The 572,455-nt window shown below is 47.3% G+C and overlaps 9 protein-coding genes, 1 long non-coding RNA gene and 1 pseudogene across 23 annotated transcripts; 4 read left to right on the top strand and 7 right to left on the bottom strand.

Annotated features, from left to right (window-relative positions):
• The first annotated feature begins 35,967 nt into the window (after nucleotides 1-35,967).
• On the top strand, nucleotides 35,968-54,575 carry NGFR (nerve growth factor receptor). Of its 2 annotated transcripts, none has more exons than XM_053569229.1 (6): nucleotides 35,968-36,157; nucleotides 42,823-42,964; nucleotides 46,426-46,785; nucleotides 50,146-50,398; nucleotides 51,509-51,669; nucleotides 52,316-54,575. In XM_053569229.1, exons 1-6 carry the CDS (start codon nucleotides 36,086-36,088, stop codon nucleotides 52,615-52,617), a joined length of 1,290 nt encoding a protein of 429 aa, XP_053425204.1. In that variant the 5' UTR covers nucleotides 35,968-36,085; the 3' UTR covers nucleotides 52,618-54,575. The 2 variants fall into 2 exon arrangements, with proteins under 2 accessions (XP_053425204.1, XP_053425203.1); XM_053569228.1 differs by having other exon boundaries at nucleotides 52,313-54,575.
• A 51,608-nt stretch (nucleotides 54,576-106,183) lies between these two features.
• On the top strand, nucleotides 106,184-110,477 carry NXPH3 (neurexophilin 3). The gene is made up of 2 exons (XM_053569227.1): nucleotides 106,184-106,602; nucleotides 108,902-110,477. Exons 1-2 carry the CDS (start codon nucleotides 106,549-106,551, stop codon nucleotides 109,604-109,606), a joined length of 759 nt encoding a protein of 252 aa, XP_053425202.1. The 5' UTR covers nucleotides 106,184-106,548; the 3' UTR covers nucleotides 109,607-110,477.
• An 18,466-nt stretch (nucleotides 110,478-128,943) lies between these two features.
• Nucleotides 128,944-217,794, bottom strand: SPOP (speckle type BTB/POZ protein). Of its 2 annotated transcripts, XM_053569224.1 has the most exons (11): nucleotides 217,521-217,680; nucleotides 170,106-170,156; nucleotides 155,710-155,854; nucleotides 154,966-155,087; nucleotides 152,922-153,073; nucleotides 152,675-152,802; nucleotides 141,405-141,582; nucleotides 137,934-137,989; nucleotides 137,347-137,469; nucleotides 131,493-131,635; nucleotides 128,944-130,211 (listed from the first exon to the last, which is right to left on the bottom strand). In XM_053569224.1, exons 3-11 carry the CDS (start codon nucleotides 155,785-155,787, stop codon nucleotides 130,067-130,069), a joined length of 1,125 nt encoding a protein of 374 aa, XP_053425199.1. In that variant the 5' UTR covers nucleotides 155,788-155,854; nucleotides 170,106-170,156; nucleotides 217,521-217,680; the 3' UTR covers nucleotides 128,944-130,066. The 2 variants fall into 2 exon arrangements, with proteins under 2 accessions (XP_053425199.1, XP_053425197.1); XM_053569222.1 differs by lacking the exon at nucleotides 170,106-170,156 and having other exon boundaries at nucleotides 155,710-155,853; nucleotides 217,521-217,794.
• Nucleotides 217,795-238,329: 20,535 nt separating this feature from the next.
• On the bottom strand, nucleotides 238,330-245,908 carry SLC35B1 (solute carrier family 35 member B1). Of its 2 annotated transcripts, none has more exons than XM_053569225.1 (9): nucleotides 245,677-245,908; nucleotides 244,969-245,072; nucleotides 244,238-244,368; nucleotides 243,925-243,955; nucleotides 243,193-243,350; nucleotides 241,291-241,417; nucleotides 240,467-240,573; nucleotides 240,124-240,277; nucleotides 238,330-238,520 (listed from the first exon to the last, which is right to left on the bottom strand). In XM_053569225.1, exons 1-9 carry the CDS (start codon nucleotides 245,886-245,888, stop codon nucleotides 238,468-238,470), a joined length of 1,077 nt encoding a protein of 358 aa, XP_053425200.1. In that variant the 5' UTR covers nucleotides 245,889-245,908; the 3' UTR covers nucleotides 238,330-238,467. The 2 variants fall into 2 exon arrangements, with proteins under 2 accessions (XP_053425200.1, XP_053425201.1); XM_053569226.1 differs by having other exon boundaries at nucleotides 244,238-244,343; nucleotides 245,677-245,889.
• Nucleotides 245,909-249,471: 3,563 nt separating this feature from the next.
• Nucleotides 249,472-299,434, bottom strand: FAM117A (family with sequence similarity 117 member A). 6 transcript variants are annotated; one of them, XM_053569216.1, is made up of 8 exons: nucleotides 299,175-299,434; nucleotides 271,320-271,489; nucleotides 260,320-260,415; nucleotides 258,438-258,548; nucleotides 257,875-258,009; nucleotides 256,552-256,753; nucleotides 254,544-254,694; nucleotides 249,472-250,697 (listed from the first exon to the last, which is right to left on the bottom strand). In XM_053569216.1, exons 1-8 carry the CDS (start codon nucleotides 299,368-299,370, stop codon nucleotides 250,397-250,399), a joined length of 1,362 nt encoding a protein of 453 aa, XP_053425191.1. In that variant the 5' UTR covers nucleotides 299,371-299,434; the 3' UTR covers nucleotides 249,472-250,396. The 6 variants fall into 6 exon arrangements, with proteins under 6 accessions (XP_053425191.1, XP_053425192.1, XP_053425195.1 ...); XM_053569217.1 differs by lacking the exon at nucleotides 299,175-299,434 and adding an exon at nucleotides 298,952-299,059; XM_053569220.1 differs by lacking the exon at nucleotides 299,175-299,434 and adding an exon at nucleotides 276,739-277,188.
• Nucleotides 299,435-301,518: 2,084 nt separating this feature from the next.
• On the bottom strand, nucleotides 301,519-323,591 carry LOC128570260 (uncharacterized). Its single transcript, XR_008375542.1, has 3 exons — nucleotides 323,476-323,591; nucleotides 304,179-304,273; nucleotides 301,519-303,962 (listed from the first exon to the last, which is right to left on the bottom strand). It is a non-coding gene; the product is annotated as an uncharacterized LOC128570260 (long non-coding RNA).
• On the top strand, nucleotides 323,540-368,172 carry KAT7 (lysine acetyltransferase 7). Of its 5 annotated transcripts, none has more exons than XM_053569210.1 (16): nucleotides 323,679-323,831; nucleotides 326,397-326,540; nucleotides 327,416-327,563; nucleotides 332,282-332,458; nucleotides 333,896-334,135; nucleotides 340,751-340,833; nucleotides 344,312-344,401; nucleotides 346,335-346,433; nucleotides 352,848-352,958; nucleotides 355,136-355,327; nucleotides 360,855-360,944; nucleotides 361,446-361,586; nucleotides 362,757-362,850; nucleotides 364,710-364,856; nucleotides 365,445-365,551; nucleotides 366,487-368,172. In XM_053569210.1, exons 1-16 carry the CDS (start codon nucleotides 323,817-323,819, stop codon nucleotides 366,586-366,588), a joined length of 1,980 nt encoding a protein of 659 aa, XP_053425185.1. In that variant the 5' UTR covers nucleotides 323,679-323,816; the 3' UTR covers nucleotides 366,589-368,172. The 5 variants fall into 5 exon arrangements, with proteins under 5 accessions (XP_053425187.1, XP_053425188.1, XP_053425185.1 ...); XM_053569214.1 differs by lacking the exon at nucleotides 326,397-326,540 and adding an exon at nucleotides 325,142-325,276 and having other exon boundaries at nucleotides 323,691-323,831; XM_053569212.1 differs by lacking the exon at nucleotides 326,397-326,540 and having other exon boundaries at nucleotides 323,540-323,831.
• Nucleotides 358,824-360,840, bottom strand: LOC128570259 (60S ribosomal protein L7a-like; annotated as a pseudogene).
• An 8,987-nt stretch (nucleotides 368,173-377,159) lies between the features above and the next one.
• On the bottom strand, nucleotides 377,160-386,593 carry TAC4 (tachykinin precursor 4). Of its 2 annotated transcripts, XM_053569208.1 has the most exons (5): nucleotides 386,300-386,593; nucleotides 381,734-381,827; nucleotides 379,754-379,786; nucleotides 378,619-378,684; nucleotides 377,160-377,485 (listed from the first exon to the last, which is right to left on the bottom strand). In XM_053569208.1, the coding sequence occupies exons 1-5, from the start codon at nucleotides 386,423-386,425 to the stop codon at nucleotides 377,454-377,456; spliced, it is 351 nt and encodes a 116-aa protein (XP_053425183.1). In that variant the 5' UTR covers nucleotides 386,426-386,593; the 3' UTR covers nucleotides 377,160-377,453. The 2 variants fall into 2 exon arrangements, with proteins under 2 accessions (XP_053425183.1, XP_053425184.1); XM_053569209.1 differs by lacking the exon at nucleotides 377,160-377,485 and having other exon boundaries at nucleotides 378,636-378,725.
• A 110,896-nt stretch (nucleotides 386,594-497,489) lies between these two features.
• Nucleotides 497,490-503,376, top strand: DLX4 (distal-less homeobox 4). The gene is made up of 3 exons (XM_053569664.1): nucleotides 497,490-498,055; nucleotides 501,647-501,843; nucleotides 502,239-503,376. The coding sequence occupies exons 1-3, from the start codon at nucleotides 497,773-497,775 to the stop codon at nucleotides 502,479-502,481; spliced, it is 723 nt and encodes a 240-aa protein (XP_053425639.1). The 5' UTR covers nucleotides 497,490-497,772; the 3' UTR covers nucleotides 502,482-503,376.
• Nucleotides 503,377-517,896: 14,520 nt separating this feature from the next.
• On the bottom strand, nucleotides 517,897-522,956 carry DLX3 (distal-less homeobox 3). Its single transcript, XM_053569039.1, has 3 exons — nucleotides 522,158-522,956; nucleotides 520,968-521,158; nucleotides 517,897-519,377 (listed from the first exon to the last, which is right to left on the bottom strand). The coding sequence occupies exons 1-3, from the start codon at nucleotides 522,480-522,482 to the stop codon at nucleotides 519,030-519,032; spliced, it is 864 nt and encodes a 287-aa protein (XP_053425014.1). The 5' UTR covers nucleotides 522,483-522,956; the 3' UTR covers nucleotides 517,897-519,029.
• Between the last annotated feature and the right edge of the window lie 49,499 nt (nucleotides 522,957-572,455).

Below are 572,455 nucleotides of genomic sequence, written 5' to 3'. Positions count from 1 at the left end.
GGGGTGGGATGGGGTGTGGAGGAGGTGGGGGAGAGGACTGCCCTCCAGATGTTGTTGGAAATCCAACACGTCCCTTCTACCCTCCCTCTCCCACTTCCCGCTCCATTTCCCCTAAATATTTACTGATTTTTATTTACATTCTTTACCCGAGGTGCCCAGCCCCTGTCAGGTCCTATTTGCTTGCCCTGTCCCTCCTGCCAGCTCCTCTCCTCATTCCTCAAATCTGGAGCCAGAAGTTGTGAGAGGTTGGGAGCAACCTCATCCAGGACAGGACGGGGGTGCAGGCGGGGGTGGAGGGTGGAGCCAGGGGCTGGTAGCTCAGGACAGGGTGGGGACAGGGCAGCATGCCTATACACTCCCTCCTGCCCCCAATCTGGGATCGCTTTAGCCACACACACCCCCCCTTTGTTTCACAGGGACTTCTGCAAGGAACTGATGGAAGCCAGATGCCAGGGGCACCGTCACCCAGAGAGGACTCTGAAGGGAGGGAGGAGTGGGAGCTGGGACAGACGTGACAGGGAGTGAGATGGTTCTGTTCCTGGCATGCTGGGTGGTTACTTGGGAGCTGGCCACCCACTCTGGGCCTCCTTTCACCCAGCTGACCAAGGACTCTGGGAAAATGATTTTCCTCTCCATTTTCAGGCCCCAGCCCCATCTTTCCCTCTACCCTTCTTAGTTATTCAACCATATTTACTGAGCACCTACTATGTGCCAGGCACTGTCCCTGGTGCTGATGCCCTACGGAGCTTGCTTTCTGGTAGGAGAGAGTACATAAATCATGGCGTGTGTTAGAAGATCCTAAATTCTATAAGGAGAGGAAACAGCAAGGCAAAGGGCTGGGAGAGCCAAGAACACAGCTGGGGGTGGGTGGGTGCAGTTTTATGTAACAGCATCAGGGAGGCTCATTGAGAAGATGAGACTTGAGCAAAGCCTTGCAGGTGGTGAGGGAGTGGACGTGGGGCTATGTAAGGAAGACTGTCCCAGGCAGAGAAAACAGCCTAAAGGTCCCGCACGCTGCAGGATCAGGGGCTCAGAAGTGGGCTGGGGTGGGTGGGGCTAGGGGAGAGGGCGGGACTGGGGAGGAGCGCAGGGAGGATGGTCTGCAGGTTTTCTCTTGAGTGAGGTGGGAGCTTCTGGAAGGTTTTGGGCAGAGAGTGACACAACTGGACATACTAATGCAACAGGGTGATTACCGCCTCCCTTGCACTGTCTGTTTCACTCTGGTCACATTGCCTTTCTTTGTCCTGCTGTCACCTGCCTCTCAGCTACCCTGGGATATGGTCCTCCATTCCTGTTGCCCTAGGCCTGGACTATCTCTCAGGCAGCCTGTGGCTTCTATAAAGTTCATCTACTCCAGGAAGCCCTCCAGGGTTGCTTGGAGGAGACTGTGTGGCTCTGCCTGGGCAGTAGGTGTCCTTTTCTTTCTTTCTTCCCTTCCCATGGAAGGGAAGCTAAAAGGAGATTTTGACACCTCCCTAGGGCAATACAAGGACCAACAGAGGGTGAGTCAATCTCTCAAGGTGTCTCCCCAAATAGCCAACATGCTGCCTCTCACAACCTTCTCTTGAGTTTTTCATGCACACTTCCATCTTCCTTTTCCTCCTTTTTCATCTTTTCCCTTCCCACTGAATCTCTACCTTTTACGCTGGGGACTGAAGCCTTCCACTTCCCTTCACTGGAATGGGCCTGGAGAGGACCATTTCAAAGGCAAAGGTGTAGCAAGCATTGGCCTCCCACAGCCCAAGTACGAGACCACTAAGAGAGAACAGCAGCTGTAGGACTGTGTGAGATTCATTACTCTAACTGACCCCTCCTGCACACCCAGTCTCTGGGGGGCTGCTTGTTATGGAGCAAACTTTGTTTTCAAATACAACCAATTCCTGGGTCAAGCACAGACCTGGTGTTATCCTCTTCTGGTGGGGCATGGACTTGGCTTCCCCACTAGCCCCTGGGGAACCGTTCTCCCAGTTCAAGGAGCCAACGGCTCTGAGCTCCTGGTCCTGGCCTGCGTAAGGTCACACTGGGTGGCTTTTTATCAGGTACATCACTCATCTGAGCCTCACTTGGTCAAACACTGCTATTTATTGAGCATGAACTATATGCCAGGCACTGTGCTAGCCTGGGGATATAAAGACAGCAGAGCAGACTTATTTCCTGCCCCCAAGGAGCCTGCAGTTTGGTGGGGAGCAGACATCAACCAAAAACTCAGACAAATGCAGTTGGAATGACGCAAAGAAAAAAATATGATGCCTCGAGAGTATACATGTAGGATTTGACCAGCCAGGAAAGCTGGGAACCTCCTGCAAGCAGGTGACATCTGAGCTGAAACCTTTGGGGATGAAAGAATAGTCCAGACAGGGGAAACAGTATATGCAAAGGCCCTGTGGCAGAAGAGAGCACATACAGGTGCTAGGAGAAGGGAAATCGGACTGAGTGCAGAGAACAAGGAATGAGCGGAGTAAGAGGCAGGCAGAGACTAACAATTCAGGGCTTTCTGGGTCATGTTTAAACCCTTGATTTAAGAGCAGAGGTAGCGACTTAGCGTTTTGAAATTGTGTTGGGTGTAGAGGGGCAATCATCTCAGATTGGCTGCAGAACAAGGATAATGAGAATGGAGGTGGGAGCCCATTAGGAGCTGGTGGCAGTGGTCCAGGCTGCTGCTGGCTTGAACTAGGAGTTGGCAAGGGATTAGATAAGGGAAGAGGGTGGTGTCAAGGATTATGACTGGATTCCTGCCTGCAGGCTTTCTCACCTGTAAAACGGAAAGAAGAGGCTCTACTTCCTCCTGGCAATAAGTGAATTAACGGAGACAAAAGTTCTCCCAGGTAGGTACTGGAGTGAGCTATAAGAGTAGCACGGCTTACTTTCTCTGAGTAGGTAGTTGTACCTTGGATCTACCCCAAATCCTTCAGGCCATCCGTAACTCTGCAGAACCTGAAGGTAGGCTATGTGTACCTAAAACCGCAGCACACATGATTTAGCTTAGACTGTTTGCTGCCAACAGGGCTGGAGGAAGACTGTTGGTAGAAGCAGGGGCAGGGGAGGAAAGAGACAGAATCCAGGTGGAGGGCCCCACACCTGGAGCAAGGCGGAAAGGCTGTAAACACCTCCGGGAACAGCTCAGGATCTGGGGAAGCTGGGGCTGGCCTGGGAGATGGGAGAGCCCAGGTGGAGGGAGCTTTAAAGGAGATTCCATACTCTGCATTTGCACAGGAGAAGCTCTTCCCAAACCTCTACCCCTCTACAGCCCATCTTCTGGAACCCCTGTTTGGTGGAGTGGTGGAGGACATAGCGCACACCCAAAACACGGAGAGTTGGAGCAGGCAGGGTGCTGCATTATAGGGGTAGGAACCAGGCAGATGCACAGGGAAGTCTCCTGGGGGGTGAGGTAGAAATGCTCTGAGAAGTCTTTCTGGAGGAGGAAGAGGAAAAGGAGGAGAGAGGGAGGAGACAGAGGAGAAGGCATTCGGTATGGGTCTGGAGAACGCTGGATTTGTCAGTCCTTTCTGGCTCAGCTGGGATGCGCTCGTGTAGGCTGACAGCGAGTTGTGTGCTGGGTGATATTGCCCCCCACCATTCAGCCTCCAGGACCCCATCTTGCCAGTGTCCAGGCCCTTATTCATGTGTTCATTCATCCTCCTGCCCTCTCCCTACTCTTTCCTCCTCCCCACTCCAGTTCCTAACTGCATTGGCTTTGGAAAATCTGCATGTGGAGCTCCCTGCCCTACGTGCTCCTGCCCACAGGCCTGGGGTGGTCCCCCCAGCGAGCACCCACTTGGCTAGTGCTGCACACTGGCATTGGGGAGAGAGTGAATCATCTTGGTCTTCCCTGAGCATTGCAGCACCCAAAGGAGGCCCCTGGGAGGGACTAGCCTTGGCTTACAGGTGTGGAAGTTCAGGTGCAGGAAGGATTTCCTGGCCTGCAAAAGGAGAGAGTTGAGAGGCTGGAATTCAAGGAATCAATTTATATGCAACCTGCTATGTGGAAAGTCTATGGGTAAGGGCTTGGTGGGGGAAGAGTAGGGCCTCAGAGAGGAATAGGGACCATTGCGATAGGCCGTCAGCTCCCCCCAGCAAAAAGGGACATATGTACCTCACTGTGAACACAGCACCTGGCCCAGAGCAGGGCTTTAGTGAATCCCTGGTAAGAGAAGAGAGCTTTTGGTTCATAACTCAGTTTTCCTCTTTGTCTCCCTTAAACTCTAGTTCTTGGTTGACAAAATGGGGCAGTGATCTCTCTACTTCCTATCTCATCAGAGTGTCATGAGGAACAAATGAACCAATGGTGGTGAAATCGCCAGCACCATGCCTCGCCCACGGTGGCTGCTCAGCATTGAATAAATGAATGAGTGACCCTATCCCTACAAAGCTGTATTTTCCATGCAAGCACAGACTTAGCCTATTTTCCTTTAGCACTGATTTCCCGGTTCCTGGTACGTGGTAGGTGCCTGATAAACATTTGGATTGAATGAATGAATGGATAGATGGTGAGGCTTAATCCTACCTTTGGGGAACTTCTAGAACTTTGGAGGCAACGAACTTCAGGCTATGCTATTCAGTTTAGAGCTTCCTGAAGCAGTAACTGGGACTGCTGCCTTAGGCTGTTTATAGGCATTTCTTGAAAAAAGAAAAAAAAAAAAAAAGAATGCTCAGTCAGTGCCTGTAGCTCAGCAGCTAAGGTGCCAGTCACATGTCACATACAACGTGGCTGGTGCATTTGAACCCAGCTTAGGCCTGCCAAAAATGACAACTACAACAACAACAGATAATAGCCAGGCATTGTGGTGGGCGCCTGTAGTCCCAGCTACTTGAGAGGCTAAGGCAAGAGAATCATTTAAGCCCAAGAGTTGGAGGTTGCTATGAGCTGTAACGACACAGCACTCTACTGAGGGTGACATAATGAGACTCTGTCTCAAAAAAAAAAAAAGAAATTGCATGTGATGGAATAAGTTTGGGAAAGCTGTGTCGAATGCGCTAACCTGGCTGCACACTAACCTTGCAGGACTCCTCAGAGCCTTTATTATGCTCATGTAGAATATGAATCTCCAAGAGCCGGGAGTAAAAAGCATCTCCTAAATTTATTTGGCCCCAAACTGTTTCTTCATGAGTGTCTCTTAGGACCGATGTGCTCCAGGGCACACTTGGGGAATCACTGCCCTATCTGTGGACAGAGAGAGAGTGCCTGAAAGCATTTAAGCAGAGTTAGAGGATTTGATCAGTGTCTTAGGAAGACTGTGGGGTGGACTGAAAGAACCAAGACAGCAAAGAGGCGTCCTCTGTCTTCAGATTAGGAGGCTGATTCAACATTCTGTGCAAGAGGAATGGAGGCTGTCTGCTAGCCAGGCGCTGCGCCAAACCAGAGTATCTGTCTTCAGTGAGGGTGTAGTTGAATGAGGTAGACCAAGGGCCCACCAGGAACTCTCCTCCAAGGCAGAAGAAGCTAAGTGCTGCAAGCGGAAGTGCATCTCCGATCCAAGAAGACTGCTGATAACTTATTCAACTGGCATTCCATGGCTTTGGCTGCCTTCCTTTCATTTTTCTTTTCAGGAATCAATAAATGATTTGAAATTAAGTCAGGTGATACTGTGATGTTGTTTTTAATCCTCATTCTTGGGGTTCCTGGCCTCAGCATTTGTCCCCAAAATAACATGAGGTCAAACCCTCACTGGGGACATTGCAATTCAAATGGGGAGACTTGGCTCCAAAGTTCAAGTAGCAAATGTCTAGTTTATATTTAGTCTATCATGTGGTTAAAGGTCTCTTGGCCCTGAGGACGCCTTAGGTTTAGCCAGGCTGGGAGGCAGGACATGGTAATACACATATCTGCTTCCTCCCCTGTTTCTAGCCTCTGCTCCATCCTACACCCGCTCTGCAGGTCCAGTTCAAAGGGAGAATGACATGGGACAATGCAGGAGCCCCATCACCTCCAGGTGACAGCAACCAGGTCCCCAGGAAAACTGGACAAGAGTGCAGTCTTGCTTCGTTGTCCCTCCAACGAGCCAATGTGGGTTACTGTACAAGATCTATACAAGTTTTCCATCTCTGGCTTAGATATTTGTCTAGCTGTCATGGCTGTTGAGTAACTTGGAGCAAGCACTGGGCTGGGATTTGGGAAACCTGGTACCTGGTCCTACTGTGTGGTACTACATTCTCTGGGCCTCAGTTTGCTCAAATGGGCAATGGGTATTTAGGTCTTGTCTTTTGACTTGCTGTGATTCTCCTGAAGTTCCTGGAGGTCTTCCTCCCTGGAGATCATCTGAGTTCACAGTTGGGGACATTGGAAAAACCTCCCCATCTCTGCCCTCATAGGCTGAGTTAGAATGGACTCTCCTCCCCAGGTCTTTCCTCTTTCTTTGCAATCAGTCCAAAAGGCAGGTTTGTTTTCTAATTGGGTCACTCCCCTTTTCAACAACCTTCAATGGCTCCCTAGTGGCTTCAGGATAAAATCATCCTTAGAATGCCACAAAACGTCTTTGGTGACCCAGGTCCTGTCTACTCTCCAAGTGCCTCTCCTGCTTCTTGGCCATATTAGGCTCTGGCTTCCTAAATCTCATTGTAATTCCTCTAAAGGTTGCTGTTAATGTCTCATTTTTTCCTGCTCAGAAGAGCTTCCTCCTGCTGTTTACCCAATGAGTTCCTGTATGGCCTTCAAGTCTGGACACAAATTCTGCCCCCTTTGCAAAGACTTTCCTGTTTCTGAGCATTGCTAGGTGGTGGTCACCAGGCCCAGCAACCTTCGTGCACTATCATTTATTTCTTGTTACAACCCCATTTGTGTGATCCCCCCCCTCCACTTTACAGATGTGGAAACTGAAGCTTAGCAAGGATAAGTAACTTGCCCATGGTCACCAAAATGAGCAGTCAGGATTAGAGCTCACTTCTTTCTGGTTCCAAGAGCCTGAGTATTCCCCTACTTCTAGATCCTGGCTCTGTGCAGACCTCAGTTTATGTACACCCCCAATGAACATCAGTCTTTTGCTACATGGTTCTTGTGTGCTTGCCTGTCTGTTGTCCCACTAGACTAGAAGCTCCTTGAGGGCAGGGGCTGTGATGACTAACTTGGCATGTGCCTGACACAAATAGGTAAGCAATTCATGCTGAGTGAGGAACAATGAAAGAATATGCGTAGGGTCCCACTTGAGCCTGCATAAGCCTCTCACCCCCAAATCCTGTGTAGTTAGGAATTAATTACCAATTGTCACCCATTGCTGCTGTAATTATTTACCACAAATTTAGTGGCTTATAAAATAATTGAGTTTGGAAATCAGAAGGCTAAAATAGCTCAGCAGGGCAGGTTCAGTCTGAAGGGAAAACCATACTCTTGCCTTTTCTAGTGATTAGATGCTGCCTTCATTCTCCTGGCTCATGGCCCCTTCCTCATATCACTCCCACCTCTGCTTCTGTTGTCATATCTCTGTGACTCCCCTGCCTCCCTCTTTCAAGAGAAAGAGGTATGACCTGGACTATTATGGTGAGCTCACCCAGATAATCCAGGATCCTCTCCCCATCTCAGGATCCTTAATTACATCTGCAGAAGTCCCCTTTGCCCCATAAGGTAACATATTCACATGCTCTAGGGATTAGAATCTGGACATCTTTGGGGGTCCATTATTCTGCCCACCTTATCCAGGAAAATGAGTCAATTTGGGAAGAAGGAAGCTTTTTGAGGTGTTGAGTGAGCCCCCTGTCTGGCCTCATCTGTAATCCGATAGATGAGACTACAGGATCCCCAAAGTCCTCCTGAGGACTATAAGCTCAGGATTCTAGCCCTGAAGCAGGAAGGATTGAGGTCAGACCACAGGAGGCCCATCTCCTTCTCTTGCCGTGGGTGACATTTGCCCATTCCAACTCCAACTCTATCTCTGACTATCCCCAGTTTCCCCCACTGGACCAGAGTCTTGCTTCTCCTGAGACCAAAGCTCATGCAAGGCCTAGAGCAGTGGTTCTCAACCTTCCTAATGCTGCGGCCCTTTAACACAGTTCCTGTGGGTCACGACCCTCAGGTTGAGAACCGCTGGCCTAGAGGGTTCTGTATGGGTTCTGTAAGGCTTCTATGTACCCACAGAGCCTTACCTGCATGGCTCAAATGGTGGCACAGTTGACCCCAAAGTCCTCATTGGTTGCCTTCAGCAGGCAAAGACAAAGGATTAAAAATGCCACTGCTTCTCATGCAATGATTATTCAGGGGAAAGTTTGGTAATTTAACTGAGAGATAAATATTTTCATATAGAAACAACATGGATATGTTATGGAGAAAAATACAAAATTGGCTGGAATTTTGGAAATAAAACTGGAGAATCCATTGTGGGGGAGCCACTGAAGGGAAAACTGGAGGAAGCAGAGCAGAGGCCTCTACTGGGGGCCCTAGGGGGCCACGCTGAGGAGTTGAGAGAGAAAACAGGTGTGTGTTGGGGGCAGCCAGCAATGAGGGGAACATGAGGAGATGAACGGCAAATCTGTGTTGAATGAGGCCTGGGGGAGGTGAGGGTGAGGAAGATGTGCCCCCCACCCCTGCCCCAGTCCTGGCCTCCACCAGTTCTTCTTTCACAGCCTTATCTGGGACCTCTTGCAAGAGAGGCAGATGTTTCTAGATGAGACCAGATGCTGAGAAACAGGGAGGGGCGGCCCCTTTGTGCTTGGAGCTGGTGGTGGGGGATGAAGGCAGGACAGGAAATGAGTGAGAAGGCTGTGTGAGCTCCAGCCAGGGCCTTACATACACCAGCCAGCTAATCCTCATCGCAGCTGGGGAAAGCAGGTGTTGGGCCCATTTTACAGATGAACTAACTGAGGCTCAGCATCACCATGTCTGCTTCTGAGATTGCCCACCTTCCTGCCCCTTGCCCTTTACCACCGCTTCCATACTCTGGCTTGGGCTTTCTGCTTCTGAGAGACAAACCCAGCCCAGCCTCCCCTAGGAAACCCCCTCTTCTCTCTCCTAGTCTCATGTAGACATTTCCTCCCTCTTTTTCCCTGTCTTTGCTCTTGTCCTCTCCTTGCCTCCTCCTCCAGGAATCTCTCCTGAGGCTTTCACTCAGCCCTGCCCTGCTGCGCTCTCTTGTTCTACGTGCTCCCTCCCCCAATCAGAAAGGGAGCCCCGTGGGTTCCCTTTCCCATCAGATTCCCTCATTGCTGGAGGCTGAAGACTGTTGACTTACAGTTCCCGTAGAGGGGGGCAGGCTGGTCCTGCATGGCAGGCGCCCGGCATGGGAAGAAGTACAAAGGGAGCCGCCTGGGGGCCCCAGATGAGGTGAGAGTCTTGGCTTTGTCCCCAACCCCATAAAGAAGGATGTTAACAGCCTCACAGGGAGCAGGGTGAGGGGCGATCAAAGGGCTGGGCTGGGGGCTCACTGCTGAGGGGTCGACTCTGTCCATGCTCTGGGTCAATGCTAGCACCTCCTTTCTGCCCCACCAAACAGAGTGTTTCGTACTGGGAGGCTGCTGATTAAAGGATCACGGATTATTCCAGCTCCCTAATCCTCACTTCCTCCCACAAGCCAGGATCCCCCGAAACTCCCTCACACAGCCATCACCAGGGTCTGCCTCTTCCTCCTCCCCAGGACACCCCACAGCTGTTTCTTTCCTCCTGTGGGATGAGTAAAGATTGAGTGGAATCAGCTGAGAGATGAGTATGGGAAAAGGGCAGAAAACCAGAATCTTGGAGAGCTGGAAGGCCTGCCTGGAAGTAGGAAGGTAGGAAGCAGAGTGGGGCAGGGGCTGCTATGGGGGAAAGCCCAGAGAAAGTCACCAAGGCATAGGAAGACCCAAGGCCCTGGTGGCAAACCTCTGGGTAGAGCAATGAGAGGTGCTATATGTGTGTGGGTGGGGGGTCTGAGGCTGGAGGGACCCTGGGTGAGAGCATCCTGGGTGTGCCAGGCCCATGGCCCCTAGAGATAGCCAAGAATAACTCACTATTTAAAGATGGGAGAACAGAGGCTCAAAGACAAAGAGGGACGTGCTCAAAGTCACATAACTATGAGTTAGGGCAGAGCCAGGACTAGAACCCAAGTCTGGATTTAGGAATGGGGGAGCAGCTTGTTTCCAACACCACATGTTCTCTTTAATTTGCATATTATTTGCATATAACACATTTTGTTGCATCCTAATTCTTGTCCTTCTTCCCAAGATCCAAATTCCAGACTTTCCACCTTGCATTGTTCCTTCTCTGAACCCCAACCCTCCTGGATCTTGCTCTGTCTCTAGTAACCCCTAGACTAGCCCTGCGAAAGGGTGCACACCCCACCCCGTTCATTCCCTGGGAGTCTCCATCCCTCAGGCTTCTCCCTCTCTGGCCACACCATTGATTTTCACAATTAACCGACTCAGGAGAGCTACAGCCACCCTCTCAGTATGTGCCCATCCTGACCTCCTCTCCAGCTGGTCCCTCATTCTCTCATAAGCCACCTCCCAGGAGAGCAGCTTGTTTGCCCAGGACAGCCCACTTCCAAGATACAGCTCTTGCTTCTCATTCACACACATGCTAACTGTCCAGGACCCTCCACAGGCCACAGAACCATATGTAATAAATTCACAAAACATCAGAAGTGGAAGAGACTTGAGAATTATCATCTACCCTCTATCTCGTTAAACAGATACGGAAAGTGAGGCCCACAGAAGGGAGGTGACTTGTTCAATGACTCCTACTTTGGTTCAGAATTTAGATTCCCTGACTCCAGTCTGTGTCTTCCACATCCTTGCCCAGATCAGGTACTTATGGTCACAAAGACCATGGCCAACTCCCAGGATTGCCTTCTAGCTGCAAGGAAGAACAGAAATTGGAGAATAGAGAATGAGGAGAGAGGCAGTCTATTCCTCTACCAAGTCTTTGATGAACACAGTCTAACAAGCCAGACCTTGTCACAGAGTTGAGCAGCTAAGTCATGGCCACCACTCCAGGTCTTCCATGGAAGGAGGGGGTGGGACCCGCACTAACTGCTCTATTGTGCATAGAAGTGCTTAGGCTGGCAGTTTGAGCAGCATGCTCTTAGCACAGAGGAGGGAGCAATTCATCCTGCCTGGGCAGGGCAGGGGAAGCTTCAGTGAGATAACAATTAACCAGTTGTGGAAGGAGAGTACAAGTTTGCCGGGGGACATGGGGAAAAGGCAATTCCTAGAAGAGGTGGCAGCAGGAGCAAAGGCTAAGAAGAGACAAGGTGTGCAATCCCACGTGGCCTGTGGCTTACTGTCTACTGAGGGAAAAGTGAGCAGATACAAGTGAGCAGATTCTGGACCCACCTGTGAAGGTCCTTTAATGATTTATTTATTTATTTATTTGATACAGTCTCACTCTGTCATCCTGAGTAGAGTGCTGTCCCATTGTAGCTCACAGCAACCTCAAACTCTTGGGGTCAAGCAATCCTCTTGCCTCAGCCTTCCAAGTAGCTGGGACTACAGGTGCCCACCACAACACCCGGCTATAATGTTTTATCTTGAAGTAATGGGGAGCTGACATTTTTAAAGGTAGGAAGTGAAGGATCAGATGTATTGGAAGCACACTCTGGCAGCAATAAGGAGGAAAGGACTGAGTAGAAGGATCTGGGAGGCCCAGTGGGAGAGTGCTGGAATTGTTCAGGAGAGAGAGGCCCAGGGCCAGAGCCACACCACTGCCACATAGCTAAGGAGTAGGGGCCCAGTGAAGGGCCCATTTCATGGCAAAATCGACCAGATTCCACACCCAAGTGTCTGGCCAGAGGTGGAGGAGAAAAGGAAGGTCATGTTGCCACACTGGGGAGCTAGTTAGCATTCTGAGTTGGTGTCCCTGTGGGACAGCTGGTTGCCAATGTCAAGTAGGCAGTTGGATAAATGAGGCTGAGTTCAGGACAGAATCAGAGCTGTGTGGCTCAAAAGTCACTTGCTGAACTGCTGAAGGCAGACAGACCTGGAGTCAAATCTGAGATCTTGAAGCTTCAGTAATCTCATCTACACGTGTACAATGGGGAAAGTAATAGTGAGGATCAAATGAGACAAAGTCATTGTCACACAGAGCCCAAAGCATTGGCTGTTTTTCCCTTTACCTTCTTTGACAACCTCAGTAAGACTCTAGGTCTCCAAATCTGATCCTAATGGAATCCAAGCAGAAGACTCCCATCCTCCCTTGCCACTACCTGACATCCGGTTGATGCCATCATTGACCAGTCCCTGAAGTCCAGCGTTGGGGTTTCAGCTGGCTGCAAATGACATCAAACAGAGACAGCCCCCACGGGCTGAAGGAGCTGCCTCTGGCTAGGCAGTGGCTAGGCTGATGGGGTGTGGCTGTCCGCTACACGGCTGGGCTAGCCCTTTCCGGGGGCTTCCACCCCCTCCTCTGCCAGAAGACGGGGCATGTTTGGGTGATAGGAGTTGGCTTTAGTGATCTTGGTGTTTCCCGAAGCCCGGTCCAGGGCTCATACTTCATGCGACCTGACACCGCGGGTCTATTTCTCCATCCTGGAGGACCCAGGAAAGGCGCAAACCTCCCTGCTCCCCGGAGGCGGCGGCGCGAAGGGGTCACTACTGCCTTAGCTCAGTTTGAACTAGTCGGGCTGGGTGGGCGGGGGCAGGCGGGAGCGTACCACACCCTCGCGCCATGCAAATGATACGCAAATGACCCGAGTGCACCCTGCCTACCGCAGCTTCCGCGGCTTGGGGGGCTTCTTAGCAGTTCTGAGGGGGAGGGGTTTGGGTGAGGAGGGGACTGTCCAGAGGGAAGAGGTTCCCCACTCCCGCCAGGGCCGGGACCCCACTTTGGTGGGAAGGATGGACTAGCAGGCCGGCCCTACTAATCGGCTCATGATTCATCCTCGGGCTCTTGTCTGCGCTAATTGGCTCTGCCGGCCGTCTGATTCATGGGAGGGAGCCGGGCTCTGGGGGACCCCGGTGTCCCTCCCCCGCCTCCCGCCCAGGATGGTTTCGTGAGGCTTTTAGATCCAGGATCCGTTCCAAGGGACTGCTGCCCGGCATCCATCACTGCTGACAGACTGGGGCTCCTGGCGGGGGTAGGAATGCTGACACAGAGCTACCATCCGATGCTTCCGACCCCACCAGGCACCCCAGCCATGGAGGAGCATCCGAGGGCAGCTAGGCCCTGGGCTGGGTCCTAGCTAGCCAAGCGTCGGGACATCTAGGCTGGTGTAAGTGGTGAGGGTGGTTTTCTAGGGGAGGGGCAGATGGGGCGCTGTTGGAAAGTGGGAAGAGCACTGAAGATTAGAAAACATTTGGGTAAAGGCTTAGAAATAAGAGAGCAGGGCTCAAAGTGAACAGAGAATTAAGAGAAATGAGGTTGGTGACTCAGGAACAGAGATCTGTAACATAGTGCCCCAAAGCTTCATCTTAAGTTGTCCAGAACAAAACAGACCTAAGGCTTTGAGAAACTGCTGTGTGACCTTTGGTAAGTCACTATCCAGTCTGAGCTTCTGTATCTCAGGACCTTTAGTGAAAGGGAATTGCCCCCAGGTGCAAGTAGTCTTGGGAAACTTCCTTTGGCAGTGCCTTTGTCCAGGCACCCAAGACCCACTGTTATAATGACAGAAAGTATCCTCTGGTGCCTGGCCTCTGTAGTATAAGGATGGGTTGGAACCCTGGTTCTGGATAGGACACCCCCTTCCATGCACACACCCCTTCTCCAGAGCAAATTACAACACAGAGCATCTCACTACACTGAGAGCCTCCCCAAGGCCCCTAAGGTCTCTACCCCACGTCTGGATTGAGGCAGTGCTTAAGGGGGCCACACTTACTAGGCTAGAGGTGAAGGGCAGCTGTCCACCATAGCTGTCAGACACAGGGCAGAAAACGGGTAGGGGCTGGGCAGACAGGATTAGGGCTTAGAAGGGACCTGGCCAAAGCCCAGGAAATATCTCCTACTGGAATCCATGAATGAGCACAGTTCTGCAGCCTCTGCAGAGGGAGGCCTGGGCTTGCAGAAGAAGATGAATGGAGAATGCAGTCCACAGCGAGACACCACCAGCCCCTTGGCAGCTCCAGGCAAGTACCCAGGCGTCATCTCCACTCCTCCCTTTGACCCAAAGCCACATCCAGTAGTCAGCAAGGTCTGCTGGCTCTAATTCTAAACCGAACCCAGATTCAGGCCCTTCTCTCTGTGGCCACTGCCAGCAGCTCTCGGGTGAACACTGCAAAAGCCTGAGTCTAGTCTCCTATCCCAGCCTCCATGCTGGCACCTACAATCCATTCTCCACACAGCAGCCAGAAGGATCTTTTAAAGACATAAATCAGATCTCATCATTCCCTTACTCAAACACCTCTCCTGGCTTTCCATTACATTAAGTAGACAATTCTACCTCCTTGCCTTACCTTCCCAGGCCCTATGTGATCTAGCTCCTGGCCAGCTCTCTGACTCTACCTCTGGCCAGTCTCTCCCCACTCACTCTGGCATTCTGCTCTGGTTCTACATCTATCAAGTTCATTCCTCGTCGGGAATTTCAGGGTCACTCACATTTCAGGGCCTTTGCACTTGCTCCTCCATTTGTCCAGGAAGTGTTTCCTTCTTCTTCATCTGGCTGGCTCCTTCATGGCCTTCAGATGTCAGCTCACATGTTGGCTCCTTAGAGAGACCACTGCAAAAGCCCCAGAAACTCTCTATCATGCCATCCTGTTTTATTGTCTTCACTAGAACTATCTGATGAATTGTCATTTATTTGTTTACAACTCTGCATCCTGCACTGCAGGCTCAGACCTGCCTCCTGAGTCTTCCCTGCCCTGGCTGCTGCTTTGGGGGTCTCTGAGTCTCCCCTAGCACTCTGAGGATTGAATGAAGGAGTTTAAGGACAGGACTTGCCAGAGCTTTTCCTAATGGAATATTTCTTCTTATTTTTTAATTTTTTTTTTTCTGGAACATTTTTCTTCTCTGTGCTCTCCTCTACTGTTGGACCCCTAGCTCTATCCCATGGCCAGCCCATCCCCTCCATAGCCACCTCCTCTCCCACCCCCATCCCATCCACTGTTCTCCCCAAGCTGGAAGCTGTGGTGGGAGTGTGGTCACCAGGAGGTGGTCTCTGCCTGCTCAGGGTCTCCATGTCTTTGGTAAAGGAACAGGGACTAGTGAAGTTGGCGATGACACTGCCAGCAGTGTGGAGACTAGTACCCTCCACAGCACCACACCCATCACCTTCCCCCATGGGGCAAGAGTGAGTAAAGGCTGTCCTAGGAGAGAGGGTTCCCTCCTAGCTAGAGGTGGCCACTCCTTGCAGGGCAACTGCCCCCTGGGCCAGGATGGCCCTCTACCTGCCTTCCATCCACTTTGCTGCAATCTGAGCTCTCAAAGTGAACCGAGTGACCCTAATCCTCCCATGGGATTTACTTCTTTTCCTTCTACCCCACAAGGGAAAACTGGGGGTCAGGGGTCAGGAGAGTGGAGGCCAAGTTCATGTCCTCAGTGCTCAGAGGCTGGAGCCAACAGGAAAAGGCTCTGATGTACAATTGGCAGCGGGGCTGGTCTGGAGAAAGAAGAAGGAAAACTGAGGCCGAGAGGGGTGGTTCCACCTGGCTAAAACCACCAAGAGACCAGGTCCCTCGGGTTGCTCCTGCCTTCTCTCCACCCCCAGAGGGCTCTGGCTTCCTCAGGCTCCCCCCACAGATGCTGCTGGGGCTCCTTCTGAGATTTCTGAAGCTCCCTGTGCCCCCCACCCTCCTCTAATGGGACTTAGGCTTCCTGAAAGGAATGTGAGTACCTTTGACCTTGGTGGTGGATCCTACTGGGCCTACCCAATGCCCATACCTGGTGGAGGGGCTGCTCACCTCTGAAGCAGACTCATTGGGTGCCCTGAAGCAAGTTTTGCTCCTTCTCTGAGCCTCAGTTTCTCCATTTGCATAATGAAAGGGTCCCTTCCAGCAGTGCAAGTGTTTGTTCTGTCAGTTCTGTCTAGCTGGGAACATTGGGAAGGGGTCAGTACACATGCAAGGGCACAGGGAGTGTCCCCAAAGCAGAGGCAGGATGGAGACTTGCAGTGCCATTCTGAGATCTGTCACTTGGCCACTCTATGGCTCTTTTCATTTTATTTCTTTTTGGACCCTCTTCTTCCCCATGCCTGGCCCTATTAACTGGGAAAAGAAAACCAGGGTGGGAGCTATATAGGGGATAAGCAAAGGCATGTGGGACCCCTAGTCACCGCCCATCTTTCTCTAGCTATTAGCCACTGACCATCTGTCCCCTAGCATTATCAGCCTAGGAAGGAGGTGTGTCCCCACTCTGGGAACTACAACTTGCTGGGAGACACAGGCCTTATTCCTTAGGGAGTTCCAGTTTAATGCAAGAGGCACAGCCCCTGCCCTCAGGCCCTTTTGAAAACAGAAGTCTCCAAGGCCTAAGCTCACTTTTCCCCAAAGTATACTGACATTAAGACATGAAGACGGATTTCTCCAACACCAGGAGAGACCATGAGAGAAGAGCCACCCCAGCTCCTAGGGGCTCAGCAAAGGTCAGACCCAAGTCTGGGACCACCCAGTGAGTGAGCCATGGAGGTTATTGCAGAGTGTGGGGTGAGCCCACTCTTGGGGGCACCAGAAAAGGAGCAAGAAATCCAACAGGTTGAATTTCTGAGAAGTGCACTGGGATCAAGCATATTTTCTTAGCCATCTTGAGTGTGGTTTTAAAATGGAAAACACAAGCCACCAGGGCAGAAGTGTGTTTAGATGAAGAGAGTCTCTCCCTCCCCCACCCGCCTGGGAGCTTTCTTTCTGCAAAGGCAAACATGTGATTATATTTATTTCACAGGCCTGGGAAGCCTGATTGTCACTCCTTCCCTCCTCCCAGCTGGGGGCATGCAGATCTGGGCTTCACCACCAACTGTTCCCTCTCCTAGGAGCTTGGGGGTGGTGAGAGTTGCTAGGCTCAGAGAGGAGGATGATCAGGGTTCCAGCCTGTGCTTTGCATGACTTGGAGAAACTAAGTGAACCTCAGTTTTCTCCATCTGTAAAATGGAGGTGATCAGATCTCCTTTGGTAGGCAGTCTTCAATGCTATCCCTAATGAACTTTGCCTACTGGACCATGCTCTGGGTTCCCTCCCACATTATATAGGGTTAATGTGTATAACCAATAGAATATTGCAGAAATGATGGTATATGATTTCTAAGGTTAGTTTATAAAAGAAATAAGGCCTCTTCCTTGTTCTCTCCTAGAACACTTTCTCAGGGGGAAATAAGCTGCCATATTGTAAGGGTACACAAGCAGCTCTATGGAGAGTCCCATGTGCAGAGGAACTGAAGCCTCCAGCCAACAGCCAGCACCAACTAGCCAGCCAGGTGAACCATCTTGGAAGTGGGTCCTCCACCCCAGTTAGGTCTTCAGATGACTGCAGCCCCAGGGAACATCTGACCACAACCTCTTGAAAGACTTCTGGCTAAAACTATACAGATTCCTAACCCACAGAAGTATGTGAGATAATAAGTGGTTTTAGGTCTCTAAATTTGGGGGTAATTTGTTATGCAGCAATAGGTAACTGATATACCACAACAATCCCTAGTTCTTTGGCTTGGACCACACCAGCAGCTGTCCCACACATCTATGGACCTTGGATACTTCCAGGAGCATCTAACCATGGCCCGTGGCTGGCTATGAATGCTTATCTAAGAGTTGTATTGGGCCATACACTAAATACACAAACTCTAATGAAAGCCAATGAGCAAAACAAAGTCCCTGCATAACTTTTGTGACATCTGACACCACAGATAAGCATTGACAGCCAGCTACAGGCCACTACTGGGTGCCCCTATAACCTATTTTTGCCACCTCATCAGCCTTCTTTATCTTTCTCTTCTGTTTATGTTTCCCAAACTTGCCTGAGCTTAAGATCTGTTAAAAGTACATAATCTTCCTAGAAGGTTTGAGTTACCCCAGCAAGTCTGTGATCCAGCGACTCTGGAAAATTCTAACCTATGTAGAAGTTTTTTACATAGCTCTTGGCACATAGTAGTTATTCAATAATTTTTTTTTTTTTTTGGCCGGGGCTGGATGTGAACCCGCCACCTCCGGCATATGGGACCAGCGCCCTACTCCTTGAGCCACAGGTGCCACCAATAATTTTTTTTTTTTAAAGCTCTTTTTCCACCTTTATCTGCTCATGGGACCCCGCATAATGAACACACATGCCACACACCAGGGTGTGTGCTAAGCACTAATGTCTATTCTCACTCTTCCACTGAAGCTGTCAGTGCTAGGAAGCTGTGGATCCAGGACTTGAAACCAGCCTCCTTCTTACTCTGAAGTCTACTCTTAACCACTGCCCCACGCTACCCGCAGAGGAAGCTGTCATTGCTCACTCTCTGGTGTCCCCTTAAGCGCTGCCTTCCAATTCTTCTCTCATCCCCCTTTGGTCCAGTTTAATTTAACACCCAATTCTAGCAGCTCCATTGTGCCTGATGAGCCCTCTGAGTGTTCCAACCAAACTGGTCACTAACTTTCACACCAGCTATTCCCTGCCTCCACCCTTGTCTGTATCTCAACCAAACTGTGGCTTCCTCTGCCAAGAAGCCTGCCTGGGCTGCCCACTTCATTCTCATGCCTGCTTCTCTGTCCCTAGATCTAGACTGGCTCCCCAGGGGCCTCTGTCTGGCTGCCCTACCCCACCCTACCTGTCTCGGCTCAAAGCTCCACAAGGGCCAGAGACTCTGAACAGGAGTGACTCAGTTCAAACACAGCCTTGTGCACTGCTATGTGACTTTGGATCAGTCACTCGATTTCTCTGAGCCTCACTCCTACAATGAGCATTTAAAACCTGCTTCCCTAGGCTGGGTACGGTGGCTCATGCCTGTAATCTCAGCACTCTGGAAGGCCAAGGCCAGTGGATTACTTGAGTTCAAGAGTTTGAGACCAGCCCAAGCAAGAGCAAGACTCCATGTCTAAAAAAATAGCCAGGCATTGTGGTGTGTACCTGTAGTCCCAGCTACTTGGGAGGCTGAGCAAGGGGATCGCTTAAGCCCAAGAGTTTGAGATTGCTGTGAGTTATGATGCCACGGCACTCTACCAGGGGCAAGAAAGTGACACTCAGTCTCAAAAAAAAAAAACAACAAAACCCCTACCTCCCATGGCTTGTGGCGAGGACTCAATGTGACTTTTTAAAACCCCTTACAAATTATAAAGTGCTGTACAAAGGTGAGGGGTTAGTAAATATGAGTTTTCCTCACACTGCAATCCCCCCACCCCACCACACACACTCTCACACCCTCTGTGCAGTCCAAGGGTTACATTAGTTCTCCCCCAAACACCCTAAGTCTCTGTTCATGCTGCTTCCACTGCCTGGAAGGCTCTTCCCTTTCCTCTCTATCTGGCTTGCTCCTATTCATCCTTCTCAGCCCAGCTCAAGTGTCACTGCCTCCATGAAGCCCCCTGCTTTTTCTCCTGGAAGAAGTAATGCCTTCTATATTCCACATGGGTGCCTTTACTGTCCTTGTCACCCTACTTATGTCAGCTTATGTATCTACTTCTCCCAGTGGATCATCTTATTTACCTCTGTATGTATATATGCATGTAGCAGGCACTCAATAAATGCAGATTAGCTTTGCTATCCATGCTATACATTCCAGGCCTACTTAATCATAGTCTGCTGCTTCTCCTTGCTGTCCACAAACATTTCCTCTTTCAAATAAGTCTTCATGATTTGTTCCCCTGCCCTCCCCCCCAAACTCTGTCAATTACCTGCCCTCTGTAAAAAGAACCAAAATGAGGCGTGACTGTGCTCTGGCTCTCAGCCTCTCTCCTAGGGCCTGGGATAGACAAGAAAGGCACAGGGAGGGTGCAGGCGGGTAGGAGGCTCCAGCACCCCACCCCCAGCATGGGGAATTGGCTTTGTCTCCATTATTGTAGGGATTGGGGTAGGGGGTCAGTATTTGGTTTCTGGCATTTCATTTATGCCTTGGAAGTTGGCTTGGGCTATCAGGGGAGCTGGGGAGGGGAGTCTGGCTGGTGGCAGGGGGTGTCTCCGTGAATAGTTCCTGACATCTCATTGGCTTCCTCCCTGTGCTGAGGGCAAGATCAAACATCAAACACAGGCCTGGCTGGTGCCTGGGCTAATGGAGTTGGGCAAGCCTCTTCCAGATGCCTGAAGCTGTTTTCTCCCACTCTTCATTCAAAGTCTTGGTCTTGGAGACCCATGTGATCCCAGGTTTGAGACTGAGGAGGCTGGCTTCCCCTTCTTCCACCTGTGACCACAATTCTCCACTGATGGGGAGTCTCTTGGCTACTCTGCTTCCCCTTCTTCAAATCTAAGGATTTTTTAATGCACCATCAACTGGGAAGTCCTTCTTGCTGTAGAATCTGCATCCTTCCTGCTATAACAGCATATCTCCTGGGACTGGAGGAAGGGAGAGGAGGAGAAACTCTCAGGCAGAGAGGAAGGAAAGAGAGATGCTCGGGATCATTTGACATGGGGAAATGTGGGGAGATAATGAAATATGTGGAGCTCAAGTTAATTTGAAAATGGGAGCATTCCACTTCCAGGCACTCAGCTGACAGAGAGGATATCAGCCTCTTAGCCGCCCAAGTCCCTCTTCCCAAATGGTATAAGCTTCTAATAAGGATGTAATACAATTGAATTTATTACAAACTTAATTGTTTATAGAAATTTACCCAGCTGCAGACAGGACTGGGAGGACCGACCCGTTGGGAAGATGGGAGAGCTGGAGAAATAGATGATGAGAAAGGAGAGAACTGGAGAAGGGATGGGAAGTGGAAAGAGGAAGAAAAGGCAGGAGGAAGGGTGCTATACGGGATGAGAAAGAAGCAGCTGAAGACAGACTGAGGCAGTGTCAAGAGGAAGAGAGAAACAGAGAAAAGAGGCAGGAGAATTGGAAACCCGCAGAGAGGGGGGCCTCACTGCCCAGAGAGGGTAGCCTCTGTCAGAGGAGGGGAGCCAGGCCAATGGGTCCCAGCCATGCTCAGAGGCCTGGGGACAGTAGAAAACAAGAGAATTATTGGGAGAATTAGCCTGGGGAATTGTTGCCAGCAGGAGAGAGGGAGTGTCCTTTCTAGGCCAGAGGGCTGGATACTTAACTATGGGTCACCCTCCTGTGAGGTGGCTTCCCCAGATCAGTAAGGGTGAGGCCTCTCTAGAAGGCCTGCAGAATCTGTGTGGAGGGGTTTGAGCAAGCTGCTTCCATCCCTCCCAGCCTCCTTCTGCGAGATGGGAAAGATCACGCTGCCTTCATGTCTCCCAGGAATTGTGGGATTTAGAGCAGAACTGTGTAGCAGGTCGGCCTCCACTGCCCCTCAGTTGACAAATAGGAACCTGATACTCAGGGAAAGGGAAATGGTATTTCCACAGTTGCCCTTGGATGGTGGCAGGGATGGGATCAGAACTCAGATAACTTACTCCCAGTCAAGAGCTCACTCTGCAAAACCATTGCAGACAAAATTACAAGGAATTTTGTTGCTTATTTCTAAAGTGGCTAAAGAGCTAGAGGAATTTCTCTCACCTGAGGCCTGGCTATCAGTCCATGGACTCCCATAGGTCCCTTAGCCTGAGAGGAAGAGGCTATGTTGACCCCCACAAGTGTCCAGGTAGTGGCTAGGGGGACATGATGAGCGAGGCTTAGAGAAGGCAGAACTTCCAGAGATGGGTTTTCCAGGGTCGATACAGAAACAGGGATGCCTGCAGTGCAAATATGGGGACTCTTTCTGCAGGAAGGTGTATTGGATTGATCAGAGAAATGTGCTGACTTTTCTGGCCAACTCCTAGCTAGCTCTAGAACCTTCCAGGACCCTCTCCTCTGTGATGGATTCATTGTATTGTCCTTTTCTTTGCCCATTCACTCCCTTGCCCCAAAACACATAAACAGAGAGAGAGAGACCCATACACACACTCTTTCATTCATTCAACAAACACAAGCAATTAGCATATATCGGGCCCTGCTCTATGCACTGATGTTTCACCAACATGACACCCATCATCAAAGAACATGCAGCCTAAGAGGCAGAGGCAAATATGGTCTATGACAATAGGAGGAACCGCCAAATCTGGTATGTACATTTATTGAATGAATAGTGTGAGCATACTGTAGGAGGCAGAAGTGAAAAAAGTGCTATCTGTGGGGGCCACAGAGAAGCATTTGGACAAGCCTCAGGAGACTCTGAGCTGTCCTCTGTGATCCCCAGATTCTACCACCCAGTGCAGTGTCTGGCACAGAGCAGCACAGGTTTGATAAAGGAATGATGTTTTGGTTAGTTACTTGGGTAAATAGTTGGTTTGTTACTTGGGTTGCCAGTAACAGAAAGCCATCTCTAACTTGCTTAAGCCAAAAAAGAGAATTTATGGTTCAACATAACTTAAATTTCCTGGAGTAGGGTTAGAGTCAAGGTCTAGGTAAAGCTGGATGCAGGCGCTAAATGTTGCCATTGAGCATGTCTTGGCTTTGCTTTTTTCTATGTTGGCTTTATTCTTAGTTAGGCTCTCCCCAAGGGGCAACTCCTAGCTAGCTCTAGAACCTTCCAGGACACTTTCTTTCTATATCCCGAAAAGAGCTGACTCTCCTGGGGTGGATATAGTGATGTGCCCATCCCTGAGCCAATCAGATAGCTAGAGGTATTATACAGGGGTATGTTAAAATAGTTTAACATAGCAAATTGCATATGTGAACTTTATGGACACCCTGCATATGCTAATATACTAGCTCACATGATCACTGGTCATATGATCACCCCAGGGGTGGGCAAAAAAGTGAAGGTGGAGTGAAAGTAAGTTTCTCCCCATAAAAGAATTGGAAGGAGGAGATTTCTCATAAGCAAAGAAAGCAAAGAGGTGGTGGGCAACAGATATCCATGACAAATGAATACATGAATAATTAGATAAATGTGTTGGGCTTTGAAGGGTGAATAGGAGTTTACCAGGTAGAGAAAAGAGTCACCTTGTGTGCATGTGTACACACATGAAGTTTGATTTCACATTCTGTTTTATTCTCATCCTTGGCAGTCCATGCATGCCTGTCCCCATCTGTGTGTCTGGATCATCCTGGAAGCCCCAGAGGGCAGGGAGAATGTCTGCCACACTCTATCTGGGCACTGCCCAGGCCTGTCCATTTAGACACTTCATCAAGGCTGTTTGGTCTCTGCAGCTGCCCTCCCTTGCAAGCAGGGTGTTCTCTTCCTTCCCCAGCAGATCTGGGTGAAGCCAGGCCACAGTCTAGTCCCAGGGAAGTGGGTGGAAGCAGTAAGGAGCCAGACACATGAGAAGGGATTTGGGGGAGCCCCTGCCCACAACCTCTCTCATTCATCTGGGATTTTTCCCTGACATCACTGGCATCAGAAAGTCCTTAAAAAGTCACTTGTGAATAGTAAATAATCTGACATTAGAGGAGAGTTTTTGAAAAGGAAAAAAACACATAAAATTGCTCCCTTCTGGTCCTTGAGTACAGGCATAATGAGTTTAGATGGAGCTGCAATTCCACTGTTTTCTACTTATTACTCCCCCATGATGCACCTTGCCTCCTAATCATAGTTTATGTCCCTGGTCCTCTACTCAGCTGTGTAAGCAGCTGGTGTTCATCCGTTCCTTCCTTCATTCCTTCATCCATGCATTCACTGACCCACAGTTATTGAGTACTTGCTATGCAGACCTGTCCTAGGCAAGGAGGACACCCAAATAACAGACAAAATCACTCCTCTTCCCAAGGGCTCAGCCCACAGGCAGAGAAGGGAGGAAAGCTCTAAATATGTCACCGTGTGCTGGTGACAGGCAGGGAAGCTCAGGACACCTGAAGTCCACATTCATCACTGAGGCTGGAGCGGAACTGGAGGGCTTCCTGGAGATGACTCCTGTACTGGTTGTAAAGGGTGAGTAGGAGGAAGTGAGACCGTCCCAAATGGGGACATGGTGAAGTGATGAGGCTGGAGAAAAAGGCATGATGAATGTCATGGGCTTAGTGTGTTTCTGTGGCTGAGTACTTTCTCCTTCTCTGCTGCCATGTCCATTAGTTTGCTGGACCATTCATGGCCAATTGTTCATTTTGACCTGCCTTCCTCAGTGCCATGCACAGGCTGGGCGCTATGCTGCCCAGTGGGGATCTTCTTTTTTTTTTTTGAGACAGAGCCTCAAGCTGTCGCCCTGGGTAGAGTGCTGTGGCATCACAGCTCATAGCAACCTCCAACTCCTGGGCTCAAGTGATTCTCCTGCCTCTGCCTCCCAAGTAGCTGGGACTACAGGCACCCACTGCAACGCCCAGCTATTTTTTGGTTGCAGCTGTCATTGTTGTTCGGCAGGCCCAGGCTGGATTTGAACCTGCCAGCTTAGGTGTATGTGGCTGGTGCCTTAGCCGCTTGAGCCACAGGCGCCAAGCCCAATGGGGATCTTCTGTTGGGACACAGTGGAGCAGTTAGCAGCTGTTTCTCAGACTCTGGGGGTGGCTGATCGGAGTAGGGCATGAAGACAAGGAAAAGCAGCATTCTGCCCACCAGGTCCAGAGTTGGGCTGAGACTGAGGGTTACATGTGCCTCCCCCATAAAACTTGGGTGACCCCATTGCTGGCCCACTGGAGGAAGGGCCTCCCAGGAGGACTGAGATGGGAGAGGCACCTCAAAAGGCAGAGGAAGGAGAGAAAAGCCGCCAGGGAAATTACAAGTTTCTGAAGCACCTGGGCTACTGTAATGAGAACCAGAGAAGGGGCTGATGGAGATCAGATTGCCCTGGGGCTGGCTCCCGGCAGCCCCTTCCTCATTGTGCTAAAAGGGGAGGCCTGGGGACAGCATGTAGAGGGGAAAGGGCCACTGTCCCCACCTGGCCTATCCCTTAATCTCATTTGGAATTGAGGGAGCTGAGGAGGACCAGATGGACTGTATCCAATGAGAGGTGGCCAGAGGTGGGGAGAGAGTGTAGACACCTGGCTAATCAGCCCCAGGCCTTGGACTCCACAAGTGGTCCCTCAGTCCTTGGTCAACCTGCCCCATGCAAGGGAGTCTCCTGGCCATGAAGGGATGGTGTGGGGCATTCACAGGAATAAGAAAACCTGGTCTGCACCCCCTGGAAGCTTCTCCTCCTGCAGGAAAGGATATAATCCAGGGAGCAGCAGCTGGGGTGAAGATCACGGCCACTGGTGCAGAGCCCCAGTCTGGTGAGGGAAGTGGCCAGTGCAAAGGTCTGCCTGTCTAGGGAAGGTGACAATGCTGCCCACTTGGAAGCATTCACGACGGGATTGGGGGAGGTGAGATGAGGAAGACAAAACTAATACTATCACTAGGACTCGTACTTCTAGCACCAGGATCAGCACTACCACTGGTGCTGCTAGTAATAATAACCACAATCCTGGATTGTGCACTCATTTCATGCCAGGCCCGTTAAGAGTTTTGCACCTATTTAGCCTCATTTAATCTTTACAATCCCCTTATGAGGAGGAATATGCTGACATTACCACCATTTTGCAGATGGACGAGCCAAAGCTCAGATAGGGGAAGTCGTTTGCCCAAAAACATAGCCCTCAAGGGAGGCCCCTGAGCACCGGCCTCCCAGTCTCAGCTCCAGGCTGCCCTGTGATCTGGACCCCGAGGAGCCAGGAGCCAGTGAGCCCCAGCCTTCTCTCCAGCCTTACCTCTCCTCTCTCTCTCTCTTTCCCCTCTTCTCTGGCTAAGCCCCTCTTTCTCCTCCTCCTCTCTCTCCACTCCTTTGTCTCTCCCTTCTCTCTTCTCCTCTGACTCTGTCCCACAAGCCCCTGCCCAAGCCCACATTGAGCAGGTCACGTGGTCCTGGAGGGTGCTGAGCAGACCCAGAGGAAACCCTGCATGCTTCTGGCCTGGGAGCCAGGAGCCAGGGCCGGCCTGCTGGGGGCTGCCATGGCCATGTGACCACATAGGCCACACGACTTCTTGAAGGGTGCCAGCAGTCCTGGGAGAGGATCTGCAGTGAGGCAGCTGGGCACAAGGCAGGCAGGACAGGGCAGCTCATTGGGTCCCCTGGCAAGGGTCACGGGGTAAGGTTCCTCTTCCTTCTCCTCCCTAACCCTCTTTTCTTTTCCTACTTTTCTCTTTCATATCTTTCTGCCTCCTGTCTCCTCTTTCTTTCTCCTCTCCCCTTCTCACTTTCTCTCCCACCTGCATTTCTCCCAGGGCTTGCATTTTCTCTCTTTCACTTTCTCTCTCTTCCCCCCTTCCCCATCCCTCCTCCTCTTCTATCGATCAGTCTCCCCAGCTCTAGCCAACACGGAGGCCTTGGACGGTACTCACAGTCTTGCTTTAAAATTTATTGCCCAGTGAACAAGGCGGCAGATGGAAGTCTCCTCCACCCCACCCCCACCCACGGTATCTCCTCATCCCAACAAAAGCCAATCTAGACATGAACGTCGTCCATCAAATGCACCAATATGGGGTTATTTATAGGCTACCCCCTTCCAAGAAAGCAGAGTGTTTTTTCCTCCTCTCTCTCTTTTCTCTGAGCTTTCACAGCTCAGGAGTGAGGGGGACGGTGGGATTCGATATTTGAAAAGCTGCACAATGAGGTTCCCATCCCTCACATTCTAGGGTAGGGGGGCGTAGAAGTGTCTTGATTGGAAATGAATTAATTAGAAGTGAGGCTCTTCAAGTCTCCGAGTTGGGTTATTTATAGTGTTCGGTTAATTTTGATAATTAACACTGGGGAGGAATAGCGAGTTCCGGGCAATGCAGCGCTGCCAACGGGGACGTGCTCTCGCCCTGTCGCTATTCCTCCCCACTTGCTCCATTTGGACTCTGTCAAAATAGGCTACTCCCCATGGTGAAGGCCCTGGGTTTTCTAAAAGTAGAATGAACGAGAGAAGGCAAAGGTGTGGGAGCTGAAGTAGGGGACTCAGGCTGTCAAGGTCCAACCATCTAGTACCAGCGCCCCTCCCCTCCCTGGCCAGATGTCCTTCCTGGGAAGCAGATGCCAGGCTGCCAGCCTGGGCAGCGTTCTGCACTATAACCTGCCATGCTGGAGAACCAGAGAGAATGCACCCAAGGTCTGGGCATAAGATGCCCATTCTACCAAGGTGGCCATGGATAGAGAGGCTGGACCAACCCAAGGGGACAGGAACTAAAGACAGCCAGATAGCCACCAGGTTTAGAAGGAGAGAGGTGAGTGAGGAGAGCTTCTCAGAGAAAAAGGACATTTTGACCAGGAGCCTGCCGCCTGCCTATAGGCAGGAAGGTCACTTCAAGGAGATGGAATGATCTGTCAACTACTAGGAAAAGGGGCCTTCAGACCTTTTCAGCTGTCTCATCCATTTGCATCCTCATCTCCTCCACTGTCTCCAAAATGATAGCTCAGCATTTTCCATACGTGCCACCCCCTTTCACAAACATTCCCCTCTGCTCAGAATGCCCTCTCTGCACCCCTGGGAGGGTCTTCAAGGCCCAGCTCAACTAAGCCTTGCTGAGTTGATGACTTTCCTCTTCTAGGGTTCCCCTAACAATATCTGGGGGGATTCTCGGTGGGTGACAGGGGGAGCAGTGGTAAAGGTAGGACAGAAAAGACATGGGGGCTGGATTCTGAAGGGTCCTGAATGCTCCACTATGGAGTTTGACACCTTCCCTGGGGGTCCTGGGGAACTGCTTTCTTGCCTGGAAACCAGGCACTGGGTTGGACTCTGGTCTGCCCTCTGACACCAGGGCGGTTCAGTTCACCAGACAGGAATCACTTTTCTTCCCAGGATAAGGACCAATTCCACATCCAGAGTGCAGGGCAGGGGGACCACCCCAGCGCAGGTACAGGAAGTGGTGGGAGGCCTTTCTCTCTGGGCTCAGCAGCTGCTCCTGCAGTCTCCTGTCCCACTGGAGCTCAGAGGTGGGTCTGGAACAAGAAGAGGAACTTCAAATGCAACCGTTCTGTCTCATACTCTTGGAGGGAATCTTAATTCAAGGGCCTGCCAAGGGCTAGGGCCAAACTGGAAATGGGATCTGTGACCAAAGACCGTGGGCTTCTGTTGTTCCTGCAGCCTGTGCCAGCTCCCCCCCCCACTTCCTTTCTCCCTCTGGGGATGTTCTCAGGTGTCTCAACCAAATCCCTTCCTCTGCCACTCCTCTCTCCTTTCCTCCTTTCCTCCTCCCTCCTCTCTCCTGATCCCTGATAGGAGGGAGGGAAGAAGGGCAGTGTTCTTCTCCTGATGGCTTCTGCCTGCTCTCCGTCTCCCTGTCTTTTTTTTTTTCTCCCTGTCTTTTTAACAAAGCATGCTTCTCCTCTTCCCACTGATATCTCAAGTCCCCTAGGGAAGCCCCCAGAGGCTGATCCTGCAGCCTCCCATGTGCACCCGCGGTCCTCACCCTCACGCTCCAGGCTCTGTACAGAAGTACGCAGAGACATGGCTGTGTTTGCTCCAGTTTGCTTAGGAGTAACTTATCCCTCTTCTATCCTGAATTTTCCGTGTCAGACTCCAGTCCTGGCAGATAGAGACTTGGTCTCCTCCTCCCCAGAGCGGGTGCTCCCCAGGAGTGAGGGACTGGGGAAATGGAGCACCTTCTGTTCTCCATCCCACCCTCACCCCAGGCCCAGGGGGGACCTGCCCACCTACCTGCCTGTGTTTTTGCTCTGTCCTAGTGCCCAGTGGCCCTCAGTCCTGTGCTGCCCTCTCTACAGGGCCTGTAGGATGTGGCAACTCCTGGCCAGGTCCCTGACCTCAGGCCACCATGGGCCAACCCTCTGACGCCTCTGAGGGTTTTTCCCTCACTTTTCAGCCCAGAGGCCTTTGGGGAACTGCTATTCTGTCTCCTGCTTCCTCTGAACAGAGAGCACATTTTTAATTAAAGTGGAAAAAGAGCTGAAAATCTGTTCACATTTAATCATCTTGACGACCTTTTTGCTTAAGAGTTTCCAGCTGAGGTGGGGAGGGTTGGGGGGGGGGCGCGAAGGCTTTTCTCTAGACTGGGCCTGGGTCAGGAAGGAGGAGGGGGAGCCTCTCACAGGATGAATAATGGAATAGGAGCGGAGATGGCAGGGGCTCTGAGTGCCGACTCAGCACTTCCTCCGCTGGCTCCTCCAGGAGGCGCCCCTACCCCAGCTCTGCCCTCCACCCAGGCACCTGTAGGCTGGACAAGAACCTGGCCTCAGACTCCCCATGGAGAAGAACAGGGGCAATGTGGGAAGGACAGTTTCTTTCATTTCACAGATCAGGATGCAAGCCTGGAGTGGCCCACAGTAAATGGTCCCTGATCACACCAGGAGTTGGGGCAAGACTGAGAGAACTCCTCCTTGCTCCTGGTTGCTGCTCCTGGTCCACCCCCTTCTTCACGGTGCTGAAACCCTGAAGCTGCTCTCAAACCCCCTTCCTGCAACTCTCCCACTGAGTGACTTAGAACATATGATGCATGTCTCTGGGCCTCAGTTTCCCCAACTGACGATGATCTCTGGGCTGCCTTCCACTTGTGAAATTTGAGTCCTAGGAACTCTTGTGTTCCTGTCTCAGGTGTGACACACTCTTGTTTGACTGAAGACCCCTTAGACTAGGAGATCCCTAGACCATGTATTGTTTCTACCCCTCACCCCCTGAGTATAGGAGAGGATAATTCCATCAAAGAGCTCTTCTCCAAGTGCAGATCCATCTCATGCTCCTGCAGCCTAAAGTCTGTGTCTCCCTCCTCAGAGTAGGGGACTTCCAGGCCAAGGGCCCTCTCCCTGCCTTCCCAGGATGGGGTATCTCCCAGGACAGGGCTGTGTCTTCTCCCTCCTCCCTCAAGAGCATTCAGCCACCAAGTAGAGGTGATGGGACTGAAAGAGTCGGCACAGGAAGAAAGGGTGACCCAGCCTTCTGTTCTTAAATTTTCAACCCAGTCTCAGGGTTCCCCTGACCCAGCAGAACCGGCCTTGTAAGTGATGCATGGGACTGGGAGACGATGAGCCCCCTGCAGCCTCACCCCTTCCTGAGCGCTCTTAGGGATCTTCCCTTGAGGGGGAGGCAGGACTTAGTTCAGGCTGTGCATTGAGTGCATTTTACCCGCCCCTGCTGGAAACCAAACCAGACAATTGCACTTGACCCCACTTCCCAGACAAGCCAGAGTGAAGATAAGCTGGGGCCTAGGATGTCTCCTCCCCCAGCCATTCCCGTGGGAATTTTGCTGGAGCCTGAGGCCTGTCACAGCTCTGGCTCTTATCTGCAGCAGGAAGGACCCCAGGACCTGGTCTCCAGTGCTGAAATGTCATCTCACTCCTCATCCGGTCTCCAGCCCGCAGGCCAGAAGCCACCACCAGCAGCAGCATCAAATAGAACAAGACTCATTGACATCTCTCCCGGCTCTCTGACTTTCAAAGCACATTCAAACTCAATGCAGTACTTTCTTGACTCCCCAGAGTACTTCTGTGAAACTGGCATCTTATGCCCATTTCATAAATGAGGAAACTGAGGCTCTCAGCAAGGAAGGGACTGGCCCAAGGCTACTCAACAAATAAATGGTGGATTGGCACTTGGGTCTTCTGATATCTCACCCTCTGACCTTTCTCCTGCTAGTTCCATGCTGCTTCAGCCATGGTGTAATCCTACTTAGCTTTTCCTTAAAATGTCCCTCCCATTCTTGGATGCAGGATAAAAGGTGAGAAAGATGACTGGATCCTTTGGACTGCATGGCAGCTCTGCAATCCTTCAGAATTGGGAAGAAGCATCAGGAGAAACTTGCCAGAGGAAGGCTACCCTAGAGGAGGAACGTGTGCTGCAGAAGTGAGGGGAAAGCTGGACCAAAAGGTGGGGGTTTAGGAGTGGAAATGGCTCCCCTGGGACATGAAGTATCCTGCATCTCACCCCTGTCCCTTTCCCACAAGGCATGGAACTCTCCATTCAAGCACTTGGGTTAGCATTGCCCACCCTGGGTACCCCTTCTCCAAGATACAAAACCTGGGGAAAATGAAGTCCCTACCACCTATGTTTGAATGAAGTGACCAGGTCTTATAACTTCTCAACATAAGGTATGGGTGGGCTGGGCGTGGTAGCTCATGCCTGTAATCCCAGCACTTTGGGAGGCCAAGGTAGGCCGATCATCTGAGCTCACGAGTTCAAGACCAGCCTGAGCTAGAGTGAAACTCCATCTCTAAAAATAGCCAGGCGTTGTGGCAGACTCCTGTAGTCCCAGTTACTCAGGAGGCTGAGGCAAAAGAATCACTTGAACCCAAGAGTTAGAGATTGCTGTGAGCTATGATGCCAGAGCACTGTACCAGGAGCAACAAAGTGAGATGCTATCTCAAAAAAAAAAAAAGAAAGAAAGAAAGAAAAGAAAGAAAGAAAGAAAGGTAGGTATGGCTGCAGCATGGGGTAGGGATGGGAAGGAGGTTGGCTGAAAGGGAAAGACTGCTGATGGGAAGATGGAAACTTGACCAACTCTACTGTCACAGTTCTTATAGGGGCATAACCCATGCAAGGGCTTGGAGGAGGCAGAGGCTGATGAATGTGGGTTAGATGGAGCTAGTTGCAGGATGAAGTGGAGGCAGCACCAGCTTCTGAGGCTGAGCAGACGGTGGGGGAGGGTGCCATGCAACTGGCCCACTTTGATGCTTGAGTTAATCTATCTGGACTCCAACATTGTTAATCCTGCCTACCCCTCTGACTACTAATACAGCTCCAAAATCAAAACATGCTGACCCCAAACACTGCCCAGGCCCCACCCTGTTCCCTCATTGGACAAGCCCCCTTTGCAGCCCACAAGGAATCAGCTAAGAGCTAATCACCGCATCATGCTTCAAAGCCACTGAGCCAGCTCCGAATGGGGGGGCAGCAGGTTTCACTTACCTTGTCTGGCCGCCTGCCCAGGGCAGATGGGATGCAGGTGGGAGGCTCCTCCTGCCCTCTCTCCCTCCCTATCTCCCTCAGAAGTTGTTGTCCACCTGTTCTGTGGTTGGACATTGAATTGGGGCTTAAGAGAAGTGATTCTCCCAAATCAGGAGAGGTGACAGCCCACTCCCTGGCTTGCCTGCACCCATCCCACCTTGCCCCTGAGTTCAAATCCTATAAATTCGCATTGGGAGAGAGCATCTGAGTGGTAGCTGGAGGGCAGAGTTCAACCTCTCTGCCATGGAGGTTCTATCTCCCAAGCCACAGGGTGGCTGCTGGTCTAGTTGGGTGAAGGCTGGAGGGGCTGGGGTGAATGAGAGCAGTCACCTGGGAGTGTGACTATGGAGGGCCTTGGGCAGAACACTGGCCGCTTACGGTACCCCTGCTTCCTTGTGGACACCCCTGGGCCAGTGGCTCTTCAAGCCTCAGTAGCTTCATCTATAAAATGGTGGTCCCGGAACTATACTTGCTTCATAGTATATTAGTGGGGACTAAGAGGGACAATTGTATGATTCCCCTGGCCCATGAGAGTTCTCATTGTCTGCTCTTCTGTTTCTGCTTGGAAGTGGGTGGAGCTGCAGGTCTGCTCCCCAGCTTCCCAGGGAGGTGGGACACAGGGAGCCTGTGCTGTACTTTGCTGAGAGGCTGAGGGGAGCTGCCAGAATGGAATGGGAGGACAAGAAGTGTGTGTCAGGGAGCTTGCCTTCCTGGAGGGGAGGGTCCAGATGATAGAAAGGGGTTGCCCCTCCCATTGTGACTCCTGAAGATGTGGATACACTGCCACTGCTAGCTCCGTGGCAGGACTCCTTTGATGTTCTGCACCCTTTTGCCTTAGATTCATTATAGGGCCAAGAAACCTGGGGGTGGGGGGAGGCGGGGGTCTCTCTATGTGCAGCACTACTGTGGGAGATAGTTCTGGAGGACCCTCCATGAAAATTCTGCCGCCTTGTTGCTCTCTGTGGGGTCCCACTTGCCAGTCAGCCCCTAAGAGCCCCCTCTCATGCCCTATCCCACAGTGGGAGATGCAAGTGCTGCGAATCAGGAGGAAAGGGGCTGGGGAGAGAGTGTGGCAACAAGGGCCAGGGAGACAGTTTTGAAGACCACTCACATTTGGGGCCAGGAGTCACAACTACTGGGGAGTTATGCTCAGACAAGCAGTAGCTCTGGGAAGCCATCGATACTGTTCTCAGCTTTCATTAGGGACAGCGATCCCTGCTGCTTGTGGTGCTGTAGATGAAGGTAGGTGTTGGTGGCCATGGCCATGGCATTGGTGGTGGTGGTGGTGGTGATTATAGTGATGGTGATGATGGTGGCCATGGTATGCAATGACAATTGTGCTGGTTCTAGTAGTAATGTTGATGGTGGTGGCATGGTGACAGTGGGCATAGTGGTACCAGTATTGTCATAGGTGGTGGTGGTGATTGTGGTCATGGTCATGGTGGTTGTGGGTAGCAGTAGTCATGGTGGTGCTGATTTGGGTATAGGTGAGTGTAGACATGGCGATGGTGGGAATCTCTGCCAAGGAATATTCTGATCACTCCTCTGCTATCTATGGCACCATCAAGCCATGGTATCATATTATAAAGTAACCCTTCCCATCAAACCCTCCCCTCCATGACAGCAGCTGCTGTTGCTCACTGCAGAATATGCAAGGCCTAGAATAGTATGTGGCATATCAGAGATGCTCAATAAATACATGTCAAATGAATAAAAGGGGATGGAGTCCCTCCTTGCAATGAACAGTGACCATGTTTCTTCAAAATTCCCATTTTATAGAAGAGAAAACTGAGGTCAAAAGAGAGGATGTAACCTGCCTAAGACCACACAGGAGTAAGCAGTAGCAGGGGGGAAGGATGTAGACATTTATCCCCAGGCCTGTCTGACTACTGGTATGCTCTTTCCTCTATGCACCCCACAGCCACTATACCTGCCAGCACTCAGCATTGCATCGTGGGCTTGTGCTCGGCCTTACTCACAGAAGAAATACTGCTAATAACAGTGACAATTGCCAGGGTGGCGCCTGTGGCTCAGTGAGCAGGGCGCCGGCCCCATATGCCGAGGGTAGCAGGTTCAAACCCAGCCCCGGCCAAACTGCAACAAAAAAATAGCCGGGCGTTGTGGTGGGCGCCTGTAGTCCCAGCTACTCGGGAGGCTGAGGCAGGAAAATCACCTAAGCCCAGGAGTTGGAGGTTGCTGTGAGCTTTGTGATGCCACGGCACTCTACTGAGGGCAATAAAGTGAAACTCTGTCTCTACAAAAAAAAAAAAAAAAACAATAGTGACAATTGCTGTTTGTAATTGTTTGAGCAAGTCTTAAATGATCAAGACCAGGGAAATTATTAATAACCCAGGCCCAGCCATGGTAGTGTGGGTCATATTAAATTGTGTTGAGATGGATAACCTTGGCAATAATAGTAACTGGGATCATAAATTAATAACAGGAGTATTTAAATTAATGCCACACTGTCGATACCCTTGGTAGTAAGTAGCTCAATGCTGCTGTTAGTATTAATATTGCCCCTTCCTGCCTTTTATGAATTCAGCTAAAAGGAAGGCAAGTCAAGAAAAGCAATGGGAGAAGTCATTTTAGAAGCAATCCCTCTCTTAGACGAGGGAATCTTCAGGGATTTCTTCTAGAGAGGTGCTTGCCACCTCGCCTCTTATGCCCAGCCATGGAGGTTGTGGCTCATTAACCAACATTCATGCTCAAAGCCACACTGATGTCTATCTGTCCTTTCCAGGGCTTTGTTGGTTACACAGGAAAGAAATTCACAAGACACATTCTTTTCCTTCATGAATGAATTAATTATTCTTGGCTGATCTCAGAATCACCTACTGCCTGTTAGTATGCCCTCCTCAAAAGTACTCTTGATCTCGCCCTTGTTCCTAATAACTCAGTGGTTCTCAACCTTCCTAATGCCACAACCCTTTAATACAGTTCCTGTGGGAGAGAACCGCTGATATAACTGGAGAGGGTATCACCATTTTTTCAAGTAAGAAACTAAGTTCCAGACATGGCCAAAATTTGGGTGCTAGGATAGGCTTTGTAGCACCACCCCCACCCCCATGATCCAGAGCTTGATGTCTGGGAATGAGGAAAGTGGAGGAACACACAGAAGGCGAGCATCCAGCGGGAGGTGTATTTACTGGTGACACACTTTCTGGGTTGGCGGAGCTAGGATTTGGACCAGCCAAGGTTTCTAGAGCAAAGTGAGTGTGGTCCTAGGAATGCCAACATAGTACACGAATGGGTACAAGGACGGGTATAAGAGTGTGGGTCCATTCAACCACTTTTCTATCTATTCCCTTCTGCAGAACTTTTCTGAACACCTACTGTGTACCCAGCATTGAGAGAAGAAACCACAGTCCCTGCCTACAGGGAGTTCATAAGTTCATGGAAACACAGTCTAGTGAAATCTGTACTGTTGAGGACGCATCTGTGAGTTTGTATATGGGTGTGTGTATGTGCTCGGGAACATGTGTGCACTTGAGCGACTACATGTACATGTGCATGCGAGGCTTTGTGTGAATGTCTCAGTCACATGGGTGCAGGAGTGCATGCCTGTGGAGGTGCACATGTGAGACCTGCAGGTCTGTGTGACGATGGTGTGCGCACATGTGAGTGGGTGAGCAGATATACAGGTGAGCTTGAGAGTGTGTGTTCCTGTGTTTTATGTGCACACCTGACCTCTTGGAACCCATTATTTGATAATGCAAATGACGCTGGGATGGACTCCACCTTGACTGTCCACATCGTCAGAGTCAGCCATCTGCATCTCTCCCCTCTTCCTATGCCTTTGCCCAGCAATTTCCCGCACCACACCGGGGAAGGAAGGTGGGAAGGGGATGGACCCAAAGGTGAAAGGATAGGGAGGGCAGCGGGCAGTTTTGTTTATAACGGCTGGAGAGGGAGCAAGGCTCAAAAAGAGGCTGGAGCCAGAGGCAGAGGAAGATAGATAAGAAAATGAACCCTGCGGTCGCTGCAGCCACAGAACAGGAGCAGCAATGGGGACGCCCTGGCCCGTGGGCACACAGCATCTGGGACGGACGTGCATCAGCGCTGGACGGACACTGGGTACCAGAGCGGGGTGGGTGAGCGGCTGCAAAGGCCAGGACGCCGAGAAGGGGCAGCAGGGGCGCGGGCGCAGGCGCGGCTCCCCGCACGCCCTCCCTTACCCTCCGCTCCCTACCCCGAGGCGGCAGGGCGGGCGGGCGCGGTTCCGGGGGTGGGCAGGGTGGGCGGGGAGGAGGCGGGGCCACAGAACTGGCTTCGCCCAGCCCCTCCTGCTGGCAGCCAGAGCGAGCTGAGCCTCGGCCAGCTCCAGCGAACAGGCGGGCGCTGGAGCGCCGCGCAGCCCAGCCCTATCGGTCCGCAGAGCGGACTGAGGTGGAAGCCGAGCGCTGCCGCGGGAGGCGAGCGATGGGGGCAGGTGCCGCCGGCCGCACCATGGACCGGCCTCGCCTGCTGCTGTTGCTGCTGCTGCTCCTGGAGGTGAGTGCTAGCACGCTCCCTTTCCTGGGATCAGAGCCTAGAGGGGAGCTGCGCCGATATCCAGGAAATAGAACGGAGCACTGGGGTCCAGATGCTGGGGTAGGTGTCGGGAGAGGAGCTCTGATGCTGGGATCCGCCGAGGAGCGTCTGGGGTTCTCGAAACACAGAGGTGACTCTGAGCCCTAGGGTGGAGATGCGGACAGGACCCACGCATGGATGTCGGTCTTGGAGTACCGGGACGCTCTATGGGGGAGCTCGCAGGAGGTCTCTTAGGAGGAGACTTGGGGCACTTGGATGCCTGGGTTCTTCGGAAGAGGACATTCGAATGCTGGGATCCCGAGGGGACTTTCCTCCTCAGCATCTTAGTCTCTGGAGAGTCGTGGGAGGGAACCAAGGCAAGAGAAGGAGGGGGAATGGGACGAGGACTAGAGATGTGAAGGGTGAGCGAGGCTGAGGCGGGGACCCGCAGACGAGGGGGTGGAACAATGGAGGAAGAGGTCGGAGGGGCTGGAGGCAGAGGGGACCCAGCGTGGACAAGGGGGACCATCCAGACAATGAGGGGGAGGGGCGTCGGAGGGAGAGGTTGGGGAGCCGGAGGCGGCGATTGAAGAGGAGCAGAAGCGGACTAGGGAGGTCAGAAGAGGGACGACAGCCAGGGAGGTAGAGAGATGGAAGCTAAAGAAAAGCGGACGGAGATGGGGTGAGGACGCTAAAGTGGTCAGGAACCCACAGGCCCGCTGAGGGACTGTGGAACGAGAAGAAGGAGCGAAGGCACAGACGTTTCGCGCGTCTGTCCCCGCACTCTTTCTCGTGGCCTCGCCCAGTCCAGGAATTAAGGCAGGGGATTCCGGGCTAGGAAGGCAGTGTCCACTTCGCCGAGGGCGAACCTGCTCCCGGGGTTCTCCTACAGCAGGTAGACTTCCCTGACGCGCATGTCCTCACGGTTTGGCAGCAGCGGATCCGGAGGGATGTATCAGGCATCCCCCAAACTCCCCTGTCCGCTGCCACCGGGGCAGAGCGCCGGGACGCTCAAGGCGGAGACAGTCGGGCAGCGCGCAGCTCCCTGACGCGCAGGCTGGAGGCTCCCGCAGGGGGCGCTGGGGGGCGCGGGATGTGCCATCCGCAGCCGCTTGTGCGCCTCGGGTTGCGCGTCGCCCCTCATTAAGTTCTGCGGCCTGAGAACCGCACCCACAGAGCTCATTGGGTTCCAGTGCCTAGGAGGGTCGGGATGCGTGAGCACCCCTCTCAGCAACCTAACAAGACGGGGGCGCTGGGATGACTCATACTCTATCGCATAGTGCATGGTCGGCGGGTCCTCCTCAAAAGCACCTGAGTCCTCTGGGTGGTTCTAACAAGATTTTTAGGAGATGTGGCCATGAACTGAATGTCCTGGATGGTTTGGCAATGGAGGAGGGGTCCTCACTCTCCTGCCATTTTCATCTTTGGTTTGAGCATTGCCCCCCAAAATCTCCCTTTTACAGATACGGAGAATGAGGCTCTGAGAGTTTAACGACTTGGCCAAGATCCTACAGCAAGTTGGGCCAGAGTCCTTGCTAGACTCTCCTCACCTGGCTCTCTCAAGCGCCACACTCCCTTGCTATCTTGAGGAGGCAGCTGGGCGTGTCAGCTCGGATAAGAGCTGTGCTTCACGGCAGGGGCGGGGTTGACACGGTGTGCAGAATCAAGAGGCTATGGAACATGGGAGTGGGGAGCACAGAGACCCTGTATGGTCTCTGGCTCCATATATGAAGTTCAGCCCCGGTGCCCTGGAGCTGTCAGTACCTGTGGCTCATCCGTAGATTTGGGGGTGAATACTGGCATGTTTGCTGACTTGATGTCTCTGGTTAGAGATGTTTCTGGGATGGGGAGGAGGGACTGGGGTTGCCTGTAGTTGGGATCCTGGAGGGGCGAGGGCGTGGGCTCAGGATCTGGGCAGGAGAGTTTGTCCCTAAGTAGAGAAGAGGTGAAGAGGGCCTGGAGTCTCTGGAAGGTGGCCCCCGGAGCAGAGTCCGCAGTCTGCAGCTCCTGGGCTTTCGCCTCCGCCTCCAGGCCCGGCTGCGCTGTAGGAGCCGGCTCTGGCACAGCGGCTGTCGGAGTTTCTTCCTGGGCCGCGGGGAGAGAGAGCGCTGAAACCAGAGCGCGTCCCGGCGGGTCGGCTGCCGGGCCACGCCGGTAATGGAGGCACTTTGTCATACAGACGTCTGTAACCGGAGCCGCCTGGCTGGCTAATGCGCCTAAGAGGGACGCAGCGAGGGCAGCAAATGGGAGGCGCGAACGGCCGGGCAGTGGTGGATGGTGGGTGGAGAGGCGCTCCGGGAGAGAAAGGCCCCCACCACACTGTACCATCCCAGTCTGGCTCAGGCAACTAGCTTCTTCCCTGGGGGGCCGAGTGGGGAGGAGGGAACGATGAAACGTGTTGAGTGCCTACTATGTGCTTCACAGTGCCTTAGATATTTTCTCGTGAGTTATTTAATCCTTATAAGGTCCTAGCAGAATAATTTAGAGAAATTAAACAGGAATCCATTTTACAATTGAGGAGGATGTACCTCCCAGATTTTCAGGCATGAGACGGTTCTCCTAGTTAGCAAGTGGTGGCGCCTTTGTTGGAACCCAAGATGCTTGGCTGGAAGCTTACTCTTTCCTCATTTCTCCTCCTTTCCCCACCATCTATGTCCTAGAAGAAGCCATGGCCCCAACTCCCACCAGCCTGGGAGATTGGATCCATGCCATACACCTTTGGCACCACAGATTTAGAACTGAATCCCTTTTCCCCATGCACAGCCCCTGCCCCCATCTCATGTCTCCATGAAGCACTGTCCTAGGCATTGTCCTTGTCTCCTACCCCCAACTCAACCTCTATCAAAACGGGGTGGGGCGGAATTGCCAGTGCCTCCCCTGGGTTTGCATGAACCTCCAAATATTTGAAAACCTGTCCAACACCATGGCGGTGGCCGTGGCTCCATTCACCTAAGGAGCCCTTTGCTGAAGCTACTATGAATGATCAAGACCCATCAAGCTGAAACACTCATATAGTTTCAAATACTTTCAACTATTTTGGTGTATTTCCTCTTTTCTCCAATAAAAAAATAAGATTCTTAAAAGTTAATCCATTCAAGGATATTTATACCTTAGTTCCTTGAAAGATTTGAAATGGCATAAACAAAGATGGCAAGCATTCCTGACAATGGGATGAAATCATTCTATCATATTTAAATGAATAAATGTAATACATACAAATTACAGACAGGTGTCTGTCATTTTGATAAATTGATCATTTTTGATCTGATTTTGGAACAATTACCCTGAACTCTAATCACCCCACTCTGCTTGCCTAGACTCTCTCTTCCCAATACCACCTGCCTAAGACCAGCACCTCATTCTCCCTAAGACAAGACACTTCTTCTTTTTTTTTTTTAAGATGTAAAGTCTTGATTTATTTATTTATTCTATTTTATTTCCAGTTTTTGGCCAGGGCTGGGTTTGAACCTGCCACCTCCAGCATATGGGGCTGGCGCCTTACTCCTTTGAGCCTCAGGCGCCACCCAAGACACTTCTTGAATAACTAACATTTATTGGATTTCTACTATACATCAGAGATAGTTTGCATAAATTAATTCATTTCATTCTTCCAGCAACCCTGTGTGGTGGATATCATCAACCCAATGTTTTAGGTGGGAAAATTCAAGTCTAGGGAGGTTAAGTAATTTGCTCAAGGCCAGGTGTGGTGGCTCATGCCTGTAATCCCAGCAACTGGGAGACTGAGGTGGGTGGATTGCCTGTGCTCACAGGTCAAGATCAGCCTGAGCCAGAGAGAGACCCCATCTCTAAAAATTGCAGGGCACGTGGTGGGTACCTACAGTCCCAGCTACTTGGGAGACTGAGGCAAAAGGATCGCTTAAGCCTGAGAGTTTGAGGTTTCTGTGAGCTATGGAACACCACGGCACTCTACCAGGTGTAACAAAGTGAGATTCTATCTAAACAAACAAACAAACAAAACATAATTTACTGAAAGTACCATGTTATTTATGAAGTAGCAGAGCTAGGATTTTATGACAGAAGGAATATAAAACAAGCATAAGAAACACATGATTACTAATTATATGGCCCCAACTCTAAGTGCAAGTCTTGAGACAAGATATAGGACTTTGGTGGAGGAGCTTGCACAAAGCTGCCCACAACTACCATAGACAGATGCCTCTGCCGTCCAGAATCCAGACCTCTGCTGACCTCACCTAACTGGAACACATCAAGGAGCCACAAAAGCAGCAAGACAGACCTTGGGGAAGAGAAAAAGGGGGAGGGGGTTCTAAAATGTATAAACACCTTCTTCACTCGTTCAATGCTTACAACAATCCTAGGAGGCAGGTACTGTTATGATTACTGAATGATGAGAAAACTGAGGCTCAGAGAAATTCAAAACCTGTCCCAGGTCCCTAAGCCCCCAAGTAAGGAGCCAGGATTCAGAGTGATGGAGGAGGGAGGCACTATGGCTCACATGTTTCGCTCAGAGAGTTGCTCCCTCCTGATCTAGATCCTACTTACCTTTCCACCAAGGCTAGTTACTCAGGCTGTAAAGAGTCACTTAGACTGTAAATATATTAGAGTGATAGGGAAAAGGCTGCTTCAGAACACATTCTGGTAGCAGCAAGAAGTGATAACTGATACCTTGACAGGAAGGGAGGAAGCAGAAAAACTATTAAAAAGCTGACAAAGGAACTCAAAAAGACAAAATGTGGTAGTTTGAGATAAAGAACACAAGAGCTTTACTGCATTGCAGCCCAGAGTAATCACTGGTATAAACACTGTGTCCCTGAGTCATGGAGAAACCATGAAGGTATGTTCCAGAGACAGAAGGGTGCAGCAACAGTGGTGAAAATGAACATTAGCTGATTACAGGAGCAAGTCCTTGACTCTGGATGCTCAGCTATGCAAAACGAGTTGTTCTCCTGGAATTGTGGTCATACAGTATTTTCATGTTAACTTCCACACATGTATACATTGTGTCCTATTATGTACCTGATACTATGTCAGGCACTAGGCCAATCTACCTTTTCCAGGGAGCTGACAGCTAGTAAGGGAGTCTATAAAGTATCAGGCCAGACAAGAACAAGAACATGAGAGCAGGAAGGAGGTGTAATCTGGGAGGAGAGGGGGCAATAGGACCACTTCTATGAAGAAGTAACATTTAAGCAGAGCCCTAAAGGATGAAAAGAAATCAGAACAGACCTTTCTGGAATCTCACCTCCTGGGGGAAAGCTGCATCTGGCCCCCTTTACCCTCCTCCCCCTCCCCCCCCGGCTCCTGGTCTGCAGATGTTCCCAGCACTGTGTGCTGCTGTCATCTGGGAGGAGATGGTGGCAACACTCAAGGTTCCCCCTCCTCTGCTGCCTGTGTCCTGTTCGCCAGTCTCCTAGGGACCACAGGCTGCCTCTTGGATTGGTCCAAACTGTCTGTCCCTCTGCCTCCTATTTTTCCCCCACCAAACTCTGGTGAGACTCCAGGATATTTTAAAAGAGAGAGAAGGGAGTGTCTTGGCCATAATCTGGCCAATGTGGAAGCAGAGAAATGGCCCCCAAAAATCCTTGTAAAGCTCCCCCTTGGTCTTATGACCCAAGAGCAAATACTTCACGGCATCAAATAGGGCCTGCATGATCTGGAGGCAGTGAAGCAGGCTTTGGAGTTTTATTAGACATTAAGATTATTTTTTAAGGAACAGAAACACGAAGCAAGCCTCCAGCAGCCCCTCCCTCAAGGGAATCTGGTGTTAAATCGTTCCATCCATGAGCAAAGATGCTTCAGTGGCAGGAATCTGACTCCCCTTTCCCCTGGTTCCAGAGCCATTCCCAGTGGCCACGTGGTGGGGGGAGGGGTGCTGTGGCTGGTAATCAAACCCAGCACAGGGCTGGGCTGCTAGGTGGTGAGAGCAGCTGCTATCTCATCACTGATAACAAGCATCCCTATCTCCCTGTCTCAGCGCCAGATTCTTGTCAATTGGCTGGTCCTTTGCCCTGGTCCTGAGCTGTTACCACATCTATCTGTATAGGGGGATGAAGACTCAGAGCAGGAAGGCAGGGCAGGCCAGACCCCAGTGCAGAGTCAGGATTCCAGCCCAAGACCCTAGGCTTGTGCCTTGTGCTCTTGGGCACACACACCGCCCATGTGTTATTTAATATGTGGAAATAAGGACATGGAGTAGGGCTCGGCTGGCCTCTGTTAGAAAAGACCCCCTCCTCTGAGTAGATGCAGCCCTGCAGGTGCGAAGCTTAGTGAATGGCGTTTGGGCTAGATTTCAGCCCTACTTACCCTCTAGTCTGGAAGCCCTGTGCAAGCTGCAACCTGTCCAACCATTTAGGACATCTCTGCCAGCAGACGCCTCAGGCTGCCTTCCCCAGTCGTGTAACCTCAGAGTTCCTGGAGTTGCTGTAACCCCAAGGTGAACTTTGTTGAAGGTCAGCAGCTGGGACTCTGGCCTGGCATCCCCAGCAGCCTGCAGGGGCACACTGCCTCATTGCCTCTCCCTGCCACCTTTGATGTGCCTAATGCCTCCCTGGTGAGCTCATCCCAGCCCAGGTGGTTCCAATAGAAGGCATTAGAAGGGGGTTTGATCTCCCAGAAGCTCCCCCCATTTCCCTTGCCAGTCTGACCTTCTGATCTCCCTCACCCAGGTGTCCTTCGGAGGTGCCAAAGAGGCATGCCCCACAGGCCTGTACACCCACAGCGGAGAGTGCTGCAAAGCCTGCAACCTGGGTGAGGGTGTGGCCCAGCCTTGTGGAGCCAACCAGACTGTGTGTGAGCCCTGCCTGGACAGTAAGTATAGGGTGGCAGGCAGGGTGGGGGGAGAGGATTGGGAAAGAGGAGAGAGGCACTGGGGGGAAGCATGCCCGGTACAGGTCTTATAAGCAGGGTCCCCAGCCCCCTACTGTATGGTCACCAGAAGTGGATGGGTCTGACACAGTATAGGCAGCAGACAGAAGCTGAGAATGGAGAAGAGAAGTGTGCAAAGGGAGGAGGGGGACTTGATGGGGGATTCCCAGGGGTCCCCCCTTCCCAGCTCCCAAGCAGCAAGGACTGGTAGAAGAGTGTGGCCAGGCAGGGAGAAGAAGCTGATGCTAAGACCAGCTAAAAATATCTGCACTGCAAAATCAATGGCTGCCACTTACCCTCCCGTGTTTGGGGGAAGGGAGAAGAGGATCAAGTCCTGGCTGCCCTGGAGACTGACCTTGGGGTATCCTGGGAGGGTGTGGCTGCCCCTCCCCCAAGGCCAGCTCTTCTCCAGCTTCAAACAGGAAGCAGAGCTTCCTAAGGCAGCAAGGATGGGTCTGGAGTACTATCAGGATGTCTTTACTGTGGGGTGACATACTTCCTATGGGGTGATACGGGGTTGGGGAGGGGAGAGGGAAACCTGTGGCCATTCCTTCCTCAGATCTCCTTCAAGAGGAGAAAGAACCTCAGGGCTGGTGGATGAAAGGGATAGGGGTTCTGGGCCCCTTGGCCCCAGCCTTGTCCAGGGTCTGAATTCTGTGTGCTTCTGAGTCAGGAGTCTCAGTCTCTGCTAACACCTCCAGGCCCCAGTCCTCAGTTGCTGTCTTCAGGCCATGGGGTCAGTGCCTTTTCCTGACCACTGCCATGACTGGCACTGATCCTGCCTTCTACCTGGCATACAGTGTCCTCTTGAAGGGCTGGTGGGAACCGTAATCAGATTATGTTTTAATCCTACTTGGAGTAAGGATGTAGAGCTAGGATCTCTGAACCCACCTGCTGACCTAGTCTTACCTCTGCAACTCTCCTCCCCGACTCTACCATCCTTCATGCTGCCCTAACTCCTGGGTTTTCCCCAGAGGCATCCCATCTCTGTACTTATGGACCCTGTAACCCCATTCCCAGCAGAGGGATGCCCAGGCTCGGTGGGAAGGGCAGACATCCTGCAATGTCTTTACCACCTTGCTTTCTGGATACCTGCCCTGGTCTTGGCCTAACAGGGTTTCCATCCCAGGGCAGGGTTGGCTAAACCATCTGTTATCCTGGAACCTCCAATGTCTGCCTGCCTCATTTCCTAGACTCCAGCCAGGGCTCTCCTCCTTATGCCTAAATCTCCTGAGATTGAAACCTCACTTCCTTTCAGTCAAAGGATCTTCAGAGGAGGTGTGGGGTGGAGAAGCCCAGGAGAAGGAAGTTCTGGAGAACTTCTCTGGGGAAGGGGAAGGGAGGCTCAGAGGAGGCTTTGAGAATCTTCTTTTCCACTTCCTCCCCTCCTTTCCCCTCCTTCCCCTCTCTCCCCCTCCCCCACCTCCAGCTGCGTTAACTGGCTGACTTTACAAGCCCACTTTATGGGATGGAGACCCCAGAGGACTTTCCCTCTATCCTCAAAATGTTTCCACAAGGAAACCTATTAAGCTCCTGCCTTCATTCTCTGCCAAAAAACGACCACATTTTTCACACCACCAATACCTTCTCCCAGGAGTTTTCTGCTAATTTTCTTTGTTTTCCCAAGAGCAGGGCTCTCCCTTTCCCCTCCAGTGTGACTAGACTCAACCCCCTGCTACATGCCAGCCAGATAGGACCCTCTTGTTCATATAGATCGGACATCCTGCCTCCTCTGTTTATGTTTGGAAGTCCTATCTGCTGAGATATCCCTACTACCACCAAAGCTCACTCTTCACCCTCACGGGGCCCAACCTTTACAGGATTCCTGCTATGTGCCAAGTGCTTTACGGCTGAGTTGAATTTATTCCTCACCACAAGTCTGTGAGTGGAGATATTATTCTCTATTTTACAAACAAACAAACAGCTCAGAGAGGTTAAGTAGAATACCCAGAGTCACACAGCTAGTCAGTGATTCGAAAAAAAAAATTTGAATCCAGATCTCCTTAGGAAGAGAAACACAGGGCCCCTCTGTGGGAACTGACTGCAAACTGGTTGCTCTCCAGGTCCCTCTCCTTCGGTCTTATCTTCTGTCTCCAGCCCATATTTCTGAGCCTCTCGCTTCTCTCTGGCTTTTCCCTCCTTGCCTCCCCACCCCACCTCCCATAATGATCCTCTGCTCCAGCTTGTCTCCTGATGCTTTAGATCAGGCGTCCTCAAACTTTTTAAACAGGGGGCCAATTCACTGTCCCTCAGACTGTTGGAGGGCCGTACTATAGTTTAAAAAAAAGAAAACTATAAGCAAATTCTTATGCACACTGCACATATCTTATTTTGAAGTAAAAAACAAAATGGGAACAAATACAATTCACACCGTGGCATGTGGCCCGCGGGCCGTAGTTTGAGGATCCCTGCTTTAGATAATGTAGAGACCCCATAAGCAGGGTTCCATTTCCCTCCAACAGAACTTTCTCTGAACAATCCCTCCTCTCCTGGTTCTCTGGTTCCTAAATCCAGGCTCTTCCTGCCCTTGCAGCAGGGATAAGTCCTCCCAGACCCACATTGGCACAGAGTCCCCCACCTTGGGCAGGAAGGGGTGAAGATCTGGCTCTGCACCTTCCCCCTCCTTGCATAAAGAGAAGGACCCTGGTGCCTCCCTTATTCTGGAGTGCACATCCATTACTTAAGAGCACATGAGTCAGGAGTGAGCTTGGACATCTCCCCTTTATGCCAGTTGAAAGGGCAGAGTCCTTCTTGCTTTCTAGCTTAAGTCGTTCCTGCTATACCTGCACTCTCTTGCCTGCAGGCCTGTCCCCACCCTCAGGAGCCAAGCCCTTCAGCAGCATAGGGTAGCTCCATGGGTGGGAAATTCTGCTGTCTAACCCTCCTCCCTCCCATTCAGGCCGCACCTGAACCCCCTCCTGTGCAGAGAGGAACAGAAAGCAGCTGAGGCCAGGGGAAGGCCTGCCTGGTCTGGGCTGGGTTCACAGCCCAGCTCTGGCCTGCAGGGAGGGCTGGGTGGGAACCAGGCTCAGATTATTCCTTAATCTTGGTGGGAACAAAGGTGCAGGCCTGGGAACTCTCTGATAGAATGTGCCAAGAAATTTAGCGCACTGGTTATCCGGTGAAGCCTCAGGGCCAGTGCTTTGGGGGCCTGGAGGACGGGGGTCCTTGCCCGTTCCCTCCTTTGCGTCGGCTGCCACCAGCTTTCATAGGCTTTGTTGGGGGGGGGTGTCAAGATCCCTGGAAGAGGATGGAAGTCAATGAAGGGGTGAGGCTGAAGCAGGGGTGGCATCCTGGTTTGGCAATGAGGGAGGCAAGGTCTCCTGCTCCTGCATCTGGAGTGCCCCTTGAGCAAGCGACTTAATTCAGTGTGCGCTGCTTCCCCGCCCTTCCCTCTGACCCAGGCGTGACGTTCTCCGACGTGGTGAGCGCCACTGAGCCATGCAAGCCGTGCACCGAGTGCGTGGGCCTGCAGAGCATGTCCGCACCGTGCGTGGAGGCCGACGACGCCGTGTGCCGCTGCGCCTACGGTTACTACCAGGACGAGACGACCGGCCGCTGCGAGGCATGCCGCGTGTGCGAGGCGGGCTCGGGCCTCGTGTTCTCGTGCCAGGACAGGCAGAACACCGTGTGCGAGGAGTGCCCCGACGGCACGTACTCTGACGAGGCCAACCACGTGGACCCGTGCCTGCCCTGCACTGTGTGCGAGGACACTGAGCGCCAGCTGCGCGAGTGCACGCGCTGGGCCGACGCTGAGTGCGAGGGTGAGTGCGGTGCGGGTGCGGGTGCGGGGCTGGAGTGGTGATGAAGGGCGCCTTTGGGGGTCTACACCGCCACCCTGCCAGCTGGGGCACCTCTGTGACCTTGAACCTAGGGCACCTGAATCTCAGTCCCTTCCTGGTACCCTGAGGGAGGAGATAATTCCTGATCCTAACTCACCAAGATACCCTTCACTATTTCCTTGTGTTTGGAGACCTAGCGTTATCATTATCCTAGGCCTGTTATCCAAGGCTGGCAGGTGGCCACTGTGGCCAGAGCACAGAGCAGGACTTACTTGATCCTGGAAGCAGGCTTTCTGAACTGGAAAAGGGGCTTGCAGACCCTCAGGAGTTGGGACCCCTTGTCTCTGAGGCCTGGTCTAGCTCCACTGAGTTACAATAGAGTGGTCACTTCTCTCTCCAGACCTCAGTTTCCTTACTGGTCATGTGGTTAGCAGGGTTGTTATGGATGGGTTAGGGATCACAGTGGGGCTGGCCTACTTCAACTTGTGGGATATAGGGGAGGGGTCAGCAGTCACAGTTCAGTGAAGGATGAGATCGGATGCAGGGAACACTGAAGTCATGAGAGGGGCAGGCCTGGGGCCGAGAAGCCTGAGGCCAAGGCAGGGTAGGCTGGTGGGCTTTCAGCTCCTGGATGGGTGGGAGCTGACCCCAAGGAGACAGGGTAGTTCTCCAGATGGGAGAAGTAAGTACATTGGGAGGCAAGGAAGAACCATCTCTAATTGGCCACGTCCATCTCTGGGGAGATGGGTGGGCTTTTCTGGCTCAGGGAGAGGCTGTCAGTGCCTTTAGATCCTTCCATCATCCTGTGACTGTTAACCCACCCTGCCATTTCCCTTTCAGACCTAACCCTTAGGTTGCCTTTACTCTGAGCAGGCAACACAGCACCTCCTGCTGGCAGCTCCCAGTGTGACAAGAGAGAGACCCCCTTCCCCAGTCTGACAAGAACAGGATTCCAGCACTTAGTTCTCTACTTAGGGAGAAGATAGCCCAACTTTGGAGGTCCCCCATTCTGCCTCAGTCAGCCCCCAGTGAGATGGTGACTCTGACAACCCATGCCTGCCTTTTAAGTCATCTCTGGCTCAGGAAACTCAGGGTCGAGAGGGCTTTTAGGCTAAGCTGAGGCCACGTGTGTGTTTGAAGTTTCCTGCATTGTGGCAGGAGTAGAGGAGGAACGGGGTATAGGGCATAGTAGTTCTTGGGGTGATTGCCCTGGGCCAGCAGACAGGCAAATGGCATCAGGCGCCAGGTAGGACAGGGAGGGAGTTTCAGCAGCCAGGCAGGCAGGCGGCGGGCAGCACAGTTCCGTGGGCAGGTCCAGACCAGTCAGTGTGGGGACTTAGTCAGGGCCGTGGTTAGAGCAAAGAGAGATGGTAGCTAGAGGAGAGGCCGTCTCCGCCTTTTGGGACATTCACACAGTTCTCCCAGATGCTACCCCACTTTCCCAGCCACCTGGAAAGAGGAGGGGTATGTTTATCTCTGTCCCAGTTCCCCGTTCAGATCCAGCCTCTGAAGGGTTAAATGTCAGCTCCAGGACAGAAGGACCATTTCAGGAAATGCAATTTGATTCTTGGTTTGGTTGCCACCCTCCCTTCCAGTGGACCATATTTTCCTGCATATGCATTTCAGGTGTCAACATGGTGACTCACCCACCCTCGGGACAGAAGCGCCCCCCCGCCCCCCGCCCTGGTGAAATTTGGGCTTAGGAGGGGTAACCTGGCCTTCCTTCCACCCCCCAAGTCTGACAGCTCCCATTCCGGAAATAGCTGTCAGAACCTGCCAAGGGCTTAAGGGGTTGGAATGCTAGTGGACATGGCCACATCTGGATTTCATCCCCACCCCCCGTCAGAAGGGACTGGAGAAATGAGAGAAGCACCTTGGGCATTCGGCACTGTATCCAGCCTGTCCCTTGCCACCCACTCTACTCTTCCCCACAGCGCTCTCATCTCCACAATGGGCTGATTCACCAGCACCCCAACCACACACATACCTTCAGCTTCTGGGTTGGAGGTCAGTCTGAGCTGAGCTGTATCTTCAGCCTTTGGGTCCAGCTGCCCCTTAGTCCCTTCTCAGGACTAAGCCAGGGTAAAGGCAGGAGGGAACAGCAGATGGCAGTCCCCTCACCTGCCAGCCAGATGGATTCCAGATTCATATCTGGGGGACTTACCCCTCAGAAGGTACTGAAAATGGGGGTCTTTGAAGCATCTTCGTCTTGAGTCAAGGAGGCCCAAACCAGTGGGCAGCTTCAACTTCTACTTGGGTGGGCAGACTGGGGAGCAAGGTGCCCTCCCTTCACCCATTGGCATGTCCTATCTGCTTTTCTTCTCTGCCCCAGGCGTGGGAAGTGAGGATGAATGGGGTAGGCAACTTTGCCTGGACAAGTACCCCTGGCCATCCAGAGCCCACAACCTCTAGCACTGCCCTGCTGTGTGGCAGAATGGAAAGTCCCACCCACTGGTGCCAGGAAGTGCTGGGTGCCCTGCCAGGGAGGCTAGCAATACCCAACTGGCATGAGACAGCCTAGGTGGGTGGCAACTCAGTCTCCCACCCCCGAGGCAGCGGGCAGTACCTGCCTTGTGGGCCCCTCTCCACCAGCACTCTGTTTCCTGCTCAAGGAGGGCTCAGGCTACTTGGCACTGTCTTCTCTAGGTGGCAGGATTAGGCTGTGTGGGGGCGATCAGGGCAGGAAGCAGAGGCTGGCCACTGTCCAGGATTGGTGAAGGGAAACAGTCCAGCTGCCCCCCAACCCTGCCCAAGCCTAGAGCCTAAGATGTTAGAGACAGAATGGGGGACTCTTGAAGAGGTAGTGTAAGGGAAGCTCCTCTCTGACCAGACCGGAGTAATCTCAGTCCTTCCTCAGGACAGGGCAACTGGGGTCATCTGGGACAACCTGGGGTCAGAGAGACAATTCCTCAAGTGGTTCTGGCTTGAGGCTTCCCTATGGCTCAGGCTTCTTTGTGTGTTTTCCCCAATCCAGGGCTCTGGTACCCAGGGAGGTAGAATAGAATTTTAGGAGCACAGACCAAGATGGAAGGGAGCTTAGAGACCATCTCTCTTAAAATCCCCATTCTATAGATGGGGAAATTGAGGTCCTGTGAGAAAAAAGGACTGGTTCTGAATCATACAGCATGTCAAAGACAAAGCTGAAGCAGACCCAGGTCTCTGGGCTTTCAGGCTCTTACTCTACAGCATCATGACATCATGCACAGAACCCCAGCCGCCACCCCTGTGCATAGCACCAGGCCCAGCAGCACCCAGAGCCGGGGACAAGGGTTCAGGAAAAAACATGAAGTGGGTCAGGATATAAGGGAAATAGGCCCTCACTCCTTTGGCTCTTTCTCCCAGAGATCCCTGGCCGTTGGATTATACGGTCCACACCCCCAGAAGGCTCAGAAAGCACAGACCCCAGCACCCAGGAGCCTGAGTTTCCTCCAGAACAAGACATCATAGCCAGCACAGTGGCAGATGTGGTGACCACAGTGATGGGCAGCTCCCAGCCCGTGGTGACCCGAGGCACTGCTGACAACCTCATTCCTGTCTACTGTTCCATCCTGGCCGCTGTGGTTGTGGGCCTCGTGGCCTACATCGCCTTCAAGAGGTAAGAGAGGCATGGTAGGGACAGAGAGTGAGGACATTTGCCCTCAAGGAGGGCTTTGTTGTGACCTGGACCTGAAAACACACATATCATTTTAACTCAACCCCAAACCAAGCTCATCTTCAGGGCAGGGTGCAGGGGGTGAGGGAAGAGGCCTGGCCCGTCCTGTGCTGTCCCGGCCTGGCCCTAGCCTTCCTCACTCCCTTGCTGTTCTCTGCCCTAACTCCCCTCACCCACAACTGCTTTGCCCTCAGCCCCCCAATCACGTTAACCCTGGGGTCACTGTGAGCCCATGTGTTCCTTCCCTTTCCCTCATCACACTCGGGATCCCTCATCCAGGAATCTAGAAGGGGCAAGAATTCCTGGAAAGCATTTTACAGTTTTATTTCATTTTGTTTTTTTAACCACTAGATGGTATGGGAGCATTTTCAGCTTTAAATACATTTTCCATTTTTCTTTCAAAAACATCATCAAAGTAATACATGCTTGTTTAGGAAAATGCAAACAAGATCAATATCTTCAAAGCAAAAAGTAAAAGACACCTTTTATCTCCCCAAATCCTGCTCCTCTCCTCATGAAAATTTGTTTGGAATAGATCCTTCCCAATTGTTTTCTGTCCATATTTTTAATAAAAGTATATATACAATTTTTATCATTATCTCTAAGCATGTAGTTTTTTTAAAGCATCGTGGGAGCATACTGTGCCTACTCCATAATTTACTTTTTGGCTTAATTGCCCTCAGGAGAGCTTTCCTCGGGACATACAGATTATCTGATCATTTGTAACCACTCATTCAATAATATGGATGGGTTGTAATTTATTTACCCTGTCCCCTATTGATGGACATTTGGTTTGTTTTCAGTTTTTTGTTACTGCTTATAATTGCAGAGGAAATCCTTTTATATATTGCTGCCCACATGTGGGAGATTAGGAAAAATGACATTCCCAGGCAATCATGGATTTATGCCCCTCTGTCCTCACAGAGCTTCAGTTTCAGATATGTAAAGAAAGACAACCTTGGGTACTGTGGTGGGAGTATGGTTGGGCACCTACCATGCTCGTCGGCTGCGACAGCCCCTCACCCCAGAGACCCACCCGGCCTCTGTCTCCAGGTGGAACAGCTGCAAGCAGAACAAGCAAGGGGCCAACAGCCGGCCAGTGAACCAGACACCCCCGCCAGAGGGAGAAAAGCTCCACAGTGACAGTGGCATCTCTGTGGACAGCCAGAGCCTGCACGACCAGCAGCCCCACACACAGACGGCCTCCGGCCAGGGTGAGCAGTGGGGCAGGCAGGGGGGCTCATGCAGGGAGAACAAGAATGATTAAGATTAGACCGTCTGAGGGGTTGGTTTAGCAGGGCCTCTGCGGAAGGAGGGGAGAGATTGGCTGGGGGAATGGGTAAGAGTGGTCCTTTCCAGTGGAGGACTTGGGAAAAGGAGGCTTTTATAAGTTGGAGCATCCAGACTCATCAAGCTAATTGCACCCCCTGGGGGCTAATTACTTTCCAAAGTAGCTGCAATTAGCTTCCTGCTCTGGACTTCTAGGGAACAAGTAGTTAAGCATGTACCCTAATTAGTGGCCCACAGCCCAGCTCCAGGACGCTTACTGCAATTGTCTAGAACTGGGAAGTCCAGTCTCCTTTGCCTTGATTCGTTGCTGGGGAAAGAGGAGGGGGTTAGGTAGTGGGCACCGGGCTAGAGCCACAGTGAGGAAGACATAGCGAGTCAGCGTCCCCCAGGCCCCTCCACTGCCCTATGCCCTGTCTAGGACTTCATCTTGGCCATCTGTTTGCCTCTAGGCCCCCAGATAGGGAGGAGGGATGCCTTGGCACTTCTTGGTCTTCTGCCAGGCACTCGTGTTTCTTGTGGGGGAAAAGGGATGCAGGGGTAGGACCTGATGCCCCTCTGGGTTCTCAGCAGCCCTCAAAGGTGATGGAGGCCTCTATAGCAGCTTGCCCCCAGCCAAGCGGGAGGAGGTGGAGAAGCTGCTCAACGGCTCAGTGGGGGACACCTGGAGGCACCTGGCCGGAGAGCTGGGCTATCAGCCCGAGCACATAGACTCCTTCACCCACGAGGCCTGCCCTGCCCGCGCCTTGCTCGCCAGCTGGGCTGCCCAGGACAGCGCCACCCTCGATGCCCTCCTGGCTGCCCTACGCCGCATCCAGCGTGCTGACATTGTTGAGAGCCTGTGCAGTGAGTCCACGGCCACGTCCCCGGTGTGAGCCCATCTGGAGAGCCCCTGCCCTACCCCAACATTCCGATAACTGATGCTCCAACCAAGCCTGTCCCCCCTGGGGTGGGCCAGCCCATCAGAGCTGCACTCCTCTCCTCTGGGCAGGGCCTCGGTGTCCAGGCTCCAAAACCACAGCCCTGTTGCCGCACTCCAAGTGGTCCTTCACTTCTTCCCTGTCCAGCAAGAGAAGTCCCCCTGCTGCCTGCCCCACCCTGCCTTCCCCTTCACCATCCGAGGCCTCTGCCCTCTTCCCCCTACACCAACCCACATAACAGGTGTTGTAGCTGGGGGGCCGATACCAGGGATGGTGTTGGGGTGGTGATAAGGCCCTGGAGACCCAGAGGGAAGTACTGAGGAATCAGAGCCATAGACTCTACACTGTGAACTTGGGGAACGAGGGAGAATTCCAGTGGCCTGAACTCTCCCTCCCTTGCCTTGCCCTACCCTCTGGCTTGACGTGAGGAGGAGCAGAGGTCTGTCAGAGCTGGAAGTGGGTTTTGAGCTCATTCCACCCCTCATTTTCCATTCAGGACAGTGAGGCCCAGAGAGAGGCAGTGATTTGCCCAAAGTCACACAGCAGTGGGGGGCCCAAGTATAGGCTAGCACCCTCCTCTCTAAATGAGAGGCCTCAGGTTTGCTAAAGGCAGGGGGGCAAGGTGGTCTTCCGGGAAATGTAGTGAAGTGGTCACGCTGCCTGCCACCATCTCCAGGTCCCTATCCCCCTTTGTAGAGATGAGATGCTTGCCCAAAGCCTGGTCATCATGGTCAAGTCAGGTTTGGGTTTTGTGGAAAAGGGTGCTGCTTCCCTTTGTCCCTTAGGCATGTCAGTGTGGCCTCTGTGGGCTGCCACAGATGGCTGCCCTCTGGGCACAGGCCTGGAGCCAAGACTGGCCCCTGGAATCAGCCCTAGGGGTCAGGGACTAAAGACCCTTCTCCATGCAACACATACACACACACACACACACACACACACACACGCACACACACAGAATGAGAAATCTTGCTTTTCTCCATGAGTTCCTTCTCTTGGGCTGAGACCGGATCCTGCCTGGGGCAACTGCCAGAGAAACATCGGAGGGAATTGAACTCTGCTCAGGCTGTCTTCCCTTGCCCCTGGGTTTGGCAGGCCAAGGATGGCTGAGGCTTGAGCTGGTGTCTGTCTTCAAGGGACTGCACGTGGAGGAATGCGAATGTGCCCCCATCCTCCCCTCCCCTGCAAGCATGGGTTTGGCTGGGCCCAGAAGGCTGAGATGAAGGAAAATGAAAAGTGGGCCAGCGTGGGAACGCAGCAAGAAGGAACGGAGTTAGACTGTGGTCTGTAGGGAGTTCCTCCCAAGTTCAGAGGACCCTGCAAGAGACTGTTTTTTCCTTAGCTTGGCCAGAAAGAGGCCTCAAGGTCTCAGCGGCCTTTCCACGCCCTCCCTGGTCTGTTCTGTTTTGCTTGATGTTGGAATGAGTGTGGCTCTCTGTCTATTTAGCATGAACGAGCTCCAGGCAGGCTGTGCAATGACAGCCACCCTTTCCCTAACCCAGGGTGCTCCCAACCTGTGAAAGGGAACAGGAGCATTGTATGTAGATGGTATTTCTTTGACCTCAATCTGTGATGAGAGGAGAAAACTCACCTGCTGGCCCCTCACCTGTGTACCTGGGGAGTGGGACAGAGTCTGGTGTATTTATTTTCCTCCCCAGCAGTTGGGGAGGAGGTTGGGGGGTTGTAAGTATGTTTTAGCATGTGTTTGGTTCTGGGCCCCCCCTGCCTCCCCTTGGGCTGAGATGGGACACTTTTGGCCCCCCCAGCTGGGAGCTGCAAGCTCCAGACCCCCTGTAACCCTCCCTATCATCTCCCCCTTGCATCCTGTGTAATCATTTCTTGGGCCCTCCTAAAACCTCCACATAAAACGTAAGTGATGAACATTAAATAGCAAAGAAAGAAAAATAGTGCAAAGACATTTTCTGGAAGTACACATGGTCTGAGTTGGTCGGTGCTGGGTATGTGGCAAGGACCCAGGTATAATTTCCAACTCAGTGAGTTTCTGTCCTATTTTTCCCTCCACCAAGTGGGAAAGTTTAAACCAAAATTCAGAAAGTTCACATGTGTAGCCATGGAGTTAAGTGGGGCAGGGAAGAACTAGGGGCTCTTTGCCCAGGTCTTGGAGAGGGAAAGTGAAAATGACCCTGCAGGAAGCTGGCCAGCTGTGAACTTGACCAGATGTCAAAAGTGAAACTGACCACAGGGAAGCCAGAAGCTTGTTAGGACAGCCAGGTCACAGCCTTGCAGCATCCAGCCACCCACACTGCCTGGAAGAACGAAAACACACACACACACACACACGCACACACGATCCAGATGGCCTGGTGTTAGGCAGGCTTCTCCCTTGAGGCTTTCGTGGGTAGGTACTAACCTGGGCTTCTGCCAGCCTGGCTTTGAGTCCTACCTAGCCCAGGCTTGGGAGCTCCCAGGTCTGCAGGGTTCCTGAAGCACAGGCCTGTGCCCCTCTCCACGTCTGGCCAGGTAGGTGGTCAGAGCTTCTCAGCTCCTGCTGGTGGCTTGGCCAGGTCCTCTGGTGGGACTGGTTTGTGGTCCCTGGAGAAGGCTGGAGGAGGCTGCTTTTCAGTGAGAACAGCAAACAAGCCTTCAAGACTTCAGGATCCAGGGAGAGGGGCCAGCTTGGTGCTGGCCAAGGGTTAGACATGGGGTGGAGGGGGGCTCTTTGTCTTCATCTCCCTCTTCACCCCTAAGGAAGATAACAAATGTGAGTGAGAGATTCGTGTAGGAAAGAGAAATAATCCTGGTACTGGGAAAACTTGCAGTGTTAGGAAGAAGACAATCTCCTTGAGGAAGAAGAGACAGAGGAGATAGTCCCAGACATGAGGGAGGCACAACTTTCCTAAGGGGCCCTTATTCTGATGGGGGAAATACACTCTTTGCCTTAAGAATGGCTCTCGACTCTTTGCCAGATTCTTGCCTAGTGGGGGCGAGTCAGATGCTGTCCTGTGGAAATAAGGGAGACACAAATCCCTGCCTTCAGCGATCTTAACATTCTTGAGGAAGATACAGGCCCTAGAGGGTGCGCATCACCTAACCAGGGTCCCAGCCAAGACCTACCCACACCAGGGGTCAGGGACGGATTGTCAGAGAAAGGATATGGAAGCTGAAACTTCAGGATGAGCGGAGTTAACAAACCGGGGGAAGAGAATGTTTCTGGCAGAGGAATCAGCTGAGCACAGGTGCTGGAGAGGGAAAGAACGCAGAGCTCCCAGGGCTAGGGAGGCTCTGGAGAGGGAGTGGGAAGCAGGTCAGTAGGGCCCAGGGGAAGGTGCTTGTGAAGGGACAGGCTGAGGGGCCTGAACTACATTCTTGGAACACTAGGGATTGGGGTGGGGGGCGCTTAAGCAGAGGATGCTATAGACAGACTTGCATTTTGGAAAGCATCTGCTCTGAGTGTGGGGGAGGGGATAAACAGGCAGAAGGTGGGAGTCAGGGGTGGCCTGAAGTCGAGGAGGGAGCATACAAATGGCAAGAAGAGGGGTTTAAGAGAGCTCCTCAGAACAAGTGGGGTACCTTGGGGGTTGGGATGGAGAAATGCCCTTAAGAAATCCCCTGTATCTGCCCCCACAAACCACATTGTGGAGAAACCCTCTTTGCCCTTCTTCCGTCCCTCCTTCTCTGATTCTTTCTCAACTGCTAAAAGGCTTTGTTGACATCCCATCTTTGGTGTTGCCTCGGAGGGCTGAGTGAGGCCCCTGCCAGCGCCTCCAGACTCTGCTTGCTCCAGCCATCCTCCTCATCACTCTCTGAGCTCCCCCAAAGCAGCCTGCTCAGACTTCTTCAAGCTTTGCTGTTCCCTCTAGCCACAGGGCCTTTGCATGTTCTGCTGTCCCTTCTATCTGGAACACTATTTCTCCTTCTTTCCCAAATTTGTGTTTTTTTGCGGGACACTCTCTTTGAACTCAGCCCAACCCAGTTTCAGAGAAGAACATGTTCACTCCCTTCCATTAGGCCACTTAATCTTTCTTTGTAATTAGGCCCCTGTCTGATTATTTGATTATTATAAACTCCAGAAAACCAGAGACAGGGTCTGGTTTTGCTCACCTTGTAATCCTTAGCACCTTGCCTGGCATATAGTTGGCACTCAATAATATTATGTTGAATAAATGAATGAGTGTGGTCTGAGGCAACTCCGTCCAATTAAAATATAATGTGAGTGACATATATGTGATTTAAAATTTTTAGTACCCACGTTACATGAGTAAAAAGAAACAGGTGAACTTAAAAATATATTTTATTTAGCCCAATAAAGCCAAACTATTATTTCAACATATAATCAATATTTTAAAATTATTAATAAAATATTTTATATTTTTGATCCTAAGTTGTCAAAATCCAGTGTGTACTTTAGTCTATAGCACCTCTCCATTTGGACTAGCCCTATTTAAGTGCTCAGTAGCCCCGTGGAGCTGGTGGCCACCAAATAGGGCAGCTCAGCTCTGGAGATTTGTACCCTCCCGGGCAGGACTCATTCCACCCGCTGAGCTCAGAGGATAGATGGAGTCTCTCTTGCTTTTTCCTGCATCATCTGTCAGTCTCATTGGGCCTGAAGCCTGTATTCTCCCTCTTCCTCCTCACTCTCTGCTCTCTTCTGAGGCCCAGAGTCTCTCTCTGTCTCCTTCTCTAGGCTGAAGGAAGAGATCCTTCATCTTTGCCAGCCCATCAGGGTCCCATCTCTTCCCCAAGCACCGAGCCTCTCCTATTTCATCCAGGACAGTGATGCTGAGACAAGACTTAGAGCAATGTGAAAGGCCTCTTTGCCCAGTGGGGAGGGGCATGGGAGGCCACAGAGCCTACAGCCCAGTGTTCCAGCAAAGAAGGGACTGGAACTGCACTGGAGTCAAAAGGAGACATTTCCTATGATGCTCCAGGCTGGGGGGGGGCGTCTGCTGACCATATGCCTGGGGGAGGCGGCTCCTCTGATAAAACAAAGCAGATTCCTCTCCAGCTTTGTGGCAGCTGGTGGGCAGAAGGCCACAGGACAAGGCTGAGCCCTTAGGTGTCTGGATACAGAAGAACTAAAGTGAGGAAGGATCCTTTGGCCTCCTGTCCCACCCCCCCCCCCCATGCTCCTCCCAACACTTCTGGCCTCATGCTGACTCTTCCCAGCAACACCCAGCTCCCCTGGCCATCTTCCTGCCCTAAGCCAGGCCAGGCTGCAGATTGCTGTCCAGCTCCATCAAAGCAGGGCTGGGCATTCTCAGCACACACCCTCAGGGGCTCTGGTGCAGTGCTCCCATTCAGACCCTGAGTGGCTCTCATTATCCCCACATGCAGAGTGATTCCTCCCAAACTCAACTAGAACTCAGTGTTTTCCGCAGTGATCCCCATTTCCCATAATACCCTGGGGGCACCTATTCCTGGCCTCAACAATCCCAGAGGTGAGCCTAGGAGTATTTCCCAAAGGCTCCATTGTGGAAGAACATTCAGGGCATTCCAATTCTCACCCCCCATCCCTCCCAGGGCACTCAGTCCTGCCCTCTTCCCACAGTATCCGGGAACTTCCCCACCCCAGTGGTCCCTTCCCGGCAATCCCTACTCCAGCTGTTTCTAGCTACATTCCAAAAGGGCTCCTGGGAGAGGTGGGTTTGCATCTACCCCCTGGGCTGAGACTGCCCCTTTTGGAAAAATCTAAGAATGTTCCCATCTCCCTCCCATATTCTAGTGGCTCATAGAATTTGGGGGTTCTTCTGAGTCACACAGCAAGGGCTGAAGACTACCCTGAGACCCCTTGGGCTGGGGATCCACGTCCACGTCCAGCCTAACCCAGGTTTGAGGCTTTCATCAGCAGTCCAGATGGTTCTCGTTGTACCCCTACAGAACTTGGGGTGCCAGCGTTCTGCACAGGATGTGTGGGAAAGGATGTAGAAAAGCCAGGCCTCCCTTACTCAATGTTGGAGCCATGGGAGGTCACACCATGACCTCCTGGAAGATGATGCTGCCCAGAAGCTGGCCACCTAGGTGTTCCCCTGTCTGTGCCCTGAATACCAGTTAAGATTGTTTGTGTTACAAGAGGGAGAAAACAACGCAGAGCAGTTTGAGAGGACATGCCATCCATCAGAAGTGAAAGTAAGCATGGCTGGCTATAAGCACAGCTCCTTGTCTCTGAACAGCTGGTTCAGAGGCTTGAAAAACATTCCCAGACCTGGTTTCTGTCTTCCCACATCTTGCTTCCATTTCCTCAGATAGGCTCTTTCCTTGTGGTGGCAATAGGAAGTTCAAAGTCCTGAGGAAGAGAGCATCTCAGTCCTAGTAATCTTGGCAAAAGTCTCCAAGTAGCCTTCATACTGACTGGCCCATCCCTGTGGCTTGGGAATGCCATCACCTGCTAGCTAAAGTAGAGGTCACATGCTCTGTTCCTAGGGCAGGGATATTGTACTACTCGAAGCTTGGGGACTGAGAATGGGAGAAATTGAGGTACAGTCTCTAAAAGCTGACCCCTCAAAAGCAATCTCCATCCTAAATCAAACTTGAGCTCCTTCCTTTGCACCAGGCAACTGAGCAAGGCCCCCAGCCGAAAGTGTGAATTTCTAGTAAGAATCACGATGAAATCACACAGATATCATGGTGGAAAACGGGTTCCAAAGGAGAAATTCTTCATGGCTACAGGGACCTGGTGGGCCCTGCAGGGGAGGCACTTGTAGCAATCCCGGAAGGCTGGACAGCACTTGAACAGTGGGGATGGAAAGAACCTGGGGGACTATTTCAGGCAGAAACAGCTGGAGCAAAGGCCCAAGAACATGAGCAGGGAGGGTTTAACGTTGACTGGCATAAATAACGATGGGCATGAGTGAGAAACAGAGCGGGAGCTAATGAAGACTCGAATGCCAGGCTGAGGAATGTGACTGAACGGAGAAGCTATTGAGGTTGGCTGAGCAAGAGAATATTCTGGAAGGAAGCAGGAACTAGAGGCAGGAAGACCAGCTGGGAGGTTAGAGCTTCAGGTCTGCGGGAACCAGCAGCAGGGAGGGAAACAGGGAAACAATTCAGGAAATATTAAGGAGGGAGAAAGAACTAGCCTTGGCACCAGATCAAACAGGAACACAGCACAGCAGAGAGGACTGTCAACTCCCAGGCTCAAGCCTTGACAACCAATGGGGAGATGGAGCTGCTCAGAGACGGGGAGCTGGCAGGAGCGGCAGGCTTCCTGGAAGGTCAAGAATTCCACGTTGCACTGGAGAAGTCCATGGGACATCAAGGAAGAAGGTCAGGAGGCATCTGGTCACACAGAGGTCCCGCCTTATCTGAAGTTTTGCTTTCCCTGGTTTTAGTTACCCATGGTCAACTGCCATCCGAGAATATTAAGTGGAAAATTCCAGACAGAGACCATTCATAAGTTTTAAATTGCACATCGTTTTCAGTAGCGTGATGAAATCTCATGCCATGTGGCTCCACTCTGCCTGGGACATGAATCCTCACTTTGTCCAGAACTATCCATGTAGTCTACACTACCCACTCCTTAGATACTAAGTAGCCATCTTACTATTGGATCAAAAACACCATAATATATCCAGTGTTGGGTGCTCCCCCTGGTTTCACTGGGGATCTTGGAATGTATCCCACATGGATGGGGGGGCCCTGCTGTATGTGGTCAGGAGGTCAGGGAAATTTCAGGGTTATAGTGGGAGGCTCTGCCAGCCACTGAGTGAGGTCCCAATGGGACAAGGAGAGAGAGCCTTTGGATAGGACTTGCTTAGGTGACCAGAGAAAAATGAGCAGGCAGATGACCAAGGAGGGCCAGTCAGTGAGCTGAGAGGCCTGCATCTTGCAGCATCGCATCAGGGCCTAAGAAAGGAACAAGTTTCCAGGGGGAAGCAGGAGGAGCTCCCCATGCAGGAAGTGCAGGGAGCCCAGGAGGGAGGGTGGCACAAGCCTCTGGGCTGGACTGTGAGAAGGCATCAGGGTTAGAGGCAGTGGCAACAGGAGAGGCTGGCAAGTGAGGTGGTGGAGATACCCCTGTATAACTCTCCTTCTAGAAGCTTTGCTGAGAAGTGAGGAAAGAAAGGGCTTTCCCTGGGATGAGGAGGGGCTTTGGTGTGGGGTACTGAGAGGAGGATGTCATCTCTACCTTCAGAGGACTTTAGGTTTTGAAGCTGGGCCACATTGACCCACCCTCACTCTCCTAGCCTCCGAACTAGTCCCTCCGGCCCAGTGCCTCTGAATGAAATGCCACAGCCTTGAGGCTATGGGCCGGCTGAGGGGGCCAGCTCTGGTCCTCAGGTCCCAGCCCTCTTGTTGCTCCCATCCTGCCTGAGACCCATCCCATCCACCTCCTGGCCACTGGTGTAGGGCTAGTTAGCAAGAGCCTGTGTCTTATCTCAAGGAGCTCTAAGTTCATGTGAAACAAAGAGGGAAATTATCTAAAAATCCAAATGGGATTGGGTTGTGCCAAGAGAACCACAACTTAGATCTCCTGTCAAAACTCTTCCTTCCTTCCTTCCTTCCTTCCTTCCTTCCTTTCTTTTTGACAGAGTCTTACTATGTTGCCCTGAGTAGAGTGCTATGAAGTCACAGCTCACAACAACCTCAAACTCTTGGGCTCAAGCAATTCTCTTGCCTCAGCCTCCCAAGTAGCTGGGACTACAGGTCAAAACACTATTTCTCTAAGACTTTAATGAATAGCCCTGAGACCCCTATGCCATCCCTGCCAGGGCGATGGTTGACTGAGAGCCAGGACAGGATGGAAGGAGCTGCAGAATCACATTAGGTTCATGCAGAAGCCACCCTGGCAGCTCTGGGCACCCAGCCACCCTCTTCCTGGGGCAGCACATGGGCTGTGCACATGCCCAGAGAGTGCCACAGGCTGGGGCCTGCCTCATGCCTCTCTAGGGAGGCTGCCAGAAGCCCCGGGGCTGGGCAAACCCAAACAGTGACTCAGGTGAGTGGTGGAGGCTGCAATCCAGCCAGATTGTGGCACTCCCACCCTCCACCAGGTGCCTGGCTAGCCAAGGGATAGAACAGGGGCATAGAATGCTGGGTGGGGAGCGGGGGGCTTGGCTCCCTTCTGGGGCCATGGCCATCCCCAGTCCACTTGGCAGATAGGCCCAGAAGCTGTCTCAGGCAGACCCAACAAAGAGTGAATGCCCTGATGCCATGCAGCCCTCTGCCAGCAGAGATTCTCCACTGAGGGCAAAGGCAGCGACTGTCCAGGCCAACAGCAAGGGGCAGGGAGAGAGTAGCAGTGGGATTTGCAGCCTGATTTCTGGACTCTGGGTGCAGGGTCTGGCCTCAAGGTGGGCAAAAGGCCCAAGACCCCAGGGGATACCTGGGCACTGGGAACTAACCAGAGCCACCGCAGCAGCCAGGCCAAGTAACACAGCTGCTGCTCACGGGGCCTCTAGAGACACTGCTTAATGGCAACCGATGACATTTACCCAGCATTTTAAAGTTTACAAAGCACTTTCACAACCACAATTTCAGGTTATCATCTCATTAGCCCTGCCTGAGAGGCATTATTGGGTCCGCTTTACAGATGAGACAACTGAAGCCCAGAGGTTCGCCTAAGACCACTTAGGAGCCAGTCTGACTTTACCTTAGTGCCCTCACCTCCCGTCCTTCCCCCCAGGCTAGGCTGACCCTGGGGCTGGCAGACAGGCTGAGGGTGGAGATGGAGGTGGGTGTGGAGTGGATGGGGGTCTTGGGAGGTAGGGACCCTGGGGTAGGACTGGAATTCAACCCAGAGAGGGGGATGGAGGTGGAAGATAAAGTGACTCCATTTTGGTTTTGCCAAAGGTTCATTCCCCTTCCAGTGTCCTCTCCTACAAGGAGCGGCAAGGACAGCTGGAGCCCATGAGGGGAAGAAGAAAGGGGATCCCAGTTCAGAGCTTGGAGTCTTAACCTTGATACTGCCATCAGCACCCCCTCGCCTTTGTTCCCTGCCCTCTACCCTGGGCTGCAGGAGGCTGGCGCCACCGGGAGCCCGGCACAGAGCCATGGGGGCCAGGCCAGCATGGCCACACTGCAGCCCCAACCCCTACCATGAAGGCCTTTGCTTAGACCCCCGAGCCATCCCCAGTTGCCCACCACTATGTCTATCCACTAGATTCCCAGTGCCTAACTTTGGAGTTCAGAAAAGCCTGCCTTCTCAAGATACCCCAACCCCTCCCTGTCTTGGGCTCTGCTGGATCTCACTGAGTAGGCTCAGGGAGGCTCTTCCCAGGCACCTGAAATGAAGTGTTTTAGACCCACTTGTCAGAACACTCTTCTACCTGTGCTGCTCCCTCCCCCCAAGGGACACAGAGGGAAGAATGTGGGCTTTGGCGTCACATGGTCCTGGCCTCAAACTCTGGGCCCTGCCTCTTACAACTCTGGGATCTTGGGCAAAATAATCACATATCCTGTCTGACCCTTTGTTTCCTCAATTGTAAAATGGGAGTAAACAGTCACTGCCCAGAGATTCGCTTTAAGACTTAAAACTAATGTATGTGGCTTGGATATAACACAGCTCTGAGTCACACTGGATACCTGAGTCATCATCATCCCCACCCTGCATTAGAAGCCCCCAGAGGATCCCCAGCCTCCCTGCCCAGCCTGCCTCCCTCACTGCTCTCTCCATACCCTTCCCTGCATTTGTGTTCCCTGAGCCCAGCCACACTGTCCCGCCTGGGACTTCCATGCCTGCTTACAGCCACATCCCTTTGCAGCTCCTCTTGGAAGGCTCTCCAGATCTCTCTCCTGCGTCATCTCTGGGACCTCCTCAAAACTTTGCGTAGAGGGAGGCGCCTGTGGCTCAGTGAGTAGGGCGCTGGACCCATATACTAAGGGTGGCAGGTTCAAACCCGGCCCTGGCCAAACTGCAACAAAAAATATTCAGGCATTGTGGGGGGTACCTGTAGTCCCAGCTACCTGGGAAGGTGAGGCAAGAGAATTGCTTAAGCCCAAGAGTTGGAGGTTGCTGTGAGCTGTGTTGCCACAGCACTCTACCGAGGGTGACAAAGTGAGACTCTGTCTCCAAAGAAAAAGAACTTTGCATAGAAAGCACTCTACTCCACTTTGGGGCTTTGCTTTACATCTTTTATGAAATTATAAGCTGATTCATTTCTGCACCTCCCCACCCCCACAGCCCTCCCGCAGGGCTCCATGCACAGTAGGTACTGACTGTGGTCCTTTCCACAGACACGAGTGCAGCCCACCTCACGGCTGCCTGCTCAGAGCCGCTTCCACACAGAGTCTTTTCACCATGCAGCCTTCATCAGCCAGCGAGGACAGAGCCATTCAAGAAAACCTGGGACCCAACTGTACTCAGATAGACAGATACAGAAAGCAGGAGAAGGGAGAGAGAGAGAGCGCACGGGGGAGAGCGAGCTCGACTCATTTACAGGGGCCAGCCCCAGGGCTTAATCCAACCTGACACAGTTGGCAAAAGCCATTCACAGTTTTTCCAGCCATTCCAGCCAGGCCAGCAGCTTGTGCCTCCCCCATTCTTGGCCTATGACAATGATGACCACAACTGGAGAAGGAAAAGCCACCCACAGGCACAAATTTGTGAGACAGACAGACACAGCCTGGGCCTCCAGGCAAGAGCTGGAAGAAGACTGTGGGATGGGGGCAGTGAGGGAGAAGGCTCCCTGAGCTTAGCTGCAGCTGACACAGGGCTGGAGACTAATGCACCAGACACCTGTCTGCCTCCTGGGCCACCCTCTGCACGAGCCCTACTCTAGTCCCTCTTAGATCGTTAGTCAAGGCCCTTCTTCATTTCCTCTGAACCATCAGCTTCCTGAGAACAAGGGGCTGGCTCATGCTAACTAATCCCCAGTGCTATGCCTGATGGACAGCTATACATACAATCACCTTTCTGTACAGATGGGGAAATGGAGGCTCAAAGAGGCACAGTGACTCTCCCAAGGTCACACGGCAGAGTGGAAGCTATAGACCCTGTGCCGCCAAATACTTTGGACTTTGCTCACAATCCCCTTGTGGTCTCACACTTGATCTTCGCCAAAAGGCCGAGAAGTGATCCCCACTTGCAGTCTCATGGACAAGATATTCTCTGCAAATAAACTCCCAAAGCCCAGCTAGCTCTGAGAGACTCAGGAACAGAAAGTAGCAGAAAAACTTCCTCCTATCCATATACTCCGAGGGCACCCAGAGTGGCCTCCTAGCTTAGATGGCCCTGAGCAAGACCACTCAGGTGCTGCTCAGGGCACCCCTCTCTCCTGCTGTTACAGCAAGTCCCTGCCTCTCCCACTTCTCCTTGCAGCTTTGACCCTACAGAGCAGGAACGGAGGCCCAGGAGGCACAGTGAACTAGCCAGTGATGTAGCCGATACAGCCAGCCAGAAGGTGGCTCAGGGCTCCGGCTCCCAGGTTCCAGTCTGTCTGCACTCTGAGCTGTCCCTGTAGGAATAACAAAGCCCTGTGCTCTCCCTTCTGCCTGCCTTAGGTATAACCTCAGTGCCTTCTGCTATTTACAGCAGATAGAAATTGCTTGGCACAAACTTCAAGAAGCCCCCCAGACTGATGGGAAAGGCATGATTTTTGCCTCTGGTCAGCTTCCAGTTTGATGGTGGAAACAGGTTACAACATACCTCTGCCCACTCTGATGGTGAGAACAGGTCACACATGGAGGACTGGAAAGAGACAGAGTAGTGGGCATCCGTGGTGGGGGGTGGGCTTGGAGGTCACAGGGAAGGCAATGGGAATGGACAAATGGACAGGGAGAGTTTTTGGCAGGGAGAGGCCTGGGGAGAAGGGGAGGTTTGCGTCGGTGGGGGATGGAGGCTGCCTGCCAGGACCAACAGAAGGAGCCCAGGAGGCTTGGGGGTGGGGGGTTAGGGCAGGACCCTGGCGCTGGAGGCCCAGATACTGGACCCGGCTCCAGGAGGGAAACTTTAGCCTGTGGGCCCCCGTGCTAAAAAGCCCACGACATTTATGACTTTAGGAGGGTAAAGAGCCTGAGAAAAGAATCGCAGACCATATGGATTTGTTTCCTGGGTTTAAAAAATAATCCCTCTAATTAGGCCGGGAAAAGCCATCGGCCTCTGCCTGTCTCTGGCCCCTGGATTCAATTACTGCCAGCACCCCCACCCCCAACTTGTAGCCTGGCCTCCCCTGCCTCCTCCACGTGCATGGGGGTCAGGGGTGGGTCTCTAGAAGCAGTGGACTGAGGGAGAAGAGAGGAGAGGAGGACCAGGAGCCCGGGAGGGAGCTGGTGCAACAATCTTTTTATTCATTTCTGATGGATTCCTTGTTAAACCCCCTCGCGGCTCTTCCAGTCCTCAGCGCCCAGCCAGGCTCCTTACCCACCCTGTCTACTCTTCCCAGGGGAGGGTTTGGTCTGGGACCTCCTTAGATTCCCTGCCTCTCTCTGCCAGGAAAAACTTCCTGACATCAGAGAAAACCGAACCCCATTGAGCAGGTTGGGAGATGGAATTATAGGTTTTCTTCATTTCTTTCTCTTTAAAGAGTCAGTGTGGTACTTTTTCTATAATAAATGGAAGCAACTCATGAAAAAGTACCTTACTTTTTCCACCTGTTCCCTGGGTTCTCTCTGAAGACTCTGTCTCCCAAGTCTATAAACACTCCTCCACTTCCCTCACTCTATAAACACCTTCCCTGAGCTCTGCCACCCTCCCAAACTTCTGTCCTCCTGCTTTCCCTGCCAAACTCCAGATTCTGAAGGAAAAGGTTCACTCCCTCTTCTCTCCCACCCAAAACCAACAGCACCCCGCTACCCTCCAACACAGCTCCTTACTCCTCTCTGGCCTCAAGGTGGCGTCCCTCCTTGTGGAGTCCAACTGCGGCCCCCAGGCCTTGCCTTCTCAGCCTCCTTCTCAGGCTCCCTATAGTCTCAGTGCCCAGGACTCATCTTTCTTGAACCACCAGGGTGCAGAATTACTTCTTTGCCTGCTCCTCTGTTCACTGCCTGAAGTCCAGAGACCCTGGATCCCCTTTTTGGCCTTTTACTCCTTAGACCTACTGCCTTCCTGGGTAAGATAACTCATGGCTGCGGTGGCCCCCACTCCACCCTAAATGGCTCCCAACTCTGTTACCTTGATACCATCACTCCTAGGCCCAGTTTTCTGATTGCCTGATAGATTCTGCCTTCTGCTTTTCTATCAACACCCTGAACTCAACATGCTCAAAATGCAATGAGAATTCATTCTTTGTATCAGCCCTCTAAAAACACAATAATAAAAGCTCTTCCCTTGGTACTCTTTCATTTTTGTTGTTTTTCAATAAATTATTTTATTTTATTTTTTTGAGACAGAGCCTCAAGCTGTCGCACTGGGTAGAGTGCCGTGACATCACAGCTCACAGCAACCTCTAACTCCTAGGCTCAAGCGATTCTCCTGCCTCTGCCTCCCAAGTAGCTGAGACTACAAGCACCTGCCACAACGCCCAGCTATTTTTTGGTTGCAGCCGTCATTGTTGTTTGGCAGGCCCAGGCCGGATTCGAACCCGCCAGCTCAGGTGTATGTGGCTGGCACCTTAGCCACTTGAGCCACAGGTGCCGAGCCGCTTGTCTCTTTTTTAAATAAGCTTTTTTATTTTAGATAAATGTTCATTTTACAAAAAAATTGTGAAGACAGTACAGAGAGTTCCCATATAGCCCACACCTATTTTTCCCTATTTCTAACATTTTACATTCATATGGACTTTTTTCATAATTTATGAACCAATATTGATATATTAATATGAATTAAAGCCCATACTTTATTCATATTTTCTTAGTCTTTATCTAAAACTCTTTTCTATTCATCTAGGATACCCCATTTAATAGTCTTTTTGTTTGTTTGTTTGTTTTTTGACAGAGAGTCTCACTCTGTCACCCTCAGTAGAGTGCTGTGGCGTCACAGCTCACAGCAACCTCAAACTCTTGGGCTTAAGTGATTCTCTTGCCTCAGCCTCCCAAGTAACTGGGACTACAGGCACCTGCCACAACGCCCAGCTATTTTTTGGGTGTAGTTGTCGTTGTTGTTTGGCAGGCCGGGCCGGGTTTGAACCTGCCAGCTCTGGTGTATGTGGCTGGCGCCCTAGCCATTGAGCTACAGACACCAAGCCTAGTAATCATGTCTTCTTAGGCTCTTCTTGGCTATGACAATTTCTCAAACTTGCCTTGTTTTTGATGACCTTGATGATTTTGAGGAGCACTGATTAGGTATTTTTAGAATGTCCATCCATTGGGATTTGTCTGATGTTTTTCTCATAATTAGATTGGGTTTGGAGGTGCCATTTTTATCACATTAGATGAAGGGTAGATACTATTAACATTACTTACCCCAACTCTGATCACCTGGCTAAGGTGTGTGTCAAGTGTTTCCACCATGAAATTATTTCTCCCCCCCTTTCCATATTATACTCTTTGGAAGAAGCCTAAATTTAAGGAGTGGAAAATTATGCTCATCTCAGGAGCAGAGTATACAGTAGTCCCCGTGATCCCCAAGGGATACATTCTGAGACCCCCAGTGGATACCTGAAACCACAGGTGGTACCAGGCCCTGTATGTGCTATGGTTTTCAATCTGATAACCAAGATAGCTACTTAGTGACTCACATGTGGGGAGCATACACAATGTGGATGTGCTAGACAAAGGGCGGCTTTGCTTCCCAGGAGGGATAGAGTGGACCACCACGAGATTTCATCATGCTGCTCAGAATGGCATGCAATTTAAAACGTATAAATTGCTTATTTCTGGAATTTTGCATTTAATATTTTCAGACATTGGCTGATCACGGGTAACTGAAACCTTGGAAAGCAAAATCCCAGATAAAGGGGAACTACTGTATATATAAATTATTCGGAATTCCTCTGCGTGGGAGATTTGTCTCTTCCATTTATTTATTTATTCAATCATTTATATCAGTGTGGACTCGTGGATATTTATTTTACATTTGGGGTTATAATCCAACACTACTTTATTTCGTTGCTCAGATCATCCCAGCTCTGGCCATTGGGAGCCCTTTGCTTTAGTTCCTACGCTCCATCCTTGAGGGGGGTTTGTTGTCTGACTACTTGCTCGTGTCTCTCACTACAAGATACTCCAGGTTCATCTTTTGTATTCTTGCCTAGGTCCTAAAATCAGTCATTTCTCCCCAAATTCCTGGTTTCTTTTGCTGAAATTGCTATCAGTAACCAAGACCTGCTGCACGCAAGGTATGATTGTTACCATTTCTGATGGGAGGAGAGTGTCTAGGCCTTCTCAGCTGACAGAGCAAGGCAGTAATAAAGGCAAGCCGACCCATGCATACAGGTGTGTCTATAAATATTTCTGCATACCACCATCTTTATATTAAGCTACACATGAATTTATATGGATGTCTCCAATTCTTTTTTTTTTTTTTTTTTGTAGAGACAGAGTCTCACTTTATGGCCCTGGGTAGAGTGCCATGGCCTCACACAGCTCACAGCAACCTCCAACTCCTGGGCTTAAGCGATTCTCTTGCCTCAGCCTCCCGAGTAGCTGGGACTACAGGCGCCCGCCACAACGCCCAGCTATTTTTTGGTTGCAGTTTGGCCGGGGCCGGGTTTGAACCCGCCACCCTCGGTATATGGGGCCGGCGCCCTACCGACTGAGCCACAGGCGCCGCCAATTAGAATTGTGTCTCCAATTCTAATCCATAAATCACTCTAGCATCTTCTCCCGCTCTCCTTGCTTACACATAACTTCCCACTACACAATGAGAATTCTGGCTCCTACTACCTGCCACCATCCATTTTCTTGTTTAATTCCAGTACATGTATGTGGCAGTATTCAAATTGTTATCCTGTACCCCCGTCGGAAATCACTTTATCAACTAGAGTATAGCACTCAGGTACAATTTTTTTAAACGTTAGCCTTACAGATGCCACTCATTTCCAAAGTTACTTAGGTCAGCACCTTTGACCTTGGCTTTCTATAGTGAGGTTGTCTCAAACATTTGTGACAGTCTGTACTGCCACGTTCTCTATTCTTTCTTGAGATGCCCCCAACTTTCTAAATGATTTTTAAAATTTGCATACATTATGATTCACCCCATAAAGGGAAGAAATCTTTGCCCAGCCTGAGGTCACAAATATTTTCTCTTATGTTTTCTTGTACAAGTTTATAATTTTAAGTTTTACATTTGGGTCTGTGACAAAATTTGGGCTAATTTTTGCTGGCAGTGAGATGTATGGGTCCGTATTTACTTATTTTTTTTTTACACATGGATATTTAACAGTTCCACCACCCTTGGTTGGAAACACTGTCCTTTCTTCTCTGAATTGCCTTTGTATCTTTATCAAAAATTCGTTGCATTGTACGTATGGGTCTATTTCTGGATTCTTTACTCTGTTTCATTGATCTATTTGTCTGTCTTTACATGAGGACCACACTGCCTTGATTACTATAGCTTTATAAATCTTGAAATCGGGTATTGTTAGCCCTCCAACTTTGTTCTTTTTCAAAAGCAGGTCCAGAGCAGTCCCAGTCTAGGGCTAATTATTCCCCATTACAGAAGCAAGACATTCCTGAGTGTTCTACCACCATGAATTAAGAGTTTTCCCAGGGCTCGGGGCCTATAGCTCAATAGCTAGGGCGCCAGCCACATATACCAGGGCTGGCAGGTTCGAACCCAGCCCAGCCTGCCAATCAACAATGACAACAACAACAAAAAAATGCCAGGCATTGTGGCAGGCGCCTGTAGTCCCAGCTACTTGGGAGGCTGAGGCAAGAGAATCGCCTAAGCCCAAGAGCTGGAGGTTGCTATGAGTTGTGACGCCACAGCACTCTACTGAGGGCAACAAAGCGAGACTCTGTCTCTTAAAAAAAAAAAAGAGTTTTCCTAGTCTGGCTGGTGAGAACAGGCACTATTTCCAGTCTTGGGTGAATGTCAGGCTCTGTTCTTTAATCTTTTTTTTTTGTTGTTCTTTAATCTTTTTGGATCAGCTTTTCCCAGCCTTGAGTAGTTTCCTCATTCACAGGCCCTGATCAGTGCTTTGCCCAACATTCAAGGGGCCCCTTGCACAGATCTGGGGTTTGTCCTCGGTGCAGGTTCCTCTTGTCTGGTACTCAATCACTTCCTGAACTCTCACCTCCATCTCTTCCTCTCCAGGAGTCCCCCAGGCTCTGTCTCAGTTCCCTCTGAGGGCACAAGAGCCTAAAATCTCCACAAGTAGTGAACTCGGGGAGTCTCCGCGCTCAGCCAGTTTGTTTTCCATCTCTCAGGAATTCCTGTCCTTCCCTGCCTCATGTCCAGCACCTCGAAACCACCGAAACTGCCGTCTTGTATAGTCTCTTTGGCTGTCTCTGATTGCTTTGAAGGAGAAGGCAAATTCAATCCCTGTTACTTCATCCTGGGCAAAAGCCTACAACTAAACGTTTTTTAAACTCTCTTCCAGCTTTAAATACTGAAGTTAATTAAGTTTTCTGGCCCGTCTCCCTGCTCTACACAAATCTTGCTTAAAGTTTAGACTGCCAGGATGCAGGAGGGTAAGTGAGTGCCAGGCAGAGCAGAGGGCTCGTGCAGGGTGTGGGGGTGAGGACTGCAGGGCAGGGCGTGGGGGGCACATGGGAGTAGAAAACAGAAGAGAAGAAAATGAGCTCAGGGAACAGGAAGTCCCACGGCCAGAGGGGAGCAGATGAGATGGCAGCGGGGTGGGTGGACTCCATGGAGAGCTGAGAAGTGACCCACGGTGCACACACACAAGCCAGTGCCTGGTAAAGCTGAGGCTGACCCCAGCTCTGCTTGACCCTGGAGCTCAAACTCCAAGCTGCTCGCAACCCTACTTTCTCTGGGAATCTGGCAAGAAAGGTGGAAGAGGGAGAGAGAAACCTGCACAGGACTCAGACCAAACTCACAGCCCCCGGAGTAGAAAAGGACGCTGGACTGGTATTCCTGCCCTCCGAGGGGTCACTTCCCTCCAGGAGGCTGAAGGAGACCCTGCAAAATAAAGGCCTCAACTTTGAGGTCTCACAGGAGTCCGGAGCTCCCACTCAACCCCCATGTGGTGCCAAGGGCGGGGTGGGAGGCAGCTCACAGCAGATATGTTGTGCCCCTGAAAATTCTTGGGGTGGAGAGGGGTGTGGTAGCGTTAAGCTGGGAACTTGCTGAAGGTGCAGGTGCCCAGGCCCCTCCTGGAGATTCGGGTCCAGTGGGTGTGGGGCGGGGCTGGGCCCAGGTGACTCTGTTGCAGCAGGTAGTCTGGGATTCCACTCTGTGGGCATCTTTTCCCCAAAGAGCTTCTGGAAGGTGGTGGCCTATATTCTCAGTGCTCTGCTGGTCTCCCAGTCGGGGTATTGATAGGAGTCTAGAGCCTGAGGAAAGAATGACAGGCAGATGGTGGTGAGGGGAGCCTAGGTTGACAGTCAGAGGTGAGCTTGGGGAGGGGGTGTCTGTCGGCACCTCTTGAAAGTCCCTTGTGTCCTGGACTCCTTTCTGTCTCAGATCTTATCTCTGGGTCCCTGCCCCTGGATGGAGCTTCCCCCAGGGCACCTCAGGACCCCTGGGCAGGAGGAGGGGGCAGATCAAAGGGCAGGCGCCCAGACAAGGGAACCTGAGATGTCTTCTTTGTCTGCACCCTGGAGAGGCCTGGGCTGAGACAGGATGGATGGGAGCTCTGGGCCAGGGGCAGGGGAGGCTGGGGGAGTCAGTAGAGAAACCAAATCCTGGTATATTCACTGTGGACAAAAGGAAGGGCTGGAGAGGGGGTCAAGCTCCTTTCACCAGCTGCTCATGCTGGAGGCTTCCGGCAAGGCCTTGGACATCTGGGTCAGGTTCTCCTCAGGGGCTGTGAAGAACTAAAGGGAGTGGCCATTTGCATCCCTATTGGTTGGGGACCCAGCTCCACTCACCAGGGCCCCCTTTTTAGCTGATTCCCAGTTACCCACAACCAGGAGCATGCCTAGGAGCAGAAGTGGGGCTGAGGGTAGAGTAAGAAATAGCCCACCCTTAGATTCTCCACTCCCAGACACCCCAACACCCCCATCCCTCCTGGGAAAGCAGAACAGCCACTTGGGTGTAATATTATCCCCAGGCTCTAGGCTCCCCCACATCTGGAGCCCCAGCTGCTGATCCGCTGTGGAGACTGCGAACTCTTCCCCGCTGCCTGGTCACAGCAGCAGAAGAGACAGGAGAGCAGCAGCTGTCTGCTGGGGCCGTCTGGGCCACAGGCAGACGCCAGGACTCCGAGGGGGGTGATGAGGGTGGGGGATCCGTGCTTCAACCGCCTCTATGGTAATTTGGGGCCTTCCAGTTGGTGTCAGGGTTGGGGTACATTTTTGGGATAGTATTAGTGTTATCCCAAGGGGACCCAGAGACTGGAACTTCTAAACCTTGCACCCCCCAAGTCACCCACTGAGACCAGTTGGATTCCACATGCGCTCATGGAGCCAAGTGTCCAATACACAGGTGGTCCAGCAGGGTGGGGCTGGTTAGACCCAGGGGCTGGTGGCTGTGGGAAGACCCCAGTTCAGCCTCCCACTCTCCAGGGCTTTCTCATGTCCCATGCCCCCCACCACCAGAGGCTGCCTGTTCTCAAGCCCACCTGTATCTGCTGCTGAGTTAGTAACAAATTACTGCAAAACTTAACAGCTTAAAACAACATACATCTGTTATTTCACAGGTTCTGTGGATCAGGAGTCAGGGTGTAGGTCCTCTGCTCAGGGTCGCACAAGGCTGCAGTCAAGGTGTCTGCGAGGCTGTGTTCCTTTCTGGAGTTCGGGATCCTCTTCCAAGGTCACATGGTTGTTGACATGGTTCCTTCAGGTCTAGTGGCTCTAGGGCTGAGGTTCTAGCTTTCTCCCTGGCTGCCAGCTCAGGGCTGCTCTCAGCTCCTAGAGGACATCAGCAGTCCCCGCCACATGGCCCTCAACCAAGCCTTCTCACTGCAGGCAGTTTACGTCTTCAGCCAGGAGGAGAATTGCCCTGACCTCAAGGCAGGCCTCCTCAGTCCCTCTTTTAATTGCTCTCACCTGATTGTCAGGCCCACCCAGAGCAATCTCCCTTTCATAACTCAGAATCAACTGATTTGGAACCTTAATTACACCTGCAAACCCCTTCACCTTTGAGATATCTGTTGGCTGGATCTTGACAGGTGTGACTCCTCGAGGTTCCGCTTAGGCTTTCTCTGCCATCCCACTGGAGGTCTTTGTCACATCCCTATGTCTCCTTCCACAGATTTCTGCTTTCTCACTCTCCATGACAGTAAGCCTGTCACTGGCCCAGGGAGGGGCTAGCTGTGAGCCCTGTCTTTCTTCTACTTACTTCACAAAGGACCACTGACAGTGCACATGGCAAGCCAGGGGTATGCAGGTTGGACTGGCTCATGGAGGAGGCCAGCCCCACATAAAGAAGCCACTTTACATCCTTAGTGGAATCCAGGAGAAATTCTAAGAAGAGGGATATGCTGACCTGATGGGACTTTGAAGGCAGCCGGGATGAGCAATGGTGAAAGGAAAGGGCAGCTCCAGCTAAGGGACAGCTTGAGCAAAGTAGACTTGGGGAATGGTGTGGCTGCTGACCGCAGGCTTTAGTTTAGTGGAGAGATAAGACAGGAAGGCAATTTGGAGAAGAGCTGAGAACCACAGGCTGAGGGGACAATGGGGAGCCATGCATGGTTGTGGGTGGGGGAAGGACATGATACCTTGTCAGGGACACCTTCTGAGAATCCCACTTTCTTTTCAACATTGGGCTCCCACTACGAGCCAGACACTGCTTGACACCGGGAATGCAATATTGAAACAGCAGAGAGGGGACCTCAGGGATGGGATCTTAGAGATGAGTCAGGACACAGACATTAACTCAATTGTCAGTTACATCTGGAATATGAACTAAAGAACAAGATATTGTTAAAGCAAAGAACCAGGATCTGACCTTGTCTGGCTAGTCTGGCTAGGGCCTGGGAGGGAGGAGGCGTGACAAGGAGTCAGCTAAGCCACGGTGGTGCTCAGATACATCACATCACACACAGCACAGAAAACAAGAGAGCACCTCCCGGCTGTCACTCATGCAAATTCAATCTGCGAGCAGCTTCCTTGACCCTCATTATTATCCTCTCAAAACAAGGGCCACCAACATGTGTTCCTGTGTGCCCAAGTCTGCCCTCTCTCTGACCTCACACACTGTGAAGGGAAAGCACCAGGTGCTGACCTTCCTGCGTGGGAGCAGAAAACCTCAACCAACCAGAGGGACACAACTGGGTGTCCCCAGGATATAGGTGCTCCTGAGGTGGCTTGTCCCTCTCTGCTAACTTCAGCTGGCCCCTGCCTCACTGCCTCGATGTTCTGCACACCCAGCCCCAGATGTTCTCACGCCCCAGTGCCCCAGACACAGCCCCAGACAGTTGCACAGCTGGCCGGCTGGCCTGCGGGATAGCTCTGGGAAGGGGGCAAAGAGGGGACACCTCTGACAAACAGATCCAACTCCTCAGACTCCTGACTCCCAACTGGAGCCAAAGCATACAAGGGTAGAGGCCTGAGCAAGTGGGCTGGTCAGGGTGCGCTTAACCCCTTCTCTTCCAGCACGGCCGTAAGACTCCTCTGTGAACTCATTGCTCCACTCTCTTGCCTCCAGACACAGCCTCCCCATTCTTGGTTCCAAAGGCACAAGTTTATTCATTCATTCATTTTTACAGAAATGAGTAAGCCATAGGCTTTGCCTGCAAGGTGCCAGGGTCTGAAAGTTCTGTCATCTGACTGATACTAGCATGGACCACCACCCATGGTGACAGAGAAGGTTCTTGACCTCTGCGAGAGAAAGAATTCAAACACAGGGTCACAGGCAAAGCAAAGTTTTTTTGTTTGTTTTTTTTTTGAGACAAAGTCTCACTCTGTCACTCTGAGTGGAGTGCCGTGGCATCAGCCTACCTCACAGCAACCTCAAACTCTTGGGCTCAAGTGATCCTCTTGCCTCAGCCTCCTGAGTAGCTGGGACTGTAGGTGCCCACCATGATGCCCAGCTAGTTTTTTTCTAATTTTAGTAGAGAAGGGATCTCATGCTTGTTCAGGCTGGTCTTGACCTCCTGAGTTCAAGCAATCCACCTGTGTCAGCCTCCCAGGCAAAATCATTTATTAGAGTGCAGAAAGCATAGAATGCTCTCCAATATGGTAGAGTGGACCGCTCCAAAGAAGAACAGTGCCACCCCAGGGCAAGGGTCTGTCCTTTTATGCTAATCCCTAATAGTATGCTAAGCTGAGGGTAGAATATTCATGAGTTTTCTGGGAAAGGGTAAAGAGTTCTTAGAACCAGGAGCCCTTCCCCCCCTTCTCTTTACTATTGCATTCAGATGCAATTTTTTTTTTCAGATTAATATGAGGTTACAAATGATTAGGTTACATTGTTTTCATTTGTTAGGTAAAGTCCCTGTCATCGTTGTACCCCTCACCCAGGAGGTGTGCCATGTACCCTTACATTGTGCCTCTTAGGTAAGAGCACACCAATCCCTTCCCCCACTCCCTGGCCTTCCTCCTCTCAACCCTCCCTTTTTTTGACTTTATAGAGTAACCCAGGAGTTGCCATGGCATCTGTAAACTGTCATGGTGCTGGTGGGTGTGATTTTTACCATGTTAATAAGGGTAGTTCATTTAGGGACACTGTCTCCTCGACTGTGCACATGCCCCAATTAAAGGAATTCCCCCCTCTTACCTTAGATAAAGATGCTATACCTGAAGTAAAACAGCTGAAGGGTCCTTATTGGTTACGTTTATCTTAGCTAAGCACATTCATACTCTTGAGACTTTTTGTTTTTTTTTTTGAGACAGACAAAGTCTCAGTCGCCTTGGGATTAAGTGCCATGGTGTTAGAGGTCACCACAACCTCAAACTCTTGGGCTCAAGAGATCCTCTGGCCTCAGCCTCCCGAGTAGCCAGGACTACAGGAGCCCTCCACAACACCCAGCTATTTTTAGAGATGGGGATCTCGCTCTTGCTCAGAGCTGAACTCTTGAAGACCTGAACTCAAGCAATCCACCCGCCTCAGTCTCCCACTCTGACGTGGTCACTGCTGTCCATCCTCTATGGTAGCTACTCACTGTCCCCTTCTGGTCAGTGGGTCCTCCCCTCTGATCTCTATTTCCCCTTAGCCTCCAGGTAGACAATCAGAAAATGGGACTAGGGGCTCAGCACCTGAAGCACAGTGGTTACGGTGCCAGCCACATACACTGAGGCTGGTGGGTTTGAACCTGGCCTAGGCCAGCTTAAAAACAATGACAACTGCAACAAAAAATAGCCGGGCATTGTGGCAGGCACCTGTAGTCCCAGCTACTTGGGAGGCTGAGGCAAGAGACTCACTTAAGCACAAGAGTTGGAGGTTGCTGTGAGCTGCAACGCCACAGCACTCTCCCGAGGGCAACATAATGAGACTCTGTCTCCAAAAAAAAGACAGAAAGAAAAGAAAATGGGTCTAGGAATAACAGGAGCAGGAAAAGTAGCTGTGGCAGGGTCTGGAGGAAACTCTAGTGCTTTCGTATTCCAAGGGTGAGGCAGCACCAGTGGGTGCTGTGAGTGAAGCCCACCCCCGGTTACAGCCCCTGATAACTAGACAAGTTACTGAGGTCCCTGCTTCCTGTTTGCAGGTTGGCAGTGAGCATGGGAGTACCCACCCAGGCTGCTCAGAGCACTAAAGGAGGTAATACCTGATGGCACTGCTCAGTGGATGCCACCAGCCATCTATCACTTGACAATAGTTTGTCTGAGCATGCTCCAAGTAGTGACAAAGTCCAAGCCATCTTGAGCTCACACTCTAGTAAGACAGACCGAACACATAAACAAAGCAGCGAACAAGGTCATCACAGATGTGGCAAGTCAGAGGAAGGAAATCCAAAGGGGAGGTGAACAGGGGCCTGAGAAGAGGAGACACAGGTAGCCTGGGGACTGCCGGGGTTTAGCAAGCAGCCGATGGCGCAGCTCTCGGGGGAGCCACTGACCAGAGAGGGACAGTCAGTAGCTACCAGAGAGGATGGACAGCAGTGACCATGTCAGAGTGGGAGCAAGGTGGTTGTGTCCTGGGGTGAGCTAGGAGATAGAGATTCAAAGGAGAGTGGGTGGCAGGCCCTGCTCCAAGAGCTCACAGTCCTGACAAAAGTTGAGGGATATACAAGGTGACAGGAGCACAGAGAAAGTGACCTTCATCACCAAGGCGGGAAGAGGGAGAAGAGAGGCTCAGGGCTCGTGGAGAGAAAATTTAGGGTGAGGTTGGCAGCCTGTGGTCCCAGGGGTGAGAGGTTCTGAATGCCAGCTAAGGAGTTGGGGTGTGCTCCCGGGCCAGTGGGGAGCCATGTGAGGTGTGAGGAAGTGACTGCTCAGTTGTGTGGTTCTGGAAGGATCAGTCTGGCTGCTGGGAGGAAGGGGGGTGGAAGAGCTAGACTGTAGGCAGCCAGGAGCCCAGGAACCCAGGGAGGGGCCAAGTCTGTGTTTAGGAGGAAAATCAGTAGCTCCTGATGATCAGCTGGACCTGTGGAAGGAAAGAACTGGATTCTGCCTGGGAACTGGACTGTCATCCCCCTACCACTCAACTGAATTGGACCAGACTTGCGCTGGGTCCAAGACACAGCAACTCCAGATGAGGAGTTTCACAGAGATCCCAGCTTGGTGGGGACAAGCAGACATTAACCAAACCACAGCAGGAGTGATGGCTTGTGAATTATTAAAGGAAAGTGGCTCAGCTGTCCACTCTCCACCCAGAGCTCCCCGAGGGCAGGGGCTGCCTCTCCCACTCCATTCTGGAGGTGCGTGAGGTCAGAGCAATGTGCTCTCTGTGAGGCTGGAGGCTCCCCCACGCAGGCTCTGTTTCCGGCCCAGGCTGGGGCTATGCACAGCCACCAGGCTCTGCCTGCTCCCCACACTTCCCAAGGGGCCAGAACAGAGGGGAGTGGTTCATGTCATCCTGAAACACTCACCGGCTGCAGGCCATTTCCTGAACTGAGCCTCCTGCTCCAATGCCACAGGGCCACCTGCTTCACCTCAGAAGAACCTCCCCACAGAGGACCCCCTGCTGCCATAACTGCCTATTCTTCCCCCACCCCCAACCTCGCTCCGTCTTTAAAGCCAAAGGTGACTGCTGAGTGAGGCCAGGGGCACTGGGCAGAGGGTAACGCTCATCCTTGGAGGCCCGGAGGGCAGGGACAGGCTGGAGAAAGTGTCCAGAAACAAGCAAGGGCTGGGAGAAAAGTCTCCCAGCCTCCGTTCCGTCCTCGATTCCTTCGGGCCTCTGGCAACCCCCTTCCATTCTGCCCACCTCCGTTGACTCATGAGGTGATGGGCCTGAGGTAGTCATGCAGTCCCTTCTGGACCTCATATTTTTTAAATTCCAGTAAGCGCAAGTACATTTTGGAAAGTTGAAAGGTCTGGAGTGACTCCAAATGAAAGCTCCATGAAGCCAAATTAGAAGAAACGCCACAGCATGAGAGATTTGAGGCTGACGCTCAGAAGGACTTCATTCCAGGGCTCCATGTGGCTGGACAGTGCGAGGGACCTGTAGCCAAGGCAGCCTAGGGTGATGCCTATGCCCTTTGCAGCTGGACAGCAGGATTTTGTCCTGGGCTGCTCTGGCCCCCTAGCTGGGCTCCAGAGGCTTGGGCTGGGTTTCCCTTCCTAGCATTCATGGGGCTTGACCTTTGACCTTTGGCTAAGGGCAGGGCTATTTGTCTGCCCACTCCTCGCAGACCATCAGGACTAGGCAGAGCCCAGTGCCAGGCTGTGGGAGGGGCTGGTGGTATGTCCGGGGGCAGAGGCAGACACACCCCTGTCTTCAGGAGGCTCCTGTCTGACAGTGGGGACTATCATCACCCTCAGACACAACTCCCGCCTTCAGGGGCCCCAACTGAAGGAGTCACAGCCTCTGCCTCAGGGCAGAGATCTGCCACATGACAAATGACCCATGAGTCAGGCAAACACTAAACTCCCAACTCTGGAGGCGGCTGGAGCCCCAATTGCATGTGACTCTGAAATGGGATCAGGAGCTGTGGGGAGCAGAGATGGCAGCTGGCCCAGCAGTGAGTCTAGTAGTTAGGGAGCACATGAGAGTGAGGGAACCGTGTGTCCCCTTGCCCCGGGCCTGTCTGCGACATGGAAGGGGGGGTGAGCACAGCTGGGCACAGGTCTTCCGGTGGCTGTGCTCACGCCTGGAGGTTGGTTGCACCAGGTGCTCATGATCACGCCCTATGTGCTCTGTGGAGGTCTGGGAGGGTGTGTGGGGTAGGCGTGTGCACTGCGCGTGCAGCACGTGTGCATGAGTCAGATGTGTGCTCCCAGGCAGAGGCACAAGTGCCAGCCTGGCACGGGGAGCCTGGGCTCGTCTTGGCCTGATGATGCCGTGCTGAGGCATCTCGGTCCGCTGCGTGCAGAGAGCAGGGTATAGGGCCATGGGAGACTTCTCCAGCTCCAGGAGTCTGTGCTCTAAGTGCCAGGGAAAACCCCAGGCGCCCTGCACACCCATCTCCAGGCCTTCTGTCTGCCCTTGATCCCTTGCCCTGGCGCCCCAACAACTGAGACAGGCCAGTGAATGTAGGCTGGGCCAGCTGTCACTGTGACATCCATTCTCCGCGGTGGGGTCTGGGAGCTCCCACCCAGCTCCCCAGCTTTTCTCTCACCCCTGCCCCCACAGCTGGGAACTAGGTCGGGTGGCAGCTGGAAGCCTCCCAGGGTGTCTCCGGGAAGACATGGGATCTTGTGAGTTTGAGCCTTAACTCATGAACTGAAAAACACCAAGGTGACAAGAGGCTCTGCTGCCAGCACTGCCACAGCCCCACTTTCCACTGCCCCAGGGACTCCTGGGGCCCCAGCCTAAGCTCAGAAAAAGAAGTCTTTTCATTTACATGTCCCTTACTTTTGATTTGCATGCACCTCTTGGTTGGCCATTTCTAAGCAGCTCCAAAATTCTGATTTTGCAAAATGCTGAGCCTTTTCTCACATTTTTTCTTGGGGCTTCCTTCTCTCCATCCCCTCTTGACCCAGACACCTCCTAAGGGACAGCGCCCCCCACTCACACAGAGTCCTACCCTTACATTCACTTGCATTCACAGATCTGCATTTGCACATGTGCACAAAAGTGAACCCACCTCCATGCACATACAGAAACAGTGTCCTGGGTGCCGCCCCTGTGCACACCTACACCCCACGGAAATCTATGCTGTTGCACAAACACCCATGACTATGTATCTTCACACCCACTCAAAATTCACTCACATTTGTCTACACTTCTATACACACATGTCCCCATAGCCTCCGGCACATTCTGCACACGCAATTAATGTGTAAGCACACACCATTCAGCCTCACATGGGGGCCCAGGGCCTGCACATGGTCCACGTGCTGGGTCTGGCTGCAAGCAAGATGCTCTAAGCAGCAGACCCCTCACAGACCCCACTCCGTAGGACTGCGCGACCATCCTCTGCGACTATCAAATGGCCATTTCAGCAGCTTTACCACAATTAGGTACCTAGAATTCGAGTTAGAGCATCAGTCCTTTGGTCAAAGCTTTTTCTCCACTGAAATACGGCTCTATCCTGCATTTTCTTCCACCACCACCACTCTTTCTTTTAAAAAAGGTTTTCATTATTGTGGGTACCTAATAGTTGTCTGTCTATATAGGTGCATGGGATGTCTTGATACAGGCAGATGATGTGAATTGATCAGGTCAGGGTAACTGGGGAGCCATTACCTCAGGCACTTATCATTTCTTTGTGTTAGGAACATTCCAATTTCATGCTTTTAGTTATTTTAAAGTATACCTTAACTTATTGTTGACTATAGTCACTTTGTTGTGCTATCAAATGTTGTTCATCCAAAAAAATAAAAAGAAAACAAATATTGTTGGGTCAAGTGCGGTAGCTCACACCTGTAATCCTAGCACTCTAGGAGGCCAAGGTGGGTGGATTGCCTGAGCTCAGGACTTTAAAACCAGTCCAAGCAAGAGCAAGAGACTGTCTTTAAAAATAGCTGGGCATTATGGTAGGGGCCTGTAGACCCAGCTACTCAAAAGGCTGAGGCAGGAGAATCACTTGAGCCCAGGAGTTCATGATTGCTGTGAGCTATCGAGGCACAATAAGCTACCAAAGGCAACAAAGTGAGACTCTATCTCAAAAAAAGAAAAATTATTCATTCTATCAAACTAACTGTATTTTGGAACCCATTAACCATCCCCACATTATCGCCCCTTCCCTAAAACGCTTCCCACCTTTCTTCTCTGTCTCCAGGTCGATGGTCATTAATTTTTTTCTTCGGCTCAGCACCCGTAGCTCAGCCGTCAGGGTGCCAGCCACATGCACTCTGGGCTGGTGGGTTCAAACCCGGCCCAAGCCTGCTAAACAAACAAACAAACACACAAACAGCAACAAAAATAGCCAGGCATTGTGGCGGGCTCCTGTAGTCTCAGCTACTTGGGAGGCTGAGGCAAGAGAATCTCTTGAGCCCAAGAGTTTGAGGTTGCTGTGAGCTGTGACACCACGGTGCTCTACTGAGACTCTATCTCACTCTGTCACCCTTTAATGCCAAGGCTGATTCTATATCTTGGCTATTGTGACTAGTGCTGCAATAAACATGGGCGTGCAGGTATCTTTTCAATATACTGAACCCCCCTCCTTTGGATATGTACCCAGTAGTGAGATTCTGGGTCATATAATTTTATGACCAGTTCTACTTTTCATTTTTTTCTGGAACCTCCATACAGTTCTCCATAGTGGCCACCCTAATTTACATTCCCACAACCAGTGTGTGAGGGCACCCCTTTCTCCACATCCTCACCAGCACTCATTATCGCCTCTTTAATAAAAGCCATTTTAACTGGAGTGAGATGATATTTCATTGTAGTTTTGATTCACATTTCTCTGATGAGTAATGACATTGAGCATGTTTTTATATACCTTTTGGACATTTGTATGACTTCTTTAAAGAAATATCTATTTAACCTGCATTTTCTTTTTGTTTTGAAACAGAGTCTCCCTTTGTTGCCCTCCGTAGATGTCATAGCTCACAGCAACCTCCAACTCTTGGGCTTAAGTGATTCTCTTGCCTCAGCCTCCCAAGTAGCTGGGACTACAGGTGCCCACCACAATGCCTGGCTATTTTTAGAGACGTGGTCTCACTCTGGCTCAGGCTGGTCTCAAACGTGTAAGCGCAGGCAATCCACCTGCCTCAACCTTCCAGAACGCTAGGATTACAGGCGTGAGCCACCGCGCCCTGCCCTTAATCTGCATTTTCTGTGTTGCCTCCATTGTGTCCCTACCTAGTCAAGTCCCCTACCCTCAAAAATCCCCAGATACAGTTTCCTTGGGTGGCTCTGCCTTCTGCCTTTGTTCACCCTGTCCTCCACCAAGGACATCCCCCTGCCTTCCTCCACAATAAACACTCATGCTCTGCCTTTGCTCACGCTTTTCCCGGTTCCTGGATGGGCTTCCCTCCCTCTCCACCTGGTGAAATCTTATGCATACTTCAAATCCCACCTCCTGGTGAACTCTTCTGCAGTCCTCCCAGACAGAAGTAATTGTTCCTCACTCCGTGGACCCAGCGCCGTGGGGTGGAAGCGCCGTGGGGTGGAAAGGCAGGATTGTCCTATCTTCATAGTGCCTCGTGGGCCGTGATCTTCCATTTGTAATGAGGAGTCAGGGGACTTTTCTGGAAACTGCAATTACATGGCAAATACTTGGTTACATTTTGTTTATTTTGGGGAGAAGAGTCAGAGTCAGACCCTGCTGCTCCTACTCTTTTCTGCTGTGTACCTTTGGGCAAGTGTCACAGGGCCTTGCTCTTCTTATCTGTATTTCACTGGGGGGGTTGATAAGACTCGAATGAGAACTTGAACGTTTGTGACCTGAATTCTCATTTCACTTCACAGTGAAGACTAATTTGACTCAAAGGATATGTGCTCACTTCTTTGTCTCCCCTCTCTACTGAAAATTCCTTGAGGGCAAGGGCTATGTCTGCAAAATGGGGCCAATAATAGGACAGACTCATAGTGAGAAGCAAAGTTAATTCATGTAGTGTGCTTAGCAGAGCTGCCTGCCACTGCCTCGGTGTTGCCATTCTGATTATTATTATGCAGTCTTATCACTTAATTCTCATTACCTGGTTTTTGCTGGAGATATTGTTATCCCAATTCATAAATGAGGAAAGCAAGTCTCAGAAGGTTTAGGGGCATCCTTGCTAAGGTCTCACAGTAAGCAAGGACCCAGATATGAACCTGGATCTGGCAGAGTCTTAACCACTATGCTCTCCTGTCATCCAGTCATGGATGTGTCTGTGACAGTTTGGGGCAAACTGATGGCATGTCCAGCCCAGGGCTCTCTGGGGCCTATTTGTCCCTGTCCATGCCCTGCGCCGTGTCTCTATAGCACATAGGTCTTTGCTCTGTCTGGATTCAGCAATTGATGGCAGCATGGGACATTCTGAGAAGGAGCTGTTCATTGGCCCCTTCCTAAAGGCCTAGTACAGCCTTTAGAACAGGATTATACTTTGGACAGGAAACAGCATGAGGGCCTAGGGACGGGCCTTTTTTCACACTGGGCCAGGATGCTGCTCATTCAGCCGTCCAACACTCAGCATCATAGCCCCCAGCTCCTGGTGGAGAGACACTTTCCACTCCTTGCAGATGAGAGGCAGGCACTCCTGTGGGAAATGTGTATTAGGACACACTTCCAACAGCCTGGCTGGTCAGACCTCACTCCTGCCGCCCGCCCACTATAGACAATGGGGGCCCTCCATCCTGCCAGGGAGAGCCATGGGGCAGTAGAGGGTAAGACAGAAAGGAGCACATGGATTTCCCTGTGACATCTGGGTAGCAGCCAGGCCAGAGAGTGGTTCCTCCAAATCCCATAGTAAGTCTGGGCTGGCCTGGCTCCTAGAGTCAGAGCAGTGGTTCTCAACCTTCCTAAGGCCGCAATGTATTTTCATTGTTAAAAAGGGGTTGCAACCCACAGGTTGAGAACCACTAAGTCAGAGGGTACCCCCATTCCCTGGCCCCAGTGGGCGCTTGGCCATCAAGTGGCCAGGGTCCCAAATGGTCTGCTGTGGGCTTGATCCCACCTGTGTGCCCAGTCTGCTCCAGGGAGGTAGCTCTTCTGGGATTCCAGTGTCTCAGAGGCAGCAGAGCTTCCTGGGATCTTGGGACAAAACGCACACCCAAGATCCTTCCAGGGCTGGGACACCAGAGCCAATGAGGCATGAAATAGGGAAGGAGGAACTTCCTCACGATGAAATAAAGCAAGATGTGGGAGTAAGAAGCCTACAGTGTGGGGCTAATCCTGTCCTGCAGTGTCCCCACTAGGGCCCAGCCAGCCCTGGGCTTTGGGGAGAGTTAGCTAGAGGAGTGGGAAGGGGAGACCCAGGAGAGCCTGTGACTCAGACCACGGTGTACCGGGAGGGTAGTCCAGGGCTGCTCCAGCCTTGGGGTCACCTGCTCTTGGCATGCACGGAGAGGCTGGCCACTCAGTCCCTTCCCTGTTCCAGGTTTGTGGGGAGGGTCTGTATTGGAAGCCTTCCAGTTCAGCTGCTCCCACCCAGCTGTTCCCCATCACCAAGAGGGCGAGGAGGGCTGTGCTGGGGAAACGGCAGGATTTGGTGGAATGTCCTAGGGGACCAATCAGACGCCTGCGAGAATGGCTGCTCCCCCACCCCGCCTCGTTTCTTCAACTGCGGCTCCCCGCAACTCCAAAAGCAGCGACGTTGTTTTTACCGCAGTGAAAGGATCTGAGTTGAACACCAGGAACTGGCACCAAGAGTAAAGACTGCATGGGGTGGCACAGAAGAGCAGCCTCCCTTGCCTCGAAACGGGGACCGACCGTGAAGCTGCCCAGAGGCAGTTTCCCAGGCATGCTCCAGATTCAGCCTGACCTCTTCGGCCCAGGTCCGCAGAACCGGACATCGGAGTCCTGCTCACCTTCTGTGGTGAGCAGGACTGGGCAGAGCAGGACCGCAGACGCCGGCTGCGAGAATGGGTGGAGGAGCCCACTCGCGGACGGCGGTCCCGCAGCGCCCTCTGCTGGCAGCAGGCGCAGGCGCCTGCCCAGAGCCCCTGGAATTAGCGCGGAGCACCCGGCTCCCGGCAGGGCTCTGGCCCAACCCCCAAGATCTCAAAGTTGCCAGGTATCAGGTCCATTGAGGCAGTCATCCGAGCTGGGGAAACCTTAGAAACTCCGCTGTCAAACACTGTTCTATTGCTGGGAAAACTGAAGCCAAGAGAGGAGACATGAACTGTCCCCAAATGGGACTAGGCCCAGGGACTGAACTGGGGGCTGTCCCCGTCTCAGTCATGGAGCCATGGATGGCTTGGGCTCCCTATATACCTCTGCCAGCCACGCTCCCTACCCCTTACTGAGCCAACTGGGTAAACACAGCTTCCAGATAGGCCTCCTACCGTCCCACCCAGACCACAAGCCCCACAGTCTCTAACAATTCTAAAACCTCCCAGTCTCTGCACCACCCCCTCCTCCAGCCCTCTGCGCCCCACTCCACCCGCAGCCTCAGGAGACTCCCTCTACTCCCAAGGCACCAGCCACTTCCCACTTAACGTCTCTGCTGCTTTCTTATTTTATCCCCAGGAAATGAAAACTTTAATTTCTCTCTTTGTTTATTTTTATTGGATTTTCTTTTTAATTATAAACTATGGTACTACGTGTTCTTTGTAAGCAAACGAAAGGTATCTGAAGAAAAAGTTAATAATCTCCTCTCCCTACCCCCCACCCCAGATCACTTACTGGGTCAAGGGGCGTGGCTCTGCCTTGTGTCTCTCTCAGGGCATTTGTTCAACCAATGAGAACGGAGACCTACTGCACGTTGTTTGCTCGTTGTTTGCTCATGCAGCCCTAGCTAAGGGGGTAGGGAACGTGGCTCGTGGGGGTTATAGGGAGCCCAGGCCATCCCATGGCTTAGCCAAGGCTGCAGGAGCAAACAAGTCAGGGTTCCCAATGCCCTCCTGAGGCTAAAATTTGAACGGCAGGAGGAGAGTATTTCAAATAGCGGTGAGTTCTTGGCAGGAGGTGGAATGGTGATGGGCAGGGAGCGATGTGGCCTGGGGCAGGGACCAGGCTGCCTCAGGTACAATTTCTGGAGAAGAGCTCTCTGAGGAGGGACATGAGAGTGGAGCTCCAATAGAGGGCATTGTTGGCCACTGTAAGGAGTTTGAATGTTAATCCAACGGTGTAGAAACTCCACGGAGGGCAGGGAGGAGATCTGATCTGATCTGATCTGTGTGCTGTCCAAGGACCCCTCAAGTGTCCATGGGGTGAAGAACAGATTGAGGGTGAGGCAGTGTGAATACCAGGAGAAAGTCAGGTAGCTAGATGGATAATCAGTAGATAGACCAATAGAGAGATATAGATAACCAGTCAACAGGTAGATGATTGATAGATCCATGGATAGATATCAATAGATGGATAAATACATAATCAATGGATATAGATAAATGGTAGATTTATTGATAGGTGATCAATATCTAGATCAAGATAGATATATTCCTTCTTCTTCTTCTTCTCTTTTTTTTTTTGTAGAGATGGAGTCTCACTTTATTGCCCTTGGTAGAGTGCCGTGGTGTCACACAGCTCACAGCAACCTCCAACTCCTGGGTTCAGGCGATTTTCTTGCCTCAGCCTTCCAGGCAGCTGGGACTACAGGAGCCCACCACAACGCCTGACTATTTTTTTGTTGCAGTTTGGCCAAGGCCGGGCTTGAACCCGCCACCCTCCATATATGGGGCTGGCGCCCTACCCACTGAGCCACAAGTGCCGCCCTATTCCTTCTTTTTAATAAAAATGGGCTGAAGGACATATGTTGCTCTGCTCTTGCTTTTTCTTTCCAGCATTTCCAGGTCAGAAAATGCATCTCCCAGTCCAAAGCAGCAATTCACACTCCGGGCAGCTGCCATAGCCCTGACTGTGAATCAGCCTTTGCATTTCCCCACCCAAATGGTAAAAGATACAGCTCAAGACAAAAAGAAAGTAGTGCTGGGTCATAACCCAAAGTATAAAATAAATATTCCTGAGTCTACACTAATAGGCACAAATGCTTATATAAATCAGTAAGCAGAGAAGAGACAAATATCCTATGCAGGATTTCAAATAAATTATATAGATTCTTTAAGAGGAAGAACCCTCAACTCCTTAACTGTGGGCTGCACATAATAACATCTTTCTGAAGAGTACTCTATGGAAGGGGGGAGCAACTTTACAATAGAGAAATCTGACAGGCTATGTCAGTCAGGTGGTCATGGTTAACATCAACGTCGTTAATCATGTTGAGAGTATAGACCAATGATCTTCAACTGGCATACCAGGAGAGGGTTCCAGGTGTACCATGAAGATTTTTAAAGATCATTAATTAAATTATTTTTGAAAGAAGTTCAAAGCACAGTAAGTATATTCTTTTTCTTACTCTTTTTTTTAATCAACATAATTTAAGTGTGCCATGGAAGTTCAACTAGAGGTTCCAGTGTGCCTATAGTTACAGCATCTCACTCAATGTGCCGTGAGATTAAAAAAAAAAAAAGGTTGAAGAACACCGGCATAGAACATTGGTATGAGGTGATGAAAACAGCACTTTACCTCTGTGGTGGGTCTTCTAAAAACCCACTGCCCCAACCTCTGAGAAAAACATCAGACAAATTCCAATAACCCAGCACCCTATAATATACTTGCCCAGTACTCCTCGAACTGTCAAAGTCATCAAAAATGTAGAGTGTCTGAGAGATGGTCACAGCCAGGAAGAGCCTCAGGAGGAATGAGGAGTAAATATAATGAAGCATCCTGGAATGGACCCTGGAATGGAAAAAGGACACTAAGTAACAATCAAGAAATTTGGGTTCACACTTTATGGGGGCAAGACATGATTGCAAGAGGGACTTTACCTAACAATTGCAATCAGTGTAACCTGGCTTATTGTACCCTCAATGAATCCCCAACAATAAAAAAAAAAAAAAAAAAAAAAAAAAGAAATTTGGGTTGTTAAATATATTATTAAGTAAACCTTAGACTTCAGTTAATAATATATTAATATTGGGCGGCACCTGTGGCTCGGTGAGTAGAGCGCCAGCCTCAAATACCAAGGGTGACAGGTTCAAACCCAGCCCTGGCCAAACTGCAACACCAAAATAGCCAGGCATCGTGGCGGGCGCCTGTAGTCCCAGTTACTCGGGAGGCTGAGGCAAGAGAATCGCCTAAGCCCAGGAGTTGGAGGTTGCTGTGAGCTGTGTGACGTCATGGCACTCTACCGAGGGTGACAAAGTAAGACTCTGTCTCTACCAAAATAATAATATATTAATATTGGTTTATTAATTGTGACAAGTGGATAATACTAAGGTAATTTGTTAATAATAGAGGAAATCAGTGGTTGGGGGTATATGGGAACTCTCTTTACTACCTGTTTAATTTTTTTCTATTAGTGTAAAACTATTCTAAAAAAGTAAGGTCTTTTAATTTAAAAAACAACGCATCTCATTATTGTTGGAAATTGTATTTCCCAGACTCCTGTTGAGGCTGAAGCTGCTCACATACACAGGCATATCTTATTTTATGGTGTTATGTGAATACCATGTTTTTTACAAATTGAAGGTTTGTAGCAACCCTACATTGAGCAAGTCTATTGGTGCTATTTCTCCCACCTCACAGGCTCACTTCATGTTTCTGTGCCACATTTTAATAATTATCTCAAAGTATTTCAAACTTTTTAAGGACACATCATTTCTTTTTTTCTTTTTTTTTTTTTTGCAGTTTTTGGCCGTGGCTGGGTTTGAACCCGCCACCTCCGGCATATGGTGCCGGCGCCCTACCCGTTTGAGCCACAGGTGCCACCCTCAAACTTTTTATTACTATTTTATCAGTTATGGTGATCTGTGATCAATGATCTTTGACATTACAATTGTAACTGTTCGGGGGCACCATGAGCCTTGCCCATATAAGACGGCAAACTTAAATCAATGTGTGTGTTCTGACTGCTCCCTTGACTAGCTGTCCTCCATCTCTCCCTCTCCTTGGGCCTCCCTATTCCTTTAAGGCATATTGTTAAAATCAGGGCAATTAATAACTCCACAAGGGCCTGTAAGTATTCACGTCTCTCACTTTAAATCAAAAGGTAGAAATTGGGGCGGCGCCTTTGGCTCAGTGAGTAGGGCGCCGGTCCCATATGCCGGAGGTGGCGGGTTCAAACCCAGCCCCGGCCAAAAACCACAAAAAAAAAAAAAAAAAAGTTTATAAAAAAAAAAAAGGTAGAAATTGGGGATGCATGTATTTCAGTGGTTAGGGCGCTGGCCACATGCTCCGGGGCTGATGGGTTTGGCCTGCTAAAAAAAAAAAAAGATAGCCAGGCATTGTGGCAGGCATCTGTAGTCCTAGCTACTTGGGAGGCTGAAGCAAGACAATTGCTTGGGCCCAACAGTTTGAGGTTGCTGTAAGCTGTGACGCCACAACATTTTACTGAGGGCAACATAGTGAGACTGTCTCAAAAAAAAAAAAAAAAGGCTAGAAATAGTTAAGCTTAATGAGGAAGGAATGTTGAAAGCCAAGAGCAACAGAAAACTAGGCCTCTCGTGCCTAGTTAGCCAAGTCAAGAATGTAAAGGAAAAGTTCTTTTTAAAAAAATTCAGATTAGGCTCGGCACCTGTGGCTCAAGTGGCTAAGGCACCAGCCACATACACCTGAGCTGGCAAGTTCAAATCCAGCCCGGGCCCACCAAACAACAACGACGCTGCAACCAAAAAAAAATAGCCGGGCGTTGTGGCAGGCACCCGTAGTCCCAGCTACTGGAGAGGCGGAGGCAGGAGACTCGCGTAAGCCCAGGAATTGGAGGTTAGATGCCACAGCACTCTACACAGGGCGACAGCTTGAGGCTCTGTCTCAAAAAAAAAAAATTCAGATTAAGGGCAGCACCTGTGGCTCAAAGGGGTAGGGCACCAGCCCCATATACCAGAGGTGGCGGGTTCAAACCCAGCCCCTGGCCAAAAAAACTGCCAAAAAAATTTTTTTTCAGATTAATATGAGAATACAAATGATTAGGTTACATTGTATTTCTAAGGTAAAGTTCAAGTTCAAAGGTAAAGTTAAAGGTAAGTTCAAGTAGTTGAGCTCTTCATCTAGGGGTGTGCTGTATGCCAGTATATTGTGCCCATTAGGTGAGAGTTTACCAATTTCCCTTACTCCATCCTCCTCCCCTTCCTTCCCCCACAACCTTGAATTTAATTAGGTTTGTAGTTGTTTTTCCATTGGCTTCATATGAGTACTGAGTACATTGGATATTTGCTTTTCCATTCTTGTGATATGTTACTAAGAAGAATGTATTTCTTTTCTTTTTTTAAATTTTATTTATTTATTTTTTTTTTTAGAGACAGAGTCTCACTTTATTGCCCTCAGTAGAGTGCTGTGGTGTCATACAGCTCACAGCAACCTTCAATTCCTGGGCTTAGGCGATTCTCTAGCCTCAACCTCCCAAGCAGCTGGGACTACAGGTGCCTGCCACAACACCCAACTATTTTTGTTGTTGTTATTGCAGTTTGGCCAGGGCTGGGTTTGAACCTGCCACCCTCGGTATATGGGGCAGGCTCCCTACCCACTGAGCCACAGGCGCCGCCCAGAAGAATGTATTTCAACTCCATCCAGGTAAATATAAAAAAAGTGACATCTCCATGTTTTTTACAGCTAAATAGTATTCCATGATATACATATACCACAGTTTATTAATCCATTCATGTGTTGGTAGGCACTTGGGTTGCTCCCATGTCTTAGCAATTGTGAATTGAGCTGCAATAAACATTCGAGTGCAAAGGTCCTTGTGATAAAATGATTTTTTTTCTTCCAGGTAAATACCTAGTAATGGGATTATGGGATCAAATGGGAAGGTCTACCTTTAGCTTTTTGAGGAGTCTACATACTTCTTTCCATAGAGGCTATATTAGTTTGCAATCCCACCAGCAGTGTAAAAGTGTTCCCTTCCCTCCCTATCCACGCCAGCATTTGCAGCTTTGGGATTTTGATGTGGGCCATTCTCATTGGAATTAGGTGATACCTTAAGGTGGTTTTGATTTGCCTTTCTCTGATAATTAGGGATGATGAGCATTTTTTTCACGTGATTTTTGGCCATTGCTCTGTCTTCTTCAGAATCTCTTGCCCAGTGATAGGAAAAGTTCTTGAAGGGAATTAAAAGGGTTACTCTCAGTGAACGCACAAACAATAAGAGCATGAAACCCCCTTATTGCTGATATGAAAGAAAGTTTTAGTGGTCTGATAGAATGTCAAATCAGCCACAGCATTCCATTAAGCCAAAGCCTACTCTAGAGCAAGGCCCTAGGTCTCAACAATTCTATGAAGGCTGAGAGGGGTGAGGACGCTGTAGAAGAAAAGTTTGAAACTAGCAGAGGTTGGTTCATGAAGTTTAAAGAAAGAAGCCATGTCTACAACATAAACGTTCAGGGTGAAGAAGCAGGTGTGATGTAGAAATTGCAGCAAATTATTCAGAAGATCTAGCTAAGATCATGGATGAAGGTGGTTACACCAAACAACAGATTTCCAGTGTAGATGAAACAGTCCGATGTTGGAAGAAGATGTGGACTTTCATAGCTGGAGTGGAAAAGCCAATGACTGGCTTCCAAGTTTCAAAGGGCAGACTGATTCTCTTCTCAGGGGCTAATGGAGCTGGTAACTTACAGGTGAAGCTCCATTACCATTCCAAGTGCTCATTCACCGTTCCAAAATCCTAGGGCCCTTAAGAATTATGCTAAATCTATTCCTCCTGTGCTCTATAACTGGAACAAAGTCTGGATGACAGCTCATGTGCTTACAGCAAGGTTTACTGAATATTTTAAGTCTGCATTGAGAGAACCTTCTCTTTAGTAAAGTATCATAAGAATGGAAAAACAGGGCAGCGCCTGTGGCTCAGAGGAGTAGGGCGCTGGCCCCATATGCCGGAGGTGGCGGGTTCAAACCCAGCCCTGGCCAGAAACTGCAAAAAAAAAAAAAAAAAATTAATAAGAATGGAAAAACAAGTATCCAATGTACTCAATACTAATATGAAGCCAGCAGACAAGCTCATACATTCCCACACAAGAGAAAAACTCGATTTAATTCAAGTTGGGGGGAAGAGAAAACAGTGGGGGGAGGGGGAAAGGGAAGGAAAGAAGGGAATTAGTGTGCTACCCCCAATGAGCGCACCTATATGGCACACCTCCTGGGTGCAGGGCACAACTACAACGGGGACATTAACTAACAAACACAAACATTGTAACCTAATCATTTGCATCCTTACATTAATCTGAAATAATAATTGTTAAAAATCTGCACTGAGACCTACTACTCAGAAAAAAAATTCTTTTCAAAATATTATTGTTCATTCTGGGCACAGTGGCTCACACCTGTAATCCTAGCACTCTCAGAGGCCGAGGCAGGTGGATCATCTGAGCTCAGGAGTTCGAGACCAACCTGAGCAAACCAAGACCCTATCTCTACTAAAAATAGAAAAACTAGCCAGGCGTTGTGTTGGGTGCCTATTGTCCCAGCTATTCAGGAGTCTGAACAAGTGGATGGCTTAAGCTCAGGAGTTTGAGGCTGCTGTGAGCTATGATGCCATGTACTCAACCCCAGGGCGACTGAGACTCTTTCTCAAATATACATATATATAATCCTGCTCATTGAAAATTCACCTGTTCACCCAAGAGCTCTGATGGAGATGTTTTCTTGCCTGCTAACAACATCCATTCTGTAGCCATGAATCAAGGAGTCATTTTAACTTTCAAGAGAAATACATTTTGTAAGGCTATGGCTGTCATAGATAGTGATTTATCTGATAGGTCTGGAAAAGTCAATTGAAAACCTTATGGAAAAGATTCATCATTCTAGATCCCTTAAGAGCATTCATGATTCATGGGAGCAGGTCAAAATATTAACATTAACGGGAGTTTCAGGAAGTTGATTCTAACCCTCATGGATAACTTCCAGGAGTTTAAGACTTCAGATCTGGTAGAAATAACAAGAGAACTAGAATAAGGAAAGGAGGCTGAGATGTGTCTGAACTGCTATAATCTCACAATAAAACTTGAACAAAGAGTTGCTTCTTATGGATGAGCAAAGAAAGTTGGTTCTTTCTTTTTTTTTTGTAGAGCTCACTTTATGGCCCTCAGTAGATTGCCGTGGCATCACACAGCTCAGAGCAACCTCCAACTCCTGGGCTTAAGCGATTCTCCTGCCTCAGCCTCCCGAGTAGCTGGGACTACAGGCGCCTGCTACAACGCCCGGCTATATTTTTATTGCAGTTAAGCTGGGGCCGGGTTTGAACCTTTCACCCTCGGAATATGGGGCCGTTGCCTTACCGACTAAGCCACAGCCGCTGCCCCAAGAAAGTGGTTTCTTGAGAGAGAATCTACTCTTGGTGGAGACACTGTGAACATTATTGAAATGACAACAAAGGATATAGAATAGTACATGAACTTACTTGGTAAACACTGTCAGGTTTGAGAGGACTGACTCTAATTTCAGAAGAAGTTCTACTATGAGAAAAATGCTATCAAACAGGCTGACTACAGTGGCTCATGCTTGTAATCCCAGCACTTTGGGAAGCTGAGGAAGGAGGATCCCTTGGGGCCAGGCCAGGAGTTCAAGACCAGCCTGGGCAACATAGAGCAACTCTATCTCTAGCAAAAAATAACTTTTTTTCATTAGCTGGGTGTGGTGGTGTAACCCATAGCTCCTCAAGAGGCTAAGGCAGGAGGATCCCTGTAGTCAAGGAGCTTGAGGAGTTTAATGAGCTATAATCACACCACAGCACTCCAGTCTTGGTGATAGAGCAAAATGCTGTCTCTAAGAAAGAAAAGTTAAAAATGTAAAAATGTTATTCAACTAGCATCAAGTGATACAGAGAATTCTTTTTGTGAAAAGAAGAGACAGTTGATACAGCAAACTTCATTGTCATCTTAGTTTAAGAAATTAAGGAATTGGCCAGGGGTTCACATCTGCAATCCTAACACTGGGAGGCCAAGGCAGGTGGATTGCTCCAGCTCAGAAGACCAGCCTGAGTAACAGTAAGACCCCAGCTCTACTTAAAATAGAAAAATTATCTGGGGCGGCGCCTGTGGCTCAGTGAATAGGGCACCGGCCCCATATACGGAGGGTGGCGAGTTCAAACCCAGCCCCGGCCAAACTGCAACAAAAAAATAGCCAGGCGTTGTGGCGGGCGCCTGTAGTCCCAGCTGCTCGGGAGGCTGAGGCAAGAGAATCGCGTAAGCCCAAGAGTTAGAGGTTGCTGTGAGCTGTGTGATGCCACAGCCCTCAGTGAGACTCTGTCTCTACAAAAAAATAAAGAAAGAAAGAAAGAAAAATTATCTGGCTGTTGTGGCGGGTGCCCATAGTCCCAACTACTCAGGAGGCTGAGGCAAGAGGATTGCTCAAGCCCAAGAGATTGAGGTTGCTATGAGCTATGATGCCATAGCACTCTACCCAGGGTGATAGAATGAGACTCTGTCTCAAAAAAAAATTAAGAAATTGCCAAAGCCACCCCAACCTTCAGCAACCGCCACCCTGATCTACCAGCACCCATCAACACTGAGGCAAGACCCTCTATCAGCAAAAAGGTTAACACTCATTGAAGGCTCAGATGAGTGTTAGCATTTTTTTTGCAGTTTTGGCCGGGGCTGGGTTTGAACCCGCCACCTCTGGCATTGCAGTGAAGCATTTTTAAACTAAGGTATGTACATTGTTTCTTTTAGACACAATGCTATTTCACACTTAATAGATGGAATGATTTTAACCAGCATGGGTGGGTGCTGTGAGAGGATGTTAGGTATGCTGAGAAAATTTTTAAAGATCATTAATTAAATTATTTTTGAAAGAAGATCAGAGCACAGTAAGTATATTCTTTTTTTAACTCTTTTTTTGATCAACGTAATTCAAGTGCGCCAGGGAAGTTTAACTGTAAGTTGAAGTGTGCCGTGAGATTAAAAAAGGTTGAAAAACAGTGGACTACAGGATAGTGTAAACGTAACTTTCATATGCACTGCACTGGGAAAACAAAAAAGGTGTGTGACTGGTTTTATTAAAATATGCTGCCTTATTGAGGTGGCCCGGGACCAAATCTGCAGTATCTCTGAGGTGTGCCTGTATGTTTTGGAATTGCTCATCCACCCTTTTTGTTCTCTTTTTTTTTTTGAGACAGGGTCTCACCCTGTCACCTTGCCTAGAGTGCAGTGGCATCATCACAACTCACTGAAACATCAAACTTCTGGGCTCAAGTGATATTCGCTTGCTAGTAGCTGGTACTACAGGCACCTGCCATCACAACCAGCTAAGTTTTTCTGTTTTTTGTAGAAACTGAGTCTTACTCTTGCTTAGGCTGGTCTCAAACTCCTGGCCTCAAGTTATCCTCCCACCTCAGACTTGCCCTCTGCCTATTTTTTTGTGCTTTTGTCTTTTTATTATTTGTTTTTAGTTTCTTCAAAGAAAGGCTACAATAGTGTTAGATATGTTGCAAATATTTTTTCAGTCGATTGTTTACTTTTTTAATTTTTGTTTACAGAATCTTATGTTACTCAGAAATAAGTTTTTCACAACCAAATCTCTCTATCCTGTTTTCTCCTTTTTTATGGCTTCCCAGTTTTCTGTCTTACCTAAGAACTTCTACACCCCCAAGTTTAAAGAATTAGTCTTTACATTTTCTTCTAATATTTTTCATTGCTTCAAATATATTTAGTCTTTTTTTACTTTAAGTCTTTACTCCATCTGGGATCTGTTTTGTAGGTGTCGTCAGATGAGAGGGAAGGATTTGGCTTTCTTTTCTTCCAGATGGATCACTAATATGACATCATCATCTTTATTAAATAAATTTACTTTTGCCCTAAATTGACATTTCCCCTTTGACCAATAATAAATTCACATATGGATCCTTGGATCTGCCTCCAGGAGACTATCTTCCCCAAGTCTCCATATGATCATTAACAATTCAGCTCAAAAGTCTACATCCACCTCCTCCTTAAAAGAGGCTTTACCCACCTGCCCCCATTCTCCCATCTGAAACCAACCTTCCCTCCATCTGGCCTCCCATGGAAGTCATTCATTGCACACAAGTTTATTAGGCTCCTCTGAGTGCCAGGCACTGGACCAGAGAAGACCATCCCTGTCTTCTAGGAGTTCACAGTCACCCCTAGAGGGTGGGGGTGGACGAGAGGCGGGAGGAAGATAAAATATAATTATGCTTGAGGACAGGTGACTTGGGGGTACATAGTGGGAAGGGTGTCAATTCCATTTCCAAGAAGCTTGGAGGAGGAAGTAAGTGATGTCTGAGTGAGGTTTAGCCTCAAATGGTGAGTGGGTGTTTGCCAGACAGCCAAGAAGGAAAGAGAGGTCAGGTGGAGGCAATAGCATGTTCAAAGGCGCAGACAGCCTGCTGCTTTGGGAAGCGCAAACGGTCAGAGGCCACAGCAGAGGGAGCGACAGAAAGGGGCTGGTGGGGTGAGCACCGAACACTAGTAGGCGAAGTCGTGATGACAGGTTTGTACTCTCTCCTGAGAAGCACCGTCCTGCGCTAAGGATGCCTTCCCACCTTTCTCCACATCCACATTCCACATTCACATACATAGTACTTTGCTTTCAATTAACAACTTCCCCCCCAAAATAAATTTATTTTAAAGGAACATTTTGTATCACTCCCCAAAATGAAAAACCAGTATCCCTTGCCAGAAATGAAATAGAAGAAAAGCCTTTAAAAAGAAACACATTTCTATTAAAATTTAAAATGTTCATTTGAACTATTTAAAAAAGAGAAAGAACTCTCCCAGCCAGCACGTGCATACGTCATCTCAGGAAACACTGGAGTGTAAAAGCTTAGGCTCTGGGAGCCAGACTCCTGGGCTCCAAATCCAGCTCTGAAGAATACTGGGTCCCTGGGGGACATCATCTCATCTTTCTAAGCTCAGTTCTTTCATTGTAAAATATGGCAATAATAGTACCCACCTCACTGGGTTGTGCAATTAAGTGAGAGATGTGAGAGATGCCTAGTAAATATGCCATGGCTGGTTTGGAGCTATGGCAAGCCCTGCAAGCATTTGTAAAGAGGAGAGGGATGCCATCTAGTTTGTGTCTTCCCTCTGGCTGTAGGGTAAGGAAGGGCCAGAAGACCCCAGGCAGGAGCTGCTGTGGCCCCAAGAAGCAATGATGGATACCATGGGGTGGAGGAGGAGATGCAACTGGATACCAGGGGAAGAGACACCAGAGGCAAAACTGGTGCTGAGATTTCTAATGAGGGGAAGGGTGGGACCCTTCGTGGGGTGGGAAGCACAAGGATTCACAGATTTGTGGGACAGGCTGTGCCGAGAACCTGATTTTGTCTGTCTTGAGTTGAGAGAGTCAGGGTGACTTTGAGTTGAGAGAGGGCAGGTGCCCTTGAATGTGGCTCAGAAGCGAGGGCTATGTTCTTGGGGCTGAGGTCTGGCCCCCACCAGCCCAGGTGCCTGGAGCCAGCAGACCCTGGGTTTGGAGAAGTGGATGTGGAGCAGCACCCCCATAGTGGTGCAGGGGTAAGCAGGGTCAAAAGAGTGTTTTCCAGGAGGCGTCCTTCCTGCTGCCTAGCCTTTTTCGCTGGCCCCTTAGGTTTTGTGTGACTGCAGCTGACCCCTCCAGAGAGCATCTGAGCTGGGGCCACTTTCAGGTTGAGGTCATTCCCAGGCCCATTTCCCCCCATGTGCTATATGGCCCTAAATTGCCCCCATTTGACATCTTAAGGGGCCGGGGCATCAAAGGGGAACAATGATGATCCCAAATAAGGTGGAGGGAGAACCCCAGTCAAGTCTTCCTTTGAGCTCCCCTACATCTCTAGGCTGCCACCCTCAGCCTTGCCCCCTGCCCCTTCCCATCTCTGATCCGGTTTGGAACTGGATGAGCGTAGATTGAGCCCCTCCGGTGGAAGCCCGGGTCAGCGCTCACCTCTACGCTCCGGATACCCCTACACTGCCTCCCCTGACCACCTCCCACGGGGGTGAAGCGGAGACGAGCTTCCCAGTAGGGGGTCCAGGAAAGGAGGCTTGCAAGCAAGAGGAGGTCGCGGTTATTCTTCCCGTCGCCGCCAGGCGTCACCACCGGCCTGTAAATGAAGGATTCAGCCAGGCGCCTCGGGACGCCCGGAGACTGTCAGCCTCGCGACGTGCTGAATGCCTGGGCGGGCCTGGGCAGGCTTGTGCACTCCCAGATGGAAGCCTCGTCTTCCAGGGGTGGCTGTCACTTGGCGCTCAGGCCTCAATGACCATCAGGAGTGCAGAGAAGCATACTTCCTTGAATTCGAGACGGTGTGGCGGCTACTCATCGAGACAAACTCGAGAGCCCGCGGTGCAGGAGAGTCGGGCCCTGGGGCGCCCTCTTCCACGCCCGCTCTGCTCCTTCTCCGTGCAAAGGAAGCGGGAACTTCTTTCTACAGATGTTATACTGACCCCTTTCACAAATAAAGAAGCCAAGGGGGCGGCGCCTGTGGCTCAGTGAGTAGGGCGCCGGCCCCATATACCGAGGGTGGCGGGTTCAAACCCGGCCCCGGCCAAACTGCAACAAAAAAATAGCCGGGTGTTGTGGCGGGCGCCTGTAGTCCCAGCTGCTCGGGAGGCTGAGGCAGGAGAATCGCTTAAGCCCAGGAGTTGGAGGTTGCTGTGAGCTGTGTGACGCCACGGCACTCTACCGAGAGCCATAAAGTGAGACTCTGTCTCTACAAAAAAAAAAAAAATAATAAAAAAATAAAGAAGCCAAGGATCAGTTTCGTGCTCCAACTTGCATGAAACCCCTGTGCCCCTGGACGGCGCCTGTGGCTCAGTGAGTAGGGCGCCGGCCCCATATACCGAGGGTGGTGGGTTCAAACCTGGCCCCGGCCAAACTGCAACAACAACAACAAAAAATAACAGGGCGTTGTGGCGGGGGCCTGTAGTCCCAGCCACTCCGGAGACTGAGGCAAGAGAATCGCCTAAGACCAAGAGTTGGAGGTTGCTGTGAGCTGTGACGACACGGCACTCTTCGAGGGCGAGAAAGTGAGACTCTATCTATAAAAAATAAATAAATATATAAATAAAAAAGAAACCCCTGTCCCCCTCTTGCCGACGTTATTGCCCCCAACAAAGCTGCCTCCTTACCTACAAATCACCTAGCACTACCTTGACCTCCCTACCTACGATCACCTAGCACCACATCGACACTTGAAAATCTGTGGTAAAATCTGTGGCTAAATGAGTAAATGAATGTGACTATAACAATAGCCAGCACTTATTGAGCACTTACTAAGGGTCAGACCCTGTACTCAATAATTTTATACGTGGATACTATTTTTATCCCCCTGAAGAAACTGAGGCACAGACAGGTGAAATAATTCGCCAAAGACACAGTAGCAAATCTAGGATAAGCAGGCACTGAGCACATCAGGCTGTAGAGTGGTTAGAGCGCCGGCCCCACACACCAGGGTCGGCGGGTTCGAACCTCGCCAGGGCCTGATTAACAATGAAAAAGAGCCTAACAACATCTTGGAGTGGCATAGGCCATTTTTTTCCTTTCCTTTTTGAGACAAGATCTCGCTACGTTGGCCAGCTGTATTCCTTATTTTGAATCTTTTTTAAGCGCCTCTGTGCGGTGGGCACGGGCGAGCAGAAAGGGTGAGAACCCGCGAGGAACTGGGAGCGCGCGCGTGGGCCTCGCGTCGCTCTTCCCGGCCACGCGCCCACCGAGGCACCTGAGTGCCCACCAGGTGGCGCGCTGCCCCCGCTGGTCTCCTATGCGCCACACCCCCGTGGTCTCCCCACCGCCCCCCACTGCGGAGCTGGCGTAGACTGCAGTGACTTGGGTCCAACCGACAGGTGGCCGAGGGGGCAGCCACTGACCCGATGCCAAGTGTCGGCCCCCTGCCAGGTGTCCTGCAGTCTAGCGGCCCGATCAGGCCCTGTTTTCTCCCCCTTGCTTCTCACCTCGGAAGATCCTGAAATGTAGTGGGAAGGAGCCTGGCATGACTCCTTTTGTTCAGCGCTTCACTGTTTACAAAGCAGTTTCCACCAGCTACACTCAGTACCACTGCCCACGAAAGCCATGTCCTCACCCCACTGGATGGGCGGGACGATTTCCCTTTGCAAATGGGAGGCTGAAGCCCAAGAAGAGGAGAGACTGCCCCAGATCACCCAGGTGGCAGATCTCAGAGCCAGTCCACTAACCCCAGCTGCCCAAGTCCACCTCCTGTGCTCTCCCCTGGTCCCTCTACCAGAGCAGGGGTAGGCGCTCTCTCCACCAGGAGAAGGTCACTCCTGGCTGGTGAAGTCCCATGAGAGGCTGTAGGATTAGACTGCAGGTTCTGTCAGGACCTCTCAGATCTGGGGTGAGCACAGTTCATAAGTCAGCAGCAGCTTCCCCCAGGGCCTTTGGGGCCAGAGGTTTCCAGGTCCCCTGGCTGGCCTGTCCCCAGCTCCTTCTGCCCTCTCCTTCCTCATTGCTGCCTACACAACCTGCCTGGTGCCCTCTGCAAGTTCCTCATACCCTTCCCAATGGGTCTCCAGGTTCACATGCCTTCAGTCTGTCCCTGATGTCTGACCTCTACTCCGTGCCCTATTATTCACAGCCATTTATGGCCACCTGTCCAGGATGGGGTGCTGCATCTTCTCCTGCAAACTTGTGTTTCCTAGAAAAGCCCAGAGCCTATTATGACTCCTCAACCCCATGCCCTAGAGTCTATTCCCTTCCTCTCCCTTAGATATCTTTCAAAGCCATCCCTCCTTCTCCCTTGCTGTCTCTGCCTTAATCCAGGCCACGGACGCCTGCCAGCCTCCAGCTTCCCCCACCCTCTCAGATCCACCCCCCCTACACACACCACTGCCAGAACGAACTGCCTAGATCCTCTCCTAAAGTGACTCCTGTTTAAACCTCATAATCAAAACAAAAAAAAGACACCTTATCATGGGATAAAACCCCAAACCCTGCGACTAAGGCGCCAGCCACATACACCTGAGCTGGTAGGTTCAAATCCAGCCTGGGCCAGCCAAACAACAATGATGGCTGTAACCAAAAAACAAGCCAGGCATTGGGCCTATAGTCCCAGCTACTTGGGAGGCGGAGGCAGGAGAATCGCTTGAGCCCAAGAGTTGGAGGTTGCTGTGATGCCACAGCACTCTACCCAGGGCAGCAGCTTGAGGCTCCATCTCAAAAAAAAAAGAAAAAGAAACTCCAAACCCTGAACTAGTCCCAGGAAGCTCTGGGAGGTCTGGCCTCTGCCCACCTTGCTGGCTGTCTCACGTCCCTCTCCTGCTTTCACTATGCTCAGTTCCTTTCAGCTCCTTCAAATCACTGAGCTCTTCCTGGGCTTAGGGTCTTAGCAGGTGCCGCTCCCTTTGTCCCAGCCTCGTCCTCCTTTAGATCCCAACTGAAATGTCACATCCTAGCAGAAGCCTTCTCTGACCCCTCCCAGGTAAAATCAGGACCCCTCCTTAGTTTCTCTCACTCAGAACGTGCTGTTCTTCTTCCTTTCCACCGCTGGCCAACATCTCAGAGCTTCTGTGTTCATGTGCTTAGTTATTTAACCTCTGCTCTCCCATATCCAAACTGTCCATGCAAATAAGGACTGCAGTCTCTCCTTCTCAGGGCTGTACCCCACACCCAGCCCAGGACCAGACATAAAAGCAGACACTTGACAAGTATTTGTGGAACAAATGAGTCTTTCATCTCGTCCTCATCAGAACCCCATTCCTGGGCTTTCTTTCATGTCTGATCTTTGCATGAGTTGCTTCCTCTGCCTGGAAGGTTCTTTCCTTCCCTTCCCGCCAAGGCTGATCTACACATCATTTATGATTAATCTCTCTGGAATCCATCCTTGGCCCCCTCATTTGAATTAGGGTTTCCCTCTGGGCCTCCTTAGTATCCTATACATAACACTCTATCCTAACACTTTAAAATTGCAAATTGTCAGCTAAACATGAGAGATTATTAACAATAATGATCTCCTCTGCCTCTCTCTGACCTCTCTACTGCAGCTTGCTCAAGGGCATCCACTCTCCGCCTTTCAAACCATTAGGAGCCCCATTTCCCATTCACTGTCTAAGCCTGCTCAGTGCCCACTCTGTGTTTTCTTTCCAGCAATGCTGGGAAGGCAAGGAGGAGGGAAACCACATAAACAGGGTGAGAAGGAAGCAGGTGGAAGCATCAGAGATACTAAAGCAACTGGCCAGACAATCCCTACCCGAGGTGCAAGTAGGCTCAGGGGAGGCTGGGGGCACACAGGGGCAGGACGAAGGTGTTCACTTCTGCCCCTTCATTGACCATCTGCTGTGTGTAGGACATGGTGCGGGATACAGAGAGGTGAGCCTGAATGGCAAACATGTCTCGGATGCCACCTCCAGCAGAGCTGTCAGTGTGCTTGGTGCACAGAGTTTACCATGTCTGTGGTCTGTCTTCCCCCTCCCACCCTGGAAGCAGCTGCAGGGGCCAAGGTTGGGTACAGCTAGGAATCTCAGTCAAACCCAGTGGCCCCTCTTCTGTCTCTCCCATGCCAGGTCTCTCTGCTCCTTTGCCCTATTGCTCATTCCCTCTTCCTGACACTCCCTACACACAGTTGATCAAAGTGAAGTCCAGAGGCCACCTCCATCAGCATCACCTGGGTGAGGGTGTGGGCTTACACATGACGTAGTCATGAGTGCCCATCTACTGACCAAAGCTCCTGGGGGTGGGACCTAGAATCCACATAGTGTACAGTGTGCCCACTTTGCTTGGCACACTCAAGTGTGGGAACTCCGCTGCTCCTGCTACATCCAGGGCCAGTCCCTACCCCTCCTCCTTGGCCCTAGATGCCTGCTCCTCCCTGGGGTCCTTTGGAAGTTCTTTTCCTCTGGCCACACCTGAAATGCCAGGGTACCCAGGGCTCCTCCACTCATGCCAGCTGCTATTCTGGAACTCCAGACTTTCTCCTGTCCCTGGGTGGCCAAAAGCACCCAAACTTGGCATAGCCAAAGCTGACCCCATCACCCTTACTCCACACCCCATTCTCCTCTCTCTGCCCTTGGTGTCGCCTCACTGATCTAACCTGTGTCCTGAGCCAGAACAAGTCTTGCTTGACTCCCTCTCTCCCTCCCCTCCTCGCCTCAGCAACAACCACATTCTGGTCATTTTGCCTCCTGAAGATATCTTCAGGCTTCCTGCTCCACTCCAAATCACTGCATCTGTCTCCCAACTGGTTCCCTGATCTCTCTCTCCCTTTAGTCTCTCTCTTACCAGTGAATTTTCCAAAAGCTTTTAAAATGAAAATCTGACTATACTCACCAGCACCCTTAAAACCCTTCAGAGTTTCCTGATAAACAAGGGTCCCAGCCCCTGGAACTGACACATAAGACCCTCCATCAGCTGCTCCCAGCCTCCCCTCCTCCCCTCTGTGTTCCAGAACAGCAAACTGCTTCCAATTTTAGCCTCCAGACCTTTGGTCATTCAGTGCCCCCTGCCAGGAACAGCCTTGCCTGGCTGACTCTTACTCACAGCTTGGCATCGCCTCCTCCAGGAAGCCATCTCCGACCTTCCCCCTGCCCCCAGCTTCCTTGGTGCATCCGTAATGCCTCGTTCAAGGATCTGTTATTCCACTCACCACACTGAGTTATAATTATCGATTTTCATGTCTCTGTTCCACACTAGCCGATGAGATCCTTGAGGGCAGGGACGGTGTCCCATTCATCTCTATCTCAGCCCCTGGCCTGGCGCCTGGCACTGAGGACAGGCTCGGACAGTGGTTGATGGATAAATGCGGAGGGGAAACTTGAAGGAAATGAGAGCCAGGAATGGCCAAGAGGGGAGTGAGGGCAAGCCAGGCAGCCAGAGCAAATGTGTGGGAAGTGGGAAAGTGAGAACTTCCATTTATTGCACTCCTACGACTGCCCGCCAGCCATTGTGCCTGCGCTCTGTTTGCACATTTTGTCTCCTTTCTTCTTGCAACAGCAGATCAAGAAATGGGCATCTGAGAACCAACTAACCTGCCCAAGGTCACACAGCCAGGTCTGGAGTAAAATCTGGGACTGTCTGGCTTACAGACCTGTGCTCTTTCAATTAGACCACACTGCTCTCCTGGGGACAGGACCTTCTGGAAATGGACAAAGAGTGGGCCCAGCTATGCCTCTGCCTAGCTGAGCACCGGAACCAGCTGCCCACACTCAGGCCAACAGCTTCTCCCTCCCAGCCAGACCGGAGGCTCAGAGGCCAGCCAAAGATTTACCTGTTCCTTCCTCCCCTGGCTTTGGGAGTGGGGGTGTCTTTGAATAGATATGTATGTCCCCCCCCCACCCTACCCCTAAGGTGCATCTTGGTGTGGCCCAGAGTGCCTGGAAAACAGGGGGCTCTGTGATGCTGTCTGGGTTCTGCAGAATCTGTCTCCCTCATCGCACTTGGCCCAGACTGATATTAAGATTCATCTGCATTCCCCGTGCACCCGCCTGGCAGATGGTGGGGGAGGAGGCTGGGTGCGTGCTGGGGTTGCAGCCAGGGACCAAGCCAGGCCTGGGAGGCCAAAGAGCAACGTGCCCATCCACTGCTCCCCATGAGCCCAGCCCAGGCTGAGACAACTCCAAATACCGGGGTACCTCCTCACTGTCACAGCATCCAAGAGCTGCTAGGACTTGACCTTTTATTTTTCTAAAGACTAAAAGGGCTCTGGAATTCCAGGAAGAAGACCTGAAGATATGGAGGGGGGGCAATGGAAGATGGGAAGAGATTCCCATCTTTGGGAATCTCAGATCAGGATCTTGTTCTTCCTCCTTGCCCTGGAGTTTTGCAGAGAGCAGAGATAACCAGGGACCCCACTGGGACAGGAGCCCCCCCCAGCTTGGTGACCCTGTGTGTCACAGGGAGTGTAGCAGTGAAGAATGAAGGGATGGCTTCCGGGAGACCTTGCCTGCCACACTCCCCAGTTTCTCAGGAGGCTTACCCGGATCTCTAGCCCCAGAATCTAACCTGGCCCTAGCAGCCTTTTCAGTCCAGGACCCTAGCCAAATTCTTCCTGTCACAATGACTGGACTGAGAAGGCCCAGGGAATATTTCAGCCCCTGAGTAAAGTAGGAAAGGAATGGGCAGGATAACAGAAGGAGTTCAGGATAGACACCTGGAAGAACTTCCCTTAGCACAGAAGCAAGTCTTGCAGAGAGATAGTGGACTTTGAATAGTGGGGATGGTTCACAATAAAGGATGTCGATTTCTGGCTCTCAGAATGGGTTTAGAAAAAATGATCTTTCCGAATTTCAGGACTCCTGAGGTTGGAGGTAGGGCAGCAGATTGTTGATGCCTGCTACGGGGGAACAGGCATCCTGCCAGAGAGGTGAGAAGAATAGGGCCCCTAGCTCCTGGCCATCACTCTCGCGTCCTCTCCAGGAGTTACTCTGCTCTCGCATTCCAGACCGTTCGAGCTGGAGAGCCAGAGTCCATGGTCCCCGAGCTGTGGGCCGGCAGGGGAGGAGTTAACTCCGGAGGTACCGACTGGGCTCACTGTACCTGCTGCCGCCGCCGCCGCCGCCGCCGGTGGGAGGGACAAGGAAGCAGGAGCCGCCTGGGCGCCCGGAGCGCTCCAGTCTGGCGGGGTACAGCGCAGGGAGCGGGCGGCCCGGCTCAGCGTGGCCCGGGGCGTCCGCCAGGGGGCGCGCCGCGAAGGGGCGGGAGGGGCAGTCTGGGCACCAAGGTCGGGCGCGCGCACAGGTCCCCAGCACATCTGGAAGAGAGCCGCGCCTCTGGAACCTAGGTTGGACGCCGAGCGCATAACTGGAGCAGCGAGCTACCGCGCAGCTGGGGCCCTTCGAGGCGCTCCGGGCACACATCTGGGACCTCGAGCAGGGGCCGTGCAGACAGCAGCTGGACCAGGGGAGGGGGGCGGCGGCTGCACAGCTGGACCGAAGGGGGCGGGGTCCGTCCTGGACTACTGGCTGAAAGGAGGGCCGCGAGCCTCCAGGGACTGGAGCATGGGACGGCGCGCTTGAAGGAGCAGGAAGGGAAAGAAGGGGCCTGGGACCCCCATAGGAAAGGAAGAGAGAAAGGGGGACGAGAGCAGAGGTGGAAGATGCAACTGACTCGCTGCTGCTTCGTGTTCCTGGTACAGGGCAGCCTCTATCTGGTGAGTGGTCTGCGGGGAGCTGCGCAGAGGGGCGGGGGCCTGAAGGACCCGGGGAGAGCGCGGGAAGCTTCCCAGCCCTGAAACTTTCTCCCTTCCCCCGACATCCCAGGGATGGAGGGCGAGACCTGAGGCTGGGGGAGAGGGCGAGTCCGAGGCTGGAGGCTGGACAGAAAGGGTTAATAGGGGCGGGGAGAGGGTGCTTGGCTGGCCCACCCACTCCGCAGCTGGTGGCGGGAGGTGAGACCAGCGCTAGGGAAAAGGCTGGAAGCCGGGTCGCCAAGGGTTACCCGACCTTTTCGCACCTCTTCGCGGCTCTCCAGGACCCCGAAAGAGGATGGGGGTGGGTTGTGAGAGCTGACGACCTACCGGGTAAGGGGGCGTGGGCTTTCCCCCTGACCTCCTGGACCTAGAGAGCCCCGGGCTCTGTGTCCCCAGCTCGCGGAGCCGGTCCAAGAGGGGGGCGGCCCCCGCGTCCCTCCTTCCCGCTCCCTCCCGCTCCTCCCTCCCGCCTGTTGTTTTCCTCTCTTCTCCCGGCTGCGCGCAGCCTGAGCCCCACAGGACCTGGGCAGGCGGCTCCCGCCCCGGGCGCTCGCGGCAGCTGAGCGGAGCGCCCAGAGCCCGCTCCCAGTGAACTGGCTCAGGGCTTTCCAGAGGCCCAGGACGCCTGGCGACCCCACCCCTGACCCCAGCCCAGAGCTTGCCTTTCCCTCCAACCACCTGCCGGCCCTCGCCCCAATCCTGCGGTGGAGAAGCCTCAACCCTACATCTGGATCTGACCCCTTCTCTCATATCCACAATCCCCCGGCTACCACCCTCATTCCACTGCTGGAAGAACCCTTCCTTTCTCGTGGCCACACCTGTGGCCCTGTTCCCTATCCACTGCCACACAGCGGTGACTCTCCAGCACCAAGTGCACACAGCTCTGCAGGGGCCTCCCCTCTCAACTGTCCCTCTACCTCACTCCTGGGGGCCTGGCAGGCAGGGCCAGCCTTGACTGTGAGGCAGAGATGGGCTTGGCCTCAGCACACAGCTGCAGGCACTGCCAAGAACAGGGGGCATGAGGATCTCGAACTCTCTTGGAGCCCCCACCCCCAGCCTAGGGCCACCACTAAATCCAGATGCTGCCCAGATGAGGTGGCAAGCTCTCTTCCAAAAGCTGAACACAAATAGACAGGCGTCTGCCCCCAGAAAGACTTGTAAACTCCCCAGTGCCCCCTAGTTCTGTCCCCCTCTGCACAGCTCCTCCAAGATGCCTCCCCCAGGTGTGGCCTGTCGCCATAGCTAATGCAGCAGAGGCAGGATGACCTTTGGCAGATCCCCAGTAGGGATGGGGCCTGGATAAAACCCTTGTAAAAATGCACATCTGGTCTGTGAGGTTGGGAGCCATGGGGTGTTAATGGGAGGGCTGACCCTATGTGACCTTAGCCTTATGGTGCTGTAACCTCAGAGCCCTGGTGTCCTTATCTGTGAAATGGGAATAAGAACTCCTACCTCATAATTCAAGTAATGTCTTGGCATGTCATTATCATGTTCTCCAGAGATGTGTTTCCTTTTCCATACCCTTGACCGTCATGGGTGCGCCATTCACTCCGTGTCTCCCCTAGTCCTCCTGCCAAAACCTAAACTGAATTTGTACTTGAGAATTTCATTGGGTTCTGTTTTCTTATTTCATTGTCTGTTGATTTTTTTGCATGTGAGGGTAGAAATGATCCTAGGGTAAGGATGATGTCTGACCCAACAGACTAGGAAGCCCTGAAGTGGGGAGCTGGCCTCTCCTATCAAACCAGGGATTCTCCCAGGATAAGAACCAAGCTCCCCTATCTGACTCTGGGCTCTTTGAAGGCAGAGATTATGCCTCTCCATCAGCCTAGGAATTTCACGGAGGACTCCACCTCCCCTATTGGAAGGGGGCTCTATCAACACAAGGGTAATGCTTCTACCATCAGATGGGGGCTCTCCCAAGATCAGGATAGCTTCCCCCATAGATTCAGGACCCCATAAGGGGTTTTGTCCCTGATTCCATAGTCCATTGGGAAGAATTCTTGACTACCCTCAGACTTTAAACAGTGGCCAAAAATAGGACAGTGAGGAGAGGACATGGGGCTGACTCGAATGTCAGAACATGAGATGGGACCACGACACAAGCTAGACATGACTCCCAGCATAAGTGGGGAACATTCAGGGGGCCCTCAGTCCCAAGTCAGAGCAGAAGGGACAGAGCTGGTGGTGGGGGTGGGGGCCAGAACTCCTGAATTCTTTGGGGACAGGGCTCTCACTCTCCTCCCACCTCCTTCTGTAGGTCATCTGTGGCCAGGATGATGGTCCTCCCGGCTCAGAAGATCCTGAACGTGATGATCATGAGGGCCAGCCCCGGCCTCGTGTGCCTCGAAAGCGGGGCCACATCTCACCTAAGTCCCGCCCCATAGCCAATTCCACTCTCCTAGGGCTGCTGGCTCCACCTGGGGAGGCTTGGGGGGTCCTTGGGCAGCCCCCCAACCGCCCAAACCACAGCCCTTCACCCTCAGCCAAGGTGAAGAAAATCTTTGGCTGGGGCGACTTCTACTCCAACATCAAGACAGTAGCCCTGAACCTGCTTGTAACGGGGAAGATTGTGGACCATGGCAATGGGACCTTCAGCGTCCATTTCCGACACAATGCCACAGGCCAGGGCAACATCTCAATCAGCCTTGTGCCCCCCAGTAAAGCTGTAGAGTTCCACCAGGAACAGCAGATCTTTATTGAAGCCAAGGCCTCCAAAATCTTCAACTGCCAGATGGAGTGGGAGAAGGTAGAACGGGGCCGCCGGACCTCGCTCTGCACCCATGACCCAGCCAAAGTCTGCTCCCGAGATCACGCTCAGAGCTCAGCCACCTGGAGCTGCTCCCAGCCCTTCAAAGTCGTCTGTGTCTACATCGCCTTCTATAGCATAGACTATCGGCTGGTCCAGAAGGTGTGCCCAGATTACAACTACCATAGCGATACCCCCTACTACCCCTCTGGGTGACCCTGGGCAGGCCGTGGAGGCCAGACCAGGGCTGCAAGGACAGGCCTGCCCATGCAGGAAGCCATCTGTCTGGACACTGGGCAGGAAAGGGGGTGGAGAGGAGGAGATGCCAAGTGGGGCCAGGACCAAGTCTCAAGTGGCAGGGAGAGGGTCCCAAGTTCTGGCCCCAACCTGAGGCAGTGGAACGATGGGAACCCAGGTGCTGGAGGAGGAGTGGGCTCTCTGTGCAGCCTTCCAGGGATTTTCCATTGAGCCACAGACAGATGCTGGGTCCCCCAGGCCCTTGGACAGGCAGGCCTGTGTGGACCCAGTCAAGTCATGGAAGGATCCTACATGCTTGGCTCCTGCCATCCTGAGAGAGGACATCAACAGGCTATGGGGGCATTTCATTAGTGTGAACACACTGTCACCTTAGGATAACTGGCTGAGACAGGACTTCCTGGGAGCTCTCTAGCCCAGCCAAGTGGGCAGTCCTGGGCCCCGTGCCCTGCACTGAGCATGGCATGAGTGGTGACTCTTGCAGTCCTTGATGTCTTGGCAAATAGACCATGCATCTCCAGCTAGGCCACCCCTTTCCAAAATTCCCTCTCCTGGCAGCCTTCCCCACTGTACCCGCCCTCTTGCTGATGGCAAGGATGGTGGGGTCCTCAGGTGGAAACCCACCTGCGTGCTCTGTGTCTGTCTCCCAGCCTACCCCCCTGCTGGCTCCTTTGGAAGCATCATTGTCGCAGAGCGTGGTCCCTTAATTGTCAGCCTTGCCTGTCAAACTTGAGCTGTCCTGGAGAGGGAAGGTGCCTCTCTCTCAGCCCAGGGGCCAGCAGCAGGGAGGTGGTGGGCAAAGCTGGACCGTGTGCAGGTCTGTTCCGTCGTGTGTCTGTCTGTGGGTGGGGGGAGGGATGGGAAGTCTTGTGAAATCACCTGATTGCTGACCTCTGTGTGCAGAATCTTGTTCTTGGAGCAGGAAATAAAGCTTGCCCCTGGGTACCAGAGTCCACCTTGTTCAAGGAAAGAGAATGCCAGCCAGCATTCCTTAGATGGCTATAGGACATTTGCTGGAGCCCAGAGCAGTTGGACTTCTCTGCAGCCCTGTCTATACAGGCTTGCTATACAGCACCAGGGCTTGGTGCTGTGGACGTGGGGGTGGGTGGCATCTGTCAGAGCAGCTCTGGGAGGAAGAGCTAGTGGGTAGGACAGGCCAGATGAGGGTGTCTCTCCATGCCCAGTGAAGTCCTAGCTCTGTCTGATTTTCCTGTGTGGCCTTGGCCATGTCCACTCTCCTTTCTGCCTTTCTGTCAGTTTCTTCCTCTGTAACCAGTGGTTCTCACATGTGAGTGAGCATCTGAAGCTATAGAGTTTGTTTTTGTTTTTTGTTTTTTTTTTTGTAGAGACAGAGTCTCACTGTACCGCCCTCGGGTAGAGTGCCGTGGCGTCACACGGCTCACAGCAACCTCTAACTCCTGGGCTTCCGCGATTCTCTTGCCTCAGCCTCCCTAGTAGCTGGGACTACAGGCGCCCGCCACAACGCCCGGCTATTTTTTTGTTGTTGTTGCAGTTTGACCGGGGCTGGGTTTGAACCCGCCACCCTCGGCATGTGGGGCCGGCGCCCTACTCGCTGAGCCACAGGCGCCGCCCGCTATAGAGTTTGTTAAAACAGATTTCTGGGTCCTTATTCAGTAGGTCTGGGTGGGGGTCGAATTTCTAATGAGCCCCCACGTCTGTGCTGGTACCACTGGTGCAGGCACCATACTTTGTGAACCGCTCAAATGACCTCCAAATTCCTTTCTGGTTCTGGCTCTAGCTCTGAGGTACTTCTGATGCCTTCTCCTGGGGAGCATCCTTTCAGAGAATCAGAGTATTGGTTTTTTTGTTTGTTTGTTTGTTTTTCAGTTTTTTTGGCTAGGGTTGGGTTTGAACCCGCCACCTCTGGCATATGGGGCCGGTTCCCTACTCCTCTGAGCCGCAGGTGCCGCCCAAGAGTATTGGGTTTTTAATGTGAAAACAAACTAGTGAAATTAACAGGCTGGGGCCTGCAAGCAGCCCTTTCCTTCCCCCACGTGGTAGGACAACCTCCAAATGGATGGCTGCCTGGCCACCTTGCTTGGGAGTTAGTTGGGCCCTTTGGGCCTCAGTGAAGGAAGGGAGAAGTGCTCACACCAAGGCCACAGTGCCCTCTCTGGAGGTCATGCTAAGTCTGCTCTCTTGGACAGTGACAAGGTCCTGGTGGGAGGGTAAAATGGCCTCACCCCTCTTGGCCTTTCACTCCTGCCTACCAGTAATCTGCAGAGACAGTCCCCTCAGACAGTGCAGTGGAGAGCTGGGCAGAGTTAGAAGCCACCTTTTTGCAGCCCTGCACTTTATGAACTGACCCAGAAAGGGCAAGTGGCTCGAGCTCACGCTTATCCCAAGCCTCTTTCCCTGCACCTTACTTCCTGGGGCAGCTCCCGTGAGCACAAACTTGAGACACACCTATCCTCTCACCCTGGCCATGGTGCTTGAGTCCAGAGAGGCCCAGGGATTTAGGCCCTGCCATGGGAGGCCTGGAGCTGTTGGAATCTGGAGTGTTCTCCCACCTGTGGATGCCCACCAGACGTATCCAGGAGCACCTCCCCCGACACTGCGGGGACTACAGTGAGGGAGGAGGGAAAAGTGAAGCTGGTGGCCCTGGACGCCCTCCCTTACCTGGCCTGGCTGAACTCTCAGCAGGACCTGGGGGCACTCTGACCCTCCTGCTCCTATCCTGTGGAGAGCCAGATGCTGCTGACAGCTGGAGGGCCCAGGCTGCCTGGCATACAGTTCTGCTGCACAGGGGGTGGATTCATTTTAATAACTTCATTTCACCCTCACACACACTCTGCCACCTCATCCCTCCTTTTGTGCCTTCTGCAATAACCTGACTGCTCTCCTTGGCTTGGATGTTGCTAATAGATTTCCTCACAAATCTTAATACTTCGGAACAGCCTCTGGTCCCCACCATCCTTGCCAGGTATTTCCTGTGCCTGTTGGTCCTTAAAGTTAAGGAGTCCTTCCGAGTTCGTCTGGCTAAGAAGACACCCTCCTCTGCCCTCTTGGCAAACAATGTCTAGAGTGTCAATTGTGGAGAGGGACCACCGGTCACCAGGAAGTGCTCTGACCTCCCACTCCTGCCATGATACGCAAGAGAGCAGGTTCCTCTGGAAGAACCTCCCCCCATAGCCCCAGGGAAGGTCCCAGTCCACACTCCAACCACTTTTTCCCCCTACTGCCCTTCAGTGCATTCAGAAATCTCCTAAGGCTGGCTTGATGCTTGTAGCATAGTGGTTACAGCGCCAGCCACATACACCAAGGGTGATGGGTTCAAACCTAGCCCGAGCCAGCTAAACAATGACAAGTGCAACAAAAAAATAGCTGGGTGTTGATGGTGGGCACCTGTAGTCCCAGTTACTTGGGAGGCTGAGGCAAGAGAATTGCTTAAGCCCAAGAGTTTAGTTTGAGGTTTCTGTGAGCTGTGATGCCATAGCACTCTACTGAGGGCAACATAGTGAGACTGTCTGAAAAAAAAAAAAAAGAAAGAAATCTCCTAAGGCTGTTTAGTGACCCTGAGATCCTGCTCCCCCATCAGCTCAACCCAGCTGAGGAGCTGCCCCCTGGCGTGGGGCCTTGTCCCTTCTGTCAGAGTGGAGCCTCTGGAAGGAGCCTACCAGCCAGGGGCACTCAGGAGCACCTGGGGCTGGAGCCCATGCCACTCTTGTTAGACTGAGGACCCCCCGAGGGCAGGGGCTGAGTGGCTCAGACTGGGAGTGCACTCAACAGGCTGGAATCTCCCTAAGGTCACGATCTACACTACAGATGAAGGGGAACAGCTTGCTCCCTAAGCATCCCAGTGCCTACAGGCTGCCTTGGTCCTTCAGCTTTGCAGGAAGGTGCTGTGTGGCCTCAGTGTTCCCATCTCTAATGGGGTGAGTCGTCCTCACAGTCTGAGAAGCTATGATAGGTTAGGTTAGGGGGCAGCGATGCTGAGTCTTCCTTTGATGAGGCTTAAGGCAAAATTGAATGAGAGTCTAGGTCCCCACCCCCACTATTCTCCTTCCCTAGGATGAGCAAGCGGGAACTGAGTCACCCCCTTCCTCATCCTTGGCAGCAATGCCAGTGACCTTGCATGTGGCAGACTAGGGTGGTAAGGCCCATTGCGCAGAAATGCACAAGTTGAGTGGGTGGGGAGCTGGGGGAGCATGCTTATGGGGGTGGAGGCAGCTGAAGGCTGGGGGTGGGGGTGAGCAGGGACATGTCTCATCGAGTGGGTATGTGAAGAGGTTTGTGGGACACATGATGAACTGGTTGCTCTGTGTTGGGAAGCGATCCAATGTCATGGCTGGGAGTGGGAGAGAAAAATGTTACTTCCGAAGACTGAATCCTGTAGTCCTGCCAGGAGAACTGGGGGCTGGTGGGACAGCTGAGGAGAGGCATCACCATCCTCACTAGGCAGAGGCAAGATGGGGTGGAGGCGGCACCTGCCGATTATGCCAAAGTCCTAGGGTGACAGCTGACACCATCACTAAGGCACAAATGCCAGAGGAGACCTGGCAGTCACCACTTGGGGGCTGGATTCTGGTTCCACAGGGATTCTGTTTCCTGTTGGCCTGCCAAGCTCAGAGGCTGACCTGATAACAATTCAAGTGAAGGATGCCTAGTTCAAGGCCTCCCAGTTCCTCATCACAGGGCCACCTGGCTAGGTGGTCCCAAGGGACAAGCTAGCCCCTCCTGAACCACAGAGGCTGCCAATGAGCTGGCAACATGGGTGTTGCAGGAAGATGTATCTGGGTCCTCATCCTGGCTGTATAATTTATTAGATAGGTGGCTTTGGACAAATGACATAATCTCCCGGAGCCTCCTTACGTGAAAAACTAGGGGTCTACCGGCCTTGATGCATTGTTGAGAAAATTAAATTAGTGGCCCCCAAAATTATACTTCTTCCTTCGTTTGTCTTTGGAGCTGAGCTTATGTTGCCTTCAGCCTTTCTTCTGGTGTGAATAGATGAAATGGCCCCAGGCTGGAAGGAGACCTGCTGAGTTCCTGGCCTGCTTCTGCCCCAAGATGCATGTGGCAGAGACCACTAATTGTCTATAGTATCCATTCCCATTTTCTCCCTAGTAATGAGATCCTTGATTTTTAGCTGGGCACATGGTTTCTCTGGCTCCTTTGCACCTAGATGTGTATTTTTCTTGTTTTCTTTCTTTTTTTTTTTTTTTTTGTAGAGACAGAGTCTCACTGTACCGCCCTCGGTAGAGTGCCGTGGCGTCACACGGCTCACAGCAACCTCTAACTCTTGGGATTACGCCATTCTCTTGCCTCAGCCTCCCAAGCAGCTGGGACTACAGGCGCCTGCCACAACGCCCGGCTATTTTTTAGTTGCAGTTTGGCCGGGGCTGGGTTTGAACCCACCACCCTCGGCATATGGGGCCGGCGCCCTACTCACCGAGCCATGGGCGCCGCCCTCTTTCTTTTTTTTTTTTGAAACAGTCTCACTATGTTGCCCTCAATAGAGTGCTGTGGCGTCACAGCTCACAGCAACCTCAAATTCTTGGACTTAAGCGATTCTCTTGCCTCAGCCTCCCAAGTAGCTGGAACTACAGGCGCTGGCAACAATGCCCTGCTATTTTTTGTTGCAGTTGTCATTGTCGTTTAGCTGGCCTGGGCCAGTTCAAACCCACCATCTTTGGTATATGTGGCTGGCACCGTAACCTCTGTGCTACAGGAGCCAAGCCCCTAGATGTGGTTATATGACTAAGATCTTCCAGTGACTTTTAAAGCAAGGGTCATATGGCAACTTCCAGAAATCTCCAGACAATTGATACACAGCCTTTCCCCCTTCTTCTTTGTTCCTCTCTCCATCCTTCTGCCTGGAATAGGTAAGTGTTTACCAGAGCTCTACCTGCCATCTTACATCATGGAGATAAGAGCCACACCCTAGAAGTGGCAGAGCAGAGAGCTGGAAGAAGTCTTGGTCCCCGAAAATTTGGTGGAATAGAAAGTTCATACCAGCCTTAGGCTACCTACCTTCACATTTTATAAGGAAAGTAAAATACCTTCCTTATTTAAGCCACTATTCTTTCTTTGGGCCTTCGTCTCTATTTTTTTTTGGGGGGGGGCAGGTTTTGGACAAAGCTGGGTTTGAACCCACCACCTCCGGCATAAGGGGTCGGCACCCTACTCCTTTGAGCCACAGGCATGGCCCCTTTTTTTTTTTTTTTTTTGAGACAGAGCCTCAAGCTGTCACCCTGGGTAGAGTGCTGTGGCATCATAGCTCATAGCAACCTCCAACTCCTGGGCTCAAGTGATTCTCCTGCCTCCACCTCCCAAGTAGCTGGGACTACAGGTGCCTGCCACAACGCCCGGCTATTTTTTGGTTCCAGCAGTCATTGTTGTTTGGTGGGCCTGGGCTGGATTTGAACCCACCAGCTCAGGGGTATGTAGCTGGCGCATTAGCCGCTTGAGCCACAGGCCTTCGTCTCTTGTAGTTAATTCCAGCTCCACCTGAATCAGTGCGTGTGTTTGATCCCTTCACTGCTGTGGACCCTCAGCCTCCTCACCTGTAGAACAGAGAGAATGTTCATGTGTCCTGCCACACACCAGAGAGGTTGTATAGACAAGAATGAACTTCGGAAAGCTCCTCCTCCTCCTCCTTCCTGGCATCCAGGCACACAGCCTCCATTTTTGGAGGTAGAACAAGTTGCTGCTGCATTGCAGAGAGCCCGAGGAGCTGGGAAGGATTCGGCCTCCAAGCCCCAAATTCACCCCCCACATGTCTAGTCCCCATTACATTCTGACACACAATTCTCATTAAGGGCCTGAATGATCCCAGCCAGATGGGATCCTAATTTAATTAAAACCCTTTAATTACCTGCAACAACACAGCTTTGCAAAGTCCAGTGCGAAAGGGGCCTGGGATGGGAGGGGCACTGTTAACATGATAGAGGAGTATCTGTCTTTTCAGCACTCAGGGAACCCCAGGTTGGAGACATTTCTCCCACCCTGATGGGCACAAATATCCTGGAACAGCCAGTGGGGCCTGGGCTTCTGGTTTGGTCCATACAGGGTACAGCCAAGCCAGGAAGGGGAGCAAACTAGGTCCTTGGGAACAGAGTACCAAGCTATTGGCCTGAAGTTGTCAGTGTTGGTTTTGTGCTTACAGCACAGCCTGGTAGGGTCAGGTCTGAGCCCTCTCATGACCCTGCCTCTGTCCAGGACCCTCTGGTGAGGAGTAGGCATGGTCTGGCATCTCCTGAATGGCCTTGCTTAAGAAATAGGAGTCCCCTTGCAGCCACCAAAGGAAAGTCATATGTGTTTTCTTGAGGACTAGTAAGGACACTCCTGCCCCACCCCCACCATGGTCCTGAGCCTCCACCAGCTTCTCCTTGTGGTGGTAGAAGAAAGGAGCCCAGGCCAGGCTACAGCCTGCCAAGCCTTGGCAAGGATAGACTCAGAAACCCCGACTTGGGAGCTGGGCTATTTTGTGGACATCATACATGACTACACTTTCTGCCCTCACTTAGTACTTATTCATTCAACAAATATTATTTAATAAAACCTCTGAAAGTTCTAGCTGGTCTCTGTTGGGCCAGGACATCCAGGTGAAGAGGTTTCGATTCCCATTTAGGCCATGGTCTTAAAGGAAGAGAAATGTTCTGTTGGAATCGGTGTGGTATCAGTGGCTGGAGCTGAAATAAGAAATCCCCAGAGGAAGGACAAACCCAAAGGGGAAGAGCTGGAGCCAGTAGGCCCTGTCATTCCACACCCCCAACTTCCCCTTCTGTATTTTACTTATTGAATGAGCATCCCCCAATACCTAGCTTGTTCTCCTTCCCTTCCCAGCCACTTCTCTTTTCTGGAATCCTGCTACAACTCCCCACTCCACCTTGCTTCCTCTGTTATCCCCTAACATCCACAGCCTCTAAAGAGCCACTCCCATCTCTGGACTCAAGTGCATCTGGAGCACTGTGTCCCTGCCAGCTTGGGGGCTCTCAGAGCAGGAAGTGTGGAAGTGCCCTCTGAGGCCTAGGAACAGACTGGAGACTCTTTGAGGGCAGGGGCTGTATGACCCCTGCACACTGGTCTGGAGTCTCCCCAAGAAGGATGGCACTTCCTCTGAAGTGTCATTAATCAGCCACCTGGGAGCAGGTGTCCTGGCACATCCAACTCCACATGGGAGATGGTCCCTGCCGTGTCTCACTGGACAGCGTGCTGAGGCGTGATCACAGCCCGCTTTCTGCCAGCATGGGAGAGGAAATGGCAACAGGAAGACAAGCTGCCGCATGGTCTGCACTCCGGCACCCCAGCTCCTCCGGGCTGGAAGAGCGGGTGGGGCGGGAAGGGCGAAGGCAAGAGGAGAGGGTGGAGGCCTGTCAGCACTGGGACACCCCTCCTCCCACCTGTCCCTGCTATTGTATTTTGTCTTCTCTAGCAAGGTCTTCAGAGACCCATTAGCTCCTGGAGCATGGTGGTGGGCAGGTCTCACCGCATTACTGAGTTGTAAGAAATCTCCAGGCCTTCTGGCTCCTAACCCAGTAACTTTTTTCCATGATGTCAGGCTTCCTCTCCCCGGAGCCTCTTCATGGCTGGGCAAAGAATGGCCTGCTGGATCCTGGGGAGTCTGGGTTGCCCTCACCTCGGGGTGAAGGTGAGGCCATACTCAGCTCTGATGTGTTTGGAGAGAGCTGGGTCTCAGCCTTATGTGGCAGGTGGTCTTAACCTAGCCACCTTGCCTCTTTGGGCTTTGGAGAGTTCTTCCCCCACTTGCTCATGTAACTATGATGAGGGATGAACTGGCCTGGTCAAGGGTGAGTACCATGTCAGTGTCTGATTGTGGCCTCCCACTTGGCCCACCTGCTGGGGCACACAGGCATCCCAGGGAAGGGGAGATAGCTGGTTTCTTTTTTTCTTCAGGGTAGACTGTAGCATGGTGGTTGAGGACATGGATTCTGGAGCCTGGCTGCCTGCACTCAATTCCTTGCTCTGCCACTTCCTTACTGAAGATCTTGGACAAGTTACTGAACGTTTTTGCGTTTCAGTTTCCCCAACTGAAAAGTGGGGATACTCGCTCCCTCTCAGGGGGCTGTTGTGATTGAACATGCAGAGCAGTCAGAAGTGCATGTGGGCGGCTGGGGCAGTGCTCAGGACTAGTGCGTCACCATGGCTCCCGCTGCAGCCCGTCCTGCTCCTGCCAAGCCTCAGTGGGCTTTAGCATTCCTTGCTGCAGGAAGAAAACCCTTAGGAAAGGCCAGAAGTCTGTCATGTCTACAAAAGATGACACTTACGGGTGGTGCCTGTGGCTTAGTGAGTAGGGCGTCAGCCCCATATACCCGAGGTGGTGGGTTCGAGCCCGGCCCGGCCAAAAACTGTAAAAAAAAAAAAAAGATGACACCTGTAAAAATGAATCTCCTTTTGTTTTTCTTGTTCTGGTTGCATTCCTACTGCTCCTTGGGCCCAGAATCCCCTTGGGCGGGCACTCCAGAAGCCCCTTTCGGCGCCTCAAGTGGTTTCATCTGAGTACTTCCCTCTGAACCTCCACCCATAAACAATACAAGGCTCAGAGAATACGGGTGGCCACAGGGTCTTTATTTGGGAGTACATAGTCAAACATAGCAAGAGTGGTCTGCCAAGTGGACTCTCCAGGCCAAGGGCATCCTTCTTCCTTTCCTTGCCTGGAGCCCTGGGTTCTGGCCCCACTGGCCCACCCGTGCACCGATCAAATCCAGCTCCCTCCTTCCTTACTCACCCATCCTCATCACCTCCACCTGCAGTTCGGAGGCCCCTTGTTACCTCCTGTGAATGGGTGTGTGAAACACATCCCTGTCTTGAACTGCACCCTTGATGATGAGGATGGTGTTCTGCCACATGGTGCATTCCCTGAGGACGGGGCCCCGTGCAACCCATTTCTCTCATACTCTGAGTAGGGCCAAGAGCCTGAGGTATCCCCAGGGCCTGGTCGGTAAATCTTGTTTGACTCACTTTCTTTTTTTTTTTTTGCAGTTTTTGGCTGGGGCTGGGTTTGACCTGCCACCTCCAGCATATGGGGTCAGCGCCCACCCCTTTGAGCCACAGGCGCTGCCCTGGACTCAATTTCTTTTGTGGGAATCTTTCTCAGTGACGGGGAGGAGGAGAAGGGAAGAGACACAGGTGAAGAGACAGCTAAACTCTGCCAGGCTGCACCAGCAGTAGAAGAGAACAATTGTGGTTTTGGTAAACAGAGGGCAAGTGGGGGATACAGGAGGGTGGAAAGGTATATAAATGCCCCATTTACCAGCCTGGGCTGCTCCCGGGCCTGGGAGGGGAGGGCCCTGCTGCCACTCAGTCAGGCTCTGCCATCTGCCACGTCTCAGCAGAGATCAGAACTGGAGGGTGAGGTAGGCAGCTTTTGTATTTTTCCTAAATTCAGCAGGATCAGGCTCAAGATGTCACTCTGGTGAGGACTGGAGATACAGAGAGAAATGTCTAAGAAAATGGAAGCTTCTATGTTCCAGGAGGGAAGCACAGGGGGAAGGAAAGGAAAAAGGAGCAGAAGGAGGATGGCGTAGAGAAGATGGGCTTAATTTAGCAGGCAGACAACCATCATTGTTTGGCCTCTCAGAGGGCAGAAACAGCTCGAGAAACAAGAGTTCCTGGGTCCCATGTGACTTCCTCTCCCAAACACTTAAAAGAATTATTAGAGACAGAATCTTGCTATGTTGCCCACACTGGTCTCAAACTTCTGGGCTCAAGTGATCCTCCCACCTTGTTCTCCTGAGTGGCTGGTACTATAGGCTCAGGTTGTTGTCCCTGGCCCCAACCCTTATCTTTGTACCTACGAGCCAAAGTGGTTCTGGTCTGCCTTTCACCTTCCTTTCTGGAATGCCTGATGGTCTAACTTTTGGGGATTATAAAAATGATGACAGCAAAGATCACAAACAAATAATGAAAGAGCAATTTCCAGGTGAGCAAAAGATTTGGAGTAGGCTCTTTCCTGGGACTTCTGTGGACTCTTCTCCTCCACATGTTATAACAGGAGAGACTAGAGGCTTGCAGACACCAGGCTAGCCAATCTTGGATGCTTTCTCCAGAGTGAATCCTTCTTCGGAAGATTTGTGCACTCCCAAAGGTGCCCATTTCTATGTCTCATCACAGATTTATATTCCAATCCAAGAAATCCTAAAAGGAGACGGACTCAGAAAACTACATATGGAAAAAAAAAAAAAACAGAGCACATATGGCTTAGTTTAGAAAAGCAATAATAATGACACAACAATAACCATAACATTAATAATAGCTTACCTTTCTAGGGCCATTGTTCAATGCCAGGCACTGTGTTAAAGATGCAACGTATATATTCTCATTAATTCTCCACAAGAAATCTATGAGCTATACCCATTTTGCAGATGAGAAAACTAAGGCTTACTCAGGCCATTGTTTTGGCCAGGATCACAGTGATGGCAGGAGAGGAGAGCCAGGCTCCTAGACTCCAATGCTGTGCTCACCAGACACTGGCTGGGCTGGCCCTCAGTGTTGCCTGCGCTCTTACCAACTCCTCCTCAACAGCTAGTTCAGATCAGGCCTCGGACTCTCATGCTTGCCCTGGAGCTCTCAGCCACTGAGCTCGTTTCCAAAAAACATGCAAGGCACTGATGCAAACTTGCCCAACTTCCCAGCATCAGGCAAACTCACCTATGTCTGTAGGATTCTCTTCATACCCAGAGGGAAATTGTCCCTATCCAAGCCCTTTCCCCTCCAGCACGCTCAGAACCTTATGATATAGACTCTTCCCCCTTTACTGGACTGTGGAGCTTTATTTTTTATTTATTTTTTTGAGACAGAGTCTCACTTTGGTGCCTCTGATAGAGTGCCGTAGTGTCATAACTCATAGCAAACTCAAACTCTTGGGCTCAAGAGATTCTCTTGCCTCAGCCTCTTAAGTAGCTGGGACTATAGGCGCCCACCACAACGCCTGGCTGTTTTTTAAAGATTGGGTCTCACTCTAGCTCAGGCTCATCTTGAACTCACGCAATCCACCTGCCTTGGCCTCCCAGAGTGCTGGGATTACAGGCATGAGCCTGGAAGGACTGGCCAGGACTGTGGAGCTTTAAATGCTTCCTCTCTACTGGACTGTCCCATCAGTTTTAAAGATGCCTGCTACTCTTTCATTCTATAGGAAAAACTTAAACTCTCCCCTCTGCTCACTGCCTCCTCCAGCGACTGTCCCCACTTTGTCCTTTCTTTCACAGTCATACTTCAAGGCTTGTCTGCACTCCTTGTCTCCACTTCCTTACCTCCCATCCATGCCTCACCTCACCTCAATTGGGGCCCCTTTCCTAAAATGGCCCTGGCTAAGATCACCAGTGAATTCCATGTTGCTGCCTCCAATGGGCATTTTTTTTATTTTCTCTTATTCGACAGCATTTGACACCTTTAATGCTTTTTTGGTCTTAGTTCTCTAAGTTTTGTGTTTTCTTTCTCTAGATACATCTCTGGCCTCTTCTCTTTGTGGCAAATCTTTCTTTATCAGACTTTAAATATAAGAATTCCTCAAAGTTTAGTCCTTCGTCTCCTCCATCTCAGTGACCTAACACTCCAGGGTTTCAATGACACCTATAAACCTGTATCTCCTCCCCAAACTATCTCTTGTCTCAACTTTTCTTTCCCCTCAACCTCTCTTCTGAGCTCTAAGCTCATAAATTCAACAACCAAGTGATAACCTCCATTTAGATTTCTCAAGGTATCTCATAATCAATAAGTAAAATAAAATCAATGACCTAATTGCCCTTAAGCCTGTTAATCTTCCCATGGGTGTCTCTAGTCTGGTGAATTCCTCTGTTCACACAAGCTAGAAACCTCTTCGTCCTTACTCTATCCAATTCATCAAGTACTGCCAAATTTGCCTCCTGAATCTTTTTTTTTTTTTTTTTGAGACAGAGCCTTAAGCTGCCACCCTGGGTAGAGTGCTGTGGCATCACAGCTCACAGCAACCTCCAACTCCTGGGCTCAAGTTGATTCTCCTGCCTCCACCTCCCAAGTAGCTGGGACTACAGGTACCCGTCACAATGCCCGGCTATTTTTTGGTTGCAGCCATCCTTGTTGTTTGGCGGGCCTGGGCTGGATTCAAACCCGCCAATTCAAGTGAATGTGGCTGGCGCCTTAGCCGCTTGAGCCACAGGCACCGAGCCTGCCTCCTAAATCTTAAACCTGTCTACTCTTCTGCTGCTCTACCACCTCCCTACTTTAAGTTCTATTATCTCTTGCCTCTTCCACCCCCAAGCCCAATATTAACTTTGAGACTCCAGCCAGAGATCTGATTAAAATGCAAATCTTGTCATCCCCTCTTGCCTAAAGCTCCTTTATGGTTTCCCTGTTGCTCTTAGTGTAAGTACCTTATTCCTAATGTGGCCTATGAAGGTCCTGCCACAGCTGGCTTAACCACTTGCTCTCAGTCCTCTCCACATTCCAGTCACCCAGTCTTCCCTGGGCTCCTAGACTTGCAGGGGTCCTCAAACTATGGCCTGTGGGCCATGTGAGGCAGTGTGATTGTATTTGTTCCCGTTTTTTGTTTTTTTTTTAACTTCCAAATAAGATACGTGCAGTGTGCGTAGAAATTTGTTCATAGTTTGTTTTTTTTTAAACTATAGTCCGGCCCTCCAACCGTCTGAGGGACAGTGAACTGGCCCCGTTTAAAAAGTTTGAGGACCCCTGATTAGAGCAACACAACAAACTGCCTCCTGCCAGTAGACTTTAATGGATGCAAATTCTCTGTGGAATGTGCCTCCCCAAGTTGACATGCTCCTCATCCTTCAGCTCTTACATTAATAACTGCTTTCTTGGAGGAGGGAGGAGTGGGGGGGTGGGGAACGGGGTGGTGGTGGTTCTAGATGCTCCTGATGAGATAGATCATTCCCCTCCAGGCTCTCATGGTACATTTCCTTTAGGGTATTTACCAGGCCTTGACATTATTTGTGGCATTATTAAGGACACTCTCTCATTAGACTCTAAGCTCCAAAGAGGGCAGGGAGCATTAGTTTTACTCACTGTACTATCCCTACTCAACTATGGAAAAGGTCATAGAAACTCAACTTTTTTAAACAGTCAAACCAACACAAAGATGACATTGGGAATCACCTGTTGGCAGGCATCCCAATCACTCTCAAATGCCCTTTTCTTTCTCTTCTGGAAAAAAAAACAAACAAAAAAACTTTCGGTCAGAGATAATGGAGCAGGAAGGATACACTAGGGAGACCACAATTCCCCTGGAATTACTGAAGATTATGCTGGATAACTTGTCAGTTGTGATGCCTATTTTTCACTAGTGTTTCAATAAAATAACACCCTTCCAGTCAAGGTAAGAGATAGACATAAAAATGTGTTAATTTAGCCAGAGAGAGTAAAATATGTAATTTGACTATTGGTTCATATAGCAATGTATCTTTAGATTTTTGAAAAAGGTCGTTTTTCATTTTGTCTTTAATGATATACTGCATTTTAAGGTGCTATGAGATGATAGGAAATAAAGAGGCACACAAGTGTTGGAGGAGAAATTTGAAACTACACCAGTGCTGGATGGAAATGGTTCAAACTGGCTCTCTAGAGTCAATCAGTACAACTTTCAGAAATTTTGAGAGCTGCTTGCTAAATGGCTATTAAAAATTAAATCGCATTAACAAATGCGTAGTAAAGGTAATAAGTACTTAAAATCTACCTCTTCCTAATTATTTTATATTGTACTGGTATCTATGCTCTTGAGGTTGTTTCTGTCTACTGTATCTCTACCGTGAAGATACAGATAATGATGTACTGTGCATCTCTTCCCACATACAAGTTCAATAATGTCACCTCGGTAATTGGAAACAGGCCTTGGTGGGAGTATTTACACCACGAAAACTGGCACGTGCTACCAGTCAGGGCTTACATATTTGGGACCTGGCCATCATACCTTTAGTGGCACACACTGAACCAAACCACTGGCCCATGAAAACATTTTAAGGTCTGAGGCAAACTTTCACTTGGAAGATGGCTAGGCTGAAGAAGTTTCCTAGAACATGTCTTTAGGACTAGTCATTCTCAAAACTGTGTTAAAGATTGAGGGTAATTGTTTTCTTTCTCAACTTAAAGCTATAATTATTCTATAAACTTCTATAAACATGACTTTTATTACAAATAGCAGTTACTATTGTGTCCATACTTTATGGAAAACTTACTCACCATTACTTCTAGACAAAAAAAAAAAAAGTGTGTTGACTATACTACGATAAATACAAGTTCTTTTTTTTGAGATACAGTCTCATTCTCCCTAGAATGCTATGGCATCACAGCTCACAGCAACCTCATACTCCTGGGCTCAAGAGAGTCTCTTGTCTCAGCCTCCAGAGTAGTTGGGACTACAGACACCCACCAACAATGCCCAGCTCTTTTTAGAGACAGGGTCTTGCTCTTGCTCAGGCTGGTCTCAAACCTGTAAACTCAGGCAATCCACCCACCTCATCCTCCCAAGTGCTGGGATTACAGGCATGAGCCACCACGCTCAGCCAAGATAAAAGTTTTTTTTTGCATTTTTTTGGCCTGGGCCGGGTTTGAACCTGCCACCTCTGGCATATGGGGCCAGCACCCTACACATTTGAGCCACAGGCGCCTCCCAATAAAAGTTCTTAAGAGTGGAAGAGATTCCCTTCCTTTCTCTCTGCAAAGAGTGGCTTATATTCAATCAGTTTCCTTATCTCCTCATCAGTTTTGGCTTCTCCCACTACCAGTGGACTGAAACTGCTCTAAGGTAACCCCTGACCTCCATACTGCTAAATTCAATCACTTCTTTCAGACCTCAGTTCTACGCCGGCCTGGTTTGTTTCTGCCTCCTCCCTTTGACTGAGTCAGTAGAGCAAAAGTCCTACCCTCTAGCCTAGGCCTGGCCGAGCACAATGTCTGAGGGCTCCTAGCTGCTCACCACTTGTTTGCTCATGGTGGCATGGAATTTAATCTCTGTCATCTTGAGTGTATCACCTCACTTCCCTGGATGTCTGTTTTCTCAGACATGAAGAGAAGGTGAGAAATATGTGGAGGCCCTTCTTTTTTCTTTTAGTTTGTTTAGAGCTGATCTTTAAGGGTCTTGCAGGGGCTAAAGCTCTCCCCATTTCAAGTGAGCATTTCACCTGGAAAATCCAAGGCAAACTTGGATTTTCACCTTCTCTTAGGTCTTCTGGTCTAAGCCCTAAAACTATTCATTTGCCTTCTGTTGTTTCTTGGCTCAGAGCCAGGCTTAGTGACCTTGAGGAAGTTACATCACCATCTTCCCAAGCTATATAACTAGAATGAGCAGGAGTTGTACAAGACAAGCCAGCAAATGTTCAGAACTCCTATGATCTCCTATGAGATCACGCAGGTCCTGGTGCTACATTCCCATACTTGAGTATTACTAATATTTTATCTTCATAATATTTTTCCTCTGAAGTTGATCCCCTTCAACTCCTTAATCATTTCTGTTGCTTGTCCTAAATTCCCTCAAGTCTAAAATTCTCTTTTCCCTAGAGCTACAGAAATCAGAACCAAACAGTATTCCAGATGCCACCTTCTACTCTAGTATTATGGGATTTACAGAGAGGAGATCATCTTGCTAATGGCATAAAGATCCCATCAGTCAACAACATTCAAGTTTCTGCTCTCATGTGGAGGTCAAAGCTTCTGGTCCTCCCAGCTCATTATCCCAAATACTGATCGTCCTATATTTGCTTTCTTGTTCACTGTCACCATGAGGTGTCCATCTATTGGGTCAAAGGCCCCAACATGGTGCAGTCACCTCTGAAATTAAAAGGGGGAAAACACATCCGCCTTGCGCATACGTGTACATAAGAGCAGTCCAAAGATACTCACCTGAATGTCAGATTAGTCTGCAAGCCATGAGAAATGAATCTAAATGATGTAGGGCAGAGTTCGGTGAAAAGTCATGAGATAAAGGAAACACATAGGGCTCAGGCTGATTAAAAAGATAATTAGTTGTGGAAAATAAGGTTGGGCTTCATCCAAGAATTTGTCTTTGACAAAGATAAACCAAAGGATCTGATGCAGTCATGTTGGGGAGATTTAGTTGTTCTTTTATAGGTGTTGAAGAGCCAGAACAAAGCAACAGTCAGTTTCAAAGTGCAGCTCAACTCCCCCTCTGTTTGTTGTTCTGTTCACAAACATACAAGCTGTTTCCTTTCATCTGCACAGGCTCACACAATATGGAGATCCCACAATAGATTTAAACCAGATTTACAAATGAATACGCAGAGCTGTGGTCAAGCCAGAGATCTTCTGGTCTAAGAAAGATCTTGATGTTCCTGGCTGTAATCTTAAAAAGGAAAAAAAAAAAAAAAGCTCTAAAATTTTAAAGGGCCAGCAGCTTTCCTTACCAAGGAAAAGGAAAAGAATGGCCTATCTTACCCACATCTTTAAAACCCATAAAGGTATTTAAGATGCTTAATAAAAATGCGAAGTTTAATCTTTACATAGGGAACCAGACAAATTTTCCATGGGTGGCCAGATACATAAGTGGACAGAATAGGGGAGAAGGAGAAGCGGGGATGATGCCAGAAACTCCATTTGGATCGAAACTGCAACCCCAAAGGTTCTGTGAAACTACTTGCCTGAAATATTGTTTTGATAAATAAGCCATATCCTTGTGGAATTGAAATCTCCAACTGTTCCACTGGCACGAACATCTCTGCAGTGACAGCACATGCCCCAGATTGTGGAGTTAACTTGAATTAAATTTCAGATGTGGGGGAGCTGAGGGAGGGGGTTGTGGCAGTGGGAGGTTTATGAACAGTATGCTGGGGCTCTGATGTTGTCGTAACCAGATGGCTTCAACTGTATCATTTAAAACAAAAACAAACATGTCCAGAAATAATAAAATAGTGACAGGAGAAGCATCGAGCAGCTTCACCTGTACCTGAAATTCTAATGGTTTTGTACCCACAGTAAAGCCTATGTTGGAAATTCCAACATGAAATTAAATATTTCAATAAATATCGAAAATCCCCAAAGCGTCCTCCATCCTGCTAGGAGCTAGGTGCCAGGACTGCATATTCCTTAAGCCCACTGGCCCCTCGCCCACAGCTTTCTGTGAATGAAGAGGAAAGCAAATCTGAAGCCTAGTTTATCCTCCTGGAACCTCTGAAAAACAGGCCAGCAGAGGCACCTTTCCAGAGCTTTGTTCTTATTCTTTCTATAGGAAGGAAGCTTTACTTCCAGTTTTAAACCTAAACATTTCATAAATGAAACTTCCCCCCAGTTAAATTCATGATCTTCAGATAATATATTAGAAAATCTGGCACTCAATAGTTGTGTGATCTTGGGCATGTCTTTTCTCTGGGTTTCAACTTCTTTCATTTAAAAAATGGGAAGATGCTATCTATCTCTCATCTGTCCTACCATTTTCATCAAGTTGTTGGAAGTTCAAATGAAATAGTGGATATGAAGGTTAACTGAAAACTGCGAACTGCAGAGCACAGGCAGCTACCTGAAAGACAATATGAGTAGAGAAGACTTGTATCTGCCCAACACCTGGATCTGTGCTGCTGACCTGGAATGCCGGAATCAAGGAGGCACAGGACAGCAGCCAACACGTGGGGAACTGGGCACTTCCTCAAATAAGTGACACTTAGGAAATCAGGAAGTACTAATGAACTAATCCTGTCCTTCATTTATTAATAACAGATGGTATCTATCCATACTAGACGCAGTAAGATAAATGAAAATTGGAAGTTTTGCAAAGGCTAAAGTCCACTGAAGGGAAACAGAGGGTGAAATAGGTTTAGGCTCCATTTAAGGTCACATAAGATACACCTCAATCAAATGGCCAATGCATTCTTCAGAGTATCCCATTGTCCTAACAGTGCTATGAAAAAGGCAGACAAGGAACCCTGGAGCATTCTTAAGAGCTCACTGGAGTTCAGACATTAACTTTTCTGGGAACGTATCAAGTCAATGACAGAACCAACCAGTCAGAGACAATAATTTCCCTTTATTTAAATAGCCAAAATCATGTCCTCTGCAATTTTTTATATTTAGTTAAGAGAAGAGATGGGGATTAAGTCTTCAAACATACAGGATGCAGAAAAAGCCCACTACATTACTTGCATGGGCAGAGGGAGGGGCCTGATCCCTCATCAGGACGTGGATTGTGAAAGACTCAAGAAGGACATCAACTGGCAGGTGCCAATAGCTTACAACAGAAGCTCAAGGTTATGGAGACTCAAATCCCTACTTACTGGATATTTCAAACATAATCTCTGTAAGCTGAAGAATCAAACCAGAACTTCAAAACCCCTTAAGCCAGGTGAATGAAACAAAAAACCACAGATACCACACAGTACAAAATAGTCATTATTTATATTTTTAAAAAGAAAAAATTAACATTTGGAAGTTCTCCCCTGTAGGAAGAGAGGCTAATCAGAAGAAACAGAACTGGCTCCTATGCAGGCGGCATGTCAGGTACAAACATCTGAGCAATCTGGACCGGGATTTTTTTTTTTTTTTTTTGCACAGCATTAATAATAAAATTTCCTTTTCTCTTCTTTTCTTGTTCTGTTTTTGTTTTTTGTTTTTTAGAAAAAGAGAGGAGAGAGGGAGGGAGAAATAAAATCAGAGAAAAATGCCAAAAAACATTTTCTGCAATATCTAAAAACAGAGAACCATAGTTCTTGTCAAGACAGTATGAATTCTGGATGAATTATTTTTTCCAGTTTTCAACACCAATAAAGATTTTTGCAAAAGCCATCACATCAAAACACTCATCTTCCAGATCAAATAACCTCCTTCCCCTTTTGCCTTCACTTGTCATTTTTCATAAAAGGATAAAAGGATGTATTCTGTTCTTACAAACAGTAAGTGCTAACACAACAAGAGCGCTCTTCTGATACTTGCATGGTGGTGAGAAGTTTTCACAAATATCCAAGTTTTAGCACAGCTGGAAGGACTAAAATTTGTTTCTTTTCAACATAAATACCACTGGAATCCACAAACTGATTTTTGAGAAATTCTGCAAAAATTCTTTCTTTTTTCCTTTTCCTTTCTCTTAAAACTCAATGTCCTTTCTTTTTTTTTTCTTTTTGCTCCAGGCACCTGACGATTTGTTCTGCTCAGTCAGATGCAGACAGGTTTCTCTGAAGTACCACTGCTGGGATGTCCTCAGGGCCTGCGCCTAAACTGAATCCCCACAGTACCAAACTCAGCCAGGCCAAAGGGAACACAGTGACGCAGCAACAGGATTTTCATTAGGTTGAATAGCCCCGGGAGTCCTGGGTCCTTCCCTCCCCCCACCCGTTTTCCCCAAGTTATTTAGTGCTGTTTTAAAAGTCTGGGGCCACAATGCAGTCTTTTTCCCTTGCAACAGAGTAAAAGCTCCACAGATTGCTCTGTCTACCTGGTGGTCAGTGGTAGCAGCAGTGGCTGCTGCTTCTGGAAAATAAACGGAGTCTTACAACAGGCAGGATCTTAGGATTGTTTCAGGCGTTTGCGTGGGGGTCCAAGAAAAGGGCACTGTGCTGAAGCCAGAGAGCGGTATGCCTCAGCCACCAAGTGGGGATGTGACACCACCATTGACTTCCACCCGGAGGTCTCCAAGACATCTGAAGCATGACTAGAAGAAATGTGGAGACATGGGTTACCAAAGAGAGTGAGCAATAGATGTACTAAATATCTACCCAGCTAGCCTAGTTTGTCAGTTTTTCAGGTTCACTCAAACAGAACCTTTAATATGCATGAGAATTTGCTTGTTAGACAGTGTACAGATTGGTGACAGAGTTGTGACTGTTGTAAATCCGAAAACCACTACATTCTTTGAGCCACTATACCTTCAAAGACAAAAAAATGGAATGTTCCTCAGGCTCTTCTCACCATTGTCAATGTTATGTTCACTGGCAAGGTTAGTAAAGAGGTGGGGAGCAAGGGTTCCCTCAGTTGGAGAGCTCTGAGCTTCCACCTGGCTTTGCTATTTACCAGTCTTCTAACCACAGACTGATCATGGCCTGGGGCCTATTTGATGATCAAAAAAGAGAGGATAATAACTACATTTCATCCATGACTCAACATTTAAAAAGTACCAAACAAGTGTCCAGCACATAGTGAACACTCAACAGAACTTACATTTATTGGTCTCTTCTCTCCCACTTCTGCCTCAATTGCTAATTCCTTAGGAACAATCTCACAACTAGACCTAGAAAACATTTCCCGTCCTTGGGCATTCTGTGTTGAGTATCATTCACTTAGCTACCTGGAATGTCTTACTCCTATCTTACCCCAGAACTGCTGTTGTGAGGGCTTTTCTTTGTTTTTTTTTCCCAACTTTTGTTTTCCATTAGGCAAGGGAGAAGAACATGCCCCACTGAGACAATGGGGTTGTAGTCACAACTCATCTCTTGGTCCCTTCACATTATTTCAGAAAGTATTATGGCCAGGTCATTTGTCATTTAAGATGAAGGAACAGACCTAGTGGAATGTTTCTTTTTCAAAATGGTACCTAACAACCCCAACTACTGATTATTCCTTCTCTTTTCCCCATTCCACAATTGAACATAAGATACATTTTATTAACTCAAAAAAAAAAAAACGTAACTTCTCCTTGGAATCTGTATGTCTTTTATTAAGTTACTGAATGTGAAGTAAAGATGATACCAAAAGTACACAGCTTTTTTTCAGGCCAGCAAGTTACTATAAGGAAGTAAAATACTTTCCTCATTCAACCCATGAAAGCAAAACCATTTTCCATACTGTCAGCTAAAGGAAAAGATGAAAACTAAATACTTATTATCCAAAGATTAATGAAGCTACTTTCTCTGTTTTACTCACTAATTCAAAGTCTTTCTTATTTCTTTAGCTATCCAACTATTCTGAAAGAAGAACTTTGAAGATGCCAACTCACTAGTTGATGAAATCCACTGCCTGAGTTTTCAGCTGATCTGCACTGTGGAGGTCAGCCAGGATGAGGATCTCTGCGGCATTCTCCACAGACAGGTTACTGCAGAGGGCATCCTCACACATGACCTTCAAACGCTCCAGGGCATACTGTAAAACACAAGCACTGCTGTAGTCAGAGCAGCAATAGCTCTAGGCTGACCACTACGGAAGCTGTTTTCTTTAGCTGTATCATCATATAACTGGATATCGAGAATTGCACAGATCATGAAAAGCTACTACTGCAATTATTAAACATGACCATGCTCTGAAGGTTAGGTGTTTGAACGTGAAGTGAAGACAGCTAAAATAACCTTGGGAACAGCCAAAATGGAAATAAAAGGAAATAGAAAAAAATAGAATAAAAATAGAAAAAAAGGAAATAAAAGGAGGCACTATTAAGGAGCAGACCTACATCTTAAAGTTCACTCTTACTTTCTGACTGTGATTAAAGTCTTTCTTAAACCATCACCACCTACCCTTACAATGAGTGAGGCATTAAGTGTGCTTCAAGTCAATATGACATTACATTTAAAATTGCTGCAACCCCAGCTCAGCACCTGTGGCTCAGTGGCTAGGGCATCAGCCACATACACAGGGGCTGGCAGGTTTGAATCCAGCCCAGGCCTGCCAAACAACAATGACAACTACAACAACAAAATAGCCAGGTGTTGTGGTGGATGCCTGTAGTCCCAGATACTTGGGAGGCTGAGGCAAGAGAATTGCTTAAGTCCAAGAGTTGGAGGTTGCTGTGAATATGACACCACGGCACTCTACTGAGGATGACATAGTGAGACTCTGTCTCAAAATAAATAAATAAAAAAAATTCTGCAACCCTTTTATTTAGAGCCAGACTATGGTGAAGCAGAGTCCTTTCTACTTAAGCATTGTCACTAGCCCAGCAGGATATCTCAAATGGCCCATAAGGCTGTGAAAAGGACCCTGTGGTGACTTTCAGGAACATCTCCGCCACCAGTTTGTCCTGAATGAGGGTCAACCAATGGTCTCTGTTTAAATAGAAAAGGATAAATGGAGTCTTATTTTATTAGGGTTGAGGTTAAGATTCTGGGGGTAAAAGGACAAAGCAGCAGAGACTCTGAATCCAATTTCAGTTTAAAAACTTCTATTTTCCAAGTAAAGGGCATAAATGTTCTTGAAATAGAGAAGGCCTAGGTTAATACTGGGCACATCTGATATAGCTGATTGGTTTTGCAACAATTCCATTACTTGCTCTAACATGAGATTATGAACTTACTAAGGAACTTCAGGGATAAGGAGGAAGGAAATAAAAGGAGGCACAAAATAAAATGTCATTAATCAGTTCACAGGAGAACGGTTTGCTTTCAGGCTATGCACAGTCTCCCTATAGGCCTCATCTTGAGGGCTCCAGAACTCAATGACATAAGGCCCCTTCAGGCTGAATCATGGCGATCAAACTAGGACAATTTCATTGTTATGAATTCTGCGTGAGGAGGCATATCTGCGGGCACTGTGATCTGCAGCAAAAAGAGAGTTTTATTGGTTTTGGTGCAGCTTTAATTTTTTACCTCTTGAGTAACTAGAAAACAGTTTCAATGAAAAACAGCAATGACAACAGACAAACAAGAAGTGAAGTTGCTGTTTTTGTTCTAAAAAGCTGGAGAAGGTTGAGGAAATGTCAGTCTCTATACTACTGCTGCCCAGACGATTCCTCTTATCCTTGCTCAATACATTCTTTTAAAAGGACTTTTACTGTGAATAACTCTGATTTCTACTGCATAATTAGACAGAAGTAGCCATTCTTGTCCCTTGGGGACAAAGTTTTTTTTCTTAATTATGTTTCTGAAAAACCTGCCTAATGGCAGTACTTTACCCGAGAGATTGAAATTGTGTCGCCCAGGCCTGACCAACTTGTTTTGTTTTGTTTTTGGTCTAATTACACATGTCCCCAGGAGAATAGAAAAGCTCAGAAGAAGCTATTTTAGCCTCCTGGGTAAGTTCTAGGTGTTTAGATCCTGCCCAAGAAAGATATCTTATTCTGTTTTCCTAAAAACTCACAAAGAGGTGTAAAGGTAAAAATGTTTTCAAACAGGCTTGGAGCAAATACTGTCTAATGGGAAATTCAGAATGGAATTTGAAAATGCATCTTTTAGTTACTTCTCATTCATAAATTTAAAGCTCCGCTGTGATTAAACACCTTTATCTTTTCTTTTTTTTTTTTTTTTTTGAGTAGAGACAGTCTCACTTTATTGCCCTCGGTAGAGTGCTATGACGTCACAGGACTCACAGCAACCTCCAGCTCTTGGGCTTCCGGGATTCTCCTGCCTCAGCCTCCCGAGGAGCTGGACTACAGGCGCCCGCCACAACGTCCGGCTATATTTTGTTGCAGTTTGGCAGAGGCTGGGTTTGAACCCACCACCCTCGGTATATGGGGCCAGGGCCCTACTCAACTGAGCCACAGGCGCTGCCCATAAACACCTTTATCTTTTACAAACTTAACACATTGTTCTGAAAATTCCATCCTTGGAATGACCATTCAGGCTGATCACCCAGTGCCCTGGGCACTTATAGTAGGTTAGCAGTAGGTTCTATGGCTGAGAAGCAAGATGAAAACCCAAGGACACAGAAGTTTAACCTTAGCTCTATGAATGTACAACTCTGAGTATTTCTTAAAAGGTGGGCCTTGCCAAACTATTACTTATCCTTCTGGGATCTAGGAGATGAGGGTGATAAATACCTGGTGTGTATAAACATAAGTAACCACTTCATTGAAAATCAGAGGGGAGATCAGGCAGACTCTAAAACCAGACATTAGGCTTGGGGACCACTGATTCTCCATTTAATCCTTCTACTTTCCCAGAGTTTGCAGTGAATATCAGAAGTTTACCTTGCTCCGTTAAAAGCCAAGTTTACCTTGCTCAGAACTGAGGCAGACTGGAAGAGTAAGAAATTTTCACATTGCTCAAATGTATTAATAAGGCCTTGAAAGGTGATAACATTCCAATCTTCAACAGTAGCACGAACTGGATTTACATGCCCCATACTCTACAAATACTCCAAAAAGCCATCAATAAAGATAAAACCTCTACTATGAACATAGGCACTCTCCTCAGTCACAAAAGTCGGTAGGGGACTATCCCCAGGAATATCCCCTGCAAAGGCTTTGGTGCTTCAAAGCGAGAGTCCATTTTTCCCTCAGATGGATGTTGCCGCATTATGGCTTGAAGAGGGATGCTTCCAGTAGAGAACTTTTCTTTCTCACAGGATCTATTGCTGTTAAGGGTTTAAGCTGGTGGTTCTCAACCTTCCTAATGCCATGACCCTTTAATATAGTTCCTCATGCCCACCCTTTTGGGCTTTTATGGTGGTGACTCCCAACCACAAAATTATTTTTGTTGCTACTTTATAACTGTAATTTTGCTACTGTTATTAATTGTAATGTAAATATGCAGGATTTATTTAGGTGATCCCTGTGAAAGGGTCATTCGACCTCCAAAGGGGTTCAACTCACAGATTGAAAAACGCTGGTTTAGGGCGGCGCCTGTGGCTCAGTGAGTAGGGCGCCGGCCCCATATGCCGAGGGTGGCGGGTTCAAACCCAGCCCTGGCCAAACTGCAACAAAAAAATAGCCAGGCGTTGTGGCGGGCGCCTGTAGTCCCAGCTGCTCGGGAGGCTGAGGCAAGAGAATCGCGTAAGCCCAAGAGTTAGAGGTTGCTGTGAGCCGTGTGACGCCACTGCACTCTACCCAAGGGCGGTACAGTGAGACTCTGTCTCTACAAAAAAAAAGAAAAACGCTGGTTTAAGCCCTTTTAACACCCTCACACTAACTGACAACTCCCCCCCCCCCACTAGCAGCACAAGAAAAGCTTCCCCAAGGTAAATACCAATCCTTTCATCCACCCCCACAGACCCCAAGGCCTGGGAGGGCAGGGCACCAAGCTCCCTCTGATGCACCTACACAATGGAAGTTAGTTTCCCAGAATGTGTTTATGTGTTTTGGGGACCACTGATCTTCCAGATGATCCTTGAGAAAAAGGATTCCAGGGTTAACCAAATTGGAGAGATACTGTCATTCCCCTTCAGAAAACTCACAGTGCGTATTAACATTGTACAGTGAGAAATACTGCAGTAAAACAGCAGCTATTTGACTTGTTTATTTTTGGTGGCTCAAAAAGCTTTCCCCCCAACCTAGTATCTGATGATATTTCACCTAATTTGGGGAATTACTGACCTGTTGTTTTAGGTAATCACTGTCTTTCTTTGATTCTAAGTTCTGTATTTTTATTTTCACACTTTAACATCTCTCAAATAGAAATGTCTTATAAAGTATACATTTATTGCAATAGCATCCAAAAAGCTATTAATCGTCTTATAATTTTGAAGAAGCACTGTGTATTTCAATAACCATTTGCGTAAAAGTTGAAGATGCTAACCAAGACACTAGGTAAAAGATTATATCCTTCAATATCCTCAAGGGATTGGTTTCAGGGCTCCCACAAATACCAAATACATGGATGCGGATGTATCAGGCCCTTATATAAAATGGTGTATTTGCATATAATCTATATACTTTAAATCATCCGTAGATTATCTATAATACCTAATACAATGTAAATAGGTATTACACTATGTTGGGTTTTATTCATATTACTTTTTATTGCAGTACTTTTTTTATTTTTATTTTTTTTTGAGACAGAGTCTCTCTATGTCACCCTCAGTAGAGTGCTATGGCGTCACAGCTCATAGCAACCTCCCACTCTTGGGCTTAAGCAATTCTCTTGCCTCATCCTTCCAAGTAGCTGGGACTACAGGCGCCTGCCACAACACCCGGCTATTTTTTTTATTGCAATTGTCATTGTTGTTTAGCAGGCCAGGGCCGGATTCGAAGCCACGTGGCCAATGCCCTAAGCACTGAGCTACAGGCGCCAAGCCATGTTGTACTTTGTTTATTTTATTTTTGGCTGTTTTTGGCTGGGGCTGGGTTTGAACCCACCACCTCCAGCATATGGGCTGGCGCCCTACTCCTTTGAGCCACAGGTGCTGCCCTGTTGTACTGTTTTTTATTTTCTTTTTTCTCAAGTATTTTTGTCCAAGGTTGGTTAAATCCATGTGGTTATTATAGAGGGCTGACTGGATTCTCTTAATGACAAAATTTAAGTTAATACACTCAAAAGACATTTTGTAAATTGTAAAGCACAATACAAACATCAGTATCATCTGAATTTTTACTATTACCAGGGTTAAATTTGAGATGGGGAAAAGAGACAGGTAAATATCAAATTCATCCTTTTTCATAGTTAGGTAACCATACAGTTTACTACTCAAAACAGGACACTTTGGGGAATAAAAAGGGTGCTGCTATTAACAATTGTGTTGGAATAATATGTGTGTGTTTTTTTTTAAGAGACAGAATCTCACTTTATCACACTCGGTAGAGTGCTGTGGCATCACAGCTTACAGCAACCTCCAACTCCTGGGCTTAGGCGGTTCTCTTGCCTCAGCCTCCTGAATAGCTGGGACTATAGGCACCCGCCAGAACGCCCGGCTCTTTTGTTGCAGTTTGGCCAGTGCCAGGTTCAAACCCGCCACCCTCGGTATATGGAACCAGCACCCTACCCACTGAGTTACAGGCGCTGCCCAGAACAATATGTGTTAACCAAGACTAAAACTCAAGAGGTCCCAAATAACTCCTAGTCTTGCGATTATTATTATTATTTTTTAAATTTTTTTTATTGTTGCAGTTTGGCTGGGGTTGGGTTTGAACTCATCACCCTCAGTATATGGGCCCAGCACCCTACTCACTGAGCCACAGGCACCACCCTATTTTTATATTCTTATCTCACCTTGTCAGCAGCTGCCAGCAAATCATCAGCCATTTTGTCGAGGTTTGGAGCCTTCCCCGTGTAAATGAAGCACATCATTTCCTTAAAAACTTCAGGCTCCACATCATTGATTTCAACTCGATTCTATGCCAGAAAAACTAAAAATGAGAAGCCTTCCAACAGAACAGAATTCCTAAACTATTTTCATAATTTTAAGCTCTGGTGTAGAGAGAAGTTTGTAACATTTAAAACCTAACATGAATAAAAATTTTCTCTTTGCCTTATTTAATTATAATAGCCTTTTCTCCCATCATATGTTTCATCTTTGTTTTCCTTTCTTGTATTTTCTGTGTTGAAACATGTCTTCCTGTTAAAAATATCCTCACCTCAGTTTGGATGGTCTGCCTAGGCCTTAAATTAAGCCTGCTTTACCTAGAACACTTTCAGACCACCTTTCTCTGTTCTCAGAGGTGTCTGTTCAGGGATTTGTTCTCTACGATAATGACGTAATAAGAAAAATAATTAGGAAACTAAATCTGCAGCCACACTGAAATCATCTGACTCTATTCACCTGGCTAAAAAGACCATATCTATACCCTGTTACGTACCTTTTTGCTCTCCTCCATTTCATGTTCAAACATGGCACTAAAAACTGGAGAACGAGCTATAAAAGTGAAAGAAAAACAAGTTAAGTTTATCACACTGAAATCTCTTGATTCTTCCCAGTTATGATGAAAAGATTATCTTCACTCCTGTCCCACTGTTATACAAAAGGGCCTTAGCCTCAAATTATACCAGAATGATAAAATTCCTTTCTTTATATATTAATAATTATAATATATAAAGGACAAAGATAAACCATTACTTTCAAAATAATTTCTTATGGGCGGCGCCCGTGGCTCAGTCAGTAAGGCGCCGGCCCCATATACCGAGGGTGGCGGGTTCAAACCCGGCCCCGGCCAAACTGCAACCAAAAAATAGCTGGGCGTTGTGGCGGGCTTCTGTAGTCCCAGCTACTCGGGAGGCTGAGGCAAGAGAATCGCTTAAGCCCAGGAGTTGGAGGTTGCTGTGAGTTGTGTGAGGCCACGGCACTCTACCGAGGGCTATAAAGTGAGACTCTGTCTCTACAAAAAAAAAAAAAATAATTTCTTATTAGCTCTACTCTAACCATTCATATTTTAAGGAAATTGCTCAAGTAATCTATGTTGGATGACAATATTATATTCTCTATATAGATTTGGGGTTCCAATGGAAGGTCTTTCATACTCAAGCAAGGTGTCCTAATACCTGGGGGGTTTGCATGGAACAATGCTCCCATGCTTTCTCCACCTCTGGGGACCACAAAATAAGAAGGTCAAGAATTGGGTCTGACAGCATCCACTAACCAGATGAAGTGCATACTTTTTTTTATGGCAGGTTATCTATTTTTCCAAGCTGTGCATTCTTTTTTTTTTTTTTGAGACACAGTCTCACTATGTGGCCCTCAGTAGTGTGCCGTGACGTCACAGCTCACAGCAACCTCAAACTCTTGGGCTTAAGTGGTTCTCTTGCCTCAGCCTCCCGAGTAGCTGGGACTATAGGTGCCCGCCACAACACCTGGCTATTTTTTGCTTGCAGTTGTCATTGTTTTGGGTGGCCTGAGCAGGTTTGAAACCGCCAGCTCGCGTGTATGTGGTTGGCACTCTACCCATTGAGCTATAGGCACCGCCAAGCTATGCATTCTTAACGAAGATGATACTGCCTCAAAGAGGAAAAAAAACTTAGACATTTTTTAATGATTTGTAGCCCTTCAAAATACAATCCTACTTGATAAAATCTTCTTAGTATTTAATTTCTCTCATTAGGGAGAATTTAATTTTTTTTCCTTAGGAGAATAATGAAGAAGGTTGAGAACAGGTCTCTAACCCATGGTTATTCTAGTCCAATGAATACCCTGAAAAATAAGTAAAAATTTCACCCATGAAAAGTAATAAAATGGCTGAGAACTCAAATTTTTTCATGTTGTCAAGTAAATTAGGGGTTTTGGTCAGAGTTGAGACTACCAACCGTTACCTAAGAGTAAAGGAATGGAAAGAATATGTAGCAGAGCTTTGAGCTAACAGAGGACTGGAACTCTCGGCCTATATATGTCAGAAAGGACCATTGTAGCTCTGCATTTTCCAACCACATTATCTTGGACAAATCACTGAACCTCTGAACCTCAATCTCTTAATCCGTATCAAAAGGATATTAAATTCTCATTGTTCTTGTCTCAGGTTACAAAGTATATATAAGGTATTAAACAAATATATCATAGCAATTGAAAGCTAAAAGACTGGTGCTTTTAATAAAAAGGGTGAGGGTCCAAAGCAGCAGATAGGTCTCAGAGAGTCATCAGTAGATAGACAGAAGCTGATACATAGGAATAAAAAAAAATCACTCAGAAAGAATAAGGAGAGTAAAAACAGAATTGAAGCAGATCTTTAGGGCTCACCAATGTTTAAAGGGATGGGTGAAGAAGAGGGGGAAAGGCTACATATTAGAGGCAGCCAGAGAACCAGGAGAAAACCATGAAAGATAAGTCAAATAACTTATGAATTTGAGTCCTTCGAATTTAGGAATTAGCAGATAATGTAACTTTGGAAAACTGGGCTTTTATAGCATGGAGGTGATCTAAGGATAAGTGGGAGGAAGGAAGTAGAGAGTAAATGTGCTAACTTGAAAAGAGAGAACGGACTAAGGGCGAAGACAGTAAGAGAGGGATGGTGAAGATACCAGACAGCAAGAAGGTTAACTGTACACTGAAGTTTCTGAGAAGGCAAGATGGAATATAAAACAGAGCAGATGTAGGAAAAACAGTCTGCTTTGTCCATGAGGAAAAATACCGCCTCTGCTTAGAGGGGAGAGCAAGAGGTGAGGGAGTTCCTATAAAAGGGCATCAATTTTTCTCTTGGAAGAAGTAGGCAAGGTCATCTTTTAGAAATTGGAGGTTAAAGAGGAGTGGTTAAGATATGAAATCACTATTGCTGAGAAAAAGAAAAGGAGCTATGTATCTGCGGAAAGATTTACTGGCAGTGCTGAGGACCTAGCTAAGCAAGGCAACACTAATCTAAGAGTTAATGACTTCCTTGAGCATTACACAGTAACACCTAATTCAGAGAGGGAACAGGAAAATGGCTGGACTGTGGCAGACTGAGGTTTTATTTACTTATTTATTATTTACTTATTTATTTATTTTTGCAGTTTTTGGCCGGGGCTGGGTTTGAACCTGCCACCACTGGTATATGGGGCCAGTGCCCTACTCCTTGAGCCACAGGTGCCACCCCAGATTGAAGTTTTAATAGGTGTGTACTTTAGAGTGATAGAGCTGAGGGTCTTCTTGGTTAACAAGTGTATTATCTAGAGTTTCATGCACTCTTCTCTTAGATCTTACAGTCTGAAGAAAAGTTTGTCCTCAATGTCAAAGATCTCTTGTCTTAAAGACCAAGAACCCATTAGAGCAAGACCTAATCCCTCATGTCAGGGGCAACCGTCTTATTCTTTTGGTGTGTTTACATTAGAAGAAGGCTAAGCTCTCTGAGGCTAGGGAGTTAGCTAGATGGTATTCAGTCCCAAGTCCAGAATCCTCTCCCTTACATTCTAAACCCTTGTCTAGGGGCTGACACCTGCTCTCAAACAGTGCTCTGACATCTGCTCTCTATTGGCAAAAGCATTCAATACTGGGTGGTGCCTGTGGGTCAAAGGAGCAGGACATGGGCCCCATATGCCAGAGGTGGCGGGTTCAAACCCAGCCCCGGCCAAAAACTACAAAAAAAAAAAAAAAGCATTCAATACCTTGGTACACTGTCCATTCCTTTCAAATGACACCTAATTCTATTATAGAGAAGAAAACAGAAATATTATAATATTTTTTATGAAGAGCAGCCTGTTTGGTTATGTACACTAATGTCCCAATATAAAAATATATTTAGATGCAGGCTTTTTTGTTTTTTGTAGCTGAATTCAAAAAGTTGAAATTATTCAAAAGGTGATTATACAGCCACTGTTTTTCCTTGTTTCAACAAAACTATAAAGCAAGCTCCCCATGAATAAATACCAACCTGCTAAGATAGCTTTGTGAGCCTGGAATTCCTGTCCAGCAACACATAAGCAGCAGTCTGTGAACCGAGAATTCTCCCACAGTCCTCCTAACTCATCTGCCAACCGGCACTCAGGAACCTTCACCATATTCATAGTATTCTGGCCAGAAATGTTGACAGAATCTTGTACCACACTCACCTGTGAGAGATACAGAAACAAAAAACAAAGCTTTTGTTACCAGGCTTTTTTTTCCTGGCAGTGCAGAAATGACTTTTACCTCATAGTGCTATTTAGTATATTCAGATACTACTGTTAATCATCTTCTCTGGAAACCACCTCCACAAATCAAGGCTTTATCCTCTGCATCAACTAACTTCTTTTTTTTCTTTTGAGACAGTGTCACTCTATCACCCTAGGTAGAGAGCCATGGTGTCACAGCTCACAGCAATCTCAAACTCTTGGGCTCAAGCGATCCTCTTGTCTCAGCCTCCCAGGTAGCTGGGACTACAGGTGCCTGCCATGAAGCCCAGATAATTTTTCCATTTTTAGTAGAGATGGGTCTGACTCTTGCTCAGGCTGATCTCACATGCCTGAGCTCAAGCAATCTTCCTTGGCCTCCCAGATTGCTAGGATCAGGTGTGAACAACTGTGTGCAGCCTTTTCTTTATTTTTAGAGATGAGGTCTTGCTATGTTGCCCAGGCTGAACTCCTGGTCTCAAGTGATCCTCCTACCTCAGTTTCTTGAGGTACTGAGATTTCAGGGATGAGCCACTACACCTGGCCTGCATCAAGTAACTTCTTATCTGTCATAGTCATATTTATTCTACACCTTCTCAAGAGCGAGCCCTATAAATCTCCTCTAATTTCCAAGAAGCTCCACTTCCTCTGCACTACAAATTTGGGCAAAGCTGCCAAATAGAAAAAACTCAGAGAAAAAAATAATAAACCTCAAGTATTTATCTTATTCTGCCTTAAGCAAAAAGTTAAAAACAAAGAACTCCTATAGATTACTACCACTTAAAATCTCTAAAAATAAAAATCTAACACTGGATTTTGCCCTGTATAATACACTCTCATGTTTAAAGCATGCCCATGTTTTTGGTCCACACTTTCAGGAAAAAAACTTTTAATTTTTGAAGGAGAGCAGAAGTGGCCATACATTGGTCTTCTTTCTCTCACAAGAGGCACAAGGAGGTGACCACTGCGGAGAAGCTGGGAGCAAATCCAGGTGGCAGGTCAGAGTGGTCTAGATGACCTGAGTACCTGACCTTTTCCAACCATCAGCTCCTGGCCCACCCTCATCCCCACATCCTCTCATTTCCTATTCCCGCCCATGTCTGTTGGTGGGAACATGGCCATGGCTGGCTGCTCTGCTGAGAATCCCAATGGGCTTATTTTCTGAGAAGGCAGTATGAAGGGCCAGGGCTGACCCTACCTGCCTGGGGCTTCTGACAGTAGATCCTTGCCCTTTCTGGGCTGCTTCGTCTCTCATCCAGTTTGCACTATTCCGAGGCTCCTGGGACAACAGGCTGAGGAGGAAGTCTGGGGAAGGTCAGGCACTCAGGGGGTCTAGACCACTATCCACTGCCACTTGGGCTTGGTCCTGGCTTCTCCACAGCAGCAGGCTCTGTGCCTTGTGCCTCTTGCAAGAGAAGGTGGCACCACTGTGTGGCTACTTCCACCCTTCTTTCACTGAGGTCCTGATGCTAACTGTCACATTGCTATTGGCTGCATGCCAGCTTCCAAGATTGTGGCAGTCCCCTGTGTGATCCACCAGGCAGGCTGGAAGCTCTTGAAGCTGTGGTGCCTGTCCGGTGAGAGGGCAACCAGGGAGAGGGGTGGCATGGAGGGGGCATGATTGCCATAATCCAGTATATTCTTTTGCATAGGGATATTGTTGTTGTTTTCTAGAGTTATACTTTTAATGCATAAGCATTAATAATTAAAAACATGTATATAGATAAAGAATTTGTTTCACCCATGTATAATATGCATCCTTATTTTTCCCTCAAAAATTTGGGCAAAAAAGTGTGCAATTAAACATGGCAATATATGGTAAGTTAAGCCTCAAAGCACTTCACTTATTTTAGTCAGGTCATAGAATGCAGCTTATATGGGGGCCTATTAAATAACTGGCCAGCAACACACAAGCAGTACCAGTTATTTAATTAAATTAACATTCTCAAAAATATTACCCTACTTTCCCAAAAATAAGACAGTGTCTTATTTTAAGGTGTGCTCCCAAAGACATGGTAGGTCTTATTTTCAGGGGACGCCTTATCTTTCCTGTAAGTAGGTCTTATTTTCGGAGGATGTCTTATTTTCGGGAAAACAGGGTAGTTTAGAGTGGCGCCCATAGCTCAGTGGGTAGGGCACTGCCACATACATCCAGGCTGGTGGGTTTGAACCCAGCCTGGGTCAGCTAAACAACAATGACAACCGCAACAAAAAAATAGCCAGGTGTTGTGGCAGGCATCTGTAGTCCCGGTTAGTTGGGAGGCTGAGGCAAGAGAATCGCTTAAGCCCAAGAGTTTGAGGTTGCTGTGAGCTATGACATAACAGCACTCTACTGAGGGTGACATAGTGAGACTCTGTCTCAAAAAAAAAAAAAAATGTTAGTTTAACAAACATGACATTATATTGACCAACTACTACTGAGAGCGGGCTTGGAAGATCTTAGCAATAACTAGTGGGTATCCCACAACTTTTATACCCTTACTCAGTCATTTGTGACAATGACATGTAAGACAACTGGCTGTGGCCACACGAGCACTTGCAGTTTTGGAACAGCATGATGATAACAGGTTTACAGAGGAACCCAACTTCTCACTATCATTTTGGCAGGGGCATGATTTAACCAGCTTGATTAACTGATTAGAATAGATAAAAACCAAGTTGAACTTCTAGATAGGTCAGTAAAACTTAGATAAATTTGTTATGGTATCAAATACAAGGATTTATAAATCATATTAACATTATAAAATAAATAAATGTCAGTTACCAACCTGTAGATAAGACCCTGCAGATCAGGTGTCTGCCTAATAATCACTGTAATACTTTATCTTGTATTATCACGTTAGGTTAGAAAAGTTAAATTCAAAATAGAACTCATATACCTGGAGAACCAGCTCCCCACTCACTTTTGCTATTCCTGAGTCAGGTAAGATAGCCTAGGAACATCTTTAATGACCCAGATTTCTTTTAACTGCAGAGTTAAAACCTAATGTGATAACTCCAATATCACATTAGGTTAGAAAAGTTAAATTCAAAACAGAACTCACATGCCTGGAGAGTTAGCTCCTTACTCACTCTTGCTATTCCCGAGTCAGGTAAGATAGCTTAGGAACATCTTTAATGACCCAGATTTCTTTTAACCTTCAAGATGCAAGTCATCCCTTAAATGCAGTTATAAACCCAGAGGCAAAGTTAATGACCTATAGCCCCTCTGTGAGGAGTGAGCTATTTACTATTAGGTCAAGAAATCTATTCATTTGTTTAAAACTAGCTGTTATGGTCTTGAGCAATGAGCAGCCAAATTAATCAATTATGAATGTGCTTGGCATTAGTAGCACATTTATCAGAGCCAGATTATAACATTATTTTAATAACCCAAGACCTAGCACAAACCATCCCACAGAGCTTCTCTCTTGTTTCAAGATTGCTAATTTGGGGTTAGCCATTTTCTCATATAAATACTTTTACTTCTTTAATATAACAATAACACCAAAGGTAAAAGATGCCAGTTACAGCTCCAAAATATTGATTTGGAGGTGGGGGAGACCAATTAAATCCCAACTTCTTCATCAAGAAAGGCAGAAATCTCCAGGGATGGACAATGAAGGGAACCAGCAATGCTTTTGGCACTGGGCTCCTAGCTTGAATTAAACCAGGCTGATAGGAGCCCAAAGTCATTAACACTTGATGGCAATTTAGTAGACTGGGTAAAATGAATTGGCAAGAAGTGCTAAACTGAATTTCACATAATGCTTACCAGTGGCCCTTCTGTTGGTTAGATGCACAAGTGATAATAAGTGGGGCCCAAAGTCTGTGACACCTCTCACAGGGGCAATTTTTCTCTCTGGACACAGACAGGACCACAGCAGGAAAGAGAATGTACCTTTAGTATCTGAAACAGGCTTGTTCTGTAGATATATAGATGGCTGGAGTCTCCAGAGCTCTGGAAGTCTGGCACCTCTCGCCAACATTAAATACGCTTAATTAAAAATAAATTTTAAATGGCATTCACAAATGAGTCTTCAGAGCCCAAACTTTTAACTTAGAAAGGAATTGTTTTCCTTTGCAAATGATGATGCTAAAATGAGACCACTTGGAGAAAAACTAAAGACTCTTTTAAATGCCTATAAAGTTGACTACAGAGACTCATTCAGAATTGCAGCTGTGAAGATGACGTGGCCATGGCATTTATGTCATCTTATAAATGACTGCATGAAAATTTCTCAGGAAGGCTGTATAATCCCCTAAATTTCAAGTTGTAAAAGGGTCTCACTTTTAAAGTCAATTCCTTTTCTTAAAAAAAGGAATTTCATGAAAGACTAAAGACTGTGCCAATTCTTGTGTATTTCATCTCCACATAAAGTCAAAGTAAAACCCAGGGAAATACATTTTTTAACTTCTATATAATTAAAACAATCGAGAAAAATGAACAGATACTGCATACAAATTATTTACAGCAGCAGAACTATTCTACCAGCTAATCAACAACCTAAATATCCATCCACAAGAGAATGAATAAATTGTACATTCACACAAAACTATCACACAGCATTAAAAATAAAAATTAAAATCCACAATATAAATTTTAGAAATATAACGTGAAAAAAGCAAGTCCTAGATGACTACATATAGTCAAATACTATTTTTATAAAGCTCAAAAACAATCAAACCTACACATACATTATTTAGGCATGTAAGTAATAAACAAGGAAATGATAACATGCAAAATAGCTATTTATCATCCTCAGGGATGGAAGCACATACTGGTTGGTTCCAAGTTATTGGTGGTGTTTTTAGATTGGGTGGTACAGGTTTACTACGTTATCAGGCTTTATAACCTAAAATGGTATCATATATTAATTCAAATATTGACATTTTCATGTAGTGCAACTAATATACTCGAATAACTTTTTAATAAAAAATAGAAAAAATTAATAGATCTACTTATTTAAACTTTGGCCAAAAATACATATTCCCATGCTATAAGGGTATTCTATGTTTGAGAAGGGAAGGGATGTTTTATTTATTTTTTTTTCATGTTTAACAATCTTTAATTCAAATGTAAAAGTTCAATACAAGCCATTTGTAGGGCTTGGGATTTGTTCTTTTCAAAACAAGAAATGGGGAAATGCAACAAAATGATCTTCCCACCTTTCAAATACTTTCAAGGAAAGGATTGATCAAAGGGCCATAAAATATCCATTTAACCAAATCCATTTTCGCCCCCCACAAGTCTTACATCCATTCCATAATCTTAACACATATTCCTGAATGAAGATATACAGTTCAGCTTTGCTTACATAACCATTAAAAATATTTAGCACCAGCTTGCTTCCTATAATGCCAAACAAACCATTACACTACTTCAATGTGCATTTCTTCTTTTTAAAACAAGGGGGGATAGTTATTTGTGGAAAGCAGTATTTAGCCTCCAGCAGAAATGGCATATGCCATTCAAAGGCCTAGACATTCTCATGCTTTCAAAGTGGAATATCTAGCCTAATATGCATAGAACATGAATGGCAAAGTTGAAGATCAATATTACAACTTGAAGATCAATATTATAACTATTTTTCTATTTATTTGAAGCATAGTAAAAAAAAAAAAGCATTTATTTGAAGCATAGTAAAAAAAAAAGTACACTTTGGAAATTCAGTGACACAAGGTACAACTGCCATAACTTGAGGGACATTATACAGTAAAAAAAAAAAAAAGGAAATAAAAAGGAAAAAAAATTCTGTTTCAAACACTGCATTACATAATTTTACCTGACCAAACAGACCATTTACAAATATAAGGTCCATAAACTGCTAACATCCATAAAAAGGTAGCTTTCTTACTGAAATGCAAGAATTTAAAAGATAAGTATCTAAACAAGAAAAGACGAAAACAAACTGGAATGAAGCCTCAGTATCACATCTAAAATTGGGTTTTTTTGTTTGGGCCTTCATACTCTTCTCTTCCTCTACCATATCCTGCTGGAGTTCCAGGCCCCATTCCCCTAGGACCCTGTCCACCCACAGGCCCCACACCTCCCTGCCCAAAGCGCTTAGTACGCATGTCGCTTCCCATCATGGAACCACTCACAGTAGCTGATGGAACTCCAGGATTAGCTTCATAACCTATGCCACCACCACCACCTAGAGGTGGAAATTTCTGGCCTCCTGAACCATAGGGATCTCCCATGTTCATTGCTCCTCCAGCACCGGAAGGGGTGTTTTTAAGAGAGTTAACTACTATATGGATATTTCATGAGCTCTTTCACATTTCAACTTTAATTGCAAAGTCACAATGAAGCACTGGGATCTTCTATCTATCAAAAACATATATAATCCAGTTGGAATACATACATCTTTATTGCTAACAGCCTTTTGTTTTTAATATAAATACTGGAAGAGACAGCTCGATAGAAGCTGCAAGATTTCATGAAGATTTTTCTGAGAACCAAATTATTAAAGAAAAATTGAAAGTATAATTTCATGGCGGCGCCTGTGGCTCAGTGAGTAGGGCGCCGGCCCCATATGCTGAGGGTGGCGGGTTCAAACCCAGCCCCGGCCAAACTGCAACAAAAAAATAGCCGGGTGCTGTGGTGGGCACCTGTAGTCCCAGCTACTCGGGAGGCTGAGGCAAGAGAATCGCTTAAGCCCAGGAGCTGGAGGTTGCTATGAGCTGTGTGATGCCACGGCACTCTACCGAGGGCCATAAAGTGAGACTCTGTCTCTACAAAAAAAAAAAAAAAAAGAAAGTATAATTTCATCATGCTTTTATGTCTCTCTTTTTACGTATTATTTTATTTCTTTTAGAGCAGGATCTCACCATGTTGCCTGGGGTTGAGCGTGGTGGCTATTCACAGGCATGATCATCGTGCACTGTAGCCTCAAAATCCTGGCTGCAAGCAATCCTCCTGCCACAGTCTTCCAAGTAGCTGTTACTACAGGTGTATGCCACTGCACCCAGGTCTCATATCTTTCTTTCTTTTTTTTTTTTTTGTAGAGTCAGTGTCTCACTTTATCACCCTCGGTAGAGTGCCACGGCATCACACAGCTCACAGCAACCTCCAACTCCTGGGCTTAAGCGATTCTCTTGCCTCAGCCTCCTGAGTAGCTAGGACTACAGGCGCCCACCACAAAGCCTGGCTATTTTTTTATTGCAGTTCGGCGGGGGCTGGGTTTGAACCCACCACCCTTGGTATATGGGGCTGGCGCCTTATTGACTGAGCCACAGGCGCCGCCCTCTTTCTTTCTTTACCAAAGTAAATACTCTGTGTCAAGAAAACCTGGGAGAGCCAGTGCTTCGGCGATTAGCACTCAGTTCCACTTAGGGTAGAACAGTAGACTAGAGATAGAAAATGGAGAGCTAGGGTGGCCCTGTGGCTCAGTCAGTGAGGCGCCGGCCCCATATACGGAGGGTGGCAGGTTCAAACCTGGCCCCAGCTGAACTACAACCAAAAAATTGCCGGGCGTTGTGGTGGGCACCTGTAGTCCCAGCTACCTAGGAAGCTGAGGCAAGAGAATCGCTTAAGCCAAGGAGTTGGAGCTTGCTGTGAGCTGTGATGCCACAGCACTCTACCAATGGCGATAAAGTGAGACTCTGTCTCTACAAAAAAAAAAAAAAAAAGAAGAAGAAAGAAAGAAAATGGAGAGGTGACATTGCCCTGATGCTAACTTGCTGCACAATGTCAGGAAAAATTACCTGACTTCCCTAAACACTGCTTCTCTCCTCTGTAACACGAAATGAAGAAAACAGAACTAAACCTAGCTCAAAGGACTGTAGTAAAGGGCAGTGCCCATAGCTCAGTGGCTAGCATGCCGGCCACATACACCGAGGCTGGAGGGTTCGAACCTAGCCTGGGCCAGCTAAAAACAACAAAGACGACGACAACAACAACAACAACAACATAGCCAGATGTTGTGGTGGGCGCCTGCAGTCGCAGCTACTTGGGAGGCTGAGGCAAGAGAATGGCTTAAGCCCAAAGAGTTTGAGGTTGTTGTGAGCTGTGATGCCACGGCACTCTACCCAGGCTGACAGCTTGAGACTCTGTGTCAGAAAAAAAAGAAAAAGGATTGTAGGAAGGGACAATTCAGAAAAGGCTTTGGAAATGCTTCCAAATAAGTTAACTACACAATATCAACTTGGAAGAATCACATTTCCTAATAAAACATCACTGAGAACTGAAAGGGAATTTAGTGTGTATGGCTGTGCCACCCTGAACATGCCCAACCTTGTCTGAAAGTGAGTCTAGTGTGGCACATTATACAAACAAGCCCACTCATTCACCATTCTCAGAGTATGCAATCTAATTTCATTTAAACATTCAATAATAGTAATACCACTGAAATAAAGGCCAAACACAAATGTGTGATTCTCTGTGTTTCATCTTACGATTCCTTCTTGTGGGCTCTGGGACATCAAAAACTCTATGAAACAACTGTACTTTTTGCATCAAGATAGGAGAGAAGTGCCTGAGCACTTCTCATGGAATGAGCATGGAATGGAGTACAGTGGGGTAGTTAGAACCTAGATTTCTAGCTGAACATCAACTTCATAAAGGCCTCTAAATAATAAAATACTAACTAAAGCAATAATAAGTAGGCTCAAAGGAGTAGGCACCTGCCCCACATGCCAGAGGTGGTGGGTTCAAAACCAACCCCAGCCAAAAACTGAAAAGAAGAAAATAAAATAAAATATAAATGAATTAAACTTGCCTATATATATTCCATTGATAGAAGGGAAACAACAGGTCAAAGGGATAAGAGGTACACAAAAAATGATCTAGCTATAAAAAGTGCTAAGAACTTAGATGAGCTGCAGACATCTTTAAAACCCACACATCCAATACACACCCCCACGCAAATGTCTTGCAATGCTGAATGCTACTAAGTCCACAGAGAGCCTTGGAACAGAAACGAGTCTCACTAGGCATAAGCCCAAGTATGAGAAGCAACACTCAGCACCTGTGGCCAACAAAGAAGTGTGACAGGAACAGATGGCACACCTGGTTCGATGGTAAGAAACCGATGGCATCAGCAGAACTCAGCAGACGTTTCCCTGTTCAACATCTCCTCGTTTCCAAAGTGTCATCTCACTTCCCTTCTAAGTCAAGGCAAATCTAAACTTAACCACAGGATTTCTCCTAAGAGAATTTCATATGGGGAAGTGAAGGGAGAGAGAGAGCTGGAATTCAGCCTCAGACTTAACCACAGGATAAGACATTGCCAAGTGAGGGCAGGCCAATTGGTTTCTAAATCAAGAATGTCAAGACAGGGGCTGGAGCAGCTGGAATGGATTGGGGAGGGACAGGGAAGCATATGAGAAAAAGCTGCACCCACTGTGGATGTGAAAATGGTGCAATAAAGGTTATGGCACTGCCTAAAGTGCCAGATGCAATATTTAGAGGAGGTTTTCTTCAGAGAACAGTCTTAAGATTGGCTTTCACTTCTAACAAAAACTAGAATTTTCCATCATTTTTAGTTTTTCTGAAATACAAGTTTCTATAAGTGAAGATTAAAACTATTGTCTGTTTTAATATAACATTTATTTTCATACAAAACTACCTAATAGTTCTCACTTCTTCATACTCAGGCAACTAAGTACGATCTGTCACCAGCTGGAATTACATAGAACTCAAATTTCAAGTTCATCAAACGTAAAACAATTGTCACATTTTATATATTTATATAGATGCTATCGCTCTAGTATTTCCCTCTTTTACTTAGCAATTAAAAAGGAGAGGGCAAAGTAATTATGCAAACCATATTTTACATATTCAGTGTAGTATTTTAATAAATCACGCTTCCAAAGTTTTCTAATCATTAGCAACTATTCTGTTAAAATACAGAAGGCCTTTTCTGCAAAAGGGCAAGATTTCTAAAAGACTCCCTTCCCTGCCACATAGCTGATATGCCTTTGAAACTGTCATTAACTCACAGTGTGAGCCTATTATTTGACAGAGTGAGTTGGCAGCTGAGGAACAACTGCACCCTTCCCCATGAGTACAGTGGTTATCATCTACTGGTGCTGCTCAGAAGTGGTTCCCCGACCACATGATACGCAGGGAACACTGATGCCCCAGCTGACTAGAGATTTTATTCATTTATTACACTGTTAGCTTCTGAGTATTTACAAATGTATTCTTAACAGCAAGACATGACTAATTAGTACATAATCATTAAAGAAACCACTTTCCAACTCATTCTTAGTTTGGGAATTTTACTTTACTTCTATAAGCCTGGGAAAGACTCTTAGGTCGCTGGTGGGAGGATTCTCTTAGCTGACTACTGCTCGTTAGTAACTGTAAGGAAGGCTCTCTTACTCATAGTTAGCTAGGAGTTACAGCTAACCATGTAAGCATAGCTATAACTCCTAGCTAACTATGAGTAAGAGAGCCTTCCTGGTCCTAACCCTAGAGAAGATGGTTCTCATCTATTTCGAAAGTACTCCAGCAAAACAAACCACAGGCACTTGACTCCTGCTAAGAACCATCTAGTTTGAAGAGCAGAAAAGGAAAGTGATTCACAGTCAAATATGCATGGGCCTCACATTCATGGAGGAGCTAGAAAGTTTAAGGTACAGACATACATATTTAGTTGCTGCCATTCTCCTCAGCTTGAAGTGACCAAGTTCTTCTAAATGCTATCTGGAAAAAACCCACAGTGAAAAAGCCAGAATCCTGACCCAAGCACTTAAAACTAACACATACCAAGATAGCACACAATCTTTGTTTTTAATTAATTTTTTGTGTGTGTGTGTGTGTGTGGTTTTTGGCCAGGCATGGGTTTGAACCTGCCACCTCTGGCATATGGGACCAGCGCCTTACCCCTTTGAGCCACAGGCGCCGCCCACAATCTTTGTTTTTAAAAACAGTAGCCATTGAAAAGCTGAGATGCCCATCAACCTCAAAATCATGAAGTAGTTCCATCATATAAATAATCTTTGTACAGCACCACTCCACTTGGGGATTGTTCTCACTCTATATCCCTGATACAATATACTAAATCTTCCAATACACATCAAGTCCAGGAATTGTTAAGTCTTGCAGTGGAGGAAAAGAACTCACCTCACAGAAGAGGGTAAGCTTGTCATCAGGGAGAAGCCCGTTGGCCTCATCCAAGAGAAAATCTCTACGGATGAATTTTTTGAATCCCCAGTCTTTGCCTTGCACAAACCTATATGCCCGTTGACTCTCTGAAGTGGAAAAAAAGGGCATATTTAGGGTTACTCAAATATCACATCAAATCCACAACTTGTCAGTGTATCAAGTTGCTGCACATAAAAGTTAAGAGTCAAACAAAGAGACCCTTTACCCATAGCTTTGGTTTCTTCTCCCTTCGCATTCAGGATGGAGAATTTGAATTTTGCCCGAACTTCACTCTTTGGACAGCTGACCAGTAACAGGTAAAGTGACAGGTAATCTTTGCTTTCTTCATCTAGCCCTTTTGGGTTTACTCGCAAACACCTGCCCAAAACAGAGAGGGGGGGGAGTGTTAAAAGCATCTGTGTTTAAAGGCTCATAGGCTCATGAAGTGACAGAGTGGAAATGGAACATCAGAATGAAGAGGAAGATGGTTAAAGGAAAATTCAGCCATACTAGAAGACTATGATTCAGCAGAAGGACCAACTGACTGGGAACCATTTTTCTAGAGCAACTTGGGTCATTTTTTAAAAAGTAAACAAAAATAATAAAGGGGCATTCTAGAATCTGACAACACATCCCTTACTCCTTTGTCCTCTTCCTCACTATCTCCCAAATCGTTCACTCTTTTTCTCCCTAAAATATTTTAAAATTCAGCCTTGTCTTGCTCTACTCCAATCCTCAATCTCAGGAAAAAGGAGCCTTTGATTTTCTTGGGATTATGGCAAACAACATGGGGAAAAAATGTCCAAAAGAGCCCTTTAATATCACCTTAGGGATAAAAGAAATATTCTAAAGAAATATTCTACTAATACATAATCTTTTACAGGTTATTTTATCAATCTGGCAATAATATTCTAAGATTAAAATAAAGAAGGTAGTATGGAGGAAGCACCAGCAAAGGTCTGTCATTACACAAGGTAGAATTCCAAGTTAGACTTCTAAATAGAGTTAGAGATGCCAATCTGTTACTGATGAGTCAAAACAACATTCAGACAAATTTAATAGGTTCAAGTGAGCTGTAAATGTTACTGCTGAATTGCATATGGTTCAGACACTTCTCCTACATGTAATATATATATAGGCCATATGTGCCCTTAGGCCTTCCCAGTATTATGGCACCTTTCTCAAACAGGTGGCCCAATCCAGTACCTCTCTAGGAGTGTATATGCCATGTACATTACCATACACTGTGCTAATGATGTAGATTTAAATACAAAGCGTTTAAGAATAAACATTTCTCTCAAAACCTAGTAGTACAATACATAAAATACATACCTAACAAATACTAAATGAATGAAGAAACAACTCTTCAATGGGCTATCAAAAATGTATTTTGGTGGGTATATTGTTGTATCTTTAACTGCCTGCTGCTCTGCCTCAAGATGAGACACCAAGTGATGAAACCAGGAATTAAATAGAAAGTGGACAAGCTTTCTAGACAAAGATAGGATTGACCCCCATTCCAGATTGTGCTCCCCTTACCACATGGAACAGTTCAGGGAATGCAGACATAAACCAATCAGCGCACATATAACACATTCTCGGCCACACAGTTCAGAGAAATTTCACACTTGGTGGCATGAGGAAGGCTATGCCCACTGATACTGCTAGTCATCCTGCAAGCACAGGGGAGCTAGACTTGAGATGTCCAACAGTAGACAAGAGGGGTAGAGAGATATAAATCTAACCACTGACCTTGCTGGATCAAACTGTCTTCAAGACCATCTCACACCTGGTTACTCCAGGTACATAGGCAAATAAATCCCCTTTATTGTTTAAAAACAATTTAAAATCTAGATTTCTTACTTTTCCTGAAAAATCCAAGAATCTGGCAATGGTCAGCCATCATTTACCCATAGCTATGATGAGCTAAGCTGAGTAGCCACCACTGGTTTTAAAGGACACTCACTAATTTGCTATGTAGTCACCACTAATACCATCTATGGATATCATTTATAACCCTGGCTCTCTTTACTCATATACATTACCCTATAACCGGAGTTTGCTGATCCTTAATATACTCATTGAGTTAATTCAACAAATATTTAATGAGTACTTCTTAAGTACCTGGCACTATGCTAGGTAACTGGGGAATACAGTAAGAACAAAGTTCCTACCTTCAAGCAACTTACATGCTAGTCAGTGTCCCATAAAACCAAGCAAAATAAGCAACTTCTGGAAAAAATTTTATAGCTAGATGTCTTCTTCCTCACCATTTCAGTTTATCATTGGCTCCTGATGAAAAGGTTGAACTTTTAATGACTTCACCCATTTCCTCCCGGCAAAAGCTAAAGTTATTGATGGTCCACATGTAGGAGAATTTCACTACCTTGATCTGTTGACAAAAAAACCAAGAATTAAACAGAAAGTGGACAAGCTGATAAAACAATCTAAAGATCAAATAATCATTTTCCCTCCTTCCCTCTGCATGATCCCAATAGGATGACAGCACTATTTTCAGCTTTTCTCACCTTAGATTCCTCACCTATGTTTTAAGAAATCTCACACTGACCAACTACTATTGTGACTTTTTTTTTGATTCTAAGAAACACTGGGATGGAAAGTGAGAAAAATACGGAGAGGAAGAAAATGATCCCCACCTTGGACAGGGTTCAGAAAGCATACGACAAAACCATACCTAAAATGAATTTGTTGATGTTGATGCCACTGCCTGGGTTCTCAAATATCAAACTTGGTTTCCCCAATAGAAGAACCTTAGAACACATTTCCTTCAAGGGGAATGGTAAGAATTTAATTTCAAAAATTCCCCCTTTCAACTTCCAATGAAAAACACTTGTCTAACTAATGAGTTCAGATTCCACACGGAAAACCAAGGAATGGAAGGCTGGGAAGTATCTATCTGCTACCTGGCAGTTTGTAGAAAAGCAATTCTATTCCTTTCATTCACCAAATCCTCCTGAGATGCACAATTCTTCAGGGTGAAAACATGAACTTACCTGTGTGTAGCACCAACTCTCAGCTACAGGGCCACTCGACATTTCTGCCGGAGGTGGAGGACTTGGAACCCTTGACATCGCCAGTTTGAAGGTTAAACGAGATTTCCAAAGTCGGGGGGTAAAGACTTCTGTTCTCTCTTCACCCTGTTCAGATCCAAGAAGCAGAAAGACTTTATTAGATTACTGGTATAGTATTCTTATATTTGTTTAACATTCCAGAGACTGAAAACTTTATCTCCTGCTTAAAATGCTCTACCCTATCATTTAAATGGCTCCTTAGTGTTCAGATCCAGATTTAAAAGTTAATCTCAGAGAAGCCCACCTAACCTGTAGTCTCCTTAGTCACAAGTATACCTCCTATTTTAATTCTCTACACAATACTCAATATTATCGTACAAAATGAGTAAGTACATTTATGTGTATGAAAAGAAGAGCATAATTAACACTAGACATAATCTTGCCATGGGGCCAGGTGTGGTGGCTGGTGCCTGTAATCCTAGCACTCTGGCAGGCCAAGGCGGGTGGATCAATTAAGCTCATGAGTTCAAGACCATCTGAGCAAGAGTTAGACTTCATCCCTATTAAAAATGAAAAACCAAGGCAAGAGGATCGATTGAGTCCAAGAGTTTGAGGTTCCTATGAACTATGACATTAGAGCACTCTACCAAGGATGATAAAGTAAGACTCCATCTCAATTAAAAAAAAAAAAGCTTGCCATGGGCTCCTGCTTTAGGGGCACAAATACTCTATTCCAAAAGCAAAATAACCCTGTTACCCCTCTAATTTTATCTTATATTCTCCTATAATTCACTGAAAACTTGAGTAGTCGTCTATCTCTCAACATACTGCTAGCTTGAAAGGCAGTAGTTTTATACCTTTCTTCGATGTATTCCTTTCTCTGCAACATTAGAGATCTCTCACTGTTTACATACACTGTCACCACCCGATTTTCTAGATTATTCTCCTTGCTCTCTTTATTTTATGAGCATTTCTCAATCTCTACCAGATTCTCTTCTTCCACTGTTTCTTTTGATGATTTAATCCCCGATCATTTTCTGAATCTACATTCTCTTTATGGCAATTTTATCTATCCCAATGGTGTCAAATTTTGCCTTTATACACGTTTCCCAAATCTCTCATAAGCCTTAGAACATTTTCAAATAATTACTTTACATCTCAATAGAGTATCCCATTAAACAAATCAAATCCGACGCCAAATTATCCTTTCCATAGACTCTCTAAACACAAAGCCCATTCAAATAATTGGTGAATTTAGGTGTGGAGGTGGGAATGGGGAAATGTATGTTAAAGGATACAAAGCTGTAAATATGTAGGATGAATAAATCTAGAGATTTAAGGTACAATATGAGGACTATTTGCAGATATGCAGGATGAATAAGTGCAGAGATCTAATGTACAACATGATGATTATAGTTAATAATAATGTACTGTATACTGGAAATTTCCTAAATGAGAAGATTTTAGGTTTTTTTTTTTTTGCAGTTTTTTTGGCCAGGGCTGGGTTTGAACCCGCCACCTCTGGCATATGCGGCCAGTGCCCTACTCCTTTGAGCCACAGGTGCTCAAAGGCTCCTTCGTGTTTTAGGTATTTTTACCACACACACAACATACACACAACAGGTAACTATGAGATGATGGATAAGATAATTGGTTTGACTGTAGTACTCATTTCACTATGGATATACATAGCAAAACATTATGTTGTATACTTTAAATATATATAATTTTTAAAATTGGTGAATTTGGTTACAATTTTATTTATTTATTTATTTTTCAGACAGAGTTTCATTTTGTTGCCCTTGGTAGAGTGCTGTGGCATCATAGCTCACAGGAACCTCCAGCTCTTGGGATTAGGTGATTCTCTTGCCTCAGCCTCCCGAGTAGCTCGGACTACAGGTGCCCGCCACATCGCCCAGCTATTTTTTTTTGTTGCAGTTTGGCCCGGGCTGGGTTCAAACCTGCCACTCTTGGTATATGGGGCCGGTGCCCTGCTCACTGAGCCACAGTCCCCACCCTGGTTACAATTTTAAAGCACCAAAGCCAAAAGACAAAATAAAAGCTTTTCATGCATAACAAGCTGATACTTTTATTAATATATATTAACTGAGGCTGGGTGCAGAGGTTTACACCTATAATCCTAGCACTTAGAGAGGCTGAGGCAGGAAGACTAATTGAGGCCAAGAGCTCAAGACCAACCTGAGCAACACAGCAAGACCCCATCTCTTTCTAAGAAAAAAAATAATAATAATAAGCTTGGTGTGGGCGTGCATGCCTGTAGTCCCAGATATTAGGAGACTAAGGTGCGAGGATCACTTGAGTCCAGACATTTGGGTTTACAGTGAGTTATGATAATGTCACTGTACTCTGGCCTGGGCAATAGAATGAGACCCTGTTTCAAAAAAAAAAAAATTATATATAAGCTGTTTATACAAAATCAGTAAGAAAATGGTCAACCATCCTATAAAAATATTACTCAGATACACAAAAAAGAAATAAAAGAGCTCTTAAACATTTTACACATAACAAACCAGCAAGAAAAAAAAATCAACTATACTATTTATGGGGAAATGGAAACTTTCATATACTGCTGGTGAGACAATACATTAGTAAGTATATTTTGGATAGGAATTTGGCTGTATCTAGCAAAGTTGAAAATACCCATACCCTAAGATAGTAATTCCACTTTTAAATGTATATGCATTAGAGTGGTGGTTCTTAAGTTTACAGCACATTGGAATCACTTTTTTTTTTTTTGAGACAAGATTTTCATTGTGTCACCCTCAACAGAATGTCATGGCATCATAGTTCACAGCAACCTCAATCTCTGGGGCTCAAGTGATTCTCTTGCCTCAGCCTCCCAAGTAGCTGGGACTACAGACACCCACCAATAACGCCCAGCTATTTTTAAAGATGAGGTCTCACTCTGGCTCAGGCTATTCTCTAACCTGTGAGCTAAGGCAATCCATCTGCCTCCGCCTCTCAGAGTGCTGGAATTACAGGTGTGAGCACTGCGCCCAGCCCTCAGAATCACTTCTTAAACAGATTACTGGCCTTACCCCCATATCTGATTCAGAGGTTTGGGATGAGCCTGAGAGTTTACAATTCTAACAAGTTTACAGGTGACTCTGAATGTGGGGTGCTGAAACCACATGTTGAGAACCACTGCCCTAGAGAAACTCTATATATGGGTATAAGAAGACACAGACAAGGGTTCTCAATGTGACGTTGCTTATTACAGTGAAAAACTAGAAACAAACTACAAATCTATTAGGAGGGGGCTACATAAATTGTTTTATAATACTTTTGCATGTATGTATCTGTAAATAATACATAATATTAAATTTAAATAAATGTACAGTGTATGTCATTCCAAAACTTGCTTTTTTTATTAGCACTGTGTTCAATGTACACGGTGTTAAAGATCTAGTTCATTAATTTTACAGCCTTCCAATACACAGAAATAAACAAAAAAAAAAAAAAAAAACACTGACAACATATGTTATCAGTTTCATGATGGGAAAAGGAGGCAGAAGAATGAGACTGGGAAAAAGTATAAGATACTTCAAATTTATCTCTAATGTTTCTTTTAAAATAAGGATGACACAAGGCAAATATGATAATACAAGTATCTATTAGGAATGACAGATACTTGAGTATAAACTACTCTTTGCTATGTTCTGCTTTTTAAAAAAAATTATAGCAACAGTGTAAGGATGTGTCCCATTATATCACACACTGTCTGATTCATAATACCCAAGGGAGAAATTTCTTTCCTGAACACCTGGCTTATTTTCAGCGAGAACAGACAGTATGAATCTTGTAACTGATCAAGTTGCCCTCTTTGCTTAGAAACTAGGAAGCACTAAGACAAATTTGTGACTCATCTCTTCAAACTATAGGCCCATATACCCATTTTATATGCTATATTTTATATAGGATTATATGCTCATTCTGTAATAGCTTTATTAATTTTTTTATTCTCTTTGCTATAATTTTATCTACTTTTTGTTTTGTATATATAAAGTATTTTTGGAATCTGCCTCAAATCCCTTGTAGAAAGAGGTATAGATGAGTAACAACAACAAAACACTGAATAGTAATTCAATTCATAAATAGTCACTGACTACTCAGGGGTCCTCAAACTGCGGTCCGCAGGCCACATGAGGCGGTGTGATTGTATTTGTTCCCGTTTTGTTTTTTTTACTTCAAAATAAGATGTGTGCAGTGTGCATAGGAATTTGTTCATAGTTTTTTTTTGGCCGGGGCTGGGTTTGAACCTGCCACCTCCAGCATATGGGGCCGGCGCCCTATCCACTTGACCACAGGTGCCGCCCCATAGTTTTTTTTTTTTAAACTATAGTCTGGGCCTCCAACGGTCTGAGGGACAGTGAACTGGCCCCTTGTTTAAAAAGTTCAAGGACCCCTGATGGATAATAAACATAAGAGAGATTAATAAGCTGTAGCTGTACCTTCACAGAGTAATACTATACATATTAATAACTGGAATCAAATTGTTTCCACTGGTTATAACAATACATAATAGGCATTTACAATAAAACTATCCCATGGGGGCAGCGCCTGTGGCTCAAAGGAGTAGGGCACTGGCCCCATATGCTGGAGGTGGCAGGTTCAAACCCAGCCCCAGCCAAAAACTGCAAAACAAACAAACAAACAAAAAAACTATCCCATGTAATCACAAATAAAATTAATAGTCTTATACACACGGTGTGCTATTTCACTTAAGGTAGCAAAATTTAAACACTGCAAGTGGCATTTGGACCTCCCTGGTTTGTGCAATTCATGACTCCATAACAAGAAGAAGAGACCAGATGCTACTGTAGTTACCTCCAAGATAGGCTTGCATTTGATGGAAAACACATTCTCATAGAACTGTTTATTTGCCCATACAACTTAGCCAGTTTTGCAAATCCCAGTCACCATTAATGGCCAGAAAGGAATTTTAAAATTCTTGCTCTAGGGGCAGGATGGCAATGAAGAAGTGAATTTTATAGGTTAGTTAAAAACAAAAATAATTGACTCTGGAGCTGTGGATTGCTCTACATTGAGAGATCATAAACTACTAATTTGAGCTTATTTTAAAGTTACAAAAAAAGTCTTCAACTTTATCTAACAACTAACAATTTAAGAATTATCTAAGACAAAGGAAAGGCCAATTTTTAAAATCCAGTTTTTTTAATGCCTTAATTATTGCTACTGTTGAAGCATGGTCCATTATTAAAACTAGAAAAAAAAACACGTTGGTGTTGGCCATTTTTCCCATCTTTTTTGCTTCTGACTTGTTTTGTAGCCAAGTCTTTTATTTTATTTTTTTAATAACACCATATTTCTTCCAATTTTTTAAAACGTCCAATCCCTCAGCTAGTAGAACTTAGAGGCTCAGACTCTGAGGAGTTCTAACCACACAACCTGCTGGGAGGGAAATTGACTAGGATAACACAAGTCTAATTAATTTCACTTATAGCAGGCACCCTGGGCAAAGTGTTCATCAGCAAAGTAGCTTGGTGCTATATGACCTCTGTAGCACTTCATGCCAATTGCTGCAGATGCCAGCAGAAAAACAATTTTAGAAAAAAAGAGATATGCTTGAGGGGCATACTTTGAGAAACTTTGCAGGAGACAACTAAAGCCAAAATATATTGTTCCTGGCTTCAAACAAGTTAGGACAAGACTGTCCAGGTTCTCTAATGAGAAATTTATTTTCCAATGCTTACCAAACTTTCTAGTATTCTGACAACTCTGAGGCTGAACATAATGTTATATACCACTATTTATTTTCCTACTTACTCTATTAAATCTTGGTCTGTGAGGATAGACCTCTTCTGAGTCACAACAAAAAATATACTTTAATATATCTCATTCAACTATAATACTGCTTAAATTCCAATGAAGGTAGTACATCTAGCAACTAATAGCAACCTCTAATGGAATGATTCCTCCTGGCAAATATCAGTCCATGAAGCCATTAACTATTTTTGACAAGAAGTTCAAGTCAGTCAATACAATATGATTCGTAACTAGAATGTTAAACTTTGAAGAGCAGACAGAAGTGAAAAAGAAAATGTATTACAAACCAAGTATCTTTAATTGAACAATCAGAAATCCCCCTGTCCCCCCCCCTTTTTTTTTTTTTGAGACAGTCTCACTTTGTCGCCCTGGGTAGAGGGCCACAGCATCACAGGTCTCAAGAAACCTCAAACTTTAGGCTCAAGTGATTCTCTTGCCTCAGCCTACCAAGTAGATGGGACTACAGGCGTCCACCACAACACCTGGCTGTTTTTGGAGATGGGGTCTCGCTCTGGTTCAGGCTGGTCTCGAACCGGTGAGCTCAGTCAATCCACCTGCCTTGGCCTCCCAAAGTGCTAGGATTACAGGCGTGTTTGTTTGTTTGAGACAGAGTCTTACTCTGTTGCCTTGGGTAGAATACTATGGCATTAGCCTACCTCACAGCAACCTTAATCTCTTGCCTCAGCCTCCCAAGTAGCTGGCAGTATAGGCATCCATCACAATGCCCAGCTAGTTTTTCTATTTTTAGTAGAGACGGGGTCTTGCTGTTGCTCAGGCTGGTCTTGAACGCCTGAGCTCAAGCAATTGCAATCCATCCACCTCAGCCTCCTAGAGTGCTGGGATTACAGGTGTGAGCCACCACACCTGGCTGAAACATTGTTTTATTACCAGAAATTCATTACATTGAAATCTGATATACTTAGCATTATTCAAAGAGCTGTTTTAGAGATAATGTCAAAAATGGTTGAGTATCTGCAATTTTGCATGGTTCAACCTAACACATGGCATGTATAAGCGAGATGGTTGGGATTGTAGCTTCTTGCCAGAGAATGGTTTGTTAGAGATTTTTAAAGAGCCTAACTTTTTTTCTTTTGATTTAAAGCCTTGTACAGTTTCCAAGTAAAGAAAAATTCCAGTGTCATAACTATTTTAAACCTGAGAGACACTGGCATTTTCTAAAACAGAAGATGCCAAAAAGATTGTTGACAATAATAAAAAAAAAAACTATAAAAGACATGGTTATACTCATTTTTGAGAAACTAATGTGATCTAAAAGGAGCTTTTTATTTCTTCTGTTACAGTGTACTCAGTCATATATAGCCCAGGAGGTAATAATTTCTTTCTCATTAACCCAGGACAGTTATTACAGGTCATACTGACTTCCTCTGCTGCAAGGTTTGAATGACTTTAGAATATTTGTTATGAGTAAATTTTCTGCTTTCAATCTAGTCTAACAAAATATAATTTCTTTTTAGAGACACTTCCTAAAATGAAACCAAGGCAATGAAGAAAGACCTCTATCAGCAGTGTCTTATATCTTTTATCAGGTTCATGCTTTGTAAAATTTTACAAGTTAAAGATGACTGCTTTTCTGTTTACATCTTTTAAATTCTTTAACTTTACACCTACAGAAAGATTTAGCAATATAGAGACCAAGAAGAAAAAAATCAACAGCCTAACCAAAAAAAAAAAAAAAAAAAAATAGGCAAAGAACCACTACTGATGTATAGAAATGGAAATACCAATGATTCTCAAACATATGAAAAGATACTCAGCTCTCATTCATACTAATATAAAATGCAAATTAAGCCACACATTGATTCACCCACTGAATTGGCAAAGATCAAAATGTTTGATAACACTTGCCCAGGGTAAGAAGAACATTTCTGGCTGGAGTACAAATTGTTACAATTTCAGTGAAAGGCAATGTCTATCAGAGTAAGAAGTGCACATACCCTTTTATCCAGCAATTCTACTTCTAGAAATCTATCCCTACTGATATATTTAAAATGATAACTATAACAGCCTTTCCACTGTGGCATTATTTATAAACACAAAAAAAGTGTAAGTAACCTAAAAGTCTATCAAAACTAGATTTTATAGTACAGATAAATGATGTAATAAAAAAGTATCTATAAAAAAAGAATGAGGAAACTCTGGTCTTTTTAATAGAAAAAGATATATTTGTTATAACATATAAAGAATATCTCTGAAAAGCCATACAAGACTCTAGGGACACTGGTTATTTCCATGGAAGGAAACTGGGTACCCTTGTGGGAAGGAGAAGTTCTATTATATTCCTTTGGTGCTTTTTGAATTTTGAACCATGTGATTATATTACCTATCCAATTGGCAAGTTAAGAAATTTAAAACTGAATTAGCAGCCTTTATGATTAGTTTTTCCAAGTTGTGATAAGGCTTATAAATCAGATCCCCAAGAGAAACAAGAGGTATGAATAAAATGGACCTTCTTCTCAGGACCATCACAGCCTCAGCGTACTTCCCTGACCTCCCCTAACACCTACCTTTCTCAATCCCAATGCTTTAGTCACTCAGATCTTTAACTCTGTTCCATGAGCACTTGAGGCTCTTTCCTTGGCCTGCGAAGTTTTTTCTTCCTTAAGGTCTTTTCAGGCGGCACCATGGCTCAAAGGAGTAGGGCGCCAGCCCCATATGCCGGAGGTGGTGGGTTCAAACCCAGCCCCAGCCAAAAAAAAAAAAGGTCTTTTCATAGCTGGCCCCTTATCATTTAGGTCTCCTATCAAATGTAGTTACCTTCAGAGAAATCCTCCCTGACTACTCAATCTGAAGCAGTCCCCACTTCTAGCCTGTTCCTCTCATCACATTATTTTATTTTCTTCTTTAGTACCACTACCTGAAATGACCTTGTTTTTATTTTTTCACTTGTCTGCTGTGTTCCCATAAAAGTTAAGCTCAATTACAAAACAGTATTTCCCCTGTGCCTAGAATGGTGTCATAATAGGCACTCAATAAATACTTGTTCGATGAAATTTCTGTTCAATAACTAGCCTTTTTCTCTTTAGGGATATTTTTCCTTAATGAATTCTAGTTAAGAAGTTAAAATTTATTATTATTATTATTTTTTTTTTTGTAGAGACAGAGTCTCACTGTACCGCCCTCGGGTAGAGTGCTGTGGCGTCACACGGCTCACAGCAACCTCTAACTCTTGGGCTTACGCGATTCTCTTGCCTCAGCCTCCCGAGCAGCTGGGACTATTTACAAGTTGCTAAATCAATGTAGCTACAGGAATCTAGGCATACTTTTATGTTCATCTCGCTCCAATTTTAAAGAACTCATTAAATACATTCCAAAACTACTATTTACACTCTCCTTTAATAAAAAAAAATTTTTTTTTAATTCAAGAATACTTGCAAGAGGGTGGCACCTGTGGCTCAGTGGGTAGGGTGCCGACCCCACATACCGAGGGTGGCAGGTTCAAACAAAAAAATAACCGGTGTTGTGGCAGGCGCCTGTAGTCCCAGTTATTCGGGAGGCTGAGGCAAGAGAATCACCTAAGCCCAGGAGTTGGAGGTTGCTGTGAGCTGTGTGATGCCACGGCACTCTACTGAGGGCGATAAAATGAGACTCTATCTGTACGAAAAAAAAAAAAAAAAAAGAATACTTGCAAGAAAAGGGAAACCTGAAGGACTGTGGGAAAGAGTTCTTTTTTTTTTTTTTTTTTTTTCTTTTTTTTTGTAGAGACAGAGTCTCACTGTACTGCCCTCGGGTAGAGTGCCGTGGCGTCACACGGCTCACAGCAACCTCTAACTCTTGGGCTTACGCGATTCTCTTGCCTCAGCCTCCCGAGCAGCTGGGACTACAGGCGCCTGCCACAACGCCCGGCTATTTTTTTGTTGCAGTTTGGCCGGGGCTGGGTTTGAACCCACCACCCTCGGCATATGGGGCCGGCGCCCTACTCACTGAGCCACAGGCGCCGCCCGGAAAGAGTTCTTGAATCCACACGACCATAGTGAGAGAAGCACATTTCCCAGAATAAGTCAATCTTGGTTATAGAAAGTACCATTACGGCAGCTGTCAGAAATGAAGGCTAAGCCTTAAAGTTATTTCAAGTTAAATTCTATATTATAAAATTCCAATATATTGAGCAAATTGAGGCAGATCCTTAGCATTTAGTTGGATTTGACCTATAATTTTCATATCTGACACTAAGGTCAATGGTTTTAAAATTGACACAGAGAAAAGATAAATAACATTAAATACATGCAAGTGTAAACATGTATACATGTGAACACATCATAAAAATATGTCTAGGCTAGGCCTAGTGGCTCATGTCTATAATCTCAACATTTGGGGAGGCCAAGGCAAGAGGACAGCTTGAACCCAGGAATTTGAAACCAGCTAGGCAAAAAAGCGAGACCCTATCACCACTGAACTCCAGCCTGGACAGCACAGCAAGACCCTGTTTCCCGCTCTCCCCTTTTTTTTTTGAGACAGAGTCTTACTTAGTTGCCCTTGGTAGAGTGCCATGCCATCACAGCTCACAGCAAAACTCTAGGCTCAAGTGATTTTTTCGCCTCAGCCTGGGACTACAAGCACCTGCCACAACACCTGGCTATTTTTAGATCTCGAACCTTTGAGCTCAGGCAATCCACCCACCTTGGCCTCCCAGATGCTAGGATTACAGGCATGAGCCACTGGTGGCACCCGGCCAAAGACCCTGTCTCTTAAAAAAGAGGAAAAAAAAATGTGTAGGCATGTACCTAAGTATTTTCTACACCAGGCTATGATGTAGGCCACATTTCTGGCATAGATATTTCTCTAATTTCTCTAGTTAGGAGCTGAATTGCTCTTATAACTGCTGTATGTAAGAAAAACTCAGAAACAAGTACAGTATTATGCATGTAAGTCGGTACCTTTAAGATCTTCCCAGTTTACAGATACTTCTTAGGCGAGTATAGGTTCTGAAATGATTGTTATTAGATGCACATTTGTGCATAAAATGGCTATTTTCCCTTCTTCTACTCAACATAAGTGTTGTAAGAGTTTTATAGAAATGCCTAGCTAGTAAGGCTTATCCAAAGTCAAGCTGAAGATAAACAAGAAGGTACATGAAAGACTCTGAAGTCATAAACACAGTAGGATAACAACAGAATGCTCCTACTGCCTCCCATGCCTCAGTGTGAGCTGGCTGTTTATAGTATTAATGCCCTTCTTACATGTTATAAATAACTACAAACTGTCCTTGTCCCCAAGGAAACCTTAGCAGCTAGCTCAAAGGTTAAAATAGGAAATAATTCTCACTTTAGATGTAACTTTTCCAGTTAGTAAAAATAAAATAAATAAGCAGAAAAATTTACTGGCAATGTCAATTATAGAATGGGGGAATCATTCCCTCTCCCTAAAAACTATCTGTTATGTAAGAGTTATTGATATAGACATATGAGCATATTTCTCTACTCCCAAAATATGTCCAGGGACAGTGCAATGCATCTCTGCTCCAAATGCAGGTTTGTCCTAGAAGGGATAAGTGCCACTCAACCACTTCGAAGCACTTCAAGTCCACGGACCTTAAACTTTTGTTTTGCTTTTTAATTTTAAAGTCTTTTAAACAGAAGACTGCTTAGCTAAATATATACATATCATAGCAATAGCAGAAAAAACTCCTGTCTCCATTTGGATGGTGGATCCAGCAGAATAAACTATGGTTGCCACAACCACAGGTTTCCCAGGTGATGTGCTGCTATTGTTAATTACAAACCCCCTACTAGGAAGAAAAACTCCTCTGGCTCCTTTAAAAAAAAACCACAGATAAGGCTAGTCAGATTAAGCTTCTCCAAACATCACTTTCAAAATCCATCACCTGGGAAACATCTGAATCGGAAGGACATGAATCCAAGTCAGCAAAGAAACCTGATAATAAAGGGGCTATTTCATTTCAAAGTGGGTCTCATTTACAAAAGAAAATATCTTTAGAAATGAAGTTAGAGGCCAGGCATGATGACTCACCCCTGTAATCATAACACTCTGGGAAGCTGAGGCAGGTGAGTTACTTTAGCTCAGGAGTTCAAGGCCAGCCTGAGAAACAGTGAGACCCTGTCTCTAAAACTAGCTGGGTGTTGTGGTGGGTGCCTGAAGTCCTAGGTGTTTGGGAGGCTGAGGCAAGAGGATCGCTTAAGCCCAAGAGTTTGAGGTTGTTGTAAACTATGATGCCACGCCACTCTACCCAGGGCAAGAAAGTGAGTCTGTGTCTCAAAAAAAAAAAAAAGAAGTTAGAAAGACAAAAACAAGCCATCAGCAACATCGCCATTCTCACAAATTAGAATCATGTGTTGATTCCACTGAATGGCTGAGGCAAAAATCTCTAGGGCCACAAACAGCGAACTTGGGAAAGATGATGATTTTAACACATCCTACATGTTATCACAAAGATTTCTTCTCTAGGTTGAGAAAATTACTTATTCTAAACAAGAGATGAAAAAGAATCATAAAGAGAAGGATGGAAAAAATCTTGTGGTTAAGAAGATTCTATTTATTTACAGTTAATATTCCCAAAGCTGTCTTGAGATTTGAGAACCTGGTGGTCTTTCACCCTCTCCCCTCAACTAAGACTATGAAGAACCTTACAAAATCTAAATAGTGAACAGATGAAAGGGTTGGCTCTAATACTATCTATGCCCAATCTTCAAGGAATTAAAAAATAGAAGTCATTTCATGAAAACAAATAGGCAGAGGCTACATAACCCCATAGGGTTCTCTGGCCTTCATAGGAGCCAAATTCAATAGGTGGTTCTCTTTGACCATCTATATTTTATTCCTACCATTTAAAAATATTTTTTGGCTGGGTGCCCGTGCTCAGTGGTTAGGGTGCCAGCCACATCCTCTGGAGCTGGTGGGTTCAAACCCGGCCCAGGCCTGCTACAAAAAAAAAAAAAAAGAAAGAAATAGCTGAGCATTGTGGCAGGCACCTATAGTCCCAGCAATTTGGGAGGCTGAGACAAAAGGATGGCTTGAGCCCAAGAGTTGGAGGTTTCCGTGAGCTATGACGCTACGGCAATCTACTAAGGGTGACAAAGTGAGACTCTGTCTCCAAAATAAATAAATAAATAAATAAATAAAACTATTTCTTGCTAACATGATTTGGCTATGAATCGGGCCCAAGAAATGAATTCCAAATGAGAAAGTCTAAGTTAAGTCTTAGGGTATACAATTTGGAGTAAGTTCACCAACTTGGAAACTGAAAAGGCCTATCTGCTCCAGAGGACTTGGTATACTGTAAGGCCAACCAATTGTGCCCAGTATTAACTAGATACCCTGTTTTCCCGAAAATAAGACATCCTCTGAAAATAAGACACACTTACAGGAAAGATAAGACGTCCCCTGAAAATAAGACCTAGCACGTCTTTGGGAGCACACCTTAAAATAAGACACTGTCTTATTTTTGGGGAAACAGGGTAGTAATCTAGCAGTATGGAATTCAGTATTCCCTGGAGACAATCTTCTTTCTGAAAGGCACCTAAACTTCCTTCCAACAATGAGAGAGAGAGAGATCAAGGTATTATGTATGCTTTTAATCTCCTCCTTGATGGTCTTAACTGAATAAACCTGACTGCTATTTACATGGACCATTTGCCTTACCCAGAAACCATCTGCTGAAAACAAATTCCCCTTTCTGCTAAAGTTATTAAAAATAAGCCAAATTCTATGCTAATGTTAAGGTCCTAAGTAAACTAAATATGGAACAAAGAATGGTCAGGAAGTTCTTAGTTTTCAGTGCTCATTCCAAAATTCATGACTCAAGGAAAAAATAAAAACCACACAGGCAGACAAAATAGGGGAAAGTTAGACAGAATGTCTGTCTTAACAGAATTTCCTGGCTCCTGATGATTTGTGTCAGAATTTAAAAGATTAAAATTCAGTAACACCTATTTCACCCAACAGAACTCTGTAAAAACATACATAAGCATTTGAGGCAAAAATTTCATCCCACAAAGAAAAGTTTCACAATGCTAGCCTAAATAGGAAAAAGATTTTTTTTCAATTACCCATAGAGAGATGAGCTCTCAGATACCATACACAAGGGCAGTCTGCTCAAAATCAAACTCCTTTTATAGAGTAAAACGAAGCCCACGAATTGCTAAGATATCTCTTTTAATAAACTGTAATTCTAATTTTCCTGGAGATCTTTCCTAGTAAGACAATCTTATAGTAAGGTCTCCATATCATGTATTACCACACATTGATTAAAAATTTAAATCTAAACATCTTTCTTTCCTCCACCATAAGTGAAAAGCCTAGACCTATGATATTTATCTGAGAAGATCTGAATAAATAGTTCGGTTACTATTTACTTTTTAAAGCCATGTAGGAAAATTCTTCTTTAACACTATAAATGACCCTTATTTATAAAAGAAAACCTTATATGCCTACCTTATATAACTTCAAATTGAAATATCATTTGCACCAAAAGTGAAACAGTAGAATGTACTCAAAATGTGCATTTTTTAAAGCCATGGTAAATACCTGTACGCATTTCATTTTTTTTCTCATGATTAAACTATGTTTAAAATAAAACTATGTAAAAACTCATCGAGTTAAGTCAGTAGGAAAACTCTTAATTTGTCTTGCCTAACAGGAAATCCCTGTTGGAAACAGAGATGATGAATCAGACTTAACTAGATTCAGAATCTCATACAAGTTTTACTTACTTTGGTTATTCTTACAAGGGAAAATCTCACAAAAAGGTGATACACTTGCAAAGAAACGATTAGTAAGACAGATTTACTACTCAAAATTTACAATTCTTATACCTCATCATTAGCTCTGAATGCTTTAGTTCTTAATTATCTCTCAGAAAGATTGTACTTAGAAAAGGAAATCAAGAAAAATCCAAGCCATTTCTTCTAATGAACTGCCCTGTGAGTGCAACAAAAATGAAATACGTGACTTGCCCCATGATAATATTTATAAGAAAGCAGTGATCGGGAGGCGCCTGTGGCTCAGTCGGTAGGGCGCCAGCACCATATGCCCAGGGTGGCGGGTTCAAACCAAGCCCTGACCAAACTGCAACCAAAAAATAGCTGGGCGTTGTGGCAGGCGCCTGTAGTCCCAGCTACTCGGGAGGCTGAGGCAGGAGAATCGCCTAAGCCCAGGAGTTGGAGGTTGCTGTAAGCTGTGTGAGGCCACGGCACTCTACCGAGGGCCATAAAGTGAGACTCTGTCTCTACAAAAAAAAAAAAGAAAGCAGTGATCACTTTTGCCAGGTCCCTCATAAAATGATAAAAGGATTACTATGAAGTGTTTATGCAAAATACTCTTTTTAAAAAGTGCTCTAGCGGGTCATGGTGGCTCACACCTATAATCCCAGTACTCTGGGAGGCCAAGGTGGGTAGATTGCCTGAGCGCACCAGCTCACGAGTTCGAGACCAGCCTGAGCAAGAGTGAGACCCTAGCTCTAAAACAGCTGGGGGTTGTGGCCAGTACCTATAATTCCAGCTACTCCGGAGGCGTAGGCAGAAAACTGCTTGAGCCCAGGAGTCTCAGGTTGGTATGAGCTATGATGTCATAGCACTCTACTGGTAAACTACCAGGGGTGACAAAGTGAGACTCTTGTCTCAAAAAAAAAAAAAAAAAGTGCTCTATTTGGAAGATAAGGGAATTTGAACAAAAAAAGGGGGGGGGGGAGGTGCTTTGTGGGCAAATTACACCAAAGCAAGGCACATTTAAACAAGCCATGTATCCTCCAGTTTTCTGTTTTAGAAGCAAACAAGGTTTTCTATATGGCCCAGGTTTGAGTGCAATGCAATCTTGGCGCAATACAGCCTCAAACTCCTGGTCTCAAGCTATCCTACTGCCTCTGCCTTCTGAGTGAGGCCTAGAGGTGTGCACCTCTGGACTTGGCTCTATGGTTTTAATAAATAACTGCCACACTGAGATTTGAGGAGGGGAATGGTTACTAAAGACTGGATTAATGCTGATTATACAAGAGAGAGAAAGAGGTTTTCCGTCACAGGCTGGTGAGATTTCTTAACTAAGCAACAATACCATCCTAATAATCTACCCTATCCTACAAGTGACTCAAAACAGGGATAAGAATAGTTGAAATTCTGGAGTTATCTTCTCTTTCCTGGGAAAATGAAGTATTGCATAAGTCATGGGCAAGTGATTCTTTGAAAACAGAATCTATTCCTGAAAATGCAAACATCAACTTTAACTAGGACACAGGTACAAATAAGCTTCTCTTAGGCTATAACAGGTTTTGGCAAACCAAATCCAGTTACTATCGGCAATGGAATGAGCTATCACCAAAACTGTGCTAAGCTACTAATGCAGGCTGTTTACTTAGGAGGCTGAGGTTAGAGGATCACTTGATCAGATGCCATAAAATAAAACCTACAAAAATCTCATGAAGTTCAATTAAGAGCAGAAGTCAGGTCAAATTCACTCAGCATATATTTACTGAGTACCAACTGTACACCAACTGTGCAAGGCATTCTTTGGGATACAGTGGTAAAAGACACAGACAAGATTCCTTACCTTCTGAGGATAGAAAGACAAATGCCTTTTAAGACTGTAAGTCTAGCACTCTGAGAGGCCAACGCAGGAGATTGCTCGAGCTCAGGAATTTCAGACCAGCCTGAGCAAGAGGGAGAGACCCTGCCTCTACTAAAAACAGAAAAACTAGCTGGACGTAGTGGTGCACATGTCTAGTCCCAGCTACTCAGGAGGCTGAGGCAAGAGGATTGATTGCTAAGCCCAAGAGTTTGAGGTTACTGTGAGCTATGATGACACTACGACATTCTACCCAGGGCAACCGAGTTAGACTCTTTCAAAAAAAAAAAATTTTGTAAGTAACAAGGCAGAAGGTACCAATCAGCTCTAACAACTGAAAATGAGTATCTGTGATTTTTAAAGCAGAAACCAATACCTTTACTGAATCCTTTATTTACACTCTAATTATTTTAGGCTTAAGGTTCTGGTTCCTCAGTTAACTTGCCAGAATTAACATTTTCAGGCCCCATGGACTGGCAAAATTAAACAGTCTGACAATACTAGTAAGGGATGCTAGCAACAGGGAGACTATCACAATGTTGGTAGAACAACCTGGTACTACCACTTTGGAAAATAGTTTATTCTCATCTAATAAAACCGAAGATTCAGCAATTCTACTCCCAAATATATGGCCTAGAGAAAGTCTTGTGCATGTCTATCAGCACATGTTAAACAAAAATGTTCATAGCAGCATTCTTCCCAACAGTCAAAAACTAGAAACAATCCAAGCGTCCATCAATAGTAGAGTAGAGGCCAGGTGTGGTGGCTCACGCCTATAATCCTAGCACTCTGGGAAGCCAAAGTGGGTGGATTACTTGAGCTCAGGTGTTCGAGACCAGCTGGAGCAAGAGCAAGACCCTCATCACTAAAAAAGTAACTGAGTGTTGGGTGGCACCTGTAGCTCAGTTGGCAGGGCGCCAGCCACACACACCAAGGGTGGCAGGTTTAAGCCTGGCCTGGACCAGCTAAAACAACAATGACAACAACAACAAATAGCTGGGCATTGTGGCAGGCGCCTATAGTCCCAGCTACTTGGGAGACTGAGGCAAGAGAATCGCGTAAGCCCAAGAGTTTAAGGTTGCTGTGAGCTGTGCCACCATAGCACTCTACCTACGGTGACAGCTTGAGACTGTCTCAAAAAAAAAAAAAAAAAAAATATAGCCGGGTGTGTTGGCGGGCACCTGTAGTCCCAGCTAGTTGGGAGGCTGAGGTTAGAGGATCACTTGAGCCTAAGACTTTGAGGTTGCTGCAAGCTATGATGCCATAGCGCTCTACCGGGGGCAAGAAAGTGAGATTATATATCTCAAAAAACAAAAACAAAAACAAATAGTAGAGTAAACACATAAATTGTGATATATTCAAATAATGCCATACTGCAATGGAACTAAACTATAATTTTATATAACATGGATAAAAATTATAAACATATTAGGTTCTGAGAGACGACACAAAGGATCACATATTATATCATTCCATTTACACAAAGCTTTAAAGCAGACAAAACTAAACTATATTGGTTTGGAATGAATCCTAGATGGTAATAAGCAAATGATTACCACAAACGTCAGAATAGTGGTCACCTCTGAGCAACAATATATTTCTAGAAGGGATACACAGCAGGCTTCCTCTAGGTCAGTGGTTCTCAACCTTCCTAATGCTGCGACTTTTTAATACAGTTCCTCATGTTGTGGTGACTCCCAACCATAAAATTATTTTCATTTATGGTTGGTGGTAACCACAACATGAGGAACTGTATTAAAGGGTTGCGGCATTAGGAAGATTGAGAACCACTGCTCTAGGTGCTGACAATGACATTTCTAGGTCTAATTGGTGGTTATGTAAATATTTTACTTTTATAAATAATCCTTAAACTACAGAGTGATGTTTTGTGTATTTGTTATATTCCATAAAATGTTCAAAACATGCATTATTGAAATAACCTAATAGAGTAGTAGATCTCTACCTACCCATCTAGCTTCCAATATGTCCTGCGGAAAATACACTTAAAAAATAGACAATTCACGATTAGAACTCAGTAATAAAGCAGAGCCTCCCAGGAATGAATGCCTATAGACAGGACTTCCTATTATACTCCTTTTCTTTGAATCTATTTTATTTTTTATTTTTGAGACAGAGCCTCAAGCTGTCGCCCTGGGTAGAGTGGCTTAGCATCACAGCTCATAGCAACCTCAAACTCCTGGGCTCAAGTGATTCTCGTGCCTCCGCCTCCCAAGCAGCTGGGACTACAGGCACCTGCCATAATGCCTGCCTAATTTTTGGTTGCAGCCATCATTGTTGTTTGGCGTGCCCAGGCTGGATTCGAACCCTCCAACTCAGGTGAATGTGGCTGGTGCCTTAGCCGCCAAACCCTTTTCTCTGAATTTAAATGCAATACCTAAGATCTGTAAATCAGGGAAATTTTCTGCACCAACATAAATGTTTAAATATATACACGACTACTTACCATGAGCCATAAAAGCCTTACAATGGCCAAAAAGACCCTGCACAATCTGGACTCATTACCTCTCTGGCCTCACTTCACTTTCAACTACATTCTCCTGAGCTCACTAAGTTCCAGCCATACTACCCTCTTTGTGGTGGTTCCTCAGACAGAATTGGCCCATTCCTGCCTCAGTGCTCTGTACTCACCATTTTCTGTATGGGTAACTCTTCTTAAACATCGTTTCTGTGAGCCTTCCCTGACACCCTTAAAAATGTAATCCCCTCCCCCAACAGCCACAACCCTATTCTTGTCTCATTATTTTTTTCTATAGCACATAATGTCATCTACCATACCATATCTTTTACAATCTGTTCTAACTGGAAAATAATCCCCAACAAAGGCAGGTTCTTGTCTATTTTGCTGCTGTACCCAGACAGTGTCTGGCACATGGAAGGCCAGAAACAAATACTTATCAATAGTGGCTGAATTAATCTTTTCTTTTGGATTTCCATCCTTGAAAGATTAGACAGTAACTACTCAAAAAATGTACTCAAAAAACTGAATGTTTCCCCTCTGTCAAATTAACAGTTTAATTTACTAACAAGTTTCAGGTTTATGCTCTTATTAATATTAATGAGTCATAGTTAAGACTTCTAAAACGTTGAAACAAACCTAACCCTATTTTACCCTAAGAAATGTGTAATAACTGTTTTTAACGTTAAGTATGCTGTTGAGGGCACAAAGAGACAAGAACTCTCATATGTTGCTGGTGAGAGTGTAAAATGGCACTATTAAGGGAGTATTTGACAATATGTAGCATTAAAATTGAGTGCTTGCTTCCTTTATACTTTTTCTTTCTTTCTTTTTTTTTTTGTTAAACAGTCTCACTTTGTTGCTCTTGGTAGAGTGCCATGGGGTATCATAGCTCACAGCAACTTCAAACTCTTGAGCTCAAGAGATTCTCTTGCCTCAGCCTCCCCAGTAGCTAGGACTACAGGCACCTGCCACAATGCCCAGCTATTTTTAGAGAAGGGGTCTCACTCTGGCTCAGTCTGGTCTCAAAATGGTGACCTCAGGCAATCTATCCGTTCAGCCTCCCATGTGTTAGAATTACAGGCAAGAGCCACCACACCTGGTTACTTTTTTCTTATTTTTAAGTTTGTAAAAAATAAGCACACTTTACTTTTATAGTCAGATAAAAATGTTTTATAAAGAATTATGTAAACATGGCTCGGTGCCCATAGCACAGTGGTTACAGCGCCGGCCATATACACTGATGCTGGCAGGTTTGAACCCATCCGGACCAGCTAAACAACAATGACAACTACAACAAATAGCCAGGTGTTGTGGCAGGCGCCTGTAGTCCCAGCTACTTGGGAGGCTGAGGCAAGAGAATCGTTTAAGCCCAAGAGTTTGAGATTGCTGTGACCTGTGATGCCACGGCACTCTACCCAGAGCAACAGCTTGAGACTGTCTCAAAAAAAAAAAAATTATGTAAACAAAATATAATTTCAAGAAGTTCTTTATGTTATGTTTTGACTCACACAGAAACAATAAAGGTTTCTGTATTGTATCCAGATGAAACATCCCAAGAGGGTGACTACAGTTAGAAAAAAATATATTTTTGACTTAGGAACTAAAAAAAGTTTTATAGCAGAGTTTCCAGAATGGAAGGGAAAACAAAACTCCATGGTGCAGTGTTCCATATAAGAGCATAATCTTCTTCTAAAGAAAGATTTAGGATAGAAACATTTCTCTGCAGCATAAAATATAGGGTTGATGTGGAAAGAGCAGGTAACCAACTCTATTCAAACAGTGACTACAATGACATAAGGAAGATAATTCGCTCAACAAAACTAGGTGACATGACAGATTCTTCTGAGTATACATACACCACTAGTACTTATTTTTTTTTTTTTGAGACAAAGTCTCACGATGTTGCCCTCGGTAGAGTGCTGTGGCATCACAGCTCACACCAACCTCAAACTCTTGGGCTTAAGCAATTCTCTTGCCTCAGCCTCCCAAGTAGCTGGGACTACAGGTGCCTGCCACAACACCCGGCTATTTTTTTGGTTGCAGTTGTCATTGTTGTTTTAGCTGGCCCAGGCTGGGTTCGAACCCATCAGCCTTGGTGTATGTGGTCGGCACCCTACCCCCTGAGCTACGGGCACCGCCACCGACAGTACTTTTGATGGAATACTTCATCTACATTAAAATCAGAGTAAGCCTAGATCCAAAGGTTACTTTCCAACCACTATACTTATGGCCTAAACCAAATCATAAGGCAAGAACAGATTTGAGAGAACATATACAGGCCATCTGATATTCCATTTTAAGTTCTTATTGGTTGTTTTTTTAAAAAATACTCAGCACTCAAATTCTTCTCAATTTTTTAAAAATAGCTGATGTATTCATGAAACAGGTGGCTGCCCAAACTAGTTGTTAAGAAAGGAAGTCCTACTCAAACACTTACAGCAGGCAGAGTGTGTTATTAGAGAAGAGTAACAGTTTTCATTTGTAACACTTTAAGATTCCAAGTGCTCAAAGCTCTGAATAGGATCCAGGTTTAAAGGGTGAAAAAGCATGGAGCATAAAAATTGAAAATATACTCAACCTCACAATAATGAATAAAAGCACAATGGATTAAAGACTCCAGGAAAAAACTTATACATGAAAAGCACTGGTCATTGAAATATACAATCTTTAACAAAATTTATATGTAATAATTCTAATCAATTATCAAGGTGAAACCATATTTTGAAAATGAGTCCTTTGGCTAAGAGTGTTTCAAGAAACTCTTCTATTATATATAAAAAAAAGAAACTCTTCTATAAATATCAACTATGTCTGGATCATGCTGAACTTGTAAGAATTGTACAAACTGGATTGGAGTTCACTAAACAGCCCTCCATTTATTTATTGGGCAGAAAGTATTCTAGGAGTTTAAAAAAGTAAAAAACAAAATAAAACAATAATAACAAAACAACAAACAAACAAAAAACTTAGGAAAAGAGGAAAAGGTGAGTAGTCACTGACATTCATGAAAAACAGTTACTGGTGGCTCGGTGCCTATAGCTCAGTGGCTAGGGCACCAGCCACATACACCAGAGCTGGTGGGTTCGAATCCAGCCCGGGCCTGCCAAACAACAGTGACAACTACAACAAAAAAATTGCCAGGCATTGTAGCAGGCGCCTGCAGTCCCAGCTACTTGGGAGGCTGAGGCAAGAGAATCACTTAAGCCCAAGTGTTTGAGGTTGCTGTGAGCTGTGTGATGCCACGTCACTCTACCAAGGATGATATAGATGAGACTCTGTCTCAAAACAAAAAAAAAGAAAGAAAAAGAAAAGAAAAATAGTTACTGGCTATAAAACAATAAAAATGCAAAATATTAAAAGGCAAAGTTGCCAAATTTATAAGATTCCAAAAAGAATATATAAGGAAAGAAAATTTCATAATCTTTCATGCTCTGATACAAGAGGACCAGTATTACAAATTATAAAAGGTTTCTCTCATCCCTCTCTCTCACTCAAATAATGACTGTAAATACCAAAGTGTTAGACCCAGAGGAAGAATTTAAATAATGAGATATTTAGGACAAAATCAAATCACTGAGGCCAAAAAAGATGACGATGATGAACAAGAGAAGAAAAAGGAAAAGAAGGAAGATAATGATCAGAAGGGAGATGTTTAAGACTGTTCACTGGAATTTTATCTACAATAGGAAAAAAAAAGGAAAACAATTTAAACATCCATCAAAAGGGGGTTGGGGAAAAACTGAAATATTCTTACTGTGAAATAAAATGAAACAGCTGAAATGAGACCCCCTAGATCAGTGGTTCTTAACCTGTGGGTTACGACCCACAGGAAATATATTAAAGGGCTGCAGCATTAGGAAGTTTGAGAACCACTGCCCTAGATCTGTATGTAGCAACATGAATAGATTTTAGAAAATAAGAATACAAAATGACTGCTGTGCATATATGTATATATACACACCTACTCACACACTCATGTATAATTTATTGCCTTAAAATTAAACACATTAGGGTGGCACCTGTAGCTCAAGCAGCTAATGCACCAGCCACATACACCAGAGCTGTTGGGTCTGAATCCAACCTGGGCCTGCCAAACAATGACGACTACAACCAAAAAAACAGCCAGGCATTGTGGCGGGCGCCTGAAATCCCAGCTACTCAGGAGGCTGAGGCAAGAGAATCGCTTAAGCCCAGGAGTTGGAGGTTGCTGTGCTACCCAGGGTGATAGCTTGAGGCTCTGTCTCCAAAAAAAAAAAAAAAAATTTAAACACATTAAGTAATACATTTTCACACACACACATCTGCTTTGCACTGGAAGGATACTCACTAAATTCATGGCAAAAGGTTGTCTCTGGGAGTGAAGGTTGGAAATAGAACGGAGAAAGTAAACTTTTGGCTGACAGGGTCACAATCTTTTTGTTTGGCTCCCCTCCTCCAACGTTTTAAATCAGTGAATTCAGTAGAAATGATCAATTAGAAAAGCTAGTGCGGGATAGGTGGCTCACACTTGAAATCCTAGTACTTTGGGAGGTCAAGGCAGGAGGATCACTTAAGGCCAGGAGCTGGAGACCAGCCTGAACAAGAGCAAAACCCTTCTGTACTAGAAATAGAAATGTAAGTCTGTAGTTCTGACTACTTGGGAAGCTGAGGCAGGAGAATTGCTTAAGTCCAGGAGTTTGATGCTGCAGTGAGCTATATGATGATACCACTGCACTCTAATATTTTAAATAGACAATGTAGTCTAAATCAAATTTTAAAAACACTAATGAATTCAGTCCGATCATCTCACTAATGAAAATGCTATGTTGGTAAAATATGTTTGCTATAGTTGATGGGGATTTTATAGCATTAGGGCTACTGGCTTCAGTAAGAAAGCACATCTGAAATAAACATAATGCTCACGGTAAACCAACATTACCTAGGTGATGCCTGTGGCTCAGTGGGTAGGGCGCCAGCCCCATATACCAAGGGTGGCGGGTTTGAACCTGGCCCTGGCCAAACTGCAACAAAAAATAGCTGGGTGTTGTGGTGGGCACCTGTAGTCCCAGCTACTCGGAAGGCTGAGGCAAGAGAATTGCCTAAGCCAGGAGTTGGAGGTGTGAGCTGTGACACCACAACACTCTACCCTGGGCAACAAAGTGAGACTGTCTCAAAAACAAACAAACAAAAAAACCCCAACATTATCTTCATAGAATCATGTTTATACAGTACCTTCTCTTTCTTCTCTACCATTCTACCTTTTTTTCTTTTTTAAAAAGGTCTGCTGCCCAGGCTATCAAGCTGGAGTACAGTGGCTCAATCATAGCTCACTGTAACCTCAAACTCCTGCCTCCACCTCCCAAGTAGCTAGAACCACAGGCATGTGCCACCATTCTTGGCTAATTCTTTTACTTTTTGTAGTGACAGGGTCTCATTATGTTACCCAGGCTGGTCTCCATTCTACCCCTTAAACTCCTAAAGAAACTTGTACTCCCTCTTTTCTTAACTTTATTTATTCCCCTCTAAGAATTAATCCTTTTTTTCTTTAATCATCTCAAGGTTTAGTACCTGAAAACGCGAAAGAAAAAAATTTTTTTCTGAATTTTATCAACTTTTTTTATTAGTATTTTTATTTCAAATTAATAGGAGGGTACAAATTTTTATACACCTTTCTCACTTCCAAGGTAAAGTGCCAGTTTTAAAAGAACCCCTCACTGAGGGGGCATCCTATACACCCTTCCATTGTGCCCATGAGATGAGATCCCACCAAATGCCCTCCATCCTTCTGCACAAAGAAAAATTTTTAAAGAGAACTCTTGAGATTTTTTTTTTTTTTGGCCTCTTTGAAATGACTTATGTTTTTTCTCCTCTTTCAAATATGTCTTTCCACCTCCAACTGTTTTTTTTTTCCTTCCACTTTCTTGCTGATCAACAGTTGCTTTCAACTGTTAGCAAGCCTCTGGCATCTTTATTATACTTTTCACTTCTTAAGGAAAAGATACCCCCAGGTAAACCAAACAAAATCCCACTCCACAGCCCAAGGGTCAAGTAAAGGAGAAAAAACACTAACCATATTTTACAGCCTTTCATTTTGGCATTTTGGCTAAGAACGAAGTTTTAATTACCAAATAGATCAAAGTCAAACTTACTTGTGCATCTTTATAGCATTTAAATTTATCTAGGATCCTGTTTCATAAGTCACTTTGGTTAAGAATTATAAGGCCTGTATAGGTGAATACCATAATCTAGTAATGAAAACCATAACCTCAAGATTCACAGAAGAAACAACCAGTACGCTAGCACCCCTTCCTCTGGGTCTCCTCCTTTAAAAGGACTTCCAAAGTCCTTTCCAGTTAAATGCTTTAGGCTATGTAACCACTCCCTCACAAACAGTATTCGATGTTTCACAGTCTTCAAAGTACTCTGACATTCATGATCTTATTTGGGATTTTTAACAGCTCAGTGAGGCATGCAGACCAAGTATTTTACAAATAAGGGAACAGAAACTCAGAGTCCCCATTTGTCAGGGCCACATAGCTATTAAGGCGCTTGAGTTCAGAACTCATATGTCTTTTAACTCCAAATCCAATACTTTGTAATTCCTTTGACTAGGTATTTTTTATATCAGGTTTATGGTCTTTTATTCAACATGTAGGAACTGAAAATATATCTGAGAAATATACATTTATATTCCCTAGCTTTCAATTCCAATTTCATTTTCAAGTGGCAACACTGCAGAAAAGTATGCTCTTTCATTCTAATGAATTCTGAGCATCATTATTAAATGGAGATCTCAGCAAATCATTAATGGGTTCATGCCCACTTCCAAGACTGAATACTGGGAACCAAGCCTATCTAATACTTTTAGAAAGACTTTTCATGTTGTAGCACCTCGTCATCATTAATTTTAAAAAATAGGTCAGATATGGTGGCCTATAATCCTAGTGCTTGGAGAGGCTGAAGTGGTAGGATTCTTTGAGCTCAGAAGTTCTAGACAAGCCTAAGCAAGAGGGAGACCCTGTCTCTATCAAAATAAATAAATAAGTAAATAAATAAAATGAATGGATGAATGAACAGTCTACTATTTCCCACAGAGCAGTCAATAGTGTCAGCTTTTAAAATGTAAATCAAGGCCCAGTGCCAGGTGGCTCACACCTGTAATCCTAGCACTCTGGGAGGCTGAGCTTAGGAGTTCCAAGACCAGACTGAGCATGAATGAGACCCTGTCTCTATTAAAAACAGAAAAACTAACTGGCTGTAGTGACAGGTGCCTATAGTCCCAGCTACTTGGGAAGCTGAGGAAAGAGGATTGTTTGAGTCTAAGAGTTTGAGGTTGTTGTGAGCTGCGAGCTATGACACCATAGCACTCTACCCAGGGCAACAGGGTGAGACTTTGTCTCAAACAAAAAAAAAAAAGTAAATTAAAAAAATGTAAATCAGATCATGTCTCTCCTCCACTTAACCCACACTTAAAATTCAGCCTCTTTATCTGAACCTATAAGGTCCATTATACCAAATTCATCATCTACCCCTCTCCGTTACCACTAACTGTCACTCCAAACACACAGGCCTTCTTTCTATGAACAGGCCAAGCTTTATTTTCATTTCAGGGCCTTTGCACCCTTACCACAGCTTGGAAGACTCTTCTAGATATTCAAATTGCTTCTTGTTATTTATATTTAGGTCTTGGCTCAAAAGTCACTTCTAGTCAGTCAAAAGTAGCAGTTCCATCCCTACCCCTTCTAAATTTGTTTCAAATGAATTAATCCTATACTTGATCTACAGTCTATACAGCCTTATCATGTAGATGCACTTATAATAATGACATTGTTGTCTTGGAGAGGTAAATCACAGAACCTGGGCAGTGAGGGCTCTGCCCATTTCAATGTCAGAAGCAGCCCCTGGTCTTTTGTTTTCAGTGCCCAACATAATCCCCATTAAACTTTCTTTTCTCTTTAAGTGTAAAAAAAAAAAAATGTTTTTTGTTGGTTTTTTTTGAGACAGATTCTCACTATGTCACCCTTGGTAGAATGCTGTGGTGTCACAGCTCACAGCAACCTCAAACTCTTAGGTTTAAGCAATTCTCTTGCCTCAGCCTCCCAAGTACCTGGGACTACAGGTGCCCAGCTATTTTTTGTTGCAGTTGTCATTGCTGTTTAGCTGGCCCAGGCCATGTTCGAACCCACCACCCTCGGTGTATGTGGCTGGTGCCGTAACCATTGTGCTACAAACACTGAGCCAAGGCGTGTAATTTTTAAACAAAGCTATACTTAATCTTAGAAAAGATTCCTAAGATATCATTTAGGTCCCTCTTTTTAAAAATTATGTCATGCCTCTAGACTCTGCCTTTATAAAATCACTAGTTTTTCTTGACGCTAAGTCTTACTCTGTAGGTATATGGTTTTCTTTTTATCAGCTAAAGAAAACAACAACTGGACATAATAAGACCTGGAAGATGGGATCTGTTTTCCAGGATAGGAAATTAACTTACAAATAGGAAAACAAAATGTCAGGATATTTTTATTTTTGGAAATAAAGATCTAAATAATACCACAATTTTAACAAATGTCTTACAGGGTAATAGTAAAAATTAAGAAAACTTGCTACAACTACTTAATTTCTTAAGAGTAAAAGACTAAGCTGATCTAAATAAAATGAAAGCAGTACTGAATACTCTTTGAGGGCAAGGGACTTGAACCCAGACCATCCTGTATTGTGTCTGACACACAGAAAGTTCTTTATAAATGTTTGGTGCTTAGAATGGAATCTAAACTATCATGCTATTTCCCCATAGGTGCACTGGAAAAAGATTTTGGGCTCAAGAATTTCAATGTGAGTTAAAAAAAAAAAAAATATATATATATGTATGTATATGTGTATATATATATATATATACACATATACATACACACACACATATATATGAAATACACTGGTGAAAAACAATCAGATAATAATGAAGGACTCTGGGCTCAATGATTATTGATAAACTGAAATAATGCACCCAAGCTCCTGCCTATAATCTCAGCAGTCTGGGAGGCCAGGCAGGTGGATCACTTGAGACCAGGAGTTTGAGACCAACCCTAGCGAAACCCTGTCTCTACAAAAAAGAGAAAAATTAGCCAGGTGTGGTGGAACACTGCTAATGCTACCAGTTACTCAGGAGGCTAGGGACAGGACTGCTCCAGCCCAGGAGTTTGAGGTTGCAGTGAGCTATATAATGTGGCCACTGTACCTCAGCCTGGGTGACACAGCCAGACCCAGTCTCAAAAAAAAGAAAAAAAAATGCAAGGAAAGACATTGGTGAGACACCATACATTGTAGTACCTATTATGTAGAGTCCAAATGGACCAACCAAATTCTCTACAGAAAGGATACTAGAAACAAACCAGAAAACATATGCAACAATGACATCCCTAACCTAGCTTTTCCAGTCTTACCTGAGGTGACTGTTCAAATTAAATCAACTGTCAAGCTACCCAATTTCACTGCCCAGTCTACATTTAGAAAAAAAATCAATTAAAGCCGCTATACAAACTGGATTCCTTCTAGGGATATGGGATCATAAAGATGAATTTGCAACTCTATTTGTTCCTGTAACACTTCCTCCCTTTCAATTTAACCAAAGCTTTACTGATTAAAACACATTATACAGACATGATTTGACTCTGATCCTCAAGACCTGGAAAGGCTTTTTATTTTTTTAATTTTTCATTTATTTTTGGAAAGACTTATTTCCTGAACTCTTTACTTCAAATAAAGATTCATCCTATTGGTCCAGTCAAATTATTATCAAATATTTAGAGCACCCTATTTCAAGATACGCCTTAAATTTTGTGTTATTTTTTAATTATTTATTTTTTTCAGACAGTCTTACTCTGTTGCCCTGGGTAGAGTGCCATGGTGTCATACCTTGCAGCAACCTCCTTTAGACAATTCTCTATTATCTCTTACAGTAGATTTTTGCTTTAAACAGCAAGCCATTTAGAAGTCACAAAGACTATCTCCCCATCTATTCACCCCTGAACATCAAACGAAACAAAAACAGTAAAATCAATTTTAAAAATTAAACAGCTAAGTATTCCAATCAAAAAGGGAAGCTTAAGGCTCTACATAAAAATTTACTTCAAATAATACTTTAGAAAATTATAAATAAATTTAAGCGATGGGGTCCTTCTAGTTACAAAATATAGGATAGTTAATACTACTGCTATATCAACACTGCCAGAGATAAGAACTGTCTTATAAAGGTCAGTATTTGGGGGGGAGGTGTCTTCCAAAATCAATTCTTCACAATGAGAAATGGACATCCATTGCATAAACTGTTAGAATAAGAATAGAATAAGTCAATATATTCACAAGCTATTGCTGTCTTCAGGGCCTGAATTCTAGTGCAGGCTTTGCAGATTCTCTCTCTCCTAAACCTGAACTTTTCTCTTTTTTATATTGAAGGTGACTATACAAGAATCTCTAAGGTTCCTTCTGGTGCTACAGTTCTATGCCCCTTTGAAAATACTGTTAAAATTGTATCTGTCCCTCTTTGTATATGCTTTCTAAAAACTAAAAGCAACACATACATAACATAAATAATTCAAAAGTTATAGGAAGCTATAATTAAAAAGTAAAAGTTTTCTTCTAGATTCCCAAGCCTCTCTAAAGTCTAAAGACAATCACTATTTTTTAATATTCTCAAAAAGAACAAAAATGGCGCGTGTGTGTGTGTGTGTGTATATGCTATCCAAATACCTTACTCTTTCTAATGGTTACAAGGAATTCTACTGTACCCTGGTTTCCAGGTTTTTGCTACTGCAAACAATGTAGCAAACAAGTGTATAGTTTGAAAACAAGCACAAGCAGGCTCAAGAGCCTACACATTGTCTACTGTGATAGATATTGGAAAATTGTTCCCCAAAATGTACCTCTAGCATGCACTTTCGATATGATACCCTTTTAGCACCTACCATCTTGATACACAATCCATTCAGGATGGCCCAGGGCTAGTCACAGAAGAGTGGATACAAACAAACCTTATATGCAAAGCAGTGAGATTTAGAACAGAAAAGGGAGTTGGGTGGTCAGAAATGTCTTTTATGAATATTTATTTGTTTGTTCAAGATAAAGTCTCACTCTGTCACCCTGGGTAGAGTGCCGTGGTGACCTAGCTCATAGCATAGTAGTTGTATCCTAACTACTCTGGAGGTTAAGGCAAGAGGATGGCTTGAGCCTAAGTAAGAGCTTGAAGTTGCTGTAAGCTATGATACCATGGCTCTCTACCCAGGACAACAAAGTGAGATGCTATCTCAAAACAAACAAAAAGATGTGGATTTAATCAGGCACATGGCTAAAATACTCCACATATCACCTGGCCACTCCCATCCCGAGATGATTATCAATTCAGTGAAAAGTGAATTTAGTTTCTTGTCTTTGTCATGAGCAAAGGATACCCATAATTCAGCTGTTTACCTCTAAATTATTTTTTATTTTAATTTTTTTTTTATTTTTTGCAGTTTTTGGCCGGGGCTGGTTTTGAACCCGCTACCTCTGGCATATGGGGCCAGTGCCCTACCCCTTTTAGCCACAAGCGCTGCCCTTATTTTAATTTTTTTTTTTTTTGAGACAGAGTATTACTCTGTCACCCTTGGTAGAATGCCATGGCATCATAGTTTACAGCAACCTCAAACTCTTGGGCCCAAGCTATCCTCTTGCTTCAGCCTCCCACGTAGCTGGGACTACAGGCACCTGCCACAACCCCCAGTTGTTTTTAGAGACAGGGTCTCGCTCTAGCTCAGGCTGGTCTTGAACTTGTGAGCTCAAGCGATCCACCCACCTTGGCCTCCAGAGTGCTAGGATTAAAGACATGAGCCACCACACCCAGCCTTACCATCAAATTAAATGCAACAGTGTTTGATTCCAGAGGTGATAAATGTGTTAATAATAAAGCACACAAGACCAGGCACAGTGGCTGGTGCCTATAATCCCAGGGCTTTAGGATCCCCCCACCTTGCATGGAGGTAGAAGGATCATTTGAGGCCAGCTTAAGCATAGCAAGACTCTGTTTCTGCAAAAAAAAAATTTTTTTAATCAGCCCAGGGTAGCAGTATGCACCCATGGTCCTAGCTACTTGGGAAGCTAAGGCAGGAGGATCTGCTTGAGCCCAGTAACTTGAGATTACAGAGAGCTGTAATTGGACCACTGTATTCCAGCCTGGGTGACAGAATAAAAAGAAAAGAAATGTAAAAAAGTAAAAAAAAAAAAAAAAATATATATATATATATATATGAATCTGAAGCAAACAAACCTTTAACAGAAAAGCCAGTGAGAAAATAAAAAAGTCCAATGTGGTATATGTGACCTGAGCAGAAGCCCCCTCTACTTTTAAAAGAAAAGAAAATATAATAGACATTTTATAGACATTTGCTATTCACTATAGATATTATTCCCAATACATTCTTTCCTCTCCTTATCCAAGAAAAACAACAACACCCAATACTAAATCTCTTAAGAAGAATGTTCCCCACCAGGCCTGGTAGCACATGCCTGGAGTCCAGCTACTCAAGAGGCTGAGGCTGTAGGATCACTTGAGCCCCAGGGTTTGAGTCTAGGCTGGACAACATAGTAAAACCCTATCTCTGAAACCACATCCTCACACAGACACACATACACAAAACCGCCCTGGCAGTTTCCTTTATTATCAGGGACCACTAAAACACAAGCCTCACAATTTTAAGCATTAAGAAGAAGCACTGAGAATCAAGAACCAACCCTTATATATACCTATACATGAAACTAACCAAGCAAAACGAGTCCTATGTTGAGGGCCAGAAATATCTCTTTCAAAATTAGGGTGGTCTTCTAGCATTTTGTTTGATAATACCACAGATTATTTATAGAGCCCAAGCGCAGACTATGGACTCAAAGCAGATAGCTGCAGGTATCCAACAGGGTGAAAAGAGAAAGGAATTGAATTAAATGGGATGGAAAGTCAAATATAAGAGTTACTTGGCGAAGGTCCTGCCTATGATATTACGAAAAAATTATTGTAAGGTCCCCAAATTCTATCACTAATAAAGATAGCCTTACCTGCAGGCATGTGATCTGGGTAGGTTCTTGAAAATAGGTTACAGTTCAAGAAAATAATATTAAAGTCTTCTAAATGCTGGAAAATTCTACTTGATAGAATTAAATGTTCTATTTTTTGGACTGAATTCCACACGTTAGTAGATAAAAATTTCAAGTTATATTCAAATACAAATTTTAACACCCCCTCTAAGAACACCCCAAAACTAAATATTCCAATCTCATAATTGAAGAAACACTTTGAGATTGCATTGTTCAATACAATCTACAATTGCCAAAACATGTAAGAATCATTTCTTGGACTTAGAGTGATATTAAGTAGCAAAGGAGAAAGAAGAAAAAAAAAGTGACTCCTTGAAACTAATCTAAAAATCAAATCCAAAGACATTCAATATAACACTGTGCTTGCTCTTACTATCATGAATAATCTAAAGCAATGTTTGCTTGCTTGGTTGCTATGTTAAATGGGAAACTACTGTGACCAAAAAAAAAAAAACAGATCACAACTGGCTATAGATAGTCTGGTAACCAAAGTGCATATTTACTGGTTGTTGCCCACAGAAAAGTTTGTCCAATCAGATCAAGTAAAGTAACTCCCAAAAGCAGTTTTAAAACTAATGTCCAAAACTAGCCAGGCGCACCTGTAATCGCAGCACCCTGGGAGGCCAAGGCAGGTAGATTCCTTGAACTTAGGAGTTCGAGACCATCCTGAGCAAGAGGTGAGACCCCGTTTCTATGAAAAATAGAATAATTAGCTGGGCGTTGTGGCAGGTGCCTGTTGTTTTAGGTACTTAGGAGGGTGAGGCAGAAGGACTGCTTGAACCCAGGAAGGTGAGGTTGTTGTGAGCTAGGGTGACGCATGGCACTCTAGCCTGAGCAAAAACAAAAAAGTTAATGTCTAACATTCTTGAGACTTATATAACTGTTTATAATTAACCCAAATCCCTTCTGTAGATATGCCTGTAAATGCTGACTTTTATCACTGATGTTAATTTAGCCAACTTAAAATATCTTTATATTATAGTTGGCAATAAAAATGATGCTTTTAGCCTTTTTTTTTGGAGACAGAGTCTTACTTTGTCACCCAGGCTAAAGTGTAGGGGTGCGACCATGGCTTACTGTAACCTTGAAATCCTGGACTCAAGTGATCCTCCACCTCAGCCTCCTGAGTAGCTAAGACTACAGTCATACACCACCACACCCAGAAACAAGATCTTGCTATGTTGCCCATGCTGGTCACGAACAGTTTATTCTGGAATCAAATTAAGACCTTTACTTCAGGTTTGCGCCCATAGCACAGTGGTTACGGTGCCAGCCACATACACCAAGGCTGACAGGTTCAAAACCGGCCAGGGCCTGCTAAACAACAACAACTGCAACAACAACAATAAAAAATAGCCGGGCGCTGTGGAGTGGGGCGCCTGTAGTCCCAGCTACTTGGGAGGCTGAGGCAAGAGAATCACTTAAGCCCAAGAATTTGAGGTTACTGTAAGCTATGACACCACAGCACTCTATCGAGGGTGACACAGTGAGACAATGTCTCCACAAAACAACAAAAAAAACCTTCACTTCAATTTCTATCATAGTCGAAAAGATATTTCAAACAAATTATTTTAAAACAAACCATAGACAGCTATAGTAAAATCATTCACAATTTGGGGGGTGGGGGGGAGACTGACATGAGTATAGTGCCTGCTACCCAGTTTGTGGACTCGCCCATGTTCTTTCTTGTCTGCTTCCCTTCAAATAATTAAGAACCAAGTAACAGAAGGGAAACAGATAAATTTAAATCCATTTTCTTTCTTTTTTTTTTTTTTTTGGAGACAGAGCCTCAAGCTGTCGCCTTGGGTAGAGTGCTGTGGCATCACAGCTCATAGCAATCTCCAACTCCTGGGCTTAAGCGATTCTCTTGCCTCAGGCTTCCAAGTAGCTGGGACTACAGGCACCTGCCACAACGCCTGGCTATTTTTTGGTTGTAGTTGTCATTGCTGTTTGGCAGACCCGGGCTGGATTCGAATCTGCCAGCTCTGGTGTATGTGGCTGGTGCCTTAGCCGCATGAGCTACAGGCGCCGAGCCAAAATCCATTTTCTTTTCTGTAAACTTGGTCAAAGAACTGGTGAGGAAATTTAGAAAAATGTATTAAAATGATGGTTTTGCATTGAAGATCTAATCACATCCTATAAAAAGGATGCAAGGGTAGAGCATCCAAAAAAAAATTTGTTTTAATTTAAAAAGGGGGGGGGTAGGCGGCACCTGTGGCTCAGTGGTAGGGCACGGGTCCCATATACCAAGGGTGGTGGGTTCAAACCCAGCTCTAGCCAAACTGCAACAACAAAAAAGTAGCCAGGCATTGTGCCGGGCACCTATAGTCCCAGCTACTTGGGAGGCTGAGGCAAGAGAATCGTCTAAGCCCAGGAGCTGGAGACTGCTGTGAGCTGTGACACCACAGCACTCTACCAAGTTCAATAAAGTTAGACAGCGTCTCTACAAAAAAGAAAAAAAATTTTTAAAAGGGTAGAGCATCCACAGAACTCTGGAATAAAATCTGGATGCATTTTTAGAACAATTTTTATATATTTACTTTTTAGTGTACAGGTCTATGAATTTTAACAAATATCTATAGTCCTGTCACCACCACAATCAAGATACAAAACAATTTTTGGATGACTTTTAAGACAACAACCATAAAGAATTATCTAAAGCATTTACCTCAAAAGACAAGATTTCTACCAACTCCAAAGCAGACAAAATAGGACCTAAGAATTTAAACAAGGATTTGCTGAAAAGAGAAATACTGTCCCTCTCTACCTTTGTTCCTGCCTTCTAGCCAATCTAAACCACATTCTCTCCCATTTCATTCCCATGGCTTCAGTTACCAATTACATGCCTGCTTATCTCTTCTGTACTACAAACCTGCTGCTAGAAATCTCTTTCCAGATGGCTGTCCCATACACGGCTTGAGCTCAATAGGTCCAAAATGGAAGTTCATTTTTTACCAAAAACACAATTGTCTTCCAGGAATCCAACCATGCTTCCTGGTGTTCAAACTAGAAACTAAGGAGTCAGCCTAACTCTCTACTCTCCCTCAGTACCACCACCTCCACTTCCCATTCCCACTTCAGTCAATCACATCTTGTCAGCTTTACCTTAATAATACATCTCAAACTCATCGGTTTCTCTTGATCCCCACAACCAACAACCAGCTTAGTCTAGGATGTTAAAACACTATAGCATTTTAATTGCAATAATTTCCTTTTCCATTTGTGCAGAGTAAGCTGGGTTTTTGCTATAGCATCACAGAATATAATATTTTCTCTACCCAGAATGCCTTTTCCCACATCTTTATAAACATCTAATTTCTCCAAGTATAATTAAATGCTTCCTTCTCACTCTCAATGTATAGATAGATCTCTTGCTGTTATAATTATTTTCCTTTCTCACTAGATAGAATCCCTGAAGGACACTTACCAGGTTATATCAACCTTGGTAAGCCTGGTGTCTAGGCAATTCCTACCAAACAGTAGTAGGTGCTTAACAAATGTTTGAAAAGGAATGAGAGAATATTATCAACAATTCAAATAAAATGGCCTCAAGGATCTTTACTTCCTTTTGCTGATTCCATGTTTACCATGAGCTCCAGTATGAATGTGTCCCCCAGTGTGTTAATCACCAAGGTAACGGGGTTGGGAGGTGGGACCTAGTAAGAGGTGATTAGATCATTAGGGCTCTGCTCTCATGAATAAATTTATGTCAATTTTATATTGCTGCAGTGGGTTAGTTACTGCCAAAGGGTTTGTTACAAAAGTTGAGTTCAGCCACCAGCCACCCCCCCATCTACCTCCCTGAAAGCACACGTCAACCTTCCACCTTCAGCCATACGATGACAGATCAGTAGGGCCCCTTGACCTTGAACTTTCCAGCCTCTAGACCTATAAGAAATAAGTTTGTGTTTTATAAATTACCCAGTCTTAAGTACTGTTAGTAGCAGCATATAATGGACTAAAATTTCCAGTGATCTGTTGATTAGTACAGCACAGTATGTTTGCCAATAGTATCATCTCAGGCAAGTTACTTAAAAACCTCTGTGACTCAGATGTCTCATCTACAAAGATAAGAATGCCTTCCTTGGGGGCGGTGCCTGTGGCTCAAAGGAGTAGGGCGCGGGTCCCATATGCCAGAGATGGTGGGTTCGAACCCAGCCCCGGCCAAAAACTACCAAAAAAAAAAAAAAAAAAGAATGCCTTCCTTGGAGTGGTACCTGTGGCTCAGTGAGTAGGGCTCTAGCCCCATATACCGAGGGTGGTGGGTCCAAACCTGTTCTCAGCCAAACTTCAACAAAAAAATAGCCAGACGTTGTGGTGGGCACCTGTAGTCCCAGCTACTCAGGAGGCTGAGGCAAGAGACCTGCCTAAGCCCAAGAACTGGAGGCTGCTGTGAGCTGTGATGCCATGGCACTGTACCCAGGACAACAAAGTGAGACTCTGTGTCAAAAAAAGCCTTCCTCATGGATTACGATGAAGATAAATAAGTTAAATGTATGTAAAATGCTTATAGAAATGCCTAACACATAGTAAGTACTCAGTAAATATTAGCTATTACATTAGTTTTTTAATAATACCTACAAGGGGGCAACGTCTGTGGCTTAAGGAGCAGGGTGCCGGCCCCATATACTGGAGGTGGCAGGTTCAAATCCAGCACCAGCCAAAAACTGGAAAGAAAAAAAAAAATAATGTTTGGGGTGGTGCCTGTGGCTCAGTGGGTAGGGCGCTGGCCCCATATACCGAGGGTGTTGGGTTCGAACCCGGCCTCGGCCAAACTGCAACAAAAAAATAGCCAGACTTTGTGGTGGGCACCTGTAGTCCCAGCTACTTGGGAGGCTGAGGCAAGAGAATGGCTTAAGCCCAGGAGTTGGAGGTTGCTGTGAGCTGTGATGTCACAGCACTCTATCCAGGGTGACAGCTTGAAGCTCTGTCTCAAAAAAAAAAAAAAATACCTAGAAGGGAATGTAGTGAATAAATATGTTTTCTAGGTCATGGAAAAAGACTACCATGTACATTAATAAAATGGTATTCTGGTTTATTTTGTCAACCCTCTGTGAATCTAATCAGCTACTTTTCCCAAAATCAATTATTTCTGGTGACAATGAAGAAACTGAGTTTACTAGCCAAACTAAGGAATGGGTCCTAAATCTTCAAGATCTCACACCAAGTTAATGGCATCCTTAGAGGGCCTGTCAGTAGAGCCAGTTATTCACCTTATGATGCCTTACCTTTCTTCTCTCTAAAATGCAGTATTATTTATTTATTTATTTTATTTAGAGACAGAGTCTCACTTTATTGCCCTCAGTAGAGTGTGAAGGCATCACAGCTCACAGCAACCTCCAACTCCTGGGCTTAGGCAATTTTTCTGCTTCAGCCTCCCAAGTAGCTGGGACTACAGGCACCTACCACAATGCCCAGCTATTTTTTGTTGCAGTTTGGCAGGGGCCGGGATTGAACCTGCCACTCTCAGTATATGGGGCCAGCGCCCTACCCACTGAGCCACAAGCGCCACCCAAAGTGCCTATTTTTGTTAAAGTAGTACAATTCAGTAAAAAGAATGTGATGCTAATAGGAAGATAAAGTATACATACATGACTAATTAAATGTGAACATGATTATATACTTTAAAAACAAAGTCTCTGGCTGGACTTGGTGGCTCACGCCTGAAATCCTAGTACTCTAGGAGGCCAAGGTGGGCGAATTGTTTGAGCTAAGGAGTTTAAGACCAGCCTGAGCAAGAGTGAGACCCCATTTCTAAAAACAGCTGGGCCTTGTGGCAGACTCCTATAATCCCAGCTACTCAGGAGGCTGAGGCAAGAGAATCCCTTGAGCTTAGGAGTTTGAGGTTGCTGTGAGGGTGACAAGGTGAGACTCTTATCTCAAAAAAATAAAAAGAAAAAGAAACTCTCTGAATTTCAAAAAAGTACTAGTTAATTCTCAGTTACCCATACTAAGGGAGGTGAAAAGAGATACAATTTATTCGAAATTCAAAACAAACAGTAAAAAAGAAATCCTTAACCTTTTACTTTAGAATGCATTATGTAATTTTTCCTATAGAGTTATATCCAAAATTATATTTTGGCTGAAATAATAATAATCATTTACATAGCACAGAGATACATTAGACATTATGGGAATTAATTCGAGATAAAATAGGAAGCCAGCATGAGACAAATTTTGATGGATAATTTACACGAGGATAGCTTAACACTATTATACAATTCCTCAAAACATCTTTTTCCAGTTCAGTCTTAGCCATAAAATTTCTTTAAACGAAAATCTCTAAATGTAATTTAGAAATAACAGATAAGAACAACTGAATTTCCAAAGGTGAATCGATCTAAATCTGGGAGGCCATTAGAGAATCATTTGATTGAGGATTTCTACTCCCACAGATAGGGGGTGCATTATAATGCCTAAGAAACTACAAATGAGTACCAGCCTGACTACTGGCCAAGTTTTTTCATAAAAATCAAGGTATTCCTGGTGGCACCTGTAGGTAAGTGGGTAGGGTGCCAGCCACATACACCCAGGCTGGTGGGTTCGAACCTGGCCTGGGTCAGCTAAACAATGACAACTGCAAGAAAAAATAACTGGGTGTTGTGGCAGGTGCCTGTAGTCCTAGCTACTTCGGAGGCTGAGACAAGAGGATCTCTTAAGCCCAAGAGTTTGAGGTTGCTGTGGGCAGTGACGCCATGGCACTCTACCAACGGTGACAAAGTGAGACTATTTAAAAAAAAAAAAAAAAAAAAAACCAAGGTATTCCTAAAAGGTTATGTAATAATCTCAGTGCCAGAAAGGATTTTAGGATCACCTTGTCTAAACTCTTTAAGTTTATAAAAGAAACTGAAGCTGGGTATAGTGGCTCACACCTGTAATCCTAGCAACTCTGGGAGGCCAAAGTGGGTGGACGGACTAAGCTCAGGAGTTTGAGATCAGCCTGAGCAACAGCCAGACCCCATCTCTAAAAACAGCCAGGCATTGTGGCATGCACCTGTAGTCACAGCTACTCAGGAGGCTGAGGCAAGAGAATCACTTCAGCCTGAGAGTTTGAGGTTGCTATGAGCTATCACAGCATAGCACTCTACTCAGGATGACAAAGTGAGACTCTGTCTCAGAAGAAAAAAAAGGAAAGAAAGAAACTGAGATCCACAAAAATTGCAGATGTCTGCCAAACTACATAATAAAATATTTAAGTACTAGGAAGCTTATTATTTAAATCACATATAAATAACCCTTCACCTATATTTCTTATAATAAGAGACTTTGATGTATCCAGTTTGCTTAAAATTGGACCACATCTACATATCTATTTTACAGTTCCAAACACACAACTTTGGATGTACTAAAACTAAAATCAGTCCCCCGGGACTTAGCTCCCAAACAAGCCCTTCCACTACACCACAACATTAACTCTCCTCTTCAATTAGTTGACTTGAACTTGTTTGTCAGTTCATAAATACAACTATATGCCTTTCTCAAATTTATTCCCACCACTCTGAGAGCCAGGAATGTTCTCCTACCTCCTATGTGAATACCACCTTTCCAGATCCAGATCAAGTCCTACCCTCCCGAAGCATTTCCTAACTGCCCAGTACACTCTGAATTCTTATACTTCTATCACGTTCTTGGCAGCTAACAAATGTTACTTAGAACTCATTAGCTGCCAAGTAACATAAGACACCCAGAATTTTAGTTCTTCTGTATGTATGTTTTTCCCTGCCCTCTTTTGGTAGGTCTTAGCAAGACCTAGGAATAGATACTTAAAAAAACAAAATAATTTATCAGATGGAAAAAATAAATTTTTTTCTTTTATTAAAATGTCCTTTAATGATGTTTAAATATAATTTAAGCTGTTTAAATATGTCAATTATAAAAATATTTAAGAAATAATTAGAGGTGGCGCCGGTGGCACAGTGAGTAGGGCACCAGCCCCATATGCTGAGGGTGGCAGGTTCGAACCCAACCCCGGCCAAACTGCAACAACAAAAAAAATAGCTGGGCATTGTGGCGGGCGCCTGTAGTCACAGCTACTCAGAGGCTGAGACAAGAGAATCGTTGGGCAGCACCTGTGGCTCAAGTGGGTAGGGCGCCGGCCCCATATGCTGGAGGTGGTGGGTTCAGACCCAGCCCTGGCCAAAAACTGCAAAAAAAAAAAAAAAAAAAGAATCGCCTAAGCCCAAGAGCTAGAGGTTGCTGTGAACTGTGATGCCATAGCACTCTACCGAGGGCGACAAAATAAAACTCTGTCTCTAAAAAAAAAAGAAAGAATTAGGAAAAAAATGTAACATCATACACCTTTTAAAACAGCAATTCCATTTCAAGAATGAATTGTAAGGAATCAATCTAATCAGTGTAAAAAGAAATATACTAATTTGAAACTAGCATATGAACAACCACAGAACCACACAAAAGAAAAACAATTAAATTCAGGAAGGGGGTTGGGAGAAGGGAAATTCAGTGGGCTCTACCTCTACTGGGTACAAGGCAAGGGTATAGGGTACATCGTCTGGGTGAAGGACACAACTACAACTGTAACTAAACCTTACAAAACACAGACAATCACATGTGTAGCCTGATGGTATGTACCTTTATGTTAATCCAAACAAATAATAAGATTTATCTACAAGAATGTTCATCACAGCATAATTCATAAGCAAAAAGTGGAGAAAAAATACATTAGGAGGAAATTGGCCAAATAAAATACAATGTATACATACAACAGAATTCTAGATTGTTACTTTAAAAGATTATTTTTACTGGCATAAAAAGAGGTCTACAATATACTAAATTTTTTTTTTTTTTTTTTTTGTAGAGACAGAGTCTCACTGTACCGCCCTCGAGTAGAGAGCCATGACATCACACGGCTCACAGCAACCTCTAATTCTTGGGCTTACACAATTCTCTTGCCTCAGCCTCCTAAGCAGCTGGGACTACAGGCGCCCGCCACAACGCCCGGCTATTTTTTGTTGCAGTTTGGCAGGGGCTGGGTTTGAACCCGCCACCCTCGGCATATGGGGCCGGCACCCCACTTACTGAGCCAATATACTGAATTTTTAAAGCATTGTTTAAAACAACCAAAATAATCCAACTTTTATAAAGCTATGTATGTCTATATGCACATATACCTTTAGATAAATACCCATTAAGATGTTCACAGATGTTAAATCTATGTGATGGGATTTGGGATAATTTTTTACCTTTTCCTTTATATTTTTCTATGAATTACTTTATAATTAAGAAAAGCAAGTAACAAAAAAAAAAAAGAAAAGCAAATAACTTTTATTCTGAAAAAATACCATACATATTTAAATTGAAACTCTTTTTATGGACTTTGTTTATTTAAGACAGAGTCTCACTATGTTGCCCTCCATAGAGTGCCTTCACAGCTCACAGCAACCTCAAACGCTTGGGCTTAAGTGATTCTCTTGCCTCAGCCACCCAAGTAGCTGGGACTACAGGAGCCCACCGCAATGCCCAGCTATTTTTTTGTCACAGTTGTTTAGCTGGCCCAGGCCGGGTTTGAACTCATCACCCTCATTGTACGCGGCTGGCGCCGTAACCACTGTACTATGGTGCCGAGCTGGACTTGTGTATTTTTTTTTTTTTTTTATGGTTTTTGGCCGGGGCTAGGTTTGAACCTGCCACCTCCGGCATATGGAACCGGCGCCCTACTCCTTGAGCCACAGGCACTGCCCTGGACTTGTGTATTTTTACAGATTTGTGTGCAGTACCTCACTCTCACTATCATCAACCTGTAAGGAGTAACATAGTGGCTCATAAGTTATCCCTAACAATGTGTCAAAACTGACAATATAACTCCTTACTGTTTTCTTATTTTTTCTTCAAATCACAAGCTCTGAAATAAATACCTACAACTTTCACTAAAGGGAGTTTCTCACCTATGAAGATGTTTCCATAGGTAGTAAAAAGATAGACGACAATGAGTCAAGTCAATCACCATGTCATGTTATATTCCAATAGTCATTCCATGACTATTCCAAAAGTCAACCATGGATACCAAGCACAAATCCATGTCAGACCATCAAGGAGGAGAACCACCACTACTTTGGCATCTCTGATCAGATGCCAAATACATAAGTATTAGGGTACACTAAGAACAACGTGGCACTCTCCACTGGGGGCAGTGGTTCATGCCTGTAATTCTAGCATTCTGAAAGGCTGAGGCAGATTTCTTGAGCTCAAGAGTTGAAGACCAGCCTAAGCAAAAGCAAGACCCCGTCTCTACTAAAAAATTAGAAAAAAACTAGCTGGGCATGGTGGTAGGTGCCTATAGTCCCAGCTACCGGGGAAGGTGAGGCAGAGAACTGCTTGGCCCCAAGACTTTGAGGTTGCTGTGAGCGATGATGGCACTCTACCCAGGGTAGACTGAGTGAGACTCTGAGTCCAAAAAAACAAACGAAAAACATGGTAGACTGTCTCTCTTGTATTAACAAGACTTGAACTTCAAGGGTTCCCACAGACATTCCATTTCAGATGTTTATCTATACCCTCATACCTGAGTAAGGACCTTTGGAACTTACTCTACTTCTCAAATACCAACTTCTGAATTTTTCTCTCTGAACTTCTATTCCTCTACCAAGATGAAGGAAAGAGTTAAAATGAGAAAACAAAAAGTCCAAAGCCCCAAGGGAGGATCCAGCTGGATATGTTGGAAGAACAAAAGGGAAGGCAGTGTGGCTCAAACATAGTGAACAAAGGAAAACACTGTATGAGAAACAGGCAAGGACCATATCACAGAGGGCCTAATAGGTCATTATAAAAACTATGGAAGTTATGTTCACAAATTTTGCTGCTGCCATGCTGAATCAATTTTATACAAATGAGAGTGTCTAATTTTCAATGTACAAAATGAATTTCTAGATGTTTTGAACCTCATCTGCTCTTCCAAAACCCAGTACAGCACACAGAAATGCCTGCCTGCTAGCAGCCCCTTCTAAATGTCAATATATCCAAAGCCAAACACTATCTTTTTACCCAAACCAGGTCCTTCTGACTGTTTTATGTTTGCTAATGGACCAATCATTCATTCAGGCTTTATATCTCCAAGTTATGTTTCATTCCTTGCCTACTGTCCACCCCCATTACATCTGGGCTCCATCAGTCTTCAAATCTCCAACCTACTCTTTACATTCTAGTCCCAGTGCCACTACCTTAGTCTACCACTAGCACTGATTCTTATTCAAATTACAAGAATAGGCTAAACAGTTTCCCTATCTCCAGTTCTTTCAAATTTATCCTATATGACAGCACTTAGATACTTTTAAGATCATCAATAAGCAGGTGATATAAAATTTATTACCTCAAGCTTTGATTTTGCTTCATATATCTGCCTACTTAACGTATTTATACTTAGGCACATTCCCATCTCAAATTTAACATGTCTAAAATTGAACTCCTGATTTCTGGTCTTCCCTCCAAATTCCACACCTACTCCTCCCCTCCTATCTCCCACCCTCATCTCAGTAAGTGACACCTCTACCCATCCAGTTGCTTGAGCCAGAAACCTGGGAGTCATTCTTGACACTTTCCTCTCCTTCAACTCCCACATTGAATCTATAATTAAATGGATTCTTTCTTTAACTTCTCAAATCCATCCACTCTCTCCCTCTCCTTTGCCACTGGGTCCCACCTGCAAAGATTCTTATTTAACTGGTATGGGAGCAGCAGGTATCAGCAGTTTTAAAAGCTCCCCAGGTGATTCAAACAAACTGCTCTATAGAACCTGGACTTCCATTAACCTTTCTGCCTTTATTGTTACTATTTTCTCCCTTGTTCACTTAACTCCAGCCATGCTGCCCTCCTTGTTGGTTCCTTGAACGTGCCAGGCACACACATACCTCATGGCTTTTATATTTCCTCTGTCTGGAGTGCTGGTTCACTCCTTCATCTTCTACAGATGTTTACTCAAACATGCCCTTTGCAGCAATTTAGTGAGGCCTTCCCTGGCCATTCTGTCTAAAATCATAACACTCACTCCCATCTCCACACTCCCTTATCCCTTTCTCAAGTTTTATTTTTCTTCTTGGGATCTATCACCTTCTAACATACCATATACTTTATCTTGTTTGCTCCAAATGCAAGCTCCATGAAAGCAGGGATTTTTGTGTTTTATTCCTTAACTATATCCCCAGCACCTAGAACAGCATCTGGCACATATTTAATGCCTCAGCAAAGCCTTCCTTGACTCCCTCAACTAAATGTAATCTCCCCATTATTCTCCCTAATACAAATTTATCCTTTTCATTTGTTACATTTACAATAATTTATATTTTTATTTGTATTTCTTAAACTCCTTTCCTAAACTCCAAATTTTGTGAAAGTAGATATTTTTTATCTGATCCGCCATGACATGATACCTTGGCTCATATTTACAAGGCACAGAAGAGATACTAAAAAAATAGTCAATAAATTAATAAATAGATGAGGTCAAATAAATTTTCAGAAAGCACACCTTAATCATATTATTTCTTCAATCAATAACTTTGAAAGTCTGGCTCGGCGCCCAAGGCACAGTGGTCACAGTGCTGGGCCACATGCACCAAGGCTGGCAAGTTCAAACCTGGCCCAGGCCAGCTAAACGACAATGACAACTGCAACAAAAAAGTCGCCAGGCAATGTGGTGGGCGCCTATAGTCCTAGCTACTTGGGAGGCTGAGGCAAAAGAATCACTTAAGCCCAAGAGTTTGAGGTTGCTGTGACATGGCACTCTACCGAGGGCAACAAAGTGAGACTCTGTCTCAAAAACAAACAAACAAACAAAAACTTTTAAAGTCTCCTATGTCTCACCACATTGAATCCAAAAAGCCTGGCCATGGTAGAATACCTTTCATATTCTGAGCCCACTTAATTTCCAATTTCATCTTCCATAACCCCATGTTTTACTTCAGCCATACTATACTCTTCATTATTTCCAATACATACCCTATGCTAAAAAACACAGCATTTCCTCATCTCCATATTTTTGCTCATGACACTCTTTCTGCCTAAATTACCTTCTTTATCTCAGCCAATCAAAATTCCTTCTTCAAAATACCTCACCCTTCAAAACCCAGCTCAAATGTAACCTTCATAGATAGTCCTGATTCTCACTCTAGCTCCCCCAACTACTGGTAAATGACCTCTTTATCTTCTAAACGCCAAATTAATAGTTTAATCTCCCATTTATTTCAGAATGTACCCCTCTCTCCCTTTCTACGAGGCCTTTTGCTTAGAGTCACTCGGACATTTGTTGAAATGAAGTCAGCTAATGCTACTACTCCCTTCTCTGTCATAAAGTACACTTAAATTGTTGGGGGACGGAATCTCATAATTTAGTGAGATTATGCTTAAACAATATGAAGCTGGAATGGTGGATTCTCTGTCTTAACTGTCTCTTTCATGCCTTTTCTGAAAAGGTAGGACCTGGCTCAGCTCCTGTAGTTCAAGCGGCTAAGGCGCCAGCCACATACACCAGAGCTGGCTAGTTCGAATCCAACCTGGCCTGCTAAACAATGACAACTACAACCAAAAAATAGCCAGGCGTTGTGGTGGGCGCCTGTAGTCCTAGCTACTTGGGAGGCTGAGGCGAGAGAATCGCTTAAGCCCAGGAGTTGGAGGTTGCTGTGAGCGGTGATACCACAGCATTCTACCAAGGACGACAGCTTGAGGCTCTGTCTCAAAAAAAAAAAAAAGAAAAGAAAAAGAAAAAGAAAAAGGTAGGACTTTCCCAAATGCAATTTTTAGAGCTCATATTTTTAAAATATATTCAATTGCTTGAAAAAAAAAGTTAAGCTGGGCAGCGCCTGTGGCTCAGTGAGTAGGGCACCGGCCCCATATGCTGAGGGTGGCGGGTTCAAACCCAGCCCCAGCCAAACTGCAACAAAAAAAAATAGCCAGGCATTGTGGCGGGCGCCTGTAGTCCCAGCTGCTCAGGAGGCTGAGGCAAGAGAATCACCTAGGCCCAGGAGTTGGAGGTTGGAGGTTGCTGTGAGCCCTGTGACGCCACGGCACTCTACCGAGGGCGGTACAGTGAGACTCTGTATCTACAAAAAAAAAAAAAAAAAGTTAAGCTATACGTATTACTACATGGCATGAATTTCATAAGCTTCATTAAAATGATTTATCCTATGATTACTTGAAAGAGTATCTGGCTGAAAATCTGAACACCTCAAACTCTGTTTGAAAACAATAATTCCTAGGAAAACTTTTCTATTTAACCAGAAATTTGAAACTTTTAATGATCTTTTAAAATATCCCATTCTGGTACTGTTAAGTGATGTTCAGTGACTGTACTAGCAATCTACTAAACTTCCATCATGAAACACTTATTGTATCTCAAGTATAGACCTTTTTTTCTCCATAGCCTCTTCTAAGATTGTAATTCTCCAAGTGTGGTCCCCAGATTCCTTTCAAGGGGCCTGTGAAGTCAAAACTATTTTCTTAATAATACTGAGAAACTGTTTGCCTTTTTCATTGCATTGATATTTGCACTGAAGGCACATCAATAATGGGTAAAATTGCCACTGCCTTAGCATAAACCGTAATGGCATCAAACTGTACTAGAATCATTGTATCTTTCACCACAATGCATAAGTAATTATAAAAAACAAAAAAGGCCAGGTGTCCTTGCAGTGGTTCTCAACTTGTGGTTGCGACCCACAGGTACTGTATTAAAGGGCCGTGGCATTAGGAAGGCTGAGAACCACTGCTTTACAGGCTCACTCCTATAATCCTGGCACTCTGGGAGGCCAAGGCAGGAGGATCCCTGGAGCTCAGGAGTTTGAAACCAGCCTGAACAAGAGTGAGACCCCTGTGTCTATTAAAAATAGAAAAAGTAGCCGGACACTGTGGTGGCTGCCTTGCAGTCCCAGCTACTTGGGAGGCTGAGGCAGGAGTTCAAATTCTTAAACCCAGGAGTTTAAGAGTGCTGTGAGTGCTAGGCTGATGCCATCTAGCTTCTAGCCTAGGCAACAGAGTGAGACACTGCCTAAAAAAAAACAAACAAAAAAAAAAACACTAGAGGCTGGGCCCGATGGCTTGAGGTGGAAGGATCCTTGAGCTCAACATCAGCGTCAGCAAAGCTAGACTCGTCTCTAATAAAAACAGAAAAATTAGAGGATAGCTCAAGCCCAGGAGTTTAGGAGTTTGAGGTTGCTGTGAGCAGCACTAGAGTGCTGACAGCAGAGTAAGACTCTGTAAAAAAAAAAAAAAAAAAAGGAATCACTTGCAAGTAAGAATGTTCTTGATAAAGCAATAAAATTATTAATTTTACTAAATGAGTACTGGTCTTTTACATCTTCTGTGTAATAAAATCAGAAGTACACAGAAAGTACTTCTCCAGAATACTTAAGAACAATGGTTATCTGGGAGGGGGGGAGCACTTTTGACTCTGAGTTGTGAGTTGAACTAGCTACTTTTTTCATGGAATACTACGTTTACCTGGAACAAAGAACAAACTGGTTATTCAGATACCAATAGTTAGCAGGTATTTTCATGAAAATAAAGTCAAGGAAAATAAGTGACAGCCTTTGTTGCCAATGATGAAACTGAGCTTTTAATGAAAAAATCGGAATTTTGGAAAACTTGTAGCCACTTGATAGCTTCCCAGTACATTTTGTGATGAAATGGGTGGTAATAATAACTAAAGTGAGCTTTTTGATAATGCACTATAAAATGTTTAAACATTTAGAAGAACTGCTTAACTCAATGAACCAGTATTTCCCAAATGACCAAAGCATGATATTACAAAATTATGTATGGATAAAATATATTTTAATGTAACAGCCACATCAATACTTCAGTTCCAATGGATTTTAATGTAATAGGAACATCAATTTGATTTCAATTTCCACACTCCAACTTATAAAAAACGAATACTTCTCAAGTTTTGCTGCAGTATTAGAGAATATGCATAACTGTCCAAAAGACTATAAAAGACTTCTCCCTTTTCCAACTATGTGTCCTTTGAAGAGACACTTCTTCATATACTTCAATCAAAATAATTTATCACAATAGGTTAAATGTAGAAGCAGATATGAAAATCTAGCTATCTTCCATTAAGCTGGATATTTAAGTCATTTGCAAAAAAAAATTTTTAAATAACACTCTTCTGACTGATTTTTTAAAATTTTTTTTGTAAAAATATGTTAACATGATATAGGTTTATTGTTATTGTTTAATATTTTAAAAGTATTTCTTATTTTAATTTCTGATTTGGTAAATGTCAATAAAATAATTAATCCACATAAACAGAAGCAATTTAGAATCCTCAATAATTTTTAAAAATGTAAAAAGTTCTGAGACCAAAATGTTTAAGAATCACTGCTCTAAGAAAATCTGCCTCTGATTCTAGCCACTCCCAAAACTATTCTGTTTGTACCAAATCTATCCCTTCCCCATACCCAGGTGGAGTTGAACCTAAGGCAGACATATCTGGCCCAGGGAAAACCAGGGCTTAAACTGACCAAATCAGATCTCCCTCAGGAATCTGAATTAAGCCTCATGGATACTGAAGTCTATTTATAGCAGAATACTAGAGACCATTAACTCTTATTGCTGAAGTCCTTGGAACTCTTTTAGTTTTAGCCTTTTCTGAGGGCCCAGTTGTTCAGCTTTTCCTTGGATTCTACAACAGCTCTTTCCTTTTGATAAATCTCCCTTTACATGAGCTGGTTCAAATAGGTTTCATTTCCATATGATCAAGAATACCTACATAAAACATAAAACTTCAAGGCCTTTATCAAAACTTTGATTTGGCACCCTCATGCAACACACCAAATTATAACATGGTTTTCCTCCATCAGAAGATCACATCTCCATATAAAAATAAAAATCACTCCAACAAAACTAAAAATTGAATGAAAACTATAGGCTTGTTTAGAACAAATGATCAGTTATTAGATAAGGAAGGCTTAAGTTTTCTTTCCTTCGGGAAAAGAATATTCATTATTTTGTGTGCTGGAGTACTTATTCATACATCGTGTGAATGTATTTTAGACAACAAATGGCTTCATTAAAATGTACCAATGTGACAGGACTTTACAGGAAGCTTGAAAAACAGAAAAAGAACAAGGTAGTAAGACCCGCTCTACCAAAAATGAACAATTATATAAAACTATGATAATTAAATCAGTATAGTACCAGCACAAGACAGGCTAACAGACCAATAATGCAGAGTAAATATAGATACAAACCCTCATATATATGGAAGTATGTAAGTGGCATTATGAAAGGAACGGATAAGACTATTCAATAAATGATGGGGCACTGGGTTCCTTATGAAAAGAAAATTAGAGCTATTTTTCAGGGTTATCCTTATGAAAAAAACTGACCCCTACTTCCTATCAAACATCAAAAAATATTCCAGGTAGATTATAGACCTAAATGTAAAAGCCAAACCTTTATAACTTTTAGTAGAAAATGTAGAGAGAGAACTATTACCTCAGTATAGGGGAGGATTCCTTCAACAACACACAAAAAACACAAACCATAAACAAAAAACATTAGAAATGTGATTAAAGTCTGGAAGTTGGTTTCAAGAAAAGATAAAGTTAAAAAACAAACTAAAATATAACCATTAGGGTGGCTACTACCAAAATAACTCAGAAAATAAGTGTTGGTGAATAAGTTAGAGAACTTGGAGCCTTTGTGTACTGATGATGGCAAGGTAAAATGGTATAAGCGCTATGGAAAATAGTATGGAAGTGCCTCAAAATATTAAAAATGGAATTACCATACGATCCAGCAATTCTACTTCTGGGTATATGTCCCAAAACAACAAAGCACAATCTTCAAGAGATATCTATACACTCATGTTCACAGCAGTATTACAAGAGCCAAAAAGTGGAAACAACCCAAGTGTCCACCAACTCAAGAATATATAAACACAATGTGGTATATATCCATACAATGGAATATTATTCAGCCTTAAAAATGAAGGAAATTCTGGCACATGCTAAAACACAGATGCACTTTGAGGACATTATATTAAAGTCCATCACAAAAAAGGTAAATTCTATACGGTTCCACTTAAATAAGGCACTTAGAATAGTCAAATTCCTGGAGACAGAAAGTAGAAGGGTGATTCCCAGACGCTGCTGGGAGGGGGGAACAGGAAGTTGTTTGATGGGTATAGAGCTTCAGTATTTCAGGATGGAAAAAGTTCGAAAGATTTGTTACACAACAATGTGAATACACAAAACATTACTATTGTACACAAAAATGATTAAGGTGGCAAATTTAATTTGTTTTTTGCCACAATAAAAAAAAAAAAGAGACTGGGGTGGCACCTGTGGCTCAAAGGAGTAGGGTGCTGGCTCCATATGCCGGAGGTGGTGGGTTCAAACCCAGCCCCAGCCAAAAACAGCAAAAAAAAAAAAAAGGAGAGAGAGACTGTTTATTATGTGTAGTAATAGAAAAATGGAAATACCAGAAATGTATGTTAACAGGAAATGGTTAATACAGTATCTTTACACAACAAAATACTACACAGCAGTTAAAATGGACTCAGGGGCTCAGTGCCTGTTGCTCAAGCAGCTAGGGCACCAGCCACATACACCGCTGGCAGGTTCGAATCCAGCCCAGGATGCCAAACAACAATGATGACAACTACAAACAAACAAACAAACAAAAAAAATAGCTGGGCGTTGTGGCGGGCACCTGTAGTCCCAGCTACTTGGGAGGCTGAGGCAAGAGAATTGCTTAAGCCCAAGAGTTGGAGGTTGCTGGGAACTGTGACACCATGGCACTCTACCCAGGGTGACAGCTTGAGACTCTTGTCTCAAAAAAAAAAATGGACTCTAGCCGGGCATTGTAGCGGGCGCCTGTAGTCCCAGCTACTCGGGAGGCTGAGGCAAGAGAATCATGTAAGCCCAAGAGCTGGAGGTTGCTGTGAGCCGTGTGACGCCATGGCACTCTAACGAGGGCGGTAAAATGAGACTCTGTCTCTACAAAAAAAAAAAAATGGACTCATTATGTGTATCAATCTAAATTAATCTCACAAATCAGACTGAACACAAATATTAAGATAAAGAAATGGTAATACTGGGGCGGCGCCTGTGGCTCAGTGAGTAGGGCGCCGGCCCCATATGCCGAGGGTGGCGGGTTCAAACCCGGCCCCGGCCAAACTGCAACAACAACAACAAAAAAAAATAGCCGGGCGTTGTGGCGGGCGCCTGTAGTCCCAGCTACTCGGGAGGCTGAGGCAAGAGAATTGCGTAAGCCCAAGAGTTAGAGGTTGCTGTGAGCCGTGTGACGCCACGGCACTCTACCAAGGGCGGTACAGTGAGACTCTGTCTCTAAAAAAAAAAAAAAAAAAGAAATGGTAATACTGAATTATATAGTACATACTTGGATTACAGCACAGTTTAAAAATGATAAACATCAAATTCAGGATAGATTTTTACTTCCAAGAAGGGAAGAAAGGAGTATACCAAGGCTTCACTGTTTCTGTAATATTTATTAGAAAAAATTTCTAGGAGCGAATATAACAAAAATGTTAAGATTTGATAAAATTAGGTGATGAGTATATGAAAAACATTAATATTCTTTATATATTTTCCACATGTTTAAGATATTTTATAATTTAAAAATTAAGGCAACACATATGATGTTCTACATTGAAAAACTGTCATTTTTTACTTACAGCAAATTTTTACATGGCTACTATTTCCAAATATCAAGTAAAGGAATATATAAATTTCAATTTAGGGAGATAAAATGATTACACATACATTTTTCCTCTTACAAACAAATATAGATATATACAATGGAGAAATTAGAAGCTTTTAGAGAACTACTGCAAACCCTTCCCTGATGTAGCTGGTGCCATGGCAGATTTATGTCAAAAGCTTCTTAGAAAATAAAAAGCCAAGAATAAAGGTCTTCATGATCAAGAGTTACTGTCTGAATGTTACTTCCCACTTTTTTTTTTTGAGACAGGTCTCAGGTGGCGCCTGTGGCTTAGTGAGTAGGACGCCAGCTCCATATACTGAAGGTGGCGGTTTCAAACCTGGCCCCGGCCAAACCGCAACAAAAAACTAGCGGGGTGTTGTGGTGAGCGCCTGTAGTCCCAGCTACTTGGGAGGCTGAGGCAAGAGAATCACCAAAGTGCAAGAGTTGGAGGTTGCTGTGAGCTGTGTGACCAAGGGCAATAAAGTGAGACTTTGTCTCTAAAAAAAAAAAAAATAAAGAAAGAAAGAAAAAAAGAGACAAAGTCTCATTCTGGCACCCAGAGTAGAGTGCCATGGTGTCATAGCTCACAACAAACTCAAACTCTTGGGCTCAAGTGATTGTCTTGCCTCAGTTTTTAGTCAAGACGGGGTCTTGCTCTTGCTCAAGCTGGTCTCAAACTTCTGAGCTCAGGCAATCCACCCACTTCAGCCTCCCAGAGTGCTAGGATTACAGGGCATGAACCACCTTGCCCAACCAACTTCCCACTCTTTAGGTCTATATCTAGCTGTCCCCAAGCTGCATATCCACCTTTGCCATACACAGTACCTCTGTAATTCCTTGCCAGTTCTATTAAAACATGACCATTGTTGTAAGAACAACAGCCCAAGCATTTTCTGAAGAGTCTGTACTTTAGAATTTTTTTTCCTTGTAACAGGAGCTTTTCAAAAACACAAGTAAAATAAGCTACTAGATCTTATTAGCAAAAGTGTCAGCACAGCCTTTCAGAGTGATTCACCGTACCTGAAAACAAATGCAAAAAAAGGTGTGCTTCCCTGAATACACGACCAGAATTTAATATGGCACCACGACTGTTATGAAACCAGGTTGAGAATAACCCTGTAAATAACGACAAGATGTTAAAAAAAAAATTTAAACGTAATTTCAGATAAAAATCAGAATTATGTTAATGTCTGGCTTTGAATAACCTGAAATCAGTAAGATTACTCAATACCACTTCATGGTAGGAGTCTAACAAAACATCTTTGCTAGTGCAGGAATCAGTACAGCTCCTTTAATCCACTTTAGAAGGCAGTTCTGCTGTACCTTTCATTTGTATTAACCTAAATTAGTCTGATGGATTTTCAGAAAACACTGTAGATGCACTGACATTTCTCCTGAGTCTATAGCACATGATAGAAACTGCAACAACAACCAAAAAAATAGCCAGGTGTTGTGGCGGGCACCTGTAATCCCAGCTACTGGGAGGCTGAGGCAAGAGAACCGCTTAAGCCTAAGAGCTGGAGGTTACTGTGAGCTGTGATGCCACAGCACTCTACCGAGGGCAACAAAGTGAGACTCTGTCTTAAAAAAAAAAAAAGAAAGAAATCCACAGGATTCAGCACTGTTCCAGACCCTGAGTTAAGACCGTTAGATTATCCGAGTTTATGGTCTATCTGAATTTTTTTCCCTAATGAAGAACAATCTGTCTTACTCCTTTTTATGATGAAAAGCTAATGATAATGAAAAAAAAATACGCTATGATAGCATAATCTTACATAACACTGTACTGTATGGAGACTAGGAAAAGGAAAGATACATATTTGTGCATATACACACAAAAATGTTTTTCTGTAATAACAAAACCCCACATCCCCAATAAGCCTTATTATAAACAATTTCTACTTCTAAATTTTATTCTGTGTATCATTCATCTCAGCAAAAAGTAAGGTTGCTCAGGAGAAAAGAAATGCCCCAGTTTCTTTTACAGTTAACCTGATGTTGGGTGGGGGTGGAAGGGGTCAGTGCTCTCCTTAGAGATAATACTGTTTTTCATGCAGAATATTCAAGACAAGGAAGCTGTTAGTTCTAAGATCCAGAATCCAGCAATGCAGCAGCACAGAAGTGAGTCAAACACTAGGTACACTGAGTTAAAATACAGGCACCTTCAGTTTTTAGAATTTGGTTCCAGAAGCTCCATATGGCAGACGAACAACCTAATCTATTGGAAGGGAAGAAATATGATATATATATATATAAAAGTAAGGTGAGGGTTTCACATCTGAGACAGGAAAAATACAAAGTAAGCCAGGAATTTCTTGTACCAGAAGGTAAGGAAGCAGTCATACCCCCAAATTAAAGGACTTCCACAGGCCAAATACAAGATATCTTCAGCACCAAAAAGAATGTCTGTAATTGCTGGTGAAACAAAGAATAGATTTATGAGTTCATAATGACACTAAAAGAGTGGGGAAAGAAACCAATTCATTTACCACCATTAGCGATGACCATTGTAACACCTCCTTTACTCAGAAAAGTGTTAAAGTGAAAAAATTAAAAGAATTTACAGGTGGTGCCTGTGGCTCAAAGGAATAAGGCGCCAGCCCCATATGCCAGAGGTGGTGGGTTCAAACCCAGCCCCAGCCAAAAAAAAAAAAAACATCAATTTGTCAATAGACATTACAATTTATTCCTAACCAGTGAGGAAAATCTTTACTGAAGATTAAAAGCTTATCAATGTAAAAGAAATGGCAGAATCAGAAAATCACCATTTTTCAACAATGAATTATCTGATTCAGGCAAGGATCATGATGACTGGGTGAAAGATAGCTGGAAAAGTATAATAGCATTGTGCCAACATAGCACCGCTCAAGAGATTACTTAGTAAGTGCAAAGGGGAAAAATGTCATCACAATGGAGAGAGACCCAAAACAAATGATCAAACTCAGAATCATAAATAGTGGGATATTATGACATTACGTTTCTTATATTATGATGCAATGAAGAACAAAACAATGCCTACAAAGCACTCTTACCAAAAATGTTTAACTAGAATCCAATCAAAGCATTAAGACTTCAATACCAGTTTTTAAATAGGTAACAGAGATAAAGAAATTAAATGAGACTGTGAGGAAACAACCAGAAAATTCCAGAAATCATATACTCTAGAAAACAAATGACCTGGTCTCTTCAAAATACCAATATCATGTAGCTTCTAAACTGTTCTAGATTTTTTTTTTTTTTGAGACAGAGTCTCACTTTGTCACCCTTTGTAGAGTGCCATGGCATCATAGCTCATAGCAACCTGAAACTCTTGGGCTCAAGCAATTCTCTTGCCTCAGCCTCCCAAGAAGTGGGACTACAGGTGCCTGCCATGACGATTGGCTATTTTTAGAGACGAGGTCTCCCTCTGTCTCAGGCTGTTCTTAAACCAGCGAGCTCAGACAATCCACCCTTTTCGGCCTCCCAAGTGTTAGGATTTACAGGTGTGAGCCACCGTGCCTGGCCACTGTTCTAGATTTAAAAAGAGACTAAAGAGACACATTTGGAGAAAAAACAGCTAAAAAACACATCCTCTTTAAGACAACTGGGACAATTGGAACATCAACTGGATATCAGATAGCATTAGAGAGTTACTGTTAATTGCATTCACTGTGACGAGTATTACAAGTACAATTAAGTAAAACAATGTATTTTTTGTTGTTGTTGTTGCAATTTGGCCGGGGCAGGGTTTGAACAGGCCACCCTCGGTATATGGGGCCAGCGCCCTACTCACTGAGCCACAGGCGTATTTTAAGTAGATGCATCTACCCCACGATTGCATTAATGTACACAGCTATGATTTAATTTAAAAAAAAAAGAAAGAAAAAAATAAGGAGATGCATCTAAAGTATTTAAGGGTGAAGTATGAAGATGTGCAATATAAAAATGTATACAGAATTATATATATAAACACATGCACATAAAGGAAAGATAGGGCAAAATGTGAACAACTATTGAATCTAAGTGATGAACGTAAAGGTGATAATTGTATTATTCTTTAAATTTTTCTTTGTTTAAAATTTTTCACTTTAACAATTATAAAAAAGTAAGTCTCACCATTTTTCAACAATGAATTATCTGATTCAGGCAAGGATCATGACTGGGTGAAAGATAGCTGGAAAAGTATAATAGCATTGTGCCAACATAGCACGGCTCAAGAGGCTCGAAATGCACTTCTTCCAGGCAAGCCTCCTAAATGAATGCTCCTCTAATCCTTAACCACTCATTTACAAGGTCTTCACATGGAACACAGTGTATTATTGTTCACATTCTGTTTTCTAACTGTTCTCTTATTATTTCACATATTCAGCAGATTTGGGTTTTCCAATAAGATTGCTGTGTACTTGTTTACTTTCAGTATCAAGGTAAGGCTATATATGAGTTTGGAAGTATTTCTTCTATAATTGTTTGAAATAGTTTAAGCAAAACTGGATTTAGTACTTCTTTAAATGTTTAGAATCCAATAATGGAAGTTGTCAGGTTCTGGAGTTTCTTTCATGGTAGACTTTTTATTCCTGCTTCGATCTTATTACTCATTGTTATTGGTCTGCTCAGCTTTTCTATTTTGTCATAGTCCAATCTTTGTAGGTGGCACATGTCCAGGAATTTATCCATTTCTTGTAAGTTTTCTAATTTGTTGGCACATAGTTGTGATTTTCCAACAAGACTGTAAGGTCCTTCAGGCACAGACATCTTTTAATACTTTTCTATTTCTTAACATCTCATAGTGAAGTATTCTGTTAAAAGCAGACTTTTAAATAGTGCTAGAACAAAGGCCAGGCGGGCTGGTGGGTGATGCCTATGGCTCAGTGGGTAAGGGACTGGCCCCATATACCAAGGGTGGTGGGTTCAAACCTGGCCAAACTGCAACAAAAAAATAGCCAGGTGTTGTGGTGGCACCTGTAGTCCCAGTTACTCGGGAGGCTGAGGTAAGAGAACTGCCTAAGCCCAGGAGTTGGAGGTTATTGTGAGCTGTATAACACCACAGCACTCTACAGAGGGTGACAAAGTGAGATTCTGTCTCTACGAAAAAACAAAGGCTGGGCTGGTGCCTTATCAATCCTAGCACTCTGGGAGGCCAAGGTGGGTGAATTGCTTGAGCTCAGGATTTCCAGACCGGCCTGAGCAAGAGCGAGATCCTGTCTCTACCAGAAAACAGAAAAAGTAGCCATGCATGGTACCAGTGCCTATAGTCTCAGCTACTTGGGAGGCTGAGACGAGAGGATTGCTTGAGCCAAGTTTGAGGTTGCTGTGAGTTATAACACCACAGCACTCTACTGATGGAGACCAAGTGAGACTGTGTCTCAAAAATTAATAAATAAAATAAAAAGTGCTAGTATCAATATTGTGCCAAGATAGCACACACTTAGTAAAGTACTTAACTAAGTTAGCTTTTAACACATATAAACAATTTCAAGTCACTGCTATTAAAAGAAGATTATGAAGTATCACTTACAGGCTTATAGAATTTCTCATAGAGGGGCGGCGCCTGTGGCTCAGTTGGTAAGGCGCTGGCCTCATATACCGAGGGTGGTGGGTTCAAACCCGGCCCCGGCCAAACTGCAACCAAAAAAAAAAAAAAAAAAAAAATAGCCGGGCTTTGTGGCGGGCACCTGTAGTCCCAGTGCTCGGGAGGCTGAGGCAAGAGAATCGCTTAAGCCCAGGAGTTGGAGGTTGCTGTGAGCTGTGTGAGGCCATGGCACTCTACAGAGGGCCATAAAGTGAGACTCTGTCTCTACAAAAAAAAAAAAAATTCTCATAGAGAAACTAGCATCTAAGAGTTAAAGGAAGAAACTGAAATACAGGTTTTATATGTCTTCCTAACACTGTCATGATTTGCTTCATTATTTAGGCATATGGACTTTATTCTTATGACATTATTCTTCAATCAAATAATATCCTCTATCCCTCTCCTCCCCCAGCTGCAAAACAATGACAGTATTTACCCACAACTCCTTGGTGTAATGGAGCTTAACAAACTACTTTAAAATCTTAGATAAGAGACTGCACAAAAGATCAAAAATTTTGATAACACGGTTATCAAAGCAGTGTGAGTCTGCTTGTGAGGAAACAAGCAGACTCACACTGCTGGCAGGAATATAAAATTCATATAACCTCTGTAAAAAGCATTTAGCAATATCTAACAATGTTAAAAATGCACACACCCACTGATCCAGCATTTCCACTAAGAACTTAATCCAAGAGATACCTATGTACATAATATATACAGACAAGGAATAAACTAGAAACAACCTAAATGTCCAATAGTAAGAGTTGCTTGGGCTGGGTACAATGGCTCACACTTAAAACCCTACACTCTGGGAGGCCGAGGTGGGTGGACTGCTTAAGCTCAGGAGTTTGAGATCAGCCTGAGCAAGAGCTAGACCCTGTCTCTAAAAATAGCCAAGTGTTGTGGCACATGCCTGTGGTCCCTGCAACTCAGGAGGCTGAGGCAACAGGATTTCTTGAGCTCAAGAGTTTGAAGTTGCTATGAGCTATGATGCCACAGCACTCTACCAGGGGGCAACAAAGTTGAGACTGTCTCGAAAACAAAACAAAACAAAACAAACAAAAAAGAGTTGGTTGAGGCGGAACGCAGTGGCTCACGCCTGTAATCCTAGCACGGTGAGAGGCCGAGACTGGTGGATTGCCTGAGCTCACAGGTTGCAGACCAGCCTGAGCCAGAGCAAGATCCTATCTCTAAAAATAGCCAGGTGTTGTGGTAGGTGCCTGTAGTCCCAGCTACTTAGGCTGAGGTAAGAGAACCGCTTAAGCCCAAAAGTTTGAGGTTGCTGTGAGCTGTGACACCATGGCACTCTACCGAGGGCTACAAAGTGAGACTCTGGACTTGGCAACTATAGCACAGAGGTTATGGTGTCAGCCACATGCACTAAGGCTGAGGATTCGAGCCCGGCCTGGGCCAGCTAAACAATGACAACTGCAACAAAAAAATAGCTCGGCGTTATGGCAGGCACCTATAGTCCCAGCTACTTGGGAGGCTGAGGCAAGAGAATTGGTTAAGCCCAAGAGTTTGAGGTTGCTGTGACCTGTGACACCACAGCACTCTACCAAGAGTGACATAGTGAGACTCTGTCTTAAAAAAAAAAAAAGGAAAGGAAAAAAAGAGTTGGTTGAATGATGGTACATCTATACGACAGAATATCCACCATCTTTTAGTATATGTGCTGCCGAAGCAAGCACTCCACCATCCTTTGAAAAGGAAGAGAAACTGCAATTACCATATGGAATGATCACTAAGATAAATTATGTGAAAAACAGCAAAAAGAATAATAGGTACAGTGTCTTACCATTTGAATAAAAAAAAAAAAAAATGAATATAGGCTCAGCGCCTGTGGCTCAAGTGGCTAAGGCGCCAGCCACATACACCTGAGCTGGTGGGTTCAATCCAGCCCCGGCCCACCAAACAACAATGATGGCTGCAACAAAAAATAGCTGGGCACTGTGGTTGGTGCCTATAGTCCCAGCTACTTGAGAGGCGGAGGCAGGAGAATCACTTGAGCCCAGGAGTTGGAGGTTGCTATAAGCTGTGACACAAACGGCATTCTACCCAGGGGGACAGCTTGAGGCTCTGTCTCAAAAAACAAACAAACAAAGAACATATAGGTGTATATGCTTATAAATGCATAGACTATCGCTGGAAAAACAAACAAGATTGCTGCTTTGGGGAGAGTACTAGATGGATGGGAAGGAGGACAGAAGAAAAAAAAAGACTTGAAGAAAAAACTTTTCGCTCACTGTGTACACTTTGAATTTTGTTTCGTTATGTATGTACGTGTTACCCATTTTAAAGACTTTTTAAAACAAGGATCTGCACAATATGATTTAATTATATTCATCTTAATCCTAAAAACATTTCATGCCTTTGTATTGTCAAAATTTTAAATGATGCTTCAGTAAATTCAAATAGATGAAATGTTTCCAAACAAAAACAAAGCATCCTAGATCAGCAATTTTTAACCAGTGTGTGGCACACTGGTGTGCCATGAGAGGACCTGAGGGGTGCTGTGAAAATTCTTAAAGATCATAATTAAATTATTTTCTAAAGACGTTCAAAGCACAGTAAGTACTTTTTTTTTTACTTTTTTTGGATCAATATAATTTCAGTGTGCTGTGGAAGCTTAACTAGAGGTTCAGAGTGCCGTGAGATAAAAAAAGGTTGAAAAACACGGTCCTAGATGGCAGAAACCTACTAAGAAGAAAAATGGACATTTATTACCTCGATAGTTTCACGTCCAGATTTTACCAGAACCTGTTCTAAGTCTGGACACAGGCAACATTAAACATCTCCAAGTACTAAACTAGACACTATGAAGAGCTCTAATAGAAGTCACCAAAGTCCCAAATGGAAACCAATTGCCCTCACCCTAACTGTGGGGTTTTCACAATAACATCTACTCTCCAGTTTCATACAAGGAAAATGAGTCGCCAGCTCGTTCCCAAGACACAGGATGATGTATGCACCCTAAATTTTGTGCTTCCTGTGTCATCTGCTGGCTCCAACTGTAACAAAGGCAACAGCAAACAGCACAAAAGACAGTTGAACCATGTAAGGGCAAGGGTTAAATGGGGGAGTGAAAAAAATATATACACTTTACAACCCAATAACATAAGATCCTAAGAGTTAAGAATGGCAGCCAAAAAGGCCTTGAGAAAAGAATCCCAAAAAAAGTAGTAAACAAAGGAAAGAGAACAGAAAACAAGGCTCACAAAGAGGTCCTATTCCCAGTTATCCAGCTAGGAGACAGTTGGAAAGGATACCTGAAAAACATACACACACACACACACAAAATGCCCTCTCCCTAATCCCTTCCCTTTCCTCCCTACAACAATTTAGCTATTCATTTCAATGCTATCCAGCAAACCTTTTGCTAGTCAGTTTATCACTGTGTTTTGATGGCAGCGGTACAAGCAGCAAAGGATCCAAAAGAGTGGCAACGCAGGAGCAAATTCCAGAAACATGCGATGAAAACCCAAGTCCTAAATCACTGACATATTACTGTACTTAAAGTCCCTTAATTTTAAATTTTGTTATTTACTAATGTGAAAGAAACATCACTCTCATCACTTAAAATTAAAACTTCCATTGGGTGAATCATTGTCCACTAATAGTTTCAGAATGCTTTTGTTTTCATGTAATGTTCAAAGATCATCAATAATGTACAGCTAAAACAAAAGTGCTAAGATCTTGGATAAAAAAGAGGCAAATAGGTCACACAAAGTAAGAGGGTTGGTAATGAGCATCCTGATATCTTGATTTACAGTTACAACTATAAATTTTATACTGAGCGTGTTCTTCATCCCCACCATATCTAGTTCTGTGAAGATAACTAAGATTTTTTACTAAAAGGAACTCCTCTTTTAGTTTCTTTTTTTATGACCCTTAGCCTTCTTCACACAGCTACCAAAATCCCCTGCCAGAATAATTGGTTTGGAGACCTACTTCTAAATTTAGGGGAAGTTTGTACTAAAGGTACAGCATGACGACTGCAGAAAAGGAAAGGAAAAGTAATCCTAGAAGTTGCAGTGACAGTTTCAAAAGAAGGGTCAGCGTGGGACACGCTGGCTCTTAGGAGGCATTTGTAGCCTGGGAGTCTCTACAGCAACACCAAACATGAATAGTGCTTTGTCCATAAATCCCTCACATAATTTAAATTCTCCCTTTTGGAAAGGAGCAACAGGCTCATTGTGGGGCAACAAGTCTAGCCCAGAGCCTGGGAAGAAGACAGGCGCGTGGTCAAGGGGCTCTTTATCCCGCAGGTCCCTGCAACACGACGGTGCGCATGCGCCCCGAGGGCAGCGAGCAAGCACCCCGAGCTCGTTCCCACTCGCGCATGCGCAGTCACCCATCTCGCCGCAGGCGACAGCTCACTATTTGGCAAGGGGGATGGGGCTGGGAAATGGTGGGGGGGCGAAAGCAGGGGGCGCGTTTGTGTCTCTTGAATGCTTGAGAGAGGGAGAAGGGACGGCTGATTAGGCTCTGGCATTCGCAGGCCACATAATCCGGGTGTAGGAAATGGGACAGACAAGAGTATATGTGTGTGGTTGCGGGGCGGGGGATAGTGGAGGGGTCAGTCACCTCTTAAGGGAGGCGCCCCCCAAGTCCGACAGGACTACCCCCTCCCTCGACTCTCCTCCCCCCACTCACCTGAGTGCGGCGGCGACGGCTGCTGGTCCCCGTCCCCCTTCGCTCGCCTCATACTGTCCGCAACATCCGGGACCTGCGGGACCGCCGATACACAAATACACACACACTCGCAGCGCGCACACTCACACACACACATACACCGACACACACCGACCGGGGCGTCATGGCGTCAGCACGTCGACGCAGCGAGCGCGTACCCGCCGAACCCCACCCCGCGCTGCCTCCTCCCCTCTACTCCCCTCCCCTCCTGGGGTTCTCCTGCCTCTCTTCCCTCCTCCTCAAGACTCCGCCTCCCCTCTCTAGTGCGCATGCCGTCCCGGGGGCCTCACCAGGGCCCGGGGATTTGAAAGGAAGGAGGGGCCCGAGTACAAGAGGCGGGAACCGGAGAGGGTCGCGTGCAGGGTACGGAAGGCTGGGCTGAGGTGCGAGAACCAGCTCCAGACCTATCAAGTTTGGGGTCCGGTTGGGCAACGTAACAATAAAGGCATTTCACAACTGCATCTTATATTGCCAGCAGTTTATAGATTACCAACGACTTTTGCATGGAGGGCTTTATGATGATCCTTTGAAGTAACTTTTAAAATTTAGTATTTGAAAACAAAACAAAAAGGATCATCTTTTGGGGGGAAGACGGCATATAGGTGGCCTAACTGAAACGAAGCTTATTTAGTGACAATTTATTGCCTTGGATAGCCAACACCCCCCTGTCCCCTTCCGTCTACCTCACATCTTAGCCTCTTAGGCCCCAAGAGGTTACTGAGTTTAAGAAAAAAAAAATCTCAGAGCATCTTAGTCTTGGTAGAAAGACAATCTTCTCAGGGTAATAATGTCATTAATGGGATATTTGTTATTGCTATGATTCTTTTCTTCAGCTCAAACTTTAAGAAATTATCCCTGGCTGGCGCGGTGGTTAACGCCTGTAATCCTAGCACTCTGGGAGGCTGAGGCGGGTGGATTGCCTGAGGTCAGGAGTTAGAGACCAGCCTGAGCAAGAAGGAGACACCATCTCTACTAAACATAGAAAAATTAGCTGGGTTTCGGCGGGCGCCTGTAGTCTCAGCTACTTGGGAGGCTGAGGCAGAAGAATCTCCTGAGGACAGGAGTTTGAGGTTGCTGTGAGCTATGATGCCAGGGTATCCTAGCCTGGGCAACAGAGTGAGACTGTCTCAAAAAAAAAAATTCTTATAGAATGATGCCAAATAATTCAGAGCAGACATTATCTATTTTTCTATCTGTGATACTGAGATAGTATCATTACATAGACACACACACGCACTCATACACAAATGCACAAAGCATTGGATGCAAGAGAGGAACTGGATGAACCTGCAGGTCACAGGTGACAAAGTGTGAGTCCGCCTTGGGAGCAGCTTCCGGGAGACTTGATGACGCCCAGGCCTATGAGACTGTCTCTAGGAGAGATGCTTACTATCTCCTGCCACATGTGTCCTGGTGCCAGGTGGCTGGTGAATCTGTTCAGCAGGGAAGGCTGAGAGCCCATAAACAAAACCACAGGGGACTGGAAAAAAGGCCTGGGACAGTTACCAGGCTGTCTTCCACTTTCAAAAATAGAAGCAGACCCTACAAACCCACAGCATAAAGTTTCCTAGGAATCACAGACAAAACACTCCAAACTCCCAGATTTTGCACAACCCATTTTTCAGCCACAATGATCAAGAAACAGAGATCCTAAATTTTACAATGATGTGGTTTCTGTGCCTGCCCCACTTCAAAACAAAAAGAGCTTTTGTCACCTAGTTGGCAGAGACTTGAAACTTTCCAGTTAGCTTTTGCTTATCATTGTTATCAACGAACAACATTCACTCTTTTAGCTGAAGCCAGCAAGGCTTTTTTGGTCCTTATGAAAATTCAGAATATACCAGACATCAAACTAACAGGTTCTTGGTATCACTGAGGCTGTTCAGTTAGTTTGTTCTCTTGAGTTTAGATTTCACATGAGGAGGAAGAAAGAAAAGTGGTACTCCCTTGGAGGAAGGAGAACAGAAGTGGGGAAGGGTGTGCGGAAAGAGAAAACTGGAGCTATAGACAACCTGTTTTAGCTACCTCAATATTGGGTCTAATCATTACAGTTCAGCCAGACTCTGCCCTGGACCTAGGAGAGGACCCGTTGGGGCAAGTGAGTCTGTGCCAGCAGCTTGTCCAGGCTGGGCCTGAATCCCCAGCGATCTAGAAGGATATGAGAGGTCCTATCCCCATCTGTAGCTTGGTGAGACAAGATTCCCCATTATAGTTTGAGGACCATACCGCCCACCTGAGAGGCGATCCTATCAGCCTCTGTACAAAGGACTTTGATTTGGTGTGGAGCTGATTAAACGATTGTAGATGTCCTTGGAAGCACTATGTGGAAGAATTTTAAACAGCTTCTCCTTTTTAATATGCACTTCCTCTTCGGTTTTAATTATTTTGTTCCTACATTTTCCCTTTCAATTTACTAAAATCTAGAAATGTAATTAGAGCAGAGGCTGGGCTCAGAGAAAGCTGCCAGGATTTCTACAGCATGATTAAATATACCAGGCATCCCTTTAGTATGGGACTAAAAAATAGAATTCTCATTATTATCTTTCCTTATCCAGGAAATAATCAGCACCACGTACAGATATGGATTTATTGAAAATGCACACTAATTAAAAACTCACCCAGCCTCTTGAGGTTTGGGCTTAAAAAAAAAAGTGCAGTTATTTAATTATTTCTTCCACTTAATGTTTTGTTGTTGTAACTATGACAAACAAGAAGCCCCCCCTTGCTCTTCTTTCCTCAAAATTCTTCTCTCCTCCTGAGGGACTTAATGAGGCTTTTATCTATGCACCAAGAACCAAGCTTACAATGGCACCAAGTCAATTCACTGCTCCTTGTGATGGTAGGAAATATGCAGAACTCATTTTCTTAATCCAAAATACAAATGATAGAATGTTCATTGGCTGTCATGAGGTCTGAGCAAGGGATCCTCCCAAAAGACCATGACATATTTTATTTATTTATTCTGCCAGCAGGGATTTTTGACCATTTCATAGTCCAGTAAGCAAAGGACTATAGCAGAGATTCTGTAGGCGAGGTGGAGGCAGATAGGACTGAATAGAAGACAAATACAAACTCCCCTATTTTTATTTTAAGAATATAGGAAGATAGGGCCGGGTACAGTGCACCTGTGAGACACTCCTAGCCAATCCTAGCATGCTGAGAGGCCAAGGTAAGTGGATTGCCTGAGCTCACGGGTTCGAGACCAGCCTGAGCAAAATTGAGACTACATTTCTAAAAACAGCAGGGCGTTGTGGCAGGTGCTTATAGTCCCAGCTACTCAGGAGGCTGAGGCAAGAGTGAGCTATGAGGCCATGGCACTTTACCGAGGGTGAGTGAGTGAGATTCTGTCTCAAAAAAAAAAAAAAAAAGTAAAGAAAAGAAAGAAAGAGAGTAGGACGATGAAGTCTTTCCATTCTCTCTGTACAGCTTAGTTGGTTAGTCAATGACCACTTTTTCAGCTGGTCAGTTTGTCCTCTGGCCCAATGGCTGCCATGGTGGAGCCCTTCATGGACACTGAAAATGAATATACAGTAAGGATCCTTAGTAGGGATGCAGCCTTGTGCTCAAGAAGTATCCAGCCTAAAGAAAAATAGATAAATGACACCAGGCCACAGGTATCAGAACAGGCACAATGAAAAAAGAACACATTGGGCAGCGCCTGTGGCTCAGTGAGTAGGGCACTGGCCCCATATGCCAAGGGTGGCGGGTTCAAACCCAGCCCCGGCCAAACTGCAACAACAACAAAAAAAATAGCTGGGCGTTGTGGCGGGCGCCTGTAGTCCCAGCTGCTCGGGAGGCTGAGGCAAGAGAATCGCGTAAGTTCAAGAGTTAGAGGTTGCTGTGAGCCGTGTGATGCCACGGCACTCTACCCGAGGGCGGTACAGTGAGACTCTGTCTCTACAAAAAAAAAAAAGAAAAAAGAACACATTGATGAAGTTGTGCCGAGGCCACGATAGGGTTAAAAAAAATTGGCAGTGGAGAAATTTCATTGACTGATAATTTCATAGTGAGGCAGCATAGTGAGGCTTAATGAATAAGCTCTAGCTTCTTTGGAGAGTCAAGTTCAAACCCAGCGCTAACACTTAATGGTAATATAAACTTGGATAAACCCCTCTGAGGCTATTTCTCACAAGGGAGAAAATAATGCCCACCTTATCATATTGTCATGAGGATGAATTGAAATAATATTTGAACATAGCACAATCCCTGGCATACAGTGGACCCCACTTATTTGTGGATGTGCCACTGAACATGAATTTGGGGGTACATCTTCATATACCTGCTAGTCTTCAATCTCCATTCTAATCTGTGTGCCCTGCTCACTCTCTGACTCTGGGCCCTTCTTTAGATTCCTCAGAATCTAAACATGGAAACTGGAAAAAGAGCAGATTTCTCAGCCGAACAGTGCCACTTGCTAGCTATAACTCCTGAACAAGCCCTTTGACCTCAGAGTCTGTTTCCTCACACATCAGCCAGGATTCCTGGTTACAAAAACTGCACTAACTCTGACTATAGCAACAGAACTAGAATTTACTGATGAAATGTTGCTGGCTCCCAGAATGGATAAGAACTAAACAAGAATTGGACATTCTGCTGGAAACTAAGGGCTGATAAGAGGAAGAACAACTTTCTCTAGCAGGACAGTCTGGAGAGGAGGTCCACCTGCTGGGCACTGCCACAACATGCCACCACCAGACATATCACCTCTGCTGCTGCTGCAAAGGATGTCACTGATAAGGCTTTCATTTTTGTACCTCATGCTGCAAACCTAAAGCCACAGGTGGATGCACCCAGTTGGCCAATCCAAGGCTATATGCTGCACCCTGACCACCATGGGAGATGATGAGGAAAATATCTCATTATTATATTGTCCACAGTGTAATGTGCAACCCTCCCCTCTGATGCTACCTGCAGCAGGGAACTCATCCCAAACAGAAAGCAGATCAGATGCTGGACCTTCAATCTCCCGTCTCATCAGTGAAATGGGTCATTTGTCAGAGGATAATAAACCGCATTGGATGACATATTTGTCCAAAAGTGCCTAGCATACCAAAGGCATTCTGTTATACATGTAACTTTAATTTCCTCTTTAATAAAACAAACACCTTGGCTCAGTGCCTGTCGCTCAAGCGGATAAGGTGCCAGCCACATACACCAGAGATGGTGGGTTCGAATCCAGCCTGGGCCTGCCAAACAACAATGACAATTACAACTAAAAAACAGCTGGGTGTTGTGGTGGGCGCCTGTCGTCCCAGCTACTTGGGAGGCTGAAGCAGGAGAATCACTTGAGCTTAGGAGTTGGAGGTTGCTGTGAGCTGTGATACCACGGCGCTCTACCCAGAGCAATAGCTTGAGGCTCTGTCTCAAATAAATAAATAAATAATAAAACAAAAACCCTGAAATGATATACTTACTTGAAGATTTGATCAATATGCTTATAGATATTGAAGTTTTGAGTTTTTACCTAAAAAAAATGGCTGGGATATAGAACATATAAATGGTGGCTCTTCAGGCGAAGAAGCAGCAGTGTGAAAAAGAGGAGAAGAAATGACAGGTTTGAGTCTCAGTTTTCTTGATTTTTGCCTTTGGCTGGTAATATAACTATCTCTTTATCATCTCTAAAACAGGTCTAAAAATTACCTGAAATCATTACTTCAAAATAAGTTTCAGGGCTCGGCACCTGTAGCTCAGTGGCACCAGGGCTGGTGAGTTTGAACCTGGCCAGGGCCTGCTAAACAACAATGACAACAATAACAACAACAACAACAACAACAACAACAAAAACAGCCAGGCATTGTGGCGGGCACCTGTAGTCTCAGCTACTGGGAGGCTGAAGTAAGAGAATCACTTAAGAATAAGAGTTTGAGGTTGCTGTGAGCTGTGACATCACAGCACTCTACCGAGGGTGATATAGTGAGACTCTGTCTCAATAAATAAATAAACAAATAAGTTTCAGGCCGGACACGGTGGCTCATGCTTGTAATCCTATCACTCTGGGAGGCTAAGGTGGGTAGATCACTTGAGCTCAGGAGTTTGAGACCAGCCTGAGCAAGAGCAAGATTTCATCCCTACTAAAAAGTGAAAAACTAGCTGGGTGTTACGTTCAGCACCTATGGTCCCAAATGCTTGGGAGGCTGAGGCAAGAGGATTGCTCAAGCCCAAGAGTTTGAGGTTGCTGTGACCTACAATGATGCCATGGCTTTCTAGCCTAGGCAACAAAGTGAGATTCTGTTTTTTTTTTTTTTTTGTAGAGACAGAGTCTCACATACCGCCCTCAGGTAGAGTGCCGTGGCATCACACAGCTCACAGCAACCTCTAACTCTTGGGCTTACGCGATTCTCTTGCCTCAGCCTCCCGAGCAGCTGGGACTACAGGCGCCTGCCACAACGCCCGGCTATTTTTTTGTTGCAATTTGGCCAGGGCTGGGTTTGAACCCGCCACCCTCGGCATATGGGGCTGGCGCCCTACTCACTGAGCCACAGGCGCCGCCCGAGACTCTGTTTTAAAAAAAAAAAAAAAAAAATCAGCTCAGCACCAATAGCTCAATGGTTAGGGTGCTGGCCACATACACCAAGGCTGATGGGTTCGAGCCTGGCCTGGGCCTGCTAAACAACAATGACAACTGCAACAAGAAAATAGCCGGGCGTTGTGGTGGGCACCTGTAGTCCCAGCTACTTGGGAGGCTGAGGCAAGGGAATCGCTTAAACCCAAGAGTTGGAGATTGCTGTAAGCTGTGACACTATAGCACTCTACCCAGGGCGACAGCTTGAGACTCTGCTTCAAAAAAAAAAAAAAAATTTCAGGTTAATACTTGTTTTCAACAAGAAATATACTACCAAAAGTAGATTGTAGTCACTGTCACAAATTATTTTCAATGTTTTTTTTGGTCCTATTCTGAATAGAATTGATCCACCATCTGTTGGCATTTGTCTGAAAACATTTACCTAAAAGTAGATGATTAGCAAAACCAAAAAAATTTTTTACCTCAATTCAAATAGGAATTACTTGGGGTTTTACTATTTTAGATTATCCTTGCTATGGCTTTACTTTATCAAGGTGAATCGATTCCAATTGAAAGTTTACTCTATGTTAGAATCCTATTTTTAAAAAAAAAAAAGGGGGGGGAATTTAATCTAAAATTCAATTACAGAAGATCGATGTCAAAGTGAAAAGTCAACTAGCAATAGGAATGCTCCCTGGGTACATAGCTCTACCAGCATATTCCAGGATGAGTCAGAAAAAATAGAAACACTGTCCTTATTCACAGACTTTTCAGTTTAGAATAAAAGAATTTGATAGCTGGAAGGGACCTTGGAGATTCTTCAACTCCATGGTTTTCAAATGTTGCTTCCTTCTCAAGCTCGGGGCTTCTGAAGATTTGCCCCAGGGGCTCCAAGGAAGGGGGAGACCAAACTGGACCAAGACAGGCCAAGCATGGTTCTCTTTCTACTCATTCAGTTCAGAAATTAGTCATCATCCTTAACTTCTCTATTCCCTTGACACCTCACATCAAATCTGTCAGGAATTCCTGTATATTCTAGTTTCAGTCTATCTCTTGAACCCATATACTTCTCTCCATCTCTTCTATCCCACTGAAGTTCTAGCCACCATCCTCTTTCACCTAGACCCTAACAGGGTCCTAATCAGTCTTCCTAATTCTCTGCTTGTCCCTCAATCCATTCTTCACTCAGCAACTAGAGCAATCTAATTTAAAACTTAAGATCATGTTGCAGTCTTCCTTAAAATCTTTGAAGGGCTCCACATGGTAATAAGAATAAAATCCAAGCTCGGCGCCTGTAGCACAGTGGTTATGGTGCCAACCACATACACCCAGGGTGGCGGGTTCAAACCCAGCCCAGGCCAGCTAACCAACAATGACAATCAAAACAAAAAATAGCTGGGCGTTGTGGCAGGCACCTGTCCCAGCTACTTGGGAGGCTGAGGCAAGAGAATTGCTTGAGCCCTAGAGTTTGAGGTTACTGTGAGCTGTGATGTAACAGCACTCTATGGAAAGTGAGACTTTATCTCAAAAAAAAAAAAAAAAGAATAAAATCCAAACTTTGTCCAACCAACTGCCAGAGCCTCATCTTCAATTACATCTCACGTGGCATTTTTTTTCCTGTCTTTACTCCAGCCACAATTAGGAAGCTCATTCCCTCCAGGGGCCTTTGTAGTTACCATTCTTTCTGCCTGGAATACTTTTTCCCCTCACTCTTCACATGCCTGGTTCTGCCTCTTCTTTCAGGTGTCTGCTCAGTTGTCACATCCTCAAAGAGCTTTCCTGACTACCCACCATATCCACACAAGGACTTCATTATTTTCTATCACAGAGCTATTTACTTCCCTTATAACACCACCACCAATTTGTAATGTTTTGTGAATTTACCTTCCTATTATGGATCTCCCTACTAGATTGTCAGATGTGTGGGGACACAGACTTGTCTGTTTGGCTGTGCATTATGTCCCATCATCCAGCACAGCGCTGACATGCAGAGGGTGCTCTGTACATATTGACTGAATGAATGAATGAATGTAACATAAAGCCCTAATCCACCTCACCTGGATTGTCAGAGAAGACCTGAGCAAGTGTTGGAAGCATGGATGGAAGGTTGATAGGCAAAGTGGGTGTAGAAGGGGCATGGGGGGTGGGGGGGGTGGGAAATAGCCCAGACAGATTAAGATCCTAAGGCCAGAGAGGGCACAGACTTTTTGAGAAACTCTACGAAAATGAGTGTGGCTGGAAGACAGAAGAGTGGGAGGGCTGCATGAGGGGGGTCAGGGTAGGAGGGTGGTAGACAAAGCTGACCAGCATTTCTCTCCTGGATCCAAACCACAGGACTGAGAACAGGGGACAGGTTAATTCCCCGAAGAGCAGTCAGTGTGCTCTTGGTGGGAGAAGGGGAAATGATGCTGAGGCCAAGAATGGAAACCCCTGCTCTTAGTTTTCCTTCTGCTTCTCTGGGTGCTCCTTCTTTGTCTCTTTCATGAGCTCTTTTATAGCCATCCCTTGAATATCGGCTTTCCTTGGATTCCTGTCAGTTCCTCTCCTCTTCACACTGTCCTCACTTGCCCTGAATCGCTCATTCACAGGATTGAATCCTTGAGAATGCTCTGCTGCCATCCATCTGCTAAAGAATATTCCTAATCTCTCTTGAGCCAAGCCTTTCTCGAGCCCCAGACTTATCTACCTGATATCTTCAAACAGATGTCCATGTCATAGGCACCTAATATTCAGCAGATCTAAAACGTGCCTCTCTTCCAGCATTCTCTGTCTCACCAAGCAGCTTAGGCCAGAGAACTTGGAAGTACCCTGACTCCTCCAGCCTGCATCTAATTCGTCACCAAGTTCTGACAATTCATACTTCAGTTACATCCCAGGTCTGCCTACTTCCTTCTATCTCCACTGACATTTCCCCAGTTCCCCCCAGGTCACAATAGCCTCCTCAACAGTCTCCCAACCTCTGTTTTTTCTCCTTCCTGTTCATTTTCTATTCTGCAGTCAGAGTGAGCTTTCTAAAATGCCAATGGGTTGGCCAGGGGTGGTGGCTCAGATCTGTAATCGTAGCACTCTGGGAGGCTGAGGCAGGTGGATTGCTTGAGCTCAGGAGTTCGGGAGCAGCCTGAACAAGAACAAGACCCTGTCTCTACTAAAAATAGAAAAACTAGCCAGGCATTGTGGTGGGCACCTGTAGTCCCAACTACGTGGGAGGCTGAGGTAAAAGGATCACTTGAGCCCAGGAGTTTAAGGTTGCTATGAGCTATGATGACACCACTGCACTCTACCCAGGGTGATAGAGTGAGACTCTGTCTCAAAAAATAATAACAGGCTTGGCGCCCGTAGCACAGTGGTTATGGCGCCAGCCACATATACACTGAGGCTGGCAGGTTTGAACCCAGCCTGAGCCAGCTAAACAACGACAACTGCAACAATAACAACAAAAAATAGCCAGGTGTTGTGGCAGACACCTGTAGTCCCAGCTGCTTGGGAGGCTGAAGCAAGAGAATCGCTTAAGCCCAAGAATTTGAGGTTGCTGTGAACTGTGATGCCACAGTACTCTACTGAGCGTGACATGGTGAGACTGTCTCCAAATAATAAAAATAAAAATAAAATAAAATAGGGCGGTGCCTGTGGCTCAGTCGGTAGGGTGCTGGCCCCATATACCGAGGGTGGCGGGTTCAAACCCGGCCCCAGCCAAACTGCAGCCAAAAAATAGCCCGGCGTTGTGGTGGGCACCTGTAGTCCCAGCTACTCGGGAGGCTGAGGCAAGAGAATCGCTTAAGCCCAGGAGTTGGAGGTTGCTGTGAGCTGTATGAGGCCATGGCACTCTACCGAGGGCTATAAAGTGAGACTGTCTCTACAAAAAAAATAAAATAAAATAACATGCCAGTCTGATCAAGTCACTTCTTTGCATACAACCCTTCAATGGCTCCCCAGTACCCTCAGGAAAATAGAGTCCAAACTCCTAAATAGAGGTGGCAGGCTCTTGATCAGTGACTTGTGCTTTTGTAGCTAGGTGCTGTCTCACCCTCCCCACCCCACTTGGCAACGCGATTTCCAGTCATGCACAGAACTACTTTCAATTCCCTGAGCCAACCCGTTCTCTTTTCGCACATGCTGTTCCCTCGCCCCAGAACAGTCTTCTTTGCACCTTTCCCTGCCCCCACCCTCCTTCCCCTTGTTAATTCTCAGCTGATTCTTCGGGCTTCAGTTTATCCATCTGTTCCTCCAGGAAGCTGTGCAAATATCTCACAGCCCTGAGCTAGGTCCTCCCAAATTTACCCTCCTACTGCACCCTGCCATACTGTGACCTGGTGTGTGGTTGCCTGACTCTCCGCGCCCCCCCAGCTTCTCACTAAACCATAGGAGCCTTGGGCATGGGATTTTCTTTTCTTTTTCCCTATTGTATTTCCAGCACCAAGCAGCATTCCTAGCATGTAATAGGTATTCAGCTAATGCTTATGAAATGAATAAATGAACGGATGAGTCAAAGAAACATTCCTTTCAAGAACGTGGTTCCTAGAGTTTCAGGCACAGAAGCCAGCCTCCAGCAGCTTCCTCTTCCTGCATCTTGTTTGGCCACAGGATGATGAGCAGCCTGTGATAACCCGGAGCACCCAGCCAAAAGGCTCCTTGACTCAGACCTTCTGCTGAGAGCCCAGTCTTCCCTTAAAAGGCCACCTTATCGGAAAGTGCCAGCGATGGCATTTATGAGCTCTATTTTTATCTATGTTGGAAAGCCTCAATGTTAATTCCCAAGCCAAAGACATTAAACTCAAGAACGTGGATGAGCAAGGAAGCATCTTCTGATGCCTTTGAGTCACAGCTTTGTTTTTCTGTGGCAAGGGCCTTGGTTCTTCCCCATTACTGGGCCCTTGTTTAAAAGGACTGGCTGACTCTAAAAAGCTTTTGATCTCACATTCGTTAAAATTAGATCCTGCAGCCTTTAATGGTCTGTGCAATGGTGTCATCTTCCCTAGGATTCTCTTAACTCTGCTGGGTCGCTTAGCACAACACAGAGCAGATTGCCAAAGATCTCCCAGTTTATTCAAACTGGCTTCCTACCCCCATTCCCAAGTGGAAATTAATCTTGGAGGATGGAAGAAAGGAGGCAGAGTGGCCAGTGGGAAGGGCTTCCAACAAGCCTGGCCAGACAGATAATTGGACAGAAGCTACAAAAATGAGGAGAGTAACCCAGCAGGGCCAGTGAGCAAGTTGAGGGCCTCTGCCAGGGAAAGGATTCACTGTTAGAACCACAGACAGTGATAGCAGGAGGGAGTGGAGGAAAGAGAGAGAGGAGAGAGAAGGGAAGGAAGTGTGGAGAGAGGAAAAAAGATAGTGAAGGACCAGAGAAAGGGAGGAGTGGTGGAAGGGGGAAGCAGCAAGTCAGGAAGAGATCATAGATGTTTTTTGGAGAATGGGAAGAGAGAGGGAGCCTGCATTTTCTCTTTAATCTAAGTGGGGAAAATTGGAGAGAAAGGACTTTAGAGAGTCAGATGGTGGCCCTAGACACATGGTCAGTCACACCCTCGGATGTGACTAGAAATGCAGATATGTAGATTAGAAATGACTCCTGGGAAAGATGTCAAGGAATGTTCCCACTCCCTAATTCCAGGTACCAACCTTGCCACCATACCTACGCCTGGGAATTTAAGAAAGATAGGTTTTGTCAGAGCATGCTGGAACCCAGGAGACATGAGCCACTGCTGATTCACTTTCCCTCTTCCCTTAGCAAAAGGGACCTGAAGCAATTCAAGGTTCATGCCCTGCTGTCTACTCCTCCCTCCTCACTTCCCCATCCTAGAAATATACACCCGCATCCAGAAACATAGCTCCTTCCATCCCTTTGCCACTGTCAGCCACTCTGGGACAGGAAACAGAGTTTAGAGTCTGGGCTGAGTCAGCACTGCCTGTGGGAGAGCTTGCTTCCTGGAAAGCCTGGCTTTAAAACTTCTGGCTGCCCAAGTGCTGGGTAGGCACCGTGGAGACTGGGGGTGGCTTTAGCTTTCAAGTACCTCTCATCAGAGAGAGAATCATGGGACTGAAATTTCTACAGTCCAGCCTAAAGAGTGACCCCAACCCACTGAGGCTGCCCCTACACCCTCTACTCTGTCCCGTTTGGAAAAGTCACATTTTCCAAGCCTCACAACAGATTTCAGGGCCAAAATGGAGGCTCTGATCCTTGAATGATCTAGTTATTTCTCCTGAAAAATCAGATAAAATATATTCTGTAAGTCTTGGTGTTTTACTTTCCAAAGATATGTCCTTATGCACTGAGGCAGCAAAAATTCATATGAGTTACTCCATGTGGGCTTGGGACAGCATCCTCTGTTGAAGAAAAGACCGCGTGCCACTAGCAGAAATCAGCAGCTTACTCTTATGGTCAAGAGTCTGCTCTGGGGTGGCACCTGTGGCTCAGTGGGTAGGGTGCTGGCCCCATACACCGAGGGTGGTGAGTTCAAACTCGGCCCCAGCTAAACTGCAACAAAAAAATAAAGCTGGGTGTTGTGGTGGGCACCTGTAGTCCCAGCTACTCAGGAGGCTGAGGCAAGAGAATCGCCTGAACCCAGGAGTTGGAGGTTGCTGTGAGCAGTGTGACACCACGGCACTCTACCGAGGGCAATAAAGTGAGACTCTGTCTCTACAAAAAAGAAAACAAACAAAAAAAGAGTCTGCTCTGCTTCTAGGGGCCATGCTGAGAAGGCTAAGCCACCCCCACCCTTCTCTTAAGCTTGGGAGTTTTGATCTCTCATAAATCTCCTTCCCCAATGCAAGGTAAAGGGTTATTTGGATTATTTCATTTTGGAAAAGCAAGAAAAGCTTTTGCTTTTCGACCCACACAACTGCTTGCTATGCAGTGGGCACTCTAGTGGGTAGGTGGTGGGTGGCAGCAGCTGCCAAGCACCTTCCCCTGAGGATGCATCACTGGTGCCAAAAACCTATATAAGCTCTTTCTGATCTCTGTGCCAGCAACTACAGGTCCTGAAAGGAAGCCACCCTGGGCTCTGCATTCTTCTCCCCCTCATCCTCCAGGAATGAGGAGGGACAGCTGGGGAGCCCAGTGAGAAAGGAGCTGATGATTCTTAGACATATTTTCTTGCTGTCATACCTGCTAACATGGCAACTCACACTCACATGCACACACTAGCAGTCGGCAATAAAGTCAGCCTTTCTTGTTCCATCTGTCCCACACCCAGCGCAGCAGCAATAAGAACTTTCATCAGCAAATTGTTGCTCCCAAGGCCGGGTCAGTGGCTCACACCTGTAATCCTAGCACTCTGGTAGGCCGAGGCAGGTGGATTTGAGCTCAGGAGTTCAAGGGAGACTGAGCCACAGCAAAGACCCCCATCTCTAAAAATAGCCAGGCGCTGTGGTGGGCACTTGCAGTCTCAGCTACTGAGGAGGCTGAGGCAATAGGATTGCTTGACCACAGGAGTTTGAGGTTGCAGTGAGCTATGATGCCTCAATGTTCTACCAAGGGTGACAAAGTAAGACTTTGGCTCAATAAATAAATAAATAAACGTTGCGCACAAGTTGTCTCTTCCTCTCTTTCTCTTTTCCTCTCTTCCACAAACATTTATTAAACACTTATCATGTGCCAGTCACTGTGTTAGAGGCTATAGATACAAAGATACAGTTGTGGGGGAGGAGAAAATACAAATAAATATTAATACTGATCAGATGCAACACAATGATATAAATGCTGTAATATGGTAGATGGCAAACGGGTAGCCCAAGACCAAATCTGACCTGCAAGTATGTTTAAACAGGCAAAGAATTCAGAAATTTGGGAGAGTTCATAGAAGTCAGAATTTCCACCTTCTCTTGAAATAACACATTTGGGAGGAGGTGAAAAAGCATGGCATCCTTTAGCTGAGACATGCACTCTCAGTTTTTCAGACTACACCCAATCCCCTTCCTATTGACTTAGGTTAGCATGCTTTGTTCATCCAATGACTTGTGCAGGTGTTAAGTTTAGGACGCTTAAAATGAAAAGCCATCAGAGCACCCAAAGAAGGAACCATCAGCTCTACTTCAGGGAGGCAGATCAATTAACATTGAACTAAGTCAAAGTACTTTGTTTATGCATTTACCTGCTTATTGCCCCCTCTCGCCTACACCATGGTGAGAATCATAGGGGAAGGGCTCTAGACAGCCTTCTCCACAGTATCTCCAGCACATCTTGTGCGTGGTCAGTCTCAAGACATATTTGTGAAAAATGTTGAATGAATGGAGTTGCTACAAGTGCCAAATGGAAAAGGGAATTCCAAGCAGAAGGAACTTTGGGCACAAAAGCATGACAGTAAATAGCATACAGGCAAACTACAAATAGTTCCTGGTGAATGGGGGTTCTGGAAGTGTGAGGTGGGTAGGATCACGTAGGGTGTAAGACACAAGAGTTGAAGCAGAGAAAACAGATCTCAGAGGGATCCTGACAGGCTTTTTATGCCAAATGAAGAAGGTAACTGTAGATAGAATCTTGGGAGTGATTTAAGGAGTGGAGTGACAAGATCAGATTCTTATTGCACAGAAATAGCTCTGGCAGGTGGCAGGGTGGGAGAAGTGAGCTCCAGAGGAAAGACAGAAGCAGCAACTTGAACCCTCAATTCAACGCTCCCCTTCCCCTTTGAAGTCCCTGAAACTTGCCTGGGGATCTATTTTAAGAGAAGGATGCCCCCTGCTGACTAAGTCTGGGTTTGCACCTTCCTTGGGCCATCAGGGAAATTATAAAATTTTTGGCCCTGAAAAAAAGCATCTGGAAAAAAAGCATCTGTGCTCAGAACTGCAAGTCGTGATGTATCTGAGAGTACCTTCCTTTTCCTAGGAAGAGAGGGGACCATGAGAACATCTGTGTTAATATTTTATGCCACAGTGTTTGCAGATAAAATACAGAACAGCTAAATTTGAATCCAGGACATATTAATACTAAAAAATTATGTTATTTATCTGAAATTCACATTTAGGCAGGCATCCTATATTTTTATTTGTTAAATATGACATCCCTACATAGTGTGTGGAGAGGCTAAGAGAAAACTAGAAATGAAATTGGACAGCTTATTCTCTGTGGGTATCTCTGCAACCTTAACCTCATCCCTCCATCGAAACAGAGCTGGAGACGATGCTTTCCCTTATTTTGTAGTAGTCCCAGTTCCATAACTCTATTTAGAAAATCACATTTAATTAATTGAGTCCCATGATTGTGGTGGATCCTGTGTACAGATCTCTTTGTGAATCTAAAGAGAGCTGTGGACCCTTTTTACAGAAAAATGAACCTACCAACTTGACCTCTTTCTCCTTCTTTCTCTTTCTCATGAACACGCACATGCCTGTATGCATACACACACACACCCTTACACACATTTCTACACAAAATTTCAGCGAGTCCCCAGCCTTCACATAACAGTAACACATTCCCTGCAGTGCTGTAGTCTGTATGTGGCAGTTCTAGGATCCTGAGTAGGAGGAAATGGCGTCTGGTCAGAACTTAAGCTAAAACATGGTGCTTCTGTTAGCTCTTGCCACCCACACACCATGACAAAACTCATAAGTGGGCAGGAAGAAACATCCCTCTCCTTGAACCACTTCCCTCTTCCACCTCTCCCAGAAATCACAGGGGGTCAGACACATTTAGACAAAAACCTACCACCAGCTCTTGCAGACTGGTGCTTCAGCTGAAAGGAAGTGGAAGACACTGAATAAAGCCAATCTTTGTTCCAGCCCCTTTGTTCCTCTTCCCACTTTTTCTTTTTTTTTTTTTTTAGGCTGTGTCTCATTTGGTCACCCTTGGTAGAGTGCTGTTGCATCACAGCTCACAGCAACCTCAAACTCAAGGGATCCTCTTGCTTCAGCTTCCGAAGTAGCTGGGACTACAGGCACCTGCCACAATGCCCGGCTATTTTTTTCAAGATGGGGCCTTACTCTGGCTCAGGCTGGTCTTGAACCTGTGAGCTTAGGCAACCCACCCACCTCAGCCTCCCAAGTGCTGGGATAACAGGCGTGAGCTGCCATACCCGGCCCCTCTTCCCACTTTTCCCACCAATGGCAGGCATAGCCCACAGGCTCCCACTCTGCAGACCATGCCTGTGAGAAACCGACTTGCACCCATTGGTAACAATATTCTTGATGCTGAAGGGGCTGGGTGATTAAAGCCCTGGTCTGAATCTGGTAGGGGCAGATCTCATCAGGCATGCCCAGAGTTCCCCTTTTGCAGACCTTTCTAGAAAACCTTCTAAGCCTCAACAGCTTGCTGTTCTCTAAGCCCTATGGAGGAAAGGCAGAAGCAGCCAAGGCCAAGTAGACATTGGTTTGGGCCTTTCTTAGAATGTTATAAAACTACAGAAATTCTCATTGTGGTTTGGTTCCATCTCTCTTAGCACGCTCATGTGACATTCCAGCTGCACTGGATTACGTGTAGAACACAGCCCCCAAATTGACTAAGAAGTATCAGGCAACAATCATAGTGGTATACCCAAAAACGTATGAGTGACGTTTTATGTTGGCCATTTTCTATTAAAAAATTAATTTTTTTTTTTTGAGACAGAGTTTCACTATGTCACCCTCGGTAGAGTGCTGTAGCGTCATAACTCACAGCAACCTCAAACTCTTGGGCTTAAGCAATTCTCTTGCCTCAGCCTCCCAAGTAGCTGGGACTACAGGTGCCTGCCACAATGCCTGGCTATAATTGATCTTATTAATACAGTGTATGATTTCCTATTATAATTTCTTTGGAAGAAGGGTTTTCTAATCTGGTAGATAGAAATATTTTGGGTTGAAATGTCCTTAGAAAATACCGCAACAGTGATTTTAGAATTTCTTAAAATGTCCTATTTGAAAAAACTCAAAGCATACCCATGTCAGCCCCCTCCCCCCAAAAAAATTGTTTGGACATTCTACCGGGAATTTCCACAAAATCCAAACAGCTGGGAATCACTGGCTTAGCTCGCTGAGGGTTAGAGCTTCCTGACCCCTGACAGTTAGAAGCAAGATGGAAGGTTCACCTCTGAATGCTGCCCTCCCACAGAGTTGTGCGACCTTCAACTGATACATTTTGGTGAGCTTTTGGCTCCTTACTCCAAATATGGGAAGACTGATTTCAGGCCTAACCTCCTCCCAGGTGTGTTCTAAGGACAAAATGCCATGTACTAAAGGGCTCTGGGGGAGAAGCAGCTCTATAAATACATGAGATTACTGTTCTGAATGACAGCTGGTGTGTTTTTGGTGAGAAGGGATGAATGATCCCACAGAGACTCAGGACAATTTCTCTGCCAGGGCATCTGGGGGAAATGACCAGCAATACTCATAAAACGTGCAAACTGTTCTACTGACAAGCAGGGCCAGATGGCAGAAGCAACAGGCCTCAGAGGAGCTCCACTTTCTTCTTTCAGAGAGTACGTAGGGAATCTTGAATTCTAGTTCACATCTCAGAAACGTACCTTGGGATCTACTGCAGGTCACCTAACCTCCCCTCACGGAGGTCTTTCCATCTCTAAAAAGTGCAAATATTTGCTCAGTCCCTCTTTTCAAAAGGGTTTTACAGGGCTCTGAGAAAACATGTAATCCATTCCTAAATACCTCACTTGATAATTATCCAGTTAACAGTTAATTCCTGTCACTTTAAGTTCTTTTTAAAACATTTAACTCCTAAAAACTAGAAAAAGAAATTTAAAGTTAATATTAAAAAAAATCTAACTCCAGAATAACTTTCCCTGCGAGTGTACCCCAAATCACATTTGTAGATCACTCCCCTTACTGTAGACAGAGGCACACAGGAAACGAAAAATCTCTTTACCGTGGACCAAAATAGACATAAGCACAATACACCCAACACTGAAAACAGTATCTGAGATTTGCATGCTCGTTCCCTCCCTTCTGCACATAGCTGAGAATTAACAGCAGCTGAAAGTCCTTTGATCTTCAGAAACCTGAGGTATCAAGGCCGCCCAGGGTTAGTGCTCAACACTTCTGTTCAAACTTGTCTGCGATTTCACATTTATCAGCCCTATTATAAGCTAACAGTGTCCCGACTTTAGTCAAATTTGGCACTCTCAGTTCTTGTGATCCCGATCCTGCAGGTAAGTATACCTGCGCCACCCTGAACAGGCTGGCAGTTTCTTAAACATAAAAGCTGCTCTCCTGCCACATGTTCTCAACGGAACTGACCAAGGCAGGCGCACGGGGTGAAAGAGAGAGCAGTCAGGCAGCTTAAAACCCTTTTCCTGCTCGGCAGTGGAGTCAAAACTTCATCTCTTCCTATTACTTTCATCTTCCCACGCTCTCCAGGTCAAGCCTCACCTTGCCCAGACACAGTCCCTTTGTTGTTATCCCTGCATTTCTGAGATGCGATGATTTGTTTTCACATCTCTGTATGAGACCGTGACCTCCCCCAAGAAGATAAATACAAGTCCTACTTAACATTGAACTTCCAACATTTTCTCAGAGTGTGGCACCCAGAAGAAATAAATGTTAGACGAAGGGACAGGGGACTGAACAAATACACCAGAACTGGGCTCCCAGTCCACCACCGGTAGGATAGGCTTGCTCCGTAAGCCATTTCTCTAGTACCAGGTGACAGCCATGCTGAGCTGATGAAAACCCCGTCTTGCTCATGGTGACTAGTACTAGCAATGAAAACAGCTAACTGGGAATGACAAGGCTAAGAGGTGGAGGGAATGGGTCTGATAGCCAGGAAAATGTCTCTTCTTAAAACAAGCCCAGGGCAGCGCCTGTGGCTCAACAGAGTAGGGCACCAGCCCCATATGCCAGAGGTGGCAGGTTCAAACTCGGCCCTGGCAGAACTGCAACAAAAAAACAGCCAGGCGTTGTGGCAGGTGCCTGTAGTCCCAGCTACTTGGGAGGCTGAGGCAAGAAAATAGTTTAAGCCCAGGAGTTGGAGTTGCTGTGAGCTGTGATGCCACAGCACTCTACCAAGGGCAATAAAGTGAAACTCTGTCTCTGCCAAAAAAAAAAAAAAAAAAGCCCAGATGATTGCTTGCAGGTCCCTGGTTCTGGGAACACACTCTAACCACCCAACAAATCTGCAGAAGACTATAAATCTAGTAGGGAAGAAGCTAACTGATGCAATTTTCAGAATAAAAAAAGAGAAGGGAAACAAGGGTGGAGAAAGGAAGTTTGGCCAGATGTACTTAAAGCCTCTTCTCTTGAAGGAGTTCAAAATGAGGGGGCCTTGGGAGCAGGGCTACAGTGATGCCTGGACCCCTAGAGAGCGAGATGAGTGCAAGTGAGGCATAGCTTGAAAGGCTGGGTGAGGGGTGGCAAGGCAACCATGCAGGAAGGAGGCCGGGCTCCCATCTGGAGAGCCAAGGGGCTGGGGCTGCTGAACAGATGGAGGGAAAGTTGCAGCTGGTGGAAATGCACTTTCATGTGTAAAGTTTGGTCCTTGGAGGATTGCGATTTCCAACTCTGAAGGCAGCAGTGAGCAGGTGGCTCTGCTCCATGCCCCGCCTTTTCCCCCAGTTGCCACCCAGACAACTCGACAGCAGCAGTGCCAGGACTCAGCCACTGTGCCTTCCACTAGCATCCCTTTCAACAAGCAGAAACTGGCATGGTGACACTTTGGCACAGCCGGATGGCAGAGGACTGCAATGCTTTAGCAGCTGAAGAAGGCAGGGGAATAGGAGGGATTAATCCAGCCTCACCAGGAAGGGACCAGGAAGACTGAGAATAAATGGAAAGATAGAGGGAGAGGATCAGGAAAAATACATGCACACTTTCCAAAGCTGCTCCTGTTACATGCACTGGGTCTCCACTCTAGTCTTGGTCGAGCTTTGGCTAAAGAGGCAGTAGGGAAAGGAAAAAACAAAGCAGACTCACAGGCTCAGGGCTTTTTACCCCAACTTCAAGAAACATTTAAGGACAGAACATATCTTCAGTTTTTTTGTAAAATATTTGCCCATCAGAGCTTTAAGAAATAGTGAGTTTTATATTCTCTGGCTCTGACCAACAGCCACCTGCCTTAGCATATGCAGAGCTTCACTAGCTGGAATAGAGGCTGTTAATACAAAATATAACCTCCCTCTAATGCTCAAGCTCTTGGGGGAATCATCCATGCAATCGTGTTACCTCCACCTGAGAGCAGCAGCTTGGGTGCTGAGCAGCAAGCTCTGCCTCTCCCTTTTCTCTATGTGCCACAGAATGCGCTCCAGGGCACCAAGAACAAAAGCCACCAACATTACCTTGTTAAAATCCAAGTGTTTTTTTTTTTTTTTTAAGAATATGTAATTTTGCTTCCTTTCCTTTTTCTTTTTTTTTCTCTTTTTGTTTTTTTGTTTATTTGTTTTTTAAAAAAGACTGGAACTCAGATCCTTATTCCTAATAAGTCCCTTTTTCCCAAGAGATGTCATTGTTTGAGATAACTTAAATATTCTTGACATGGAGGTGGTTTCTCTCTTCCTAGTGGGATGTCTTCTTGGCTCCTTTCCCAAATTTGGCATCAAGACCAAGACCTATGAAAAGGGAGAAAATGAGCTTAACTTTGTGGAGGGAAATGAAACCTATCAATGATGGGAGGGTATGGGGGTAGTCAGTCTTGGTTCTCCAAAACTGGAGCTTTAAATTAAAATAAACTTCAGAACATTGGTTTTATATGTCCTCAGAGACAATACAATGGCATTGAATGAAAAAATCACCAAGGTACTGTTTATCTCACACACACACACACACAAACACATACATGTACAAAGGGAGTACCAAAAAAGGAAGAAAATGGTTCTAATTGTAATATTCAAGTCACATTTGACTTCTGCAATTACAAGAGATACATGATATGACTGGACGGGGTGGCTCACGCCTGTAATCCTAACACTCTGGGAGGCGGAGGTGAGTGTATTACTTGAGCTTAGGAATTTGAGACCAGCCTGAGCAAGTACAGGACCCTGTTTCTACTAAAAATAGAAAAAAAAAAAAAAAAAAAAAAAAAAGCCTGAGGCAAGATGATTGCTTGAGCCCAAGAGTTTGAAGTTGCTGTGAGCTATCATGATGCCATGGCACTCTACCCAGGGCCACAGACTGAGATTCTGTCTCAGAAAAAAAAAAAAAAAAAGAGAGATACATGATACAATATACAACATAACAAACGTTACTGGTGTGTGTGTATGTGTGTACATATGTATGTTTATTTTTAATTTTTTTTTTTTTTTTTTTTTGTAGAGACAGAGTTTCACTTTATGGCCCTTGGTAGAGTGCCATGGCATCATACAGCTCACAGCAACCTATAACTCCTGGGCTTAAGTGATTCTCTTGGCCCAGCCTCCCGAGTAGCTGGGACTACAGGCGCCCGCCACAACGCCCGGCTATTTTTTGGTTGCAGTTCAGCCGGGGCCGGGTTTGAACCCGCCACCCTCTGTATATGGGGCCGGCGCCTTACTGACTGAGCCACAGGCGTCGCCCTTTAATTTTATTTTTTAAGATAGAGTCTCACTTTGTTGCCCGTGGACACAGTGCCAGGTGGTCACAGCTCACAACAACCTCAAACTCTGGGCTCAAGTGATCCTCTTGCCTGGACCTCCCGAGTAGCTGGGACAACAGGCAGCCACTGAAAGCCTGGCTAGTTTTTCTATTTTTAGTACAGACGGGGGTTTCTGCTCTTGCTCAGGCTGGTCTTAAACTCCTAAATTCAAGCAATCTACCTCCCTCAGCCTCCCAAAGTGCTAGGATTATAGGTGTGAGCCACCACACCTCGCCATTATCAGTATATATATTGAATATTACAATTTTAATGCAATTTTTTCCTTCCTTAAAATGTATATACTTTTTTTGGTACCCTCTGTATACATAAAAATAGAGCAAGACAAAGAAATGTGTTGTCAAAATTTCCAAGCTCTTTCTTGCTCATCTATAGCAGTGTAAGTTGGTAGGGAATAAGTATAATAATTCTGTACTGGGCCTGGGGAAATCCAAGTCTTTGGAAGGAAACCGCTAAAAAGAAATGTGTATTAGGAAGGCTGCATTAGAAATAATGCTTCCTTTTCTCTTTCAAAAGTGTTCTCTGACATAACTACACCAAGCTCTGTGTGGCCCAGAGAGACACCTGCTCTGAATGGAACTTACCCAGGAACACAAGCACAGTGCCCACCCACTGCATGGGGCTGATGGGGTTGGCAAAGAGGATCACAGAGGCCAAGATGGTAAAGAACTTTCGAGTTGTGGTGATGATGGAGCAGGTCAGGGGACCAAAATATACAACTGTCATGAAGATGAAGCTCTACAGAAAGACAGAGAAAGGTGCAGTCAGGCTGGTTTTCAGGTATCTGTCATGAGGTTAAAGTCTGTAACAGACACCAGGGCTAATCTTGTCAACCCCCTTCTTCCAGCTAGGCTGGTAGTTTTTTTTTTTTTTTAGTGAACCAGCTGCCACAACGGGAAGCCAAACCATCCCTTCTCAAGCACTCACCTGACCCAGGGCACTAGTCAGGCCAAAGAGCAGGATGTTATAGATGATGGAAGGGAACCTCTCAGCAAAACTCAAGAACTCCCAGAGCTCCCCAGTGAACAGGATTCCTGAGAAGGAATGTCAAAAGATGAATGGCATGTCTGTGTGCCCATACCTCCCCCCAACACTCCTGCACATGGCCTGTTAATATAGTAAAGGAAGGCAGAGGCTGGAAAGATAGAGGCGGGAAAGGATCTGAGTGGGTTTGTATTCTCATCCTTCTCTTTTTTTCTCTGAGAAACTAAAGACTCAGTTTTGTGAGAAAGGCTTGAAAGTTAATGAATTACTTCTACCAAAGGGATTAAAAGCAGAAATCCTCAGATGTCATGGAGGTGCTAGCCCATACATCTCTCGCTCAAGGTCATCTCCAGCCAGTAGCAGCTCCTCCATTAACCCTGTGTGTTGTATGAAAAGCACTTTCTACATGGGCCCAGATCTGTTACGAAGTTATGACTTCAAAACAAACACATTCATGTTTGAGCTGTAGTCAGTGGTGTATGAAGTAAGTCTCTTTCCTGTGAGTGAGCTCTATACCTGTGTCTCCTTTCTTTCCCGAGAGGGAAGGTTCCCAGGTATCCCTGTGTATTTTACACCTGTGTCTTTCCATGATATCTGACACAGGTCTGTTAGTAACAGTACCAAGCAAATCCTGTCAGTGCAAGTTTTTCCCGGAAGGTTTCACAAACGCTTGGACAGAAGGACAACTGACAGCTATAAGGATCAACTGGCTGAGGGCAGTGTGCCTTCTGGTGATACATGGAAAAAGCAGCAGAACTGCTCCTTACCAGCTCCCAGCAGCAATGTTGACCAAAGGTTGATGTTCAACATCATGTGGTTGGAGCCTGTTTGGTAATGAGCCCGCATATGGTCCTGGGAAACACCTGTCAGTCCGTCCAGGGTCAGAGACAACAGCTGGGAAAGAATAGGAGTGGCCTGCTGTGAGGTAGCAAACAGGGCCCCTTCCTAACCCAGAACACAGGGAGTCTCATTCTCAGGCTTCTCAGAAAGCTGCTGCCTCAGCTTAGCGCCTATAGCTCAAGCCGCTAAGGCACCAGCAACATACACCAGAGCTGGCGGGTTCGAATCCAGCCCAGGCCTGACAAACAACAATGACAACTACAACCAAAAAATAGCCGGGTGCTGTGGTGGGCACCTGTAGTCCCAGGAGGGACTTGGGAGGCTGAGGCAAGAGAATCACTTAAGGCCAGGAGTTGGAGGTTGCTGTGAGCTGTGATGCCACAGCACTCTACCCAGGGCAACAGCTTGAGGCTCTGTCTCAAAAAAAAAAAAAAGAAAAAAAGAAAGCTGTTGCCTCAAGATGGAATCATTTGGTCACTGATAGAGGGTAGGGAGACACCATGTTAGCTCCCTGCTTCTCCCAGGCATTGGGCTGACAGGCTAACTGAGCTACATAATGATTCTGTAATCAAAGTAGGGCAGGAAGCTTTGAACAGGCTGTAGTGAGCCACACACATTTTTCCATTAAAGCTGGGGGGGTTGGGGGGGATTGCAGTGGCGTACGCCTATAATCCTAGTACTCTAGGAAGCCAAGGTGAGTGGATTGCTTTAGACCAGCCTAAAAAAGAGCGAGACCCCATCTCTTAAAAAAAAAAAAAAAAAAGGGTGTTATGGTGGGTACCTGTAGTCCCAGCTACTGGGGAGGCTGCAGCAAGATCACTTGAGTTCAAGAGTTTGAAGTTGCTAGCTCAGCCCCTGTAGCTCAGCAGCTAGGGTGCCAGCCACATACACCGGAGCTGGCAGGTTTGAACCCAGCCCAGGCCTGCCAAACAACAATGACAACTACAACCAAAAAACAGCCAGGCATTGTGGCGGGCACCTGTAGTCCCAGCTACTTGGGAGGCTGAGGCAAGATAATCGCTTAAGCCCAAGAGTTTGAGGTTGCTGTGAGCTGTGATGCCACAGCATTCTACCCAGGGGGACATAGTGAGTCTCAAAAAAAAAAAAAAAAGACTTTGAGGTTGCTGTGAGCTATGACACCACGACACTCTACTGAGGGCAACAAAGTGAGACTCTTGTCTGAAAAAAAAGTAAATAAAAATTTAAAAAAATTAAGTGGGAAAGAGGAAAGATAGTCCCAGTCCAGGTTAGTTTCCTAGCATGGGAGTAGTGTTTCAGAAACTAAATTCTGGACTACTTGGATTGGAATCCTGACTGCCACTTAAACAGTCATGTGACTATGAGCAAGTGACTTGACCTCTTTGTGCTAGTTTCTTCACCTGTGAAATGGAGATAATAATACCCATGTCATGGGATCATGGCTGTAAAAAATTAGTCAAATAATACATACAACACTTGGAAAAGTGCCTAACACATAAGCAATAGCTACACCTATATTTTTTTTAACTCTGGCTTGGTGATTTCTTAGAAAGTCACAATGAGAGACAAACTACTTTATCTTAGATCTCTGGGACCACACACCAGGATTTAGATACAGGCCTCGGAATTATTTCTTCCCCCAAAGGAGAGCTGAGCTGTAGTTAAAGTATTTTGGTTTTCCACTATGGCCTCAGCAGAGCCAGGGGCCTTGCAGCAAAGACCAGAAAATGGAGGCAAGGAGCACCACAATCTCCCTCAAGACATATAACTGGCCTTCTGCCTGCCTAGGTGGGGCTGGCCTTTGGCTAAGTTTGTTGAAAAAGGCTGCTTTCCCTAACAGGATCACATACCAGGAGCAGCTCTCCATATCCAACTGTATGTTCTTCCACACCAACTACCTTCTTGGGTTTGTACATGAAAAGGGCTACTCCAGCCACAATTAGCAACACACACAGGTACTTGGCCAGTGGGTATTTCTTCTTCAAGAGGGTTACCCCAAGGAGCATGACTACAGGGAAAAAACAGAGTAGAAAATTAGGTACCCATAGGTATTAATGACCCCAATACCCTCTCCCAGAAAGCAAGGAAAGACTCAGGGAGAAAAAATGTCTGAGAAGGAAGGTCCATAAAGGACAAGAGAACAAAAGTAGGGTGCCAGGCTGGTACCTAGATAAAGATGATTGGGCAACAGGGTTAAGTAGAATAAGGCAGGAAAAAAAGTAGAGAACAAAGGTCAAAGGTCCAGGAAGGAACAGGATAAGGGTGGGGACCAGTGAGAAAGGATAAAAGGCTGACATAAAGAAATGGATGATAAAAAAAAAAAATTGATGATCAAAATGGGATTTAGGGTGTTTTATGACTAGGTCCATCTTTTATTCCCATTAAGGATTACCAGCCTATGCACACCATAAGAAGTGACAAAGACAACAGGATCAACAGGGGCAAGGGCTGGAATATAAAGCCCTTGGAGATAGTTATGATGGGATGATAAACCCCAGAGGGACACAAACCTCTAGTAGAAGAGAGAGAGCTTACCGCAGGAAAAGTGAAGACAGAAGAGGGAGACCATCTTCTTTGCTTACCTGGAATTGGCTTGCAGGATTTACCAAGGACCTGAAATTAAATTTGGTAAATATTTCTGAGCATCCATGATGCCCAGGTATGGTGCTAAGTACTGTGCTAAGATAAGTAAGTGAAGTGTAGGGCCTATACCTTAGCTTTAGAAAGCAGCCCTATCATGGCCCAACCCACTACCACTAAACCCCAGATCTATGATTCAAAAACACTCTGAATTTCTGATATATCCTCTCCCAGGATTCACAAACCTAAGGGAAGAACCTTTAGTCCTTTTCAAATAATTTCTGAGCCAACCCTCATCCCACCCTGAGGTTTCACCTGAGTTGGGTAGTTGACAAACTGTAGTGCTGAGTTGCTGGAGACCATGGCACCCAGATAGGAGATAGAACAGGCAGCATAGAGCCAGCTCCGAGTACGATCCACCCTGGCAGTGTCAAAAAACTGGATCACTAGGAGAAGACAAAAACAAAAACAAAAACAAAAACATACAAGAGAAACCTGGTGGGGCTAGTATGGACCACTAAGCAAAGATGAAGCCAGATGAAAAGAACTTGTCTATCAAATAAAATACAAGCTATTTTTGTCCTCTTAGACTGAAAAATCTCTGAAAATTATTCAACTTTCCAATTCCAGATAAGCCTAACATAAGACCACATGCAGGGTGGAGGTGGGGACCTCAATCAGTTCAAAGGACAAGTTAGCCCTGCTGCTGTCCCCAGGGAACAAAGAGAGAAAGCTCAAAGTATGCTTGAAGTTGACACATGAAGGAAAGTTAAAAGGAAAGGAAAATTGTTTTAAGTATTTTCAATGGGGATTGTGAACACAGAAGACCCATTCTCTACACATTTCTCACTCAGAAATTGGTATAATTTAAAAAAATGTTATTTCACCCCATTTCAAAGTCATTAGTTACGCAGACTGCATGGAGAGGCTGTGTGAGTACTAAAGGAGGAGGAGACTGTATACTTTAAGCTTGAATCAACCCTAATGCCCAGGACATGGGGGTGTGGGGGAGTGTATATGCAAAAAATTATTATCTAGGTACTCACAGATCTTGGCAAACACAGCATTGATCACACATTGGATGAAGACCAAAGTTAAGGCAAAGGTGAACGTCTCCTGCTTGGCTCCTTCTCCATACTTTCCTCTTGTTCTAAGAATAAAATGCAGGAGTAAGAGAGAGAGAGAAATTAGGATATTTCATTCATTGTTGTCTACTATGTCCACAGCCACTGAAAGCTTGAAAATTATCTTGCCTCTTTGGATGTCGTAAGAGTTTGTATGGACCATTAAGCTGATTTAAAACAGGGGCTGGTACTGAATCTAGAAACTACCTGTAAAGGATAGAGGTAGAGGAAACATGAAAAACTAGTTGGTGAAATGAGCCACCCCAGGCAGAAGATATTTGGGTTATAGCAGCGAGGATAAGAGTAAAAATACAGGTTGTCTGCAAGCGTCTGGAATTTCTACGACTTAGGGCTGTCTGTGGGTAGAAGGCCAGGTCCTTAGAACCAACGGAAGAGGGGGTGGCGGGGAACAGCTAAGAGAAGTAAAACGACCAGGTCCCGAGAATCCAGAGGCCAACTCTGGCATTTTGGAATTCTGGACAAAGTAGCAGGTTGCTGGAAGGCCAAGAGAGCCAAGCGGGATGACAAAAGAAAGCCCATGGCCAGGGGCAGAAGACCCAAGAAACGTCCCACAGGCTGGGAAGAGAAGACTGGATGTGGGGCTGCGTTCCCGCCTTGGGGGTCGCTCACATCTTTTCCTGCAGGATCCCATAGTAGAAATAGCATACAAAGACGCCCACGAAGCAGAGTGGCAGGCGCAGCCGGTCGGGCACCAGGGAGCTGCTAGAGGCCATGAGACGACCAGATGAGCCGACTGGAGACCCGCTCACAGCCGGCAACGGTAGCGGCGGCCCAGGGGACAGCTCCAGGCGGACATCGCCAACCGGCGGCAGGGGCCTCATAGGAGATGCATGCGACCGCAGCTCAGCAAAGCCCAGCAGTCATTGCCAGAAGTGCCAGCTCAGGGCTACCGAGGAGGAAATTCCTCAGAACCCAAAAACCCTTTCTACGAAAGAAAACTCACACTGGGACGTTGGCTTGATCCCAGGGGGTCAGAAGAACTAGCTGTCTTAAGAGTAATGCCTTGCCCTAAAGATTTTTCTAACAGGCAACTCTAAGGGCAACTGCATCCCGGAGCTCGACGGGGTGGCCTAGGAGATGCTCCGGCGTAAGGTGATGACGTAAAAGGATGTGGAAGTCACCAATTGGCTGCATTGTCCGAAGACAGGCAGGTGGGCGGGAAAGGAGGTGGTACGACAGCAAGGCAAACCAAATAGTCTATTCTCTGCCGGCGGCCAGGCTTCCGCTGGGTCCTAACGCCAAGAAACTTCTTCTGGAGCCTCGGCGCCCTCTAGCTGCTGCCTGGCATCAGCAACTCTACCTACTCTACCAGAAGAGCATTGGAGGCCTCCTGGCTTTTGATAGCAGTCCTCCACCCGCACATCACTAGGCTTTCAAGGGAGTGAGCGGCACAGCAAGCGCTTGCAAGGTCACTTGAAAGCAGGGTAACTTTCATGTGTCACCTACTTCTGAGCCATAATTTTTCCAGTCTGTAAACTAGGGATAATTAGTAATAGACACTCTGTTGTTCCCTGTTTTGAGGATCAAATAAATGAGCTGAGGTTGATGAAAGTGGTTTATAAAGTATGCTGTGCAAGTTTAAGGTCTTATTATTATGACCGTTTCTCAACTCTGATCTTATTTCATATCCTGGAGGTGGAAATGGAAGCTTATTGAAGTGAATTTTCTTCAAGGGCTTACAACACATCGACAATGGAGCAAAGCTTTGGCTGCCTTCCAGAATCATTCTTCTTAATAAGCTCTTTATTGTACTCATCCAAATACTGGGTATCCACCTGCTAGCACAAATTGCCAGTGCAAGACCGACTCCAGGTCTACTAGCACTCCCAGCCTCCCACTTCATAATTGGCCCAAATCTCAGACTGCCTGGTGTATTCTGGGTTGCTATCTTGGTAGAGGCTTAGCAGCCTGCTCCTTTGGCACAGCCTCAGGCAAAGGAAGGAAACTCTGGGCAGCACCACACCCATCGCTCCGGGCCTGACTCACTAAGGCTTTGGGGGCATGCCAGACTTCTTTCAGGGGGAAGGGCAAGGGATAGAACATAGGATGTATTCCCAGCCCACTGTCTCCTTTATATTAGTGGGGAAGGGGATCCTCACACATTTTTCTTTGCCAGTGTGAGGAAAAGTGCTGTACTTAATCAGTCCATGATGGCAGATGGCAGGGTACCAAACAGCAGGTGGAATGAGAGACCTGGGTTTCAGTCCCATCTCTGACTCTCCCAGCTGAGACCTCAAACAATTCTCTTGTCTGAGTCCAATTTCCTCGTGTGAAATTGATGGGAATACAATAACAAGCAGGAGAGCACTGTGGTTAGAAACATGGGCACTGGATTCAAATGATCAGGTTTCCAATACTAGCTCCCCAACTTTGTGTCTTTGGTGGAAAGTTATTCAACCTTTTTGTCCTTCCATCATTATACAGCGGAACTTACCGCATTTCTTTCATTGTGTGGTTGTCCTATTTCAATGACTTTTTTTTTTGAGACAGAGTCTCACTTTGCTGCCCTCAGCAGAATGCCATGGGGTCACAGCTCACAGCAACCTCAAACTCTTTGGCTTAAATGATTCTCTTGCCTCAGCCTCCCAAGTAGCTGGGACTACAGGCATCCCCCACGACACCTAGCTATTTTTAGAGATGAGGTCTTGCTCTGGCTCAGGCTGGTCTCAAACTCCTGAACTCAGGCAGCAATCCACCTGCCTTGGCCTCTCAGTTCAATGACATTTTATGTAAAGAACTTACCGCACTATCTGGTGTTTCCCAAACCAATGAATGATGGTTAGAATAGCTTTGTGGCAGTCTTATGAGTAGATACTGTTGTACTTATTGTTCTTGGGGTAGCCAGCTTTTCACCCATACAATGGAAATGATATGTCTTTTGTGAAAAGGCTTTGGAAATTTCAAGGCCATTTTGGATGGTTTTTCCCATTTCCCCCAAAGCTCTTATAGATAGGTATAGCACTATAAAGCTGAGAGGCTGCAAAAGGACAAAGAGGACAGTTTCTTTGTACCTTCTAAGGCTGCACCCTCCAGAGTTGTAGATACTCTCTGAGATGGGAAGAATACCCAAAAGGAGCTAAGGCTTTCCTAAAACTATGACAAGAGATTTAATCTAAATGTTGTTCTCAAGTCTTTTTTTTTTTTTTTTTTTAGACAGTCTCAAGCTGTCACCCTGGGTAGAGTGCTGTGGCATCTCAGCACATAGCAACCTCCAACTCCTGGGCTCAAGCCATTCTCTTGCCTCAGCCTCCCAAGTAGCTGTGACTGCAGGTGCTCACCACAATACCCAGCTATTTTTTTGGTTGTAGTTGTCATTGTTCTTTGGCAGGCCTGAGGTGGATTCAAACCCGCCAGCTCTGGTGTATGTGGCTGGCACCCTAACTGCTGAGCTACAGGTGCCAAGCAATGTTCTGTGGTCTTTTCCCCTTGCCAGAATGAGGAACAGCCACTACATGAAACTGTCTCCCTTTGGTCACCTTCTTTTCCTCTCTGAAATCCACTCTGGGCCAGGCACAGTGGCTCACACCTACAAGCCCAAGACTTTTGAGAGGCTGAGGCTAGAAAAGCCTTTCAGGCAAGGTGTTTTGAGACTGGGATGGGTAACATAATAAGAATCTGTCTCTGGCTCTGTGCCTGTAGCTCAAGAGTTGAAGGCGCCAGCCACATACACCAGAGCTGGCGGGTTTGAATCCAGCCTGGGCCTGCGAAACGATGGTAACGACAACCAAAAAATAGCTGGGCATTGTGGTGGGTGCCTGTGGTCTCAACTACTTGGGAGGCTGAGGCAAGAAAATCGCTTAAGTCCAGGAGTTGGAGGTTGCTGTGAGCTATAATGCCACAAGCACTCTACCCAGGGCGACAGCTTGAGACTCTGTCTCAAAAAAAAAAAAGGAAAAAAGAAATTCTGTCTCTACAAAAAAATTAAAATTTTATGGGGTGTGGTGGAACATGCTTGTAGTCCCAGCTACTCAGAAGGTTGAGGCAGGAGCAAGGCTTGAGCCCAGGAGTTTGAGGTTATAGTGAGACCACTATAATGGGACCACTACAGTCTAGTCTGGGAAAGAGTTCAGACCCTATCTCAAAAAATAAACGAAATGAAATCCACTCTCCCCAGGGAGTTTTTCCAGACTCACATAAGAATGGGTAACTTCCCCAATGGCTCCCTCATCCCACCTCCATGACACACCACACTCTCATTCTGGATAGCTTTTTTATGAGTCTGCTGTTTATATGTCCATGTGAAGTGTTCAAGCATGGTGTCCAGAGGACAGGAACTCTCTGTCCAGCCCACACCCAAATGTGTTAACTAAAGGTTCCCTCTCTTGAAGATGAGGATGAAGTGCTCAATATAAAACCCTCAATCTCCACCCCATTCCTACCCCAAATATTTAACAGAACTTCAAATTGCTGGGAATACTTATTTATTTGGTCTATTAACACCAAGATCTGCAAAAACAACCTCTAAACACAAGATAAGAAAACTTGAACATTAACATTCTTCTTCAATTTTGTGTAGCTCTGCAGTACGGAAAATATACAAACTTCGAACAGCTGCAAAAATAGTGTCTTTGGGAGAAAATAGAGTTTCTACATCGATACAAGAAAAATAGGCATATTTCTAATCCAACCTAGCCCTGGGGCAGGGTGTAGAGTTGTCATTTGCCACTTAGAGAAATGCCAGCTCTCTCCCCTGCTACCCACCTGGGGCTGGGCAGGCTGGGCTGCTGCTTAAGACAATCTTTAGTCAGGGTGAAAGCGAGATGAAAATGCCATTTGGGAAAACGCTTGGTTCCCCCCTCTGCCAGCAGCTGAATTGGTCAAATGTGATGGCCTTTCAGGGTTGCTTTGGTCAGTTCCTTCAATGAGAGGGAGGCATGGGGATGGGGCTGAGAGGATGAGGGATCTATCCTCTGGTCTTTTCTTCTGTGACTATGGAGGAGGAGAGGGAAGGAAATCTGTAGCATCCCCTCTCCTTTGGTCACGGCCAACTTGCTCCACAACAAAAATAAGGGTCTCCTGTACAGTCATTTAGACTCACGCCCAGGGGTGAGAGACTCAGGACCTTCTGGGTAAGTTTTCCACCAAGTGAGGGAAATGGCAGGTACACAAGTGTGAGTTGTGAGCCGCCAAGCTGCTAGTGGAGAAGGCAAATCTCCTCACATTCTGAGGGGCTGGTGCCCATCAAAAGAGGACCTGGGGCTTTGACACAATAACTGAAAGTGCTCAAAGGCCAAGAGGGAAGGGCTCCCTCTATCTCCCACTACTGGGAACTAGGGAGTGGCCTGCCACCAAGGCACTGGTCTCCATGGTAAAGTGGGGGATGGTAACCTCAGACCATCAGGGAGCTCTGGAAAAGCACAGGTTCTTCTGATGGAGGGGCACGCTGCCATGGCTCAAATGGCAGCGGGGAGGCCTTGGAGGCCTCTGGATCCTTCCGAGGTGGTGGCCTGGGGCTTGCAGGGGGAAGGGGAGAGCCCGGGCTTGAGGGGCAGTTTCGGAAGATGAAGCCCATGCTGGGGAAGAGGGGCTTCATCAAGCTGACGGGGCAGAAGGCTGAGCCGGTCGGGTTGAAATGGACTTTGTTCTTGTCGGGACAGGAAGTCAGGAAGGCCAAGTCAGGACCTGGAGATCTGGAGGATGGAGAGAGACACATAGGCACACATGCACACACACAGAGAAACAGCCAGTGAGACAGGATGAGAGGTATTGAGGCGTTAGGGGAGCAGGGTCTCTGTTCAAGCAGGGCAGTAACTTGACCAAAAAACAAAGGCTACAGTCTCTAGGCCCCTCAGCTCTCCATTTTTCAAAAAGAGATTCCTAGGCTTGGCACCCATAGCTCAGTGGTTAGGGTGCCGGCCACATACAATGGGGCTGGCAGGTTCAAACTTGGCCCAGACCTGCTAAACAACGAAAACTGTAACAACAACAAAAACAGCCGGGCATTGTGGTGGGTGCCTGTAGTCCTGGGAGGAGGACCTGGGAGGCTGAGGCAAGAGAATCGCTTATGGCTTACGCCCAAGAGTTTGAGATTGCTGTGAGCTATGATGCCACAGCACTCTACTGAGGGTGACATAGTGAGATTCTGTGTCCAAAAAAAAAAAAAAGGCTAAACAACAGGAAATAAATATACTTTAGCTAGAAGCAGAGGGATTGAAGCTAGACAAGAAGGAGAACTTCCCGACAATGTGATTCTAAAAGACCAAGGGATCTTTTCATTTGAAAGATGTCATAGGGTGGCGCCTGTGGCTCAAGGAGTAGGGCGCCAGTCCCATATGCCGGAGGTGGCGGGTTCAAACCCAGCCCCGGCCAAAAACCAAAAAAAAAAATAAAAAAAAAAAGAAAGATGTCATCAGTGAACATTATTTGGGGGCAGACCACTTGCCTGAAAGCGGAGATCAAGGCAAACTGACTTTCTAGGACACTTTGTAGACTAAAACAGTGTTTAGCACTATTGACATTTTAGGCTAGATAATTCTTTGTTGCAGGGTAGGTATGGGGGTGCTGTTCTATACATCACTTAACAGTATCCCTGGCCTCTCTACCCACCAGATGCTTAAAGTACCATGCACCCTTTAGTTTTAGAGCAACTAAAAAATGTCTCTTGATATTGCCAAATATCCCCTTAGGGAAAAAAATACCCCCTGTTGAAATCTGTGGGCCTAAAGAATCTAATTCTTAAGCACATATGAAAGGCATGATTTTCAAAACCTTGGCCAGAAGGGAAAGATAGCACCAACTGTGAGAAAGGTAGCTTATCAGAAGATCTAGGTTCTCATTCATCATGTGGTCTTGGTCATATCTGTCTCAATTTTAATGTGAGAAGAGTCATCCCTTCTCTTCTGATCATTTAGGGAAAATGATTAGAAGAATAGCTGATAAATAAAAGGAGCTTAAGTCAGAGGATTACTGAGTAAGGAATCCTTATGATAAAAAAAGGAAGAGTGGCCATGCTCAGAGGGTGAAACAGCCCTGAGAACCTAATGGTTTTAGGATTGCAGGTAAGGAAACGAAGGTGTGGGGAATGATTAAGCTCTGTGTGTACTGGTTACCATCAATCACCTTTTTCTTTTTTTGAAGTATAATATATACATTCAGAGAAAAATGCATTTAGCATACAGACTGACAAATTGATTGCCATTTTAATTCTAGAATTCTAATAATTCTAAGACCCAGGAAGAAGAGCAAGATGTGGGGAGACGGGCAGAGACGTGGCTCAGAGAAGAGGTGGAGGGAAGCCACAGGTCCACATGCTGCATGTGTTCGGGAAGTTCTGAAACTCCAAAGTGGCAAGGTGTTCCTTAACAGAGAAAGGTTTAAAAGAATCCTACTTTGGCCAGGAGCAGTGGCTTATGCCTGTAATCCTAGCACAGCACTCTGGGAGGTAGATTGCTTGAGCTCAGAAGTTGGAGACCAGCCTGAGCAAGAGTGAGACCTTGTCTCTACTAAAAATAGAACTAGCTGGGTATTGTGGTGGGTGCCTGTAGTCCCAGCTACTTGGGAGGCTAGGGCAAGAGAATCACTTAAGCCCAAGAGTTTGAGGTTGCTGTCAGCTATGACGCCAAGGCATTCTACCCAGGACACTGGAGTAAGACTGTCTCAAAAAAACGAAGAAACAAAGAATCCCACTTTATGGAGAGGTGGGGAATGGCAGAAGGAATGTTCTGGGTGTGTGCATATACATGTGAGGAAGGTGACAAGAGAAAACCAAGCAATACCCAACATCTGGCCAGGCGTGGTGGCTCATGCCTGTAATCCTAGTGTTCTGGGAGGCTGAGGAGGGTAGCCTGCTTGAGCTCAAGAGTTCAAGAAGCAACAGCTTGATTCCTTGCTCAGGGAATCCAGGCTATCTTTAAGGGGACAACGGCTAGAAAGAGGAAAATGTGGCAAAAGAATAGCTAAACACAAGAACTTTCTAATGGCGGAAGTTGTTAAAATGAATAGATCCTGATAAGCTGCAGAATTTCAATCCCAGGATATCTTAGAAAATAACTGATGGATCACTGCCTCTCTTAAATGGTTAATGCAAAGGCAGGAAGGTAGAGGAGAAGGCTTTAACACCTCTTCTGGAATTATGAGTTTATGGAAGAATCAAGACAAGCAACAGCCAAATTTCCACCAGCTTTTCCAGGTTGTAGTTACTCAACTGTAATGTGGACTGAGAGTGGGCAAATAGCCTAGTCCAGCTTAAAAGTTGCAATGTCTGGCCTCTTCCTTCTACAGCTCCTCAGAGGACCCAAGAGTCTTACAAGGACCCCAGGCAACAGCGAGAACAATAACCTCCCCACCCCACCCCGTGGCAATGTTTTTCCCCACAATATCAACTATGAGTTATATATGTACCTTTAGCTACCACCATGGTTGTCTTCTTCCTTATTTGAAATGCAAATGGTGCTCTCAATGCCTGAAACTCAGTCTCAGCTAAATCTTTACTCACACACAGTGACTAAACTTCCTGACTGCCACCGAAACCACAACTTCCAGTGTGAATCTGCCCCAATGAATATTAAGCCAATGGGGGAAATGAAATGAGCTTTTTAGGTGTTTGCTAAGGGGGACTGTGTGTGCACATGGAAAGGTCTCTCTGCTAATGGGAGAGAATTATAACGAAATCAACAGAAGAATGGCTTCGGAATTGTCCAATCTGGTTTGGAAATATTCCAGTCCTTAACTTACAATGACTAGAAATTTCTGTTTGGGAGTTCAAGACACTTGAAACACTATGACAGGATGAAGACTTGACTGAGAAGCAACTGGAAAGCTGTTTAAGGTCCCAGTTCTACTCCATGGGATGAAACGCCTATAATCTCTGACTAAAGAGAACTCCTAGTATGTTCTCCCCTCATCAACATCTCTCTCTGACTATGGTCTAGCAAATTCTTTTTTTTTTTTTTGTAGAGTCTCACTTTATGGCCCTCGGCAGGGTGCCGTGGCCTCACACAGCTCACAGCAACCTCCAACGCCTGGGCTCAAGCGATTCTCTTGCCTCAGCCTCCCAAGTAGCTGGGACTACGGCGCCCGCCACAACGCCCGGCTATTTTTTGGCTGCAGTTTGGCTGGGGCCAGGTTTGAACCCGCCACCCTCAGTATATGGGGCCGGCACCTTACCGACTGAGCCATAGGCGCTGCCCGGTCTAGTAAATTCTTATACCTTCTCTGGGGATGGAAAAAAATAGAAGGGCGGGCGGGCTTAGGTTTCAGATATCTTTCCCTTCCAGCTCCTGCTGCACTTGTGGCTGGCATGTGGGCAGAGAGCAGGTTGCTATGGAGATAATGATAAGCAAAGATTTAAGTGCTCAGAGTAGGTAATGTCAACAAGTTTGATCACGGAAAAACTGCAATACTGATAATCTAAAGTTGACAACACCTCTGTGATGAGAGTCCAAGACTGAAGAAGTGCTGGTCACATGGGGATAACATGGGGCTCACCCTCTATCCTTGTCCCTCCCACCCATGCCTCATCTACTTGATGTACTCACGTGGCCTCTTCAAACACACGCACTCTCTCACAGCCCTCTGGGGGCTCTCGTTTGAAGACATAGCTGTGATTAGGCCGAGGGGAGGCAGCAAAGGCAAGGACTGGAGATGGGCTGCCATCTTCAAGGAAAGATGGGTGGCCTGGAGAGGAGGCTGCAAATAGAGCAACGTTGAGTCCACAGGAGGTGAAGGAAAGGCCTCCACTTTTCTTGGCTCAGACTTAAGAGGGGCAAGGCTGAGTGGCATGTGGTAAGGGCAGTGGAAGTAGTTATGCTAATCCAGTCTGTTTGTCTACACTTTACCTTATAAAACCTTTGAGGCAGCTTATAAGTATACAGAGCATATAACAGAAAAAAAATAACAGTCAAACTAATGGAAAAGTAAAGTCTCATTTCAATTCTATGTTCCCAGGAGGAAGAGTGGGACTGGTACTCCAAATCTCAGACTTAAAGGCATCCTACCTACTGCCTCTCTCTGCCTTCTTTTAAGACTACAACACCCTGCCTGCCAATGCACCATAGCTTCCTCCAGTCCACAGTCTAGAAAATCCATCCCTTCTTCCAGGAAGAGCTCTTCTCTGACTCAGAGAAGCAATCTTTACTCAACCCTACTTGCAGGATAAAATTCCTCTTACTTTCCACACAGCAAATGTACTTTGCCTAGGTTGCAAATATTGACTTTATCTGAATTTATCTCACATTTATTCCTTCTTACTCTATGCTCTATTTACCTATCTGTATTGTTGGGTCATGACCTTGACCAGACTACCTCATGAGGTTGCAGTGAAAAATCAAATCAAATGCTGTGGGCAATAGTGCTTTACAATGTAAGGATCATAGTAGGAGGTAGGAATCGTGTCATACTCTCAGTGAAGCAATCAGGGCACAGGGAAAATAGAGATTTGGAGTCCAAAAGATGGGATTTCAATTTGGGTCAAACTGTGTGACCTTAGGCAAGAGATCACATTCCCTTATAACACTCACAACTAGGCCGGGCGCTGTAGTTCACACCTATAACCCTAGCACTCTGAGAGGCCAAGATGGGTGGGCTGCTTGAACTCAGGAGTTCAAGACCAGCCTGAGCAAAAGCAAGACCCCATCTCTACTAAATATAGAAAAACTGAGGCAGGGGATCACTTGAGCCCACAAGTTCAAGGTTGCTGTAAGCTGTAATGATGCCATGCTACTCTACCTTTGTTGACAGAGTAAAAAACTGTCTCAAAAATAAATAAATTAATTAATTAATTAAATAAAACACTCACAACCAACCTGAAACCTATTGCTGGTAATGAGTAGAATGGACTTCCCTACTGGACTAACTGGCTGTCTCCTACAGCTTGTTGAAACTCAGCTGAAAAGTGGGAATTGGAGGGAATGCTTCTTTGGATTCTAGTGAGGATTAAATAAAAACACAGATGCAGAGATTTTTTTTTTTTTGCAGTTTGGGGCCGGGTTCGAACCAGTCACCTTCGGTATATGGGGCCGGCGTCCTACCCACTGAGCCACAGGCGCCATCCAGATGCAGAAATTTTATAAACTATAAATCAGAATGTGATATAAGGGACCATGATTATTATGGGTATAATGTGCAGAATAAAGATAGCTCATAGGCTCAGTGCTCATAGCTCAGTGGTTAGGGCGCCAGCCACATACACCAACACAGGTGGGTTCGAACCCAGCTCGGGCCTGCTAAACAATGACAACTTCAACAAAAAAATAGCTGGGCATCATGGCAGGTGCCTGTAGTCCCAGCTACTTGGGAGGCTAAGGCAAGAGAATCACTTAAGCCCAAGAGGTTACTGTGAGCTGTGATGCAACAGCACTCTATTGAGGGCAACATAGTGAGATTCTGTCTCAAAAAAGAAAAAAGAAAAAAAGGATGGCTCATAAAGATATTCTAATTGATTAGTGAGTGATAATGCTGAGCCTGAAATTTAGTAGAGGCAGAAAAGGGAGTGGAGCCCCTCATGTACCCTAGAGACAGCCCTGCTACTGGGGCCTCACAGCTTACCCTTGTCATTAAGAGTAGATGCCAGTTCCTCGACGGCACCCCGGTGTTCCTCACGGCTGGCTCGTCCACAAGGCTGGGGGGATGCCAGGAGCATGGAGGGAGAGCTGGCAAGGTTGCCAGGCTCCAGGAGGAGGAGAGGATGATCACAGCTGCCACTCTGTGGAGGAGCTGGAGCACGGTGCCCATCAGGGATCTCAAGGATCTGATGAAGAAAAAGTGGGTAAAGACTCTCAGTCTTGGGTCTTCTCAGGCCTATAGTGCTGCTGTGACCTCAAGGGTCCTGCCCTTGCCATTCTTCTCACCCTCTATCCATAGCACACAAGGACAACAGAACACCATTTCTTTACATTTCATTTCCCCCACCACCCCCTCAATCTAGGAGAAACACCCTCTTATTTCTCCCATAGCACTTTGTTCTTTTTCCTAACACTTATAGTCCAATGTATGATTGCATATTCACCTGTATGGTGTGATCAATGTGTTGCTCTCTTGAGGCTGTAACCTCATGAGGGCAGGGACCTCCTGTGTACTGGGCTCTGGGAACACAAAGATGAATAGTATATGCAGGGAGCACAGTGGGGGCAAACCTAAGTGCTGTGAGCCACTACAGGACTAGGGTGCAGACAATGATCAACTTGAAATATCCTCTTACCCCACCTTTGTAAACATTCAATGGTACTTGCACCCACAGCTACAACGGTGTGCACGTGCTTGGGTGTATATAACATCTTCTATGTATCCATATTAAAATTCAACTAGCAGGTAAACCATAAACTGAGAAGTGTGCCCATTAGAATTATATTCATACTGCCCAACTGACATTCATTCCCCTATTGTACTGTGTCAGTATAAAAATGTGCCTGAGAGTGCAGGGAGAAGGCTGAGCAGGGGTAACTGGGCATGGAGGATGAAGGCACGTCACCAGGTAGCACCGGAGGGAGGAACATGTTCACACAGGCAGTGGGGTGGTGGAAACTGAGGCACAGGTAGGGAACAGTGAGAGCTTGAAGTCTGACTGAAGAATGATGCCTCACCTGACCACTCCCCAAGCTGGGGACCCTCCACTCTGCCAATCTTTATTCCTTCTCTTTCTCCTCACTAGTACAAAGCCATCCCCAGTGATGACCACCCATCTCTGCTGTCGCTGTGCCTCAGTCCACCTGAGACTAATAAACTCCATTTGTGTTCCTTTCGAAGGCTGGTGTTTGTATATTGCTGTATATGTAGCCACAATCCTGAAGGCCCCAGAGAGTGACATTCCCGCTCCCCTCCTCTGGGCTCAGCAAGACACTCACTGCACTCCAGGGTGCAGCTACCACTCACCCGCAGCAGCTCCTCTTCACCCTGCTCCTTCACAAATACTTCCTCCAACTCTTGGTTGAGCCCTTCCAGGCTCCTGTGCAGGCAGGGGCTGAGTCGCAGGACAGGGGACCCTGCAGGGAAACTGGGAGGGGATGCCTGAGAAGGAGGCAAATGAAGCCATCACTCAAAGCCCCACCAAGCTCCACAGAGTCATCAGCTCTGACCAGGGGATAGTGGTCAAGTCTATATAGCAGAATCAAGTGAACAAAGAATGATGAGGGACAGTTAGAGCTTGCAGTAGGTCCATCGGTGGGGTTTTCTCCAAAAGTCAGAGCCTCATCAGGTCTGGAGTGTGCTTTCAAGTCACTACCTCAGTTGTAAAGTGGTAGGAATAGAGGTGAGAGAAATTCAGAACAGCAAGGAGCCCTTCTAATGTCACCAGCACATCCAAGTTAGCACTAAAACCTCGCAAAACAGTGACATGGTAGGGCATAGTAGCTGTAAGACCAGGAAGAACTCTGTCCACACAGGGCCTAGCATGCAGGAAGGCAGGAAGACAGAAGTGGGGAGTCAGGACAACATACCCTCAGTGCTCCCCGCACAGCATGGTCCCCCAACAGTGGGGAACCCCGCTCCTTCTCTTTCCCACTGCGGCTCAGTTTTGTCCTCTGCAGTTGTTGCTTCAACTTGGTAATCTAGCAGCCCAGAGAGAGGGAGAGGAGAGGCAGGTGAAGCAAAGCAAAGCACAATGGGTCCCTCCCAGGTGTAGCTCCTACCAGAAGCCCATCATGATACATAAAAGGAAGATAGGAGCTAATCCTCCATCCCAAAATAGCATGGCGGTGTTAAAAACTGTGATGATAAGCTCCTCAGACAAGCTGGATACCTTACTAACTAGATGGATCAGTTTCCAGAAAATTAAAAATACGCAACACTGAAAACCATCTTCTCTTTTACAGATTCCAAAGGTATGGACTACAACTCTATTTTTAGCAATAGAAGATGATGTTTCTGAATGCCAATGGCAATTCACTCTTTAAAGTATATTCACAACTATCTCGAAGGCCCTGAGAATAGGAAGGATGGAAATATTCTCCCCCATTTTAAAGGCGACTATACTACTACGTTCTCAAATAGGAATAAGAAGGAAATCTGATGATTTCATCTTGACTTCCATGTTCAGTAACAACAGGGGCAGACAGGGAACAATTAACAATTTTGTTTTTTTGAGACAAAGTCTCACTTTGTTGCCCTTGGTAGAATGCCATGGCATCATAGCTCACAGCAACCTCAAACTCTCGGCCTCAAGCGATCCTCTTGCCTCAGCCTCCCAAGTAGCTGGGACTACAGGTGCCTGCCACAACACATGGCTATTTTTTTGTTAGAGACAGGGTCTCTCTCTTGTTCAGGCTGGTCTCAAACCCATGAGCTCAAGCAATCTGCCTGCCTGGGCCTCCCAGAGTGCTAGAATCACAGGCATGAGCCACAGCACCCGGCCCATTAATGATTTTGAATGTTAACCCCATCCTATGTGCAATTCTGGACCTTCTTGCCCTCAGCTGGAAAATGCTCAAGGGATGCAGGGCTATTTAAATATGAGCCTAAATTAAATGGAATTCAAAAAGTAGAACGGCTGTCCATAGCCATAAAATTTATGATTATAGTTGAGAAGAAAGTGCTTTTTTAGATTTGCTTTTGTGGGTCACTGATGAGTCGCCACCCTTAGTGTGAGTAATTTGCTTCTCCTGACCATTGAAAACTAAGTATTTTTTATTTCCTCCTCATCTTAAACTCACAGTGCATTCACTTCATATTTTCTCATAGTTCTCAGCAACAAGGAGGGCAGAAGCAACTTCCTCTTGTAAAGGGTTCAGGGTGAGTCTAGCAAGTTGATCCTCTCAGGAGCTGCCACACAGCACATCTAGAGGAGCTGGTTTGGGAGCCCTGAAACATGCCAGCTTATGGCTTTGTCCGCCCAACTTCAACCAATTTAGCCCTCCTGAGGGAGAGGGCGAGCCAGGAAAAGGTGTTCAGGAACCCATAATTATTTTTGTTTTCTTTTTTTTTTTTTTCCTTTCTTTCTTTATTATTATTTTTTGTTATTGCTGTTTTCTTTTAAAAAGAAAAGCTGAATAGTGAAATAGAAAATGAGGTTCTCAAGTCTTGGAACTTGCTCCCTGATATTCCTCCAGTCTCTGGACTGCTTATCTGAATCTAGCCTCAAAGTAAAGTGAGAACAATGGCAGCACACCAGCAGTTGCTGGCCAAGCCCTCTCCTTACAGGAGGATCTAGGTCTCTAAAACCTTAGCACTAGGAGGCTGAGAGTCAGCTATGAAGGAGCCATCTCACTATGAAAAAGGCTGAGCAAGACCAGAAATGTGATTTCACTTTGGAGCAAACACCTCACATGGTGCTGTTAGAAAGGGGGCGGCTACCCTTGCCAGGGAGGAAATGGGGGCAGCTACCTCTTTTCGGTGGTCTGTGCTGCCCCAGGATGCTGAGCGTTTGTGTGTGCAGGAGCTGGCTCGTTCACCTTCTAGCTCTTGCCAGGATAGAGGGGTCTGCAGGAGAGAAACACAGTGAGACATAGCAGTTTCTCAGGTAGGCGCTGGGGAAGAAGATGCACAGTTCCTGGGTAGAGGGTGTGGCCCTTTGAAAGCTTCTCTCTCATCTGCTTAGCAAGCTTCTGGACACTCCTAGCCTGTTTGCTTTTTTCAGGCTTCTCCACCTGCACTGCTTCCTTCCAAATTGTCCAGCAAATAGGGCCTGGTGATCTAATAGGGCTGACCTTCTCTTTACTTTTTTATGAGTTTTATACATGTATTATATCTCCAGTAATGCCAGGTGCTCCCCGATGGTGAGGACAAGTTTGCTCCTCCTATTCCAACCAGCTCCAAAAGAGCACAGGCTCAGGGAATCATTGACATCCTTTATTTTCTCATCCTGTGTGCCTAGCTAAGGCCCAGTTTCCTGGGAGTCCAATGAAAACAAGTTAATAGACACGAGTGCATCAGGAATCACTAATTGGTACAACAGGAAAAAGGTCAAAATGGTCCCCCTGATAAAAGCAGGAGTCCTTATAGTGTGATGCCTTAAGCTTATTCCTTGATTTTTCCCTGAACATGTTAAGTTGCTAGAGGGCCCAAAGTCTTCCTGAACAAGTGGGGAGAACACATTTTCAGAAAGGAGGGCCCAGAGTTCTGACCCCAGCCCTGTCATCTCCCTGCCCCCTACCAGGGCCTGCCCTACCCCTCATGAGAATGGGGCTCCATCAGCCATCCTCTTTCCCCTGCTGCATGGAAGATGGGGAGCCCAAGATGGAGGCTAGGGAGTTGGAGAACCATTTCCTCAGCCCCCATCCAAGGGAGGAAGCTGTGGCTCCAAGCATAGATAGAGCTGAAGAGTCCCAGCTCACTCCCCACCATCAGCATCCCTACTTCCATTCCAAGGGAGGGGCCCCAAGGGGAATGCTCCAGTGGAACCAGTTACTCTCTGACTTCTGTGTACAAGCTGCCAAAAACATGAGGGCCTGGGAACCGTCTCCTCCAAGAGATCAGCCGACCTCCCCCAAGAGGTTGTTGCAAACAGAAAAGGGGGAGGATGGGGGGGAGAAAAAAAACCCAACTACTCACCACCCACCAGCTGCTAAGAGGAGCTCGGCAGGGGAGTCTGAGCAGGCTGTGGGAGATGGCCCTGTGTGACAGCTGCAGTGGAGAGGGGCCACCAGGGCCTGGGGCTCCCTGGCTCTTCCTTCTCCCAGCTGCCTAAGGATCAGCACCTTTACTGGGCTGTGCGACACAGCCAGGGTAAGACAACAGCCATGACTTCTCTGTACCAATGCTAGCTAGCACCACAAGGGAGAGCACCCAGAGATCTATTCCCCCACAATTCCTTTCTTTAGGAAAAGGGCAGATGGCACATCCTTTGGTATATACCCCAAAGCCCTGGAGGTGAAGCTGGCTCTGACAGAATATGGAAACGAAGCAGCTGGTCTACTTCTAAATGTCTGTGTCTCTCTAAACCAGGATGTCATCAGACAGAGCCTCGGGAAAGAATGCCTCAGGTACTGAAAGGATTGGAGACCCATCTCTCCCACAGCCACCTCAACCCAGTAGACACACAAATGGTCCTCCCGTCAGGGCTCTAAAGGCAACCCTATAGATTACTAGTTCTGCCAATCAAGGCTCTGAGCCCTGTGTAAGCCCACTGTCCCTGGAAAGGTGCAAAGGCTATGGAGGAGGGATGACTAAGGCTAAGGTGCCCACTTCCCTTCCTCCAGGAAGCTGCTACTCATGAGTGGGTGGTGAGAGGGAGGAAAAACAGCCACACTAAGGCTGCCACCACCTCTATTAAGATCTCATGTAGACCTTCAAGTCCCTTCCTTCTTCTGGGATATATGAGGGGGTGGCAGGAGAAATGCAGGCTAGTATAGTTTAGGAAGGATGTGAAAATCATGGCAGCTAGGATGATCTCTCTCAATCCCATTTTACCCTACCTCTCTCTGCTCAGCAACATCTTCTACTGAGGCCATCACTTTGCCTCACTACCACTGTCGGTGGAGATCACTGTCTGACCCCTCATTCCATGGGCTCCCCATACTTGGCTTTCTGTCCTACTCAGTCAAACCTGTCCCCAACTCCTTTCTCTTACCTTAACATCTGACCTCTAAGCCTGGTCTCCCCACCTAAGATGGCCTGCTCTGCCAACTAGTCCCTGTCTTCTCAGCAGGGAGACTCTCCTAACTTGGCTACCTCATACTAACTGCCCCTTTGCTTTGTGTCTCCTCTGTACAGGTGGGCTCTGGATGTATATCACTTACGCATTCAACAAACAGTTACTGGAGGCTTACTATGTGCCAGATACTGTTTCAGGTGCTGAGGATGGAATAGTGCACAAAACAACACAAGTCCTTATCCTCTCTGAGTTTATGTTCTAATTGGGGTGACAGTTTAAACAGTGATAAATGCCAAGGAAAAAAATATAGCAAAGAAAGGGGATTGGAATGCCAGGCAGGGAGGGCACAATGTGAAGTGTCAGGAAAGTCCCCTATGAGAAGTACATCTGAATGACCATATGAAGGAGGTGAGGGAGTGAATCATGTGGATATCTGAAGTAAGACTGACCCAGACGGTGGGGATGGCAGGGGCAAAGGCCCTGAGGCAGGAGCATGCCTGGATATTTGAGAATGATGAAGCTGGAGCAGAGTCAGAGGTAGAGAGTAGCAGGAGATGAGGTCAGTAAGTGTGACAGGTTAAAAACTGGCTCCCCACGGAGGTACCCATAGCTCAGTCGGTAGGGTGCTTGCCACATACGCCTAGCCCGGGCCAGCTAAACAACAATGACAACTGCAACAACAACAAAATAGCCAGACATTGTGGTAGGCGCCTGTTGCACCAGCTATTTGGGAGGCTGAGGCAAGAGAATTGCTTAAGGCCAAGAGTTTGAGGTTGCTGTGAGCTGTGATACCATGGCACTCCAAGGGCGACAAAATGAGACTGTCTCAAAAAAAGAGGAAAAAAAAAACGCTCCCCGAAGATATTAGGAACCTACAAATGTTACCTTTGGTAAAGTTTTTGCTGGTATGATGAAGTTAAAGATCATGAAATGGGAAGATTATCAAGGATTTTATGGGTTTTATTATAAATGTCCTTAATCTGAGAGAGGCAGAGGGAAATTAGACAAAAGCAGAAGATAAGGGAATATGACCACAGAGGTAGAGATTGAAGTGATGTGACTACAAGCCAAGGAATGTCTGTAGCCACCAGAAGACATAAACAAGGAATGGACTCTCCCCAAGAGCCTCCCGAGAGAGCATGACCCGGCCAATACCTTGACCTTGGCTAGGGAAAGTGAACATGAACTTCCGGTCTCCAGAACTGTGAAGAATAAATTTCTGTTGTTTTAAGCCACTACATTTGCGTTAACTTGCTAAAGCAATGTCAGAGACCTGATAGTCGGTTAACTTGTGTTTGAAGCTGTTTACATGCTGGTGTTGAGTATTCTTAAGGCAGGAATGTATACAGGTGTAGGCTTTAGCCCTACCCACTGGACCAGGAATGTCAAGAGTGGGGACCATGTCCCCTATTCATGCTGTTCCTGGATGGACAGGACCTTCCTCTTCTGGGTCTCACCACAGAGGTCCAAACCAAGGTCTCTGAGAGCACAGAAAAGTCACAGTAAGGAAGGCCACCCTTCAAAGAACTAACCTTTTGGCCGCAATAAGGGTCGAGCTATGTTGCATGGCAGCACAGTGAGTATTCATTCTATGACCCTTTCGAAGCAGATTAGAGTTTGAGCTCAGCAGCCAAAAGGTCATGCTTGCCCAGGGGCCACACGCACTAGAACATACATACTTAACACCTTGGCCTAAGGGAGAAGCAGAGCTGCTTACTAACTGTACGTGGCCCCGTCCAGCTGTGCAGATGATGCTTGGATTACATAACACTGGATGTGGCTAGCTCCAGGATGCCTGAGAGTGAGATCCCCAAGCAACACCTGGAAGGATAACTGTGCATGGGATAGAAGACAGCTTCCCACGGAACCACACAGTATACTATGGAGGAGGGGTGAGATGGAGGTGAAAATCCTCCACACCAGAGTCTCTTTCTTGTTTCCCAGCCAAGCTAAGTTTCTACCCGGACTCCACGACCACAGGCAGGAAAAGTCCTAGCTCATTCTCTCCAGTGACCTTGGCACCTGAGTAAGCTACACACGAAGAGCTGGGCTGGGCCCTGGGAACAGAGCCCACTGTACCTGTGTGGGAGTGTAGAGCAGCACAGCGCTTGGCCTGGTAGGGATGGTCAGTAACTATGTGATCAACTGAAATTCAGCAAGGAATTAGTTCCTTAGTACTCTGGGCCAAAAAGGCAGAAAAAGACTGAGAGTGGTCCACTGGCCAACACTGAGAACTCTGGCTGCAAGTGGTCAAGGCTACCATCTTTGGCCTGAGGGTGATTATGCAACCCTCAGATTTTCCAGCATGGCCCCCTTTTCAAATATTTGGTACAGTTGTCAAACCATATGCTGAACAACTGGTCCTGATTGCCAGTTTGGAAAATAGGCACTATGCCCAGGCCCCCACACCCACAAAGAAAAACATTTTTAAAAGGCCCATGATGGTCAGACCAAACGTGTGTTGTCACTAACTGCTGAGGCACTGGCTTAGGAAAAAGGGGAAGACAGTACACAAGGAGAGAAAAGACACAGAAAGGGAATCCTCCCAATGGGCATGTGCACCTTCACATTGGCCTTCACGACACTCCATGTGACTTATAAGGAGCTAAGCTATTTTTTTCAAGGTATAAGTCAGGGCTATGGGAAAAATTATATTATAGTGGCTTCCTCACCTGGAGAATACAGAGGAAATGGGGCTGGGACGAACAGAATGGAGAGCTGGGCTAGGCAGGGCAGGGACCAGAGTCCTATCTACAGACAGGAGGAGACCAGGAGCAGGACTTTACCCAGACAGTCATTCTGGATGCACTGAGACCACTTCCTCCCTCCAGAAAAGTATAAGAAGACTCAAACGCTTTGCACAGCAGGAAGGGTGACAGCAGCCATTGGCGTGAGCTGCTATCATCCACCTTGGCCTGAGCCCAGACTCTAAGAGTGGCCAGCTCTGGTTTACCAGCTGACCTGATCATCTCTCTCCCAATGCTTCTCCTGGCTCAAACATGCAGCATCTCCAAAGCACTTCTTCCCCAGTTACCACATTCACACTTCCTCATCTTTCCTAAAACAACCAACTTCCCAAGTAAGATCCATCCATACCCCTCTTCTTCCCTTGCCCTGAATATTTGGGTAAACCCAGCTCTCCACAGCAGATTGAAAATATTTGGGTAACCCAGCTCTCCACAGCAGACTGAAAATTGCCTAAGGACTATTCTTTCTTCCTGCCTAAGAGCTTAAAACTCAACCAGGAAGGAAATACTGGGATTGTTGGCAATTTGGGGATATATTCAAGAACTGGGAGATTTAGCTCCATTTTCTTCCCTATAAATAGGCTACAAAGCCACAGCATACCTGGCTTTCTAAATGGCAGGTGTTTTGTGCTGCCCAGGTCTGAAACTAGTTTGAAATGCGCAGAGTCCTGGCCTCCTCTTGGGGGTTCAGAGGGAAGAGCTGTTTAGCCTGAACCATAACTGTGGCTGCTGAGCTCACTGCAAGGCATGCCTGGGAACTGCAGGGCTGACAGGGCCCCAAACACACAATCTGGCTGCTGGCTGTGGGTGGGGTGGAGGTTAGGCAGGTAACAGAGCAGTTGTGAGTGCCTGCCAGTTTGGGTGGATACAACAGAAAGTAAATGACTACACTGGTGAGGCTAAAGAGAAAGGGCAGATGGTGACTAGTACCCCTCCAGCTTAAAGCCACTGGGGAAAAATCCTGGCATCAGTCCTTTTTTGTTTTTTTTTTTGAGACAGAGTCTTATTTTGCCACCCTCAGTAGAGTGCCATAGCATTACAGCTCAAGCAACTTCAAACTATTGGGCTTACGCGATTCTTTTACCTCAACCTCCCAAGTAGCTGGGACTACAGGTGCCTGCCACAATACCTGGCTATTTTTTTTTTTTTAAGAGATGAGGTCTCACTCTGGCTCAGGCTGGTCTCAAACTCATGAGCTCAGGCAATCCACCTGCTTTGGCCTCTTATAGTCCTAGGATTACAGGCGTGAGCCACCGTGCCTGACCTGCATCAGTCCATTTTTAACAGCATAAAAGCTTTCAAGGACTTCAGTAGATTCTGCCACCCTCCCTCCCTTCCCTTTACCTAATTGACTACACTGGCGTGGCTAGAGAGAAAGGGTAGAAGTGACTAATACCCCTCCAGCTCAAAGCCACTGGGGAAAAATCCTGGCATCAGTCCATTTTTAACAGCTTAAAAGCTTTCCAGGACTTTGGTAGATTCTGCCACCCTCCCCTCCCTTCACCTTTCTCCACAAGCCCTTATATCTCCCCCAGTAAAACCTCTTCTTCACCTCCAATCCTTTCTGAGTGATATTCCAGTGCTTAGAAGGAACATCAGTTACTTAGAGAGATGTCAGGAGAGCCTCAGGCCTTCATGGTGTAAAGCCAGTGTTGAAGACAGTAGCTTGTGCCAGGCAGGGGGCTCAAACAGGAATTTGAATGGAGCCCAAACCTAGAAGCAGAAAATTCCCAGAAGACCAGGAATGAAAGATGGGCAGAGAGCATATTTTGGGTTTGGATGCCTATGTAGATCAGAATTCTCCCACCTCCTAACTGCAGCCACAATATTGACAGGTTGCTAAGAGTTCCTCGAGGGCTGGAGCCCATCCCAGGGAAAGAGGAAAGCTGTATGGCTTGGCCTTGCCAGACCCATGGAGGCGCATCACTGACCTCTGTCTTGCTGTGGCAAAAAGCCCAGACTAGTTATATAAAAGATCTGGCCTGCAGCTGGGGCTTGAATAAAAACACACAGCCTAGAGCCTATGCCTCTAAATCTGGCCAGGGAACATCAGAGGCCAACACTGCCTTGAGTTTACAAAGGAAATGCTATCTGAGGAGTGGGATTGTGACTTCCTAGAAGGCTGGTAGCAGGAAATGACAGAGAGAGAGAGATAGATGGGCTACACAGAAGCCTGCCACCTGACAAAGGTAGATGCAATCATGAGCTTACATGCTCAAAGCAACCTCAAGTCCTGCTCCTCCAGGAAGTCCTCCTTGACTAGATACATTATTTGAACTGAGCACTCTCCACAAAAGAGAAAGGGGTGTGTGCTCGCAGGCCTGTGAGGACTAAGCCTAATCTATTCCACTTGCTTTTCCCTAAGAATAAAGAGAACAATAATGCCTGGGGCTCCTGGCAACTAGGCCTCCTCTGCTATCTGGAGCATATTCTCCCTTCCCATTCTATTCATAGATTTAAAGAAGGCCATCATTTTAAGTGTGGCAAATTCTTGTTGGTTCAAGGTGGGGTATTCCCATGAGAATTCCCCTCCTCTAAACATTGCCAGACATTTGGCCCCATCTTTTCCCTTGGCTGTCTGTTCACTGGGCTTCACAGAATTGGAATCCAGACTCATAGAGGCCAAATCTTGTCCTCATTTCCTTAACCTTCATTCCAATCTGCCAAGAACAGTACTGGGCATTCAAACATTCACTAACAACATTTGAAAATGAATCTCATAAAAAAAAGAAAGAAAGAAAGAAAGAAATCAACATAATGTCCCCAAAGAGGATAAAAGTGAACTGTACTGAGCACTTTCACTTGTCATTTGGTAACCATGTCACCAACAAAGTAGGCAGAGCAGGCACACTCCACCCTGTTTGCAAAGGAAGAGCTGACTTGCCAAATATCACCCAGAGGTGAAGGGCTGACTCTGGGCCTAGTGTCCTTTCCATCCTCTTTCCACTGATCTAGGAACAACTCAATCGCTCTGAAGTTTAACAGGAATGAATGGGTTTAAACTGCATTTAAACAGTGGCTCACGCCTATAATCCCAGCACTCTGAGAGGCAGACACAGGTGGATAGCTTGAGCCCATGAGTTCGAGACCAGCCTGAGCAAAAAGCGAGACCCTGTCTCTACTAAAAATAGAAAAACTGAGGCAAGAGGATCGCTTGAGCCCAAGAGTTGGAGGTTGCTGTGAGCTATGATGCCATGGCATTCTATCCAGGGTGACAGATCGAGACTCTGCCTCAAAACAAAACAATACAAGAGAGATTTGACTGTTAACAATTTAACTGTGAAGAATATTAAATATCTTTGTAGGCTCGGCACCCATAGCTCAGTGGTTAGGGCACCGGCCACATACCCTGGGATATGCTAAACAACAATGACAACTACAACAACAACAAAATAGCTGGGTGTTATAGTCCCAGCTACTTGGGAGGCTGAGGGAAGAGAACTGATTAAGCCTAAGAGTTGGAGGTTGCTGTGAGCTGTGATGCTATGGCACTCTACCAAGGGTGACATAGTGAGACTCTGCTCAAAAAAAAAAAAAAAAAAGAAAGAAAGAAAGAAATATCTTTGTAGGTCAGACACAGTGGCTCATTCTGGCATTCTGAGAGCCTAAGGCAGGAGGATCTCTTGAGCTTAGGAATTCAAGACCAACCTGAGCAAGAGCAAGAGCAAAACCCCGTCTCTACTAAAAATAGAAAAATTAGCTGGGTGATGTGGTAGGTGCCTGTAATCCCAGCTACTCAGGAGGCTAAAGCAGGAGGATCTCTTGAACCCAGGCGTTTAAAGTTGCTGTGAGCTAGGCTGACACCATGGCATCTAGCCTGAACAACAGAGTGAGATTCTATCTCTAAAACAAACAGTTTGGATAATTTTACATATGAGGGGCCATTTGCAATGGCTCATGCCTGTAAACCCAGTGCTTTGGAAGGCTGAGGCAGTAGGATCACTAAAGTCCAGGAGTTCAGGATCAGCCTGGGTAACATTGCGAGACCTCATCTCTACAAAAAAAGGAAATAACTACTTGGGTGTGGTGGCCCACCTATAGTCCTAGCTACTCAGGAACCTAAAGTAAGATGTTGTTTAAGTCCAGAAGGTTGTAGTGAGCTATGATCATGCTACTACAGCCCACAGCCCAACCCGGAGAAACAAAGCAAAAAAATTTCACATGAGGCCAGGTGCGGTGCTCATGCCTATAATCCCAGCACTTGGGAGGCCAAGGTGGGTGCATTGCTTGAGCTCCCAGGTTTAAGACCAGCCTGAGCCAGAGTGAGACCTCATCTCTAAAAATAGCTGGGCATTGTAGTGGGCACCTGTAGCCCAGCTACTTGGGAGGCTGAGGCAAGAGAATTGCTTGAGCCCAAGAGTTTGAGGTTGCTATGAGCTGTGATGCCATAGCACTCTACCAAGGGTGACAAAGTGAGACTCTGCCTAAAAAAAAAAAAAAATCACATGAGATGAATTTTTTCTCAAGCTAACATTATCTTATCCAAAACTTGACAAATGGCAGATTGGATGATCCACAGAGACTACTTCCAACCTTGGAATTCTTTTTTTTTGAGACAGAGTCTATGTTCCCCTCGGTAGAGTGCCGTGGCATCACAGCTCACAGGCTATTTTTTATTGCAATTGTCATTGTTGTTTAGGTGGCCTGGGCCGGGTTCGAACTTGCCACCCTTGGTGTATGTGGCTGGCACCATAACCGCTGTCCTATGGGCACTGAGCCAACCAACCTTAGAATTCTTAATTAAAAGATTTTCCTGGCTTGGCCCCTATAGCTCAGCGGCTAGGGTGCCAGGCGCATACACTGGAGTTGGTGGGTTTGAATCCAACCCAGGCCTGCCAAACAATGACAACTACAAACAAAAAAACAAAAAAAAATAGTCAGGCGTTGTGGTAGGTGACTGTAGTCCCAGCTACTTGGGAGGCTCCCTTAAGCCCAAGAGTTTGAGGTTGCTATGAACTATGATGCCACAGCACTCTACTGAGGGCAATAAAATGAGACTCTGTCTCCAAAAATAAAAATAAATTTTAAAAAAGAAAAGGTTTTCCTAAAGAGAAATACTGAAGACCAGATGTGGTGGCTCACACATGTAATCCTAGCACTTTGGGAGGCTGAGGCAGGAGGATTTCTTGAGGCCAGGAGTTCAAGACCAGCCTGAGCAAGAACGAGACCCTGTCTTGATCAAAAATAGAAAAGAAATTAGCATGGTTGCGCATGGCTGTGGTCCCTGCTACGTGGGAGGCTGAGGCAGGAGGATAGCTTGAGCCTAGGAATTTGAGCCTGCAGTGACCTATGATAATGCCATGGCACTCTAGCCAAGGCAACAGAATAAGACCCTGTCTCAAAACAAAAACAAACAAACCAAAAAAGACATACACAAACCAGAGAGGGAGGGAGAAAGGAAGGAAAAAGAAAAATATTAAAGAAGCTGGGCTCCACAGTATTTGAATGAGCCCCCTGAAATTCCAGACTGGGCTGCTTCCATTATTGAAGAATTTTCCATTCCTATGTTACCTATCCTGGCTCAGAACACACTTTTTGTCCACTTCTTCCAGTTGTCTGGGGAATGCAAACTCAATAGAACATTGACCTCAGCTTAATTTTAGGAAGGTAAATCCCCCCTTTTTTTTTTTTGCAGTTTTTGGCCATGGCTGAGTTTGAACCCACCACCTCCGGCATATGGGGCTGGTGTCCTATTCCTTTGAGCCACAGGCGCAGCCCATAAATCTCATTTTTAAAAAACCAGAATAAATTCCAAAGTCAATTGTAGATTACCCACACACAAATACTCAAAGCCAAGTGAAAGACCCAGATTGACTCCTCTCTTCCACTAGTCGGGGCGAATGCAAACTCATTTGCCTACATTTATCAAGAAAAATAAGGTGGCAAACATTAGAAGAAGAAACACTACATGGTAAATATGTATTAAAAAAAAACCCAGGACAATCGTTGCAATGATTCAGAGTTGATAAAGTAGACCAAAGGCCCTTTCAGCCAACGCTCCCAACCCACCCTTACCCTATTCCACTAGGAAAGAGCTTCATTACCTGCGTGGCCTTGTCATTGGTACAGCACGTGAAGGCCCCATCGGCATCTCGTGGCCACTGGCCCAAAAGGTAAGAGCTGAGGATGGTGTCCAGGGAGAATGTACGCCGGACCTGGAGTGGCTGAGGTCTACACACTGACTTTTCTGGGGCAATGGAACACGGGACACTGGCTGGAAGAGAGCAGAACCCATATACCTTGACATCAGAATGAAAGGAGATGTGATCTCCCAATCTCTTTTCTAGGGAGCCTGACTGCCATGTCTTTGCTTAGATCCACTTTCCTCCTACAAAAGCACAATAGGTCTGACAAGACCTTTCCTAACTTAACCAGTTAGACTTTATCATGGTACACAATTTATACCATTTTATGTTGGACTTAGGGGTCACTTTATAAATGTCCTATATCCTTTTCCTATTCCTAATGAACCATGAACTCCTAGGTCTCTACATTGAGTTTCCTGAGAACAGCACTACTTACCATATTAAAGAGGCCACTCTAAGAGGACAAAACCCAAGTTTTCTTCCATCTTTTATCTCTGGAGCCCCTTTTCCTCCCTCCAGCATGACTGCAGGGCTCCTAGGCACTGCACAAATTTAACCTTTTAACTGAAGGCCTCTTCATATTTCTTCAGGGCTGGTTAATACCCAGGGAACCTTGGTGACTGAGACACAAGATTGGTATTTTCAACTATTCAGGATTGAGAAATCCATGCTAGGAAAATACCCAAGTCTTTTGGTTCTATCCTATAGCTCTGACTTCTATCTAAACGGGACCAAAAAAAAAAAAAGCAATTGTAAATCCATTCATTTTATTTTTACCCTGGTCAAAGCTTTCTGGAGGAAGGCAAAAGTTGAAATTGTTGATAAAATATAAGGGCTCCGGAATTGTTTAGAAGTTTCAATCATCTGAGTTGACTCCATTTTCCATGGCCACATTCAAAACACTACTATCTTAAGATCTATAAAGGCTCTTTCCTTTAAACAGAACAAAATGCTTTCACATCTGTAGTAATCCCTTGGTAATTCCTATGTATATTAAGCACAGCAAAAAGAACTGGGGATTGTAGGTATAAATAAACTTGAAGAGCTTTATATTAAAAAGACTCTAAAGGGTTGACAGTTCCCCCAAAAGCTAACCATAGAATTACCATATGATTCAGTAAATCTACCTTTAGGTGTATACCCCCAAAGAACTGAAAATAGGGACTGAAAGAGACCTTTTGTGCACCCATGTTTACAGCAGCATTATTCACAACAGCCAAAAGGTAGAAACAACCCAAGCTTCCAAGGAGGGATGAATGGATAAACAAAATGTGGTCTAGTCTATCCATATGATGGAATATTATTCAGTCTTAATATGGAGGGGAATTCTGACACATGCTGTAACACAGATGATGCTAAGTGAAATAAGCCAGACACAAAAGGACAAATATTGTATGATTCCACTTATATGAGGTACATAGAATAGGCAAATTCACAGAGGAAAAAAATAGAACAGAGGTTACCAGGAACTTAGGAGGAGAGGAAAGTGGGAGTTATTTTTATAATAGATACTGAGTTTCCATTTGGGATGATGAAAAAGTTCTGGAAATGGATAGTGGTTACAGTTGCAGAACACTGTGAATGTACTTACTGCCACTGAACATAAAATGTTTAAAATGGCAAAAATTTGGCTCAGCGCCTATAGCTCAGTGGCTAGAGCACCAGCCACATACACCAGAGCTGGCAAGTTCGAACCCAGCCCGGGCCTCCCAAACAACAGTAACAACTACAACCAAAAAATAGCCAGGCATATGGCAGGTGCCTGTAGTCCCAGCTACTTGGGAGGCTGAGGCAAGAGAATCGCTTAAGCCCAAGAGTTGGAGGTTGCTGTGAGCTGTGATGCCACAGCACTCTATCCAGGGCTACAGCTTGAGACTGTGTCTCAAAAATAAATAAATAAATAAATAAGTAAAATAAAATGGCAAAGGGCGGCGCCTATGGCTCAAAGGGATAGGGCACCAGTCCCATATGCTGGAGATGGTGGGTTCAAACCCAGCCTCGGCCAAAAACCACAAAAAAAAAAAAAAATAAAATGGCAAAAATTTATTTATATTTTATAACAAAAGACTAACAATGCTATCTCCATTCTCCAAATTCATTTATGTATTTGTATGTATACATTGAAAACAGGGACTGAAAGAGACCTTTTGTGCACCCATGGTCACAGCAGCATTATTCACAACAGCCAAAAGGTAGAAACAACCCAAGCTTCCAAGGAGGGAATGAATGGATAAACAAAATGGATAGACATTTTTTTTGTTTGTTTTTTATCGAGACAGTCTCACTTTGTCACCCTCTGTAGAGTGCTGTGTTGTCACAGTGCACAACAACCTCAAACTTTTAGGCTCAAGCAATTCCCTTGCCTTAGCCTCCCCTAGCTGGGACTACAGGCGCCCGCCACAATGCCCGGCTATTTTTTGTTTGTTTGTTTAGCAGGCCAGGGCCCAGATGGAACCCACCAGTCCTGGGGCACGTGGCAGGCGCCCAGCCTACAACACATTGTGAAATGTAGTACATTATATTCTGCCTGGTTCCACCCATTTCATATACCCATTTCCAAGTATCAATAATCTACATATTTGTCATTTTAAAAGACCATATGATATTACACCAATTTCATATACACTACTGGGCTTAGCCCTTCCCATATTATTAATCATTTAAAGGATTCCTCTCTAATTTGGATATCATAAATGTTACCACATGGCCAATGTTCACTCTGTTATTATCTAATCTCTGGCATATTTCTAGGTTATCTCTCTCATCCATCATATAATATATGCTCCTTTAAAATAAGTTAAGAACAATTTATAGTTACAAAAGTAGTGCGAATTATAGAAAGGTCAGGACACATACATATAAACAAAAAATCCCAACACCCTTCAAAATCCCAACACCCAGAGATAACTGTTAATATGTTAAGAGATACATTTTCTTTTAGACTTTACCTTCTGTATATATATATATATATATACTTTAAAATAAAAAAATGGCATCATAGTGTTATTGTTTTGCTATGTGTTTTGACCTTATACTATAAACATCTTTCAAAATCAATATATATAACACATCATTTTAAATGATTTTACCATTTCTAAGTTAAACACCATCAAAGACTCCCTTCCAAAGATAGGTGTCAAAGCCTTCATGGTCTGGTCCCATTTACATTTCCTTTATACCTTACTCTTCCTCTAAACTTTACTCTTCCTCAAGGTCACCAGATCCTGAACAACCATGCTGCACACCATTTCCCACCCATGTCCTGGGCCTTCCCTCCTCTGAGGTTTTGCACATGTTGGGCTTGAAATCTGTCTCATCTGTCAGAGGCCTGCTACCTCCACCTCACCAAGTTTTCGGGATCCCCTGGAAACAACGTCTCAGAATTTTCTTAGTTTCCCCAATACTTTGTACTCTTCTACTACTGAGCACCCTTCCTCTAGCATTATAGGTTCTGTAACGTCTAGAAAATAAACAGCCAGAGGCCAAGAACTGGGCCCTGATTTCTCTCCATATCCCCCATCCCACCTAAAGCATAGGCTGACAACCTGTAGGCACCCAAGTATGAATAAAATTGAAAATCCTTCACTAGACAAATGAATTGGCTCTAATCATACCACAGATTCTGGGTGTCCTTTAAGCATCCAAACTCAACCCACTCACTTGGAGTAAAGATCCCATAGCTGCTTGTCTCTTTTCCTCTCTCGAAGGCTCCGAAGGCCCAATCTCTTTTTTACCGTTCCTGTGATCTTATCAACTGGCAAATTAGTAAAAGGCATGCTGGGCAGCGCCTGTGGCTCAAGGGGTAGGGCGCCGGTCCCATATGCCAGAGGTGGCGGGTTCAAACCCAGCCCCGGCCAAAAAAATAAATAAATAAAAAATAAAATAAAAAAAAAGTAAAAGGCATGCTGGTTTCAAACCCCAACTTTATCTCCTATACGAACATTTCAAACACTCATTTTCCTATCCTGGATTTAAGATGAAAAAGTGGCTGTGTGGTATTTCTAGGAGCTTCTGACCCGCGTCAGCAGCTCAGATACCAAAATACTGTCCTATGGGCCTCCCAAACTGTCTGTGAGAGCCTAGTCGTGAAGCAGGGACTCTGGAAAGTAGATTTAGAAAATTACATGACAGATAACCAAAGAGGCAGATAGGGAGCACATAAGCAAGTGATGGGCATAAAGGCTAGGATATCATAATTCTAAAGGCTGTTTCCTCAGTGTTTAAAGGAAGAGGATTATGGCTCCAGGGCTAAGAACTAAGTGACAGGGTGAAAGATTTCTTGGAGTCACCTTTCCCATCGCCTCAGTTAAAGTCCCTGCAAAAATCCCCTCTAGATTTTTTTCCTACTGAAACTCTTATGTTGCACTTATAGTGCTTATATTGCACTCTCAAGTTTTGCCCCTCCTGCACAAAGTTCTTTGGTGTGTGCTAATCTTTTACTCTCCTGTCAGCTCTGAAAGGGGTTAGGGAAAGACTGATAAGGAAGACTAAGGCACAAAGAAGCTTAGTCTCTGATTAGACTCCATCGCCCTCTAAGTCAGCAGCAGTCCTAGAGCTAAATCTAAGCCTCCTTCTGCTAAATCAATCTTGCAACTATTCACTGAGGCTCATCTCTGTCTTTTTTTTTTTTTTTTGTGTGTGTGTGGTTTTTGGCTGGGGCTGGGTTTGAACTCGCCACCTCGGGCATATGGGACCGACGCCCTACTCCTTGAGCCACAGGCGCCGCCTTCATCTCTGTCTTGCACCAGGAACACTGAGGTTGCTGGGATGCCTGCCTAGACACCTGGAGGATAAATTGCTTTTTTAGCTCCTTTTCAGGGATGGGGAATAAAGGAAAAGGTGGCAGGCTTGACTCCAGTGTCTCCAATGGCCTTTGTTTTTATTTCTTGAGGAAGTCTTAGAAACTTGGGGGTAAAGGATTCTATTACCTCTGATGGACAAGTTTAACCCCTTTTATATCACCCTTCATATCAACTCCCACCCCTGTGTTCAATGAGCTACAGTTGGAGTCCAATATCAAGGGAAATAATCATAGGTGATACTTTGCTCCCAGTACACACGGGGCTAGGGAGTTCCCAGAACCTTGAAAATTAAGGTGAAAATCCAACCACCCATTTTGGTCAATTCTACATTTTTTTCCAGCCACCTCTGACCAAAGTTATTCATTAAGACTGTGGATGCCAGGGGTCCTGACTTGTTCTTCTATACACAAAAAAATAATAAGAGCAGAAAACCAATTATAAAGGAAGAAAGGAAGAAAGGGAAAGGAATGAGGAGAAACCAAGTAACCCCAATGCAGAATCAGCAGCCTGCCTCTAACTCCCTCTTCACTAGCAGATTTGCAAGGATCTCAACACATCTCAATCAGAGGACTTACCTCAGTTTCTTTTCCTTAAATGAAGAAACAGCTGGCCTCAATCTTCCTTCCACAGCGGCCACCTCCTACCACAGGGTGTTGGCACAGCTCCAGGCTGGCCCAAGCTAACAGAATTACCTTGCCCTCAGCAAGGCTCTGCTCCCCTCCCAAATCTCCAAATTCTTGGCATATCCCAGTCTTTTTGAGGAGACTAAAATGCCATGCTTCCTTCACATCTAGGACAAAAAGCAGGATTTAAAAAAAAAGGCTTTAAAAAAAATTATTTTGATAGGGTAAAAATCATCTACTGCTTATTTTATAAATCTCACAAATGGTTTGGTAAGCACCAGCTTCTTTGGACACCAAAACTGATTAAGGGCTCAACTAAGGTATTAATTTCCTCCAAATGCAATACAACCAAGGCCAAAATCAGATGTTGACGTCTTGTGCCATCCTCAAAGGGGCTGCAGGCTGGCACAGTGTGGCCTCTGGGTATCTGTGAGGAGGGTGGGTGTGACTGCAACTCTGCCCTCCCTGTAGTGGGTGTGACTGCAGCCAACAGCACACAATCTCACTGGGCCTGCTCCTTCTCGGGCAAACAGGAACACAATCCCAGCCTAAGTTACTCGCTAGTGATGCTAGAAAGAAAAAAGGGGTGCAAATACAATTTAAAGCCTTTGTTAGAAAGATTATGTCAAACCAACTCAAGCCCTTTAGGACTGAAGGTGGGGTTGAGGGAGTCCAGAAAAGAGGCAGCTCCCTAAAGACATGAAGAGTAAGCTCTCCCTGGCTGTAGGCCTACTCTCTCCTGGTTCCCAGAGAAGGGGCACATTTTTAGTGTCAAAGCCCTTTCCTTTACTGGTGACAGTCTATCTCAGCCATGGACACTGCTACCCTGGGCTAAATGACAAGATGTAAAGCTGCCTGTAGACTAAGGCATCAGCAGCTGCAGATCAACACTCAAATTCTGCTGCCCAACAAGACTGGCCTAAGTTGAGGATGTCCACTAAGAAATCTCACAAGTTGAGACAGGGACACTAGGGTTTATCCTCCATGAACATACTGGAAAGATCTGGATATTGAGTTCTGCCTTGCACTTATGTGATTACTGTTAAAGTATTGAGAAGTCACAACAGTTGCTTGTGGTTGGGAGATGAATTGGTTTCATTTCTGGAAAGTACCCCTCTCAGATGTAGGAAATAGGGGAGGGAAATAGGACAATAGGCTCCCCTATCAGAGTAGAGAAGCCCATATCATGACAAGCCATGACAAAGCAGCGGGCTGCTGGGGCACCAGCCGGGTGCCTGCAGGAGGGTGGAGTGTCCTGTTTACAGCACCGTGGGGTATTATCGGCCCATCACATGCAGCAGCCTCCACAGCCCAACCACCTGGTGAAGTACCCTGGCACCAGGCCAGGCCACTTCACCATGCAGCTGAACAGTGGTGGATGCTTTGGTTCTTGGGCAACAGCAAATGGAAAAAAACAAAACAAAACAGCACACACGGGAGATAAGAAGCCTTAGGTGCTATCTTCCCAAGCCACTGGGTCCTGTCTCCCAAATGCTCTCTACTGCATGGCTTTGGGGAAGAGGGACATGAGTGGAGAGGGTCAGTGGTCAGGTGTCTGTTGGGGGATAGTCAACAGGACAGAAGGCACGCAGACAGCAGGGAAGATACTGAACCAAGAGTGGAAGATGGGCCTAGTACACTGCAGCAGAGAATAAAGAGATTTTGAGTGTCCACTGTGAGCCAGCACTGTGAAAAACACTTGTGATATAGGAAAGGTAAGACAAGAAGCTGCTGCTAAGGTTGAAGAGGGAAGGCTAATGCAATTGACGCTTAAGTGCCAGGCTACCAGCACAAGCCAGGAGGTTACCCCCCACCCAAGCAGATACCTCTTCAGAGGGCCCACCAATTTGTCTCTGCTGTTCCAGTACCTCTTGCTGAAAATCAGCTCAGGACTGGGCACACCAGCATACCCTCTACCACAGGTACCTCAAAGAGGGGTGGCAGCTATTAGAATGGAGTTAGAGGAAGGCAGCAGTGATACAGGAACTGAGCTACGACGACTGCTCTTCTCAGCATGGCCAGAGAGAGACTGCAGGGTCGGGGGGGCTCAGCAAATTACATGGAGAAGCCAGCCCCTGACCAGTGGGTTCTGGCTGAGCATCTAGGGGGGCTACTCTACCCAGTTTACATTGGGGCAATGTAGGAAAGACAAATTTGGGAAATAAAGACAAAGCTGCTCTCTACCCACCCTAGTCATTCCAAAATACTCAAGGACTACAAAAGGAAAAATAGAGAGACAGCCAATGAGATCTTACACATGGCAAAAACTCAACAACTAGCTGGTTCAACAAATAAGTTGTGAGTCATTTTCTCATGTCATCAGGCTTTGAAGCATTATTAGCACTAGTCTTTTCACCTCTCCTCTTAAAGAGAAAAGAACTCTTATTATAACAGAAGCTGCACATATGTTAGAGGAAATTAGAAAATGCAGATGAACAAAAACTAAAAAACAAAAACTATGCATGCTCCCACCCAAAGATCACCATTGTGCAAATCCATCCTGCTCCATGCACATATGTGTGCACATATAATTCTAACAAAATGACACCATATTATACATCCTTCTCTACAATGATCATCAGTTAAGGAGGAGAAGCAGGCAGGCCCAGGGCAGTCCAGGGGACTGAGGCAGGGCAGCAGGGTTGGGTGTTAAGGGAGCAGGTCCTGCCCTTTCCTGTTCTCTAGCTGTGATGCAGCACTTCTGTTGGAGGGAAATGTTAATCTGCAGAACAAAGTAAAACAAGGATTCAGAATTTCTAAACATTTCCCCAATAACAGATTTGCAGTAAGCAGGGGAAGTTCCTCCTAGTAGCTTCACTGGGATTATTTTTCTATTTCAGTACATGTGTTGAGATTAAACATTGCAGGCAGTCTTCTAAGCTCCCTGTAGTCCAGTGCCACTTAACTGCTTAACTCATGGATGTGTGGGTTTTGGAGGGAAGTTGTAGTGAAACTGAAATCCCCAGTATGACTCTATGAGAGTTAGAACTCCTCCTTGGAAAGCCCAAGGAGACCCCATCCATCCCAGCTAAGAAAATTAAATTTGGAGCTTTGAATGCTTCTTTTAACAGTGAAAAAAAGCTAATTTCAATTTCTTCTCCTTAAGAAACTAAAGAAACTGAATTAAAAGAAAGAAGGAAAAAGAGTTACATGTTTCCCCTACCCCAAACGAAAAAAAGAGCAATATTTGTGTATACACATAAAACTTCTCAGTCAGGCCCTCAAATTAATTACTGATTCCATATTTAAGTGTTCAGCTCAAGTGAGAGGTATTGAAAGCATTTCTGGCTGCGTGTCTGACTTCCCAAGATGCAGCCACATCTCTAGGCAGCTGGAGAGATGGGCCAAGAGAAATCCTTCTGGAGATGTCACTGAGCAAAAAAAAAAAAAAAAAAAATATATATATATATATATGTATGGAATATGTGCTAACTCTCTGCATCAGCAAGGAGAAAAAAGGTGATCCTGTAGTATACCTGCGTGTATATAAAAAGAAGAGGCGCAGTAACTTAGACATTTGATTTTTAAGAAGCTACAGTTAGATGGTAAGGAAGTGGTGTGAACTTTTCACCTTTTATCTGAATTCTCTGAAGGAGTTCTATACGATTTCAACATTCTTAAAACAAAACACCAGCACTTACTGATTGGAGCACACGTTCCTTTGGGATTCACATGGTCTTTACAAAAATAGCATAAATAGCACATAGTCTAGCTCCCTAACCCTAAAAGGATCCTCACCCCCTTGGTTATTTGGTAGTGATAAAGTTCTGGGAGCCTATTAAACTCAAAGGTCAGGCAAAAGCCCTTCATGTCTTCACCTCTTACAGCAATCTGATTCCTATCAAGAATAAAAGAAATCATGACTCCCAGAAAGCTTTTAAGCAGTCCTTTAAGTAAGGTGAAGGAAGAACCAGAGGTTAGGGAGTTTATCAACAATAAATCCCACAAAAGAACTGTGATTGGGACTGCACACTGATTCTGTCTCGAATACGTGCACTCCAATACACTCATGAATTCTCTTATGGAAAGGGCAGAGCTTGCAAGGTGTTACAAGTAGTAGAGCTCATGACTCACCCCCAGGTAGAGAGCTGAGCTGATTTCTCCAAGGTCATAGAGCAAATTAAGGCCCTTTATTCCCCAAAGAGAAGACTTTTAAAAGCGCATCTCCCACCATTGTTCTTTATTGTCAGACTCAACTGTGTTGTGACCTCCCGGCTGCCTCAGTTCAGGAACAACTCCATAGATTGGAAGGATTCTATTCCCTTTCCCTGTAGAAACCAGGATGATCATATCTAGGTCTTGTGAACACTATTTTTTTTCTTTTTTTTTTTTTTTTTTTTGAGATAGTGTCTCACTTTATCACCCTTGGTAGAGTGCCGTGGCATCACAGCTTACAGCAACCTCCAGTTCTTGGGCTTAGACGATTCTCTTGCCTTAGCCTCCTGAGTAGCTGGGACTACAGGCACCTGCCACAAGGCCCGGCTAATTTTTTGTTGCAGTTTGGCCGGGGCCAGGTTCCAACCCACCACCCTCAGAATATGGAGCCGGCGCCTACTCACTAAGCCACAGGCGCCACCCTTGTGAACACTATTTTGAACACTGGGCATGTCAGTGGGCAAAGGGAGGAAGAACACAATTAAAAAATAAAGGATCCCTTTTCTAGTGAAGAAAATAGAAAGCAGGGGAAAGAAAAAAAAGTAAATATGAATAGGATTACAGATAACTTTCAAATAATAAAAATAACTTCTGTTTTGTGAACAAACCATGACTTATTTTTAGTTCCCGCCAGCCAGCCTTGTTCCCAACTTAAAAAGCAAACTGCCAGATAGCAGTCATCCCTCAGCATCTGTGGGGGATTAGTTTCAGGACCGCCTATGGATACCAAAATCCACGGATGCTCAAGTCCCCGATATAAAGCATAATACTTTTATATAACATATGCATATCTTTTTTTTTTTTATTGTTGGGGATTCATTGAGGGTACAATAAGCCAGGTTACACTGATTGCAATTGTTAGGTAGAGTCCCTCTTGCAGTCAAAACATATGCATATCTTTCTATATACTTTAAATCATCTGTACATTACTTAAAATACCTAATACAATGTAAACACTATATAAATAGTTGTTAAACTATGTTTAGGGAATAACAATAAGGAAGAAAAAGCCTGTACAAGTACTATAGATGCAATATTTTCTTCCAAATATTTTTGATCCTTGGTTGAATCCATGGGTATGTAATCCACAGGGCCAACTGATATGTCTAAGCAACTAATACTCAACCTACAAATTTTGACTGCATTTGGTGACTCCATTTTGTTGTCTCGCCTTCTCCACAATGATTTCACAAGCCAAAAGAAAATATTTTTATGGCTGGGCCCGGTGGCTCATACCTGTAATCCTGGCACTCTGGGAGGCTGAGGCTGAGGCCTGTGGAACACTTGAGCTCACCAGCCTGAGCAAGAGTGAGACCCCGACTTTGGAAATAGCCAGGCCTTGTGGCAGGTGGTATAGTGCCAGCTATTGGGGATGCTTAGGCAAGAGGACCACTTGAACCCAAGAGTTTGAGATTGCTGCGAACTATGACATCACAGCACTCTACCAAGGGCAATAAAGTGAGATTCTGTCTCAAAAAAAAAAAAAGTTATTTATCTTTTGAATTGCTCATGACAAAACTTGTGTCCCTAGTGTTAACTTACAACTGCTTTATGTACCCCCTAAACCATGGGGCCAATGGTCATGGGGGAACAGAAGATTTACATAATGCCAATGTATTATCCCATAAACCATATACTAAGAGAACATTATACTTTTTAAAGTGGGAAATCTGGCGCTTACCACCTTAAGTGATCAAATTTAGTATAACTACTCACACACATGCTAGCATTATGTACCTCTTAAAGTGATATTTTATGAAGTATACAACTTTACCTTTGAAATGTTCTTTTTTTTTTTTTTTGAGACAGTCTCCCTATGTCACTCTTGGTAGAGTGCTGTGGCGTCACAGCTCACAGCAACCTCAAACTCCTGGGCTTAAGCAATTCTCTTGCCTCAACCTCTCAGTAGCTGGGACTACAAGCACCTGCCACAACGCCTGGCTATTTTTTGCTGCAGTTGTCATTGTTGTTTAGCTGGCCTTGGCCAGGTTCAAACCCGCCAGCCTTAGCATATGTGGCTATGTAACTACTGTGCTATGGGTGCTGAGCCAACCTATGAAATGTTCTTTCCAGAAATGTTCAACCTGAATCAAACTAGGCTGCAGACCTAATGTCCCAATTATAGGAAATGCAGAAGAAAGAGGAACAAGTTAAATGCCACCATGCACAAACAGAAAAATCCAGAATGTAAGACAGCTAGAAGACTACTGGTACCCACTTTTCAAAACATCATAAAAACCAAAGAAGCAGGAGTGGGAACTAGTTTTAGAATAAGTGAATTTTTTAAAAACATAACCAAATTAGAACCTTGACTAATCTTAGATCAAAAACAAGAGAACCATCAAAGCTGAATATTGGACTAGATGTTAGATGATACAGAGTGAATTACAGTTCATTTCAATAGCTGTAAAAATGATATCATGATGATGTAACAGAATGTCCTTATTCTCAGGAGATCCCACTGAAGTGAAAAGTGCCATGACATTTTTAACTTACTGTCAAATAGTGTACCCAAAAGAGTACACGTGGGTACACATACATGGTTATGTCTAGACCTGCACACAGAAAGAGAAGAGAGATAAGATAGTTGTGAAAAAAGATATCAACAAGTCTAGGTGAAGGATAAATGGGTATACACTGTGCCAACTTCTCCGTAGGTTTGAAATTTTCCAAAATAAAGTTGTAAGAAAGAAGAACTGGCTTCATTTGGGAAGACAGAAATTCAATTCACTCTTAACAGTAAGGACCTAAAACTCTTCAGCATTTCAACCTTGGCAAGTTGTAATCAAATTCAACTGGGTCACTTCTACTTGACTTTTAATTTGGGGAATTAAAGGTAGGCAAGAATTAATACCAATTTAATCTGAGGCAAGGAAATGAAACTCAGAAGATGTAAGTTAATGCAATGCAGAATCAAGATACTAAGGGAAGGAAACCTCAAACTAAATAAAGAAGTATTATGTCATCCCTGCAAGATCAAGACTGCAGGCAGAATCAAGGGCTTCCTATAGTCCAGAAACTTAGCTGGAGTTGGATATAACCTCAGAGTACCCAACCAAATGACCCAGGCATCTATTTGTTATTATTTGCTCTTCAAAAGGAATGTAGAAACCAGCAAGATCAAGGGGAATCCCAAAGACAAGGAAAATGGCTAGAGGAAAGGTAGTTTGATCCCAGGGAAAAGGTAAAATGAATTAAACTTTATCAGCAGTCTCCTATGCAGGTGCAAACACGAAGGACAGTAAAAAAGATTTAGTTACACAAGGAGAAAGTCTGTCTAGATAAAAGGAAGAACTTGCTCATCAGAATTGAAAGAGAAATGCTGCAGCATCCACCCCAAACAGGTCCAGGAAGAGATAATTACATGCCCCCAGCTGTCTTTGTATTCACCCCAGAAGATAGGAGATTGCACCAGTGCACTCTGGGCCTTCTTTAGATCTAGAATTCCCCAGCTATTAAAGGGTGAATAAGAGATGACTACTGACCAGTTCAGCTAAATTGAAAACTCAAAGCCCATGCTATTATCTGAAGCAAGATAAGAAAAAAAAAAGGCACAAAGTCAAAGGGAGTTTGCCTTACCTAGGCTGATCAGACAGCTGTGTTGTGGGCACTCAGGTGATCTCTCCCACCTCCTACCCCAGCAGAATATAAATAGCGCTCAATTTACCTGTGGCTAGCCACAAGCAGAAGGTCTGGTCACATGACTGGACAAGCTGGGAGTAACCACCAAGTAGACATTAGAGCTCAGAGGGCAGGTTTGCTCACTTGCTACACCTCATTAGGCTGGACTGTCAGGACCCTCCGCTCTTAACCCCGACACTGATTCATTTTGTTCTGGGTGAGAGGGTAGGGGTAGGAGGGCTCTTATAAGGAACAACTTTTTTTTTTTTTTTTTTTTGTAGAGACAGTCTCACTTTATCACCTTTGGTAGAGTGCCGTGGCATCACACAGCTTACAGCAACCTCCAACTCCCGGGCCTAGGAATTCTCTTGCCTCAGCCTCCAGAGTAGCTGGGACTACAGGCACCTGCCACAATACCCGGCTATTTTTTTTTTACTGCAGTTTGGCCGGGGCCGGGTTTGAACCCGCCACCCTTGGTATATGGGACTGGCGCCCTATCCACTGAGCCACAGGTGCCGCCCGGAACAACTTTTCAGTTAGGTTCTTCAGGGCTAGGAAAATCATAGTCACGGGGTTTCCTCTGCCTTTAGGGTCAAAGATCCTAGCAGGGTTACTCTCCTCAATACCCAGATCCTAAAAACCCACATGAACCACCTTGACCCCCTTGCAGAATGTCTTCTCTGATCATCTCAGTCTCCTTATTCAAGTTCTTCTATGTCCCCACCTTCAGAGGGGAGATACTTAAGAGGCCACTATAGCCCATCTAGTGATTTCCTACCTGTGCCATGATATTCTGGGACTGACCTCAGATCAGTGGCAAATTCCCTTGCTGTGCCCTAGCTGTGGAAAAACCCCACAGTGTGCTGGGCAACATTCCATGACAGCCCCTGGTCTAAAGCCCTGGTCTTGCTGGTTGTTCAGATTTCCTAAGGGAGGCTCAAAGGTTACATGGTGCCTCGAGGGTAAACCTAGTGTGCAAAGCAAGATTAGATGGCCCTTCCAGAAAGGGCCTTGAAGGCATAACATTGGAAAGAGCCTTCCTACCCTCAACATATGCCCAAGACCACTGATGGCCTCACATCAGAAGGATACCAGTCAGATTACCTCTCCTGTGCTTCTTAGAGGCAGAGGGAGAGGAAAGGGGTGGCAACACACATCACTGAGAAAGTAAGTTACACTATCTTCTCCTATATATGATGGGCTTTGGATCTGCTCTGAAATCAGAAGCTGCTTAATGGTGATGTTACCTTCTTTCATAAATCAGGCAAAAAAAAAAAAAAGAAGGCTTATCTCTCCCCTAAAACAAAAGTAGAATTTGATCCAGGGAAACTGTGAGACATTAATTGCCAATATATCCTATCCAAGCCTCTAAGTACTGAAAGGTCCAGGCTCAGCTGTCATTGTCTTCTCTAAACAGATAGCGCTGTATTTGCAAAGCAGCTCCAACAGAGACTCTGAAGCTTCGGACAACCCAAGATGAATCTGGAGACAACTTTTTCTCATCCTCCTGCATCTTTCCTCGATTCCAGATATCACCTGCTCAGACATACTTTAGGGTCTGAAGAATCAGACAATGGTGGGGCAGTCTGTATAACCTGCAACTGCCTAAGGACAAACAATCTAAGTATAAAAGGTAGGGTAATAATATAATAAATACTCATGCATCTATTTCATAAAACTGGCAGGGCCCATGAAAAAAAATCCTTTGATGACAACTTAACCACAGTCAATATTAATTAAGTCTAGGGTAGCTACAGGTAAGCATTTCAGATAAAGGACATATGCTAAAACTAAAGATGTTCAGAGAACTGTTTTTCTATGGTAAGTACTAGTCAAGACGAGAGGAACTGCTATACACTGACAAAAAAGAAGTTAAGTGGGACTCATTCACTTACCCCAAGTCTGCAAGCTGGGGAAGAATATCAGTAAGCAAAAAAGACAAGAATACTTCAAGGGCCTTCAAGGAGCACAGATGCATAACATGTGGCGTGGTGTGAGAGGAGAGGAGCTGGCATACAAATGGCAGAGTCTGAACCTCTATTTGCTTAGCAATGATTACCAGATCCCCTCCTTTGGCCCTGTGCTTAATAGAATGTTTTCACTGACTAAAAGTGAGCCATCCCTTTGTGCACAAAGTTGTAACTCCTGACCCACTTGGTACAAAGTGCTGTGCTAAACCACAAACACCTCCCCTGAGGCTCCTGCAGGTAGGCGGTAGATACAACTGACTGTGTGTTACAGAAGAAAGCAGTCTGGCCTAGACATATACTTCACTTTCTAAATCAAACTCAACTTTTTCCCTCAGATCTCTACGACATAAATACTAAGTAACAGTACTGCATGGCTCTGACATAACAGAACCTTCTAGTTTCAAGTATTTTAAGAAATGGGCTGGGCACAGTAGCTCACACCTAAAATCCTACCATTTTGAGGCCAGAAGTCTGAGCAAGCGACTGAGACCCTATCTCTACAAACAAACAAAAATCATCTGAGTGTGGTGGTACACACCTGTAGTCCCGGCTATTTGGGAGGCTAAGGCAGGAGGCTCTCTTGAGTCCAGGAGTTTGAGGTTGCAGTGAGCTGTGATGATACCACTGCATTCTAGCCCTAGCAAGATAGCAAGACCCAAGACAACGAAAGAAAATAAAAGAAAAAGAGAGGAGGGGAGGGGAGAAGAGACGGGGGAAAAAAAGAAGAGGACTGATTGCAGAGCAAAGTGAGAGAGCACTTCTTAGGCTAAAAGAAGGTACTTGGACACCCTGAATATACTCAGTGTCTTTCAGCAGACTGCTGCTGCCCTGTTGACTCCACTGCTGGGTCAATCTGGGCATGGACTGGGCGTGGGCTTGGACATGGCGGTAGGCACCCAATCAGTTCTGAGACTCTGATGCCAACCTTGTCCAGCTCAAATAGTAGGGATAAGCTGCAGTCTCCTGAGAGGTGGCCTACTATAATGGTCAATACTTGGGGCCAAATTCTTCCTCTGCCCCAGCGTGCTACGTGAACTCAGATGGGTCACTTCTCTGGATGTCAGTTGTTCCATCTGTTAAATGGGGGAGAATAAGAGCTGTTATAAGGATGTAGAAGAGAACATCCATTCTAAAGCACTTCATTCTGGTATGTTACGTTAGTCTACCATATATGCACTTGTTAAGCATTTTATTTGGAAACAATTTCAAATTTACAGATGTAAGAATAGTACATAGAATACCTATATAATCTCTGCCCAGATTCACCTATGAACATTTACCCATTTGCATTACTGTTTGCTTTCTTTCATATGCACTTCTTCCTCGACACCTACTCATTCACACTCAGGACATACTCATTCAAATACACACACAGTCCTTCACTCGGTTTTTATGTGGTGTTCTGTTTGAAAAGAACAGGAACTTTCAGAGGGTGGGAGGTTCAAGATGAAGAGAAAGCAAAAGAGGCCTTGCTACTTGTGATGGTTCCACAGTTCTTCTACCTTCTCTGTGCCTACAATGCAAACAAGCACTCAAGTGTTAGAAGAGATGGACTATTACCCAGGTAGGGGCCAGAAAAAGTACTACTTGCATAAGATTGGTGATTACTCCCTTTTTTTAAAACAACAAACCCCACAAAAAACAACAACAAAGCATTTATATGAACCATGGATAGCTTTATTATACAGAAGTGTTTTTGCAGTATTTGTTGTAATGGGCTTTTACCTTAGGAGGTTGGGAAGTAATTGGGAAAAAAAGGTTTCACACAAGCATATAGTTATTGAAACATTAATAAATTGTATACACAACCCTCCCAGGAGGGTTAGATAACCCCTAACAGTCAAGCTAGGCAATTCTCCACAATACCAAGTCCCCGGAAGGATCTTTCTGCTGGAGTTTGAGTCCATGCTATTTGCCTTCCTGGGCACATGCCATCTCAGAAGAGCACTATTACATATTGCAATACCCCACTCCGTCAGCCTAAAGCTACAAGAGGGGTATGTGCTCATGCAGATCACATGTCTCCTGAGGCTTCTTTCCCACCAGAAGTGTATGTGTGGAGAAGTGCATGGAAGATTAAACTGTCATCATGGCACAATGCCACTTGTACCTGCCCCCTGCCATAGGAATGCACTGCCCACATTTATCCCCAGGTGCTTTTTAGGGTTTCACATGACACATAAGAAAAATATCCTTTCTTCCATCTTTGCATGTCTTCCTGACATGGCCCTGAGCTCAGTAACCATGACCATGACTCCATAAATGCAGAAACACCCCATTTGCTTCCTGTGCCCTCTCTGTCCCTGGTTAGCTACTCATTCCACATGGAAATTGCATACCTTAAACCAACTGGAAACCCTCAAAAGCCACCACTATTTCACACATAAAATAATGTAGTAACTACCATCTTCCAAGTGGGGTACCTATGATATAGTCACTTTGGGGTGCAAAAGAAGAAACACACTTCTTTCCAGCCCATTTTCCAATCTCTTTTGGTCATTTAACAAATAAGTCTATGCTCCTGGAATATAGGCATATAAAGAGAAGGGAAACAAAGGCTGGAAGTGTGCTGGGAAGGCAGCAACAGATGGTAGCCTGGGTTGAAATCCACAATAGTTTCTTCACATATATGTGGGAAGTACCATTTGCCTAATGAAGTAAAGGGGCTTTATTAGTCATATGGTTTGGGTCAAGTGACTTCCTTTCTGCATCTCAGTTTCCCTGTCTGTAAAAACAAGGAAATGCTACCTGCACCTCCAGGATTGCTGTGAGGATGCATGAGAAATATTTGAAAATTCTGGTTAGAAGCACCAAAGAGTTAAACAAATGGTCCATGTTGTCAAAACTAAAGTCATCTATATTCTCAATTTTCCTGAAAAATAGACAAATATTGGGGCCTTCCAGAGTTTGAAGTCACACTTTCTACAGAAGCAGCTGCTTCAGTCTTCTGTGAAGACAGAACTTCCCAGGATTATAGTGCCAATGAGGAAAAAGCCCAGGTGCTGCTCTCTGTATTAAGTGTGCATGTCCCCTGTGGCTGTGGCTCACATGGTCCTCCTCTCCCCAGTCTCTAAATCCAGACTATAGAATATCGTGAAAGCCCTCTGGATGCCTTCCCTCTATCATGCCAAATACCATCCACCCTCATCCCACCCCAGTTTATATATCATATCTGATGGGCACAAGTGAAAAAAACACAATCCCCCAAAAGGGGCTGTGTGGCAGAGAGTGCACGTGTTATCAGCAGTGGTTCTCTCAAAGCTGTGTGGGCGATCAGACATGCACACAGCCCAGAAAACTCTTAAAGAGAAGGGAATGTGGGGTGGGGAAGAGGAGGGAGAAGGAGGTAGGAGAAGCTGCCTATCCTCTCAATCACATTTTCACTCTGTTCAAAGTCAGGCAGGTTAATAAAACCATTTCATCTAGCCAGGCAGGTTAATAAAACCATTTCACTAAATCACTGGAACCATGCTTGGCAACCTTAAGGGCAGGGAACACAGACTGGATAACAGGATAATTGTCCAGGGCATGGGAAATGATAATCAGCATCTCTCTCCCACATTTCCCCATTTCATTGGGGGAGGAGAAGGTAAACAATAGTGCTGGGGGGCATGGAGTTCCAGCCTGATCACACCTCTGAAGCCACTGCTAGGGCCAACAGGTAATTCTGCTCCCTGGCCTAGAAAAGTCACTGATCCAGATTTCTTTCTTCTATGTCCCCTTACCATATAGTAGAACTCTACTAGGAAGTTTGTGCAAATCAAAATGGAGTGAAAAGACAGCTAGTATTCATCTCTGTCTCCTTGGCCTTTTACCCATCCACTTCTAAGCCTCAAGCCAGGTAGTCTGGCTTTTTAACAAAAATCATAACAAAATCCTACACATTGGATGTTTCCATGGATCAACCTGGTAACTGCCCAAGCTCAGCCTCTGGCTGTAAATGTGTTAGGAAGAGAACCTACAGGCCTACCAATGACATCCATGGAAATGCCACGTCTTTGCCACCAGCTGGGCTTCAAGCCCAATGACTACAATGAATAGGAGACTAGTGATTTAAAGAAAGAGAGAATACTAACACTTCAAGCTGGTTTTGTCTTGTAAGGAGCTAAGGAGAGGTATTATAGACAAGGATAGTGTGTGGGGACCAAGAGTGGGAAAGACCATTAGGAGTAAGCCTGGGGGAGGTGTGACTCCCAACTCCACTGCCTTTCCAGCAACTCAATCCAACAAGTGTTTATTGGGCATGACACTCCCCATCTGCCTCAGCCCTCCCTCTGCAAAAACATTCAAATCTGTTCAAGCTGCAGGGTGAGTTCTACTGCATTTGAACTTGAAACATGAGGTTCCTACCTCTTAAAAAGGCAGGCACACAATTTCCAAGATGGGGCAGAAGTGATTCATGAGATTTGAGAAAATTAAGGAACATAACTGACTAGACAAAGCTACAACAATGTCACTTTTGAAAGGGAAGGGAGAGAAGAAAGAAAAAATTTAACCATAGGGAGAATAATACACTGGCCAATTAAAAAAGAAAAGCCTACTCAAAACATCCCAGTAGTTCTCTAATTAACCTCACCAAACACTGAATATTCCTTCATTCTATTCCTCCCCTGGCTTGAATTTATATTTTATTCATGTGTAGATGTGCTAATGATTTACTTTTAGAGTTGTACACTTAATCCTACTTTGTTCTCCTATGTGTCTTCATCTAGGATCAGATGATAAGGGAACCAACTGCAGCGCTGGTGGTAAACCAGGCTGTCCTCTAACAAGCACAGCTCCCCTGGAAAAGGCACCTGCCATTTGCATGGACAGGGAGCTTAGGGCTCAGAGAGAAAGCACTCCAAACTTACAACTTTGCTGGACCAATAATGTCTGTCCTGTGTGAAGTCACACTCAGAGATCCTCTGAGAAAAACTCCTTAAGCCCTGATCATAAGCCAGCTGCTTCAGAGCAAGCAAAATCTTTAGAGGAGTCTTCCCAGGCTTCCCCAACCTCCACCCCTTTTATTAGGGAGCTGGGAGCTCTAACTGCTAACAAACAGGCAGGGTTGAGCTGAAGGTGTGCCACCCACCCCCAGGCCAGCTGCCTGGGGCTCATGAGCAAACCCACAAACCTGTGTGCCTGGGCAGGATAAATGTCTATACACGGCCCAGACTTCAGTTCTAGGCCCCCCAGGGGCTGGATGAAATTTTCCTATTATGAAATACTTTGATAGCATTCTTTTAAGTTCATTAAAGCTACCCTTGATTGGCTATGGTGCTCCCACACAGAAAAAGTCAAGTGAGGCTCATTTGGGCCTGAGGATAAGCATTAAAATGACTGCAAAGCTTTGTAGTGACCCTGAGGGGAAAGCAAAGTGCCAGGAAGAGTTTTCCAGACTAGGGGGTACTGGGGACTGTGAGCTGGAGCCTGAGTGTTAGCAGCCAGCTGTTATGAGACTCTCCCACCATACAGCTGTTCCCAAGAACAAGGGCCCCTTCACAAACTCTGCACAACTGGAGAAAAACTGGAGCACAGATAACTCATAAACTTCAAATACCATCTAAAACTCTTTCCTCTCTGAGATCAAGATTTGTTTTTGACCTAACAATGTGAACAGATTTGGCTAATGTTTTGTTAATTCATACTCTGAAAACCAAATAATGGAGTTCTCTGTGAAGACTCAACTCAGGCAGAGGGAAAAATTTTTCCCACTCATCCTTTCTTTGCTTCTACTCTTCCCTGTTCCTTCTTCTATGACAGAGAAGGGCAACATCCATCTCAGAGCCGGCAGACTCATTAACTCAAGAAGAGATTGTCCACTCATTAAACTAACTTGCTGGTGGAAATCCACCTTTGCTCTGAACTGAGAAAGAAACACAAAGTTTTCTCTTGCAGCTCCTTAAAAGGGCTCCAAATCACCCATGGAGTAAAAGTAAGCCCAGGTAGGTCTAGGCAAAGCACTTGAGCTATAGGCACATAGCATTTGATATATGTGTCAATAAGAACTCCAAAATCAGACCTTCCCCAGAATATGATATAGCCTAAAGTCTGAATCCTTTGGAAGGAAAGCACTGTGAGTCTTATAAGAATCTGGAGGAGCTGGGTGGCACCTGTGGCTCAGTGGGTAGGGCGCTGGCCCCATATACCGAGGGTTGCGGGTTTGACCCCGGCCCCGGCCAAATTGCAACCAAAAAATAGCCAGGAGTTCTGCTGAGCACCTGAAGTCCCAGCTACTTGGGAGGCTGAGGCAAGAGAATCGCCTAAGCCCAGGAGTTGGAGATTGCTTGTGAGCTGTGATGCAACGATAAAGTGAGACTCTGTCTCTTAAAAAAAAAAAAAGGAATCTGGAGGAGCACACTCTATTTCTAACAGTTCTATTAAGATTAAGGAATAGGGGGTGGCGCCTGTGGCTCAAAGGTGTAGGGCGCCAGTCCCATATGCTGGAGGTGGCGGGTTCGAACTCAGCCCCGGTCAAAAACTGCAAAAAAAAAAAGATTAAGGAATAGAGAGGCAGCACCTGTGGCTCAGTAAGTGGAGCGCTGGCCCCATATACTGAGGGTGGTGGGTTCAAACCTGGCCCCAACCAAACTGCAACAAAAAAAATAAAATAAAAAATAAAGTAGGTCTTGTGGACAAAAAAATATATAAAATTAAGGAATAGATCAGTTCTAATAAAATCAGGAATAGTGAGGCCCTGGTGCCTACCACACCAAATTCCTACTAAATTCAACAGAAGATGAAGGCATACTAAATTCTTGGCATTTAAAGCTCACGAAGCACTTTGGCAACACCCAAATTAGCACCACCATTATAAAAATTTTGCAATCCTGCCTCAAATAGTCTAGAGATCTACGTCTGGAACCAGAGAGAATGATGTCCTCTTACCACCACAGCCCAGTGCTGTTCTTATTCCTCCTCCACTGACCTCAAATGGCTTAAGATCTCTTAGCTGTGTTATATAAGTGATGAACCTCCCCATACCATATAATCCTTTGCTAGCCAAAAGACTGAAGAACACATGGGCCCACACTCCTTTGGGTACCAGAGACTTAAAGGGCACCTATCCCCCAATTTCAAGGATATCATCATCAGTGACAACATTTAAGAGTCAGATGCTTTAGCAGTACATTTTGCTGACCATGTGCCTGATGTTGGCAAAGCTGTCAAAAACAACAGTTAGCGGTGTTGGGCTGGTGTTTTAATGTTTCCCAAATGGAAGCTGTATCAATCACAGGTTTTAGAAAGACAACTGTAGTTCTTGAAGGATTTTAACCGGCCCCCCACCACAGCCTCATTATAGCAAGATAGCTCGTTGGTATAAAGAGGTTAGAACTCTAATCTCCAGGCTGTTTCTGGTACCAGGGGCCACATGGACCATAGTCTGATGAGGGCTTTCTCTCAGGATCTCTAATATGCAACTTCCTTTTCAGGGGTCCTCAAACTGCGGCCCGCGGGCCACATGAGGCAGTGTGATTGTATTTGTTCCCGTTTTTTTCTTTTTTTTTTTTTTTTTTACTTCAAAATAAGATATGTGGAGTGTGCATAGGAATGTCAGTTTTTTTTTTTTTTTTTAAACTATAGTCCGGCCCTCAACCGTCTGAGGGACAGTGAATTGGCCCCCTGTTTAAAAAGTTTGAGGATGGGGCGGTGCCTGTGGCTCAGTGAGTAGGGCGCCGGTCCCATATGCTGGAGGTGGCGGGTTCAAACCCAGCCCCGGCCAAAAAAAAAAAAAAAAAAAAAAAAGTTTGAGGATGGGGCAGCGCCTGTGGCTCAAGGAGTAGGGCGCCGGTCCCATATGCCAGAGGTGGCGGGTTCAAACCCAGCCCCGGCCAAAAACCAAAAAAAAAAAAAAAAAGTTTGAGGATGCCTGCATGTGGTTCCAGACCTGTCTAAATATCCATCCCCTAAGGACTAAGTTTTCAAAGCATTGCAAGGGGAAGGAGTTTAATACTCATCAATAGCATTGCTAATCACAATGCTGCCTTATATTCATGAAACAGCCATCCAGGGGAACCTAATCAACGTTTGATATAAACTATTCCTCTAATGTCCTTGTGGGGAAGTCAATTATTTTTATTCCCCTATTTTTTATTATTTACCAGACTACTCCCAGCTCTCAATGATCTGTTCAGAAAAATAAAAGGCAATGAGAAAAATTCAAAACAGGAAATAAGCCTAAAGTAATTCCTATCTGATTTTTAGATGTGCTCACTTTACTTCTGAGTTGTTAGGATGGGGGAAAGAAGCATATAAGAGAGGGGGAGCAAATTTGCCTAACAGTTAAGCTTTTATGTAAATTCAAATTAGGTTATGTCTACTGAACACATGTCACCTGACAACAGTAGGGGTGGGGAGTCTGGATTCACACGTGACAATCTTCCACAAAGACTGAGAACTGACTAGAAGCAGATGACCTCTTTTCTTTTCCCCTAAAATATGAGTGGGAATTCAGGCTTGTAAGTTTTCTTTACCCTCTTAGGATTTTCTGAGGAGTGTATATTACACACATTTAAAACTGATCTTTTTTTTTTTTTAAGAGACAGAGTCTCACTTTGTCACCCTCAGTAGAGTGTCGTGGCATCACAGCTCACAGCAACCTCCAGCTCTTGGGCTTAGGCTATTCTCTTGCCTCAGCCTCCCAAATAGCTGGGACTATAGGCGCCCACCACAACACCCAGCTATTTTTTGTTGCAGTTTGACTGGGGCCTGGTTCAAACCTGCCACCCTACTCACTGAGCCGCAGGCACCACCCTAGAACTGATCTTTCTACAGGAATAATGGTCAGGCATATTGTTTAAGAGAAGGGTAGGGAAACTTCAAAGTGACGTATAATACATACTTTAGGCTTTGTGGGCCACATGGTCTCCCTCACAACTACTCAATCAGCCACTGACAGCATAAAAGCAGCCATAGACGATATTTAAATGTAGTGTGGCTATATTCCAATAAAACTTTATTTACAGGGGCGGCGCCTGTAGCTCAGCGAGTAGGGCGCCGGCCCCATATGCCGAGGGTGGCGGGTTCAAACCCAGCCCCGGCAAAACTGCAACGAAAAAATAGCCGGGCGTTGTGGCGGGCGCCTGTAGTCCTGGCTGCTCGGGAGGCTGAGGCAAGAGAATCGCCTAAGCCCAAGAGTTAAGGTTGCTGTGAGCTGTGTGACGCCACGGCACTCTACCGAGGGCGGTACAGTAGACTCTGTCTCTACAAAAAAAAAAAAAACAAAACTTTATTTACATAAAAAGGCAGAAAGTGAAATACAGACTATAGGGCATAATTGCTAACCCTTGGTATAAGAAGGTTCTGGTGGACACAGAAGGTTCTGAGGCAGCACTGGCTTCCCTGGCATCCAGCTGGCCCCCCTGGGAGCTGGTCCACTGAAGAAATAAATTGCAAAGCTTGATTAAACATTGTCTTCATTCTAAAGATATAGAGACAGAGATACCAAAAAGGATGGGTAACACTGGAACCCAGAACAATTCATTTCCTAGTCCTGGAAGAACATAAAAGTTAGCAGGCTCTTCTATCCACTAGAAGCTCTGAGCTTTCTTAGAGTTGACCTCCATATTTCTCTCCATTCTCTTCAGCCTTCCTCTCTCCTAGCCTATGCTCATAAAAATGAAGCCAGTCCTCGCTTTATGAAGACATCCCTTGTAGATTGGTTGCAGAAGGTAAATCCCACCATAACCCTTTTTACAAGATCTAATATATCTTGTGAAGAACACAGCAGGGTGTGTGGTGGGTAGATAAGTGCACAGCTCTGTATGTTACATCACTTTGAGATGGGCAAGAGAAACAGTGATGACACTTAATTGTTCCTGAAACCCAGTCCTAGCTCGCACACCTTTTACAAACAGCTGGGTTTCAGAGCCCTGTTTAGAAAGCTCATTTTAAAAGATGAGGGAATAAAAATGCAAGAGGAGGCCCTGAAATTCTGAAACCTGCAGTACTGGTTTCAGATCAATCTGGGTTTGTTCTTTGAAGCCTGAAAAGGCAATGGGCTCTGGCCAACAGTGCTCTCACCTTGGCTAGGTAGAGGGAATAATAACAATATAAGTAGCAGCAAACACTTTTATAGCACCTTTATGTGCCAGGCACTGTTTTAAGCACTTTATTAACTCATCTGATTCCTTTAATGTACATATTCTTTTTATTTATTTTTTTGAGACAGAGTCTCACTACGTTGCCCTTAGTAGCGTGCCATAACATCACAGCTCACAGCAACCTCAAACTCTTGGGTTTAAGCAATTCTCTTGCCTCAGCCTCCCAAGCAGCTGGGACTACAGGTGCCCACCACAACACCCAACTATTTTTTGGTTGGCATTGTCATTGTTGTTTAGCAGGCCAAGGCCAGACTCGAACTCGCCACCCTGGCTGTATGTGGCTGTCACCTACTCACTGAACTACAGGCGCTGAGCCATATAATGTACATATTCTTACCCACAGATGAGGAAAATGAGACGCAGAGGTAACTTTCTCAAAGCCTTACAGTTGGTAAATGGCAGAAACCTGAATTTAAAACTCAAGCATTCTTGCTCCTAATACCATTCTCTTAAGGATTCTTGACTGCAAGGGGTTTCCCTTTACCTCATATATCCTACTGGCCTCGGGAAAACCACCCCTGCTGCTTCCCCAAGGCTAAGGAATGGAAATAATGTGAACACACATGAAGGCTGAAATTAACATGCAGAAGACCTGATGTGCCCCAAACCAAAGGCCAGATACATTCCCCTAACATTTGGCCACAAAGAAGACTACATGCTCAGGTAACTCTTTCCTTCCATTTTTCTTCTCTCCCACTTTACTGAAAAGCTACAGATAATCCCAGTACTCACTAGACAAATACTGTATTAACACCTCTGGGATATTAATATGTAGAGAAATGATCTATCAGCTCACTCTATAAGCAATAATCCACCCAACTTGCCCTAAATCACCTGACGTGTTATACAGTTTGCTTGTTTTCTACATGTTTACCAGTATTTTAGGGCCTCTGGCCTAACAAAAGAAGGTCACATTCCTCACTTTCACAGCAAACTGCTCTTAAAATATGATTGTTAACCAATTTCTTGCTTCTACACAGGCAGGTTTTCTATCGGTTTCTACTAAAAGTAACTAAAGTTCTGGTGCCTGTTGTTCTGCTAACTTCCCCGGGTTCCAAGGGAGCCAAACAAAACGAACAGGTTTGCAGTCTTGTGGTTTGCTTTATGTTCATGATAGGCATGAGTTTATCTGAGTATTACCTTCTCTACACCACTGGATTCTACACATACTTTTACTACTTGGTCACCATCTTGCTACCAGATTTGACCAAGTTTCTGCGTTCCAAGATGTATGGCTATCCTACAGTGAGATCCAGATAGACTTGGGGGTTTTCTACCTCAGAGACCCTCTTAATCTCATTCCTACCTAGCAAGAACCTATAGAGCACTGTGGCAGCAAGAGCAAAGTTTAGTAATTACCAAAAGTTCAAGAGACTCCAGTTTAGAGAATGTCATTAGCCAGTGAGATGGCAAGGACCATGACTTTTGTACACTTGGTAGAGACTCAGGCTTTGGAAGTGTGCAATGATCTTTTCACATCTGGTGTGAATCAAATGCAAGCCTCACTTTCAACTTATTGCCAACCTCCTCATGGAAGTAGGTTCTTTTTCCCATTCCTAAGTGCTTGTATTTGTGAGATCCATCACAGCTTTAAGTGTGAAAGAAAGGTTAGGCTTCCTCCTCCCTAGTTTCCCCACACCCACCACATCAAGCTGTTATTAAGAAACCGTTTTAGTGCCGTTCAGAAAGTGGGGTGTTTGCCACTGTGTACTTGATTGTAGCCCTCACCCCATTGCCACGTTGGCTGGTAATGCCCAGGATGAAACAGCCTTGGTGAGGGAAAGAGGGAAAGGCAGGGGGCAAACTGCCCAGGTCCTATACACACACGCAGTGGTTGTAAAGAGACAGCCATGTTAAGCAGGTCAATGATCTGGGAACACACAACTTCTGGGCCACAAGGAGAAGAACGCAGGGAATCGGGAGCGTAAGCCTTTGCACTGTGGTAAAAGCCGTTAAACTAACTTACTCCAACGGGCTGAGATGAAATTAGCTTCAGGAGGTGGCAGAAAGGGAAGCGCACGTGAAAGTGGTGGAGAATGGAACTCCAGCGCTGCAGAGAGGGATGCTGGGGCCAAACTCGAGCAGGAGAAGTAACACATGGCTCCACGGGGCTCTCCTCCATGCCCCTCCCCCTCCCCGTGCAGGCGTCCAGCGCCCACCGGCTCCTCACTCTCAGCGCCAGCCCTTCGAACCGGGCGCCCCCACCCCGCGCCACTCCTCCTCACACCTCGCTCCCACCCCTGCATCTTCCACTCACCCCCCACACAACACCCCTGCCCACTTTTCGGTTACGCCCCCAAAGCCACCCTCCATCTGCCAGGTCCCTCCCCTCACCTCCGGGCCCCGACTCTCTGCACATTCCATCCCGGCGGTGCACCCCACGTTCACGGATCTTCGTCTCGCTCCTTCAGCCCTCGCGGACTTTGAAAGCCCCTGTTTCTCTTCCCTCGCCCGCATCCACTTTCTCCTCACACTTTTCCCAGTACCCCTCCCCCCGTCACGCGCCCTCCCTCCCCCAACGGCTCCTCCCCCGGCACCCGCTCCAGGCCCAGCTCACCTGCGCGGCCACCCCCGTCCCGGCGCTGGTGCGGCTGCTGCAGCTGGAAGGGGACCGTGGCCCTGAGCGGCTGCAGCCCAGCCCGAGGGGAGCCGGCTGGGGCTGGAGGAGAGCAGCCCCGCCGGAGCCCCCCGGCCCCTCCGCGCCCCGGGCCCCAGGCACCTCCGCCTCTGCCGCCCGCTGCGGCCCCCGCCATCGCCTGCCCGACTGCCTGTCTCGGCCCCACAGCGAGCCCCACACAGCCCCCCAACCCCCGCTGCCGCTGCTTATCTGCCCTATGGGGCGGGTACCGGCCGCCTCAGCCCAGAACGGTCATTGGCCTACAGAGACCCAGACCTCCCCTTCCAACCAATCTGCGGCTTACTCTTCCCTTCCCCTAGGATGATTGGTCAATAAGCCTAGCGATCCACGCCAAGACTCCACCCTCATAACGCCCCCTTCAGCTTCCCTATGTCCCAAGGACCGCTGATTGGCTCGTCCGGAAGAGGGCTGGTTCTCTAGTACCACCAATGACAAGACGCAGAAAAGGGGAGCGTCACACCCAGTCTCAGGTAGTATGCAAATATGATGTCACGTGACGTCAGGCTGAGGGGGTGGGGCTGGGTGTAGGTTGGAATCAAACATTAGTGAAATCATTATGGGGGGCGGGGGTAGGGAGGATTGTCAAACTTTAAGAAGTCAAATCCCGGCAGTTTGGAGAGAGGGATAACTTCAAAGAGCATTACATTTAGTTTAACCTAAAAACATTAGTTTTACATCCTCACAGGATTTCACTGCTGCTTGCAAACTCCAAACGAAAATCCTACAAAATAATGCAAGGTTTGCATGTCATTTGCATGCAATTTGCATTATATTTGTGCACTTAATGGCTATGTTGCCTCGTGTGACACCCACATTTGTCTTTCTCCACGTTTCTAAGTTCCTACTTGGTGTTGATCCAACCTTAACAAACAGCTGCTAGCCTGTAAATTAAATTGGGACTCTGAAAAGGAGCAGGGAATTTCCCTTCACGATCGTCCCTTCAAAGCCTAGCTCAGCAGAGTGGAAGGAACAAAGTGGCTGAGAAACTTGCCCAAGTTTGCACAGTGACTCCATTAGACTGGGAATCCTAGTCTTCCCAGTTCAATGTTCTCTGACCTACAAGTCAAAATGAGACTGGATAGTCCCCAAAGAGAATGCATGCAGTTGTTAAAATCACATGCTACAATACAGATGAAGGCATTTGGAAAACACAACAGCATTTAAGGTACTAGTAAAAACTATTATTCTTCAAAAGAAACAAAAATCCTTTGGTATTTGTTAACCATTTTGTTCTATATATGGAAAAAGCTAAAGTCAATCAACCCTGGATTGTCTGTGATAAGGGAACATCCAAATAATTAGATAATTCCCTCCAGATTTATATTTAGCTATGAATTCTATTTTTGATCTTGCTACAGATTTATCTTTCTATTTCTGTTTTTGCCCAGTTTAATATTAAAAGGAAGCTATTCCCTGAAGCCATACTAACTAATCAGAGAAAAGGAGGTAATCTGGAAGCATGCTGCAAGATAAGGAGAGGTCATTCTGGGATTAAATATTGTAAGCAGATAATACCCAAAGTAGAAATTCTAGAGTTGGTTGAATATTAAAATTAGCCTACATACACTGAATTGAGGCAATAGAACATACTAAAGAAAGGTTTTCTTTGCAAAGAGAGTACTCTTGTGGGTTTGAAGGATTTACTTCAAGATCTGACATTTGAACCTTTTTTACTGACTAAAGAAATGCTGTACTTCTTTTCCATGAAGAGAACACCTAATTAAAGGTAGGGAGGAATGAACAAAAACTCAGTCTTTATAAGTTCAAATTGGTTGAAAAGAAATCTTGCATTAATATTGTTCCTCAAGTTCAACTAGTTCAGTCTTCATATACTTTAAAAGACCCTTATGACAATCTGGACGAGGAAAAACATGGATTCTTACTGGGGTGCAGATAGGGAAACTGAGGACCAGAGGGTGAGTCCTTTGATTCCTAGCTCAGATCTCTAACACACTATATTGCCTCATATCTTCAATAACAAAATCAGTAATGGTAGTAACTAACATTCTTAAATTACTTTTTTCATGTCAAGTACATGTGAAACACAGTACATAGATTATCTCATTTAATGTTCAAGATCACACTTGTGAAACAGGTGTTATCTCCTCTTCATTGAGGCTTCAGAGAGAAGTACTGTAACATCCTCAAGGTTACTCAGGCAGCCTGACTCCAGAGCTGAGTTCCTAATCTCTATGTTTGTAAAACTTTCTTAAAGAACACAGAAGGATTATTATTTATATCTTTCATAAAGAATCTCCAAAGATGCAAATCTGACCAAAATATTAAAATTAACATTTGTCTAGTGCTTTACAGCTTTCATGTATATCATTTCATTTAATTCTCATAATACACATGTAAGGTAGAAAATACAGATATTATTGCCCTCATTTTTCAGGAAGTTAAGTCACAGAGGCCAGACCACTTGCCCAAGAGCATCCAGTTAGTAAATAGCAGACCCAGGACTTACATTCCAGGTTTTCTGACTCCAGATTCAAGTACTTTCTCATCCAACATTCAAATTCTATGTAGACCATTACCACCACTCAACAGCAAAAGCATAAGCTAGTTGGCCTTTTGAAATATCATCTTGCTTGAAAATTTATACTATTTTAGGACTCCTCAACATGTAAATTCTTAGTCTTAGGAGATCAGTGCCTTTTCTTGGTTGAGTGATGTAATGTGTGTTAGAGGTAAAGCCCTGGGATGAACAATTTTGAAACACTTTGAGCAAGTGGCTTCCTCTCGGTGTCAGAATCATCCTGTTCCATCAACCTCACAAACTTGTTTGAAAATTAAAAGGGAATATTGTACAGATGCTTTCTTCCCTCAGAGAGGGGTAAGTAATGTGCATAGTCCCAAAAAACATGAGGTTTAAACTTTATTCCAAAGCCAAGGTACCAGAAAATGAGGACCTGGACAGTAGAAAAAAGGCCAGTGGAGGCAGCACAGCTGAAAAAATGGATCTTCGGAGTCCAGAAAGTCGTGGTCTTTCCTGATAAGTTGCTGGCAAAAGACATTAAAGTTGATCCTAGCTGGAGGAGTGAGAAGGCAGGAGAACTGGGTCCTCTCCTTACTAGGTATCATGCTCGACCAGCTGTCTCTTATTCCCTTCTCTATCACTGATAGCTTCTCCTGGCATGGGCATGATGGGAGGATAAGGACTTCATCTGAAGATCATCCCCTGTTTTCTCCAATGAAGAAAGCCATGGCTTTGCAGAGGCTGTGTGCTGCTAAGGGAGATGGCTTGCATCAGAAAGCACCTTCTAGCTTATGAGAATTGCCACTGTCCCCACTGTCATCCTTATCAACATCATTACCATTAATTAATTCTCCCAATCCAAATGTATTGAAATGATTATGTGCCAGACATTGAGCTAGGCACTAAGGAATGACAATAACGTTCAGAGAAAAGGTTTCTACCTTGAAGTTCAAACGCTGGCAGGCCTTCAAGCATGTATGTGGAAGTAGCCCTAGGCTTGATGCTATTCTGATTGAGAACTACGACCTGTTTCCTGCTTTCAAGGACTCTGGGATGGAGGAAGGCACCCAAAGACATAAAAAGTGGAGGATTACATATACCCAGTATGTTAATAGTTTTTCACCTAGAGGAGGCTTATTTGCCTTATGGGGTTCCAACAGTAAATGCTTAGACCTTTGATCCCAGCATGCCTTTAGGATGCCCACATCTGTCACAAATAAATGAGGACTCAAGGAATTGACGTTATTTTTTCTTTTTTTTTTTGTAGAGACAGCGTTTCACTTTATTGCCCTCGGTAGAGTGCCGTGGCATCACACAGCTCACAGCAACCTCCAACTCCTGGGCTTAGGCGATTCTCCTGCCTCAGCCTCCCTAGTAGCTGGGACTACAGGCGCCCGCCACAACGCCCGGCTATTTTTTTGTTGCAGTTTTGCCGGGGCTGGGTTTGAACCCGCCACCCTTGGCATATGGGGCCAGCGCCCTGCTCACTGAGCCACAGGCGCCGCCCGACGTTATTTTTTTCTACAGGATTTAGTCAGAGGTATGATCATTTCCCAAGCAGTCCGTTATAGGCTTCAGGTCTTAAAAGTTGCAGGAGTTAGAGACACTACCAAGGACAAAAGGCTGTGGGGAATTTTGGCAGAACAGAGGGTCAGGAAGGAAGCCTTATCCTGAAGGCTACTGAATTAGGAGAAGGCTGGGGTTGTCACAACCAAGAGGAACTTTCCAGTTCTGAAGGCACTCTCTGGCCCTACATCCAGAGATTTACATCCTTACACAAGGCGTAAATTCCACCCTGTGCATTCATTTATGTCACAATAACCACCAAGAATGGGAATTCCACATCACCATTTTTACCCTCCAAAATATGACACCTGCCTCACACCTATAATCCCACCAATTTAGGAGGCTAAGGCGAGACAATCGCTTGAGGCCAGGGGAGTTGGAGACCAGTGACCAGGCTGGGCTAAACAGGAAGACCTTGTTTTTAAAAAATAAAATAAAAACTTTTTAAATTAGCCAGGCATGGTGGCACACACCTATAGTGCACAGCTACTTGGGAGGCCGAGGTGGATGGATTGCCTGAGCTCACAGGTTCCACACCTATGGCGCACAGCTACTCAGGAGACCGAGGCAGGAGGATGGCTTGAGTCCAGGAGTTTGAGGCTGCAGTGAGCTATGATCACATCACTGTACTCCAGTCTGGGTGACAGAGCGAGACCCCATTTCTAAAAACAAAAACAAAACAAAATATGACACCCAGTAGCAATTATTCAGCACAGACTAGAGGTCTCGATATTCCTTGGTACCCGGAGGACTATCTCTGAACTTCTGGGCAAATTCTAAGTGCTTACATCTTTGCCCCCCCCACCCCCTGGCAAGTTCCAAAATAATAAAGCAGAAAATAAAATGACGCAGATACACAGTGTCTCTTTCTGACCTACCTCCTTTACTCAGCCTCTGTCTGAAATGTCAGGCTTGGCTCCTCAGGGAACAAGATCCTGAGGAAATGGGGTCAGAGCTGAAGGAGCAAAGCAGCCTGAGAGGGATTAGGAAGGAAGGTGGAGGAAATGAATGAGGTTATGGGAACAGACTAGGGAGGGGGTCCTATCCCTCAGCACCTCTTCCCACTCTGGGGCCTCTGTCTCCCCATATCCCTTCCTGCTTACTCCCAGGGTAACCAGATGGCCTGGATTTTGACCTTCAGTGCTTTTGCTGACACATTTTGTCCCTCACTATGGTCCACCACCTTCGTCTTCTTAATTGTCTCATTTGTTCTTTCTCCTTCATTCAGACTGAAAGACATTCACTCCTTTACACTTCTTCCATGCTCAGTGGGAGTCTAATTTCCTTACTAAACCATAGCCTTTTAAAAATGAAGATTGCTCCACTTCAACAATAAAGCTTATGGTGGAAGTTTTCAAACAGGTAAAAGGGTAAATGTAGAATCAGAGACATTAAAATTTTAGAATATTAGACCTAGTGGCACTCTATGGAAAATACAAAGTAGATTTAAAAAAAAAAAAATTAGAGGACACATTGGGAGACTATATATGATTTGGCCACTTCAAGTTACAGATTGAGAAACAGATGTCCAGTCAAGGGCAAGACTTGTCAGAGGTCATTCAGCAAATCAGAGAAAGGGCAAGGGGATCAGGTGCCCTGCATCCTGTTTTGTTGCCTAAAAACCTCCAAAGGATTTAGATGGAATATTATTCTGCAATAAAAAGGAACAAAGTGCTAGGCGTGGTGGCTCACACCTGTAATTCTAGCACTTGGGAGGCCGAGGCGGGTGGATTGCCTGAGCTCACAGGTTCCAGACCAGCCTGAGCCAGAGTGAGACCTCATCTCTAAAAATAGCCAGGTGTTGTGGCAGGTATCTGTGGCAGGCACCTGTAGTGCCAGCTACTTGGGAGGCTGAGGCAAGAGGATCGCTTAAGCCCAGGAGTTTGAGGTTGCTGTGAGGTATGATGCCACAGCAGTCTACCGAGGGTGACCAAGTGAGATTCTGTCTCCAAAAAAACAAAAAGAACAAACTACTGATACATGCTGCCATACGGATAAGACTTGAAATCACCATGCCAAGTAAAAGAAATCATACAAGAGACTACATATGGTATGATTCCTTTATATGAAATGTCTAGAAAAGACAGAAAGTGGTTTCCCAGGCCTGGGGAGTGGGAGCATGGATTATCTGCAAATAGGCACAATAGAATGTTCTGGAGTGTTATGGTAATGGTTGCGTAATTCTATAAATTTACTTTCAAAATCATAGAATTATACATGTATAATGGGTTAAATTTTATAGTTTAAAAATTATATCTCAATCAAGCTGTTTCCCAAATCAAAAAGATTTAGATTTATGGATGAGAGATCAACGATATACAGGAGACCTTGTAATCTTTTTAGGGGAATGTTCTAAGAAACAAATATAGCTGTCTCTGCTATATCCCTAAAGGGTCACTGAGAGGGACAGAAGATATGGCTCCCCAGACTATGGAATACCCTGGCTGTCATTTCTTTTATTTATTTGTTTGTTTGTTTATGTATTTATTTTGAGACAGAGTCTTGCTCCATCAACCGGGCTAGAGTGCCATGGCCTCAGCCTAATTCACACCAATCTCAGATTCTTGGGCTCAAGTGATCCTCCTGCCGTTAGCCTTCTGAGTAGCTAGGACTACAGGCGCACACTACTACACCCAAGTAATTTTTTTATTTTTAATAGAGATGAGTCTCACTTTGCTCAGGCTGATGTGGAACTCCTGAGCTCAAGTGATCCCCACACCTTGGCCTCCCATAATGCTAAGATTATAGGAATAAGCCACCATGCCTGGCCATTTCTCATTTTTTAAAATGTCCTCCCATGTTAAAATACAAAAGCTTTGGCGGCACCTGTGGCTCAGTGAGTAGGGTGCTGGTCCCATATACCGAGGGTGACAGGTTCAAACCCAACCCTGGCCAAACTGCAACAAAAAGTAGCGGGGCATTATGGCAGGGGCCTGTGGTCCCAGCTACTAGGGAGGCTGAGGCAAGAGACTGGCCTAAGCCCAAGAACTGGAGGTTGCTATGAGCTGTGATGCCATGGCACTCTGCTAAGGGCAACAAAGTGAGACTCTGTCTCTAAAAAATAAAATAAAATACAAAACAAAAAAAATACATAAGCTTCCTAAGAACAGGTCTATCTTAGGCAACACCCTACAACTTGTAGCACTGTGACCAACATGCAGATTCTGTTTCACAGAAATTAAAATACACTCAATTCCACGATGTCAAGTGCTTATGGGTACCTTGGGGAACCAGCTAGTTTCTAGAATAGCCCCTGACTGGGAACAGTTTGTATTCCCCGCATCTGACTTTCCTATGGGTTGAGTATATTCCCAGGAGGCCAGGTATAAATAAAAAGACCTATTTGTTTTATCTCCTGTTTAGATTTCCCTCTTCCCCAGTGTTCCCACTCACCTTCTTCAAGTCTGCCTCAAAAATACAACTGCCCCTGGGATAAATAAGCTATGATATCTTTGACATTCTCCATCTGGTTCCACATCTAATCCCTCTCTCTTCCCCTCATACCAGCACCAAACCAGGCATTGAGATACCAAAACCAGATTCAAATATATGATAAATATAATAGAGGAGACGAATGCTTTGAAAGTTGGTCCATAGCTGGGCGCGTGGTTCACGCCTGTCAGCCTAGCACTCTAGGAGGCTGAGGCAGGTGGACTGCCCGAGCACACAAGTTTGAGACCAGCTTGAGCCAGAGTGAGATCTCATCTCTAAAAATAGCCAGTGTTGGCTTGGCGCCTGTGGCTCAAGCAGCTAAGGCACCAGCCACATACACCTGAGCTGGCAGGTTCGAATCCAGCCGTGGCCCGCCAAACAACAACAGCTGCAAATAGCCCGGTGTTGTGGTGGGCGCCTGTAGTCCCAGCTACTTGGGAGGTGGAGGCAAGAGAATCGCTTGAGTCCAGGAGTTGGAGTTTGCTGTGAGCTGCAATGCCATAGCACTCTACCCAGGGTGACAGCTTGAGGCTCTAGCCGGGTGTTGTGGCATGCGCCTGTATTCCCAACTACTTGGGAGGCTGAGACAAGAGAATCTCTTGAGCCCAAGAGTTTGAGGTTGCTGTGAGCTGTGATGCCACAGCACTCTGAGGGTGACAAAGTGAGACTGTCTCAACCAAAAAGAAAGTTGGCCTATAGTCTGATTTCCTTTAGACCTAGGGCATAGGCTCCAGATATTATTTTTAGAGTTAAAAGTATTATCTATAGAGGCAATTGCAAAATACCATCACAGATTCTTATTCAGTTTTATTTTCTGTGCTTTGGTAAATGAGATTTCTCCCTGCCCTTCCCACTCCAAGGGCTTTACCACCATTTGATTCAACTTCCATTTAGACCTCACTTCCTCCAAACATTCCTCAACTGACTTTCAACAGTCATGATTCTTTCAAGACTTGGGTGTTGTGTTTATAGCCCATAATTTCTTTCTTTCTTTTTTTTTTTGTAGAGACAGAGTCTCACTGTACCGCCCTCAGGTAGAGTGCCATGACGTCACACAGCTCACAGCAACCTCCAACTCCTGGGCTTACGCGATTCTCTTGCCTCAGCCTCCTGAGCAGCTGGGACTACAGGGGCCCGCCACAATGCCCGGCTATTTTTTTTTGTTGTTGCGGTTTGGCCGGGGCTGGGTTTGAACCCGCCACCCTCAGCATATGGGGCTGGCGCCCTACTCACTGAGCCACAGGCGCTGCCCTATAGCCCATAATTTCATATTGGCTTATAGGTAACTTTACAATTTCTCCTAAGTCATTTTATATGTTTGTCCTTTCTCCCCAATCTGAGAAAAGGGAACCATTAGCTCTGTAATGGTATTTATCAACCACTGCATCCAGCAAAGTTGAGTCAATATTGGTTATTTAACTATTTTCTTTCTTTCTTCCTTTTTTTTTGACATTGTCTCACTATGTCGTCCCAGGTAGAGTGCTGTGGCATAACAGCTCACAGTAATCTCAAACTCTTGGGCTTACGCGATTCTCTAGCCTCAGCCTCCCAAGTAGCTGGAACTACAGGCGCCCGCCCCAACACCCGGCTATTTGTTGTTGTTGTTGTTGTTGCAGTTGTCATTGTTTTAGTAGGCCTGGGCTGGGTTCGAGCCTGCCAGCCTTGGTGTATGTGGCTGGTATCATAACCACTGTGCTACGGGGTGCCAAGCCTATTAATTGTTTTCTCCAACTAATATTGCTGATCCATTCCTGAAAGTTGAGGATAAAAGCCCTGCAGACTGAAAGTAGGAAAGGCCTCAGGTTTTGTGAGGCCTGATGTTTCTTTTATTTATTTATTTTTTCCTCAATCATGTTTGGGGTTCCTCTTTAAGGAAAAGAGTAAAAGAAAAGAATTATCAACATAGAATTAGGTACAGGGGCTCGGCACCTGTAGCTCAGCGACTAGGGTGCCAGCCACATACACTGGGGCTGGCCAGCTTGAAACCGGCCCAGGGCCTGCCAAACAATAATGACAACTGCAACCAAAAAATAGCCAGGCGTTGTAGCGGGTGCCTGTAGTCCCAGCTACTTGGGAGGCTGAGGCAAGAGAATCGCTTAAGCCCAAGCGTATGAAGTTGCTGTGAACTGTGATAGCACAGCACTCTATCGAAGGCAACATAGTGAGACTGTCTCAAATTAAAAAAAAGAATTAGGTACAGGGCTTTTGAAGGGGTCTGTGCAAGTAAGGGCTGTGACTAAGTTTAATGGGAGTCATTGTAAGTCTGCATCTGACTGAAAGAATGAAGCCAACTTAAACATCCCGCCCAACTTTCAGCCCTGACTGAATTAGGTGTCTAATCCCGGTTTTTCCTGTGCATTTCCTGTACCTAATACATCTATTCCACGAGATGGCTCTGGCTCAACAAAATGGTTTTGGCAGCCAAGTCTCTCTAGCTAATGAAAAGTCCCCAAGGGGTGACTGATACTTCTCCCACTTAGTAAATTGGTGGCACTTGGAACAGTGCTCCTCTCAGAGCAGGTGGTTTCTGCTGCTGTGTATGGTAGAGGTTGAGGAACTTGTAGCCGATTCTGGAAGCCCCCGATGGCTCAATGACTTTGAGAAGTTGTGTTGTGCAGTGGAAAGGCCTGGAATGTTCCAGTACATTCCACCAGTGGCCTCTGTGACCCTTGCTTCCATTCAACTTTGGCAAGGCCTGGTAGTCTACAAAGTAGCCTGTATTCTGCTGGGGTACGAAGCAGCTTGGCTTTGCTTCTTCCTTGCCACTCTGATAATATCACACAGCTGGCACCTGGAAGTATCACCTAAAAGCTCCATCCAATTCTCTGGCTTCCTGGGTGTTTGCCCAGAAAGTTACGTCAAGGTTTAGATACCAACCCTGTTGTTCACTAAAGCAGCACATCTATTAAAATTAGACACCAGGGGTGGCGCCTGTGGCTCAGTGGGTAGGGCGCCAGCCCCATATACCGAGAGTGGCAGGTTCGAGCCTGGCCCTGGCCAAACTACAACAACAACAACAACAAAATAAATATTGTCAGTTTAATTAAAAAAAAAGTTAGACACCAACTCTGTCAACTTCTTGGTCCTCTACACTCAATTCTGAATTCTTTCCCCAGGTAGCAACTCTGGGATTCCTGAACCAGTGGTGGTTCTGCATTCCTCAGAATGCCCCCCAAATCCCCATCGCCTGTGGAGACAGTGACATCAGAGCTCCAGAAAGTAATGTAACTATAATGCCACAGGCCATGTACCCCTGCTGCACAACACTGGTGAAAGCTTACTGGGCGCTTACAATAAGCTAAGCAACTTGCACACATGGTCTCAATTAAACAGGCTCCTGACCTATACAGTGGGTATAATTATCCCCATTCATGTAACTGAGGCTCAGAGAAGTTAGGAAACACATTGATGATAGCTAGAAATGACTGGTCAACTGCTTTCAAAGATTGAGTGCATAACCAATATGGGGTGCTCAATGGACTAGGTAAGAGGGACCCAGACATAGACAAGTTAGAAATACAGACCAATCATGCCATACCCCATACCTCTGGCTTCCTTTCACCTTTTTGAGCTCTAAACTCTCTAGAACTCTAATTTTGTTTGCACTGTTAAGAAATTATGGAGGTAAGTCTGCTAGGTTCTAGTTGTCCTGGTATGGGAGTTGAACTCTGTGAAACCATTATCAGCATGTTTTATCTCCAGTGGACTAGCCTAGGACAAAATCCATTCCCCCTCCTTAAGCTTCCTACCTTAGGAAGGAGAGGAAGATGGGGAAGTGTAGGGTGAGGGGGTTCCATGAAAAAGAGAAGGATTAAAAGAGGAGGTTGGTGCTGCCCTTTCAGAAAGCCTGCCTGAGTGAGGGAGCCAGGACTCCTAAGAAACTTCAGCAGTGTGCCAGGGAAAAGTGAGAAAGCCCTTTGTAGGGTCAAAAGAGAAGCTGTAAAAGGAGGGCCTGGGGGAGATTTGGTGGAAGAGAGTGGGAGAAGATGTAAGAATGTACCGGCACTGGAAATGTGTTTATTCTGAAATTATCAAAAATCCAAAGTGAAAAAAGACTCACCCCTTGACTCTGGCTCCCCGCTTTTGAGGTGGGGCAGCCAAATAGGGGGAACTCTTGCCGGACTGTGCTGTCCTTTGCCAGAAGACACTGGCTGTGTTGCCTGCCCAGCCTGCCAGGATACTACTGGGAAGAGTGACTGACCGCTGTGTTTGCTTGATAAATGATGGGCACCCCTGCCTGCTGCCCATTCTCTCTTTTCTCCTTGCTTAGTTTGCAGCCTTCTGCCTGGCAGGGAGCCTCAGGGCAGGGGTGGGGGAGCAGGGTCCTCCAGACAGTATTTAATACTCAATGATTTATAGGTTGCTGGAAGGGAAGGAGTGGCAAGCCCAAGAGAGGAAGCCCTGAGCCTAGCTTCCATGAAGCATTCAGCATACCACTGACAAGAGTCAGGGTATCTATTTTCTTGATGCCTGTGCCTCTAGACCCAGCTATGGACAGGATGCAGCCTTCACCCTTCCTGGGGTCCAAGACTCTGGTCTACCTTGTGTGAGAACACTGGAACTAGCTGGCCTGAGGCTAATGGACACACATCCAAATCCGCAACCTTTTCTTTGAGCTTTACACTGCTGGGAGAGGGAAGAAATAAGTGAGGTCAAGCAGCTCAATAGCTGTTTTTGGAGGATTTATTTTTTTAATATACAAGAATTCTTTTGAACCCTCCATGGTTCCAAGAAAAACTATGTGAAATGTCCCTTCTTATGGGGCCAGGGGGTTAAGTGCCAGGGATGGAAGGCTACATGCCAGGGATGCTGGTTGCAGGGATTCTTGGGACCAGGCTAATGGCCTCCCTGCTGTGGGCCCAGGAATACCAAGCCCAGGCACTGGTTGCCCTGAGAGATGCAGCCATTTTTACTTCTGATTGCAGGGCACCACTTCTGGGATTTTCCTTCTCTGGTGGGAAACAGAATAGAATATGCCCAAGGGACCAACAGAGCCTATGCCCAAGAGTCTGGACACTGAAGGAGGTAATACTAAGGTGCTGGGGTAGGGTGAGAGCAATGATTTACATGTTTAGATTATGGTCCCTACCAGTGGAAAGAAGACACATTTTGTGAGAGCCCCTGGTAATTGCCCTTCATAAGGATGATCTCAAAAGGTCAAAGGATAGGCCTTGAATGGCCCTAATGTCCCTGAAACAGTCCATTGTGTAGCTATTGTCTATACATGTAAAGGAACTCTCCCTTTTTGACCCTATTCATACTTTTCTTTTTTTGCTTCTGAGGTTTCCCAAGTGAATAATTGCATACTACCTTATTTACCCCTTGACCCAAGTCTCTCTCCTTTAAGCTTTAACAACAAAATAGTTCAACATACATTTCTTAAGCCCCTCCTAAGTGCCAGGCATTGTGCTAGGTGTTGGGGAAATACAGATAATTAATACACAGTCCCTTCTCTGGGGAATCTACACTCTAGTTTTCAAAAGATTTCCCTTAGGGATTTGGTAAACAAATCTGTACTTTTCCTCTATGTTTTCATGTACACAGATCATAATGTTAGCTTCCATCTTTTCACAATTTTATTTTTCTTTCTTTCTTTTTTTTTTTTTGACACAGAGTCTCACTCTGTCACCCTGGGTAGAGTGCCATGGCATCATACATAGCTCAGCAACCTCAAATTCTTGGGCTTAAGCGATCCTCTTGCCTTAGTCTCCCAAATAGCTGGACTACAGGTCCCTGCCACAATGCCCAGCTAGTTTTTCTATTTTTAGTTGAGATAGGGTCTTGCTCTTGCGTAGGTGCATCTCGAACCCCTGAGCTCAGGCAATCTACCGACTTTGGCCTCCCAGAGTGCTAGGATTACAGGCATGAGTCATTGCACCCGGCCCTTTCGTGATCTTCTTTTCTCTTTTTGAGAAAGAGTCTCACTTTGTCACACTCGGTGGAGTGCTGTAACATCATAGCTCACAGCAACCTCAAACTCTTGGGCTCAAGAGATCCTCTTGTCTCAGCCTCCCAAGCAGCTGGGACTATAGGCGCCTGCCACAATGCCTGGATATTTTTAGAAATGAGGTCTTGCTCTGGCTCAGGCTGGTCGCGAACCTGTGAGCTCAGGTAATATACCTGCCTCGGCCTCCCAGAGTGCTAGGATTATAGGCCCTCACTGCCCCAGAGTGCTAGATCAAGGCCCTCACTGTAAGGTACTATAAGAGTGGGCAGTGAGGGCCTTGATCTAGCACTCTGGGAGGCCAAGGCAGTGAGCCACTGCTCCCGGTCCTCATGATCTTTTTAATGTTGCCTCATCTAGTAATCTACAGTTAGATCAATTTAGATGACTTTCTGTGGACTCTGATATGTTCTTCCTTAGCAGGTAAAGTGACCACAACTAGGCACTATATGTAAATACTATGTAAAGTATGGGCAAGAGTAAGAGTATGTTTTTGTTTTTTTTTTGTAGAGACAGAGTTTCACTTTATTGCCCTCGGTAGAGTGCCGTGGCGTCACACAGCTCACAGCAACCTCCAACTCCTGGGCTTAGGCAATTCTCCTGCCTCAGCCTCCCAAGTAGCTGGGACTACAGGCACCCGCCACAACGCCCGGCTATTTTTTTGTTGCAGTTTGGCCGGGGCTGGGTTTGAACCCGCCACCCTTGGCATATGGGGCCGGCGCCCTGCTCACTGAGCCACAGGCGCCGCCCAAGAGTATGTTTTCTAGCTTCCTTCATTTATCCACCTGCCATTCATTCATACTTTCAATAGTTATTGAAGGCTTAAGAGCCACTCTGCTAGGTGTTGAGAATGCAAAAGTAAAATGGACACTGCTCTCATAGAAGGGTGTGTGTTGGGAAGACAGAAGGTAAAGAATGCAAATATCAGGCTGGGCTTGGTGGCTCACAGCTGTAATCCTAGCACTCTGGGAGGCTAAGATAGAGGATTGCTAGAGCTCACAAGTTCAAGACAAGCCTAAGCAAGAAGAATGAGACCCTGTCTCTACTAAAAATAGATAAACTAGCTGGGTATTGTGGCAGGCACCTGAAGTCCCAGCTACTTGGGAGGCTAAGGCAAGAGGATTGCTTGAGCCCAAGAATTTGAGGTTGCTATGAGCTATGATGCCATGGCACTCAACCCCAGAGTGATGAAGTGAGACTCTGTCTCAAAAAAAAAAAAAAAAAAAAAAAGCAAATATCACTCACATATGGTATGAGTCCAACCGAGAGTAGTGTTATGAAGAGAAATGTAAGGTGCTATAAGAGTGGGCAGTGAGGGCCTTGATCTAGTCTAGTTCAGAGAGTTCAGGGAAGGGTTTCCTGAGGAAACAACATTTGAGCTGACATCTGAAAGATTAGTGGAAATTGGTTAAGAAGAATATGAGGGAATAAAATTCCAGCAGAACGGAATATGTGCAAAGGTCCTGAGGTATTATAGAAGGAACCAGTGAACTTCTGAGAACTACGGGAAGGCAGCACAGAGAATGAGGCAGAGTTGTGCGGAATGGGCTTGGAGAGTTAGCCAGAGGACAGACCACATAGGACACTATGGGCCAGGAAAGGATTTGGGTCTTTATCCCCATCATGGATAAGCACACACAATGAAAGTCTTTACAGAAGAGCTGACAATGGCTCTTTTCCTCAGATTACTAATCCTCCTTATTATTGTCTTGAAGGACACCAGTAATGATGGTCTAAACTACTAGGAACTTTCCCCGTGCCCCGGCATAGTGTGGCTATGCCTGGCTGGCTTGGGGGAGGCCCCCAAATTCATGGATCAGTCCCAGGCTACATTCCTCAGGAGAGGGATGGCCCCTGCCAGTGTGCATGGAAGGGCAGGGTGGAGGGTGGGTGGAGTGTTTGGCCTGGGGTATCAGTTCCACAGTGATGTCTGGAACAGCCCCAAGACTATGGCTCTTGTTCCTAGATAACTCTATCATGTGCACCCCCCATTTAAATGGTCTACATGCCCTGCCACCCTCCTTATAGCAGCTGTGCTCCCCACCCAATCTGGAGAAGGTCCCTGGATAAGAATTTTGACTCTGCCCAAAGTTGTGGCGGTTTTTTTTTTTTTTTGAGACAGAGTTTCATTCTGTTACCCAGGCTAGAGTGCCTTGGTATTAGCCTAGATCACAGTAACTTCAAACTCCTGGGTTCAAGCGATCCTCCTGCCTCAGCCTCTTAAGTAGGAGGGATCTTTAGTGGGACTACAGGTGCCTGCCACAACACCTGGGTAGTTTTTCTATTTTTAGTAGAGACAGAGTCTCCCTCTTGCTCAGGTTGGTCTTGAACTCCTGAGCTCAAGGGATACTCCTGCCCCAGCCTCCCAGAGTGCTAAGATTACAGGTGTGAGCCACTGCACCTGGCCCAGAGTCTTGGGTCTTGACCTGAGTTAGGCCTCAGTACTGTTGGAAACCATGTATATACACATACCCTTGATAGTTCTCCAGAGCTATTAATGGAAGCTGTGGGAGAATAAGGTCCTAATGGTTGGACTTGGCATTTCTGAAGCCCTTCCTTCCAGCCCGATCTTTGGAGAATATAGTTTGGTGTAGTGACATCTGCTGGCAAGGCTAGGTAGGTAATAAAATGACCAGATGCCCAATCATCTTTGTGTAATTTCCAGGATAGCAGGAAAATCATCCTTAATCCCTGAGAGTAGATTGAGGTAAGTAACCTCAGCTGGTTAGAACAAGACTAAGAAGTCCAAAGTTGTGGGTCTAAACCACATATGGGCTGGTTTGCCTTAAATAGAGAAAATGTTTTTCCTAGTTGTGGCCTGCATCCCTCACACTGGCCAGTTGATTCACATTTGGGTACATTTAGTCACAAGGGAGATTGGGTAAGCATGTGTAAATGACTCAGAGGGACCCATTCCTGGCCCCCATTCCTGGGAAAGCATCTCCCAACAAATAAAAAGACCCACATTTTACAGAAGGCAGAATGCAAGGCCATTTTTCATCCTCCTGCGGTTGATTGGTTTGGGAAACTTTCTGGTTTCTCCCATCACTAGGAAAATAGTGTCTACAGAACTGTCTTTGAGGTTCTTATAATGGGCAAGAGTGACTATGGCTAGTAAAGTGGCCACTCAGCATTTCACTGGGATAAGATATAACCTGCCTCCACAATGCTTTCATTCACACCACCTAGACATTTTGTTTACAGTCTTGCTCTTTCTTGACAGAGTTTACTACTACATGTAATTGGGATGCCAGAAGGAGAGTGGGGGGGGAAAACACTAAAGAAATACTTATGCAGCAAATGTTCTGTCACCTAATGACTCTGGTCTATAACTGAATGTGGCTCAGTAAAAGCATTGACTTATCTCTCTATCAAACTTAAAAGGAAATCATCAAAAACCCAGTAGAGCAATGAGTAATGACTAGGATTTCACAGAAGAGAAAATAGAACTACAACTAAACACACGAAAGACTGAAGTACATTCTCACTAGAAATAAAAAGTGCTGAAGTGCTGTTTTCATTTTTATTAAAATTGCAACATTTTAAAAAGAGGTAATACTAAGTTTGGGGAACAATGACTTAAAATGACACTCTCACATTGATGGTGATGTTGTAAATTTGTGCAAGTCTTCAGGGAAGGGAATAAAGCAATATATAAGAGGCAGAAATAAAAACAGGAGAGAGCTATACAGGCTCACACTCACTAGAGCATTAGCTGACATAAAAGAGGTTCAGTAACCCCATAACAGGGGAATGAGAGCACATTACATCCTTGTACCACAGTATAATGTCACACACACCGATTACGGTTATGACTATGAAAACTGTAGTAGAACCTCCACAATTGACCACCTCTCTACATTGACCATCTTCTTAAATTGACCAAATACTCATAGACTGGACATGCTCCACATATACGTATCAGTACTGCAGGCCTTGTTCCTCATGTTGACCATCTCCATATGTGACCAGTTTGTTACAGTCCCTTGGGTGGTCAACTTACAGAGGTTTTACTATACAGAGAAATATGGCAAATGTTGAGTATATATATATATGTAAAATACAAAGTTTCATGTAAGCAACGGGCACATCTGTATTAAAATGTGCACATAGGTAGAAGCAGGAGGATAGCTTAAGGCCAGGAATTTGAGACCAGCCTGGGCAACAAGTGAGACGCCATCTCTACAATAAATAAATAAATACGCAGGACTGGTGGCCCATGCTTGTAGTCCCAGCTACTCTCTGAAGTGGGAGGATCACTTGAGCCCAGCCTGAGCTCTGTCTCTAAAAAATAAACAAATAGATAAAAATTTAAAAATTTGGGCAGCGCCTGTGGCTCAAAGGAGTAGGGCACTGGCCCTATATGCCGGAGGTGGCAGGTTCAAACCCAGCCCTGGCCAAAAACTGCAGAAAAAAATTTTTTTTTAGGGCGGCGCCTGTGGCTCAGTGAGTAGGGCGCCAGCCCCATATGCCGAGGGTGGTGGGTTCAAACCCAGCCCCGGCCAAACTGCAACAACAAAAAAATAGCCGGGCGTTGTGGCAGGAGCCTGTAGTCCCAGCTGCTCGGGAGGCTGAGGCAAGAGAATCACATAAGCCCAAGAGCTGGAGGTTGCTGTGAGCCGTATGATGCCACGGCACTCTACTGAGGGCAGTAAAGTGAGACTCTGTCTCTACAAAAAAAAAAAATATATATATATTTTTTTTAAATTTGTATTTTTTAAATTTTTTGAGACAGAATCTTACTCTGTCACCCTGAGTAGAGTGCCATGGCATCATAGCTCACAGCAACCTCAAACTCTTGAACTTAAGCAATCCTTTTGCCTCAGCCTCCTAAGTAGTGGGACTATGGGTGCCCACTATAATGCTCAGCTAGTTTTTCTATTTTTTGCAGAGATGGAGTTTCACTCTTGCTCAGACTGGTCTCAAATTCCTGAAATTAAGCAATTCACTGCTCTTAGCCTCCCAAAGTACTAGGATTACGGGCACTAGGAGCCACTGCCACCCTCCTTATAGCAGCTATGCTCCTATATGAGTACCAACTGAGAGTAGTGTTGGTACTACTAACACCCAGCTAAAAAATCTGAAAATTTAAAAAATGTGCACATAAAATGTATACATGTAGAGAAAGACTGGAAGGCAACATATAAAGGATAAAAATAGCTTTGGGGCAGCAATGAGATGAAGGATCTTTCAATTTCCTTAAAAATGTATTTAGTGGCTGGTTGCAGCAACTCACGCCTGTAATCCTAGCACTCTGGTAGGCTGAGGTGGGTGGATTGCTTGAGCTAAGGAGTTTGAGACCAGCCTGAATAAGAACAAGACCCCATCTCTACTAATAATAGAAAAAGTGGGGCAAGAGGATAGCTTGCACCCAAGAGTTTGAGGTTGCTGTGAGCTATGATGATGCCATGGCACTCTACCCATGGCAACAGCTTAATACTCTGTCTCAAAAAAAAAAAGTATTTAGTGTTATTACACTGGGTTAATTAATTTTGAAAAGGAGGAGGGCATTGAGGGGACGTGAAAGTCTTATTCTTCTAGCTCCTTCCTATACACATTTGTCCTAAATTGACAGAAGGGAAGGACCGCATCTGTATATTCAGTGTATACTCAGCTTCCAGCCCAATGCCTAGCACTTATCAGGTGCTGGATAAATATTTGTTGAATGAATAAATGAAAATATCTACAGTCTAAAGTCTCAAACCATGGTTACTGGGTACATTTCAGTCTGGGAAATAAGGAAGAACTTTATTTTTTGCTGGAATCACAAAATGAAGGCCTATATCAATGGCAATTCCCTGGTTTCTTGGTAAGTGAATTTGGGCATGGAGAACCCAGGGAGAGACAGTCTGCTAAGGAAACAGTGAGGAACATATGTTGCCCTGGGGCCTCTGCTGCCATAACAACATCTTGTAACTATAACTACAGTCCTGGAGGGCTTTGGCCCCATCAAATATGGAAAAGGATGTCTTCATCATAAGACAGCTTTGTGCCCTATGCCTTCCCTAGGGAGCCTGGATCAGGCAAGGAAGGCAGAGAGGCGGAAGAAGGAGGGAAGATGAAGGGCAGGGGTAGGAAGAGAACTGCTATTGAATCAGGATCAGAGTGATTTTTTAAGCAATTTTCAAAATGTGGTTATTTGACTGTTTAGCTTTGGTAGTTATTTATAACCCCAGCTGCAGAGGCGGAGAACTGCGCCTGAGCCTGCTGGGATCTGTCCAATAAATAATTTCCCCCAGGGTGGGGCTGGGGCTGGGGGTGATGGGTGATATAAGAACCAAATTAACAAGTAGCCAGAAGGTAAGAGAAGTTCTGGGCCATTTCCTTCAAGGGTAGGGAAGAAGGGCTCATTAGTGATTGTGCTGACTCTATTTTTAAAAAAGCTGCAAATGAAAAGATTTTAGTATGGGGGCGGTGCCTGTGGCTCAAGGAGTAGGGCGCCGGTCCCGTATGCCGGAGGTGGCGAGTTCAAACCCAGCCCTGGCCAAAAACCAAAAAAAGAAAAGATTTTAGTATGAATTAAGGTCATGTCAGCAGCCTCTGAGATTCTCCCAAAGGGATAGAGACTAGACCAATACTTTGACTCAAAAGTTATAAGATTGGCATGGCTACATTAGTATTGTCTTTAAAAGGTCTTCAAGGCATGCTTCCCCTACCTTACAATACTGCACACAGAGGAAATGCTGTGCCTAACCTCTCCTGGTCAGAAAGAAGTTAAGAGAGAGGACGATTGGTTTTGTGCAACTGAGTCAACAATTGGCAGTGGGGTCAGGAATTTGCCATCCTATTTACTGAGCCCTTTTAGGTGCAACGCAGTAAGAGAGAAGCTGGAGATGCCGTGGCCAGTTAGGCAAGGATCCTGCCCTCTAGAAGCAAACAATGACAGATAAAGAAAAAGAAATTGCCCACCACTTTCAGTCCAGTCTCCTTAGTAGGGCATTGAAGACACTGCATGAACTGGTTTCCCAAACCATTGTTACTTTTTTTTTTTTTGAGATAAGAGTCTCACTCTGTTGCCCCAGGCTAAAGTACCATGGCATCAGCCTACCTCATAGCCACCTCAAACTTCTGGGTTAAAGTGATCCTCCTGCCTTAGCCTCCAGAGTAGCTGAGACTTCAGGCGTGCGCCCCACCACACCCAGCTAATTTATACCAAGTCAGTCACCCCCATAAACAATGATGCTTCATACTTCTATACTTTTGCACGGGCTGTTTCCTTTGCATGGAAAGTCCTTATTTTCCTTGTTCACTGGCAAACATTCATTCTATCAAATTCCATTCTTGTTTTACCTCTTTTATGAATCCTTTCCTAAACTTTCCAGATGAAACACTCCACTTCCTCCTCTGTACCACTTCTGAACGTTGCTTTTCCTTTTATTTTTCCATGTAATACTCTACGGTATTTTGGAACTTTGAGCTTACTCCCCTGTCTTCCCTACTAGACTCTAAGCTCCTTTAGGGGAAAGATGGTGTTTTTTCCATTTTGGTGTGACTCAATGCCTGGTATGTAATGCCTAGGTAATCACTCTGTATCATTTGAGTTAAAGTGAGGCTGAACAAGCAAAAGCAAATAAACACTGAGGCCAAAATTACACAAAATTAGGTGTTATAGCCATGACTAGGGTGACTGAAAATATAAATAACAACAGTCATTCACTGAATAATTACTCTATGTCAGGAATTATTTGAAGTGTTTTATAACACACATCTCCTTTATTTCTTATAACAATCTTGTGAGGTGGACATTAATATCCTCACTTCAGAGATGAGAAAACTAAGGCATAGATAAATTTAAAAACTTGTCCAAGAGCAATGCAGATAGAAAAGTGGCAGAGATGAGACTCAAATACAGATCTGACATGAAAGCCTGTGCTGGTGACTAGTATAACTGATGAGTAAAGTAAATACAATTTATGTTCCTATCATCAGTTGGAAAGAGGACTAGGGACTGGGATTATCTACCAAATTATATAAGAAAGAGTATAAAGGGGCAGCGCCTGTGGCTCAAAGGAGTAAGGCGCTGGCCCCATATGCTGGAGGTGGCGGGTTCAAACCCAGCCCTGGCCAAAAACTGCAAAAAAAAGAGAGAGAGACAGGAAAAGTCAATCCGATGGAATTTAATAAAAAATTAGAAGCTTAAAAAAAAAAAGAGTATAAATAAGCAGCAAGTACAAAATAATACACTTCTACGCCCTACTACCTTGCAAAGATAAAACAGTAAAGATTTTCTTTTATATATATATATATATTTTTTTTTTTTCCTCCTTTTTTTGACACAGAGCCTCAAGCTGTCACCCTGGGTAGAGTGCATGGCATCACAGCTCAGCAACCTCTGACTCCAGGGCTTAAGCAATTCTCTTGCCTCAGACTCCCAAGTAGCTGGGACTACAGGTGCCCGCCACAACGCCCGGCTATTTTTTGGTTGTAGTTGTCATTGTTGTTTGGCAGGCCCGGGCTGGATTCGAACCCGCCAGCTCAGATGTATGTGGCTGGTGCCTTAGCTGCTTCAGCTACAGGCGCTGAACCCAGGAAAGATTTTTCTAAAGAAATAAATTTTAAAAAGGATTGGGAGGTGCATCCAGACAAAGTGTAAAGAAAGTGTAAGGGAGGGAGAACTGCAGAGAGTGCATATGAGAAGGCTGGTAGATGAGGATGGACAGGGGACAACCAGTCAAAGGCTTTGCAACTATCAGTTCCTACTGGGAGCTTATTGTCATGATAAAAATGGCCCTCAAAGTAAAGATTATATTTGGTTACAAAAAAAAAAGAAAAAAAGGAAAGAGCTTTTAAGATTTGCCCTTTCAGCTGGGCATGGTGGCTTGCCTGTAGTCCCAGTTACTTGAGGCTGAGGGGGGGAAATCACTTAAGCCTAGGAGTTCAGGATCAGACTGAGCAAAAGAACAGGCTAGAGCAGCGGTTCTCAACCTGTGGGTCGTGACCCATAGGAACTGTATTAAAGGCTCACGACATTAGGGCATTAGGAAGGTTGAGAACCACTGGGCTAGAGTCTGTCTGGAGCGGGGAAGAGGACAGATTCCCCTCCCCAATCTAATTATATTTAGTTGGTCTACTCTAATGTCAAGTACTGTAAACATTTTTTCCCTTATGATCATATTTCTATCCTACTGGTGTTAGTTTTCTCATCTTTCTGCCAGAGTATACACTTTCCAAGGACAAGAACCACATTTAAATGAAATTGTAAAAACTCATTAATGTCAGCTGTAGTGTTAAGAGAATCCAAAAGAGATTAACTATATTGAACACTCGTAATGCTGGTACTACAAATTTGTGTGATGGATGGTTAGGTCAGGATAAGATCTTATTCTAAAATACTAATTTCCAGGGAAGAATACTTTACCACCTCTGACTGCTATATATTCAGAGACCGTAAAATGGTAATGATATTCTTATTGAATAGCAAGTCATTTACTGTGGGTAGAACAAGGTCTGGGCACTAATTAGAAAGTATGATGTGAAAGAATTAAGATACAGCATAAGAGATCCTTATCACCAGTCAGGGATCCAGAACACAAGAGCACCTCAGGAACATATAAGGAAGTGCAAAATAGCAGAGTTTAACAGTGTGGAAATTAAATGCTTAAGTGTAGAGAGGGTACAAAGAAAGAAGAAATGCAAGCCATTGTCAAATAGGTTCTTATGAATAGCTCAACCGAACTAAGTTATCAAAGGTATTTAAACCAAGCACTAAAAGCTAAATATTAAATACTAAAAGCTGCTTGTGTCAACAGTGGCCAGGACATTCCCAAGGAGAGTGCTGGCTAAGGGTCAGGAACTTTAACTCTTCCCAGTTCTCTTTTTAGTACATCAATCAGATGTTTACTTCTGCTGCTTTGTTCTTTAGCCCTGCTCCTGGGGGAAAATTTCCATCTTAATTTGCCACAGGTTGAAATGGGGGAGGTGGTCCAGGATCCTAACTTAATGACTGAGCTAGCCTGGATTCTACCCAGTCACTCTTGGCCAAGACTTTTCCTCCACGGAGGTTAAATTCTCAAAGCCTGCTCTCCACTTTCCAGCCTCTTCTTATAACTTGTTCTAACCTAATATCAGGGAGAAACTTCTCCTTCCTAGGCTCTGTCATTATTATTTAAATATCCATTCTTTTTTGGGCTTCAACTTCACTAAAAATATTCCTTTCTCTTCCTCCTTCTCCTAACTCATACATCTGGATTCCAGAAGTCATATGGGCTAAAATGGGGTTCAACAGCTTCTCTCTGACTATGGAACAGCCACCTCACATTAAAGTCACATTTTTCACCCCTGGCCACCCAGTGCTCTCAAACCTAAACACAGTGGGGGAAGGAAGTGGGCGCTCACCGCAGAGCTAAATTGGGAATTCTTTGGAGCTACAGCTTCTGGAAAATGTTTTTGCCGCCCCAAGCGTTGTGCACGACTTTCTGTTCTCTAAAGGCAAAGACAGTGTCTCCTCCGCTAGACAGGAACTTCCTGAGGACTGACAATACTTTTTCGTTCCTTTTTCAAGCCCCCATTCCCATTCCTTTGAGACACGAGATGGTTGTTAAAGTTTCCTGTGTAAACTATCCTTTTCCAACTTTGAGTTTATATGATACACAGAAATGTCTTTTAGTTAATTAGGCAACGAAAGGGTTAAATTTCAGCAACCTGATGGATTCCGGGGATTTCCGTCTCCGACTCCGTAAATTAAAACGAACAGGAAGGGAAATTTTGCCCAAGATAAAGATGAGAACCATTTACTTTGACGGTAAGGATTCTGCCCCAAATAAGAATGGCTACCCACGCCCACAAGGCGTGCCACTTACCTAACTAAAAATGGCAGGCCCCGGTTCCCACTATTGCAGTCATTTTCTTGCCCAACTCCAAAATGGCACCCACTAGCTTCATCAAAAGGAGAAAACCTCCCAGCACCCTCTCTGGCCCATAACGTCATTTGACGCGGACCCAGCCGGAAGTGAAGGAAAAAGAGCTTCAGCCCGCGGCGCCTGCGCAGAACGCTCTAGACGCTGAGAGGTAGGAGGCACTTGGGATCGTCTGCAGGATTGGGACTGCTATAGAGGCCGCCACGGAGCCCGCCGGAGCCACCGTTCCTGCTGCTGCTGCCGCCGCTGCCCGAATCGGAACCGTCGGGCCGCAGCCGCCGGCAATGCCGAGAAGGAAGGTGAGAAATGGGAGAGGAGGGATGGCGGGTTTCTAAGGACAGTAGATTGAGCAACGTGACGCAGTTGGCCACGCCTCATAGTGGTTGACTTCCAACTTCCCCCTCCTCCGAACCTAGCTTAGCCGTCCTCTTTTCTGTACATACCCAACAGAAAAATGTGGGCCCGACCCTGGCCTCGGCCTACGTTCGCAACTATTCCCGCCCTCTGCTTGCCTGGATCGGAGGCGTTCTTATTGTTAATTGGCTGCTGAAGCGCGTAGAAACGTATTGATTGGCTGGTGACGCCGCCTATTTGGTCCCAACGGTCACCTCCCCGCGTGCGGGGGTGGTGTATAGGTCCGGCCCTAGCGCTTTCCAACTGGCTGGAGAGAACGATCCCTCCTCTACTGATTGGCCAGACTTGGCAGTCTGTTCCGTGGGGGCGCGGTTTAGCAGGACCTCGATTGGACGGCACGAATCCCCGCCTTTCTGGGTAGGGATGCTGATAGGTGCAGAGGCGGAGTTTTGGAGGCCTTTCCTTTCCAGGTGGGGGCACAACAAAGCAGAGAACTGAGTAGTGGAAAGCCAGCGCCCACTCCCAAGGGATCCCACTCAGGCTTTTTGCATTTTAGCCTTAATATTTATTTGCTTAGTTGTAGAAATAAACAACTTTCTAGAAGTAGGGGATTTATGAGATCACCTAGGAACGCCCCCTTTCTCTTCTTACAACTATACAGACTGAAGACTAAAGGAGTGCCCCAAGCCACTCAATGGAAGTGGAAGAGCCAGAACTAGGGAGCAAATCGAAATCAACTCAGAACAAATCTAATTTAATTAAACAGATGCTTATTGACTGACTACTTGGTACTTGATGGCTGCTGGGTATTCAGTAAATAGACATGATTCCTGACTTAAGCACGTCACAGTCTGATGGGGGGAAACATATCTAAATAACTGTAGAAGGATTTAGTAAATTCTTTATTTGGAGGCATGTGCAAAGTATTACAGGAGGGAGATGGAAGAACAATAAAATCTGCTTTCAAGTAATGATAGGAGGTAGATTGGTGAAGAGCTGAGTCCCAGGTTGAAGCCACGAGAGATGGTCACAGGTCAAAGATTGAAGTATCTGCCTAACTGAACTAAAGTAGTGATCTTTAAGTTTCTCCCTTTGTCCTAGAGATTTTCTGTGACTGCGGTCTTGATTCATTTCTTGGTAGGTTACCTTAGAGATATTTGGAAAGCTGCATGGTATGCTTGTTTATTTCTATAGAAATCTTTCTCTTCACAGAGGCTTTCCAGGTTAAAAATTTATGCTTTTTAATGTCTTCTAGGGCGGCGCCTGTGGCTCAAAGGAGTAGGCGCCGGCCCCATATACCGGAGGTGGTGGGTTCAAACCCGGCCCTGGCCAAAAACTGCCAAAAAAGAAAAAAAAAAAGGAAAAATGTCTTCTAAAATGACCTAAGTTGGTAAGGTTATTTTTGTTAACGATCACCAAATGCAGGAGTAGTATTGGTACCTTGGAATTTGTCCACCTTCCCCTTTCTCCATTTCCCAAATACAAATAATTCTCAAAATGTAAGTTTTCAAGTAACTTGTTTGGTGGTAAACCTTTCTTTTTCTTTTCTTTTCTTTTTTTTTGACTTTCTGTGCAAATGGCTTTGACATGTTTTAGTTAGATGGGCACTCTAACACCATAATTCACAGGTCGTAAACCTTTCTTAAAATTACAGGAAGTTACTACAGTTTTCGTACATCTCATTTAGTGTGACTGTATCTTGCAGCAGAAATATTGCTGTGTTTGATTATGGGGTGTTACTTGCAGGATATATGCAAAATACTCTTTTCTAAAAAAAATTATGAATTCTAAACATAACTGGTCCTATAGGTTTTGAATAAAGAATGGGTAGTTTGGGTGGTGCCTGTGCTCAGTGGGTAGGGTGCCGGCCACATATACCCAGGTAGGCAAGTTCGAACCTGGCCAGGGCCAGCTAGACAACAGTGACAACCACAACAAAAAGCCGGGTGTTGTGGCGGGTGCCTGTAGCCCCAGCTACTTGGGAGGCTGAGGCAAGAGAATCACGTAAGCCCAAGAGTTTGAGGTTGAGTTTGATGCCCCAGCACTCTACTGAGGCGTACAATGGGTAGTTTGAATCTTTGTATTGTTTTAGCAAATACTCTTCCCTTTCTGGCTTAATAAAGAGAGTAGTGTTAAGACTCAGTTGATAAGAGTTATCTTTATGGCTAATTACTCCTCAAGAGGCTACTAATTGACAAATAATAATAATAATTTTTTGAAACGGAGTTTCACTTTGTTGCCCTCTGTACAGTACTGTGGCGTCATAGCTCACAGCAACCTCAAACTGTGGGGCTCAAGCAATCCTCTTGCCTCAGTCTCCCAAGTAATTGGGACTATAGGAGCCTGCCACAATGCCCGGCTGTTTTTAGAGACAGGGTCTTGCACCCCTGTCTCTAAAATGATCCACCTGCCTCGGCCTCCCAGAGTGCTAGGATTACAGGCTTGAGGTACCTCACTGGCTGAGGGCTTTGTTTTTCTTTTCTTTTTTTTTTTTCTTTTCTTTTTTTTAGAGACAAAGTCTCATTTTGCCGTCCTCGGTAGAGTGCCATGGCATCACACAGCTCACAGCAACCTCCCAACTCCTGGGCTCAGGTGACTCTCTTGCCTCAGCCTCCCGAGCAGCTGGGACTACAGGCGCCCACCACAATGCCCAGGTATTTTGTTGTTGTTGCTGGGTTCGAACCTGCCACCCTGGGTATATGGGGCTTGCGCCCTACTCACTGAGGCACAAGTGCCTCCCTGAGGGCTCTGTTTTTCTTTCTTTCCTTTTTTTTTTCATAAAGAGTCCCAGGCAAGGTTCATACTCACTTCTCAAGATTTACAGGACTGGCGCTCTAACTACTGAGCTATGGGGCCCAGGTACAAATAATTATTAATTGAAAAAATGCTTTTGAAAAAAAATGTTTTGGGATACCCATCAGTCTTCATGTGCAAACTGCCTTTTTTCAGCACTTTTGGCATTCATGTGGAGAAACTTCAAGGATAGATGTTGTAAGAAAAATAATTTTTTCTGCTTAAGTTCTTTTGGGATTAGAGTTGTGGACCATGATATTTTGAAATAGTTCGTGTCTTTTAAAAGATATGATAGCTGTTAACAGAGTCTTTGAACAAAAGCATCTCTAAAGTTAAATGGGGCCTAGCACCAACATTTTTCTCACTACCTTAGTTTTTTTTTTCCTTTCCTTTTTGCATAATTATGTCAGCCAGATCATTTGGAGTTGGGTACTTTTATTCCAAGTTTGTGGTACTAATCTCCAAGTGAACTTGGTTCAAAATTAGTGGTAATATAGTAAAAAGTGATTTTCTTCGTTTATTTAAGAAAGGTGCCTTATTTGTAGGCTGTTCCATTTAAGTGTCCCAAATAAAGGGAAGTTGGCTCTAAGCAGGGAATGGAAATGTTTGAGGAATCCTTTCTTGGGTTTGAACTTGGTGTTCTCAACATCACAGTTTGTGTTTTGTTTCCAGCGTGTTAATGCAAACCCACAGAGTAAATGCTTCAGTGCTAATGTCTGAATCTATGGTATTACAGAGGAATGCAGGCAGTAGTTCAGATGGAACCGAAGATTCCGATTTTTCTACAGATCTTGAGCATACAGACAGTTCAGAAAGCGATGGCACATCCCGACGATCTGCCCGGGTCACCCGCTCCTCAGCCAGGCTAAGCCAAAGTTCTCAAGGTAAAAGTCTTCCTTCTTCCTGACCACTGCTCACAGATGACTGGCTGGTCATCATGCAATGGTGTTTAATATGGAAACTGGTGCCTTGGCTTGCTGTAGATGACAGTACACCTGATGACTGGTAAAATGCAGAAATAGCATGTCTTTAACAGTGCTTAGACCCAAAGGAACTATGGTTGTTATAGTGGATGTGAAACACATGTATGTTTTGAGTCTTTTTTTTTTTAGCTTGCTATGTCTCCATCAGTAAAATGGGGAACATTATCCCTTCACTTTCTGTTAGAATGGCTTAGGCTTAGAGACTGGAAGACAGATGGGCAGCAAGTTTAGAATTGTTCAACTTAACGATTTACCATGGTACTAAAGTAGTATGCATTCTTTAGAAACCATACTTAGGGGCGGCGCCTGTGGCTCAGTGAGTATGGTGCCAGCCCCATATACTGAGGGTGGCGGGTTCAAACTGGGCCCCAGCCAAACTGCAAAAAAAAAATAGCCGGGTGTTATGGTGGGCACCTGTAGTCCTAGCTACTCGGGAGGCTGAGGCAAGAGAATCACCTAAACCCAGGAGTTGGAGGTTGCTGTGAGCTGTGACACTACAGCACTCTACCGAGAGTGATAAAGTAAGACTCTGTCTCTACCAAAAAAAGAAAAAAGAAACCATACTTTGAATTGTGATCTTTTCCTGGTCTAGGGATATGCTGCACAATATTCTCTTGGGATTCTGGCCAGGGGCAACTCTCAGTCAACTGCATGATCATGAGGATGAACAACTAATATTTACAGTGTATTGTGTTTAATAAATTACATAATGAATCCAACACTTTGTTACAAGATAGGCTTTGTATTGGACAATTTTTTCTTTTTCTTTTTTTTTTTTTTTGTAGAGACAGAGTCTCACTTTATGGTCCTCGGTAGAGTGCCATGGCATCACACAGCTCACAGCAACCTCCAGCTCCTGGGCCCAAGCAATTCTCTTGCCTCAGCCTCCCGAGTAGCTGGGACTACAGGCGCCCGCCACAACGCCCGGCTATTTTTTGGCTGCAGTTCAGCCGGGGCCGGGTTTGAACCCGCCACCCTCAGTATATGGGGCCGGCACCTTACCGACTGAGCCACAGGCGCTGCTCCTGTATTGGATAATTTTTTCCCAGCTGCAGGCTAATATGAGTGTTGTGAATACGTTTAAGGTAGGCTAGGCTAAGCTAAGCTATGATGTTCAGTTGGTTAGGTGTAGTAAATGCGTTTTCAACATACGATATTTCAACTTACAATGGGGTTTATCAAGACATAACCACATTGAAAGTCAAGGAGCGCCTGTAGTCTGAACTTGGTATCAGAGAAGGCCAGGTACTTCTCAAACCATATTTAATTCTGGATGTAATGCAATACACACTTTATAGATATAAATAGTTGTACCCAAATAGCAGTGTGTAAATACCCAGAATTTTGCTTTGATAGTAAAAAATTGACACTCTTGGGTGTTGGAAGGTAGTTTGAACCTTCTCTAGTGCATTTAGCCATTTGGGCTTAGATTTGGAGGGTACTTTTGACCCCTCCTGGCTGTACTCTGGGATTCCCTGGAAAGGGAAGAAGATTGCAGTTACACAAAGCTGATGATCAATAGGGGATAATAGTGGAAATAATTATGTTTTAAGCACTTTATTAGTGTTGATTTGGTTACTACTGTATGAACATGTTGCAAAAACGAGAGAAAAGTACCAGTTTTTCAAGCAAGAAAGTGAAAATAGTCTTCTTAAGTGTTCCTAACTTTATTTTTTAATTTAAGATTTCAGCTGGAGTATAGCTATTGTCCTTCTCAACCTTCACATTTGTGGCACAGTGTGATTATTGATAAATGGCTGCTATAATTCAGCTGCTATCCTATGTGCTGGAAACCATGATAGAAAAATCAGTTCCTCCTGTCAGAGTCTTATAGTTTAATGTGAGACCTGTAAACTGATCATGGAAATACAGTGTGGCGAGGGCTATGAGAGAGGTTTCTGTAGAATACTATGGAAGCCAGAGGCAGCCAACTTAGGCCAACTCTCTCAGAATAAAGTCTTATAGAATCTAATAAGAATTTACAAGTTGAAAGATGGTAATATGTTATTTTAGAGATAACAGCATATATAAAGGAAGTATAACTGGACCATGCCCTGGGCACCTGAAAGTTGTCAATAATTCAGAATAACTAGGAAATGCATGGACTTTGAGTCTTTTTCTAGTTGTTATACTTTATGACCACAGTTGCACAACCTCTGGGAGCATCATTCACAATGTCATCTATGTAAGGAAGCCCTTTGTAAAGTGAAACATAGAGTGCATTGTGGAAGGAGTCCTTTGGAGATGTACAAACTATTAACCTTGCTGGGTGTTAACTTTGTTCACCTAAAAGTTTGAGAGTTTCACTTTTCTTTGGAGAAGATGTAAGATTTACATACTGTCTTAGGCGGTTTTTGTTGTTTACAGTACACTTTAAAGAGGATTTTGAATATTCTCACTACAAAGAAATGACAGTTAAGTGATGGATTCTGTAATTACCCTGATTTTGTAATTATACAATATATAATGTACACATTATAAAAAAAAGAATCACATTGTACCCCATAAATACGTACAGTTCGATTTTAGTTAAAAATAAAAAATATATATTTATCCGAAAATATGCTTTCACTTAAGCTCTTAATTTCTTTTTTGAGACAGAGTCTCACTATGTCACCGTTGATAGAGTACTGTAGCATCACAGCTCACAGCAGCCTTAAACTCTTGGGCTTAAGTGATTCTCTTGCCTCGGCCTCCAAAGTAGCTGGGACTACAGCTGCCACCACAACACCTGGCCATTTTTTGGTTGCAGTTGTCATTGTTGTTTAGCTGGTCCAGGCTGGGTTCGAACCTGCCAGCCTTGGTGCATGTGGCTGGCGCTTTAAGCACTGTGCTATGGGCGCTGAGCCAGCTCTGAATTTCTTTTATCCCCTTTAAATATCCTCAGGGTGGAGATAGATACAAAAGGGCTGCTGAGCACCTCAGAATAGTTCTTGCCACCCAAAGAACTTAAAAAGCTGTATTCCTATCTGACCTTTTAAATCTATTATGAGTTTGCTTAAGAGCATCAGAGAAGGTAATTGGAAAGAAAACTAGGCCCCTTAAGAAAAGAGATAGTTGTAAAGTGTTGTACATTTAGTAGCGGAACATCTGGTTTATGGTGGGTTAGAATAAGAAAAGAAAGAGAGAATACTGATAGTGTTTATAGAGCACCACGTGCTGGAGGTCATGGTAAGTGCCTTATGTCCATTTTTTTTTTCTCAGACAGGGTCTCATTTTATCACCCTCAAAGAGTGCCTTGGCGTCATAGCTCACAACAACCTCAAACTCTTGGGCTCAAGTGATTCTCTTGCCTCAGCCTTCTGAGTAGCTGGGACTACAGGTGCCTGCCACAATGCCCAGCTATTTTTTATATTTTTTTACTGAGACAGTCTCACTTTGTCATCCCCTGTGAGTGCTGTGGCATCATAGCTCACAGCAACCTCAAACTCTTGCCTCAGCCTCCCTAGTAGCTGGGACTACAGGTGCCCACAACAATGCCTGGCTATTTTTTGTTGTTGTTTGTTTGTTTAGCAGGCCCAGGCCAGGTTTGAACCCACCAGCACTGGTGTACGTGGCCAGCACCCTAACCACTAAGCTAAGGATGCCGAGCCCCCAGCTATTTTTAGAGACAGGGTCTCACTCTTACTCAGGCTGGTCTCTTAACTTGTGAGCTCAGGCAGTCCACCTGCCTTGGCCTCCAGAGTGCTAGGATAACAGGCGTGAGCCACGCACCCAGCCATCTTATGTTCATTGTTTACCTTTTCTTCACCACAAACTTATAAGGAATGTGCTATTTGTATTTTTCTTTTTTTTGAGGTAGTCTCACTGTGTCACCCTTGGTAGATTGCTGTGGCATCACAGCTCACAGCAACTTCAAACTCTTGGGTTTAAGCTATTCTCTTGCCTCAGCTGCCTAAGTAGCTGGGACTACAGGCGCCCGTCACAACATCCAGCTATTTTTTTTGTTGTAGTTGTCATTGTTGGTTAGCTGGCCCTGGCCGGATTTGAACCCGCCAACTTTGTTGTATGTGGCTGGCACCATAACCACTGTGCTATGGGTGCCAAGCCAGTATTTTTCCTTTTTTTTTATAGGTCAGGAAAAAACTTTCCCAGGATGCCACACGTATTTGGTATGGTGGAGTGGAATTGAATCGAATTCAGTCTTGATTCCTCAGCCTCAGTGGTTTTTTTTATTTGTTTGTTTTTTGAGACAGAGTCTCACTATGTCGCCCTTGGTAGAGTGCTGTGATATCACAGCTCACAGCAACCTCAAACTCCTGGGCTTAAGCGATTCTCTTGCCTTAGCCTCCCAAGTAGCTGAGATTACAGGCGCCCACCACACGCCCAGCTATATATATGTTTGTTTGTTTAGCAGGCCCAGGCCGAGTTTGAACCTACTAGCCCTGGTGCATGTGGCTAGTGCCCTAACCACTGAGCTATGGGCACTGAGCTATACTATGTTGCATCTCTGTGCCCAAGCTTGGCTCTTTTGCTTATACTTTATCCAATAAAATAGTTATTTTAAGGATTTGTTGGATTTTGGAAAGGGAGGAGGAAGAGCTACATTCTAGTAAATCATATGGATGAGAAGTAAAACATTTCCTTTTGTCTTTATTGTCTTTTAATATTGGGATCAGATTCTAGCCCTGTTCGAAATTTGCAATCTTTTGGCACTGAGGAACCTGCTTATTCTACCAGAAGAGTGACCCGTAGTCAGCAGCAACCTACCCCTGTGACACCAAAAAAATATCCCCTTCGGCAGACTCGTTCATCTGGTTCAGAAACTGAGCAAGTGGTTGATTTTTCAGATAGAGGTGAGTGGATATGGTTTGTCTTGGACCCATTACAGGGGATCTGGTTAATTTCTTTTTAAGGAAGTCTTGGGATCATTACAGATAGATATTAATATTTGAGCCAGATGAGTACTGTGTGTGGTTCCTTTCTTGTGTCTTGCTGAGGACAATTTGATGCTGGAGTATTCTTGAGGTCCAGAGTAGCTGAAGTAATAGGAAAAAGAGACTGGGGCCTTCTCAACTAACCACAGATGTCTTGAGCTAGATTTTCTTGTAGTGATGCTTAAAAGTCCATTTATCTCTAGATTTGTGAGTGAGAATAACCTTCAGTTTTGGGAAATGTTAAGCTATTGAGATTGTGGTTTACCAGCCCAAATCAGAGGCCTTACAGCAGAGTTATATACTGCTGAGCTCTTTCTAGCCTATTCCCATGGTTGGTTGTTTGCTTTCACAGTATTTAAAAATTTTTCAATTTGTTCACAATATTTAAAAATACAGAAATTTCATATAAAAACTAGGATTAATCATTTATTTGCAACAATGGAAAGATATGGGAACATTGGGTGGCCACTCACCCATATTAATAATTGGCTGGAGCTGAATAGTGGTTGTCCCCTTTAGATAGACAATGAGCTGTCTATTTGGCCTTGTCTAGCCCCTGTAGGCATTTGGTTTGCAACCCCTGATTCAGAGTGTGGAATTTTAAGATTGGATTGTTAGACTCCTAGCAAGCTAACTCAAGAGTCTTAAGTCCATTTATACTCTCACACCAAGCCTGTTCAGTGTCATTCAGTGACAACCATTTTTGTTTATCTTCTGTCCTGTGTGTCTCCTGTAAGGAAAGTGGAATGGTAATGTCTTTAAAATTTATTTCCATCCAGTTTTGATTACCTATGAGTAAAAGCTTAGGAAAAAGATAAATGAGTGTTGTATGTTAGGTAAACACCAAATTTAATTTTAATCAGAATTTAAATTTACACAAAAGGAATGGTGTTAATGTCTCCTCATTTTCCATTTAGCTTTATAGCAGATGAGTAGCTAAAAGTTATTTGTTAAACCATAGGAGGAAGATCTGGGAAGCCCATAAACTCTTATGAATAATAAACTTCTATTTTTTTTTTTTTTTTTTTGAGACAGAGTCTCACTTTGTCACCCTGGATAGAGTGCCGTGGCTTCATAGCTCACAGCAACCTCAAACTCTTGGGCTCAAGCCATCCTCTTGCCTCAGCCTCCCAAGTAGCTGGGAATACAGGTACTCGCCACAACACCCAGCTATTTTTTTAGCAGTGGGGTCTTGAGATGGGATCTCGCTCTTGCTCAGGCTGGTCTCAAACTTGTGAGCTCAGGCTATCCACCCACTTTGGCCTCCCAGAGTGCTAGGATTACAGACATGATGAATAATAAACTTCTAAATAAATGAACTCCATTCATAAATTCTACCACTTGCTTTTGCTTTAGAAACTAAAAATACCGCTGATCATGATGAGTCACCACCTCGAACTCCAACTGGAAACGCACCTTCTTCTGAGTCTGACATAGACATCTCCAGCCCCAACGTGTCTCATGATGAGAGCATTGCCAAGGACATGTCCCTCAAGGACTCAGGCAGCGATCTCTCTCATCGCCCCAAGCGCCGTCGCTTCCATGAAAGCTACAATTTCAATATGAAATGTCCTACACCAGGCTGTAACTCTCTAGGTTAGTGTGCCCAGCTTCATGACTCCCTTTGTTCTGTCTTCTCTCTCCCTCTGGAAGTAGGGTCATCCATAAATGTTTTGTATTCTGTTGTGATCTGGCTTCTTAGGTTCTTTATGTGCTCGGTAACAATGAGTTGCCCACTTGATTAAAAGCATTTCCCTTATATTAATAGATCTGGTTGCAAGGAAATTAACTATGATGAAGCAGTTTATCAAGAGTTTTTTCCAGTGAAAAATTCCCTTCTTTTCCAGTAAAAACAAAAAAAGACAACCAGTGATCTCCAAATGTCATTGTAAGGCACATAGTTCATGCTCATTGAGGACTAGTAAAGCATAAGCTTCTGGAGAATAGTGGTTACATGGCCATTTCTATTAAGGAAAGAGAAAACAGATTTTTTTTTGAGGCAGAGTCTCACTTTGTCACCCTTGGTAGAGTGCCATTTATCATAGCTCACAGCAACCTCAAGCTTTTGGGCTCAAGTGGTTCTCTTGCTTCAACCTCCCGAGTACCTGGGAGTACAGGTGCCTGCCACAATGCCCGGCTATATTTATAGATGAAGTTTTGAAGGCTGGTCTGAAAACCTGTGAGCTAAGGCAAGCCACCCGCCTCGGCCTCCCTAGAGTGATGGAATTATAGGTGTGAGCCACTGCACCCTGCCTGAGAAAACAGATTTTTTTTTTTTTTTTTTTTTCTCTTGCCTCAGCCTCTGGAGTAGCTGGGACTACATGTGCCTGCCACAGTGCCCAGCTATTTATTTATTTTTATTTTTTGTTGTGGTTGTCATTATTGTTTGGCAGGCCCTGGCCAGGTTCAAACCCGCCAGCTCCAGTGTATGTGGCCGGTGACCTAGCCGCTGAGCTATGGGCACTGGCCGAGAAAACAGATTTCTAATCAAGAGGCTGTGAAACTAATAAGAGTATACATGTGATCCTGGCCTTCTGAAACTTCAGTAGTTTTAGGTCTTATGCAAGATGAAATATTTCTTCTCTGATAAATATCTCATTGTTATCTTATGACTTTTACTTCTTAAAGAAATACTTTAGGGATACTTTTAATGGTTTGAACCTTACTTGTGTTCCATTGGTGAGCTGAGGTGCAAATGTTGGGCTTAAGCTTTTGTCTACAGTTGGAAGGCACTGATTGGAAGATAAGGGGCCTTTCACTCCGTGGGGCTACTTCTCAAATTCAGTCTTTATATGTGGCCATCAAGTTCAGAAAAAGGCAGAACCAGAGTAAGTTGTGCTTTGTAGGACATTAATTTATTTTTTGTAGTATTTTGTTAATTTGGATCCTTGGTTTCAGCAGCATTTTCTCAGATAATTTCAGTTCATCTAAGTATGTAAGTAGAGCAAAATTCTGTACTGGTCATCACTCAGAGAAGATAATTATTTCAGGGCTGCATCAATTCCCTTGGGATAAATAATAAAAAACTAGGAATAGACAACATTACTTAAGTGTAAGAGCTGATGACTAATATGCCATACAGTAAGGACAGGTACTTCTTCAGCTTCTGCTAGTCACAAATCATGCATTGCTAAATGGTTACTTTCATTTTATGTGCTATGTTTAATCAGTCACTCCGCAAATATTTATTGAATGTTTGCCATGTGCTGGACACTCTTATAAGTTATAGGCAGGTTGCTATGAGTGTGTCAAACTTCCTGCCCTCCTAGAACTTATAGTCTAGGAAGGCAAACACAGATACATAATACATCATCAGGAGATAAGTGCTATGAAGGGAAATAAAGCAGGGAGGGCTGAAAGGTAGGATAGTGCATGTATGTATACATATACATACATGTGACTGGTTATACACATGTATATGTGGTATATGTAATATATATGTAGTTGGTTAGGGAAAGCTACTCTGATACGGTGACATTTGAGCAGAGACTTGCCACTTGAATGTTTGAGAATAAGCACTATGGGAAGAGGGAACTGAAAGTGCAAAGGCTGTTGGGCAGGAGAATGCTTTAACCAGCTTGAGGAACACTTAGGAGCCAATGTGCCTGGTGCAGAGTGACCAGAATGAACTGGCCTGATTGTATTGTTATGCTCAGGACTCAGCCCTTAATGGAGTAAGACCATGGGGTAAATATAAATATGTAGCATGAGAGAAGACAGTTCACTTTGACTTTGGTTTTAATATATTGTAAGCTTGAAAAATATGAACATGAGTGTCCAAAATATTCTTGATCCTCTTCCACTCCTTGACTTAGACAAAAATAAGAAAATCATTACTTTTAAAAAATAATTTTGCTATAAAAGTGTTATGTGCTTGTAAAAAATTCAGACCCTAAAGAAGAGCTTGAAGTGCATAAGTAAAAGTTCTCCTTTACTCATACTTCCTGACCCATGACCCAGGTACTCAACTACTGTTGGTAATTTTTTTTTTTTTTTTGAGTCAGTCTCTCTTTGTCACCCTGAGTAGAGTGCTGTGGCGTCACAGTTCACAGCAACCTCAAGCTCTTGGGCTTAAGCGATTCTCTTGCCTCAGCCTCCCGAGTAGCTTGGACTAAGGGCACCTGCCACGGCGCCTGGCTATTTTTTGGTTGTAGTTGTCATTATTGTTTGGCAGGTCCGGGCTGTATTTGAACCCGCCAGCTCTGATGTATGTGGCTGGCACCCTAGCTGCTGAGCTACAGGTACCAAGCCTATTGGTAATTTTTTATGAATGCTTCTGTAAGTTTCTGTTCATATATGAGCACACATGTATGTACATATATTTCTTTTTTATTATGCATAAAAGGGAAAATACAGTTGAGTGTGTATCTTGGATATTTTACATTATCAGCACTTAGAGCAGTAGTTCTCAACCTTCCTAATGCCGCAACCCTTTAATATAGTTACTGTGGGTTGTGACCCACAGGTTGAGAACTGCTGACTTAGAGGTTCATTTTTTCTTTTTTTCCTTTTTTTTTTTTTTTTTTATTGTTGGGGATTCATTGAGGGTACAATAAGCCAGGTAGAGGCTCATTTTTTTCAAAGGATACAAAGAATTTCATTATATTGGTACTTTATAAATTAATTAAATTGTCCCATATTGATCGATGTTTAGTTTCTCATTTTTAGTTATTTTGAACAATATTGTGATGAATAGCCTGATATGCACATCTTTGGTGTCTTTCTGATGTCTTCTTGGATAAATTCATAGCTCTGGAATTGCTAATTGAATATATTAGCTGCTACTTTTTTTTTTTGAGACAGTCTCATTATGTTGCCCTCAGTAGAGTGCTGTGGCAGCATAGCTCACAGTAACCTCAAACTCTTGGGCTTAAGCGATTCTCTTGCCTCAGCCTCCCAAGTAGCTGGGACTACAGGCACCCAGCACAATGCTCAGCGATTTTTTTTTGTTATTGTCATTGTTTAGCAGGCCCTGGCCGGGCTTAAACTCACCAGCCTTGGTGCATGTGGGTGGTACCCTAACCACTGAGCTATGGGCGCCGAGCAGATCAGCTGCTACTTTTTAAACTTTTATTATAGATGCTTTAGATTGGTTTTAATTTACATTTAAAAATAAGACATGACTTGAATAATTTATGCAGAAGTTGTGGATATACAATAACTAAAAAGCAAATTTTGCTATAGTAGTGATACTACATTTTATACCTAATGTTTGATCACTGAGGTTATTGTTTCCAGGTTAATTATATGGATCTCTAAAATCGCATTTTTAGCAATATAGTCCAAGCACTGTAGTCCTGATAACAGAGTGAGACCTTGCCTCTCCCCTGCAAAATACATATACAAAATACATACAGATATGTATTTTTTTTTTGAGACAGAGCCTCAAGCTGTGGCTCTAGGTAGAGTGCTATGACATCACCGCTCACAGCAACCTCCAACTCTTGGGCTTAAGCGACCTCTGCTTCCCAAGTAGCTAGGACTACAGGCACCTGCCACAACGCCCAGCTATTTTTTGGTTGCATCCGTCACTATTGTTTGGGGGGCCTGGGCTGGATTTGAACCCACCAGCTCAGGTGTATGTGGCTGGCGCCTTAGCCGTTTGTGCCACAGGCGCCAAGCTTAGATATGTTTTTTTTAGTGGGACTGTTTTTTCCCTTTAAAGATTATTCTGCAAATCATAAGCTTTTACTTTTTTTTGCAGTTTTTGGCCAGAGCTGGGTTTGAACCTGCCACCTCTGGTATATGGGGCTGGCGCCCCACTCCTTTGAGCCACAGGCTCCGCCCAGGCTTTTACTTTTTAATGTAATTTTATTTCTTTTTTGAGACAGAGTCTCACTTTGTCATCCTGAGGAGAGTGCTGTGACGTCATAGTTCATAGCAACCTCAAACTCTTGGACTCAGGAGATCCTCTAGTCTCAGCCTCCCAAATAGCTGGGACTTGAGGTGCCTGCCACAATGCCTGGCTCTTTTTAGAGATGGGGATCTCACTCTAGTTCAGGCTGGTCTCGAACTCCTGAGCTCAGTCAATCCACCCACCTCAGCCTCCCAGAGTGCTAGGATTACAGGTGAGCTACCTCACCCTGCCCTGTATAAACTTTTAAATCTCAGTTGTCATCTTTCCCTCAAATTAAATGTCTTTTTTTTTAATGAGAGAAAGGTGAAGATTTTTATAGATTTGTACTTCAACTTAGCTAACTTTATCTTTTTATCTCATTAGCATTTTCACATCAGCCCATTTAATCATAATCATAGGTATTTTATAAACATTTTGGTTGAAGAGAAATAGATGGTATAAAAAGAAAATAGTACTCAGCTCCCTCTGTGTTTTAAAAAACATGGGAAAAACTGATAAATGAGATACTCCTTTAGATAAAACAAGCTTTCATATTGTTTTGTATCCTTTTTTTTTTTTTTTGAGACAGTCTCACTATGTTGCCCTCAGTAGCGTGCTATGGCATCACAGCTCACAGCAACCTCCAACTCTTGGGCTTAAGCGATTCTCTTGCCTCAGTCTCCCAAGTAGCTGGAACTACAGATGCCAAGCTTTCGTATTGTTATTGTTATTGTTGATGTTTTACCCTCTTAAGTCCTTGTATTAAGTGCCTATTTAAAAGTTTGATCTTAGAAGAAGCCTAAATCTTTTTTTTTTTTTTTTTTTTTTTTGGTTGCAGTTGTTTAGCTGGCCCAGGTTGGGTTTCGAACCCACCACCCTCAGTGCATGTGGCTGGTGCCGTAACCACTGCACTATGGGCGCTGAGCCCTTAGTTTTGTTTGTTTGTTTGAGACAGAGTCTCTCTCTCTGTCACCCCCAGTAGAGTGCCCTGGTGTTATAGCTCACAGCAACGTCTGACTCTTGGGCTCAAGAGATTCTCTTGGGAGGATGGGCAGAGGGAGGGTAATTGGTGGGACCTCACCTACGGTGCATCTTACAAGGGTACATGTGAAACTTACTAAATGTAGAATATAAATGTCTGAACACAATAACTAAGAAAATGCCAGGAAGGCTATGTTAACCAGTGTGATGAAAAGTTGTCAAATGGTGGGCAGCGCCTGTGGCTCAGTGAGCAGGGCGCCAGCCCCATATACCGAGGGTGGCGGGTTCAAACCTGGCCCCGGCCAAACTGCAACAAAAAAATAGCCGGGCGTTGTGGCGGGCGCCTGTAGTCCCAGCTACTCGGGAGGCTGAGGCAGGAGAATCGCCTAGGCCCAGGAGTTGGAGGTTGCTGTGCGCTGTGTGAGGCCACGGCACTCTACCAAGGGCGATAAAGTGAAACTCTGTCTCTACAAAGAAAAAAAAAAGAAAAGTTGTCAAATGGTATAAGATGCCCATCAAAATGCCCAGTTCTTTTTAGAGATGGGGGTCTCGCTCTATCTCAGGCTGGTCTTGAACCTGTAAGCTCAGGGTAATCCACCCATCTCAGCCTCCCAGAGTGCTAAGATTACAGGTGTGAGCTATTGCTCTCAGCCAGGAAGCCTGAATCTTTAAACAAAACCTAGTCCTCTTTCCCCAGAAGTGAGTATTTTATCTGGTTCAAAGTTATCATAATGTTTACTTGTGTGATAGAAGGGATCTTTTGTCCATTTTTCGTAAGTTCCTTTTGATTATGCAAAGGAGTAAATCCAGATTGGATAGCATTGGCATAGTGGAAAGAAAAGTACGCTTACTTTTGCATAAGACTTGGTTAATTAAGTGAGCATAGGAGAATTAAGTTCCACCAAAAGCACTTGAGACCAGGCGTTTGAAGTTACAGTGAGCTATGATCATGCTACTATATTTTAGTTTAGGCAACAGAGTGAGACCCCATCTTTAAAATAAATCAATGAATGACTGAAAAAAAATATATGTAAAAGCATATATTCATTCCATTAAAAGAAAGTGTTCCTGCTTGTAATTGTGTGTATATAAATGTATAACTTTTTGCATTTTGAGATTTGAGAAATATATCATCAGAATCAAAGGAACTATAGTTTATATTGACCATACATAAGCATGTTCAAAGACTGCCAGATCCATTCTGTGGAATGCAAGAATTTATGGTTGGGGTGAATTGTATCCCTAACCAAGACTTACCTGAGGTGGATTCAATCTGACCAGACATACATTTGATAAAAATGATGTAGCAAAAAAACCCAGGTTCATTGAAGAGAACAATACCACTTTCTAAGCTTGTCTTCTTTCTTGAGGTTAAGTTTTTCCTCCTTTAACAGGACACCTTACAGGAAAACATGAGAGACATTTCTCCATCTCAGGATGCCCACTCTATCATAATCTCTCAGCTGATGAATGCAAGGTAATTATGCCCTTATTTATTCAACATGTACTGACTGAGTGCTTACTGTTTTTCTAGGTACTTTGCTAAACATTGGGGATACAGTGGTGAACAACACGGGCAAGGTCCTTGTTCTTGCATTTAAGTGGGAGAAATATTAAAAACAATTGGTTGGGTTTTTTTTTTTTTTTTTTTTTTTTTTTTTTTTAGTAGTTACCTCTTAAGATATCCAAGTCTCATTTATTCAAGACAGTTGTACTCCCTCCAGGGAGATAATATAAGGAAACTAGAACACTAATTCCATGTACCTCTTAATCCCAAGTTATATGCTGTGTGTGTGTGTGTGTGTGTGTGCAGTTTTTGACCAGGGCGGGGTTTGAACCGGCCACCTCCGGTATATGGGTCCAGCGCCCTACTCACTGAGCCACAGGCACCGCCCTTGGTTGGGTTTTTTAAAAAATAGCTAAATAAACATATAAACAAATTATAATATGTGACGAGTGCTTTGAAAGAAATTAACAAGGAGATTATCTACAAAATATTTGGAATATCAACCGCTGGTGCATTGATAATTTCTGTTAAAAGTTGACTTCAAAGATTGTTTAGGGACCTCTTCCACTAAGGGCAAATTTGCATAAATATGTTACCGCAATATTTATGCATTAGATTTTCTTCTTACAAATCTATGAAGTCACTTTGCCTTTTAAAAATTTTTCATAATTCTTTTTCTCTGTCCATTTCTGCACAATACTTTTCCTTTTTGTTACTCTCAGTCACACTTACTCTTGGCTAATTGTTCTTTTAAATAATTGAAAAATATAATTCCGAAATGACCTTTGGGCTTTGGAGATAATGTATTTATAAGTGGAAGGTCAGATTCTATTTTGTATGTTTCTGCTATGAAGTATGGAACCAAAGAACTAATTATGAGATTGCAAGAGTTGGAAATGTTATTAATTAAATGGATTGCTTGAGCAGTAATTGGACAGGTTATCTAAGCTAGTTAGACCAAAATATTATTATTTTTTTGTTGTTGATTTGCTAATGAGGCCAGGGTCCCTGAGTTAGGTTTATTCTTAGAAGAAGTAGATTCCAACTAACATTAACTTTACTTGATTCAGGAATTTTTTCTCTTATTTACAAGTAGACCACAGGGGTGAAAGTTTATGTTTAGACTTTTAGCAGAGTAGATACTTTGAATACTTACATGGATTTTAAGGTCAGTGATTCTTTTTTTCCATTCGAAATCTTTTTATAAGCAAGGTAGTTTCTTCTTTGTGTAAGAGTAAGTGGTAAATCTTCCCATTAGTCTGAGACCAGATCAAAACAGAAACAGCTCTGCCCACATCTGTATCAGAAACTGACAAGGTCTTAGGTAATTCTTTCTGTGAAAATAACTGTGATCTCTACTTTTTGAGAGTTGTTCTTTACCAGTTGTCTTTAAATATAACGATCTGATACTATGGATGATTTTACATAAAAATCTTCCTGCCAGGCATGGTGGTAGCCCAGCTACTCAAGAGACTAAGGTGGGAGGATTATTTGAGCCTAGGAGCTTGAGGTCAGCCTGGGTAACATAGCAAGACCCCATCTCTTATTTAAAAAAATACTTCCTATGGTATAACTTTTTTTTTTTTTTTTTGTAGAGACCGAGTCTCATTGTACCGCCCTCGGTAGAGTGCCATGGCGTCACACAGCTCACAGCAACCTCTTAACTCTTGGGCTTACGCGATTCTCTTGCCTCAGCCTCCCGAGCAGCTGGGATTACAGGCGCCCGCCACAATGCCCGGCTGTTTTTTTTGTTGTTGTTGTTGCAGTATGGCCGGGGCTGGGTTTGAACCCGCCACCCTCGGCATATGGGGCCAGTGCCCTACTCACTGAGCCACAGGCGCCGCCCTCTATGGTATAACTTTTAAAATTACTGTTATGTAGTGATACGAAAATTTACCTTAAGCAATTTATTTTAAGAAAAGAAAAATTTCAGTTTAGGGAATACAATTCTGAATAAAGAAACATTTCCATCCTGAATTTTTCTTTTTTTCCTCTCTCCTCTGTGTAATCCATTTTTACTATTGGAACATGTGCTTGGAGGATCAGGAGAATTTCTGAAAGATGATTTTTTTTTATTACATTTACTATCCCAAATAGAAAGATTAAACTAATTCTTTACATTTATTAAAAGCTAGTGTTTTTGAAGAACCTGCGTACACCTAATTGTTCTTGAGTTTCCTGGGACACCTCTGTGATCAGATCAGTGATATTACCATTTTTATTTAGTCATGTATTTCTATGCCTACATGTGCCAACCACTATTACAGATATTTGAGGATTCAGTGAATAAGTTAAAATATATTCAAGGACCTTACATTCTCATGGGAGAAGGTAACATGTAAATAAGAATTTCTTGCAGCAATAAATACTGTATCTTAAAGACTGATGTTTTTAGTGGGTGGAGGGTGTAGTGCTGCTTTTCATATGGTGGTCAAGGAAGACCTTTCTGAAGAGTTGTCATTTGATCTGGGACATGAGTAAACTCTCGGGTTTGGGAGACTGAAAGCAGGCTGTGTGGCTGCAGCACGGTGAGAAAGGAGGAAGAAGAATCTAGGTCATAAATGGCCTTGTAGGCTTTGGTACAGGAATGTGTTTTATTTTGTTGGTAATGGGAGGTATTTGAAGAGCTTTAGCTGAGACGTGATAGGATCTCATAAACACTTGTTTTGGAAATGATGGCTTACTAATGTGGTGAATAACGTGTGGGAGCAAGAGTAATCACAGGGTAGGGTGATTGGAAGACTGTGAGGAAGTTCAGATGGTGGATGAGTATCAGTGGAAATGCTAAGAATAGGTCGAATTCAGGATGTATTTTAGAAAGGAACAACCTGTTAGACTTGCTGATGGGTTCGATGTGAAGTGTGAGAAAAGGGAAGAACCAAGGATGACATTCTGGGTTTTGACCTGATCAGCTATTTACACAGTGGAAGTGGAACAGATTTGTGAGCATTCTGTTTTGACCATTCCAAGTTTTAATGGTGAAGTTGAATAGGCAGTTCGATATCACTTCTTAATTCCCATATGATCAAGCAGACTATTGAGAGCTGATCATGTGATTACAGGATTACATTTCCTATAGACTTGAACTCAGGTTTTCTGATGTTTTCTTTGTACTTCCTTACTCTGTTCTTGTGCTTCCTCACACTGTTTCTTCTTCATTGTACAGTGAAAAGAGTCCAGGTTCAGAGTCATCAGACTTAATTAAAATCTTAGCTTTGTCACTATTTAGCTGGCAGATCATTTCACTTCTCTGATTGTCAGTTAATGGCTGAGAAGGGAGAGTGTGAAGCTCACTTTATCTTTCTTATAGAGCTTGTGATAATTAAGTGTGAAGGTCTTTTGAAAGTAAAAGTACAACATGAATTCGGGATTATCATTGTATTCTTGTGATTTAAGTAAACATAGTGTTAGAAGCAGGTGGATTTATTGATGCTGTTGATGGTTGCAGGTGAGAGCACAGAGCCGTGATAAGCAGATAGAAGAAAGGATGCTGTCCCACAGGCAAGATGACAACAACAGGCATGCAACCAGGCACCAGGTACGGGCCTTGTTAAAGCTCTGGCCATTTGAGATCCATGATTTGGATCTTCTTTGCCCCATTATTGGCTTTGGCATATCCATGCCTCTTATTTCCTATAGTACGTCTATGTAGCTGGTCTCATAAACTCAGAATAAATTCAGAAACATGTTTGTTTTTTCAAATAGTAAATTTTCATAAGATAAACTTTCTACCTCATAAATAAAGGAAATCATGCTATCTATAATAATAGTAGTAGTAACAGGTAATTATGATTATTTGAAAGATTATACTTGTTTCATTTCCTCATTTTGCATCTTTTTTTAACCCGTGTACTTTGCCTTCAAACCTCTTAATTCTCTTGGCATGTTTCTAAGGCCACCAGCGACTTTTCCTCAGTATTTGATGCTTGTTAACTATGAATTTTTCTTCTGCTTTTTTCCTCCCTTGATTTCCAGGAAGCATCTTGGCTCTGTCCTAATTCTTCTCCCACTTCTCTGAACCTTGATGCCATGTTGATTGCATTTATCTTCCCTAAATGCCTTTGGTCTTTACTTTTTCTATTTTCCTATCTGGAACTCTTCTGTACCAAAAAAAGTGATTGTATTTATCCTTCAAGATCTTGTGCATTCATCAGCTATTGTAGAAATTCTTCTCAAATCTTCTACCATTAACGAATTTCTTCTGCATTTATTCCGAGGGTAGTGCTCTCAAAATGTTAGCCTTTGCCACATATTATACATAGTTCATCATCTTGGTGTCTGATATTGCAGTTAGATTATAGGTGGATAGCAGAGGAAGCAAGGTGATGAGGAAGAAGTTTGGCTTTGGAGCTAAATAGATCTGGATTTGAATACTCTGATTTTGTCACTCTACTGTGTCGTCCTGGGCAGGCCAGCTAACCTTCCTGCACTTTATTTCCTTGTTATGAAGAAGGGGTGAATTGTGCTTACCTGGCAGGGGAGTCAGCTAAATTACATATATAAAGTACCTATCCCCAGTGCTTGGCATGTAAAAAGCACCTCATAAGTGGTAAGTATATTTCATTGTCTATCTTAGGTTCTATTCTTATTCATTTTTTCTATTTTAATATTTATTTTGGTATCACTGTTGATCAGATCAGTAAGCATTCAATAAATGTTTATTGACTTGAAATGATTATTTTATTCCTATTACTTTGTTTTTGTTTTTTGACACAGTCTCACTTTGTTGCCCTTGGTAGAGTGCCATGGCATCATAGCTTACAGCAACCTCAAACTCTTGGGCTCAAGTGGTCCTGTTGCCTCAGCCTCTGGGACTGGGACTGGGAGCCTGCCACAATGTCCAACTATTTTTTTTAGAGATGGAGTCTTGCTCTGGCTAAGGCTGGTCTTGAACTTGTAAGCTCAAACGATCCACCCGCCTTGGCCTTCCAGAGTGCTGGGATTACAGGTGTGAGCCACCGTGCCTGGCATATTTATTAAAATATGAGTAGGGCACTGGCCCCATATACCTAGGGTGGCGGGTTCAAACCCGGCCTCAGCCAAACTGCAACAAAAAAATAGCCGGGCGTTGTGGTAGGCACCTGTAGTCCCAGCTACTCAGGAGGCTGAGACAAGAGAATCGCTTAAGCCCAAGAGCTGGAGGTTGCTGTGAGCTGTGACACCACGATACTCTACCGAGAGTGACAAAATGAGACTCTGTCTCGGAAAAAAAAAAAAAAGAGTAAGTTTGCCTTTCAGAGCCCGTATTTAATTGGCAGTAGTTTAGGTGATAAGAGAACCTAATTTGGAATTTAAAAATTACCATATTATTTGAAGCTGGTTATAACATTTCTGGCATTTTTTATTTTTTTTTTAATTTTTAAAGTTTTTTATCCTTTTTTTTTTGTGTGTGTGTGTAGCCTTCCTCTGTGGTCAGGTACTTTGATTTTGAAGCTTAACTCAGCATCTCAGTTTTCTCCTTTTCCTTTTAGGCACCAACAGAGAGGCAGTTGCGATATAAGGAAAAGGTGGCTGAACTCAGGAAGAAAAGAAATTCTGGTCTGAGCAAAGAACAGAAAGAGAAATATATGGTGAGGAAAAAGTGACTAATTCTCATGAACTTCTGCTATTACGTGTGATTCTTTTAATTTTCTTAGCTTCTGCCTTTCAGATTTGTTGTTTGGTGTTCTCTATACGTAAATACCAAGTGATTGTCTGTGACCCTTACAACTTAATTCCCCAAAAGTGGGCTGTTGAGAGTAGAAACAGATCTTGGGAAAATGAAAATACGATTAGAATTTAGAGTTTTAAAAATTTGATCCTTTAGTTTGTAAATTTTAAGGGGTCAAATGTACCCACTTAAATATCATGACATTGGAAATATCTTACAAGGAAAAATATTTAAGTTTAGCAGTAGTCCACTTTTTTTAATAGAAAAACAAATTTCCTTTCATGATAAAAGGTGTTAATTAGGCAATATACTCTATAGTAGATCTTTTTATAGCATTTTAGCATTTTTTTGTGATGTTAAAAGTAATGCACAATTCTATAAAGAATATAGAACAATTAAGAAGAGCATACAGGGCGGTACCGGTGGCTCAGTGGGTAGGGCGCCAGCCCCATATACCAAGGGTGGTGAGTTCAAACCCAGCCCCGGCCAAACTGCAACAAAGAAATAGCGGGGCGTTGTGGTGAGCGCCTGTAGTCCCAGCACCTTAGAAGGCTCTAAAGCAAGAAAATCGCCTAAGCCCGGGAGTTGGAGAGTGCTGAGAGCTTTGTGACACCACGGTACTCTACCGAGAGCAATGAAGTGAGACTCTGTCTCTACAAAAAGAAAAAAGAGTATACAGAAGAAAACATTAATTCTACTACTTAAAAATAGCCACAGTTACCATTTTGAGAAGTATCCTAGCTTTTTACATAATACCTTATCTACATAACTAGGCTCTTACTATATAAAGCACTTTGGATTCTGTCTTTTCACTTAAACATCTTGAACTAGTTTCCTCATTTCATTTAAAATTCATTACTTGTTTTGCATAAAATTTAGTTTTTTAGGTAAATGATTTTATTTTAAGTGTATTAGTGCATGCTTACTATCAAAAATAACAAAATATAGAGAAAAAATTCCAATGAAAAATATTACCCTCCAAGATATATACACCATTATTTAACATTTTGATATGTGTTCTTTCAGTTGTTTTGTGATATGTATTTTTATTTTTATTTATTTATTTATTTTTTTTGTGGTTTTTGGCCGAGGCTGGGTTTGAACCCACCACCTACAGCATATGGGACCGGCACCCTACTCCTTGAGCCACAGGCGCCGCCCATGTATTTTTACTTTTTCATAGAATTGTAATGTTTTCTTAGTTATCAGAATAGATTATTAAGTATGTTTTGTGAATACTTAGTCAAAGCATGACTTCCCTAAGCCAGAAGTATGCCAGACTATGTACAGTCAGCTCCTTGTAGCCATGGGTTTTACTCCTGTGGATTCAACCAATCACAGATTGGAAAGTATTTGGGGCTTGGTGCCCATAGCTCAGTGAGTAGGGCGCCGGCCACATCACACCGAGGCTGGTGGGCTTGAGCCCAGCCTGGGTCTGCTAAACAACAATGACAACTGCAACCAAAAAATAGCCAGGCATTGTGGTGATTGCCTGTAGTCCCAACTACTCAGCCGGCTGAGGCAAGAGAATCGCTTAAGCCCAATAGTTTGAGGTTGCTGTGAGCTGTGATGCCATTGCAGTCTACTGAGGGTGACATAGTGAGACACCATCTCAAAAAAAAAAGAATAAAAATTTTGGGGAGGGTGGCGCCTGTGGCTCAGCGGGCAGGGCGCTGGCCCCATGTACCAAAGGTGGCGGGTTCAAACTCGGCCCCGGCCAAACTGCAACAACAACAAAAATAGCCGGGTGTTGTGGCGGGCGCCTGTAGTCCCAGCTACTAAGGAGGCTGAGGCAAGGGAATCCCCTAAACCCAGGAGTTGGAGGTTGCTGTGAGCTGTGTGACACCATGGCACTCTACCGAGGGCGATTAAGTGAGACTGTGTCTCTATAGACAAAAAAAAAAAAAGTATACAGAAGAAAACATTAATTCTACTACTTAAAAACAGCCACAGTTAGCATTTTGAGAAGTATCCTAGCTTTTTACATAATACCTTATCTACATAACTAGGCTCTTACTATATAAAGCACTTTGGATTCTGTCTTTTCACTTAAACATCTTGAACTAGTTTCCTCATTTCATTAAAAATTCATCACTTGTTTTGCATAAAAGTTTTTTAGGTAAAAACTAAAATGATTTTATTTTAACTGTATTAATACATGCTTACTATTGAAAATAACAAAAATATAGAGAAAAAAATTCCAATGAAAAATATCACCCTCCAAGATATATGCCATTATTTAACATTTTGATATTTGTTCTTTCAGTTGTTTTGTGATATGTATTTTTATTTTTTCATAGAATTGTAATGTTTTCTTAGTCATCAGAATAGATTATTAAGTATGTTTTATGAATACTTAGTCAAAGCATGACTTCCCTAAGCCAGAAGTATGCCAGACTATGTACAGTCACCTCCTTGTAGCCATGGGTTTTACTCCTGTGGATTCAACCAATCACAGATTGAAAAATATTTGGGACTTGGTGTCTGTAGCTTAGTGAGTAGGGCGCCGGCCACATATACTGGTGGGCCACATACACTGGTTGACTCAAGCCCAGCCTGGGCCTGCTAAACAACAACAACTGCAACCAAAAAATAGCCAGGCGTTGTGGCGGATGCCTGTAGTCCCAGCTACTCAGGAGGAGACTGGGGCAAGAGAATCACTTAAGCCCAATAGTTTGAGGTTGCTGTGAGCTGTAACGCCACAGCAATCTACTGAGGATGACATAGTGAGACGCCATCTCAAAAAAAACATAAAAATAGGGGCGGCGCCTGTGGCTCAGTGAGTAGGGCGCCGGCCCCATATGCCGAAGGTGGTGAGTTCAAACCCAGCCCCAGCCAAACTGCAACAACAACAAAAAAATAGCCGGGCGTTGTGGCGGGCGCCTGTAGTCCCAGCAGCTTGGGAGGCTGAGGCAAGAGAATTGCGTAAGCCCAAGAGTTGGAGGCTGCTGTGAGCTGTGATGCTATGGCACTCTACTGGAGGGCGGTACAGTAAGACTCTGTCTCTACAAATAAATAAATAAATAAATAAAAATTTTAGGGAGGGCGGCGCCCGTGGCTCAGTGGGCAGGGCGCCGGCCCCATATACTGAGGTTGGCAGGTTCAAACCCAGCTCCGGCCAAACTGCAACAACAACAAAAAAATAGCCAGGCGTTGTAACGTGCGCCTGTAGTCCCAGCTACTCCAGAGGCTGAGGCAAGGGAATAGACTAAGCCCAGGAGTTGGACGTTGATGTGAGCTGTGAGACGTCACAGCACTCTACCAAGGTAGAGATAAAGTGAAACTCTGTCTCTACAAAAAAAAAAAAAAAGAAAGAAAAAATTGTGTGTGGGGGGGGAGATGGTTGCATCCATGCTGAATATGTAGACTTTGTTTCTTGTTATTATTCCCTAACAATGCAGTATAACAACTTTTTACACAGTGTTTACATTGTATTAGGTATCATAAATGACTTAGAGATGATTTAAAGTATATAAGAGGATGTAGATAAGTTATATACAAATACTACACTGTTTTATATAAGGAACTTGAGTGTCTGGATTTTTGTATCTGAGTGGGAGTCCTGGAACCAGTCCCCCAAAGATATCAAAGGATAACTGTATTTTTTTTTTTTTTGGATAATCATTACTATATTGAAAATGATGTGAATAAATGGATATAGGCCTGTGTGAGATGGATTATGGGGTGAATTTGTAGCTAGACACCTACACTAGGCTGTTGGGTTTATAGAGGGAAGGCTCTAGTAGTGTGCTGTAGGGTACCAAGTTTTATGTTTGCCCCAATCTTGTTCACTGTTTTTATCTGCAAGTTGGGTAGAGTTGTAATAATATAATAATACCATTTATTGAATGATTATGTGCTGGGCACTTGGTTATGATTCTCTTTTTCTTTTTTTTGATTAATATAAGGGTACACATGATTAGGTTACATTATTTGTGTTTATAAGGGTTATAGTCTGAGTTATAGTTGAGTCCTTTACCCAGGAGGTGTGCCATATATCACTGCATTATAACCATTTGGTGGGAGCTTACTGAGTCCCCTCCCTTCTCCCCCCACTTTCTGAACTTAATTGTGATTTTTTTCCTGCATGGGCCTGTAGTTATTGATTTACTAGTTTCAAATTAATATTGAGTACATGGATGCTTGCTTTTCCATTCTTGAAATTCTTTACTAAGGATAATATTTTCCACCTCCATTCAGGTAAATACAAAAGATATAAAGTTTCCACTTTTTATGGTTAAATAGTATTGCATGGTATACATATACTTTAGTTTATTAGTCCATTCATCTGTTCATGGGCACTTGGGTTGTTTCCACAGTTCTGATTCTCTTTAATCTTTGTAACAGCCCTATATGATGGATGGTGTATACAGGAGGCTTAGAGGGTATTTTTTTTTTTTTTTTGTAGAGACAGAGTCTCACTTTATGGCCCTCGGTAGAGTGCCGTGGCCTCACACAGCTCACAGCAACCTCCAACTCCTGGGCTTAAGCGATTCTCTTGCCTCAGCCTCCCGAGTAGCTGGGACTACAGGTGCCCGCCACAACGCCCGGCTATTTTTTGGTTGCAGTTTGGCTGGGGCCGGGTTTGAACCCGCCACCCTAGGTATATGGGGCCGGCGCCTTACCGACTGAGCCACAGGCGCCGCCCGCTTAAAGGGTATTTTTGAGACAAAGTCTCCCTGTATTGCCCTGGTGACATTATAGCTCACAGCAATCTCAAACTCTTGGGCTCAAGTGATCCTCTTGCTTCAACCTCCCAAGTAGCTGGGACTACAGGCACTGGCTAGTTTTTTTTTTGCAGTTTTTGGCCGGGGCTGGGTTTGAAACTGCCACCTCCAGCTTATGGGGCCAGCGCCCTACCCCTTTGAGCCATAGGCACCACCTGTTTTTCTATTTTTAGTAGAGATGGGAGTCTCACTCTTGAACTTCTGAGCTCAAACAGTCCACCCACCTTCGCCTCCCAGAGTGCTAGGATTATAAGCATGAGCCTCCGTTTCCAGCTAGAAAGACTAGTAAAAGCTCCTGAAATTTTTAATCTTACAAATATCTGCTTTTCAATAATTTGGGATAGGTTATTTGGACCCAACCTTCCTGGCAAAAATGCTAGATGAGGATTTTGTTAGGCTTCAATATTTTGAAACCAGAAGAAATATTTTCTTAGGCCCTCAATATTTGTGAAATATTGTATTTTGTTAGGCCCTCAATATTTGTGAAACCAGAAGAAATAACTAATACTTAGAACCTGAATCTTAGATGATAGAGTCAAAATTCAAAAAGATACACAGCAGATGGAACCAGATTAACCTGAAGAAATTTTAATAGGGGTAAAAGTACTGGTGAATGGTTTCTTCATATGCTAATATATGTATGAAACCTGCAAGGTTCTTCCTGAGATGAGCCTTTCACTGGATTTAACTTCTATAGTCTTCTATTCTTTGACTCCCAATTGACTGGGAGGTGGAGCCTAGAGCAGAGTGGGAAGGGCTAGAATCAGAGTGTAAAAGGGAAGTTTCCCTTGTGGAATTTCTTTCCTGGCAAAGGATGCTTGTAGGTGACTGCTATGGTAAGATTTGAAAGTGATTTAAAACCTGGATTGTTTTCGTGCTTTTAATTTTTTGTGACTTTCCCTTTTTTTATTCTTGCTTAATAGTAAGACATTTAATTGTAAAGAGTCCAGCCATTTTTTCCCCCTATGTACCCTGGGCTGGAGTTTTAAAGTGGGAGCAGCATGCTTTTGGTGTTTCTCAACCTTCCAAGTGCCGCGACCCTTTAATACAGTTTCTGTAGGTCACGACCTACAGGTTGAGAACCGCTGTTTTGGTGGATAGTGTTGTGGTGCCTGCCGTGATTCAAGTAAAAAAATTTGCGATTGCTTTGTCCAGCTGCCCCTGCCCCTCCCTCCCTGCACATTTTCCTTCCAAGCGAAAATTTTAAACACTTTAAGACTTAGAGAATTTGTCTTTTGTTTATTCTGTTTTTAAATCAGGAAGTATCCACCAAGGTTCCTTTCAGATCTCAAGATTCTGGGGATTTGTAGTGCCTCTGGGATTGTTGTACTTTATTTGTAGTCTTGCACATTTTTACAGGAAGAAACGGAGGTAGAGAGTTCTGATCCTTGAGGGTATCCGTTTAGAGAATTTAGAAGAATGAAACTCTCTTCAGAAGTTTGGGAGTATTCCTCTCCATATTCATTAGGGTGGGTGAAAGTTGTCTTCTGGCAATGACCTGATGAGTACTGTGTTTGTGCTCAGTCCTTAGCACCTGATATGTAGGTTATAGTTGTGGTTTTTTAAGTTCTTATAAGCAGAGTATCATGCTTTGGTCATTTTCCTAGGAACACAGACAGACCTACGGGAATACTCGGGAACCTCTCTTGGAAAACCTGACAAGCGAATATGACTTGGATCTTTTCCGAAGAGCACAAGCCCGAGCTTCTGAGGATTTGGTGAGTATTAAAACCTCCAGGCTGAGGACCACTTGTGAAAAGCATTTAGAACTGCCAAGAAAAGTGATTGGCAATCAATTTGATGGGAATTAAGTGTACCTTGCTACTTGAATCTCTTTCACCTCCCCCAGCTATTCCTTGTTGGAAACAGCCTTCCATTGGTATTTAAAACTAGTCAGCCCTCCTCCCCTTCCCCTTATTCTTAGAATTTTTCCCCTCTTTCCACCTTAGCTTCTGGAAGTACCAGTTTGGCTTGCTGGACTGTGGCGAGATAAAACAACAGGTGCTCCTTTGTCTTTGGTCGGGCAATTTGCAATTCTGAGAACCTCTAGCCTAGGAGAGACCCTTCCTTCTCTGTTGCCTGTCTTAATCCCAATAGAAACAGTTTCCCTTTTGCAGGGTTTCCTCTGTAAAATAATAGAATGAAAATAATAATGAAGGGGAATAGTGGAAAAGGCTGCTGGCAGTTATTTTAGAATTAATCTTTGACACAATCAAGTTTTATATATTAAGATGGGTTTCCATTCTGATTTTTATTTACAAGTAGTTGACCCGTAGTTTTGATGCCCAAGCAGAATTTTAACAACTTTCCTTGAAGAAAATTCTGGTGGTTGACCAGGCACAGTGGCTCCTGCCTGTAATCCTAGCACTCTGGGAGGCCTAGGTGGGTGGATTGCCTGAGCTTAGGAGTTTGAGACCAGCCTGAGCAATAGTGAGACCCTGTCTCTTAAAAAAAAATAACCAGGTGTTGTGGCAGTATCTGTAGTCCAGCTACACAGGAGGCTGAGGCAAGAGAATTGCTTGAGCTCAATTGAGATCGCTGTGAGTTATGATGCCAGGGTACTCTACCCAGGACAACTGAGTGAGACTCTGTCTCAAAAAAAAAGAAAAAGAAAATTCTGATGGTTGAGTTTATCTCTGATTGAACAGATTAAATGTAGTTCAGGGAAAAACTTCTTAAGACCTTTTAAGAGGAAGGGTTTGTCCGTGGCTTGGACAGGCTCTTGCTGCTCTAGGTTTTCTGTATCCTCTTCCGGAATAGACCATTTCCCAGGCTTGCCTTTCACAATATTCCACCTGGTTATGCTTACAAATTACTTCTGTAGCTGACTCATCGCCACTGAATGGAGATGGATATCCAAAAATATCCATGTTCTAGAGTTTAGATTCTAAGATTAAAATCATTCACATTTCAAAAATATATACATGTGTACATATGTATATTTTGAGACAGATTTCTCACTCTTGTCACACCGGGTAAAGTGTGCTATGATGTCATAGCTCACAGCAACCTCAAACTCTTGAGTTTAAGCAATCCTCTTGCCTCAGTCTCCCGAGTAGCTGGGACTTACAGGTGCCCACCACAACCCCAGATATTTTGAGAGACGAGGTTTTGCTCTGGCTCAGGCTAGTCTGGAACTTGTAAGCTCAGGCAGTCTACCTGCCTCGGCCTCCAAGTGCTGGGATTTCAGGCATGAGCCACAGCGCCTGCCCTTAACTGGTTTAATTTTAATTTTAATTTTAATTTTTTGAGGCAGAGTTTCACTTTGTCACCCTGGGTAGAGTACTGTGGTGTCATAGCTCACAGCAACCTCAAACTCCTGGGCTTCAGGCAATCTTCTTGCCTCAGCCTCCTGACTAGCTGAAACTACAGATGTAGCCCACCACAATTCCTAGGCTATTTTTTGTATTTTTAGTAGAGATGGGGTCTCACTCTTGCCCAGGCTGGTCTCCAACTCCTGAGCTCAGGTGATCCTCCAGCCTAGGCCTCCCAGAGTGCTAAGATTATAGGCTCTGAGCCTATACAGGCTACAAGCCACCATGCTGGCCTGTAGTAGATTACCTTTATGATTCATTTTGCTTCAGGTGGAAGTTTTGCCAAGGACTCATTCTGATGAGGCCCAGTGTGGTAGGGAGCAGAGAAACCACTCTCTGTTGGGATTTGTGCTTGATTATAAACCTGCTTATAGAGACCTGCTGGATTTTTTTTTTTTTTTTTTTTTCCCGTGCTCATAAAGCTCTCTTTAACAGTGTTAAGTTCTCATGGGTAGAAGCCAAATCTATCTGATGTTTTCATAGCCTAGCATGGTGGCATGTACACAAACTTCCTACAGGCTTTTACAAACAAAGATGTTAACTTCTAATCCTCCTTTTGACTTTTAATTTCTTGCCAATAGGAGAAGTTGAGACTTCAAGGCCAGATCACAGAGGGAAGCAACATGATTAAAACAATTGCTTTCGGTCGCTATGAGCTTGATACTTGGTACCATTCTCCCTATCCTGAAGAATATGCTCGGCTAGGACGACTCTACATGTGTGAATTCTGCCTAAAATACATGAAGAGCCAAACAATACTCCGCCGACACATGGTAAGCTGCTTTGACCATGATGGTGATGAGATCCTCTAGATTTTGCCCCGGAGATGACATCTGTTCAGGCAACTCTTAAGTGGTCCACAGCACTGAGATGAAAGCATAGAAAATGGAAGGCCAGATTCGAGGTGGGGAGTATGCAAGTTATAGCATGATGTTGTTGACACCCAAAGCAGCTGAAGGCCCTTAAGGACATCTTGTCATACGCATCTCCCTTTTTTTACTTCCCTACTCTTTTTTTTTTGGACATAGTTGCCCCAGCTAGAGTACAGTTGCATCATCGTAGCTCACTTCAACATCAAATTCCTGGGCTAAGCCTCTCAGGTACCTGGGACTGCATGCACCCAACACCATGCCTACTATTTTTTTCCTATTTTTTGTAGAGATAGGGTGTTCTTGCTCAGGCTGGTCTCAAACTCCTGTCCTCAAGCAGTCTTCCTGCCTCAGTCTCCTAGAGTGCTAGGATTACAGGTGTGAGCCATTGCTCCTGACCCCTACTCTTTTTATTCCCTTGGAGTATGAATTACCTCTGTCACAATTTTTACGTGTCCCAAACTAGATGAAAACATATGGACTTCTTTAGATAGGGACAGCATGGCTCACCTTGATATGCCTAGCAACTGGCATGGACAGTAGATGCCCAGTATGTGTTGATGAATAAATACTTAAGGGAGATCAGCCTATAACAGATTGTGAAAGTAACAGAATGGATCCTTTGGTGCTTTACCCTCAAGTGGTTCAGTGCTTTCTGTTTTCTGAACATTATTTTTCCTATTAAAATAGGAGTAACGGGCAGCGCCCATAGGTGTATGTGGGTAGGGTGCTGGTCACATACACCAAGGCTGGCGTGTTGGAACCCGGCCTGGGCCAACTAAAACAGCAAAGACAACTGCAACAACAACAACAATAAAATAGCCGTGCATTGTGGCAGGCGCCTGTAGTCCCGGCTACTTGGGAGGCTGAGGCAAGAGAATTGCTTAAGCCAGTGGTTCTCAACCTGTGGATCATGACCCCTTTGTAAAAAGGAAAATACATCGTGGCATTAGGAAGGTTGAGAATCACTGGTTTAAGCCCAGGAGTTTGAGGTTGCTGTGAGCTGTGATGCCATGGCACTCTACCCAGGGCCACAGCTTGAGACTCGGTCTCAAAAAAAAGGAATAAAAACTGGAATCTGATTTTTGTTGACAAATGTGTTTACTAAATTTTTTGCATCTTTAAGCCCTTTTCTTCCCCTGGTTGTTGAAGTCTTGTGTCAAAGGGAGTTTCTGCCATGGCACAAGGATGGGGGTTTAGGGAATGGTTAGAGATCAGATTAGCCTTTCAGACCATGTCATTTCTTTTTTTTTTTTTTAAAGTTATTTTATTCTATCATTATAACAACCCTATATGCTAATAGCCTCATTTTATAGATGAGCAAACAGGCTCAGAAACAGTAAGTAGCCTGCTCAAGGTGAACAACAGAATCAAGCCCCATGATCTTTTTTTTGTTTGTTTTTGTTTTTGTTTTTGTTTTTTTGGCCGAGGCTGGGTTTGAACCCACCACCTCCGGCATATGGGACCGGCGCCCTACTCCTTGAGCCACAGGTGCCGCCCCAGACCATGTCATTTCTATAGTCACAACATAATTTTGGCTTGAAGGCCTTGTAGGGTGTCTTTTCTTCTCTCTTCCATCTTTATTTCCGTTTTCAGCCCAGGCAACCCGTAATGGCTGTCATACTCTTCTCCCCAGTTTGGTGATACTTTTTTTTTTTTTTTTTTCTTTTTCTTAATGTTCTTAGCTTTGGAGCATGTAATCTACAGCTTCATGTCTCAGAACTGCTACTTTGATTTAAGCCCTCCAGACTCTAGCACACTTGGGTTGGGATGGACTAATTGAGGGGGTTGATGGATGAGGACTGATGGATACTCCAGGGCACGAGAGATAATGATGTCATACGGACTGGACACTGGCACACATAGAGATAAACTAAAGTAGGAATTTGCTATATGAAAGTAAAACTGTTATTTTTATTAATGTGAACTACTTGCCATATGTACCCTCCTTTTTGTTTCTGGTTATTTAGTGACACTAAGCTATGAAAGAGCCCAAAGGGCAAGAAATACTAGTAGAGGGAGAAAACAAAGGATCTAGATAAATCTGAGAATCAAATAAATATTCTGAATATTTGAGGATGTACTGTATCACGTGATATAAAACTTAGATTTCAGGAACTACGAACTTGTTTTAAACTGTGCCAATTCTGGGTGGCGCCTGTGGCTCAGTGAGTAGGGTGCAGGCCCCATGAGGGTGGCGGGTTCAAACCCGACCCCAGCCAAACTGCAACAAAAAATACCCGGGCGTTGTGGTGGGCGCCTGTAGTCCCAGCTACTTGGGAGGCTGAGGTAAGAGAATCGCCTAAGCCCAGGAGTTGGAGGTTGCCATGAGCTGTGTGACGCCACGGCACTCTACCAAGGGTAACAAGTGAGACTCAAAAAACTATGCCTATTCTGATTTTCTTATTTTTCTTTTTCTTGTTGGGGATTCATTGAGGGTACAATAAGCCAGGTTACACTGATTGCATGTGTTAGGTAAAGTCCCTCTTGCAATCATGTCTTGCCCCCAGAAGGTGTGGCACACACCAAGGCCCCACCCCTCTCCCTCCTTCCCTCTCTCTGCTTTTCCTCCCCCCCCATGACCTTAATTGTCATTAATTGTCCTCATATCAAAATTGAGTACATAGGATTCATGCTTCTCCATTCTTGTGATGCTTTACTAAGAATAATGTCTTCCACTTCCACTCAGGTTAATACGAAGGATGTAAAGTTGTCTTCCACTTCCATCCAGGTTAATACGAAGGATGTAAAGTCTCCATTTTTTTTAATAGCTGAATAGTATTCCATGGTATACATATACCACAGCTTGTTAATCCATTCCTGGGTTGGTGGGCATTTAGGCTGTTTCCACATTTTGGCGATTGTAAATTGAGCTGCAATAAACAGTCTAGTACAAGTGTCCTTATGATAAAAGGATTTTTTTCCTTCTGGGTAGATGCCCGGTAATGGGATTGCAGGATCAAATGGGAGGTCTAGCTTGCGTGCTTTGAGGTTTCTCCATACTTCCTTCCAGAAAGGTTGTACTAGTTTGCAGTCCCACCAGCAGTGTAAAAGTGTTCCCTTCTCTCCACATCCACGCCAGCATCTGCAGTTTTGAGATTTTGTGATGTGGGCCATTCTCGCTGGGGTTAGATGGTATCTCAGGGTGGTTTTGATTTGCATTTCTCTAATATATAGGGATGATGAACATTTTTTCATGTTTGTTAGTCATTCGTCTGTCTTCTTTAGAGAAGGTTCTATTCATGTATCTTGCCCATTGATATATGGGATTGTTGGCTTTTTTGCCTATTCTGATTTTCATTGCTTCAAGTATAATTACTACAATGATCTTTCTTTGGCTTAGCTTCTATTTCTAAACATGTATTTTTTAAGGAGTATTTTTATTTGTACATATAGAAAACTCAACAGTGTACATTTAACCCAGTTAAATAGCAAGTTCTTCAGCTTTTGCCTTTTCTAGCTTGGCAATGTGAGCCACAGTTTTCAGACCTAGAAAATTGCCTCCACAGTGATGGCAGTTTTCATCACATCTGTCATTGTAATTGGTTCTGATAGCTTTCACCAGCTTAGCCGGAGCTCCTTTGTCTTCTGAGTTAACCTGCATGTAGGTAGTTGTGCAGGTCTTCCTGTGAACTAGAGGCCCAATCTGACCTTCTCCTTGATAATGCAGTAAGGGACCCCATCATCTGACACAGGGCAGGCAGGAAGACAGCCAGCTGGATGGCATCCATGTCCTTCGTGAGCACCACCAGCTGAGCCTCCTTGTTCTCCCCCCGGTGTGGTGACAGTGTTATCCCCTGCTTGCAGGACAGGTGATCTCTTAATGGGAACATCCACTTTGCCAGCAGCTTTCTTTTCTCTCAGACTTCTTCTCTTACTTTGTCTCTGGTCTGTACTTGTGGACCAGCTTTAAGCAGCTGAGAAGCTGTTGGGCAGTCCAAAGCCTGGGAAACCGGTGAATCACAGGGGGCACTTTCAGCTGCTTGTAGAGAATAGCTCTTTGTCACTGCAACCAGATGTGGCAAGGCCATTTGGCAAAATGGGTGAGGTCCCTTTTTGGGGCTGGATGTCTTATGTAATGCCAGAGTTCTTTGGCCTTTTCTCAAAAGGTATTTACCACCTTCTTGACCTCCTGCTTCTTGACAGCAGCAGGGGCTGTGTGAAGAATAGAACACCTTTTCCTCTTGGCTCTTTTTCCTTCTGTCATGGTACATGGCTGGAGGAGAGATAGGTAGAGCTTTCTTGGAGGAGTTCTAGTTCATAAATGATTGGGTTTACACATGACAAAATTGGAACATAATTCTTGAGTTGACAAAAAAGTCACAATAAAATTGCTTAATAGATTATCTCCAAAGTGTTGTTTTTTTGTTTTTTTTTTTTAAAGAATTACATAATAGAAAGTGTTCCATATACATACACCTTTAAAACATGTACATGAAACCTTTCAAGAATTCACACATTGGCTCGGCGCCTGTAGCTCAAGTGGGTAAGCCACATACACCAGACCTGGTGGGTTTGAATCCAGCCCGGGCCTGCCAAACAACAATGACAACTATAACCAAAAAATAGGTGGGCGTTGTGGTGGGTGCCTGTAGTCCCAGGTACTTGGGAGGCTGAGGCAAGAGAATCCCTTAAGCCCAGGATTTGAAGGTTGCTGTGAGCTGTGATGCCGAGGCACTCTACCCAGGGCCACAGCTTGAGGCTCTGTATCAAAAAAAAGAATGCCCACATTCATAGCAGTGGTAGGCTGACTGCATCAAAACTGTTAGCAATCCTGTTAGCAATCTGGGGTGAGGAAGGAGGCCACCTTGTGGCCAAGTGCTCCTAGCTTCCTGCTCAGTCAGGCTGCCTTGACCTTTTTTTTTTTTTTTTTTTTGAACCACAGAAGGACTTTCTCTCATTTCTTATATAACACAGAGAACACATGGAGGGGGTAAGTCGTAGTGCATAGTTTTAATGATTACGGATCAGATGTTCTAATTTGAACAAAAGAAGACCGTAATGGTTAGGTGGTAATGAAAAGTTACTGGTGAAGGTGAGAGTAAAGTACTTAGCCACTCTAAGCTGCTGGAAGTAAGCTACTTAAGAATTTCCTGTTGGTGTGAGGCATTTTATAATAAAGAAGGGTATTCTTATTTATCTGTCTTTTATGTAGTGGATAATTTTAATCTCTTGGGCTGAAACAGTGCCAGAATTAATCCAGAAAACTTGTGCCAAACTGCTATAAAAATGTCATAAATATATTGCAGTGACTTTAGAAGCCTTTATTTCTTTTACTGGGGGAAAATATCTGTGTTTTTATGTTCTCAAGTTGTTCAACTGTCGTGCAGCTCAGTTAACCAAGTTCGACCTTTGATTTCTTTTCCCTTTTGAAGAGGAGCCTTGTTAGGCAGCTTTGATTTCCCCCAATGTGTATTTCATTCTCTTGCAGGCCAAATGTGTGTGGAAACACCCACCTGGTGATGAGATATATCGCAAAGGCTCCATCTCTGTGTTTGAAGTGGATGGCAAGAAAAACAAGGTAAAAAGTGGTATCTTAAAAAAAAGATAGTAAATCATAGTGTATTTACAGGTTTCAGGAGGAGAGTGTTTTGTCTCCATCACACTTCGTCAGGGAGGTAGATCTCCTCTGTTGCCACAATACATGATCTGGCCAGAGATGGGAGGCTCTTGCCTGTAATCCTAGCACTCTGGAAGGCCAAGGTGGGTGGATTGAGCTCATAAGTTCGAGACCAGCCTGAGCCAAAGGGAGAGCTCGTCTCTAACAAAAAACAGCAGGATGTTGTGGCAGGCACCTGTCGTCCCATCTACTTGGGAGGCTGAGGCAAGAGAATTGCTTAAGCCCAAAAGTTTGAGGTTGCTGTGAGCTGTGACGTGACGGCACTCTACTGAGGGTGACAAAGTGAGACTGTCTCAAAAGGGGAAAAAAAAAAAATACATGATGTGTTTTATTCACAATAATGGTATAATTGTCGATTTTAAGTCTTTATTTGGTAAATTTGAACTGTTTCTTTGCTTCTAGATCTATTGTCAAAACCTGTGCCTGCTGGCAAAGCTTTTTCTGGACCACAAGACGTTATATTATGATGTGGAACCCTTCCTATTCTATGTTATGACAGAAGCGGACAACACTGGGTGTCATCTGATTGGATATTTTTCTAAGGTCAGCAGGATCTGGAGATTAAAAAGCTAATGGCTAGAACAAGATGATTAATGTTGGCATGTGGGGCTCAAATCACTGACCCAAAGAGGCAGTACCCTGGGCAACGATTTTAAACCCTTTCTTTTAAGAAAAGGAAAACCCATATATCAAAGATTGCTTAATGAGAGTATATAGTTCTTTATTAAAAAGAACTGGTTTATTCATTTCTGGACTTGTGGGCTAGAGCTGCCTATTAATTACTGGCTGGGTCCTTCCTGGTTACCCACCAGCAGCCTTGTAGTAAAGCAGCCGTCCTGGCTTTGCCTGCCTCTATGTTATTAGCTTAAAACCAGAAATACATTCCTTTTGCTTGGCTCTCTAGCTGGGCTCCTTCTATAATAGTATAATCCCTTCAGTGATAACATTACTGTGCCGTTAAAGACCCAAGTTGGTTTTTTTAGTATAACAGCAATTGAAATATTCAAATACCATACATTCACCCACTTAAAGTATAAAATTCAGTAGTTTTAATATATTTACAAAGTTGCACAAGCACCACAAATTTCATTATCCTGGAAAGAAACCCCTGTACACGACACGTCAGTAATCCCTCCCCATTTCCACTCGGCCACTCTCAGCCCTTATGTCTCTGAATTTGTCTATTCTGGGCATTTTCTTTAAATAGAATCATATATGTGGTTTGATTATTTTTTTGGTCTCCTTCCAGATTGAGGGCTTAGTGTTTTGTTTCCTTCCCTTCTTTCAGTAGGCAACTTCCTTTTGAAAATTGCTTTTAAAGTGGGCTGCTGTACACTAACTCAGTAGTCTTTTTTTTTTTTTGCAGTTTTTGGCCAGGGCTGGGCTTGAACCCGCCACACCTGGTATATGGGACTGGCGCCCTACTCCTTGAGCCACAGGCGCCACCTGTAACTCAGTAGTCTTAATCTTTTTGCCCTACTCTGAGGCTTTAAAGGCTCCCCTAAAGTGAGACTGGAGGTCTCAGGGGACCTCTGGAATTAATGACTCTGGTCATCATGAAAAGTATAGATTTAACAGCTATAAGCCTAACAGTCACTCCCCAGGACTAGTTAGTGAGATACTTTGCAAGTCGCTTTATTTTGTATCTGTGGGAGTGCTGAAAACTTGGGTTGTAAACCTTTGTAACCTGCATGTGTCTGCTCTTGATTTTAGGAAAAGAATTCGTTCCTCAACTACAATGTATCCTGTATCCTTACTATGCCTCAGTACATGAGACAAGGTTATGGCAAAATGCTCATTGATTTCAGTAAGTACAACTGCTGAGTTTTATGCTGCTGAAGGCCAGGGACTCAGAATTTTTAGAATTAGGCTTCTGAGCCTTCTTTCGTCTTTAAGTCATCTGGAAAGAAATGAATTATTATGAAGAAATGAGTTATGAAAAATGATCTACAGTTGGGGGGAGACTATATATCACTAAATGAGTAACACCTTTTTTATAAACTTGATTTTATGGAAGTTTTCAAACGGGTACAATGGTAGAATAAGAGTATAACAAAATCCCTGAACCATCACCCAGCTTCAATAATTATCACTTTTTGGCCAATCTTGTTTTTCCTGTATTCCTACCCTCTATTATTTTGGTATCTCTAAAAGATAAAGCCTATTATGCCTAAAAAAAAAATTTTAAGCCCCAAGTCTTTAGTATCCTAAATTATAGTATTCAAATTTCCCTGGTTTTGTGATTTTGTTCTTTGGGTTTGTTTTTTTTTTGGGGGGGGGGGTTGTTGTTTTTTGTTAAATTGGATGTTAGATATTTAGGTATTAAACTAGAGGCTTCATCATTTGGTTTTTTTTTTTTTTACATCTCAGACCACCTCGTGGGTGATACTGAAATAATCTGTTCTTACAGTTCAAAGATTTGTTTGTTTTTTTTTTTTTTTTTTTTGTAGAGACAGAGTCTCACTTTATGGCCCTCTGTAGAGTGCCGTGGCCTCACACAGCTCACAGCAACCTCCAACTCCTGGGCTTAAGCGATTCTCTTGCCTCAGCCTCCCGAGTAGCTGGGACTACAGGCGCCCGCCACAACACCCGGCCATTTTTTGGTTGCAGATTGGCCGGGGCCGGGTTTGAACCCGTCACCCTTGGTATATGGGGCCGGCACCCTACCGACTGAGCCACAGGCGCCGCCCTTACAGTTCAAAGATTTGAAACATAAAAACACATAATGGGCAGTGTGCAGTGGCTCACACCTATAATCCTAGCACTCTGGAAGGCCAAGGTGGGTGGATTGCTTGAGCTCAGAAGTCCAAGATCACCCTGAGCAATCGTGAGACCTATCTTTACTAAAAATAGAAAAAACTAGCCGTGCATTGTGGCGGGTACCTGTAGTCCAGCTCTTCCGGAGGCTGAAGCAAGAGGATCACTTGAGCCCAAGAGTTTGAGGTTGCTATAAGCTGTGACACCACGACACTATCCAGGGTGATAGAGTAAGACTCTGCCTCAATAAAAAAAAAAGCAGCATGTAATGAAATTGGTTCCCCATCTCCTTTGTTTCTAGCACTTGGTTTCTAGAAACCATTGTTACGAAAATTTCTAGTGGAGCCTCCTGTAGTCTTTTTAGTGCCTATTATAATAGTTCCCTCTTTATCTGCCATTTGCTTTCCAAGGTTTTAGTTATTCACTATTGTCTATGGTTCCAAGATAGGTGATACAGTAAGATATTTTGAAAGTGAGATCACATAACATAACTTTTATTACATTATGTTATTGTTGTTAATCTCTTACTGTGCCTAATTTATAAATTAAACTTTATCATAGATATGTGAAACTGGGGGAAAAATAGTATGTAGGGAAAAAAAAACAAAGTATATATAGGGTTTGGGTCTATCTGCAGTTTCTGACCTCCACTGAGGGTCTTGGAAAGTGTCCCCTGTGGACAAGGGGGAACTACTGCATAAGTAAGTACTCTTTCTTTTGTTTATGTGAAAGTAGTATCTATACTTAACAGCCGCACAGTAGTATTCCACTGAATGACTAAACCCTAGTTGATACTGTAGAGTGGACTGTACTTCTTAAACTTTCTTCCATGTTGGCACATTGTTCTTTGTTAATTAGGGTAAAATAATAGTGCTGCTAGAAAAATTCTGTGTATTTGTTCCTTGGCAGGTTATTTGCTTTCCAAAGTGGAAGAGAAAGTTGGCTCCCCGGAACGTCCACTCTCAGATCTGGGGCTTATAAGCTATCGCAGCTACTGGAAGGAAGTGCTTCTCCGTTACCTGCATAATTTCCAAGGCAAAGAAATTTCTATCAAAGGTTGGTTTTTGACTTTTGGGAATGGTTAATCATTATCCAGTTTTAACTCCACTAGATACACTTTTTCATTTGGCCCCTGTTCATGCTTTCTAACCTGCAAAAACAATCCATTCTGCATTTCATGTGAATATGAGAACAGAAGACTCACTGAATGTGGACCTTTGCAGAGACCCTCGCTAAATGTGCCCAGGATTCCAGAGTATTTGACTCCTTAGAATGGTTATAAATTGTTTTCTCAAGTCTTAGAAAAGTCAGAAGAAAAACTTCAAGTCTTTTTGCACATGCAGGCCTTCTAAGGAAAAGGCATCCCAATGGAAAGGATGCAGGGTGGAAGAATTTAGTTTTGTCCCTATTTGACTTTGATTTCTAAGGGACCAAAAGTAGCTTCTTACTATATCTCTCTCCAGTATTTATCTGGACTGGTCAAATGAAGGCTTTGTAAACGTTTTCTGAACAGGGTGGGTTGAGTACAGAAGATTCCAACCATTTAGAGTCCATTTGGATGCCCCCTAAGGGAAAGGAGGCTTTGGACAGGAGGGGGCTGAAAACCTGCATTTTGGCAGGTTCTCAGTAGCTCTTTTATTTCAGAAATCAGCCAGGAGACGGCTGTGAATCCTGTGGACATTGTCAGCACTCTGCAAGCCCTTCAGATGCTCAAGTACTGGAAGGGAAAACACCTAGTATTAAAGAGACAGGTAAGGTTTTTATCAGTTGGTTGCTCATTGCTGGATGTCCCTTAAGTCTTAGCAGAGCAAACAAAGTAGGGGCCCGGCAATGGCGCCTGTGTTGCCTTATCCTTACCAGAAGCTTTTAGTATGCTCCTGTCTCAAATTTGGATGACAGAAGTTAAGCAGCTCCAGTTAAGCAGGTTAATGTTGCATGTCCTTTCTATCATGTGATGATTTTCTTAGATCAGAGGAAATTGCCCATCAGTAGGGGAGAATCTTGACAAACTCCAGGGCTTGCGGGAGTGGTTTGAAATGTTTGTTTTGTTTTTTTTTGGTTTGAACCCACCACCTCTGACATATGGGACCGGCACCCTACTCCTTGAGCCACAGGCGCCACCCTTGAAACGCTTTTAACAGATGCCACCTTAACTCATGCTCGCTTTTATTTTTTAATTTTTTAATTTTTTATTTTTTTTTTGAGACAGTCTCACTATGTCGCCCTAGGTAGAGTGCTTGTGGCATCACAGCTCACAGCAACCTCAAACTCTTGGGCTTAAGTGATTCTCTTGCCTCAGCCTCCCAAAGTAGCTGATATAGGCGCCTGCTGTGGCTTAAGCTAGTCTCAAATCAGTGAACTCAGGCAATCCACCCGCCTGGGTCTCCCAAGTGCTGGGATTACAGGTGTGAGCCGTTACGCCCGGCCCTTCATGCTCGCTTTTAATTTTTTTAATTTGCTCATGTGTATAATAAAGATTGGTGAAGAATAATTTTCAATTCTCAACTGAGGGCAAAATAGGAAGAAGTGGATTAGGTAGCAGTTTATAAGTCAAAAGACACTGTTATCATACCTTAATATATTGTTAAACCTTCAGTGAGTCCTTCTTGGTTAATAGTCATCTTGGAATGTATATGGGTATTTTAGTTGAATGTGTATAATAATTTTTCCCATTGTTCTTCCCTAGGACCTGATTGATGAGTGGATAGCCAAAGAGGCCAAAAGGTCCAACTCCAATAAAACCATGGATCCAAGCTGCTTAAAATGGACCCCTCCCAAGGGCACTTAAAGTGACCAGTCATTCCGAGCCAGTGAACCCCAGCAGTAGGAATCCGTACCCTAGGGATCTGTCTGTCATTTCTGTTGCTTTTGTGATTGGCAAGTACAGTATCCTTTGGGAAGGCCATCCCCCTCAGGACTGTCCTGGCTCCGACCTTCCTGTACACTGCAGACGCTGGTTCTGAGGAACTGTTGTTTCGGCCTCAGTGAGGTTGCCTGGTTGGGATCTGTATTAGACTTGGGTGCAGCTCTCTCAGCACTGACCCAAGGAGTTCTGTTATGGTACTGTACCTGTCCAGTCACTGGTTCTCTCCTCATGTTCTCTTGCCCCATGAGGTTGTGTTGTGTCTTCTAAACTTGGTACAAGTGCTTCTTGCCACCCAGTCACCAGACCTCCAGATATAGCTGCCACCACCAGGACCTTTCCAATTACTCCTTACACGTGTGTTCTGTGGAGGGGCAGGGAAGAGGTAGCACCTGTGAGTGTGCGTGTACTGGGAGGGGATCCATTCACTTTGGATTTCATCTTGCTTTACATTTTTTTCCTACCTTTTTATTGAAAGACCTGTTTTTGATCAGTGTCGGGCTGACCAGAGCCAAATACTTTTGAAGAGTTTCCCAGGGATTAGTCTTAGTAACAGCACATAATCCATCTGTATGAGATGGAGAGAAGAATTAAGAGGTGGTGGTTCTCTATTTTGATTTGAATTTACCTGTGGACAGTATCTTGGTAGAAGGGAATGGATACCCTTTTTGCTTCACCAGAAAGTGCCCAGTAGTAAATGTTTTCTTCTCCCTGCTCCCTGCCCCTTTTTACGTATGCAGGTGCCAAAATAATTGCCAGTTCTCTCTTTCATGCTACATGTTAACTGGCTAATTATACTGCAAAAGCCTTTCCATCTATATCTGTCTGATAAAGTATGCCTGCACTTCCATATAAGTTGCACTGATTTTGTCCAAACACCCTGGGAAAAGTTGAAAATGATTGAGTGACTTCCATGTTTCAACCCATGACTCAGCGAGGCAGAATGGCCATCCCTGCCAAGGTTTGCTTCTCTTTTCAACAGTGCCTCACCCTCCCTCTAGGACTAAAATGCTTCTGCCTCTCCACAAACTCTTCCATTTCTCTTTTGGGACTTGCTACCATCCTTGTATTCTCTGGTCTCCTATTTTTGGTGTTGTTCAAGTGAAGGAAGAGATGTTCCCTCTAATTTCTCTCTAGCCTGTTATAACCTGCTATCTTGGGGCAGCTTTTGATGTATGACTTGTCACCCTTCCCAACTTGGTCTCTGACAACACGCTGTCTTCATGTGGAGCCCTCACCACAATCCCGACTCTGGTCATTTGTGCCTTTCTCTTGTCATCTCTGTACACTACTTATATTCACTGTGGGTTGGGGGGAGCTAATTTTAAGCATGTTCAGTGGCAGCTTCCCCCCCAGTTTCAGTGTCACTGTTGAAATTTATCCAAAAGCAACTTTACTGGGGGTTTTCTTAAGGGGTAAAGGCCTTTTACAGAAGCTAAACCCTTCCCCACATGTGGTAGAATGTGCTCTTCTGTATCTACTCTTCAATAAAGCATGTTCTCTGCTCAAGCGTGTTTCATCTGAGGGTCTCATTTACATGTGAAAATGATACAGAGGACCTGCTACTAATAGTAAATGCACTTGGGATTTGCTTTCCCTAGCAGTAAACTGTTGAGGGAAGTGGTTTGTGGCTGTGGGATTTTTTCCCCCTGTGATGTAGGCTATCTATAGAGGGAGTGCTTACTCTGAACTTGGTTAGTTGACAGGACAAATTTGATCACCTCACTTTGGTTCTAACTAATAGTTATGCATAGCAGTGACTAGTCAGTGTTACCCCTTCTTTTATTACGTTCATTTGCCTCTGATTTTAGGGGCAAAGGAACTGGTAGAAAGCAAGGCTAGGTGGGGGTACAGTTGCTACTTACATGAGGTGCGAACGGATGTATCTCTTATCTCTAAGCTTATTCAGCCGTAACAAGCAGGGTCACCTCTAATCATTGACTCTCTTCCAGGTTGAAATGATGTCTTCTGAAAATAGCCACATTTTCCTATAGGGTTTACCCAGTGCAGGAAAAGGGAGCTGGGCACTTAATATATAGCATTCAACTGGTTTAAAGGAGGAGTGTGGGGGTTGTATCTTCTGGGATGGTTTTGTTCATTGTGGCTAGTAGCGGTGAGAACCTATCCCATGGACAAACCAAGGGTTCTCCTTTGCAAGGTGAGAGTTACTATGTTTTACTTCTCAGGATGAAGGATGGAGAGAAGCTAAAGATTATAAAAGATCTTTCTCATATTTATCTTTTATTACAAGGATGTGTGCCTGAATCTCCCTGTTTTGAGTGTTTGTATCAAAGGGAAATCTCCTTCACATTTTGAAAAAATTGAAGTAGGTAAAAGGGACCATAAGAATGGAATACTGAGAGGTAAATGCTGTTGAAGTTTCGTGCACAGTCCTGTTCTCAAGACTCTACTGATTGCCACTTCACCTAAAAATAAAAGGAGGCTTTGTCTGGTTTAAGGCCTTTAGAGGTATGGGAACAATGTTCACTTCCCTTGGCAACTTTGAGTGAGACTATCTCCTTTGACTCCTTTTTACCTGCCTGTAAGAGATTCAGCTGCTTAGGCTCTTTCATTAGAGAAGTCTGGATCTCACTCCTGAAACCTGCTTAATGGAAACAGCTACTCTTCTGGTGGAAGAAAGCCTTGGAACATGCTGGTTGCTTCCCGTATGTGTGGCACTGTGCTTGGGCCTGCATGTCAGCCTGTGTGTTAGGTGTTTACACTTGTTTGCGGAAGAAAATCTGTAGCCTATGGTGTGACTATAAGCAGTGAAGCTACTCATTCTAGTCTGTACACCTACATAACCCTCACCAGCACCACCATTGCCTCCTCACCCTTCTCCGATTTTTTATTTATTTATTTATTTATTTTTTGAGGCAGTCTCATTTTGTCGCCCTGGGTAGAGTGCCATGGCATCCCAGTTCATAGCAAACTCAGATTCTTGGGCTTGAGTGATTCTCTTGCCTCAGCCTCCCAAATAGCTGGGACTACAGGTGCCTGCCACAACGCTCATCTATTTTTAGAGACAAGGTCTCTTGGCTCAGGCTGGTCTCAAACCGATGAGCTCAGGCAATCCACCTGCCTCAGCCTCTCTGAGTGCTAGGATTGTAGGCAAAAGCCACCATACCTGGCCCTGTTTGATTTCTTAATGATAATCATCCTCTCCCTTCTAGTTAGATTTCCTTTTTGCAGGCACTGATGTTTCAAGTGGCTTCCATTGTGAGGATAATAACTGATGAAAACTTTTAGACAAGAGAATTGATTTTAGTTGATTATAGAAGCAGCAGGTTAGGGGTCTGGAACACTAAACTAGGAAGCAAAAGATGTGCCTTGTTCTGACATTGCTTCTGATTTAGGAATAAACCGTTTAGCAGCACTGTCCATTTACTTCTGTGTTTTCCTTCAGTCCTTACCACAACACTGTAAAGGGGGATATCATAGCTGTCTTCCAGACGAGAAATGTGAGGCTCATAGTGGCCGTGCTGCTGTGTTATGGCAACAGAATGAGAGTCTTCTCAGGTTCTGTGTCTCCATACTTCTGACGAGGCTATGAGGTCTGGTCATCTGATACCTCTATGCTGTTTTCCCATTTTTCACATGGAAATAGGAATTCATATTAACTGATTTTTAACAATGTGGTATATGCTTTATACAACAAGGTGATGTGTTTGATTCATCATCAACTTTGATTTTTCTCTATAGTTCTGGGCAGGTTGCATGGCTAGGGTCAGGATGTAGCCTTGAATGTAGGCGGCCGTGTCAGACCAGTTGTTGGGGCTACATATTACCTAAACCAGTATGCAAAAATAGGCCACAGCTTGCTTATAGTGCACATTCGTTCTGGAACATCAAACAAATGGAAATCAACTTCTGGGAGTTTACATTAGTAACTTTTAAAAAGGGTAGTCCAAGATAAACCTAACTTTTTCTCCTTTGACAAGCAATTCAGATGTCACATGACATCAGAGTTTCATGTGAGATGCCAGGATCATCTATGATCCTTACACCTATTTTTTACTCTGACCTTTTGAGAATCTGAGTAAAGTATTGGATTTTTAAAAAATGCACCTATGTAAATATGCACACACTTGTCAGGAAATTGTGCCTTTTAAGTCTATTCCAGCACATGGGGTTAAGGAATCCTGGCTTGGTTCGGTGCCTGTAGCTCAGTGGCAAGGGCTCCAGCCACATACACTGGAGGTGGCAGGTTCGAACCCAGCCCTGGCCTGCCAAACAACAATGACAACTGCAACCAAAAAAATAGCCGAGCATTGTGGTGAGCATCTGTAGTCCCAGCTACTTGGGAGGCTGAGGCAAGAGAATCGCTTAAGCCTAAGAGTTTGAGTTGTGAGCTGTGACACTACGGCACTCTACCCAGGGCGACATAATAAGACTGTCTCAAAAGAAATTAAATAAAAAAGATCCTGGCTTGAGGAAAGGCCGCAGTGAGAGGACAGGAAGCCTGGGTCCTGCATGCTTTTACTCTTCTCTCCAGGCACTCAGCTGGTTCTTTTTTTTTTTTTTTTTTTTGGCCGGGGCTGGGTTTGAACCCGCCACCTCCGGCATATGGGACCGGCGCCCTACCTGCTGAGCCACAGGCGCCGCCCGTACTCAGCTGGTTCTTAATGCTGTTCTTGGCTCACTCAGGCTCTTGCCGTTATTTCCTATGCTTCATGGGCCTCACAGGTGCATGTGTGTATAAAATGTACATGGTTTTTGCATGTCATGAGAATAAAATACAAAACCTCCTTTGCAATATAACAGTAAGTAAAGTGTGCTAGAAATTCTAGAAAGCACAGCATCCTTTGTTGTACTTTGGGATCATGGAATTAATAGAATTGGACCTTAACTGGTTTTGCCCCAAACTTGACTGCCACAAAATTTGTATGACTCTCTTCAGACTTCTGCTGATGGGGGCAGTGTAATAGCTTTCTTCCTTTGTGTTATCTTTAACAAAATGCCTGTGAATGTCACTAAGAAGGAACAAAGGATTACCAGTGATGAAAAACGTTCTTGGTGCCAAAACATTGGTTTGTCTCTTCCCTCTTGAGCAATACCTTTAGATACAGGTCATACTGCCACCATTTTGGGATTTGGGGGTTTGTTTACTTATGCCCAAGAGTGGAGAAAATAACCCATGCTCTTGCACAACTTTGGCTCCATGGCTCCTCCCAAATGTTCTGTGTGAGATATAAACACCTTTATCCTGGACAAGTCGTGGTCATTCCAAGAAACCAGTCTTTGTTCTTAATTGGGTATTTGGTTCTGGAAACAGCTTACCGTGTGTTTACTCTATTCCAAAGTTATCAGAAACCTACACTCTTGTCTAATGAATTTAGAGGTGTGGGAGATCATCTCCAAAGATGGCCACCAGCAACTGTCCCCATCCTATGCATGATATTCCTTCCAATAAGAGGTCTGGTTTTCTTCCTAGGTGTGGGCTGAACTTGTGACTTGTTTTGTCTTAATGGAATGTTAGGGAAGTGATATTTTGGCAGCTTCCCCTTTTGCTCTTGGACATGAGCTGACAAGTTTCCAAACCAGAAACTTGGGCTGAATTACTAAATGAAGAGACCACACGTGTAGGAGAACCGAGATGCTCTAGCTGATAGTGCCAAACCCCCAACAGGGGTCCTCAAACTGCGGCCTGCAGGCCACATGAAGTGGTATGATTGTATTTGTCCCTGTTTTATTTTTTTACTTCAAAATTAGATATTGCAGTGTGCATAGGAATTTGTTCATAGTTTTTTTTTTTTTTAAACTGTGATCTGGCCCTCCAACGGTCTGAGGGACAGTGAACTGGCCCCCTGTTTAAAAAGTTTGAGGACCCCTGCATGTGTCTTGAAGGTTTTAACCCCAACTAATCTCCCAGCTGAATGCAGCCTCATGAGTGACCCCTGCTAATACCACATGAAGGTAAAGGAACATTCAGCTGAATCAATCCAACTGAGAGAATTGTGAGAAATACTGTTTCAAGACATATTTGGGGATGACTTGATGCACAGCAAGGGCTATGTGAAACTAGAGAACTTTGGAAACTAAAGGGACTGGAATTCAGTTTGGTCTTGTAGGTTTCCATTAACTGATTACTCGTGATTGGAAGCCAGACATGGACGAGGAAGGCCACCACCTTGTACAATTCCAAGGGCACTATTCATATCCTATATAAATGGCACCCTTGGAGTCAGTTCAGCCCGTTTGGTCATCCAGCATATCTCAGCTGTCGGAGTACTTCTGAGGTCCCTTCCTGGCCTTGAAATTCTTAGCTGCTTCCTTAAGTGGATCAGGAAAAGTGAAGAAAAGCCACTGTCAAGACATGGGCTCGTGAGTTCCTGCTGCAGAGTTCATGTGGCTTCCCACTGCTCACTGGATTAAGTTCATGTTTATCCTGGCTTTCAAGTCTTTCCATAAGCTGACTCAACCTACATAGCTTTCATCATTCCTTTACACATGGCCTTGACGTGCAGCTGGATTAGTCTATTATCCCCTTTCCTGTATTTAACTGGGAAAGCCTCCACTTCAACATTCCCTAAAGTGTGTTCCATTAAATACAAAATTATGGGCAAAAAGGGTTGTTTGTCAGATAAATTTGGGAAACACTGAATTAAAGTTAAAACCAGTTACTTCATGCTTTTCAAACCTTCAGTAGGCTAATGGGCATTGGGGTTTTCCAGGGAAAGACAGGCTCTGGAAGAAGCCTCTTGAGGGACTTTTATGCTGGGGGTCAGATTTGGAAATGTTTCTTTCCTACCCATGTGGATCTTTAATTCTGCCTGAAACTTGGCATAGGCCAAGTGTAGGGGTTGAGTGTATATGAAATCAGGTCACCTTGGCTCAAATCCTGGCTCTGCTATTGCCTGTGTAACTTCAAGCAGGTGGCTTATCCTCATATGCAGAATGGGGGTAGTGATTGTGAAGGTAAGTTGTCTTACATCATGCCTGACATTTTCACTCATTTGGTAAACAAATATTCACCAATTTCCTTTAGATCCTGGGTCCTGGATATTTAGTGTTACACAAGAGATGTGGAAATAGCAGTCTCCTGGAGGAGATGCTAAATGTTTCATTTCTAATTGTGACAGGAAAATGACAGGGTGTTATGGAAGTGTAGTAGGAGGGAGTTAAGTCCTGTCTAAAATAGGGACTTGATCTTGGGAGTTGAAAGCTGAGTTAGGCAGAGGAGGAGTAGAAGGCCTGGGCCAATGTCCAGACCCCAATACAGGCCAGCATTTGCTGTGTGATAGTCAGCCTGGTAAGGAGTGACAATTGGGAGGGAAAGAGACCAGAGAGCATAGGGCCTTGGATGCCTCTGCAAGAATGTCATGTTTATCCTAGAACACTGTTGAACTGTGACCAATGAGGGATGGACATGTCCATCGTTTCATTTAAAGGGTCATGCTCATCATGAGTTGGAGAACAGCCTGAGCGAAATCGAGACCCTGTTTCTACTAAGACTGGCCAGGCGTGGTGGGCTCCCCTGTAATCCTAGCCAAGGCTAGTGGATTGCTTGAGCTCATGAGTTTGACACCAGCCTGAGCAAAAGTGAGACCCTGTCTACTAAAAATAGAAAAAACTGAGGCAAGAGAATTGCTTCAGCCTGAGTTGGAGGTTGCTGTGAGGCTATGATGCCATGGCAACTCTACCCAGGGCGACAGCTTGAGACTGTCTCAAAAAAAAAAAAAAAAGGCCAGGCGCGGTGGCTCACACCTGTAATCCTAGCACTCTGGGAGGCCGAGGTGGGCAGATTGCCTGAGCTCATGGGTTCGAGACCAGCCTGAGTCAGATTGAGACCCCCATCTCTTAAAAAAAAAGCCGAGCATTGTGGCAGGCACCTGTAGTCCTGGCTGCTTGGGAGGCTGAGGCAAGAGAATCGCTTGAGCCCAAGAGATTGAGGTTGCTGTTAGCTATGATGTCACTGCACCCTACTGAGAGTGACAAAGTGAGACTGTCTCCAAAAAAAGAAAAGAAAAGAACTGAGGCAAGGGGATCACTTGAGACCAAGAGTTGGAGGTTATTGTCAGCTATGATGCCACGGCACTCTACCCAGGGCAATAGTTTGAGACTCTGTCTCAAAAAAAAAAAAAAACAAGTTCATGCTCAGGATGGAGGTGGCTATTAGGCAGTCAGATGGAAAGCAAGGAAATTGCCAGACCAGGAATGAGGGTGGCTTGGACTTAAGTGGTAGTGGAGATGGCAACACATGGATGGATTAGAGATAGGCTTTGGAAGATGATGTATTCAACATGAGGCATGGAGGTGACTCCCAGGTTTCCAACCTGAGCAGCAGAGCAGGTTGGAGGTGTAGGGACGGTAGAAGCCAGTGCAGGCTAGCTTTGGGGCAGTGGGTCAGACGTTCAGCATGTAGACAAGTTGAGAACTGTGGGCTATGTGTTCAGTAAGCGGCATCTGCTATTTATTTCAGTGACGTGTTAAGTTTGGTTCCCTAGAGACAGACTCCTTGAGGACAGGAAATGTGCATTCTTTGTCTAAATACTTTCCAGGGACCTCTTATGTGCCAAGCACTGTTGTTGGCAATAAAGAATACAAAGATGAGATGGTCCTCGTTCTTGAGCAACCCTGTCTCGTTGGAGAAAGAAAGCATTCATTATAACATCAGCGTTACAACGTAGAGTAAATGCTGGATGGAACAACGTGCAAGGCGTTTTGGTAACTCCGAGGAGGGAGAGAATGGGTAGTTCCTGGGCTGGAAAACCTTTACAGAGAAACTGATGTTTGAAAAGAAAGAATTCACCAGAATGGAAAGAACAGCATGTGCAGAAACCAGAAGCTTGAGTAAACACAGTGGCTTCGAAAAAGATGACTGGAGAGCAGAATGTGGGCTTTGCACTATCTTGGCTGTCCAGTAAGGCCCCTCTGTCCATTCCCACACAATCATGTTCCCAGTCTCATCTGAGCACTTAGTATAGTGTGGCACAAAGAGGAAACTAAGTATTTGGTGAATTTCATTTTTCACTAAATGTCCCAAACTTTAACCATAAGAATAAAGCCTTCAACCCTCTTTTGCTGGTCCTTTGAGTTGGGTTGTTGTACTGAACCAACCACCTCTCGGGACCTCACCTCTGGATGGGTGGTGGGGTGGCGCAGGCACCGGGAGGCCTGTCGTGTTAGAAGGTTGGGAAGGTTGGAAGGAGAAGGACATTAGCTGGGACGGCAGCCTCCCAAGGAGGAGGCTGGCACTGTTTCCACCCCCACTTCCATCACAGGACATAATTAATGGTAAGGTGTGAACATGGAGACCGGAACAGAGCTTCATCCAGGGCTCATGATGAGCAGTCATCCTTCAGTCTTCACTGGTGCCATTTAGCTTCCTCTTATTGGCCTTTGCTGACAACTTTTCTGGCACCCAGAAGGTTTTTCCCTCTGTACTAACACCAACTTTCCTTGCCTTTAACATTTATCCTAGTGCCCCCACCCCACCCCCTGGATAGAATGAACCACCTGGAAAAACTCCTAACCCATTTCCTTTTTTTTGTTGAGAGGGATAGAAGTTAAATGTTTTGTAGCCGAGTGAATTAATGAATCTAACCTGCCCTCACAAATGGTATGTAACTCCTTCCATGGCCCACCACCTTAATGCTTACTGCCCAGGGCTGCCCCTGGGATCTCATGCTAGCGTTCCTCTTTCTAAGCATCCTGAGAACCTTTATGTCTCCCCTGCCTGTGAACTACAAGGGCAGGGACAATGGCCTCCCAGCAAACTGGGACTCCCTGAGTTTGGGAGCTGTTTCACTCCTCTGGTGATCTTCCTGTGCTGAGGAATGGGGCTGACTATTCTTTTTGGTGGGGAGGAGGGGGACAGAGTCTCAAGCTGTCGCCCTGGGTAGTGTTGTGGCGTCACAGCTCACAGCAACCTCCAACTCTTGGGCTTAAGCGATTCTCTTGCCTCAGCCTCCCAAGTAGCTGGGACTACAGGCGCCTGCCACAATGCCTGGCTATTTTTTTTGTTGCAGTTGTCGTTTAGCTGGCCCAGGCTGGGTTTGAACCTGCCAGCCTAGGCGTATGTGGCTGGCGCCATAACCACTGCGCTATAGGCGCTGCCCCTAACTGACCTGAAAGCAAAGCAGTTAGTTGAAGGGCCACTTTAAACAAAAGAACTGGTGAGTGATCTGGGACCTAATTCTTCCCCAAGTCAGGAGACAGTGGATTTGAATGAACCCTGTGATCATGACGGTGGGTAGGGAGAGAGTGTCTTCTTTCAGGCTGGGGCTTCATAAGATCCTAAAGGGAAAAAAGACTCCTTGCCTTTAAATCCCTTCCACTCCAAGATGCCTGCAGTACCTTTCCTGTCACAGCCTTCCCATTTCTACTTGTCCTTACCTGTGTCCTAAGCCTATTTTTCCATCCAAAGTCAATCAGGGCTGTTTAGTATTTCTCTTTGCAATTCTGAAAAAGGCATCTTGGCCTGCTGAAACACTAGGGAGGCTGCTCCTGCCCTCTGCCATGCACTGGAGAAGGAGCCATTCACTGCTCACTCCTTTATTGAGCCCCTGCTATGTGCTGGGTACAGGGGTACAGCGTGTGTGAGGCTTGCCCCTGCTGTGCAGTGAGATGAGGGCTCTGAGTGCAAGGGGGCAGGGGACACTCCAGCTCGAGGGTGACAACTGTGTATTCATGCACAACTGCTGCTTGACACTGACCGTACTGGAAAAAGCTCAGCAAATTCAGTTCGAGGCTGGTGTGAAATGCCAGAAGACACACAGAGAAGGGATCTGGCCTGCCGGCTGGTCAGCTATAACATCCTGGGAGGGAGAAGTGCATAGTAGAAGCTCTCACTCTGAACCATGGTCCTCATCCTCTCTGCCTGGGGAGAGTTTGGTACATGGACAGTGGTTAGGAGAGTCTTGTCTGCCTCCTCCACCCTTAGAGTCTTCCCGAGTCACCCAAGTGAAGGCCCCTGATCTCCCCAGACCCTATTTTTCCTGTCCAGAGATACCTACGGCAATGGAATTGCAGGTTCATCTGCTGTGTGTTCCAATATTCGATCACTAACGCCTCCAGAGCATGGGCAGAACCAACCCACAGCTATCCTCTCTAACAGAAGGGAAGGGTATACCAAAGTCCCCAAAGCCCTCCTGGAGACATGAAAAGTGCCGTGGACTAGAAAACAGGAGTCCTAGCTATTAGTCCTGGCTCTGTTACCAGTTCACTGTGTGATTTTGGGCAAGTAGCTTTTCATTGCTGACAAATAACAATTTCTAAGCTTCCTGCCCACACCACACATGGAGGGACATTTGCTCCTATTTGGTACTGGAGTGATTTCCATGGCCCTTTGAATGCAAGGGCTCTTGCAAGTGTTCTGCTGAGGGAGCAAGGGAGGGCCCAGAAGTCTGCAGCTCTAGGGGAAGAGGTTGGCTCTGAGGAAGGCAGGCTGGGGCTCAGTGTCCTTGACCACTGGGGCACCCACTGCCTGCCTCTGTGCCTGCTCAGGTGAGCTGCAGTCTTTTCCCAGTCCAATTCATTGACTTTCATGCCCAGCCCCTGGGAACCATTTGGAGGTGTGGCCCCTGCCAGAAGGTGTGAGCTGATAACTGCTTGGGGTGTTACCCCTCCCAGGGTGATTTGCACTTATTTACAATTGTCAAAGGCAAAAAGTCTCTAAAGACAGAAGGCAGGACTGAGTAACATCAATGATCAGAACTCCATGGATGGTGAGGGAATAAGGGATTTTCCAGGCTTTGGAAAATTGTGCATCATTCCCTGTGGGTACTGCTGGCCCTATAGGGCAGGGGTGGGAGTGGGACAAAGCATGCCCTGGAGTATTAGGGATGAGGATGGTGTGGCTTCAGGGCCACAGCTGTTTCAGTCCTGGACCACCAGAGAGACCACCTCCCTGTACCTCAGCTGCCAGCCTGTGCAGAGCCTATTCTGTCTGCCTAGCTGCCTGCCCCACTGCCCTCCACACTGGCAGCTAACTGGGCACTGGCCCTTGCCTACCTTCTGTGGATGGTCTTCTTCTGCCCAGGAGGCCCTGGTCCGCTTGTTCCAATTGATACACTGGTGCTAGAGAGAGAAGAGGGCCAGAGAGAGGCAACAGAGGGAGGCTGCCTGGGGAATCAGGGAAGGCCGGGGCTGGGGCCTTGCACATGGAGTCACTTTTTAATCATCTGGGAGTTGAGGAAGCACCTAGGATTGGCTCATTCATTCACCGGTTCAGTCACTGATTCCTTCCTCCTCCTCTTCCATTCTCCCTTCTGCTTTTCCTTCACAAACACAGGGTGGGGGAGGCCGTGGAGGGGGGTGCCTCTAATAGGCAGAAAATGCTGGGTGTTGGGGATACAGAGGTGATGGCAGGCTATGCCTAGTAATTGGGGGATTCCCATTTGGGGACACCAGCCATGTGACTCATCAGGACGAACAGTACAGTATGCTAAGGAGAGAAGTTCTGTCTGGGTAGGGCAGGCAGTCCAGGAAGGTGAGCCATTTGAGATGGGTTTGGGGCCAAGTCAGCAAGGCTGGCCCCAAAGGATGACAGGAGTCATGCTGGGGGACTGGACTTGATCCTGGGAGCACTGAGGGGATGGTGGGCCCAGGTTGATTGGTTTTCTTTTGATTTTGTTTTTCCTTTTTTTTTTGCAGTTTTTGGCCGAGGCTGGGTTTGAACCTGCCACCTCCGACATATGGGGCCGGCACCCTACTCCTTTGAGCTACAGGCGCCGCCCTTGTTTTTCCTTTTTTGCTTAAGGGTTTTAAGCAGGGTAGCAGCTACTCAGATTTACACTTTTAAGAGCCTTTTGGGTATAGGGGATTTGAAGCTTTGAGTACTCCTTGGTGGTTGATTCATTTTTTCCAATTCCAGGCTTTAGATCCAAGATAATTTTGAAACATTGGCAGAACTAGACCCACCGCTCTCTCCTCCTATCCCTGCAACTACTCCCGAGGCGTCCGTAGACCACCCCTCTAAGGAAACAACCAGAAAGACTAACATGTGGCCAAACCACACTGCTCCACCCTCCGTGCAGCAAAGCCAGCCTGGCATGCTCATGACCAGAGCACCTCCCTCACCTCCCGGATCTGTCAGTGGCCAGGACAGCTGGGGGCATGCTGGGGGCAAGGTCTTGGCAACATTTACCTGTTCTTCTCCCTGGCTGGATCGGAGGTATTCCTGGGAGAAGGAGAAAGGAGGAATGAGGACTACATTGCTTCCCTGGGGGGCTCGGTGAGGTGGGAATGGCTATGGTCATTTGGGCACTGGTGCCCTGATGGGTCTTCACTCCCATTATCCTGGAGTGGCAGTAGGGCTGTGCCTGGCAGTGTCAAGCAGTGGGAAGTGCACAGACATTGGGGTCGCTGGCATTGGGCACCAGCTGCGTGGGCATCTTTGGAAAAAGTACTTAACCTCTCTTAGATTAAGTTAGGTCCTAGTTTCCCTCCTGGTGATGAGGAGGATGCCATGGAGATTGAATCATGTGTGAGCATAGTAGGTGCTCAAGAAATATTTCTCTTATACCCCTGTCCCCTGCTTCTCATGGGTTGTTGGACGTGGAAGAGAACTTAGAAATGGCCCAGTCTAAAACTCATTTTGTAGAGGAGGAAACTAAGGCTAAAAGTGCTTGATCACAAGTTGGTTTTCTCTATTTTTATGTGTATGTTTTTTATTACAAAAACCAGTCTTTGCATACCCGCCTGCTATAAAAACAATTCAAGCAACGAAGATGGTTGTGCAGTAAAATTTCAAGTCTCTCCTCACTTTCTCCACCTCCTCTCCACTTCCTGTCCTTCCAAACCGCTGTTTACAGTTTGATATTGATCCTTCTAGAACTTTCCCTATGCATTTGCATAGCTATGTAAGTATGCAGTTTTAAAAATAAACATGCAGGCTCCTACCATGCATATTGTTCTATAACTCACTTTTTCCACTTAAGCATATATCTTGGAGATCTTTCCATACTTTCCACAGATCTGTCTCATCCTTTTTTGACCCTTACCCAATTGATAGTCTTTATGGTTTTTTCCTTTTGTTTCTTTCTTTTTCTTTTTTGAGACAGATTCTCACTTTGTTGCCCTGGGTACAGAGCCATGGCATCATAGCTCACAGTACTCTTCTTGCCTCAGCCTCCCGAATAGCTGGGACTACAGACACTTACAAACATCTCAGGGTTCCTGCAGCAATCGCTCATCTTCTTGAGCGAGTCTCCAAAGTGAGACTATGGATCGAAAGGCATGAGTATTTCCAACTTTGATGGATATTGCCAATGTGTCCTCCAAATGAACAGTGACAGTTTCTCCACAACACTGAGTGGTGCCACTTAAAAAAAAAAATTTTTTTTTTTTGAGACAGAGTCTCACTTTGGTTGCCCTTCGTAGAGTGCTATGGCATCATAGCTCACAGCAACCTCAAACTCTTGGTCTTAAGTGATCCTCTTATATCAGCCTCCTGAGTAGCTGGGGCTACAGGCACCCGCCACAATGCCTGGCTATATTTTTTTAGAGATGGGTCTCGTTCTTGCTCAGGCTGGTCTCAAACTCCTGAGGTCAAGCAATCCACCTGCCTCAGCCTCCTAGAATGCTAGGGTTACAGGCGTGAGCCACAACATATGACCCTTTCCAAAATATATAGTGGTGATAATAAAAAGGTAAAAAAAAAAACTGCTCTCTGCCTTGACTGTTTTCTCCTGGTCACAGGACAGGACTCCTGAGTTGAAAGTGCCCTCAGGAAACGCAGATTCATCTTATGTAATTTTGTTTGAGCCAAACAGAATTGACTAGAAAGCATGGCTTGGGGCTGTGTTCACGCATAGATGCTGGTCTCTAGCTTCACTGCCACTCCCCAAGGCCATCCAGAGTATAGAAAGTGAGAGCACCAGCCAGGGGGCAAAGAATTCACTCCCACCTTTCAGGCGATCACACTCCCCATATGCCTAGGACAGCCTGGTTTATTCACACCTTTGAACACTCTCCAAAATGTCCTGGTTAGATGATAATTCACACAAATAGCCTGCCACACCCCATCTCATGAATGACCATGACTGGACTGAACTACCTGACCCCAGGTTCTGGGCTTTAACTCAGGTCCCCGCCTGATGGGCTCCTGCCCACCTTTGTCACTCACCTCCCATCCGCTTCCCCATCAGCCCAAAGAACTGGCTTGCCTTGCCCCTCTTCACATTCTGCAGCTGGAGGTCAACACGGAGCACAGGGCCTTCCTGAAGGAGCAGAGGGTGAGAGTTGGGGGAGGTTGTTGAGAAGAGGGGGAGGGCAATGACAATCTCAATGACAACAGTTCGACTGCTCAGAGACAGCAAACACTTGGTCTTTTGGTGAATTTTATGCAATACTGTGCACCATCATAATTATTAACAACTAACATTTCACCTACTATGTTCCTGGCACTGTTTGGAGCACTTTAATACAACAATTCATTTCATCCTCACCAAAACCCCATGAAATAGCCGGGTGCAGGGGCTCACACCTGTAATCCTAGCACTGTGGGAGGCCGAGGCTGGATCACCTGAGCTCAGGAGTTCAAGACCAGCCTAAGCCAGAGCGAAATCCCGTCTTTAAAAATAGCCAGGCATGGTAGTGGACGCCTGTAATCCCAGCTACTAGGAAGGCTGAGGCAAGAGGATTGCTTGAGCCCAGGAATTTGAGGTTGCTGAGAGCTATAACGCCACGGCACTCTATCAAGGGTGACAAAAACCAACCAAACAAACAAAAATACCCTATGAAAAGAACTTTTACTGTCACCATCTTGCACATGAAAACACTGAGTCACAGAGAGATTAAAGTTGTCCAGGGTCATCCAGTTCTGGCGAGATAGAGCCAGAAGTTGAACCCAGGCCATCTTGGGTCCAAAGGCTTATCTGTCAAACACTACAGTTGTACCCTCATTTAATATTCACAGTCACCATAGGACATAGGGACTCTGGTCTTTACTCCTATTTTACAGATGGAGAAACTGAGATGTGAGGAGGTCAAGTGACTTGCCCAAGGTCACACAGGAAGTGTTTGAACCAGGATTCGAAGTCTGATTCCAGAGTGTGGGTTCTGCTCCATCTTGGGAAATGTCTCCCACATAGATAAGGAAGGGTCAGGTAGTGAACGCAGGGTGGGCCCCAGAGGCTTTCCCTCCCTGCTCTCGTTCTAGCTCTCACTCTCTCCCCGTTGCCTCAGATTTACCCTGCTTTATAGCCTGAACCTCCTGGGAGGAACGTGGCATATGATTGCGGTGGAGGCTACTGCTCTTGCCAAAGACGTTTTAATCCTTGAGCTGCTGGAGCTTCTCATTTCTCCATCAGCCTCTGTGACCCTGGCCATAGCCTTCTTCCTCTCAGACTTTAATCAGAACTCTGGGAGAGGGGCCTGCCCAACTCTGCTGAGAGGGAAAGATACTTCCTAGTTGAGAGAGTGACAGTGGGTGACATTAGACTGTCTTCACATCTTTCAACCCCCAGTACTTGGCACAGAGCCTAGCATACACAGGAGCCCTACCCGTGTGTGTGGGACATAGGATACTGAATGAAGTGTCCTTTTTCTGACAGTCTGGGTATAGGGGGTGGGGTCTCCTTTTCCATGAAGACTAAGATGGGCAACCAGAGCTCTGGAGTACTGGGAGTGGCAGCTTGGGTTCACCACCAGGGGCTCTTTATTTCATCCCCAATTCCCCCAGGAGTAGCTTCTGAAACTAGCAGGGACCTAGTTGGGGGCAATGGAAACCACTCTGCTCCTCACAACTTACCTTGTCCCCTTTCCAGATCGGAATGGATTTTTTTCTTTTTTTTTTTTTGAGACAGAGTCTTATTATGTTACCCTCAGTAGAGTGCTGTGTTGTCGCAGCTCACAGCAACCTCTAACTCTTGGGCTTAAGTGATTCTTTTGCCTCAGCCTCCCAAGTAGCTGGGACTACAGGCACCTACCACAACACTTGGCTATTTTGTTGTTGTTGTTGTTGTTTGGCAGGCCTGGGCCGGGTTCGAACCAGCCAGCCCCAGGGTATATGGCCGGAGTCCTAGCCACTGAGCTACAGGTGCTGAGCCCAGAATGGATTTTTTCTAAATTTTAGACTAATTCAGTCACTTCCGATCTGTCTTTCCACCATCCCCAATGTCAGTGGCTGGAGCAGCTGGGTCGCCCAGCCTGGCCAGGAACTGGAAAAGTCATTTTGGAGATTTGGACCCATTTCTGAAAAGCTCACGCAAACCACTTTGCCTTGGTAAAAGGTAGCCTTCAAATGCAAGCTGGAGTGAATAGCTATTTATGAATTAAACAGGACTGACCCTTGTCTCACCCACCAGGTCTTAGAGGCTACAGGGGTTGAGGGTGGGGTTGGGGTTGGGATTCAGAGGCATCTGTTCCCTTTCGTTCCAGAAGTGCTTGTGCCCCCACCTGCAACTCATATCCATCAACCCCCGGCTCCAGGGATGACTGCAGGCAGGGGAGCCCTGAGAACCAGGGAGGTGATCAGATCATCCCTGAAGGTGCATTTGTATTAATGCTTAGCATCGCACAGTGTTTCTTCCTGACTTCCAACCCAGTCTCTCCCAAGTTCTAAGCCCTGCATCTTGGAAAGCAGAGGGATATTAAAGGAGAGTTAAAGAAGGATAAGGATTAGACCCAACTGCAGGATGAGCTGCCTTTGGGTAGAAAGTGCAGCAGCATTAGTTCAAATTTATGATGATGTTTCCCAAGTGGCTGTGTAGAAAGCTCCCAGGTCCCTTGACTCCTGGCACTGACTCTGCAGAGCATGTCAAAGTTGGAGAAAAACCTTGGGGATCATCTTCTCTTTCCCCATTTTACAGGTGAGGAAACTGACATCCAGAAAGCAGCAAGAGTCAGTGGAGAAGCTGAGACGTGAATCCTGGTGCCCAGCCCTGCTGCCGTCTCCTTACTGCACACACTTGCACATTCACACAAAGCAGAATGGAGACCTACCCATTGGGGTTGTCCATGAAATGGCCCTTCCTATGGCCCCATGTCTAAGAGGTTCCAGAGACCTCACCATGGATGGCCTGGGACCACAAGCCATAACCAGCCCCAGTGTCCTCACCATAGGGGGAAAGGGAGAAGCCAGGCTCAGCCTGTCCTATCTGTATTTCCTTTTCTTTCTTTCTTTTTTTTTTTTTAAAGACAGTCTTACTTTGTCTCCCTCGGTAGAGTGCTGTGGCCTCACACAGCTCACAGCAACCTCCAACTCCTGGGCCTAGGTGATTCTCTTGCCTCAGCCTCCCGAGTACCTGGGACCACAGGCGCCCGCCACAATGCCCAGCTATCTTTTTGTTGCAGTCTGGCCGGGGCCGGTCCTATCTGTATTTCCAGAAGCCCTCCCTGAGCACTTATGTACCTCTTATTTACCTGCATTCATCTCTGGTCTGTGGGCCTCTTTCCCCTGTCTGATTAGGAAATCCCTGAGGTCAGAATCTTTGTCTCCTAGATCAGATTTCTGGGCAGGGGTAGGCATAGTACAGATGCTAGGTCTTCAACTTTTAGGTCTTGTCCTAGTAACAGCACTCATGTCAGTTTAGCGAAAGAGACCACAATGAAATCACTATTTGTCGGCCGGGCGTGGTGGCTCATGCTTGTAATCCTAGCACACTTGGAGGCCGAGGCGGGTGGATTACTGTGCTTACGAGTTCGAGACCAGCCTGAGCAAAAACAAGACCCCCATCTCTACCATAAAATAGAAAAACTGAGGCAAGAGGATCGCTTGAGCCTGAGTTGGAGGTTGCTGTGAGCTGTGATGCCACAGCACTCTACCCAGGGTGACAGCTTGAGACTCTGTCTTAAAAAAAAGACATCACTATTTGTCAGGAAATAAGAGTTTCTGCTTGTGAGACAAAATAGTAATTGTATCCTAAGTTGATCTACTTAAAAGGAAATTCTGGAAAATCTCTGATGCACAGGTACAGAGAGGCAGACCTTGGGCTAGGTGTGTAGTTGTGCTTTCGAAGCTGTGCAACCTTGCACAAACTACTTGACCACTCTGTGCCTCAATTTCCTTATATGCAAAATGAGGATAGTAATGATACCCTCCCCATGAGGCTGATGTGAGGATTGAATGAGTTAATGTTTGTAAAGCATATGGGAGCTAGGTGTGATGGCTTATGCCTGTAATTCTAGCACTCTGGGAGGTCAAAGCAGGAGAATCACTTGAGCTCAGGAGTTCGAGAATAGCCTGAGCAAGAGTAAGACCCCATCTCTACTAAAAATAGGAAAAAATAGCCGGGTGTTGTGGCAGGTGCTTATAGTTCCAGCTATTTGGGAGGCTGAGGTAGAAGAAGCACTTGAACCCAGGAGTTTGAGGTTGAGTGAGCTAGGCTGATGCCAGGGCACTCTAGCCCCGGTGACAGAGTGAGACTCCCTCTCTCTCTCTCTCAAAAGAAAAAAATATATAAAACACACATATAGCATATAGGATAGTGCCAGAAACATTGTAGTGTTAAATAAGTATTTCTTAAATAGTATACACATGCATACACGCATACACACAAACGCACACACTGTTGCTCCCATGTGCATTCACCCCTTTGGAGCACCCCAAGTGCTCATGGCTTTGAGTTTACAAGGGGAGTCAGACAAGCTGCCTTGCAACCTGCTCTCTTGGCAGCCATGGAGGGGATTTTCTGCCTGCTTCACCATGGGATCATCCCCTGCCCTGGTCAGAGCCTCTTCCCAAAGGTACCTCCAAGGTCACGGTTACCCAGGACTCTGCTTCAGGGTTGAGTGTCTGTTCTTCACTGTCACCTGCCGCAGTGCACACGGACAGCCCCAGCCCAGTCAGGAGAAGCAGGGTGAGGCAGGGCAGCATGGTAAGGCTGCTCTGTCCCGGAACCCTCTGGAAGCCCCTTGCAGCCCCAAGAAGTCTTCCTCCAGCAGGCTCTGGTCCACCCTTTGGCTCCTTGAGTGTAGGTAGGGAAAGCTCCCCCTGTTCTCTGGTCCGTCCAGCCACCCTGCTTCCTTCCTTCAGCTTATTTGATCTCTGGGCCATTTCCTCTGACTCTCCCTGGCTGGAAAGGCCAATGATAACAGGAGGAGGAACCAGACCTCTTCCAATGCCACCCCCTAACACTTGATCCCGAAGCTTAACACTCTGATGCAACACCTGCCTCCCCTTTGGCTGTGTTCCACTAGTGGCAGGTGCACAATGGGGCAGTGTGAAAACCCTGAAGGGAACTTCTCATCTTGGAAATGGGGAAGGAGACTGTGTGGCTCCTCCCTTCCTGGTGTTCTGCTCCCCAGTGCAGAGAGGCCTCTCCTTAGAACTTAGCAGTATATTCTACCACTTTGTCTCCCCTTTCCAACTCTGAGTCCCCTCTTCTTCAGCATTTTCTTCCAGCAGACGTCCCCATGTCTTGCCCTAAGAGAAATAATGCAATGCTGAAAGAAGTAAGGCTTCCCACGAGTGGGAATTGGGATTCGCAGAAAAATGGCCTCCCATCTCAGGTGTTATTGGCTCTACCAGGGATGTCCAAATGCGGCCCGTGGCTTGCTATGAATGCTTATGTGTATTGGCAGATATCATAAAAATTATGCACGGACCTTCTTTTGCTCATTTAGCTTTCATTAGTGTTTGTATATTTAACATGTGGCCCAAGACAACTCTTAGATAAACATCCATACCTAGCTGTGGCTGTCATTGGACTCCTGCATTCTAAACCATCTTCCCACTGTCGTCAAGGTAATCCTTATAAATCTCTAACCTGACCTGTCTCTCCTGCTTACAACCTTCCAGTGTCTTCCCATCGCATGAGTTTTAAGCTCCCTGCTATAGACTTCTCTGTTTAGTTCCTCCCTGTCTCCTATCCACTCATGTATCCACCCTTCAGTCCAGAACAAGGGCTCTGGGGTCAGAGAAGCCTGAATTCCAACTCTAGTTCTGCCAAGCTATGTGACCTTAGGCATGTTACTTAATCCCTCTAAACCTTAGAATCCTCATCGGTGAAACAGGGTTAATAATAGCACTTGTTTTTAGAGTTTGGGGATGAAATGGGATAATGCACGTGGGGTACTGAGCACAGTGTGTGATTGTCAATATTTGCTACCCAGTGGCTATTATATTGCTATGATTATTGACACTGGGTGAGGCATGGGGCCCCAAATGTGAGTAAGACACTGTCCCTGTCCTATAGGAGCTCACAGTGACTATTACTATTGCTACAATTATTGACACTGGGTGAGGCATGGGGCCCCAAATATGAGTAGATACTGTCCCTGTCCTATATGAGACCTCTGGTTGGCAGATGAGCCATGTTCAGTTTGGCATGTGCTAGCACACAAGTGGGAACAAGGGAAAGACTTACCTTCCTTCCCAGTTTGGCCACCTACCACTGCCTGGGACATACTGCACCACCCGCTCCCAGGACAGGCTGAGACTTCCTGCCTCCACGATGGTGAAGGAAAGTTCACCTCCTGATGAACTCCATTCATACTTAAAGGTCTGGCTTATGCTCACCTCCTCTAAAGAGGTTCTCTGTTTCTATTCCTATTTCCAGCAAAGACTCTGTCCCCAGTATCCCCTACTTATATCTCTATGGCTCTTCATGGGATGCTGGAGAGATTGTGCAAATTGTGTCCTGCACAAGGGTGGCTGCCGAGGGAGAAAGCAGAGTGAGCTCTGCTCATGGGGTTGCACTGCTTGGCTCAAGGCTGCATACCCTTGGAAGAAGGTGCTTGGTGCCAGTTCTATCAAAAGGGCTCTGCTAGTTAGCTGACTATATCATGAGCTGTTTGAGAATGGGGCTGTGATAGACACACGATTGGCACACAGTAGGTCCCTAATAAACATGCACTCTAAGTCCAGGCTAGCCAAGGCAGAGATGAATAAAAGCAAGTATGGAGCATTTGGGGAAGAATTTCCATCCCTTTGTAGGAATCCTCTCTCTCCCTCCTTTTTTTTTTTTTAAGAGGCAGAGTCTCACTTTATCGCCCTTGGTAGTGCTGTGGTGTCACTGCTCACAGCAACCTCCAACTCCTGTGCTTAGGTGATTCTCTTGCCTCAGCCTCCCAAGTAGCTGGGACTACAGACGCCCGCCACAATGCTCGGCTATTTTTTTCATTGCAGTTTGGCCGGGGCCAGGTTTGAACCCACCACACTCGGTATATGGGGCCCGGTGCCCTACCCGCTGAGCCACAGGCACCACCCCTCTCTCCTTTTTTGTTGAGATAGAATCTCACTCTGTCACCCTGGCTAGAGGGCCATGGAGTCATAGCTCACAACTTCAAACTCCTGGGCTCAAGTGATCCTCTTGCCTCAGGCTCCTAAGTAGCTGGGACTCTAGGTGTCTGGCATAATGCCCAGCTGGCTAGTTTTTCTATTTTTAGTAGATACAGTGGCTCAGATGATCCTCTTGCCTCAGCCTCCCTAGTAGTTGGGACTACAGGCACTGGCCACAATGCCCAGCTAGTTTGTCTATTTTTAGTAGAGACAGGGGTTTGTTCTTGCTTAGACTGGTCTCAAATTTCTGATCTCAAGCAATCGACCTGCGTCAACCTCCCAGAGTACTAGGATTACAGGCATGAGCCACCATACCTGGCCCAGGAATCTATTTCGTGGGTTCCAAACCAGGTAGCTTCAGAATCCCTGCATTTGCTAAAATGCAGATTCTGAGACTCAGCCTAATTCCCACACAGCTAGTCCTGGCCTGTGGTTCCCTCATAACACTCCAGGGAGACAGTTACCCAGCCTTCCAATGAACTCTCTCAGGGGCAGGATGCCTAAAGCCTCACATTTCATTTTGGGCTTTCCACTATTGTTAATAAGTTCTCCCTTAGAACAAAGTTTTACCTTCTATTCCCTTTATTTTACAGATGTGCAAACAGGAGCGGCCAGACTTACTCTAGGTTACACTGAGAATTAGTTGGCAAACCAGTTTTCCAGGACCTCTGGCCAGTCTTTCAGACCTTCCACTGCGACCCTACAACTAGGCATAGACCTCTGGACTGGGAGATGGCCTCCCATTCCACAGTGCAAATGGGGCGACCTTTGCCCCTAAGGAGTATCTGAATCTCAGTTTCTCCATCTGCAAATTGAAGCTGCCCCTCATATGACATGTAAAGATTTCACGAATTCCTGCCTGCTAGCGCTCAACACAGAGCCTGGCAGGCAGCACGTGCTCAATTAATCCTAACCTAATAGATAGTAGACTTGCAGAGCCCGGGACCTCCTCCGGCTCCCCAGCAGGAGCCACCATGCACCGGGCAGGATGTGGCTGGCGCAGAGCGGGGACAAGGCGGGGGTCAAGGGGCAGAAAGGAGAAGGGACTAGAGGAAGGGAGAGAAAACCCCAAGGGCCCGGAAGGCCCAGAGGGAGGCAGGGCACGGGCTGGAAACCGCGTCTATTTGCAGCGTCGCCCTCGGGCTGCGGTCAGGCTGGCGCTGGCAGTCCTGGCGGCAGAGCCCGCCGCCCCGCCCGGTGCCCTGGGCCACCCGGGCACGGCCCGGGTCGGTGCGTACCCGGGCAGTTGGTGCGCTGGGGCGCCACGGCCTGCAGAGGAACGGGCCGACCCCCGGTGGGCAGGAGCGACCCTACTTCGGGGCTACCGGGAGGGAGCTGGCGCGGCGCTGGGCGCGTCGAGGTGGGACTTGGGCTGGGCCGGGGGCGGCGCAGGGTGGTGGCCTGGCCGCGGGGCGGGCAGTGGCCGCGGCGAGGCTCCCGGGGCGCCTGGTGGGCGCGCAGGATTGCTAAAGGCTGCGGTTTGGCTAAGATTGCGGAGCCCAGAAGAGAAAGGGCGCGGGAGGGAGGGATTTAAAACAAAGCAATTAAAAAAAAAAGAAAAAGAAAAAGAAAGAAAGAAAAAAAAGAAAAAAAGCTTAAGGAGAACCGGGAAGAGGGAAATGCGAGATGAAGGCGGATGCGGCCAGGAAGCTGACGTTTCCTGAGCGCCCACTCTGTCCAGGGTCGGAGGCAGCGTGGGGAGGCTAAGTGCGGCGTGGATAGGGCCGCCGGCTGTCAAGTGGTAGAGTCGGGATTCGAACTCAGGCCTATCTGCCTCTCTGTGCTCTTTCACCTTGACTGAGGAACGCGAACAGGAGAGAGCCGGGAGTGGCGGGGCCTAGAGGGCAGGTGATCCAGAGAGGGGTAGCGGTTGCCTCATGGGGACCCCGGGGCAGGGGAGCCATCAGGTGGCGATGTGGGCTCCTCCACCCGAAGACGCCGCCGAGGCCCAGCTTCAGCTTTTCCGGCGCCCTTCCAGCGCCCCCATGTGGAAGCTTCTGACCACTTCCTCTCCGCTCCTGGAATGCTGGCTTGGAGGGATCCAGGCGGGTCAAGGGCTTGGTCCTGGACTCTGGGGCCTGTTCCCTTGCTAGAGGGACCGGACGTAAAGGAAGGGTTGGGCCGCCAGATTCCGGGGGCGAGGGCTGTCCTTGGTGGGCAGCGGGGCCCTTCCGGTGGCTGTTAAGATGGTGGATAAAGATGGCCAAGAGCTCACGACAAGGACAATAAATAGTCTTTGCATCCCGTGCTTGATGGGACCCCTCTCACTGAGACGGATGAGACTTCCTAGGAAGACAGCTCTTCCCCCAAGTTTTTGAAGTTACATTCATTCATTCTGGATTTACTGAGCACTATCTAAATGGGAGTTGCCAGAGAACAGAGATGGAAGAACAGACAAGCATTATAACAATATTAATACGGTGTGAAGAATGGCACTGCAGGGACACTGCGGGAGAAATGAAAAATCCTTATCTCCCATGCCACATGTATAATTTGGGTACGCTCAGACACTTGTCTTAAACAGAACACCTAGAGTTCAGAAAAGCGATTCTCTACACCTACAGTGTAGATAGAGTGAGCAGAGCCTTTCCTTAGAACAACATTTTACCTTCTGTTCCTTTTATTTCACAGATGTGGAAACAGAGGTAGGCCAGGCTTACTCCAGGTTACACAGAGAATTAGTTGGCAAACTATTTTCCAGGACCTCCATGCCCAGAAGTTGTATGGCCAAATATTAAATATATTTGCTTGCATTTGTGGCAACGGGCAAAACCCTGCCTTGTTCTTGGCATTTCTAACCCCTTAGCTATGCCCCGAGAGTCTCTAGAAGGGCCTGAAGTTGTCACCCAGTTTCAGAAAGAAATTTTCACTGCTGGCTCCACGCCTGTAGCTGAGCGGCTTGGGCACTGGGCACATAACCAGGGCTGATGGGTTCAAACCCAGCCCATGCCTGCCAAACAACGACAATTACAAAAAAAAAAAAAAAAAAAATAGCCAGGCATTGTGGCAGGTGCCTGTAGTCCTGGCTACTTGGGAGGCTGAGACAAGAGAATCGCTTAAGCCCAAGAGTTTGAGGTTGCTGTGAGCTGTGATGCCATAGCACTCTACCCAGGACGACAGAGTGAGACTCTTGTCTGCAAAAAAAAAGAAAAGAAAAGAAATGAAATTTTCACCTCTAGCTGATAAGAGTTCTAAGGTGGATTCAAAACCATCCCTGCCCTGCCCTAATCATCAGACACTTCCCCCACTCTCAGAGGTGCCTCCTGGCTCAGGGGCCCAGGGACTGGGTCATGCTGGCTCTTTGCTTCTCTGTCACCTTTTTCCATGGGGCCTACACCCACACGCCTGCTTTTTGCAATCAGGCTCTATAAAGAAAGACAGATGTGCACATTGGGGGTATGTATCCATGAGAAAGATTTAAGTCGAGAGTAGAAGTAAAACATAGCACAGTGGTTAAGAATAATAATATTGTGGGTTCAAATTCTGGCCCTACCACTTACCATCAATCAGTGTTACTTAAGTTACTTAAAACAAGTTATTTAACCTTGCTGAATTTCATTCACCTCCATCTCTAAGATGGAGATAATAATACTCGCTTCAAAGAGTTGTTGAGGTTAAATGAAATAATACATAAAAGAACTTCATGCAGCATCTGGTACATTGTAGGCACTTAACAAATAGTAGCAATTGTTATTGCTCTTAATATGATAATTAAACAATAACATTCTTCCATATTTCATGGGCAAGCCCTGATTAAGGAAAGCCATTTAAGTCATTCCCTGATATTTTGTCATCAGGTTGAGAGTTTCCTAAGGACAGGAGCTAGGTGTTTCCCATCGGACTAGGAGCTCCCTACGGCAGAGTTTATTCCTGAAACAAGTTCAGTGTTTTGTATCTTACAGGTGGGGTTCAGAAGTCTTGAGTCTAAGACCAAGGGAGACTGATGAGCCCTTTATTGGGGGAGGTGGGTTCTAGTCCTGACCCTTGCCTCACAGAGGCACTAGAGAAGTCTCTCTCCAGAGCTTGTGTGCAATAAAGGCACCTGAGTCTGACCCCATTAGTGGAAGAAGAGAAGTACATGATTTAAATTGCCCTTTTCTTCTTGGATCTCGGTTAGCAAGTGTGGGAGAGAAGTGAACGGCTAATTGAAAATATAATTATAATGCACTGTTCTTTGTCTACCAAGTGGAGTCTCCAGACTCCAGTGTCTGCAGAACAGTTTATTTCTCTCATCAGGGAGGACTCTGGAGCCAGCCACGCAGAGACAGTACCCATGGGTTGGGGACTCAGCTCGCAGGGGCTTGGCATCAGGGATGCATGGAGCTGCCTTTTAGGACTGAATCCCAAACTGCTTCCTGTGACCACTGTCCAAACACCTGAGCTGATGGAGCCAAGGAGGGCAGCTGTGTGGGGTTGCCCAGCAAGTTGTCTATGGTCTGGGGAGAGCAGTCAGTCTGGGGATGGAAAGAGAGGAACTCCAGGCCCCTCTGGCCTCATGTATGAACACTTAAGCAGGGAGCAGAGATGCCTGTGGAAAGCAAGCTAATGAGTTTCTGACACTTTAGGGCCAATGTAATCCCAGGAGTCAACTGGGTCTGGAGTTAGCAACCCAGGCTTTGGCACTCCTGACTGGGCTATGTACCCACTCCTGCAGCTCTGTCCCTCAGCCCCCTCCACCACTTCTCATTTCTCCTTCAGCTCTGACACTGGGCAAGACCCTTCTCTCTGGCACTTATCTATAAAATGGAGGAGTTCATTGAATGGGGAGGTCTGAGGTTCTAAGTGAGGTGGTGGGAGATCCCATTTGGAGTGTGTGTGTATATGGGGGGCAGTGAGTGGAGATGGGAGGGAGTAGAGAAAAGGAATAGTCTGAGTGGCCACCTTGATGATTAAGTAAACCATCACAGAAAGGGCTGCCCCGTACAGTTGTGCAGGTTGATTACTGCACAATCCTGCTTGGCTGAGACAGAAAGTAAAGGAGGCTGAAATCCAGCCCCTGCTCATATGGCCAAACTAATCTCTCAGGCCTTGGCTGCACCATCCAAGAAAGGGCTGCCTTTTCCCAGTTCACACAGATGTGCTTTATGGGCTAGCATACTGGAGGCACAGAAGACGGAACATTAGAGCAGGCATCTGAGGGGGATGATGGAGCTCATCCTGCCTGCAAAGAGCATCCTTTGAACCCCTAATTGAAATGCCAGTGTTAGGTTGTGGAAATCAGATACAAATCAGATGTGTCACAGCCCCACAAAGCTTACGCGAGAGGGGGAAGGGTATGAAACTGGAGATGGGGGAGGGGTGTGCAACTGGAGATAAAGCACAGTAGCATCATTGCCTTAATCATGGTGCCTATAATTTTGCGTGTCAAATCAAGTTATACTATACTCCATATCAGTGTATGTACGGGGCTCACAGAAAGAGATTTAGCACATTAGGAGTTTTCTGGTCAGCCAGGCTAAGGGTGGTCTTCAGCAGTTATAGTGGAGATTTATACAGAGAGTGGTGGATATACAAAGGGGACAGTCTACTGAGTGGGCCGGGAAGAGTTTTCAGAGGATATCTAGAATGGTGGATGCCAGCAGTGATGGTGAAGGGTGTTGTAGGCAGCAGGAACAGCACAAATACAGGCACAGAGACTTGAAAGAGGGCAGTTCCCACAGATGCTGGATTCAGTGAGAACTTATGCCTGGGAACTGGGAAAGGACGACATGAGTCCACCCATGTCCATGGGGCCTTGAATGCTGTGCTTGGGAGTTGGGGTTTTACCCGGCAGATGTTGGGGAGTCACAAGAGATAAGAGAGTATTCTGGGAGGCCGAGGCGGGTGGATTGCTTAAGCTCAAGAGTGCCAGATCAGTCTGAGCAGGAGCGAGACACCCATTTTGCAGCGGGGAGAGCTGGGCATTGTGGCAGGTGCCTGTAGTCCCAGCTACTTGGGAGGCTGAGGTAAGAGGATCACATGAGCCCAGGAGTTTGAGTTTGCTGTGATCTATGATAGCATGAGACTCTACTAAGGGTGGCAAAGTGAGACTCTGTCTCAAAAAAAGAAAAAAAAAAATTGTGGCAGTAGAAGGCTCCACAACAGTGAAATGAATGTGCTAGCATGCACGCGTCGGTGTGGAGAAACTTACAGGATGTTTATCAAAAGAAGAGCAGCCCAGAGGGACACCTACAGTATGAGTCCAGCTATGTAGAATTTGATGACATCATCTGGGTGGTGCCCATGGCTCAAAGGAGTAGGGTGCCATCCCATATGCTGGAGGTGGCAGGTTCAAACCAGCCCTGGCCAAAAACTGCAAAAAAAAAAAAAAAAAAAAAGAATTTGATGACATCAAAGACATATATTCATATTATAAATAACAGATAAATTCCAGAGAGAACTTACCTATGGGGTAGGACAGAGGAAGTAATAAGTTACTTCTCAAGCTACTAAGAGTGTTCTGGTTCTGCTGTATGTGCCTTATATAATTAATCCATTTTGAAAAAGAAGACTAGAAAAGAAATATGAGAAGCCATGGGGGGACAGCGGTGTTAGGAATGAAGGAAGGGCCAGCAGTGTCAAGTGGAGAAGGAAGTCCTGCAGGGAAGCTGGGACTGGGCGCAGATGTGAGATTGTGGGAGGGCACTCCCCGGTGTCCTGGGCCCAAAGCAGAAGGTCAGTTTTCAGCTTTCCTGCTGAGTCCTCCTGTCAAGAGGGCCCCAAATCCTGCCATGAGCCAGAGGTCCCTCATGGGCTTCCCTGCTGTGGTGTGGAGCCCCCAGTGCCTCTGGGACGCAAGAAGAAGCCCCAGGGCTCTTTGATGTTGTTGATGATGAGGCTAGAATGAAGCCATCCTCTCTCACCGAAGACTAAATGGAATCTTCACCTTGAGACTCACTGAGGACCTGAGGGTGTGGCAGTGCTCTCACCAGCCAGTGCTGCTGGACGAGTAGGCTGCTGAGGCAGGGGGATGACCATGCTGACTTCAGCAAGAGTCAGTGAGTCTCCAGTGCCCAGGGACGGGTGGGCGAGGACGATGTTGAGGCTTGAACGTTTGGGGAGGCCAAAGCCAAACCCCAGTGCCTGGGCATGGAGAATGGGGTTGGCAGACAGCAGACTGAAAGATGCAGTGCCAAGCTGGGGAGAGGGGCTGCCAGGTTGGAGATCAGAGGAGTGGATGGGGGGCCGGGCACTGTCAGGGCTTGAAGCAGGAGGCCGCCGGGGGTGCAATGTGGGGATCAGGAAAGCCGGGCCAGGCCGGGAGGAAGTGGGCATTGCCAGAGGAGCAATGGGAACAAGTCGGTGCCAGCTGGGGCTTGGAGAGGGGGCCCTAGCGCCTATTTCCTCCCCAGCTTTCCTTCAGTTTTGCAACAAAAACAGATGCCTCTGTTGGTGAGTTGTAAACCTAGAGTTTCAGGGTTCAGAGGAGCCTCTGAGGTCAACTTTTTAATCCTCTCTTTGTATGGATAGTGACAGCAAATGCCAGAGTGGGGGATTGACCTATGCAAGGCCACCCAGTGAGTCTAGTGACAGGATTGAGCGTGCCTGTATGTCCAGGTCTGTGGGGAACTAGGAGGATGGAGGTACCCAGGGAGAAAGCACAGGAAGCCAGAAGTCCTTTCAGGGAGGGAGATGGGGCCCAAACACATCCAAACCCAGCCAATGATAGGAGGTCACCAGCACCAGCACCACTGGGGAAATGTTTTGGGCCAGCAGTGGAGGGGACCTCCCATGAGCCAGGATCTTTGGGGGAAATGGGCCCCACGGAAGTTGTAGCTTTGGCAGTACTCCAAATAATGGGGAGGGTTTTGAATCCATTAAAAGTCTATTTTCAGTGAAAACCAAATGTCCTACAGTACTAGAAAAGACTTTAAAGAACATAAATACATCATGAAGGCCGGATCACTGACAGATGCCCCGAGCCACCCCTGGCTCCTTCTGCTGACCAAGGGTGTGGGGCTCTGACCAGCAGATAACCCTGAGCTCTGAAGGTCTACTGGGGGCACAGAGCTGGGGGCCTCTTCTCAGCTTTCACCAGCTACAGCCCCAAGGACACGCATTGCAGGCCAAAGGCAGAGGTCACTTGGGAAGTGCCCCTGGAGAACATCCATCCCATTCCTCATTTGACAGAGCTGCAGCCTGAGGCCCAGGGAGAAGTAACATAATGTCAATGTTTCATTTATTTGAGATGTGTTTGGGGCCTTGTGACTAAGGGAGGATTTGCCGTTCTGGGAAGGCATCAACCTGAACTAGCATGCTGCAGAGGGCAGAGAATGGTTCTGAGATGGGTGCTCAGGGGAGTGGGACTGACTGGGTAGGGACAGAGGGTGGAGAAGGGCCAGCGGTGGCCTGAACCCTTCACCTTCACCGCTCTATGTTGGGCCTACGAGGTGCTGACTGCTTTGGAAGGGCGGCCCACTGTGGGGGAAGGGTGGGGTGCCCAGCAGCTCCCAGGGGCTGCAGGATGGGACCCATTTAGCCTCTGTAGTCATCTGACCCCCATGACTCAGGTCTGGCCCTGCCCGTGGAGGGCATTGGGCCAGTCTGAGCTCATCACCACCGCCTGAAGCAGAAGTGGTAAACAAGTTCACCCTGTGCCTCCCACCCCTGAGAGGAGGCAGAGAAGAGGGTGAGGTGGGGGCCCCTCAAACACTCTGTCCTGCAAAGCCATCTACACAGCACTGGTGCACGTCACATGTTCATGGGTGTCCACAATGTGTGCTAGGGTCTTGCTTGTGTGTGGCACACACAGCCGCTTGATTTCCTTCACACACATCTGTGTGGGGCCAAGTGGGCTGGGGCTCATGGGGACAATTCCACCCCATCATTGAAGTCTGGGGGCCAATACTCCAAGGCTCCTAAGGCTGGGCCTGAGAACAGAGGTTCCCCTGGAGTCACTCCTGGTTTGACCTGCTGGATCCTGGCTCCCTGTGTCTTCAGGCCTATGGCTCAGACCCCTGTGCCATGGGGTCCCTGTGGCCTCTGGGAGCATCTGAGATGCCACAGAAAAATATTCTTGGGATGTTGCGCTGGCCTGATGTCTGAGAGGGCCCAGCCTTCTGCAGCCTCTCCCCTCTTCCCATGGGTCTTTGGTCCCTTCTCCTCTCCTTCTGTCCCCTTCTGCCCCTTCCTCCCTCCTGCCTTCTGCCTCCTTTCTTTTTACACCTCTTTCCCGAGCTTCCTCTCTCCTCTCAGCCCGGGTAACTGTTATTGCTGTTTTCAACCACCAGATGGCATCAGCGCATCATGTCCGCCACCTTTCTTGGGGTACAGTGATTAACCTTCCTCAACCATCCTTAACCCTCTGCAACACCCACACCTGGCCTAGCATTTTTGGGATTTTAAGCAGGGAGGAAAACCAGCAGCAAAATGCCGGGGACTGGGTGGGGGGCAAGAGCTCCTAGCTCCCTTTGGAAGGCCTCTACTCTGCTCCTCAGGATGACACTCTGCAGAGAGGTTGTAGCATTTGCTCCTCACAACCCTGAGGTCCAGGTTATCAGTCCCACTTTACCATAGCAAGAGGACAAACTCAGAGAAATAAACTCGCCTGTCCAAGGTGGGACAGCAAATGTGTGGCTCCAGGGCAGGTGGGGCAGGAAGAGGGTGGTGCAAGGGTCCTCAGAGGAGGTTGAGCACTTGAGCACTATTTCCCCTGCTAAGTGCCTATCCCTGCCACTATCCCTTTGATGGCTCTTGGCCTGTTTCCTTCAGACCTGACTCTGCTCAGGGAAGTGCCCCTGGGTCTTCTCAGAATTTAGGCACCTTTATATGAACAGGTTTCTCTTTTCCCCCTTTGACTTTTCTATGTAATGTGATTTTCTGTCTCTTCTGATGGGACATGTAGACCTCTAGGAGCCCCCATGCTAATGGGAGACCTCCCCAGGCTGATAGGAAAATACACCCTGCTTCAGAGCCAATTGAATGAGAGAGATAGAAGGGCAGCCATCCTCGGGAGTGTTGACCCTCAGCTGGGTGAAGGTATTCAAAGCAGGCTTCCTGTGGAATGGAGGCTCAGTGAGGGCAGTGCCCTCTGTGGCAGCTATCAGCCCAAGGGTTGCTCAATGGTCCTCATGTATGGGGAGCAGAGTAGATGGGTCTGTCACAGCTCTGCAGTCAAGAGAGGGGATCAGGTGGCTCTAACATGGGCTAAGCTCCCTTACTGGCCCATGTGCCCGCTCTACTCCTCACCCCTCACTCCTTGTCCCATTGGGACACTGACTATGGGCAGGGGATAGGAGGGCCAGGGTGGGGTCCCTTCCCCAGGGCCTGAGCAGGATCCTGAGCAGGCTGTGGCAGTGCCCAGGAGCCAGAGAGGAGCCGCTGCCCCCCACCCCCTTGGGCCTCTCTGTAATTAGGCCTATTTTTAGGCCCCTCTTCCTTCCTATTTCAGGCCTCTGGACTGGGCCAGAGAGTGGGCTGTCCTGGGGCCGCGGGCTGGAGCCGCTAAACTGGGCCGCGGCGTGGGAGCTGCAGCCACAGTGCAGACCACAGCCCGGGGCGGAGCCCGGGGGGGAGGGGAGCCCAGGACGTGGCCAGGCCTAGGGTAGGACTAGGGGCGAGGGCATGTCTTGGCTCACAGACCCCTCTGTGGGCCCCTCACCCATCTGTTCCCACTATCCCATCTCTTTAACCTGGGCCCCCAACCCTGTCACTTGAAGCAGTTAGCTCTGGGCCTACATCTCTGCATGTGGCCAAGATTGCACAAGCCTAGCACAATATTGACCCCAGGAGGGACGCCCAGAATGCTCATATTAATACCAGCATTTATTGAGAGCTGTGTGTCAGGTACAGTCCCAGTGCTTTACCCGTACTGTTTACAGCAATACTTTGAGATCAGTGCAATTTTTGTACTACCCTATTTTACAGGTAGGAAAACTGTGGCACGGAAATAGTCCATTTGTCCTGTACCAGGTTGGGATTCACATGACCTGCTGTCAGGGAGCATCCTTGTCTTAGGTGAGGTATCAGGTATCAAGGCTGTGCTCCACAGGTCCAATGCATTGGGCTTTGGCTGCCTGGCAGCTGCGAGCTGACAATCTGCCTATCCATCCCGTGAAGGATGATGGCCTGTCCTGCAAGCGGAAGGGTGGGTCTCACCCAGCTGGTTCTAGTTAGGCACAAGAAAGCGGGCAAGGGGTATATTTAGCCCTGGTTTCTGGAGGAGCCAGAGGTCTTTCATCGTTGGAGGCGCCGTCCACAGTGGGACTCAGTTTGCCAGCGCTGGGCTTACCGGCTGCAGGGCAGACAGGCTTCGGAGCAGGGAGCAGGGTCAGGGAGAAGAAGGGGCAAATGTGATCCTTTCCGTTTCTGGGGCTGAGGGGTGGAAGCAAGTGGTGATGCCAGCCAGAGTGACTGAGTGTTGGCTGCAATGCTCAGAATACATCTATCCCTGTAAGCTTGAGGTATTGGTAGGCAGGACTGCGGGGGGAACTGCTACCTGCTCCTCCAGTCTGGGCCCAGTCTGGGTCCAGCCTAGGCCAGCATGTCCACCTATAGAGCTTGTTCTCTAGACTTAGCCCTGGCCTAGGAGTTTGGGGTCTGTTCTTAGTCAGGAGAGGCAGAATTCAAGGGATAGGAAGGGGTGGCCTTGACTGACCGCCATGTTCAGATATCTGTGTTTGGAGAAGATGAACGGACTGGGGGCAGGAGCATAAGAGAAAGGGAAGCCGGTACAAGGAGGTGACAATGTGCTGGGTGGGGTGTTGGGGTCTGCGGAAGGTGCACACCCTTGAATTCAGCACCATGTGCTGGGACTGTGTACGGTCTGTACACAGTGCCAGGGGACTGGTGAGCTGGGACCCTGTGGGGTTGGAGGATTGTGTTGCTGGGTTCTGGCAGTATGTGGGTGTGAGATGACCCTCAGGTGACCGTGGAGTGCTCCACTGTGGGTGACTAGGACAGTGTGTGGCTTCATCATGGTGTTCCTGGGGGGTGGCCTATGAGTACGATGGCAGATGAGGGCCTAGAGTTTAAACTGTGATCTCGTGGGGTGTGTAATTATCCCCCTGGATGTTGGTCTCTGTGTGAGACTGTGAGTAAACACATGTGTGGATGCAGAGCTCTGGACTCTGGCTCTGTGTGTGTGTCTGAGCATAGCTGGGTATGTTGAGTGTATAGCTGGGCTATCAGCTGCTACACACAAGGCCTGTTCCCCACCAAGGTTCATGCCCCATTGCCCTTCCGAGGACTCCCACCCCAAAGCCACAGGGCTTCTGGGCCCAACAGACGGAACCATACAAGTTGTAAGTGCCTGTCTCTCCCCTAATCCTCTGGCCCCCACCCCCTCGACCCGACCCATCCCCACAGACGGCAGGCTTCTACCTGCCCCGGGCGGGGCGGGAGGCAGGGGAGAGAAAGAGGAGCCTGCCCGCCGCCCCTCTGTCGTCTCTGTGCTCAGACAAAAAGCTCACCCTGGTCTCTGTGGGCGTCTGGGAGACGCTGGGGGGATTAGCTGCCCGCGCCGCCCTCTCCCCACCGTGTGCCAGCCCACCCGGCTGGCACCAACACCTCGAGCCCAGGGGCGGTGCCCTCACCACAGCCTCTCTAGCCAGGGGGAGTGTGTGTGTGTGTGTGTGTGTGTGTATACATTCCCTGCTCGGCACTGCCCTGAAAGCAGAGGTATGGGCCACTAAGCAGGGGCCCTGGGATACCACCTTTCATTGCCAGCCTGGGCTAGACCTGGCCTTGGTCTCTGCTTTCTGGCCACTCCAGCCCACGCTGGGCAGGCGCACTTCTGGTTGGCACCCCTGTCTTTGAATCTCTCAATCTGTGCCCTTGCCCCCCTCCCCCACTGTTGACTTCAGCTCAGATCTTTCATTTTTTCCTTTGCATTCCTGTGGGAAGGTATGATCAGGTTAGCAAGCTCTGAGAGCCAGAGAGAGACAAGGAATGGGCTACCCCTCCAGCAAGGACTCAGCTTACCCCAGAAGCTGTTTGTTTCAGCTCAGGCTCAAGAGGGATGGGGCTTGATGGGGGAGACTTGGGGATGAAAAGCGGTCTGGGGTGTTCACTGTTTCTGGAGAGCTACCTGTGGCTTCTCCATCAGAGAGGTGATGTGGGTAGAGTCACTGCCTTGTGACTTTGAGGCCTGCATTTAGCACTTACTTCGTGTTGTGTAAAACCAAAAATTGTATTCAAAGTCCTTTTGTGTTGACTGTCAGTGGATTTTCACAACAGAAAAAGAAGGGTGGGTATTGCTACTTTTGAGAGATATTTAAACCAAGGCTCTAAGAAATGAAGAGATTTAGCCAAACTCCTACAACTGGCAAGCGATAGGGCCAGGATGGAACCCAGGGGCTTTCTGTGTCAGGAGAGACCCTTTGGGACTCTTGTAATTCCTGTGGCCAGGCCTCAGCCTTCCTCATACCCTATCCCCTCCACTCTGAAGAATCTGCTGCCTTGGGAAACTCAGGAATGGAGATAGGCCAGTGGGAGCTGGGTAAGAGGAAGACCTAGCCCTTCCCTGTGTCACACCCCATTCTTAAGCAATCAAGGCCCCATTCCATGGGCAGTTTTAATGATCCATCCCATGCTTTGGGGAGTATTTATGGAAACCTCCTTCCTCTTCCTGCTAAATGGGTTGGGATCTTTGTTCTTAGAGACCCCTCCATATTCTTCTTTTCTATCAAAATAGGATTGTATAGTTTAGGCCCATCTTGCTGCAGGTGGGGCCTGTCTCCTATCATTTGGTCTTCAGTGGAGGTGATAAGGCACTGCTCTCATCCCTTCCAGGGGCTGAGTAGGAAGCTGAAATTTCCCAATGACTGGAGGAGGCCAGGTTAGGGATCTGGCCCAGTGTCTTGGATATAAGAGATGATCAATAAACGTAGGTGAACACAGAGTGGTGGGTGGGTGGATAAACATATAGAAGTGGGTGATGCCCAGGTGAGTGGGTGGAAGACACATGTGTGGGTTGGTGGGTGAGCAGATGGAGTGTGTGGATGGGAGAGTGGTGATATTTAGATGGGTGGGTGGGTATTTAGGTAAATGGATATATTGAGTGAATGCATGGTTGAATGAATAGATTATTCCGTGGTTGGAGGATGGATGGGTGGATGGAAGAAAGAATGAATGAATGGACGTAAAGGTGGATAGATGGATGGATGATGAGACAGTGGGAGAATAGGTGTGAGAGTAGACTTGTGGTAAAGATTTGGGCGCCTGGTACTTTTAGAAGATAAGCTATACATAGGGGATAATTTTTTCACAACCTTGGTTTTGGTCAGCTCTCAATCATCTGGACTAATAGAAGCCATGTTTCATAAAAACCTCTAGAAGACACTGGCTTGTTTGGGTCTGACTTATGTTCCACTCAGGGGTGAGTGTGGGCCCTTCTTATGAAGTCTGAGGTCTGAGCCCTATGGCCTGTCATATACCCAGCTGTGGCTTACACTGGGGAGACAGCTCCCTGCCCTGACTCTGCCCTTGTCTCCCCTCCTGTGCCGAGAAGGACAGCATCCCCTCCAAGATGGGTATAGTGTGCAGACAGAGCAGGCTGGCTCCCTTCTCTGCTATGGACAGGGAAAAGTGACTAGGAATCTTCCCTCGTGGGATTCTGGATGGTCTGGTTTCTCATGACAATTACAGGAGCCCTCATGCATTGAGCATCTCCTGGTTGCTGGGCACCTTACATATATGGTCACATTTATTTTTCACAACTATTCTCCAAGATAGGGAATAGTTCCCCCATTTTACAGAAGAGGAAACCAAGGTTCAGAAAGAGTAAAGAATGTGTCCAGTTTCAATCACCTATTTAGGAGGTTGGAAAATCAGCGTTCGTTTTAAAGTGGGCCTGGCTTCTCTGCCTTGTACCCCCTCTCATTCTGCAGTCTCAGGTCCAGCTGTGGAAAGTGGGACCAAACAGCTGAAAAGACATTTCAGAGAGATGTGAGTGTGTGTGTGTGTGTGGGGGGGGGTTCAGAGAATGTTTAGGTTAGAAGACAGGAGATGAGTCTTTGTGGGGATCTTCAATTTTTCTAGGGCTTGAGCAGAGAGAGGACAATCAGTCTCTTTCTGAAATAAGAGGCAGCATGAAAGATTTGGGCGAGACCACCAGAAGGACTTTCTGGGGTATAAAACTCTAGAATGGGCAGAGAGGGAGAGCTAAAAGACAAACCCTTTAGAGAAGCCATCCTCCGGGGGCTGCAGTGAAGCTGACTTGCTGATCTGAGGCAGGAAATGGCCATTGGTCACTTTGGGATATGCTCTTGCAACCAAGAGGCTGCCATCCCCTGGCTGCCTGGAAGTTCTGAATCTTGAGAGTTAGAGTTTTCTGGAACCAAGGAAAGGCACACCATTGGGGCTGGTACTAAGATGCTGAAGCTAGAGTGGTCAGAGCCCACCTCAGGACCCCAAAGGTGGGGGCAAGGAGATGCTGGGACATTTTCTGGGAGACAAGGAGGGCGTGGCTACAGGAACCATTAGAGAAGCCTGCCACTCTCCCCAGGTCAGGACTCTCCCTAAGCCGGAGCGTGCCCTGAACCTGAGACATTGGGAGGGTAAAGGGGCTCCAGCCTCAGCCCCAGGCCCCTGTTCATGAGCCCTGCTGGTGACTAGGTGGCTGTGTAGCTCCAGCCAGCTGTGTGCAGGGCGTGGAGGAGGACTAGGAGCTGGAGTGGAGATTGTGTGGTCCCGGCAGCCTGAGCAGAGGGTGGCCCTGCCTGTGTCTTCCAGGCCCCCTGCCTCCTGGCCCTTTGATGCTCCTCTTGCCACAGACTTCAAACAGGCTGCCCCTGCTCCGGCTCTGCCCCCACTGCCTGCCAGCCCTGTGGATAATTAGAGCCTCTCACCCTCCTGCCTGCCCTGCTTCCACCAGGCACTGACTCCTCTCTCTTCACTTCCTACTGTTTCTTTCTCTTTCTCCATGTCTCCCTTTGCCTCTGTTCTTGGTTCTCTGTCTCTCTGTGTCTCTGTCTCTGATCCTCTGTTTAGATCAGGGACCCCCCTAGAGCGCAGTTTCCCAAAGATGAGCCCTCTCTCTGCCTACCCCTCTCTCTGTGTTCTTTCTCTCTCCCTCCCCGCTCTCTCTTCTTTCTTGATCCTCTCTCTCCCACCTCTTTCTCTTCTTTCCTCTCTCTCCCTCCTCTCTATCTCCTTTATCTCCCTCCTCTCTCTACCCCTTCCCTTCTATTCTTCCCCTCCTCTCTGCCCACCGCTGAATGTTCTCTCCCTGTCAGCGTTTCTGTTTTCTCTCCATCTCTATCGATCTGTCTTTCTCCTTTTCTTTTCTTTCTCCCTCCCTTTTCATGGCATCTGCACCCCTTCCCAGTGGAAGACTGCTCTTCTCTGTGCTCCCTTTTCCCAGAACCTGGGCTTGGCCTTCTGGCCCCTCCTGGATGGACCTGGGTGCTGGGGCAGGCAGGGGGCTGAGCCAGCCCAGGCTCCTCCTGCCACCCTGTCAGGGCCACCTGGGGCTGGGCTGCCCCGACAGCTCCAGAACTCCCCAACCCATCTGCCCTCCTTTCAGGTCCTTCCCAGGCCTGGTCTTCCTGGCCAGGCTGGCCTCCCTCCTGGAGGGCCCCTTCCTGGCTCCGTGGGAGGTGGCACATGCCATTCTCTTTCCCAGGAGCAGAGGCTGTGCCTAGGAGCCTCTTTGTGGTCTGATGGGAGACAGGGGGTCAAGAACCCCACAAACCTCCCCTCTCTGCATCTCTGGCAGTGTCTGCCAGGCAGCAGTGGGGGTCCCACACCCACACTGTGTTCTTGCACCCCAGGGCATCTGGTGCTGCAGACCCAGACCCTCTTGGAGAGATGGGTTTTGGAGACTGGGACCTGGGGTGGTGAGTGGACTGGTTGCACCCAGACCTCAGGGCTGAGAGCCAGGGTGAGCTCTGCCTTGAGCCTGCAGCTGTGGCCCCTGGGCCTCCCTGGGCTGCAGTTTCCCAAGGACATTGTGAGGGGGTGGGGGGCGATAATAGGAAAGACATGACTAACCCCTGGGTTGGACATGATGTTCTCCAGTCCATAGCCCTTCCCTGGTCATGTGGGAGCCTCATGACATCCCCACATGCAGGGAATGACCACATCCTTTTACAGATGAGGACACAGAGGCTTGAGGGATGCCCAAGTGCTCTGCCCCAAGGCTCCTCCTGGGGGGAGGGCGAGTCCCTGCACTGGGGGCTCAGGCAGTGCGGGCAGGCAGGACACATACCCCTAGCTGGAACCTTAGTGCCCCTCAGGCCTGGGTAGTTCTGGCCTTTCTAGGTGGCAAAGTTGGGTGCCCACTGGGTGAGTAGAAGCTGAGGAGTTGAGAGGGTATAGAGGGACGGTACCTGTGGCTCAAAGGAGTAGGGCACCGGCCCCATATGCCACAGGAGGCGGGTTCAAACCCGGCCCCAGCCAAAAACTGCAAAAAAAAAAAAAAAAGATAGAGTAGCGGAAGGACTCTAACATTTTTGTGGGGAATTCTTAGGGTATCGGGGCCCAAAACAGCTGGGCGAGTAGTTCCTCTGATGTGGTCAGACCTAGGGCAGAGAGAGCTGGGCCTGGCAGCCCAAGGAAGTGTGTGAATGTGTGTGTGCGCGCATGATTGAAGATATGTGGAATTGTGCACAGTGTGAATGTGTGTACATCAGCATGAGTGACTGTGTGAGTGCGCACACATGTGCGTGTCAGCAAGTGTTTGTGACTATGTAGACAAGCGTGTAGGGTATGGTTATGTAAGTGAATGGGAAAGGGGGGAGTGAGGTGTTTGTCCAGGTCCTGAGCAAGAGCGACCACGTGTGTGTGTATAAGTCGGCTTGGCTCTGCTGGTGAGAGGATCCACATAACATGGGAGGGAGCAGGCGTGAACATGCTGACACACGAGTGTGTGCACGCGAGTGTGCAAGTGTGTGCTGATGTGTGAGTGTGAGTACTGACACATGTGTGCATGCACTTGGGGGTGCGTGCCCAGGGTTTCTCTCATGTTTAGGGCCTCAGCATTGCCGCCTCCTTCCTCCCTCTCCTTCTCCTTCCTTCCCTTCCTACTCAGCTGCCTTTTGCAGGCCGAGCGCCAGGCAGCACCCAGGGGACGCTCTTTTCTGCCTTTGCTGGCAGGAAAGGGGTCCTCAGAGCCCTGAGCCTGGGGACAGGGGTTGGTTCCAGAAGGAGTGTCCTGGAGCATCAGCTTGCAGGGCTGCAGGGCATGATGGCCCCTGTATCTGGGACCTGGGTACAGAGGAGGAGTGAGGGGAGGTGGCCTCCTCCCTGCCAGCTCCTCTCCCCTCACCACCCCAGGCCAGAATGTGAATGAGTGAGAGTGACTGTTCAGTGCCAGCATCTGAGTCCCGCATGTGTGACTGTAGCATCGGGGAGGCAGCTCCGGACAGTGCCCGGCGCCAACTCCTGCCTTGCCCTTCCCGTGGCCCGGAGCGAGCCCCTAACTCTGGGCCTCCACTCCTCACTTGCGAACGCTTCTCCTGATCCTGGCACCTGGCTCCCTGGCTGTCTTCCTCTCCCCTGCCTCAACAACTCTGGCCTGTTTTCCTTGCTCTGCCAACTTGGCGGGGCCTGTGGTCTGAGGTTCTTGGCTGGGGAGAAGGCCTGGAGGAGTGAGGGAGTTTATTTTGCCTTTAGAAATCGGGGATTTGGGCTGAGGTTGGCTTGCTCACCCCAGACAGACTTGTCTGAGCACACCTCTGCTGCAGGGAGGGATGGGCCCAGCCCTCGGCCCTGGCTCCTTCTGCCACCCATCTTGGGAAAAGCTGTCTGCAGGGGACACTTGCTCTGGGGAGCCCCATGTTGAGGGGTGAGGCATGGTCCTGGACTGGGACACCTCAGTTTGATGGAAAAGACAAGACACACACTGGGAAGTAAGGACACATGTCCCAGCAAGGCAGAACCACCACCAATGAAGGGCTAGGTAGAAAGTAGTTCCTCAATAATTTGAATAAATGAATAAATGAAAGAAAAGAAGGAAGGAAAGGAAGAAGGAAGGGAGGAAGGACATCAGGGCTGGAAGGAAGAAGGTGGATGGTGCTGAGCTGACTGAGGGGCTTGGGCAGCTTCCTGAGGGTACCAGGGGACAGGGATGACTAAATCTCCCTGCAACTAGGGATGTTGGAAGCCTCTGGCATTTACTTTGACCACGAGGCCTCTCCAGGACCCCAGAGCCAAGCCCTCAGGAGAGCCTCGGCTTAGCTTGCTTTCTCTCTGCCTCAGTCTTCCACTCATATTTTGGGAAAACCCGTTTCCTTAACAGCCTGGAGGGATTTCCTCCAGGTTGCTACCTTGGAGAGGCCACTCATCTTTTGAGGGGAACAGGGTCCTCAGCAGAGCTGTAGGGAGAAGGGCCAGCAGGGCTTCCATCTTCCTAAACATCTGGTTCATTTCCCCACAGCCCCACGCCCCTCCATGCCCAGATTCTGGAAATCACAGCTGGCCCTGCCAGGCCAGCCTCCTCCCTCACACCATCCCAGCCTCCTCAGTGGCAGGGAGGGGTGCAGAGTGGGGGTGGGGAGGATTCCAGTTTGAAGGACCAGCAGGTCATCCCTGTGCCCAGCCCCAGACACTGGCTGGAGGGCTGCTGTGGACAAGGAGTCTCTGGGGTAGTAGGGACCCACCCATTCCCTGAGGTGAGTGGGGGGTGGAGAGGAGGTTCTGGGCCATGCCCCTTCATCATCCTGGACGCCCACATCATCCCCTCATGCCTCCCATCATTCCCAACACCCCATTGTGGACTGGCTGTGTCTTCTGGTGTCCCAGTCTCTCTCCAGAATTGAGAAGGGGGCACTGGGTGCTGAGGGTCCTGAGACGTGAGGCTGGTTGTCCTCATCAGCGGAGGGGCCCTTAGGAGCAGGGGATATGCATCCCCCCTCTGACTGGTTCCACCTTTAAGGAAGAGGGACGTGGTGGATATGACCAAGAACAGAGGGATCTAGAATTAAATCCTGATGGCAGAACCCCCTTCCCCACCCCATTTCCCCCTTGGGGGAAAATTAAGGTTCTGGAGGGCTGTGAGTGGGCCTGCCCTTTGCCCAGTGTTGAAAGCTCCATCTGACACAAGCCATCTTGCCCAGCAATTGCTCTAATAGCTCTGTTTAAAACTGAGGGATGCACACACATCTCAAATGAAAACTGCTTGAGTTTGTGAGCACTTTACAGTTTGCATATTTGCATGCCTGGCCTGTTCCCTTTTGGAGTCCCCTGGTGGCTGCATGGGTCCAAGCAGGAGAGGGGTTCAGAGAAGGTGACGATGAACCTGTGGTTCAGGAATGGATGCTGGGACTCCAGCTCCTTCTCTGACTCAATTTATCACACTCACAAAGTAATGTGGTGCCCTCAGAGCGATCCTGTGTAGGTAGGGATCTGCCTGCTCCAGTGCCAGGCTTGCGGAGGGCTCAGGCTTCCTTCTGGGGAAGTCCCAGGAGGTAGCTGCCCTTGCTCCTCTGGGGGCAGGGCTGGGCCTCATAGAGTCTGGTCTGGCCCAAGCAAGGGCTGCCTGTCCATGATGGCTGGGACATGGGTGTGAGAACCTTTTGATCTGGTGCTATCTCACTCTGGGAGCTCCAGTGCCAGTAGGGCCCCTCCTGGCGATGGGCCAGGCCACTCCAAAGCGCATTCCTCTCTGGGTGACAGCCCCCTTCCCACTATGGCCCCTGGCAAGACACTCCTCTGCTCCATGCTCACCCTACCACCCAGACACCTCAACTTACCATCTCAGAACTCCTCCCTGCCTTCCTTCTTCCTGCTCTGTGTCCGGCAGCCACTCTGCCAGGCACCTTGTAAGCACTTTACCCAGAGGTCTCATTGAAACTGCCTGAGAGTAGGTATCATACCCCTATGTTAGGGGTGAGGAGCTGAGGCCTAGGAAAATGGAGTGACTCACTTAATTCTACACAGCTAGGGAGCTGGCAGAGGGGAGATTCAGTCTGTCAGTCTCCAAGAAAGCTATAGCAGAAGAGGGTGCTGCAGAGGGAGCTTGGAGCTTGGGGAGGACTTTGAATGCCTTGTGGGGGAGTGAGCCTCAGACTGATTTTATAGGGGAAGGGTTTTTAAGCAGGGAAGTTAACACAGCAAGGGCTAAGAGCCAGAATACCTGGGTCCAAACCCTGCCCTGGATATCTGTGTGACCTTGGGAAAATTACTGAACCTCTCTGTGCTTTGTTTTCTCATCTGTCAGAATGGCTTGCTATGAGGACTACGTGAAGAGCCTGAGGCACTTTGGGCAGACAGCAGAGTGAGACACACACTAAGCACCTAAGCACCGTATTTTTGCATTAGCTCTCATGGTTCCTAACTGGACCCCCTCCCTTCTCCCTGTCTTACCAACTCCCACTGCTGCCTACCATCTTGTCCTTAAGGAAAGAATGACACTGCCTTGAGGAAGGAAGTGGGCCTGTGACTTGCCATGAGCAGAGACCTCCATGTACCTTGCAAGCTTTCCAAAGTCCTTGCCCATCTCTTGCTGTGGCTGGTAGACACCTGCTGGGCAGAAGTAGGTGTATTTGCATCAGATGGGGGAAAGGAAGCAAAATAGAAAAGTCTGGAAAAGTTATCTGCAAGAGTGGATTGCTGATACTTTCTCCTTGTGCCTTCCTGATGACTGGATGTGGCTCAGGTATAGCCAGAGTGACCTGCTGGGCATGATGTCCAGAATAAGGGAGGGTCTTCAGGCGTTGAGTGAGGAGGAGGTGAGGCTGGCTGTATCAAGAGGGCCAGAAGTAGTAGCTGGGAGGGGAAGGTGAGGAGGGGGAGTCTGGGGGGAAGAGTGCAGGGGAGGCAGTGGAATGCTGGGGGGGCGGGGCAGGCTGAGGGCAGGCCTGCAGGGGGAGAGGCCTGGCAGACAGATGGGTGGAGACAGTGCCCCACCCAGGTCAGGGATGAAGGTCTTGTCTGCAGAGGCTCCAGTGCTCCACATCCCCTAATCCCTGCATTCTCCCCCACAGGTGGGGCATTCTCCGAGAGCTGCATGGCTTCCCAGATTGCCCCTGCTTAGCTCCTTCACTGTGCCCTCCTTGTGCCCCTCCCTAAGACAGTGATGGGTTGTGGGCAACGGACAGGCTGAGCCCCACATCAAAGTGCTGGCCTCCTGGGTGGGACAGGACCTCAGCTGCAGGCAAAGGGGGGTAGCCCCCAATCAGAATTGATAGAAGAACTAGTCCCTCCCTTCCTTCTTCCCCTTCTTCTCTCCTCTTCCTCTGGCTTTTGCTCTTGTTTCAGCACTGAGTGCAGAGTCTGACACATAGTAGGTGCTCAGAAACTCTGTGACTTTATAAGCAGAGCCAAGGATGCAATTTCTATGGTTTCTTCTATTGGCCTAGTGCCTTTTAAAACTTTTGAAACTTACCTCTATCACTTAGTAGCTGTGTGACTTGGGTGAGTCTCTTGACCTCTCTGCCTCAGTTCCCTCATTCGTGAAACGGGGATAAGAATCGTACTTAGCTCATAGGGTTATTGGGAGGATTACATGAGTTCATATTTGTAAAGTGGGTAGAAGGGTGCTGGGTGCATAGAGACTGTTCTGTGTTTGTTAAATAGGATAAGTAACTAAATACTGTGGAGCAATGACATCTGTGAAATCAGTTTGGTGCAACAGTTATATTTTTTCATACGTATTAAAATAGAGAACCATTAACTCTTACCATGCTAAAATCATCCTCCATGATGCCAGTGGGATGCCATCCCAGCTGAGGCTTCTGCTGCTGTCTTTCTGGCCAGGTGTGTTCTTATGTAGCTGGATTCTGTCCTGGTCTTATCCCATGTACCTTCCTGTGGGTATCACCGCAGTGTCCTTCTGGGCCTTGGTATTATTCCAGCTGTGCCAGAGCTCCTCTGCCAGGGGATGTCAGCGCTGTTTGTACCCCATATTTTCTGTTGAAAATGACATTCTCCCAATGATGTGTCCATGCAAGTGGACACGGGAACTGTTTACCAAGAATGCCTACTCCAGAATCCTGGAGATGGCATGTTCTGTCCCAAGCCCCTCCTTTCAACCTTCTGCATTTTACCACCCTGGGAGAAAAGGGAGCTTGGGAACTGAGAATGGAAACAGAATATTTCTAAGGCCTGGGCACCTTGCCTTCTATTTACCCCATGGGTGCCTCCTATTCAGGACTTTAATTGCCTGTCCTTTGAGGTTAACTGCCTTCATTAACAAGACTGGGGATGAAGAGGGCAGGTGGGAAAAGAAACCCCCCAAAGGGTGCAAGGGGTATGATGACTTCTTGGAGGCCCCCCACCCCGCGTGGACATGGGGTGGTGACGGAGGAGAAGGTGCCTGCCAGCCCATCATCTCGCCCTTCTGGGTAGGACCTGTCGGAGGGCATCATGCATTCTCTTGGGGCTAGGGGAGGGAGGGGGCCTGCTCACCCGCTCCCTTCTACCTCCTGAAGCTATGCCCAGAGGCAGGGTTTCATGATAGAATGCTGGGATTGCAATAGGAAGGGTCAAGGGCAGACACCAGGGAAGATTTATTTCTAGACCCAGGACTCTGAGGGTGTAGGAATAGCTGTGTTGGTGAGGGATGCAGGTAGGAACCCAAGTGACCAGTAATGCAGTGAATCCTTGGGCTTTTTTGTGGGTTCAAGTCAGAATCCCAGAGTCTGACAGAGGGGGCCATAGGGCTGTCTTCCTCAACCTGCCACCTGATGTCTACAGCCCAGGTGTATAGGACAGTCAGTTTTCATTCGTGTATGTGTGTGTGTGTGTGAGAGAGAGAGGCCTCCTCCAGCAGGCTAGGGGGACCCCCATAAACCCTTTCTCAAACCGGAGACTCCCGAAGGCAGGGCAGTCTGCCTCAGTGCTCTGCCTGTGCCTCTGGGCGTGCTTGCTTCACCTAGAGAAAGACCCAGCCCCTGAGTCTCGCCCTGCCTTGGCCCTCTTGTCTATCTGCCCCTCGCCTCCCTCCCATGCACTCACACCACATGCACACAAACCACCATACACACACCACCGGGAGACTCCCTTTGAAGTCTTGCTGTGTCGTGTTGTTCTTATGACAGAGTAAGCAGGTGATGGCAGAGCTAAGGGTAATGAGGCTTTTCCGGGGGAGGGGGCCGAATGGGGCTCCAATCAGATAAGGCAGCCCTTTGCTCCTTCCTCATGTGCTATTCCACCGACAGGTGGGGCCAGGCCTGCTGGACACTGTCTTCTCATTCTGCTTGCAAGGAACCATATGACCTCCAGGGTTCCCTGAAGTCCTATGTCTATGAAAGCCAGCAGGCTGTTCCCCCTATCTCCAGTTTAAGGCAGTGACCAGAGCTATATCTCTCTCTGTGAACAACCTCTGTGGTACTGTGGGAGAAAGGATTTGGGTCAGACATCAGGAGGAACTTCCCAGGCCATAGGGGTGCATGACATTCACTGTGCTGATCCCAGCCTGGAGTGGGGGCAGAGTTAGAGTTAGAGAGCCTCCCTGCTCCAGGCTCTGGAGGGCCATGCTGCAAGTGTGGCACTGGGCAGTGCATGGGGGGGCGAGTAATGGGCAGGAGAAGGCAGACGGAAGTTCAAGAGTTGATGAAGATAGCCAGGCAAGGTGGCTCACTGCCTATAATCCTAACACTTTAGGAGGTTGTGGGGGGTGGATTGCTTGAGCTCAGGAGTTCTAGACCAGGTGGAGTCCGAGAGTTGGAGATTGCTGTGAGCTAGACACCATGGCACTCTATACCGGGTGACAGAGTGGGACTGTCTCAAAAGAAAAAAATAAATAAAAAAGAGTTGCCGGGCGGCGCCTGTGGCTCAGTTGGTGGGGCGGCGGCCCCATATGCCAAGGGTGGCAGGTTTGAGCCCAACCCCGGCCGAACTGCAACAAAAAAATAGCCGGGTGTTGTGGCGGGCGCCTGTAGTCCCAGCTACTTGGGAGGCTGAGGCAAGAGAATCGCTTAAGCCCAGGAGTTGGAGGTTGCTGTGAGCTGTGTGATGCCATGGCACTCTACCGAGGGCCATAAAGTGAAACTCTGTCTCTACAAAAAAAAAAAAAAGAGTTGCTGAGGGTAACATATACACAAGGGGAAGGAAATGATTAATTTTCTTCTAGTTTATTTTCCTATTCCAGGCATAATTCTCAGGTTGCATATAAATTTGGGGGAGAAAAAGGCAGACAGGGAGGTCTGCCAAGGCCTGGATCCTTTAGTGATGATTGGGAGATTGCCACAGTCCAGCTCTGGGTGAGCCATACCAGTCACATTAATGGGAGCCCATAGGTCACTCTATTAGCTCCGGGATGGGGGCCCATAGGAGGTCATCCCAGGCGTGTTCCTGCCCCCACATTGATTGCTCCATGGCTTTGCCAGAAGGCTGTCTCTGGAGTCAGACTCCCTAGGCTTGAATCCTGGCATCTCCACTAACTTATCCAGAAGTCTTGGACAAGTGGCTGCCTCAGTTTACTCATCTGTAAAATGAGAATAATAATTATGATGTCTACTTCACTGGGGAATGGATGATATAATTCTTGTAAAGCCCATAATGCAGTACTTGGCACATAACTGGTGCTCAAGGGGCACTGAAAATTCCTGTGAAGCCCCTTTTGAATGATCACTTTCATAGTTCTCCTCTAGAAAGTTCTTTCCACTGTCTGCCCTCCATCCCTGCTGTGATCATGACAGAGTGTTACCTTTCTAGCTTACACAGGGAAGCAGGGCAGGCGGACATTGTTAGTCCTTTCTGGCCTCAGTTTCTCCTTTCTTAAATGCTATCTTCCCACTTTGCCAGCCCCCAACCCATTCCTTTCCTCCCTCCCACCCACCCTCTAAGCCTGCACGGTGAGATAATGTCTAAGAGATAGTTGGAGTTACTTGGAGGAAGAGGCCAGACAGTGAGTGACCAGAGGTGATTATCTGGCATGACTAAAGCAGTGGTTTCCACCCCACCCCCCAGGGCAGAGGGAGGGGGACATGTGAGGTCGCCCTCCAGAAAGAACTTCCCAAGAAGGCATAGACCTGAGGAATTCTAACTTGGGGTGGGGGGAAAGAGAAGGGATGAAATTGGAAATTCTGTTCAATTTTCACAGAATAAAAACCAAAACAACTCATCGTGTTTGGGAGGGGCTTAGTGGCAGGGGCCTGGCCAAAATGACCTCCCCAGCATCTTGGTCTATTCTCCCCTTGAGCAGCCATCCTGTCACCAGCTCTCAGCCTGTCTCCTCTACAGAGAGACCGCTGCCCCTGTCCTCCCCCCTTCCCCTTCTCCCTGCCAGCCCCCTACTGGCACCTCCTCCCCATCCTGCCCCTGACCTGAGTCCCTGGCTATGGCAGCCCACACCCAGATATCACTGTGAGATGGAGCTCCCTGCAGGTGGAAGGCCTGGTCTCTCTCCTCTCAGTCTCTCCTCTGCGGGCCCCTGTCCCCCCTCCCCCCTCCCAGTGCTACGGAGGACCATCTCAGGGTAGGCAGGGCAACCTACTGTCCTCAGGCTCCTCTCCCTGCAGTGACCAGGATGGGAACACGTGCATTTCCCCAGCAGGCCTCTGGGTGCTGCTCAATGGCTGTGGTTGGTCTCTCCCTTGTCGATCCCCCCCACCTGGCTGATCACTCACCTTAACTCTAAGCCTCCCTCCTGCTCCCCCCGAAAGGGGGTCACCTTCATTTAGGAGAAGAAAAACAGCCACTGATACTAAATATTTTCATAAACATCATTTCAATGGATCCTACCTGGTGTTAGTGATGCTGACTCCCATTTTGCATTCAGGGAAACCAAGGCACAAGGTAGACACATGGCTTGCCTCAGATCCCACAGAAGAGTAAGGAAATCCTGGCAAAGCCTTAGAAAGCCAAGAATGGGCTCAGCGCCTGTAGCTCAAGCGGCTAAGGCACCACATACACCAGAGCTGGCAGGTTGGAATCCAGCCCAGGCCTGCCAAACAACAATGACAACTACAACCAAAAAATAGCCAGGCGTTGTGGCGGGCACCTGTAGTCCCAGCTATTTGGGAGGCTGAGGCAAGAGAATCACTTAAGCCCAGGAGTTGGAGGTTGTTGTGAGCTGTGATGCCACAGCACTTTACCCGGGGTGACAGCTTGAGGCTCTGTCTCAAAAAAAAGGGGGGCAGCACCTGTGGCTCAAAGGAGTAGGGTGCTGGCCCCATATGCCGGAGGCGGTGGGTTCAAACCCAGCCCTGGCCAAAAACGCCAAAAAAAAGCCAAGAATGAGTCTGGGCAGCTGGGGTGACCTCCGATGCCAGTTTGGGGGAGCAGGCACTCTAGCTGGTTTGGGCACTGTTAAGAGAATTAAAGAGAGGGCTGAGACCGAGTTTCCTGTTCAGCCTTTGCCGTGGGTCTTCATGACCCTGAGCAAGGCCCCTCTTTATTCCTCTCTTTTATCAATTAGTCTTCCAGAAGAACTTCCATTCACAGTTTTGCTGGGAAAATTCCTCCAGAGGAATAATAAAAGCAGTACAGGAGACACTGGGGCAGGGTTGTGATGTCTGCTCTTTGCCTGTCTCTGGGAGTCCTGCACAGACCCTCGCTGAGACTGTGTAAGGGAGGAAGAGGAGGAGAAAGAGGCCTTTCTCTGCAGCCCTTGGAAGGGAATGGAGGAAGATAGCCCTGGAGAGGGTGGGGGCTGTGCATGCACGGGGCTGCATGGTGGGGCTTCCTCCTTCCCCCTTCCTCTCCCTTCTTCCCTCATCCTATCATCGTCCCTCCCCCAGGTGCCCGGCATTGTCAGAGCAGAGTTTGGGGAAGTGACAGCAACTTTGAAGGTGGGCCTGAGAGTGTCCAATCTGGTACTAGAGCTTCAGCATTAGAGCCACCATTTGTGAAAGTGAGGAAGAGAGAGGCTGTGGGTTTGTGTGTTTGCGTGTACACATATGTGTGTGGATGCCCTGTCCCAGCTGGGGTTCTTTCCAGGCTTCTTTGCTGTGGACTTCCAATACAATACCCACCACGCACTCGCCCGAGGCAGATAGCTGGCCTCTAGTCTTTCCTCCTCAGCCCTGTATGTGTGCAGGTGTGCACGTGTGCACACATGTGTAGGGGACACGCCTATGGTTGGGCCTCTTGCATTGCACAGGGACCATAAAGGCATAGTCTCTGCCATTGTACTGGGAGCCCCTGGGGCAAAGACTAAGCTCTTCCTTCTCTAACCTCATGCCTACTCTGGAGCAGATGCTCTATAAACATTCAGGTGAGCTAAGACTGAGGAGATCGTGGGGTGGGAGGGCAGCAGACTACTCCCCGGGACGAGAAGGGCATCCCCAGATGTCATCACTTCCATTGCATGGCCTTAAGGAACACCCCTAACCTACCTTGTCTGCTCCTCTGTGTCTACCCACAAAGTTATATTCATTTAAAAAAATGTTCTCTACAAAACTAGGCCAGGTGCAGTGGCTCAGGCCTGTAATCCTAGCACCCTGAGAGGCCAAGGTGGATGGATTGTTTGACCTCAGGAGTTCAAGACCACTGAGAGCAAGAGTGAGACCTCATCTCTACTAGAAATAGAAAAACTAGCCGGGCGGCGCCTGTGGCTCAGCGGGTAGGGTGCCGGCCCCATATGCCGAGGGTGGCGGGTTCAAACCCAGCCCCGGCCAAACTGCAACAAAAAAATAGCCGGGCGTTGTGGCGGGCGCCTGTAGTCCCAGCTGCTCGGGAGGCTGAGGCAAGAGAATCACGTAAGCCCAAGGATTTGGAGGTTGCTGTGAGCTGTGTGACGCCACGGCACTCTACCGAGGGCGATAAGGTGAGACTCTGTTTCTACAAAAAAAAAAAAAAAAAGGAAAAACTAGCCAAGCATTGTGTTGGGTGTCTGTAGTTCCAGCTACTTGGGAGGCTGAGACAAGAGGATTGCTTCAGCCCAAGAGTTTAAAGTTGCTGTGAGCTGTGACAGCACAGCACTCTACCCCCAGGGCAACAGAGACTCTGTCTCAAAATAAATAAATAAATAAAGCGCTGCATGCTTGTTATAAAACTCAAATACAGAAACCTATAGGATGCTGTGTTCCGAAACCCAGCCCCATCGGAGGTAATTGTGGTTAATACTTGTGCTTCCATTTAGAACTTTCTAATCATTATTTATTTATTTATTTATTTGGCCAGATGTGGTGCATGCCTGTAATACCAGCACTTTGGGAGCTTGAGGTGGAAGAATCACTTGAGGCTAGGAATTCGACAACAGCCTGGGCAACATAATGAGAACCCCATCTCTACAAAAGAAAAATAAAGTAGCCTGGTGTGGTGGTGTGTGCCTGTAGTCCCAGCTACTCCGGAGGCTGACACGGGAGGATCACCTGAGTCCAGGAGATTCAGGTTACAGTGAGCTATGATTGTGCCACTGCATATCAGTGGGACAGAGTGAGACCCTGTCTGTAACAATATAATAATAAATAGGCCAGGCATGGTGGCTCACGCCTGTAATCCTAGCACTCTGGGAGGCCGAGGCAGGTGGATTGCCTGAGTTTAGGAGTTCGAGACTAACCTGAGCAAGAGCAAGACCCCTGTCTCTAAAAATGGGGGATTGTGATAGACTCCTGTAGTCCCAGCCACTCAGGAGGCTGAGGCAAGAGGATTGCTTGAGCCAAAAGGGTTTGAAGTTGCTGTGAGGTATGACACCACGGCACTCTACCAAGGGCAACAAAGTGAGACTCTGTCTCCCTAAAAGAAAGAAAAGGAAAAAAAAAATTAGCCAGGTGTCATGGTAGGTGCCTATACCTGTACCTGAGTTCAAGGAGAGGAGAGGAATGCTCCCCTCCCCACCACCACATACCAGTCTGTAGGGAGAGAGCAGCCTTTCCCAGACCACCCAGACAGCTGACTGCCACCCCAAAGATGCCCAGGTACTTGGGAGGCTGAGGCAAGAGGATCATTTGAACCTAGGAATTTGAGGTTGCTCTGAGCTAGGCTGAGGCCACAGCACTTGAGCCTGGGGCAACAGAGTGAGACTGTCTCAATAATAATAATAATAATTAATAAATAAAAATGTTTTGAACACAAGTGGGACGTGACCAACAGTTCTTGAGTGAGTTTTTCTGTCATTCCCCATCTGTACACACAGGGCAATCTCACAGAGCACCCATGAGAGGATGCACTCCAGCTTGTTCAACTTCTCTTACCCAGGGGCATCTGGGCAGTCTCCGATTTTTCCTTATCACAGGTGACTCAGGAACAAGGATGCTGGTATGAGTACTTTTGTGTTTGTGTTAGTGTGCTTCTGTAGAACTGGTTCCTTACCAGATCAGCTGTCCCAGTGGGCGTGTGCGTCCAACCTCCTGAGAGACACTGCCCACGTGTATTGTACGTCTGCCCCCAACCCTAGAACAGGGCATCCTGCCCTCTCCCCGGTGATACAATCCTGGGGACAGTGACCACCTGTTCAGGAAGTCCTTTCTCAAGTCTGACCCCAATCCCCTTGGAGGGAATCTGAGCGGTTCCCTCTCCAAATCCTCTGGGCAGGGTCCTCTTGTTTGGGTGGCACTCAGCTGGCTGGGTGGTCTGGGAAAGGCTGCTCTCTCCCTAAAGACTGGAATGTGGTGGTGGGGAGGAGAGCATTCCTCTCCTCTCCTTGTGGGAAGCTTCTTGCAGACAAGGGGAGAAAGTTCTCCTGGAAAGGCACGGAAGCTTTGCAAAATCAGCGTGGCATGTTTACTGAGAGTTGGGGGTGGTGGTCTCACAGGACATGTCCTGTCCCCCAGATCTTCCTGTCTAGAAAGTACATGATGTCCTCTCGGCTAGAGATTCCAAAGCACTTCCTGGACACATATGCAGTCTTCTCCTGGGAGGTGAGCAGAGGACCCTGGCTTCTAGAATTTGGGAGGGGGGGTGGCAAGAGCAGAGCTTATGAGAGGACCCAGGTGTTCCTCCCTCCTTAATTGCCTTTGTGTAGGCTTGAAGGTGGTGTGGCAGTCACTCTGAACACTGGCCTGGAAGCTCAGAACACCTGGGTTCTTGTGACTAAGAGGGTCAGGGGAATCAGCATTAACCCTTTGTGCATTAACCTGATCCACAGTGCTAAGTTCTCCAGCAAAAAACAGCCAAAAGATTTAATCAAAACCAAAATCTTCAGGGGCACACCCAGTGCCCTCCCAAGGCTGTGGCTGATTTTGCTCCTTCCTTTGCACTGTGAGTGCCCATTCATACAGCAAACCCTGACTAAACACTCAGGTCCAAGACGCACAGCCTCATGTACATGTTGTGTGTGTGTCCAGGGACAGACAAGAGATCAATCCCACACAATGTGATAAGTGCTTTGAGGAAGCAGCAGCAGGAGACATTGCTGATTAGAAACTCACTCACTGTAACCTGATGCATATTACCTCAATTACCCCTAATTGATGCCACTGTGGCTCTCTAACAAGCCAGGGGAAGTCCCATGTCCAAGGGGCAAAGCACTGAGCGGTTTTCACTAGGAGCCAGAAAACTGGATACAAACCCAGGACTGTCAGACTACAAAGCCTCAGACAATAGCACTGGGGGATCGAGGTGGGGCAGACCAAGGACCCTTGGTATATGTTTGGTGAATGAGTGAGTGAGCGATTGGATGCCTGAACATCCAGATTGCACGCGTCTATTTCATGTGTGGCTTTTCCTTGGGGGCTGTGAGCATCTCTTCATGGATCAGAGTATACCTTCTCAGTGCTTGAAGTCTCAATCTGGAACAGAGGACGGGCCCATGAATAAATACATGTGTAAGTCAATGAGGAAGCCCTCCATTAGTTCCGCTGTAGTCCTGCTCCCTAATGTCCCGCTGGTATCCTCAGCAGGAAATCACACTCTTCAGGGTTAGAAGCCCTTCCCCTCCACAAGGCTCAGTACCTTCAGGAAATTCAGGTAGAATTTCCACTACCTGGACTGGACTGGGCAGTGCAGAGAAGTGGAAGGCAAGGAGAAGGTGGCCCCAGGCCCGTGTATCCTGTACCAGCCTTATCCTGAGCACTGGAAGTGGGAAGCTTGGGAGGGGACATCTCTGGGTCCCCAGAGGACCTTAGGGAGCCATTGTGTCCATCCTCCTGACTCTATGCCAGCCCTCTCCCCTCCTGTGCCCCTCAGGCAGGTGTATAAGACCTGATCTGAAATGACCAGCTTCTAGGGCAGAGCCTGGCATTCAGTGGGTTTGCCAAAGTCCATGTTATTAAGGGATCATCAAAGGAAAGGGACAGAGACATCAGGGGAAGATGTTCATTACTCAGGCTACTTGCTATGAAGGAAGATTTCCCTGCAGTCACACTGCAGAGGCTGCAGACCACCTGGTCTGAATAACTGACCTTGAAAAACATAGTGTGCAAGAGCCCTCCAAACACACACACCCCTGAGAAATTGCTCATTGGTCTGGTCTCTGACAGAGATTCTTAAACTTCTCAGAATCGTGGTTGGACTAGGATATGGGGTCTTGATGGGGAAAGCATGTATAAAATGCAGATTCTCGGGCCCGGTGAATTAGAGTGGGGACAGCTATGGAATCTGCATTTTGAATAAGTGCTCCCCTGATTCTGAGGTAGGTGGTTACATGCCATATATATATATACTTTTTTTTTTTTGGGCAGTTTTTGGCTGGGGCTGGGTTTGAACCCGCCACCTCCAGCATATGGGGCCGGCGCCTTACCCCTTTGAGCCACAGGCGCCGCCCCCCCCCTTTTTTTTTTTTGAGACCGAGTCTCACTCTGTCACCCTGGCTAGAGTGCATGGCATCATAGCTCACAGCAACCATAAACTCTTAGGCTCAAGTGATCCTCCTGCTTCATCCTCCTAAGTAGCTGGGACTACAGGCACAACACCTGGCTAATTTTTCTATTTTTAGTAGAGAAGGGGTCTTGCTCTTGCTTGAGTTGGTCTTGAACTCCTGAGCTCAAGTGATCCTCCCACATGGCCTATAGTTTGAGAAACAAAAGCTCAGTGCCTATCTCCCTGAGTGCTGGAAAATGATGCTGAACAGATACCTTGTCTTTGCTCCATGAGGGAAGGGTTAGGTTTTATTTCTAGGGAAGAAGATTCACGGAGCCATAGAAATCACAGGGGCTTGCTTTTGGTCTATTATGATCTGCAGGCATACTTGCTGAGCAGCAACTCTGGGCCAGCACCACTGCAACCCCTGGGGGTGGAACAGTGGGGAGGGGCAGCAGCTCACTGCCCAGAGAGGAGAGAAGGACCAGTTAAGAGAGTGAGCATGTTGTGAGAAGATAAGGCCCATTTTGGAACTTGTCAAGCTTAACTTTGGCCGTATTTTGTACACTGCTAAGTCTCTCTGCAAAGGATATTCTTACAGAGGTGGTGCTAATGGCTAGAGCTTTTCTTGGTTCTAACACAACTTGGAACCCAGGAGGCAGGAGGAATCATGAAGATCTTGGGACAGTGGGGCCATCCTGAGCCCTCCCCAGCCATTCCATGGGAAGGAAAGAGAGGGTCGGTAAGGGGGTCTAAGTTCATATCCTAAGGTTGCACCTCCTGGGCATAAGCCCAGGAGGTGCAAGGGCCTAGGCTCAGAGCCACTCTGTCCCTTTTCTTCTTAGAGGATACTTCACTCTTCCTCACAGCCATCCATTTTACCTATTGGGTAAGTTCTTCATGTCTTTAAGCTTTCCTGCTGATAAGCTTTCCATTTTCCTCCTTAGGCTGAAGGAAGGGAAGAGCTCTGACCCACATCTCATCCTGCTTCTGAAATCCTCTAAAAGTGCCCCCAGCATCCAATCTAGTCACTTCCTTGCTGGCCAGAGAAGTTCATCCCACTTCCTTCCCCAAGCGTTCCCCTTGTTTCTCTCCTCCCTGCCCCCTCCCACTCCCATTCCGGGGAAAGGTGGAATGTAGGGAACCTCCTGTTCTGCCGACATACTCTCCTCAACTCCAGGCTGCTGGGGAGTGAGGGGTGGCAGGCAGGAAGACCAGTTTTTCCAGCCCCGAGACCAAGGAGAGACCTGCCCGCCCCCAGGGGTTCTTCTGAGCCCAGTCAAAAGGCAATCTGGGCCTCCATGGAATGCGGCAGATCCGGCTCGGGGCCGCCACTGACAGAGGGAGGCAGGTAGCCAGAGTCCAGGGCTGGCAGGGTCGGCAGGGGTCCGCAAGGTCAGCAGGGTCAAAGGAGATCCCCTCTCACTCAGGCCAGGAATCAGTGCCAGTAGCGACACCCCCCCACCCCCAGTCCCCTCTCCTACTTGTCCAAAGGCCCTGGGATCTTTTAGATCCCATTCATGACTTGGCCAGGACATCCCTCCTTTCCCTGCTAGTGGTGATGCTGGTGCTTGGGTCTTCTTTGGGCTGGCACACTCTGCCCTCCCACATTTCCTTTTCCAATCAGTGTCCCCTCCTCCTCCCCTTTCCTCCCTCTTCAGCCTGATATCTGCCTCCAGGAGGCCTTCTCAGATGAAAGAGTCCCTGCTCCCTCCAGATCACAGGTGCCCCAGGCTCAGGGGCCTATCTTGGTCTTTGCCATATGCCCAGGGCCTGGCACACAGCCTAATACAGTGGTACCCAGTAAGTTATGCCCAAGCACACAGCCTAATACAGTGGTACCCAGTAAGTTATGCCCAACGGAACTGAACTGAGTGCATAGAGATGAGTGTATCTTGCAGAGCCATGAACTGGCTAAAGAGCCAAGGTTGCTGTATATTCCATGCTGACATGGCTCATTGTACCCAGCCTGTCCCTGCCAGCCACAGTCCCTGTTGCTCTGCTCTCTTGTTCCTGTCCTATCTCTGACCCAGGATCCACAGAGCCACTGCTCTCTGTGTATTCCCACCTCTCCTGGGAGTGCTCTCCTCCATGAGGCTTTTCCAGAGCTCAGTGGGCTGAGGCTTTTTCTCTGGGGGACTTTTTTCCCTCCCTAAGCCTTTACCACAAGTGTCATCACTAACTATTCCAGTCCCTGCCTGGGGCCCCAGCATCCCTTATTTTTACTTATTTATTTTTGAGACAGATTTTCACTTTGTAACCCTTGGTAGAGTGCTTGGTGTCATAGCTCACAGCAACTCTTGGACTCAAGCGATTCTCTTGCCTTAGCCTCCCAAGTAGCTGGGACTACAGGTACCTGCCACAGTGCATGGCTATTTTTGGAGACAGGGTCTCACTCTTGCTCAGACTGGTCTCAAACTCCTGAGCTCAGGCAATCCACCTGCCTCGGCCTCCCAGAGTGCTAGGATTCCTAGTATCCCTTCTGGTAGATGGATGGGGCAAGCTGGACATAGAGCAGCTAGTGTGGGGGGACAAGGCCAGAGACAAATGCTGGAGTCACACAAGGCCAGGACCCCCTAAGTTTGGAGGGATTCATATGTGGTTTTCCAGATGTAATCTCCTCCACCACAGTAATAGTAATATTAATAACAATGACATCTGCCATTTTTTTTTTTGAGAAAGTGTCTCACCATGTCACCCTGGTTAGAGTGCTGTGGCATCACAGCTCACAGCAACCTCATACTCTTGGGCTTAAACGATTCTCTTGCCTGAGCCTCCCAAGTAGCTGGGACTACAGGTATCTGCCACAACACCCAGCTATTTTATTTTATTTATTTATTTATTTTTATTTTTTGCAGTTTTTTGGCCAGGGCTGGGTTAGAACCCACCACCTCCAGTATATGGTGCCGGCGCCCTGCTCTTTTGAGCCACAGGCACTGCTCATCATGGCTATTTTTTTATTGTAGTTGTTATTGTTGTTTGGCAGGCCGTGGCCGGGTTTGAAACCGCCAGCCACGGTTATGTGGTCGGCACCCTAGGTGCTGAGCTACAGGCGCTGAGCCAACACTGCCATTTATTAAGTACTTCTTATTAATATATGCCAGGCCTGTACTAAGAACTTTACACGTTGTTTCATTTAATCCTCACAACAACCTTATGTGATGGATACTCTTATTGTTCCCATTTTACAGATGAGTAAATGGAGGTAATTAGCTCCCTATTTGAGGGAAAGAAAATCTCAGTCTTTTTTTACAGTGCCTAGCATGGTCCTGAGTACCTGGTGCTGGGTGTGGGAACTGTAGATGTTCACCTAACGTGTAGTCTGGTTAGGAGGGCAGAGGGCTCCACTCAGAGACATAGGCCTAGACCTGCTCTTTCAATTCCAAGGAGTCCGTAATTCAAAGGAGCCTGTGCCAGACTGGAGGCTGGCTACCCTCAGCTAGTTTCCTAAGAATTCAAGGAGATGAGGAAGATAGCAGGAAGAACTTTTGGACAAAGCTAGGTATAGCTACTTGAGGGTCTGGAACCCAAATCTTTTCTTGGGGGTGCTCTAGGTGTGTGCGGTTGGGTGAACGGTTGTGTGAAGGCTCTCACACAGGGTTGTGGGAATGGATGGTTTGACCTGCCAGGCCCTCAATGTCTTACTTTGGATCCGTCTCGCTTTGGATCGGATGCCTCCCAGATTCCATGTCTCAGGTCTTTCTCCTGAGCCCTAGGGGAGTCCCTGGTGGGTGGGGCTGCTGTCAGGCCTGTGTTGTGATGTTCTGGGAGAGAGGGCGGGGTGCAGCACAGGCCCTGACCTGGTTGGGCAGGTTGGCCCACCCTGAGTGGCACCTGTGACCAGGCGCCAACCCCACCTACAGCCCTTTGAAGTCATCCAGCCAGCGCTCAAGGCCCAGCCCCTCTTCTGGGTCACCTCCCTAGAAAGATTTGGGGTCTTCTCAGGAGAAAGCGCCTCTTGCCTACGGCTGGTTTCCAGTGGGGGCCAGGCAGGCTTGGGCTTGGCCACAAAAGGTCACAGCCCCCTCCCCTGAATCACCAGTCCCTTTGGAGCTTTGGACTAGTCTCTGCAGGAATTGACAGGGTGGAGGGGGCCAAGTGACAGGTGGGGATTGGAGAGGGAGAGAGGCTAATGGAGGCAGAGGGCTTAAAGTAGGGGAAGCTCAGTATGTGTGGGGGAGGATTCTGCCGGGGGGGGGGGGGTGATGGGGACTTGAGGAACACCCCCAGACTCCTGAATTGCCCATCGAGATTGGAGTATTTTAGTCCTCACCAGCTCCAGTAGCCTGTCTCTCACTCGCCACCCCATGCAAGGCTCTGCGCAGCCTTTCTGCAGCCTTTCTGCCTCGTGTAAAGTATTGGGCAATCACAGCTTTAAGACAAGCGCCCAGCCCCTTGTCTCTCATCTTCGTTCTCCTCAGCGCGTCTCTAGTCTCTAGCGAGCAGCCCTTCATCTGTCTGCGAAGAAGCCAGCTGGGTTGGCACAAAAGGACACTCGACTCCGACTCCGGGACCGTCTTGGCATGTGCAGAGCCCTGGCCATATCCTGCTCCAAACCCAGGTCCTCTCCCGAGAGCACAGCCCTGCTTGGTGCAGTCCAGCCCGGAGTCGGCTCCAGGCTCTCAATCCTCCCTGTCCACCCCGCCCGGCTCGAAGCAGACCTCTAATCCTCCAAGAGCCTCCCCAGAAAACCATTAGGCAGCCGGGTCCTCCCTTAATCGGCTCGCGCCGATGCTGCCCCAACCCAGCAGTCCTAGGCATGGAGCCCAAACCGCCCCTCTGTTTTGGCTCTGCAGCCTGATTTCTACTGCGGGCAGATGTTCTTACACTGGGGGCCCCAAGGCTGGCTCAGCGCCTCCTGGACCACGCCTCTCCCCCCAGGGCCCTAAACGCCTTGAGAGGCTTCGGGTCCTCACCACATCCTACTCTAGTCCTGCCAGTTTGGGGGTGGCCGGGTACTCGCTGGCCTCCTGTAACCGCTAGAGGCGGGGCTGGGGTCTCGGAGCTGGTGGCAGCGGAGGGTGCACGGGTGCAGAGGCCCCGGGGGCTTCGCCCCGCCCTGTGGTTGAATCTAAGGCACGCGCAGGATCATGCTGCACGGTACCGACCCTTCCTTCGGCCTCTCTGCTCCCTGGCCGCCCCACCCCCCATGCAGCCTGCTCTGCCTCCTCTTCCTCGGTAAGCTTGCCCTCAGGGCCACGCCTCCTCGCTTCCTCTGGTAGCCCACGTTTCTGCCCACCTTGGCGTGACCAAACACAGCGTGGCAAAGAGCTGGGCTTGTATTCTGGCCTTGGGCAAGCCACTTGACCTCTCTGAGGCTGCTTGCCCAGCTGTGAGTAGGGCTATTAACTCCACCTTGCGCATTAGGGTATTAGAGTAGCTGAGCCCAGTGAGTGTTTGGTCATCTTATGGTGTAGCCGCGAAGGGTGGGGACCTATCTCTCCCTTCTAACTGGGTAGGGACTGGCCTTTCCACCTGTGCTCACCCAGTCCCACAGGGAGAGAGAAGAGGACCTCAAGTGACCTCTGTGCCTCATAGACCATCCTAGAATCCAGAAACAGGTTGTCTCCCCTTCTGTCCTCACAGGTCAGCCAAGAAAAGAAAAGGCAACACTGGGGTTCAGGGTTAGACTAGGTGTGGGGGACCGTGTGTGGAGGTTCTCCCAGGACTCTGGGTTGGCAGGGCTCAAGTGAGGGGCAGGAGCCTGGCCAATAAGACCCTTCAAAGGTCTTTCACCCTCCTCTCCATCCAGGACTCCTGGAGGGGAGAAACTTCCCCTGTTGGTGGTGGTGGTGGAGTTGTCTCAGGTCTGTCATCAGTGATTAGAAAGCAGTACTGGGGAAGGGTCCAGATCTGGGTGACCATGGAAATGACACTTTATTTCCAGATCATTCCCTCTGAAGATGGATGAGGGCTGCTGGAAAAAAAAAAAAAAAGACTCCACAATTGCTGAACATGCTTAATTTTTGGAGCAAACACAATGGAGTGAAACATCTTCTCATCAAGATGGATGATGGAAATGACAACGGAAATATTTATTGCATGAAGAAATATATGTAATTTTGGCTGAATTTTGTTTTACTCCTCATGAAATTCCAGTCTTTTTCAGGCAAGCCTATTGATGTGTGTTTAATAACAACAATGTCCATTTATTGTTGTTGATCATGTGCCAGGGATTGTGCAAAGCACTTAACTGGTTTTAGCTTGGTTAGTTTCTGCATATTCACTACTTATTTATTCAAGGTTAATTCAAGGAAACATTTATTGATCATCTACTACATGCTAGGCATTTATTCTGGATATTGGGATTAGGGATATAGTAACAATGACAACAACAACAACAAAAAAAGTCAGACAAAATCTCTGCCCTCTTGGACCTTACATTCCAGGGAGGAAGAGAGAAAAGAAACAAGTCAGAAAATAGATGTACTAGGACAGGTGATGGGGCTCTACAGAAACCTGAAGCAGCGTAAGGGGACAGAGAGTGATCGGGAGGGCATCCTGGAAGTGGTGATATTTGAGCAGAATCCTGAATGAGAGGAATATTTGGGCCCAGCAATTCAGAGGAACAGCAAGTTTAATGACGCCAAGGTGGGTGCTTGCTTGGGTTGGTACATTGCACAGCAAGAAGCCAGCACATGGAAGTAGAGAGCTTAGGTGGCAGGAGGCTAGGTGGGATGAGAGGAGTAGTGGAGGGAAGTCCATGAGGAAGGTACTATTGTTAAGTCCATTTTACAAATGGGGAAACTGAGGTATGAAGTGTTTAAGTAATAAGTACAGAAATTGGATACGAACCACGTTGCCTGGATTTAAGCCTGAGCACTTAATCACAGCGTACATGTGTGAGACTCAGCCCAAGGGTGCAGGCAGGACTGGGCCTCTTGGCTAGATCTCTAGGGGTTCTGGTATTCTGTCTTTTAATATTTGTTAAGTGTGTACAACAGAGAAAAAGGCAGACTTCCTACATAATCCAGACTCCCACACTGGAGTCTCGTGTGGCTGGGAACCTCACTTCATTTACCTGTAGCCACAGCACCTCACACAGAGCAGGGCATACAATAGCCCAATAAATGTGTATGGAGTGCATGGAAGAATATTAGTTAAGAAATAAATGGACAGACTTTCTAATGAGAATGATAGTTTCTATTGGGAAATGCATATTTTCATTATGGGAGGGATCCTTAGAGACCTAGAACTCCATGGGTTTGCAGGTGAGGCATAGAGTGATGGCAGGTGAAGAATGCTACTGTATGGGAGATGTTGGGGTGTGGCTCTTTTTTGGTACTCCCAGAATTGGAGCTGCCAAGGGCTTTTCTCTGGGCAGGAACAAAAGTTTGGATTTCCTGGAATAAGGAACAGTAAGGTTTGAGAGAAACCAGGCTTATCCTGGGACATTGTGGAAAAATATAAGATAAATGGGACATATTTGGGAGTCAGAGCTGGAGAACTTGGTCTCAGATAAAAAGGTCAGATAAGCAAGGGAAGGGAAGAAATGATGGCCAGGTCAGCCCCAAGGAACAGTTCCCAGAATTTCCCCCAACACCACCTGTTCACTCTCTCCACACGTGACCTCTGCCCCCTCCTCCCTGTTTTCTCAGCCTGATCTTTCCCAACAGAGTCCCCAGCCATATGGGGTGTTCGGGGATATCCGAAGCCATCTTGCATCTTTCTGATATGTCTATTGACCCAAAGATTTTTTTTTTTTTTTTTTTGGTTTTTGGCCGGGGCTGGGTTTGAACCCGCCACCTCCGGCATATGGGACTGGCGCCCTACCCCTTGAGCCACAGGCGCTGCCCAATTGACCCAAAGATTTTTGAAGAAAAAAAATAGTTCAATTAGAATATGTTTTAAAACATGTTCTTTATAGTAAAGCAAATTCAGAGACAACATGGAATGAGATGAGCATGTACATAATGAAACTGACTATTAAGATAAAACAGAGGCTGAAGTGAAAGTATTTGTGAGTTGTTTGCTTTGGGCGGTATCTCCACACTCCTGCTCTTGGAGGTATCCCAGGTGAAACATTTTGTTTTGTTTTTCTGTTGTTGTTGTTGTTGCCCAGGCTAGAGTGCTGTGGCATGATCATAGCTCATAGCAACCTCAGACTCCTGGGTTCAAGTGATCCTCCTGCCTCAGCCTCTTGAGTAGCTGGGACTACAGGTGCCCACCACAATGCCTGCTAATTTTTCTATCTTTAGTAGAGATGGGGATCTCACTCTTCCTGAGGCTGGTCTCAAACTCCTGAGCTGAAGTGATCCTCCTCCCTCGGCCTCCGAGAGTGCTAGGATTACAGGCCCAGGTGGAACTTTTAAGAAATATTATTTGCCAGTAGCCCACTGTATTTCTTCTACCAATCCCCACACCAGAATGAGGGTAGGTCAGCTATGGGTGGGAGTGAGGAGGCTGATCAGAGAGGGCTAGAGCCCAGTGACAAGCTGGCAGGGCCCTCCCAGGATGGGAGCAAGGTAGGGAGTGTTGGTTTCTTGGTAAAGGTGTTTAGAACTTGGCACTTCCTGGCGGCAACGGAAGGGGATGAGTGTGTGTCCACAGGCATTGGGAGGTGACAGGTTTCAGCAAGAGGAGGCCTGAGCTGCCAGCACAGGCTGGCCCTGGCACCCAGTGCTCCACCCAAGGCCTGCCACGGACTCAGTCTGCACGCCACCACTAAGCCACCCAGGAGAGAGAGGCCTAGGGGCCAGGCAGAGGTGGCAAGAAAGGAGGGCTAAGGTGGAGGGTGGAGGAAGGTCACTGGTTGAATGCAGGGCAGGGACACTGGAAGGATCAGTCCTGGAGACAGAGGTGGGAGGGGAAGGTGGTGTCGCTAACCCAGGCCTGGGTGGGGCCAGCTGGTCTCTGAGGAACGTGGAACCTGCTTGGAGTTTCTCTGGTCTTGGAGAGAGTATATATTTCTAAGAGAAGGAGCTTATTGAGGAGAGGACTTTCTGATTGCTGAGGCAGAGGGGACTGGGGCTATGGGGCTGTAGAGTTGGGGAAGAGGAGGGACCCTGGGACATCTTATTGCTCAGCCTGACCGGGGTGGGGGTGGGGAAGGTGGGCTGCAAGGAAGGGTCCTGCTCTGAGTGTCAGGGATGAACAAAATGGCCTTAGACTAATGACACCAACATTCACTGGATTCTTACTAAGTACCAGCCTCTGCTCTGAGACCTTTACCTGGATTAACTCAATTAATCCTCATGATAAACCCCTGAGGTAGGTACTTTCATTATTACCCCCCCGTTTTTTTTTTTTTTGAGACAGAGTCTCACTATGTTGCCCTGGGTAGAGTACCATTGTATCATCGTAGGTCACAGCAAACTCAAACTCTTGAGCTTGAGCAATCCTCTTGCCTCAGCCTCCCAAGTAACTGGGACTACAGGTATATACCAGTATGCTAGGTAGTTTTTCTATTTTTATTTATTTTTGAAACAGAGTCTCACTATGTCACCCTCAGTAGAGTACTATGATATCACAGCTCACAGCAACCTCAAATTCTCTTGCCTCAGTCTCCCAAGTAGCTGGGACTATAGGTGCCTGCCACAACACCTGGCTATTTTTTTTGTTGTTGTAATTGTCCTTGTTGTTTAGCAGGCCCAGGCCTGGTTCAAACCCACCAGCCCAGGTGTATGTGGCTGGTGCACTAACCACTGAACATAGGCGCTGGGTCAGGTTTTTCTATTTTTAGTAGAGACCAGGTCTCACTCTTGCTCAGGCTGGTCTCAATCTCCTGAGCTCAAGCAATTCACCAGCCTCAGCCTCCCAGAGTGCCAGGTGTTAGCCACTGCACTCGGCTTCTTATTCCCTAATTTATGAAGAGGACACTGAGACATGGAGGGTTAAGTCTCTGTGCTGTTGGGGACTCAGATGCCTGTTCTAGAGGGTGCCCAAGAATCTATAATGAAATCAGGTGAAATGGGCGGCGCCTGTGGCTCAAAGGAGTAGGGCACTGGCCCCATATGCCGGAGGTGGTGGGTTCAAACCCAGCCCCAGCCCTAAACTGCAAAACAAACAAACAAACAAACAAAAAAACCTCATAAAAAAAAGAAATCAGGCGAAAGACATAAACAGAGGGCCCTTCAAGTCCATTCATTCATTCAACAGTGATTGACTCAGCTGGCTCTATGTGCTAGGCACCACTATGCCAACAGCTTACGTGATCAACTGCAGTCCTCACAATGATCTTCTGAGGTAGATTTCACACTTTACAAATGAGGAAACTGAGGTTCAAGTAGGTCACAGAGCAAGTGAGTGGCAGAACTAGAATTCATTCCCAGGTCAGAGTGACTCTTCCAACTTGAGGCTGAGCTCTTACTGTTAGGGAAGATAAGCCTACAAATCAACTGCTCAGGAAAAGGTAAAGGGTGTTTCTAAAAGAAACCCAGGGATTTTGCTGCATTCCTTTCTTCCTATCTGTGCTCTGTTCTCTGCAATCCAAGTCTATAACCCTGGCAGGAGGGGGCGCTCTGCTCAGTCAGAGGAAAACAGAAAGGAGCAAAGGCAAGTAAGCGCCTTGCCCTGAGGAAGCTAGTGAGATTGGGGAGAAGAGCAGGAGGGAGTTGCTTCAGCACTTTGCTCCCCCAGCCCTGTTCCCCCAGGATGACCCTGGCTTCCTTCTTCCAAAGCAGGCCCCACCTGGTCTCACAGGTTATCATACCAGTTGTCTTCCCTGCCTTCCAACAACAGTTGGTGGCCTGTATCCCCCTCAGGGCTGGTCCCGCCCTCTGGGGGTTCCTGGAGTGGAATTCCCCTGAAGGAAGGAGCATTGATTGCAATAGGATTGGACCTTGGAAGGTTTGGGATGTGGGGTGAAAGGTGACCTGGGAAAGTTCCTAAGGGCCATCCCTAGGGGCAGGCATAGCTTACCCCTGAGGTAGGGGACAAAAGGAGTAGCGAAGAGGTTTGGGGATGCGGAACACCCAAATGGTGTCAGGCAGGAACTGGGGCCCTCTGCAGCACCACTCTTAGGCTGGGCACCAGGGCCCCTGCCTCTGGCCACCAAGGCCTCATAATCCTGTTCTGGCCCTCTTGTAGCAAGACCCTTCCCTCTCTAAGAGTGAGGACCTCTGAAGTCAAGGGGAATTATACACCACCCCTTTCTAGACATAGAACCCAAGAATTCTCTGCCCAAATAGTGCTGAGCCTGCCGTCAGCGTCTGTCCTGGTGTTTTCCTTCACTCTGTCTTCCACTGAAATCCTTAGGCCCCAGGTGGTTGTTTGGGTGCAGGTGAGGTCAGGGGGTCAGGGTGTGTGGGAAGGCTGGACCTTGGATGGTGGGCTAAGGCACCCAACCCCATGTGGGTGAGCGGCCCTCCCTGGTGAGGCTGGGGCCTCCATGTATGCTCCTGTTTGTCTGATTCCCCATCTGCACCCCTGTTCTACCTTCTGGAACCCCCAAGCCCCAGGATATTTACATTTACTTATTGCCCCCTGATCAGCCTTGTAGAAAGGCCCAGAGAAGAAGGCGAAGAAGTTCTCAAAACCCCACTGGCAGCCCTCTGTGACCATCCCAGCCTGCCATGTGGATTCTGGTGTAAGCATTAAAGAGACAAGTTGGGCTCAGAGTTGGAGAAATGGGGGCAAGGCTCTCTTTTGCCTCCTTTCACCAGCATGCTCAGAGTTATTACCCTAGAAGGACATAGTAAATCTGACTATCTCTCCAAGGTGACATTGTCTTGCCTTAAATGGTACCCTTGCCTCTCCCAAGACCCCTCTCTGCTATTCCCAAGAATGTCCCAGTTCTCTAGTTCCTTCCCGTGATACCCATTTCCAAGAAAGCAAATGGCGTAGCCTCTTTCTCTTCTTCACCTCTTTCCCCAGGGGCCCTAAACTGTGTGACTCTCAGTACCCAGGGCTCAGGGGGCTGGCAGAGATGGAGGGAAAGCCCAAGCCAGCTCCTGGGGTCCTATAGTTTGGGAAGGTGTGCAAAATTTGCCTCATCCCCTTTGCCCCAGCCCTGCTGTCAGCTGGCCAGCCTCATCCCTGGAGCAAAAGTGCTTCCATGAGGGAGGGAGGGAAGCTTTCTCAGTGGGAGAAAGATGAAGCTTGTCCCCCCACGTGTCAGTGAACAAATTGGGCCAATTTGGTGTGATTAGTGAAGAATTCACATCTGGCCAGCAGAGTCCTCCCCCCAGCCCAGCCCAGCCTGGCTCCTGCTCTCCATTAGAAGCTATTTTCTCTGACGGCTCCATTTGTCTCTGTAGTGGGGGATTTGACAGCTCCCTGGCCAGCCTGGGAGGCCTGGCTCTGAGTGAGAGGCCCAAGGCCAGGCTGCTTGCCTACCCCCTTAACTGATTCCATGATAAATGCCATAGTCCAAGCAGGGCACAAGCACCTGTATATCCCATGTTTCTGCTATGTGCACAGATCCGCAGCTGATGAGGGCCTGGGGAACACCATTCACTGAGCCTCACCCCCATGTCTCCCTTTGACCTTGGTTTCTCATCCTGCACAATGATGGTTGTGTTTTTAGATCAACAGATTCTCGTGTGTGTGTGTGTGTGTGTGTGTGTGTGTGTGTGTGTGCGCGCGCGCGCGCGCGCACATGGTGGTGGATGGGGTCTGGTGTTTCCTAAAAGAAAGCAGCTGAGCAAGTGAAAGGGAAGGCCTGTCCCCCACCTCCTCACCCCTTCTCCACCCTTCCCAGAGACCTGCTGCTGCGGCTCCCCCTTAGGAAAGCCCATGGATGGCTGTGGCACAGTGGGAAGGTTCACCCCCTAGAAGTGGCATCAAAGTAGTGCCATTGGGGGTGTGGCTTTTTAAGCCTTGGGTCTTCCTCCCCCAGCAGTGACCCCAGGTTGCCTGTGTCAAAGACAATTTGGGGGCTATTTAAAGCAGCCTGACCTAGGGGTCACCTGGGCAAATCTCCTCCCTGGGGAATTACCACCAGATGGCAACCTGGGGCTTGTCTCCTAGAAGGTTCTCCCTGGTTGGCTAGGAGCTCCAAGGCTCTGCTATTGCTGGGTGTGTGTGAAAGAGGGCAGGGGTCCAGGATCCCAGTCCTTGGATGATAATTCTCCTTGGAGGAGGGATAATAAGGGGGGGGGGAGATGGGGGTGGAGAGAGGTCCTAGACTTCAGTGGGGGAGGAGGTGGGCAGCTTTTTGTTGTGATGTCGTGTGGTTTGCGGCGTGAGCAGAGAAGGATTCTTGGGTCTCCAGCATTTTGCACTGCCACATAGATACCTGCAGAAAACCAGACACAGTGAAGGAAATTAGACATCTGTCATCTCTCCAGTCTCCAAACCTGTCCTGAGATAGGATCATCAATTGTCCTAGTTTGCCCCAGACTGAGGGGTTTCTAGGGATGTAGGACTTTCAATGCTAAAGACGGGACGGTCTTGGGCAAACCTGGGATAGCTGAACACCCCAAGTACAAGCCCCAGAGGCCAGGCAGAGTAATGGAGAAGAAACTAGTTCTTTGGAGGTCTGCTACCTAATTGCTTATTTGACCTTACTTAGTCCTGATCTTAGCCCAGTGCCTTATTATCATATGTAGGGCATATATTATATATATATTAATATATATTATGTATATAATAGTATACATATTATCATATGTACCTTTTTTTCAAGGTAATGCCTAGATGTTGGAAGGATGTCCCAACTTGGGGTGGGGACATGGGGCTGGGGTTAGGTGGTTTGGTAGTTCATCTCATTCAAGCTGCGGCCATGGTGTGGGTTATGATCATAGCAGCCAGGCTGGCCTGCTCTCCCAGGGTGCCGACCACCATCACCCATCTCTAATTAACAGATGAACCTTCAGAACACCCACTGGATGGTTGCTAGACTTATTATCCCATTTGGGAGATGGGATAATTGACATGGAGTCATTGGCCCCAGGGTTGAGTTGGGGGAGAATAAAGTAGGGTCTCCTAGATATTCCAGTCCTGCCTTTCCACCCATCTCCCGTTCAGGCAGTAAAAAGGCTATTTTCTTGTGCAGGAATTTGCACTGGCCCCAAGTGAGGGAGAATCTGTTTCTTCTTCCCTGACATGTGGCCTCAGCCCCACTCCCTAGATATTAATTACATAATTAAGGATGGAGGAGGAAGAGGTCACCCTGGAAGGATTCCAAAGGCAGAGAAGGGCTTCAGAAAATATAGATATTGGGGCGGCGCCTGTGGCTTAAGGAGTAGGGTGCCGGTCCCATATTATGGAGGTGGCGGGTTCAAACCCAGCCCCAGCCAAAAAAAAAAAAAAAAAGAAAGAAAATATAGATATTGGATCAAACTTCTGCCTGCCAGCAACTGGACTTCAAGAAATGGAACATAAAGAAGCCAAGATTTTAAAAAGTCTGAAAGGACTTTTGGAGGAAAGGGGGACCAGCAGGGACCCCTGCCCCTGCTGTTCTAGGAGTCTGGGGCTACTTGAGGGCTGGATCCCCACCTGCTCCTGCCTTCCCCCTTCCCTGCACACATACCCAGGCCCCTTAGAATCCAAGCAGATAGGCTGGAGGCAAGAGCTGAACTTGCACTTCACATTGAACTTGATGTGACAGTTTGAAGTAGGATCTGGGAAATCATCAATGGTTCATCTCTTCTGGTTTCCTGCTGGGTCTGAATGCTCTGGGGCTACTGAGGCATCAGGGAAGCTGCACATTTTAGGGCTGGGTTGCCCTGATTTTTCTAGTCTGCCCCTTTCCCAGAGGGACTGGGGGGATATAATGACCGCTGGGGGGAATTTGTCTCCCGGGATAGGATGCTTTGCAAACACAGTCCAGAGGAGGTGGGTTTGAATGGAGCTGAACCCTGCTTTGAGGAAGGCTCTTGTTTAGGAATGGAATCCCACTATGAGGCTCCTCTCTAGTTCTGTTGGGCCTGTGGTTGAAGGGGAGGAGGGGCATTTTCCAACCCTCTTCAGAGAAAGGTCCTCTCCCCTGTCTTGACACTGCAGTCTTCCTCTTGGAGTCTCCCCCCATTGCAGCTCCTAACAGAAGCTTGGAGGTGGGGTGCTTGCTTGTTTACACCCTGTTTGAGTCTGCTTCAAGCCCAAGGTGACTTCCTGTTTCCACCAACAGGCCCCAGGAGAGATCAAAGGCAAGGGCTGGGGAGTTCAGGGAAGAGGAATTGAGGATGACTGGTCCTGCCACTGTGTCATGGGAGGGTTGAAGTTTATGAGGAGACCTGGAGCATGGGGAGGACCCAAGGGACAAAGCTAAATTCCCAGGGCCCTGGGCTGGGACCTGGCTGTGCCTATTCTATCTCAACCCCTCTATAAAGCCCTGGTCTTCTCCATCCCCCAATCTCGGCCCCATTTGGAGACAACTCCCCCTCTCTGTTCCCCAGCAGGGTCCTCCTCACTCTTTGTAGAGATTTCCTGATCTCTCTCCTAGCATGGGGCTCCCTCCTGAGTCAGGGTCACAGCAAGAGGGACACCCCTGCCATGAGCTGCAGGCAAGCGGTGGTTAGGGTTAGCAGAGGGGCTCCAGTGTGGTGGCGGCTGTCACTCACACACTCACGCTGGAGGAATGCAGACGGCAGGGCTGCCCTGTGGTCATGACTCCGCCCCACAACAGAGGTAGGCGCCCAGGTACCCAGCCTGTGGGCCTTGGGAGCCCGCCAAGCTGCTGATGAAAAGCGCTGCCAGATTAACCCTTTTCTGGCTGCATCCTCACTCCCTGCCGCCAGCTGCCAGGTGGTCACCGACTCAGAGGGGTGAGAGGCTAAAGCCGAATCTGGGGGTCCCTGCCCCCTACTGGCCTCAGGCTCCTTTCTCTCTAGAACTGACAGACATAGGATTGACAGGCTGAAGAACAGACAACCCCTGCTATAGGGATTCTCCTCTGGGCACCACCTGTCATGCTGATGTGTCCCTCCTTAAGAGTCCCTGTCCCTGGAATTTATGCATTCCTCCAACATTCGCATTTTAAAAGCTGAGAGGGTCAGCTCCTGTGAGGCTGACTCAGGGAAAGCCAGTGGGTTTCTCCTGTCTGGAGAGTTACAGAGACAGTAATTCCCACAATGGGGGTGTGTATTTGTGTCTGTGTTAGTAGCAAGCTTCATTTCCTCCTTGCAGATTCTCAGGCAGATGCCTAGTATACAAATCAAAGTGGAGAGTTCCTGGCTGGAGAAGAGAGTGAGGTTTCCCTTCCCCTTTGATTCCTACATCTCGTCTCATGAGAATTGTGTTCCAAGGAACACAGAATGGGAGTTTTGAGAGTGTGAAATCCTTTCAGCTCCTTCCTTTTCCCTTTATCTTCATGTGCTGGGTGGTATAGACACATCTCTGCTCAGTGGGGGACCTTGCCAATCTAGGCATTGGCCCTGTGTTCTGGGCTCTGTGTGTGACATTCTGGGGTGCCATGAGGTCTGGGCTCCCCTTCCAGGATCCGGGTGCTATGTCTGTGCCCTCCATGGAGGGATCTGTGTTTGACCTGGAGATTATCATTCATCATTCATTGTCTGTATGGTGGGCCTGGGCTGCTCTCTAGACTTTGCATGTTGCTGAACTACCAGGTGGTGCCACCCTGAAGTCTCCCCCCAAACCCTGTCTGTCTCTCAGATCCTCTTCACTTTTGTTCCTGCTAAGAGTTCCAAAAATCCAGGCTCAGCACCTGTGGCTCAAGCAGCTAAGGTGCCAGCCACATACACCTGAGCTAGCGGGTTCGAATCCAGCCTGGGCCCACCAAACAACCACGGCTGCAACCAAAAAAAAAAAAAAAAAATATATATATATATATATATATATATATATATATATATACATATATATCCGGGCGGGCGTTGTGGTGGGAGCTTATAATCCCAGGTACTTGGGAGGTAGAGGCAAGAGAATCGCTTGAGCCTAGGAGTTGGCGGGTGCTGTGAGCTGTGATGTTACAGCACTCTACCAGGGTGACAGTTTGAGGCTGTCTCAAAAAAAAAGAGTTCCAAGAATCTAGAGGATGAGGAGACACCTTTGGTTGTAACATGGTTACAGTGTGCACTAGGGTCTCTGGCGAGTCAGGTGGGCAGTGCAAAGCTGGGGCTAAACTTGCCTCAAGTTCAGATCTCCCCTTGCCTTACACCCTGCTCCACCTCTTAACTGCAAGTGAATCTTCAAGAGATCAAAGCATGTGGTTAACCCTCACTGAATTGGGCCATGGCCTGGGAATTCCCAGATCTCTTTCCCACCTCATCTATCCTCCCTGGGAGCTGCCTCCCCATTTATGAGAGGCAGGAGGTCAGGGGACAAGCAGGAGGCCATGTCAAGTGGAGGCAGGAAGCCAGGTAGCGTGGTGCCCAGTCCTGAGCCCCATCCCACTCCCCAGGGGCTCTATGAACCTCACTGCCCTGCAGGACGCTATGCCACCCAGCAGCTGGGTTTCCAGGATGAGCAAGAGATCACAGGCTTTGGCTGCAGTAGAACTGGAGAGTAGATATCAGAAAGGACTTCCCAACCTACACGTCTGAATATAACTCATCTCTCACATACCGGTTCCTTGGGTATGCCTTATGCAGCTTCAAGGCATCACTACTTCCAAGATAGCATGACTGGAAATTTGCAAGTCATCCATAATTCTCCACGCCCTTCACCATCCAACTGGTAACCACATCCCATCCTTTCTGCAGTACTAGTAGTTTGAAGATACCCTCACTTCCATTGCTCCTGATTCAACAGATGCCTTTTCTAAGCAGTCCGAGAGACTTTTGCAACAGTGGCTGGTTTCCTTGGCTGTAAGGAGCACACCCACCACCCTCCCTTCCCACCTCTGTCCCTCTTCTGCACTGCACTAAGAGGGATCTTTGGATACAAGTTGGAGCATGCCACTCTTATGCTCAAAAACCTTTGATGGCTCCCCACTGCCAGCAGGATAAAGTCCCAGCATTGCCTGGCACCATAGCCTGCCCTGATCTGCTGCCAATTTACCTTGCTAGCCTTGGTCCCTACCATGAACTTCATCTCTTTCAACTCCAACAACATCCCATGGCTTGTCTTATCCCAGACCTGCTGTGTACTTTTATAGCTGACCACCTCGGCTCACAGACAAGCTTGTCCCTCGCATTTATGGTTTTGTGGGGGAGAGAGATTAATCACATAATCCTTACAAACTATATGTTCAGGGTGCCTTTAGGAACTCAAGAGAAGTTATAACTGGAGTGGGACAGATTCAGATTGGGAACTCAGAGAAGGCTTCTAGGCACAAGAGGCACTTTAGGGTATTGGATTCCAGTTACCCTTCAAATACTTGGGGTGAGGGTTATCTCCTTAGAACAAACGTCCCCATCTTTACACCCAGACTTCTTGGCTTGCTCCTCCAGTTGGTTCTGTTCCTTAGGGGAGCTGTGTCTCATAGTCTGTCAGGCTGCAAAGGCCAGGCCAGTGTTGGTGCTGACAGTACAGGTGGCATCTGGCAGGTGGGGAGAGCGGGGGAGGAGGAATGTGCCTGGGGCCAGAGCAGGATGCCACTGGACAGTACCAGCAACCCCACTCCCTCCCCGTGACCTGCTCACCCCACCTCCTGTCAGCCACAGTCCTGGTCTCTATGCCAGGGGTCACAGCTAGGTCCTGGGTTCCAGGTAGCCATTCCCAGGAAGAGACCTTGCCTGTAGACACGAGGGGCATCTTGTGGAGCATTAGTCATTGCCATAACTGCCATTTTATGCACACTGACCCTGGGCTGGCTTATTCAATCCCCACAGTTAAATATTATATCATACTCCATTGCAGGCAGGGAAACCAAGGCTCCAGGTCCCTGACTCGGGTACCTTCTGTAGGCTGACCAGGAGAAGCTGAGGATGGGGGCTTCTTAGGAGTCAGCAGAGGAGATGGACTTGTAGATTTGCAACTCCTGTGGGTTTGAGAGAGTCAAAGGATTCTTATTAGTCCAAGAAAGAATCTGTCCCTATGGTGAGAGGGATTAGACTTGGGCTGGGAGCAGGGACAAAGGGGGAGCAGGCCCACAGGACAGGAGTGCTTTAGCCAGCACTGGCCTGGCAGCATGCTGGGTATTCTGCCCACTTCCTCCCCTCATCCTCCCGAAAGCCAAGGGAGCAGGTTGCGGATGGTGGATCCCTGGAGCCTGCCCCTGCTATGACGGCCCATGTGATCCACTCCCCTGGTGAATATCCCTGTGATCCCCTGTCCCCCATGTGCCTCGAAGTCCTCTCCTTGGTGATGCCCCCAATACAAAGGCAGGGGCTCCGTCCAGAGAACCCAGAAAAGACTCCTAGCTCTACTCTCTGATCCCTCTGCTCCCTCCTCCTCCAACTTTCCTCCCCATCAGCTTCCCTCCCAAACACTCAGTCATTCATTCCCCAGACCACCTACAAACCACCCATTTGCCCAGACCACACAGCTTCTCTGCCCGGCTCAGCTCCCCAGGATAATGGCCACCCTGCCCCCATCCTTCCAGAATGCACCCCCAAGCCTAATTACCACCTTGGCACCTCCGGGGCAAGGAGGGGGGGACTGACCTCTGTTTATGCTTGGAAATCTCTTGGGCACATGAGGCCTGTTTTCCTCTGGACTTCAAGGGGCAGGAGGAAAATAGAGACCCTCAATGGAGCCTCCCTTGTTTCTGGGCCCAGGCTACTGTGGCAGGGCAGGAAGGCAAGGTAGTGGACACCTCTGTGCATTGCTCTGTCCTTCTAGGCACAGCGAGGGGATGAAGGAAAGAGCAGACCCACACCCTGCTCTCCAAATGTAGGACCAGGGCAGATCCTGCAGGACGAACACTGTACTGGAAGTCTGAGCCTGGGGTTTAATTCCACAGCCCCTGATGGGTTGGAGTCTTGCCATTTATTTGGGCCTCAGTTTCTTAGAGTATAAAAAGAGCATGCTGATCTCCACTCTCTCTAAGGGGTCTCCCAGCTTGGGATCTTGAACCCTAAGGAGGTGACTGAGAGGTGCTAATCAAGCATATCTGCAGAGTGGAGGGACCCCCATGCAAAGAGCAGGAGAATCCAGGTGGTTAGAGGAAACTGTTGGAAGAGGGCAGGTAGTCAGGACAGGGAGACAGAGCAGGGTGGGTCTGATGTCTTGCAACACTGGGCAGGAGGGAGAAATGAGCACCATGGTGGGCGAGGAGTGGCAGAAGCCTTGTAGCCACTCATGGGCTATGGAGCTGGTGTGTTCAGCCAGGTGGTAGAAGGAAGGCCCTCTGCTGAAGATGCTGGTGATCTGGAGCAGGCCCTCTGCCTTTCTGAGGCTACTGCCCCTGCAATGTCAACCCTGACCCAAGTCTTAGCAGCTGCTCCATGAGAGCAGGGGTCAGTCTACATCCAGTGACTAGCATGGTCCCTGGCTCAGAGGAGGTGTCCAATAAATCTGGAATGAATGAATGAGTCTGGAAGAGCTGTGGGGAGACTGAAGCAAACCCAGATGTATGAGTGGTACCTGCAGCTCCAGGGAGAACAGAGGGGATGGGGTGTCGGTAAGGTCACCCTCACCAGCAGGGCTGAACCAGGCCAAGGCCCTGGAGGCTAGGGCCACCAGGGCTGGGCAGGGCGGATGAGGTGGTCTCTGTGGGGTCTCTCTCAGGATCCCTCCTTCCCCATAATTACTTCTGATTAGCTTCACCACAACAGCCAGGCTGGAAAGAGAGGGGTGTTTGGGATGTGGGGGGAGGGGACAAGGTGGAGCAGAGTACTCTGGACAAGTCAGGACCCCCAGCTGAGCTCCCTTTCCACAGCTCAGAACACACACATGTGCATGTGTGCTCTCACATGCACCCTGATCTGGAAAATTCTGAAGGTGCCCATCTACAACAACTTGACAGTGGCAGTGATCCAGGGCAATCAGGCCCTTTAAACAACTCAGCCATGTGTAATAACTCAAAACACCCCCTGTACAATTCCTGGGAGGGAGGGAGGGTGGGCGCAGGCTCTAGACCGAGGGTATAGGGGAACACAATGACCAGAACAGGCACTTCAGGCCAGAAGAGGGCTTGGATAAGCACGTCCACCAGCACAATCAAGGCACACCCGGGCCCCATTGCGGGCTGCTCAGACAATTCTTCCTGGTGTCCAGCTGCCCTTTCTGCTGGTCTGTGCTGAGCTGAGGGATCTACAGACAGATTCACCCCTGTCCTGACACTCTGCCCTCACCCACAGGTTCGTCTTATGACAATCCATGCTAGGGCCATCTGTGGAGCCCAAGAGGCAGGAATCCCCACTTCTCTAACCTACCACCAGGGCCCTCTCCACCACCCTCCTCCTTGTCAAACAGACAAGAGCTATAACTCAGGCCACTCACATTGACAAGTAATTCCAAGAAGGCTCCTGCGGGATAAGGGGACCCACCAAGGGGAAGGTGCCCCCCCTTGCCTGACTGTTCTGGGAAGAGAGCTGTGAGCTAGGCATTTGTGAGTAGGGGTAAAGAGAACAGTGGGATACCACTGCTTCCTTTCCAGCACTGTAATCAATAGTAGTATTAGTTGATTTAAGAAAAAAAAAACAACTTACTCTAGGTCTGAGGATCAGGCTGCCATGTTTTAAAACACTATTTCAGGGCGGTGCCTGTGGCTCAAGGAGTAGGGCGCCGGTCCCATATGCCGGAGGTGGCGGGTTCAAACCTAGCCCCAGCCAAAAACCAAAAAAAAAAAAAACCAAAACCCCCCCACTATTTCAATGGCTCTCTTTTAGGGAGACCCCAACCCCAGCACTGCTCTAGCGTCTCCCTTCACACCCCTTGCTCTCTTGAGAGCCTTCAGTCTGATGGGGGAGACAACGTTGACCAGCAAAACGGATAGTCCTGCCCCCAGCTTCCGCCCCAGGAGGGAGCTGGGCTTTTGGAGGCAGAAGCCCATGGAAAGCACGCAGGCCTTCTGGCCTGGCGGCCCCCGGCGGTGGTGGGCTGCCTGGAGGCGGCAGTGGGGCCGGGCCAGCGCTGAGGAGGCCGCCCCGGTGGCACTCCCACGACCCGGGCACGGCCGTCTGGGCGCCGTCTCCGGTCTCCTGGCCTGCGGTCGGGGCACCGCTGGGCCGCGTTTGAGCCGGTCAGCTCCCCGCGGAAATTACAGGGGCGCTCGGCGCTGCGGTCGCGCCCCCCGGGGCAGCGCCCACTGGTTGGAGGCGTTTAAATTGAAAGCAGCTTTGGGGAGAGGGGGCGGGCGCGGGCCGCCGAGGATGGGGAGGGGGCGGCCAGGCACAGCGACCCCATTGTCTGCGCCAGCCGAGGGGCGGAATGCTGCGGTGAGCGCGGCGCCCCCTCCCCAGCTCCGGGCCAGCGCTGTTCCCAGCCGGTTCTCACGCTGCCCAGGACCACGGAGGCCCCCCGCCCCTTCTCCTCCTGGGCCCCTACATGTCCCCTCCCGGACTTCGCGAGCCTACCAGCTCGCGTGCACACTTCCTCCCAGAGACCACCCCCCCACCCAGACTAAGCACTCATAGTTGGGCATCACTGAATCAGGGAAGTCAGGAAAACCTGGAGTGAGCCTGCTAATAGGGTAAGCCACCTCGGGCAAATCTTCCTTCCTTCTCTGGGGCCAGTGTCCTCTATAAAAATGTAGATAACTTCAATTCTCTCTGCCTACCTCCCAGTCATTTTAAAATGATTTGAGTCAATGTATAGAAAGTGTTTTGAACTCTGTAAAATGCTGCAAACATCTGCAGAATAATGCACAGCAAGAGTAACCCCCTCCCTTCTACTGTTGACCCTACCCTACGGGTTCATTTGCGCACAGGTGTGCTAGTGCTGCAAGCTTAGCGCTGGGGTGGGTGGAGGAGAATTTAAGCAGCCATCAGAGGCCAGAAACCACGCGATGGACTTCCTGGGGAGGGGAATGTGGAGCGGCGTTGGGAGGGAGTGAATGGGGCAATTTTGGAGAGAGGAGAGAGAATTCTCCACCTCTTGGGTGAAGGTCAGGAGGAGGAGAGGCAGGAGATGGGGGGAAGGGAATCTCTGTGAGATGAACAGGTCCTGTCTGGGGGCTGCAGTCAGAAACGTGTCTTGGGGAGAGCTGCTGTTTGCCCTGTTGCCAGGTGGCATGTCTTCTGGGAAGGCAGATTGGTGGCAGGTCATGGCATAGTCCTTGGGTGATGGGTTAAGACTGTGACTGTTACCCCAAGGGAGTGTGTAGTACTCCCTTGGGCCCCTTCCTGGTTCTTTTTCCTAGGTCTTCAGGCACCTTGAGGCTGGTCCCTGGGCTCTGGGCAGCAGGTGCAGGGAGCTTGGTTTTGTTGTTTCCTTTGCTTTCAGTGGCAGCGGCAGCAGAAAGTTGTTTGCCAGGCCAGGTACTCAGTGACATGCCCGCTTTTTCCACACCTGGTAAAGCCACATGTTTCTGCTCTACTCCCTGGCGATTTCTGTGTGCAGCCAGGTACAGGAAGGGGGCAAAGCCCACGGAGACGTACACACTTAGTGGCCAGAAGGGAAGCTGAGCCTGGCAGGAGGGTAGAGGCATCTGTAAGCATTCTCAGAAGAGGGGACTGAGTAGGGAGCAGCCTGGAGGGGAGTGGAGAAGAGGAGTTAGGCCAGGGGTTTCCACCAGAGCCATGGGAGCTGTCAGGGTTCCTTTCTCATCCTCACCTCATCTCTGAACACCATACCATCCCGACCCCTCCTCCAGAGCCCAAAACTCCTCAAAAGGCCTACACCAGAGAGGACCTGGGTCTGGCAAATGGGAGGTGATCCACAAGTGAGCTTTGGAGATTGGACCGGCAGGTGGTCTCAGAGGCTCCACCTGCCCTTTCTCATCTCCTCTCCTGGCCCAAGCCCAGGAAGGGGCTTTCAGCCTAGGCAGCTGATGGACCTACCCACCCAGCTAGTTCACTCACCCCCCTACCCCTGCCCACATGTCCTGCGCTCTCGTGGCAGTTGGGCACAGGGCAGGGATGCTGTGGGAAAAGAACTAGGGAGCCCAGCAAGGGGTGGTGACTGCCCAGAGTGAACTGACTGGTTAGGGCTGGGCCACCCATGTCCAGAGACTGGCCAGACTCAAGGAACCTCCTTGACCCATAGGCATGGGACCCAGTAGACAAAATTCTCCCAGGGGTAGGGACCCAGGTTTCCTTTCTGTCTGTGGAAGATAAGATGGACAGTCCACACAGTGGGAGGAGACCTGGAGAAGCAATTCTCCTGTAGATCACAGCCTTTCTTTTGGAAGATCTCAGAGCATTTATCTTGACAAACTTCTTCCTCAACCTTCTTTCTGAGAGCCTGGTGGTGGGGAAACTCATTGCTTTTTTTAGAGGAGGGTAAATTAAGGTCCAGAGAGCCCAGAGGCTTCCAAAATGCCACACTATGAGTTAAAAGCCAAATACAAATAGGACCGCACTCCCCACCAGATGCTCTCTGAGGGAGTCTCTCCTGTACCTGTTATTCCCTGCACTCCCCTGGCTGTCCCACCTCCACACCCCATCCTCAGAGCCGAGATTGGCTTCTGTGCATTCTGCACACAGCTCAGACCCTGGACAAACCTTTCCCAAGCCCACTGAGTTATGCAGAGATGGGAAGGGGGAATCAGTTCCACACAGGCCTTGGCTTCCAGACTCTTCCGTAGGGCCAGGCCTGGAAGAGGCAGTGACATCCTTGCCTACCACGCCTGGTTCTTGCCTCCTAGAGGTCTGGGCTGTGAGCAGCAGGGAGAAGGTTCTGAGGCTGATGGGCTTCATGTGGGTTGGGGGTGACTCACTGGTTCAATGCTTGCTTGGTAGGCCAGGTGTGGTGGCTCATGCCTATAAGGGATGGGAGGTCATGGCAGGAGAAAGGCAAGCTCAGGAGTTTGAGACCAGCCTGAGTAAGAGTTAAGACTCTATTGCTATCAAAAAAATAGAAAACTTTGCTGGGCATAGTGTTGGGTGCCTGTAGTGCCAGCTATTGAGGCAGGAGTTTAAGGTTGCACTGAGCTATGATGATGATGCCATTGTGTTCTACCTGGGGTGACAGAGCAAGACTGTGTCTCAAAAACCAAAACAAAACAAAACACTTGCTTAGGTCTAGGGAGAAGAACTCTGGGGTGGGGTTGTCAAGCTATATAGGGATAAGAAGAGGCCTACTCACCCTCCTGGGTCATCCCTGTCATCAAAATGTCCCCATATATCTGCCATGGGCAGCAACTATCACAGAAGAGGTCTTGTTCTCTCAAACTCTGACACTTCCACAAAGGGCAGGTGGGAGGAAGGGAGGCAGAGTTGAGAAGGCGAATTGCCCTGGATGACCTCTGCATCTCTTGTAGCTAAGACTCTGTAGTCCTGTGATCCTAAGAATGGGAGACCCTAAGTTGTGGTCTCAGGATGTTGGGATTGTAGTAATTATCATCGTAATATCAGGCACCGTTACAAAACTTTACATGCTGATCTCAGTTACTGCTCCACAGTGAGGGCACTGAGGCACAGAGAGGCTGACTTAGCTTGTCTCCTGAGAGCCATGGAATGGGGAGCCCTGCCTGGGTCTGTCCAACTTCAGAGCCTGCTCACTTGACTGCTTCTTTACAGATTTTGTGTCCCTAACCCCTGCTATCCACAGGGTCTATGATTCAGCATATCACCCAGTCATGACTCAGCATCTTTGGTAGGGAAGCAGTGGGGGTGGGGTGGGTCATGTCAGGAAAGCAATGTTCTCTTCTGGGTCCTGGAAAGCTTCCTAGAAGAGGAGGATTGGTAAGAGAGGGCAGAAGAGGAGGGGAAGAGGATATTTCAAGATGACTGGTAGGGTTGGCCATTCAGGGACATTAAGGTAGGCACCTAGAGGGAAGTGACATTATTTGAGGATAGAGGATTGAAGGGACCTGGAGAGGGTGAGGTAGGAGGAAAGGAGTCTGGTTTGGCTGCATTCCCCTCCTCCATCAGGTCCTGGGCCCAGTGTCTGAGTCCTCAGACCCCGAGGGGCATATGTGGCTCTTCCTTGAGAAGCCTCAGGTGTCTTACCTTTCCTCCAGCTGCTCAGCCCTCTGCTCCAGGGCAAGGCCACTTTCAGCCACTCTCAGGCAGAACCCCTGGGGGAAGGCTCCACTGCTCTCCCCCAGGACTGATTAGCAGCAAACAGCTGGAGGCAAACATCTGCTCTTCTCCTGGGGGAGGCCTGTCCTTGTTCCACAAAGGTATGGAGCCTACAGACATCTTCCCTTCCCACCAAGGAGACAGGACAGTCTCCTCAGGCAAGTGGGAACATCCTCATTTCGCTGAGGGGCAAACTATGACTCAGGCAAGTGCAGGCACTTGCCTGAAGTCCCACAGAGGTCAAAGACTATGACTGCTGCTCTGGCTCCAAACCTGCCTCTTCTGGCTTTAAGGTGCTATTGGTTAGTGCCCTGCCACTCTCCCATAAAGGGGCCCCAAACTCTGTGAAGCTGCTGCAGTACTGATGGGGTTCCTGCCAGGGTCGGAGGGAGCAAGACAGGTATCAAGGCTGCCAGCACCTCTTAGCAGCCCCAGGGAGGCCCACTCCCCACTGCTGGCTGATGCTGCAACTTTTCTGCTGGCTGGGTGTGGCCATTGTTGACCATTATTGAGGGCCTGCTAGGTATCAGGCAATGGGCTGAGCATTTGAACAGATGACATGTTTAATCCTCACAACAGTCCTATGAGATTGGTCCAATTACTCTCTGCAATTTACAGAAGAGAAAACGGAGGCTCAGAAAGAGGAAGTAACTTTCTCAAGATCATCCACATGTAGAGTGGAGGTGAGATTGATATCCAGAATCCTTTCTCCCAATTTCTATGCTAATCCCTTTGGTGTGTGTGACTCTCCATCTCTCCCAACTAGGGTCCAGCTGGATTGGAAGAGCAAACCCTCTTTTGCCTGCCCTCTGACCTCCTCTTGCCTCCTTCGAGAAAGAGTGGAGGAGGGACACTGCCTCTAAGAGACAAGGCCATCTCTCCCAGCCCAAGGTCCCAGGGCTGCAGGAGGTAATTGGACAAGTTATTAGTCCAATTTCCCTTGTGCTTGTCCTTGTCACAAACTGGGGTTCCAGCTCCCTCTAGGGTCAGAAGGAAATGACTTGTGGGGTATCCAGCATTTAAACAATGGATTAAGGTTGAGGCTTATAACCTGCCACTTGCTTGCTGTGGGGCCTAACCTCTCTGTGCCTCAATGTTGGCATCCATAAAACGAGGAAATAAGGGTATCAGGATCAAAGGATGATGATAGGATTGAGTAGGAAAGAGATTGTAGAATTTGGAGCAGAACCGGGCACACTGTAAGTGCTCTCACCATTGCTATTAGTAGGAGAATGAAGAGAAGATTCTTTGAAAAGAGGAAAGGCCAGGAAATACGGGCAAGTCTATAAAAAGGACATGGTTGATTTGGGGGGTCTAGATTTCTTAATCTTTCAAGGCTGAGGGTCCTTGAAAGGGAAGGAAAGGGTGAATGGTTTCCAGGTGACATTCTTGCCTCCCCACCCCCATCCCCAGGAGGATAAAAATTCCTCCTGGGTCTCTGTGCTTTCATGTGGAGCCTGGCAGCCCTGGCCCACATTCTTCTGCCCCCCTGTTGGTAGGAGGCTGGTAGAGGGTGTCATCCCCCTTTTCAGCTGTGTAAAGTGTGAGGGTAGAGGCCTGCACCTGAGGTCCCAAGTGGGACCTGTGGAAATGAGTGGTCCATCCAAGTGGAGGGGTTTCAAGGCTGAGAGGGGGAAACACCCATATGGGTGTGGCTTTACTTGTCCCTCTCCTCATGCCTGAGTGCACACAGATGTCTGCAATGGGGACTGGTCAGGACCAGAGAGACCAGGTCAGGTCATTTCTGCTGCCAACATCCCAATCTTGAGGTCCCTGGAGAAGGGTTCTGTGTGGACACCAGGGGACATGAACCCAGATCTGTCCCTACCCCTGCAGCTCCCAGGCTGCTATGGGGGCCCTAGAGAGAAGGCCGCCCAGCTGGTGAGATGTGGGAAGAAAGCTGGATGGGGGGAGTCAGGCAGGCTTCCTGGAGGAGGGCAGGAAAGATTGGGGCCTAGAAGGGGAGGATCAGGGCTGGAGCACCAGGAATGGGTGCAGGGAACAGGGAGACCTGCTCTTTTAATCCTCTGCCTCCATGCTTATATGTTTTTCTGTACCTACCCATCCATCCATTCATTGACCCTTATTATATTTATTTGTCTGTTCCCATCAGCTGGAGCTCTGGCACCACAGGATGGGCTACACTGACAGGTATTGAGCTTACCCTCACTGACATTTTATGAGCAATCATCACAGGGACAGGACTCCTGCCCCCCCCCCCCCACGATGGAGGAGCCTTTCTGTTTCCTTCCAGGTGTTCTTCCTGCTATGGGATGCTGGAAGGTTCTCTACTTCCAGTCTTCCCTCTGAGAGTATGGACTTGTGCCTTCTTCCCACTCACCAGCTGCTCGCTTCTCTCTCCTTCTCCAGCTGCCTATCTCTCTGTCTCCTTTCCTGCCATCTCATATAGACTTTTATATCCCTTTCTTCCTCAGCCTCCCTACCTCTAGTCTAGCCCCTGCTGCAGCCAGCTATCTCTGAAGGACCTTGCTGTAAGTGTGGACTTCCCTTGCTCAAAAGCCTTTCATGGCTCCCATTGCCTGCAGAAAAGACATCCAGATCCCACCATCTGCATTTCAAGGCCCTCTACAAGTGGGGCCCAAGCTCTCACCCGCTTTTATGCAAAACAGTTGCTCCACCTTCAGTGCCTTCCTCATCGCTTGCCAGCCACCTTGCTTGGAAAACTCCAACTGTGACTTTCACTTTAGGCTCAGAAATTTCCCTTCCCTTCCCTTCCTTTCGCTTCCCTTCCCTCCTTCTTTTCCTTCCTTGCCTTTCATTTTGAGACAGGGTCTCATTCTGTTGCCCTGGCTAGAGTGCAGTGGCCCAATCATAGCTCACTGCAACCTCAAACCCCAGGGCTCAAGCGATCCTCTTGCCTCAGCCTCTTGAGTAGCTAGGACTATAGGCAGACGCCACCATGCCCAGCTAAGTTTCCTATTTTTTTTGTAGAGATGGGGTTTCACTTTTGCTCAGGCTGGTCTTGAACTCCTGACCTTAAGCAGTCCTCCTGTGTCAGCCTCCCAAAGTGTCAGAATTACATGCATGAGCCTTCACACCCAGCCCAGAAACTACTTTCTTGATGAAGGCTGAAGCTGGTCTCTCTACCAAAGCAGTGTCTTGAGTTGTTGTGATGGTTTCCTTGGGGACTGCAGCACATTTTTTCATGTTTGTATCCCAGTAGCTGCCACACAGTAGGTGCTCAACAAATGCAAGCTAACAGTCAAATGAATCAGGGAATGAACGAATCCCCATTGTCCTTTAAGGACCTCCCATTTCCCATTACTGCTTGTCAGTCTTACCCTTCCTCCAGGTCATTGGGGTCATCGCAGAGCCTCCCCATGCTTCCCACCTTCCCGGGATGGTGGGGGTGGCCCTATCAGGAGGCTCCACTCTTCCCCAAACCTTTCTGTCTGGTAGATTATTTTCTTTACCTTTGCATCTAGTGACTCCTCCATTGAACTGCAGGCTTCTTCCTTCATGTTATCACGTTCTTATTAATTCTGGTATAACCTCTAATGCTTTTCAAACTTTAACCACAGCCCTGTTCCAAATTCAGTCAGCAGACAGCGACTGAGGTCATATGGTGAGCATGTGCTGAGCACCGTTTTTTTCCAGAGACTCGCACTGGCAGGGCCTCCTGGTCCTGGAGAAGGCAAACAGGTAAAGCTTCTCTGGCACCTGTACCCACTGCAGAGCTGAAGTTACTGAGCCCATGGAGGTTGAGTGTCCTGCTAGGGTTACCCAGCCAAGGAGTGGGGATGATCCTAGGCTGCCCCCTTCCCTTAGTGGCCCCATGGAAGTCCTTTTACCCAGCACTGGCTCCAGCCCAGGGCCCCCAACTCGGATGAGTGCTGAGTAAAGTGATAAATCCACAGTACTGAATTTCTTTGTTAAATGATAGCAAATGCAGCTTCTTATTTTGTCTGGAGTCTTTGGACTAGGAATCCAGTTGGTATCCCAACTAGGTGATGAGCCACTTGTATTCCTGTCATGCAAAGGCATTTCAAGGGCAAAGCCAAAGTCTGGGCCACCCTTGGTCTTCTATCTGCTTCCTCTGTTGCATCTGTACTAAAGGGAGAGGGTCTGGCCTCATCTGTCAGGGACCTTCCTCCCACACTGGCAGCTCCTGTGGTCAGGGCTTGGGTCCTTGGTATTCCCATGTTCCCTCCCAGAGAAGAGAAGGGCTCCATCCAAACTGGGAATGACCCCTACCCCACCCAAGGGCCTGACCTCAATCTCTCCTGCGATGGCCACCAGCATTTCCCTCTGCTCTAGCCCTAGAAGAAAGAACAGAGTTTGGCTCATACCTTCCAGCCTCCAATGGGGAAAATCTGCCCTCTGGACCCCTTGCTCCATCTCTGAGGTCCTGTGTCCCTTGCTGTCATGTAGACTTCCACTTCCCCACTCCCCAACCCCCCGCCACACTCACCTGCTTGGCGCCCGTCCTGGGGGACACAAAGATGTTATCCCTGGGGGTATGGACCTCAATGGGGGCATTGTTTCTACCCCATCAAGAGTAGGATCAGGGAGGGGACAGGGCAGCGACTGGGAATGTCCCAGGTGCCACAGAGGCCGGCTTTGTCCTCCTCCTCCTCCCTCTCCCTCCCTGCCCTTCTACATGTCCAGCCCCCTCCATATCACCCCCACCTAGGCCACAGATTTTCCCCTGGGCCCCTCCATAGGCTCCTCTGTAGCTTAAGGCAATGCAGCTGTTGCAGGGTGGGGTTCAGCCTAGCCTCAGGCACTTGTGTGGGAGCAAGGTGTCCCCTCTATATGACAGTGCCCTGGGGAGCAGGGCCTCTCCTTGGCCAGGCCCTGCCCTGCCTGCCCAATTCGTCTGCCATGGCACCCCATCTTAGAGCACCCTGTCCCTTCCTTGCCCCATGCCTTCTCACTCTTCTCCATGACCATGCCGACCTGGTCCAGCCTTAGTGGCCCCAAGGAAATTTCCTGGCACAATCACAGTGATGGGCCCTCAGGAGGCAGGACAGTATGAACATAGAAATCAATTTCCAAGAGCTGACCTGAGATCCTAGATTCAGGCCCAGCTTTGCCAGTTGCTATGTGACTTTGGTGAGTCACTGCACTCTGGAGGCTTCATTTGTCCCATCTGTAAAATGACAATGTTGGACCATCTTTCTTAAGCTCCTATTGGGCTTTGACCTTGTGTGACTGCCTCCTAGAAAGTGGAGATGTCACTGAAGACTGACCCTAAGAGAAAAAAGCCCCCACTCCCAAGCCCCTTGCCTTTCTCCAACCTCCAGCCTAAGCTTTGTCCCCAGAGCATGAGTGACAGCCAAAGAAAGCTAATGGAAACCTGCTTTGCTGCTGGTGAAACTGATCCTCAGCTCCAGATCCAGTTTCTTCTCTCAGCCAGCCCCAGGCCCCCCTAACACCTGCGCTGGTCCCCTTTGTTCGTTAGGCCAGGAGCACCCGCTGCCTTTCATCTGCCCCCTGCCCCATTCATGCTTTAAGCCTGGGGCACCGCCTCCTGCCTCCTGGCTGGGGTAGCTAGCTGCAGGCTGGCCAGGCAAGCACCCCAGAGCCAGACTTTCCTCTCCCTTCCTCTCACCTGGAAAGATCACAGGAAAGAGAGATCAGGTGGGGGAGTGAGAGGGCAGGTGGGAGCCACTGTGTCCTGTTGGGTGCAGCAAGTTCTCAACTTTGGGGGTTCTGAAGAAGGTCCAAATTCAGGAAGGCTTCTTGGACGAGGGGCGATTTCTCACGTTTGAACCCTGTGGTGCCCATTAACCAGATCCTGCTTTTCCTCACAGGACTTGTCAGAGCCTTTCATTTATTTCTTGAACAAATATTTCTCGATATTGGCTGAACGAGGCACTGTCTAGGTGGTGAGAAAACAGCTGTAAACAAAACAAGGCCCCTGCTTTTCTAGAGTTTATATTCCTGATAGGGTTTAGGGGAGACAGATACAAGTGAACAGATGTTAGTTGGTTATGACTGCTTAGGAGAAAAATTAAAGTGGATAAAGGGACAGGAAGTGAGATGGCTTCTCTAAGTAGAGAACCAGGTGAACAGGTGGGGGAAGCTGTGTCAGGCAGAGGGAACCAGTAAGTGTAGAGGCCCTGAGGTGCGGGGAGAGCTTGCCATGGTGAGGGGAGAGCAAGGAGCCTTCAGGGCTGCAGGGGAGTGAATGCAGGGGAGGGTGGTAGGAGATGAGTCTGGAGCCAGGACACATAGGACCTCGTAGACCAATGAAGCGCTCATTCGTCTTTTATTCTGAGGGAAACAAGGGTAAGGAAAACAGCCAGAGTGCCTCTCCTGTGGGGCCCTTGGAAGGCTCTGGCACTCCTCTCTTCCTCATTGCCGCCCAGGATGAGGGCGGCATTAAGAACTAAATCTGGGAGTCAGAGAGACCTAGACTTATTCATTCATTCATCCATCTATCCATCCATCCATTTATTTGGCAGATAATTTATTGCATGCCTCTTCTGTGCTTGGTGCTGCCACTTAGTAGATGGGAGAGTTTGGCCAGGTTGTTTATTTTCCTTATCTGTAAAATGGGTCCAGCAATCATTCTTTCTCACTTAGAGACTTGTGAGGATTAAGTTAGACAAAATGTTTAAATTTCTCAGGCAAGAGGATCTCTTGAGCCTGAGAGTTTGAGGTTGCTGTGAGCTATGATGCCATGGCACTCTACCCAGGGCAACAGCTTGAGACTCTGTCTCAAAAAAATAAAATAGAAGTCGAAATTGCTTAGCACAGCACTGGGCACGTAGTGAGCGAGCACTTCATTCGTGCTTGCTAATTACTCAGACTTACAAGCTCCTCCACCCCAACCAGGCCAGTTCAATCATCTGTGCCCACCCTACTCTGAGCACCCCTGCTCTGAGTTCTTAGCCCTTCTTTGTACTGTCTTCCCATCTTTCCAAACTGTCTCATCACTGCTCCCTGCCCCCTGTCCCCTGCCCTCTGCCTTCTGCCTCTGCCCTCCACCTCTGGCCCCAAGTGTGGATTTAGAGATCAACAGAACATTCTCTCTGGACCTCATGTTCTAATCCACTCTCTTTACTCATCTGGCTGCCTCTGTCTGTGCCACCCTGGGGGCCACCCACACACCACCCTCTCTAGAAGGGTAGGGCATCCATTTTGTGCTGTTGTGTGTTGGGCCCCAGTTGGGGGCACAAAGGCCCCAACACTTAACTTCTAGGGAGCAAAAGCTGGAAAAATCCCAGGCTTTGAAGCCCTAAAGACCTTTGGAGTCAGACATGTTGAGCAAACCCTGGCTCCAACACATCCTCACTGTTGATCCCAGCAAGTCGCTTCATGTCTCTGGGCCTCAGTTTCTTTATCTGTAAAAGGGAACAACAACACCTGCAGGGCTGTTGGTGGATCAGAGCTCATACGCCGAAAACTCTGTGGAGAATGCGTTTTTTTTTTTTTTTTGTAGAGACAGAGTCTCACTGTACCGCCCTCAAGTAGAGTGCCATGGCATCACACGGCTCACAGCAACCTCTAACTCTTGGGCTTACGCGATTCTCTTGCCTCAGCCTCCCGAGCAGATGGGACTACAGGCGCCCGCCACAACGCCCGGCTGTTTTTTTGTTGCAGTTTGGCTGGGGCTGGGTTTGAACCCTCCACCCTCAGCATATGGGGCCGCCGCCCTACTCACTGAGCCACAGGCGCCACCGGAGAATGCATTTTGCAGTCAATATTAGCAGCGGAGGAGTCGGGCTGTACATACCTTCAGTAAGGCAGGGGTGTCAGACCTGGCGTGGGACTGTGAATCCCCAAAATTGTAGTCAATTGTGGTTTTGTCTGGGTTGAGGATCTGCAGCCTTCATCAGATCCTCCAGTGGATCCTGAGCCAAAAAGATGAGGATGGGAGGAGGGCAAGGCCAAAAACTTAAAAAAAGTTAAGAAGTCAAGTCTAGAACATTCATTTTTCTGCTCATTTTTTTTTCAAAATTCAATTACTCAGATAATGTTTCTTTTTGGAACCATGTGTTTGACTATATTTTTATTTTATTTTATTTTATTTATTTATTTTTAGAGATAGAGTCTCACTTTGTCGCCCTCAGTAGAGTGCCATGGCGTCATAGCTCACAGCAACCTCCAGCTCTTGGGCTTAGGTGATTCTCTTGCCTCAGTCTCCCGAGTAGCAGGGACTACAGGTGCCCACCACAATGCCTGACTGATTTTTCTATCTTTAGTAGAGAGTGTTGCTCTTGCTCAGGCTGGTCTTGAACTCCTGAGCTGAAGTGATCCTCCTTCTCAGTCTTCCAGAGAACTACCCTGTTTCCCCCAAAATAAGACAGTGTCTTATATTAAGTATTGCTCCCAAAGATGCGCTAGGTCTTATTTTCAGGGGATGTCTTATCTTTCCTGTAAGTAGGTCTTATTTTCGGAAGATGTCTTATTTTCGGGGAAACAGGGTAGGATTACAGGCATAAGCCACTGCTCCTGGCCACAGTGCTCCCCCTTTAGCAGTGGACGCAAGCCCCATAGAGGCACTGCATTTTACAGTTTATGGAGCCCCTCGTCTGGGCCATCTTCACTGATCTTTTCTGTTCCCTTGGGAGAGAGGCATACTGGGGGGCTATATTTACAGATGGTAAACTGGAGGCTCAGAGAGACTGAGTGACTGGCATCCAACTGACAAGTAGGATGGAACTGAGAGCCCTGCACCCCTGTCTCTCTCCTGTCATGCTCCCCAGCCTGCAAGGAGTAGAAAGCTGCTTCCCCAGCAAGGGGGTACAGAGGGGCTCCTCTTCTTTCAGCCTTGGCACCACATAAGCTGTTTCATCCTTTTCCTCCTCCCTGCCTTTGGAAACAGTGATGGCCCATGGGCCTCAGACACTGAGTCCACCTGCTGCCCTCTGCCACAGGAGCTGCCAGCACCCCAGGCCGGCTGAGGGTTCCCTTCTGGGAACTCTGATCACAGCCTGCATGTTCTCCTTCCCCAGTGCTGAGCAACGCCATCTGGGCTGGTTGGAAGAGGCAGGCTAGCTCTGGAGTCAAAGGTGTGGAAGGAGGGTGGTTTGTGGGAGATGTGGGGGGCACTTGCTCCCCCTGCATGCATCGCCCATCCACACAGTCTTTTTGATGCTGCTGAGGATAAGCCAGGCCTCAGCCCCCGCGAAACTCTTCACACACACCTCCCGCTTCAGGCAGTCCCCAGGACCCATCAGGGGTTGGCCCTGTGCCTAGGTCCCAGCCCACTGGCGCTGGGGCAGCAGCAAAGGGCGGGAGGTCCCTCCTGTTCCAGTATTTATTTATGTGAAGGCCCAGCATTTACACATACCTACCTCTGATTACCCCCCAGGGCCGGGAGGAGGGGGACGCTGCTGCTGCTTGGGCCTTTGATGTTGGAGAGAAGAGATGGCAAGATGTGCTGGGAGTCGGGAGTCGAAGCTGCTGTGGGGTGTGTGAGCGTGGGGAGAGCCCCAGTGAGGTCACCGCACCAGGCCAAGGGTGGCAGGCTGTGTGTCAGCCAAGGGGGGACTAGAAAGGGACAGAAATGGAAAAGAGAGAGGCCTTGTTGTCACCAGCTGCCTGCCCATGCACACACACCAGGACCACTGCCATTGCTTTGTGCTTGAGAGCTTGTACACCCTCCAGGGGAGCAGGGACGAAGGTGGCAGAATGTCCTCTCACAGGCTGAGAAGGCAGGAGGACATATATATGTACACACAGGCACATACATTTATCCCCTGAGCAATTCGAGGGCAAATTACATAGATTACGACCCTTTGCCACTAAATATTTCAATGTTCCCCCCCAATAGGTTTATTCTCTTCCTCAACCACAGTATAGTAATTAATTTCATAAATTTGCATGGATACAATATCTTATCCAATTTACTGTCCATATATTCACACTCCAATGTTGTCAGCTGACCTAATAAGATCCTTTACAGGGTTTTCCCTCCTGCAGTTCACAGGAGCTCCAGGGCTCACAGAGGTACAGGAAGAGAGGGACAAAACAGTGACAGAGCTATCCAGAGACACCAGGATGCAGGAGTCAGATGCAGAGTGGGGTGGGGGTACACCTGTGTGCGGGTGGAGTGGAGGAGAGGAAGAAGTGGTCCCAGAAGTCCCCACAGGTCAGAATGTTACCTGACATTTTGCAGACCTTGACAGGGTAAAAGGCAGCCCAGGCCCAGACCAGCCTAGTCTCAGACTTTTCAGTCCACAGGGCAAGGTGCCTCCCCTTCTCAGGCCCAGGAGCCCGTTTTGAAAGTGGTCTCAGGCCCAGCTACCCAGCTCTCACGAGCATCTGAGCTGGCTCCCAAAACTTGGGGAAGCTTCCTCTTGCCCTGGACATGTGAGAGCTGTCAACATAGAAAACAGAAAAACACTGAATTTCAAGCAAGTTTACAAAGCCACATAGACCAGCATCCCATAAACTTGGCCTGCCACCCTTCCAAACACACACTCATGGAATGGAACGCCACATCAGTTGTTCTCCATGTTCTAGCTGGTGAGTCCCAGGCTCATCAGAGCTGGGGTGGCCAGTGGGAAAGGAGTATCCCAGTCCCAAAGGACCTCTGGGATCCATAGATCTCTGGGATCTATGACAGGTAGAGTTTCTGAGATTCTCTGGGCAGCCAAAATCCTCTCCATCTGAGGCCTCTTCTGGAAACAGCCCCCTCACCTCTTGGAAGGGCTCTGACCCCTTCCTCACATTCTTGTTTTGGCAAGAGATGGAACCCTCCTGGGCCAGGCTCTTCCTGTTATCTCCTGGACCACCCCCATGCCTAAAACAGTGCCTGGTACCTAGGATGTGTCAATACCTATCTGTGGAATGAATGAATAAATGAATCATTCTTTCTATTCAGAAGACCACATTAGAACTTGTATTCATGGTTCTAGGTTCCACCAAACAAATCACAGATCTGCTAATGCCGGAGTCTTAGGCTTTGTGCAGCCTGGGTAGGAGCACACTTACTCCATCCATTCACCAAAACCAAACAGCTCCATGCATCACCTATTGGAAAACACTAAAGGAGCTGGAGAGAGAAGGCATTATGGGAAAGAAGGGATCCCAGAAGAGCTGTGACCACCTAGTCTTTACCCTTGCTGAAGGCCCAACGGGCAGGGCTTGCAGCAAGAGGAACGATGATTTGACATCAAGGAGGACTTCGAAGTATATTTTGCTATTTCTTGGATGGTTTCATTTTCAATCTGTCTAGAGGCAGGGGGTTGCCAGAGATGACTTCTTGACCCTCTCAGATGGCCCTTTGGGGCCTCCCAGACCTAGCCAAGGCTCTGCCCACCAGGCGTAGGTGGTTGGACTGGGGATGGTTGGCTCAAGCCTGCATCCTTGGACTGCGCCAACAGGGCCAAAGGTGCCCCACACACTGCCTGGCCCAGGATAGTGTCCAGACCTTGGTCCCCAGGGTCCTCCCACCCCATTGGACAGCAGCCTCTCCCAGTGACTCAGCCCTGACGTCATGGGGCGAGCGGAAAGGCCATGGGCGTGGGAGGTGGTGGCTCCCTCCCTCCTGTCCTCACCTCCCTGGGCTAGTCCACATAACCTCCTTCCCTCATGTCATCCCTGTCCTCTCCCATGAGCCTTTGTGCTGGGAGCTGCTGCCCTTGCCCTTGGAGACATGGCCTGTGTGTGCCCAGGAGTGTGCCAGGCCCCTGTGGGGCATGAGATATGAGAGGCACTGTGAGAGAGACCTTCTGTTTCTGTATCGCACTCCCTCTCCCCTTCCCCAGCCTCCCCACTTTACTAGGAGGGCATCAGCTCTTTTCCTCTGTGGCCTGGGGCAGTCTCCATTCTCACTCAGTCCCTCTCTGCCCCAGGACTTGGATCCACCCCTGCTGCAGGCCAGCACACTGCACTGGGCCCTCCAACTCTGTGCCACCTGCACCCCACCCAGCCAGCCCTATCCTTTGCTCCACTTCAAAGCCCAGAGCCAACAGGAGCTAATTACATGCCCCCCACCCCTCTTGCTCATTAAGTGTCATTAGCCCCAGTTTACAGATGAGGAAACTGAGACTGGGGAGGTGAAGGACATCACCCCCTGCATCCCCACCCTGGCCCCTAAGCCAGCACTGGCACAAGGTCTGGGGGCCCTGCCAAGACTCCCCTTCCTTGGAGGACCTGGAAGTCCAGTGCCCATTCCCAGTTCCCACTCCTGCATTTCTCCAGCAAGTCTCTTCTTCCCTTGGGGCCAGCTGTGGGTTTGGGCAAATAGCTGCAGAGTCCCCTGATGGGGTGGGCATGGAGTCTCCTCAAATCACACCTAGGCAAAATGCAAATGAGCCCCCCAATTATTATAGAGTCAGGGCGGTGGCACTTTAGTTAATAGGACTTGGGGAGTGGAAGGACCCCCACCCTCCTGCTCATTGGCATGCCTGAGGCCCCACTATGGGAAGGGGTTGGTGATGCTGTCACCCTGAGTGGGGCTGGGATGAGGTGCTATGGGGTGGGGTGCTATGAGGGGAAGGTGTTGACACTGGCAGGGCTTTGGAAGGCAGTAAGCTGATGCTTTCAGCTGGGACAGCCCTGCCCTCAAGGGCAAGAGAGAAACCCCTTATCTCAAAACTTTCTTGGGAAGACAGAGGCTCCCCTCTGTGGTCTGGGAGCAAGGCCAGCTCCTTGACCCTGTTTGACTCAGACACCTGGGACTTAGCTGTCAGATCTTTGAGACACCACGCCCCCCACCCCCATCAAAGGGGAACAATGCCTCTGTTTTACAGACAGGGAAACTGAGGTCCAGAGAGGGGGGTGATTTATCTAGCTGAGATCACATGGTGCAGAGGGAGAAGCAGAGAATTTGGAGAACACGGTCAGTAAAAGTAGGGCTCCTTGAGGGAAAAAGGAAGGCTGGGGAGTTGGGAGTGGATGAAGAGGGTGGGGGCTGGAAGGAGAATTCCAATGGTCACAAAGCTGTAACCTTCCCATGTGCCCTTCCCTTGGGGTATATTTCTTTTATGGCTCCTATAGACAGATGGGGTGCTCAACCCTTGACAGAAGATAGATACTGATATGCTCTCTAGTTGAAATTTTCAGTGCTAATGACTTCATGAATGCACAGGGGTTTAAACCGCAGCAAGAAAGATGGAAGGAAGACTTTAGGAAGAACTGTGCTCTTTTGTGGATGAGGATGAAGGCCTCTGAGATAAGCAACTAATACTGGAGGAGACATTCTGCTTGTCCAGTCCCCTAGTTCCTTCTCTGGGGGTGAAGGGGCATCTCTGGCATCCACCCCACAGCCTTTGTCCCTCCATACTGTCCTCAGCACAGAATAAAAGGCCTGTGGACTTTGTCATCATGGAAAGATCCTTCATTCCGGAAAACTGGATGTGACATCACTGCAGCTTTGGAACAATTGTGCAGCCACCACTAGCTGACTGCCTCTGCAGCTGTGAGAGTCTGAGCTGAGCTCTTGAACAGGGCAGGGAGGATAGTCAGGAAGCGGAGGGAACTAGAATGTGGCTTCCTGCTCCTCTGTCCCCACCTTGTATCCTTAACAGGCCTTTCTATCTAGGACAGGATGTCTCTTCAGGGCCTTTTAGGCCTGGTGACTCCTCGTTAGTGGCCAGGGCTGTGTGAAGTGACTTGGAAAGGAGAGTGCAGAAGGCAGGGAATATGGCCCTGACAGGACTCAGTGGGGTGACACTGCCCTTCTCGGAGCCTCCTCTGTTTTCCACTGAGGGACTTGGACCTGAACAGTGGTTTTCATAGTGGTCAAAGATTCCAGGCTGGGCATCGTGGCTCATGCCTGTAATCCTAGCACTCTGAAAGGCCGAGGCAGGTAGATTGCCTAAGTTCAGGAGTTCAAGACCAGCCTAAGCAACAGCAAGACCTTGTCTCTAATAAAAATAGCTGGGTGTTGTGGCGAGTGCCTGTAGTCCCAGCTACCAGGGAGACTGAGGTAAGAGAATCACTTGAGTCCAAGAGTTTGAGGTTGCTGTGAACTGTGACACCATGGCACTCAACCCCAGGGTGACTGAGTGAGATTCTGGCTAAAAAAAAAAAGAAGGATTCCATGTTGTTGAATCTGCATAAAAAGATAATGCTAAGCAGACCTGCTTCAGGTTGATCCAGTGAAGGTCTCCTCTCTGTCAGTAGTCACAGTTCTAAGCTCCATGTCCCCTCCCTTGGGAGCAGCCGTCCCTGAATCCTGGCTCCAGAATGAATCTCTCTTTCCTCAGCCCTCATCAGCAGTGGAGCTTGGAGGTTCCCTGGACCATGGCATCCATACTTACATTATTGTAGGAGGGATGGATGTGAGTGGATGCCAGAGATGCCCCTTCACCCCCAGAGAATGAACCAGGGAACTAGACAAGGCAGAATGCCTTCTCCGGGACCAGTTACTTATCTCAGAGGCCCTCATCCTCATCTACAAAAGTGTAAAGTTCTTCCCGAAGTCTGCCCTCCATCTCTCTTGCTGCAATTTACACCTACCTGCTCCTGCCTGCTTCCACATCTAGACCTCCAAGACAGGAATATGTCTTCCTCAGGACTGTTCTGAGATTCAAGGTCTATCAGGGCCAAGTTTCATGTACCCTGGGCTGCTACAATTCTCTTGGCCATCCCCACTATGGGAAGATTTGGAGAATGCCACCAGGCTCCAAAAAGGCCCAGTTCTTCTGTTTGGCCAGGTGATAGATCTCTAGCTCTGGTCCTGATGCCACACCTTGTGCTATAGGCCATAGATGAGGCATTTTCTGTCTCTGGCCTCAGTGTCACCTGACCCTGTCCAAAGTTGTTTCCAGTTTGAACACTATATCAAATCTATGTTTAAAAACGAATTCAGTTCAACAAACCTCCCTGTCTTTAGTTCATTTGCATGCACGTTTGCACAAATCTGTGTGGATCATCTATCAGTTTCTGTTTTTCTGCTGAGTTTTTGGTCTTTTCTCTACCCTAAATCACCTGAACAAGGAACTTGTGCAATGGACAGAGACCATATTTTGTGTCTGTGACCTCATCACCTGGTACAGAGTGTGTGTCCCATAACTGCTTCTTGAAATGACCAAAGCTGGCTGAAGTGGCTCACACCTGTAATCTTAGTACTCTGGGAGGTCAAAGCGGGAGGATCCCATGAGCTCAGGAGTTCAAGACTAGCCTGAGCAAGAGTTAGACCCCATTGCTATTAAAAATAGAAAAATTGGGGCAGTGCCTGTGGCTCAAAGGAGTAGGGCACCAGCCCCATATGCTGGAGGTGGCGGGTTCAAATGCAGCCCTGGCCAAAAACTGCAAAAGAAAAAAGAAAAAAAAGAAAAATTAGTTGAGTGTTATGGTAAGCAACTGTGGTCCTAGGTACTCAGGAGGCTGAGGTGGGAGGATCACTTGAACTCAGGAATCTGAGGTTGCTGCGAGCTAGGCTGATATCAGGTACTCTAGCCTGGATGAGAGACTCTGTCTCAAAAACAAAAATGACCAAGAAGAGGAGTTGGGTGAGTACCTGGTGGGAAGGGGAGTGTATGGGGAGGGGCTGTCTTGGGGTAGAGAGTGGTAGGACCACTGGGGATGGGGCAGGAAAGCAGCATGGGGGGGAGGGGTTGGGGGTGGCGGGAGATGAGTCCATTTCTATATCTGCAGATTCATCAAGATGACAAAATGGCCCTAGAGAAGTGTGGTGGCTGCCCAAGGCTATATAGCCAGTTGGGGGCAGAGTTCGGACTTGAACTCTTGATTTTCTGATGCCAGGCTGTTGATGGAGAGGTTTGGAGGTGGGGAAGGGGGTGGGGATGTACCTCCTCTGACTGAAAGATGAGCTGGGCTCATTTCTCCAGTTACAAAGAGATGGGAACCATTCCAGGAGTCAGGGGTTGATTGGTCTCTCTGCAGCAGGAGCAGGGGAGATCCTGGGTTGGGAAGTGGCCTTGGAGAAACTGGCAAAACCTAGCTGAAGAGGTTGAAAGTTAGTTAGCTGTAGTCCTGACATTTCTTTGAGATCTTAGAGGGTTTCTGAAGAAAGGAGTAAAACCCTCTCCCCTAGAGTTCTGGGAGAATCAAGGGAAGCCTTGGTCCATTCTGGGCTGGTTTGAGACTGGTATAGTGTAGGGGCAGGGGACAGGGCCCTAGGGCCTCTAGAATGACCTGTGACCCAGGAGGGAGTTGGCAACCACAGGGAAGGGCACACAGAGCCAAGCCACCTCTGACAGCCTACCTGTGACTGCCTCTTACTACCCCGCCATGCTCCTCTGGGAGGATTCGAGCTTCCACCCCCATTGTGGGCCCATTAGGCAGTGCTAAGGGCAAGGGCTGAGGCAGGGCTGGGGGTGGGTACAGAGAGACACTGGAATTTTCTCTTCAGAAGGTGAGGCCAGGCCCAGCAAATGTCCTCTCCCCTGCCCACCATTTCATCAGCTCTTCTTCTAAAGCTCTTCCTCAGGCCACTTGAAGAGAATGGGTGATGGGTGAGAGCCCCAGGGTCCAGGTTCCACACCTCTTGCCCAGGACTCTCTAGACAGAGCTCCTGCTGCAGGGAGACCAATCAACCCCTGACTCCTGGAATGGTTCTTGCATTCTGCCTGCAGGCAGCCCCAGAGTGATGTGGAAGACCAAGCCATCTAATGGGGGAGGGAAGACCCCAGAGGACTCAGGACACTGGTACAGGTAACTACAATAGATTACACACTGAGTGGATATTGAGGGGCTGGAGCACAGAGAGCAGGGCACAGTGTTCCCCCATTTGGGTTGGGAGCCTTGGCAGACTGCACGGAAAAGAAAAGCCTGGAGCCTCCAAAGAGGAGGAGAACGGGATGTTGCCTCAGACAGAGACCAATTCCCCTCCCCTGTGTCCACTCTGGCTCTGCCAAAACCAGCCTGGCCCTGAGCTCTCCCTAAGTCAAGCCAGCCCTGAGCCAGTGCCCAGAGAGCCGCGTGGCACAGGTGTTTCCTCAGGGTGGTGCCTCAGACAGCTGTCTCAATGCAGCACGGGGCCCCTGAGAGCTCCCTTCCAGGGCCCAGACAAGTGAGCTGAGAGCCTGTGAGGAAGGTGGAAGAGGGAAGACCGAGGCCAGAAAGTTGGTGCTTCAATCCTGAGCTGAGGGACCGAGGGGCCCAGGAAGTGGAGGGAGGTCGTTCAGTTCTCCCAGGGCAGAAGGAAGCATGGCAGTGGAGCAGGGGCCTAGACACAGGTCTGGGCTGGAGCCCTGACCACACTCCCCTCCCCTGTGCCTCCCCCGGCCTACCACAGCTCTGTCCAAGGCCAGCCTGCTCTCTCCAAGCTGGGCAAGCCCCAAGACCGTGCCCAGAGAGCAGGGTGCCCCAGCTGCTGCGAGGGTTCGCAGTGGAGCCTTGGTGGGGGTTGATGGGAGACTGCCAGGCGCCGCTTAATAGGATTTTAATTATACAGCTCCAGCAAGAATTTTTTCCCCCCTGGGCTTGAGCCCTCACAGATACCTCCATCTCCACCTCAGCATCTTCCCAGCCCTGGCAGCCTGCTCTCCCAGGCCCCACTGCCTGCTCTCTACCCACTCTGGGGGCCTCTGGCCTGTGTCCTGGGGTCTTGAGAAGGACCTGACATCTGCACCCAGCAAGGAAGGGGAGGTCGCCTGCTCCTGGGAAGGGCTCTGCCGTGGGGAGCTCCTTCAAGCTCTGCATCCAGGATGTGGAGGGCCAGAGCCGATGTGGGCGCTGGGCAGAGAGGGTGTGCCCACCATTCGACTCACTCATCCACTGGGTGCTCATTCTTCCAGGGTGATTCTGCCCCACGCCAGGCCCTTTCACGGTGATTGTTTCATGTGACGCTTACAACAACTCTAGGAAGCAGCCAGGGCAGATAGAACGATAATCTTTATTTTATGGATGAGGAAAACTGAGGCCCCAAAAGTTTAAGTGACTTGTCCAAGGACACAATGAGTAAGGAGTCTGGACTCCTGGTCCCGAGCTCCTGGTTCTGTCCCTGGCTCTGAGCTGCCCTTCCTCAGTACTCTTCACCTGCTGTCAGAAGGATCTTGGTGCAGGTCTTGTTCAGAAAGCCTTTCCCCTTCTGCCCTAGCATGTACTTACCCTTCAGGCATGAGATGTTACCTCCCCAACGTCTGGGTTAGGGTCCTCCACATGCTCTCACAGCTCCTGAATTTTGCCACCATAACCTCATCACACCATATTGGATTGGCTGCTTATAGCCAATATCACATCATATTAGATTGGCTAAGCTTCCCAATTTCCTCGATGCATTGAGAACAACCTTCCTGGTGCACATTGGTCAAGCATTGAGATTGTCCTCATCCACCTGTGCGCGGTAAATGACCCTCCCCACCCCCTCAGCTGGCCTACTCCCCCGGTGGACACTATTGTGTCACGGTAGCCAAATGGACTTTCTTAGTGGCAGCACTTTGGGTGAGGCATGTTTTTTTCTGTCTTTATTATATACTTTACAACTACGTTTTAATTTTAGAATAGTTTTAGATGTACAGAATAGTTGCAAATACAGAACAGCAAATTCCCATACACTTCTTATTCAGCTTCCCCTAATGTTGACATCCTATGTCACCAGTGTACGTTTGTCACAGCTGAAAAACAAATAATGCTACATTACTGTTTTTTTTTTTTTTTTTAGAGATAGTCTCACATTGTCGCCCTTTGTAGAGTGCCATGGTGTCACAGCTCACAGCAACCTCAAACTCTTGGGCTTACGTGATTCTTTTGCCTCAGCCATTCAAGTAGCTGGGACTACAAGTGCCCACCACAACACCTGGCTATAGTTATAGTTATAGTTTGGTTATAGTTGTCATTGTTGTTTGGCAGGCCCCGGGCTGGATTCGAACCCGCCAGCTCCAGTGTATGTGGCTGGCGCCCTAGCCGCTTGAGCTACAGGCACCAAGCCACATGTATACATTCTTGTGTGAGAGTCAATAGTGTAGGAAAATATTTGGAACAATATTGAAAGGAATTTAAGTAAAAAAAGAAAAACAGTGTAGGAAAATAAACAGTAAAATATGGATCTCTCTGTGCTCCTTCCCCAGAGCTTCTCCTTTCCCCTCTATGCATATATACCTTATTCCTGCCACTGTGGGTCTCGAGCTCTGGTGGTCAGTGCATCCAGCTCATCCCCATCCTCGGTGTGGCAGATGACAGCTGTTTGTACAGCCCTCCTCCCTAGTCCTGCCCATTCCCATGCTGTGCACTCCAGCCATGGTTCTTCTGGGTGGCTCCCAGGAGCTCCCGGCTCCCAGGAGTGTACCCTCCTCAGATTGTCTTTGTTTCAGTCTCCTTGACCAGCAAACAGTTGGGGTTGATGACAATGCTCCAGTCTCCTTCTGTCCCTGTGTAGTGTCTGGGAGGCAGCAGGTACATGGCGATGGGCTGTGAATAAAGAAGTGAACTGGGGTTTCAGGAAAGTCACCTGGCTGTAAATGGCAGCAGGCAGGGCCCCATAACATTGTGGTAGAACAGGCAGGAAGGTATAGAAGACCCAGGGTCTGCTGTCAGGCTCCCCCAGCCAGTGCAGGAGGCACCCCCACATCCTGGTCTGGCTTCTCCATGCCCACGGCCAGCAAAGCTCAGGCCAGGTCCAACTGTCTGTGCCCAAGGCTGGGGGTGTGGGGTGGGGGGGTTTGTGGACAAAGCCTCTGTCCTACTCTGCCAGATGAGAAATGACCAAACTATGCTGTGGCCCGGACTCACCCCCAGCTAAGGAGGAGACTGTGTTCTAGTCTTTTCTCCCTCGTGTGTACCTCCTTCCACAGCAGCCCTAGAGGGCAACTATGAGCTAGTGCTTCAGCCTACCTGCCCTCATCAGAGCATCTTCTGCTACCCTCCCAGCCTCCCACAGGCTCCTGCCACCACCAGTGTCGCCGAGAACTTATCTCACCCACTCCCCCCCAGGCCAGTTAGTCTCAGCCCATTTTTTTTCCTGAGGCCCTGGGCTGGAAGGGGGCTGATACCTATGGTGGTAACCAGTGCACCTGAGGATCTGATCAACCTGTCTGTCCCGCCACTGGCCACCTCATCCATCCCCCTGCCTCTGCACTTGCCTGCCTCTGCCAATCCCAGCAAAAAGAGAAAATTTCCAGTGAAGAAAATGGCGGCTCTTACTGGCAATGTGTGTCTCTCCAATTTTCCAGCTTCCTCCTGCAGCCTCTCTGTATCCCTCTTGCTGCCTGGGGCTTCAAGTCAGAGGCGACAGGGCAGAAAAAGGGCTCTGGAGATGGGAGGGGTCCTGAGGGGGGAAGTGATGGATGGAGGTTACCCAGGGATGAAAGGTAGTGGGGGTAAGCCTCAAGGTGTATGCTCATGTGACTCCGTGTGTGTGTGTGTGTGTGTGTGTGTGTGTGTGTGTGTGTGTCTGCAGGCTGAGGAAGGGCTGTGACCCCGAGACCACCCTGGGCAGGTCTGCAGCAGAAGGCCAAAGCCCTGGGGGACCCAGGTCCTCTGGCCTCTGTGGGGCCTAAACCCAGGAGAAGCTGGGGAGCTGGGCAGCCGGGGGTGGGGGATTGCAGCATCAGGGCCGACTGCCGTGGCACGAGATGAAAGGCCAGGAGTGGGGCTGTTGGCAGACGGACAGGCGGGGCCGGGTGGAGGCGTGGGGTGGGGGAGGGGAGATAACCATCTGCTGGGGCTGCCAGGTGTAGGCATGGCGGAGTGTGGAGGACGCGGGTGGAGTTTTAGCCCTTGAGATCAGAGCAAAGAGCCTGAAGTTGGAAGGGTTCTTTGTGAGGTCATCTTGTCCAAGGTGATGCCTTTAGGTGCTCGGCCCCAAACCAAGCAGACCCTGCCTGGGGATGTCTTCTGGAACTTAGTGTTCCTCCCTGGCCCTAGTCCCCAGCCTGTCTTCCAAATCGCACCCATTCTGGAGCAGTGTTCCCTGAAAACTAACTCAGAGCTCTCTCTGCACTTAAAGGTGCAGCCCTTCATGGTGGGGGATGTGTGTGTGTGTGTGTGGGGGGGTGTCAAACAAGCCTCAGCTCCTCCTAGTCATGTACTCAGTGTTAGAATACAGCAAATAGCCCAGCACTGGGTCCATCCTGGTCACCTTTGGTCCTCGATTCTGAATTTCTCTTACATTAACTGTGTGAATATTTGTCTGTGTCCTGACCCCAGCCTTGGCAAGAAGGTTCCAGAGAGCATGGAAAAAAGAGAAAAAACATTCTTGCTTCCTAACAGTCTCTTAAACCTCTCATCACCCTTCTATATTCACAGCTTCTTTTCTAGTCCAGGTTTCTATCTTTTCTCACCCAGAAATTACTTCAATAGTTCCCTCTAAACATCGCCCAGCCTCCTCACTCTTCTCTGATCCATTTCCCCAGAGCTTCCACAGTGGGAGAATCTCACCATGTCACTTCTCTGTTCAACACTCTTCAAGGCAGTGCTGCTTCCAGAACCAGCAAGAGGAACCCCAACCCCCTTGTAACATGAATATGACATTGAAGCCACCTTTGTTCAAGACCCCCACCTTCAAACACCTGCTCTTGCAACTAACACCAATCGGGTCCCAGTCAGGGGCTTCTTGCTTTAAGTTACTGAAATGGATTTTGTACAGTGTTTGGGTGTAATGAAAAATGGACAGAATAACTTCTGGTTTCTAGCCTGCCTTGTAAGAAGCTCAGAAGTCACCATTGCATCCTGGCAGCAAATAAAAAATGGAAGAAATGAGGGATAATGGATATACTGTCTAACCATTTTTTTTCACATAGCATACACATAATAGGTTATTTTTTAAAGATTCAAGAATAATGCAATGGATTCTTATATAACAAAACTATAACACGCTATTCTTATATAACAAAACTATAACACACTATTCTAGTAGTGTCTAGAATCCACGTTCTTCTTTCTCTTTAAGTTCCAGAAGTACTCACAAATTAGCACAGTATTCAAAATAGATGCACATTATGGGTAGGAAACACCTTGCTCTACTAAATAATTTGTATAACTTAATTTGTACAAAGGTAGGTCTAGATGAAACAGGCCTAAAATTTGATAGTGACTCTTTATTTTGACAATTTGATGGACACCGAATCTTGGGATTACAAAACATTATATTTTCTAACACTAACTTATAATATTTCATTAGATTTACCAAATTTTGTTTTATTTTATTTTTTGCAGTTTTTGGCTGGGGCCAGGCTTGAACCTGTCACCCCCGGTATATGGGGCCAGTGCCCTACTCCTTGAGCCACAGGCACCGCCCATTTATATTTTTATATTATTTATTTATTTATTTATTTTTTGAGACAGAGTCTCACTATGTTGCCCTCGGTAGAGTGCTGTGGTGTTTCAGCTCACAGCAACCTCAAACTCTTGGGCTTAAGCGATTCTCTTGCCTTAGCCTCCCAAGTAGCTGGGACTACAGGTGCCCACCACAACGCTGGCTATTTTTTTTTGTTGCAATTATCACTGTTTAGCTAGGCCAGGTTCAAACCCACCACCCTCTGTGCATGTGGCTACAACCACTGTGCTATGGGCACTGAGCCAGATTTACCAAATTTTAAATCAAAAATTTAGATTTGGCTCAGTGCCTGTGGCTCAAGCGGCTAAGGCTCTAGCCACATACACCAGAGCTGGCAGGTTCGAACCCAGCCCGGGCCCGCCAAACAACAATGGCGGCTGCAACCAAAAAAAAATAGCCAGGCATTGTGGCAGGTGCCTGTAGTCCCAGCTACTTGGGAGGCAGAGGCAGGAGAATCGGTTGAGCCTGGGAGTTTGAGGTTGCTGTGAGCTGTGATGCCACGGTACTCTACCCAGGGCGACAGCTTGAGGCTCTGTCTCAAAAAAAATTTTTTTAAAAATTTAGATTTGATTAATATTAATTTTTTGTTGTTATATCCATTTGTTATAATTTGCATTTGCCTTTTTTCTGCCTTTTAATTCTATTAGTTAAATTAGAATATTTTGGTCACATAAATAATTAGCCATATAAAACCATGGATTTGTGCAGTTTTTTTGATTCTGTTGTTGTGAAGGCATATTATCCAGGAAGGTAGAAAGAACATTTTGTTTAGTAATGTATTACCTCTATGTGGCCCTCCAGTTATATCTTATCCTGGAACCCCCACATTTTAGGGGTGCCCTGTTTTGTTGCCTTCCACTTCCTGCTGGAGCCTGCAGCCTGCCTCACAAAGGCTTCCATGGCCCAGCCTCTGCCAACACTCTGCCCATCCCCTGGTGTCTTCACACATCCCTGGACCATGGGTGGGTTCCGAGAAACACAGACATTTTGCTGTGCTTTTCCAGCCTTAAAACACCTCTCTTTCCCTTGCCATTATATGAGTGGCGAATGCCTAATGTGCTTCCGTCTCAGCCCTCACGTGTCTTCCCCGGGCTCCAGCAGGCAGATGGGAGCCCTTCCAGATGCTCCATGTTTGGAAAGCACTTATTAAAATGATTCTTCCACCACGAAGGGAAGTTTTTAAGCTGCTTCTTGGTGCAGCGGGACCCTGTTGTGAACAGAACTTGGGTGCTGCAGGAGTAGGGAGGGGCCCCGGTGGAAGTGGGCAGAGCCTCTGTGTGGAGGCAGAGTTCAGAGCTGAGACAATGGAGCTTTGGGACCTCCGACACACGTAGGACTTGAAGAAACTCAAAATTCTAGGGACAATTGGCTGAAGCTTTGGGCTTTGCCCAGGGGCATAAAACACCCAAGTAGGGCCCAGAGAATCAAGCCTGTTTATAAGGAGGTTGGTGGGAACCCCCATGTCCGAGGGTCAGGGAGGTAACTGGCAGCCAGGGCCTTAGTGAGGAGGGCAGAAGGTGAAAGGAGGCCTCTTACTGAAAGTCAGGGTTTGGCCCTGGAACTCTAGAGTGGGGAAAGGAAGGGGAGACAGGATGCTGAGAGGCAGCCAAAGTGGGGGTTGGAGGTGGCTGGGCTGGAGTCAGGAGCCAGCTGAGGGGGCCAACTGATACCTAAGTCACAGTCTCTGGCTCCCTAGAGGATTCTCCTGTGGGCAGAAGTGGGGGGAAGGAGTGTGAGGGGATCCCTCCTTTCTCTTTCTACAGAGGATGCTTCAAACATATAGAAACCCCAATACTTCTTGAGCACCTGCTATGTGATGGGTTCTACCTCACTTTCCCTAGAGAACCATGGCCTGCCTGGCAGGGTGGTGTTAAAAACCTCCTAATCCAATTCTCCCATTTGATAGAGGAGGAAACTGAGGCTCAGGGAGGGAGGAGTGACTTGCCCCAAGGTGAGTGAGAAGCAGAGCCTAAGCTGGATTTTGAGTCACCTGACTCCAGCCCAGACAAGGGTCCAGTGTGCTATCCCTGGCTTCTCTACGACAAGGGCATTCTCTGACCAGAGATGGTGGAACCCATAGCAGTGAGGACACATTCTAAGTTCCCAACACGGAATGGAGACAGAGTCTCACTATTCTCGCGCTGACAAAGGAATGGCCCTTTCCTGATGCTGCCATCCTCTATGCACCCCGTAGCTCATGAAGCATAATGGCAGGGGGATTGGGAGGGGGTCATTCAGCCTGAGGATCTTCTTCCTCCTGTAAGACTAGAAAGTCTAGCCCCCGGTAGGCTTTGCCTTGACCTGGTTGGGTCATCTCTCTTGGTCCCTAAGTCCCTATCCAGCCTCCTATGATCTTGCATCCTTTAATCCAAAGACCAGAAGAGAAATCTGAGACAGCCAACATGACTGGGAAGTGGGAGGCCAGGTCCTTCACATTGACAGAGAGCATCTGAGGGCCCTGCTTCTGCCCTTAAAAAGTTAAGAGGACATTTGAGTTGCTCTGCTACAAACGATTTACTATTATTTGCTCCACTTTTCAGCTGGAGAAATGGGTCAGAGAGAGTGAGTGAATCTCAAAGCCTCTCTATTTAGAAGTGTCAGAAAAGGGCTGACTCCCTGGTCCACCACGCAAAGGTGAACAGTTCCACTCTATCTTCATTCGCTCTGAGCCATGGCCATGGGCTCCTCTTCCTTTTCTTGGAACACCTGAGAAATCTGCTGGGAGTTCTACCCACTCCTGTCTACCCCCTAAGGCCTGCCAGAGGGTCTGTTCTTCCATGAGCTGGGGATATACCAGATCCCATTAGGGAAGGAGCTAGTGTCCTCCTCTCTGTCACTAGGTGTGTAGCAGATAGACAGAAACACTGCTGATGGCCCCTGTCCATTCTGTCAACAGACATGGACTGAAGATCCCCTTGTGTGCCCCATACAGCACTGGGCACTGAGAAGATAGGTCTGGGTGTGGATTCCACTCTCCTGCAGCTCACTGTCCAGAGCACGTAGAGAAGAAATTGATTACCTATTATTCCTGCAGCTATTGAACCCTGTGTGCCAGCTACTACCCTAGGCACAGGTCCAGAAATGAACAGAACAGCCCCAAATCCCTGTCTTCAGGAAACTCACATTCTTTTTTTTTTTTTTTTGAGACAGAGTCTCACTATGTCGCACTGACATAGAGCGCCATGGCGTCACAGCTCACAGCAACCTCCAACTCCTGGGCTTAGACGATTCTCTTACCTCAGCCTCCCAAGTAGCTGGGACTACAGGCGCCACCACAACGCCCAGCTATTTTTTGGCTGCAATTGTTATTGTTGTTTGGCAGGCCCAGGCTGGATTCGAACCTACCAGCTCCTGTATATGTGGCTGGTGCTCTAGCCGCTGAGCTATAGGTGCCGAGCCAGGGAGCTCACATTCTAGAAGAGGGAGACAGAAAGTGACTAAAAGAAATAAGCAAGTGATATAGCCTGAAGAAGGGAATGTGTGTTATGGAAAAAGATAATCAGGGAGGGGTCAGAGAGTGGGAATGTGGGGGATGCAATTATAATCACTAAACTTATTAGTGCTGTGACAGCTTGGGGGCTACAGAAGAGCAGAAAAGGGACTTCTGACCCCTCCCTCAGTTTTGCTCACTCTTCTAGAGGGAGATGGGAACAGAAGTGGAGAACTTAGAGCACCTTCACCTCAGGCCACTGGTCTCCAACATTGTGGCAAAGAGCAGCCTCACTAGGGCCTTCTGAAATGGCCTCTGCTACCTGCCTGTGTTGGTACCTGCAGTGTCTGTGTGTACCCAGAATGTGTGGGGACAGACCCTCTCACACCTGGACATGCACTTGCATGTCAAGAGATACCCGATTACTGAGCACCAGTGCTATTTCAAGTATCCTGTCCCCAAGAGGCTCAGAGTGAGGTTTGCATGAAAGTAGTGGATGCTGAAGGCAGAACCACAGGGAAAGAGATAGCAGAAAACTTCCAGGCTGCAGCAGAAGTTGAGCCAGGCTGGATGGCCTTCACTAGATTAACCTCAAATAACTGTAATGAAATAAGATGGGCTAGCTCAGGAGGTAGTGAGTGCTCATCATCAGAATCGCAAAAGAAGGCTTGATAATAACTTGTGAAGGGGATTCAAGGACTGGACTGGGAGATAGCACTGATGTCCTCTAATAAGGTTACTGGGGTCCAGTGAAGTTGGGGAAACCATTAAAGAACTGGAGGAACGAACACTTGGAATTTTTCTTAGTGGGCAATAGGGAGCCATGTAGAGTGTTAGAGCAGCAGAGAGACACAGGGAAAGCTAAGTCTCAGAAAGAAGAATCAGACAGCCCTATGCTGGGTCAGACTAGGATATGGAGGGATGTGGAAGATAGAAGATCAATTACTGTACTAGTCAAATGCAACAGGGATGTAAGAACGTGTATGCAAGCAGAAATCTCCAATGATTAGACAACCATCAGCTGTGAGAGTTGAATGGTCCCTAGTATTGAAGCAGAGGCTGACCTTGACGATCTCTCAGCCCTGTTTCCAAAGTTTTAGGCACATGCAGGAGTGCCTATGGCTGTATGTGCGCGCACCTGGGTACATATGAGTACACACTTAGTCTGCCGCTTTCTTTTTTTCTTGAGACAGAATCTCTCTTTGTTGCCCTTAGTAGAGTGCAGTGACATCATAGCTCACAGCAACCTCAAAATCTTGGGCTCAAACAATCCTCTTGTCTCAGCCTCTCAAGTAGCTGGGCACCTACTACAGCCACTCACCACAACACCCAGCTATTTTTACAGATGGGATTTCGCTTTTGCTCAGTCTGGTCTCAAACTCCTGAACTCAGGCTATCCACCTGCCTCGGCATCCCAGAATAGTCTACTGCTTTCTCTTCACCAGTAAGGTTCTGTGTGGTTAGCAGAGTGCACAGTACAGGATGACTGGTACTGGGGTGACTTTGCAGGCCTCTCTGGGGCAGGTAGCTGGGGAGCAAATGTTAAAGCCATGCACGACCCACAGGGGTGTGTGTGTGTGTGTGTGCGTGCGCGCAGGAGGTGGAACTGTGCAAGAGGCTTTGTGAGGGAATTCTGCCCTGGTAGGCTCAGGTAGAGGACCGAACTGGTGTGCGGCTCCACCTGAGGTTCTAATTTCTGACCAATCTAGGAACACCTGTGTTGGAGTTGCTACGGGCCATGAGATGGGCTAGCTATGGAGTTGCTATGAGCCATAAGATGGTCTAGCTCAGGAGGTAGTGAGTGCTCATCATCAGAATCGCCAAAGAAGGCTTAACAATAACTTGTGAAGGGGATTCAAGGACTGGACTGGACAAATGTTAAAGCTATGCACGACCCACGGGTGTGTGTGTGGGGGTGTATGTGTGTAGGAGGTGGAACTGGTGCATGAGGCTTTGTGAGGGAATTGCTCACAGTATGGGATTTATTGTTTCCATTTCAACAGGTGAGGAAGCTGAAGCTCCAAGAGCCCTGTCTATCTCGCTGCTATCCACAACAGAAGCAGACCCCAGGCCTCCAAGGCCAGGGCTCTTGCCTCAGTGATCACCTCCGGTGTGTGGGGCTGGTGAGTCAGTGGAACAGGGTTGGAAGAACAGTGCTGCCTTTACTACTGGGCCAGCCATCTCCACATTCCAGGCCAGGGTCCACCTGCCGGAGTTGTCTTCCCCTCATCTCCGACTTCACCCTGACCCATCTCCTGCCACCCACAGGCTCCTGGGCTCCCCCAGACCTCTTCTCCCTGCAAGCCCACATCCTGTAAAGACCTTGCTGGAAAGCCCGGAACAGCTCGCTGTGTACCATCCTCGTGTTTTCACCAGCAGTGCCACAGTCATTGTTCTGGCGCAGGAGGGCGAGGGGGCGGCTCGTGGGCGTTGCGACGCCGGGCTGTCTGCTTAGCACTGCCGCTTGTTATTACCTCTCCCCAGGCTCCCATTAGCCCGCCTGCCCCAGAGGCCTGCGCAGGCTCCCTGCTTCTCGGCACCTTTGTTCCTTAATTATCACTGGGAGCCCTGCTCACCTGCCTGCCACTTTCTAAGAAGCTGTCTGGCTCCCTTTGCCCCCCTGCACCCTGGGACCTAAGCCTCTACAAACCCTGGGTGGGGGCTGCTGTCTGGCAGCAGCTTGCCCAGGGCTTCAGCAGGCTCCAGAGCCCCAGGCCTGGCCCTCTTCTCTCCTCCACCGTGCCACCTCCTCTGAGAACCCTGCCCAGATTAACCCTGCCTTGCATATCAGACTGGAAGAGGTTTTTTGTTTTTTGTTTTTGCAGTTTTTGGCTGGGGACGGGTTTGAACCCGCCACCTCCGGTATATGGAGCCAGTGCCCTACTCCTTGAGCCACAGGCGCTGTCCTGGAAGGGGCTTTAAACTATCAGGTTCAACATGGTCTCCTCACTTACTGCCTGGACTGGGCCACCTACAGAAAGTACTCAGTGAATATTCAGTGAGAGAATGATTGACTTTTGCAGCCTCTATTTGATGCCTCAGTTGATGGGCAGCTCACTGGGCAGCCAGTGCCACCTTGTATGCAAGCAGAAATGTGTGTGTGTGTGTGTGTCACCCACACAGTCACCCCAATACCAGTCATCCTGTACTGTGCACTCTGCTAACCACACAGAACCTTACTGGTGAAGAGAAAGCAGTAGACTATTCTGGGATGCCGAGGCAGGTGGATAGCCTGAGTTCAGGAGTTTGAGACCAGACTGAGCAAAAGCGAAATCCCATCTGTAAAAATAGCTGGGTGTTGTGGTGAGTGGCTATAGTAGGTGCCCAGCTACTTGAGAGGCTGAGGCAAGAGGATTGTTTGAGCCCAAGAGTTTGAGGTTGCTGTGAGCTATGATGTCACCGCACTCTACTAAGGGCAACAAAGAGAGATTCTGTCTCAAGAAAAAAAGAAAGCGGCAGACTAAGTGTGTACTCATATGTACCCAGGTGCGCGCACATACAGCCATATGCACTCCTGCATGTGCCTAAAACTCTGGAAACAGGGCTGAGAGATCGTCAAGGTCAGCCTCTGCTTCAATACTAGAGACCATTCAACTCTCACAGCTGATGGTTGTCTACTCATTGGAGATTTCTGCTTGCATACACCTTGAGATGGCTGGAACTGTTATAAAACCACTCTCCCCTGATGTGGACCCCATAGCTCTCCCCAGAGCCCTCTGATTTTCCTGGCCTAAATCTAGAGTCCACTTTGCTGTGTTTCTGAGTCTAAGGCTCAGTCCTGTCTTTCCTACTGAGGTTAGTGGATGCCCACCTCAGGCAGGAAACTGAGATGGCCATCCATGAGCCCCAGTAGGAAAGCACAAAGCTCTGGTGCGGGCACACTTGATTCTCTGCCCTGGCTTGAGGACCCAGCCTGGCCCCTGTCTCTCCTCTGTCCCGGGCCTCTGGCTGCTGTTCTTGGGCAGGAAGGTGAGGGGGAGGAGAAGCTGGGGTGAGAAGCCTCAGGCCAAACAAGCTCTGACAGCCCACGCAGGGAGGAGGCCAAGGCTGCAGAGAGGAAGGCCCCAGGGCGTCGGGTGGGAGACAGCCATCTCCCCTGCCAGCCTGGGCTCTGCCTTCCTTCCCTCACAGGCCTGCCTGCCTCGCTGCACGGCAAGGACAAGGGGATCACAGGCTGAGGGTCTTGAGGGAGGAGCCAGGAGTAAGTGGACCCAAATGCCCAGGGCATAGAGCTCCTCTCCTAGAGAGGACCCCTAAGGGGTGAGAGTGGTCACCAAAGCCTACAGCTGCCTTCAGACCCAGTTCCTTCCACGCAGTCACACAGAGGAGGGGGCACATGCCAGATGTGAGGAAGCCTGTGTCCACAAAGTGTCTCGAGCTCGGGCCTGGCCTTGTTCCCACTGTCCTCCTTGGGGGCCAGTCCACTCAGCATTCCCATCTCCTCCCGTCCCTCCCCCTCTGACCCATTCTCCACTCTAGTCTGGATCCAGTGAGTTTCATTTTGATCTTCATTTTGTTCTTTAAAGGTCTTGGTCTTCTTTCAGACTGGGGGCCCTGCGAGGACAGGGTCCTGCTTCTCCCCTCAGACTGGAGGCTCCCTGAGAGCAGGGTCATGTTTTTCCTTAGACTTGGCCACACAGGAAGGGTGGAGATTGGAGCCCAGCCACACCCGGTCTTGGCTCTGAGAATCTTGCATCCCAGGAGTGCTACAGGGAGGCCAGGAAGACGCCGGGCACACGTCAGAGGGCCTTCTGGACAAACACCAGCTGGGGTGGAGGACTTCGGTCGGCACCTCCAGCCACCAGACCGTGACCTCAGCTAGGCTGCCCAGTGCTGCTCTCCGGATCTGACTCAGTCCCTTCCCAGGGCTGCTGTTGAGCGTCCATCCCCAGGGTCAGCCCCAGGAGGCCACCAGATCCCACAGCTCCACCCAGTGGGAGGCCACTATCTGCCAACCACGCTTGGGTAGCCAGGGGCTCCAGCAGGGTTTAGGGAGAGAGTAGAGGGCAAAGGTCACCTTCCAGGCCACTTGCTCCCTCTCCAACCCTTCCCTCCTCATTCAGACAATGTCTTCAGACCTGAAAGTTCTGTTTGGGCTTTGGTGTGGGCCCTGGCTAGGTACCACCCTCCTCACAGAGCCACTAACACAGAGATACCCCACTTCACCAAGCTGGGGAAACAGGGATTCCCAAAAGGCAAGCAAGGCAGTTCTGTGATAGCCACTACCTTGGGGGAGTTTCCTAAAGTCACCTCCAGGACCTTTCTCATTGTGAGAAAATAACTGAAGACAACTCCTCTGGAATGTTCCCTGGGGTTATGAAGAGGAGTCTGGGGGGTGAGGGGTATTGAGGGCCTGGAGGGAAAGGGTGAAAGCAACCCCGTCTCCTGATCTCAGCACTCACTCCCTTAGCCAAAGGGATCTTTTTCTATTATTATTATTATTATTTTTTTTTTTTTTTTTTTAAATATATATATTTTTTTAATTTATTTATTTATTTTGGCCAGGGCTGGGTTTGAACCCGCCACCTCTGGCATATGGGACCGGCGCCCTACTCCTTGAGCCACAGGTGCCGCCTATTATTATTTTTTTTAAGAGACAAGTTCTTGCTCTGTCACCCAAGCTGGAGTGCAGTAATGCCATCACAGATCACTCCAGCCTTGAACTCCTGGGCTCAAGTGATCCTTTTGCCCCAGGCTACCAAGTAGCTGAGACAATAGAACCATGCCTCCATGCCCAGTTATTTATTTTTTTTAGAGAGATGGGGTCTCACTATGTTGCTCAGAGTAGTCTTGAACTTCTGGCCTAAAGTGATCCTCCCATTGTGGCCCCCTAAAGTGCTGGGATTACAGGTATGAACCACTGTGCCTGGCCCAAAGGGACCTTTACAGATGCAAATCAGAGCACATCCTTCCTGGTTTCAAACCTTCCTATGACCTGCTACTCACTCAAGATAACAACCTGTTGAGCCTCATCTCCCCTACCTCTGCCATCATTCATTCCATTCCAGGCTGAGGAGCCTTGCTATTTCTCACACACACAGGCCCCACCTCAGGCCCTTTGCACTGGCTGTTCTTTCCAATTAGGATGCTTTTCTCCTATATCTTTCCTCATTCTTGTTAGTCAAAACTCAAGAGACTTTGAGATGCCTTCCTGGATTTCCTGACCTGAAATAGTGCCCCTGTGTCCCCTGGTGTCCCCATCCCTTCCTTCTCTACAATTCTTGCTTTATTCTTCCTCACAGTGCTTAGTGCTAATTAAAACGAGTTATTATAACTACATGGTTATTGTCTGATCTCCCCACTAGGACGTAAGCCTTGTGTGAGGGCCTGATTGCATTCTCCATGCCTAGCACAGAGCTGACATAAAGGATGCTCCAGAAACATCTACGGAGTGAGTGAATGACCTAGGAAGGGAGAGAGGCATGCACAGAATAACCCAGGGGCTGGGGCTCGGCACACACAAGGACCAGGGAGCTGTCTTTACAGGAGTTTGGGGAAGGGAGCTGGGCCTTTGTTTCCCATGCCTCAGGGGGTACCAAGGGCTGAGGGAGAAGGGGGAGGAAGGTGGGGCAGTGGTAAGCGAGGCTGCCAGACAGTGCCCTGCTAGAACATTCCCCCATCCCACTGAGGACACAACTCTTGGTGCTGGTGGAGAGGCCAGGCAAAGAGGCACTAAAGTCGCCATTCTTGGGCGTCTCCAGTCTGAAGGGGATAGGAAAGAGTGCTCGGAAAGTCCTCGGGGTCAGGCCACCTCTCTTCCATGCCCTGAACCTGGGTTTCCAAAGCTGGGGGCTGTTTCTGCTTGGCCCACTGCGTCAGGCTTAGCAAGTTCCAAACCCAGTGCCTCATCCTTCCTGCCACTTGCTCTGGCTTCTCTGGTTCCGTCAACAACCTCCCGCTCCTCCCGGGCAGGCAGACTCAAAAGCCCAGAGTCACCTCCAACTGCTCTCTCTCCCTCACCCCCTGGCTCTCCAGACTCCTCCCTGAGTAGTGACCAGAGACCAGTGGTCCCCTGTCATTTCTGCCCTCTTCACCCCATAAGCAGCTAGAAAATCAACCTTCTGAGGTAGCTTCATCTGCCTTGGCCCAAGACTCCTCCAGCTCTTAAAGCAAATGCTACCAAGGGGTTAGGGTGGGTGTTGGGGGAGAGGTGTCCTGGCTAGGACTGTATGCTCTTTGAGGGAAGTTGGGCTGTGCTGGCAAGTGGAGTCTGGAGTTAGGTAGACTTCAATGATCTCACTTTCTTCTTATCCTGTGACCTTGGGGAAGTTATTCAACTTCTGTTTCTATTTCTTCATTGGTAAAATGGAGATATATAACAATGTATATTTCACCAATGCCATCTTTTTTTCCTTCTCTGTCCTTAGACCCTGGGGAGAGGAGACTGAGCATGTTAAGTGGCATAGACGCAGGAGATAAACCGTGTCTTTTTCTGGTAAGGAAGATTCTTGAGAATTAAGTGGGAAAACGTATAATAAGCACCTAGCAAAATTCTGGAATATACTTTATATTTAATAAATGGAGAGTTCATCCCTTCCCTCTCAATCTTTACTCCCCTACTCAAGAACCTGCTATGGCTCCCTGTTTCCTGTCATGTCTGATCTAAATTCCTCTGCCAGTCTCCCAAGGGTCTCTACTGCCTGGCCTGATGTTTTCAATCTAGTCTTCACTCCTAAAACTTCCCACACTCTCTCTATTCCTGTGTTCCCAGTGGCCATGCCTCCTCTCAACCCCCCACCTATCCTACTTGTCCTTCAAGTCCCCCTTCTCCAAGAAGCCCTCCCCAAACCACTCCTGCCTTGACCCTTCTCTGTGTCCTCCAGGACCTTGCTACTTACTTGGCCTGGCATGATAGCTATGCTGTTGGAGTGGTTGGATGTCTCATGGCTAAAGATGTCACCTGTGCACCCAGGTTGGCAGCTATTTCTAGGTGGGCAGAGAACTTATTACAGTATTAAACCTATAGGGAGCACTCCATGAGTATCTGTCTTTTGGCTTATTACAAAGCAATAAACAAGGCAAATCAGTAAAAAAAGCACACAAGGTGTTGCGAGGGATTCTAGAAAGGGCGAAGGTGTTGGGCCTCTCCCTGGGGCAGGAACTTGGCTAAGTGCTTCATGTGTTATCTCTTAATCCTTACCACACTGGGAGGTAGTATTAACACCATTTTTCAGATGGGAAGACTGAGGTTCAAGGAGATGCAGTGACTTGCCCAGGATCACGTGGCTCAAAATTGGCAGGGGCAGGACTTGATCTGAGGCTTGGGGTTGGGGGACTGGGAGAAAGCTTTCCAGAGGGAGAGCAGCCTGTTCAAAGGCTCAGAGGGGGAAGGCCATGATGAGTGTGTGGAGGAGAAAGATGGATTAGATGGGGTAAGGAGTACATAGGGGAAGGCACGGGTTTGCCCTTTGAAGAAAAGAGAGAGAGCTCTGGAGCAGTCTCTGACAGGCTAGAGAAAGATGCAGCAAGACCCTGCTGGCGAACTGGTTGGAGCTCCAGAATCTTCCTTACCAGAAAAGGCCACAGTTAATCTTCTGCATCTATACCACCTAACATGCTCAGTCTCCTCTCCCCAGAGTTTAAGGCCAGAGAAGGAAAAAAAGATGGCATCTCCATCCCCTCCTTGCTGCGGAGGCAAGGATGTCAGAGAGGCTGAGAGTGATGTCATTTGGTGACCCTAGGTTTCTCATCATCCTTCTTCCAAAGAGCAGCTTTTTAAGAATCACTTGTCCAAGTGATCTGCTTAAAGCCTTTGTATCACAAACCCTGCAGCTGTCACCTAGCTGTGGCCTCTCCAAGCCTTCCCTTCCCTTGGCTCTCAGTGAGGTATCGGCCTCAAATTCTCCTGTGTTCAGCACTTGGCACAGAGACCCTCCCAGTTCCTCAGACCTCCACTAGCTGTGGCCTCCATGAGGGCAGCTGGGCCCAGCTGGAATAACATGCTCCCCTCCCTCCCTTCCTCTCTCCCTCCCTCCCTCCCTCCCACCAGTGCTGGACTATTTATGGCTCACAAGGGCCTTCACACCCATGAGCTCACCGGAGCCTTCTCCACCCGCCTTGGGAACCCAGCAGGGCAGGCACCATTAACTCCATTAACTCCATTTTGCAGATGGAGAGACTGAGGCTGAGAGCTCTGCCCACTGAGTTCCCTCAAAGCCCAGCCATCTGACTCCTTAGTCTGAAACTCTTCTCAGTTCCTCCAGGAGGATAGCCCAAATTCAAAGTAATGGAGTTTCAGGCCCAAGCCAGGGTAGGGGATAGGAGGTAGGGTCTAGTGAGTTAGCCTGTTCCCAGGAGCTGCAAGAAGCCTCCAAGGCAGTGAGCCAGGACAGCGGGGGTGGAGGGAAGTTTTTATGGCTTCAGCCACTGGCTGGATGAGAGGCTGGCAAGAGCATCTTTGGAGTGGATGTGGTAGGGAGTGGGGAGACGGCAAGAGAGCCTGCAGACTGGGGATCTTGGTTGGGAACACACTTTGGGTGTCTGGCTCCATAGGCAACTAGGGTGACTGTATACAGGCTGCAGCCAGAGGGATACCAGGTAGACACCAAATGGGACTTAGGTAGAATTCCTCTGCCATGTGAGCAGGGTCTAGTCTAAGCCTGCCCTTGCCATCTCACACAAGATTATAACACTTTACAGTTCTCACCTCTCTTCGCCTTCTGTGTGTCTTCCATGAATTTGTTTCATCCCTGAGTCCTCCCAGTCACCCATGCTCCAGGATGTACTCTCCTCTTCCCTCTTAGCCAGCACCAAAGTCCCCAAATCCCCTTGTAGAAGCCTTCTTTAATCTTCCTCAGATTCTGGACATGACTCTTCTCTCAGCCCAGGAAGCAATAGTTTGAATATTCTGTTCTTTGTCTGAGATCCTGTATTTAAGAGAGGATTCTGACTCCCCCATGAAACTAAGTGCTCCTGGGCGGTGCCTGTGGCTCAAAGGAGTAGGGCGCCGGCCCCATATACCAGAGGTGGTGGGTTCAAACCCAGCTCCTGCCAAAAACTGCAAAAGAAAAAAATAAAAATCTAGGTGTTCCTGGGGACAAGGACCCTGTCTCCCCCATGGAAATGTGCAAGTCTTCCTCTAGCTCTGCCACTTTCCGCCTGGGCAGGCTCTGCCCATAGGGGGCGCCCAAACAGTGTCGTTGAGTCAAGGCATCCTTGCAGCAGCTGGGGCCAGGCAAGGTGGGAACTACCTGCAGGGAGATGGATCTGGGCTATGCAGATGCGTTTCAAAGTTCCGGCTTCCTTTTCAATTGGCCTTGTGACTAACGGGAGGGGAGAACATTTAGATGAGAGAATAAGCCTCTTGTTTGGGGTAGGACTCTGGGGACTAGACGGTGACCTCTAAAGAGGCCTCCTTGACATTCCAGGCTCAGTGTTGGTGAGTGGCTGGAGGTGCTCACACAACCCACAGTGAATGCAGGTCTCTTCTGGCCCTCCCCTGAACATTCTGGGCTCATGGGTACAGGCTCCAACCAAGTAACCCCGGTTTTCTTCCCTAAGTCTTTTGGAAAGAGTGGTGAGTCAGTTGTGGCCATGAACTCATCCTAGGCAGTAAAAATAGGAAAACAAACAGGCCTCTCCTCTAGGAATGGGGAGAAGGAAGGGTCAGGGAAAAATGGTTTTTTTCCCCTGTTAGGCAGAAAGGATCGCCATCTTTTGAAGTCTTTGAGTGAGGCAGGCCTCCTTATGGTCCCTAGAAACTCAACCACATCAAAGCTACCCCAGGAAGGTGGTATAAAAGGGATGCTGTGTCACCCACACAGTCACAGTCACACCGAGTGACACAACAAGTCCCTGAGAGGAACACAGTGACACAACGAGTCCCTCAGAGGAACACACAATGACACACACAGTTGAGGGCACAACATTCAGCTACATACGTGACATGCAATGCCAGTAACCCACCAGGCAGTGCCCACAGGAACAAGCACAGCCAGACTCTTGCAGGTTCCCTGGAGACACTATCACCAAATCCACGACTTCTGTCTCCATGCAGAGTTGCACACAGATCCCACACAGCTACACAGACAGCCGCTTTGAGAGCGCTTCTCTGAGAGTCACACACATTGCACAGACAACGCCCATTTCTACGTATGTAGTCACACAAACATACAACCACACAGTCACGTGCAGCCACAAGCACATAGCTCCCATACAGTGCACAGAGCCACACCCAAGCCACAAAGAGTCACACATACACAGTCTCAGTTACACACTAGTCACATGGTCACAGTCACAACCACAACATTCACACAATTATGGACACAATTCCTGGAACCCCTGGGGGCTAAGATCCAATGGCAATTGGCCTCATGGGGGGATGTGATCTATGGCTGTCCTCCCTCCTCTTGGCTGCATCTCCTTGGCCATCTTGCATTCTCAGCACCCACTATTTGGTATTCTCCAGGCTTTGCTGAGACCCCACAGCCCTTTCCTTGGAGGTGGTTGAGTCCAATCACATTAAGCATTGTCCACTTACAGGCAGTCCCTGGGTTAGAAAGGAGATAGGTTATGTAAGTTTGTTCTTAACTTGAATTTGTATGTAAGTTGGACCAGTTACATTTACCTATTACCTGTAACAGCCTCTGTCAATAAGTGGGAGTTGTGCATAAGTTGGATGTTTGTAACTCAGAGACTGCCTGTATTCAGCACCATCATTTGGCCCTGTGGGCCAGGTACCCTGCTAGGTGCTGGTGAATAGAGAGGTTATTCTAAATCAGACTAAAATTTTTCACAGGTGTAATGGTGATTTCCAAATGTGTGTCTATGTGACCCTCCACAGAACTAGCCCCAAACACCTACTGGCCCTGGCCATGGAGAGGTCCCCTGTGGATCTAACACTTCAATCTCATTTTTTTCAGAAGGCGTTTCTAGGAGAGTGAATGGTTGTCATGTGATTGATACAACCTCTAATGGAGACAGGGGGCACAAACCCAGGAAAGAGTCCCCTGTGACCTTGGCATTCCATTTTACATTTCTGTGGGAGTGAGCCTTGAGAGGCAGGTGAGTTGAAAAACCACTATGCACTAGGGAAGAGTCAGGATTTTGTCCAATTACAGCATGTCATCTTGAGTCAGGCTTGTCCCTCTCTGGCTCAGCTTCTCCAAGTGTGTGGGTGCTGGGCTAAATCAGTTTCTCAAAAGGGCTGCTCATTATTATGCAGATTTCCAGGCCCATCCCAGACTTTATTGATCCCAGAATTTGACACCCAGTGATTCTGGGGACTTCTTTGCTTTCCAGCTCTAAGAAGGACCAAGGACTGTAGGCAAAGGGCTGTCCTGAGGCTGTAAGGGTCTCTCCCAGCCAGGGGGACAGTCATGCTGGAGCCAGTGCCACCCTCAAGGAGGTGCCACATCATGTCACCGGTTTAGACGCTTGGGCTGGTTAAAAGCTTGTGGTTAGAACAGGTAATGGCCAAATCAGAACTCTTAAGCCCTGTTTGTAGCTGGGGCTAGGCTTTCAGGGTAGGCTGGGGTGTCTGGGGACTCCTCATACCTTTTCCAGGGCTCATGATGCCCAGGTCCTCCAGGAACCTGTAGAGTCCCTTTCTCAAACCCAGGTCTGAGTGGCTTGCCCAAGAATGGGCAGGGCAAAGATAGGAAAAGTCCATGGGAGAATCTCAAGTACATAGGGATGTGAATGAGGGTTCTGTTTCTTTTTAATTCAGTCTCCTACATGAAGTCAATCTGTTTCCTGGTTCCTACTTAGCACCTTTCCTGATGCTTATGGAATAGAATCGTATTCAGAATTGGCAGGACATTAGTGCATACCCAGCCCATTTCTCCAGCTCAATATTACAAAAAAAAATCTGCTTTGTTGGCTATCCATGTGCTGGGCACATTAGAAAAACGAGGCTCAGAAATTCTAAGCCACCTGTCCCAGGTCCTTTACCTAGTTAACGGCAGAACTGCCATTCAAACCTGCTGCCATCTTCTCCAAAGTCTGGAATCTCAGCCCCATTTCCTAGCGCCCCCCCCCCCCCCCCCCGTGATCCACACCAAGCCTCTGCTTGGACACTTCCAGCGATGGGGACTCCCATTTACTGAGGGCAGATTGTCTACAATACACACATGTTGGAGGGAGAAAAACTCACTGAGAGGTGAACCTACACCCCAGAATGTTGTGTTCCAACAGAGGAAATAAAAGGTATACCGAGATAACTACTAAGTATAAGGTAGAAGAAGTGGATGCCTAAGACAGAGCAGAGAAGGTGCTGCTTTTGAAAGCCCAAATTGTTAAAAATGTCTTCCTTGGCCCGGAGCGGTGGCTCATGCCTGTAATCCTAGCACTCTGGGAGGCTGAGTTGGGTGGACTGCTTGAGCTCCCGAGTTTGAGATCAGCCTGAGCAAAAGCGAGACCCTGTCTCTACTAAAAATAGAAAAACTTAAGCAGGAGGATCTCTTGAGCCCAGAGTTGGAAGTTGCTGTGACCTATGAAGCCATGGAACTCTACCCAGGGCGAGAGCTGCAGACTCTGTATCAAAAAAAAAAAAAAAAAAAAAGTCTTCCTTATACTGAATCTAAATCTACATTCCTGCAGTTTCCATTTGGCTTTCTGTATTCTGGCCTCAAAAGTCACACAGAATTAGTTTGAAGCACTTCATGCTTTTTCAGACAATTTTCTCACATCCTCAATGCCTACTTCCCATGGGGCCTGTTGCCTTATTTCTCTCCAAGTCTTGACTTCTGTGCTTATACTACTCTTCTGCAGAGATTGGGGCATCTCGAGACCCTGTCTCTAAAAATAACATCGTGGAAGTCACCTGTAGTCCCAGCTACTTGGGAGGCTGAGGCAAGAGGATCGCTTGAGCCCAAGAGTTTGGTGTTGCTGAGAGCTATGACACCATGGCACTCTACCAAGGGTGACAAAGTGAGACTTTGTCTCAAAAAAAAAAAAGATTAGGGTGTCACTCAGGCCACCATCAGCCTCTTCACATAGCCCAGAGGTTCCTTCAGGTCTGTGCAACAGCCAGTTTCTGCCAGCTCTGTCCCCATCTCCTCTTTCACCCATTCAGAGGCAATTGAGCTGCTCTGGAAAAATCCAGAGAACCCCAGAGTCAGGAGGCTGGGGTTCCAATCCCAGCTGTGCCACTTATTGGTTGTGCAATGTTACGCAAGGTTCTGAGCTGCTCTGAGCTTTGGTTTCTTCATCTCTGAAATGGGGACAGCAATACTTGCCCTACCTGACAGTGTGGTAAGGATTAGCTGAGATCCCAAGTGTGAAAGTATTCCATATGCCATCAAGGGGGAAGACCCTTACCAGCTTCCCTATACTTAGGAGGAGCTGAGCATGGCTTCAGTATTAGCCAGAGAATAAAGGCTACTCTGTATACCTCAGGATGCCAGGCACAGTGCCAGGTACCATGAGGGTGAGGAGCTAAGGAAGGCAGGGTCTCTGCCCTGCACAAGTTTTATATCCTGGGAGTGACATCTCCAGCCACCACCAAATCCTTAGCAACAAAAGCTTTTTAATCAAGTTGAGTGTGACGCCCTTTGGGTAGGTTGAGTGCTAGAGATAGGCATATCCCCATGAGTGAGCCAAGGGAACCAACAAAAAGAAGGAAGGGGAATTAATATATGTGGAACACCTACTATGCACAGTCACTTAGAGTAATTGGCTGAATCTTCACAACCTTTTGAGGTTGGGATGATTATTATGCCCATTTTTTTTTTTTTTTTTGAGACAGAGTCTCACTTTGTCACCCTGGGTAGAGTGCCATGGTGTCACAGCTCACAGAAACCTCAAACTCTTGGGCTTAAGCGATTCTCTTGCCTCAGCCTCCCAAGTAGCTCCTGCCACAACGCCCAGCTATTTTTTGGTTGTAGTTGTCATTGTTGTTTAGCAGGCCTGGGCTGGATTCGAATCCACCAGCTCTGGTGTATGTGGCTGGCTCCTTAGCTCCTGGAGCTACAGGAGCCAAGCCTATTATGCCTGTTTCACAGATAAGGAAACTGAAACACAGAGAAGTTTTATTTGCCTAAATCAGTAAAGGATGGAGTAGGGAATTCAGATCTGCATGCATGGTTCTCAAACTGGTGTCTTGGTTGTATTAGGCAGACACTTACCATTTATAGCTCCTGTGCAAGGGAGGGAGAAAGAAGCAGCCCTTTGGCAGGAGCCTACATCCTGAATGTCCATTCCTGCCTTGGGATTTCTGAATAAATATAAACAGAGATACAACATTTCACTCATCCTCATTCATTCATTTAGTGCTTTTTTACTGAGCTTATTATGTGCCTGACCCTGTGCTGGGTACTATGTTCACCAAAGTGAAAACTGCGTCTCTGCCCTTGTGGAGCAAACCCATCCAAAAGCATATGATTGAGAGGGATGACACAGCTAGAATACACACTCCAGGCAAATCCAAGGTGGCAGTTATAGTACTGAAAGAAGGAAGTCAGAGGAAGATGTCATAGAATCCATGAACTGTCAGATGAGGGAAGCAAAAAATCGTATGGGTAGTAAATAATTCCATTCAAGTAAAGTTTACAAGCAGGTGAAAGTTTCAGATATAGGTGGTAAAACTATAAGGAAAAGTAGGAGGTGATTAACTTACAAGCTAGGATCCCAAGGGAGAAGAAAGGATTATGATCTGGGAGGGTCCCTGTGTTCCTGGGGGGCTGGTAAAGTTCTGTTCTTGGTGTGGGTACATAGTTTATCAGTATTCCTTAACTCTGGGTGTTTTAGTTCACCTTTCCCCCCACAATTGTAATATACATAAATTGCCAAATCCATAGTTAGGTGAGACCTAGGCCAGTCTCCCAAGGTAACCTACACAAACTCTGTACCTAGTAGGTGCTTAGATGGAGCACTGAAGGATCTGGAAGTGGGGTGTGTGGTCTGCCCAGATGGGAGGGGAGTGGCCTCAGGTCTGAGACAAGAGCTCACTGAAATCCTTGAGGACTGAGAGAACTAAAGGCTTCTCTCCCAATACTTCTAGATACCTGAGGAAAAATTTTCCCCTAAATTGAACACCAGACTCCAGAATTAGCTCCCCCGTCCCTCAGCCCAGCACTAAACCACCAAATAATGGGACGGGGACTGGGGCAGAAGGACTGGATTGGAAATCCAGCTCTGTACACACTAGTCAGGTTTTCCCTGGCAAGGTACTTCATGACACAGACCTAGTATTTTCATCTGTAAAATGATGCTAATAAACCATTGACTTCACGAATTATTGAGGCCCCAATGTATTTATGGATGTCAAAATGCTTTAGGTAATGCCACATACTTGTGTACTTATAAATGTCATATTCCCCAGGCATTCCTCCTGTCTCCCCCTGCCCCCACCCCCTGCTGATTTTGCCAGGAGGACTCAGAATAAATCCTTAGTCTGATTTAGAAAGTCCCCAACCCCAGCCCCAGGTCCTCTCAACTCACGATCTGTGATTGAGCTTCAGGGTGATTCCAAGAGCAAGTTCCCCAAGTTGGAGGAAGCCAGCTGGGGAGGTGGCATTCCAGGCGGCATGTCAGAGGGTGAGTCAGGGCTGGGGCAGCCCTCCCCTTTCCTGGAGGTGGGGGAAGGCCTGTCATACTGGCTTCTGGCTGAGGGCCCAGACTAGGTTGCTCTCATTTGCATACATCTGCATATATGCAAGTTTCACCTGTGCACACTGGCAGGACTGGGAAAGACACCTATGCAGGGGCAAACCAGTCCACATGATGCCTGCAGGAGCATCTAATCCAGAATCCCGGTCCATGGTCTATCTACCCATCAAATACCTGAATCTCTAAACCAAACACATGGCTTCTTCCCCAGGTCCCTTGGATTGCCTAGGCCAGGAACTTCGAGTCATTTTTGCTTCTGCCCTCCTCTAGTACAGATGCGAGGCCCAGAAGGGTTTGCCTTGGGAACTATGTTTCTCACCCACCCTTCTCATGCTTCCTGTCCTTCCCTTACTTCTGCTACTGCTACTTGGGCCTTTCCTCCTCACTTTATGCTTGACCTATCACAACAGCCTCTTAACTGGGCTCTCTGCCTCCTAACTCTTCCCTCCTGGCGCCCACAATGCTCCTCAGGTTCCATCCTTGTCTTTCCCATTGCCCATGGGCCCATTTGAAGCTCTTTGTTTAGTGTTCAAGACCCTGATTATAAGTCTAATTCTATTCTTTTCTTTCTTTCTTTCTTTCTTTCTTTCTTTCTTTCTTTCTTTCTTTCTTTCTTTCTTTCTTTCTTCCTTCCTTCCTTCCTTCCTTCCTTCCTTCCTTCCTTCCTTCCTTCCTTCCTTCCTTCCTTCCTTCCCTTTCCTTTCCTTCCTTCCTTTTTCTTTCTTTGTTTCTTTTTTTGAGAGAAGGTCTTTCTCTATCACCATGGCTATAGTACAGTGGTGTCATCAGAGCTCACTGAAACCTCAAATCTCTGGGCTCAAGTGATTCTCTCACCTCAGCCTCCTGAATAGCTAGAACTACATGTGTGCACCATTATGCCTGCCTGATTAATTTTTAACATTTTTTGTAGGGATGGGGTCTTGCTATGTTGTCCAGGCTGGTCTCAAACTCCTGCCTCAAGTGATCCTCCTATCTTGCCCTCCTAAAGTCCTGGGATTATGAGCCACCATGCCCAGCCTCAGCTCTTTCCCCACTCCTATCTTCCAGCCAAAATGATATAGGCCCTGCACACAACTTTTCTGTGTCTCATGTATAAAATGGGGATAAGAATAGGACTCCATTGCAGGATTGTGTGAAGTTTTCAAAGAAAAATGCATGCAAGGCATGTCTAGAGCAAACGCCCACATTAAATGGGAGCCATAATTAATATTATTTGTTCTCTTATCACTATTCAGGGCACTCCTATCCTGGGGTCCTTTCCCCCTTCTCAGCCATCTTCAGTCCTTCCTCTGCCCTTATAGAGTGGTGGTTCTCCAAGTAAGATAATCCCTTTGGTAGCTAAGAAGACAAGCTGGCCTGGGTTCCAGTTCCATTTGTTAGGCAAGTTATTTGACCTTTTTGTGCCTCTATATCCTCATCTGTGAAAAGAAGATAATATTGGTATAACGCATATTCTTATATACCCAGAGTAGATCAAATAGAATTCTTGTAATGGTCAAATAAACTGATATATGTATGGGCTTAGCATAATGCTTGGAGCACAGGCAACATTTAAATGTTCACTGGTATTATTATTATTACTCAAGGCACAAGGCCTCAGATCACCGCTGCTCCTCTTCTTCACCAAAGGCCCTGCGACAGGCTCTAGAAGGTTCCTTAGTGGTGCCTCCAGGAACAATGCCTTCATCAGGATCCTCTTGCCACACATCCATAGGGCTACTACCCCTCCCTCCCTCCTTTTCCTGTGGAAAGCAACTGAGGTAACCAGTACCCACTGATTGCCCAGTGGTTGGGAGTGTGGGGCTGAGCTCCTCCTCCCCACTAGTTCTAGGGTACCTGCCAGAATTGGGCTGCAAAAGAGCTGTTTCTCCACATAAGACCAGCTTGAACAGGTGTGAATCAGCTCAGAGGTTAGGAGGGGTCTGTAGGGAGAGGAGGGGAAAACTGATCTGAGAAGGTGGAAATGGGCAACTCAGGACAACTCTGGCAGCCACTGACTGCCCTCAGGCCTCTCCCCATCCAGCCAGGCAAACCCTCCTCCATTTATCTGCCCACTTCCTTCCCCCTCCCCAACCAACACATCCTCCAGCCTTTTCCAGGCAGCAGTTGGTGAATTTCCAGTGTGTGATCCTTTTCCAAAGAGAATTAATGAGGGCAACTGGCGACTGAGGGTAGAAGCTGGCAAAGGAGGTGTGCCAGGCCCCACCCCCTCTTTAAACTGTGGAGAGTGGGCCAGGCCCCTCCTCCGGAGAGTGGAAGACGAGGAAGGACTGAGTTGCCCCTCACCCTACGGCCATCTGCCTTTCTCCCCCACAACACTACACACCAGGCCTGGGGGTTGGAGCCCGAGGCAAGGATACACAAAGAGAAATGCTGCGTGTGAGGGTTGGGGTGGGGGGGGGGAGAGGTGTAATTGTGATTATTTTTCTTCCATTGAGGAAAGGGGGTGTGGTTCCGTCTGGGCACCCGCCTGGCCACTCCGCCCTCTGCCTCAAGACAATCTTGCCCCCATTCTTCCAGGTCCACACCTGCAGAAGTAAGGCTGTCCTCTACTGCCCGACTTCACAGCGCAGATGAGGATGGATTCGAGCACCTAGCCAACTCTTTTTTTATTAAAGAAAAGCAATCCAGACTTCAAAGGGTCTGGTCTGGGAGTCAGAAAATTAAACCAATAACCCCGCCGTTACAGGCCTTCCGCCAAATCAAGGGGGTCCAGAGGGTAGGCGAGGGTAATGTGTGTGTAGGGGGAGGTACGCGTGGTGGGTATGTGCTGTGTGATGTGTATTGTGTGTGATATGGTTGTCTGGTTGCCTATGGAGTGTGTGCCGAGGCTAGCGAGTTGTGGGAGTGCGTGTCTGTTTGTCTATAAGTGTGTGTTGTGCACAATACTGTGTGCGCAGGTGCACACACTCGATTCGTTGTTGCGGGCTAGCTGAACTTTCTAACTCCCGCCACGTCCTACCTCCGGTTTTCATCCGGGACCTGGCGATAAAGATGTCGGAAGAACGCCCCAGTTTACGTGCCCAGGTCGGGGAAGGTCAGAGGATCCGCGCCGAGCTGCCTTCGTTTGGAGGCGCGGCGAATTCGTTGCAGCCGGGTTGGCCTCAGAGGCTCCCGCCAGCTTGCCGCGTCACCTCCCGGAGCTCCTGGCACGCCATCCCGCGGTCTGTCGGCCCAGCTCGGGGTTGGCACTTCCATCGGGCTCCTCCGGTCTGGCCTGGGACATCATGCGGAGAACTTCCTCTCTCTGTGTCACGGAGCCTGGCGCCTACGCGCTCCCTACCGCTGGCCATTCCTGGCTCCCGCGCTGGGCGAAGTCCAGCACTCCGGCGCCTCCAAAGCACCCTCAAAACCTCTCCACTACTGTTAACCGTTTTCTTGTTCTTGAAGGGAGGGTCCGGGTCCAAAAGTTGCTCGTAGTTTTGTTTATAATGTGTTTGGTGACTTCATATACTTGTGTACTTAAAGCATCCCGGTCAATATCAAAGAGATTTCCTGGAGCAGCGCCTGAAACGTGTTAAGTAAAGCACAAAGTACCTCCAGGAGAGCTTTGCTGAGGGTGGAGCTGGAGACTTCAGTGGGGAGCCTAATTGCACAGCAGAGACGGGATCCAGGTGCTGAACCCAAGGCCTTTCCCCTCCTCCTTCCAGAGCTTCCCCGGATTATTTGTAAAATGAGGCGGGAACTCCAATCGCAGAGAAAGCTCCCAGGGGAGCGTGGAGGTGAGTGCAAATCGAAGTGCTCCGCTGAGCGTGCGGTGATCTTAGTAACCCACCCGCCACCTGGCTTGCACCGGCGATTAAATGCTCCATCAGAAAGAGGAAAAGAAGCGCAATGATTCCAAATTTCTGGAAAAGTCAAATCAGAGAAGGAGGCACAGGCTTCTACAGACTGCTCCTTCTCCAGGCCTCATTCAATTTAGAGGTTCTATCCACAGCTTACCGACCAGAGCGAAGGGAGCCTGAAGAAACCATTCTATTCCTTTCATTCCCACATCCACCCACCCCTCACCCTGTGCCAGACCGAATTATACATGAAGTTTCCCAAACCGAGTTACCAAGAAAGGCCCCGCCAAGTCAATTAAAAATCCACTGAGAACAGAAAAAAAAAAAAAAACTAAACTAAAAGTTCAGTTCGTTTGGAGACGGTTCGTGGAACCGAGGAGGAAGGGCATAGATAATCCCAGAAGGGCCCGCCGAGTACCCAGGGCCGGTGTTTCACTATTCCCCTGGACACATCCATGCAGGTGTCTCTCCGAGCGTGAGCTCGGGGTTACAGACCTCAGCGCGCAACTCCAGACCTTTGCTCAGGAGCTTGCGGCTGGGATGTACCAAGCCCTTCGACTCCGCGGAGAGCGCTGCGTACTCACCACGTGTTTGCAGTGTGAGCGACGAACCGCCAGGGAGGGGTGTGGGTTAGGAGGGAGTTCCTGCTACAGTGGGGAATCGAAAATCAGGGTGATTTCATGCTAGGAATACTTCCTGCCGCCACGGGTGCTTATGCTGCCGCAAGAAATCGTTACCTGCGTTTGCTCAGAGACTCTCTTGAAGCAGGCAAACTATCGTGCCCTGTGCAGACCCGGATCAATAGCTGCACCTGGGCCAACTGTGGAGACCCCCCGCAGCGCGGTATTTTCCCCTCCCCAGACGCTGTGGCCTGCCCCATGCTGTCGCCACAGTGCTGGGGTTCTCTAAGTGGGTTCCTTTCACTAAGCCAAAGAATATTTGTGGGAAAGAGTTGAGAGAGCCTTTTCTGGCTCTCTGAAGAGCCAGGGATCAGAGAGTTCTTTCCTTTCACTCTTCCTCTTTCCCCTTCCACTCCTTGGTTTTATTCTGTTTTGGAATTTTAGTTTTTGCAATTCATCATAAAGCAAATGACAACATCTTGGCGTTTTTTTAGACCAGCTCCCTGCTTTTATCCCCTTCTGGATAAACTAGTCTCAGAGACAAGAAATGCCTGATCCAGATTATCACAGCCAGCAGTTTCAGGGCTGGATGGGAACCCATTCTCAGGCCTCTCAATCCCGGCCTCCCAAGCGAGGCCTCCCTCCCTTCCCATCAGATGAGGTTACTGCCTTCCTATCATCATCCCCTTCACTGCCACTTTTCCTGAGCCCAGATTCAACTTCTGTTGGGGAGAGAGAGAGAGGATCCTTCTCTGGGGAGACTGCATCTGAGCAGACTTTGAGATTTTCCAGCCAGGATGTGGCAGGCCCACACCTTCTGGAGAAAAAGGTGATGATGGGCGGCACCTGTGGCTCAGTGGGTAGGGCGCTGGCCCCATATACCAAGGGTGGCAGGTTCAAACCCAGCCTTGGCCAAACTGCAACAAAAAAATACCTGGGCATTGTGGCAGGCGCCTGTAGTCCCAGCTACTCAGGAGGCTGAGGCAAGAGAATCACCTAAACCCATGAGCTGGAGGCTGCTATGAGCTGTGACGCCACAGCACTCTACCAAGGGCAACAGACTGAGACTGTCTCAAAAAAATTAAAAAAAGGTTGATTATGGAGGGAGACGTTTCCTCATTTGTAAAATGCTGGGCAGGAGCCTGTAGTCCCAGCTACTTGAGAGGCTGAGGTGGGAAGATGGCTTGAACCTAGGAATTTGAGACCAGCCCGAGCAACACAGCAAGACCCCCGTCTCAATCAATCAATTTTTAAGTGGAAATAATAATACCTATTTTTTTTAAAGATGCAAATGACTTGGATGTTGTGAGTGTTTGATACATTCTAAAGGGCTGCAAGGTGTCTCCTGCTGCTGCATAGGGGTGAGAATTCTGTTTGAATTCAGAACAGTCCCCTGAGAGCTTAGGAGGGGCATTTACTATGAATCTCTTGGCTTTGGAGTATGCCCAAAGCCAACTGCTGACCAGGCCTGCCAGAAAATCCATCCCTGCTCTTCCTTCCCAGGTCCAACCTAGAAAGGACTTCTTGTACAGTGTTGGAAGTGTCCTTCCACGAATCCTTTTGGTTCCAGCTAAAAAACACTTCCTTTATGAAATCTTCCCTGACAGCCAACCCTACCCCCAAAGCACTCTCTTCCTTTGATGCACCCTGAGATATCTTCCTTGGAACAAGCAGTTGTGTGGCTGCTTCCCTCCAGAGGAAAATGATGGTGGGAGGAAAGGAAGGTTTGGAAGGATATATCCTCATAGGTTCACAGTCCAGCTCTAAGGAGGTGGCAGCATGGCTGGATAGGAAAGAGAGAAAGGTGGTCCCACAAGGAAAAAGCATTTCTGTGCTGACAGCACTCTCCACACCCTGTTGGATGAGAGGGGAGTGGGTTCTCCAGCTGCCCAGAAGAGGCGGCTCCCTATCTGACCCCTTCTCCCTAGCTCCAAGTCTTCAGCTTGGAGAATTCCAAACCAGGTGCCAAGAGGAATATTTTCTTAGCAAAACCTGTTTCAAGCCATTCATTGGGGAGCCTAGTTTGAAGCAGATTTGCTCTTCCTCCCTGCAGGACACCTGACTGTGGGCTTCAACCATTCCTGCACACCCCTTCAACTGACTTTCTGTATCTCCAAGAAAGCCTGGGCCTGGCCACCCTCTAGTGCGCTCTTCTACTCTTCCAGGATTCCTTCTTTCTCTTATCACTGTTCTCTCCCATTGTGATGATGAGAGCATGTGTGTGTACAAACATGTCTGCCAAGTTGCATACTCAAGTGGGAAAGAGTTGTGCAGGTTTGCTGTGCAATCTGTAAAGACCGGAGAGTTAAGGGATGGAACTGTCTCTCCCATAACATAAAGCATCTTAGTCCTAGGGTAGATACATGTGCATAAATTCTCATGTGCTTAAATATTCTGTATTTTCAAATATGTACACCAGAGAAATGATTTGTGTATGCATCATCTGTGTAAGAAATGCGTACTTTTATTCAGGGATAGGACTATTTCTCTTTGGATTTGTATATTTGTAAACATCACATGCTAAACTCTGTATAAATCCATGAACAAGCCTCTCTCTTTTCTTTCTTTCTTTTTTTTTAATTTTTTATTGTTGGGGATTCATTGAGGGTACAATAAGCCAGGTTACATTGATTGCAATTGTTAGGCAAAGTCCCTCTTGCAATCATGTCTTGCCCCCACAAAGTCTTTCTTTCTTTCTTTTTTTTTTTAATAAACATGTTTGTTGTTGTTGCAGTTTTGGCTGGGGCCAGGTTCGAACGCGCCACCCTCGGTATATGGGACTGGCACCCCACTCCCTGAGCCACAGGTGCCGCCCCTGAGCCTCTCTCTTTTCATAGAAGGATGCTAATGTGTACATCTATGTAGACAGCTCCATATGTAAATATATATGTTATATTTGAATAGACTCCCTGTGTAGTTGTGTACGTGTGAACACGTGTCTATCGAGGCCATGGGTACTAATGTTTACAGGCAAGTCCTGCGCACAGCTTGGAAAATGAGGCCAGGCACACAGAACTGTCATGTTTCTCGCGTCTTCCCAGTAACCATCAAACTGGACTCATCTTCCACTCCTAGATTTTGTCCTTGTCCATACAAAGCTTTCAGCCCCAGGCAGTGGAAGGAAAGGCGGAGCGACCCAAGAGCTAACGCCCAAATGGCCGATCCCCTCGGCACCCTGGGGGCCTGCTGAAGCCGCGGTGTCGCAACTAAACCCTGGTCCCTGCCGGAAGCGGAAGCCGGCCCTGGGAGCGTTGAGGCCAAGTCGCTGGGTGCCGGGCTGAGGGCGCCCCTCGGGGACGTGCGCGCAACACGCGTGCGGGGCAGGCTGGGAGACCCGCGGCACCCTCCGAGCCCGAGCGTCTGTTTACCAACAAACTGTGAGCGCTCTGCAGCGACGCATTCCAACGCTCTGAATTAGCCGCCGGCACCGGCAGGCTATTCTTGACTCCCGGAGCCTTGGAGCTGCGGGACCGGAATCGCAGTGCAGACCCCTGAGGGCAGGAGAGTGCGAACGCAGGATCTCAGCATCCCCGCGGCCCCAGTGCAACAGCCCACCGCGCAGCTCCCTCGCCCTTTAGGCATCCTTGCCCGCCAACGCCCTACTATTTCTGCCATTGTTGCCAAGGTTCCCGGATTGCACCTATCGCCCTGCAACCCTGGCTCCCCTCACCGGGAAAACCCCGAGATAGAGGGACCTGAAGCGCGCTCACAGTCCGGCTCGCGTTTCTCGTTTCCCCACCGAGGGCTGCCCCAACGGGGCGTGTCTGGGCTCGGTGAGGTCACCGCGTGCAGTAGCCAATCTGGGGCGTCTAAGTGGGAGGGACCCCGTCGGGTCCCGGGAACCTAACTCTAAGGAGAGGAGGGGGGCCATGGATTTAGGGGGGAGGGGAAATCCATGGGGGGTACCCCCCGGAACCCCTTTGCCTGGCGCGCGCTCTGCGCTGGAAGAGGCGCGGAGAGACGCTTTCTACAGGATCTTACGTGTGGGGGCGGCTGGCTGGGGGGCTTGTCCGGCCCAGCGCCCAAGGCTTGGGAAAAAGAGAGTTGGAGCAGGAAGCGGACTACGTGCAGGGCCATGGCCTAGGCCCTCCGGCCCGGGCGCCGGCCGCAATGACCACTTTGCCCTGCCCCCTCCCTGGCCCAGACGCCTCCAAAGTTGTCTTCCCAGACCTCACCCCTGTTGCGTCGGTAGTGGCTGCCTATCCTCTTGGCCTGTCCCCTACAACCGCAGCCTCCCCTGATTTGTCCTACTCCACGCCGTATAGCCACCTCCTATCCTACCCGTATACCGGGCCAGCGACCCCCAAGGCCCCCTACCTGTCCTACCAGCAAACCGCGGCGCATTCTCAGCCCCTCCACGGCCCCGCGGAGCACCCACAGGAACCAGAGGCAGGTAAGTCCAGTCTGGCCGCAGCGGCTCTTCCCATTTCTGGGATTAGGCTCCTGTGCGCCCCTAAACTTCGCCCTCGCCTGGCTGGACGCAGCTAGCGGGATTCAAATCTTACTCTGATTCTACAGGATCTGGGGGTGGGGAGGGTAAGGGTTGGGGCGGGAGGCGCGTGGGGGGGAGGGGGCGAGTTAGTCTAGTTATCCTTTCAAAACCGACCTGGTTTCGATTTGCAGTTGTGTGAAGCAGGGCGGGAGGGCTCCCCACCCCATTCCCTGGAGTAGTTGAGTGGTGTGCACCTATGAGTAACGGAAAACTGGGGCAGTCCAGATGTAGGGGTGGGGGCCTAGCACCCGAGATTTGCCCCATCCTACACTCTCTTTCTTTCCTCGGCGACCCTCTCGCTGTTGTTCTTCTCTTAGAAAGCAGTGATCGAGCCAAACCCTGATAAACAGAAATTGAGTCCAAGTTGGAGGGCTGTAAATGCCCAGACTTATTCTGGGCTCCTTCCTCTTCTTCTTAGACCATGCCTGATCTTCACATGGAAGCTAGCCCAGCAGAACCTGGGGCTAGGACCCCACTATTCATTGTTCTAAAAACTTAAGGAGGCTGGGCACCCATAGCACAGTGGTTATGGCGGCCGGCCACGTACACTGGGGGTGGCGGGTTCAAACCCACCCAAGGCCTGCTAAACAACCACAACTGCAAAAAAGAAAAAATAGCTGGGCATTGTGGTGGGTGCCTGTAGTCCCAGCTACTTGGGAGGCTGAGGCAAAAGAATCACTTAAGCCCAAGAGTTTGAGGTTGCTGTGAGCTGTGACACCACAGCACTCTACCCAGGGTGACATAGTGAGATTTTGTCTCAAAAGAAAAAAAAAAAAAACTTAATGAAAGGCTGGTCTGGAACGCTCTCATCTCTCTCTGGCTACCTCAGCCTGCCAGCCAAAGGAGCAGCTCATCCCAGTCATCTCCACCCCTTGACTTTGGGGTAGGTTAGGCCCCAGTTCCTGTTTTCTGGAGCAACTTTGAGCTTCTGAGAAAGTGCTCATTGGAAGGCCTTTGTGAAGCTGAGAAGCTAGCCTGTCTTCTGGTCCTGGGCTTTACATAGTCAGTCTGACATATGATGTGGACATGGACACTGCCCATACGCCCATTTGCCCTGGCTGTAGCTCAGACATCAGGTCCTGTGCACTCTCTGCCCCACAGTTGTCTTTGGCAGTTTCTTCTAAGGGTGCACATCCATTCACTAGGTGACTTCGCTGGAGTCAGCAAGACATCTTCCTCTCTTTCCTTGCGGCTCTGACATAGTAGTTCACAAACCATAAGAGCCAGAAGTGACCCTAGGATTTTGGAGCTCAATTTCCTTGATGTACAGATGGGCAAACTGAGACCCGAAGACTGGGTATGCATGGGTAAAGGAAACAGCCTGTTTTCTAGGCCCTTGCAAATAGTCTTTCTTCACTTGGGGCCAGGAAATTGGATTTTAGGAAACTTCCTTAGAACCCTCAAAAGTTAACTGCCTTCTGTGGCAGAACTGGGGCTGCCTCTCCCAGGCTGCTGGGTGGGTGGGTGGGGGGAGTTGTAGTTGCTAGATGAATCCCTTGGACTTTCCTTTAGTGTATGCTAATACAGTATATCTGTGTGTGTGCCTGTGTGTTTTGGGGGGATGGGACCAGAATAACGTGACCTAAGAGAATTGTTAGCAGTGGGGTCTGTGTTGTCAGTTCTGTCTTCCACACCCCTTGCCTTTTTTTTGTTTGGTCTAAGGACAACAGAGAGTAGAGTTCATTTTCTTCATGGACTTTCCCTGATCCAACGAACCCCCCCCCAACACACACACACACATCCTCAAAATAGATTTCAAGCATTTCTCTATTGTAACTACAGGGATGATTAGGGTGTGAGAGAGGACTTGGGATTCTACTTTACCCCCACTCTAGGCCACCCCCGCCTCAGGGAGAGGTTTAGCTCCCTATGAACAGTGTCCCGGCAGTAATGGCTCCAGGGAGGCCCCGGGCTTGGTTATCCGGACCGGGCGGATTCAGTATTGACTTGCCGTAACTGGTGTAGAGAAAGGCAGCTGTCAGGAAGGAACTTGGAGGGGATCTTCTCCGAGTTGGGGCTAGGAGGGCTCTGAAAGTTCAGCATCCCGGTCAGCCTCTGCGGCTCTCTCTCCAACGCCTCTGGAATTGTGCGGTCCCCTAAGCCAAAGAGGCGCGGGTGGTCGCTGGGCTGCCTGCCCGGGGCTGTGAGCAGTGGGATCGAGGCAGGGGAGACAGGACAGGCGCGGGCGGGAGCGGAAACCCAACGGTTTTCTGGGAATTGGCTGAGGCAGGGGTCGAGGAGGGGAGGATCTGAAGAGCCGGCAGCGCCCGAGGCCACGGGTGAGGGATGCAGGGGAGGTGAAAGCTCCGGTGACCGCTGGCCAAGGGTGGGGACCCTGACGTGTGGGGGTGAGTCGGACTAAGGGGGAAAGGGTGAGGGTATGAGAGCGGACACAGCCGCCGCGGCTGGGCAGTGGGGCTGGCTGTGAGTTCTCCAGGCTCAGGTTGGATGGACAAACCCGCGTGGAATGCGGCGAACTTTGCCCTAAGCCCTCCGGCACATCGGCTGCTTCATCCACACTACTCCTTTCTATCCGCCTGAGATGGTCTCTGGTGTCTCCGTAGCGTGAAGCAGATTGGGGCTTCTGGCTGGAAAGAACGGAAACCCCTCGCTTCCTACCCCGCGTCCGCATTCTAGGGCTGAGCCATCCCACGGACGAAATTCTTGGAGAGCGAGGCAGGCAGATGGGCGACCAGATCTCCCACCGTGGCACCGCAGCGCTCTCCAAAAGCGGCCCGCGGTCCTGCGCTGTGCGCTGTGCGCTGTGGACACCGGTCACTTTTGCCACACCGGAATCCCTCTGTGGGCGCGGCAGAGCGGAGGAAGGGGTCGATCCGTACGCACTGGGTTTCTGAGGTTCCTGGAAACCCAGCTAGCAATGGGGGAGGAGAGAGACGGTCACTTTTTTTGCAGGGCGCACTCTCGGAGAGGCGATGGCAAACCCTGGGGGTCACTTTCTATGCCGCCATGCTGGCATTCGAGGCCGGCTCTGCCGGGCCTCTGAGCCACCCCCTCTTGCGGCAGCCCAGCCAGAGGTTGCCACGCAGACACTATTTGAGACTCTGAACATTGCCTTTTGAGTCCCCTCTGCTCCGAATGCCCTTCCTCTGTCGTCTCTAGGCCTCAGCTCAGCCCTAGACCCAGCCTTTCTGCCCCGCCCTACTCCTAGCTGGCGCCACCGCACCCGGCTGAACTCCGACCTCCCACCGCAGGCGCCGCAGCCCCCTCGCCCTGGCCTTAGGCGCTTTTTTCCTAGGGTCACAGGACCCATAAGAGTGGGAGCTCCCTGAGAGTAGAAGTGCGTCAGGTATCAGTGAATGTGGATGGGGGTTGAAAAGAGCTTGACAAGGGTAGAGAAGGGCCCAGGGGGCGAGTCTGGCGACTGCGGTTTTTTTGCCAGTCTGCTGTGGCGGCATGTAGACCAGGTACGAATAAACCCGCCCTACCCCCTCACTCTTCTCCCACTCCCCACCGTCTTCTGCTGCCACCCAGACTCTGAAAAGCCGCTGCTGTCCCGGGAGCCCTCGGAGCGACGCCCGCAGGCCCCGGTCAAGAAGCTGCGCAAGCCAAGGACCATCTACTCCAGCCTGCAACTGCAGCACCTGAACCAGCGTTTCCAGCACACGCAGTACCTGGCGCTGCCCGAGAGGGCCCAGCTGGCAGCGCAGCTTGGCCTCACCCAGACCCAGGTGGGGCCAGTCCCATCCTTTCCCTGCTCTGATCTCCCCCAAGGGTGTGCTCTGGGAACTCACTCCCCGGGTGGGAATGACCTGGCATCGTTGTCACAGTTCTCTAGGAGTGTTCATGGCTGGTTCTCAGACAGTGTTTGGGGGATGTGTGTTGAAAGGTGAATTTGTGTGCGGGAGTGGGGGGGGAGGTAACGAGGGTATATCAGACAGGGAGAACTGGATACTGGCTGACAGGGGGGAACTCAGGGGACTTCTGAGGCACTGGAGGACTAGCACTTCCCAGCCTCTGCTCCACTCCCAGGACTGTTCCCTGCAGCTGGGTCCCTTTCCCTTTCTGGAGCCTTTCCATACATATCCATCTTCTGATCTTCCATTCTTCCCTTTTCTCCCCAAAGGTAAAGATCTGGTTTCAGAACAAACGCTCTAAGTACAAGAAGCTCCTGAAGCAGAACTTTGGGGGGCAGGAAGGAGACTTCCCTGGGAGGACCCCTTCCGCGTCTCCCTGCTCCCCACCGCTTCCCTCCCTCTGGGATCTACCCAAGGTGGGAGCCCTGCCCACAGGTGGCTATGGCAACAGCTTTGGAGCCTGGTATCAGCATCACTCCCCAGATGTGCTGGCTTCACCTCAAATGATGTGAGTCTGGGCAAGGGCAGCTTCAGCCCCCAGCCCACCTGCACCTCTCCTGGGCCTGCAGAAAACCAGCTCCACATGGGTTTTCTCTGGAGAACAAGGAGCTAGAGAAGAAAACAACAGGATGAGGTGGAGTCCTCTACCCCCACCAAAAGAGCTAAATCAAGAACCTCAGCCTTAACCACTGCTTCTTACCACTACTATGGACTGGACACCTTCCCTCCAGCTGGAGAGAGTCATTGGATGGGTCTGAGACTGCCACCAGGGTCCTTGGTCTTGCCACTCCCATCCCTTCCCTCCCCCCCCCCCCAGGCTGCAGCCCCACCACAGCCTGAAGTGAAAACCAACAAGAGTTTTTTTTCTCTCTCTCTTTTTGTCCTTTGCCCATCTTATTTGTGGACAAAAGCAGAAGTGGATGTTCAGTCCCAACTAGCCACTAATTTTTCCTGGAGGTCAGCCCATTTCCCTCATAACTGATACACTTGTTCACCATCCTGTGAGGTAGAAAGGATGCAGGGAACTGTGAAGTTTTGGGACCTGTGGGTAATTTATGCTCTCCTCCTAAATAAGCCCTCTTTTCCCCATGTCTACCCAGTTTGAGTAGACAATGGATCCAATTATCCATAGAATTCAACAGGTATTTATTAAGAGGCTACCCTCTCCTCCACCCCTGCCCCTAATACCTAACAAAACCACATGCACACACTCTTGGAAACCCAGTTGGGTAAAACTTGGGGGGACATAGGCTCTCTGGATGAGTGCAGGTGTAGACATCCCCAAATAGGTAGGGCAGGGCTGGCGATTCAGTTCTTCATGGCTGTCTCTGTCCAAAGGAAGTGCTCAGATTGATTACCAATCTGACTAGCATAACTTAAGCTCTTACCCTCCTTCATACCACAACCTTCCAGAGATTAAAGTTTGTACAAAAACCTAGGTCCAGGTGTGTTTGTTCCTGACTTCTCAGGGATGGGGGCTGGTTGCTCATCCCTTCTCTCCCATCTGACTAGTCTGTCACTGAACTAGAAGTCAGAGGCACTGGATTCTAGATTTATCTCTGCTACTAACCAGCTCTGTGGTTCTAGCTCTGGAATGTTCTGATAATGTCCATAGTTTCATATGCTCCAGTGTGAACCCAGAAGGTGCTCATGCTGGGAATGACGAAGATCTAAGTGATCCTCACTAGCAAATTCTCTCCTGGCCCAGTTCTGGTGGGAACCAGGTACCTGAAAGCCCCTATGCCCCTGCTCACCTTGGGAGAGGACTTACCCACTGAGCCAGTTCAGTCCTACTGCTTGGCAATGGAAGGAGGAGGGGGAGGAGAATGAAAACACTAGAAGGAACAGGAATTCTTTTCCATCCAATAAACATCCTCTGCTTTGCCTTAGATCCTGGGGATACCAAGATGACTGAGGGAGATACTTCAGGCTAATGGGCTAACGGGCCATTGTAAGGGACTTCTCAATACAGCCTGGGCCAAGGAAGTCAGGTGAGAAGGGTGGGCAATCAGGGAGCAGCAGAACCCAGTGGCAAATTGATCCACAGGCCCCAGCACCAGCACCCCACCTCAGGCACAGTGCCCCCAGGGATCAGAGAGCCATGGGGTGGAGCGGGGAGCTGAAGAGGAGAGCGAGGGGCTGGTGGAATAATTCAGGGAATTCAACCCAGCCTGGCCTTAGGGGTTGGGGGAAGGGCCTCCAATTCCAGGCAAAAAGCTCCCAAGCCCAGCTTCCCTCTTACTGCCTAAACCTGTTCCCAGGAATTGCAAACTAGGAGCCTGCTTCTGTCTGAAAAGCCCACTCAAGCACTTCCAGTTAACTCTAGCAGGCCAGATAGGTGGCCAAACCGGGGTCATATGTAGGGCAGAAGGGAAGCCCCCCAGCTCCAGGAGATATCTGCAATAAGTTCCTCCTTGGCTCCTGTTCTTCAGCCCCTTCTGGAACATAGCCACCCCTGTTCCCCAAAACACACATGGAGGATTCTCTTGGGGACAGCGAATGGCACGAGGGGGCCAAAGTCAAGATCCAGGAGTGGTGAGGAATGGGAGTAGAAACATCTTCCTCTTTCCTCCAGTGCCTGGCCCCAGGTCCTGGTCTCCACCAGTTCTCTGTGGCCCTGGTCCCAGATCCATCCTCTGGGTCTCCTCTGAGGCCATAGGCCCTCAGGGCATCTGTTCCCTCCCACTGCAGGTTGCACACTCCTCTTTCCACAGACCCAAGATAAGATCTACCGCTGAAAGCCTCCAAAGGCGAGATTAATTGGACAGCCCAACACGGAGTGCATCGTTAAAACAACAGCCCAGGTTGTAAAGTTAAGTAGCAGGAGGAGTATAATTACTCCCTCAGCCAGAGGCCAGCAGAGCTGACAGCATCCCCACCTTCCTTACCCCTGTCTGCCCTTTTCAGGGGAAATGGGGTTCTCTCTTTCACTTGGGAGTTAGTCTGGTTTCTCTGGGCTCCAGTGGGGCTGGGCCTGGAGCCCTAGTAGGGGAGGTGTCCCATTCTCTTCCCTCAGGACATCAGGCTGTGGAAAGAGAACCCAGTGGTTTCCTCCCATGAGGATGCTGTGTTGGGAAAATCAGCTTGACAAGGAGGGGGAACAAGACTAAACGGTTAAGAACAGGGGCTTTGGCCTTCGAAGGGTCCCAGCTCTGCTGCCTGCTAGTTGTGCGACTTTTGGCAAATTACTTAACCTCTCTCTCAGCCTCCCCCACAAGACAGTACTAATAGGACTTGCTTCCTAGTGTGGTGTGATGACAAAATGAGATAGTGCTTATAACATGTTTGACACGGGCGCCTGGAACATAGTAAGCACTTAATAAACAGCTGCTGTTATGATTGTGGGGAAGGGGAGGAGTTACAGGGAGGCAGGCTGACATCCATTCACCTCCTGAGGCTTGGGCAGAACTGCCTTCTGAAGGGAGGAGGAAGAATGGGCTCAATACATCCCTGGTCCCTACCACAGACAAGGTCCCAGATGCAAAAAGGCCAGCAGCACACTGCGTTTGAAATCAGCTGAAACTAGAAAATGGGAAAATGTGTCGGCTCTGGCCTGGGCAGGTGTTATCACCTATAAGGGTCTCAGCCACAGGAGCGCTGACTTGGGGCTTCCCCTCCCTGCTGGGTCACACTCTCCTTCCCTCTCTTCTGTATACTATTTTAAGACATGTCCCTTGTGCTCCCTGCCCCAACAAAATGAGATTCAATTAATTCAATTAAAGCAATTCTGGGAGCAGCTCCTGAAGGCTTTCAATGTGAGATAATTACAAGTAATTTGCTGCTATGAAGAGGAAAAAGGCACACGGGGTCTAGGGGGAAAAAGAGGTAGCCCCTTCTTCACCAAATGCACACAGATCTGGAGGGATTCCATGCTGCAAACTTAACTGCCCTCCCATTGGCCAAATTACTTGCAGGTGGGAAGAGGGAGCATGTGGTGGTGGGAGCAGGGGTGGGAAGACACCCAGTGTCAGACCGCCCCTCCTCCACCCCAAAAACCACGGGGGTTGGGGTGGGGAGCTGGTGGTTCCCCCCACAAAATGTCTGCATGGCCACAGCAGCTGATTACTCAGCTTCAAACCTCATTTGAGTTTGGATGCCTGGACTTGCCTCTGGGATTGTATCCAGAGAGTCAATGGAATGTTATCCGGGTAGCTGAGGCCTGTGTAGACGGGGCTTTGGAGATCAAGGACCTCCTAGAATTTATAAGGGATATGGGTAGAGAAGAGAAAAGCTAGAGGAGGCAGACAATGACTTCCTGTTTCCAAGGAGCTGATGAGACACCCATTTTTCTCCTCCCCTGCCTAATGCTTTCTAGTTTCTGTCTGGTGTCTAATCTTCATTCCTTCCATTGTGGTGGTAGCAAATCTCCTCTCAGCTTTCTGTCCTCAGGGCCACTGAAGCCTCTTCCTCCCAGAAAGCATCCTACAGGTGTTTCCCACCCCCACTTTTCCTGAGATAACCCTTTCCTTCCCAGGGCTCATTTGGCCTAGAAGGAGGCAGGAGGGGATGTGATGGAGTTGAGAGGAAACTAGATGTGGGAATTGGGAGACAGGGACCAAATCAAATGTGTGGGAATGAGCTTCATACCTCTGCAAAGACCTTCTCAACCTTGCCCATAAAGGAGCTAATTGTCAAGGGGCTGGGATCCCCCTTGGCCTATGAGCCTTTATTCCAGGAGGTGAGTGATGTTTTAACAATAATGGTAGAAAATAGAAAGTTGCTGACCTCAAAGTCTTTCTATTTCATATCTAGTTCCAGGGAGGAATTCCTTCAGCTCTAGTTTCTGCTGCTTCTCTGAGCAACGTGGCTGTTGGACCTGAGGAGTCAGGGAGAAATTCCATCAGCGAGGTCTTGGTTGACTGCTCTTTTTCTTCTTCCAAGGAGAAAGCTCAGAGAGGGACAGGTGGCCTTCTCTGATTGCCTCCCCTTCCTACTTTCCTGGCCTGTAGAGATTGGTTAAAAAAGGCAAATAAAAGACCTTTCTACCTCAAACCTCAAAATTCAAAGGCCCCAGACAAATACTCAGAGACAAGCAAATACGGGGTCCCATGTGCCACATTTCTCCACAGAAGACACACTCTTAGGCAGGCACCCCAACAGGAGACAGGGTGGGCAGAGCCGCACACAGAGACATATGTGTGCATATGTGCATAAAGCATGCCCATGACTGCACGCAGACATGCACAGAGAAATGCACTTGGGGCTTACAAACAGAAAGAACCAGACAAGAGAGAGGAACCAAGAAGGAGATGCCCAGGTCTGGAACCTAGGCAGAAACAGACAGAAATACACAGACTAGCTTCCCTGGCTGTGAGCACACATGTACACATGTGTGTGCCTGGGGGGTAGGTCTCCTTTTCCTTCTCTCTCTCATCTCCCACTCCCTTCTATTTCCCACCCCTTTCCTGGCTCTTCGTCTCCTATTTTCTGGGAATATTTCCCTGGTGAGCAGTTGGGAAGGGAAGCTGAATAGCCACAGAAACCCAACAATTTTATTATGATTTTATTTTCTTTGTTCCCTTGAAGCTTTGCCTGCTTCTTGTCCTGAGCTCTAACAAGAAGAGCTACTGTCCCCAGCCCTTCCTGGAACCATCCATGGCTCCCATCAAGTCTGGCTCGTAAGAGGACTTAAGTGTCTTTTCCTTTGGACGTCTCCACTGACCTCCCTGCTTCCCCTATCCTGACCTTGACTCCAACTCCAGGGAGAGAGGAGGGGGACTAGAATCACAGAATGATGAGGAAAACACTGCACTGGGAGCCAAAGAATCTGGATCTAATACTAGTTGCTGTGTGACCTAGGGCAAGTTACACAACCTCTCTGAAACTCGGATAATTTTTCTTGTTAAATCCTCTGTGTGTGGCTGGGCACTCATAGCTCAGTGGTTAGGGTGCTGGCCACATGCACTGAGGCTGGTTGCTTGGAACCTGGCCCGGTTCTGCTAAACAGTGACAACAACAAAAAAATAGTGGGGCTTGGCTTGGCACCTGTAGCTCAAGCGGCTAAGGTGCCAGCGACATACACCGGAGCTGGTGGGTTCAAATTCAGCCCAGGCCCGCCAAACAACAATGACAAATACAACCAAAAGTGGCAGGCACTTGTAGTCCCAGCTACTTGGGAGGCTGAGGCAAGAGAATCGCTTAAGCCCAAGAGTTTGAGGTTGCTGTGAGCTGTGACCCCATAGCACTCTACCCAGGGCGACAGCTTGAGACTGTCTCAAAAAAAAAAAAAAAAAAAAATAGCTGGGCTTGGGCGGCGCCTGTGGCTCAGTCGGTAAGGCGCCGGCCCCATATACTGAGGGTGGCGGGTTCAAACCCGGCCCCGGCTGAACTGCAACCAAAAAAAAAATAGCTGGGCGTTGTGGCAGGTGCCTGTAGTCCCAGCTACTTGGGAGGCTGAGGCAAGAGAATCGCTTAAGCCCAGGAGTTGGAGGTTGCTGTGAGCTGTGTGATGCCATGGCACTCTACCGAGGGCCATAAAGTGAGACTCTGTCTCTACAAAAAAAAAAAAAAAAAAAATAGCTGGGCTTTGTGGTGGGCGCCTGTAGTCCCAACTAATAGGGAGGCTGAGGCAAGAGAATTGCTTGAGCCCAAGCGTTTGTGGTTCCTGTGAGCTATGACACCATCGCACTTACCAGGGGCGACAGAGTGAGACTCTGTCTCAATTAAAAAAAAAAAACTCCTCTGTGCATGTCAGGGAGGATGCTAAATATGTGTGTGCCACCACTTTCCACTCTAGCCTGGGGCTTTGTACTGCAGACTTTGTCTCTCCCATCAGACCAAAGGCTCCCTAAGAACAGGATTCTGCCTCCCCCATCAGATTGGATGCATCCTGCAGCTCTTTCCAGCCCCATAGTTTGATGACACTAAGGGACTCAGCCCCATTGGCCCCATGCTTCCTCCAAACATCAAGCTTTCTGATTCAGCACCTCACAATGCCCAGGCTTCAGCCACTCTGACCCCAAAATGGAGGGATTTTCATTTCCAGAGGAGGGTGCCACTCTCTGTGGAGCGCATGTGGAATATATTCCTCTCAGCTGCATATGAACCATCCCATTCAGATTTAGTTGAATTTTGTGTCAAACCTAAGGAAGATACTTTTCACTCAGGCCCGTGCTCACCACTCTCTCACCTTCCCCACCTCCAGTTGATGAATAACATTGAGATCAAATAATGGGGTTGGGAGCATGGTGTCTGGATCATCACGAGGTTCCCTGGAGTGAAATCTCCTCTACCTGGAGCCCACCCACATGACCCTCTCTGTCCTCTTTTATATATTAGCCTGACCCATGGAGACTTGGACTCCTCCGTCAGACTGGAAGTTACCAGAGAGCAGGCCACTGGCCTCCCCTTTCAGACAAGAATGTCCTGGGCTCAGTGATTTCTTCCTCTGCCTGCTCACCCCTTCCCTAATCCTGATGCTCTCTTTGGGTGGAGGGGCTCAGCACACTCGCTGAACAGAGGACCAAGGGGAAATGGGGCCAGGCCATGCCCTTTCTGCTACCTGCCTTGCCTGCTGCAGAGCCATGAGACCACTCCTCCAGGGCTGGACTCCGGAGCTGCTTTCTCTGTCTCTGCAAGCTGGGGCCTGCTGCAAACTCCTCCTCCCAGCCCTGGAGCCGCCGGGAATTCTTTGCTCCAACAGATCCTGGGGGAAGCCAGACTGCAGGAGGCTCCTGACATGCCTCTACCCAGCTCCTGTCACATTCCCCAAGCCCAGGGGAATCAGCTGGATCCACAACTCAGACTCCTTCCACCACCTTCTTCCCTCCCCACTCCCCAATCTTTGCCTCACCTCCCCAAGTCCTCCTGTCCTCCTCTCCGAACCCTGAATTCTACCTTGGGACTTATCTCTCACCTGTGGGTCCCTCCCACTCTGAGTCCCCTATCAGCTGCAACTGGGCAATAAGAATTATCCCCTCTGGGTGGTGCCTGTGGCTCAAAGGAGTAGGGCACTGCCCCCCACCCCCATACCGGAGGTGGCTGGTTCAAACCCAGCCCCAGCCAAAAACTGCAAAAAAAAAAAAAAAAAAAAGAATGATCCCCTCTGTTCCCTTGTAAAATAAAACTTACCTTCTTCAGAGAGTCTTCATGGATCTTCACGCTGGGATGGAGGCCCTCACCTGAGAAGCCTTGGGCAAGCCTTGAGCAAGACCCTCTCTGGGTCTTTGTTTCCTCACCTATGCAGTAGGGATGATGATCAAAATGAGGCCTCCGAAGGGCATGGAGACAGGGATAAGTTATGAAATATACCAGGTAGCCAGGAGATATGGTGGTTTATTCCTTCACCCTGGCTACACCAATTTGGTGCCAGAACTTCCTAACTTCCTCTGTCCCTAACTTCCTCTCTGACCCCACCAGCTTACCTACCACATAATACTCACAGGAACACCATAAGGAGCCAGATTCCTGAGTTCAAGTCCAACTCTATGACCTCAGTGAGTTTCTTAACCTCTTTGTACCTCACTTTCCTTACCTGGAAAATAAAGATGACAGCATGTGCTTCGTAGAGTTGTTGAGGGGACTAAATGAGTTGAAAAGACAAAAGGTGCTATAATACAGTAACGATTCAGCAAGGATTAGTAGTTATTAGTATCTCTGACTGCCAAGCAAGACAAACTTTCTCTATCCACGAGGAATCTTCCCAAGTACCCCTATTGCTCTGTTGCTTGGGAGTCTTTGTTCCCACCAGGCATTTTTTTGGGCTAGAGGCCACCTAGGAGCAAAGGCTTGGTGTGGGCTGTCTCACCCAGACATCCAGTAGCATGTGTGGTGGGCTGGACAAAAGGTTCTTTGTGACAAGTGGAGGAAGTTGTGCAGGAGGGAAAGAGTAAGGATGTCTGACTGGGCTCCCAGGAGAGCCCTCTAGGCATCTCAGGTGGGAAGGTACTTGAAGAGGTAAGGCCCTCCAGAGCCTGCCTAGGAGATTATGCAGAGGCAGACAAAGCCCCAGACTTAATTTTGAATGGTTATGCCTCCTGCAATGCCAGAATCTCTCCAACTAGGCAAAAAAGCAGAGATAGAGCTTTTTCTTTTTTTTTTTTTTTTTGTAGAGACAGAGTCTCACTGTACTGCCCTCGGTAGAGTGCCGTGGCGTCACACGGCTCACAGCAACCTCTAACTTGGGCTTACGCGATTCTCTTGCCTCAGCCTCCCGAGCAGCTGGGACTACAGGCGCCCGCCACAACGCCCGGCTATTTTTTTTTTTGTTGTTGCAGTTTGGCCGGGGCTGGGTTTGAACCCGCCACCCTCGGCATATGGGGCCGGCGCCCTACTCACTGAGCCACAGGCGCCGCCCAGAGCTTTTTCTTTTTACTGGTATTTAATTATATGCCTAGAATACTCAAGAAGCTTTAGAGGTGACAACTTTCAGAATTAAGAGACTTTTGGTATAGTGGCTAGATACAAGATAAACACATGTATAAGACACCAGTAGCTGTTCTCTAGTAGAGGAATAAATGAGGAAAAATATTCCTCTTATAAAGGAAACACTAGAGAATAAAATACTGTAAGTGTACAGATGTGGAGAGCAGCTCTTTAGTCGATTAGTAACTGAAATATATTAATCCCCGTCATCATCCATTCTGCAGGTGCCAGGCACATGGTTCTCTCCTGGGTGGTCATCCGTCCGTTGTATCTGAAGTAGGGTAGATTTAGGTTAGAGTCAAGAAAGCACTTTCCCAGTTGAGGGAGGAATTCTATGTGAGACAGGGGAAGAAGGGTCAACTTTGAGCCCATTGAGGATAGTAGTACTTCCTAGGCCAACTGAGGAGTGTCCTAACTGTCCATGGCTGATTTCATCTGAGATGAATGAGTTTGCTGAGCTCCCGTCATTGTACCAAGCTTTGTGCTAAGCCCTTCATATGTATTAGTTCATGTAATTTTCTCAGCAGCCCTGCAAGAGAAATACGATTAGCTCCATTTTATAGATGAAGGGAAGTAAGGCTCAGAGAGGGCAAGTGACTGACCTGAGGTTACACAGCCTCAGTTATCTCACCTGTGAAATGGGATAATAATGACATTGACCTTGCCAGGCAGTTGTGAGAAATGAGAAAGTGCCTGTGAAAGAAAGCTGCTGGGACAGACCTGAGCACATAGGAAGGTCCTCAGTTAGTTCCTTCCCTGCTCCATCTTGGGAGGATATCTCAGGAGTAATTTTCTTTTGTTTTTCTTCCTTCCCAGGCTTCCTTCAGCTCCCTCTGGCCTTCTGACTTCTTCAGTGGCCTCCCTTCCCCCAGCTGAGGGCACATCACCCCCCTCCCAACCTCTATTGTTTATTTCTGAGTTTAGGGCAGGCCTGACTGGCCCCAGGGGTGGGCGTGGGACAGTGCCACACGCGTTGCATGACGTGGCCAGGCGCCTTCAGTGCGCAGGGAAGGGCATGCTGCTGCCGTTTGCCAGGTGCTAGGTGAACTGCCCAAGGTGGGGGGACACCCCTCCCCCACTCCAGCTAATCCTCCAGGGTGTGGAGTCTCTGTTCCCTGCTTACTCAGCAGACACTTCCAATCCTGCTCCAATTTGCCCCAGGAGACAACCCAGGAATTTGGGCCTCAAGGCCCCGCCTCCTCTCAGTCCCCCTCCCCAGGTTTGCCTTCTCTCAGGGTGCTTACCCTTGGCAGCTTGGCCCCACGTGCTCCTCTCCAACTCCCACCTGGGCAGAGAGCAGCCAGGAGACTCCAGACTCTTCCTAATTGTTTCCTGGGCCTCTGAGCTATCAGAGCTCTTGGGAGTGTGTCAGGGTCTATACTCTCTCCCACTCCTAGGAAGCCTCCTAGATACCCCAGACAAGTGGGCCAATTGAAGAAAAACATACAAGAGCCTCAGAACATTGGGGCCACTTGCCTGTTATCCAGAGGACACTCCGTTCTGCAGGGCTTGAGAGTCCACTCAGTAGTGCCTGTCCAGATGTGGTGTAGTATAGACAGAGAAGCCCCAGCATTCAGAATATTACCCCTCATTTGCTATGTGATCCTGGGTAAGTCACACAGCCTCTCTGGGCTGCATCCTGATGATTAAATGAGATAATACCTAGTGAGAGTGTAATCACTGTCAACTTCTACAGATGCCCTGGAGTGGCCATTGGGTGCTGGTTTTTACTCTTGTCATATCCTATTTCATCCTCAATAGCCTAGAGAGGGGCAGTTATGACTCCTCCTCAGCCTCACAGCCTTTCATCTAGTGCTGAGAGAGGGACCATGCGAGGGGTCCCAAGAGCTATCACTTCACTTATTCATTCACACGTTTGATGTTCACTGAGCATCTTGCTGTTCTAGCCTGTGCTAGGCACGAAGGGGGTGCTGGGGTGATGTATCCTGGAGAACATACCCAAATCCTTGCCCTCATTCCTGATGCCCCCAGTTAAGATTCTCCCCCAGCTCTGCTCCCAGGGACCTTGGTATAAAAGGCATCTCCAGGCCCCTTGCCTTACAGCCCAGCAACCCTCCCCAGGGTGAACAAAAATATTCTACATGGTTCTTGCCCATGCTGTGAGCTGGGACAAAGCAATCAAGGAGGCGCCATGCAGGCTCTGCCTCTATGGAGAGAGAATGGAGCCTGGAAAGAGTCCCTGACTTGGTGGTGACAAGCACAGGGGAGGGACAAGAGAAAGACAGGGACTGGGGACCCAGGTTGGAAGGTGGGGAAGTTTCGGGGGTCAGGTGCTAGGAGAGCTTGAGGCTGCCCTTCCTTGACTTCCTGGCCCATCCTTCTCCCATAAGCTCCTCACCTGCTCCCTGTGCCCCAGCCCCACCAAGTCCCCCCACCCCCCACAGCATCTTCCTCCTGCCCCCCTTCCCTGGGGCCTCGGAAACTCATCTCCAAGCATTTTCTGGCTTCTGAGTCTCCCAGTCTCAGGCTGCTGGGTAGCTGGTAAACAGCTTATTAAGGTGATTAACGCTGCAATTAAAGCTGGAAAAACAGAGGCCAGGGTGCTGGCTGAAGCTCCCCCTTCTGCTCCCCCCCCCACTCCCCTTCCCCTCTAACAATCGATGTGATACAACCAGCCTAGCCAACCAGGCCCTCACCTAGGGTCTTGGAACTGAGGGGCTGAGAACTGAGCCTCAGTGTCCTTTCTTAGCTTCCCAGAATCCCACCATTTGTTATCCCTGTCTTTGAGCGGTGGCTCTGCTGGACTAGGGGAGTAATGGGAGTGATGGTGTGTGCTGAGGGGAGGCATTCAGAGGCTGAATTGGGGAGTCTCTCAGATCCCCAGTGCATGGGATGCCTCAGAGACAGGGTTAGAGATTATCCTTCTCATCCACTTCCCCCAGTTGAGAAGGGCAGGAGCTGTCTTCTCCCAAAAAGGGACTGGAGCTTCCCCTGCCCCAGGTTCAAGGTGTCAAGTACCTTTCAGCACACCTGAGAGGCTGGGAACAGTCAGACTTTAGTCCTTCTGTGAACCCAACAGCCAGGAAAGGATTTAAGAACCCTCTGGTCCATGCCTCTCCTCCCTCCTGCACTGGCCGTAACATGATCCACAGGCTGCTGTTTTTAGGCTGTCCCACTATTCCTCTTGACACCATAGAGTCCTGGAGGGGAAGTCACTCTGCTGGTGGGGTCTCCAGGGAGTATATTCCCCAGACCTTCATCTTTACCTGTCATACTTCCATCTTCTTTCAAGGTGTTATTCAAATGCCACCTCTCCCAAGAAGTTTTCCAAGCTTCCTTCCCACTCACCATCAGCTGCCCTGCCCCTTTCCTCTGACAATCCATCCTGTCCTCCTCCCAGTGTGCCCAGCTGGATGTGAATCCTCCCTCCACTTTATTGGTTGTGTGACTTTGGGAACAGACCCTCCCCCACTCTCCAGGGTGGGCCAGAAGCAGGAGTGCCTAGCACAGGGTCTGTGCCTTCATTCCTCAGGCTTTGGTCATCTGGTGGCCTGCCACCTAATCAGTGCCTGGCATATAGCAAATGCTCAATAAACATTTGTTGACTTACCCCTTTCTTGAGTACACCTAGAGATGGGTGGAGCAACCCATGTGGCCAGTGTAGCCAGGGGTCTGGGGCTGAATCTGGGATGTGGAGAGTTGGATGGGACCAGAGGTAACGTGGATGAGGAGTGAGTCCCATCTCCCTGTCACTAGTCACTTCCATTAACTGAGTAGGACTCACCATCTGCTGGGTACCTTGTTAAGCATTTTACTCATATTATCCCATTTAATCCTCTCAACAACCCTGCCAGGTAGGCGGCATTATCCTCACATTACAGATGAGGAAACTGAGGCTTAGAAAGGTTAAGTGACTTGCCCAAGGTCACACAACCAATAAAGTAGAGGCAGGATTCACATCCAGGTCAACTGACTCCTGACTCCTGTGGGCACATTCCTGACCATAGCATTAAGTTTTCCTAGGATCAGCCCTGAGCAAGAAGCCTCCACTCTCCAATGCTCCTGAAGGGAAGATCCCAGGAAGAAGGATTGAGGGCTGGGGTGGGTGGGGCTGCAGTGGCTGCAGCCTGGACAACTCTGCCCTGGGGCGTCTTAGTAAATTGAGATTCCAAAAAGCCCATTAAGAGCACTCATTCTCCAGAAAGATCTGGGTTCAAATCCCAGCGTTGCGAAGTATTAGTTATATGAACTTGACAGAGACTGAAATTCTCTAGCCTCAGTTTTCCCATCTGAAAAATGGACATGATACAACCCTCCTCCCAAGCTGTTGGAAAGATCACAGGCTAAGTGCCTGGTGTGAAGTGGGAGTTTAGCAAATGCTGGCTATTTCTAAGGTTTGGAGAATAGCGACTCTCAGGATAGACTGGAGTTCCTTAGCCTACCCCCTGGCAGAAGATAGGCTCAGCAGCTCTACCCTGGCACTCTGCCGGGTCCTGAACCCAAGCTCCTGTCCCCACATGGGGGCCCCCACCAAGGCTGGTGAAGAGGGCGACCTGCCTGGCCTAGAGGTGAGGAGAGGAGGAAGGGGAGGTCAGGGGTGGGGCTGACCCCAGCTGGAGGTCGCCTGGGCAGTTAATCCAGCCTGACAGAGCAGGGATGAGCTGGGAGGAATTAGGGAGCTTACAACATCCTTTCATCCCATCCCGAAGCTGCCTGCCTGCCTGCCCAGCCTCCCTCCTTCCTTCCTCTCTCTTTCTGCCCTTCTCTTCCCTCTCCCTCCCTTTGCTGGCAGCCCAGCCCTAATAAAATGCAGTGTCTCCAGCAAGTCTGCCCGGCTGCCGCCTCGCTGCTCCTGCCTGCACGCAGCCCTCAAACCAAACTGCTCAGCTCAGCCCCGCCTGGCAGCTGCCACCTTAACCCTTGCCAGCCCGGCTGGCGACGGCGTCTGTGGGCTGGAGGCCCTCCTCCCTTCCGTCTCCTTAGGGCGTGGGGGAAGGGAGGGCCTGCCGTCTGAGAGGGAGTAGGATGGCGGGGTTCTGGCTACCCCACCTCTGGTCGCCTGCTGGAGAACTCAGCTATGTGGATGTGACTGTCTACCAAGTCCCTTTTGTGAGCTTGTGACCCACTCTTTCTACCTTCTCATCCTTATTCTGCTTTTTGCCTCACAACAGGGTGGAGATTAGTTATCCCCATTTGACAGATGAGGAAACTGAGGGCCTGACAGGGAGGTTCCAGGCTGAGCTAGGTCACCTTAGTTGCCGGGTGACATTGCTGATTTTCTATCCAACTTTATCCATTACCGTGGTGTGTGTGTGTGGGAGAGAGAGAGACAGAGACAACACTGAGGTGACTTGAGTAACAAGTGTTTGTGACACCTGTGTGTTGGGGAGCCTATATCTCTTGGAGTGCTAAGGCTTTGGCTTTGTACATTTGTGTGATGATAATGCATCTCCAGTGTGTGTTTCTGTCTATGGCTATGCCTGCAGATGACACGTTTGCCTCAACAAAGTGTGTAGCAATGGAGAGATGTTGTGTGTATATGAAAGAGATGAGGTGGCTTCCCAGGTGCAGTGCCCACAGTCACGCTGTCTCCTATCTGTGCTCACACACACCTCCATTCATTATGTCACCTCCAGCTCTGTCTCCAAAGCTTTGAAATTGGGCACCTAGGAGAGGAGGGTGGTGACAACGAGAAGTCTCTGAGTCAGGGCCTGAGCCCTCCCCAAAACGGTAAACACAGAGCCTCCCTGCGCCCCACCATAGCCCAGATCTCTGCCAGCTGCGGGAGCAGTGGTGTCCCCGTGCTCCACCCTCACCCCAAGCTGGAAGGGGCAGACAAGAGGCAGAGGGGCCGGGAGTGCCTGGGCATGGAGGCAGGGGTTTACACACGTGTACAAGCATGTCTGTGTGTGAGCTCAAGATCAAAGAGCAGCTCTGAAGTGACCCGGCAGCAGCACTGCTGAAGGAGTTGGCTGACAGAGAATGCCACCAAGCAGAGTGGAGTCAGGGAGGCCACAGCTGGGAGCCTCCCACCCAGACTTGCCCAGGTTGGGGTCAGGAGCACCTGCCACCAGGGCCAGGCCCAGCCAACACCTCTGCAGTGAGTTCCCTGGGGAATCCGTATCCCCTAAAAGCCCGCTGGAGGCTCAGATGTCCCTCTCTACCAAACACCTTCCCCAACTCCCAGGCCCTCCCCTCAAGAGATGTCTGTCACCAGCCTCCAGTTCATAGAGCTCAGTGGTTATTTTCTTCTTTTTTATTAACATTACATATAAAGATGGGTCCAGTAAGAAAGCAGAAATGAGAAGGCTGGGAGGGGGTGGGGGTTGGCTTCATTCCTGCCCCCCTCAGACTTTTTGAGACCCACGATGTCTTTCCTGGATCTTGCACCTCCCCCCAAACCCAAATCCAGCCAGAGCCCACATTCGTCTTTCTCTCAGCTCACAGCATATAGGGAGATCTGTCCAGGAGGAGCAGGGTCACATAAATAGGAAACCACAGCAGGGAGGAGGCTGCTTCTCTCTGTTGCTCTTTAAAAAATCCATACCAATATATATGTGCGTACATATATATATGCGCTATGGTCATCTACCTCTCCTTTTCTTCAATGCTTTACCACATCGGGGTGGAGGAAAGTTAGCTTTGGGGGGAAGTCTGGGTCAGGAGGTGGGGGCAGTATCTTACCCCTAAAGGCACAAGTTATCAATCACCCTCCCCTTCTCTCCTGCACACTTCCAGACATTCCCCAGCTCAGGAGCAATCTGTTTCCCAGGCCACCAGAAAGGGGGTGTTTGGGGGTTTGTCTTGCCTGGTATGTCTCCTAGGCGACGTGGCGTTTGGCGCCAAAACTGCCAACTTACTGGGGGAGAGGAGGTGGTGAGGTGGGGGGCAAGGGCAGAACAGAGGTGCCTGAGCAAGGAGAGATTTGGTCTTATTTGTGAACAATGCCCTTTGTTTTCCTATTTTTCAACAGCTTTTAAAACCGAAGTTGTGCAAAGTCCTGTACACGGAAGAAGTAGGTCCTTAGGAAAAGCATCTGAGACCCACCCTCCTCCTCTCTCGACAAAGGGGGAGAGAAGAAAGAGGTGGCTCTTTTAGTTCTTTCCTCTGAAACCTCAAATAGTAAAAGATTCCCTCTCTTTAGAGATGTTCTTTGATTTAACCCTCAAATCTTGAATGAGGGCTAGAAGTGCAGGGTGGGGGCTAGTTCAGGTCCCCACTCTGAGTCCCAGTCACGACATTCCATGTCTTTTTGGCAGAGGGGCCACTCAAGCAGGGGAGGACACAGGTGGCAAGGAAGGAACCAGGCCTGGCAGGTTGTAGGATCCGTGATGCCTGGTGCCCTGGCCCAGGCGGGACCTGCAAACCCTCCACAGTCCCTCGGTCTCCAAGGTCTCCAGTCTGGGAACAGGTACTAAGTTTTAGAAGCTGGAAGGTGATGAGCCATTGAAAGTCAATCCAGGCTCCTGGAGCAGAAGAGGGACAGCTGTCTCCATTGGGGTGGAATGCCCCACCATCTCCAAGGGCACCCCAGTGTCTAGGCAGGGGGAGAGAGGTTCAGGGGACATCCTTGGTCCATGCAAATTTCACCTGGAAGCTCTTGGAGGAAGGGGCAGGAAGGAAGGGGGTGCCTTTCCCCTCTGCTCCTCGTTTATTCCTGAGTGTCGCTGGCTAGGACAGAGGTGTCTTTTGCCTGATCCTGGGTCCTTTGTGGGGGGTGCAGGCCAGGTGGGTGCTCAGTACACAGCCCCAGGGTTGGGCGGGGGCCCAGGGGAGGCGTGGTGCAGGGTGGCCGGCTGAGGTGGCTGCTGCTGTAAGTGGGGTCCGCTCAGGTTCTGTGCGTGGTACCAGGAGTTGGTGGGGTCGTCCAGGTAGCTGGGGGAGGCGCTGTATGGGAGCGGTGGGGGCAGCTGGCTGCGGGCAGGGGCTGGAGTGGAGTGGGAGGAGGTGTCCCAGAGGGCAGGTGATGGTGGTGAGTTGCAGGCCATGGAATCGCTGTTATTGGGACTGTGCTCCAGAGGCACCTCTCCATTCTTGTAGAGCTTCTTGAACTTGGAGCGTCGGTTCTGAAACCAGATTTTCACCTGAACCAAGAAGAAAAGAGTATCTGGTTAGCCTCTCAGAATGATAAGCTCCTGAAAGGAAAGGAACCCAACCTGGAGAAGGTGAGGCCAGCACCCAGTTTCACACAAGAAACAGGCAAAACCCAGGTGTCCTGGCTCCCACAATGCCTCTCCTATTTTTCCATTCTGGATGGAATATAGTTAAGAACATTCCACTGCCTGGGTGCGAATTCTGCTCTGCCACTTGCTAAGTGTGACATGGGGCAGGTTACTTAAGGTCTCTGGTTCTTGGCTTCCTCTCATTTGTAAAATGAAGATGAGGACTGCACTATCTGTCCCCTTCCCCTGCCACTCTGAAGCTCAAGTAAGCTAGGACATAGAAAAAACATAGAGTAGCCTGGTATGCAGTAAGCGCTCAAGAGAAGGCAGTCCAGGTGGAGATGGGCAGTCTGTGGTATTTTGTTCACATTAGATACCCATAAACAGAGGCACGCAGGTCACAGAGACAAATACACCCACATATGCATCCTCGTACTGGGCAACGCACCCAGCACAGCCTCACACAGACACTAGAGTGAGACTATAAAGCTACAGACATACGCAGACCCACCCAGGCAAACACCCACAAGCACGAGCACCCACGTCCACACACGCGGGGGTGAAGTCCTCCTGGGCTCCAGCCTGGTAATGGGGGTGACCTGGGGACTCAGGAGCAGGTGAGCCATGATTCCCCAAATTTCCCTTGGGGTATCTCCCCCTCCCCCTGCCGTTCCCCACCCCGTGACTGGTACAAACAATGAATCAGCTCCTCACCAGGTGACCCAGATTCCCTGCGGACGGGCCCCACGCAGCCACAGCCGCAACCAAGGTGGCCTGTCAACACCTGCAGGGAGCCAGGCATCTGCCACTCCTCCCCTAAGCAGTGACAGGCTGCTGGGGGCTTTAGCGACAGATAGGGTGGGGGTGGAGCTCCCACTTTTGAGTCCTCATCTCCCTCTAGTAGGGAACTTCTCCTGGCTCCTGGAAGAGGTAGGGGTGGAGTGTTTGGGTTCTGAGCAGGAATGTGGTGTTTTGATGCAAGCATACATTTTTGTAGGTGCACTCACCAGGGTACACAGTCACACACATGTGCTCCCAACTTTATACACAATGGCCCTTGAAGGATCGCATTCCTTATGCAAGCGTCCTCACATGCATTCGGACCCAGAGCATGTGTGCAAACACAGACCCACGCATACATGCACACACATATACTGAACCCATTCATGCATAGCATGGAGGGGAAGCATGATGGGGACTTCTACTAAGTGACCAACACTGGAGGGAGCTGGATATTCAGGGGTACAGAAGGAGGGCACCTCTCTCTGTGACAGACATACACAGTTGCTCGGGTTCACAACTATGCACACTTGTACACGTGCTTACGCACAACCTTCTAGCAGAATTTGAGACTTGCAGGCCCCCATTCCCCGTTCCCACAGGCAAAAAGTTCCAGGAGCTGTAGGGCCCTTAAAAGGCCAGCTAGGCTGGGCACCGACTGGGAAACCAGGAGTTCCACCCTGGCCCCGACGACCCACCGCGAGTGATTACGATCGCCCGCCCAACACCAACCTGCGTCTGCGTGAGGCCCAGCTGCGCAGCCAGCTCGGCGCGTTCAGGCAGCGCCAGGTACTGGGCCTTCTGGAAGCGGCGCTGCAGGGCGGCCAGCTGGTAGCTGGAGTAAATGGTGCGCGGCTTTCGGACCTTCTTGGGCTTCCCGTTCACCATGCGCACTTCAGCTTCCGGCTCCTCCTTCACCGACACTGCGGGAACGAACCGGGCGGGGGCGGGGGGCGACTCAGTCTCGGCTGCGACTCCCGTGCCCTCCCGGGCCCAGGGGGGACGCTCCGGATTGATCTCGGATTTCCCCGCGACGCACTCCACCACCAGGAGGGAGCCAGGGCGACAGAACTGGACCGGCGGCCTCCCACGACGAGGCGCTCCCAGCTCCGCGCCTGGCCCCCAGAGCGCAGTCCCCAGCGCCAGCCACCGCCGAGGCGAGGACGCCGCGGCTTCGCTCCCGACGCCTTCCCGGCTAGTCCCCCCGCCCCCGGCATCCAGGCTCCTCGCTACCCGTCTGCTGGCTGCCCCCTTCTCAGCCCCACCTTCTCGTCTGTTGATTTCTCGCTTTTCCTGCCCCCCCCCTTGAACTTTTAATTTTACAATAGTTTTAGGTTTTCGGAAAAGTGGCAAGGATATTTTTCTTTCTTTCACGTCTTTCTGTCTTTCTTTCCTTCCTTTCCTCTGTCCTTTCTCTCATGCTCTTTTTCTCTCTTGCTGTCTTCACCTTTCTCTTTTTTGGCTTTTCTGTCTCTTAGTCGCTACTTTCTTCCGTTTCCCCATAATTTTGGTGGGTCTTTTTCCATGTCCCCCTCACTACTCCCTGTCTCCCCACCTCACATCCAAAAGAGGGGTGCCTAGATCTTTCAGCCCCGGCTGCCTACCCCCAAGCCCTCTGAGACTCGATCTGAAGTGCCCGCGAAATCACCTCCATTAGGAAGTTTCCTGACAATCGGCAGCCCTCTTCTCCTTCTCCCAGCTCACCCGGATGGTCCCCGGAGATCGCAGCGCACAGAGATCACCACATCCCGAGTGCTCACATGCTCAGGGCTGGAAGGTCACCTGGCCCACCTCCTCTAACCCCAAGCACTGCTTTTCTTACCCTCAAGGTGTCCTTAGTTACCGCTTCTAGTCCCCACTTTTCTCCCCCTCGGGAATCTTCCAATGTCTCCCACCCTCCCAGCAATCCCCGTGGTCCTGACCTGGGTCCTGGGCAGGCAGTGGCTGCTCCCGGTAAGCTCCGTATTGCCGGTAGGAGGCTCCGTAGGTATATTCCGACTTGGGCGAGTAAGCACCCGTGCCTGCAAGCCCATTGAGATTGAACTGGTGGTGGTAGGTGTAGGGATTCACGGTCTGGCCGTAGGGCTGGCCGGAGTAGTAGTCGTGCTGGGGAGCGCTGTAGTAGCCCAGGTCAGTGACAGAAGACTCCGGCAGGGTGGGCGAGTCCTTGGAACCCGCATGGCAGCTAAGCGAGCTGGAGATGTCGGTGAGGATGCTGCTGAGCTTGCGATCGAAGGAGCCACTCATCCTGGCCGGCGCTGCACCTCCCTAGGGCTGGCCTCCGCGGAGCAGCGCCAAAGCGGACTGGAGCTCAGTGGATGCGGAGAAGACGAGGCAGGGGTATGTGTCCAGAGGGCGAGGGGAGAGCCAGGTGGCGTCTCGGAGGAGGGGAAGCGGAAGGGGGAGGCTTAGACCATCGCCGGCTGTCCAGCGGCGATCGCTGCGCGCCTCTCCTCGCGTCCCAAGTCACAGTCAAATGCTGCCTGCTCCGCCCGGCTAGCCGGTTATAGACTCAAAGTGGAGGAGTCGTAGAGGGAGGAGGCTCCTACGCGCTGATTGGCTGCAAGTCTTGCCTTCCAGGCAAAACATGCTCTTGCGCCGTGGCTCGCTCGTTCCCTCTCTCTCTCCTCTCTCCTCCCTCTTCTCTCTCCCTCATTCTTTGTTGTTACCCAAAACTAATTCATTCTCTCTCCTCCCCCTTCCTTGCTCTCCTCCTGCGGAGCCTCCAGGATCTGTCTGTCTGTTTCTCTGGCTGTGGGGGTAGGGGGTGTGATGGGGGTGGGCTGGAGAGGGAGGAGAATTTGCCCATTGGGTGTTTGTGGAAGGAGGTGGTCTAAGATTTTGTGTGTGTATGTGTTATGTAAATGTCAGCCAGACAAACGTACCCAAAGTGTTGGGGACTCAAGGCCCATGAAAATGTTTTAATTTCTCCTAAAATCAGAAGAAAAGAAAAACAATTTTTAGGTGGAGGAAAATGTTTGAATGTATATTTGTCTTTATAATAATGTCATAAAATGCAATCTAAAAGTTTTTGATGGAGGAAGGAGCCCACCAGGCGAAAGTGCCTTGGGCCTAGGAAAGACATAATTTGGACCTGGGAGGTGGGGGAGAGGGGTTCTACTGGAGAAGGGCCATGGGAGGGGACAGGCCTCTGTGGATTTAGAGGCTGATGTGTACAGCCTGTCTGGTGATACCAGAGCTATCTCCAAAACTATGATTGTGCAGTTTCAGAGACGGCCCAGGTCAGTGACAGGGAGCAAGGGACCTGGGGCCGCCATGCAGAGGGGTGGGACACAGGCTGGCTCCATGGCTGTGTGCATCTTTGTGTCTGGGGGCAGACTCTATGGTGGGACAGCACTGGGGAGGGTGGACATTTTTAGGGATCAGGTGCACGGGATGGCTGTACTTGGGGTGTGTGATGTGAGGATTTCATGTGTTCCGCAGTATACACAGATATGAGTGCAGAAGTGTGTGTGTGAGAAAGTGTGGCAGTGTATGTAAGGCAGTGTGAGTGGAGGGCCGTCTGTGTGTGACTGTGAAGTTGTATGCAGGTGTGTATAGACCGTTCAGGACCTTCCCTTATTGCCTGGGATGCTCCGGTCAACTCCTTCCCCCATGAAAGCCCTGAAGAACCGCCACCCCTCCCTGGGGAACCCCCCCCCACGTGCTAGTTCTGTCTAGCCCCCAAGGCCAGGCCCCCAGGTCATCCTAACTGTTCTCAACACCTGCTGCTCCTCGCCTTTCTTGGGGGAGGGAGGGCTCCTCCAAACTCAGTTCCTAGCTCCCTGCTCCATGCTCCTGTCCCCTTGCCCTGCCTGGCCTTGCGAACATGTCAAAGACACACAATGCCAGCGCGCCACCTAGTGGTTACTCTTGGGTTCTGCAAGCCCGGCACTTCGCCAAGGAGACCGGAAGGGTCTCCTGGGTGATACTGCCAGGCCTAGAAGTGCGCAGGGGGTTCTGTGTCCCCTTCCAAAGTCAGACTTGTGCAGCAGGCTGCCGGGACTCGAAAGGCTTTGAGAGCTGCAGTTGGCGGAAACAGAGGGCAGAGCCCGCAGGCCGAGGGGCAGGAGAGGATACCCGCAGGTCCGGGCCGCTCCTGGAGGCCGCCGCGTGGGAAAGGTGGGGGCGGGGGCGGGCGAGCTGAGCACTATCTGTCTGTCTATCTCCGCGTCCCCCCAGCGCCCATTGCCCGCCGCTCCGAGCCCGTGGCGGGACGAGTTGCCACCCGCTCCGGGTGCCCTCTGTTCTGCTGCCAAGAGGGCGCCAAGAGAGCCCGCGGCGTTTGGGGGCAGGAAGGGCACTGGGCGGGCCGGCTCCCCTCCCAGGATGGGAGCGGGGGAGGCGGATGGGGCCTGCTTTGGAGTCCCCTCCAACTAACCACAGAGAAGGTACAACGTCAGGCAAGACCCTTCTCAGGGGTTCGTTCATTCATTCATCAACCGAGACCAAGAGTCCACCTTTCTCAAGAACCTCCCTCCAGAATCCTCCCTCCTTCCTCCTCCTTCCTCACTCCCATTCCAGCCTGTGGCTCCGGAGTAAAGTGAATGAGCTCTGGGTTGTAAGTTTGGAGGCTTGCAATCTTGAAATGCTGGTGGTGGTGGGTTATAGTAGGATTATTTCTCAATTCCTTTCTCCTCTGACATTCTAGGAGTTCTACAAATGGACTGAAACTGCAATGTTAGAGATGTAAATAAACAATTAAATAATTATTTGATAATATGAGGATAACATCTGTTCCCCCATGCCTGCTCCTAGATGCCAGGGACTGTGTGCATCCATTTCACCATTACCTTCCAGATACCCAGAACAGTGCTCAGCGAGCTCCCTAGTACAGAAGAGGGGCTGAATCATCTTGGCACTGCTCTAGTAGACCCCTGGCTGAGGCTGGCAGAGTTAAGACAACAGGAGGCATGGGGCAATCTCCAGGGTAGGAATGGGAGCAGCTTCCCACTTGGAGCCAGGAATGGCCCCCAAAGGAGCTTTGTCAGGCCAGCACGACTGAAGTCATCTGGGTGAGCACCTGCCAACCAGGGTGGCAAGGTAGCTGGAGGATGCAGTGGGACAAGTGTCACCCTCCCTTGCCTGGCCCACCTTGCCTGGGCCAACAAAATCACCAGTTGCCAGTCTGGCCAAAGTCTTGCCCCTGGTGAAGAGGAGGCACAGGGCAGCCTGTGTCAGGGCCCTCTGGGAGAAAGGGCAGTGCTGGTCAATGCTCAAGTCAAGGTCTATTTTCCATCCTGTCTCTGGCACCAAGAGAAGTTATGCTGTTGGAGCAAGCTATTCCCTCCATCCTGTCTCTGGCACTGAGAGAAGTTACGCTGTTGGAGCAAGCTGTTTCCTCTAGCCCAGGTATCATGCCATCTGGGCACCGGCACAGCAACCGAGTTCACAGAGAGCCAGCCCTGGGTGGGGAGAACTCAAGTAGGAGGATGAACAGAGGGTGAACGGGTTGGGCTATGCCTTTTTTGCTTGCATGGGGAGCTGGCGCCATCTAGTGGTTGATATAAGGAGGTCAGCGTCAAGCTTCAGGGGGAAAACCCGGAAGTGAGCCACCTTTCAGCACTACATGTTCATCACCACCTTGTGTTACTCTGTTGGCTCTATGGCTACCACCTCCCCTTCTTCCCCCCATTTTTACCCATCCAATGGCTCCTTCCCTTAATTTTCTCATTTGTAAATTAAAATGGACTATTAGAGCCAGAAGTAATCCTAGCACTCTGTGAAGCCAAGACAGGAGCATTGCTTGAGCTCAGGAGTTGGAGACCAGCCTGAGCAAGAGTGAGACCTCTGTCTTTACTAAAAATAGAAAAATTAGCTGGACCTAGTGGAAGGCACCTGTAGTGCCAGCTACTTGGGAGGCTGAGGCAAGAGGATCCTTTTGAACCCAGGAGTCTGAGGTTACTGTGAGCTAGGTCCACTGCACTCTGTTTCAAATAAAGAAAAAACAAAACTATTAGACAGCCTCTGAAGTCCCGTTAAGCCCAAGTTCCATGATTCTAAATTCTAGGACTCTTGTCTTTCAAGGGTGATTTCCTCTCTACCTTCTCACCAACTCCCTTGGAGACATACCCCAGGCCTCCAGCACTCTGCAGCCTAGGGCCTCCTTCTAGAGTCATCACCCACTCAACAAATCTTTGCTAAGTCTCTGCCATGTGTCAGACCCCACACTAGGTGCTAGGGGTGTAGAGATGAACGAGACAGATATGATGCCCCCTCCACGGAGCCCACATTCCAGTGGGGAAAGTGGACACATAGCTACAGTTTGACTCTCATGTGATGTGTCCTGTGATGGGTGCATGTGCCACCGTGACTGCCTCAATGGGCCCAAACTCTTCATAGAGTCAGGAGGATATCTGAACTGAGACCTGAAAGATGTGTGGGACTTGGCTGGGAAAAGCAGGAATGAGGGGAAGCAGAGGGTTCCCAGCTCCTAGAAAAGCCTGGGCAAAGGCTCATGGGATTGCCTTGAGCATAGCATCAGAAGGGCATGCCTAGGAGTGGGGAGTACCTAGGAGGGGGGTGACTAAAGATGAAGAAGCAGGTGTGGAGTCAGAGACCCAGGACTCAGAACACCTAGAAGCCTGGAGCAGGAGAATGGGCTTTACTTAGAGGCCATGCCAGGGGAGAGTATGATTGGATTTTCATCCTAGAAGGATCCCTCTGGCTGCTGGGTGAGGATGAATCAGAGGTGACAAGATTGGGAGTGAAGGGCCCAGATGGGAGGCCAGTGCAGGAGCTTATGCAGGAGGAAATAGGGTCTGGGTTAAGGAAGAGGCAGTAGGGTGGAGAAGTCGGGGAGAATTGAACCATAATGAGGAGGTCAGAGAGACAGGGCTTGGGAATGGACTGGATGTGAGTTGTAGGGACAGGAAAATGACCCCTAAGTTTCTGATCTGGGCAACTGAGTAGAAAGTTGGGGCCATTCTGTGAAAGAGAGAGATCACCAGAAAGAGGGGCTGCTTGATGGGGAAGAGCATACATCTAGGGTTGTTGTTTTTTTAAAAACTTTTCCTTGGGATCTAACATATATGCAGGTAAGTGCACAGGTCATAATTAATGAATCTGCACAAACACTGCTGTGTAAACCTGGCTGAGCAGCAGGTTGGGAAACAATACCACCAGCACTCCGAAGCCCCCTCACCCTTCTTTCCAGTTGTTATCTCCACTTCTAGTACTATACATCAGGGCTGCATAAATTTACTTTTTTATAAATGGAAGCATATATAGTCAGCTCTCTGTAGCCATGGGTCCCACATCCATGCATTCAACCAATTCAATCCAAAACATCCAGAGAAAAAGTCTGTGCTAGACATGTAAAGACTTCTTATTCATGTCATTATTCCCTAAACAATATACAGTATAACAACTGTAACATTTACATTACATGAGGTATTAAAAGTGATCTAGAGATGATTTAAAGTATATAGGAGGATGTGTTGAAGCCATATGCAAATGCGATTCATTTTATAGTCTATGTATATAAGTTTATCGAGCATCTGAAGATTTTGGTATCTGAGAGAATTTGTAGAACCAATCCCCCATGGAGATCAAGGGAGGTTTGTACTCTTTTGTGTCTGGCTTCTTTTGTTATGAGATTTATTCCATATCTTTGGGTATATTTCTAGATGGTTCATTTCCATCACTGTGTGTGGGCATTCTCTTTTATGAATAGAATCAGATCTGCTTATCTGTTTGCCTGTTGATGAGCATTTGGGTAGTTCCTAGTTTGGGACTCTGGAGAGGGCTGCTGTGAGCATTCTTAGACATGTCTTGTGGTGCCTGTGTCTCTGTTGCTGTGGGTACCTAATGTTGGAATTGTGTGCCACCAGCTATGTGTATGTTCAGCTTTAGGAGATACTGCCAAGTAGTTCTCCAAAGTGGTTGTGCCATTAGCTCAATCATGATCATGTTGCCTTTGCGTGTCTTTAAGACATCGAGAAGACTTGTCCTAGGAGTAGTTGGCTACAGGTCATATAGATCTGAAAAATCAGTGAAGAAGCTGGGATTAGAGATAGATATTGGGAGTTTCTGATCTCTTATGGTAGGAGGAGCCACTGGCCTGGGTGAGATGGTCCAGGAAGGCAGGGAGAGAAAACTGAACTAGGAAGGGTCCCAGGCAGCCCCTGTGAGAGAGTCAGAGAGGTGGAGGCAATGCAGAGGGAGGTGGCTCTGAGTTGGGGGCAGGGGTGCTAGGGCAGCACCCCAAGGTCAAATCTTGCTGTGGCTGTATGGTCAGAGCAGGATGAAAACAGAGAAGTACCCATTGGATGGTGTCTCAAGGAGGCTGTTGATCATTCAGGAAAAGCCTGGGAAGGGAGAACTGGAAAGCTATTCACTGCTGGCTGAGGGGCTGGTGGGATGGGAGGAAACTGAAGAGAACTGGAGTGTAGGCAGCTCTGTCCTGATAGCCATGAAAGGAGGGAGGAGGTGGAAAGGGTGGTCGCTGGAGGGTATTTGGCATATTGGAAGGGTGTGTGTGTGTGTGTGTTTTAAACAGGAGCAAGCCTGTTTAGAGGTCAATTATCATAGCCAGTAGAGAGGGGTTAATCAAGCATGCCATCCCTGAGTAGGTGGGAGGGGAAGGATCTGGAACCCCACCAAAGAGGTTAGCCTTATAGCAGATTATTATCTGTTCCATTGAGTCAAGAGGGAAGATGAAAGTGTAAGAGCTGGCTTTCATTGAGTGCTCACCATGTGCCAGGTGATATTTGAAGCATTTTACATATACAACATGTAAGTATATAAGTTCATTCATTGCTTCCAACCGCCCCATGAGGTGGGCACTCTCATTTCTGCTTTGTGATGGGGGAAACTGAGACATAGAGCAGCTAAGTAAGTAGTGGATTCAAGATTTGAGCCCACATAGCCTGACTCTTAACCTCTATGGGGTGGGCAGGTCAGCTTGCAGGATTGCTATCATAAAGTAATTTGACAGAGCCTGGTACTGGCCAGTGGGCGTCTGTTACACCACTCTCCTTTTCTACGTGTTTGAAACATCTCAGAATAAAAGGAATTGTTCAGGATATTTGGGAGTCCTGTTTGGGTGCATATGCAAAGTAGGTGTGAGAGGGAAGGGGGTGAAACCCGAGGTTTAGGGAGAGTAGAGAAAAAGGAGCAAGTTTAAAGTGTAGCTGTGGCCTTGGGGACCAGGAAGGGACTGAGCAGGAGACTCAGGGATCTCTGAGGCCATCAGAGCTCTCTTTGTGGTCGGACACCTTAAGGTTGTAGGGCCCCTAGAAGGTGTGGTGGGGGCAATCATAGGTGATAGACTGCTTTCCAGCAGTTCAGCAAAACTGGTTCAGACTTTTGACCTCCAGAAGGGGGAGAGAATAAATTGCTGTTGTCTGAAGCCACCAAGTTTATGGTAATTTGTTATGGTAGCCACAGGAAATGAACACATGGCCCCTCACTTGCAAATGCTCGTTTAAGGCTGGAAAGGGTGTTGGCAATATGTCCACATGGTCATATGTTTGTGTAATATTTGCAAAGTAAGTCCAGTATCTACAAACCTGGGTCTGCCCTGAGTGTGGCCTTAGAGGCTGAAAGTGGAGATCCTTGGAGAAGAGAGGGATACAGGTTTTATGGTTACTTCATAATGTTGGTGAGGGTTGAGGGAAAGCTGGGAGCCAGCTGGCAGGGTCTTCAATCCTGAAATGCAGTTAATGGAACATTGGTAGGTGCCAGAGACAAGTAATGGCAAAAGTCCATGGGTTTATGTGCTAGTGCAACAAGACAAGAAAAGGAAATAGAATGCATATGGGGCTGGGCCTGGTGGCTCACGCCTGTAATTCTAGCACTTTGGGAGGCTGAGGCAGGTGGATTGCTTGATCTCAGGAGTTTGAGACCAGCCTGAGCAAGGGTGAGACCCTGTCTCTAAAAAAAAGAAAAATAGCCAGGTGTTGTGGTAGGTGCCTATAGTCCCAGCTACTCAGGAGGCTGAGGCAAGAGAATCACTTGAGCCCAAGAGTTTGAGGTTGCTGTGAGCTGCGACACCGTGGCACTCTACTGAGTGTGACAAAGTGAGGCTCTGTCTCAAAAAAATAAAAAGAAAAGAAATAAACTATATATGAATTGGGAAGGAAGAAATACACTGCTTTTCTTCACAGATGACATGATATCTATGTAGAAAATCCTAAAGAATCAATACAAACTTCCTGGAACTAATAAGTTGCAAGGTTTCAGGATAAAAAGTTAGTATACTGGCTCGGTGCCTGTGGTTCAAGCGGCTAAGGCACCAGCCACATACACCTGAGCTGGCGGGTTCGAATCCCACCAAACAACAATGATGGCTGCAATCAAGAAATAGCCAGGCCTTGTGGTGGGCACCTGTAGTCCCAGCTGCTTGGGAGGCGGAGGCAGAAGATTTGCTTGAGCCCAGGAGTTGGAGGTTGCTCTGAGCTGTGATGCCATGTCACTCTACCTAGGGTGACAGCTTAAGGCTCTGTCTCGAAAAAAAGAAAAAAGTTAGTATACTAAAGTCAATTACTTTCCTATATATGTGACCAGCAACAAGAAATTAGAATTTGAAATAAAAAACTCAGTATGATGTACATTAGCACCAAAAATAATTATGCATCAATCTAACAAAATGTGTACAAATATATGAGTAAAACAATAAGACTTTGATGAAATAAATTTAAAAATCTAAATAAATGGAGAGAGAGTCCAAATTCAAGGGTAGGAAGACGACATTGTCAAGATGTTAATTCTTCCCGATGTGATCAATCCATTCAGTGCAATCCCAGTTAAAATCTCAGAAAGTTACCATACCTACAGTGCATCTTACAAGGGTACATGTGAAACTTACTAAATGTAGAATAGAAATGTCTTAATACAATAACTAAGAAAATTCCAGGAAGGCTATGTTAACCAGTGTGATGAAAATATATCAAATTGTATATAAAACCAGTGTATGGTGCCCCATGATTGCATTAATATACACAGCTATGATTTAATAAAAAAAACAACCTTTTATACCATAAAAAATTTTAAAAAAATAAAGGAATAAAAGGAATAATGTCAGCAATTTTGACTTAATGACAAAAAAAATCTCAGAAAGTTATTTTGTAGTTATTGACAAACTGATTCTAAAGATAAAAACACCAAAACAGCCAATGTAATACTGAAAAGGATAAACAAAGTCTGAGGACTGATACTCCCTGGCTACAGGATATACTATGGTAATCAAAACAGTATGTTATTAGTGGAAAAAATAGATAAATAAATCAATAAACAAGAGCAGAGAGCCCAGACCCACACAAATATACTCAACTAACCTTTGACAGAAGAACAAAGACAGTTCAATGGAGAAAAGATAGTCTTTTCAACAAATTGTGCTGGAACAACAGGGTATCACAATCAAAAAATGAATCTAGACACACCTCTTACAGCTTTTACAAAAGTTAACTCAAAGTGGATCATAGAGCTAAACGTAAAACACAAAATTATGAAATCTTAAAAGATAACATAGGAGAAAATCTAGGTAACCTTGAGTTTGGCAATGGGTTGAGGTACAACACTAAAAGCATAATACATAAAATAAAAAAATCACTAAGTTAGTCTTCATTAAAATGGAAAATCTATTCTGCAAATCATATCAGTAAGAGACTAAAAATATAAGCCCTAGACTATGATAAAATCTTTGTAAAACACGTATCTTATAAAAAGACTTGTATACAAAATTTATAAGAACTCTTAAAACTCAACAATGATTAAATAAAAATGCTCAATTTAAAAATGAATGAGGGGCGGCGCCTGTGGCTCAGTGAGCAGGGCGCCGGCCCCATATACCGAGGGTGGCGGGTTCAAACCCAGCCCCTGCCAAACTGCAACAAAAAAATAGCCGGGCGTTGTGGCGGGCGCCTGTGGTCCCAGCTGCTCGGGAGACTGAGGCAAGAGAATCGCGTGAGCCCAAGAGTTAAGAGGTTGCTGTGAGCTGTATGACGCCACGGCACTCTACCTGAGGGCGGTAGAGTGAGACTCTGTTTCTACAAAAAAAAAAAAAGTTTAAAAATGAATGAAAGATCTGAAAGGTACCACACCAAAGAAGATACACAGGTGACAAATACATGTGTGAGAAAATGTTCATATGTCATCAGAGAATTGCACATGAAAACAACAATGGGATGTCATCGCACATACATTAGAACAATTAAAATCCAAATTACTGGCAATATGAAACGCTGGAGAAGATTGTGGAGCAATGGGAACTCTCATTCATTGCTGTGGGAAAGCAAAATGGTACAGCCAATTAGGAAAACAGTTTGGCAGTTCCTTGCAAAGCTAAACCTACTCTTACTGTACCCTCCTTTAATTGCACTCCTAAGCTTTTAAGGTCTACACAAACACTGTCACATTAATATTTACAAGCAGCTTTATTCATAATTATCCCAAACTAGAAGTAGCCAAAATGTCCTTCAGTAGTGAATGGATAAACAAACTATAAGAATATAGAATGGAATTATTCTATTCTTCTTATTCTATTCTGTTCTGTTCTGTTCTATTCTATTCTTTTTATTCAGCAATAAAAAGAAAATGACCCATGAAGACACAAGAAAACATACAGGAATCTTAAATACAAACTGCTAAGTGAAAGAAGCTAATCTAAAGGGCTACCGATTGATTTCAACTATACAACATTCTGGAAAAGGCAAAAAGATTCCTTGTCTCAGGGATACACAGGGAAGGAGGGAGGGATGAACAGGTGGAACGTGGGATTTTTAGGACGGTAAAACTATTCTGTATGATACCATCATTGCAGATGCTGAAATTACACATTTGTCGAAACCCGTAGAACTGTACAACACAAAGTGTGAATTCTTACGGTAAACCATGGACTTTGGTTAATAATAATATATTAATATTGGATTACCAGTTATAACAAATGCATCACACTAATGGAAGATATTAATAACAGGAGAAACTATGTGTTGTGGGAAAAGACAGCAGATAAAACTCTGTACTGTCTGCTTGATTTATCTGTAAACCTAAAACTGTTTTTTAAAAATAATCTCTTGGGCGGTGCCTGTGGCTCAAAGGGGTAGGGCGCCGGCCCCATATGCTGGAGGTGGCGGATTTAGACCCAGCCCCAGCCAAAAACTGCAAAAAAAAAAAAAATTATGAATATAATCTCTTTCTTCGGCAGCGCCCATAGCTCAGTCAGTAGGGCTCCAGCCACAAATACTGAGGCTAATGGATTTGAACCTGGCCCAGGCCAGCTAAAACAACAATGACAACTGCAGCAAAAAAATAGCCAGGTATTGTGGCAGGTGCCTGTAGTCCCAGCTATTTGGGAGACTGAGGCAAGAGGATTGCTTAAGCCCAAGAGTTTGAGGTTGCTGTGAGCTGTGACGTCATAGCACTCTACCCAGGGTGACAGCTTAAGACTGTCTCAAAAACATTTTTTCTATTAAAAAAAATTAAAAAATAGGGCAGCACCTGTGGCTCAGTGAGTAGGGCGCCGGCCCCATATACCGAGGGTGGTGGGTTCAAACCCAGCCCCAGCCAAACTGCAACAAAAAAATAGCCAGGCATTGTGGCAGGCACCTGTAGTCCCAGCTACTCGGGAGGCTGAGGCAAGAAAATCGCCTAAACCCAGGAGTTGGAGGTTTCTATGAGCTGTGATGCCATGGCACTCTACCAAGGGTGATAAAATGAGACTCTGTCTCTAAAAAAAAAAAAAAAAAAAAAAAGTTTTGGCTGGGTGCCTGTGGTTCAAGCGGCTAATGCACCAGCCACATACACCTGAGCTGGTGGGTTCGAATCCAGCCCAGGACAGCCAAACAACAATGACGGCTGCAACCAAAAAATAGCCAGGCATTGTGGAGGGCGCCTGTAGTTCTAGCTACCAGGGAGGCAGAGGCAAGAGAATCGCTTGAGCCCAGGAGTTGGAGGTTGCTGTGAGCTCTGGTGCCACGGCACTGTACCCAGGGTGACAGCTTGAGGCTCCGTCTCAAAAAAAAAAAATTTAAAAAATAACACTCTCTTTTTTAAAAAGGGATAGAGTTCAAAAAGCTAGGCCTCTCCATTTAGCTATAGTGCATTGACAGGACTATCTACGGGGCCATGACATCATTCCTCAAGACTGCCCTAGTTCCTGCCCATTCCCAAGCCTGGCTCAACAGCCACCCATTGAATACATGTGCCATGGATATCCTGCCATTAAATTCCTTTTGGCTTTCTTTTTTAAGGCACGTGATAAAATTAAATATCTAAATATTATGACTTCATAAGGTAGGGGTAGAAAGAATTTGGTGAAATTGGTGAAAGCATATACCAAACACCCACAGAAATACTATGTCTAATGAAGAAATTCTACATTAATACTGATAAAGAGAAGGACACTACTACCTGTCACTTAACATGGCATTAGAAATCATAGACAGGCAAATAAGAAAGAAATACAAAGTATACAGTTCAAAAGGGAAGAAATAAAACTATCATTACATGCAGATAATACAATGATATTCCAAGAAAACCCAATAGAATCAACAGATTATTAGAGTTCATAAGAGGGTTCAACAAGGCTATGACATACGAGATCAATATACAAAAATGTAATAGCCTTTCTCTACAGTTGCAGTAGCCAACATGAAGGTCAAATTGAAAAGAAGATACTAGAGGTGGGGACAGCCAGGGTCAGAGCTCAAGTGGGCCAAGGAGGACATCTAGGCATCAGTATGTGAAGTTGAAGCCAGAGCATGTAGAAGAGAGCAGTTTAGCATGAGATGTTTCAGCCCAAGCGGGTTAAGGATAGCATCCAAGTGCTGGGGGGGAGGAGTGATCCAGAAGCAGGTGACAGAGCCTGAGCAGGTTAAGAAAGGCTTCCATGTAGCCGGGCGTTGTGGCGGGCACCTGTAGTCCCAGCTACTCGGGAGGCTGAGGCAAGAGAATCGCGTGGGCCCAGGAGTTGGAGGTTGCTGTGAGCTGGGTGAGGCCACAGCACTCTACCTAGGGCCATAAAGTGAGACTCTGTCTCTACAAAAAAAAAAAAAAAGAAAGGCTTCCATGTAGAAGAAATGGCCAGTGTGTGGTGATGAAGACTGAGTGGAGGTGAAGAGAGCATTTATGCAGAAGCTGGGCTTGGGTGGTGTAATATCTGTGTAATAGGAGTACCAAAAGAAAAGCAGAGAGAAGCAGCATCAAAGAAGTTTTGAAGGCTGGGTGAGGTGGCTCACACCTATAATCTTAGCACTCTGAGAGGCTGAGGTGGGAGGATCGCTTGAGCTCAGGAGTTGAGACTAGTTTGAGCAAGAACAAGATCCCATCTCTACTAAAAATAGAAAACCTAGCCAGGCATGGTGGTGCACATCTGTAGTCGCAGCTACTTGGAAGGCTGAGGCAAGAGGATCACTTGAGCCCAAGAGTTTGAGGTTGCTATGAGCTATGATGCCATAGCTCTCTAGCCTGGAGCAATAGGGTGAAACGCTGTCTCAAGTTTTAAAGATATAACACCTGTATATATTTAAGAAAATATTGTTTTTTTTTGAGACAGTGTTTTACTTTGTTTCCCTTGGTAGCGTGTCATGGTGTCATAGCTCAAAGCAATCTCAAACTCTTAGGCTCAAGTGATCTTCAGGTCTCACCCTTCCAAGTAGCTGGGGCTACAGGTGCCCTCCAGAATCCCCAGCTATTTTTTTCTGTTTTTAATAGAGATGGTGTCCCACTTTTGCTCAGGCTGCTCTTGAACTCCTGAGCTCAAGCAATCCACCTGCCTTGGCCTCCCAGAGTGCTAGGATCACAGGTGTGAGCCACCACACCCAGCCTTATTTTCAAAACTTGATGGAAACTGTAAACCCATAGATATAAGAGTTTCAATGAACTTCAAGAAACAAAGACAAACCACACCAAAGAAAATTATATCCAATTTGTTGGAATCCAATAGTAAAGAGAAAAATCTTAAAAGGAGCCAGAGGGAAAAAATGACATTTTATGTTCTTGGAAAACAGGTAAGAACAACTGCTAGCTTCTTGTCAGAAACCATGAAGGTCCAAGACAATGAAATGACATTTTTTTTTTTTGTAGAGACAGAGTCTTACTTTATGGCCCTCGGTAGAGTGCCGTGGCATCACACAGCTCACAGCAACCTCCAACTCCTGGGCTTAAGCAATTCTCTTGTCTCAGCCTCCCGAGTAGCTGGGACTACAGGCACCCACCACAACGCCCAGCTATTTTTTGGTTGCAGTTTGGCCGGGGCTGGGTTTGAACCCTCCACCCTCGGCATATGGGGCTAGTGCCCTATGGACTGAGCCACAGGCGCCGCCCAATGAAATGACATTTTTAAAGAGCTAAAAGTGGCCGGCGAGGTGACTCACACCCGTCATCCTAGCACTCTGGGAGGTCAAGGCAGGTGGATGCCCGAGCTTAGTCAGGAGTTTGAGAGCAGTCTGAGCAAGGTGAGATTCCCGTCTCTACTAGAAATAGAAAAACTAGCCGAACGTTGTTGGGGGAGCCTGTAATCTCAGCTACTTGGGAGGCGAGACAAGAGGATTGCATGAGTCCAAGAATTGAGGTTGCTGTGAGCTATGACGCCATGGCACTGAACCCCAGGGCGACTGAATGAGACTCTCTCTTTAAAAAAAAAAAGAAAAAGAAAAAAATTGAAAAATAATAAGAAGCTAAAAGTACTACATAAATAAATAAAAAGTAAATAAACTCTCAGAAATGAAAGTGAAATAAAGATAATATAATTAATCACCACCAGATCTGTACTACAAGAAATGAAGTTTTTCAGGCAGAAGGGAAAATGATAGCAAATGGAAATTGATATCTACACGAAGGAAAGATACAAGGCTTGACAAATGAGTGGGTAAACGTAGAAGACATTTTTTTTAAATTTTAGATTCTCTTTAAGATACAGTTGAGGCACTAGTGGGCTAAGCTGGCCAGGGTGGGAGAACTGAGTAGCCTTCCTGGCACCTAGGCTGGGAAGCAGAGAGAACTTGACCCCAGTGAACTCCCACAGTGTGCCAGTGGTTCACTCAGCAGATGTTTATTGAACGTCTATGAGGCCAGGCCCAGGAAATGTGTAAAGAACATAAGAAGAAGTAAATAGCCTAAATAACTATGTCTATTAAATTAATTTGGTAATTTATTATTTTCCCACAAAGAAAATTCTAAGCCTAAGTGACTTTCATTGGTGAATTCTCTGAAACATTCAAGGAAGATATAATTCCAAATGTACATGTTCTTTTGAAAAAAATGAGATCCATGGGCTGTGCCTGTGGCTCAAAGAAGTAGGGCACCGGTCCCATATGCTGGAGGTGGCAGGTTCAAACCCAGCCCCAGCCAAAAACTGCAAAAAAAAAAAAAAAAAATGGGATCTTTCCAGCTGAGGATCATTTAGGATCCCTTTATCTTTAAAATTCTTGTTTCTTTCCATATTTCAGGCTGAACAGTTTCAATTGACTATCTTCAAATTTGCTGATTATTTCTTCTGCCTGTTCAAATCTACTGTTGAACCCCTCTTTAAATTTTTTCTTTTCAGCTATAATACTTTCCAAGTCCAGAATTTCTAGTAATATTTTCTATCTCTTTATCGATACTCTCTGTCTAGACATCATTCTCCTGGCATTCTTTAGCTCTTTAAGTACATTTAAAAAGTTGACTTAAAGTTATTGTCTTGGAAGCCCAATATCTGTGCTTCATAGGGATGGTTTCTGTTGATTTCTTCTTTTTTTCCCATGAGGGAGATACATTTTCTTGTTTCTTTCTACATGTTATAATTTTTTGTTGAAAATTAGATGTTTTGGATATTTTAATGTGGTAACTCTGGAGATCAGATTTTGCATCCCCTTTTGAAGGATTTGCTGTTGTTGCTTGCTAAGGGCTGCAATCATCTGGCTGATTCATGACTTTTCAGAACTATTTTTATAAATAATGTATTTCTTGTTATATGACTGAAATTTCTCTTATTATCTCAGTGGCCAAACAGTGACCTGACCTTCATTGTCCCTTTATTTGGTAGCCTCATTCTTCATTCCAGATTCCTCTGGTTGCTGTTAAGTTATTTTTTTCTTTTTGATTATAGAGATCCAAAAAGTTGATTCTGTTTGTTTGTTACCAGCTTGTTAGTTCTTCATTGAAGGGACCAATTCTTGGAGCTTCCTACCTCATCATTTTTTCATGACATCATCTGTGATCCATTTTAAAAGTTCCCTCTGTCCAAGATCTATTGTTAAATGAAAAAATCAAGATGTAGAAAGGTGTGGCTGGTTACTACCATTTATCTAAAGCAGGTGTCTTCCAACTGCGGCCCGCGGGCCACATGAAGCGGTGTGAATTGTATTTGTTCCCATTTTGTTTTTTACTTCAAAATAAGATATATGCAGTGTGCATAGGAATTTTTTCATAGTTTTTTTTTTTTTAAACTATAGTCCGGCCCTCCAACGGTCTGAGGGACAGTGAATTGGCCCCCTGTTTAAAAAGTTTGAGGACACCTGATCTAAAGGGAAGGGGGATATTTGCTTTATAACCAGGGAAAGGATAAACCACAAAATTACAACAGAATGGTTACATTCCTGTCCAAAATCCTTCAAAAATATTAGCAAAATGGTTCAGCGCGTGTAGCACAGTGGTTACGGTGCCAGCCACACACACTGAGGCTGGTGGGTTTAAACCTGGCCCAGGCCAGCTAAACAACAATGACAACAGCAACAAATAATAGCCCGGTGTTGTGGCAGGCACCTGTACGGTGTTGTGGCAGGCACCTGTAGTCCCAGCTGCTTGGGAGGCTGAGGCAAGAGAATCACTTAAGCCCAAGCATTTGAGGTTGCTGTGAGCTGTGATGCCACAGCACTCTACTGAGGGCGACATGGTGAGACTCTGTCTCAAAAAAAATAAAAATAAAAATATGAGAAAATAGGATTCAGCATTATATAAAAAGAATTATATACCACAACCAGGTGGGATTTATTCCAGGAATGTAAGGATGGTTCAGTATTTGATAACTGACAAATGTCTACCATATTAGCAGACTAAAGAAAAAAAATCACCTGGTCACACCAATTGATGGATGAAAAGCACTTGACAAAACTTAGCACTAATTCATGACGAAAATTCTCAGAAAACAGAGTACAGAGGGATTTCCTCAACTTGATAAAGAATATTTACAGAAAATGTATAGCTCACATTATACTTACTGATAAAAATCTAAATGTTTTGCCCTCACGATCAGGAACAAGGCAAGGATGTGCACTCCACTAGTGCTATTCTTATTTGCAGATGACATGATGTTCTACAGAACCCATAAATGAGTTTAGCGAGGCCAAAGAAGATAAGATCAACATATAAAAATCAATTGTACTTTTATATACTGGCAATGAAGATGGAGAAACTGAAATTAAAAATACAATAGTAGGCTCGGCGCCTGTAGCTTAGTGGCTAAGGCGCCAGCCACATACACAGGAGCTGGCGGGTTCAAACCCAGCTCGGGCCTTGACAAACGACAATGACAACTACAACCCCCCCCACCAAAAAATAGGCAGGCGCCTGTAGTCCCAGCTACTTTGGAGGCTGAGGCAAGAGAATCACTTAAGGGGCGGTGCCTGTGGCTCAGTGGGTAGGGTGCTGGCCCCATGTCCCGAGGGTGGCAGTTTCAAACCCGGTCCCGGCCAAACTGCAACAAAAAATAGCCAGGCATTGTGGTGGGTGCCTGTTAGTCCCAGCTACTCAGGAGGCTGAGGCAAGAGAATCCCCTAAGCCCAGGAGTTGGAGGTTGCTATAAGCTGTGATGCCCCAGCACTCTACCAAGGGCAATAAAGTGAGATTCTGTCTCTAAAAAAAAAAAAAAAAAAGGAAAAAAAATAGAAGCTGCTGGCCGGGCATGGTGGCTCACTCCTGTAATCCTAGCACTCTGGGGGACTGAGGCCGATGGATTGCCTGAGCTCAGTAGTTCAAGACTAGCCTGAGCTAGAGCAAGACCCGTCTCTACTAAAAATAGAAAAACTAGCCAGGCATTATGGTGAATGCATGTAGTTCCAGCTACTTGGGAGGCTGAGGCAAGAGGATCACGTGTGCCCAAGAGACTGAGGTTGCTGTGAGTTATAATGACACCATGGCACTGTACCCAGGGTGACAGAGTGAGATTCTATGTTTTAAAAAAAAGGGAAGGGGGGAAAGAGAGAGAGAGGAAGGAAGGAAGGACGGAAGGAAGGAAAGAAAAGAAAAGAGAAGAAAAGAAAAGTAAAGAAAAGAAAAGAAAAAACAGCAGCTGCTGATTTAACTTGTTCAGGACAGTTCTCTACATGGGCTTGGCCAGGCTCGATTCTCCCTTCTCTCTAGCTTGTTCCCAGCAATGCTTGTAGAATTTACTAGGAGTGCAACATCCTGAAATAAGGCGGAATTGGCTAGAACAGCCCAGACTCTGGTTTGGTCCCTCCTAGAAACAAGATGTCCTTCAAGACTAGCCCAGCAAGTACCATATCCCCCAGGTCATAAAACCCAGCAAGCTTCTTTCCCAGGCTCCTGCGCTGTCATGCAAATGAGGCACCACAGATGAGACTCTAACCTAGGCTCCCGCTGTCTCTTGCTTCCTATCTGTGAGTAACAGACCCACTTCAGTAACTCAGGCAATTAATAAAAGTGCTGCCCAAGATGCAGTGAGCCCAAGTGGTAACCGGTGTGCGGTGAATCTGCTCTGCATTTAGGCATGTTGCGGGAGTAAGCACGTTCCCTGCGAAACTGAGGGTTACATTTCCTGATCTGGAGTTTGTAACTAACAGGAAATCTTGATAGCATGTATTGGCCCCTAAGGGAACAGAGATGATTCTGTCAGCCCACGCTTTCCACAGTATGTCAGGCAATGCGGCAAATCACAACAACAACAACAAATGTTCCCCTTTGCTCTTAGGTACCTTTATTGGAAAAACAGAGTTTCAAACTGCCACGTTAATTTCTATGAAGACTTAATTTTAAAAAATTTTTGATTATTATGGGTACATAATAATTGTATACTTTATAGGTCACGTGTGATGTTTTGAGACAGGCATCCGAGGCGAATGAATCAGGGTAACCAGGGTGTCCATCGCCGCAGGCATTTATCATTTCATTTTTTTTTTTTTTTGTAGAGACAGAGTCTCACCTCATGGCCCTCGGTAGAGTGCCGTGGCCTCACACAGCTCACAGCAATCTCCAACTCCCGGGCTTAAGCGATTCTCTTGCCTCAGCCTCCCGAGCAGCTGGGACTACAGGCGCCCACCACAACGCCCGGCCATTTTTTGGTTGCAGTTCAGCCGGGGTTGGGCTTGAACCCGCCACCCTCGGTATATGGGGCCGGTGCCTTACCGACTGAGCCACAGGCGCCGCCCATTTATCATTTCTTTTTATTAAGAACATTCCAATTCCACTCTTTCAGTTATTTTAAAGTATTCCCTAACTTATTGTTGATTATAGTCTCTCGGCTGTGCTATCAAATATTGTTCATTCTATTTTATTATCTAACTAGATTTTTGTACCCATTAACCTCACTTTATCCGTTCTCCCTGCTACCCTTCCCAGCCTCTGGTAACCATCATTTTACTCTTAGTCTACAGAAGATCAAATTTAATTATTTATTTATTTTTATTTATTTGAACCAGGGTCTCAAGCTGTTGCCCTGGGTAGAGAGCCATGGCGTCATAGCTTGCAGCAACTTCCAACTCTTGGGGTCAAGCAATCCTCTTGCCTCAGTTTTTCTATTTTTAGTAGAGACGGGGTCTCCCTTTTTTGCTCAGGCTGATCTCTAACTCGTGAGGTCAAGCAATCCACTCACCTCAGCCTGCCAGAGTGCTAGGATTACAGGTGTAAGCCACCTTGTCCGGCCCTCAAGCATTTTTAAATCATGGACACTTTAGACACGGATAGTCTGTAAAATAGATGTATAAGTGCGAATGGCCTGATTGATTTAATAGCTGTTCCACCAAAACAAGCCTGTAGATTCAGATTGGGACATTTTTAAAGAGCCGTAAAGGAATGTTTGCAAGCCTAAAAGTTTGGTTAGTAAAATTCTGTGTATGCCATGCTTAAATGTCTTTGTTGTGAAGATATTTGGTGTGAGGTCATCAGTAGAATACGGGCTTGAAAAACACAGCTACAGAACACATCGGATTTTCCCTTTGATCCTCTGCAGTGTCATCACTACCTAAAAGAAAATAAGGACACAGGCAATTTAGAGAAGAGCTATTGGATCAGAAAACAAGAAAAGTCAAATGATCCTGCTATGGCATGGGACAAGAAGAAAGAATTGTTGCTGTTTTATAAAAATTAAATAGAGGTAAGGGGCGGCACCTGTGGCTCAAAGGGGTAGGGCGCCGGCCCCATATGCCAGAGGTGGTGGGTTCAAACCCAGCCCCGGCCAAAAACTGGAAAAAAAAGAAATTAAATAGAGGTAATACTACTTAATTTGTTCTTTTACACACACACACACATATATATATATATATATTTTTTTTTTAAAGACAGAATCTCACCCTGTTGCCCCAGATAGAGTGCAGTGGCATCATCACCACTTACCACAATCTCAAACTCTTGGGCTGTAGTAATCCTCCCACCTCAGCCTCCGCAGTACCTGGGACTACAGGCATACACCACCACTCCCAGCTATTTTTTTCTGTTTTTGGTGGAGGGTCTCGCTCATGCTCAGGCTGGTCTCAAACTCCTAACCTCAAGTCATCCTCCCACCTCTGCCTCCCAAAGTGCTAGGATTATAGGCCTGAGCCACTGTGAGCCTAAAACCTCTTATGTTTATATACCTTCAGAAGACACAATAATATAACCTATAGAATTTAAAACTCCAATAGTTTTTAAAAAGAGTTAAATTGTTTCAGCAGATCACAAAAAGAGCCATGACAAAAATAGTGCTATATTTATTTCATGATATTTGCTTAATTGGTCCTACTATTAATGAGTACTAATTGCATCTTTTAACTAGCCCTATTATTGTTTTGTTTAAATAGCAGCATTTATGGACCAGAAAAGTAAACATAAAGAAAAATATGTAATTTGAAATATACACCTGTTTTCATATTTTTACATTAAAGTAATAAAGCAGGTATATGAGACATAGGAAGCTATTATATGCCTTCTGGGTTTTGTCTAGTGTGGCTGTGTTGCAGACTGGCTCTCTAAAAAGTCAGTCACCAGAGGGTCAGGGGACTTGCTGCCCTCCCCAAGCCAGGGCCAAGGCAGAGCCCACTTGACAATGCTCAAATGATGTCACCAGGGCCATGCTGCCTTTCTGTCTTAGTCCCCTCTTCCAGCTTGTGCTTACATTATTGTGGTGATGAAGGTACTTCCCAGACCCCATCCTGGGACTGAGTATCATTGGGTGCCTTTGGATGAAGCTTGTCCTCAAACCACTTGGTGTCCCCAAAGGCAGTGGCTGAGCCTGGGTCACGTGCTGGCCCCAACATGGCTGGAGGGAGCCAGCTCCTCATGTTCATTCAGAAAGTGGAGAAATGGTTCCCTGAAGGGAGGCCGAGAAGCCCTTATCAGAAGAGGGAACAGAAGCCTTGCAGGAGAAAGCATCACCACTGTCCATTTCCCCTTTGGCCAGGAGCCAAAGTGCTTTCCGCTAAATCACTTTTGTCCAGATCCCTAGAGCCACATAAACATGCATCCATTTTCTCACTTACCGTATTACATTGAGATGATGTATATTCGATGCGTCTCTCTTGCTCCCTGGACAGTATGTTCTCAAGGACAGGGACGGCGTTTGATCCCTGACCTGTCCGCAGTACCTTGCCCTCACCCCAGCGCCTGACGGACGCGCAGCAACATCCCTGGGATCCTCTTGCCTCTGTTCTCAGCTGTCAGTTCACGCATTCCTCGTACACTCTCTCCACTCCTACAGGCTTCAGAGCTCGGGCACAGACCTTTCCCCAAGTTCAGAGCTGTGTGTCCTTTTCTCTTTTGGACACTGTAACTTGGATGTCCCATAGACAGCTCCAACTCCACATGCAGGAGACAGAATTTGCTGTCTTTATTCTAAATCTTCTAAGGGCACCTTCACTGTGCCCTTTCTCAGGATGGCTCTATTGTTTGCTCAGGTGCTGCACTCTCATCTGCCATGGTCAACCCCCAGGTATCATCGAACCTATTTCCCTAATCTCTCTCAGGTCTCCCCATCCCACTTCCCTGACCCAGGCCTCTCCCTTGCCAAAGCACAAGCGTCCTGTTCTAGCCATCTTCTTCTTTTAGCAGGGATAATTCTCAAGTGCAAGGCTGGTGAGGGCAGGCCCCAGCTCCACATCCCATTCCCTTTTCACTCAAGCCTGAACCAGCAGCACTTCAACCCCACAGCCTCTGGCCCTGAGCTCTGCCCAGGCTCTGGGGCTCCAGCCCTGCCAGGAGTGATGCCCTTCTTCACATGGCTAACTCCTTGTCCGTGGAGACCAACCTTACTACCAAGAAGCTCTCCATGTACACAGCCCATCTTCTCAAGCTGAGAGCGCTGCCTCTGGGCTCCCACTCTCCGTGCCTTTAGCCTTTTGCATCCATTCATTCATCTTTTCGGTGGTGTAGCTTGTGTGCCCTCTATTATACTCAACAGTGATTTGACTTACTGTGATAAGTCCTCCGTGGTTAGACAGATGGTCTCTACATACCAGTTCTCCTTCTGGACTGTCAGTGCCAAGAGGGCAGGGATGATGTCCTTTATCTCCGTGACTCCAACCAGAGTTTATCACAAGGTTGGCACCTAGTAGGTACTATCAATTGTTAAATGACTGGCTCAGCAGACCAGCTACAGTAGAGGTTGGCAGTCTTTGTAAAGAGCCAGACCAAAAAACAAAAAAAAGATTTTAGACTTTGCAGGCCGTATGATCTCTAGCACAATAAGAAAGCAACCATAGACAGTACATAAAGTTTTATTTACTAAAGCGGAGGGCCTGCTGGATTTAGCTTGAGGATTGTAGTTTGCTGACCCTTGAGCTACAGGAATGAACTTCCCCCAGCACTTGGGGACAACTTCCACCCTCACTTCCCTCCCCACTCAGACCTCGTCCTGCCTTCTGTCCTCTCCTCCGCCCAGTCCCCTGGCCCCTCTTCCCACCCTCCCATCTTACCCTCCCTACTCCCACCCCACTCCCAGGACTCTCTCTTTGTCCCTTCACCTCTTTTAGGCTCACAGACCCTTGGGGACTAGAATTCAACCTCCTTCTCTCCCTGAGCTCCTCCAGCCCACCCTGGACTCCCCATTACCCTCGCAGAGACACAGTGACCAGCCCTGTGGACAAAGCTGCAGTGGGCAGATATTTACTATGGGTAGAACTTCCTTAGTCGAACAGATGCATCGTGTTACTTTTGAAAGCTTATTTATCCGAATTATTTCACTCTTTGCTCAGCCTCTGCCTCACTTGCCTCCTGCTGGGCTCCCTGAGGTTTTCCCTGCCCTGGCTGAAATATGACTGTCCATCAGCAGGCTGGGTCCCTAGGAAGATAGGCACCCCCAAGCACTAGCTGCTGTGATGGTTAATTTTATGTGTCTGAATTGGGCCACAGGGTCCCCAGACAGAGCAAGGGAGAAAGAGCCACGTGGGGACAGGTTTGTGATCATTCATGGGCTTCCGTTTTGAGGACTCAGAGGTTCCTTCTGCCCCAAATGAAAGTGGGGGCCTGTAACTAACAGGGAAGAGGACAGTGGACACCTAGGGTAGTTATCCAGTGATCTTACCACACCTTATGGGGACAAAAGGCCACCATGTGCTCTGCAGCTGGCCCTGAGGGCTGAAGAGCAGGGCAAAGGAGAAGGGGGCAGTTCTGAAAGAGGAGGCCGTGAGAAGGAGGGAGGAGATGCTGCGGACATCAGCCAGGAGTGGGAGGCAGAGCCGCCCCCATTATGTAGATGGGGACACTGAGGCCCACAGAGGGCCCTCAACCTACCCAAAGTCACACAGCAATGTCTCCTGTCTCCAGGCCAGGGCATTTCCTGAGTATTAGAGTTGCTGAGCTCACTGCCAACCCTGGTGGGTCCTCACTGTCGTCCTACTCTGGGGGGTGAGTGTCAGAGTATGGCCCTGGCCCCCAGGGCCCACTGATGCCTCGAGGCCCCCCTGAGGAGAAAGCAGGGCAAGTGTCCTTATGTGAACCCAGAGGCAGGAGTGAACAATGTATCCTGAGATAAACCAACAGACATAACATATTTAGAAGTCAGGAAGAGACAGGGAGGGACAGACAGAATTCCTGCCAGTGCAGGACGGGCCCCTCTCAGCTGTCCTCCCTGTCTGGTTGAGGGGAAGGAAGTCTTTAAATGCTCTCTGCCTGGGGGACACAGGGAAAAAGGGACCAAAAAAAGGTCAGACCACAGGTAGGACTTTCCAAGGAGCAAATGTGAGGGAGGAATCTCTTTCCTTGGAGGTTTTGCAAAATAACAGAAAGTTGCCTGAGTATGCTGGAAAATAAGGCAACAGGAGGAGGAACAGGTGACAGGGATCAGCCTTCATGGTCACGGCCAAGGTTCTGATGCTGGGGAAGCTGCTGCTGAGCCTGACCATGGCTACAGTTAGCACAGTTGCCACCAGGGGGCATGCCTGCCCATTTCTAAAGGACCGGCTGCTCAGAACTTGGAAAACTGGTTGGTTGATGGATTTGTTTATTAGTCCATCATTTATTTATTCACTTGTCATTCATTCATGGCTTTTATTCCCCAAGCATTCTTGACTCCTCTATGCCAGCAGGCATTGTGCTAGGTGTGAGGAGGAAAAGAAAGGGGCCGAGATCAGGTGGCTGTTCTTGGCACCTGGCACAGCCCCTCTGCACAGCAGCCCTGAGGCAATGCCCAGACAGTGTTGATGATGACCACCAGGTGTTTGTGGGTCAGGCCTGCTGCTAGCAGGGTCTGCTGCCTCAATCAGTTCCCCCTGTGGCCACGTGGGATGGTGTCCCTTGCCCTCCGTTCTGTGGCAGGAGCCAATGGGCAATAGGTCCTGAGAGAGGTTTGGATCACCTCCCACCCTGGTCTCAGGTTGCCCGCAGCTGGTCTCAGGTATAGCCACACAGTGGTCCCTGGGGCTGAGGTTTTCTCTCTCTTCTTCCTCCAATCAGGCCCAACCTCAAACCACCAGTCCTCCTCTCTACTTCCCTTCCTCCCTTCCCTCTGCTCTGTTCTGTCAGCTTTTCTCAGGAGTGTCCATTCTGAGAGCAGAAAGGGGGTCCCTGAGCTGGGTGTGGTGGCCATGTCTGTAATTCTGGCACTCTGGGAGGCCGCGGCAGGTGGATTGCCTGAGGTCAGGAGTTCAAGACCAACCTGAGCAAGAGCGAGACCCCATCTCTAAAAATAGCTGGGTTTTGTGGCAGGTGCTTGTAGTCCCACCTACTCGGGAGGCTGAGGCAAGAGAATTGCTCAAGCCCAAGAGTTTGAGGTTGCTGTGAGCTATGATGCCGTGGTACTCTACTGAGGGTGACAAAGAGACTCTGTCTCAAAAAAAAAAAAGAAAGAGAGTCCCTGGAGCGAGCCTAATTCCCAGGGGCCTTGGGGTGGCTGGCTGCTCTGCCTTCCTCTTGTCTCTCCCCTCCTCCTGGCTTCCAGGCCAGCAGTCACCATAGACCACTGGCCTTCCACGTGCTGCCTAAGAGGACAGCACAAGAATCTACAGCAAGGCAGGGAGGGGCAGGAAGGACACATCTGAGCATTCCCTGTGCTCAGTAACTGTCCTGAATTGAATTAACTGGAGGATTCGTTGGCCCCCTCCCCCAGTGAGGAGCACAGGAGCCCCAGTTTGTTCCTAGAAGACTCTAAATTCAGCAGGGGTGGAGTAGCACCCACTGGGGGGGCGTTCTTTGGATAGGGCCCCAGATGACATCCTTGGCCAGCAGCCACAGTGCCTAGTACTCCAGAAGAGTGCCAGCCACCACCATGCATCGCTTCTCTTCTCCCTTCTCCTGCCCCCGTTTCCCCGCCCTAAGCTCCATGCCTTCTGACTCACAGCTCAGCTCAGCTGGAAAGCATCTGGCTGTACTCACAGCCCTGGCATCTGGCCCACTGCCCCACGTGAGGGCACCCCTCCCTCAGACCTTCTATACAATTCCTCCACTAGGGTTATGTCCATTGAAATCTTCCCCACACCCAAGAAAGCCTCCCCCAATACATGGAGGTGGCATAGCCCCCCAGCAGTGTGTGCGTGGTGCCAGGTGGAGTGGGAGTCCCGCTCTGGCCCGATCAGCTCATCACATTCCGCACATTCCCAGAGGGCAGAGTGGGGGAGGGCCAGCCCAAGGAGGAATGCTGCTGGCCCTGACATCCTGGGTCTGGGTTCCCTCTAGCCTCTCCCCGACCCCTGGGCTCAGCTCCCTTCCATGCGCCTCCAGCCCTCACACCTCAGACCCCATGTCCAGCTGGAGGGTGGTCTTTCCTTCTGTGCTCCCTTCTCCCTTCCCTCTCTCAGGCCTTTCCTCTCTGTTGCCCAGAATTTGTGGAGAGAAGTGGAGAGACCAGGCTGGGGCTTTATACACGGTCTTTGTCTCTGTCCCTCTAGATAGCTGAGGACTCTGAGTTTGATCTGGCCCTCAGCTCTGCAGGACTTGCCCTCTCTAGCCACTGGCTGCCCCACTCCTAGGCGTTGATCTGTAAGGACTTCCCAGGCCGATGGCTGGAGTCTCAGCAAAGCCTGATTCCAAACTGCACAGGATTGTATTTGAGGACCATCTCCTCCATGTGCCCCTCCTCACGTCCGTCTTCCTCTTCTCTGTGAAATGCTTTTTTCACTACAGAAATCAGGTAGAGCTGCACAGAGTAAGACCCAAGCTTGCAGCTGGATTTGAATGTGATGCACAATTCAAGCCTTAGAAGCTCCTAATTGGAGAAGAAACAGGATTTCGTTAGGAAAAGGGTAATGTGATTATGGAAGAATATTTCATGGCTAAATACTTCTTCTTCATCTAAGAAAACAGCTAATGGTTCATTTGACAAAAGGCATATTTATTTTTGTTCTGGAGGCTCCCATATACTGGTACCTCACAGTAACTACTGAAAAGAATGTGTGTTTTGAGATTGAGGCATTTTGTACTGCTGGACAAGGGACTGCCGGCTCACCTCCACACAGGTCTGTGGGCATTAGGTCTAGTAGCTGGACAGAGTTGTCCCATTCCTAAAATATTCACACGCCCATCCCTCTGCCCTCTGGCCACCTCTCAACTCTTGACCACAGTGCGGTGGGTGAAGGGGGCTGAGAGCCTGGAACCTCAAGTTCTAATTCTGGTTTTGCGGCTCACCTGCAGTGTGGCCTGAGCTAGTCGCTACTCTGCTCTGAGTTCAGCCTTCCTCTGAGGAACAACAGGGATGGACAAATGGTCTCATGTTCCACAGTCAAAGGGGAATACCTGGAAACCCACACTAGACCAAAGTTTTGATCAGTTTGTTTTTTTTTTTTTTTTTGGTCTCCCTTGGTGGGGTGCCATGGTGTGACAGATCACAGCAACCTCCAACTCTTGGGCTCAAGCGATTCTCTTGCCTCAGCCTCCTGAGTAGGTGGGACTCTAGGTGCCCACCACAGTGCCCAGCTAATTTTTAGAGACAGAGTCTTGCTTTGCTCAAGCTGGTCTTGAATCCATGCAATCCACCTGCCTCGGCTTTATTTTTTTATTTTTTTGAGACAGAGTCTCACTCCGTTATCCTGTGTTATAGTGCCATGGTATCATAGCTCACAGTAACCTCAAACTCTTGAACTTGAGCAATCCTCTTGCCTCAGCCTCTTGAGTAGCTGGGACTAAAGATGTGCACCATCACACCAGCTAGTTTTCTATTTTTAATAGAGACAGGGTCTCACTCTTGCTCAGGCTGGTCTTGAGCTCCTGAGCTTAAGTGATTCACCTGTCTGGGCCTCCCAGAGTGCTAGGATTACAGGCATGAGCCACTGCACCCAGCCTAGACCTAAATGTAAAAGGTAAAACAACTAGAAGAAAATGTAGAATATCATCATGACTTTGGGTAGGCAAAAATTTCTTAAAGAGGATGCAAAAAGTACTACTCATAGGCAGGTCTCACACTTGTAATCCTAGCACTCTGGGAGGATCACCTGAAGTCAGAAGTTGGAGACCAGCCTGAGCAAGAGTAAGAACCCATCTGTACAAAAACTAGAAAAATCATCTGGGCATAGTGGCATGCACCTGTAGTCCCAGCTACTCAAGAGGCTGAGGCAGGAGGATTGCTTAAACCCAAGAACTCAAGGTTACAGTGAGCTATGATGATGCCACTACACTCTAGCTTGGGTGACAGAGTAAGACCCTGTCTCAAATAAAAAAAAAAAAGTACTAACCATAAAGGAAAAAACATGATAAATTATTCTCCATTAAAATGAGAACTTCCATTTATCAAATGTCACCATTAAGAAAGTGAAAAAAAAAAAGTAAGTGACAAGGCAAGCTACAGAGTTGGAGAAGACATTTGCATTACCAAGAAAGATAGAAGAACTCCTACAGATCAATAGGAGAGAGACGATAATTCAATAGAAAATGGGCTGGCAATCTGAATAGGCCCATCACAATAAGGTTTTCCAAATGCCCTGTAATCATACAGAAAGATGCTCAATATCACAAGTCACTAGGGAAATACAAAAGCCACAATGAGCTAAAATGAAAAAGACTTATTTCTAAATATTGGCAGGGATGTGAAGCAAACAGCTCTCTTGTACCTAACCAATGGGAGTATAAATTGGCACAACCATTTTGGAAAACTTTATAACAGCATCAACTAAAGTTGAACATATGCAGCCTCTCTGGCCCAGCAATTCCACATCTGGGCCCAAAGAATATTTTCTTTCTTTTCTTTTCTTTTTCTTTCTTTCTCCCCTCCTTTCCTTTCTTTCCTCTCTCCTTCCTTCCTTTCTCTCTCTCTCTCTTTTTTTTTTGCAGTTTTTGGCTGGGGCTGGGCTTGAACCTGCCACCTCCAGCATATGGGGCAGGCGCCCTACTCCTTTGAGCCACAGGCGCCACACTCTCTTTCTTTCTTCCTCCTCCCTCCCTTCCTCCCTCCTTTCCTTCCTTCCTTCTTTCTTTCTTTCATTCTTTCATTCTTTCTTTGTCTCACTCTGTTGCCCTGGGGTAGAGTGCTATAACGTCCTCATGGCTCACAGCAACCTCAAATTCTTGGGCTTGAGCAATCCTCTTACCTCAGCTTCCTGAGTAGCTGGAACTACAGGCGTGCACTACCATGTCCGGCTAGTTTTTCTATTTTTAGTAGACATGGAGTCTCATTCCTGAGCTCAGGTTGAGCTCAGGCAATCCACTTGCCTCAGCCTCCCAGAGGGCTAGGATTACAGGCATGAGCCACTGCGCCCAGCCATATTTTTCTTTTCTAATAGAAAAAAAGATACTCACTGGTCCCCAAAAGACATGAACAAGAGTGTTTGGGTGGCGCCTGTGGCTCAAGGAGTAGGGTGCCGGCCCCATATACCAGAGGTGGCGGGTTCAAATCTGACCCTGGCCAAAAAATGCAAAAAAAAAAAAAAAAGAATGTTTACCATAGCATTTATTGTCAACAGCCCCCCTCAAAAAGAAAACTAAAATAACCCCCCCAAATCCCTAGATGTCCATCACCAGTAGAACAGATAAAGATAAATAAATAGTGGTGTATTCATGTGATGGTATACTACCCTGCAAGGCAAGGAAACAAACTCTAACTACAAGAAACAAGCATGGACGAATCTAATGGGCTTCATGTTGAGGAAAAAACTCCAGACAAGAAAAAACATGTATTCTGCAATTAATTGTGTTGCTAGAAAGTCCAAAATTGGGGCGGCGCCTGTGGCTCAGTGAGTAGGGCGCCGGCCCCATATACCGAGGGTAGCGGGTTCAAACCCGGCCCCGGCCAAACTGCAACACAAAATAGCCGGGCGTTGTGGTGGGCGCCTGTAGTCCCAGCTACTCGGGAGGCTGAGGCAGCAGAATCAGCCTCAGTTAAGCCCAGGCTAAGGCTTAGCCCAGGAGTTGGAGGTTGCTATGAGCTGTGATGCCACAGTACTCTACTGAGGCAACAAAGTGAGACTCTGTCTCTAAAAAAGAAAAGAAAAAAGAAAGTCCAAAAGTGGGTAAAACTAATCTACAGTAGTAGAAGTCAGAATGAGAATTTCCTTCCATGAGGGCAGAGATTGGAAGGAATACAAGGGAATTGGGGGGCGGGGGGGATGCCAGAAATCTTCTATTTCTCAACGTAGGCTCTGGTTACACAGATGTGTTCGTTTTGTGAAAACCCACCTACTTTTTGGTCTATATGTTGCACTCCAATAAAATATGTCTATTCAAGTAAAATAAAACGGGCTGGGCGCAGTGGCTCACACTTATAATCCTAGCACCCCGGGAGGCCAGTGTGGTGGATCGCTTGAGCACAAGAGTTTGCGACCAACCTGAGCAAGAGAGTAAGATCCCATCTCTCCTAAAAATAGAAAAATTAGCTGGGCATTGTGGAGGGCACCTGCAGTCCTAGCTGCTCTGGAGGCTCAGGCAAGAGGATCGCTTGAACCCAGGAGTCTGAGGTTGCTATGAGCTATGATGCTATGGTACTCTACCAGGGCAACAGAGGGAGACTCTGTCTCAAAAAAAAAAAAAAAAAAAGAAGGTAAAGTAAGGTAAGGTAAACCTAAAATAAAATAGTGGCCCAGAAAGATGCATTAACTTGCCCACGGGAAGTTAAGAATCCTGGATTCTTATACCTGCTTTGTTACTCATTCTGTAAGGTCCTGGGCCACCCACCTCCTGGGTTCACTTTCCCTAATTGTGTGGCGTGAGAAGGAAATGCATGCACACATGTACACACAAAACTGTGAAAGCTGACAGCAAAATTCCTCTAAGAGAGAAGGCTTGTCTGGAAAATAACTTGCTGGGCTTTCTCAGGACAAGAAACAGAGAAAGCAATAGATCTACCTAATAGCCTGGGGTGGGGTAGGGCAGCCAGGTGGCTCACGCCTGTAACCCTAGCATTTTGGGAGGCTGAGGCTGGTGGATCACTTGAGCCCAGGAGTTTGAGGTTGCAGTGAGCCATGGTGGCACCACAGTACTCTAGCTGGGACAACAGAGACCTTGTCCCTAAATATAAATAAATACAATAAAAGTATAGCCTGGGAGAATTCTGGGTTTCAGGAGACCATGTAGGAGAGAGTTCCTGAGGAGAGATGTGGAGAGAGAGAGCTTGAAAAGCATCAAGATACCGGAGGTGGCAGGGCAAGGTGGCTCACACCTGTAATCCCAGCACTCTGGGAGGCTGAGGCTGGTGGAATGCTTAAGCTCACAAGTTAGAGACCAGTTTGAGACAGAGCGAGACCTCATCACTAAGAATAGCCAAGCATCGTGGTAGGTGCCTGTAGCTCCAGCTACTAAGGCAAGAGAATCACTTAAGCCCAAGAGTTTGAGGTTGCTGTGAGCCATGACGCTAGAGCACTCTACTGGGGGCAACAAAGTGAGACTATCTTTAAAAAAAAAAAAAAAGACACTGAGGCGGGACGAGCAGAGACTGGGATATTCGGTGATGGGTGGAAAAGTAGAAAAGTAGGCCCTCTGCCTCCTCCCTCACCCCCACCCCTCAAGAATGACCGCCCCACTGCCTTAGTGGAGAGTATTTAGGGAGGAATTATAAGGAAGGGGGGCTGCATTCCACACCTGAGCTGCTCAAGGCCCACAGGTGAGAGGCAGGAGGAAGCAGAGAATGCAGCAAGAGCTGGACCCCTGGGGAGGGGTGGGGCTCCGGGGGCTCCAGTGTGTTTTTGTAATGGAGGGGGGAGCTGAGCCTGGAAGTGTGGGGGACTCAAGGTGCCCTCAGATGACTTGCCCAGGGGTTTTCATGTAGAAGCAGCCAGGGAGATCAGATGGGCTCTAGGGCCCACCCAGCCCAGCTGCTGGATACTCTGGCTCAACATGCAGAAGTTCAGCCCCTCTGGCCAGATGTGAGCGCAGATGAGGCCACAGATATTCGCCCCCCTGACCTCTGGCTTTGAAGGAGAGCCTTCCCCCATTCCCCACCCAAACCTGTCCTTGGGTGAAAGGTCTCCGACCCCCAAAGAAGCAAGGGATTAAATGCAGGTCCCAGTCCCCAAAGAGAGGATGAGGTGGCCCTGAGCAGCTAGAAACAAGTGACCTGCTGCTGGAACAAGTCAGGGGTAGGTTGGGGGGAGCTGCTACTGAAGGCCTGGCAGGCGAGTCAGGGGAAAGAAGTTTATCTGCAGGATTTAATTTGCCTCACATAGTTTGGAGATTGTAAAGATTTTGAAGCCTTTGACCACGTTGCCTCCTCCGGGACCTGGAGACATCACCAGCGTGGCCCCAGCTCATCAGCAGAAAGACTTAGGAGGTGGCATTTCACTAGTTCCATTGCACGGGTGTGGCTTGGAGAGACTCCATCACATACCAGGGTGTGTGTCTAGCAGAGCAGAGCAGGAGAGAAGAGGTGGGTGCCCTGCTGAGATGGCAGGGCTGCCGGGGACTGCTTTGTTCCTGGTGGTTAAGAAGGCTCCATGTTGGTGGGGGTGGGGGCTGGCAGGGGTGTGGAAATAGCCCCCAAGAGAGAAAAGAACCCAGTTTGTTGGGACCCTTGTCATCAGACCCATCTTCAAACACCACCTCCTCCAGAAAACCTTCCCAGGTGCCCTTCTCAGAGAAGCTATTTCTGTCCTTGTGCCTATCCACAACCCCCAGCACACAGACAATATCAGTCCTGAGCAGCAGTGGCAGCAGATGGGCTCAGGGTCTCCTCCCCAGAGCGCCACAGGTAGTGTGCAGAGTAGGTGCTCACCTGCACTTGAGTCAACCAGAGAGGGGTCAGATCCACCTGGAGGACTTCTTCCTTCTAAGGGAGGGTAGAGAGGGTGGGAGCCAGGGAGATATAGGAGGATCTTCTAGCAGTTAGTGGGTAGGGGAGGAGGGGAAAGGGGGTCTGATCTCCTGTGATGCAACATTTTCCACCAAACCTCTGAGTCTGCCCTTGCTGCCCTGGCTCAGGACCTGCAAAAGGTGTGGAAGGACCAGCCTGTTGTCCCACTCTGGATGGGCAGGAATCAGGGCCCCTCTCTGCCTTGCAGCTCCCACTCTTCCCTATGTCCAGTCCCAGCCAGGGACACCCATCTGCAGAAGAGAGGTGGAGACTGAGCAGGGTCAGCCACTCGGACTGCCGGCCCCTCCTGGACTGGACAGGAGGCAAATGACCTGCAGGGTTGTCTGGGGGAAAGAGGAGCAAGTATTTACCCGGTCAGGAAAGGTTTGGTTGAAATCAGGTTTAGCTCCATAAACTACACAGAGGGGCAGAGATGCTGTTTTGGGGGTGTTGTTGTTGTTTTGTTTTATTTTGAGACAGAGTCTTAGTCTGTTGTCCAGGATAGAGTGCCACGGCATCAGCCTAGCTCACAGCAACCTCACACTCTTGGGTCCAAGTGATCTTCCTGCCTGAGCCTCCAGAGCAACTAGGACTACATGTGCCTGCCACAATGCCCAGCTGATTTGTCTATTTTTAGTAGAGATAGGATCTTACTCTCTTGCTCAGGTTGGTCTCAAACTCCTGTGCTCAAGTGATTCTCCTGCCTGGGCTTCCCAGAAAGCTAGGATTACAGGCATGAGCTATCATGCCTGGCCCAGAGATGCTGTTTGTTCCTATGTTTCCACCCCAAACCCCCCAAGGCCCTGGGTGGGGGCCCGAAAGAGACAGGGAAGGTGAGAGAATGTGTGCCCACTTCTAGCACAGCTCCCTCCTCCTACTAACCCCCTGTAGGACCGGTGGCCCCTGGATGCTTGTCCCAGCCTGTCTGTGCAGATATGAGAGCCGTGTGTGTGTGTGTGTGTGTGTGTGTGTGTGTGTGTGTGTGTGTGGTGGTATAGAGGGGAAGAGACAGACAGACAGACAGAAGCAGGGTAGAATCGCAGTCATGGAGACAGCGTGAATGGGGCATGGGAGAAGGCTCCAGAAGGGACTTGGGCAGGGGCCCTTGGAGCTGGGTAGCTGCCCAGGTTGTCCTGGCCTGGGGCAGTGGGCAGCACAGAGCTGACTATCTGCGGGCCCCCTGCAGCCTTTCTGCACCCTCAGGTTGTTCTGAGTGTGTGATGCAGCCCTGTGCCCAGGAGGTAGCCAAGGCCCAGGCAGCACCCACTGTCAAGCTCCTTGATTATTTTTTCCTGTCAGCTCTGCCTGCAGAGAGTGTCTCCCGCCCAGGATGTATGGCAGGCAGCAGCTTGTCCAACCTAGCGTGGCCCTGGGGGAGCCCCGGTTCTTGGGGGCTGGACGATCTGAGCTAGGAAGACAAGAGAGACTGCTCTCCACCCATCCCAGGAGCCCGCGAGGCCCCGCCCCGCCCCCAGCTTCCCAGCCTCTCCTCAGAGAGCCGGCCACAGCGCTTGGGATGCAGCCAGCCTCCTGCCGGGTGGGTGGGCTGGGGGAGTAGGGGTTAGGCAGCAGCTACTGTTCTCCTGCAGCCCCGCCCCAAGCAGAGGGAGCGAGGCTCCTGCCTCCTCCAGCTGCCCTCCCTGAGTCCAGGGCCTGCTTGTCTGAGTGAGCAAGAGTAATGGACACGACAGGGCCTGACCCTAGGGCCTTGGCTGCAGGCCCAGTACTAGGAACATGGTCCATAAATATTTGGGGTGTGAGTGATGCTCGCCTCACACAGCCAACTCTTTCCTGCAGCCTAGAAAAGTTACCGGAGGAGGCCACAGTGTTCATCCTTTCACCTCCAAGCTGAGATGACATCAGGGATCTGGGGATCCAGGCTGCCGGGTCCTCCACCAGGTTTGACACCATCTTCATCACCCAAGGGCAGCACCCCTTCAGCTGTCTCCCTGCCTCCAGGCCAGCCAGCATCTCCTCCAGCCTGGAGACCCCAAGCCTTTTTTTTCCGATGTAGAACCTCTTGCTATTGGGGACTTTTCCTGAAATCTAGCTTCTACCCTTCCAGGCCTCCCTTTGTTGGTTCTGGGATGGAAACAGATCCAGCTGCCCAACCAGGGTGGTTGATGGTGACCCTGCTCTGCAGTGCCCCCTCCTGGACAGCTGTCTGCCTCCTGTTGCCCTGTCCAAGGGCTCAGCCTGGGGTGACAGAGAACTGCCCCTACACTCTTAGGGTTCCTTTTCCCTGGCCCAGAAAAGCTTGGAGGGAGCACAGCCCTCAGCTTTTCCCGACTTTTCCCCTTCTCTTGTGGCCTCCGACCAAGATGATAAAAATGTCTTTAGAAAGAAGTCTCTGGACATGCACCATAGCAGGCAGCTGGGAATTGGGGGTAACCTTCAGTTGTCTGCTCAGGGTGCTACCTGCCCCACGCCTAGGGTCCGAAAAGCTGTGGGTGCAGGGCTGCACTGGGCTGGGCCGTGGAGCAGGAAAGCTGGAAGGAGACAGTGCATGTGCTTCTGCAATCTCTCTCCTCTGTCTAGAACACGATTTCTAACCTAGTTTCATGAGAGTCCCTTGGCCCACTTCCTGGTGTAATACTGGGCAAGTTATTGAAACCCTCTAAGGCTCAGTTCCTCATCTGTCACATGGGGATAATGTAGGACCTACCCCAGAGGATTTTGTAAAGTATCAGATGAGATGTGCACAAAAAGCACTTAGCATGGAGTATATGGCAAGTACTCAATAAACATTAACTGTTGTGACTTAGGCTTTTAAGGCTGAATTGTCCTTCCTTATATTCCCTTATCTGAGTTCTGGGTATGCTTCTCAGGGCTTTTAGGGGGAGGGGTGGAGAAAGCTGTTCAGTAAAAAGGTACCTTAGGACCGGACAAGTTGCTCTGCTCCAACCTACCAGCCCTGGTCAGGCCAACCTCCCCTCACCCACTATTGCCCCTGTCCCACAGCTTCTCATGTGCCCGGATCCCATGCCTCCCTCCCGCCCCTATCAGATTTACCAGGCTAGTGCCCAACCACTTCCAGGAAGAGAGATGTAAACATAGCTGGGATGGATGAGGGCAGCATCCTCTGCGGAAGCAATGGGGCGGTCAGGGGCTCCAGGCCAGGTCAGGGAGGGTCAGGGACTTCCTAAGGCTCCTGTCCGGTTAGGGAGCACACGGAGAGGAGAGGCTCCCCTTTTTGGAGCTGAGAAGAGAGCAACGTTCTTGTGGATGGCAGAAGGCGCAGGCTAGTCCCCTCCAAAGGCTGTGTTCAGACCCCTGCCACTGTTGCCTCACCTAGCGGGTGTGAAGTGGTATCTCCTTATGGTTTGATTTGCCTTTCCCTCAGGACTATTGAGAGTGAGAATCTTTTGATACGCTTATTGGCCATTTGTACAGTCTTCTTTGGAGAAATATCTATTCAGATCCCTTTTAACCACTTCACTGGCTCCAAGCTATTAGGCTGTACTCCCCTCTTCTCTCCTCCCCCCAGAGCCTGTCTTTCCTCTAAGTGCAGCTCTAGCCAAGCTCTTCTCCTGCTTAAACCTTCAATGGCTCCCCATTGCTTGCAGCCAAACTTGCTAAATTTATGTTCTTTGAAAAGTGTTTTGTCAGAGGTTATAAGAGGTTCCTCTGAAGATGACTCTATGGTTAAACCGTGGCCTAAGTTTTGGGGAAATATTGCATATTCTAACCGACTTCAGTGGTTTGTCAATGCATATTAGCACATGGAACACTCAGAGAAGTCCTGAAGTAAACAGTCTCCTCCTTAACCCAGCATTTCCCACACTAATTTGATGATAGATTAACACCCGCCTTTTGTTTTGTTTTTTTGAGACAGAGTCTCACTTTCTTGCCCCCAGTAGAGTATGGTGGCATCATAACTCACAGCAACCTCCAACTCTTGGGCTCAAGCAATCTCCTTGCCTCAGCTTCCAAGTAGTTGGGACTACAGGTGCCCACCACAATGCCCAGCTATTTTTTAGAGATGGGGTCTCACACTTACTCAGGCTGATCTAGAACTTGTGAGCTCAAGTGATCCACCTGCCTCCACCTCCCTGAGTGCTGGGATTACAGGCACGAGCCATCGCGCCCAGCCTATACAACTGCCTTTTGGATTTTCTTTTTCCCAGTTTTATTGAGATATACTTTCCATGTCATATAACTCAATCATTTGAGGTATATAATTTGATGACTTTTAAGATATTCACAGATAATGCACAACCATCGCTACAATCAATTATGTTATAGAACATTTTCATCACTCTGAAAAGAAACTCTATACACTTTAACTATTACCCCCAGCCCACCTCCCTCATTTTACTGCTGTCAGTTCTGGGCAATGAATTATCTGTTTTGTGTCCCTGTGTTTGCCTGTTCTGGATAGTCCATATAAATGGAACCATATTCTACGTGGCCTTTCGTGTCAGGCTTCCTTCACTCAGCATAATGTTGTCAAGGTCCATTGTATCATGTGTCGATTCTTCTTCATTCCTCGTAGGGAAATAATTTTCCATTGTGTGGATCTATACATGTTGCTTGTCCATTCACCAGTTGGTGGACACTTGGTTGTTTCCACTTTGAGGCTATTACTGAATAATGCTGCTATGAACATTCGTGTGCAAGTTTTTGTACGGATGCATGTTTTTATTTTTCTTGGGCAAATACCTATGAGTAGAACCACTGGATCAAAAGGTAACTCTGGGTGGTGCTTGTAGCTCAGTGGTTAGGGCGCCAGCCACATACACCGAGAGTGGCGGGTTCAAACCCAGCCCAGGCCAGCTAAAACAACATTGACAACTGCTACCACAACAAAAAATGGTGGGTGTTGTGGTGGGTGCCTGTAGTCCCAGCTACTTGGGAGTCTGAGGCAAGAGAATCACTTGAGCCTAAGAGTGTGAGGTTGCTGTGAGCTGTGATGCCACACCACTCTACACAGGGCAACAGCTTGAGACTCTGTCTCAAAAAAAAAAAAAAAAGGATAACTCTGTTTAACCATTTGGGGAAATGCCAGACCTTTTTTTTTGAGACAAAGTCTCCAGCTGTCACCCTGAGCAGAGTGCTGTGGCCTCATAGCTCACAGCAACCTCCAACTCCTGGGCTCAAGCGAACCTCTTGCTCAGTTTTAGTAGAGTCAGGGTCTCACTTTTTTGCTCAGGCTGGTTTCAAACTCATGAGCTCAAGCAATCCACCCACCTCGGCCTCCCAGAGTGCTAGGATTACAGGCGTGAGCCATTGCGCCCAGCCTGAAATGCCAAACTTTAAAATTTTTTTGAGACAGGGTCTAGCTCTGTTGTCCCAGCTAGAGTGCTGTGGCATCATCATAGCTCACGGATGATGATAGTTCAGACTCATAGTTCAGACTCCTGGACTCAAATGATCCTCCTGCCTCAGGCTCCTGAGTAGCTGGGACTACAAGGTACACACCACGACACCTGGCTAAATTTTCTAATTTCAAGACAGGGTCTCTCCCTGGCTCAGGCTGATCTCAAGCTTCTGACCTCAAATGTAAAAAAACATTTAACATGTACCAGACATTTTCCTCTTGCCCCAGCCTCCCAAAGTACTAGGATTACAGCCCCGCCCCAGGCTATTTTTTGAAACATTTACATAATTTTAATGTTCCACCAGCAGCGTATAGGACTCCAATTTCTTCACATACTTACTAACACTTGTTATCTAAGGTTTTGGTCTTCACCATTCTTGTAGGTGATAACTCATTAAAGTTTTTTTTTTGCATTTCCCTGATAACTAATTACAATGAGCATCTTTTTCTATGCCTTTTTTTTTTTTTAGATAAGAGTCTCACTTTGTCACCCCCCATGGTAGAGTGACATGGCGTCAGCAACCTCAGACTCTTGGGTTCAAGCAATTCTCTTGCCTCAGCCTCTCAAGTAGCTGGGACTACAGGCGCCTGTCACAGTGCCCTGCTATTTTTTAGAGACGGGGGTCTTACTCTTGCTTGGGCTGGTCTCCAACTGGTGAGCTCAGGTGATCCACCCACTTCGGCCTCCCAGAGTGCTGGATTACAGGAGTGAGCCACCATGCCCAACCCTTTTTTCTATGCTTATTAGCTGTTTCCACATCTTCTTCTTTTTTTTTTTGACACAGAGTCTCATTTTGTTCACCCTCTGTAGAGTGCTGTAGCATCCTAGCTGAGAGCAACCTCAAACTTTTGTGCTCATGTGATTCTCTTGCCTCAGCTTCCTGAGTAGCTGGGACTATAGATAATCGCCACAACTCCCAGCTATTTTCAGAAACAAGGTCTCACTCTTGCTCAGGCTGGTCTCGAACCTGTGAGCTCAGGCAATCCACCCGCCTCAGTCTCCCAGAGTGCTAGGATTGCAGGAATGAGCCATGCACCCGGCTCTGTTTCTCATCTTCTCGGAGAATTGTTTATTCTGATCCTTTGCTCATTTTAAAACTGCGCTATTTGTCTTTTTAGTGTTGCCTTGTAAGAGTTCTTTAATACATTCTCGATACAAATCCCTCATCAGATATTTGTCTTACAAACATTTTACTTCATTCTGTGGGTTGTTTTTAACTTTCTGGATATTATCCTTTAAAGCACAAAACTTTTGAATTCTGATGGACTTCAGTTTATTTTTTTCTTGTACTGCTTGTACTTTTGGTGTTATAGCTAAGAATCTGTTGCCAAATCCAAATCACAAAGATTTATTCCTATGGGCTCGGTGCCTGTAGCTCAGCAGCTAGGGCACCAGCCACATACACCAGAGCTGGCGGGTTTGAACCCAGCCCAGGCCTGCCAAACATCAGTGACAACTACAACCAAAAAATAGCCGGGCGTTGTGATGGGCGCCTGTAGTCCCAGCTCCTTGGGAGGCTGAGGTAAGAGAATTGCTTAAGGCCAAGAGTTTGAGGTTGCTGTGAGCTGTGATGCCACAGCACTCTACCCAGGGTAACATAGTGAGACTCCGTCTCAAAAAAAAAAAAAAAAAAAAGAATTGCATTGCATTTCTTTGAAAAAAAATTTAAGATTTACTCTTATGTTTTCTTCTAAGAGTTGTATAGGTTTATCACTTATATTGAGGGCTTGGATCCATTTTGAGTTGACTTTTGTACGAGGCCTGAGGTAGAGGTCCAACTTCATTCTTTTGCATGTGGACATACAGTCCTTGTTCCCCTGGTATGTACAAAATATCCCGCAGTATCTCATGGGACTCTGGCGCTCTAGGAAACACTAAATGGGAACATTGATTAGGTTCAAGTCTCTTAGCCTGGCATAAGGCCTCTTCCCATCTGCCCCCAACTTGTCTTTCGCCCATTTATCTGGGCTGGCTTCTTGCATTCCTTAGATGTGACTGGGTTTTCTTGCTCCCACACCTCAGTATATGCTATTCTGATGTCTCCCACCACTCTGTGGCATGCACACACATCTTCACCTGCTCAAATTTATGTATCTTCTAAGGAATAATAACAGCGAATGCTCCAACAAAGATTGAACATGTACCAGACATTTTTCTTCTTCTTCTTTTTTTTTTTTTATTGTTGTTTCAGATAGGGTCTTGTTCTGTCACCATGGCTAGAATGCAATGGCACGATCACAGCTCCCTGCAACCTCAAACTCCTAGGTTCAAACAATCTGCCTGCCTTAGCCTCCTGAGTAGCTGGAACTACAAGCATGTACCACACACCCTGCTAATTAAAGAAATTTTTTTTTTTTGGTAGAGACATGGTCTTGCTATGTTGCTCAGGCTGGTCTCGAACTCCTGGCCTCAAGCAATCTTCCTGTTTTGACCTGCCAAATTGCAAGGATTACAGGCGTGAGCCACCAGGTCCAGCCCAAACATTTTCCTAAGTATTTTGTGTTATCTCACTTAATTCTTACAGTGACCCTATGAGGCATATACTCCTACCCACATATTATCCCACATTTCATAGACGAGGAAATTGAGGCTCAACATGGCCAGGTAACTTGCTCACAGTAGAAGAAAAATTTCAACGCAGGCCATCTGACTCAAGAACGCCTGCTCTTAACAAATCACTGCTCTCCTATCTGCCTTTGCTTATCTCTGTGACTTTGCCTACCACTTCATTTGTACTAAAATGTATTTACTGAGCCCCCCCCCCCCCACATATTTCGCTGAAATAACAAGTTAACGAGTGAGTAAAAGAATGAACAGAACTGCACTGTCAGAGCTGGAAGAAACCCAGGCGGCAGTGTGCATTCCAGGATAACAACTTGACTTGATGGATGGGAAGGCCTCTGCGACTCATCCGGGGGTCACAAGGTGGGGGCAGAGGGCATGTCAGGACCCAGGACTCTTGCCCTCCTGCCTGGAAGTTGTGACACCATGCTGTCTGTGCCTCCATTCAACCTCCTCTGTTTGAGGCCTGAAACAAACAGGATAAGACTCCTGGGACCCTGGCCTCTCTCCTCCAGGAAGGGGGATTAGGCCTGGCCCAGTTCCTCCTGGGTTTCAAGATCCTCCTGGCTTCTCCCCCATGCAGAGCCATCCCAAGGGCCAGCTTTCTCTGTTCCCTTGAAGGGAGCCGCAGGAATGGAAGGAGGCGGCCAGGGGCATAGGGCGGGCCAAGAGGAAGGGCCCCCAATCCGGTTCATTTCCTGGCACCCTTGTTTGCCGCGTGCCCCTGGCTTCTGGTGGTTGTTTCCGCCCCGCCCACAGCCTCCCTGGCTGAGTGGGCAGCTAGCCTGGGCTGGAATTCTCTCATGTCCTCAGCCTCAGCTGACTCTCAGCTGGGCCCTGCCCTCCGAGCCCAGCAGACCTGGGTGAGAATCCTGCTTCCCCCACTACTGTGTCACGCTGGGCACGTCGCTTTGCCAGTCTGGGGTTCTGTTTGCTCTTCTGGAAAAGAGGATAACAGGCTTGCCGTGAAGAGTAAGGATATGTTATACATAAAGGGCTTGGCATGATGAAACTCCCAGTAAAACCATTATTTCTTTTTCTCAGCCTATCTTTCTCTATTTCCTCCATGTCTTTCAGGATGTCCCCTGATTCCCTTCCCTGTGTTGGGGTCTCAGGAGGCACCTTCTCCAGGTGCCAATGCCCCCTTTTGTTCTTAGGTATCCATTTCCTTGACACAGAAACACTCATGCTCCACAGTGATGGGGCCTGAGGGGATATCGTGAGTTTTTCAATGGACAAGAGAAGATTCCCTCTGACGCACATCCTTGATCTCCACTCTAAGGAGAGCAGCATAGTGGCAGGAGGGGGTCTGAGCTTGCTTCCCTGGAGGTCAGGGCTCTTGGGAGAGAGACAGCTACTGCCACCCCCATCACCATGGCCACCATCATCCTGACAAAAAATAACATTTATTGGGCTGTTACCATGTGCCAAGCATTGTGCAAGTTCCTATTTACTCTCCATAATTCTTCTACTAGAGTACAATTGTTAACTCCATTTTACAGATAGAGAAACTGAGGCATAGGGAGCTTGTGCAAATTTGCTCAAGCTGGCCGCAGGTGGTGCATGCTCTAACAGAGGGAGAAATGGGGCTGTGCTGGAATGGAAAGCATCAGTGGAGGCCCAGGAAGCCTGGGGAGATGGTGGATCTCATCTGACCCTGAAGGAAGGAGCACTGTCAATAAGCAAGAACAGCATGGTAGGCAGAGGGCACAGCTGAGCAGGGGCCTGAGAAAGCAGTGAGTGGGAGTCTGTGGCTGTGTGGAGGACAGGGAGTGGAGGATCAGGTTCTGTATGGCATCCAGGCCTGGGTTTGTTAGAGTCAGATCAGAAGGGAATATAGACGGCCTCTTGGAGCCAGGTGACAGTTGTCTTTAAGGGAAGGGAAGGGAAGGGCACAGTGTGCTGGGCCCAATGCCAGGTGCTTCCCAAGGATGACCTCAGCTAATCCTCCCGGCAGTCCAGGCTCCATGAGGTCAGGCTGGGCCCACAGGAAGCCCACCCAAGATAGGCCCCTGTTGGCCCCAATTCTGATAGGCTTCTCACCACCTGCACACCATGGCTGTCACCTCCACATAAAGACACCGAGACTCAGAGATGACCACAGGCAAGTTAGATGCTGATGTGCACTGGGGACCCCATGGCCTGAGGGTGGGACCGGGGCACAGGCCATGTTTACACATTGGCAGGAAGCGGATGTGCAGCACTAGGAGGGTTGCAGAGAAGAGGGAATGAATGAAATAGGGGCTCCTGGGGCTGCAGCTAGGGTCACAAAAGTGCTAGAGAAACAAGGGGGCTGGAAGGAAGGAAGGGAAGAGCTGGGGGAGCCCAGGGTGGAAAAGGTCTTTCGGGATTGGGGCACAGTGGGGCTATCTTGGGCTTCCTGTAGGCCTCGGCTCATGGAACCAGGATGGCTCAGCCTATTCAGCATCAAAACCAGGGATGGTAACCTAAGGAGAGGCCTCTAAGAATTTTCCTCTTGGGCCAGACATAGTGGCTCACACCTATAATGCAACGCTTTGGGAGGCTGAGGCAGGTGGATTGCTTGAGCTCAGAGTTCAAGACCAGCCTGAGCCAGAGTGAGACTGTGTCTCTAAAAATAGCCAGATGTTATGACAGGTGCCTTTAGTCCCAGATACTCAGGAGGCTGATGCAAGAGAATTGCTTGAGCCCATGAGGTAGCTAAGCTATGATGCCACAGCAGTTTACCAAGTGACAAAAAAAATTTTTTTTCCCTCTGTTGGTGAGCTTGGGGTAGACTACCTTGGGGTCTCTCCTTGGCTCTGGTCTTTTAGTCTATCTCCATCCCTGTCCTGGGGCCTCTGGCAGATTGCCAGCCAGTTCTGCATCTCCACATGGGAGGCTCTGGAGGTCCCACAGACTCACCGGCCATTCTCACTCCTGACGTCTCCCCATGTCTCCTGCATCCTACCAGCCACTGACTCCTGCCCACACCCATCCCTCAGACACCTCTCAAAACTATCTCTACAGCCCCTTGCCCAGTGGTAGGATGGACCCTGTGCCACCCTGTGCCAGCCCCTAAGTGAGGCTCCTTGTTTCCCAGAGGAAGCTTCTGACTCCTCAAAGGCCATTGGCTCATTCCCCTGTGTGAACCCACCTTCAGTTCCAAGGCCAGCAAGCTGAAGCCCAAACTCTGGGGCCAGGCACGAGTGTTTTCCTGAGCTTTTCTCTTACAGTCAGCCACACCTGTGATGTTTACCCCACTCCCCTGCCCATGCACCCTCTGGCTCCTCACTTCCCTCTCTCTGCAGTCCAGGTAGGCTGGGCTCTGAGCTACACCCATCAGGGTCACTGCCCAGAGCAGTTCTGCCGCTTGAAAGAGTAGCCTCGATATCCCCCAAACCCCCTGTGATTCCTTCACTCAGATGAGTCCCCGAAGATGGCCAGGATGAGGTGGGAAAGGAGGGAAGACGCAGGGGATGGGTGGGTGGGGGTTGTTCTGTGGGGAAGCGAAAGCTCCATCACTACCCACTTAGTGCTAACAGTTAACCAGAGTTGGGAGGTGCCCCCCCACAACTAAATCATTCTTTGTCCTGGCTCTTCTCCATGTTCTGGCCTTGTGCCTTCCTCTCCTCCCCTACCCTAGCTGCCTGACTCACTTGTACCCCAGGGCCCTAGTCCCTTGTGGGCAATGCTGTCACATCCTGCCCCCTCTCTGCCAGGTAGAGCGCCTGCATTTAACACTGTACCTTCCGGAGGCAAGGTCTTAGCTCTCAGGAAAGTGCCTGAAGTTGAGAACATCTGTGACCCTGGCAGGAAAGGAGACAGCCTCTGAGAGGAGGGGCTCATTTGCTGCCTCTCAGCTCAAACCCTACAAGGGCACCTTGCCTCACACACCAGACTTGGGGTCCCAAGAGAAGGGCTGTGGCTGCCCTAGGAAGCTGGCTCCTTAGCTCTGTTGGAGCCTGCAGGTGGGATTCCCACCAGCAGTAACTGGCTCTGGGGGTGAGTTCAGCATTGAGGGGCAGGGGAGGCTGGGGGGGGGGGGCGAGGGCTGGGAGGAGGCTTCAAGCTGATTTACTCAGGGCTTTGTCCTTCCGGAGCTGGCAGGGAGGAGGAAGTGAGTCAGTGGGCACAGCGATTCATGCCTCAGAATTCTGACTTTCCTTTTCAACCCACTGAGCCAAGACTTTTGTCCCAACAGGACCCCAGGTGGGTGAGGGAAGGGAGCAAGGGGTTATTAAAGAGACGGATTTGGCCTCTTACTCACCTCCCCTGGGCTCCTTTTTTAGTGCCAGAATATGTGGTGACTGAATTCAACTGGACACAGCTGTGTATGAAGGCGGGACTGCCATAGGGGCTGAGAAGCACAGGTGTCATCAACGCTGAGGGTGACAACTGTGACTTAGGGAGCGAATAGCTGACTCTGGGCCCCAACTGTTTCACCAAACCAGTGACTGTAGTCTCTTTGTGTCCAAGTTTTAGATGAGAAAACCGAGGCTGAGAGGTGCAGGGCGTTGTGCAAGGTCACAGTCCCTGCAGTCCATAATCACAATGCAAGCCCAGCTAAAGTCAATGCATGTCCTGGTAGATGTGTGGGGGTGCGTTACTGAGAAAGTGGAAACTCTGAAAGATTTTCAAGAACAAGTGGATGTTTTCCAAGTAAATGCATGTGTGAAGGGCATTGCAGGCGGAGGGACCAGCATGTTCAAAGACCAGGGGCACAGGTGGGCCTAGTGTGTTGGTGGGATCCAGCCAGGAGTGGGGACAAGGCACTGAGACCGTGGCTGTCAGAGGAGGAGCAGGTGGTGAGGACTAGGGGTGATGCTGAGTCCTTTGTGAACACTTGGAGTCACTGGAACTAGGAGTTGCCAGTTGGAGGTGGCTGGCGAGAGTTGACCATCAACCTAAAGCCTGAAGGAGCTAGAGCAGGGTTACCAGCATGTAGGAAAATGTTAAGGCCTGGGGTCATCTGGGAAGATAGGAAGGATGAGGACCACACACAGGCCCAGGGACGGTTGAGAAATCTTGCAAGGGGGAGAGAGTGCTGGGAAGGCACCGTCAGGGAGGTGGGCCAGGGGAGGGTGGAGAGGAGTTTAAATAAAATAGAGAGAGGTCAACAGGTCGCTGCTGGTACCCTAGAGAGGTCAAGGGGCGAAGACCCAAAGACAAGCACAGAATTTGCCCATCAGAGGAGGATGGAGCTGAGAGAGCAGGAGGTTTCAGTGAGGTGGAAGGGACCACAGTGACCTAAGAACAAGGTCCCCACTCCAGAGAAAGGCAGACCGGTGACTCCTTTCAGAAGAGGCGACTTCTAAGCTGTGGCCTCCTGGAAGAATAGAAGGTAGCAGGTTGCCTGGGAGGGGGGCTGTGGGATGCCTGGTGGAAGGAACAGCAAAAGGCTGGAGGCAAGAGAAAGCTTGGGTCTCAGGAGGGATCGCAGGTGCTCCTGTGCCTGGTGTGGCATTGCAAGTGGGGAGGGGAAGTAGTGGGGTCAGAACAGGTGAAAGATGAGCAGGGCCTTCTCAGGGAGGGGGATGTGTTCTGAAAGCAGAGGGGAACCACCGCAGATGCTGAGCAGGAAAGTGATGAGGGCAGGTTGGTAGGAACTGCACTCTGGCTGCCAGGCAGATGGCTGGGAGGGTTGGAGGCAGGAGGGCAGCAGGAAGTGCTGGCAGTAACCCAAGGAGAAGGTGCAGAAAACTGCAGACAACCGGGTGAGACAGTAGGAAGGTGGAATCCATGGGACACTGACTGGCTAAGTCGGGTGCAGCTGAGGTGAACCCCTGGGTGTGGAGCAGGCTGGGGAAGGCCTGTGGGTCATTTCCAGGCCCCTGAGTCACAGGGCCTGAGGAACTCACAATCAGAGACTTAGATTCAGCAACTGAATCCACAGGGCTGGAACTTGGGAGGGCACGGATATGGGAATTGCCAAGTGACCTGAGTTATTAAGAGCCAATGATGTGGGTGTGGTGGCTCATACCTGTAATCCCAGCACTTTGGGAAGCTAATGCAGGAGAATCACTTGAGGCCAAGTGTTCGCGACCAGCCTGGGCAAAATAGTGAGAACTCCATCTCTAAAAAAAAGGGAGGGCAATGAGATGACTTTTACCTAAATATCAGTAAGACACCATGGAGACAGGATTTACCGCTTTGGTATTTTAATCTTTATTTCTACCTGAGCAGACAACCATGTTTCATGAGGCAACAAAACTGAGCATTGACAAGCCATGGGGACATTGGCCTCTGATGAGGCAACTCTGGGTGGTTAGCCACATGGACTGACCAGAACAGGGCAAGGTGGCCATGGGCAAGGTAGACACCACTGTCATCCATTCACCCAGCCACTCCCATCAGAGCCTTAATGACCCTGTCCCTACCCTCAATCACAGCCACTGGCAGAAGAAGAAATATAGACACACACAGTTCTCACACCCTGTCCCTGAAGAGGCCACTCTGGAAGGGCATGACCATGGAGTCAGACAGGCCTGGGGGTGGCACCAGCCACACTGAAGGAAATAGTTACACCTCTTGTACTTTGAGCATCTCAGTATTTTCATCTGTAAACCGAGAGACATCTATTCCACTTAGGGTTATTAGAGGGTAACATACATAAAAGGTGCTCAAAATATATTAGCTCCCTTTCCACATTCAAATATACAGGAAATGTTCAGAGACACATAGTCATGGGGGCAAACACATGTGAATGCATAAGGGACCTTGTTTATAGACACACATTCTGATCAATATACATGTAGAAACCCTCTACCCCTAGTGGAGTATCTCTGGAGTTAGTAGAAGCAGGAGGCAGGTAGATAAATCCCCACCTCCATTCAGATTTCCCACCTGAATACACAACCCTGCCAGGAGGAAGGCTTCTCCCCAGGAAATGGCAAGGTCCCTGGGGGTGGTGACTCAGCCAGGCTCAGCTGGGGCTGCCTCTACCATGTGGCCTCCTGAGCTCAAAGTGGCCACCTTGGCATGAGACAGAGAATGCCAAAGAGCCCACCAGAGTCCTAATTTCCCTGCCAAGAGGGGATAGCCCCGAGGGGCTGAGGCAGGGGGCACGTCGCGAGTGTAGGCCTTGGGCAACAGGAATGGACCTTGGGGAGAACTAGTGAAGCAGACAGGAGGCTTACCTAATGTTTGGGGCCTGCTCACCATTCCTCCAGGGGGTCACTACCCAATGATCCTCAGAAACCCTCTGCTCTTTCCCTCTTCCCAACATTCCCCCCACCTGTCCCTAAGTCCCAGTCAAATCAGTGCCCTGAGCCTTCCTCATTCACTCTCTCCCTCAGCCTCTGCCTCTGCTCAGTCCACCCCACCCATTGCCCAAATTATTATAGCAGCCCTCTTCTACCCCCACCTGGTTTCTCTTGGCAATATCAAATTCGTGCTGTAGTCAGAATGTTCTTTCTGACAGCCCCCACCTTTCCCCCATAAGCACTACCCCTAAAATACAATGCAAAGTGGTTTAGCCTGTTTAAATTTGAGAGTTTCCAGAATGTGAAGCCAGGATGCGACCCTGTCCTCATAGATCCCCAGGAGGATTCAGCCCAGGGTTGGTACATAGAAGGTTGTTAAAGACTATTTGAGGCTAGTGGATTCCAAGCCAGGGGAATTGCCTGGAGTAGGCCTACATCTGGGTCACAGAAGGAAATCTGATAAGCCCATTCACACTTTCCCACTCCTCCCTCCCTCCCTGTCTTCTCAGTAATTTGCATTTTCAACTCAAGTCTGAGATACAGCCTGGAATTATAGCTCAATAGAGGAGCACTGGTCCACTTGGTTCAGCAGATTTTAGAAACCCTGGGACCCCAATGTGTGTGGACTAGGGAATAAGGAGGGGTTTTCTCTAGCCCTTTCATTCCACAGATGTGGAAACCAAGGCCTGGAGCAGGAAAGGAAGTGGCCCAAGGTGAGAAGGCTGATGAGAGCCTGCCTCAACCAAGTGCACACAATTGCATTCCCCCCATGCTAACCTGCCCCTGGGAGGGTACCAAGAGCTGTGCTCTGGGGCTCTGGGACAGTGAGCTGGGGTGTGGGGAGAGGGCAGGCAGAGAAAGGCTGGTGCAAAAACAGCAAGCCCTAAATAATTAGAAGCCAGCTTTACTGAATATTGATATTGTCCTTGTTCCAGCTGGACAAACTTTACCCCAAAGCAACCTCAACCCTTCTGCCTTTCTTCTCACCAGAGTCTCCTCTTACCAGGCCTTCCTTTCCCCCTTCTTCAGATACTCCTCCACCAGGAAGCCTCCCCAACCTTCCAGTAGAAGCTACAGTTTGCATGTTGTTATGGTCACCTGCAGAGGCGGAGGGATGCTATATAAAATTTGGTTTTAATGTCAAGATGGATGACTTCACCTGCACACCTAGAGGGTATGAAAAATTTTATTATTTACATAACTGAGCCTCTCGAGCAGGTCCCAAATGGCTTGAGAGAGCCTGGGCTTTTATTGTGGTCAGGAAGTGAGTGTTCTTGCCTGAACAGGCTTTCGAATCTCCCTTCCTTGGATGCCAAAGAGGAAAGGCTTGGGTTTCTTATCAGCTTGTCCAGGTGTGGGGCACAAGGGAAAGGGAATGGTGAGGCTTAAATGCTGTTAGTAAGCATCAAAAAATAGCCTCCTCATTACACATGTTATTCCTGTGCCCTTGTTTCTCTGTGTTTCTAGGTGGGTCCCTTCTCCATGGGGAAAGGTTGACAGATGAAGAGTTGACATGTTAAAGTCAACAGAGATGAGAGGAGGCTGTAGATGACAACATCAATGAAACCAAAGGATTTGAGGCCCTTGGCATGACATTGGGATTTCCTTCTCTATCTCTAGCTTAGACCCTTCTGCTCTCCACACCTCCCTCCTCCCCAATTCCATCTCCCAGCCTGCCTGACACTCCCCCCACATTCTTTAGCTCAGTACACCCTCCCCCAGTCACCCTGCCCCACTCCTACATTCCCTCTGGATACTCCCTAGAGTGGAAAAACCATCCCTCATCCCTTTCCTGCCCCCAGTCCTGGGATCGGACATGCTGGTCATTCCTGTTTGGGATGGCCAACAAGATAAGGCCTGGCATGGGGCCGATCTGTTGTGACAGGACTCTCAACGCTGTTTTAGGCAGGACCCTGACCACACCAAGTGTCCACACTGGGCCTCTGCCTACTGCCTGGCTCTCTTTTTGTCTCCAGAAACACGGTAGAAAGACTCAGGAGCCAGCCCAGGGAGTGAAGTAACTGTTCACTTTTCACCCAGGTCAGCTTCCTGTTCTTTGATTCCAAATGTCTCTCCTAAGCCCTGGAGGCCCTATGCCACAAGATAGACCTTGAATGAGACTGAGTGGCTCTGGGAGTCGTAGCTTGGGAACAAATGCTGTCCTAAGGGCAGTCCTGGACCAGTGTCCTCTTCCCAAACTCCAGAGAAAGCTGTTATCGCAGCTGCTTTTATTTAGATATGTCTGGCTGTCTGACCAACATTTGCCTGGATTCAATTTGTCTTTTTTTTTTTTTTTTTTTTTGAGACAGAGTCTCACTCTGTTGCCCAAGGCTACAGTGCCACGGTGTCAGCCTAGCTCACAGCAACCTCAAACTCATGGGTTCAGGCGATCTTCCTGCCCAG

The sequence above is a fragment of the Nycticebus coucang genome, chromosome 18, assembly GCF_027406575.1.
Source record: "Nycticebus coucang isolate mNycCou1 chromosome 18, mNycCou1.pri, whole genome shotgun sequence".
In the NCBI taxonomy this organism is placed as follows: domain Eukaryota; kingdom Metazoa; phylum Chordata; class Mammalia; order Primates; family Lorisidae; genus Nycticebus; species Nycticebus coucang.
This window is presented reverse-complemented; position numbering and strand designations above follow the sequence as displayed.

Bases quoted from the DNA above. Each gene is read 5' to 3' on its own strand.
- NGFR (XM_053569228.1), top strand. From the start codon at position 36,086: ATGGGGGCAGGTGCCGCCGGCCGCACCATGGACCGGCCTCGCCTGCTG. The intron at 50,399-51,508 runs GTAAGAGAGGCA...CTCTGTCTCCAG, and splicing joins GCCTACATCGCCTTCAAGAG to GTGGAACAGCTGCAAGCAGA. The intron at 51,670-52,312 runs GTGAGCAGTGGG...CTGGGTTCTCAG, and splicing joins ACAGACGGCCTCCGGCCAGG to CAGCCCTCAAAGGTGATGGA.
- NXPH3 (XM_053569227.1), top strand. From the start codon at position 106,549: ATGCAACTGACTCGCTGCTGCTTCGTGTTCCTGGTACAGGGCAGCCTC. The intron at 106,603-108,901 runs GTGAGTGGTCTG...CTCCTTCTGTAG, and splicing joins TACAGGGCAGCCTCTATCTG to GTCATCTGTGGCCAGGATGA.
- SPOP (XM_053569222.1), bottom strand. From the start codon at position 155,787: ATGTCAAGGGTTCCAAGTCCTCCACCTCCGGCAGAAATGTCGAGTGGC. The intron at 155,088-155,709 runs GTAAGTTCATGT...TTTTGTCAACAG, and splicing joins AGAGTTGGTGCTACACACAG to ATCAAGGTAGTGAAATTCTC. The intron at 130,212-131,492 runs GTGAGTTGGCAT...CATTTCTTCTAG, and splicing joins GCAGTGGATTTCATCAACTA to TCATGCTTCAGATGTCTTGG.
- SLC35B1 (XM_053569225.1), bottom strand. From the start codon at position 245,888: ATGAGGCCCCTGCCGCCGGTTGGCGATGTCCGCCTGGAGCTGTCCCCT. The intron at 241,418-243,192 runs GTATGTGATCCT...ATTCTTTCCCAG, and splicing joins GATATGGAGAGCTGCTCCTG to CTGTTGTCTCTGACCCTGGA. The intron at 238,521-240,123 runs GTAAGTTCCATT...CCCTTTTCATAG, and splicing joins CACTGTGCTTGTGTTCCTGG to GTCTTGGTCTTGATGCCAAA.
- FAM117A (XM_053569216.1), bottom strand. From the start codon at position 299,370: ATGGCGGGGGCCGCAGCGGGCGGCAGAGGCGGAGGTGCCTGGGGCCCG. The intron at 258,549-260,319 runs GTAGCTGCCCCC...CTGGGCTGCTAG, and splicing joins GCACAGACCACCGAAAAGAG to ATTACCAAGTTGAAGCAACA. The intron at 258,010-258,437 runs GTATGTTGTCCT...CCTCCTTCTCAG, and splicing joins CTGTGCGGGGAGCACTGAGG to GCATCCCCTCCCAGTTTCCC.
- KAT7 (XM_053569210.1), top strand. The intron at 346,434-352,847 runs GTGAGGAAAAAG...TCATTTTCCTAG, and splicing joins AACAGAAAGAGAAATATATG to GAACACAGACAGACCTACGG. The intron at 361,587-362,756 runs GTCAGCAGGATC...TCTTGATTTTAG, and splicing joins TGATTGGATATTTTTCTAAG to GAAAAGAATTCGTTCCTCAA.
- TAC4 (XM_053569208.1), bottom strand. From the start codon at position 386,425: ATGCTGCCCTGCCTCACCCTGCTTCTCCTGACTGGGCTGGGGCTGTCC. The intron at 379,787-381,733 runs GTGAGTGACAAA...TCCTTCTCCCAG, and splicing joins GATGGGGAAGCGGATGGGAG to GAATACCTCCGATCCAGCCA. The intron at 377,486-378,618 runs GTAGGCAAGGGC...AACTCTCCCCAG, and splicing joins AAGAAGACCATCCACAGAAG to GCAGAGAGGATGAGGACCAT.
- DLX4 (XM_053569664.1), top strand. From the start codon at position 497,773: ATGACCACTTTGCCCTGCCCCCTCCCTGGCCCAGACGCCTCCAAAGTT. The intron at 498,056-501,646 runs GTAAGTCCAGTC...GCTGCCACCCAG, and splicing joins CCCACAGGAACCAGAGGCAG to ACTCTGAAAAGCCGCTGCTG. The intron at 501,844-502,238 runs GTGGGGCCAGTC...TTCTCCCCAAAG, and splicing joins TTGGCCTCACCCAGACCCAG to GTAAAGATCTGGTTTCAGAA.
- DLX3 (XM_053569039.1), bottom strand. From the start codon at position 522,482: ATGAGTGGCTCCTTCGATCGCAAGCTCAGCAGCATCCTCACCGACATC. The intron at 521,159-522,157 runs GTCAGGACCACG...TCGTTCCCGCAG, and splicing joins ACTGCCTGCCCAGGACCCAG to TGTCGGTGAAGGAGGAGCCG. The intron at 519,378-520,967 runs GTTGGTGTTGGG...TTCTTGGTTCAG, and splicing joins TGGGCCTCACGCAGACGCAG to GTGAAAATCTGGTTTCAGAA.